The sequence below is a fragment of the Zootermopsis nevadensis genome, unplaced genomic scaffold, assembly GCF_977971745.1.
Source record: "Zootermopsis nevadensis isolate Lab colony 2312 unplaced genomic scaffold, Znev_1.0 Znev_ptg000001l, whole genome shotgun sequence".
NCBI classification, from domain to species: Eukaryota; Metazoa; Arthropoda; class Insecta; order Blattodea; family Termopsidae; genus Zootermopsis; species Zootermopsis nevadensis.
Window position 1 is genome coordinate 2,739,476 of NW_028259133.1, and position 460,118 is coordinate 3,199,593.

Here is a 460,118-nt window from a genome sequence, read left to right on the forward strand (position 1 = left end):
TATATACGATATTGGTTATTTATGTTTATTTTTTGTGTGAATGAAAACCTCCGTATGAGGTCTCTTGAACAGGCAGTTCGATTTCGGTTTTTTTGTATTGTCAATAAACTTGAGAAATTTTTTGTGTAAACCAGCAACCAGAAAAAATATATTAAGTTTTCCTTATGAACTTTAAGTTTATAAAAAAGAAAGAAAGATATCAATACTGATATATAATAATTTTTATGTAGGGGTTTCCTGAGACATGAATATTATTTCAAGGGTTCCGCAAGGGCAAAAAGGTTGAGAAACGCTGGTCCAAACGATTGGCCGGCCGCACCACACGAGTTTTGCCTTTCAGTCTTCAACTGTGCAGGCCGAACGGGAGGCCAAACTGTGTATGTAGGGAGGGGGGGAATAAGAAACTTAATATAAAAACTGTTTACGAAAAGTGTAATGACATATATTTGGTTACCAATTATAATTATCTTTGTTCTTCCTGTACTAGATGACGGTTACGGTCCAAATCACAATATGACATAACTTTTTGACAGTTAATATGAATTTAAAAGTCCATAACACTACAGAAATCCTCAGTAAACATAATACATGTCAGACTTGAGGTTCGCACAGCGGCGAGTATGAAGATTTCCGTCTTCTGGGTCGTTGTGCTCTGTAGTCTGGTCGATGTTAACCAACGTTTCAGAGGTCATACTGCCTCCATCATCAGGGCGATGAGTATGAAGATTTCTGTCTTCTGGGTTGTTGCGCTGTGTAGTCTGGTCGATGTTAACCGACGTTTCAGAGGTCATACTGCCTCCATCATCAGGGCGATGAGTATGAAGATTTCCGTCTTCTGGGTTGTTGTGCTCTGTAGTCTGGTAGATGTTAACCAACGTTTCAGAGGTCATACTGCCTCCATCATCAGGGCGATGAGTATGAAGATTTCCGTCTTCTGGGTTGTTGCGCTCTGTAGTCTGGTCGATGTTAACCAACGTTTCAGAGGTCATACTGCCTCCATCATCAGGGCGATGAGTCTGAAGATTTCTGTCTTCTGGGTTGTTGCGCTGTGTAGTCTGGTCGATGTTAACCAACGTTTCAGAGGTCATACTGCCTCCATCATCAGGGCGATGAGTATGAAGATTTCTGTCTTCTGGGTTGTTGCGCTGTGTAGTCTGGTCGATGTCAACCAACGTTTCAGAGGTCATACTGCCTCCATCATCAGAGTATGAAGATTTCTGTCTTCTGGGTTGTTGCGCTGTGTAGTCTGGTCGATGTTAACCAACGTTTCAGAGGTCATACTGCCTCCATCATCAGAGTATGAAGATTTCTGTCTTCTGGGTTGTTGCGCTGTGTAGTCTGGTCGATGTTAACCAACGTTTCAGAGGTCATACTGCCTCCATCATCAGGGCGATGAGTATGAAGATTTCTGTCTTCTGGGTTGTTGCGCTGTGTAGTCTGGTCGATGTCAACCAACGTTTCAGAGGTCATACTGCCTCCATCATCAGAGTATGAAGATTTCTGTCTTCTGGGTTGTTGCGCTGTGTAGTCTGGTCGATGTCAACCAACGTTTCAGAGGTCATACTGCCTCCATCATCAGAGTATGAAGATTTCTGTCTTCTGGGTTGTTGCGCTGTGTACTCTGGTCGATGTTAACCAACGTTTCAGAGGTCATACTGCCTCCGTCATAGACCAGACTACACAGCGCAACAACCCAGAAGACAGAAATCTTCATGCTCACCTCTGTGAAAACCTTAAATCTTACAACTTTGTGAAAGCTTATAACTGTATGCAGCATTGTGCAAGAAAATACAGGCAGGACACCTGTAACCTTTTTAACAAGAAATGCAGTATATTAATGTCAAATTCCATTATCATCAGGTTACTACATGATAGACAATTCAGAAATAGAATGGTGAAACACTCATTGAAGGATGGAAGAAAATGGAGGTAAAGCACCATACATTTTCAATTTTGGTACTAGGTGGGGGAGACAGGTCAATGTTCTGATCTCTTCAGCCTGCAGCAGAGTACCTGGAGTGAACATGTTAACAGCAAAAGAAACACCTGGACTGAGACACATGCCAGAAATAACTACAAGATCTTCCCTCATTTACCTCTTATAGTGGAATAGTAAAAGTAAAAGGGAATGGGAATAAGTTAGTAACTGGATTTAGTGACCAGCTTTCTGGATTAAATTCCTTTAGGAACACATTTAATTTGTACATAAGTTTAATTCAAATTGAGAAGCCTCATTTTTACTGAATATACATAATAATTTTGACTTGATGCTTTAAGAAGTTGTACATTCTAAATCTGTCAAGTTTCTTACACATGAGTACAATATACTACATACATCACTCATATAAAAGAAAAACAGAATTTAAAAGCAGGGCAAGGCACACTGGAATAGTTGCGTTTTGCAAATATGATGAACCTTCAGCAGTAATTTCTTGACGAGCTCAATAATTATTACTGTATCTCCTTGATTTTAAGAACTTTTTTTTTTTCATTTCTGATCCTGGGGTACATCTTACATTTGATAGCATCTACTAATCATTGTCAAAAAATCATGTTGTGTAAGTACAGCACAAGGAAAATACTCATGTCTGTAACATTACGCATGGGACAATAAATACAAAGATAGCAACACAGAAAGTTTTGAAATTATTATTACAAAGAATTTTTGTTTGTAGGCTGACAATTGTACTGAACATTTTTTTTCCCCTGAAAACCCTATTGCTAAATCACTGGTGCATCTTACAATCAGTGACGTCTTAAAATTGAGGAAAAATGGTAAATGTACCATTGAGGTAGTTACAAAATGCAAACAGTATGTAGTTCATGTTTCAAATCAATGCTGTGCATCTTAATATGAAACCTGGCTCATAAGCTGAGTGAAATGAAATAAATGTGCTACAATCTTGACATTCAGTCTTAATCCTCCACTCATTTCAACACAATTACCAGACCATGCAGCATTTAAAGTACACATTATATTAGATATTGTAGGTGCGTCATATTGTGATTTATTTAAATAGTATTAAAAATATATTTAAATTGGCCGTCAATCACAATATAAGATAAAATGAAAACTAAAAATCATTAAAAATCAGTAAAAATCAGTAATTCAGTTAAAAAGTTTATAACATAACACCTGATGATGGCTATATATAGCCGAAACATGTCGTAAATGTTCCACATGTAAATCGAGTACTCGATACGGAACGTAAAATGATATTTTAATCTTTTAATTATCTTATATTGTGATTGACGGCCAATTTTAATATATTTTTAATACACGTTATATTACTTGGTTTTTAAAATAAAAAGTACCTCTGCTTTTGGTAACATCTGCTTCAGTAATTTGGCTCAATGTATTAAATCCAAAGCCTCTTAAACTCTGCCTTAAGCACATGGGTTACTTTAAAATCAAATGATCCAAGACTGTAAAACACCTGCACAGCTGTTCAAAACATTACAACATTTTCTACAGTGTATTACACTACAAAATGTTACATGTAGCAGATGGTTCAAATAATGAAGATACAGACAAAACTGATTTCATGTATTCATCTTTCTGCAGGATTTTAAACTTGGTTTGGTAGGTACTCTCATGACATCAACTATATACTTTTCTACACAGGAATGATAACTCAGTTTTATGTTCAACAATGACAGTGTACTAAGCATCACATCACTATTTATCAATTTCGATACTTGTGGGTTATCAGGACACTTGGCTTTAAAAATAAGTTAGGTTAGTTGTCATTTATTGAAATAAAATATAATAACTTTCAAGTATATGTTATTTATCCACACCTAACCTAACTTATTTTTAAAGCGATGTGTCCCGATAACCCACAAGTACCTTAATTTCTTAGTTCTAACTTATGTTCACACTTAATCTTGTATAAAATTCAAAGCCATCATACGCTGCCTTTCCCGTTATCTGTACACGACAATTGTAAATATTATCACCTTCGATATTTTCCTAGAAATGACTAACCTGTAATATCAATTATCCTGTTGTCATGGAGTTGTTTCCCACTAATAAAGTAACCAACTGTTTATATGATTAAACATACAAATCAATTTCATACAGTTTCTCCTCAGTCACATTATCCATTCACTAAATTCAGCAATAAAGTTGGCCATCTTACAGTTGGTAGTTATCCTTTACTGTTTTAAAGAGTCCTGCTACAAGCCATGGAAGCACTTGTAGGAAGAGAAGGTATAGATCCTAAATTAAATTATTTAATTTTATAAAGGTTAAGTTATTTAAATGTATCAATAAAAGCCAAGTTACATTAGGTCTCCATTCTCTCGGCACACAGCGCATTTCAACATAACTGAAATAATTTTATCTTGAAAAATCAGATGTGATACATCTTCAATTATGTATCAAAGTATTTCCAGTAAATCCTAAAACCTGATTCAAAAAAATCTGTATGAGAAAATCAAAGACATTTTGATAAATGCTAAATAAAGGCCTCTTTGTGTATTGTCAATTATAAAATTAAAACTCAGAAAATATAACTTGAAACTATATGACAATTACTTCCTCTAAAAGAGAAAGCTACTACTGATTCAAAACATATTTCCTGCTCACTTGGTATCATCAATTTATTTTTGACAAACATCAAACTGCGCGTGATGTACGATTAGGGTTATGAAAACACATCAAGGGGAAGATGGAAGCAGTAAGGACCTCTGATATGTCAGTAAACTTCTACCAGACTATGTAGTGCAATAACCCAGAACACAGCAATCTTCACTCCATCAACTATTTATAGACTTCAAGAAAGCCTAAGCATTGCTAATGAATCATTCAAACTGTGAAAAAAATTAATGTACTTGGGGACAAAACCAATAAGTCAGAATGACATTCATTACAAAATCAAAAGCATATTAAATTCAGGGAATGCTTGCTATCATTCAGATCAAAATCTTTAGTCCTCCAGTCTCATCATAAAAATATAAAGATTAAAATCTACAGAAGTGTAATTTTTCCAGTTTTGCTGTATGAGTGTGAAGCTTGGTCTCTCACTTTGAGGGAGGAACATAGATTAAGGATCTTTGAGAAAAGAGTGTTGAAGATGATATCTGGATCTGAAAGGGAGGAAGATGAATCATGGAGGAGACTGCATAATGATAACCTTCATGGCCTCTACTCCTCACCTGATATTATGGTGATTAAATTGAGAAAGATAAGGTGGGCGGGATGTATGGCACGCATGGAGGAGAGGAGGAATGTTTACAGGTTATTTGTTAGGAGGCCTGAGGGAGGAGACCACTGGTAAGACCTAGGCTTAGGTGGGAGGAAAATGATGGACTTTAAGGAGATAGGAATCAATGGGGTTAACTGGATGCAGCTAGCTCAGGATAGAGTCCAGTGGCAGTCTTTTGTGCACACGGTGATAAACCTTCAGGTTACATAAAGAAAGTGGGATATTCTTTGACAAACCGAGTATACAATCGACTTTTCAAAGAATTTCTTGGACCAGAATGAGTGAGTGACATAGTAGGTTGTGGCCTCTTATGATTAATGGTTCCCTAAAGTTTGCATGCCATCTAAATTTTGTAATTATTTTAATGCTGAGTACATATCTACCTCTAAGGCCCCCCATACACACACAGTTTGGCCTTCGGATCGACCTTACAGGCAAAACTGTTACAGTTTGCCCTCTCCATTTCCTTCCCCATACACGCGCAGATAAACCGGCAGGCTGCATGTTCTTAAAAATGACACACAACGCGAAACAGCACTGAAGTACACGAGACAGCAGCAGCAACTGAGCGATTGGCCTGCCGGTATCGTCACACACGTGCGTTCCGCCTGTCACGTGCTACGTCATGCAGGTAGAACTGATGGATTTCCTACAGTCCAAACCAGCGGTTCTCAACCGGGGTTGAGAAATAGTGATGAATAGGCTAATCATATGTAAATGTATTTTTGAGTCACTTTTATGCTTAATTTCATATTCGTAATTTTACTATACACGTACGACATATTCTCGGGAAATTCTTGGGTATTATAATAAAGTCTTCAACCTGTTATATGTCATTTAGAAATATAATAATCATAAGAAATATATTTAGCGACGTCTATACGGCGCCAGCGTGAAACCGTCTTTAGTGGTCAGTGTACAGGAGCTCTACGTGATGGATTCACGTATCATCTAGTGACTCAAGTAAATTTTATTATTTAAATTGGCTTCAAAAATAACATTTCCTTGACACATATATTTGTTCATATGACATTTTACTTTGATTTATCTTATGCCTTTTTAACATTGTCAATAAACGATTTAGTTATTGTAGTAGTTATGTGTTTTTCTTCTGTTTATATGTTATATACGATATTGGTTATTTATGTTTATTTTTTGTGTGAATGAAAACCTCCGTATGAGGTCTCTTGAACAGGCAGTTCGATTTCGGTTTTTTTGTATTGTCAATAAACTTGAGAAATTTTTTGTGTAAACCAGCAACCAGAAAAAATATATTAAGTTTTCCTTATGAACTTTAAGTTTATAAAAAAGAAAGAAAGATATCAATACTGATATATAATAATTTTTATGTAGGGGTTTCCTGAGACATGAATATTATTTCAAGGGTTCCGCAAGGGCAAAAAGGTTGAGAAACGCTGGTCCAAACGATTGGCCGGCCGCACCACACGAGTTTTGCCTTTCAGTCTTCAACTGTGCAGGCCGAACGGGAGGCCAAACTGTGTATGTAGGGAGGGGGGGAATAAGAAACTTAATATAAAAACTGTTTACGAAAAGTGTAATGACATATATTTGGTTACCAATTATAATTATCTTTGTTCTTCCTGTACTAGATGACGGTTACGGTCCAAATCACAATATGACATAACTTTTTGACAGTTAATATGAATTTAAAAGTCCATAACACTACAGAAATCCTCAGTAAACATAATACATGTCAGACTTGAGGTTCGCACAGCGGCGAGTATGAAGATTTCCGTCTTCTGGGTCGTTGTGCTCTGTAGTCTGGTCGATGTTAACCAACGTTTCAGAGGTCATACTGCCTCCATCATCAGGGCGATGAGTATGAAGATTTCCGTCTTCTGGGTTGTTGTGCTCTGTAGTCTGGTCGATGTTAACCAACGTTTCAGAGGTCATACTGCCTCCATCATCAGGGCGATGAGTATGAAGATTTCCGTCTTCTGGGTTGTTGTGCTCTGTAGTCTGGTAGATGTTAACCAACGTTTCAGAGGTCATACTGCCTCCATCATCAGGGCGATGAGTATGAAGATTTCCGTCTTCTGGGTTGTTGCGCTCTGTAGTCTGGTCGATGTTAACCAACGTTTCAGAGGTCATACTGCCTCCATCATCAGGGCGATGAGTCTGAAGATTTCTGTCTTCTGGGTTGTTGCGCTGTGTAGTCTGGTCGATGTTAACCAACGTTTCAGAGGTCATACTGCCTCCATCATCAGGGCGATGAGTATGAAGATTTCTGTCTTCTGGGTTGTTGCGCTGTGTAGTCTGGTCGATGTTAACCGACGTTTCAGAGGTCATACTGCCTCCATCATCAGGGCGATGAGTATGAAGATTTCCGTCTTCTGGGTTGTTGTGCTCTGTAGTCTGGTAGATGTTTACCAACGTTTCAGAGGTCATACTGCCTCCATCATCAGGGCGATGAGTATGAAGATTTCCGTCTTCTGGGTTGTTGCGCTCTGTAGTCTGGTCGATGTTAACCAACGTTTCAGAGGTCATACTGCCTCCATCATCAGGGCGATGAGTATGAAGATTTCCGTCTTCTGGGTTGTTGTGCTCTGTAGTCTGGTAGATGTTAACCAACGTTTCAGAGGTCATACTGCCTCCGTCATCAGGGCGAGGAATATGAAGATTTCTGTCTTCTGGGTTGTTGCGCTGTGTAGTCTGGTCGATGTTTACCAACGTTTCAGAGGTCATACTGCCTCCATCATCAGGGCGATGAGTATGAATATTTCCGTCTTCTGGGTTGTTGTGCTCTGTAGTCTAGTCGATGTTAACCAACGTTTCAGAGGTCATACTGCCTCCGTCATCAGAGTATGAAGATTTCTGTCTTCTGGGTTGATGCGCTGTGTAGTCTGGTAGATGTTAGCCAACATTTCAGAGGTCATACTGCCTCCGTCATCAGGGCGTTGAGTATGAAGATTTCTGTCTTCTGGGTTGTTGCGCTGTGTAGTCTGGTCGATGTTTACCAACGTTTCAGAGGTCATACTGCCTCCATCATCAGGGCGATGAGTATGAAGATTTCTGTCTTCTGGGTTGTTCCGCTGTGTAGTCTGGTCGATGTTTACCAACGTTTCAGAGGTCATACTGCCTCCGTCATCAGGGCGATGACCAGACTACACAGCGCAACAACCCGGAAGACGGAAATCTTCATAATACATGTCATTTTCTCTCGAAGGATTCAAATAATTACAATACCGCTCAATTATATCCTATACATCTACATGTCATTGCAACGATTTTCAGTTTTCAATTGAGTTACCAACAGACATATACGTCAATGTTCTGTGCTTATTAGCCGAAACTTTTATTTCATTGACAGTGGACCTGTTCATAATAAAAATACTTTAGTCTCCAAATAAAGTGCCCTACAAAATTAACCAAAACAAATTCTCAAAAGGATGACAATGTTTAGTGCAAGTGATCCATACTGAGTTTCATCAAAATTGGTCTGTACTTTGGATACAAAAACATGGACATGACAGTACTAGTACATTTCAAAACATACCTGAAGATGGTTCTCTCTATAGGTTGTCTCTTTTTTCAATCCTCTTGGTTTACACTGGAAAAAAGGGGATCCAGGTAATACATTTGAATAAAATACAACAAATAATTAATATATTTCACACAAAATAATGTTCAGTATCCACAAAATGGTCATTCAAGCATCAATGTAAATGATGAATGTAGTCATGTACAAGGCAAGAAACTCCCAACGGCAGAAATAATTATGGCACAAACTTATAACCAAGTACAAAAAGTAAAACTTAACTTACAATGCAGTCTGGCAACAAGAATAAAAAACATTTCATAAACAAAAGTGAAAAATTCTAAAAAAAAAACAATAGCAATAATTTAATGATAAACTTTACCCTATCAAAATCACAAACAGATCTCAGTAAACGGAGAGCAACCGTCATTCCTCTGTCCTGCCGTCCTAAGACAAAACAACTACTTTTATGGCAACTGATTAAAAAACAATGAAAACTGGAAAAGCATAAAGTGCATGAAACTAACAAATCGTAAGCATTTTGTAATATTTAGCAAATAATTCAAGTAAAGTTCTAAGCAATGTCTGAACATTTTACAACAGGAACCAAAAAAAAAAACATACAGTATCATTTTGCAATCTTAAATCATTTATCAAACATTACAAATGTTTCTGCACAAAATAAGAAATGGTTTTATTAAAAAAAAAAACTTCCACACTGCATTTTCTTCAACAAAATGATACTTCAGACTACTGTATTCACGCATGATTTGAGGTTTTCACAGCGGCGAGTATGAAGATTTTAACCTCAAATCTCACAATCACATCAACACGAATGTAATTGGTCCTTTGACTCAAGCAACATGAGTCACTGTAAATTTTTGGTCAAATGTAATAAACTATCACGAACATAAATTAACTTATCAGATCATGCCTTCAAAACTTTCCACCAAACCAGGTGGTTACCAACATGTCAGAGGAAAACAATGCCTCCATCTTCAAGGTCAAACCAGTTACCAAACTCTGTAAAACGCTAGCATAAAAAAACTGGTCTTTTCACTAGTCATCAAATCTTATGGTAATATTCTGCTTAAAAAGCAGCAGAGGCAAGTCAATTCAGAGTAAAGGCAGAATATGAAATTTTCTTAGTTACAGCTGAAATTTTATCTAATTCCAGCAGCAGACAGTTGACGGCTACAATGTTTCTGCCCAACTGACAAGTAAAGTTATTCTTCTTTTGCAGATAAGAACAGTTTCTGTACACTGCATGTCACGGTACCTGAAAAAAGAAAAGACTGAAAAGCAGCCTAGAAAATTGTATTTACACGCAGCATCACTTGTTCAAAAAGAAGTCACCCTATTTACTTCTCCTACATAATTGGGTTCAATTGACTTGACTTTATGATACTAATTTAATCCTTTAAGTAAAACAAAGGAAGTGTGACAAGTAACGCCAAATATTACAGACGTAGAGGAAATAAAACATTAATGCTGGTACAAACTCAAAATTCCTGAAATTGCACAGTACTGAAGCACAAATTTCAAAACACAAACATTTTACACTTATTTCATTTATCTTTCCAAAACTATTCACACTCTGAAGCATAAATTAATTTCAGAAATTAAACTGTTTCATATTCTGATGTATGAAGATTTACCGCGGAACCTTACGAACACAAATAAATGTCGGGGTCAAATAGACGTATCACTGAAGGTTGTTTTGATCTACGGAGTAATTCAAGTGTGGTTCACAGCAAAAACCACAAACCCTCAAACAGTTAAATAAATGTCTACTGTAATAACATGGCATACATTTTATTAAGAGTGAACACAGGTCGACACGTCTGGATGTGAAATGCGAAAACATCCACAGGCACCTTCACTAAACTTTGAGACAATATACGAAAGGCATTGAGCAACTCTTTGCATCTGAGCAAAATAAATCTTGTATAGATAAACATTCAATCCTATTTTCTTTCTGTTTAGATTTACTGACAAGAAAACAACAAGGAAATACGGTTGGAAATTAATTTTGTTTCATGCAGGAAGGAAACCTTGCGTAAAAATACTTACAGAACATATTCCGAAACCAAAGTGGTTTATTCTGCCACATGACGCCAACCCAGAAAGCAGGCAGGCCTGTCAATGTGATAACCGCTCCCATAATAACTTCGAACGGCCGTGCATAGCACAGAACGATCACAAGAAACAAGCACACTATCAAGAAAACTGCAGGTACCCATAGTGACACCTGCGACAAAATAAAGTAAATTGTGTGTAACCAGTAGATTCATTAATCCACTGAACGGTAGTAAGGAAAAACAAAGGTATCTTAAACACCTTAATAGGAGCTTTTCCCAATCAACAGAAAGTTAATCACATGTTCCAACAATACAGAACTCCATCACGTATATTGTCAAGCATTTAGATGTTACCAACAGCAATTTCCCTGCAGAGGGCAGTTTACTGCATAAACTTTTAGAATGTTCCAATGCCAGGACATATTTGCAAAAAAATATATTCACATAAAGTATCACAGTCTCAAAAAGAATTTGTAGAGAATTAGTGCATTTTGTAAAAATTAAAATAATATAAAGAAGCTTGTGTACTGAAAAATATACACTCGTACACATACACAACATTGGGAAGATGTGATGTAAGCCTTCCCGAAAGGTCAGCTAAACCTATAAATGTGGCTGCTGTACAAAATGAACGCATTTTCCAACGTACCTTAATTGGTCTGACCATGTTAGGTCGTTTCCACCGTAACCACAGAATACCTGTGACTGACAGCATGATGAAAACTGATTCAACAATACTTGAGTACGTGATGAGCAAATAGATGTCACTGGTACTCAGCATCACCAGCGACAAAATATTCTGCAAACGAAATGTAATCCATTTATTTATTCTGAGGATAGATACTGTTATTTTTTAAAAGTACTAATCATCAGCCAAGCCAAAAAGCCTATTGCTCTCCTTCTGTAATGTCTTCAAACACTTTGCATTTCTTACGTTTCCTTTAAAGACCGGGGTTCGGTTATATTCAATTGTGTGTGTGTTACGGAGAATGCTACATACCAGAAATACTAAAGACGGAGTAGGTGTAAACTTCTCAATGCTGATATGAGAAAGCATGGCAGGGAAATGGCCATACCTCGCTCCAACAAAGCACATTCTGCAAATGGAAATTTCGCAGCATATAGCACACAGCCTTTCATAACTCTTCACTGGTGACCAATATATCTTCAATACAGCCACAGAGTCAGGTCATGAACAGTTTTTCTTTCTTCACATAGTGTATATAAGCATCATTTAAGCCACTGTCTATCTGGATGTTTTAGTACCAACACGTCCGCAATGAAACAGCTAACCAACATCACGATGGACACGTCCCTTGTCCGAGATATATTTGATAATGACATTTCACTGTAAAATCCAACTTTTACACCAACAATTTACCTTAAGATTTTTGCCACAAACATGCAACATAATGGACTGTCAGTGTGTGGTCATAAGGCCTTATAGGCAGTTGACTGATTACCTGGAAGAAGTCATGATGTGGACACTCAGACCTCCAAATATAGACGCAGCCACCATAACAGGCATGATCCACGACATTACACCCAGCACAGAGTCTGCAAATGTCTGTAGGTGTGAAAATATTAAGCAAATCACAATAAAGCCTCTATCTGACAAGAGGTTTCAAACTTAGTAAGTCTTAAAAGGAAGGAAACCAAAAAGGCACAGAAATGTGACTAACGAACGAAACTTTGACAAACTTCAATATTAAAAATGTTGAATCAGAATTTCACAAAACCCATTTTGTAATACGTATCATTTTCTACTCTCAAACAATGCTGATAACGAACCAGACTTGATAACAATTTTACATAAATGGACAAGAACTTCCCTAAATTTCTGAAATTTGGTATACTTAACCAACACTATGGAAGAAGGTCCTTCATAAGACGCTAACAGCTATTCAGCTTGTCAAGAAAGTCCTCATCTATTATGAAACCAGAAGGTCCATTAACAAGTTCACAGAGCTCAGAGTCAGATGAATCCAACCCACATTCTCGCACACTAAATGCTTTCAGCTTTTAATTTAACCCATAGGTGACTGTGCATGAAACACAAAATGATCAATTCCTTTGTTAAATCACCTCACAAAATTAAATGCCAACATACTCATTTGCAACACAATGTAAAACACAAATTGTAAATACTTGTATGTGACCTAGACTGCCTTCCTTGATCGACACGACAAGATCAGACCACTGGCAAACATTTAATATGACAAAGACTGAAGGTCTTCAAACTGTAGCTGTAATAGGTACTAATGAAGAAAACTCTGCATGCATCCAGCAATGAATGAACACCTACCACAGCAATAGCATTGGAGGCAATCATGGCTGTAGGTGTCAGGACAGCCAGATATGCCACATTTGCAAAAACGTAGATCAACGTAACGAGTGGCAGGGAGATGTAAATAGCTCGAGGAAGGTTCCTGCAGTAAACAGAAAGAGGTGACTAAATATTACGTCTTCAATATAACAAATAATTAAAGTATAATTAAATTCTTCAGCAAGCTGTAAGTAATGTCATGAAGACAAAAAATGTCAGTATTAAAAAAATAAATTATTCCAATATGTATTAAAAATATAATTTGTTTCACGAAGAAAACCTTAGTAATGGAAAAATATGTTGAGCAAGGTGTGTGCCATCTTTTCAGCGTGTGGACCACGTGGGGGGGGGGGGGGGGGGGGGGGAGATAAAAACCAAAACAAAGCTAGCTGTTGACCTATCTGAGTTTTGGTACCCAAAATCAAACAACAGTTGTACTGTGATTAAATTAACCTACCAGTGACAGTTTAAAATTGTAATATTGGAACTATTTTCTTTTAATCAGCTCACAAATATCCATTCTGTAGTTACATTCATTCACTTTATAAAAGTCAGCCCCTAAGACTTAATTTTAGATGTTTCAATTTTTCTACAAACAGATGTTCACAAATACACGTGTTTAAAAAATAATATGTAAGTACACTGTATATTAAGCTGAAAGAAATTGTTTTGAATGATTAAAGAGTTTATTCAATTACAATACAAAAGCATTCATTTTTTAAATTGCTTTTACCAAACCGATTGAAGACTCCCTATTTCAGGAATTAAATGATGGGCGGGGACAAAAGCATCAAGCCACTTACTCTTTAAATTCCATCTGCCTTGATGGTCAGATGTGACTACACACTAGAAAAATCCTGACCCAGTCTCAATTTACAAATGATAAGAACAAATCTTGGAGAGCAAAATGTATTGTACTAAAAAAACTCAAGGAACAGAATGGAAATATTTACAAAACCTTATTATTCACAGACAATGTGCAAAGAGTACAATCAACAGGCCACATGTTGCATATGCATAGAAGGAACGACTACGTTAAGTACACTTCCCATTGATGCAATTTCAGGAAATGAAAATTAACTTGAAATGGAAACAAATTTCACAGAAAAATAACTGTGTAACAATATGCATGAAGCAATAATACACTCTGAGGTAGATTTAAAACAACGTATCCATGTGCCTGTACACACAATAAATAATAGTCATTGTTTAAAATTGGTACTAGAAGTCATATCTAAAATCACTAACTGTAAAAATTCATGAAAATGGATATGCAACCTTTGATACACATTCATTTAACTTTATACCATCAACACTTTTACTCTGCTTTTCTTTTTCAGTATGTAACAACATCTCAGCTTTACAACCCGAATGCGGGTGCTTCCATGTTTTACACGTACCATAATGCAAACACAAAGTACGGCTTTACAAAGTTAAACAAAAAAAAAAGGTTTAAAATGGTTTATATTAAATAAAATATTGAGTTAAGGAACACTAAGATCACAGCAGGATGCGAGGTTCTCACTGTGTCGAGTATGAACACAGTTGCCTTCTGGGTCGTAGAGCTGTTTTGCCGAAACACTGGTAAAAGTCTACCAAACTATAAGGCACTGCGACCCAGAAAAGAACCACTGTGGGCACATTCTTAATCAGATTAGACAAAATAAAATAAATACAGGCCAGACAAAGAACAATCAAGACAAATTCTTGAACTTTTAGCAGGACAAATATTTTATGTTACAATTTCTTCATATCATCGTCACCAGGTAAAACAATTTGCTCATTCACAGAATTACGGGTCCGACAAACCAGGCAGATTTTTCTGTGCACTGAGGACAGCTCAAGCTTAGACTCTGTGGACAATTCTGGTCACCTACCATGGTTTGGAGCCCTCGTTACAACTGCAAGTCTCTTCTGTTGTCCACCATTCTTCCTATCATCTGATCACTGGGAGTAGCAGTATCTGTCTCATGCGTGCCTCTCAGCTTTAGTGACATACCTCAATAACTTCTTTATTTATTTTTTTTAGTTTTGCTTCCACCTCAGGTCAGATTTGCCAACATCAAATTGCCTTCATGCTGCTAGATTAGTGTTTTCCTATTACATAAAACACAACTTACTTTTAAAGGTATGTAAATTGAAGATCATCCAAATTGCATATTTTGCCTTCCAGGTTCCATTTGCACAACTAATTTCACTCTTAGGGAAGTGATATTATCTAGCAACTTTTTAAAACCTAAATATGCATGAGTTAAATAACTGCTTATTATTATCATCATCATCATAATCATCAGTGTTTGCCTGTTATTGGCTTCTTGTTGTTTGCAAACACTTAAATAAATTAACTGAATTGAATAGTATTAAAAATATATTAAAATTGGCCGTCAATCACAATATAAGATAATTAAAAGATTAAAATATCATTTTACGTTCCGTATCGAGTACTCGATTTACACGTGGAACATTTACGACATGTTTCGGCTATATATAGCCGTCATCAGGTGTTATGTTATAAACTTTTTAACTGAATTACTGATTTTTAATGATTTTTAGTTTTTATTTTTCTTATCATGTTCTCGTCCTTCATATTGTATCTTCATCCGTTGTTGTGTCACAAGTCACTAATATGATTGTAATATGATTTTAATATATTTTTAATACTATTTAAATAAATCACAATATGACGCACCTACAATATCTTAACTGAATTGAATTATTATTATTATGCTATAACTCTTACTCTTTCTTCCAAATAACTTCACTGTGTGTAACAGCAAATATTAAAACATTACGACAAATGACCCAGAACAACGAAGACATCATAGTGAGGGAGGCGTAAATTACGACAAATACGGGAATATACACACATCATGCATCTGAAAATCACCTTAGCAGTCAAAGGATTTGAGGAAAACAGTGAGTAATTTATGAATGGCACACAGAAATGAAAGTTCAAGTCATAAAAATAGTCACCCACATGACAGAATGTTTAATGTGGCGAATGAAATTAAACAGACCTACAAATCCACATCAATCCATAAATATATTACTGACAACTGCATGCTAAATTATCAGAAGTGATGAATAACTTACACATAAGGGTCTTTGAGTTCCTCCGTCATAAAATTCAAATAATTCCACCCAGAATATGAGAATATCCCAGAACAAAAGGAGACCGCTATCTTCCCAGCATCTCCCGTTGTGCCACGAAAAGGATCTTGCAAGTTTTCAGCATTACCTGTTACACACGCAAAGGAAGAACTTTTGTAAAGATAATCTTGTATCGCAGTATTTTTATCTGCTTCATGCTACATCACACTTATCTTACTTATACGAGAAATTCTGGACCTTTCATTTGATGAATAAATGTAATGTGAAAATTTACTTTTTTTTAATCTTTGGTGAGAATTTAAACACAGAGAAAAGAACTGCAATCATTTAGAAGCATATTAAGTGTGCATGTGTGTGTGTGTATTTTTTTTCCCCGGTTTAACAATGTTTATACATTTTTTCGGTATCCAAGGTTATCTTTTTTTTTGTTACCTTGACTTTGATCTATAGACATCCGGTAGGACTCCTTGGACGAGGGATCGGCCCGTCGCAAGGCCTCTACCTGTACACAGGACAGCACAACACAGAAACACACGGACAAACACCCATGGCTTGAGTGGGATTCGAACCCATGATCCCAGCGACCAAGCGGCACAAGGCCCACGCCTCAGACCGAGCGGCCACTGCGGACCCAGCCTATTAAGTAGATGATGTAATTTTCTTTCATATCAATGCAAATAAATACATCAAAGAATGAGATTACATTAGTACCTCCAAAGAAATATGCAGTTTGGTGTGTATGAGGTGCGACAATTTCCTGGAATGCGGTTTCTTATGAAATCCATACGCAAACTCATATGTTCAATCACTACGTAACTTGTACAAAAATTATTGTCCCTCCCCCTTCTTTACCAGAACTGCCACATTTCAGTTCGAAAGCAAAAAAATCTGCATTGATATAATATTAAACTGTATCTATCTACAAAACTGTAAACATATAAGAGCTTAATTTACCATATATTTTCTTAATCAAAGGCATCCTGTTAGGTGGTACTTTAATCGACGACACAAAAATCTGCCACACATCTGTCTTTATTTCGTTTCACCAACCCACTGGTTTACTCCACTACATGTTTCAACCTGAAATGACCATCTTCAGGTGGTCTAATGTTAAGAATACTACTGACTGATAAAACTGTACTAATATTAATATTAAAATTACAATTGCAGCTGTGTGTCGGCAATTTAGTGAGGTCACAGCTTATATCTTTAGCTTGGGTTTTTTTACAAGTTCCATTAAAATATGGTTACGCAAAAAAACAATTCAGATTACGAGAGTAAAAAGGTAAGAACATCAAAGGTTAAACCAAAATGCATGGATTATGTATTACACTGATTACTATCTTGCTATTATTGTGTATTTATTCTTTGTTGTTCTTTCACCAAAGACAAACCATTTTTCACTTATACTGCTATCTATGAACTATATACAGAATGAGAATTTTCCAGTGAAAACTGCTAGACATGACACCATAACCTCAAAGTTTACCGAAAGAGTAAAATTTTCTTTTCAAGGGGAAACTAATATTTTTGTGTTCTGTGTGGAGCTGTTCTGCTTCCTGAAGGCATGGTACCATAAAATGCCACGTCCTCAAAGTATACCAACTATTTTTATTCATCAGGCAGTGCAAAACCCAACAATGAACTACGGAATGTTTTCAAATTCCCAGCAGCAAATGTGTTAATACTTACCCATAAAAAGATATGCAAATCCAGCAATAATTATCACAACAAGGGCAGCGACCTTAGTGAACATGAAGATATTTTGCAATCGTGTCGTAAGCTTTACATCGTAAGAATTAAGAAAAGTCAAGAAACCTGCAACAAATATAAACCACTTACTTCTGAAACATGGCAAGAAGCATTTGTGATATAAACAGAATGACAGGATAACGTTAAAAAAAGTATAGTGGGTAACATCTGATCTTTGAGGAAAAGTACTATAAAAACTAAATAATGAAATCCGTAATTTCAGGTCACTTACAATTCAATACCTCAGGGTTTGATGACCAAATCAAAGGTTACAAAAATGGCAGCGTGCTACTTATTCAACAGCAAATATGTTGAGATGATTATGAATGGTAAATAGGAAGTAAGCTGAAGTGGTCTTTGGAAGTGTCGCATATTTGCTAGAGATTTTATATTGTTAAAATTGTTTGTATAAAACAATAAAGAAATTGTTACCTTCAATTTTACAAGAATGCTGAGACGCAGAGAAAAAAAGGTATAAAGGTACAGCATGAGGAAAGAATGTTAAAAGAAACATTAGAGGGAGGAGTGCAATAATGAATATTTCAAGGATAAAAAGAAGGAAATGAAAGGAAAAGATAAATATGTGTTACAAAAATAATTTTAACCTTACAACTCTACTTATACACAAATTCTAAAAATGTAAGTCTTTAAAATTTATTAGATTTCGTATAATGTGCTCTGCTGCATCAAAAGTTTTTATGCATTTGGTGACATTTTTTACATCCCTATCAAATGTGCATATAATTAATGTAGAAATGTCAAATTTGCATTTTTCCACCAATTCATGTCACTAGCAACTGTTATGCAGCACTGTCCTTGACTTCGTAAAATGCGATGCTAATGATTTATATATTTTGTTAAATAAATAAGGACTGTGCTTTACTGTTGCCACACCAAAGATAAATATGAGCCGGGATAGCTCAGTCAGTATAGTTGACTAGCTACGGGCTGGACGACCGGGGTTCGATCCCCGATGGGGGCAGAGGATTTTTCCTCTAGCCTCTGCTCTACTCTGACTGTATTTTCACAATTTTTAGAACTAATTCTTGCCGTTGTATTCCATTACACAGACAACTTTCAACCAGAAACATAAATGACATACCAATAAACACCTACACTAATGTTTCCATGCTTATTAATCATTAATTATACGAGGGCATTTCAAAAAGTAACAGCAAATTAAATATTTTGAGATATATAATTTAATTAGAGATTAGAGAAATGATATGTCATTTTTCTACATAATCACCCTCATTTTCAATACACTTCTTACACAGTTGCACCAACTTCTTTATTCCATCAGAAAAAAATGATTTTGGTTGTGCCTTCAGCCAGGAATGCACCGCTCCTTTGACCTCGTCCTACTCACCCACCTTGTACACAACTTGTGATACTTGAGAATCTCCATGACAATAGCAGATGTCATTTCCTACATCCCAACATTAGGATACCATGGTGACAATGAATCCACAACAAAATTATAGACACTCAATCTCACTCAAAACCAAACTAACTTTATTTTAAATTTTTCTCACATAAAACTGGCTCTCAAACACAAGACTGGAACATTTTACCTATCCTAATGTGTGCTCTGATTACTGATAGATGAACGTTTAATTTTTGTGACACGTGTCCAACTTATCATATACTTACAGATTGTTACAGCTGCAAGCATTCTCACTGAGCTGTCTGGAACTTTACAAGACGGGAAGAAAGGCTGAATCACATAACTGGCAAACGTAAGACCCATGATAGCATTGGTTGTCGGCCTGTAAGGATTAAATCCAACTTGAAAGTAACTATTACTTTAAAAAGAACATAAACCGCTTAAACAGGGTTTATAACTGAATATAAGGTAGGTAAAAAGCATGAAATACGATTGAGTTCTTCATAAATTATAATTCGTAATGTGAAGAAAAACTTAATCAGAAAGAAGCTATGTGTCGTGTTGTGTGGCGTGTACTGTGTCATGTCTTGTTATGGCTGATCAAGTCCCCACCCAAGAACACACATGGTGTGTAGCAGAACAGCTTTCCTTTTTGTCTTTTTCCTCTTTACTAAGCTCTTATTACGTGTAAAGTAACAGTGTGTGTGCGGAAGAGAGAGTACACTGCAAATACCAGTGATCAGTCTCAAATTAACTTGTATTTATAAATGAAAGCTCAAATAAACTTAAATATGTGATTTACTAGTTTTCTATTTCAGCTAAAAGTATTCAGAATTAAAAGAAGCAAGAAAAACACGTAGAAACTGTGTATCTGGTACAACCTACACTTTTCCGGGTCTTTTACCCCCAGAACAGGCAGAGGAAAAGACATATATTGTTCTCTGCCAGTTTCTATAAATTTGTCACATAAAGCATAAAATTATCTGGCACATATTTTAAGCATTATATGGCTAAATGAAAACAGAACAGCGTTAACTTACACAAAGATTAGCATAGCATCCCAGAGATAGAGGAAAGCTGGCAAAGATCCAAAGGCTTCAAAGATGTATGCATAGTCACCACCAGACTTAGGAATAGAAGTGCCAAGTTCAGCATAGCAGAGTGCTCCTACCATTGACAGGACTCCACAAAGCATCCACACTATGATTGAAAGTCCTGGTGATCCTACTTCCTGAATAACGCCAGTAGGTGACACAAAAATGCCTGCATAAAAGCAAGTTTATTCATATCTAAAATCAACCCTTGATCTTATGTCAGGAGGAGAATGCACAAATCAATGAAAAAGTCTACTTGACATCAGTCAACTTCCATTTTATCCCAATAAAAATTTCAACCAATCAAAAACCTCCAGATATCTCTATATATATCCAAGGCACGGGTTATACACACGGACCCTGAAGATGGCAACTGCAATGCTCATTGAAACATGACCCAAGAAACAGCAACACTATATAACAGACCAAGGGTGGGTAAAGTAATGTCCACAAACAATGAACATGGGCCATCAAAAACAGTCTGGTCTGAGGTGATATTCAGATGTCAACAACATATGCCCATATCACTTTTCACTTTCTAGTAATCGAAACAAACAAATTAATAGAAATTAACATACTGACAAAAATACATGTTTTGGGCTCTCTAGTACATACACAATTATTTCTGCTTTAATTGACTTTACCTACAACTGGGTAAGAGAAAGTCATGTGGAACCCACTCCATATTTGGTTTAATACATGTTTTAACACCTTGCGAAAGGATATGACAAATTCTGGGCACCAGGTCGCCATGGGATCTAGAACTTTTGTTGTAGAACCTAGTATTTTTAAAGTAATTACGGTACTTGTGGGTTATCGGGACACATCGCTTTAAAAATAGGTTAGGTTGTTATGAAACTATATTTCGGTGATAGAGGTGCAGTAAACAATCTTGCAGAACAACAACCTAACCGAATCTGTTTTTAAAGTGATGTGTCCCGATAACCAACAAGTACCGTAATTACTTTCAGTTTATGTCTGTTTCTGCATTTTCTAAAAATCCCACCTACAAGTTACTCTACTCATTTTGGGCAGTGAACAACCTACACCAAAACCTTCTGCAGTAATTTCCAATCATGTGTACTACAATGAATGGTTGGTAGATATTTAATATTAAGTGCCATTAGGTGGCTGAAAGTTTGGCTTGTGAATTTAACAAAATTTATTTACATTCCAAAGATCCTTCATAGACCCAAGCCAAGGATGTAGAACACGTGATAGCACAAATACAATATTTGTTTCTAATACAAATATAAATAACTTACTTATGACAGTTAGTAGACAAGTGGGGCTAGAAGTAAATTCAGAAAAAACTAAGTACATGTTAGTATCTCGTCATCAGAAGACAGGCGGGCAAAATTATCTTAGGGTGGCTAATAAATCCTTTGAAAGGGTTACAAAGTTCAAATATTTGGGAACAACAATAACAAATCAAAATGATACTCGTGAGGAAGTTAGGAGGAGACTAAATTCCGGAAATGCTTGCTACTTCTCAGTCCAAAATATTTTGTCTTCCCGTCTGATCTCTAAGAACCTGAAAATTAAAGTATACAAAACAATAATCTTGCCTGTTGTTTTGAATGGGTGCGAAACATGGTCTCTCACTCAGAGGGAGGAACACAGATTGCAGGTGTTTGAGAATCGGGTGTTGAGGAGGATATTTGGGCCTAAGAGGGAAGACGATGGGGCGTGGAGAAAACTGCACAATGACGAGCTTAAAAATCTGTACTGCTCCCCCAGTATTGTCAGGGTGATTAAGTCGAGAAGAATGAGATGGGCTGGGCATGTAGCACGCATGGATGGGACAAGACGTGTGCACCTGAGGGGAAGATACCTCTGGGGAGACCTAGACGTAGATGGGAGGATAATCTCAGGCGGGATCTATGGGAGATAGGAGTTGAAGGAAACTGGATTTTGTTGGCCCAGGACAGGGTCCGGTGGAGGGCTTTGGTTAATTCGGTGATGAACCTTCGGGTTCAGTAAGCCATCTAGTTAGTTAGTTACAGTATTACCACAAAAATAATTATATAATAAAGCATAACCACCACTGCTTACATGTATTTATAATTGGTGAGAATGTGTGCTACTTACGAGGTGCAGACCAATCGGCATCTGCATTACATAAGAAATTAACAGAGTGGACTCAACAAATAATGCTGCACCACAGGTTACTTGTGGTTTACAGGCATGTTTATTGTTTGTAACCAAGATTGAAAGAATTGTTACTTTCTTAAGGCTCGAACATTTTTTTAGCAGACACAATACAACATGCAGCAACAGATAGGTCACAAGAAAACTTAAAGGAAATGTGTGTGAAGAATTTGTTTACTGTACCATTACAATGCAGAAACAATCCCCACTAGGAGGTGAAATTAAGTGGATTAATGTATATAAGGCATCAGATAACAAAATTAAAGTAGAAATGAACAAGTCCCTTTGTCTTTGACAGATCAGTTTCAAACACCAGAGGTAGAAATTCAAGGAAGAATGGAGTAAGGAATTTACATGGCTTACACTTAATCAGAGCTTGGAATACTTTCGCAAGATATCTCCGAGCTTCACTGACCATTACAAATAAATACATCGGTGGCCAGCTAGCAGAATATGGGGAGGAAGTAAAAGTGACTGCCGTAAATAAGGTGTCTTGCTCCCCCCCCCCCCCTCACCCTTTCCACTCTTACTGTGAGTAGCTCAGCCTACTGTGGATAAAAATTCTAAGATTGCAGAAGGTTTTACTATAATATAGTTGGACCACCAGTGACACAATTTGATCCTGCGAATGTTGTGAACAAGCGTTACTTCAGTTCCAATTACACAAGATATTTATGATCACAAGAAGCCAATTCAGAAATAGCAAAGAATCACATAGCACATTTGTTTCTTCATGTCAGAATGTTATTTTGCATGACATCAACATGCACATTTCTGGTTACTGCTTAAAAAAACATTCAAAAACCAATTTATTCCACTCAATGTTCAATGCTTTTGTTAATCAGTAAGATAAAAATCCCAGAAAGGAAAGAATGTTTTGGGCTGGTTTCTAGACCAAACAAAAAACAGTCTTCACCTGCCTTAAGAACACCAGAGGTTTGGATATCAAGTTCAAATTAATTTTTAATAACTTCATGTCCTCTGATATACCTGGTATGTTCAGTCAGTGCCAGTAGTCCATTTTATAATTCTTCTAGTACACACTTGCTCTTGTGTACTCTATAGCCCTCGTACCTTAGAGGATAATCTCAAATTGGAGGCATATATGGACTACTCAGGATCAGGTAAATTTGCAGGATTTTAGATATGAACATAAACTTGTGGATCAAAAATAAAATGTGTTAATTACCTGAACCAAAAATTATTCCAATAATAATAGCCACTCCCTCCAATAACCCTAGCTGCTTCTTCATACAGACTCTCTTGTCTGATTCTCTCTTCTCACCCACAGCAAATGCATTATCCACTGTAGTCACTGAACTTGGAGAATTCAACATTGGGGTTTCAGACATGATGGCTACTATTGAATTTTCTAAATGATGCGGTTCTAATACTGAAAATACACAATTAAAAATTAAGCAGCAGCCATTACTTGAATATGATGGTACATAATAGAAAATGTGGTCATTAATCTAAATCGGCAAAATTGAATGCATTTTCTGGTTGGCAATAGGTAAACTGATGCAATAAATCTGTATCTGTTCTGCCTTTCTATCTCCAATACTATACAAATTTGCCAATGATCTCAAAAACGTAAAAATTGCATCACCTCTTGTGGTGTAAATATTACAAAATTGCACCGCCTGTTGTAGTTCACAGCTTGTTCCAAGCTCATTTACGTTATTAAAAATGCACTACACTTCTACAATACTTTAAGTTCAGAAAAATTAATTACTACTCAATACTTCCATTAGGTAAAAAAAATCATATTCAAATGCACGTGGCCATCAAAAATCCACCTAATGAGATTAATGGAACCATTAGAGGTGCAAACAACTGATTTAACGGGAAGTGAATAGCTTACCTTGCAATTGATCACATAAAACTTCACTCCTGATAATATTTTCTTGTTACATCAAAATCTTGAAAAAATTCCAAACTAAATATCTCGCATCCATACCGCCAACATCTCGATAACAGTACTCGGCCTCGCAAGCCAGCACAGATAAACCACTCTTTAATAATACCATAGATTGCCTTTACCTTAGTTTAAATAGATTCATTCTGATGAACAACGAACCGCAGATTGTATTGTACTGCACTCTGTGAGCGATTCACAGATAAGTACACAACGGCTATACGTTATTCACAATCTCTAATATTACAACCTACATTTTCAGATGTTGAAATCATCAAATCTACTACATTCCACACATGTATTACATTAGATCAGACTTGCTTATGTTACGATGTTGCATGTTACATGCCATACTGGATTCTTCGGTAAATCTGAAGAATTTTACGTCCTGTTACCTGTATGTAACCTACATCCACTTTGCGCGGTATGGCATTGCACTCCAAGAAACACAACACGATACAATATGGGTATCTGAAAACATCAATATTACCGCTCCACAGACAGAACGGAAGAAAGGTTATTGTTAGGTCAGCTTCGATATGATCACGCAATCGTAACTGAATGGTTATCAAATCTCAAATGTTCCAGTTGCTTTGTTCTTGGTTCAGCTAACGCTCCCGTAAACCGCTGACGACTTCTTGCGACATCTCTTCTGAATACTATTAGAATAATAGAAGTTCTACTGAATCGTGATAAGATGTCTCCAAGCAAGCTGTCAACGTATGCTACATGAGTTGGCACCTACTGACCCTTATCATAGACAACATACCCAGACTAAATGCGCAAAAGCTACACTGTTTAACGTTGCCAACATATGATTCTATTAACTGAAATGAATACGAATTACCTGCGCTAAATAATGCCAACCGCATGCCTGTGGACACCGTGGTTCCTCGGAAAGTTCTCACGGTTCCATGAAAGTGCTATTCAAAATAATGTTATAACTGAAGATGTTTAAGTTGTGGGTTGTTACGCCGTGTAATTTGATAGATGTTTGCCGACGTTTCACAGGTGCTTTCTGCTCTTTTCATGGAGGCAGCAAAAACCTCTGAAACTGTAGAATTTTAGGTTCTCGCGGTAGTGATTACGAGGATGGCTCTCTTCTGGGTTGTAGCGCCTTGTAGTATGGTACAATTTTACCAATGTTTCAGAAGTCGATTCTGCCTTCATCATTCATATCCTTCTTAGGATCCATGGAACGCACAAATCCATGTATCTACACAATGTTGGTATACGCTTCGGACTCCTCGTTTATAAACAAAGATTGCACATGTGTGCTTTGCATTTTTCGATAGGTTATGCAGTGTATGTGGTATCAGTTATAGTAATTCTTGAATTCTTTATGTTGTGTTTGTTATATTTGTATATTTTTGTATAGTTTGCAAATATGGTTTGAGTAAAAACTAATTGAAGCAACATACAATTTAAAAATTAATACCATTCTTTCCAAAATGTATTCAAAGGTAAGGTGCGTATGGGAATTTAGATTGGTCTTGATGACTACCATTGACGTAAAATGTTGAATTTGTACGCGGAAGAGGGTAGTTCTTCCGAATTTGGAAACTCAGCGAAGCTTTCTGTTCTTGGACAATCTGAGAATCGAGTCATTTTTATAGTGGCAAAATGTAATGATACGTCGCATAGGCACAAATTTTCGTTTTAGAAAAGCAGAAAAGTCAGGATGCATCTCCCTTTGTAACATGTACACGTGAAATTAAATACTCTAGATGGTGATAAGAAATTAAATTAGTACTTGTTCAGTGGCAGTTTATAAAAAGTGATCAGCAGTTCCTACTCTCTTTTGGGGCCCACCAGCAGTACAGAATGTTTTTCTCTGGGGGAAAGACAGACATGAATTATATACAACAGAAGACAGCCATTATAAAATTTGCTTTAATTTTCAAAACAGAGAATAAATGTGGATGTCTTTTTACTCTGCAAAACCGAGCCCATGAGTTACAGTGCAGGTGATGAGCACAGTGATATACTTCATCCTGCATCAGGAAATATGGAATAGATATCAAGATTTAAAGAAAAAAAGTTAAAGTGACCTATTGGCTTCACCTCTGATGTCAAAAAGGTTCATAATAATCTCCAGCTGCATAGAGCCATTTGCCCAATGGAGTGGTATGAACTAAAACAGAAGTTCACTTCCATGAAGCTCGCTGGATTTTTTGGACTGTTAAGTTGGTCTTACATTAAACTGAAGGACTTTGGAAGGAAGAATTTTTCTGGATTTGCAGCCACATACATTTGTGAACAAACCTTGTCTCTGATAAAGAGAAAGAAACTGATGCATTAAAGATGCTATTTTGTCTAAAAAACAGTTGAAGTTTATTAGTAAAGTTGTAAAGAGGAGGGGTGTACTTTCAGAATCAAGGTTGCAGACATATAGGAAAGAGATTTGTTTAAATTACTGATTTTCATCATTTAGCTGTGTAGTTCAGTTACAGCCATTTTGGAATTATTTTGTGGGTTCAAAATTAGACCAGTTCTGACGGGTGCTGATGATGGTGTAACGCAGAACAGATTGTCAGATGTTTTGATTTTGTCAGTTGTACACCTGAAGAAGAAGCACGTATTTTGTATTGTAAGACAGTGGACACGGTTCTAAAGCCCAACAGTCCAGATGTAAATGGACGTTTATCGTCATGTTATAATTTCCAAAAAATCTGAAAGATATCCACTAACATGGTAACTGATGTTGGTGATTGATCACAGTTTTGTATAATTTTTTGCATGTAACATAGATCAGGCAGTATGCTATCATTTTAAAAATCTGTATATGATTCTAATAATTTCGGTGTTAAATGTGTCTAGAAATCTGTTTTGTACACAGGGGTCTTCACACAAAGAATGGCTATTGCAACAGGAAGCAAAACGCCAGGCACTTGATCATAAATTGGATATTCGTGAAGCAGAAAAGGTAGAAATTGATAAACGGGCAGAGAATCGCAGACTTTTCCATCGATTTCTAAGAGAGAGACAGCAGGCACAAACTGAAGAAAGAATTATTCAGGTAAGTATATAAAACTGCAGCGAGTGGTGAAAATTAGTAGACGGTTAGTTACTCCACTTTTGATCCCAGGGTGTAACTTTGCTACTGATCTCCTTCTACTTCTTCTTCTTCTATGGCTCTCCGGTCCGTATTCGGTCCACGGCCTCCTCAATTCTCCTCTTCCATTCGGTCCTCTGTTAGGTCCGTCTGTCTGAGGCTTTGATCGAGGTCTCGAAACATCTTCCTTTTTACGGTGCGAGGTTGTTAGCCTTGCGACCAACCCCCAACCTGGAGGACCAGGGTACCTGTCTTAGTCTGACCTCTCCCCCTCGACCAATCTGGCTAGGGAGGCCCTACCAGTAGCTATGCTACCGCCAGCATAGCTCTTGGGGTCACTGAGGTACTCAAGCCCTACCACCATGACAAGGTGCAGGTACCATTAAGTGAGGCTACTGATCTCAGGAAACACATTTCTGCGGCTTCCTTTCTTTATTTTTTATCATTGTCCAGACTTCTGGTATGTACGAAGGAACATACCTTGCCCTTGTGTTACACTGTTCTGAGTATCCTTAAAGTTTTTTGTATTTTTACTTCAAGATTTATTCATTTGAATTTTATTATATTAATCTCTGTATTGTTTTTCTTGAAATGTTATATTTTGTTTTAATTATCTTCCTGTATTGATTCTGTGTCATTATGTTTCTTAACAGTTATGTTTTGTATTTCACATTGACTTGAGACTGGATGGCAACGTATCTATAGTATCCTCAGTAATTACTATCACATGTTATCCTTCCTGCTTTTATGTTGTCGATCAGACTGTTAATCTTTTATTTCAGGCTGAGAATATGCGTGAACTGCAAAAAAGACAGTCTGAGCAAGAGGCAAGGTTGGCCCAGAAGATGGATCATATTCACCTAGAAGAGTTAATGGAAGCAAAGTTAAGGTGGCTATAATATATTTATATTTAAAGTATGTAAATTGCTGACAGGAATAATGTTTGTGATGATTGAGGCTGGAATTGGTTAAAAGCGAATATTGGTTCATCACCGAATTAACCACAGCCCTCCACCGGACCCTGTCCTGGGCCAACAAAATCCAGTCTCCTTCAACTCCTATCTCCCATAGATCCCTCCTGAGATTATCCTCCCATCTACGTCTAGGTCTCCCCAGCGGTCTCTTCCCCTCAGGTTTCCCAACCAGTACCCGGTGCACACCTCTTGTCCCATCCATGCGCGCTACATGCCCCGCCCATCTCATTCTTCTCGACTTAATCACCCTGACAAAATTGGGGGAGGAGTACAGATTTTTAAAATTCACATTTAACTAAAAGATAATTTAAATTTACATTATAATGGGCATAATTCTTGCAGACAGAAGCTCCGTGAATCAAGTGTAGAGCTGAAGACTCTTGAAGCGAAACTCAGAGGAGCGTACATCTCTAAGGAGCTTGCTGCTCAAATAGCAGAGAAGAAAGCAGCCAGGTTGGAAGAGAAAGTAAGAAAACTGAAGTGAAAGTATAGTGGAATCCCCATTTAATGTTTTCTTGCATTTAATATTCAGTTTCGGTGATCCACAGATCAGTAATCTCATTTTAAAAAATTTAATCTGTATAAATGTGGATCATGGTCTTAATAATCCTGTAGATAGTTGTAAACATTTCCAAGGAGCATATATATTACTGGTGAATTGACTTCTATCCTGAAGACAGAGCATCGGTAATTCCCGACAGGGGTACATGGCATAACAACGCAGAAGACCACAGTACTCGTTTTCATGGCCATGAAAACCTGAAATCATATTCCGATAAGCCTTCAACTTAGTTTACTGTTCATATACTCGGTCGCCACACCCTCAAATAATCCTTAAATGGAATGTCGCTGTATATTCATGATTACCATAAATCAGAATTTATACAGAAGGCACTCGACATTTGAGGAAGGCGCATTGAGATATTTCCCTTCACCGTCGTGTGTGCATTTATTTCCAAATCTTGTCTGTTGGATGTTTCAAGTGCTCCTCGTGCTTGTGTTCAGATCTAAGGAGTGCTGCAGGTATTTAGTCGAGGCAATTGTGAATGAGAATCTTTAAATACTTCAGATAATGGTAAAAAGAAATTTAATTAATTTTCATAGTAGCGAGCTTTCCCCAAGTATAATATGCTTCTAATTTCTTCATAAATTAAAATATATATTAAAAGTTTACAGTCACTCACAATTATAATAATAATAAAATAGTATTAAAAGATTTAAAACATCATTTAAATACACTACTAGTTTCGGCTACATTCAGCCATCGACGGGTGTATGCTGTATAAATCTTTTAATCTTTTAATACTATTTTATTATTATTATAATTGTGAGTGACTGTAAACTTTTAATATATATTTTAATATACAAACCACAATATGACGCAATTGCAGTATCTTATTCTTCATAAATGTTAAAGTCATTTAAACAGATGTGGCGTCTATTCCTGCATAGCAGAATTTGAGGTTTTCACGGGCATTATGTAGTTTGGTATATGTCCACCAGACTACATGGTGTTACATCCCAGAAGACGGCCGTCTTGTTACTGCATAATTTCATTAATGAACTGACTGTAATTGATAATTGGTTTTCAGTTGCAGGAGAAAGCAGCTGTTGAGTCCCTGCGGTCAGCATGGGAGAGAGAGGGCGCTGCAGAAGCAGAGAAAGAGGCTGAGGAATATTGTCGCAAACTAGAGTACAGAGCAGAGCTTCAAGACCAAATGATGTATGCAGAGAGACTGAAGCAGGCGGCCTACGAGGATTTCCTGCGAGAAAAGAAAATCCTGGATGATGTTGTACGCAGAATACACGAGGAGGATCAGAGGTACGCATTATAAAGTTATCTGTGAAGGTTTCTTCTTTTTATATATATATGTTTACAGTTCACGTTTATTATACGTGGCAGATTATACGTTGCATTCAATATAATGAGAATTTATAAGATTAAAAAATCTTCTAAAAGCTATTTGTAATATCTAAAAATTATCAAAATATAGTGTTCTAATATCGAATTGAATATCATGAAATTAAAATGTTTCAGAAACTGGATTCTGCTTCTGTCGTCGGGTAAAAAGGACAGAAGAATCTTGTCTGTTTTGTTGGTTTGAGACTAGCTCAGCCGCAGGGCCCAACAAGTAGGTTTTCTGTCCTTCTCTTGCTTGATGACAGAAGCAGAATCCGGCTTCCGAAATGCTGTAATTCTATGATAGATGGACGATGGACAAAGTCCGCAAAGGAACAGTTCAACACAACATGACACATCATCATCAGAAAGAAACCTGCAAGATTCATCTGCTTTTAAGCCTGCTTTCTTTTTTTGCAAGGGAAAATGTAGGCTTAACTTTTAAACTAGTTGACTGATATTCACAAAATTAGGTATGACGTCACGTGTGTCCTGTCATTCCATAAATAGACCAGCCTGTTGTATGTATGACCTGATCTGTCGTGTAGATTGTAAAGTTTAATTCCAAAATAATAATTTTACCCGTGGCCAGATGGTTCAATGTTACATGTTTTGAGTAGGTTTCATTTTGCTAGTCAGAAGTAATATTTTAGTTTCCATAGTCTGTCATAATTGGGTAAATTTTGCTAACAATATTGTCGTTATTTAAAAACTATGGGTGTTGAAGAATATGGAGTAATCTGCCATGTCTCATTGTTTTGCCATAAAAAGATTGTAAAAAAACTGTTCGTTCAACAAAATATGTTTGAAGTTGTCTCCCATTTGAACTGTAATTCCCAAAACAGAAGAATTTTACGTTCACTCACTCCTGTTTGTCATATTTGTCGGCTGTCCGCACTCGGACGCACCTTCGGATGCAAGTGACGGTGTCATGTCGTCTTCAGAACACTTATTTAACTTGTGTTGGGCAAGTAAGTCGTAAGTACGGACTGAGTCTAGCGTTGTTAAGAATTTGAAAATGGGAAGATTCATGATTTGAGTGAATAAAATCTAATTTTTATGATCTGTCTTGCTGATGAATTTTTATGTTTTTTATGCAGAGAGGTAGAATCCAAAATGCTGAAGATGATGAAAACAAAGGAGGACATGGAAGCATTTTACAAAGAAAGAGATGCTTATAAGCAGAAAGAGAAGGAAGAAATGGAAGAGGAGAATAGGTAAAGTAAAATGAAAGTTTTGATTCGGTTCACTTTTAATATTTCGGACACTAATTAGATCAAAAAATAACGTGTCCATCGTATTCCCGTATGCTTAAAAAGTGCAGGCTTCATATTTTACTCTGTTTATAATAAGGAAGTCGCTATTAATGGTGATGAGCGGACGACTCTCGTTTTGAAGGAACACATTGCCTCCGTATTCAGGATATATTGGAGGGGCTACATTCCTCTGCTGAATACCTGGAAGACTACACAGTGTCACAAACAAGAATACCGTTATCTTATATTTTGGAAAAAGTCATACTTTATGCTGAGAATCATATGAAATCCATAAATTCAAAATGTTTAATTTTTCCAGGCGAATAGAACAATATCTGGCAAGCCAGAGTATGCAAGAGCAGAAACGCGTGGCGGAGCTGAAAGAGAGAGAAGAGCAGAAGGCAATTTTCACAGAGAAAATTTCCCGTCAAATGTATGAAACCGAAGTACGTATTCATTATCGCCAAAGTATTTTATGCAGTGCTTTAAAAAAAATTGAGAATTTTCAGCTCCAAAATATTTTTTTCAAATTTTTCTCAAATTTTTGATTTTGTGCTCTTTTTAGACAATTTCCAGAATTTTTTTGATATTTCGACAATTTTGAATAATTTGAAATTTTCCCAAAATTCTCCACATCCGAACATCACCAGATCATGTAAGGTTTGAGATTTTCACAGCGATGAGTATGAAGATTTCTGTCTTCTGGGTCGTTGCGCTCTGAAACGGTAAACATCTACTATACAACACGACGCAACAACCCAGAAGACAGAAATCTTCATACTCACCGCTGTGAAAACCTCAAATCTTACGACCTTAAAGAAATATGTGCGATAAACCCATGCATTTTCTTAGTCATTAATCATGCAACATCTTTACAAATATCAACGTACGGAATGCCCGAAAAGATGCACTGAATCGTTACGTATGTATATATGTATCTTGGTGAAGTTTAGAGTTTAATAACACAAATTTAAGAAAGAGGGTTGAGGCAGGTGATAGGAACGAGAAGTTAAGGACTAGAAATGGTAAATGTGGTAAACTAAAGTTGTTACACGTGCTCGTCATTATTACATTTCTGATATATCGTATTTCTTCATTGGCCGCCTGCTGTATGAATGGAAGTTTCCTGATTGCCCTGACAATATTACAGACCAAAAGAAGAGAGGAAGAAGAAATTATGCTGCAGTTGGCCGAAGAACAGCGAAAGGAGGAACTGGAAAGACAGCATCAGGCAGAAATAGAGGTGAAACTTCGAAAGCGCGTCGAGGCGCAACAGGCTCATCGTGACCAGATGGCTGCCAGGATGAAAAAGTTGCAGCAGGAGGCTCAAGAGGAAGCTGCGTACAGACAAGTGGTAAGCGTGTACGAGGATGTAGCAGACGGCCGTCCTGTTCCTCGACAGAATTTAATTTGGATCTGCTGAATTGGTTGTTAGGGAGTTGAGGAAATATAAGAAAGTGCATTTTCATTTTGGATTGTTATTAAAGTATGTTTTGGAAATACTATTTTGTATCTCAGTGCCGAATTGTTTGTGTGAACGATAACAAATTTATCGTCTCGCATGTTTTCATGGCTTATTGTGAAATGACGGACGACCGAGTATTTTTGACGTGGGTGATGACGCAGGAATTTCTTATTCAGGCCATTTGTTTCTTGATTGACAGATAAGCTGAAAGAAAACTCCTTATTTTTTTATATTTTTTTTTTACTTTTGATTTACTTAAAAGTTCAGAAACCAATGAAAACATCTAAATATTTTTATAATAGGCATATAACTTTCACGTTTTGGCCGCAGCGTGCGTCGAAGGTGTTTCCGTATTTGGCAAACGTAGCATCTGTTGTTTGCTGTCATACCGAAGACGCCGGGCAACCGCGTCTGCCAAAACACATTCGGCGTACGATACATTTCTACGTAATTTGGAACAGATGTTGAAGCGATTGCATTAAAATAGAATAGCGTAGATACAGCGTTTACGACTAACGATCAAAGGAAAAATGAACATGTATTTATCTTTTGCAGTTGATTGAGGAATTTGCTGAAAGTGAACGCTTGGAGCAGCTAACAGCTGAGAAACGCCGCATTAAAATTCTGGAATACCGCCGGACAGTGAACGCCATGTTAGAAGAACGTCGGCGACGCCGGGCAGAGGAATTGCAGTACTTGTTGCATGTGCATCAGCTTGACCTTGAAGAAGAAAAAGCCAGGTACCAAGATGTGCTGTTCACACGTTCTTCCTCGTCGAACGATAAGCTTAATTACAGAGATATTATTATTTGTTTAACGAAGATTTGTGGTCTTGTGCATTTGAATTTAGTGTTGTGGCACTCTGTCTGTCTGAATTGGTCCATATCCGTGCCAGCACAAAATTTGATTTTTGTAAGGGATCGACGATCAGCGATATTTGTTACTTGTTCCAGGAAACGTATGATTGAGGAGGAACGCTTACGGATGTTGAAGGAACATGCAAGCAGACTTATTGGCTATTTGCCTCGCGGCGTCCTTCGTGAAGACGATCTTCCTCATCTGGGATCTGAGTTTATGAAACATTATGCCGAGACAGTTGAAAGTTCGTCGAAATGTCTTGAATGAGGATTACGAATGCGCGTCGCTCTTAATCCGACGACATTCCGTGCGTGAACTGATAACACTCCGTCCATATATGTCAAGTGTGTGCCTTTTTTTTTAATTTAAATTTAATTTAGCGGGTTATCGCGTTATGCGCCGAGATTCGCTTCGAAACGGCTGTTGCCGAAGACGTAGCTCAGTGACTTACAGATTGTTTGTTATTGAAACCTATATCAGGAAGATGTTTTTTAAATGTTTTTTTCAGTGTTTCTTTTTAGGACAACGGTACGTCACGTGGCGAACGGAGCAGAGATGTGCATCACTGAATGCAGCGTAACGTAGGTATTACCAGCTGATCGGAGTCTTGACGGCGCGCTGTCCTGGAGGGTCTCACGTGATACGTAACATTCTATAAAATATTCCCCAAACTATAGTATTAAGCAGTCCTGAATGCATTACTATTCCCATAAATAATTTTTACGGGTTCTTTCTAAAAAGATGCGATTACCTAACGACTGCATTTGGTGTCTGCGGGTTCACATAAAAAAATTCTCAATATGTGCGGTATCTGCAGTCAACATCAGAAATTTTACACAACTGTTTGAGTTCCTTCACTGACGTTGATCACTGTCAAAATTGTTTCTCGTGGGACTTTTGAATGAGCCGGATCAGCTCTACGGATTAGACGACTAGGGTTCGATCTCTGACCGGGGGCCAGAGGATTTTTCCTCTAGCTTCTGCATTCAGACTGACTCTGGGGCCCACAAAGCCTGTACGATGGTTACCGGGATCCTTTCTCGGGGATAAAGCTCGGCCTCGGCGTGACGCCGACCGCTCACCCCCATCTAGTGCCGAGGTCGAGAATGAGTAGGAGCTACACCTCCTCTACCCCACAGCGCCTTCCCTTGTATAATCAGAAGATAATTCATGACTATTACAGGGTATTAATTATTCTGGGAAATGGACATTTATGTACAGTAGATTCCGATTAATTGGGGCAGCAGTTTATTTGGGACAAACCTTTTTATTCTTTACGTGGAACTTCGCTTAATTGGGCCAAAGCGTTCTAATCCTGATGTTCAAATTAACTAGAATCCACTGTATTAGAATTATTATTAAGAGAATAACTCGTTTTTAAATGCATATTTTTATACTTTAAATTTAATAGATTGAACTTCAAAGATTCACAACGTCCACATGATCGTAATTTTTGAGTCATAAACAATATTTCATACAGAGTTTGCAAGTATGATTATGAACCATTTTTACATAAAAATTTGCCGACAAACTGTAGTTGTGTGCCCATCACTGATTAAAATCGTCTGTCAGTGAAACTAGAAGGTATGTTTCAGGAAATGGCCGATTCAAATCATTTATTGGTAAAAGGTTCTGAGCACTCGGCATAATTGCATGCAAATACGTCGGACAATTTGGGTGGGCTGTAGACACAGAACGAGCAGCTTGCTTACCAATCTCATCAGCACGGCAAGGCTACAAAAGATTACCGATTTATTTTCATAAAGCTCACAGACGTTTTTGACTAAATTCCGCCATCTGGAAAACTGTCGTTTCTAGTCTATTTTTAGCTTTAAAATAAATATGGACGCTTGCCATCATGTTAATCCACAACCTGACAGAATCAGGCATTTGTGCAATTTTATCGTACCACATTTTTTTACAAGTGGATTTTTCATTTGTAAGTGACACCGAAATATCTCCGAAACGTCTGCAAACAGGATGTTTGGGTACTTGTGGGTTATCGGGACACATCGCTTTAAAAATAGGTTACATTAGTTGTCATTTATTGAAATAAAATATAATAACTTTTAAGTATATGTTATTTATCCACACCTAACCTAACTTATTTTTAAAGCGGTGTGTACCGATGTTGGTTTAACTACATAAACTTTATACAGAAGGGAATAGTCGCTCAGCTGTCCGTCATGGATCCCAAAGGTTTTGTGCCATGTCGCAATAGTCTGCTATCGTAGGCCTGTGCTCTTATGTAGACTTAAAGATGTGCGAACTGGCTTATGCTAAGCGATGTGAATGCAGTCCATAACCTCCAACCCGATTTCGCCAAGATCACTGTTTGTAAAGTAGCGAGAGAATTGTGTAAAAATAAAAGAATTATTAAATCTTAACTATTCATACCAACATAAAACTTATAAGACAGTTTATCCTTGATATTTTATTTTGTGATAATTTCCTCGCACATATTTCATCTTCCAGTTATTGAGACCTCTTTGCATTTGCTTTTATGTACTTTTCACAGTTTACTTTCCCCTTGTTCTTCCGTTTTCCCTTTAATTCTCTCTCAGTCTGACGTTCAGTTAAAGACGTGTATAGTTTGAAAGTGTAGTTGTCTTATAAGACAATTGATGTAATCTTTTTTAATAATTTAGCATTTTAGAAGAATACGTGTGTATTCCGGTAAGGAACACATCTTGTCTTGTTTAGATGAATTTTGTGTTTCAAAGCGTCATCATAACCATCTCTGCAAAATTAATTAGAACACAGAAACCTCACTGCATAGTCATAAATAAGTTTTTATAGTGAGCCCTCTCTACTATATTTACCTTATATTCTTATAACTTAAGTATGAGCTGTTTTTGAGAGTATTCTTAATTTACAAGCTTCCGGAAATAATTAACGTCAAGCTTAGAGAAAAGAGGTCCGCCCGATGTGTGGTAATTAGGGATGAATTAAGAATCCTACGTCATGTTTACGGTTCATAATATTCCACTCCCCCGTCGCGGTGCAGCGCGGATCGGTGTGATGAAACATTCGTGTGACATTTTGGTTTGACAACCCAATGTCTACCTAGGCACAAATGGGAGAATCATATCAAAGTGGGAAATGGGGTGAAGGGTGAGGGTTGGGTTCATCTAGCTCGAGACAAAGTCCAGTGGAACGATCTTGTCATTTCGGTTATGAACTTCCACGTTCTATGGCGGCGGGACATTTCGTGACCAGCCTGTACTGAAAAAGGAGTCTTACGTCTTTCGCAATCCGTAAAACTGCGCCTACTGTGGAAGAAAATAATAACTAAATTCTGTGTTAGTTGTTTCCCCGCTTGACGTAATGGGTGAGACAGAGACGGAGAATATTCGCGACGGTATGTCGCCTTACAGCTGCTGCTCTCTGGTGGCATTTCTGTGTAGTTCCTCCGTCTCCCTTGTTCTCGTTCTTTTCTATCGCACAGCGCACAGTTCGTCGGGTCCGACGGTCCCTTCCCTCTTTTGTACACATTTTTCCCCATACGACCTCTCTTATCCCCTCAGGCCACTGCAGTATTGTCAATCCACTCTCCTTGGATAGCATCTTAATCACCTTTCATCGCTATTGCTTTATGTGTGTTTCTATCTCGGCTTCCTAGTTATTTTTCATACACTATTTATGATCTTAACCTTACGTGTTGTTCTCGCTTCTCAACGTCTGTTCACCGGCGCCCAGCTCTGATGAAGGCGGACGGAGGAGTGAACTGATGCCGTAGGTGAGACACAGGCGGCCAATAAGCAAGCTTCAGGGGCCGGACGAATGGGCGCGAGAGAGACAGTTAGACAGTCGGACATGCAACAACATCAAGCGGGCGGTGAGTTGAGGTAACAAACACGAAACGTTTGGTTGGTAGTAGTGTGGAAGAAGGGTAAATGTTGTTCGCTTTGCCGTCATCGCTAGCCGTTCAGCTTTGCTTTGGATTGTGGTGACGCTGACGTGCAGTGTGGAATAAGAAATAAATTTCTGGTGTTGTGGCCTTCCAGTAAACACTACGACTTTTTTGTAACTCGTTCACTGGTTCAATTGTTAGAGACTGTCATATAAAGTGATGTTTTGTGTTCTCGTGCTTCGGCTGAAGGAGTTATAAAAATAAAACTGTCACTGCTAATATCAGTTACAGAAGAGGAAGTGTTTTATTATTTTTATTGTCGTTGTTGTGGGACACCTGCCTGTTTTGATACTCGCCGTTAACAAGGGAAGAAAGTCGACGGAAATTTCCAGTTTTTAACTCTTCGTGTCCGTGAAAAATTTAAAAGTAAGCATCGATAGTAATTGATTGATGTGTGGTGATACTTGATGGGTTGTTGTGGTGAAGAGGAACCAAGGGCAACATTAACATTGGCAGCGTTATCATCATGGCATCATCCACAGCTGCTGATATTCCAACAGCAAGAGGCAGAAGGAAGCAAGCCAAGCCGCAACGAAAAAACGGTAGGGATTTCTTTTTTTGGTTGAAGTTTGTCTCGAATTGTGACAGGTGTCAACAGTGTTTCGTTCGCAGAGAGGTTAAGCTCTATCTTTTTTTAATCGCGTGTTTAATTTTGTGTCGTGATGTAAAGTTTCAATATTTTTCACCATCATATTTAAAATAGGATTAATCTATTTTATTAAATGAATTACAGATTAATATTTACGCGTTTGTAAATTCAGTAGCACCTTCTTTGTTTTCGGACCTTAACGGCATGTGTATTTTGTTCTGGAGGCGGCCATATTTGTTTTAAGAGTGGGGGGGGGGGGAGGGGGTGTGTCGTAAAATCATATATAGCTACGTTTGGTCTTGTGTATTATTTTATATTAAGTCTTTAAGCGTTTGACGCCTGTGACTTTAACATATCGTACAATTTATAAGTTAAATTTATCCTGATGAAAACTCCGGTTTTATTTGTCGATTCTTGTCTACTGTGAAATTCCGTACTTCTCGGGGCCTGACGCGAACTGCTTTCTCGGCATTTCCCAGCCCACTGCCCGTCAAGGTTTTAGTTGCTTTCACGGCGAACGTTGACAACTGTGAAAGAGGTTCTTTCTACCCATTTTACCACGCACCAAGCCAATAATCCTTTGTTTACTTTTAACATAGTATAAGGTGAGTGTTCTAAACGACTCATTACGTAAGAATCCGATAGTTAAACGTCGTTTTAAGTCATTTTGAAGGTTGGCATTTCGTATTTGGTCACAGAATCTTGTTTTAAACATCATTGTTGAAAACTAACTGTTTGAACAGAAAAGATTCGTGTTTTAGCACAGAAATCGTTACGGGCTGCGTAAGTAGTAGATCAAAGTCAATGAATTTCTGTATTTGACCGAATTTAGTGCCTGCGCGAACCGCTACGCAACAGATAACAGCATGAACGTTACGTATTTTTCAAATCCGTTTTTAAAAACATTCACAACAAACACACGTAATTGATACCAGAATAGTTTGTCATTAATTTTGTCGTGGCAGTAAAATTGCGCACTTTCAAAAGCGAAACCACTTAGACTGTGGTCAAGGGGTCACAATGAAATGCAACTTTAATGCCTAAATCATGTTAGTAAAATTTGTAATGATTGTGCGTGACGTAACGAAGGAAGCAGGCCTAGATTTTTCGATCGCATTTATCACTTGTAAAGTCGCTGTTGCATGCTTATACGTTTTTGGGGGTACAGTTTGGGGGACATAATTACATCCTTTACAGGTTTTTGTGAGAGTGAAAACATTTCAGAGTCCTCTGGAAAATACGTGGACTGAAGAAGAATTATTAAATAAACAACAGGCCTACAGTGTTACATAATGCATATATTTATAACTTATACGGGCCAGGATGATAAAATTTGAGATGCTGTGATCAGGAGACAACAAATGCGTACAAAAGTTTGGCTGGGAATCATCTTGGGACAAAGCCACTCGGAGAACCGAAATTAGGTGATTGAATAACATTAGCGCCGTTAAACTTGAGGGTTCAGTCACTATATTTACGGGCAGATAGATGTCTCTGTTGTCTCGGCGTACAAATTTCAAACAGAAACTGTCATTGTCATACAAGTTTTTCTGTGAATACTGGGTTTACAATTTATAAGGCTGCGGTCGTGCTTGCATTGCGAGGTGGGCGGGAGTTGTGCGCGTTCTTCCATTGGGTGACCGGCGAATCAGTTTCAGTGCCGATAGTAACAGCGAACTACGAATATTTCTCGTCACTAATACATGCTATTACATTAATTGTTCTTACCTTAAATCACAAAAGGGGGAAACATTCATGTCTGATAAACTATTTCTTACGCCCCAGTGAATACTTCGCTGCGAGACAGACTGGGAACAGAACATCGGGGAAATGTAGCTATGTTTTACCGGTCAGGAACATTCAAGTTCTTTCATTTTCGAGCAGCGTTATGAATCTGTGACGTAAGCGCGTTTTTTATGCAGGAAACATGGCGGTGTGGTAGTTACATTCTCATGCCTGGAAGATAGCAGTTGCTTCACGTGGAATGTGAAGTGTTCTTCTCATCTCTATGACAACTTGAAGTCAAATATGGATGCCGTATTTTCTGTTACAACGTGAAATAATTGTAAATGTTTCGTTCAATGAAAGGCCTTACGTGATTAGGGGTTCGATTTACAAGACGTACGTTTGATGATCTGGTGTTAAATCGCTAACATTTAAACTTTTTATCAGAATTAATAACCGTGGCCCCATAATTTTTTTTGGATAAAAAAAGTGTGAAAAGAAAATATTTTGACCTAATAAGTGGGTTTAATGTATCGAAGAACCTGGTGGCTTACACAGGTCACCTTCATTTTGGATAATGAAAGCCATAAAATGTACTTATGACGTGGGAACCAAGGTATGCATTCAGAATTTTGGTTGGGAATCTCATGGGAAACGGCGACTGGGAGGTCTCGAGGAGCAGACGGTGGATGGCATTAAGATGTGTCGCACGGAAACGGGTTAAGTAGGAGGTGGATGAAACTGTTTGTTTCTGATGGTGGGTTTCAGCCTTCGAGTCGTTGTCGAGTCTCGAGGGGTTGAGTAAATATATATATATATATATATATATAAACAGCGTTTTGCTACCTGTTTTATTCATTACATTTCAGTATCCGATTATCGGTTCGCGTACTCGTATTCCGGGCGATAATTCTCGATCATGATATCGATTGGGCTGATCGAAGTTGGATGAATAGTAACTTAAAATAGGTTACGACTACTTTCCAATTTACCATTAGAATTCTTCCACCCTGAGTCATATAACCGGTGTGTGGACTGATACAGAATCGCTGCTGTCCGTTTAACCTAGAAACCTAGAGAACTGTCACGAACAGAGTAATTAAAAGAACGCCAAGCCAGGACTCATATGATGGTCTGTACCGAGCGTATTATCGTGTGCCGGTGTCGGTAAGAGTTTTTACCACGCAGAGTCTTAGTCCGTTCTTGTTCGTAGTTTCTCAGAATGTAATGACGTTAAACAGATATTATGTATGGTCCTAAAGCTCTTAACATTCAGCAGCTGTTAAAAGTTACATGCCCTTCAGTAAAGTCATCATAAAATGAAAGCTGGGGTTCAGAATACACGTATTTTGTACGCTGACAGTCAACAAATTAAAATTCCCTTTTGTTCTTATCGTAATTTATACATATTAGTTTATTGTACGTAAATAGTTGAGATTGATGGAACGTATTTCCAGTCTTTGCTTAGGTTTGTTTGATTCTTGCTTTAGAATACCGAATTTTAGACATTTCGACGAGATAAAGACTCAGAAATAAGATTTTTGGGTACTTGTGGGTTATCGGGACACAAAACAGGGGGGGGGGGGAGTCTAATGCATATCCAAATTGATGTTCCGCCCTTACATCGATAGTTTTCGTGCAACAAACATTTTGATAAATAAAATGTCCATTTTTATTTTATTACGCAAATTATACTTCACTTGTTTTGGGTTTCGTGTCACAGGCGGCGAAGAGGTCAAAAATCCCTTTTTCCCATGTCCTCAAAAGAGAATGACCGAAGTAAGAAATGTAATTAGTGTTTCGATCTGGAGACGAGTGTCCTTCCACATGGACCTAACCTCACTTTCTCGTATTTGCACCGCTGCTGTGCTACAGCGAACAAGCCAAGTCGTCAGACTTCCCCACGCTCACGCAACTGCATTCAACGACGAAACAAGTGTTAAATATTGTGAAGTATGACCGTGGGGTCTTCGGCCTGTAACTTTCTGCATCACTCCCACATTCTGTCTCTCTCTTTCTCTCTTTCTTTATGTTTCTTGTCGTTCATTCCTTCGGTTCTTGTCAGGCTGTCGTTTGGTTGTGTTTGTCTCTTGAGAGGTTCCTCTGCCTTTTCGCGGTCCTTCTACTTCTTAATCCGGGTGTTCAACGCCTTATAAATCTGTCTGTTTATCGTCCTCTAAACAGACGTCTTTATGTCTTCATTGTTATTAATTCTTTTAGTTAATTAGGTTATAATAAAACGCCACGGTGGTCTAGCGGTTAGAACGCTGGCCTTGTAATCCTGGGGTCTCGGGTTCGATTCCCGGCGGTGCCAGAATTTATAACTTGTGTTGGGCAAGGCCGTGGTCTAGGCAACACGGAGTTTTCCTCCGTGGCATCCCAACAATTACTCCATTCACACACAGAAGAAGGCAATGGCAAACCACTTCTGGATCATCTGCCAAGAACGTATATGAACAGGTCCCAGTCCGAGAAAAGGATGGAAGGATCCTGTTCATATGGACCTATCGTCAGACAGAACACTAAATAAAATAATTAACAATGGAAAATCACAGTGAACCGACCTCATTCAGTCAGATTTGAACCTTGAACGTTCAGGCTATGAGAAAACCTGCACTTCTGTTTCTTTCCACCTGATGGTTAATTTTGTAGTTTAACCTCGTTTTTCCTGCATGTACACAGCGAGAGTTGTGACGATGACTCTCATTGGTCAGAGATGCGTGTCACGTGCTTCAGACTCGAGTTGCGCACTTCGCGGTTCTGAATGCAACGAAACACAAAGCATCGTTAAATGTAATTTTTAGCCGCAAGAGTGATCATGGTGATTTCATAGTTGTTTGGTGGAATCTTCTGGGTTAACATTTTTAGATTTTATTTCTGTGGAATTTTAAGCGCGGGAAAAGGGAAATAAATTATTGTAACTTAACAATTGTAATCTGTTTTGTCAGCTGTCGGCTACTCCGGCATGAGATAAATGCAACAAAACTCTCTCTTTGGAGAGTCAAAGGGGCCTGTGGCAGTGGCGTTGATTGTGCAATTGGAATATTTGTCGAATTGTCGTAATTCGGATTTCTTTTCTCATTTTCTATATAGGGTGTTTCTTAAAAGACTCCACCACGTCTTTTTTACGTAAAAACAAAGAAACGTTTATTTCAAACGTGGGTGTTCGGACACTTCATTTTTGAGCTGTTGCCCGGAAAGTCACTTAACTGGATTTTTAGTTGTGGTGCCATCTTATGAAAAGTATTGCGTATTTTAAGTCAACCAATGATGTAGCGATGCTACAGCAGATGGTAGAGGTCGGGTTCGAGTTAATTTGAATAAATTTCTATACACTTTCAAAGTTGTAAAGTCCTTTTTGAATCATCCTGTATAATTTGTGTTATAGTCGGCGTAGTAGTTTTTGGCCGGTGGAATTTTAAAGGGGAAGGCTAGGAGCGAGTCTCGGACTGAACGCCCAAACAAAAGAAATGCACTGGCCGTGCCACCTCAGGTACAGAGACTAGGCCCGTCCGCCAGCTTCTCCACCGGCCAAAAACTACTACGCCGACTATACTTCAAATCTCTTCACCTCACTTTTCCGTGCGTTGTATTCGCATTTCTGGACCTGTTCGAGACCCATTCAGTAGTCAAGGAGCGAGAATGTTTTGCTTGTTTGTTATTTTCGGAGTTTATTTTTTAATAGAAAGATCATCACATCAGTATAAAATATTCACGGTGAAGATGTCATATTTTAATTTGGCTCAAGACAGGATTCTCGATTCGAAATCAACAGCGATGTAAAACTGCAGTCATTGAAATGACGTTCCGTTGTTGGTCTAATGCAGACACTAGAACGTAGTAGACTGTGTACCATCAGTTGCACGTAAACGGCAAAGTTCCGAAGATTTTCAGCTTCAGAACTTGGAAGAGGTTCTGTAGCCTGAAACCATGAACAATTGCTGCATGAATTTCCCGCTAAACAAATTGATTCATCAATCATATGAGAAATACGATGTCTGTCTGCAGAATGTTGGAAAGAATACAATATCGACTAAAGCGAACAATTTATTATTACTTTGATGACATTCTCTGAAATAAGTAGTTTCATAACGAATGAAGGAATAATTCATGTTTTCTTTCCAAGAGTCTGCCACGTAATGACGCACGGTCGCTTTTACTCGTAAATGATCATAAAACCACGAGCATTTCGTAACATTAAGACTAATTGTTCTTGTCACGTGATGAATATTTTCTTAGAAATGTTATTGCCCCATACTAGGTGACACTGAATGATGTGATATAAATTATAAGGGAATTTCAGGGTAACGCCATATTCCTCTGTGTGTACATTTTTCGTTGTCAGAATTACTGAACGGATCTAGATGATAGATTTGGTCACGTCGATACGATGTAACATCGAGTTTATACGAGGCTCAGATCGAGCGTCACCGATTTCTGGTCCGTTCACAACGAAAATTTGCCAGAATGTCTGTCTGTCCGTTCATCCGTGTTTTCATGTAATAATTCGAGAACCATTTCACGAATTTTTATGAAATTTGACGACGAATTTCAGTTTCCTTCAGAATCTCCTTAGAAGAATTGAAGATCTACACGCGTCGAGCGAAACTTGTTTATATTTTATTTTGTATCTTATATGCGTCATGTTTGTGTTTGATTAAATGTATTTATTTTGTACAGTCTATACACAAACGTTTGAAGTTTATTGGTGTTGTAAAAATTATATAATATTAAAACATTTTGTTGTGTAAAATATTATATTAGCGCTCTTAATCGTAAATACGATTTTACATTATATTTTTTAGCGCTTTTATTGTATATTATTATATAATGTAAAATCGTATTTACGATTAAGAGCGCTAATATAATATTTTACACAATAAAATGTTTTAATATTATATAATTTTTACAACACCAATAAACTTCAAACGTTTGTGTATAGACTGTACAAAATAAATATATTGTTAATATTTATCGGAGCAAAATCTGAAGGGGAGTTTTTAACGAATTGTTTATGTCACAGTTCAAAACGGCATTGAAATGATGATTTTCAATCATCGCTGACTAAAAAGGGACGTGTACCTGATATTTTTGGTCTCAAATGTTTAATGGACGCACAACACATTTCTCTAGCTCAGCTTTGCAAAACTGTAGATATGAACTAAGAAATTGTTTTGCAGGGTGGCGATTAGTGCATCTGGTAAATACGCGTAGGCTCCATCTTCAGCTGATCTGAAATGGTTAGATGGCAGAGGGGTACATCCAGTTTTCCGTGTCTGGAGCGTACCTGGTAGGAAGAGGAGGGACTCTTGTCTGACTTTACCCACTCCGCCCCCGCGTCGCCCCTCAGGAACATAAGCAAAAACAGTGAACCCAAGGCAGCAATAACTAAACAAGTATGGCCGCCAGGATGGAGCGTCTGTCCTTCGACAGACTGCCTGGACGGAGTGCTCCAGCACAGCAGTGCGCAACTCTCTCTCTCTTTCTGATTAATTGCTGTATAATGCAAAACATATTTCTGAAGGTGGCTGTCTTCTGGGAAGTCTGGTAGATATTGACGCACGTTTCAGAGGAGCTTGCTGCCTCTATCATCAGCTACACCGAAACGTCGGCCAGACAGAATACTGCTGTTTGTAGAACACGTCTTATTCATTCAGATAAGTCCTGAGCCCGGATGTTGGGGGTCATTTGACGACGCTGATTCAGTTGTTTGGTTATAAATTGTCAAATTTTAAGATTATTTAAGAATAGGAAAGAATACAGAAGAAATCGGTTTTCGTCTCTGTAGGGGCGCATCATAACGTTTTTTGGGGGGGAGGAGTGATGGACAAAAACCCCGAAAGACGTCATGATAGCCGAGTTCCTGACCGATGTCATAAACCCGAATCTCCGGTGTTACGACCTCGCTGTATTTCTTTGTCGGACAGAAGCCTTTGACTTAACGGCGGCGTCGTACAACCACGACAATCTCAGGAAAGCCCATTCCCCGAGTAAGATTTGAGCCGGGTCCTTCAAGAAGACAATTGAATGATTTACAGTAAGGACAGATTTATCGTTGTCAGACTCCAGGAAAGTTTTATTTTCCAGAAAATATTATGACTGTCCTCGAGAGAGAGGAAAGTAAATACTTGTGACTCAAGATTGGTCATTAGTACAAAGATATTCTCACAGTCCGTCTTCATAGTTGGGGGATATGTAGCACGCACGGGAGATGACAAATGGGTACAGAATTTTGGTTGGAAAGTCTCAGGGAAATGACCACTCGGAAGATCGGGCCCGTACATGGGGGGGATAATATTAAATTTTATTTTAGTAAAATGGGATTTGAGGGTCTCAGGGTAGTCACCGGTGGCTGACACTTGTGAATACGGAAGGCTGATGAACCTTTGGGTTTCGTAAAAAGGCGGGGAATTTCTGGACTAGCCGAGCTTAGCAAGAAGGACTCTACTCGATGGAGTTAATCTCGTCCCCAAAAAAAGAGTTTATATATTTCCTCATGCTAGTTACATTGTATTTGACATACTTCGACGTGAAAGTAAAATAAAGCTGTCTCACTATACGCCATGTAGGCGCTTGGGGGGGAGAGGAGGTTTTTGTTCCAAATGAATTAAAGCTTAATACATTGCGAAAAAATTACACACTTGTTTCATAGTTGTTGAGACCGGACGTTAAACATCGCAGGTACCATGATCGTGAAATAATTGCATTTGTTTTTATCCAACAAGTAATACATATTTATGTTATGTTTTGTCGCAGGAAGACTGAAGAACGTTAAAAGTTCTACCATAATTAAGTAATTTGTTAACGCTGAGTTCAAATGATTCAATGTAGGGTACCAGAGTTAACATACCCATATACCCATGAAGTAACCTACAGTTTCCCAGCGTGGGTCGCTGAGTGTCGAGTCGAGTCCTGCAGAGCTGTGAAGTTGGTGTACCTTCGTGAAAGTGGGTTTTGACTTCGGACAGCGAACTGAGGCGAAGAAGACGCCTGCTTCTGTGTGTGTGTGAGAGAGAGAGAGAGAGAGAGAGAGAGACACGCCAAACTAAGCCATGAGCTAACCTATTCTCACTCATGCATCCTTCTGAAGCGAGAGTAGTAATCTGCCGACAGTCATCTCGGCAGTGAGGAAGTCTGACGAGTAGCCAACACGAAATTAGCAAATTGTCCGTCCCCGTAATCGACAAAGACAATGACTGACCATCACACACATGACTGCACCTCGCAACTATTTTACGCGCTAATGAATATGTGAACGGTAATGTGCCCGAGCTGAACGGCACGCAGACGTATTGAGGAGTGACATCGTAGCTCCACGCTTTCTTAATCTCAGCACAAGATGCACTTGAGTGATTTGTTTGACTCCCCCGGGGAGGAAGTTAACTCTTTGCCCATTGGATGGGACGATCAGTAAATCCCAGAATCGATCTTGATATATTGAGGGAAAAAAAAATCCTTGGCGGGATTCGAAGCCAGGTCTTTCTATACCGTTGACTTGTCATTGAACTGACCGAGGTGTCCCGCCTCGTCTGCTGATTTAATAATCAGTGAATTGATTAGTTTTTGTTTAGGCAGTCAGGCCAGTTGTACGTCGTGGAGAAATGGTCAGGTGGGCTTTCAGCGCAGTTAACTGATTTACGAAATCCGTCCCACGGAGTTCTCAGTGACTGCAAATCTCCTACATCGACTTTTATTATGAGCAGATCTTGTATTTTTAACGTTAGGGTTACGCAACGCAGAATTGTAGCTGATAAGTTAGTGTTTTGGACCCACGAATTCCAGTCTTTTTTTTTTTAATTGAAAATTTGTAACAGAATATTATTACTGTTATTAAGGCTTGTTATTATTTATTGTTATGAAGAATTTATTACGGATTCTGTGTGGTCTGCGTCAGATAAGCAACGCAAAACGGTTTTCACCTGTAATTGTTAACAAACGAAGAATATTTAGTGCACAATTTATAAGAACGTTAGTGATCTCACTCTGTAGCAAACTTCATATACCCAGGTCCAATGGTTGATTTAATTACTGCTGTTAGACTGAAATTTGAAGATAATGCATGGTTTAATTTTTTTTTTCTGACGTGTTTTTCTGTCATGACAAGTTGTATATTTTTTGGTGATTTATTATCGTACATAATTTTAGCACCCGTGGCGCTAGTGTCCCTTCCACCTCTCATTTGATCGGTTCTTCGCCGTGTTCATACAAATCGTAGCAAATTGGGATGGTCTCCACAACAGCGTTTTGATCTCACCTTTCTTAAGGAAAGTAGGCCAAACAGTGCTTAATTAAGAACCACACCTTGAAAGCGTATGTAGGAGTGGAGGTTTGTCTCCACATATTCTTAATCTCGACACAGTATGAAGGTGCTTGGTCAGCTACAATTATAAGCGTTGATCCAAAATTTGAATACGTGTTTGAGTAATTTTCTAAACTGATGTTATGACATAAGGTAAGCGTGAGAGAGAACGGGAGACACTTCCCACTCATTCCAAATACTCTGCAGGGCTCTTTTTTAAAATTTAATTTCAGTATTTATCTTTTTTACGGTGCAAGTTATATTCAAACTGAAATTAAGACTCAAAAGGAATTTTCGCCAGTCGTTGAGTCCAGAGATAGTTTGTCTCTGCGTCACGTGAAGATTGTTAATTCAGAGGGTTTAGGTTTGAGTGACTGAGAAAATGCATACTAAATATTGGTTGAGAAACTTCGAGGCAGGACATCGATTGTTGTTATGACACCAAAGTTGCGGAGGAACGCAACGCCTTCATCTCCAGGGTGAGGATATAAAGTCTCACATTAAAGACAAGAAACAGCACTTGGAATTCTATAGGAAGATATTGATAAAGTGGATTATTATGGCGGGAAATAGATTTACACGTATTGATTCCAATGTAAGATGTTTAAATCGAGGATTGGTTGGTCTGGACTTGCAATACGCACGCATTAGGAAACAAGAGAGACATACAAAGTTTTGATTTGAAAACCTCTCTCTAAGAGGCCACTTCTGAGAACTGTAGTGCACAGATACGTACGAGGTGCGATCGGAAAGTTTCAAGACTGCGCGTATAAAAACCCGTACACTTATCTCAGGTATTAAATTCATCCATCACCCTCGAAGTAGTTCCCCTGGGAGTGAACACAACGATCCCAGCGCCGCTGCCAAGCCTGGAAGCATCCCTGGAAATCTTTCTTTGTCAGCCTGTCAAGCACCATCTGCGATTCTGCCTGAATCTCTTCTATCGTCTCAAATCTCCTTCCCTTTAGCTGAATTTTCATCTTTGGGAAGAGGAAGAAGTCACACGGAGCTAAGGAGGGTGCGGGATGACGGACATGGTGGCGGCAGAAGCTCGTACTACATCCGGTTCGCCCTCTATTGACACAGTCTTGAAACTTTCCGATCTCACCTCGTATAGTATATGTGCGACTAATTTACAGCGCACTGGCTGTTATACCTAGACGCCAGACGAGTAAACGAAACTCACCTTTCTAATGCCCATTTGTGTCACGTTTGATCTAAATTATAACTTCTCCTTGCGTATTCACGTGCCAGGTAGTTTGGCATCTCTTAGAGCTGTAAAGTTACAGATCTACGCGTATGATGTCGGAGTAGATAAATAAGTGTTCCGAAATAAATGTTCCTTTAATAAATGGTGTATGGTAGGCTTTTTTATGTACGTAACATCTCGAGAACGCTGGATTGCTATTGTCTCTAAACGTATTTTATTTCTATCTGAAGAAAATTTTCTCACTCTTGGGCTATCATGAAAAGTGGTCTGGTTCGAGTCCAAGTCGATAAACTTATCATTATAAATACAGCCCCCATCATTTTCGTCTTTTGGCACACACCCCCCCCCCCCCCCCCCCCCCTCAATCTGCCCTGGGCTTCGGACCAGGAAAATCTGAAGGTCAGAGTATATGAAGTCGACTTTTTTTAAAAATACTTTACAAGTTTGAAAAAAAATCCGCGTAGTCCCAGATACCAACGGAGTCACACCTGTTCATGAAAAATCAGTTTCCACAAACACACACTTGTAATATATAATAATAGGATTTCGGTTTAATTCATTTCGACTCGTCACACATGAAAACCCATTTGTCCTTGAGATACGTACAAGTGCCATTCGCAGAGTTCGTAAAACGAAGTTGGTGTCGAAAAGAAATTGTTCATATGCGATAAATCTGTACGGAAAAGTCGTAGAAAGGTTCGTAGGAAGTGTCCTGGAAGTACAATGCCACGTAAAGCAACGGTTTACAATGTGGTGTAACAGAATTACGTTGTGATGGATCGGTGATGGACAAAAGAAGATCTTGAAGTATGTACAGACTGAAAAAGAACTTGTCGAAATCTGGGCAAGCTCTTCGGTGTGGATTGGTGAAAAGTACAGCTCACGTTAGTATTTATGAAGTTGTTGAACATAACCTTCTGCGTTTAGATTTGGAAGCAGAAATTTGATACTGTTGGTGGTTTCAGGTATCGGTATTCAATGGACTAGTTGTCGCAGTAATTACGTTTTATTCTGACGAGGCGTGGTTACGTAAACATCTAAAGTAACAGATGATGGAACACAGAAAATTATCATGCCTTTGCATGATTTAAAATTGAACTTTGGGGTGCAGTTAGTGCGCGGAGGGTAATTTGGCCCGTTTTTTTTTTTTTACGAAGAAATCAATTTCGAAAGTTACGTGAGATTGATTCCTTCTCTCTTCTTAGATCAGATGACTGCTGAAGACGTATCGTACGGTAATTTTATGCAAGATAAACTGAGACTGGAAACAATTCTGTGATTGCATGACATGAAATTTTCTGTGAACGAGTTATAAATTGAGGATTGGGGCCTTCGCGATCACACGGTTTAAATCCTTGGGTCTTTTATTTGTGGGGCGCGTTGGAAGAAAAAGTGAATGCGAATAATCCGCACTTTTTGGAAGAACTTCAGAAAAATATTATGCATGAAATTTCCAATTTTCCTGTGACGTAGTTTCAACGTGTGTGTAGGGACATGATCTCATGCTTAGAGGCGCGTTTGTTTTGGTCGTTATAAGTCTACCATCCCTTTGATCCGCAACGTAATGCCAATTCTGGGATGCCTTTGCATCTGTCAACATTTTTTTTGGGGGGGGGGTCTGATATAGTGGAATCTAATAGCGATCTCAAAAAACGCATCTATGCTTCCTATAATTTCTTTTGGCTACTATCAGTTATAGTATTTTTATTTTTGTGTCTTTCGAACTTCAGGCTGTATCCGTATCTTTTTTTTTAATTTCCAAAATTATATGTATTGTTTAAATCTTGTCCGTCTAATCACAATAAATTCTTATTAAATATTAAAATATTACAATAATTAACATTTAAAATATCAAAATGATGGTCTAATGTAAATCGAATATTTCGATAAAGAACATCATTTAATATTTTAAATATTTTAAAATGTTAATTATTGTAATATTTTAATATTTAATAAGAATTTATTGTGATTATACGGACAAGATTTAAACAATATATATTTATTATATCACAATATGACGCAACTTTACTATCTTCCAAAATTATGTTCTCTGATTTTTTTTTATAAAATCAGATATTTAGAAAGCAGTGTTCTGGCAGAAGTTTACTAACGTTTAAGAGGTCCTTGTTGCCTCCATCATCAGGGCGATGAGCAGGCTCATCGATGTGATGATGGAGGCAGCAGTTAGTCTACTTCTGAAACGTCGAGGAACTAATGCGAGACTTTCCGGCCCAACAACCCACAAGACGTCCATCTTCATATTCACCGCCGTGGGTCTTCGCCGCCTCCTTTCGGAGGTTTTGTAGAAGCCGGTGGTCAGCCAGCAGTTTGGTTGACAGCCTTGTTTGAGCAGACCCGGAACTTCTGTACTAGAGACTCTGTATTACCCACAGGATGCTGGATGAGCTCTTTAGGTTGGACCCATCGTCATGTGGGGGTTGCCATCATAGTAGAAATTCTAGTGTGATTTTACGGGAGGAAAGTCTGCCTCTACGTAACGGAATTATCCGAAGATAACCGAATGTAGGATTGCTACTAAGATGAAGGAGAGGAGGGTGCAAGCAGATCAATCATCATACTGGTCCAGTAGACGAGATGCTGGAAAAAAGAACTCTATCTCTCTCTTGCTCGACAATACAGGGCCATGCTGAATGTTGGTTGCTTGGTTTACGTCAGCCATTTCTTCACTCTCTCCTATTGTGTGTCACCAACAGGGCCGTGAAAGGACTCCATGTTGGTTTTTAGTTAGTAATCCTGACCCTACTGTCATGGGCTACTCCTTGTTCGCATTTATTTATGACGTCGTTCTACAGACAAGGAGGTACGTGTGTGGATGCAGCTGATCATAGTTGCAGAATATATCGTTTCAGGTTTATAGGGTCATCTGTTTCAATCTCAGGCTGTTAGTGTGGTACAGTCGCTAGAAAGATGCTAAAGGTCGAGTTGCCATAAAGACGAGTGTCCTTCAGAATGAAAACTAGTTACCGCCTTTATCTTCCTGTTGATGCTATTTCTGTACCGGCAGTACTGGGCTCCTTGAATTGTTTAAAACAGTGGTATTCAACCTTTTTTTGTTCGCGTATCCCCAGATATAATTTCGCTTCAACTTTGTACCCCCAAAGTTTTTGGTGTATAATTCAAGTTATACATAGTATATAATCTACATCTAAAATAAATTAAATAAATTACATTACTGATTATTCAGTGTTTATCATAATTTTTTTTTTTTAAATTTCACGTACCCCCGGGGGTACGCGTACCCCAGGTTGAATAACACTGGTTTAAAATTCGGTAGCTACCCCAAGAAGACGTCGCACCTCCTTTAACAAAGTTCGGTTAATAGCCGATTTAATCTGAGAACCAAACCCACAGATACGTTTTGAGGGCGAAATGCCAAATATTGTTTCTATTTTGTTATATTTGCCTTCCCGTACATTTCAGACTTCCTTTCTGGACGTAATTGACAGAACCGTCTCTATCCACAGAATTTGTTTGATCGACTGCCCGGGTTCAGTACGTTCACGCAGTCGGTAAAGCGTGTTATGAAATGTCTGGTCGTTTCGTGAGTTCGATTCCAGGACCTAAGACACTTCTGAATCCCATCCCTTGACAGTGAATTCCAGTTTCTACCAAGACACAATGAAAACCATTTCCAGAAACCTCGTCACCCTGTCCGTGGATTTGTAATTTGTTCGCAAGAAAAACACGTATGCGCTCCTGTCATCGCAGGTCCCACGATGACTGATGATAACTGGACCATATCGAAGCCGTATTCGCCCCGATAAAAGAGACGTGAGCTCATCAAGTTTTACCTGCACTGGGTCTGATATCAAATTAAACAAATTTGCTCTGACGTAATTCGTCTTTTACTTCAACGGAAGTTCAAGTAGTCATCGTCATCAACAGCAACAGATAATTATTGCATGCGATAGCCCTTCCATGTTTGATTTCAGCCAGCATGCTCCGTTTAAATTATCGTAATGTACAGGAATATCTCGTTTTATTTCGGTTTTTTTTTATACAAATTGAAGGTTTGTGGCGACCCTGCGTCGAGCAAGTCTATCGGCGCCATTTTTCCAAAAGCACGTGCTCACTTCGTGTCTCTGTGTCACATTTTGGTAATTTTCGCAATGTTCCTTTTAGATATAATTCTATTGCACACTTAATAGACTACAGTATAGTGTAAACATAACTTTTATATGCACTGGGAAACCAAAAAATATCGTGTGACTCGCTTTATTGCGGTGGTCAGGAACCGAACCCGCAATATCTCCGAGGTATGCGTGTACGTGATTAACACAGATTCTAACGTAGACTACGCTCGCTTCAGAAAGGAAGGACGGACTGACGGCTGTTGTGGAGAAAAGTTTTAGTGAACGAAGAACAGGAAGGTAGGTCTTGCCGCTGGATGGAATGCTCAGTCGCCTGGTGTGATGGCTTCCAGATGTTTCAAGAGGGACTTGATAGACGAAGACGGGAACTTTTCGGTGATGCGGATCGTGTTCAGTAAGGCAGTGTTTATCTACCGGTGGCCCGCAGACCTCTGCCCGTCCGAAAAATTGTTTATCATTGCGTAATTCGCTTTTTTGCTACTGCCGAAACGTCGTTTAGTTTTATTTGCGAACAGCGACTGATTGTTTGCTTTGGTCATCGCAGTCACATGACGTGTCACTTTTGTTGGGTTTGGCGGCGTTACTGGCCGAGGGACGTTTCGACCCGATTTCTGCAAACCCCCACAAATGGGGGGGGGGTGGACTTTTATGTTACAAACTTCAGAATCAAGGAACGCGGATGAGTCTCACATTTTAAATGATTTGTTACTCACCCGTAAATTGTGATCTTGAATGTTCAATGAGGGAATTATTGACGAAATTAATGTTTTAATACGGTAATATTATTAAATCACATATACAGCCTACACGTTAACACGTGCTAGTTAATACAATCGAATTTGTACTATGTTGGTTGGATTTTACATGGTACAATTTTTTTTTACAAAATTTGGTATGAGCGTTATGCTGTTGGAGACGGAAGCAGGAACTTCGGAAGAGAGCGACTTTAGAACTACCGAACTTAAAAAGTGGTAGTAGATCTTTAGAAAGCGTGTAAGATTTTTTGTTCAGGTCAGTTTTGTGTGTTGTAAATCACTAACATGGCGACCGCTAGAAAATCTTCACTTAGCCTTCAGTTGATAGTTGTGCCATTTTAATGTGAAATATTGTGAGAAGGTAGACGGTTATCATACTTACAAGTTGTTTGTAAGTCATCGCTTAGGAACATGGCGACGGTGCGAACAAATTTGTGTAGGATTTGAGGTTTTCACGGCGGTGAGTCTGAAGATTGCTTCTTCTGGGTTGTTGCGCCGTGTAGTTTGATAGAAGTTTACAGAAGTTACAGAGGTCCTTGCTGCCTCCATCATCAGGGCGATCAAACAATATAATTAATAAAACTCGACAAGGATGGAAGAATATTTACACCATGTAACAGTTTAATTGACCGATAGATAAACCAGCCGGTGTATATTCATAAGCAGTTTTTGAATCCGTCGGTTTAAGTCCGTTTAAGTGTTGTATCCATAAGAATGTTCGACGGATTATAATCCAAAAGTCTATTTCTTATAGAATGTGAAGGAACCTGGACTCTAAATGTTTTTGTTTTAGATCCCACAAAAGCTGCACCGTAACAAATATTACGTATTTTTTTTATTATCTGTTAATACACAAAATGGCCACGGTGTTCTAGCGGTTAGAACGCTGCCTTGTAATCCTGGGGTCTCGGGTTCGATTCCCGGCGGTGCCCGAATTTATAACTTGTGTTGGGCAAGGCCGTGGTCTAGGCAACACGGAGTTTTCCTCCGTGGCATCCCAACAATTACTCCATTCACACACAGAAGAAGGCAATGGCAAACCACTTCTGGATCATCTGCCAAGAACGTATATGAACAGGTCCCAGTCCGAGAAAAGGATGGAAGGATCCTGTTCATATGGACCTGTCGTCAGACAGAACACTAAATAATAATAAGATGAGGTGGTCTAGCGGTTAGAACGCTGGCCTTGTAATTCTAGGGTCTCGGGTTCGATTCCCGGCGGTGCCCGAATTTATAACTTGTGTTGGGCAAGGCCGTGGTCTAGGCAACACGGAGTTTTCCTCCGTGGCATCCCAACAATTACTCCATTCACACACAGAAGAAGGCAATGGCAAACCACTTCTGGATCATCTGCCAAGAACGTATATGAACAGGTCCCAGTCCGAGAAAAGGATGGAAGGATCCTGTTCATATGGACCTGTCGTCAGACAGAACACTAAATAATAATAAGATGAGGTGGTCTAGCGGTTAGAACGCTGGCCTTGTAATCCTAGGGTCTCGGGTTCGATTCCCGGCGGTGCCCGAATTTATAACTTGTGTTGGGCAAGGCCGTGGTCTAGGCAACACGGAGTTTTCCTCCGTGGCATCCCAACAATTACTCCATTCACACACAGAAGAAGGCAATGGCAAACCACTTCTGGATCATCTGCCAAGAACGTATATGAACAGGTCCCAGTCCGAGAAAAGGATGGAAGGATCCTGTTCATATGGACCTGTCGTCAGACAGAACACTAAATAAATAAAAAACTACACAAAACTCCAGTTTCTTAAGCTGGTTGTGGCGCTAGTGTCGATCCAATCTCACAAATGTTCACGGTCACAGTTCAGGTACTGTTGATGGTATGAAACTGAAAAATTACAATGATGGAGCAGCCTCTAATTGTTTTATGTTAATACTAAGTTTCGTGAAAAACCGACATGGATGTTATTCGGGCGTATGTTTTGTTACGAAATGTGTAAAATGGCTGTGAAGACGTGGGGTGGGGTGGGGGGGGGGGGTAGTTGAGTAGCCTAAATAGTGAGGCTGTGTGCTGAAGATTCCACATTGCCGCGGCTGATGGACGTTTCTGAAGCTAAGTGGTATTTTATATTTCCAGCGAATTCTTGAAACCGTTCGGAGGAAGACAAGATGGAGGTGATGACGCGTGGGCTTCTAGAATGAAGTTGTAGTTGACACAATTTTATTCCTGTGCGTAGTAGGGCGTTGAACTGAAACGAAACTCTTGAATACAGTTAGATGTGCACTTTTTTACATTTAAATAAACATTAATTCCTATTTTTATAAGACAGTTTTATAGGTCAGCGCAGCTGAAATTCTTTTTTTTTGTGCTAATCATAGGAAAAACTGGATCTACAGATTGAGTTATCCGCGAAGATAATGGCGATTTTGAAAGATTTATATTCATTTCTGCCGATGTAAATATCTCACAATTTGTTGTGATTATATTTACTGTGTTCAGTATTTTTCTTTGTCGTAGTGGTACCAAAAATGGAAGAAAAGAAAAATGTTTCTGCCAAGTTTCGTTTCACTATGTTGTTGTTACGTTGGTACCAATTTCTATTTACCGGTTTTGTCAGTGACGCACGGTTTAGAAGATTAATTAATTTCGTATGAACACGTTTATAGGGTAATCGTGGCAATTCAATGATAAAGTTGCGTCATATTGTGATAAATATATATTTGTTTAAATCTTGTCAGTCAAATCACAATAAAATTCTTATTAAATATTAAAATATTACTAAAATTAACATTTAAATATTTAAAATGATGTTCTCTATCGAAATGTTCGATTTACAAGTGATGTTCTAATGTAAATCGAACATTTCGATAGAGAACATAATTTTAAATATTTAAATGTTAATTTTAGTAATATTTTAATATTTAATAAGAATTTTATTGTGATATGACTGACAAGATTTAAAGAAATAAACAGGTAGATAAAATTAACCTTTTTCCTATTTTCTTCGACTTTATTTTCAATAAATAACATCGTATCGTATAAATAATGAATAACATAGCAACAGCTACCAAATGTCATATTATTATAAAGGTCCTTAATAGTCCTTTGTAACCATATAAACATGTAAATCATGTATAATACTTTAGTTATAAACGTTGAAGTACCATTGTGTGATAAATACACGGGTGAACAATGTAACAGGTAAAAGGCTGTGTACTGGCTTAACCTGTCTTATTCTGGGATTGAAAATAAAGGAACAACTTGACATCATTTGTAGGCAAAGTGTATCTGTCCTGCTTGTGTCCACATAAACTTTTTCTCCACTCACCGACTTGTATTTCGTCTTCATTTATGAACTCGTTTTCTATGCGGTTCCTTTATAACCCTGCACGGCTTCAGGAGCAAAGATAACAGATGAAGATGCAATCCAAAGAAATACAAACAAACGGTGGGGGAAACAAAGAAAGTTTCCGTACTACCAGATTATCTTCTTATGTGAAAGTAAAACCGTCCCGCTACACGCCATGTAGGTAGTTTGGGGGTGGGGTGGAGGTTAACTCTTTCTTGATCTTGGCTCTAGATGGGGGTGAGTGGTCAGCGTCACGGCACGGCCGTGTTTTCACCCCCGTGAAAGGACGAAGAGTCTAAAGGAAAAATCCTCTGCCCCCGTCGGGGATCGAACCTCCTCTTATATGAAGGGAATATTTTTTTCAGCGCGATTAAACATGTGTTGAGTATGTAAGACTTGAGGTTCTCACAGCGGTGAGTATGAAGATTTCCGTCTTCTGGGTTGTTGCGCTGTGTAGTATGGTCGATGTTAACCTCTGAAACGTTGGTTAACATTGACCAGACTACACAGTGCAACAACCCAGAAGACAGAAATCTTCATACTCTGATGACGGAGGCAGTATGACCTCTGAAACGTTGGTAAACATCGACCAGACTACACAGCGCAACAACCCAGAAGACAGAAATCTTCATACTCATCGGCCTGATGATGGAGGCAGTATGACCTCTGTAACGTTGGTTAACATCTACCATACTACACAGCGCAACAACCCAGAAGACAGAAATCTTCATACTCTGATGACGGAGGCAGTATGACCTCTGAAACGTTGGTAAACATCGACCAGACTACACAGCGCAACAACCCAGAAGACAGAAATCTTCATACTCTGATGACGGAGGCAGTATGACCTCTGAAACGTTGGTTAACATCGACCAGACTACACAGTGCAACAACCCAGAAGACAGAAATCTTCATACTCTGATGACGGAGGCAGTATGACCTCTGAAACGTTGGTAAACATCGACCAGACTACACAGCGCAACAACCCAGAAGACAGAAATCTTCATACTCATCGGCCTGATGATGGAGGCAGTATGACCTCTGTAACGTTGGTTAACGGTACACAGCGCAACAACCCAGAAGACAGAAATCTTCATACTCTGATGACGGAGGCAGTATGACCTCTGAAACGTTGGTAAACATCGACCAGACTACAGAGCGCAACAACCCAGAAGACAGAGATCTTCATACTCTGATGACGGAGGCAGTATGACCTCTGAAACGTTGGTAAACATCGACCAGACTACAGAGCGCAACAACCCAGAAGACAGAAATATTCATACTCTGATGACGGAGGCAGTATGACCTCTGAAACGTTGGTAAACATCGACCAGACTACACAGTGCAACAACCCAGAAGACAGAAATCTTCATACTCTGATGACGGAGGCAGTATGACCTCTGAAACGTTGGTAAACATCGACCAGACTACAGAGCGCAACAACCCAGAAGACAGAAATCTTCATACTCATCGGCCTGATGATGGAGGCAGTATGACCTCTGTAACGTTGGTTAACATCTACCATACTACACAGCGCAACAACCCAGAAGACAGAAATCTTCATACTCTGATGACGGAGGCAGTATGACCTCTGAAACGTTGGTTAACATCGACCAGACTACAGAGCGCAACAACCCAGAAGACAGAAATCTTCATACTCATCGGCCTGATGATGGAGGCAGTATGACCTCTGTAACGTTGGTTAACATCTACCATACTACACAGCGCAACAACCCAGAAGACGGAAATCTTCATACTCTGATGACGGAGGCAGTATGACCTCTGAAACGTTGGTAAACATCGACCAGACTACACAGCGCAACAACCCAGAAGACAGAAATCTTCATACTCATCGGCCTGATGATGGAGGCAGTATGACCTCTGTAACGTTGGTTAACATCTACCATACTACACAGCGCAACAACCCAGAAGACGGAAATCTTCATACTCTGATGACGGAGGCAGTATGACCTCTGAAACGTTGGTTAACATCGACCAGACTACAGAGCGCAACAACCCAGAAGACGGAAATCTTCATGTGTTGAGTAATCCAGAAGTCGAGTATCAGAAGCAGAGGAACGAGGTTTTAAGATTGTTCTCCGATTTCTGGGATAGCTGCCTTTTATTCGTTATGCCACGTGGAAGGTGGTTTCCCGTACGAAATTGTAGGATCGCACGTTTTTATATCTTCAGCACGGTTTGTGGTCATTTCACCGAACTACCTCCTTTGAAACCATATTCCATCAGATATATCTGTATGCGTACAATCTTTTGATTAACCGTCGTTAAAGTGGTGCAGTGTGTGGCTTGTTACCAGCGACATACGAAGTTTGATTCTTGCTTTGTACTCTTGTCATGTTTTCCTTTCTTTTGCTGAAGCTGTAACATTCCACCAATTGGTCCCTGACATTTCTGAGTCAGGCCGTCTAGAAAATGGGCCAAATCTGAAGTCGGTCGAAACAAAGTAACATGTTTGAATAGAGGATAATCTAAGAGAATAAAAATTTTCATTATACAATGCGTTCACTAATGAAGTTGAACGTAGCTGTCACTTCCCGGCACCCCGCTGGAACTGCATCATAACGCCAAGAAGGTTTATTCGATACAAGACAAGTATCGCTTTATATAAAGGACGGAATTAACTTACCACAATTGTAGGAGTTCATGTTGGGAGCAGGAATGTTCAGCTTTATCACACACCCTACTCCGAAGCTGATAATTATAAATCATTTCCGTGTCTGTCGCCTGTTGTACCTAGGAGTTTCGGCGATGATTTCCTTGTAACCGAAGTCTTGTATCAGTTCTAGTGGGAGTAGATTTACTTTTATAATGATTATTTTATTTCGACGTCATTGTTTTGTTATGGTTGGACGTTTCTGAACTGTGCCAAAGCGGAGGTGTTAGCGGTGGCGAAGAGGGTCTGCCTTGTTTCCTTTCGCGAAATTTCTCCCACCTGCCGGGAATCAAATCCCCTAAATAACCCAGAAGACAGTCATCGGCGTAGCGTTGATATATTTACATTTCATGACAAAGTCTTCAGGTACAACAGAACTAAACCCTCTGGATAACGCTGCCCTTCTCACTGTCTGTCCTGTGGCTTCTTTAGAAAGAGGGTAAGAAGATAAATCTGGCAGTAGAACCGTTAGCAGCAAACCCCGATGTTGGTCCATCGACAGTTTCATCCACTGGCATAATACTGGACTATCTGTATCCCTGAGATTCATTATCTTTAATTACCTTTTTCGTCTTTAAATTATCAGCTTGTTAAGAAGATTTCCAGCTAAAATTCTATATGCTTTTCGAAGTAGATATTTTTGGGTACATTTAATTTGTATCCATTATATAAACCCAGAGCAGCATAGGTTTTACAAGGGCTCTTATTAAGTGTTTTTGAGTTCTAGGATTGTGCAAGTTGAACGTCTTATAATCTCACTCAATCCTTTTGCGCGTTGTGTTATGTGCGTTTGTGCAGTGATTGATACTTACGTCGCTTAACAGCGGGTAATTCAAACCCACATTTCCACGGACAGACAGACAGACAGACAGACAGCCTTCTTGAACTCACTGCCTATTTGTGTCTTTGCACGCATTATATTCATACTTTTGGCTGTCGCCTTGGTAACCCTATTGTGTCTGTTTGTTGGTTAGGTATTGAATGAGAGCGGTGCGTCGTCCATGTTACGTATTTCGCCTCTGTGTCGTCTCGTAGCCCCCCCCCCCCCCCCCATAAAAGTGTAATGTGGAGATAGCGAAACAGGCAGATATAGCTTTGTCGTCTTGGATTCAAGAAATTGAAAAGAACTCACGTGGAAAGATTTGGCTAGCGCCTTTATATCCGTCCTCCCTCACATCTACTGTCTCTCATAACCTCCTCTGAGTTTGTCTATCTTTCTGTTTCGAAACAATACATTTTCTCACTCAGTTCGTCTTTTATTTAAATTAATAAAGACGACATTGGTAAAGGGAGAAACTGTAAGAGACAAAAGAAGGAGTCCGGAGATTAGTAAAAATAGGTGAGACAGGGTGAAGTGGTTATATTGACTTATATCTTAATTGCGTCATGCTTGTGTTCTTCAATACAATAATTTATTCACCGTCTTTACACAAGCTTATAGATTGTTAAAATCACATAAAATTATAACATTTCAGCCTTCAAAATTAAATGGAAGAAGCCTGGAGGTTAAACAAATAAAATCTAACGGGTAGAACAAAATCAGTATACGCAGAGCAGCAGATGCAACAGTTTTTAATTTTGATTGATAGACCTGACGATGATGGAATGAACATCGAAACATGTCGTCATTTTAAAATGTAACAATATCAAATGTTGAAATGTTATAATTTTATGTGATTTTAACAATCTATAAGCTTGTGTAAAGACGGTGAATAAATTATTGTATTGGTTATATTGAATATACCCGACCGTTTTTCAGCTGTCACACGTATTTGTTCGTAATAAGACGCCAGCCATCTCTCTGAGCCGCGATTTCGAAATTTACACGCTCAAATGACTCGTATGTTCCATACGAAAGTATAAGGCTAATAAAATTTATCACATTCCCCAAGTAAGGTTTATCTCTCCCCAAAATATAGGCAGCATGCACCATCTCTTAGTAATTTATACAGGTTCATTATTTAGCATGTTTTATTCTTGTAAAGGCTAATTCTGTTTTTAAACGTATAAATACACATTTTATAATATTCCTCGAAACGGCTTGTAATTTGAAAAAAAATTGTATGTTAGAGCAGTGGTATTCAACCTGGGGTACGCGAAAACATCTTAGGGGGTACGTGAAATTTAAAAAAAAAATATTATTTTATGATAAACACTGAATAATCAGTAATGTAATTTATTTAATTTATTTTAGATGTAGATTATATACTATGTATAACTTGGATTATACACCAACAACTTTGGGGTACAAAGTTGAAGAGAAATTATATCTGGGGGTACGCGAAGACATCTTAGGGGGTACGTGAAATTTAAAAAAAAAATATATATTATTTTATGATAAACACTGAATAATCAGTAATGTAATTTATTTAATTTATTTTAGATGTAGATTATATACTATGTATAACTTAAATTATACACCAACAACTTTGGGGGTACAAAGTTGAAAAGAAATTATATCCGGGGGTACGCGAAGACATCTTAGAGGGTACGTGAAATTAAAAAAAAAAAATTATGATAAACACTGAATAATCAGTAATGTAATTTATTTAATTTATTTTAGATGTAGATTATATACTATGTATAACTTGAATTATACACCAACAACTTTGGGGGTACAAAGTTGAAGAGAAATTATATCTGGGGGTACGCGAACAAAAAAGTTTGAATACCACTGTGTTAGCGTAAAAGGTGTATAACTGAAATCTGTATTTTGTGTCTGAATTTCTTTTTTTCCGTTCAGCGAGTATTTGGCAAGATTAAAATTAAGTTATTATCTCCCCAAATGTAGTTGAAGCTGTGATTGGCCGAGCTTTGTTCGTTGGTACGTGATACTTATTTTAGGTCTAACGAGCGCGTTACGCTTTTCGCTTGTTAAGAATGACAACATCGATAGTACTATCGTTTGTACAAACCACAACCAGTGACACCAATTAATTTAACGAATAAAAATTGCGTCTGGTGAAACAAACCAGTTGTGATGTCTTCCTGTTTCCCCTAGCTGCAGGACTTTATACTAATTGAAGGTTAGATAACCTACGTATTTGTCTCAAAAATTATCAGTAAAGCAGTGTTTCTCTTAGCATTGCGTCAATTTTCTTTCCTGTGGTACAAACTTAATGTCCTGTGACTTATTCACGTCTGCTATAGTCTCGTAACTTACATCGCGAGAGGATAGATAATGTCTAATCCAGGGGTTCTCAACCTTTTTCGCTGGCGTACCACTAATTCTAATTTAACAAATTAACAATTATTTATTTTAATCCGTCTGATCACAATATTTAAAATTTCTTATAATTAAGATAATAAAATATCATTCATGTTCCATATCGATTGATCGATTTACATTTCGGAACATTTACACAACATGTTTCGGTTTTTATAAAACCATCATCAGGTGTAAAATATATCTAAGAACTTAAAACTCAATTATGATTTCTGTAGTTTTTTTGGTGATGTTTCATTACGTTTGTTTTTCCATTTTTGGGCGAAGGTGTTGTTTTTCTTAAATGTTATTAGATGTACATATCGGCCTGTAAGTAAATGATTGAAAGAAACACTAAAGAATTTGAAGGAATTTATAAAAGAATTTAGAGAATAAAATGCAAAATATATAAATTATAGTTAGAAAGTATCAATAAAATGGAAATAAAAATAAAACATACCAAAGTTGTAGGAGTGAGTGTCCCGATATGTCCAGAAGTACTAGTGTCTTCCTGATGATGGTTTTATAAAAACCGAAACATGTTGTGTAAATGTTCCGAAATGTAAATCGATCAATCGATATGGAACATGAATGATATTTTATTATCTTAATTATAAGAATATTAAATATTGTGATCAGACGGATTAAAATAAATAATTGTTAGAATATTCACAATATGACGCAATTACACTATCTTATTAACAAATTAAGTGCACCACTAACCAATTGCGTTCACGGTAAACTTACTTTTGTTAATATTAGCTTTTGATTTTCTTACTTAGTTCGCGTACGACTCAACACTGGCTCGCGTACCGTAGGTTGAGAAACGCTGGTCTAATCTGTAATTGGAATTGGACGTTAAGAAAGCTGCAATTGAGTGCTTTAAGATGGAACACAGATGGTTGGTAATTCAATTATCTGATGATTGCTGTCTTCCGTGTTGTTGAGCCGTGTAGTCTGATAGAAGTTTACCGACGTTTCAGAGGTGGAGGCAGCAAGCATCTCTGAAACGTCTACAAACTTGTACCAGACTCAGAAGACATTCGAGAGGATCTGAAATCTCATCATTTCGGTCATCTGTTTTGCTTCTTGAGAATTCATAATTTTTAGGACAGACACGAGAATGGGCGTGGTTACATGCTTACACGAACGCAAACTCTGGCTGTTCAAACATAATTATTTATGTTTTATTGCCCTTTTAGAGAGGCTGCGTAGAAATCTTCCAGTCGTCATGCCCAATTTATGTTCACTTAATTCGTTATTTTTCTTGATAATTAATTAGGTCATGTCTTTGTAATCTGATTCATCATGTCCGTTCTAACGTTTGCTAATTTTCTACGTTTGTGCAATGTTTCTGTGGTAAGACTGACGGTTTGGGGATCTTGCTAGTAGAGTTTGGCCTTTCTAACTTTAAAGTTGACTTACGTATTTCATCATGTTTTCTGTTTTTGCTGAAAGATAAATTATACCTAAAACTATAAATATGTCTGTCAAATCACTCGTTAAAACCACGCGAATAGTCAGCTAAGGGTCTGTTTGTTTGTTCATGAATTATTGCACTTGGCGAATTCGAGAGGAGCGGTTAACATGTCCTTTATAGATGTTTCGCAGTCAGACGGCTGGTCCATAACGACTGCAACTCTGCCCGAATAATTGCGAAACTTGTGAAAAAGCAATGGTTATGTTCCTTCAGTTTTGTTTATCACCGTAAACACATAGTACAGACAATGTATTTTTATTAATGTAATTAAACCAAATTACGTCAGCAAAGTCTTGCGCAAGTCTGACACCTTTTCCGTTTCATGTATTCTCGTACTTTTTACATATTTATGTGGATCGTCCTATGTAAACGTTCAGCATCTCCATATTCACTCGGTTGTACCCTGAATTTGGATACGATACGTTCCTCCGAAGCGTGGGTAACCACGTACAAGGTTTACAGTCGTCACTGCCCAAAATGTCCCAGCCCACTTTTTCTCTTCGTCTCCCATCGCGTTCTTAGATTTTTTTTTCTATTGGATTTATAATTATCTGTGTGAATTAATATTGCGTCCTGTTTATCCGTCTGTAAGCATTTAATAGGTCCCCCTTTACGCGAAGGAACTTACGGCCCCGTAGTGCAGGCACTCCGACGTATTTAAAACTATTAATAAGTTGTATTATTGAAGTAAAGGCCTCTTGTTAGTATATTAAAAGACCTGTGACTAACGAAAATACAGGACATACAAACAAGTTAGGAAATGTACGCATCGCTTTACACATGTCTAGAGAGTTCGCCACAATTTGACCCTTGATCTTTGTGAATGACCGGTTGAAATCCTCAGGCAGTCAGTTAGGAGCGCAGAAACGGATGCCGTTAATGTAAATCGCTCGTTATTGTTGACCGATTTTAACCAAACTTGTATGTTTCGTCAGATCATAGTAAAATTTCCAAGTATTATTAAATGTAACGAAAATTTATTTCGTAATTTTTAGACCCTGACAGCAGGACAAAGCGAGACTTTGTAACTTCCATACATATTAAACGAGACTGTGCGTTAAAATAGGCCACGATCATTTAAATTCACGCCCATCCAAACTCATAGGGCCTATTTGTTAAAGTCTGATTTACAAATTGTGAAGCTTCTCTTTGCGTATTTTTTACATTTTCTCTTTTCGAAGACCAAATACCATCTTCAACTGTTCCCGGTTCTCAAGAATTCTCAACGCGTGATCTTACCTTGGGACGAGGAACGAAATTTGGCAGCCATACAGAACAAGAGGTAAAATGCTGTTTCGAAAAATTTGATCTTTATTTTTATTTATAGGATACAGAAATGTGAATTTTCCGATCTTATGCTCTGTTTACGTCTTAGTGAACGTGTGAAAATTTCGATGTTGTTCCAAGTTATTTAACTTTTACACATTTATAAAGATTTAGGAATCGTCTAGTTCAGTTCGTATTTCCGACACGTTGATGTACTGGTGGTGATCTACGAAGCACAGATTAATAAGGTCTACAAGTAAGACCTTACACTAATAAAGTCTTCTCGGGCTATCAGCCGTGTTAGTTGACAATCGCCGACGTTTCGAGGACCGTCTCTGTCGTCATTTTCAACGCTGTTGACTGTGTGGCACACGAGACCTTACACGTTTTCAGACCACGCCAGTGGGCTTTTGCCCCTCCTCGATCTCTCTTAATGGCGTCACCCGATGTTTAGAAGGTCGAATTGCCCCCAGAGCGTTCCGAACGTAGTGAAATGAAAATCCCAGCGCTCGAGATTAGCAACGAACGCTGGTCGTCCAACCAATCAGACGTAGAACAGAGTTCTGACGTCTAAACTCTGGTGCGAAGTTACGGTCAAAGATCTTCAGCAGCAAACCCAAATCTCTGGAGTTGTCCAAGTGGCAAATGAGTTGTTTCCGTGCAATTTTCGTACTTGCGGGGAGTGAAACTAGTCAAGAGTTTTGCGGAGTGCGTTGTCCTTTTCTGAAACAAAACATGTTTTTTTTTTTCCTTGTATATGATTCAACTTTGTGTCTCTCTGAAACGGGCGGTGGCAATAGAATCGGTACAGCGGGGGAAATATAGGGACTCTGGGCGAAAAGATAAGTAGTTTAGGAAAATTTATACTGCAGAAACTTGATGCAGAAGGTTGATTTGACAGTAATAATTGTATTCACGTGATGAAATTAAGATCTCGGAACTGTATAGATCGCGGATCAAGTATAAGATTGATTGATCTGCAGTAAATAGACATTCAAAGTGTCCTGAAGACTCCCCCCCCCCCCCGGCGTTTATTGAGTCTTCAAGGATGCCTGACGAAAGCTATAGTTAAAATGTTTTTTAAATTCTGTATCATTTCCTCTGCTGTCATCGTTTCTTCCAATTAATAATAATAATAATATACTGTACGGTGGAAATATTTATATTACGTGTCAAATTGTATAAATATGTTATTATTAGTCATTACCACGCATTGATAGCCACGGTGGTCTAGCGGTCTGGGGTCTCGGGTTCGATTCCCGGCGGTGCCCGAATTTATAACTTGTGTTGGGCAAGGCTGTGGTGTAGGCAACACGGAGTTTTCCTCCGGGGGCTTCCCCGGTTTCTCCGTGGCATCCATTCACACACAGAAGAAGGCAATGGTAAACCACTTCTGGATCATCTGCCAAGAACGTATATGAACAGGTCCCAGTCCGAGAAAACGATGGAAGGATCCTGTTCATATGGACCTGTCGTCAGACAGAACAATAAATAATAAATACCGCGCATTGTACAGTTTATCGCTAAGATTACTTTTTTTTTCGATGTAACGTTAGAAATAAAATCAGAAATTGGTGTACAAGACTTAGGTCAACTGCGTGTGTAATAATTTCGTGCGTTGTTGGTTGTTTCTTCATTCTCGCATCTGCTTATCTCTTATCTGGTTGCTAAGCAGTCGTGACTTGTTTGCTGAACCAAAGCGAAATGTGTTTACCGTCATTTCGCGCTGAGATTAATAGTACAGAATTGGTCAGTGGGATAATTTGTTTATGAGATCGTCTGTAATGAGTAAGCAATTTCATTATCTCAGTGAAGTCTTTCGCTGCACAGAGTTTATAAATAATTAAACACTTGCTTCATTTTATTTACGTCAAGGTGCCAGAAACAGTTATTACTTTCGAGCATTAAGGACTTTTAATTTTCTTAAAATTTTCCGCATAAAATTTATGATCCGTTTTCATAGAAAAAAGTATGAAATGGTTGAACATGTGTAATTTCGCTGTCCTCTTTTCCAGATCTGCATACAACCTTTTTTTTTTGGGGGGGGGGAAATTTAATATAGCATTTCGTTGTATAGGTTAGGTTTGAGGGCAAGTGAAGTCACATCACGTGGCCACTTGTTTGTATCAGTGCGTCGGAACTGACAGAAATGGAGGTCTAACATGTTTCTGTAGGAATTCAAACACGGTTTTATACGTTTCGATAACTGTACAGTTGAAATATTCATTCGATATGACGCTCTTTTCCCGAATGGTATCCTGCAGTAGAACGAGATGCGACTGGATGTTCTTCCACCCTCCCAGAGCGTCACTTGGATGCTGTCCAGCCTCAGTATGTATCTATCTTGTATGATACAATATCCCTCGATCCCACGTGAGCCCAGAGCTCGCAACGTCCCTCCTCCCCTGCTCCCACGTTCATCGACTCGAGAAACTCTCCACATTAAGAAGCACGGAAGGAAATTGAGGAATGTAATACTGTAATAGTAACTTTCTATAGTCTTGATGACCGAGGCTTTCACGATGATAGGATAAGATTTTTAGGATCAGTTTTATTCGAGGAAGATATCCTTGATAATTGTAGAGTACTCCATCCGCCGAGTGACTGACGATGCGTTCTGCCCCCACACCACAACGGTATTTAGGCGAAAGTAATGTTTTTATCAGTAATAATAATTAGGTGAATGAGCCGGGATAGCTCAGTCAGTATAGTGACTAGCTACGGGCTGGACGACCGGGGTTCGATCCCCGACGGGGACAGAGGATTTTTCCTCTAGCCTGTGCGTCCAGACCGGCTCTGGGGCCCACCCAGCCTCCTCTACAATGGGTACCGGGGTCCTTTCCCGGGGGTAAAGCCGGCCGGGGCGTGATGCTGACCACTCACCCCCATCTAGTGCCGAGGTCAAGGAAGAGAGGAGCTACACCTTCACTCCCCCCAAGCGCCTTCATGGCGTATAGTGGGACAAACTTTACTTTACTTAATAATTAGGTAAGCTTCGTAACCTGTACACTTCGCCTACTGATGTTCGGCGTATTGAACCGGCGAGGATGATGGTGGAACGTGTGGGGATCGTCGAACAGATTAGAAATTCATCGTGGTCGGGCCAGTCAGCTGGGAGACGTTGGTGTTGATGAAATGCGAATATTAAAATAAATTCTATGGAAAAGACTTGAGGAAATGGAGTGGCTTCTTCTGGTTTATGATAGGCCGTGAATACAGTGACGCGTCTGCAAGTTCAGTAAATGCAGAGAATCAGCTGAGGAGACTTCCGTGCGTCAACGTCTGATACCAGATACGACGCGGGCGTGAGAGAGGCGAAAGGTATTGCCGACAAGTGGATGTGTCCTTTGTCCTTCTGTGTCCCGATGCCCTTGCTAAGGAGTCGTACCGAAAGATAATGAAATAGAACGCATTACACCAGGGGTTCTCCAGCATTCGGCCTTCCGACGGCACGCGAACATTTTTCTAAGGCCTACTGCGTTGACCTCTGTGACGAGAATAGTTTTCTGAGAACACTTTGGCGTAATGAAGGCAGCATTTGTTCTTTCAGTGGTTGTGAGCAGCTGTTCAGTTGAATGAATTAAAGCCGATATAGAAAGATTACTCGTCAGATGGGTCACTAATGACTGATTTCGTTAAAGAAAATTATCGAGTGATGTATGAAGCTGTTTATAATAGTCATCATCGTCATCATCTGTGGCTGAGCAATCCAGTGTGGGTCTTGCCCCCTACCACCATTTTTTAAGGCCTTTAGTGGGGTTCGAACCCACGGTCCCAGTGTCCAAGAGCACAAGGTCCACTCCTCAGACCGCGCGGTCACTGTGACCGACCTAAGCAACGTAATATCGTCAACAAATAATAGAATGTTGTGTTGATGGATCCTTATCAATAATAGTAAAGTAAAATATTTATAATTATCAGCGAAGGCAATTTGACTCGCGTAGTAGATGATCATACGATATCGCCACCCACGCATGAGTTTGCCGCTTGCATGCAAAAGTGAGGCACGGATCGGCCTCTACACTAGTTCGGACGCGGTGGCGCATAGGTTAGGTTCTTGCTTCTACCGGGAATCGAACCACTGTCATCCAACCCTGTAGTCTAGTCACTCTGCCGACTGAACCTCTGAACTTTCCATACTTAACTCCACCTCCAACAACCTCCTTTCACTTACCCTCCCTACAAAACAACCACAATCCACAATGAACACAGTTCAGTTAATTATTGTAATATTTTAATATTTAATAAGAATTTATTGTGATTAGACGGACAAGATTTAATATATATTTCCCTATTTATTCGTATATAAATTATCTTATGTGACTCCAATTCAGTTAACACGGTAATTGATGGCAACTCAGTCGAAAACACCGAGATGAACTTTTTTGTACGATGTCTCTGAAATTTCACGATGGGCGCCTACAGACTGTTTAATTGTAGAATTGTATCAGGAAAGAAACTTGTTATTTGGGGGGGGGGGGGGGGGCTACATCGTGGACCCAATGTTAATGTGCGAGTTTTAAAAAGGAATTTAATTGTTCGGGAAACTTGTAAATTTATGATTAACTGGCAGTTGGGTTACTTACCGTTGGGACGTAGAAATTATCCTCTAACGAGTTTCTTTTACGTGATAACAAAAGTACTTTTCCCCCCCCCCCCTTCAGTTTCGCTTTCTGACATTCCGGAGGACAGTCTCTGTTGTGCGTTGCAGAGAAGTTTGCAGATTTGTAATTCGACTTATGTTGTAATACGTACGTCCGGAAGGGGAGGTCATCTTATGTTTACGCACATTGTAGCCGCAGTCTCGTACGAATTCTTGCTTTAGCCTATATACAGTAGCAAAGAGGGGACCGACACAAGCAGACATAGAAGGGAAAATAAATAAAACACTATACTTTTTCTTCCTTGGTATTGCACGCCCCATTCCAACTATAACCCCACTTTCTCCTGCGTTCCTTTTTGCATCTTCTTTTCGGATTCCATCTCCGTTTCTGTCCGTGTTCTTTTTTTCGCCCTGCCCTCTGTGAATATAACTCTTTTTAAGCAAAGCAACCAACCCTCGGCTCCGGTCAGTCCGACCACTGGCGACCCGTGACTCCCCCCCCGGGCTGTTGCAGGCCACAGTCGTGCTGGATTATTTACTTGGTAGGCCCAGACGAAATATATTAGAATGGCCTGCTCTTATCTGGTAACAGGGCAAGGCTTGCCTGCATCGCTGCTACAGAGTTTTACAAATGAGTGTCTTATTCATTGTTCCTCCGGTCTGTGTCTCGCTCTCACTCACTGGTCTGGCCGTCTAATTTGCTTTCAGTCTGATGGGGACTGTTATTAATGTTTGGAAGATGATGAATTGCGAGTTGATGATGGTTTGAAAGGATATTTAATCCAGCACTTGTTTTGCTCTGATGAGATTTGCGAGCGATATGACGCAACGAACAAAATGGAGAGGTTTGAACCCTGGATCTTTCAGATGTGGCTAGATTTGTTATTGCTATATGATCTATTATTTTTTTATGTAGTGTTCTGTCTGACGACAGGTCCATATGAACAGGATCCTTCCATCCTTTTCTCGGACTGGGACCTGTTCATATACGTTCTTGGCAGATGATCCAGAAGTGGTTTGCCATTTCCTTCTTCTGTGTGTGAATGGAGTAATTGTTGGGATGCCACGGAGGAAAACTCCGTGTTGCCTAGACCACGGCCTTGCCCAACACAAGTTATAAATTCGGTCACCGCCGGGAATCGAACCCGAGACCCCCAGGATTACAAGAGCATTTGTATCAGTCTTACTTCTTATTGTAATTTTTTTATGTAAACTTTTTGCTGTATTTTAACAGATAATGTTGGTGTTATCTGCACCATGTGATCTAAAATATCCCTTCATTTACTTTATTTCTGAGATGGTAAAGTTGCGTCATATTGTGATATAATAAAGTATATATTATTTTAAATCTTGTCCGTCTAATCACAATAAATTCTTATTAAATATTAAAATATTACAATAATTAACATGGTCTAATGTAAATCGAATATTTCGATAAAGAACATCATTTAATATTTTAAATATTTTAAATATTAATTATTGTAATATTTTAATATTTAATAAGAATTTATTGTGATTAGACGGACAAGATTTAAAATAATATATACTTTATTTCTGTTTACATGAACTAGGAAGACAATTTTATCAGTTAGAAAAAAACAAGATGTTCGAGACATTTAGTACGCATGGACGAAATGAGAACGTTTCTGATTGTTTTTATCGTATTGTACTTGTAAACAGTGAATCGTGGTCGTCGACCTGCTTATTAGATTAATCGCCCTGTTGATGGAGGCAGAACCAACCACCGAAACGTCTGTAAACTTCTACCAACGCATAAGATTACCATTGTATATATCAAATCTAAAAGTTCGTGACGATGGTGAGTTATTTGAATAAAAATTTCCTTGGATATTTTCCATCGTCTAGTAAAATAATAAAATAGAAAACGACGTTTCGGAGATGGAGAATATCCAAGGAAATTTTTATTCAAATAACTCAGCATCGTCACGAACTTTTAGATTTGATAAAAAATTTCTATTTTAATATTTTACTAGACGATGGAGAATATCCAAGGAAATTTTTATTCAAATAACTCAGCATCGTCACGAACTTTTAGATTTGATAAAAATTTTCTATTTTACTAGACGATGGAGAATATCCAAGGAAATTTTTATTCAAATAACTCAGCATCGTCACGAACTTTTAGATTTGATAAAAAAAATTCTATTTTAATATTTTACTAGACGATGGAGAATATCCAAGGAAATTTTTATTCAAATAACTCAGCATCGTCACGAACTTTTAGATTTGATAAAAAATTTCTATTTTAATATTTTACTAGACGATGGAAAATATCCAAGGAAATTTTTACAATTTTTATTCTTGCTGTCCTGAGAATCTCAGATCGTACTTCGGCATTGTTTTATCTGCTGTTATAGAGAAATCGATTGCTTTATGCATCATTTTCACTGACGTCACGTAAGGGCCTATTTGACTGCGGCAGAATTTCGTAACTGTAATTGCCAACCGCTGAAATTACTTTGAAGTGTAATATAGACATTTACTAAATATTTGACCAGTGCTCAGATATCATTGATTTAACTCGACTATTAAAAGTGACTGGTGATAATGCTTGTGCTATTGATGATAGTAGACTATTGATGCTGGTGATGCTGACGTCTGAATTAAGGACAGTTTATTAATAGGTCTCCTGCAGTTCGCTGAGGGATTCAATTCTGGACCTGGGCCAGTGATGGAAGGGGTCCGTAGTGTTGGAGGGGGTGGGGTGGGGGGGGGGGAGAGAATATCGACTTGCCTGTTATCGGTCGATATTTTGTGTAGTTGTGAATGGAATGTTGTGCTGCTTCTGAGTGATTCGGTACATGACTTAATTTCCTGTCTTTATTTTGTTTGGCGTTATAATCATGGCAGTTCACCAAAAGTCACAAGACAGAAACAGATTCGATTCTGTAACTTATGGATCCAAAATTTTCCCCGTTTCACATTCGTAACCACGATGCTACCAACTTTCAAGTTTGCGATGCCCGAACGTCGTTGTCGAATTGTTGGTACTCGTGCTTTGTATTCGGGAGGTCCCGGGTTTGAATCTTAGTCCGGAGACGGGCTATCCCAAGTTCTTTCGCAAATGAATGCGGAGAAGGTACCTCAGGTTAGGTCACGACTGTTTCCTTCCGTATTCTTTACAATTCATTGTTCACTAGTCAACCTCTCATCCGACGTTTTATAGCATGAGCTACTGAATGCACCTAAATAAATAAATAATACGTGGGAGTTGCTGTTTTATATTTAATTCTTTCTAGCAGAGTCATGAAAAACAGAGCTTATTGAACTGTTAAGGGCCCCATACACGTTGATACCCGACTTACCTGTACCAATTTTGGTAACACTCGACCCGACACAGTAATACTTCTAGATGTCTTCCGCCAGACACGTCATGTCTCTATCAACTCATCACCGACTAATATTGAACATCAGATGAACCACGCCATATAAAAAAAAAACAATACCTTCGTTCTAATATATAAGAGTAATCTGATAAGAACATTTCAATAAACTGCATAACATTGTAAATGATTGTAATTCGAGTTTTAAATTTTACCAATCTAATTTATACCTGAGGACGGTTAAATATAACCGAAACATGTCGTAAGAGACGTTCCAATTTGTAAATAGATCATTCGATGCGGAACGTGAAATGATATTTTAAATATTTTATATTTTATTATCTTATTAAAATTGTGATTTGACGGAAAATATTAAAATATCACTCGGAGTTTCCATGAGTGGATATTTACAAACGAAAAAAAAATATCGGAAAGGAAATTGTGGAAGAGAATTTATTAAAATAACTTAAGACCAACGAGCCATAAGATTTTCGCAACTATTTCCGTATGAATATCGAGTTGTTTTGATATTTGATTGCTTTAATGCGATCAGGAATTGAGAAAATTAACACAAAATGTCGCTCCTCTCCCGTTACGCGGTTCATCGCTACTTGGGGCGCTTAAAAGACGTCGTTTCGTCGTAATTACGGTTCCTTCATACCGTAGGCTACCGCTGGAACCCCGTCAAGTCACTTCAATAGACTTTACATCCTTCGATAAGTATACTTATCTTTGCTTTGGGTTGCTTAAGTATTTGACGTAACCTAATATATTGTAGCCTGATGTATAAATCAGTCAGATGGACATTTTTAAACGTTTAGTTTGGAAATTTACTGAACTCTACTGGCTCAGGAATCTGCTACTTCCTCATGGTTGTTATGCTTCTTATTTATTTTTTTAGTGTTTGGCTCTAATTGGCTGTGTTTGGCTGTTGTCAAGCGCATGAATGAATTAATTTAATAATAATTATTATTATTATTATTACTGCTGTTATTTCGTCATTGCTCTGCATTGCCACATGTGCCAATTCTAATGAAGCAAGACTTTGTTGCTCGTCCGATATTTCACGGCGCGTGTATGAAGTAACTGTTGACGCGTCACTGTATGTCGCAAAGAATCCTTTTGCGCCCGGCATAAACTGTGATCTGTGAAGAGATGACGAGCTGGACAGTCCTCGTTGCAATCTGTATTCGACGCCAAGATTCGTTTCGATTTCGTGGGGAGACAAGAGTCCCGATAGTCCCATAATATGTAAGTGGATCGATCGCCCCCCATGACGACTGAGTGACTCGAGAAAGCCACGCACGTCGAGCTACCGGACTCCCGAGTGCCGTCGTCTTCTTGTTCATCTCGCTGAGGTCAACCCGCTCTGGGGTTATCAGTGTCGCAAGTACTTTGCACTGACGTCAGTAACCTTCGTCTCCTCGGTTCATCTGTCCCTGCTGTAGGCTGCTGCTGAACATTTTTATGTTCAGAATTGATGGCTCATTCTCAAGTTGGCGCGTGCAGGTTCTGTTCACGTTATCGTCAACTAACTTGTTTGTTTGTTCGTTATCTAACAAGTACACTTTGGGTGTCGATAACCGGAGGTCTCGATGTGATGAATGCCTGCCGCTTCGAGACCCGGAACCGACATTGAATGTCATCTGAGACTGCTGTTTCTCTCTTTTATCTCATTCTGTACTTATGGAGTGCATTCTTACTGGTCCACCGAGTAGTTAGCATTTATTTCTACTTCGTATCTGACAGTAAGTACAGGCATACCTCGGAGATATTGCGGGTTCTGTTCCAGACAACCGCAATAAAGCGAGTCACACGAAGTTTTTGTTTTCCCAGTGCATATAAAAGTTATGTTTACACTATACTGTAGTCTATTAAGTGTGCAATAGAATTATATCTAAAAGGAACATTGCGAGAATTACCAAAATGTGACACAGAGACACGAAGTGAGCAGGGTTACCACAAACTTTCAATTTGTAAACAAAACGCAATATCTGCGAAGCGCAATAAAACGAGGTATGCCTGTACTGTTACTTTAAAAGTCTATGCTGCTTGAGGCCACCCTGTCAACTCCTTATGAACGACAATAACAAGTGACTGTGCGAATTTCTGAGGCGGGAGTCCAGAAGTGACGGCGAACATGTGTGTCTTTCCTTGGAGCCAAAGCCCCAGAGCCAAGCTGATGGTTACCTCGCTTTAGCTCAGGCTGTAAGCTAATCTGTTGAAATATGACGCCGACACCGAGCATAGAACGAAGGAAATTCATTCTTTATAGAACTCTGCTCAGAACAGTTGGTACGAGGTGCGATCGGAAAGTTTCAAGACTGTGTCAATAGAGGGCGAACCGGATGTAGTACGAGCTTCTGCCGCCACCATGTCCGTCATCCCGCACCCTCCTTAGCTCCGTGTGACTTCTTCCTCTTCCCAAAGATGAAAATTCAGCTAAAGGGAAGGAGATTTGAGACGATAGAAGAGATTCAGGCAGAATCGCAGATGGTGCTTGACAGGCTGACAAAGAAAGATTTCCAGGGATGCTTCCAGGCTTGGCAGCGGCGCTGGGATCGTTGTGTTCACTCCCAGGGGAACTACTTCGAGGGTGATGGATGAATTTAATACCTGAGATAAGTGTACGGGTTTTTATACGCGCAGTCTAGAAACTTTCCGATCGCACCTCGTATGTCTTATGTTTTATGATAGACCGGTTGCCACGCCATGAACGCGTGTAGGGACTGGAGGTAAAGCTCCACGCGTTCCTGAAGTCGGTAGAAAATGGAGGTCGGTGTCCATCTTCACGATTCGGTCTGTTTGTCCCGTGGAATGAACTTCTGGTGCCCATTTGATCCATGGTTTAGAATTCGCGAGCTCCAGGCACAGGGACACAGCTTTGATATTCTTCACGTGAAAATAAAATTAACTGTTTTTTGAAGAAAAGAAATCTGATTTGTGGTAATTTATTTGAAATATAAATGTGTCAGTGCTGTTTAAGAGTTGGGACTGTTCAGTTCTTTCTGATAACAACTTTTATTTTGTGTTTTTCTGACCGAGAACTGACAGATGAAATGTCTTCTTTGTAGTGATCCATTGTAATTATTTCTTACGTGCGTAGTTTCAGCGCGTCTTCGAATTGACCAGAAACGAGGTCAGTTTTGTGTACTGTGTTGATTTCGTGTTAATTAGTGTCGTGTAACAGTTAGGAGTCGGTGTACAAAATATGACAGATTTTTCGTAACATCCGTCATATCAACCCGTGTGATATATGACGACTTACCTTCTGCTGTCGAACCATAGACTACTGCTAGCTAACAAATGTTACTATGGACTTAAAAAAAACTCAATTAAGATCCAGGCACCTAACCCTTAAGACAAAATTCGCGCTATACAAGACACTTCTACGACGTGTGTTGCTCTATGGGAGTGAAAGTTGGTTCCTGACGAAGGGACAGAACAAATTAGGAGTATTCGAAAAGGAAAATATATGCTCCAAAGAATGAATTTATATAACGAGCCTGATAGTGGGACATCTGTATAGAGCCAGTGAAGCACATCCAAGTAAGAAAGTAACATTTACAAGATAGGGAAACCCCCCAGTAGGTGGCTTGGTAGTGTAGACAAGATCTTCAAGCTCTCGGAGTCCAGGGATGGAATAGGGAGGCCTTACGTAGGGACCAATGGAAGGCCTGTGATAGGCTGTAGAACCCGTGATGAAGTTGATGATGATGATGACCTGCATGAGAATTCAAAATTCAAATGCTGTCATTGCGCGTAAGTAGGATTGTAGGTTCTGACGGTGGTGAATCCGAAGATTACAATCTTTTGGGTTGTAGATGTTTACCGACGTTTCGTAGGTACTTGCTATGAATCTTAGTAATATATATGTTTAATTCCTGCATTTATTAAGGGAATTAGAATTATTTATATTCCTTTCTTATTTTTTTCTGTACAGTTTCTCGTAATGACAACACTGTTGAAGGGTCTCTGGTCGTACACCTATAGACTGACGTGAACACTTTGTGTGAATTGGTAATCAATGTCTCCATCCACGTTTACACAAAATCGATAAGATAAAAAAATGTTCTCAGTAAACGGTAAATTGGAAATCATATAGTAATGACTAATGACCGTGTTGTAGGTAAAATTGCACAGCAAAGGCTAACATTCTACTTTGTTTCATTAAGTTTTCGTAATTAAACCGGTCCACTCCGTATGCTGTTGGCATGTTGTTATAGTCACGTTCTGTAAGGTAATAGAAATGTTTTGTCCTAATACTGTGGCAATAGAACGCCAAGGTACAACACCAGAGCCGTCCATTCGGAGCGATCCTCGGCCAGTTGCGTCCACATCTCATCTTCTCTATCGATTTACCTAAGATAGGAGGAATCCATCTTAATGTTAGCCTTCCACTCCGCCTTGCCTCCCTCTTATTATTATGAAAATACTGGACAATCACCAAGTTCTTTGTGGTGTTGTCAGTCCAGTATTCTAGACTGCTCACATTCTGCGTTTAAATAATTTCACGAAAACTTTATTTTAATCTCTCGAAGGTCTCGTTTATGAATGGGACCAGGTTTGGCACTCACGGAAACAAATGGCAAAGTTGCTGCTTTGCATATCTTGATTTTTGGTGTTTTGAAAATTATTTAAACTGAGTAATAATAACCACAACAAACATTTATAAGATTTTTTATTCTTCTTATTTTATCGCGAGCCTAATTTCTCTTGTGTTGTTTCAAGATACTACTTAAATTGTGAATAATTCGCAAATGTGGAGACAGCCATCTTTATTATCGCCGCCTTGAGAATCTCAAAACTTTCATTCTGAAATGCTATCTTACGTATGCAGTAGTTATATTATGATTTGTTCGTCGCATGTTCATGTATGTACTTTTAACTGTATATTATGCTTCATGAGTAATTTTTTAAAGTGCTGCAGAATTTATGTTGGGGTATGTACATTTTTTTTCCAAGTACATTAATATCATCCACATAAATAATGGCTTATTTTGGTCGTTCGATTTCAAACATTCGTGATCTAACGGCGTATTGTAGAACAAAATTAGAAGAAGTGGGAATAACACATTCATTAATTGCACCTTATTCGTGGATACAATCAAATTTATTCACTTTTTGATTGTATTGTGTGCATGTAAGATGTTGGTGCGATATTCATCTTACAAGTTCACGATTTATATTATGACACGCTCTCAGCTGGCGGTTGCCAAACGCATGATAAAAAATAAAGAGTTAAACTGGTCGTGAAGAATTCTATACATGTTTCAGCGACCACGCGAGATTAATTTGGAGCCATTTTATTTCAGACATTTCTTACTGGATGTTCACATAAGAACGACACTGTTACGCGCTGAAATTTAGTGTCTGGCACTCCATACAGGACACTGAAGACATATCCAAATTGCGGGCTATCATACCGCTCCAAAAGAAACTTCACTGTTTCAGCATTTAATAGATGAAGTCGGTTTTGAGAGCGTTTTGTCTTAAACTGCAGTGGTAGCTGAGCGACTGTTAGCTTCTGTATTACGGACTTTTCTGCATGAAGTTAGTTTAATATACCTAATGACGTTGGTAATGTAATTTACCAGGACCTGCAGCCCGAATTTATAACTTGTGTTGGGCAAGGCCGTGGTCTAGGCAACACGGAGTTTTCCTCCGTGGCATCCCAACAATTACTCCATTCACACACAGAAGAAGGCAATGGCAAACCACTTCTGTATCTTCTGCCAAGAACGTATATGAACAGGTCCCAGTCCGAGAAAAGGATGGAAGGATCCTGTTCATATGGACCTGTCGTCAGACAGAACACTAAATAAATAATAAGATGAGTTGGTCTAGCGGTTAGAACGCTGGCCTTGTAATCCTGGGGGTCTCGGGTTCGATTCCCGGCGGTGCCCGAATTTATAACTTGTGTTGGGCAAGGCCGTGGTCTAGGCAACACGGAGTTTTCCTCCGTGGCATCTCAACAATTACTCCATTCACACACAGAAGAAGGCAATGGCAAACCACTTCTGGATCATCTGCCAAGAACGTATATGAACAGGTCCCAGTCCGAGAAAAGGATGGAAGGATCCTGTTCATATGGACCTGTCCTCAGACAGAACACTAAATAAATAAATAAAATAAATAAGGAACGATTGGAAGAAGGTTAGAAAAGTCTCGTTTTTACTTCACGTGTCAGCAGCCTTTGTGCAAAAATAAAAATGAGTGTCGTAAGATTGTAGAATAAATCTGAGTGGTTCCTGTGAGATATAGCTCTTAGTACCTGCAAGGCTGTTTTCTATCTCTGAACTAGTTTGGAACTTACATCTTGATTTGTTTCGGTTATGGGTTTCGTCTACACAGGCAAGATTCGAACCACGGTTCCGCGTTGCGAAATTAATGCTACAGCTGATCTTGTTAATTTCTGTTTATGATTTGTTTACAGATATTTTTTTTGTCTAAGTCAAAAACTAACAAAGCAGCATATTCTGAGTTACACATCAGTGTAAATATTAGTTTATGTTTTGGAATTTAGCAGTTGAAACTTCACGTATTAGATTGTACAAAGAGTTCTCGATTGTTTTATGCCAGTGATAATAATAACAGCAGCAGTGAAATGATTCGTAACAAAGGAGAAGTGGTTTTGCTGACAGCACATCACACAGAATTTCTCGGAATGATGTGTAGTCCTGTAATCCAGTACTCTGCGTTTATGGCTTACACGTATTCAGCACAGTTTCAAGGTAATATTTCTTCGGCTACCTGGCGTACTCCGATTTGGAATTAATTCCAAAAATATAAATCTTTTATTCATTTTGTAGGTTCCATCGCACGGCTTCATATTTACACAGAAAAAAGAATTGGTCTGCGTCTATGCACTGAGCGGATTTTGAACTAGCGACCCCTGTATTAGAGTCCACGTCGTCCGGTAGGTGGAGGAGTTTGTTACGCAAACAGCTGATTAATTATGTAGAAACAAAGTACAGTCACTTCCAGATCTCTACTTTATATCATGACGTCGTTTTTCAACACATGTTCTGTGCATGTGTTTATAATTGAGATGAACCATTTGGTTTCCGTTCTGCATGTGTGTTTCGTATGAATATCCTCAGAGCAAATGTGTAGGACATTTTTACAAGCATATTTACAAGTTGATCAAAGCAAATGTGTTTGATTTAACTTCCAGGAACAGTTCTCAGATAAGCCTGCTACTAGCGATCGACTCTCAAGGCAATAATTTGTTTGCTGAAAGCGAAATAAGGTTATGCCTTCTGTATCCTATATTTGACATGGCGTCTATTTCTCCCCTGGGTTCTTTTCATTAACAGAAACTATGCTAAAATTTTCGTGAATATATATATTCCCACTGGCTATTGTTCTATTATTTACCGCCGTCGCGACGCGCAGTGATTGGTTGGTGCATCTATAGCGTGGAATTCAACTCAGGACAATTACAGAAAGTTCCAAAAATGAAAATTTATATCGATATTTTCTCAACCACAGTTCTACTAAAGTAAAGTAAAGTTTGTCCCACTATACGCCATGTAGGCGTTTGGGGTGAGTGGAGGTACAGCTCCTCTCTTTCTTGACCTCGGCACTAGATGGGGGTGAGTGGTCAGCATCACGCCCCGGCCGGCTTTACCCCCGGGAAAGGACCCCGGTACCCATTGTAGAGGAGGCTGGGTGGGCCCCAGAGCCCGTCTGGACGCAGAGGCTAGAGGAAAAATCCTCTGCCCCCCGTCGGGGATCGAACCCCGGCCGTCCAGCCCGTAGCTAGTCACTATACTGACTGAGCTATCCCGGCTCATAGATCTTGGTGTTGTAACGTTCTATGAAATTGCTGAAAGAGAATCGATTATGTTATTTTTCACCTTTTGAATCGTATGGAATCGAACCCTGGGTACTTAGATTGGCGAGACAGTACGGCCTAATTATGTACCTTAAAGAGATTTACTCAGTGGTTTCGGTTTTGACATATTCGTTGAAAATTTTCGATGTTTTTAAAGAAATTTTATTCATTTACGTTGGTAACATCTCTCGCGATACGTTGTCCGTTTCTCTCAAACTGCTGTTTGTGGAGAAGCGAGATTTAATACGCATCAAGCCTGCTGTCTAAATAGACTTAAGTTTTAAGGTACTTTTATGTAACGAAAGTTCTTAACAAATCGCTTCGCTCTGTGACAGTACGTTTTTCGATGAACTGCGGTAACATTCATTCTTTTTAAGCTTCTGAACTATATCTGAAGTCAGTCGTTCTTGAAACACAATTGGGAATGTAGTGCCTCTTACTTCGTCCTCCTGATAGAGGAGGGAAGGCGCGTAGCGTCGGACGGTAAACGTAAAGCCACGAGAGAAGTGGAGAAAAGTCACTTTTTCAACTACGAAAAGTCAGTTGCTGTTGAATGGAAGCCAGCGGATGGGACGGGAATTCATTGAGACAGGACACAGAACGAAGGGACTATAAATATTTTAGATATGTCTAATGAAGGGTAGCCTATAAGAAAATAATAAATTTTACGCGGGATAGTTCAGTCAGTATAGTGACTAGCTGTGGACTAGACGACCGGGGTTTTCCTCTAGCCTCTGCGTTCAGACCGGCTGTGGGGCCCACCCAGCAACCTGTCCAGTGGGTACCAGGGGTAGAACGCGGCCGTGGGTGACGTTGACCACTCACCTCCCTCTAGTGCCGAGGTCAAGAATGAGTAGGAGCTATACCATCTCTCCCCCCAAGTGACCTACGTGGCGTGTAACGGGACTGCTTTAGTAGATTCCGGTTAATTGGGTCGTCGGTTAATCGGGGCGGACGTTTATTTGGGATAAATCTTAAAGAACAAGCCTTTTTTTACTCTGTACGTGGATCTTCGCATAAATGGGGTAGCCGCTTAATTGGGACAAAATGTTGTAGTGCCGATGTGTCCCAATTAACCAGAATTCACTGTATATAGAATTAATAAATGTAGAAATTTACCTGTACAAAATCACATGTAAAAGGGAGGACAGATTCAGGAATTTATCTGAATTAGGGAGGGGAAGTAGAACTGTAGTGATAAGACGCAATATGTCTGTTAACAGAATAGCAAAGCGTTAGTATTTCTGGTTTTAGTAACAGTCACACAGCGCGCCCAATTTTTTATTATGTTTGGCAACCGAGAGTCTGCAGCTTGTTATTTATGTTTCCAAATTTTGATCTAATTTTACTAATTTTCGCTGGCCATCACCGCATTTAATTGAATACCCCTGAAATAATTACACACCAAGTTTTTTTTTTTTTTTTTATTTTGTAAATAAACTTCAACGCGCACTCAATTAATTTATTGAAAGTCTTCCCTAATTGCACGAGGCGGAGTTAGGAGAGAATTAAAGGCCACATAAATATAAAAAGACGCGCGCCCGACGTCCTGGTCTCTTCGCCTCTCCTCCTGAGACATTATTTTCTCTTTGTCCCGGTTGCAGCAGACAGTCTGTGGGGCTCCTGTCGCGAGGGCACAGCTATTCTTGAGACGAATTAAGTATCACTCTTTAACGCCATTGAAGAAGCTTCGAGAAATCTGATGACATCACGAGGTAAAACGCTCGAAGCAAAGACAATTTCACAGGAACAGAAATAACCCTCTTTTCTGTCCGAACTTGGACGAGTTCGCGTAGTAATCTTTCTGTGATTTTAATGACTCGCTTAAGTTAGTTGCCAGCGTATTGCCAAAACGAACCATCATCGTCTCACGATGGTTTTCAGGTCTGCACGGCAGATACGTAGCCTGTACCATGATGAGTGTTCCTTGAACCCTCATCACAGTCATCTACTTGTACTGAGCTTGTGTCGAGTGTTATTACTTTTAAAGATTCTTGTAGCAGCGTACATTATATTATTTATATGAAAAATTTTGTACAATATAGTGACGTCTTTGTTTTCCCGCGATTTTGTTTCCATATTTCAGCTAGCGAAAGCCTTTCGCCTGTTGACTCAAAGCTATCACTGTTAAATGAAAAGTGCTCCGACAAACAGCCACTGGTTACAGTGCTGAGCCAGTGGAATTTATAATCTGAAGCCACGAGTGTGTCACTAGGTATGCGTGGTCTCGATGATATGCCCACTCTTGTAGTCGTATTTCATCTGTTTGTAATCTCGTAAGCTGGCTAAATGAACCTGCGTTGCAAACTAACGTCGAATCCGTGATGGCAGTATTTTAGCATCTTACTGCAATTGTAATTTTCCTTGCTGTAAGTGTGTGGCGTCTGAGGATTTCTCGGCGGTGAGGATTATGATCTTATTCTTCTGGGTTTTGGCGCAGACGAGTCTACACGGCGCCAAAACCCAGCACAAGAACGTAACTTTCTCACTTTAGTTCAAGGATGCGAAGCCTATCGAAATTATTTATCTGGGAGAGCGGCCAGTGGCAGGCTTTGTGGACCTGGTGTGGACTTCCGGACAGTTTCTGGAGTCAAAGATGGCTATCTTGTGGGTTGTTGCGCAGACTACAAGGGGCCCACAGCCGTGGAACCGTCAAATCGTACTTACTCTCTTGATTGAGAGAATATCTGCTGCATTATATTATTTAGTTTGAAATGCTACCACAGTTAGTAATCCAATACGAAATTAATTTGAGTTTGAATGTATTTTATGTATTCGTCTTTAAATTTTATCAGCGTGTTTTAAGCAAAGTTGTATTCAGCTCTGTATCTCCGCTTTGTCCTGGATGGATATATCGCTCTCTCGCTCACTGACTGACAAATTGACACGGCTGTAGAAAACAACGGAGCTCCGACCTCGTGATTCGACAGGTCGACGTGGAGTTAATTGTGTTGAGTAGCGGCAATTAGAAGCTTTGAGCTTCCCATATAGAGAGATCGTGTGTGTCGTGAGGCACTATCTCATTCGGGGCAGAGTTTCTAAATACGCGGTAACTAGTCTCAGGTAGCAGAAGGAAGCTTTTGTATTCTTGTACGTTTCATTTTTGTAAGAAGTTTCCTCCAAATTTTAACTGTGTCCTGCGATTGAAGGGGGTTTAAATTTACGAAGTGCAAATATTTAATTTTAAGACTTTGAAACGAAATCTTAACCCAAGACAAACATAAAATGTATTAAAACCTACATATATTTCTCACATGCATGGGAAAAGTTTCATCAACAAATTAATAAAAACCCTCCTCCGATCTCTGTCCTAGGATAACAAAATCCAGTTGCCTTCAACTCCTACCACCCATAATTTATGAGGAAACAACAGATTCATACAAACAATTTCTGCCTTAAAATAGATCTTATTGCGCGGCTCTTGCTCCAATTAGAATTGGCAAACTGATCTCAGATTTCTAACTTGAAAAAGCCGCAGAGAGGCAGATGAAAACGTGGAATTTTGTAGATTTTTGTGTCTATTTGTGGTTTGTTCTATAACGCTCTCTGTGACACGGACTAGCGCGTCGAGTTGTAGGACGATTAGTTAAATAATTACTATAAAGGAAGTAATTCAAGGCATTTGCTTTGAGAGACCAGAAATATTACGAATACTCTCAGCCGACTTGTTCCGCCTGTGGCCGGAAGCTTCCTTGTCGGTTTTAAACTTATCTTGAAACAGCTGGATGCAATGAAGGGAAAATTACAAGTAGAATGAGTGACTTGTTTAAAATTCAGATTCAGACGCAACATAATTTGGTCATTCTCGGCAATGGAAGTGCCATGATGAAAAATGAATGGGAAATTTAGAAGTATAAAGTTTTGATCTGTGAAACAGCTAGGATGATCACGAAGCCAACTTAACTCGCTTTAGCACAGAACATTCCTTTGTTACATGGTTAAACAAATTGCACTGTCTAGTTGTAACAATCATACTCGTTCCAGGAAACACAACTTTTAGCCCAGTTAAAACTGTGTAGGAAGAGTTTGCTTAAAGTTCATGTTTGCTTGTGTTTTCATAACGACTGCTATTGCTGGTGAACCTTATTAAAATATTGTGACACTCAAGTGGTTTACAAACTGCTGTTTTTAAAGGAATAGCCTAATTGTAATAACGTGGTGGATATGGGATTCCTTGCCAGCATGTGAAGATTACATTGGAATGGAATGGAAGGAATTACACGCATTCTGGAGAAATTATTTGCTTGAAAGTTCTTAGTGTCCTATGTTTGCTAACACCTGTACGTCTGAATGTAGACAAAATTAACGAATGTTATGACAACTCGGTTTCTGCCTTTAAAAGTGTATTAATTATTATGCATAGTGGAAGTAACCACCACGGTGGTCTAGGTTAGAACGCTGGCCTCGTAATCCTGGGATCTCGGGTTCGATTCCCGGCTGTGCCCGAATTTATAACTTGTGTTGGGCAAGGCCGTGGTCTAGGCAACACGGAGTTTTCCTCCGTGGCATCCCAACAATTACTCCATTCACACACAGAAGAAGGCAATGGCAAACCACTTCTGGATCATCTGCCAAGAACGTATATGAACAGGTCCCAGTCCGAGAAGAGAAAAGGATGGAAGGATCCTGTTCATATGGACCTGTCGTCAGACAGAACACTAAATAATAATAAGATGAGGTGGTCTAGCGGTTAGAACGCTGGCCTTGTAATCCTGGGGTCTCGGGTTCGATTCCCGGCGGTGCCCGAATTTATAACTTGTGTTGGGCAAGGCCGTGGTCTAGGCAAAACGGAGTTTTCCTCCGCGGCATCCCAACAATTACTCCATTCACACACAGAAGAAGGCAATGGCAAACCACTTCTGGATCATCTGCCAAGAACGTATATGAACAGGTCTCAGTCCGAGAAAAGGATGGAAGGATCCTGTTCATATGGACCTGTCGTCAGACAGAACACTAAATAATAAAATAGTGGAACTAGTTTGGGTTCATCGAGGTTATCAGTGCGCGCAGTTCAATCCACTCGCGGTTTAGGTGCTTCGAAAAGAAAATTCGAAACCTCCCATTAGTTTTATGTTTTTCGTCAGCAGGCAACAGCGCGAACTACCGATTACATTTCTACGTACGCAGTCAGAAGGACTATAATTTTCCTGAGAAGCTTGTAGCCTACTTTACTTTGATTAGCGAAAATACGCAGTTTTATAAGGTCACTGCGATGTCTTTTAAATTTTTAAATCGGTCGACCTATTTTCACTAAATTTGGATTGAAGGTTGTACCCAGCTCCTTGACCTTTTAATTTCCCATAAGAGTCATGGCGGACGCACGAATTTATGAGGTGAGAGAGACAGCATCTCCACTTAATATATCATCCTGAAGTAGTGTGTGTTACTAGACCTTCGAAAAATATACAGCGATTTGTATTTTGTAGGATGTGAAAGAATAATATGGCGGCCATGAGAAAATTGTCATTTTTCTATCGTTTGACAGCGACAAGTAATGGATCATTAGAGTTAAGAATATGAATTATCGTGTGAAGATATACTTTTGTAAAATATGCGTGGAATTTTTTTTTTTGTAATTTAGGAATTGTAAACATGGCTACGGTGCGAAACTTTGATATTTAACAGATGGTCCTTTGACAGAATCTGTACTTAAGTTCTCTCCTCAACTGCAGGCGCTGGGAATTTTGACCTCAACAGCAATCAGCCACATCACTTAGGCATGGGTTTAACGAAGGGTCGAATTCGTTCTTACGTTTGTTTCTTGTAAGACTGCCATTGTAGTAGGCAGTACGCAATGTAAGCACTGTGCTTAGGGCCTAAGAAGAAATTTAAAACTTTTTTTAAATTATTTATAAGATAAAACTTGTAAAAAAGAGATCTTTTTGAACAACGCACTTACACATGACCAACAAATTGCGACATTCTTTCACAAACTTAATGTAACACATACCGTTTTGTTATCCGAAAACAAATATTCAAGTTAATTTTAATCACCAGTCTCCCCACAGAAATCGACACACCCTCATCCATCAGAGGGCCTATGAAACAGAGGTGCTTATGGCCTGCAAGGATCACAATCCAGTTCTGGTACTGGGATACTGGGAACGACCCGTTCTTCAAGTGTCTGAGCACTGCGGGTCCCAACTTTTTCATTGGCTTGATCTATAGACATTTTGGTAGGACTCCTTGGATGAGGGATCGGCCCGTCGCAAGGCCTCTACCTGTACACAGGACAAACATCCATGGCTTGAGTGGGATTCGAACCCACGGTCCCTGTGTCCAAGCGGCACAAGGCCCACGCCTCAGACCGCGCGGCCACTGAGGATCCCAGTTCTGGTACTTCGGCCTCAAACTCTTTCTTTTGCAAGATTCAGGAGTCACTTTAATTCATTTCAGTACCGACTTTTGTCAGGATGTTTTTAGGTGTTTTCTGCAATAAAAGTTACAATAAGGTAGTATATTTGCGTCATATTGTGAATTAGGTTAATATTTTAATATTTTCCGTCAAATCACAATTTTAATAAGATAATAAAATATAAAATATTTAAAATATCAATTCGAGTTTTAAATTTTACCAATCTAATTTATACCTGAGGACGGTTAAATATAACCGAAACATGTCGTAAGAGACGTTCCAATTTGTAAATCGATCATTCGATGCGGAACGTGAAATGATATTTTAAATATTTTATATTTTATTATCTTATTTAAATTGTGATTTGACGGAAAATATTAAAATATAAAGGTTACATGTTTCGTGTCGTTGGTGTCTCGTGAGCCTCTACTGACGTGTCTGGTGTTCCAGGCTGTCGGTTGTTGTCCGGTTTGCCTGTGTCGCTGTCCAATGTCCAATCGATTTACAGCTCATTACGCGATACTTAAACAGCAGAAAGACGTAATATTTTAAACTAACCTAACCTCTTGGTGCCATCTCTAAGATGTTTCTTCTCATTCTGCTTCTTATATCAAGGTTTTGTAAATAAATCTGCTTCACAATTAATTACAACGTCAGTTAAAGTAGATTTACTTAGAAAATATTTAGACGTAAGGACCTGGTAATTAAAATATTTTAGGTCTTGTGAAATCCAATTTGTGTGTCACGTGGAATTCGTCTTTATCTTGTAAATCAGTTGTTAAAATTTATTTTAAATTCAATTAAACTGAGACGTGAGTCATTCAATTTGCTGCTCGCCACATGTTAACATTTTGTGTCTGTGAGTCAACGCGTGGCCTTTATACGAAGTGTTTCTCTCTACGTACAGCAAGTTTTATGTATCTTAAATACTATTTGTACATATTCAGGTTTTAAAAGTTGCATTTTCTTACATTACATTCTGATTTAAGTACACTTCTTCGCATTTTCCTGTATCACTGTACTCTGCCTTCGTCCCATTACAGAACGACTGTCGGCTTGGCCTATACCGATTCAAGCTTTCGACGAAAACGAAGGTCGCCGTGAACTTGCAGCTCGGAGTTTAACTTGTGAACCGCGGAGTTGAGAGTTCCCACGATATTACGGCTTTTAGTACGCGTCACTGGCAGGATTGATTGTTGGATGGGCTGCTGTAGTACGAGGTGTGCATTTCAGTTCATTGCCCTCGTCTTCCGGGTTCATCTGCGTTGTTTTATATTTAACCCTTCACTGTTACTTCCGAAAATTTGACAGCTTCCATTCATGCAGATAAAAGTAATCCAGACCACACAATTTATGGGAGGTTATTTTGAAGGAGGTAACCTGGAAGACTTGGGAGGTTAGAGGGGGGGGGGGTGAGTCTTGTGTCCAGAGCAGCGGCTAGACCAGAAGTCTCAGCGTTAAACAAGGAAACATAGTTAAAGCGGGCAGTGCCAGGTTGAGTCTCAGCCGACTACCTTGGTTCGACGTTAAAGTAACCTCTTTAGTTGATGCACTGCGGTTAAATAGCGTAATTTCCTCCCGTCCAACACATTCTTAACTCCATATTTGATAAGACGAACGTGATAAGAAGTATATTTCTTTCACAGTGCAATGAACAATAACCATAACAAAGTCGACGGGTTATCTCAGTGGTATGTCGTTTATTTGGAAGTTGGTAGGTAAAAGGCGGAATTCTGGCCGACGTGAGGCTTGTCAGCACCTCCAATTTGAATGATTGTAATAGACCACGACAGTTTTCTCTAATGTGTCTCTTGCTTATCATGATCGCGCTTCGTTTTTGTTTTTACTGTTAAACCTCAGTAGCTAATACAGCGTCATAAAATAACCCATGGAAGAAGCTGGTAGGATGTCGCTGTATCACAGTCATGTCTTCGTCATGTGTTTTCGGTAAGTTTATTCCAGCCTAGGATCGTTTATATTCATGCCTAATGTGAATAATAGTGTTTCGACTATCTCTGGCTAAATAACAGAGGTCTGTAATAAATTATTTAGGCGTGCCTTCAGATTAAAGTGTCGAATTAGTTGGCTGCTATGTTACCGGCCTCCTAGCAACGATGTGTTATAGTCGGCGTAGTAGTTTTTGGCCGGTGGAATTTTAAAGGGGAAGGCTAGGAGCGAGTCTCGGACTGAACGCCCAAACAAAAGAAATGCACTGACCGTGCCACCTCAGGTACAGAGATTAGGCCCGCCCGCCAGCTCCGCTAGCTTGGAATTTTCAAGGGAAAGGCTAGGAGCGAGTCTCGGACTGAACGCCGAAACAAAAGAAATGCACTGACCGTGCCACCTCAGGTACAGAGACTAGGCCCGTCCGCCAGCTTCTCCACCGGCCAAAAACTACTACGCCGACTATACCTATCTGAAAATAATCCTCACTGCTTCACACATCGTACTTTAAGATTAAATGGCAGTGTTCCAGGCTCGATGTTAATGAATAGGTTTTACCATTGACACTCGGCATTCTTTTACGAAGTGTGACTTAGTTCTGTCTTTCGCTCTCAGCGCTGGGACATTCACAACTTGTGTTGTTTCATGTCTGTTTGTTGCTATGGTGATGCTGGCTGTTGTGGAGGCTGTAAAAGGTGAACCGGAATACAGATGAAGGGAAGGGGGGAAAGGAAGGGGGCTGAGGTGCAAGGATGCGTGTTCTAGCAATTATAGGAGTTAATGGTTTTTGGTTATTTGAGGAACAGAAGCAGTTCACATAAGGGCTGAATTGAATTGAATTGAAATGAGTGTCGGGGTATAATAGAGTGTGCAGTGAATGTCTAGCCGTTCTGCACCAAGGAATAAAATTCACAAATATACTTTTAATGGAGGCTAGATGTGGAGATACTTTTCTGACTTCTGCAGATGTACGAATTCACGTAATTTAGTGGAATTGCGCTGTCAAACTTAAGATATTATTTTAGTAATTAAAGGTATTCGGTGACGAATACCCACGTTTGACACAATGTTAGCTCACTGATCTGCCACCAGGGTATCCGACGTTTCGTAAAAGTAAAGTAAAGTTTGTCCCGCTATACGCCTTGTAGGCGTTTGGGGTGAGTGGAGGTATAGCTCCTCTCTTCCGTGACCTCGGAACTAGATGGGGGTGAGTGGTCAGCATCACGCCCCGGCCGGCTTTACCCCCGGGAAAGGACCCCCGGTACCCATTGTAGAGGAGGCTGGGTGGGCCCCAGAGCCGGTCTGGACGCAGAGGCTAGAGGAAAAATCCTCTGCCCCCGTCGGGGATCGAACCCCGGTCGCCCAGCCCGTAACTAGTCACTATACTGACTGAGCTATCCCGGCTCATATCCGACGTTTCGTACACTTGATTTATAGTTTATTACAGCAGTTTCCAGCTGTTGCTTAGGGTTCGACTCTTATAAGCGAAATATCGTATTTTATCAACACCTGGTTGTAATTTACGCAAGAAGAATAAATTTAACTTATGTAACATCACCTTTCGAGTATTTTTGTACTGATACCAAACATTAAGTTGTATTTTAATACGCGATTATTTAGGCTAATTGGATATTTCTTTCGTGGATTGTACATTAAAACTTGTATCATCTGTCAGCCGAGCAAATTTGCTCGTGGTGAGATTTCAGGATCTCACGGCGGCGAGAATAAAATGTCTGTCTTCAGGGTTGTTCCGCCTCTTAGTCTCGTAGTTTGCCGACGTTTCTGAGAAGCTTGCTGCCTCGTTCATCGGCACGCATAGCCCTGATGATGGAGGCAACAAGCACCTCTGAAACGTTGGTTAACTTGTATCACACTACACGGCGCGACAATCCAGAAGGCAGCCATCTTCAAAGTTGCTTGTGTTTGTGGGAAATCAGCGACTTGTTTTCATTGAGATAACCGAAAACTTTGTATTTCCTTTGAGTTAAATGTGGGATTTTTTTCAGCTTAATCGTCAGCTAATTTTAATACTTTTTAGCTGAAATAAAAAATCAACGTTTATATGAACTACCAACAAATTCAGTGCACGAAGATCTTGGTTGGAATTAAATGTAAAAAACAGATCGATAATTTATGAAGGCAATTGTGACGTGGATTAACATTAGTTGATCAGTAAACCAATCAATTTATCCATCACCTGTGCTCTAACCCAGTGGTTTTCAACCTGGGGTACGCGTACCCCCGGGGGTACGCGAAGACATCTTAGGGGGTACGTGAAATTTAAAAAAAAATATTATTTTATGATAAACACTGAACAATCAGTAATGTAATTTATTTAATTTATTTTAGATGTAGATTATATACTATGTATAACTTGAATTATACACCAACAACTTTGGGGGTACAAAGTTGAAGAGAAATTATATCTGGGGGTACGCGAAGGCATCTTAGGGGGTACGTGAAATTTAAAAAAAAAATATTTTATGATAAACATTGAATAATCAGTAATGTAATTTATTTAATTTATTTTAGATATAGATTATATACTACGTATAACTTGTATTATACACCAACAACTTTGGGGGTACAAAGTTGAAGAGAAATTATATCTGGGTTGTACGCGAACAAAAAAGGTTGAATAACACTGCTCTAACCAAGCCAAACCAATATCACCTTGTGCTGGTTACTAGCTAAACAGTGTGTGAGGCGGCAAGCAGTCCTCTTAGGGGCAACAGTAAATCGTTGATACAGCTATGAAAAGTAATGAGGTCAGCGGGTGCTCTCTCTTCCTCTCCCTCTCTCCCCCTCCCCGCGCTTGATTGAACAGTTCGAAAGTGGGTAATGTCAAACAGGCATCTTGTATTACAGGGAACCAAATAGTAACGCAGTTGTTTCATGGTACTGGGATACTGGGAACGTCCCGTTCTTCAAGTGCCTGAGCACTGCGGGTCCCAACTTTTTCGTTGGCTTCATCTATAGACATTTTTGGTAGGACTCCTTGGACGAGGGATCGGCCCGTCGCAAGGCCTCGACCTGTACACAGGACAAACATCCATGTCTTGAGTGGGATTCGAACCCACGGTCCCAGTGCCCAAGCGGCACAAGGCCCACGCCTCAGACAGCGCGGTCACTGAGGACCCCGTTTCATGGTACAGTGTCATCGACGTGCGTGCTGCAAGCTTCTGGGATTTTATTGTCGTTAACAGCAGTGAGATCTGGTTTAGAGATTTCGCTGATCCGAAAATATTTTACCGTCGCATTTAATATGTTACGGCGGTCATGCGGCAGGTGGAACAAGGACGCAGGGTGACCCAATTCCCGCAGTACCGATTTCGTAATGATTGATTGTTTCTGTTTATTTTATGACTCTTATTCATGTGCATTGGTTATTCGGTGTCCAATAGCAGGACGATTCTCAAAGGCCATTTATGAAGAATGTTGGAGGAATCGGTCGTGGCCTACATTAAGATACCTGTTCGCAGAATTTGTCTGGAGACATTGACCTCAGATTAGTCAATGTCCAGACCTAGAATCGAGCCTGTGTTCTCTCGGTTTTCTCGCGACGTCTTGAGGTGACAAGCGATTGGTGCAGATTTTGCTGGAAGCTCATTAACATTTTGAGAAATGATACTTGGGAGATTTAGTTGGACTGAGTGAAGAGTCAGAAGGTCGCCAGTTACGTGCATTTGACACGCGCACTCGCCCTGTTAACACTTCTTTAAGAGAAACTTGGCTTTTGAGCTCCAGATAAATCTTTGCTGAGTTGTCTTGTATTCTAACGCGGTTGAATAGGAATTCCAGTCATGATTTATTGACTCACTACTGGAATTTTTCCCATGTACTGAAATATGACTCCGGAGATAAATAATTTTTGCCTTGTCGGACATGATACAGTACAAGATTCTACTTACACTTTTATGCAGAAGAATGTTTGTACGTTCTGCAAGATAATGGGGTGCCCCACAGATGCAGCTGGGGGGGGGGAGACAGGGGACGGAATGATTGCTGAAACATGACGTAAGGTTTCTTATTATTATTATTCCAAGGCCGCTCACGTGATGACCTCTTTTCCATTATCCTTATGTAGATTTTTAAATTTTGTCGGCAGTTTATACGTTGATTAGTTTATACGTAAAAATATTAATCACATCAGACGTCTTGCCTCATCTGTTCCATGAAATTGTACTCAGCAGTTGTCCATAACAGGGTAGCTGTTTACAGATTTAAAGAAAGGCCATGAATCAGGATAGTAACATTGTGCATCCTCTGAATTCGGATGCCGATTAAACCAGTTCGGCTAAGGAGATGATCCTCTTGGGATGTTTCACCTTCTAGTCTGGTAAAATTTTATTATCGTTTCGGAGGTGCTGCCTCAATATAACCTCAAAAACGTATTTAATCGTCAATTGAATAAAATTTTTGGATATTATCCATCGTCTAGTAAATATAAAACGTAAAAACTACGTTTCGGAGATGGGACTCTATCTCCGTCTTCAGGTTCCTACACAGTTGGGCCCAGTAGGAACCTGAAGACCTAGGAGATAAGAGTCCCATCTCCGAAACGTCGTTTTACGTTTTATATTTATTAGACGATGGATAATATCCAAAAATTTTATTCAATTGACTCTTCACCATCGTCAAGAAGTTTTAGATTTGGTATTTAATCGTCTTCGAGACAGCACAGCGCATGTCCCCCGGAGTTTGTCTTCGTATTTTCCCCCGTGAGAACTCAAAATGTCACCTATTTCTGTTGATTGAGATGTGTTGTCGTCCAAATTCTGGAGAAATGATCCACGAACGGTGGCTCGCGTTTCTTTGTCAACATCGGTGAAGGATTGTTACTTCTATTAGGAAACATTTTTAAGTCTTGTCGAACATTAAGTAAAGTGGATGATTGTTTTAAATCCAAGTGTTGAGATAGCCGTTTGACAGGTCTGCGTGGGTTACGAGTAAGCACTTCCTGTATACGTGCAATGTTTTCAAGTGTTCTCACAGACTTCTTCTCCCAACAAAGTTATTCTTATTGTCAATCACAGAACATGTCTGTTAAAACTTTTTCCACTAACCTCTCAATTGTTTAATTTCTTCGATGTTCCTTCTCTGCAGCCAGATCTCATCTGAAACCAACTGCACAGTAATAACAGTGCAGGTTTGATAAAACCTTTTTACACAAAACACACACTGCGTGGTTGTGTAAACCATTTTGTTTATAGTTGCTTACAGAATTTCTTGCTAGAGGGCGTTACTGACCGGTATTAAACTCACAGATGTTAACGTGTTCTACGACACCGAATTCATTTATGATTTTTTTTTTTCGTCGTTGATAAATGTAGTAAGGTTTATTTTGGAAAGACAGTGATGGATAAACTTTAGATCAGCGAGGGAAGTTCATAGCAAATTCAGTTCGGTGAAACGCTCCCATTCAATCAAGATTATCTTGTTTTCAGTCTAAAGTCGAAAGCCATAGTTTATACATAACTATAATTTTTCTTGTAGTGGTAGAACTGTGTATCGCCTTGTGAGGCAAATTTCCTGTGTTTGTAAACAGGGTTTGGAAGTAACAAGGAGTTTCAAAAAGTTACTTATTTATGGGGAGCTCTATAATTCGATCTCCTCACTCAATGTGACGAGGGCGACATCAGCTGGGATAATTTAGGCGGGACGTGTAGAACGCATTGGGGAATTAAGAAATGCTTGTAGAATGTTCGTCGGAAAACATGGGTACTAGTAGGTGGGAGGATAATATTAAAAAAGGGTCACAAACACTTTGAATTTGGGGCGTGAACTATCTCAGGATCAGTTCCAAAGACGAGGTGTTAAAATGGTAACGAATCTTTGGGTTCCATGCTAAGCGTGGGATTTCTTGGTCAGCTGAATGACTGTCAGCTTTGCCTCTATCTCGAGCAGTGCATTTTGGCATCCGACACAGCCTATTTTGCGAGTAGCAGGAATGTTCTTCCTCAGGCAGGTACATGAACAAAAAAACAAGTATTTCTGCATTCCGGGTTGTTGCACCGTGTAGTATCGTATGCCGGTATCCTTGATGATGAAGGCAGCAGGTTCTATCAAAACTTTGGTAAACTTCTAGTAGACTGCACGGCGTTATAATCCATAATCGCCATGAAAACCCCAGATCTCAAATATTTCAGGAGACATTTTGCAACACAGTCAAGATTCTGTTTGAAACATTTTTTGCTCTGATGCATTCTTCATTTGTTGTTTATTTAACAACGCTGTTAGTAACAAACTAATATAGTGTCTAGACCTCAGTTTATATATTCTGCTTATCTTATAATAAACCGTTTATGTGAGTCATATCTCATTTAGGTACGTTTAGAAGGTTATTATTGTAATATATCATGGGATTATTTCCATCTCGGACGTTTTGTGGTGTTTTACTTCTGCTATAAGCGAGCAGTTCGTGCCGGAGGACAGTAATAATAGAAGACGAATTTTTACTCCTCCGTTAGAAGTTAGACGCTTTATTGAAATACCCTGTACAATGTGAAATGATGTCGTTTGTACAAAGATAATGAAAAATCACCGAGGGACTAGAACGAAAGGTTTTACCGTAGCGAATGCATGAGGGACGACACGCGACCTTCATTCTGGATTCTGTGCGCCTCGCTAATCTTGACCCAAATTTACATCTCAACACGCGCGCACGCGCGCATGTGGTCCGAGAAGGGAGAAAATCACTTCCCCCCCACCCCCCCACCCCCCACCCCAACCTTCCCGAGATTTGAGTCGTTACAGATTTGAATTAATTTTGACTACTGCTTTTGTGTTCGGTGTCGCGAATTAGGTATCAAAATTTGTCAAAATTATGTATCCATTTCTTTAGAGTTCTTCGTCTTAAATCCTTTGCCTACTTTGGTCCACACGTTACTGTTAGTTTCAAATATTGTCCGTCTTCATTCTTTGAATATTTGTCCAAGTAGATTTTCCCGGCGGTGAGTATTAAAATATCAGTCTTCTGGGTTATCTGGTAGAAGTTTACCAACGTTTCAGAGGTCCTCGCTGCTGCCATCATCAGGGCGAACATCATCCGAAACTTGTAATGAGCAGATCTTGACCTTTTAATTGTATTACATTTCTATGCACCCAACAGGTATGTATTTTTTTTAAAGTTTTTCAGACATTTATCCTGCTAAACAGATGGAGCGTTGCATTCATATGAATGTGCAGTCGGTGTGGCAGAATCGGGGCTTACATCCGTACCCCCACCAAAAGTTTCTTATTCTTCCAAAGATTAAAATGTGCTAGTGACAGGTTTGGGGTTACAGTTTGCTTGTATGATGCTGAAGGGTGGAAGACCCTCTCTCACTCCAAAATTTCGTGCGCTGCTCAGCAGCTGTGGGCCCGTCATCCTATTCAATACGCTTTATATTACTATTCAACCACCCATTGAACCGTACACGTGTACCATCATGAAGTAAAACAGGGTGCCTACAAAATTTCGTTTCTTTCATTATGTTCTTTATGTGCCTGCCTCACAGGAGATGCGAGCTTGTAATATGATGTCCGTGTTTGGTAGATAACATTTGAATCAACTGACGGATTTTTTAAAAGTCGGTATGAATGTCATACGATCTTTCAATTTATTGTAACTGAAGCCAACGGCTCTGGAAACTTGTGAGGTGTGTACGACATTATCTGAAACTTAACTGGGCTTTATTAATATATCTTCGAAAATTTTGCAAATTTTGTTGAGGTATTCTTGGTAGAATATTAAATAACAGCACGAAGTCTGAGCTTAACTTTCGTTTTAACCTCGATGTTTAACGGACCATTCCAGCTAGGAATGTGAAGGTATGTTTGGGATAGACCATAAAAGTGACTGAAACGTCTTATAAAATCTTGTTCAGGTGCCAAGAATTGCAAATATGGCGACGGTGCGAAATGTCTATGCCGCTCCTGGAAATGGATAACTGCGTTGTATAATTATGACGTAAACATGTGGTGAAGATAGTGCAATGGGTTCTTTCTACAGGATCCTGTTTGATTCAGAATTGTCTCATGGCCTCATTTATATCTCCTAATGTATAAAACCAGGGCTGGGTGCACACGTACCTTCGGATTCTTTTACGAGAATAAATTTCGAAAATTTGTCGGTGAACTCTGGGCATTAATGTACTTGCTATGTGATATCGGTTTTAGCCAAATAGCAATAATTTTATACGGTATAAAATTTTTATTGTTGTGGTTGCATGTTCTTAAAAGATAATGCCGTTTTTGGTGGCTGAAGATTTCAGATTCGAGTCTGGAAATTTTATTTGTATATCGTTCATCATTAATCCTTGCGATTATGAGGTTTCTATAGTCTACTCATCCAGGACTTACATTTTACTTATGTATTTCTGTAGGCGAACGGTGCTGTGTTAAGTATTTTCGAATTTTGTTTAAATGCTGATTAAATCGGTTCTTATGACTTGATTTTCCCAAGATCCTTGCAACGCTTATTTAAAAGTGCGTAACGAGAGCATTTGACAAGGTGTCGTTAAATAATACTTTTATTTGTATAAAAATTATGTAATATTCTTGTTACTGTTAAGATCCGGGATTTATGTTCCTAAAATCTCGTGCCGAAGAACATCTTATTCTAGATCAGTGGTGTTCAACCTGGGGTACGCGTACCCCCGGGGGTACTCGAAGACATCTTAGGGGTCACGTGAAATTTAAAAAATATTATTTTATGGTAAACATTGAATAATCAGTAATGTAATTTATTTAATTTATTTTAGATGTAGATTATATACTATGTATAACTTGAATTATACACGAACAACTTTGGGGGTACAAAGTTGAAGAGAAATTATATCTGGGGGTACGCGAAGACATCTTAGGGGGTACGTGAAATTTAAAAAAAATATTATTTTATGATAAACATTGAATAATTAGTAATGTAATTTATTTAATTTATTTTAGATGTAGATTATATACTATGTATAACTTGAATTATACACGAACAACTTTGGGGGTACAAAGTTGAAGAGAAATTATATCTGGGGGTACGCGAAGACATCTTAGGGGGTACGTGAAATTTAAAAAATATTATTTTATGATAAACATTGAATAATTAGTAATGTAATTTATTTAATTTATTTTAGATGTAGATTATATACTATGTATAACTTGAATTATACACCAACAACTCTGGGGGTACAAAGTTGAAGAGAAATTATATCTGGGGGTACGCGAACAAAAAAGGTTGAATACCACTGTTCTAGATGACCGTTTAGGTTGTAATAGTGAAATCAGAAATCTTATTTTCGTAACTTCCGGGTCACGTATCGTCGCCGTATTTTGAAGCACACGGTAAAGACTGGCAGGGGAGGTTATCGTTAATGTTTAGCTTCGGCTGTGTTATTCAGAACAAGTGGTGGAAAAGCGTCCCGGTAACAATGGGATTTTGGAGTTTAAATTGGGGGCACTCGCCTTCCCACTATGGGGCCTGCAATCTGTTCCCTCAGCTCGTAGATTGAACTCACCTTTAATGGACTTGTGATGGTAACCGCATTATACAGGGCAGCTGAAGTTGCTCCTTTCTGTTGGGGAGGAAATATATTATGAAAAGGTATAGAATAAACTTGGTACTTGCATGATTGGAGTGATCCCTATACCTGTTTGTGATTTCCCTCGACTTATTGGTGGGGGGGGGGGGGACGTGTTGAATAGAAACTGCGGCTTAGGTCTGCATGGAGTTCACGTGATACAAATGCTGTTTTGCTTCAGAACGAAATGATGTTTAATACGAAGCATATTGAAGCTCGTCACAGTTTCCTAAGCGTTCGTCCTCATTGCCCGTCTGTCAACTACGGTACAGGAAATTGTACTCACGTGATATTTTATGTTTTTCGGAACTCTTGATTTTAGCAACTGGCGAAGACTCTGTTCGTCACACCGTTCTGTAAAATAAGAACATTTATTGTTTATAATTTATTATAACAGTCTTACGAATATTATTATTATTATTATTTAGTGTTCTGTCTGAGGACAGGTCCATATGAACAGGATCCTTCCATCCTTTTCTCGGACTGGGACCTGTTCATATACGTTCTTGGCAGATGATCCAGAAGTGGTTTGCCATTGCCTTCTTCTGTGTGTGAATGGAGTAATTGTTGTGATGCCACGGAGGAAAACTCCGTGTTGCCTAGACCACGGCCTTGCCCAACACAAGTTATAAATTCGGGCACCGCCGGGAATCGAACCCGAGACCCCAGGATTACAAGGCCAGCGTTCTAACCGCTAGACCACGAATATACGGAATATTAAAATGGGGAAGAGACAAATGACAGCGGAGGTGCGAATTGATGTGACATCTAACGTGTTTCCTTCTGCAGAATTATCTCTTGTGCATTAAACAATTATCGAGCAGCGGAAGGGGTTAAACTTTAGTGGCGTTATGCACATGAAATCATAGTTCGTCACCTGGTAATGAGACGAGAGACGGAGAATCTTAGAAAACACGAAAGACGGAAGGGGTTTTCTTAAATAAGATAAAATGTTTGTCAGTCTGTCGCGCAAAGTTCATTTATCGGGTCAGTTCGGTTTGTTTTGTTCCTTAAGGTGCGTCCACACTGCTCTGGCTCGTGGCTGTGTTCGTAACTCTGTAAATGTGGATGGTTTCGCGAGCCCGAGCATGTCTTGCACGAGGGAGCCACACATGATTGGTCATGATTCTGGGTTTGAGACCGTGTCGTTTAGGATATAGTATTTGTGCAGGGTCGAGCCTCGGTCCGTTTAATCGACGACACCCCCACTGAATCGGTGTTCATCACAATGCTTGTTATCGCCGATGTTATGTAATAGAATCCGTTTTTATCTTAACTGTTCTCATTTTAAAATGGATAAAAAACATTGGGCGTTGCCTCGTGTAACATTCACTTGTGACGTGTTGGGGATTAGCAAAACATAAAGAGACAAGGCAATGTGATTCTCCCACCTCAGCCAAAGCTTTTAAAACAGTGGGCAGACTGGCAGTGTCAATATACAAACCGGCTTTAACACTTGGCGTCCGCCTACATCCGTGCGTGCCGCCATGCAACAGCGACACACGAGACTGTTTGTGTCATACCGAATAGTCTTAATGTATTCACGGTGTATTAGCAATTAAGAGTGATTTTTTTTTGACGAAACTTGGTTCATAAATATGTTATAAATTCGCTTCGTCAAACCCTTTGAAGCCGAAGATCGTCAAAATAATATTTAATTCAGTCCGTACCGCGAAGAAAACACAGCTCTCCCACAATTACAAATATCAACCGGTTAACGCTGTTTAAGGAAATAATCACTGTTTACAAATAAATCTTAAATTAAGCGTTACTGACTTGTAACACGTGGGACGCAGAGTTAGATACCCTGGACCAAAATGGACGTTTCGGTATAAAGAAGAACGCATATACTGTGTATACCAAAGACATGACCGACTCAGTAACTGCGACACTGAGCTCCTACACGAGTTCTTCTCGCGCCTCAGTGAAGCCCGTTGTGGCCGCTCCGCTGTGTGCAATCAGCCTCAGTACAGTTTATCACAGGATTTTTCATCTTGTAGGAAACCTAAAACTTCCCTCTTCCTGTGTAATTGGGTCTGAGGCTTTCGACCGCGCTCCGTCGTGTCCACTCCCACACGACAAGAACGAAGTTAACGGCCCTCTGGAGTTCCTCTTTTATCCAATGGACTTTTGGAGGCCTCAGTTTCACACGTGAAGCTCAAAATGTCCCATTTTTAAACAAATGTTTAAGTTCCAAGTTCAATTCTTTGTTCCTTGTATGAAGAACAGTCGCCTGTCATTTAAGTGGCCCCCAGTGGGCACTGATTGATATGCCCAAGGTTGAATTTCATTTAGCTTGGAAAAGAGAAACAAACTTAAATTCGGAACGTATGAATTGAGAACCTCAAGAAAGTAAGTGGCTTCGTGAAATTCAGCCTCCGTTACAGTCGTGATTTCACGAAGTCGTGCCTGAAGGTCTTTTGGGTTGGCGCCCTGATGATGGAGGCAGCAATGACCTCTGAAACGTTGGTTGACATCGACCAGACTACACAGCACAACAACCCAGAAGACAGAAATCTTCATACTCTTCGCCCTGATGATGGAGGCAGTATGACCTCCAAAACGTTGGTAAACATCGACCATACAACACAGCGCAACAACCCAGAAGACAGAAATCTTCATACTCATCGCTCTGATGATGGAGGCAGTATGACCTCCGAAACGTTGGTTAACATCGACCAGACTACACAGCACAACAACCCAGAAGACAGAAATCTTCATACTCATCGCCCTGATGATGGAGGCAGTATGACCTCTGAAACGTTGGTAAACATCTACCAGACTACACAGCGCAACAACCCAGAAGACAGAAATCTTCATACTCATCGCCCTGATGATGGAGGCAGTATGACCTCTGAAACGTTGGTTAACATCAACCAGACTACACAACGCAACAACCCAGAAGACAGAAATCTTCATACTCACCATCGCCCTGATGACGGAGGCAGTATGACCTCTGAAACGTTGGTAAACATCTACCAGACTACACAGCGCAACAACCCAGAAGAGAGAAATCTTCATACTCATCGCCCTGATGATGGAGGCAGTATGACCTCTGAAACGTTGGTTGACATCGACCAGACTACACAGCACAACAACCCAGAAGACAGAAATCTTCATACTCACCATCGCCCTGATGACGGAGGCAGTATGACCTCTGAAACGTTGGTAAACATCTACCAGACTACACAGCGCAATAACCCAGAAGACAGAAATCTTCATACTCACCATCGCCCTGATGATGGAGGCAGTATGACCTCTGAAACGTTGGTAAACATCTACCAGACTACACAGCGCAATAACCCAGAAGACAGAAATCTTCATACTCACCATCGCCCTGATGATGGAGGCAGTATGACCTCTGAAACGTTGGTAAACATCTACCAGACTACACAGCGCAACAACCCAGAAGAGAGAAATCTTCATACTCATCGCCCTGATGATGGAGGCAGTATGACCTCTGAAACGTTGGTTGACATCGACCAGACTACACAGCACAACAACCCAGAAGACAGAAATCTTCATACTCTTCGCCCTGATGATGGAGGCAGTATGACCTCCAAAACGTTGGTAAACATCGACCATACAACACAGCGCAACAACCCAGAAGACAGAAATCTTCATACTCATCGCTCTGATGATGGAGGCAGTATGACCTCCGAAACGTTGGTTAACATCGACCAGACTACACAGCACAACAACCCAGAAGACAGAAATCTTCATACTCATCGCCCTGATGATGGAGGCAGTATGACCTCTGAAACGTTGGTAAACATCTACCAGACTACACAGCACAACAACCCAGAAGACAGAAATCTTCATACTCATCGCTCTGATGATGGAGGCAGTATGACCTCCGAAACGTTGGTTAACATCGACCAGACTACACAGCACAACAACCCAGAAGACAGAAATCTTCATACTCATCGCTCTGATGATGGAGGCAGTATGACCTCCGAAACGTTGGTTAACATCGACCAGACTACACAGCACAACAACCCAGAAGACAGAAATCTTCATACTCATCGCTCTGATGATGGAGGCAGTATGACCTCCGAAACGTTGGTAAACATCTACCAGACTACACAGCACAACAACCCAGAAGACAGAAATCTTCATACTCATCGCTCTGATGATGGAGGCAGTATGACCTCCGAAACGTTGGTTAACATCGACCAGACTACACAGCACAACAACCCAGAAGACAGAAATCTTCATACTCATCGCTCTGATGATGGAGGCAGTATGACCTCCGAAACGTTGGTTAACATCGACCAGACTACACAGCACAACAACCCAGAAGACAGAAATCTTCATACTCATCGCTCTGATGATGGAGGCAGTATGACCTCCGAAACGTTGGTTAACATCGACCAGACTACACAGCACAACAACCCAGAAGACAGAAATCTTCATACTCATCGCTCTGATGATGGAGGCAGTATGACCTCCGAAACGTTGGTTAACATCGACCAGACTACACAGCACAACAACCCAGAAGACAGAAATCTTCATACTCATCGCTCTGATGATGGAGGCAGTATGACCTCCGAAACGTTGGTTAACATCGACCAGACTACACAGCACAACAACCCAGAAGACAGAAATCTTCATACTCATCGCTCTGATGATGGAGGCAGTATGACCTCCGAAACGTTGGTTAACATCGACCAGACTACACAGCACAACAACCCAGAAGACAGAAATCTTCATACTCATCGCTCTGATGATGGAGGCAGTATGACCTCCGAAACGTTGGTTAACATCGACCAGACTACACAGCACAACAACCCAGAAGACAGAAATCTTCATACTCATCGCTCTGATGATGGAGGCAGTATGACCTCCGAAACGTTGGTTAACATCGACCAGACTACACAGCACAACAACCCAGAAGACAGAAATCTTCATACTCATCGCTCTGATGATGGAGGCAGTATGACCTCCGAAACGTTGGTTAACATCGACCAGACTACACAGCACAACAACCCAGAAGACAGAAATCTTCATACTCATCGCTCTGATGATGGAGGCAGTATGACCTCCGAAACGTTGGTTAACATCGACCAGACTACACAGCACAACAACCCAGAAGACAGAAATCTTCATACTCATCGCTCTGATGATGGAGGCAGTATGACCTCCGAAACGTTGGTTAACATCGACCAGACTACACAGCACAACAACCCAGAAGACAGAAATCTTCATACTCATCGCTCTGATGATGGAGGCAGTATGACCTCCGAAACGTTGGTTAACATCGACCAGACTACACAGCACAACAACCCAGAAGACAGAAATCTTCATACTCATCGCTCTGATGATGGAGGCAGTATGACCTCCGAAACGTTGGTTAACATCGACCAGACTACACAGCACAACAACCCAGAAGACAGAAATCTTCATACTCATCGCTCTGATGATGGAGGCAGTATGACCTCCGAAACGTTGGTTAACATCGACCAGACTACACAGCACAACAACCCAGAAGACAGAAATCTTCATACTCATCGCTCTGATGATGGAGGCAGTATGACCTCCGAAACGTTGGTTAACATCGACCAGACTACACAGCACAACAACCCAGAAGACAGAAATCTTCATACTCATCGCTCTGATGATGGAGGCAGTATGACCTCCGAAACGTTGGTTAACATCGACCAGACTACACAGCACAACAACCCAGAAGACAGAAATCTTCATACTCATCGCTCTGATGATGGAGGCAGTATGACCTCCGAAACGTTGGTAAACATCTACCAGACTACACAGCACAACAACCCAGAAGACAGAAATCTTCATACTCATCGCTCTGATGATGGAGGCAGTATGACCTCCGAAACGTTGGTTAACATCGACCAGACTACACAGCGCAATAACCCAGAAGACAGAAATCTTCATACTCACCATCGCCCTGATGATGGAGGCAGTATGACCTCTGAAACGTTGGTAAACATCTACCAGACTACACAGCGCAACAACCCAGAAGAGAGAAATCTTCATACTCATCGCCCTGATGATGGAGGCAGTATGACCTCTGAAACGTTGGTTAACATCGACCAGACTACACAGCGCAATAACCCAGAAGACAGAAATCTTCATACTCATCGCCCTGATGATGGAGGCAGTATGACCTCTGAAACGTTGGTTAACATCAACCAGACTACACAGCGCAACAACCCAGAAGACAGAAATCTTCATATTCCTCGCCCTGATGACGGAGGCAGTATGACCTCTGAAACGTTGGTTAACATCAACCAGACTACACAGCGCAACAACCCAGAAGAGAGAAATCTTCATACTCATCGCCCTGATGATGGAGGCAGTATGACCTCTGAAACGTTGGTAAACATCGACCAGACTACACAGCGCAATAACCCAGAAGACAGAAATCTTCATACTCACCATCGCCCTGATGATGGAGGCAGTATGACCTCTGAAACGTTGGTAAACATCTACCAGACTACACAGCGCAACAACCCAGAAGAGAGAAATCTTCATACTCATCGCCCTGATGATGGAGGCAGTATGACCTCTGAAACGTTGGTAAACATCTACCAGACTACACAGCGCAACAACCCAGAAGAGAGAAATCTTCATACTCATCGCCCTGATGATGGAGGCAGTATGACCTCTGAAACGTTGGTAAACATCGACCAGACTACACAGCGCAATAACCCAGAAGACAGAAATCTTTATACTCACCATCGCCCTGATGATGGAGGCAGTATGACCTCTGAAACGTTGGTAAACATCTACCAGACTACACAGCGCAACAACCCAGAAGAGAGAAATCTTCATACTCATCGCCCTGATGATGGAGGCAGTATGACCTCTGAAACGTTGGTTAACATCGACCAGACTACACAGCGCAACAACCCAGAAGACAGAAATCTTCATACTCATCGCCCTGATGATGGAGGCAGTATGACCTCTGAAACGTTGGTTAACATCGACCAGACTACACAGCGCAACAACCCAGAAGACAGAAATCTTCATACTCATCGCCCTGATGATGGAGGCAGTATGACCTCTGAAACGTTGGTTAACATCGACCAGACTACACAGCGCAACAACCCAGAAGACAGAAATCTTCATATTCCTCGCCCTGATGACGGAGGCAGTATGACCTCTGAAACGTTGGTTAACATCAACCAGACTACACAGCGCAACAACCCAGAAGACAGAAATCTTCATATTCCTCGCCCTGATGACGGAGGCAGTATGACCTCTGAAACGTTGGTTAACATCAACCAGACTACACAGCGCAACAACCCAGAAGACAGAAATCTTCATATTCCTCGCCCTGATGACGGAGGCAGTATGACCTCTGAAACGTTGGTTAACATCAACCAGACTACACAGCGCAACAACCCAGAAGACAGAAATCTTCATATTCCTCGCCCTGATGATGGAGGCAGTATGACCTCTGAAACGTTGGTAAACATCGACCAGACTACACAGCGCAACAACCCAGAAGACATGTCATCTTAAGATTAAGATGCACCGCAGGCAAATGAGTTGTAAGAGTGGGCGGAGGGTGGAATTGGTCAGGTCCAGAATCACGTCCATTCCTGGGCTTTCGCGTTAGGTAGCGGTGTTTGGGATTGGATTCAGGTGCCTTTCGGTGTGAGGGTGAATGATGCTGAGTCACGTTTGTGTCCAGTGTGCGACTTTGGTTTGAACTACGGGGTCTGCAGTTATGAGCAGTCTTTTCGTCATTTTATTGGGCAGATACGCCACACTTCCACTCAGCGTATAAATCGCAGCCAGCATTGTACTGGGCCTGTAGTGATATCCAACGAGCATATCACATTTCCGGCTCTCAAAAAGCCGTCCACGTAATTCCCGCTTCTTTCTCTGTCCGTGTGAGGCAGGATGTCTCTACGTAACCCGCCACTCAATAAACATCTGATGTTTAGAAATACAAAATATATTTTACCCCCTCCCCCGGTGGAAAATTTTCGTGGACGAAAAAAGGGGCACAGACCTCTTCCACAGCTGACCTGATATCGAGAGTTTTTAATTGAATGTGGTCTGTGAGCTTATCTCTCGGAAGTTCTCCACAGAGACTGTGTTAGCAGTTGACTTCTGTTGGAACAAATTAACGTACTGTCCACCGACCACGAGAAAAGCCCTGCTGGGGGAATGTTACTTATCAGCTGGACTAGAGGGCTGCTATTGGTGGGAAGTGTGATACGTCAGAGTTTTACGCTACTACACAGACTGAAAACATCAAGCAGTTAAGAGTAGCGTGTAGTGAGCGCACTCTAATGTGTTCTGTGGGTTTTGCGATAATATTCTAGATTAAATCGCTGTGCCACTGTGAGTTAATCTTAAAGCTGTACCCATTAGAACACATGAAAGCCTGTCGTCTGTTGTTCGTTCAGTGGTTGTGGAACGAATGCTTTTAGGATCGGTCGTCACCCACCGCGAAATCTTGCGCATGCGCGTATATCAAATTCCTAGCAGGGATTTTCTCCTGATCTGTGGACTGTAGGCTGTACCACGACGGCATCTGGGCTACGCAAGAGGAGATAGAAGACAAAAGTATTGGGCTGAAGGCAAATCAGTGAACTCAGATACACGTTTTAAAGGTCGGTAGCGTTAACTATAAAGTTGGTCACACTCGGTCAGTGGTTACGAAGGTTTCTCGAAATGGCTAATGGTTCGTTACACAACTTGATGACAGCCTCAGACTTGCAGTTTTTATAATGAACTGAACTCAGCTTCACTGTTGAATGAACAGAAGGGGAGAAACCTTGCAAGACGGTTTTGAGTTGAATTTTTTTTTGGAATAAGTTACTAATTATTCATAAATTGTAAATATTTGCGGTATGCATCAAGGACTTGTCAGTACGCTCCTTTGCGCTTGTACACAAACGTGGGTTTTATGTTTGATTAAGTTCTAACCTGTCGTTAGTCTCAGAAAAACTTCGCTGTCGACCGAAAGATCGCAACAAAATTTGCGAATAAGAAGATTCTGTAGCCAGAATAACGCAGTTTTGGGAAAGGTAGAAGAAGTCTTGTGTCACGTGTTCGTTTCAAAGGTTTCGATAACTTTAAGATTCCAACAGATGTTTGCCGCCACTCGATGGACAGTATTTGTGTTGTGTGACCTTTGATGTGAAGTAGTATTTTATGTCTTGCGTGTTATTGTGATACTCGAAACGCGGGTGCCCGACTGACTAGTGTTATTTTTGTTTCAACATTTGTTGACACTTGCCAATTGATGTATTTTCATTGAAGTTAACGAGAGCTTCGTATAAATGTCTGCTGCATTTTCGTACTAGTAACTTGGCGGTTGTAGTTCAATGCGATCCGATCGACACTCCGTGGGGACATTGAGGAGGAATTGAAGAGGACTCATGCGAAGAAGGTGAAAAAGGAAAAGAGGAGAATGGTAACGTAAAAGGAACAGAAGAAGAATATGCAGTAGGACAAAACAAAATAGACCCTGATGTTTTGTGTCTGCGAGTATTGTTCGCGAAAGCATCACGGTGGAACTATTTTCTTGTGGACCATAGTCTTGTTGCCAGTCGTGCTGAGAGCCTGTGAATGCCGTCATCATCTGCATCGTCCAGGAGTCATCTGAGAAACACCTCAAGCTTTATCTCTGCTATTATTGGCTCAGGTGCTCGCCGTATTTGATTACCTGCCCGCATTGCTCAGTCAGCACTGTGCAGGTACCTGGCTGGCGACTACTCTCTTTTGTTTCGTCTGACGAAGATGATGCAGGCGACACGTAATCTGCCAAGAATTAGAGCAGGATGCACGCCCCCCCCCCCCCCACACACACACAACCTTGGTCTCTCTTGGCGTCCTGCGGTTTGATCAGTGACTCATCTTGGAATCTTACTGTGGTAAACAGTTTCTTGTTCTGAGTAAGGTAAAAGTAAAGTAAAGTTTGTCCCACTATACGCCATGTAGGCGTTTGGGGGGAGAGGAGGTATAGCTCCTCTCTTCCTTGACCTCGGCACTAGATGGGGGTGAGTGGTCAGCATCACGCCCCGGCCGGCTTTACCCCCGGGAAAGGACCCCGGTACCCATTGTAGAGGAGGCTGGGTGGGCCCCAGAGCCGGTCTGGACGCAGAGGCTAGAGGAAAAATCCTCTGCCCCCGTCGGGGATCGAACCCCGGTCGTCCAGCCCGTAGCTAGTCACTATACTGACTGAGCTATCCCGGCTCATGGTCTGAGTAAGGTACGCGCTAATTTAATTACATGCAGCGTCGAATGAATTAAAATAAAGGCCTTGGAGGGAAGTGGTCGTGTCTTATTTCAGAGCACTGCCCTTGTATTTTCGTGGAAGGACTGAGGACAACCACAAAATAAATCAGTCGGATTAGCTGATGTGCAGGTCTGGAATCTGACGCTCGACGTCGGAGGCTTGAAGTGGGAGTGTTGCCGAGTCCTCGCCTGATTCGTATCATTTTCTTGGTGTGTTTAACGAATTATAGAATGGGAAGTGGCAGTGGTTATGAATTATTAACTGAGCAGGGTCTGGAAGGAAGGGGCTGATAAAAACCACGCAGACTCCTCTGACTAGCAGGTCTCCTGCTCACGATGCCTCGACGCCAGGCGGAAGTGATTTGCAGGCATTCGTTCGATACGAGAGGAAGTTAGAATGAATTTTAAGAAGGCTCTGATCTCCAGGGATTACTATTACGAAATCGAATCTAGGCTGAATAACGGGCTTTCATAGTAGATCGTTTGGTCGGATTTCTCACTCTCACGTAACGAATAAATAGGAATATTCATTCTCGTTGAGTTGAAAATTATAAGAGGGCGTGTGGCAGTGAGTCTTCATGACAGAAGAGTCAATCCGCGTAACCAATTTGTGTCAGCTTGTGGCAGAATTCGCGCTTTATTCTGCGTCCATGTTCATCAAATGAACCCACATAAGGCTTGTCGTGTGTGACTGCCCGCTTGATGGATTTGTATCAAATTTGGTATGGACGTTATGTCATTGGGGACTTTTCTAAATAGCGCTTTTAAAATTCCTACAGTCGGTCTTACCACCATGGCGGACGAACGAACTCGTGAGGTGAGGGTTGACATTAGCTCTGCTTCCAATTGGGCCATACAATGATGAATTACGACATTTTATTCTTGATTCATTATAGTCACGTTGGTCTAGCGGTTAGAACGCTGGCCTTGTAATCCTGGGGGTCTCGGGTTCGATTCCCGGCGGTGCCCGAATTTATAACTTGTGTTGGGCAAGGCCGTGGTCTAGGCAACACGGAGTTTTCCTCCGTGGCATCCCAACAATTACTCCATTCACACACAGAAGAAGGCAATGGCAAACCACTTCTGGATCATCTGCCAAGAACGTATATGAACAGGTCCCAGTCCGAGAAAAGGATGGAAGGATCCTGTTCATATGGACCTGTCGTCAGACAGAACACTAAATAATATAATATATGTATTATTACCATTATTGTTGGGAGAATAGGCTTTGTTGTATAGATGAATAAACATAATGCAATATACTATGAGCCTACAGAAGTATGTTTACAATTTTGATAATTTCAGCCTACAAAAAACTGTATTAGGCAATAAAAATCTTCACTTTCATCACATATTATCATTTAAAAATATTTGTCTATGTTCTAATGATGAATGGTACGTACTATAATAGGCTTTTTGAACTGAATGTACATGTTTTGTGACAGACGAACCGCGCAGATTTATGTCAAACGCACTTCAACTGTAAGCCTGCCTTTTCACTGCAATTTACAAACTACTCCTTTATTGAAGATTTCTGTCTTCTGGGTTATTGCGCTGTGTAGTCTGGTCGATGTTAACCAACGTTTCAGAGGTCATACTGCCTCCATCATCAGGGCGATGAGTATGAAGATTTCTGTCTTCTGGGTTGTTGCGCTGTGTAGTCTGGTCGATGTTAAACAACGTTTCAGAGGTCATACTGCCTAAATCATCAGGGCGATGAGTATGAAGATTTCTGTCTTCTGGGTTATTGTGCTGTGTAGTCTGATCGATGTTTACCAACGTTTCAGAGGTCATACTGCCTCCGTCAGACTTGAGGTTCTCACAGCGGTGAATATGAAGATTTCTGTCTTCTGGGTTATTGCGCTGTGTAGTCTGGTCGATGTTAACCAACGTTTCAGAGGTCATACTGCCTCCGTCAGACTTGAGGTTCTCACAGCGGTGAATATGAAGATTTCTGTCTTCTGGGTTATTGCGCTGTGTAGTCTGGTCGATGTTAACCAACGTTTCAGAGGTCATACTGCCTCCTTCATAAGGGCGATTCATAATATCCTGAGTTTGTGTTCTTAGAAAGGGAGAGACGAACAAAGTTTGAAGACAACATAACGCAACAGTACTTCAATCTTTTGTCATCAGCTGTACCTTACAGCCGACTATAACGAGGAAGTTCGTTTTACCGCTAAGTTATTGGACGTGACTCTTCGCCTTTTTATTTGCATTACTACACATGCAATTCTTCAGAGATTGTTTAGGTTTACACCTGGGGCACGCGTAATAAAAGCTGACGTCAAAGAAACAAGAGATGGTCGAAACGCGAACTAGCGCCTGATGACGTAACTCGATAGGGCTGTGATCGAGAATTCCAAGACGTGATGTACGCCCGCTCTCTGGTGTGCTGATGTGCGCAGGTAATAGAATATCGCAACACCTTGCAACAGCCTCAGGCGAACGATGAACAAACAGGCAGGCAGTCGCCTTCGTGCACTGCACATCAGCACATCAGACTTGCACTAAACAGACGAGCGGACTAGAACCAAGGATGTGTTAACGCGCACGCGTGGTACGAAGAACAACACATGTGTACACAATGTGTACAGAGCACGTCAGTCTGTCAACTCCCATTATATTCCACCAATTCCATACTTTGCAGAAACAAGACTATAATACACAAGTTCGTTCTTCGCAAGCTCTGAATTATCAATCCAAGACAAGATTAATTATCTAACTTAAGACAATTTTAGTTTCAAACCACACCAACCACGTGGTCTTAAAGTAATTTTTAAAGTACCCCGAATCAAGAATATTTATTTATTTAGTGTTCTGTCTGACGACAGGTCCATATGAACAGGATCCTTCCATCCTTTTCTCGGACTGGGACCTGTTCATATACGTTCTTGGCAGATGATCCAGAAGTGGCTTGCCATTGCCTTCTTCTGTGTGTGAATGGAGTAATTGTTGGGATGCCACGGAGGAAAACTCCGTGTTGCCTAGACCACGGCCTTGTCCAACACAAGTTATAAATTCGGGCACCGCCGGGAATCGAACCCGAGACCCCCCAGGATTACAAGGCCAGCGTTCTAACCGCTAGACCACCTCATCTTATTATTATTTAGTGTTCTGTCTGACGACAGGTCCATATGAACAGGATCCTTCCATCCTTTTCTCGGACTGGGACCTGTTCATATACGTTCTTGGCAGATGATCCAGAAGTGGTTTGCCATTGCCTTCTTCTGTGTGTGAATGGAGTAATTGTTGGGATGCCACGGAGGAAAACTCCGTGTTGCCTAGACCACGGCCTTGCCCAACACAAGTTATAAATTCGGGCACCGCCGGGAATCGAACCCGAGACCCCAGGATTACAAGGCCAGCGTTCTAACCGCTAGACCACCGTAAAGTAAAGCAGTCCGCTACACGCCATGTAGATCGCTTGGGGATGGAGGAGTGGTATATATCCCACTGATTCTTACCCCCAGAGAAAGGACGCCGGTACCTCTTGGACAGGATTCTGGATGGTTCCCAGATGCTGGAGGAAAAATCCTCTGTCCCTGTTGGGATCGAACCCCGGTCGTCCAGTTCGTAGCCAGTCACGGTACTGACTGAATTACGATAATAATAAATACATTGCATGAAACTTTATCTTGTATAAAACTGGACTCTCGCCACGTGTTCCCTCAGTTTCGGAGACTTTTGCTGCCTCCATCATCAGGGCGATGGAGGTAGCATGTCTTCACATAGGGTCACATTCGCCTTTTATTATCGACTCTCGTGCGTCAAATCGTACACTGAAAAGATGTCCGGGTTGGAGAACGCTCTAAAACTTGAAGAACATCCGAAAGTGATCTTAGAGAGAAATAGGTTATGAGGACAATTAGGTGCTGCTTTTTCATGATTGACTTCGTTATTGAGGGCGTTGATCCTTCGGGGTCTGCCGCCGGACATCTAAAGTGGCTGTGACCAGCGCATTTTTTATGTAAGGCAGAGTTAACCATATCGGCTAGTAAACAGACTGACGGTTCTTCTCTGCGTGGGGTTATTCAACTGTCCTTGGCGCCCAGAGGCTCACCTTGGATCTCACGATGACCAGACTGTTGGTCAACAAAGAGATTAAAATTTTACCGGACCTCGGCAAAGTAGATGAAATAAATTAGGAATCATGTGAATCAGAGATGATTAATAATACAAGTAATTTTACGTGAATGCAATGGGGCAATGCTAAGTGTCTATCACATTATTTTAATTACTCGCATGTGGAAATGTTAAACCCTGAAATATAATAATGCTTTATGTATTGTAGGTTGCTTATAGGTTTAACAGTATCGTCGAAGTTGAGAGGTTTCGGTGCAGTGGTACGTCATAAAATGTAAAACTTTTCTTTGGAATCCGACTTTCATCTAAATTATAACATAAAAAATACGGTGTTTTTTTTAAAACTGTACTCCGTTTCTGTCTTCAGACTGATGGTCCCAGCGTCCAGAACGCTGTAGATTATATTTTAGACGTGGATCGAAGTCCGAAATATTAATTTTACGTATTATAAATAGTAGTGTATTTTTGAAAATCGTAATAAACTTTGGGTTTCCGAGAATTTGTCCCAGAACATATGCTAAAATAATTTGCAGTGTCCGCTGTCGCATTTTTCAAGTTTGGTTTTTCAAAATCTCGGACTCTCAAATATAAATCAAAGTGATTCGTAGGAATACAGTTCGTAATATGTGATATTTGAAGGTACTCACTCTGGTGAGTATGAAGATGGCTGTCTTCTGGGTTGTTGCGCCGTGTAGTCTTAGAAGTTTACCGACGTTTCGGAGGTCCTTGCTGTTCCATCATCAGGGCTGTGAAGTTGGATTAGGTTTGAACCTTTCGCGTGGATGACAGAAGACGACGAAGGAAACAATTTTTAAGGCTGGTGTTCATTTTTAAACCCGTCGACAGATAAGTGTGTCTCGTAAACCACAGTTTCGTATAACACTCTTTGGGAATCGTGCTTGAAAAGATTTGTTGTTGCGAGTGGGCGAAGCATCGTTTTACCAGGCGTGTCTAACCGGTTGGTTGCCTGCCGTGACTGGCAGGCCAGGTTCCCCCCTTCGCCCGACCCCGGGTCTTATCCAGAAGCACACCTGGACGAAGGCCTCTGCTGGAAGCTAGCTCACATAATGGCAGTCGTAAAGAATCTGGGAAGTAGACCTCCGTCTCCGTCCCTTCGCTGGCTTGCTGCTGTAACTCAGCAGTAATCTTTATGATATTGCAGTAGGTAATATCAATCCGAACATTTCATTATAATGAAACCGATGCTTTGACCTTCGCTATCCTCAGCAGACTCTGCGAGTTCTTCCATCTCTTATTTTTATTTCTAACTTTTCTCAGCTGGCTGTAGGTTGGTCCAGGTACTGAGAAGGAAGACGCTCTGGAGCGGGCTGATAAGCGGATTATTTACTCTCAGGAAAAATAATAAATGTTAAGTTGTACCTGTACTTGACTAAGCATCGCCATGCAGACGTGTGGTGGAATGGAGGTAGAGCTCCACTCATTTTAACCTCGGCGCTAGATGACGGTGACTGGTCATCTTAAGTAGGAAGAGAGGTATTCATCTGGCTTCATCTGTTATAATAATGACAATTAAATGCTGAAAATGTAAGATTTGAGGTTTTCACAGCGGTGAGTATGAAGATTTCTGTCTTCTGGGTTGTTGCGCTGTGTAGTCTGGTAGATGTTTACCAACGTTTCAGAGGTCATACTGCCTCCATCATCAGAGTATGAAGATTTCTGTCTTCTGGGTTGTTGCGCTGTGTAGTCTGGTCGATGTTAACCAACGTTTCAGAGGTCATACTGCCTCCGTCATCAGAGTATGAAGATTTCTGTCTTCTGGGTTGTTGCGCTGTGTAGTCTGGTAGATGTTTACCAACGTTTCAGAGGTCATACTGCCTCCATCATCAGAGTATGAAGATTTCTGTCTTCTGGGTTGTTGCGCTGTGTAGTCTGGTAGATGTTAACCAACGTTTCAGAGGTCATACTGCCTCCGTCATCAGAGTATGAAGATTTCTGTCTTCTGGGTTGTTGCGCTGTGTAGTCTGGTAGATGTTTACCAACGTTTCAGAGGTCATACTGCCTCCATCATCAGAGTATGAAGATTTCTGTCTTCTGGGTTGTTGCGCTGTGTAGTCTGGTCGATGTTAACCAACGTTTCAGAGGTCATACTGCCTCCGTCATCAGAGTATGAAGATTTCTGTCTTCTGGGTTGTTGCGCTGTGTAGTCTGGTCGATGTTAACCAACGTTTCAGAGGTCATACTGCCTCCGTCATCAGAGTATGAAGATTTCTGTCTTCTGGGTTGTTGCGCTGTGTAGTCTGGTAGATGTTTACCAACGTTTCAGAGGTCATACTGCCTCCATCATCAGAGTATGAAGATTTCTGTCTTCTGGGTTGTTGCGCTGTGTAGTCTGGTCGATGTTAACCAACGTTTCAGAGGTCATACTGCCTCCGTCATCAGAGTATGAAGATTTCTGTCTTCTGGGTTGTTGCGCTGTGTAGTCTGGTCGATGTTAACCAACGTTTCAGAGGTCATACTGCCTCCGTCATCAGAGTATGAAGATTTCTGTCTTCTGGGTTGTTGCGCTGTGTAGTCTGGTAGATGTTTACCAACGTTTCAGAGGTCATACTGCCTCCATCATCAGAGTATGAAGATTTCTGTCTTCTGGGTTGTTGCGCTGTGTAGTCTGGTCGATGTTAACCAACGTTTCAGAGGTCATACTGCCTCCGTCATCAGAGTATGAAGATTTCTGTCTTCTGGGTTGTTGCGCTGTGTAGTCTGGTAGATGTTTACCAACGTTTCAGAGGTCATACTGCCTCCATCATCAGAGTATGAAGATTTCTGTCTTCTGGGTTGTTGCGCTGTGTAGTCTGGTCGATGTTAACCAACGTTTCAGAGGTCATACTGCCTCCGTCATCAGAGTATGAAGATTTCTGTCTTCTGGGTTGTTGCGCTGTGTAGTCTGGTAGATGTTTACCAACGTTTCAGAGGTCATACTGCCTCCATCATCAGAGTATGAAGATTTCTGTCTTCTGGGTTGTTGCGCTGTGTAGTCTGGTCGATGTTAACCAACGTTTCAGAGGTCATACTGCCTCCGTCATCAGAGTATGAAGATTTCTGTCTTCTGGGTTGTTGCGCTGTGTAGTCTGGTAGATGTTTACCAACGTTTCAGAGGTCATACTGCCTCCATCATCAGAGTATGAAGATTTCTGTCTTCTGGGTTGTTGCGCTGTGTAGTCTGGTCGATGTTAACCAACGTTTCAGAGGTCATACTGCCTCCGTCATCAGAGTATGAAGATTTCTGTCTTCTGGGTTGTTGCGCTGTGTAGTCTGGTAGATGTTTACCAACGTTTCAGAGGTCATACTGCCTCCATCATCAGAGTATGAAGATTTCTGTCTTCTGGGTTGTTGCGCTGTGTAGTCTGGTAGATGTTTACCAACGTTTCAGAGGTCATACTGCCTCCATCATCAGAGTATGAAGATTTCTGTCTTCTGGGTTGTTGCGCTGTGTAGTCTGGTAGATGTTTACCAACGTTTCAGAGGTCATACTGCCTCCATCATCAGAGTATGAAGATTTCTGTCTTCTGGGTTGTTGCACTGTGTAGTCTGGTAGATGTTTACCAACGTTTCAGAGGTCATACTGCCTCCATCATCAGAGTATGAAGATTTCTGTCTTCTGGGTTGTTGCGCTGTGTAGTCTGGTAGATGTTTACCAACGTTTCAGAGGTCATACTGCCTCCATCATCAGAGTATGAAGATTTCTGTCTTCTGGGTTGTTGCGCTGTGTAGTCTGGTAGATGTTTACCAACGTTTCAGAGGTCATACTGCCTCCATCATCAGAGTATGAAGATTTCTGTCTTCTGGGTTGTTGCACTGTGTAGTCTGGTCGATGTTAACCAACGTTTCAGAGGTCATGCTGCCTCCATCATCAGGGCGATGAGTATGAAGATTTCTGTCTTCTGGGTTGTTGTGCTGTGTAGTCTGGTAGATGTTAACCAACGTTTCAGAGGTCATACTGCCTCCATCATCAGAGTATGAAGATTTCTGTCTTCTGGGTTGTTGCACTGTGTAGTCTGGTCGATGTTAACCAACGTTTCAGAGGTCATACTGCCTCCGTCATCAGGGCATCTACCATCCTACACAGCGCAACAACCCAGAAGACAGAAATCATCAGTGTTAAAAAGTTTATATGGTTTTGGCATGTAATAAGGACGTATAAAGACATACAGAATTTTGACGAAGAATTATTGAGCCGTGCAAAATAAAATTGTTTGCTCTCCTGTACAGGGTGATTCAAAAGGTTAGGGCCAAACTGAAGGAGCGTATAGGGGGGCTCGGAGAGAACAACTTTCGAATAGTGAATCCACGTCCTCCGAAGTTATCCTGAGTTAGTCGAGGCCATTGAAGGCTGAAATAATCATAATTTGCTATTCTCCTACTAGCTTAATTTTGTTTTTTATTAATGTACAAGGATTACATTAGAAATCTTACAAACCAAATTATTTCAGACGTCCCTACCTTCAATGGCTTCGACTGACTCAGGATAACTTCGGAGGACATGGATTCCTATTCGAAAGTTGTTCTCTCCGAGTCCCTCTATACGCTCCTTCAGTTTGGCCCTAACTTTATGAATCACCCTGTATATTTAGAACGTGTTTCTCGCATACAGTGGCCGTTTATTAGAATCGGAACTGTTGTATTTTCACAGATGATATGAGATTAAAATAATTTTTATATCGAAGTTGCTACTTAGATGATGGAATTCTCTTGTGTGTGTTTCTAAGCCTCCGTTGGTTAGCCGAGTTACGTTTCCTGGAGGAGGCTCATAGAAGCAAACGCATTTGTTATTTTTTCGATCTCTCTCAGAGTTTCATTGTAGGAGGTGAAGAATGTGTGGACTGGAACCGATTGGAGATTTTCTGAGCGCTGATTCATGGGATTTTCTGTTTCTAATCTTTGGACCTCGTTTCCCGTGCAAGCGTCTAAATAGGCATGAGTGGACGGGCGCTCGGTCCATTGTACGGCTGTGAATTATTTTAATGTGTCGTAGAAAAAAGTTTGTGGAAAGTCATGAATGTGGTATTAAAACGACTTTCGATATGTCGTATATTTAAATGCGATGCGTTACGGAACCTCACGAAGATGGACTGTAATTAGATAAACGAATTTTAATTGTTATTTACTTCAGAAATTCTGTTAAATTCCTGAAATTTTGAAGGTAAATCGTCGGTTTAAAGAGACATTCTAGAGCCCGCGGTTCGTAGCCAAAGAAGTGTTTAAAAAGTCTTGTGTAATTTTGTGTCCTGCGTCAGTTTTATGTTTGATTACGTGTTTCCAAACTTTTTCCAAGCATTGGGCCCTGTATCCAGGTCTTCTCGTCTTAATAGTAGGGGCCAGTGTAACCTTTGCCTTATCTGCATGAAAATGGGTTGCGATTTGTAAGGGGAAGTTTTTAAAATCCTCGTGTATGGGGCAACAAGAGAAGTTCTTGTGTGTTGTATTTTCTTTTAGATTGACTGGTATGGATATGAGAAAGTTGGCAACTTAAGAAATCCCGATTTTGTATTGGTTTTGTCTCGGCAGCTCTGCCCCCCCCCCCCCCCCCCACGGACGTGATTTTTTTTCTCCTCTATATGGAATCATATATCAAAAATACGTGTCGTTCAGAAGCACTGAACCCTGCTGCATGCACCTGCGTTTTATAAAACCAGTTTGTTTGTTTGTGTATTTAAATTGGCGCGGACCTCTGAGAAAACGATAACGTACGTGCGATATCTTTCATTATTCTTCTCGTGTTACGAGGGATTTGTTTGCCAATACATTTTTCTTAGATTTATGTAAGAGTGTGTTGTATTAACTTTTAATTAGGCCTACGTGTGTTAAAACACAAATAATTGCATAAGTAAATATAGAAGTTGATAGAGGAACGAGACGGATAAAGGGAATGAAGAACAATGGGAGAGGAATGGCGATAAGATTGAGAAACGAAAGGGAGATACAAGGCGAAGGATGAAGTTACGAAAGAAATCATTCCTCCTCGATTTCCAGTGGTCTTCTTTTCGCCAAGGAAAGCTCCGTGTTTAGTGAAGTCCTTGTATAGAAAATGTCACATATGTGTCTATATTTTATTGTGAACTTACATTCGTTGCGAATTGCTTTTTTTTCTGTCCTTCGCTTTTCATTCTCTTTTGCTCGTTCCCTACCCACCCCCATTTTGAGCACGTGAACCCTTTCTTGTCCAACGTGGATACAGATCTCAGTCTTCGTTCATACGCGCTTCAGATCGAAAGTGGTGTAAGTAACAAAATAGTCGACTTCCGGTGGGCCTGCGTCTTAGCCATTACAGCTTTCGACCTTTGAAATCGAAACGATGAACAGGTCTCGACAAATTAATTGAGCCTCCTGGCATGAATACTTAGTTCGGTGAATTGTTCCTGCCCTGATGAGAGTGGTAGTTTGATTAGTGAATTATATTATCAATTATATATTTTCTAAGATGGTAAAGTTGCGTCATATTGTGATATAATAAGTATATATTAAATCTTGTCCGTCTAATCACAATAAATTCTTATTAAATATTAAAATATTACATGAAACATGAAAAATGATGGTCTAATGTAAATCGAATATTTCGATAAAGAACATCATTTAATATTTTAAATGTTAATTATTGTAATATTTTAATATTTAATAATAATTTATTGTGATTAGACGGACAAGGTTTAATATATACTATATATTTTCTTTCTCTGTGGTTCAACAACCCAGTGCGGGTTTTTGGCCGCCTCCTTTCTGAGGTTTCTTGATCTATTTAGTGGACATCTGGTAGGAGTCCTTGGACGAGTGATCAGCCCATCGCAAGGCCTCTCTCTACCTGTACAAACACAGAAGGACTAGGACAAACATCCAACTCGAACCCACGGTCCCAGCGGCCGGATCAATTATACAGGGTGATTCTAAAAGGACTTTATAACTTTGAAAGTGTATAGAAATTTATTCAGAAGGCTTATAGAATCGGTTGAGGTGTCATTTTGTAGCAAAGCAAATCAAGTTTGAGTCACGTTGTGCTGTAGTACCGAATTTATTAAATAATAATGTATGATCGCACACTCTCGCCACCTAAAGCGGCTGTTGATTATTTAATATACATCGAATTGTTTGCCGACAGTCCCCGCCCCGACTGGCGCGGGTTTGAATCTGACAGGTGAACGAGTGAGTGAGCTGTTAAAATGTTGAGGATAACGCAGCCGTTTTAATTGATGTGTAAACGAGGCCCGGGCATCGAGACTCGACATTTATCGTGCGTGCGTTACGGCACAGGAGCTGGCTAATTTGATAGCGCACTTTTGCTCGGATTTCAGCTCCAGTCTTGTCTCAGGTAAGGTCGCCCGTAGATGACGCAGTCTTCCCACCTTCCCCCGACCATCCCTTATACCAGACCATTTCATGCATAATGCATTAAAAATTTCACCCCCTTCCCCCACACTCCTCCCTCTTGTTTTTTACCGCCGGGGACGTAATTTTTCATCAATTTTTCTCCTGCTCAGCAGGAGCGAGTGACTTATCCTTATGCATTAGTGTTATGGCAGGGGTGACAATAACACGATGGGTAATATCCGTCATGGCAGCTTGGGTGTAAGGTACGTTAAGGGCGGGGGGTGATACGTTTCGCAATGTTGGAACAAAGTGAGGGGTGGCCGACGAAGCTGTGTGTGTGTGTACGCGTAACCACGCACGCAGTAAGACGAACTTTCGGAACTGCGTGGATTCTGAGTTAGATCCTTTGTGCCTTCGCATTGCACCCTGAGGTGGTATACTGACGTGGAGGTAAGCCCCACACGGTATTTTTTTTTATACGGTGGTCTAGTGGTCAGAACACTAGCCTTGTAATCCTGGGGTCTCGGGTTCGGTTCCCGGCGGTGCCCGAATTTATAACTTGTGTTGGGCAAGGCCGTGGTCTAGGCAACACGGAGTTTTCCTCCGTGGCATCCCAACAATTACTCCATTAACACACAGAAGAAGGCAATGGCAAACCACTTCTGGATCATCTGCCAAGAACGTATATGAACAGGTCCCAGTCCGAGAAAAGGATGGAAGGATCCTGTTCATATGGACCTGTCGTCAGACAGAACACTAAATAATAATAAGATGAGGTGGTCTAGCGGTTAGAACGCTGGCCTTGTAATCCTGGGGTCTTGGGTTCGATTTCGGTGGTGCCCGAATTTATAACTTGTGTTGGGCAAGGCCGTGGTCTAGGCAACACGGAGTTTTCCTCCGTGGCATCCCAACAATTACTCCATTCACACACAGAAGAAGGCAATGGCAAACCACTTCTGGATCATCTGCCAAGAACGTATATGAACAGGTCCCAGTCCGAGAAAAGGATGGAAGGATCCTGTTCATATGGACCTGTCGTCAGACAGAACACTGATAATAATAACCCTGGTCGGGAACATGTCTATCATTCAAGACGTATGTTATAGGTTTTAAATTAGGTTCCAGTTCAGTTTGTGGGTTTGTGCTGTTTAACCCTGAAGTGGAGATAGTATGTTCCTCTGAAACTGGGTGTACAGATTATGCACCCAGGACAATGTGCTTTCGAGAACGACAAATGTCTTTTGACCACAGCAGAGTTTAAAAGATGTAGCCGCTGTCTGAAGAATATCGAAGTGTCCAGTTGCCCTGGCTGGCGTGTGTCGTGTCGCGGCGGGTACCTCCGCCCGCCTACTCGCAGCCCGCGGCGCAGGAGCGTCGTTAGACGAGTGAGTTCAGAATTTCATTAAGCCCGTCTGCCTCAGTCCCCTCCTCACCTTATAATCATACGACGGACTTCGGTTAACACGCTTGCCACTTTGGCCAGAGCCCTGGTTGTTCGTGTATGTCCACGCTTGCTTGCAGTCTTTCGTTTTTTTTTTTAAATAAGAGGTTTCTTCATATTCATCTCTGCGTGACGTCACCGAAGAACTCTAGGGACCCATTATGGTCTGCTTTCATTTGTGACGGCGCACAGAATTTTGGCTGCCTTTCGAACATTCTGTGCTGGGCCCTTGGACGGGGTCGCTATCAGCTTATCGCAGAATTTCTATCTACACACGAGAACTGACGTAAGTGGCCTGCCTGGTGTGAGGTTCGAACCAATGTTCCCAGTGAGCGCGCGGTCGCTGGGTTCTGCTCTTGGTTCATATGTAAACAAACATCTTTACTCTTAATAGTTTCAGTACAAGTTTAATGGCACAGATGTGCTGCCCTTTTGATGGATGAGAACAAGATTCTTGGGTCGTTAAAAACAAAAACATATTCCGAACTGCAGAAAATATTTATGAAACCTGAGTGGCAACACGTTGTCAGTGATGTAGACCGAAATTTTAATTTATGAGTTAGTTATGGATGTTCTAATCAGCTTAACGTTTTGTGTATAATGTTTATCGGGACCTACTTTCAATATAAGTGTAAGTAAACGTACACATCAAATACAGTGAGAAATATTCCTTAAAATGGAACCCAACAACAGTGACGTAGGTTTCCAGGGTAGAAAATTAAATCAGAGGCTGGTAACCCCCCCCCCACCTACCACGTGACACCCAAATCAAGGTCACCCTTGTTCCTAGATCCCTGCTCGAGCCAGTGCAGGTTCGAACATGGTGCATTCACAAGCAGAACGCGTGTTTATTCCCGGAGGTTACTTTGCATCGAAGTCGTTTCTGCTGTTCGTGAAGCATTCAGCAGCGTTTATCCTGACATGGAAGTACCAAATAAATCGCCAGTTGGCGCTTGGGATAGTGTTAACAGGTGAGCCGCGCCTCAGCGTATTATTTATTTGTTTAGTGTTCTGTCTGACGACTGGTTCATATGAACAGGATCCTTCCATCCTTTTCTCGGACTGGGACCTGTTCATATACGTTCTTGGCAGATGATCCAGAAGTGGTTTGCCATTGCCTTCTTCTGTGTGTGAATGGAGTAATTGTTGGGATGCCACGGAGGAAAACTCCGTGTTGCCTAGACCACGGCCTTGCCCAACACAAGTTATAAATTCGGGCACCGCCGGGAATCGAACCCGAGATCCCCAGGATTACAAGGCCAGCGTTCTAACCGCTAGACCACCGTGGCGGTCCCTCAGCGTCTAACAAACACTAAAGACAATCCGTTTGTCTTGTTATATTGATACCATGAAAGGCTTACAATTAGTGTTGCACTTAAGTTTTGAGTTTCAAATGAAAAATACTGTAGGGGCTGGTATCATCTTCTCAGGAAGAACTTTTTCGTGTTGAGATAGCCAGCTAGTTATTTCATCTTTTTTGTCCCAGGAAACGTAGGTAGGCAGTTCCCTCGTATTTCACAAAACCTTTCTAGTCAGTTGTGTTTCTGTTCTACGAAACCCTGGTAAACACTTAAGTAGTTAAATGTCACTAACAAAATGAGAGGCAAGAGCTTTTGAAGGGAAATATCGAATTCAGTGCAAAATAAATATTTCTTAGTTCTCGTGCGGATAACGTTTCATATCCTAACCACCGCTTGTCTTGTTTTGGAATGTCTAATTACTTTAATAATAAAATAGAATAAGACAAAATAATAGATATTAAAACAAGGATATGGACTAAGTTGAAAATTCTTAAAGTAATTGTATTTCTAACATTTTGTAGGAAAATGAAACTTGGATTAATAGGAAGAAAAATTATAATAAAATTGTAGAAACAGAAGTTAAGAGGTTTTAGCACATGTTAAGCGATATAACAGATGAGGCAAAACTTAAAACCAGCATCTGCGATGGAGCTAAATATTTTCTATGTAAATAGGAATCAGGTGATTACAGAGAAAATGTCCGGTGCACTAGAACTGAACGGCTTACACCTCGTTACAAACCGCGTGGACACGGAGATTTAATGTCGACCCTGAAGTCGGAAGGGACGGTCAAATTCAGACGAAATCCAGACGCACGGAAAACGGTGTTGGACGATTTTATTAATGCTTTACAGACTAATATTGAACATCAGATGAACCACGCCATATAAAAGACAATACCTTCGTTCTATTATATAAGAGTAATCTGATAAGAACATTTCAATAAACTGCATAACATTGTAAATGATTGTAATTCGAGTTTTAAATTTACCAATCTAATTTATACCTGAGGACGGTTAAATATAACCGAAACATGTCGTAAGAGACGTTCCAATTTGTAAATCGATCATTCGATGCGGAACGTGAAATGATATTTTAAATATTTTATATTTTATTATCTTATTAAAATTGTGATTTGACGGAAAATATTAAAATATTGACCTAATTCACAATATGACGCAAATATACTACCTTAAATTTTATAAAGTCAAAACATTGAATTCGAGCCTCACTCTCTCTCTCTGGTTCACGTGTACAGTCGATTGTTATCACGTGGAATAATTTTGGTTCGTGTGTTCATAAAAACCTCTGAAACATCGGTAATCATTGTTCAGCTTTCGTCACTGTGCCTCCAGAGGTTATCATACCTAACAGACGTACATTTTTTTAAAGAGAAGAATGAACTTCATTTATCATTTTAACGAACAACTGTCTCACTTCACTCGAAACGCGGAAAAATTAATCGAGTCTCCTTACGCAAAATAAGAGCTCGTTGTCCGACGTTAAATTATGATTTGAGTGTATTTAAGTAAGATAATTGATGTTATTTCAGACGTAAATGCATATCTATTAAAGTAAAGCTAAGCCATCCCACTACACGCCATGTAGGCGCTTGGGGGGAGAGGAGGTATAACTCCTACTGATTCTTGACTTCGGCACTAGATGGGAGTGAGTGGTCTGTATCACATTTACATTTTTGAAGACAGGATTTTGGATGGTGCACACAGACGTTTTTCTGATTAACTTTTGGGCTGGTCTGATGGAAGTTTCCACACACTTCATTTGTAGTTGTGAAGAAGGCACTTCGGCTTTAATCTGCGTCTTTGTGCCGAAACAGCTGCTCCGATGTACAGATTCAAATCGACAGCTGTTGTGCCGATACTCGTGCGTGGTTAAACACGTGTTTTAAAGTTTTTGGACACCCCCACAGCTTCCCGAGATGCCGGAATCCGTGAGGAAAGATTCTTGTTTGGAGAGTAAAGCGCCAGGTTTGTCCTTGTGAACACCCTCGGGCCTGGCTACAGCTCCAGTCTCTTTAATTACGTCTCCATCGGGGCCGGTTGTAAAGGGACTGTTGCTTGTCCCTCCACGTGATGTATTCCTGTGGGAATAACACCGGGACTGCTTGCTCTAGGATATGAAGGGGACCTGCCTTTTGTTCACTGACCGGAAGTCCTTAAAATCAAAGGGATTTGGAATCGGATTGACTTCGCAGAACTTTATTCTGGAGGCAGGCAGATTCAATGACGTAATGTTGTCCCTGTGCCACGTGATCACGAATTCGTAGCTTTGCCAGCAGGTGATTTCGTGAGTATTACGCTCCGGGAGATTTATCTCCTACGAAAGAGCTCCCGTTACGTTTTGTCTGGGTGTGGTGGCCTCTGGTAGGACACGCAGAATCGGTACCTTGTGGAAATTATATCCCCAGTAAAGACTTGCGGGTCCTTCTACTTTAACTCTTTAAGTAAGATTTGATTTCCAGCTGTATCTCTGATGACTATGCCATTGGGATGTAAAACATGGAGTAATTGAATATTTCTGTCTTCTGGGTTCTTGTGCTGTGAGGTCTGGTAGATGTTTACCAACGTGTCACAGGTCATACTGCCTCCGTCATCAGGGCGATGATCGCCCTGATGACGGAGGCAGTATGACCTCTGAAACGTTGGTTAACATCGACCATACTACACGGCGCAACAACCCAGAAGACAGAAATCTTCATACTCATCGCCCTGATGATGGAGGCAGTATGACCTCTGAAACGTTGGTTAACATCTACCAGACTACACAGCGCAACAACCCAGAAGACAGAAATCTTCATCGCCCTGATGACGGAGGCAGTATGACCTCTGAAACGTTGGTTAACATCTACCAGACTACAGAGCGCAACAACCCAGAAGACAGAAATCTTCATACTCATCGCCCTGATGATGGAGGCAGTATGACCTCTGAAACGTTGGTTGACATCGACTAGACTACACAGCGCAACAACCCAGAAGACAGAAATCTTCATACTCATCGCCCTGATGACGGAGGCAGTATGACCTCTGAAACGTTGGTAAACATCGACCAGACTACACAGCGCAACAACCCAGAAGACAGAAATCTTCATACTCATCGCCCTGATGATGGAGGCAGTATGACCTCTGAAACGTTGGTTAACATCTACCAGACTACACAGCGCAACAACCCAGAAGACAGAAATCTTCATCGCCCTGATGACGGAGGCAGTATGACCTCTGAAACGTTGGTTAACATCTACCAGACTACAGAGCGCAACAACCCACAAGACAGAAATCTTCATACTCATCGCCCTGATGATGGAGGCAGTATGACCTCTGAAACGTTGGTTAACATCTACCAGACTACAGAGCGCAACAACCCAGAAGACAGAAATCTTCATACTCATCGCCCTGATGATGGAGGCAGTATGACCTCTGAAACGTTGCTTGACATCGACTAGACTACACAGCGCAACAACCCAGAAGACAGAAATCTTCATACTCATCGCCCTGATGATGGAGGCAGTATGACCTCTGAAACGTTGGTTAACATCTACCAGACTACAGAGCGCAACAACCCAGAAGACAGAAATCTTCATACTCATCGCCCTGATGACGGAGGCAGTATGACCTCTGAAACGTTGGTTAACATCTACCAGACTACAGAGCGCAACAACCCAGAAGACAGAAATCTTCATACTCTGATGACGGAGGCAGTATGACCTCTGAAACGTTGGTTAACATCGACCAGACTACACAGCGCAACAACCCAGAAGACAGAAATCTTCATACTCTGATGACGGAGGCAGTATGACCTCTGAAACGTTGGTTAACATCGACCAGACTACACAGCGCAACAACCCAGAAGACAGAAACCTTCATACTCACGGCTTTGAAAACCTCAAATCTTACATAGAATAATTGTTTGAGGTGTTTGCTTGTGGCTGAGGAAAACCAGCCAGTTCTCGGGCCTAAAATGTATATCAGGATGACTTACTAAATAATCCCGGGACTTACTAAAATCCGGAGTTACATCAGCTGTTACTGAAATATTGGATGAACAGTTCTTTACAATTCCATAACAACGAATCACTCGGAAACTGAAATATCTATTTAATTCTCGTATGTGAATAGTCGACTCTGGGCCTCTGAGTGTGTTCAACATTGCATGCCGGGCACGCGGGCACTTTTTGATCGTGTGACGAGCAAATTTATTGTCAATTTTTGAGAAACAGACCGCCACATTCGTTCGCCTTGTGGCTGTATGCGCTTTCCGTCTCGTCATAACCTTGACTTGGCGTTATAAGATTTCTTTTTAGAGGAATTTCTGAAACTTTCAGACGTATTCCCCAGCAGGATATGCAATCCAGCGACGCGTCAGGTACTTGTGTGGTCATCTCACGTAACCAGGGGGGTGGGGGATGGGACAGCGGAATGTGCCATCATCATTTTGGTTCATCTTCACTCACTGCTTTTACCGTCTGTCTGCTCGCAAGAACCATCTCCAGGGGATTTCTGGCTGCTGTGGGTGAGACAGTTTTCAGTCCTTCAGATCGTAATTGAGAAATAAAGGGAAATCGTGGATATTTTTATATGTTTGTTTGTGATTGGCATGTAACACCCATTACCACTTTTATAACCCTTAGAATCCGAACCAAGAAGTCGAGGTCCCTGTAGATAGCATGCAAATACAAAGTGTTTTACGGCGAATCATTGTTTATGTTGAGCCTAAGTCTAAGTCGTCTGTGTTGTCCAATTTCAGAGGAACATTCTGTCTCCATCATCAGGGCTGAAGTGAGGAGAGTTGTGTGAGTTTATTTATTATTTAGTGTTCTGTCTGACGACAGGTCCATATGAACAGGATCCTTCCATCCTTTTCTCGGACTGGGACCTGTTCATATACGTTCTTGGCAGATGATCCAGAAGTGGTTTGCCATCGCCTTCTTCTGTGTGTGAATGGAGTAATTGTTGGTATGCCACGGAGGAAAACTCCGTGTTGCCTAGACCACGGCCTTGCCCAACACAAGTTATAAATTCGGGCACCGCCGGGAATCGAACCCGAGACCCCCCAGGATTACAAGGCCAGCGTTCTAACCGCTAGACCACCTCATCTTATTATTATTTAGTGTTCTGTCTGACGACAGGTCCATATGAACAGGATCCTTCCATCCTTTTCTCGGACTGGGACCTGTTCATATACGTTCTTGGCAGATGATCCAGAAGTGGTTTGCCATTGCCTTCTTCTGTGTGTGAATGGAGTAATTGTTGGGATGCCACGGAGGAAAACTCCGTGTTGCCTAGACCACGGCCTTGCCCAACACAAGTTATAAATTCGGGCACCGCCGTTAATCGAACCCGAGACCCCCAGGATTACAAGGCCAGCGTTCTAACCGCTAGACCACCGTGGCGGTTTGTGTGAGTAGATGGTTTATATACGGACAGGAGACGGAATGATTTATCAGAGCAATGGATTAAGTAGGCGAGGTGTGGCTTATCCCAAAAGGGTTGTTCCCTGTTGGTTCGGACGCTGTTTTAGTGATTATAACGCAACGTCATAAAAAGAACCTGAACTTCACCGTCATCTCATTCGGAAATATATGATAAATATGGAAAGGCGTCGTTAAATAACCTGGTCAGCCTGAATTTTTCGTTAGTGCTTCAGGTTTCCGACTGTGCGCGGTTTTTTGAATCGAAGAGCGACTACTCGTTTGTTATTATTTTCAGGTACTCACTGAGTTAGCTGACAGGGCGGGAGGTTTGGGGGGTGAAGGGAAACAAGGTGGAAAATTCGTTAACTGGCCCGTACTCTTTCTACCGGCAAGTGAGCTGAAATGAAAAGGGCGAGACGTGGCTAGCTTCGCTAACTCAGAGCGAAATGAAATAACACACCGAGGCTCGTGCTGTGTGTTGCAGTAAGAAGTTTTTGCAATACTTCCCTGACAACGTTTTGTTCTTTTGGATAAACTCGTATCACGTTGATGCAGACACAAGATTCTCAACCCTAAATGAAATTTACCTTATTTCTTTACCCTTCTTACGTCAACGAACATCCTCGAAAGTGCCTTCAGCTGTAATCTGTAGCCTTTATGGAAGGACTTTGGTCCTCAATAAGGATTTAAGTTAATCCATGTGAATACTTGAGACTTCTTATCGAGCGCCGAAGGTGTTTGAGGTGATCATACGAGGTATGACAGTAACTCGAGATTCTCATTGAACTTAGGCTATTCCTCTGTTGTCATAAACTTTAATGAACGTGGTCACCTTCAGAGTGACGGATTCCGAAATTTCTGCTCGATTTAATTTCAAGTTACTGAAAACGAGTATTTTTCAAGAGACTATTTGCAGAAACGTATGAGCCGGGATAGCTCAGTCAGCTACGATCCCCGACGGGGGGGAGAGGATTTTCCTCTAGCCTCTGCGTCCAGACCGGCTCTGGGGCCCACCCAGCCTCCTCTACAATGGGTACCGGGGTCCTTTCCCGGGGGTAAAGCCGGCCGGGGCGTGATGCTGACCACTCACCCCCATCTAGTGTCGAGGTCAAGGAAGAGAGGAGCTATACCTCCACTCACCCCAAGCGCCTACATGGCGTATAGTGGGACAAACTTTAGTTAACTTTTTATTTGCAGAAACGTGTAATACTCAAATTTGTAAAATTAGCTGAATGGGCTCGTGTTTGTTACATTTCTCGACATTTTGGAGTGGGGTGGGGGGGACTCGCTCTGCGGAAGGAGGTGTGGAGACGCACATCGTTACGATGTAAAAAGACACACTAGTTTTAAAAAAGGTTTCGCTGATATAAACGTTTTCAAAATTTATCTGTTTTGAAGACTCAGATTCGTAATGGACAGTTCGTTTCATATGAAACGAGGCAGATGAGAATGCTTTTGACCTTTGATTGTGACAGTCTTGACTTTTTTTTTTGTCTGTGGACATTTCATTACAGAGTTCAGCTTTTGTTTCTGTGATGTACTGGAAGACCCAAGCATCATCATCGGTCATTATTTTTATTCTTAGGTTCTGGTTCTTTTAATGATCACGCTGAAGATATCAGACTTTTTTAACAGACAAAGTAAAACGGACACTCCGATGAATGTCTGTCACAAAATGGCTGAATGATTTAGTGACGTGATGCATCACGCGCGATTACAACGATAGTCGCAGTCGATTGCAGAACGTCAGATCGATGGTTTAATCGACAGATCTTTGGACCTCGTGCTTAAATGGTGAAACTATCTTATCCACTCTTCAGTTGTGTGTGGGTTTTGGGACAGACATTCCCACAATGTGGGTTTTTGGTGTCTGGCGTGAGCGAAAAGCACGTTTTGGGTCCGTCCATATCGGCAGCCTCGTTTGTCCTACGGGGTAAATGAAACCCGTAAGACCAGGGGGTCGTTGTTATCCAATAATTGTACCACTGATTTTAAATTCTGAACATTATCGCACAACAATTTTAAACTTGATACTGGGAACGACCCGTTATTCAAGTGCATGAGCACTGCGGGTCCCAACTTTTCGTTGGCTTGATCTATAGACATTCGGTAGGACTCCTTGGACGAGGGCACAACAATTTGAAGAGAAATTATTGTTGGAACACGTTATTGCTCAACAGTGACCTTACCTTACATTACATTACTTTACATTACATTCAGCTACCACAGACCCATCTTAAGCGTAACTAATTCAAGTTGATTAAGCAATGTCTTAATCAAACGTATCTCAAATGTAAAGCATGTATAAAGGAAATATTTAGAATAAAGCCAATATATAAACTTCCTTTCCGTATAGACGTATTTACGTCAAATTCTCCGGAACCGTGGTTCCACTGTCAACTTTTCTATGTCGTCATAGAATGATTTGATTACGTTGTAATATCGATTAATCATCACGTCCTACTTCTACTGTACTCGGAGTTTGCGCAGGTCGAAATACAATATTTACTTTCGTATAACTCGTCAATGTATACAGATTTAAGACGTGTACTGTACTAAAATTCTTTTGAACTGAATTTTAGGTTTGTGGGGACAATTGGCGATAGGAATTCGATCTGTAGGCTTGTAGGTTGTGAGATATATGTCCTAAACGTTTAGAAAAGAATTCTTACGTGTGATGGTTGTGAACAGCAGTTCTTCGTATGTCGTCGTATGGCTTAATCTCGCGCTGGTTTCTCTTTTGCTGGTAATACCAACGATGGCCGTGTGTTACAGTGAAAATACTAGTTATTATGGTCTGTATAGAACTCGTTTCACAAATTTGAAACATAACTTTAATTCTATAAAGCAAAGCCCTTCAAGAGAAGCTGATGTCTTCTGGATTGTAGCGCTGTGCGGTCTGGTAGAAATTTAACAGCGTTCCGGAGGTGTTGCCCTGTTGCTAATGAGCAAGGACCTCTGAATCGTCGGCAGATTTCTACGTATTCACTACCGCGAATGTCTCAAATCCTATTTAGTGAACCTCTATGATTAGGCTCCTCGACGCTGCGATCGGAGATTCTAAATCCCTTCGTATCAAGAAATTTCCCATTTTTATACAACCCGAAGATTAATTATCGTGTATACGAAAGACTGCACCTGGAGTTTGTACTGAGCCAGATTAATCCATTCCACAACTATGACCATGCTTCTTTAAGATCCGTGTCTTATCCTCCAGTGATCGACTAGCCGTGTAACCTAGGCGCAGAGACCACGTGGTTGAGACGTCACTGAAATATTTAAATGGTGGGTTTCAACTGTTGAATCAAGAAGAGTGTTGATGAGGATAAATCAGTTCGAAATTTTGTTGGAGTATTTTTAATGACATTTTGGTGAATTTTGATCAGTGCTCTACACCACGTTTGTTTGTACTTATTTAAATTTGTAATTGAGGCAATATAATTCTGCAGTTTAAAATAATCTAGAGCTGTTTGGTTTTAATCTTCCCTGGTCTGGTCCGATTTTCATTTTGAGTGTTTAAACGCGTGTTAACGTCGGTACGCATGGCTTCATTAGCACGAATTTAAAATACGATTCAATCAGATTGAGAGCATTACTTATGTATTCTTCGACCATGTTGTAATGCGTGTCGTTAAACCGCTGTCTGCTTTACCACACTCTGACCCGGCCGCATAGCACAGGTTAACTCTGTTAATATTAAACGCGATTGCTGATTAATGCTCTCTCTACTACACGCCTTGTCTCTCTCTTTATATAGAAATTATTCAATGCTGGCTTTACTGAATAACTGAACTGCTATGCGTGTGTGTGTTAGAGAGCTCTAACGATAGTTTCTGGTGTTAATATTAAACATGATTACTGTATAATGCCCTCCCCGTTTGTGGGACAAATGTTCTATCACTGAGTACAGGCGAGAATATTCAATCACCACAACATGTTTGATTACGTCGGAGAGAGGGGGGGTGTACATTTGTAACTTCCAATCATTGTTACGTACGCATACAGTGACACACGCACATATAAAGGATAAGCCTACGCTATTCTGTTTAGTGAGATACTTAGCTACGCAAATGGAGCTTCCGTGTTTCGAAACGACGCCCAATGCTAACCTCTACAATGCTCACCCTCTCTCTTCTCCTGGCTGAAACGGAATCCTCGTTGCTCAAGCTGGGATGCTGTGGGGGTGTCCTCCCAATTAACAAGGACAAAGATTTTACTATGCAAATTGGTCTCTTGTTCCCATGGCAACTGTTGCTGAGTCGTGCAGGTGTGAGAGAGGAGGGGTTGTGCCTTTCCTGGCTTCAGACCCGATCTCCTAGAGCCGCGTTTTTAGCAGACATTAACGGAGAAAGTGCGTAATAGCAGGTTCACTGTTCTTTACATGGGTCTTTTTATTACACCTCTAAAAATATAAGCTTCGAGAGTTTTATGGTGACTGTCATCTCAGTTCCGTGTCTAGATTCTCGAGTTTGGCGTTTTTAGAGTGAAATTTTCATAAATGTGTTTTAAACTGTGGAGAAGAAGAATAAGAAGAAGCTGGAGTTGTTAAGGTAACGTTGTGCAGCGTCGGGACGCTTTATACCGTCTATGTGCGCCCACTTGTATCACTCTGAGAAAACCAGTTGATCAAAACAATGCAAAACTGTACACTAATTATGAAAAATCTCTGTGTTGTAATTTGAACTTATGCACTTACGTTAATTTCGAAATTTAATTAAACAAATTTAACCTTTTAATCTGAACAACACGACCTTTGAAATAGGTTTATTCAGAGCTTTAAAAATTGTCTAGACTAGATACGCTCTTCGGTTTTCTTAATGATCTAGATCTATGTTGAGGTTGAGACTCCGTTCTTGAGAAATCCTTCGTTGTGTTTCAAAATAGGTCCGGTTTATTTCCACTGAATTTTGCTTTCAAAGAGAAGGCCTGCCATGCAGAACGTACAGAATAAGGCTAGTTCTGCAGTTTAGAGTCGCCTGTGATCTGCAGGCGAGGGGGCGCTGCTACTCGAATTTGAGGGACGACAAGCAGCCTTGTCTAATATATTTTGTCGTTTAAATAACCTAATAGGGCTTATTAATCTGTCTTCATGATCTTGATAGATCAATTTTAACTCGCAAGAAGACACCGAGTCTCTGGGTATGAAAATGGTGTTAAGTCACGTGTTTGTAGAGAAATGAATTGGATATCTTGACAATTCTGTAAGAATATCCCTAAGATGAAACATTATTTGTACACTAAATCTGAACTCTTAGAATAATTTATTGGTATTGATAGCGTAGTAAGTTTTTGAGTCATACGTCTGTGTAGAAATTCGTTAACAGCAAAAGTTCCTGCATATTACTTGTGTCCATGATCTGTAAGCGTTCTTAAAACTGTCCTTAGCTACTTAGATGTATGTTTCCTTTTTCAACGCTGAAGATGAAGGCGATAGATTACTCCGAAACGTTGACATCTGCCAACAAGACGGCACGTCCCAAAAATTCAAATCTACATCTTTGCCATTGTCGAAACCTCAAACCTCGTGTAATTCGGAGACGGTCATTTGACTCGTCAGGCCCACCGGAGTACACTAGGTGGGGGAACTTGCACGAGGGTGGGAAACAATTACGTTCATTGACGCCATGCTGGAAGTGTCGCTTGTCGACTGTCTTCAGAGAGCGTACATCGTCAGACTCTGCGCTTGAAATGTTCGTTTTGAAGCGGTCACAATTATGTCTTCTGTGGTGAGAACGAAGATGACTGTCTTCTGGGATGTAGCACCGTTTAGTTTCATCTTCCTGATGACAGAGGCAGCAAGGACCTCTGAAACGTTGGTAACTTGTACCAGACTGCACGGTGGTACAACCCAGAAGACAGCGGTCTTCATTGTTAATCTGAATTCAGCTTTTGGAATTAATACAGGTTGGATACGGAATTAGCCTAGTCTCAAGTTTAACATTTAATACGAGATCCATCAGAACGTGAGTTGAATTCAAGAAACGTCTGAATTTTACGTTGAATTGATAGGACATTTGAAGTTAATGTTGTGTGTTTGAGAGACGCGTAGATTCGTAATCATTTGTATTTAAAAATTGAATCAGGTTATCAGGCGATGTGGTTATTGGACTAGAACTGAATTGTAGTAGAACAATAGTACCAGTTTTCGTTGTGACAGACAGCTGTCTATTGTCATGCCGAAACAACCCAATTAAGCCAAGATGTTTGTTATCACGTTTACAATGGAAGTAGCAGGGATGACAAAGGGGGTGGATTTATGAATTTGTGTGGAGGGAGGTGAAGGTGCCTCAAACCCGAATTCACTTGGAGAGGCTGTGTAATTTTAGGGTCTGAATTCGGGAAGCAAACAGGTCCGACAAATTCTGAAGTTTTTATTGTAGTTGCGAAGTGTAAAACCTGGCCAGTCAACAACAAACTTGGCCGAGGGTCAGTTAGCTTCCTGTATTACAATTGTGCCTCCCTTTAAACCTGTATTAATGTGTTTCTTTGCTCAAATATGTGTCTCTTGACGTCTTGAACAAGATTCAGTGGTTATCCTCATGTTTGTTTCGTATTTGAAATAATTTTAAAAACCTATCTCGAGATTTCGATTTTTAATTGCGCATGTAATGGTAATATAATAATACATGTTTATAATATTAAATAATTTACGTACTTTTAGAATAACGGTAAACTATCGTAGATTAAACGTATTAAGCTCCTTGCAGGTTAGAGTAACGATAACACATCCGATCTGATCTCAGAAATGGCATTCCCTATTCAAATTTCTCTGATACGTGACTTTAACTGCTTCTCAGTGCCTCGACTTTTAATCACCAAACTGTGAGTAACATTCCGATTCGTCGTACAGCTCCATCGATATCCCAGAAATAAACGTGTTAATCTAGTCCCAATATAGGACATTTTGTGACGAAGACATGTTGTTGGTACATATTTTTGTAGACTTTCATTCGTCCTGTCTTTACATTAAAGACACAACGTTTCGAAAGCGGACTCTGCTTCCATCATCGGGTAAAATTATAAAACCTATTTTGTCAAGTGCTATTCTGAGGATTGTCCCCTTCGTGGCCACAGAATTTGGGGTCCATCTGACCTTCTTAATTTACAGTAATCTTTTACCATATCCAGACACGCTCTTCAAACAGATATTCCACACGCACACAAAAAAATGTGACAACTTCGTGTATGTTAGGGCTCTCACTCGGCGATGAAACTTACATTCCATGCTGCTGTTTTAAGTTTATAACTTCCTGAAGATAAGAAGAACTTTGGTTTCTCTGCATCTTCAACCCCTCGGATGACCTGTCCCTCCCCACTTTTCTCTTGTGTAATTTATCACCCTAATTAAAAATGGAACGCGTGTATGAGATAAAGATGTTTTTGGACGATTTTTTCTGACTTCATGGATCGTAGTTCATGGGAAGCCGACAGTACCCGCACTTAGGCAGAAAGTTTCCCGCCATTTATGGAAACTGAAGTTTTGTTACCATGTTTACAATAGCCCGCCGAGATCCTGTGTAATATTTGGTAAACTTTTTTTTTTTGTTAGTTACCCCGCAAACCCCTTGTCAGCTGTCCACGACTGCTTATTCGGTATACTCGCATCTATGCTCCATGTCTGGTTTCCACCTACTCCATTGTAACCTGAGGACGCGCCCATACGACGGTGAAAAGGGACCAGCCTAGAATGAATTATTATTATTAATTAATTAATTAATTCTTGCTGATTCCGTCATATCTGTTAGAACATTTGAAGGAAACTTCAATGACATAAGTTGTAGATTTCTGTCTTCTGAGTTGTTGCGCTGTGTAGTCCGGTCGAAGTTTACCAACGTTTCAGAGGTCATACTGCCTCCGTCATCAGGGCGATTCTTAGTATGAAGATTTCTGTCTTCTGGATTGTTGCGCTGTGTAGACTGGTCGATGTTAACCAACGTTTCAGAGGTCATACTGCCTCCGTCATCAGGGCGATTCTTAGTATGAAGATTTCTGTCTTCTGGATTGTTGCGCTGTGTAGACTGGTCGATGTTAACCAACGTTTCAGAGGTCATACTGCCTACGCCATCAGAAGACAGAAATCTTCATACTCATCGCCCTGATGATGGAGGCAGTATGACCTCTGAAACGTTGGTTAACATCGACCGGACTACACAGCGCAACAACTCAGAAGACAGAAATCTTCATACTCTGATGACGGAGGCAGTATGACCTCTGAAACGTTGGTTAACATCGACCAGACTACACAGCGCAACAACTCAGAAGACAGAAATCTTCATACTCTGATGACGGAGGCAGTATGACCTCTGAAACGTTGGTAAACATCGACCAGACTACACAGCGCAACAACCCAGAAGACAGGAATCTTCATACTCTGATGACGGAGGCAGTATGACCTCTGAAACGTTGCTAAACATCGACCAGACTACACAGCGCAACAACCCAGAAGACAGAAATCTTCATACTCATCGCCCTGATGACGGAGGCAGTATGACCTCTGAAACGTTGGTTAACATCGACCGGACTACACAGCGCAACAACTCAGAAGACAGAAATCTTCATACTCTGATGACGGAGGCAGTATGACCTCTGAAACGTTGGTTAACATCGACCGGACTACACAGCGCAACAACTCAGAAGACAGAAATCTTCATACTCTGATGACGGAGGCAGTATGACCTCTGAAACGTTGGTTAACATCGACCAGATTACATGGCACAACAACCCAGAAGACAGAAATCTTCATACTAAGAATCGCCCTGATGACGGAGGCAGTATGACCTCCGAAACGTTGGTAAACATCGACCAGACTACACAGCGCAACAACCCAGAAGACAGAAATTTTCATACTCACGCCTGTGAAAACCTCAGATCTCACAAGACGTAAGTTCTTCTCAGAACTACTTGTACTTTATGTAAGTCTTCGTGTTTCGGTTGTAGGATTCCTTAAAAGGGGCGCTGTAACATTTTTCCCGGCAGTTTTTATTTTTATTCTGTTATGTCAGTAGTGGCTTCTTAATAGGCTACAACTCTGTTATAATTATCATAGCTCGGAAATCGACATGAATTATGTTGCCAAGAACACAGTCTGAAAATTTGGACTTACAGGTTTTATTTTAACGTCGAGAATTATGAAAGAAGTGTGAACGTATGCTGTCCCATCTTATGAATTATGTGCCTTCCGATTGTTTGTGATAAACTGGAATAACCTTTGCTGATAAGATGAATTCTCTGTCAGTTCAGCACTCTGACCTTCCTCTTGATTTGTACAGCTAATGGCGGTATCTGTGAGTGAGTGTGTCGTGGTGACTGGTTTGCATCTAAAATGGATGAGCGCATGAATAATGGAGTTCTTGTGTGGAGATTCATTAGTGAGATGGAGCTCATGGAGTTACGACACGCATCTGACTTAAGTCTTGACTTCTCTTCCTTTCGCCGCTCATATGTTTATATTTCCTATTCGTTTATTCTTTCTTTCAGGAGTTTATCTCTCTGTGACTTTGAATTCCTTTTGTAAGAGCAGTAAGACATTTTTTATCTTAAAGACTTTAATCCTTTGTTCGTTGCTCCCAGCAAATTAACAGACTTCTCTGCAGCAGTCCTACCAACAAATGAAGTTATGACAATTATTTATTTTAATCCGTCTTATCACAATATTTAAAATTTCTTATAATTAAGATAATAAAATATCATTGATGTTCCATATCGATTGATCGATTTACATTTTGGAACATCCTTTACACAACATGTTTCAGTTTTTATAAAACCATCTTCAGGTGTAAAAGATTTACGAACTTAAAACTCAAATATGATTCTATTTTGGTGATGTTTCATGCCATTTGTTTTTAAATTTTGGGCGAGGTGTTGTCTTTTCTTAAATTTTATCAGATGTACATATCGGTCCTAGATGTAGGAGTGATTGTTCCGATATGTCCAGAAGTACGACTGTCATCGTATAGGTGTGGAACATCAATGATATTTTATTATCTTAATTATAATAAATTTTAAATATTGTGATAAGACGGATTAAAATAAATAATTGTTAGAATATTCACAATATGACGCAATTACACTATCTTATGAATGAAGTTATGGATTTTCGTAATGTGTCACTTCTTGTCCGTGCGTTAACTTCTGAAATAATTGACCAATATTTATAGAATTTTGTTGAAAATCGTGCTGTTTGAGGCTCTCTGTCACCCACAGTATCTGCACTGCTGTTGTGTGAATTCTGTTTTGGAGGAAACTAGGATTGTATGTGGCCATACGTATTCGAAATTCAGACTCCTTGTAGATTACTCGATATTCGTATAAAATTCTTCAAATAAGACTCGACGTTTGTTTTGAAAGTTGTTTTCATTGATGAAGCGTTTTTGGACAAATTAATCGATTCTAATTTTCGCGTCAAGTAGGCCTGACAGGTTTTACTGTCGTCCCTAGTACCAAGTTGATGTCTGACGTAGCCAAAGTTCGGACACAGTGCCCGGAACTTGTCCTGATACCATCCGGCTGTATAAACTATTGGTCGGTCGTAGATAATCAGTACCTAATAACTTCACTTATAATCATGTTCGTGTAGCAGGAAAGGTACCAGACATGACCTCACCATTTTGCGTTTATTTCGTGTATAGAACGCATAGCTGTAAACAGAGAAAGCTACGTCGTGATGATGTTACGTAATAAATTTGTGCTGAAAAATTTGTGTAATTCACTGAGTGTCGGAATATTGGAAGAAAACGATTAACCAACTTAATGCCTGTGTTGTGTGTGGGCGTGGCCACAGTCGACCATGACTTTGGGAATCATCCTCATACCAGTGAGTTATTCCCATCTGGCATGGTACGTTTCTTTCTTGTACTACTAATAAAATGAAACGAATTGGTTCCGAAGGCTTCGTTGTCGTTAAAGTCGGTTCAAATTTTGGAGCATTGACATTTGACCAAAAGCTGAGATTTCAGTATTTGAAAATTCTGGTAGGCCTACGGGTCTCTGTAATTGCTACTTTGCCTATGTAGCTAGATATCGGGCCTCGAAGTGACACCCCTGAACGGACGTACGAGCGTAGGTGCCAGCGAATTTAAGAAGTCAGTACTTGTAGTATCGTGCTTCGAGAAATTTTGGACAACTCTGTCACAAGATTTTTTTCCCCCCCTAAACGTGTGTGTGTTGGTAGGAAATATTTTGCTCCATTCGCTTAGTCGAATGTCCGTAGAAGTTCCCACAGGATGTCAGCGAAACGTTACAATATTTATTGCTATGTCCGAGGATTGGAGCAAATACTGAGCTAGGGTACTAAGTAAGAAGATCTGATTGAAGTGTCTGCCCCTCCAGGGACTCTTCTACATTCGGTATGAAGCAGGGGTCCCGCTTTATACGTGATAATGGTATAGGTCACGTATGGCTGTACCTTTCCCTGCGTAGTCATGTCATCGACGAGATAACACCTCTCATGGAAAGTTCATTACTTAGTACGCAGGAGTCCTGAGACGGTTTAACCTAGATCACACCCTTAAAATACTACTTAAAATAATTTTAATGTAAGTCCTACTCCTGTCTAATCCTCGGTCGGCTAAGTAGTAGCCTTCCTTTCAAGTTTACGTACCAAATATTTATATCAATCTTTTAGCTCTTCTGAGTGCTACATGTACGACCCATTGACCTCCTTCAATGTGAGCGCCGTTGTGCTCGAAGATGGTCGTCCAGAACGCTCGTCATCATCGACAGAGGTTCGGCCATTTTTAAAACGTGAATGCCACACAAAAGTTTGTGCACGACCCATTGCGGACTCCCCAAATGCTTGCTTTAGCATTTCATAGGTTTCCGTAGCCGTTTTGTGCGAGTCTTTGGCAAAATTTGATGCACACGCCATTCCGAAATCGCAGGAGGGTCGGTGTAATGCACTACCAAAACGCCCGTAACTAAGAAACAAATGCTAATTCGGTGATGCCGGCTGGCACACTGATTCACTATGAATGTAGGCCGCACCCCCTAGCGGCAGAAGCTCGTACTACATCCGGTTCGCCCGCTATTGACACAGTCTTGAAACTTTCCGATCGCACCTCGTAATTTGATAAGGAGGACAGATTATGAGGTTATAATGCATTATTTCCCATCCTCCCTTTTAGGTCCATCTAATTTCGTCAAAACTTCGTTCTCAGACGCCCACAATACAAGCTCATGGCCACATTACACACAGATCAAGTCGTGGAATTTCTTAATAGGGGAGCGCAGATTCTCAACAGAATGAGAGGAGAGAAGACTTTGTGAAAGTAAATTTTGCTTTTTACGTACGCCGTCAAATATCTTGCCAGAGTTTTGAACAATTTCGGCCTCTTGGGTATTTCATTCTGCATTTTGATTTGTACTACGCATGAATATACATTTAGTTAGTCTCCTTTTTAATTGTGGACCGTCTCCTGCCTAAGTGGCATCTGAAAAAGCTCACTTTGCAATTGACTACTCATGTAGTGAGAGGCGTTTTCAGTAGTTAACAAAATATTTTAGATTTTGATCTCTGATTCTTTAAGATATTCATATACCCAATTGACTGTAACGATTATGACTTTTAATTCGGGTTTGGGGAGTAGAAGATTATGTTTCCAGTCCGACAACGGGCTGTCCTGACAGTTTTTTCGTGGATTTCCTCAGTCCTCATATCACCTTAAAATCTCTACTTCGTCCTGTGGAATGAGAAAATTTCATTAAATAATGTAAGACTTGAGGTTCTCACAGCGGTGAATATGAAGATTTCTGTCTTCTGGGTTGTTGCGCTGTGTAGTCTGGTAGATGTTTACCAACGTTTCAGAGGTCATACTGCCTCTGTCATCAGGGCGATGAGTATGAAGATTTCTGTCTTCTGGGTTGTTGCGCTGTGTAGTCTGGTCTATGTTAAACAACGTTTCAGAGGTCATACTGCCTCCATCATCAGGGCGATGAGTATGAAGATTTCTGTCTTCTGGGTTGTTGCGCTGTGTAGTATGGTAGATGTTTACCAACATTTTAGAGGTCATACTGCCTCCGTCATTAAGGGCGATGAGTATGAAGATTTCTGTCTTCTGGGTTGTTGCGCTGTGTAGTATGGTAGATGTTTACCAACATTTTAGAGGTCATACTGCCTCCGTCATTAAGGGCGATGAGTATGAAGATTTCTGTCTTCTGGGTTGTTGCGCTGTGTAGTATGGTAGATGTTTACCAACATTTTAGAGGTCATACTGCCTCCGTCATCAGGGCGATGAGTATGAAGATTTCTGTCTTCTGGGTTATTGCGCTGTGTAGTATGGTAGATGTTTACCAACATTTTAGAGGTCATACTGCCTCCGTCATTAAGGGCGATGAGTATGAAGATTTCTGTCTTCTGGGTTGTTGCGCTGTGTAGTATGGTAGATGTTTACCAACATTTTAGAGGTCATACTGCCTCCGTCATTAAGGGCGATGAGTATGAAGATTTCTGTCTTCTGGGTTGTTGCGCTGTGTAGTATGGTAGATGTTTACCAACATTTTAGAGGTCATACTGCCTCCGTCATCAGGGCGATGAATATGAAGATTTCTGTCTTCTGGGTTGTTGCGCTGTGTAGTATGGTAGATGTTTACCAACATTTTAGAGGTCATACTGCCTCCGTCATCAGGGCGATGAGTATGAAGATTTCTGTCTTCTGGGTTGTTGCGCTGTGTAGTATGGTAGATGTTTACCAACATTTTAGAGGTCATACTGCCTCCGTCATTAAGGGCGATGAGTATGAAGATTTCTGTCTTCTGGGTTATTGCGCTGTGTAGTCTGGTCGATGTTTACCAACGTTTCAGAGGTCATACTGCCTCCATCATCAGGGCGATGAGTATGAAGATTTCTGTCTTCTGGGTTATTGCGCTGTGTAGTCTGGTCGATGTTAACCAACGTTTCAGAGGTCATACTGCCTCCATCATCAGGGCGATGAGTATGAAGATTTCTGTCTTCTGGGTTGTTGCGCTGTGTAGTCTGGTCGATGTTAACCAACGTTTCAGAGGTCATACTGCCTCCGTCATCAGAGTATGAAGATTTCTGTCTTCTGGGTTGTTGCGCTGTGTAGTCTGGTCGATGTTAACCAACGTTTCAGAGGTCATACTGCCTCCGTCATCAGAGTATGAAGATTTCTGTCTTCTGGGTTGGTGCGCTGTGTAGTCTGGTCGATGTTTACCAACGTTTCAGAGGTCATACTGCCTCCGTCATCAGGGCGATGAGTATGAAGATTTCTGTCTTCTGGGTTGTTGCGCTGTGTAGTCTGGTCGATGTTAACCAACGTTTCAGAGGTCATACTGCCTCCGTCATCAGGGCGATGAGTATGAAGATTTCTGTCTTCTGGGTTGTTGCGCTGTGTAGAATAGTCGATGTTAACCAACGTTTCGGAGGTCATACTGCCTCCTTCATCAGTGCGATGAGTATGAATATTTCTGTCTTCTGGGTTGTTGCGCTGTGTAGTCTGGTCGATGTTAACCAACGTTTCGGAGGTCATACTGCCTCCGTCATCAGGGCGCCCTGATGACGGAGGCAGTATGACCTCTGAAACGTTGGTTAACATCGACCAGACTACACAGCGCAATAACCCAGAAGACAGAAATCTTCATTAAATAAATTAGAAAAGGGCAGATAATAGAAATACAGATTACCAACTCGTATTTGAGAATGGGGTGTTCTGTTCCGAGATGCGCAGAAGCATTCATTGCAAAACAAGAGCGATCTTGCAAGCGTTTCGAGGATTCTGCAAGAGTGGACTAGCGGCTAGTTCTCCGGGTTTAATACCGACTGTGCTGCCACGCACCGTGCCAACAGAAAGTCGGCTAATATCTCGATTGTTGCGTACTACTGCACCAGAGTTCAGAAGATGAGAGAGAGAAATGAAACTATTTTGGCTTCACTCCCATTGAATAGACAGGACACAGCATCGCTCTGCGGATTTTTAAGCGGATGTATCTGCTTCGTGTTTGTTTTTAAGTTTAGAGATGCCGTGTTATACCAAGTATACGGTTTTTAGTTCCATTATATAACGTCCCTGTCACTGTGTTCGTACTTGAAGGTATTAAGATTTTAACTACTTTTGTTGTTGGTGATGTTACTGTTTTAAAGTTAGCAGATGCTGTTTTCGGTAACTGGATGTCTATTTCTCGCTCTTCACGAGATGTGCGAGACAACAGTTACTATAATATTTTGATTGGACGTTATACAGTGCTTTTGGTTTAATTTTTTTTTTTTAAAATAGAATGATGGAAAAATGTTTTTCATTCAAATTATAAAAAAGCAAGGCGTTTGAGGTACACATCATGAAGCCTCATACCGAACGTCATGGTCGAGTTGTTAGCACTCCTTTGTAGTCGAGAGGTCCCGAGTTCAAATATCGGTCCGGAGACCGGCGATCGTGAATGAGAGCTTTCGTGGTTTACTCAGTCCCTCCAGGCAAATTCTGTGACAGTACTTTGAATCAGGTCACATCCGCTTCCTTGCAAATCCTTTCCAATTCATTATTCACTGTCATCCTTCCGACGCTGTGTAGTCTGGGGAAACTGAAAGCGTCATTAAATAAGCTGTAAATAAATGATATTAAAGCCTGACACATTCTTTGAAAACTTAAAGAGAACCAATTATTATGTGAAGTTGATTATAAGTTCAATTTCGTTGTAGGATGGGGCGGTCCTCACCTAACCTCACATTTGTTGTACATCTCAATCCATCGGCTGTATTTTTGTTGAATTCAGTGGAGCTGTTTTATATCTTGGGGACACTTCTTACATTATTGTTTTATTTTTTTTTTTATTTGTAGTGTTCTGTCTGACGACAGGTCCATATGAACAGGATCCTTCCATCCTTCTCTCGGACTGGGACCTGTTCATATACGTTCTTGGCAGATGATCCAGAAGTGGTTTGCCATTGCCTTCTTCTGTGTGTGAATGGAGTAATTGTTGGGATGCCACGGAGGAAAACTCCGTGTTGCCTAGACCACGGCCTTGCCCAACACAAGTTATAAATTCGGGCACCGCCGGGAATCGAACCCGAGACCCCAGGATTACAAGACACCCTAGCACATCAGGGACGGATTATATATAAATTCGCTATATGTGGAAATACCAGATTACGGAAATAAATTAGGGATGCTCGTTCAGAAGCAGGTCTGCCGTTCTAAGGGTAAGCTGTTTGGAACGGGAGGATACCTGTAGGTCTCTCACCGAGAAGAAGACGACGATACACGACTGTAAGCAGACATCTTAAGTTCCTTTTTCAACACAGTCGCAGCTCTAAATCATTGGCTGGCGGAGCCCTGAAGGTTATATGTAGGCGTTTCTTAGTTGTTAGAATGTCGTTTTCCGTCTGTAACAGAACTGGCCTTTGTTTCGTATTCATCTATGAAACTCTTTTTCTACCTTTTAGGGAGGATTGTTAATGGTCTCATATCCTGGGTAGGGCCACAACCGAACAAGATGACCGACTTGATTTCATAAAAGTACTGAACAGACAAATCCCTTGTTTTTCCTCAGCTGTACGATAAACTTTCCTACCTAAACGGCTGTTCTGCATAGAACAAAGAATCTCTAAGATGGTGCCCTCAGTTTTTTTTTATGTACGCTTGAAGATGGTATGGGATCGCATTAGTTTCTGTCAAGTGTCTGTCATTGGCCGGTTACCAACGAGTTAAAGCCTCTGTTTCGGATGCCATTTCTTCTATCTTCTTATGACAGTCCAATTAGACTCTAAAGTGCATCGTTTGGAACGTCTCACTTTATGTGTTGGCTTGGAAATGGTGACGTGGTACTGTGTTGTTAAACTGAATGAACTGCCGTATTGAAATAGAACAGTGTTTGATGGACTTGTTGGATTCAGTTCTGGCATTTTGTCTTTCTGTCAGACTCTGGTTATACATCGCTGGTTCTCAGCAACAGTGTGAGTCGCGGGCTTCAGTTAGGATAGAAGGATCTTGGTCAGCTGTTCATCAGGTGGGAAATTACAAGGACAGGTGGATGGATGTGTGTCACCTGCGGGAGTTGTAAGAACGGGGACTGTCACTAGACAGGTTGGGCGTCGCCCGCGCATAGCAGTTGCTGGAGGAGTTTGGTTTCCCACAAGATGTTGAGGAGAGGATCAAAACGTGACGATATCTGACTGTTAATAACATTTATATTAACTGTGCTGAACCCAAAATGGCCTCTCCAGCCACTGTTTTTTTTTCAATGAGTTTCTGGACTCCATCTATCGTTCGATATTCTAAATTAGACCTGTAAGATTTCTTATATGGGCCTACCGTAGGTTTGTGGGAGGACCTCTTATAGTTTTTCCTGCATTTACAGAAAGTGGGATGCTCCCAGCCTGTTTTAAACATTTTAATTGTCCTTTAATTCATATGTCATGTTTTGTTGTTGTCAGGTTTTTTGTGTGTTTGATTAGAAATCTGAAAAACGCGAAGATAAGTTGTTTTTGTAAAACTAAGATGTCATATGTAGGGTTAGGTACTCCAGTGTGGGAACTGATTTATATAGCATTATGTGAAACAGTTGTAGACGTCAGCCGAAAGTGTCTCGTTTCGTCCTCAACTCGAGTGGAATAGCTGATTTTTATTTAATGTTAATCGATGGGAATCTGCTTTTAAGTTATGACTCCAAGGTTTGATCACTAGGAATCGATAGGCTGTCCCCCCAGAGTTCAGAATTTATGTAGTTGTGATGTGGAAACGCCCTGAAATGTCATCTTTCGTCAGATTCAAATCTCAGTTAACAGTAATTTAACTGTTATTTCGATTCAAATATACGTACTTGCTACTTTTAACGTCTTACAGGCATACCTCGTTTTATTGCGCTTCGCAGATATTGCGGGTTCTTTTTTACAAATTGAACGTTTGTGGCAACCCTGCTCACTTCGTGTCTCTGTGTCACATTTTGGTAATTCTCGCAATGTTTTTTTAGACATAATTCTATTGCACACTTAACAGACTACAGTATATTTATTTATTTAGTGTTCTGTCTGAGGACAGGTCCATATGAACAGGATCCTTCCATCCTTTTCTCGGACTGGGACCTGTTCATATACGTTCTTGGCAGATGATCCAGAAGTGGTTTGCCATTGCCTTCTTCTGTGTGTGAATGGAGTAATTGTTGGGATGCCACGGAGGAAAACTCCGTGTTGCCTAGAACACGGCCTTGCCCAACACAAGTTATAAATTCGGGCACCGCCGGGAATCGAACCCGAGACCCCAGGATTTATATGCACTGGGAAACCAAAATATTCGTGTGACTCGCTTTATTGCAGTGGTCTGGACCCGAACCCGCAATATCTCCGAGGTATGCCTGTATTAGAAATGTTAGCAAGCATTCTGATTATGGTTGGTTGTTACTAAAGACAAACATCGACATGCGAATGTCCGAGTGCAGAGAACAGGTTTCTGCTGAAGTTAATTCCTTTCATCCCCCCTGATTCCTTAATCCCTCACCTACGAACGTTTTCCCCTTTAGCCTTCGTTACAATTTACCTTAATCTCTCTGCATTGATTCACTTTCTAAATGAAAATGGCTAACGTCATCTTTCCCTCTCCGAGCGGTGGCACCTTTATCCCACCCTTAACTCCACCACAAGTAATAGCCAGATATGAAGTTGTTAAAGTGAAATGACTTCAAATGGGTCTCAATTACCTGCCCTAAAAGGGGGGGGAATGGGGGTTTAGAGGGTGGAAAATGTAATGGCATCGCTCTTACTTACATACGTAAGAGGGGAAAGGCGGTCGGGGACAGGGGGTGTGGGTCTTAATTGAAATCCTCTCCTCCTCCTCACGTCCCACCTGAACTTGGAGGGACGAAGTTGTGTTGGATGCTGGGATGCAAGTTTGGAGCTAAAACGCTTCTCGGTGTCTGGGCTTCGGGCGGCTTCATTTGCGCTGCGATATGGTAGTTTCTGTTACGTACAAAATGGGTGTTTCATTATTGAGGTTAGGTTAGGTTAAATCGTCACACACTTTGTAGTCTAGTTTCAATATTTTGTAAAAAATAAATGATAGGATTATAATTTTATCGTGTACGCTCTGCATATATAATAGAGATTGTACCAAGTGACGCATTTCCAAGATACTAAGTATGAACGTCGTGTTATGTCTGATTGTAGAAAATTTCGCATTTCCGAGGTGGGAATGTTGCCTAATTTGGGGGGGGGGGATTTCTGTGTTAACAGGTCTTAAGGAAATGTACAAGTTTTGTGAATAATTTTTTCTGTTCTTTTGCAAAACGCGTGAGACAGTAAAAGGGACCGCTTGATAATTATATTAATTTTCGGTTTGATGCAAAAGAAAAATGCCTAAATATTTCGGACATGAAACGTGTTTATGATGCACGTGACATTGATTTGAAACGCTTAAACTGAACGTATTGGGACCGCTAAATTGTATAATCATTAATTAATCCTAATTAGCCCATGAAAGTTGACGTCATGATGTTTTCTCGAATGTTTTACTGCATATTTTTATTTTCTTGTCAGACAACGTCCAGATAGCTTCAGAATTGTTTTGTATATATGCACATGTATGTTCAAGTCGTTAGTTAACTGGGTCAGTCATGCTCGAATTCCGCCATCATGGCACGTGTGTCGTGTTTGTAGTGCGAATAACAGAATGCGAAAAGCATTGATGCTGTAATGCATTGAAGAGGAAGCAATTGCAGTTTGATGTTTTAGATCTTTTTAATATTATCTGCGTATATTTAAGAGAGCAGATCGATGTCACGTTTGTGCTGCTTCCACCAAATTTCGTGTAAAATTGGACATATATTTGTTTGCGATGTGGCGTAGATATTTATACGAAAAGTCTTAAAAAGTTAACAATTCTGCAAACTTTACGTCGTATTTTTATGATTACCTTTTTTTTAAAAAAAAAATCCCGCGTCTGCCTGCCTCTGGGAAAGTTCACATTTTGCTAAGTTTTTCCAGCGATAACATTGTACCCTTCCCACTGGCAGTTCGAAAGTAAGAAATTACATTATACATACATTTCTTCGCAAATTTATTTATTGCATATCGGTTTCTTTTAAATTATCCAATTTAACTAAAACAGACTGACAGTTTTTCCTCAGAAATTCGCCGTTAAATATTTTGAAATGCCCATGGTTCTTTTACGATGTACTTCTGCGTGGGTGCCCATGTCAGAGAAGCAACTTTTGTTTTATCCTAGGTGACTTCTTTGCCGTCTCTTCGTATAAACATAGTTAGCTAATTCGCTTTAATCTTTATCTTCTGAAATTCACTTCCGCTAAATAAAACAGAATTGAAAAAGACAGGGTCGGGGGTGGGGCAGGACTTTATATGTGCAGAATAGATGAAAGAAGGTAAGAAAACAGCAAAGAAGTATACGAAGTGTGTGTAAGGACGCCGAGAGAACCAGCCGTATAGCAATGAAGATGACAAGACCGGATAATCCTATCTTAATGTTATAATGAGACGCAAGGAGCTCCCGATGCTGCTGTGGGGGGAGGGGGGGACCTAAATTAGGCCCCTAATTTTAATAAGATAGTCGTTTAATGTCTTCCTTCCTTGGTGTGCTGCATTTAGCTGCGATGTCTTACCGGCATGTGAACGGAGGGAGAGATCCCCTGTCTTATAGGCATGACCGAATATTTCTTAATTATTCCGTAAGGAATACCTGGACAAAGTGTTGAAATATATATATAAAAAGGGGGAGGGGGCATGTAACGAGTCATTTGCTTCAGGAAGAATTTCAGAAGACAGTGCAAGGTGACTTGATATTAGCAGGCAAAAAGCCAGGATCTTGAGATAGAGAAATGACAAATTTTTCATCCCGTAGGTGAAGTCCATCCTCTAGGCTTTGTTGTCTCACAAACTCTCGGCACCATCTTGAGCGTTTTCGACTCGCATTTCTTCTTGCGAGGTCGTGGTTTAATATAGAGGTCAGATCTGCCACGAAGCTTTCACCCTCAGTATAATCGCTTCAGGTGGAGAGAGGGCTCTAGGTTTTGAATTACGCATCGCGATCGAGTGGATGGCGCACTGCTTCGTAATTCAGAGGTCACCGGTTCGAATCTTGTCCCATGGACCGACTGTCCTGGCCGTCCTTGGTTTTCCTCAGCCTTCCAGGCGAATGTTGGGATATTGCGTGAAATTAAGCCACCAAAGCTTCCTCAAATCCTTTCCAGGTCCGAGCTTAACCGTTTTATAATCTGTTACTGTGTAATTAATGCAGTCAGAAAGCGTCGTTTAATAAACCACGAATGAATTATTGAATAGGGAGTTATACGGTGGTTACTGTTGTTAGTGTACCAGTGAGAGTTTATAAGGTCCGTTTTCCTCTGTAATTCGATTAAGTTAGCGAAGGAAACAATTACTGTCGTTAGCTTATTGCCAATATTTGGCTTCTAAGGATACGTAGACACGCATATCCAAAGTTAAAGCGCTATTATGCTGCTTATGATGCTTTTTCAAATGAAGTATTTCGAACAGTTAATTTTAAATGTCTGGAACGTATTGTGATGTGGGTTGCCATTATTTTACCGGAGTAATTACATTTTTAAACTACAATATCTTATTTCTCGAAGTAATATCAATTTTGTAAGCAGTAGTGAATGAAGGAAATTGGAATCCGGACGTATTTTTTTAGGACAGTTGTTTCAATAAAATAGAAAGGACAGTGTCTTCCGATTTTGATTAAACTAAACTCGAAGAAAAGTACATAAATTATATTTCTTGTTTTGTTGTTGTTAATCCGTCGTGACGTTCCGGTGTTTGAACCCTGTGCTCAACTCTCGTTTTTTTCATTTCTTCATATTCTCTGAGATAATACAATTAAATTGCCGTTGGGCAATGCTTTTGGAATTTTTATATGTTTACATCTTTAAGTGACACGACATGTTGAAATATTAACTGGCGGTTCGATAAGACACTCACTAGTGGTTCTTGGATTAAAATATTACAGCTGTCAGTATTTACCCCCTTATCACAACGTCTGTGGCTTTTGTATCCAGATAATACAGGGTGTGTCAAGGAGCTCGCCTGCTAGGTCGCGACGGTCATGTTTTGTGCGTCGCGACTAACCCATTTCCCGGCACTTCTCTCGCTGCTGTTGCCGCATGCTATTGTAGCGGGTTTCACGTTAAGCGGGACACTGTATTTTACATGTTTCTTTGTGTTTAAAAACGTTCTTGATCAGAGGCTGATATTCTACAGCGACAAATCAGAGATTTAATTTTGAAGACGTTTTCCTTGAAGTCATAGTCTTAGAATAGTGGGCCTGTGAACGGTGTTTGATTTAATTTGTGATTTATTTATCTCAGCATGTGCAGGTGATTAGAGAATTTTAAAGGATACAGAACGAAGCAATAAGTTCATATCCTGGCATTTGCGTGGAGGAAACTGGGAAAATTACGAAATAGGCGGCCTCTGGATAGATGTCTGAACCCGGAACCTTCTCGAAAACGAAGCAGGGGTGTAACCCCTTCGGGGGCGACGTTCGATTTCACCATGTTGCCAAATATACAAAGCGTCGTATCACTGATCTTTGTGATGTACGGTTAATGACAGATTCAAATGGAAGTCCCCATCTCTCTCGGAGCGTTCGTGTCTTCTACGTTTTAATGATTTGATCGCAGTGCAACATTCCTCGGTCAAAGTTAAATTGTAAGATGTGGTAACATCGTGTCTTGTAGTTCTTTGTGCGTCGGCGCGTCAATCCGTCACTCACCCAGCGCCAGTTTTGAATCCGGTCGAGTTAAGTCGCAGATATTTTAACCTCGTAACCGTGTACTGTTGGTTTCTCTCGGAACGGACATATTGTTAGTCCCTCGTCGTCATGTTTGAACCTATTAAAATCAGGGTCCATTGTTGCTCTATCTTCGCCTGAGCCCTTGAAAGTTATGTTTAGTTGGAGAGGGCAGTTTCCTTCCCCGCTCTGTGCTAACAACCCACCTATTCATACAGACGAACACTTACTTGTCTTCCAATCAGGAACTCGACCGACGTGGCCTTCTAACTGCTGCTTGTTGATTCATAATAATAGGTTACTGCGTACTCCACGGGACATCACATAACGACTCTAATCACACTCAATTTTCGTGTTATCATCTAGCAGCTATTGTGAGTGATTGGTCAGCCATTTTGATCTCTTTTGAAGCTTGTATAGAAAATGGTTCTTGCCTCTTGTTCCTTTATTTTCCTTCTTCCTGCCCTACTTTCGTGTATTATTATTATTATTTAGTGTTCTGTCTGACGACAGGTCCATATGAACAGGATCCTTCCATCCTTTTCTCGGACTGGGACCTGTTCATATACGTTTTTGGCAGATGATCCAGAAGTGGTTTGCCATTGCCTTCTTCTGTGTGTGAATGGAGTAATTGTTGGGATGCCACGGAGGAAAACTCCGTGTTGCCTAGACCACGGCCTTGCCCAACACAAGTTATAAATTCGGGCACCACCGGGAATCGAACCCGAGACCCCAGGATTACAAGGCCAGTGTTCTAACCGCTAGACCACCTCATCTTATATTTATTTAGTGTTCTGTCTGACGACAGGTCCATATGAACAGGATCCTTCCATCCTTCTCTCGGACTGGGACCTGTTCATATACGTTCTTGGCAGATGATCCAGAAGTGGTTTGCCATTGCCTTCTTCTGTGTGTGAATGGAGTAATTGTTGGGATGCCACGGAGGAAAACTCCGTGTTGCCTAGACCACGGCCTTGCCCAACACAAGTTATAAATTCGGGCACCACCGGGAATCGAACCCGAGACTCCAGGATTACAAGGCCACCGTGGTGTGGAACATAGGGTATTTCTGAAAGGTTAATCAGAATATTCTGCAAAAAAAAGTGTACATATTTCATCCAAAAGAGTCGATATGCGAATGATTTATTTTGTAGGTTTCTTAAAGGCGTAGTCAGCCAGCATCGTTTATTTTTCATTTTCAAAAATGTTTATCCTAGTCTAAAAAAAAAAAGATTTCATAGCCTACAAAACAATAAACAGGAAAAAACAAGAAATTAAAATTTCACCAAAAATTAAAAGAAACAAACCCAGAAAATTAAGTAAAACTACCAACCAAAAAATATTCTGGAATGATGAGAGGATATTATTAAAGTAGGTCTTTAATTAAGTGTGTGATTGGGATGAAGTTAACCCAGATGGCTTAGGATGATGTCTAATGCAGACCTTAGTGAATATCGTAATGTTACTTTCGGAATTTCTTGGCCAGTCGAAAAGGTCTAATTTTTTTAACTATCGAAGGCTATCAGTCCGTCACACTGATTACAGCGACAGGTCAGATGTTATTGGTTCTTAATAATATTAGCACAGTTTACTCAGAATAACTCCAAGCATTGTTGACCGTTACAGATAAACACGTGCGAAGGAGGGGAAGATAGCTAAGCGGTTGAACATGCGGAGAGATAACCCATTTCTTCAATGAGGCATATCGGATGTGAAATTGTTACGTTTAGGCTGTAGTAGTAACGCGTGCTGTTTAACCAGCTGATTTTCGTAATGGTGAGGTGTAGTGTTTTCTTCGCGGTACGGTCTGGATTCGTAAATATTATGAAGACGAGTTTCGGCTTCAAAGGGTTAACCAGCTGATTTTCGTAATGGTGAGGTGTAGTGTTTTCTTCGCGGTACGGTCTGAATTTATAAATAATATTCAGACGATCTTCGGATTCAAAGGGTGAAGGACTGTGTCTGCATTGACTAGGGGTTTAGAGTTGATTTTCGAAATATATCGCGGCGTGTTTCGAAATGCCTCTGACGGCGTCGAAATGAAAAGGGAAAATCATGTTTTCAGTTGCACTACGCATGCTCGGACAGACTATCCCTTCCATCTTCTTTTATCAACGTATACTGCGACGTAGCTCAAACTCGGAGTTCTGTGTCACAAAATCGAAACACTTTACGTTGTCGCCTTGACCCCTTTCGAAATTTGGACCACTTTAACACAGAAAATATAAGGCAGGAAATGTCATCATGTTGTTTTTGTGTGCACGCCAGAAACAAATGTTTGTTGCACAAGACGTCATTAGTTGCTCAAGGAATGCGTTGATATGTTGGACTCTGCTGTTATTCTTACGTATTGTTAACTACGCTGGCCTTGTAATCCTGGGGTCTCGGGTTCGATTCCCGGCGGTGCCCGAATTTATAACTTGTGTTGGGCAAGGCCGTGGTCTAGGCAACACGGAGTTTTCCTCCGGGGGCTTCCCCGGTTTCTCCGTGGCATCCAAACAATTACTCCATTCACACACAGAAGAAGGCAATGGCAAACCACTTCTGGATCATCTGCCAAGAACGTATATGAACAGGTCCCAGTCCGAGAAAAGGATGGAAGGATCCTGTTCATATGGACCTGTCGTCAGACAGAACACTAAATAAATAATAAGATGAGGTGGTCTAGCGGTTAGAACGCTGGCCTTGTAATCCTGGGGGTCTCGGGTTCGATTCCCGGCGGTGCCCGAATTTATAACTTGTGTTGGGCAACACGGAGTTTTCCTCCGTGGCATCGCAACAATTACTCCATTCACACACAGAAGGAGGCAATGGCAAACCAGTTCTGGATCATCTGCCAAGAACGTATATGAACAGGTCCCAGTCCGAGAAAAGGATGGAAGGATCCTGTTCATATGGACCTGTCGTCAGACAGAACACTAAATAATAAAAAAAGTTAACTACATAATATGTTAATTTGTTTCTTTATTTATTTTCAGGTAAGGAAGTGTGATACGTTCATATTCAAATCTCCATTTTGTAAGTACGAATAATGTTTTATATTTGGATTCCATGTTAATGTACCCATGAATTTTATTATGAAAGTAGGAAACATTAACCCGTTCTTGCGCCATTGCCAAAAATGTTGCGATATAATAAGGAAGGAGCATTATAGGCATTGAGGTTAGTTACTGGAGCTGACATCTGTGAGAAGATTATACCCCTATATGTTGCTACGACATAATATCGGACGAAACAAAAGTGTGTAGACAGAATAGTACCATGGATGTTTTTTGTCCTCTCTTATTTTAAACTAACTGATTCTCAGAAATTCTACATGAACATCGTACAAGTAGAGACCACGTCATGTTTGTACTTATAATTTTCCTCCACCAGGACAGCAACATGTCGGCCGTGCAGCGCCACTAGCATGGAACGTGTAAAGATAGTTTTTATATGAAGTAGGAAACAACATGGCGGCCGCGCGCAATCTGTTTAAAGTTTCCATTTTTACGGCGCCAACTAATGAACCCACTGCACCTGCTCATATAGTGTTTCCAAAATTCTGCTTCAGTCATTTTTACGTGTTAATTAATAGCAGTTACAAACACTGCAACTGTGTGGCGTGTTTCAGAATCGATAAAGAATATTTAATGTAATCGAGATATGGTCTATTGTAAATTATGTCGATAATTAAAGTGAATAATTATTAATCCTCACAGTCTGGTAACCAGACCTTGGAGGCGTAATCATGTAAATGAATTACTCGTATTTCTTTTATTTTTGTCGTGTTATAGTTGGACATTGGTCGTTTAGTACCTCGTGTTTCACAACGCTAGTCATTATAAAAATTACCTAATGTGAGAGGTCATTGGCCTTCAGCACAGCAGTTTGAGTTCTATGATTTCCATCCAGCATTTGATGATAGCCTATGACGGTCACGGGTCATAGCACGAATGTTACACCAAGCAGAACCCTGGACTCTTATTCCCTGTCTGTTCCTTTTTTTTTCTTTTTTTTTGATTCGTCGGCTTCATCATGTTTGTTCCCATTTCAGTGTTTGCCTCATGCACTTTCTGAGGATCGAATTTTTGTGATTCTCTTCAATGCCTCTAGACGATCCAAGAGCTCACAGTTGTGCTAGTCAATTTTACTGTTTCTCGTTGGAAAATAACGTCTACATCTAGTTCGTACTACGTTAGCCACTCAGTAGTGTAGATCAGTGGTATTAAACCTGGGGTACGCGAAGACATCTTAGGGAGTACGTGAAATTTAAAAAAAAAAATTATTTTATGATAAACATTGAATAATCAGTAATGTAATTTATTTAATTTATTTTAGATGTAGATTATATACTATGTATAACTTGATTTATACACCAACAACTTTGAGGGTACAAAGTCGAAGAGAAATTATATCTGGGGGTACGCGAAGACATCTTAGGGGGTACGTGAAATTTAAAAAAATATATTATTTTATGATAAACATTGAATAATCAGTAATGTAATTTATTTAATTTATTTTAGATGTAGATTATATACTATGTATAACTTGAATTATACACCAACAACTTTGGGGGTACAAAGTTGAAGAGAAATTATATCTGGGGGTACGTGAAATTTAAAGAATAATATTATTTTATGATAAACACTGAATAATCAGTAATGTAATTTATTTAATTTATTTTAGATGTAGATTATATACTATGTATAACTTTAATTATACACCAACAACTTTGGGGGTACAAAGTTGAAGAGAAATTATATCTGGGGGTACGCGAACAAAAAAAGTTGAATACCACTGGTGTAGATGTATCATAGACTCATATTAGCAGTACGTATTTTTTATTTACTGAGGCTAAAATAAAAGTCTTGTAGGATTTGAGGTGTTCACGGCTGTGAGTCTGAAGATGGCTGTCTTCTGGGTTGTTCCGTGTAGTCTGATAGAAGTTTGCCGACGTTTCAGAGGTCTTTGCTGCCTCCATCATCAGGGCGATGATCGTCTACCGGACAGAACATTAAACCTATCCTAATACGAGTTTAAGTTGATTGCGACGTCTCAAATGTCCTTTAAACATTGCGGATTAGACAGTACGCGGAGAGAGTGTCAGAACCAGGATCATTTATTTTGTTGGAATAAAAATACTTGTTTAAATGTTGGTTCTTGATTGTTGCCCGACGTTTTTCCGTTGTAAGACACGACGCAGTGCGCCGTATGTTGAAGTTCAGGTGCCTTGCTAGCTGCACGTCCTATATCATATCTCGTGGCGTGACGTCATTTCCGCTGTGAAGCTTTCAGTATTTGGCTGCTGGACGTTGCCTAATTGGTCTGTTGAAGATAAGGGGGCGGTGCGCTCCCTCGTCTCGTTATCCTTCAACCTCTGCTTGCCACGGCGCTCTCAAGAGTTCCTAATTAATGATGGGCCATAAGAAATAACTTTCAGACTGTAAAGCATGTCGTTACAGTAGGAGACTTCTCCCTTTTGTTAGTCCCATATAGTAATTTAGGTCGGGCTATCGCAAAGGTCAGTCGTGTTCATCCTACTCTGACTTTACTGCGCGGGAAAACTGTTTTCTTTTCGGGAAAGAGCCTCGCGTCGAACACCATCAAATATCTACAAATATAGATTTTAATGCCCCGTCGAAACAGAGTTGAGGTCTAAAGTTGATTTCAAGCACATTGTCAGAGCCATCTACGTGCTTCAAATAATTTGCCACACACGTTCCTCTTTAAAGGAGATGCCGCTCGGCCTCGAAGGTCTATGAGAGACACGGCGACCAATATCAAAACTCCCTTGTCCACTTCTTAATTCTTGGCCTGTCACAGTTAAATGCTGCTGAAAGGTAGCGAAAAGGACTTTTGCACAAATTATTTAGTCGCCAGGAAGAACGTTTTCTGCACCTCACAGAGAATCGACATGTTCCCCGCGAATTACACTGCAGATGTCGACACGACGTCCCAAAAATTTGTGCAGTGATGGAAGATGATGGAAGCTGTGGCAGTTGTGATTCGAATTTCTTGGTACCAAGCGTAAATGGACACTCGGCTGTGTGGCTCCGTGCGAAATTGTGTCTAAAATGCGCGTTGCACAGCTCTTCATTAACTGCAGAACACACCAACGCCTCTATTGTGGGGGTAGCCATTTTCAAAACTAGTGGCATCTAGCGGAGACGCGCAATAACAACAATCACGCGGGTCATTTGAAAGAAAACTTTTAAGGGTTTATTTTATCGATAGTTGTGGGTGTGAAGTTTTAAATTAAGTGTAAAGTTTTTTTAGTTAATTCTGTATTTTCTTCTGATTTCCCCCCTCCTCCTCGAGTATTGATACGCCATTAGGGCTCATGTTGTGTATTTCTTTTTGTATTTGGTACATAATTGGGAATTGCTAATGGGTATTCTTAACATGATTTTACAGGATGTTAACCCCCCCCCCCCCCCGTGCATACACGAAGTATAATTTTGATCCATAAGCCAGTCTCTAAAGAAAACGAATTCTTCCTAATTAATGTTTTCATTTAATATCCGCTTTTCGTGATTTTGTTACGGAAATAAAGTCTCGTAACTTGTTCCCTGTTGTGTAGGGAATGGTGATCCACGTTGTGGCTCAGAGTAATTATCCCGTTGGACCCAATGAACAAGAAACATTTCGTGGCATTATTTATTAAAACTAATACTCAGTTCTTTCGTTGTGTTTGACAGGACTTGTTCAATTAAAATTAAATTATTTTGTATTCCGTCAAATCACAATGTATTTAAAATAAGATAATTAAAATATCATTCTTTGTTCCATATCGAATAATCGATTTACAGTTGGAACAGTTACAACATGTTTCGGTTTTATTAAACCATCATCAGGTGTAAAATTATATTAAATTTAAAACTCAATTACAATTTTTTACAATTTTTTCGTAGTGTAGTTTTTTGGAGGTCGTGTCCAGATTTTTTCATATAATGGATCAACTTTATTGCTTGAAGTGATGCTTTTGATGTTTACATCGGTCAGAGATGAAATAGTAGACAACGCAGTTGTGTCTGGAGGTGATTCAGAAGTATTACCGTATCCGAGCAAGGTTTAGGACTTGTTCAGATTAACTACCATAGGTGGCCAGTGTCTTAAAATATCAATTTATTGTATGATAATGAAATAGTGAATAAGTTGCTTATTTTAAATTTGCTGCTCCAGAAAGTGGTATATAACACAGTGTTTGCCCGGACAACGTGAATGTTACGGTAGGAGTTTAAAACTCATATGCGTCGGCACGTAAGAGATAAAAATTACTATTTTCTTCAGATTCTTCGTAACAAAGAATAAAAATAATAACATTTCTTGGGCCGGATGTGGCCCGCGGGCTGCCAGTTCGACCATCCTGGTGTAACACACACAAGTGAAGGGGATGCATACAAAATTTTGAAACGAAATATAATAGTAGATGGGATAATATTAAAACGAATCCTTTGGACACGGTTTGCGAGGATCTAAAGACTTGTAGCACCGGACGATATTGATTGCGGGTTGGAATCCTTCAAGATAAGTAGACTCTTGTCATCTGCTCAGCGTCACACTTCGTTATATGCCACTAATCTTCTAACCTTCACGTATCCTTCCTTAAAGGAAGTAGACCCCACCACAAAAGCACGCAGGACGCCATGTTTTTTCTTCATCACAGATATCCATTGGCCTCTCCACTAATAAAAAGCGAAGTCAAGGTCGAACTAATGGAAACCATCTCGAGCTGCAGACAGACTGCTGTTTGTTTATGGGCTACCGCCTGAAGTGATGCTCGACCGCGTAACCTGTGCGCAGGCGCGAAGCAAGATCAAGGGGAAAAAGTTCAACGTAATGGTTGCAGGAGCTGCTGTGTTACTGAAGTCGCGTGTGGTTGGTTGGGGTCGTGATAAGTTGCGACCCCGTTTTTGAGACCGACTTGTATCGCAGACTCCGGGCACATGTTCGAACGCTCCTTTTCAGAAATTATTTTGAAACAGAATGAGTTTCCGAATTTATAACTACTGCACGTAGGAATGAAGCTATCGAAAGACTCCGCCATTGGAACACCAGTTCGTAAATATTTTCGCCGTCAGTAGCCTGCCATCCTCCCTTAATTAAATATATTTTCACCACAATGCGTCATTTTCAGTACGAAAGGCAACGCCATCATTCAGATGAAACTACAGTTCAGTTTGAAGATAAATTATGTGCTATTGAGTAGTCTCGAAGACGTTTACCGACGTTTTATACGTGCTTGCTGCCCCCATCATCAGGGCAATGAAACGTCAGTGAACTTCTACCAGACTACACAGCGCAACAACCCAGAAGACAGAAATCTTCATACTCATCGCCCTGATGATGGAGGCAGTATGACCTCTGAAACGTTGGTTAACATCGACCAGACTTCACAGCGCAACAACCCAGAAGACAAAAATCTTCATACTCACCGCCCTGATGATGGAGGCAGTATGACCTCTGAAACGTTGGTAAACATCGACCAGACTACACAGCGCAACAACCCAGAAGACAGAAATCTTCATACTCATCGCCCTGATGATGGAGGCAGTATGACCTCTGAAACGTTGGTAAACATCGACCAGACTACACAGCGCAACAAACCAGAAGACAGAAATCTTCATACTCATCGCCCTGATGATGGAGGCAGTATGACCTCTGAAACGTTGGTAAACATCAACCAGACTACACAGCGCAACAACCCAGAAGACAGAAATCTTCATACTCATCGCCCTGATGATGGAGGCAGTATGACCTCTGAAACGTTGGTAAGCATCGACCAGACTACACAGCGCAACAAACCAGAAGACAGAAATCTTCATACTCATCGCCCTGATGATGGAGGCAGTATGACCTCTGAAACGTTGGTAAACATCAACCAGACTACACAGCGCAACAACCCAGAAGACAGAAATCTTCATACTCATCGCCCTGATGATGGAGGCAGTATGACCTCTGAAACGTTGGTAAGCATCGACCAGACTACACAGCGCAACAAACCAGAAGACAGGAATCTTCATACTCATCGCCCTGATGATGGAGGCAGTATGACCTCTGAAACGTTGGTAAACATCGACCAGACTACACAGCGCAACAAACCAGAAGACAGAAATCTTCATACTCATCGCCCTGATGATGGAGGCAGTATGACCTCTGAAACGTTGGTAAACATATATCAGACTACACAGCGCAACAACCCAGAAGACAGAAATCTTCATACTCATCGCCCTGATGATGGAGGCAGTATGACCTCTGAAACGTTGGTAAGCATCGACCAGACTACACAGCGCAACAAACCAGAAGACAGGAATCTTCATACTCATCGCCCTGATGATGGAGGCAGTATGACCTCTGAAACGTTGGTAAACATCGACCAGACTACACAGCGCAACAACCCAGAAGACAGAAATCTTCATACTCATCGCCCTGATGATGGAGGCAGTATGACCTCTGAAACGTTGGTAAGCATCGACCAGACTACACAGCGCAACAAACCAGAAGACAGGAATCTTCATACTCATCGCCCTGATGATGGAGGCAGTATGACCTCTGAAACGTTGGTAAGCATCGACCAGACTACACAGCGCAACAAACCAGAAGACAGGAATCTTCATACTCATCGCCCTGATGATGGAGGCAGTATGACCTCTGAAACGTTGGTAAACATCGACCAGACTACACAGCGCAACAACCCAGAAGACAGAAATCTTCATACTCATCGCCCTGATGATGGAGGCAGTATGACCTCTGAAACGTTGGTTAACATCGACCAGACTACACAGCGCAACAACCCAGAAGACGGAAATCTTCATACTCTGCTGACGGAGGCAGTATGACCTCTGAAACGTTGGTTAACATCTACCAGACTACACAGCGCAACAACCCAGAAGACAGAAATCTTCATACTCATCGCCCTGATGATGGAGGCAGTATGACCTCTGAAACGTTGGTAAACATCGACCAGACTACACAGCGCAACAACCCAGAAGACAGAAATCTTCATACTCATCGCCCTGATGATGGAGGCAGTATGACCTCTGAAACGTTGGTTAACATCTACCAGACTACACAGCGCAACAACCCAGAAGACAGAAATCTTCATACTCATCGCCCTGATGATGGAGGCAGTATGACCTCTGAAACGTTGGTTAACATCGACCAGACTACACAGCGCAACAACCCAGAAGACGGAAATCTTCATACTCATCGCCCTGATGATGGAGGCAGTATGACCTCTGAAACGTTGGTTAACATCTACCAGACTACACAGCGCAACAACCCAGAAGACAGAAATCTTCATACTCATCGCCCTGATGATGGAGGCAGTATGACCTCTGAAACGTTGGTAAGCATCGACCAGACTACACAGCGCAACAAACCAGAAGACAGGAATCTTCATACTCATCGCCCTGATGATGGAGGCAGTATGACCTCTGAAACGTTGGTAAGCATCGACCAGACTACACAGCGCAACAAACCAGAAGACAGGAATCTTCATACTCATCGCCCTGATGATGGAGGCAGTATGACCTCTGAAACGTTGGTAAACATCGACCAGACTACACAGCGCAACAACCCAGAAGACAGAAATCTTCATACTCATCGCCCTGATGATGGAGGCAGTATGACCTCTGAAACGTTGGTTAACATCGACCAGACTACACAGCGCAACAACCCAGAAGACGGAAATCTTCATACTCTGCTGACGGAGGCAGTATGACCTCTGAAACGTTGGTTAACATCTACCAGACTACACAGCGCAACAACCCAGAAGACAGAAATCTTCATACTCATCGCCCTGATGATGGAGGCAGTATGACCTCTGAAACGTTGGTTAACATCGACCAGACTACACAGCGCAACAACCCAGAAGACAGAAATCTTCATACTCTGATGATGGAGGCAGTATGACCTCTGAAACGTTGGTAAACATATATCGGACTACACAGCGCAACAACTTGCCTCAGGATAGTCACAACCAATGCTTTGTAATTAATTGTTACTCTAATCAAGTAAAATTAATTACAGGAACAGTGTGACAGCTCCTATATTTTATGTATACATCGGATTGCCTTGAATCGCTTTGGTTAATTTCTTTGGAGTGAGTTTAATTCTGGAAATATGTTCTTATATGTTAACGTTTTGAACTGACGATGACGTCATTACTTCTGTTTGTTTGTCTTCATGTCAGGATGTCTGTATCAGGTCAAGCAACTTCTCGGATTGAGATCATTCCAAAGTACTCTGAGTTCGATGGACTTTGACGTAAAAGTGGATGTTGCAGTGCATGCAACGAAGTAAACCCAGTTTTAATGATTTAATATAAAATTAATCTGCTGTTTAATGCCCCACTAATTTTGTTTCCTACTCGTTGTTATGTAACGAAACTGCATGTCTTGTTTTCTTATAAAATTTAACATAGTATTTTTGGGTTGATTATGTCAAAAGCATTGAGTTGGGCCAGACATGTAGCATGCACGTGGGAACCAGTAGTGTGAATTCTTTTATGAATCGCCTTATTGCATTGGTAGGAGTACGTAAGGTAATTAAAGTGGCGTTGTTGGCGGCAGGCAATTACGTGGGAACTCAATTGAATTAGCTCTGGAATGACATTTGTGGTGCCGGAGATAAACCTTGGGGCTCCGTAACTGATTATAAGTAGAACGTGTGAAAGATAACAACGTTCAAGGGAAGGCCTTTGCTAGGAATATTATTATTAGGTTAATATATGATACGTGTTCATGAGTCAGGGTCGAATCCCGTCCCTGGGGATCATTACTCGACAGCCTTTGGAATATACATTTGCAGTCAACGAAGTGTTGTCTTAAGGTCTTTTTCAAGATATGCATAATTCCCACGCACTTAATCGCTTGAATGTTTATCAGGGATGTAATCCGAATGTTTTGAAATTGTCTCAGGCTTGCATTTTCTTGTTCAATTATACGCATGTAACCTAACCTAACCTAACCTAACCTAACACAACCTAACCTAACCTAACACAACCTAACCTAACCTAACCTAACCTAACACAACCTAACCTAACCTAACACAACCTAACCTAACCTAACCTAACACAACCTAACCTAACCTAACACAACCTAACCTTACCTTACTTAACCTGATCTAACCGTATCTGTCAGTAATCTTAGAATTTTTAAGTATTTTATGTTTCTATCTTCACGTTTTGATCTGTCGGCATAGAAATGTAAGTCAGTACAGCATTTTGTGTCTCAGTAGAGTTTGTTGTTAACGTGGATTACGGTGACATTTCAAACATTTTGCTTCATGATCTCTACGGGTTCTGAAGCCCGGTCTGCTGCCTTGTTACACCTTGAGCTCAAGATAGAGAGGACGGGAGGGAAAATTATTCGTCCACAAAGAGCATTGAGTTCAAACGCCTTTGTAAATCATGTGTTCGTAAGTACGAACTTACATTGCGGTTGAATTCAGTTATTGATATCTCGAATTACTGGACCAACTGTCACAAATGTATGGCCGTGTGGTGATTTGCATATGGGGAAGAAACCCATTTATTTTTTTATGAGACTTGAGTACTGTGACCACCTTACTAGATGGTGTTGAGTTAGAATGAAATGCACAGTTGTTAACGCATTTCACACAGTCTCATGAGCGTTTTGCATGAATTATACACTTTGGGGAGATCGTTGCTGACAGTCAGTTCGTCTTCGAATGTACGAAACGAATTTATATGAAATTTGGTATTTACAGTGGTCTCTATACGGAATGTTGTCGTGGGAATTTCATGTTGCGTGTTTTCTGAAATTTGAGGTCACGGCGGTGAGGATTATGGTTTTTGGGTTTTGGGGCTGTGTAGTTACATCGTTATATGCCGGTGTTTCGGAGAAATGTAATGTCTCCATCCTCAGGGCTGTATTGAGTTTAGCCCATTCTGTAAGACCCATCAGAATAGGCATTTTTACTTGAAGACGGGATAAGTACCAGCTCTGGGAAAAAGAAAACCTTTCAGAGTTAAATTTTATATTGGTTTGTATCGGTCCAGTGCGAGTGTCCTTATATGAACCTGAAATATAACTATACCGATTTTTGTCAAAGACGGCCGAAAATTTCGTATCTTGCGTAGATGTTGGTAATGATCACTCGATGGTTCTTATATAAAATCTACGCTAAGTTAGCAAAAACGGATCGAAAGCAGAGTCAGAAGTTTTCCGTGCCAGGTTGACGAATCAACTGACGCCTGTATTTCTGTTCTGCTCATTGGATTCATCTGTGACGGAAAGCTTTCGAAATCTCTATTATTGATCGGCTGTCTATTGAGTGATACTGTGCATTCGTAGTTGATTTTCCGCACTGCGAAGAGTAAATATTGTTGTTTACGTGGCATTGAAGTGACGAGAAGCTAATTTCCACGCCTATTTCTGTCAGGATGGGCTGCAAAAGACCTGAAGTAAATTGAAGTTACTCTCCCCATCATTACATGTTGTAATGCTGTATTTTCTCCTTGCTTTGTGCGTCGTGTTCCTGTCCCAACTTTGCTACACCCCGCGTCAGTAATTACTGTACGCCGTTTATGAGAATTTAAAGAGCTTTCGGTTTTTATCTGAGAGCGAGTTGTGTTTGTGTGTGTGTGTAAATACAGCGGCTGGCAAGTTGAGACGTTTCCTGAGAAATTAACAGTGTCGTGCTATAACATCTGCGTCTCTAACAGAACAAGAGTTGTCCTTTTCGCCACCTTCTTGACGGAAGAATGAAAAAAAAAAAATAAAAAAAAATAAAATTAATTATTCGGTTTTGTCCGTCTAATCACAATTATATTTAAAATTTACAAATAATATAATTAAAATATCATTTTATGTTCCACATCGAATTGTTCCAAATGTAAATCGATTATTCGATGTGGAACATAAAATGATATTTTAATTATCTTATTTGTAAATTTTAAATTTTTAAATATAATTGTGATTAGACGGACAAAAACCGAATAATTAATTTAATATTTGATTCACAATATGACGCAATTATACTATCTTATGAAAAAAAAAATGTATTTCCGGTACTGAAGTACTGTATTTAGCCTTGAAAATGTAAGGGTTATCGTCACATTCATCGCCATGACCACAGACATTAACAGCAGCTGTTTCAGCTAATAAGTCGCTCGTTACAACTGACGAATCGAATGGGGTTGTAAGTTACGATATTGCTTTGATGATACTCCAGCTACTCCTCGAGGGTCAGATGCGTCCGAACTGTCACAGTTTGTTCATCCCTGCAGTAGTTTGTATAAAAACTGGAACTGGTGATCGTCACAGATCCAAATGTTGGAAATGTGAGCTCATCTTCCTGGAGATCAGTTTAGTGCTGAAAGTGTTAGAGCGACTTCAACTCTCGACAGCATACTGACAGCTCTATGTACCACCTGCTGTGACTCTTTCGCTCACAGAGTATGTTTATGGGTTTTGCATAATCCTCAGAATAAACAATGATTATTGGCCCAAATGTCATAAACCATTTGATCTTCGTAATGGAGACGCGTTGTGTTTTCTTTGAGGTAGGGACTGGATATTTAAATATTATTCAGATAAACATAGTGCTTCGAAGGGTTAAACAGTGTGTTCTAGACTTAGATTTCAGTGCCTGCCAGTAATAAGTATCAACATAGCTGATTTTTTTGTTTTTTCATTTTCAGTACAATTTAAAGTAGCGGTATTATTAAGTCTGGTCTGTACTTGACTGTCTGCGACTAGAACAGGCTCTGTGCGAACAGGGGTGGACAGACTGCAGAACGACGAACCTAAATCATGTTTACTGACAGTACCTGACATGTTTGCAGCCAGGATGACTTTGTACGGAGTGTAAATTGTGGTGACTTTCGATTGGGTAGTCATTTTTTAAATTAACCATTTGAAATCGAAGCTCGTCTAAATATTATTTTAAAATTCAGTCCGTACCGCAAAGTAAACACAACACTTAATCACTACAAAGATCACCTGGTCAACGCTGTTTTAGAAAATAATCCCTGTCCATAGCGAAAATCATACAAAACACATAAATGCAAAGTCTTGAAGCTGATTGGTCGTGTTAATATTGGGCTTTAAAGGGTTGGTAAGTGTTTTTAAATTAATGTTGAAACTGTGTCTTATGCAATACCGTAGTCCGGTTAATGGTTCAGCAAAAGAATAGTTAAACACTTGCAATGTAGTCCAATGATGGGTTCAGTGTCCATAAGATAATCCTCCAGAGAGGAAATTCAAAATAACGAAATATGTAACTGAAAAAGTTTCCCTGAAAAGCATCGAAGTTAAGTGCATGAACCTGTCGAACTTACAACAAAAGGGGTGTCCAAGATATAGGGTATTGTGGACACGTAGAATTATAGGATATTCGCCGGTTCCAATTAAAAGTGTCCAATATAAAGGGGTGTCCAAGACATAGGATATTGTGGACACGTAAAACTATAGGATATTCGCCGGTTCCAATTAAAAGTGTCCAATATAAAGGGGTGTCCAAGACATAGGGTATTGTGGACACGTAAAATTATAGGATATTCGCCGGTTCCAATTAAAAGTGTCCAATATAAAGGGGTGTCCAAGACATAGGGTATTGTGGACACGTAGAATTATAGGATATTCGCCGGTTCCAATTAAAAGTGTCCAATATAAAGGGGTGTCCAAGACATAGGGTATTGTGGACACGTAGAATTATAGGATATTCGCCGGTTCCAATTAAAAGTGTCCAATATAAAGGGGTGTCCAAGACATAGGGTATTGTGGACACGTAAAATTATAGGATATTCGCCGGTTCCAATTAAAAGTGTCCAATATAAAGGGGTGTCCAACTTGAGGGGTTTTACTGTATTAGGTATGAGTAAGAGAAGCTTATTTTTCGGATTTTGAAGGACGCGGGACAGTGAAAGAAGACAAAGTTGTTATACTGGGCAACTGATACTGGAAACCAATGGCATTATTATCAACAAGACGCCAGAATTAGGATTCAGATGCCAGTGCAGTGATCTGTACTTGAATTGGTAATTAATGCGCAGTCTAATTGGGCCAACTGAAGAGTTAAATCCATAGTCTTAAATGAAGCTGTCTGGGACCAAAAGAGTCCGACATGGAGGAACTAATACGGTGACTGCAAGAACGAAGTTTGGGACTGTTGCAAAAGTTAAATTGACGCAGTATATTTGTGGTAACAGTCGGTCGTTATTCATAGCTTCCTTCGATATTTTCTTGAAGAATGCTAAAGCGGACGGATCCGTTAAACAGACAATCTTGCGACGAGTAAGGCTGTGTCGTAAAATGTTGAAGATCAACTCATGGCATCGCATTTAAATGTTGACGGACAAAAATAAAGTTAATTCTTTGTTGTTTTCAACTTCTGGCTTGCGAGCTGGATGTGGTCCGACGTCCTGTAATTTTTCACAATTTATAATAAACGTATTATTATATTCACTACTATGAAGAGTTTGATGTGTAAAATATTAAAGAATGCTGTAGTTAATCATTAAGCTATCTTTAATTTTTGACTTCATTTTTTTTAGTTGTTGATAATAATTTCCATGATTTGTGGTATCACATCCAGCGGCCTTGATGAGAAAAATAGATCGTGGCCGAGACTGTTGTTAGGTTACAGGCGAAACGTGAAAGTACTGTCCTTCAGAATGCGCTGATGCTGTTCCTGCAAAGAGATTGTCGGTATAAAAGTAGTAGTCTCTGGATTGAAGACAATCTTTCCATATTGCCTTCATCAGGACACTTAGAGATCATATTATGGTTCCTGTCTTACACGAGGTTTTGAACCAGGCTCTATCATAACATGTGTATGACATCACGGCTATTGTTAAACGTCTCGCAAAGAAATGGGGCACATCATCCGAAATTTCTCCTTCTTACTAAAGAACTTAACACTCGCGTGGTTCAATTCTAACTCGCCTTTATTAGAAATGAAGTCCGAATTTCGTTGATGGCAGATCGTGTTACACATGAAGGGTATAGAGATATCACTGCGCGCGTATTTGGCTGACATCTTCCGGCGTTTGAATGAACTGATCGTTCATGTCGCAATCAGCTAACTCAGTTTGAACATTCCTTTAGATCAGGGGTTCTCACCCCTTTTTCGCTGGCGTACAGCTAATTTTAAATTTAACACATTAATTGTATGACTTACGAAATGCGTTCAGGGAAAACTTATTTATGTTTATATTATCTTTTGAATTTCTTACTTAAGGCTTTGACCGGGATGTTCTTTTGTTAAATCTCATGTGGTACCTCCTGATTCGACTTCTAATGGTTAAGTGAAGTGTTTTCTTCGCGGTACGGTCTGGATTCGTAAATATTATGAAGACGAGCTTCGGCTATCGAAGGGGTTAACCAGCTGATTTTCGTAATGGTGAGGTGTAGTGTTTTCTTCGCGGTACGGACTGAATTCATAAATAATATTCAGACGATCTTCGTCTTCGAAGGGTTAATTCGCTTACCACTCAACATTGGCTCGCGTAACGCTACGTTAGATGTTCCGACATGTTTAATAGCTTTCTGGATATTGCAAGGAAGAATGTGTTTGCACTAATGAAGACAGAATCGTGAAAATTGTGAATGAACATCTTCAGTTGGAACTGTCCCACGACTTAGAATGTGTCAAGGCTCAACTATGGACACAAAAATCCTTTTACTTCACATTGAGGACATGAGGAAGACTGGATAAGTTAGAAATTACATCAGATATGAGCCTTGAGTCACTGTTCCGTTGAAAGTCTCTGGGTGGATGTCAGAACAAAGAATCGTGTGTGTGGTATTCCCTGTTGGGTCCACATACCTTTGTCAAATCGGATTTTCCATAATGACTGGAAGTTTAAGCTCCGTTGCGTCTCGCAGTCAGCAAGACACAGGACCTTGCTGGCATGTAACGTCACTTAAATGACGCCTCGGTCTGACAGTACAAGATGGTAGTAGGATTGGAATGTAGTAAACACGGGAAAGAGGTTCTGTTAAGGTTTGCAATATTTGCCTTTTCAACGAATTTGATGGTATGAAATTAGTGAATCACAAATAATATCCTTGCGCTATCAAAGGCGTATTTAAACGAGTACGTATTTTGAAGTTAGGAAATACATCTTTGGAAGTATTTAAAATACTTAAATGATTTTCCAAAGTTTTCGAACGTTTGGCCTGTGTTTTGAAATTCGTTGTTTTAATAGGACGATTAGGAAAATGTCAGAAACGGTGTTAAACTTATAAACAGAACATTCAATTAGTAGACTGCATTTTGTTAACGAACTTGGCGATGCTCTCACGCTTAAAAAAATTTATAAAGGTTTTGCCACACGTTCAGAACACAGACCTATGAGGTCATCGGATAATGTGTTTAATTTGTGCATGTTATTGTGCAAGCAAGTGAGTTTATATCTGTGTATGACGTATGGCGCCTTCATTAGACTTTTTATTCTTATTTTGAGGTCTGAAAGTGGAACGCGTGGATCTTCTACGTCATCGAGCAGATGGTACAGCGTCTCTGCTTCAATCGAGTCCCATTTTCGAGAAGAGTAATCGATCGACTTAACTTCAGTAAGAATAGGTCGAAAGCTACGGTTATCATTTTTAGGGCTCCGAAATATTTTATTCCGAACCCTTGAGTGTTTCTGTCCGTCTGTCCTCTGACTTAAGCTCAGACATCGAGAAATTGACCTTTAAAATCGATATGACCATCGTGCATCCGGATGTCTCTCCATCTGGTAGGGACAAATATGGCGTCGTAGAGCGAATAGACTTTGCGTCTCTCAAACGTATTTTGCAGAGGTGCAATGGAGACTGACACGTGACTGAATCACTAGTGACAAATTAGTGCGAAGTAATCTATTATTTCTGTGGAATTATGTTACGAGTATTTTTAAGTAAAATCTAAATTCACTGTTATTTATTTTGATGCTGGTATGTCCTAATAGACACAGGGAAGGTGTGACGTCGGTCAGCGAATGAATTAATAGACTTCATTGTACAGTTCATTGATTCCGAGTCGTGACACCTCGCCTTATTAAAAAAAAGTGTGAGTTCATTTGTAGTAACTCGATGGCCGAATTTGTACATTTTTAAATTAATTGTTTTTAGATATGGACTGTGAATTAAAATTCGTGAGATGAATTTATATCGATAATGTATTTAATGATTATTGTACCATCTTAACTTATGCAATAAATAGGTCGTTCACTAAAGGATGTACAGTAGATTCCGGTTAATTGGTCCATCGGTTAATCTGGGCGGCCGTTTATTTGGGACAAAGTGTTCTAGTCCCAATTAACCGGAATCCACTGTCGTTTTTTTTAAAGTACAGATGCAATTCTACTTTTATTTATAGAAAACTTTAAGATTTACAGTTCATTGACTTCCAACATGAAAAGATGCTCTTGAATTCAAGAACCACTGGACTAGAATACGTAAAATTTGAGTAATAATTTCTTTTCCCCACAAGAAAACTTCACATGATAGAGATCCTTGTCGTGGGAGTTTGCTAGTTACGTATTGTTAATGTAACTTTACAGTTGCGTTACGTGTATTAGAGCTGCATATTAAACAACGCGAAACATTAAGAAGTAAGATATAATTAACTAAGTAGATGGCTAAGGGAAAACGAAGGTTCGTCACCGAATTAACAAAAGCCCTTCACCGGTCCTTATCCTGGGCCAGAAAAATTCAATCGCTTGAACTCCTATTTTAAGATGTAAGATGTAAGCTACGCCATTTGGGAGGAAGACGAATTGGTCAGTGACTCTGTACGTTCTGTGAGGTTAGAATACCAGCCCTCTGGATTTCAATCACAAGAAATTTTGGAATATTCTTATGATGCCTATTTTACTTCGGATTAATGTGGATAGTATTGCTCGTAAGAAATAGACTTCTAAATGAGTAATCGTGCAATTTATCGATTAATTTCTGCACGTAATATTTAACCGTAGTCTTTTAGAGTCCATGTGTTTAAATTTTTTGAAAGTGAAATTGTTTGTGAGAGTTTTGAACCGTTACTAAACCGTATTTGTAATTATGCTTGTAACCACTTTCATAAAACAATTTCAGACGTCCAGCTCAAGTGGTTCGTCATCGACGTCAAAACAAGAGTTAGAAACGTTCGCCATGTTGTTGTTTTACACAAAAGAATACCCAAGGAAGAGATGCATTGAGGTCTACTAACACAGAGAATTGTTGGTGAGATTTCAGGTTCTCGCGGGGGCGCCACTGAAGTTGAATTTACTGTGACGTTGTCTCTTACAAGTTTACCGACGTTTCAGGAGCTTGCTGCTTTCATAATCAACTTCGGAATTTCAGGCCCCTACATGAAGTAGCGTTAGTGTAGGTTCCACCTCAGAAGTTCGCACTTCTAATCGTGTGACTTTCATACAGAATTTCGTGAAAATTGGTCAGGTGGTTAAAAATGTGGTCTTTAAGGGGGAACAGACACGCGGACACCGTGAACCAATACCTCCTTATTAAGGCTTTGACCGGGATGTTCTTTGTTAAATCTTATGTGGTACCGCCTGATTCGACTTCTAATGGTTAAGTGAAGTGTTTTCTTCGCGGTACGGTCTGGATTCGTAAATATTATGAAGACGAGCTTCGGCTTCAAAGGGTTAACCAGCTGATTTTCGTAATGGTGAGGTGTAGTGTTTTCTTCGCGGTACGGACTGAATTCATAAATAATATTCAGACGATTTTCGGCTTCAAAGGGTTAAGTAAGGAAGGCGGGAGGGGAGGATATTGTGGACAGAAGTCGGATCCAAATTATGAATCCCTGATGGAAAATCTTGATTTGTGCAGCTCGTGGACTTAAGCCGTTGTATCGCTCATTTTGGTTTCTGTTTACTTTATAATAAGACCGTTCGTGGTGGTGCAACTTGGGGAAAGTTAGTTGTCGTCACTTCTTCTAAGTGATGATGAAGATGGATGGAACGTGTTCAGTGCTGGAAAATCAACCGTGTTATTTTTACCCCCTCCCCCCTCTCTTACTCTTCTAAACCTCCTTTGCTGGTACGTACATTTGCATCGCAGCCATTATGCCCTCCCCTCACCCTACCCCTGGCACTACCCCCTTCCCTTTTGAAAGGGTTTTCGAACCTTATACGTGTTTCTATAGATAGCATGTAGCTTAATTATGTATTAATTAGTACCACCACGCCTCGAGAAGAGAAATTTCCTTTTCCTACGGTCTGTTCCCACCTATATTTTTTTTTTTGGGGGGGGGGTTTATCAAAACAGCATTTGTCACTGAGGCTAGAGCTTCTCAGGGTTTTGACAGATAGAGGGATTTTTGCAAATACCCGTTAATGGTTTTTTTTGTTTGGAATACCAACAGCATCACTTTCTAGGACTTTCTACTCTCGTCACATCTTGATGGATGTAATGACTGTAATAATGGTCTTAATTGTTTTCTGAAAATCATTTGCGAATTTAGAAGAATTACCAGAGCTGTGGAAGAATCTATTGTTCTTCGTTTGAATGTTTATAGAACAAGTGAAAAAGGTTGGAGTTATCCGGGATTATCGCTGCTGTTAATATATTCTGCCTTCTTCTTTTTATTTATTTATTTATTTAACTAGAGAAGGTATTTTGTATCGGCGATTTATAAACTTCTTGAAAGTCTATGATTAAGTTACGAGTTAAGTGTTGGACAACATTCTTCCTGCATTCGGTAAAGGATGGTGGTGAAACTATTTGGGCTAATCAGAATATTGGTATTTTTCGAAACATGTAGGAGACATCAGACAGAAGTGATCTTGGGTCATTGTCCCCCGGATCATCTTCGTTTGTGGTAAAAATATTTGGTCGTGCAGATCCTTAAAATTTAAGGAAGTATTTGGGGTCTCCTCGATATTGTGGTGCCATGTAATCTCGTAGGTGGATACCAACGTTTCGTAGGATATTTTGCCTCCATCTTTAGGGTTGAAGTGACATTACCCAGAGACCACCGTTTTCAAGGCAGTAAAACATTCTTAATTTCATATTAGTAATATTTCTGTGCTATTTTCATAAGCATCGCTCATGAACGATGCCCACACTCAGCAGAACTGGAAAGGGTTAAGAGAACGTTTTTTGGTATAATTTTTTTTATTTGGATTTCATATTGAATTTGTCATCTTCTCAGAAAGGCCAGGTTTGGCAAATGTATATTCCTCTGTCATTTAAAAAAATTGTGGGGCCTGAAAGATTCTTACCCGGGGGAAGGGTATTTTACCGTCATTTGGATACAGTACTGGAAACGACTGCAGTCTAATCGAGACCAGTTTCCTTCATTGTCCCTGCCTTACTATGAACGAGATTTATGATGAGTAACGTTGGAGGTTTACACTGTAAATTGAAGTAAAATGTTCGCTGTCTTTTGTGATGTCAAAGTACGTTTTGTCTTTTACGAATACAAGTATATTCAAGTTACCAGAACAAGATATTTTTTTAATGTGACTCAGGATGGAAGGTGTAGTTGAATTCTCGTGACTTAAGTAATTATAATAAATATTAATGATCTCTTATTGTATGGATTCTGCTACATGATGTTTGCGAATGGTCATCTGCTTTGATCGATCGGTCACTACCCAACGTTCCGCACTGAAATGATTGAATTACATTGCTAAGTGACACACGTACGAAGTGCCTGAGCAGGAACTCGACTGTGGTCGTCTCTGCGAGCAGTAAATTTGATATGTTTCGTGGTGTCTGATCCATGGAAACCCCAGCGCAAACTGAAATTAGAATAACGTAAGGTAACTCTCTATTAATTCAGATAAAAATTTATCACATCGTAAAATGTTTTAAAATTCGCAATTGGTGCGATTTAATACTCGAAGATTTTGGTAATTTTTGTACCTTAACAACGGTTTAACTAAAGGCATGAGTTAGGCTTGTATTGATATGGGTCAAAGTACTTGAATCGAATCCCGAAACTCGGAAAATTCCGACTGCTAACTATATCGATGCACCACCCCTGATTAACACGCCGATACTATGGAATCGTTTGGAGCCCGGTTATAAAACCTCAGCAGTCGTCGACGTTTAGACCTGACAGACTCTCTTACCCCTGTTTCTAGACCCTCAAAAGTTCTAAGCCGTCTCTGGTACTTGTGTAGTGAGTGTAGCCTAAATATCTGTGCAGGACTCTGTCTAAAATCTGTTTCCTCCATTGAAAGGCGTCTCTGTCAGTTACACCATCTTGTGTTCGCCCATTACTTTCCCAATTTTCTGACAATTTTTTTGAGCATAAAATCATCAGAGTCTCAATTCCCTTTACGTCTTCAGTGCCCTGATTGGTTTGACATGAAGAATGGGAATTAATCCTGTACGAGAGTCGGCTCGTGTTTACGTACGAAACGTGATTAATCTGTCACATAGAAGTTTGTAGTTACTCGGCTTGTCAAGAAACTTCCTGCTTGTGCAGTATATGAAATCTTCATTCGCGTGTTTCAGAAATGCATTCCATCCGACAGTCTCCTGAGACACTTAAATTCAGTCCGTAACCTCACACCGTATTATATTAATTGTCGATCTGAATATGTATATCGGCCATGTTATTTTTTTATTATGAGAGCTGGAGAAGCCGTGGGAACGAAGATCTCAGAAGAGGAATGTCGTGTCCAGAACCGTCAGTACGGATTTAAGATTCCCGCACAAGCAACCGAACCCATTTCCCGCGCTAATCGCTGCTTTGAAATTCCCGTTCTACTGCAGCAAATTTTTGTTCTCACGTTGCCGTCGAGAGGGTTACATTCCTGTACCGCGTTTGGTTCGAATCTCGGTCCGAGGAGGCTTTCTAGGTAGAATCCGAACAAGTCGTGACTCCTATTCCTTCCCGCCCGGTCGTAGTTCGTTTTTTTTTTTTTCCATTTGGCGCTACTGTTCCCCGCGCATGCGCTGTCGGAATCTGTCTCAGTCTCCTTGGATTCTCGACGTCGCCGTTACAGACGACTGCAATATACTGGCCGAGTCACGGCGAGGGCATTGTTGTGATGTGGCCTGTGGAATGATGATGACGGCGACTCAGGAAGAGAGGGAGATGAAACGTGGAAGGGGAGTAACATCAAGACTGGACTCCTGAGTAATAAATTGGATTTGAGCATCGCTAGAGCCATCCGCCCGCCATGTTGGGTGGAGGGGCTCCAGGCAGTGGTAAGGAGGTGGAGTTGTTGACGTGCGGGGGTGGGGAATGTCAGTGGCGGACACGTTGTTTCTTTGTCTTGCAACGTGACGATGGGTTCGTATTTGAAGTTGGTATCTCGGAAGCGCCCGGAAAGACCACGAAACGTCTTAGTCGGAGGGATATTTAAGTACGAATTTCCCGAATTTAAAGCGGTTTCGCTAACCAGAGTCTGTTAATTATAACAAATATTGTTGGTGCATCGTGATGAAAAGAGGTTTCTTCGTCTCTGATGGACACCAAACGTCGTAGGCTGTGTACATACTGAACATTACTACATGTGTACTGTGTGTTGTGTTCCGTATGACGTTATGGAAAATCAGCGTTTGTGGAACCCTTTGGAGGGTTTAAGCTCGGAACGGGAGTACAGATTTAAATCCGCCATAAGAGAGAATTTGAATATTATTTTAAAGAATAACCGATTTAATCTCATGATGTCTGGTTCGCTAGACAGTTCGGAGCAAAGCCACTGATTTTTTTTCCAGGAGGCACCCGGTTCGAGTCTAATGTGGGGCACTCACTGCATACTTTACATTGCAAAATATTAATAGCAGGATTTAAGGTTTTCACATCGGTGAGTCTAAAGATTTCTGTCTTCTGGGTTGTTGCGCCGTGTAGTCTCGTAGAAGTTTACCGACGTTTCAGAGGTCATACTGCCTCCGTCATCAGGGAGATGAGTATGAAGATTTCTGTCTTCTGGGTTGTTGCGCCGTGTAGTCTCGTAGAAGTTTACCGACGTTTCAGAGGTCATACTGCCTCCGTCATTAGGACATCTGTAAACCGTCGGTAAACTTCTACCTGACTTCACGGCGCAACAACCCAGAAGACAGCCATCTTCAAAATAGAAAAAAAAGTTTAGGCGATGTTGGCACGTTGACATATTAAAAGTACCTACTGTGATAAGCTAAATAATAATATACGTTCGGACGTACGTTCACTTGTCTTGCGTGACAACGTAGCTCGGTCAGCGTCCTCGTAACCTCCTCTCTGAGCCTCAGGAAGCTTTCCATTCTTCTACTGGGCATTTCTGCTAATGGACGTCTCACAGTGTTGCGGGAGGGGGTAAAATATTGGGTAATGTACTGCAGACGAGAGAGAGAGGTTTCTCTAAGTGGCTTCTGAAGAGTAAGTAGACTTATTCTAAGAAATGCGTGTGCGACACGGGAAAACTTGTTTCGTATTGTCGTCAGCATCACCCTGGCAACGTGATACAGCGTTATATTCACGACATAATACAAATAATTGCTTCCGGTGAGCGCACGTTTGCTATGTCGCGACCTGTTTAAATTTCGCTGCGTATTATTTCGATGTATTCCATTGCTTTGTGACTCGTGGAAGGACGCTTAACTTCGAATTCGACAAATCGTAAGACAAAGAAGTTAACAGTGGAACCACGGTTCCGGAGAATTTGACGTAAATACGTCTCTGTAATGTAATGTATACAGCCACGGTGGTCTAGCGGATAGAACGCTGGCCTTGTAATCCTGGGGTCTCGGGTTCGATTCCCGGCGGTGCCCGGATTTATAACTTGTGTTGGGCAAGGCCGTGGTCAAGGCAACACGGAGTTTTCCTCCGTGGCATCCCAACAATTACTCCATTCACACACAGAAGAAGGCAATGGCAAACCACTTCTGGATCATCTGCAAAGAACGTATATGAACAGGTCCCAGTCCGAGAAAAGGATGGAAGGATCCTGTTCATATGGACCTGTCGTCAGACAGAACACTAAATAATAATAATAAATGTAATGTAATGTAATGTTATCTTCAATGTCATCCATCTTGTTACGAAAGCGGATTGTTGACGGCAGTAATGTAACACAACAATGCCGAGTAAACAGATGACGTTTCCTAGGTAACATAACAATGCACGCAAGCTGACCATTGTTGTCGGTCCATATTTACACATTGTTGGTATGGATCTTGCACTTTTTCGTAACACTTTTTTGCCGAATGACCCTTCCATATAGACGTATTTACGTCAAAAATCTTATCAGTCATTATAAGCTTGTCAATTCAAAAGTGTGAGGTTTCGTGAACTCGGTCATCTGGTTCAAAAAGCTGGAAGTATGAATGTTAATCTCGCAAACCTGCTCACAGATGGGAAAGTAGACTGAAAATGTCGTCGGGTGTGTTGAGGGGCGTTGTGTCACAGGGCACTGTGCCGTTTCTGAAGTGATGAAACAGCGCAGAATCCGTCAGAAGAGTTGCGGTAGGAGGAATAGGGGATGAATTGCGAAGTGTTGAGAATTAGTGTATTGCGTTCTGCTTCAGAGGTTCTTTAACAGAAAACTCGCAGAGGTGGAAATTCTAATAGCATTTTGTACTGTCCTATCTCGTCATTCGAGGATTATGTCAAATGCTGATTGGTCCTCATCACCTGCTAATCCAGATTGTCAATGCTGACGAGATGTCTGCTTGTCTCACTTAAAAAGAGACTTTACTCCTGCAGATCAATGATGTTTTTCAGAATATTTATCGCAAAAATATTTTTGGTGAAGTTAATGTGGAGGACTGCGTCCGTGCCTTTAGATCTTTTGACCACGGTTAAAGTTGATGGATTATTACGCTCATCTCCCTACTCCGTGAAGTGCCAAGGTTAACAACGCGTGGATCGTCACCTCCACCCGCATACGCCTTCATGGTGATGTGTTTAAACACATGGAGACTTACCTTTTGTTTATTCTGATATTCTGTGTTTCGACATCGTGTTGTCGGTATCTACGTTTCGGAGGAACGTAGAGCTTCTATCATCAGGTTTGAAGGTTGTCGTGTTCACCAGCTGGTTAGGAGATGCTGTTCTGTAGCATATGCAGTGAGACTGGTTTGTGTTCCTGGAGATCTGCATGATAAATGAGTTCGTCGGCTACTGCATTATTCGTTTGTCTGAAACGTGGCGATAGACTGGATTTTTCTTGGATACTCGTTCACCGCTGACGATTCCGAAAACTTTGGAGGGTTTGGCGTCTGATTGTTGGCCGCGACAGTGGTCTTTATCGCATTACGTGACATAATTATAATGTGTGATTATCGGTAGAACACCATTGTTAAATTCGATATATTTTTCTGATATTCTATAAGAAAAGCTCAACTTTCTGTTTCTTTAAAAGGTGATTGTTCTGTGAAAAACTTTCGAGGGATTTTTCACCTCCAGATCTAAATACTTTAACTAACATCTTTATCCTATGTCTCACAGCACAAGTTATAGATTTTACGTTTCGTATTTTACGTTCCGTGAGTCTCTGTACGTTAAACGTGTTCTGTTTTCGATACTGAGCTTACAGCGACAAACTGTCCTTACACGAGATGGATTAATTTCGTCTGAAATTTAAAAAAAAAAAGTTGACAGTGGAACCACGGTTCCGGAGAATTAGACGTAAATACGTCTATACGGAAAGGAAGTTTATATATTGGCTTTATTCTAAATATTTCCTTTATACATGCTTTACAATTGCGTAAAGTTAGATTAAGACTTTGCTTATTTAACTTGAATTAGTTACACTTAAGATGGGTCTGTGGTAGATGAATGTAATGTAACGTAAAGTAATGTAATGAAATGTTTTATAGGTAACAACAATGCCGAGTAAACTGATGATGTTTCCAAGGTAACATAACATGAAGTTACACTTTTTCGTAACACATTTTTGCCGAATGACACTGACCCTAAAATATAGACGTATTTACGTCAAAACTTCGTCGTTGACAGTTCCAGGTAGCATTGTTGGCTTTTTTTATTACAACAATGATTTTTATTTGATTTCAACGCCTTCTTGCAATCCACGAGCGAAGTTCAATTGTTGTATCGTATCCTTTTCAAGATGTGTGCTGCTCCTAGAATGACCGTCTTTCGTACGTCGCTGGAATGAAATATGAATATTTTTGAGATGATCGTCATTCTGCATTCGTCCTGTTTAAATTAGTACAGAATTTAATTTCTTATATTTTTCTACTCTTTTACTAAGGTCGACTCATTGTTGACCGTTACAGATAAACACGTGCGAGGGAGGGGGAGATAGCTAAGCGTTTGAACATGCGGAGAGATAACCCATTTCTTCAATGTGGCGTATCGGATGTGAAATTGTTACGTTTAGGCTGTAGTAGTAACGCGTGATGTTTAACCAGCTGATTTTTGTAATGGTGAGGTGTTGTGTTTTCTTCGCGGTACGGACTGAATTCATAAATAATATTCAGACGATCTTCGGCTTGAAAGGGTTAAGGACTGTGCTTGCATTGACTGGGGGTTTGTAGATGGTTTTTCGAAATATATCGCGGCGTGTTTCAAAATGCCTCTGACGGCGTCGAAATGAAAAGGGAAAATCATGTTTTCAGTTGCACTACGCACGCTCCGACAGACTATCCCTTCCATCTTCTCTTATCAACGTATACTGCGACGTAGCTCAAACTCGGAGTTCTGTGTCACATCTGGTTCGCGGTGTGATACCGGATTTGTTGTGTGGTATACGTAGTTTGTTTCTTGTTGTTTATTTTATGTATTTGGTGTAGAAACGTCTGTTATAATAATAATTATTAAGCCTGTCCCTTTTTAAAAGTCGAGGTTTGATACTTCTCACTAGGAAGTTGGGCTTGGAGATGAAGAAGAAGCTAGTGAAGTGTTACGTATGGAGCAGAGACTTGGACACTCAGGAAGAAGGAACAGAAATACCTGGAGAGTTTTGAAATGTAGTGTTGGAGAAGAATAGAGAAGATCAGGTGGACGGATCGAGTGAGCAACGAAGAAGTATTGAGGAGAGTCAACGAGCAAAGAAACATTCTGCAGGCGATTACACGAAGGAAAGCTAACTGGCTGGGACATATTATGAGAAGGAATGGATTAATGAGTGATATCATCGAAGGCCAGGTTGAAGGAAGGCGAGGACTAGGAAAAAGATTGATACAGCTAACCGACGATCTGAAACAAGGAAAGAAGATGACGTTCCAGGAATTAAAGCGAGAAGCCGAGAATAGGGACAACTGGAGAGCTCTTTTTGGGCAGAGCAATGGACCTGTCGTAAGACAGAACACTGAATAATAATAATTGTTTGATATTTTTATACCATGTTACTTTCGCATCGGCTGATATATAAACATCAATTTATAAGTAAATAAATGAATTGGAAGGATTATAGAATTAACATTGTCACTCGAGGTTTAATTACTAGTTGTGGCGTCGTTTCGAAGTCAGAAGTGTGGCTCCATACCCTAGGCGAGCTCTGCGTTTCAGTTTAATTTTGTTAGTTGGTGCAGGTTATGGGATACTGGAACATCCCACACATTGTTTCGCTTGAAACGTTGTCTTCGTTTGTAGAAATTAGGGAATATAAACACCGCGAAAGAAGATTCAGTACTCCCAATGTAACCGGTATTCTTCGACGAACAGAAGAGTCGAGGAGAGAAGTGAGTATTGATAACGAAATCCCTGAATATGACTGGTATCTGTTTGTGTGACCCTGTAGTAAGGGAGGTCAAACTGAATGAGCCCGAACCAACACGTGAGGGTTGTGAGAGAGGGAAGGAGGGCGGGTCAGAGGGACGTACAATCAATCAACGTCACAATAAATCAATCACATGAACACAGGCGCCATAACTCAGTAGCAGCCAGCTCGCTGGTGCACAGACTTGTCTGCCTCCCGCAGCCCAAACAACGTTTCCGCTGCTATTGCGGGCAAAACCCCTCCTCACTTTCAGGTCCGCAGGTTGAGACTTTGGCGTTGCAGGTATGAATATCAGTTTCTGGTCCTGAAGAAGTCAGTGTCATTGATTTCGAAACAGCAGGCCTGGGCATGTGGGAAAAAAAAAAACGTGAATAATAATAATAAGTCTATTTTATCTTCTCCTGTCTCTCTAATTTTATATTTTTATCGTCTTTCTTCGATGTTTGCTGTTCCACAGTATGGAATAAGTACATTTCATTCAGTATTTATCGAGATACACCCGTAAGAGATGAGCCGGGATAGCTCAGTCAGTATAGTGACTAGCTACGGGCTGGACGGCCGGGGTTCGATCCCCGACGGGGGCAGAGGATTTTTCCTCTAGCCTCTGCGTCCAGACCGGATCTGGGGCCCACCCAGCCTCCTCTACAATGGGTACCGGGGTCCTTTCCCGGGGGTAAAGCCGGCCGGGGCGTGATGCTGACCACTCACCCCATCTAGTGCCGAGGTCAAGGAAGAGAGGAGCTATACCTCCACTCACCCCAAACGCCTACATGGCGTATAGTGGGACAAACTTTACTTTTTACTTTACACCCGTAAGAGACAGTATTAGTAGTGACTGAAGAAGGCAGTGGCAGCGTTATTATAATCTTCGGAATTGCAACAGCTCCTTCGCGATAGCCTTCCAGCTCCAGGCTCCATAAGGACTTGAACCACTTCAGTTCAAGGATGTCGGTTTCGATACCTCCTCGCGACATCACCGAAATGAATTATCTTGTATCGTCTCGCGGGCAGATCTTCCATACCGCAGTGTAAACTGAATAGAAACCGTCCCATTGCCAACTAAAAGAATTGCAGAGCAATTTGATCTGTAGATTCTGCTATGTTTTGAAACGAGTTTAAATATAGGTGACTTTCGTTGCATTTAAAAATCATGAGGAGCATCAGTATCCTATCCGCGGCCACTATAGAATCTTCCGCGCAGGCTTACTGAGTTCCGCTTACTGAGTTTCATTGACTCACTCACAAATTTTGAGTTTGGTAACTACAGTTAGGACCTGTCATGGTGCGTCCCTTGGAAAATCCACAAGCTTCTCCGTTTTGTGCGTTTTTTATACACGCGGGGATTTTCAAGAACTCATTTCCCGCAGGCGAATTGTCCAGAACTGTGGAAAAACATCGCTGACGTGTAAAACCAGTACTCGTTAAACTGAGCAGTCGATACGATTAGTGGTCCGTGTGTCACGTCGAAGTTTCAGGCGGATTCTGGCCCTGCGCGCCTCAATTTTACATTTTTAATTTTTCCTTGTTTAAAAAACAGTATGACTTTTCGGGTGGGTTACTGCATTTCCTCGAAATGAAGACGTCATCGATTGTAAGGCGCTCCCTTGATTTAGCAATTGTTTTTTTAAGACAAAAGACGATATATCGATTCTTAGACGTCATGAGATGTCAGACGCACCCCGATTTCAAAAAATTGTAGTGGAGAAAATTGAGTTTTAAAATAGAATAAATACGGTAATTGATTGTTAGGTGTTAACGACTAGATACGTTATCGTCGAATTTAGGACGGTTGTGAATGATGAATTTTAAAGAATATAGAAAGGCCATATCGATTTCTCCCTTTCTGGATCCAGGTATTTTCCTCGGAACTTTGTTTCCAAACATTTTCGTTCAGAAAGATAAAAGATATTAATGGATGTCAGCAGTTTTAGAAGAGAATAATAAATACGATAGATAAATTTTCAGAATTATTTCTTCTCACGATTTGTGACATTTCTTTAATAACGTTCAGTAAGACTTGTTGGTGCTCTCACGTACTTTGATTTGAATAATTTTCTCAAAGGATTTATCACGTGCCGTTATGCTGTGAAATGTCCTTGCCATTGTTTGGCCGTCCAGCTTCCAGCGATCCCAGCCAATCTCGTGTGACACGTCAACAAGCCGTGTTGTCGTGAGCCACGCGGGGCTCGGTAATTAGCAGTCGAATGTCTGGCGACTTCCGTTTCCGCTCTTATAGGAATTAGCCAGGCGTTGCTTCTAAATATGCACAGTACGTAACGTCACTAATAAGTTTTATCTTTAAAACTAAACTGTTGGCCAACGCAGTTGGCCCAGACCTGCAGATACTTGACTTTCATTTTATTATCCTCCGCGTTATGGTCGAAAGGTTTTAATTATTTTAAAATTAATTATACAACTACAAGACATTAATGTAGCTGTACGTTTAGGAGCAGAGATTTTTAGATGCATCTCTCGTTTGATCTTACGTTGGGTTTATTGCAAAGATCTGTTTGTATGCATCCTGTTTATTATAGTTGCTTACTTTGTGCTTAGGTTACACTGACGAACTTGTGACGTAAGATGAATGTTAAATATTCTTCTTACTTCTGTGCCGGCAGCCAATGACGTTGATGTCTAGGCTCCCCCCCTGCATTCTACATGTGTGGGTAACGCATGTCAAAAGTCTCGTAAATTTAGCAGAACAATTGGGGAGGGGGTAAATATATATGCTAATATAAACAGAACTTGAACACACATTTATTATTATTATTTTATTTAGTGTTCTGTCTGACGACAGGTCCATCTGAACAGGATCCTTCCATCCTTTTCTCGGACTGGGACCTGTTCATATACGTTCTTGGCAGATGATCCAGGAGTGGTTTGCCATTGCCTTCTTCTGTGTGTGAATGGGATGCCACGGAGAGACCGGGAAAGCCCCCGGAGGAAAACTCCGTGTTGCCTAGACCACGGCCTTGCCCAACACAAGTTATAAATTCGGGCACCGCCGGGAATCGAACCCGAGACCCCAGGATTACAAGGCCAGCGTTCTAACCGCTAGACCACCTCATCTTATTATTATTTAGTGTTCTGTGTGACGACAGGTCCATATGAACAGGATCCTTCCATCCTTTTCTCGGACTGGGACCTGTTCATATACGTTCTTGGCAGATGATCCAGAAGTGGTTTGCCATTGCCTTCTTCTGTGTGTGAATGGAGTAATTGTTGGGATGCCACGGAGGAAAACTCCGTGTTGCCTAGACCACGGCCTTGCCCAACACAAGTTATAAATTCGGGCACCGCCGGGAATCGAATTTAATTCAAGGTAACAGCTGAAGGGTTATCATCATTGTTCTTTCTGGTGAGACAAAAACTGCATTTTCCTCAACACCCTTTGTAAGTCTTTCTTCAAACCGGATGTGAACAAAATACCACCCGGAAAGTGGTATGTGAAATTGCGAAGCAGTGATCTGCTGTGATTGGTGTAGCTACACCGCGGCATCCAGAATACAGTGCAGTGGCGTCGGTTCTAAGCTGTAATGTCGTCTTCCCCATACTTCTTTCGACACAGAAATTATTCGATGTTAGGCACATTTAAAATAAATGTATCAGCTCACGTTGGGCTGATCGCTGTCAGAGAGAGGTTCCGTTCCTCCGATGTCCTCGAGAGAAAAGTCTCCTTGCGTTGATGGAGGTCTCATCATCGCTAATGCTTCTCAGGAATCACCTTATTTTTCAAGCAGTCGGACCTGGTTTTTAACAAAACTTTTAATGACGACGGACAGACGGAAAAATATTAAAGTAAAATGCACCCTGCGTAACTCTGAAGCCTCTGTCTAACCCAAGGCGGAATGCGATCCGTAGTAACCTTTTATTTTACAAATTTATATTCGTGCGTAGATCACTTTCAAGGATTCGAATTGATTTTGATGTCGATATATCGTCATAATTTTTAAACTGTCCATCCAGCGCTTTATAATTCACAGAGTTATTGGTGGAAACGGTAGCTTTGCCTGTGGCGTGTGGAGTCAGTGAGTTGACTGACACCTCTTAGTACCTTCCGACTCGCCAGCCTTGTTTGTGTAGAGGTTACCTGCCCTGGTGTTATTACCAACACATGCTAGAGTTGCCGACCCACGCCTCTGGCGTTCTCCCCCCGTGGACCGAGTCCCTTGTCCACCACGTCACTGACAGCTTCAGCCTGACATAACCCGATTACTGGACACTGTAGTAGAACCATACACAACAGTAATTATCTTTCAAATTTGCCTTGGGGCTTGGGGACATCCAACGAACGGCAGAATGCTTTACTACTGTGCGCACTGCGAGGACTGATGTAAACTGGACAGCTCATTTCAGGGCTACCGCCTGCCTTGCAAGCGATGGTAAACAAGCAATATATCTCCCGGTCGACGTTCATCTAAATTTTGTGGAAACATGTGTCGTACAAGTCAGGAAAAGTGATGACTTTCGCATAAAGTGAATGCGTTTATACTTTCCAGAGAGGAGGGAACTTTAACCCCGTGGCGCTTTTGAATTGTGACTCGCAAAGAATGTAAATATTTTTCGTCTTAACTTATTGAAACAGTTTTTAATATTCACTTTATGGGCGTCAATGTTTCGGAACTAATTTCGCTGGAACGCGTCTCACGTGCTTTTGGCAGTGTACTGTACCATCAGGTTCGACTCTCAGCCGGGGCAAATTACCGCGATGTTTTATCGTGTTTTCCTCTACCTTTCCAGGTCAATGCTGTTACCGGTCATGATTCTTACGTCTCATCTAGTTGATTGCTTTAAACGAGAGCCACAGTAGGTGACGTATCGAGGCACTGCAGACCATTTCGTACTCCGTCGTAGTTAGTAGCCTATAGGTTAACATTAAAATTAATTTATATTTTTGAATTGTTCATGTAATCGTTTCTCGAAAATGTGGAAATATTCTTCCTGAGTAAAAACAAAAATCCTTGCTTTATCCCATATCCGAGCGACGTAATTGTTGGTCTTATTTACGCTCAACGTTTTTAAATTTCCTTCCTATTTGTTGACAAAAATTATTATACCTATTCAACGTCATATTCTTTATAAGTAATTTTTTTAAATTCCGGAAGACCTACTCTTAACCACCTTATTTTTCAATCTTTTCTTGACTAAAAATTAAATTTGGAAGGGTCTCTAAAATGATCGGACCGGCCTGCTCTAAATAAAGTTATAAACATTTTGTTAGTCGGAGACATATTTGAAACAGGTTTTATGAATATCGGCTAGGCCATTACTAAGACTTGGAAGGACAGTAATTGTGGTTATTACTGCCGAAATTCTGTCTACTTTTTGGCAGTAATCGAATACTCCTTACTTTTCTAGAGAGAAATCCATGTTTTCTGAAGATTTCAGTCATTATTATGATTGTTATTGACACCACCCGCGACGAACTTCGAAAACAGCTATCGCCTGTAATTTAATAGATTATAACTAAAATATTAACATCGATTTCCGGTCAGAACTTATAAAATCTCACTTTTCTATTGCACAGATTTCCAGTCCTACAAATCATAATTTGTTAAATTCTATTATTTTCCTTTCCATCACCTTGACACGTACTATTATTTTTGAACATCGTGTTTCGAAGCAATGTTGCCATCATCAGGGTCAGGTCCCTGCTTCTTTGTCACTATTCTAAAATCTTCTCCCCGATGTCCAGGCTTAATTATATCATTTTATTAAAACATTTATAATTTTGTTAATTCGGTTAAAAGTTGAAATGCTAAAATGATTATCAAAATGTTTTTTTTTTAAGCACAGCGGCGTGAGTCCCGATGTGTTTCCTCTGTGTTGTGTGTTGTGGTGCGTCGTTGTGGAATGATGTGGGCTATGGTGCATCTGTCTGTCCGTCTGCCTGCCGTCAACATAACACACCGGGATTCTGCACAACAGACTTTTATTGTTAACGTGATATTTGGGTAATATACGTTTATAATATGGAAATAAAAGCAATTTAGCTTCTATGTTAAAGGTCGCAGGACCAAATCCTGTTCTGGTTAGTATATTTTATTACTTTCAACTGTAAATGTATTAAAGATCATTGTTTTTATGTTATATTTGTGGGTGGAACTTAATACTTGATTACAGATTATGTTCACGTTGAATATGTCTGATAAACTTCAAACATTCTAACGAGTGATTTGTCTATGTTGACTTAAGAACAATATTTAACACTTTAGATAATTTGTGGATATGATTGTAATCTAGTTTTTTTTTATAAAACTGTAGTGCCATTTAGCTATCGATTTAAAAATTAAATCCGAAGAGAATATTTTCACTGCTGCCTTGTTATTTTACATTTTGTAAGATAAAATCTGCTGAGAAACATATCCGTATTTTTCGACTTTATATGAATTATACTGTGTCGTAAGCGTGGCCATCAGGAAGTGCCATGTGCCCGCCATTGCAGAACATATAAAGTTCTACGTTGTAGTTATATCCAGTGGCATGATGCCCAATCAAATTTCGTCAAAATCAGTCTGACTCCCAAGCTTAAAGATGGGACACTCATAAAAACATCATCGAATCTCATTTTCTTACTTTTTTTCGTCTAATAAAGGACGGAAGAAGTAATTAGCAATTGATTCAAACGAGCTAAACATTTGCCTCATATTCTAGTTCTGTAAATTAAATGATTATCCGTAATAATTTCCGAATAATTACTGAAAACTGGCTCTGTTACGTTAGTTATTCCTTGATCAGTTTACGGTAAAATTTCGAGTTGTGGATCCTCGCAAGAACCAGTCATGACTCGTTTTGATAACACCCTCTCCTACCTGGTCTCTCGCCTAAAATATCAAGTTCATTTGTTCTTTACTCTGTATTGATTCTTCCTCTTGTCCACTTCATTTCCTTTAGGGTACCCGTCTTACCATATCTGGGTGACGAGTAGACATTGTGACGCTCCTCAGTATGTATAAGTTTCCATTCATCTCCGACAGTTGCTAATATTCTGTTCAGTGTTTCATTCTCAGAGGCCTTCAGCCTCGTCCTCCTCTGCAGTGAGAAATCGAGCTCATTTATGCATGCAAAGCAAAATGTTCTTCTGTTAAAATTCGACACACAGACGTACATTTTAATATATTGAGCAATTTATTAGGTGTAATTGCAGAAATGGTGAATGTTAAGCCCTCGTATCTTCGTATCTGGTATGAACTCATCGTAAGACCTCCTTTGTTCTGGACATTTATTGTGTGCATTGTGGTCTCCCTGGTTCTGACGCCACGTGGTCTTATTTATTAAGTGGTTGCCAGCGTTTAGCTTTTTCAGGACCGTGTTGCCTTCATCTTCAATGTAGTAAAAAGTAAAGTTTGTCCCACTATACGCCATGTAGGCGTTTGGGGTGAGAGGAGGTATAGCTCCTCTCTTCCTTGACCTCGGCACTAGATGGGGGTGTGTGGTCAGCATCACGCCCCGGCCGGCTTTACCCCCGGGAAAGGACCCCGGTACCCATTGTAGAGGAGGCTGGGTGGGCCCCAGAGGCTAGAGGAAAAATTCTCTGCCCCCGTCGGGGATCGAACCCCGGTCGTCCAGCCCGTAGCTAGTCACTATACTGACTGAGCTATCCCGGCTCATTCTTCAATGTAGTACAACTGTGAAAACCTCAGATCTCGTATTTTGTTCTGTCTTCCGGCGTGGCGTGGAGGATGACGACTTGTGAAGCGTGTAATATGAGTAGCCGTGGCCAACGTTAATAAATTATCCCGAAATTTGCTTAAAGAATCGAAGAAAATTACCCTGAATCTCACTTTGGATCACTGTCCTCAGCTTTTCGATTTGCGACTAGTTGGTCAGTCTCGAAACTGTATTTTCCTCGGTTTGGGTTGATATATCAATTCTGAGACGAAAGGTGACGTAAGATTACCCTCAGGATGTTCGCCGTCATGTTGACACTCTGGTAACACACGTGCGTGCGCGCGCGCGCGCGTGTGTCTGCGTACCTTCACATCGTGGTTGTAGCGTGTACTACCTTGGCACCAATTAGCGCGAAGATCAATGGCGAGCCGTCAGGGAGAGGACTCCGGGGATCAAGATTAATTTGATGAAGGACGGTGGAGCTGCAGGCCTACAGTTAGCCTAAGGGCAAGCGAGCAGTCACAGCCACAAAGCTACGTAATGATACTATCTGTATAGCCGGGTTGCTGTTAACAGCTCGTCTCAGAAGATGCCGTACCATGTAACAATTTCCCTTATACCCTGAAGTGAGACACTCAAGTATGATGCAGGCGGTCAATGTGAAATAAAGTCGATAAAACATGACGTAAGTTATCACATGATCAGGCCTGTCCGCGCCCTGAGTGGAATTGGAATTTTAATCTTTGCACTAGAGACTACTAAAGCGGTAATTACACTTAATATTTAATTTGATACGATGTGTTTCACGGTAAGTTTGTTTTCATGTAAAAGATACTGCTGTGGCTCACGCCTTCTCGATATGTTTTTCTTAAAAAGACGGAAAAGATTTATAAATATATATATATATATATATATATATATATATATATATATAAAATGAAAAAATATATAAAAATTTATAAAAAATATATATTTAAAAAGACTAAGTAAACACAGAAAATCCTTGTTTATTCTGACAGTCTTTATGAATACATATTCCCGTTTACCATCCTCTCCACTAGAGTTCGAAGTTGCTAAACGATATCACATGACACATAATACAGAAACTCATATTAAGTCTATTTACCACTACAGCACTTTATGAACAGATAGGTCTTCAACAAACATATTAAATGAGATGATAATGTTGCGTCATATTGTGTTGAATATATACTTGTTCAATTTTTATCAGTCTAATCACAATAAAATATTATTATTAAATATTAAAATATTATTACAATTAACATTTAAATATTTAAAATATATTAAAATGATGCTCTCTATCGAAATGTTCGATTTACATTAGAGCATCATCTGAAGATGGTTCATTTAGAACTGAAACATGTAGTGAAAAAGATGATGCTCTAATGTAAATCGAACATTTCGATAGAGAGCATCATTTTAATACATTTTAAATATTTAAATGTTAATTGTAATAATATTTTAATATTTAATAATAATATTTTATTGTGATTAGACTGATAAAAATTGAACAAACATATTAAATGTTATTTGTTATTTAATAATGGCGTACATTTCTCCAGTGCGTAATCACAAATATGCTTCATAGTTCCTCTTCGCCTGTCTAGGTAGCCTACCTTATGTACTGTTTCTTTAACCCGAGGTGATGTGAGGGGGTATAACATCTTGATGTCTTCTTCATTTTCATATTCGTCCCTCTGAGGTCTTGAGTTGGATGCTGCTGTATTTCGTGGCCGGTGTGCTGCCTTTAGGTTCCTGGTGTGCCACGGGGGGATGTGTCATATGCACCTCCACACTTTGGTGTGTCTCTGCCCCTGCACGTTTTGTAACATCTGCGTTTAGGGCTGTTTCCTCTTTCAACCGTGATAAAACGGAAGGCTTGCCACCAAGTATCTGCTATGGGTCGCGCGAGAAGTGATGTCACCTGCGCAAAGGACTGATTTTGGTCGTATGAGATGGATCCGTCCGAAGCACGCGCTAGAGGGGTGTCAGTTTCAGTTGGTTCGTAGCTCTATCTGTGTTTAGTTCGGTACGTCACCGCAGTTGAGGCAGTGCAACCCCCACTACTACTGAACTCCCCTCTCTCGGCTTACACATCGCGCATTTAGGAGCCACCACTACTCGCGCGACCTCTAGATTCAGTATATCGCGCATTTGAAACGATAAAGGTTACTAGATTACGATACATGTATCTGAACTGCATGTTTTTACTAGTGAAACTTGCAAGTGTATTTGTTTGGTACAGAGGACCTTTGTGTGGATTCTTTTGTCTGCTATGCAAATTCCAGTCTCTAGCTGTTCCCAGACTTTGACATCCAAGGAAAGTTTGTTTTGTCCGGTTAAACATTCTTCCAGTCTATTGTAGGACGTTTCGATTTACGCCCAGAATATGTTACCCGTGACTCATGCGTCCAGTAAAATATACCTTTTTTTTAAAATATGTATTGTGTCCTGTGCCCACCACCATGTACCTCCGGTTCAACTACAAATGAGCCTTCCCGCTCCGCGAGTGCAGTGCTCAAATTTATAACTTGTGTTGGGCAATTATTGGTGGTGAAAAATTCATGCTCGTAAATCGTGCGACACGAAACTGCAGGGGCTATTATCGTTTTGTGACCAGCAGAGAGTCCGTCGTTGTTATGCAGTTCTTCAGGGCGTCTGTGTTCGATCCTTGCTTCGTGCAATGGAGTCAGTATGTACCCCGCCTTGAACCACGGCTCGTGGCATCGTGATTGGCATGTTTGTTTCTGGTACATTCCGATTTGTCCTTTCCTTTTCATTGAGTTTTGAATTGTTAGTCTCCGGCCCGTCCAGAGAGTTTCGCCCAAGGAGATTAGACTCCGTAGACGGTAAAAGCTCTCGCTGGTTGATTTCATACTCTCTAAATAAGTCGCAGTTTTACTGAGGCTCAGCTCCAGAGGGTAAGTCGAGACGTGAGTGAGTGTCGCCGTATTGCACGTCTTGGGAGCTATCAGAGTTCAAGGACTTCTCGACACCGGCCTGCGACCCTCTTACCCAAGACTCATTGCGTGTGCGTTGATTTCCATTGCTTTTATTTCTACCCTAAGTTGCGTGTATTACAGGTTAGTCTAGGTGTAGAATTGTTGCCATACGTACGTAGCATTCTGTAGGGGGTGGGAGGATAGTGGATTCATTACACCCTGGTCTGTCGTGATTTGGGCCCACAGTAAACTGTCGGCGACAGCAGCCACAGGACACGTTTACCTGAAATAATTTTAATTGTTCAGTAGGCACACAATACTTGTAGCATTTAAATATGTACCTTTTGCACAAGAACAAGAATTTGTAGGGACGCAAGGAAGTATCGTGCAGTTTGCAGGCGAGCTGACATCCGTCCTTGCTTTGAAGTTGTCGCCACCTGGACATGGTGTAGCGAGTTTGTGAGTGAGTGAGGGTGGAAGTCTGGAGAAGACAAGGCGGAGAGTGTTGTGTTAGAGGTTATAGTGCACACCTGAGACCCGGTCGGTCGGCTACCCCTTAGCTATATGTCATGCTCATCCCAGAAACTCCTTCACCCTGATGTTACGACGCACACGAGAACAACACAATTTGCTCGTGGTGGTGGGATTCTCGGAGAGCAAAGTTTCGACAATACTTGGTACCACTTTTTCTTGAGATGGAGGTTACGCGTGGTTCTTGCAGTCGGTCTGTGGCTTTATTTACGCTTTAATATGGTCGTGAAAACTGAGGAAATGAAACAAACAAACAAACAAACGAAGCGATAATTACAGACGCTGAAACGAAAATAATGAAAACAGTGAAATCCGCTTGAATGGAACGTGAAAGAAACGAAAATAATTGTTTGTTTGTCGTCAGTCTTTCGACTGGTTTGATGTGGTCCTCCATTTTCGCCTATCTTGAGCCAATATCTTCATTTCCACATATTTTCTACAGCCCACATCCTCAAAAATATGCGTCACATATTCCAATCTCTGCCTCCCCCTACAATTCTTCCCTTCAACTGTTCCTTCCATTACCAAATTAACCAATCCTGGGTGCCTCCTATCTCTTCTTATCGTAAGATTTTTCCTTCGCTTATCCTGTCTAAGACCAGCTCATTTCGTACTTTATCAGTCCACTTAATGTTCAACATCCTTCTATAGCACCACATTTCTAAAGTTACTGAAAGCAGAACCCATATTAAATTCGCCATCTTGACACAATGCAAAGAGAGAGACAGACTTCCCAAATTATTAAGAAATTGCAGACCACGTAGTTGAAGAAACAGACTACATTATTTAAATAGACTTTTGGGCGATTGAAGCCGAGAAGGCGCCAACATGATCTGTGCCACCTTGGAAATCGATCTGCAAGCCGGTGAAATTGTAGGCTGTTGTAGCCTGTGGCAACAACTTCTCGTTTCCGAGGAGAAATTAATTGCTAAATGTAAGTTGTGAGGTCGTGGTTACTGGTTCTCAGCCTGGAGATTCACCACTGAGGACGCTGGATGATTGGACCTGACGGAGATTGAGTGGAAATGCTCGAAGGGCGAAGGGCGAAGGGCGCCTTCTGTTGAGCGTCGAAGGTGTGAATCGAGACGGACGGATTTAGATTTGGAGTGCACGTCAGGGTTGTGCAGCTGCTGGCTGCGAAGGCAAGGAAGTATTTTTAATTTCACACAGTGCAGCAAATATTGTACTGATACAAAAACACAAGGACTGACTATGCCCTGTGACGGAAGGACGTAACAGTGGCAGGGACACTATTTATTGTTTCATTTCAGTTCTCTTGCACATAAAGAATGTTAATCGTGTCTTTATATATTGGTTTTTGCTTTCTGGTGAAAATTTGGGTTGAAGTCTTCTGGGTGTAGCCACCAGCATTTCAGGTGTGCATGCGGCAGCCATGTTCAGGGCATGATTTACCTCGAGAATTTTACTTGGCGTAAAAGTTTAAAGAAGCAAAATTTTACAGAGATAAGCTGATTCTTGAAGCTGGCAATTGCACCGGTTTTCCTGATTTATAACGAGAAAGTGAATTATGAAGTTGTCTTTCAAGTTTTTTCACTCGTATTTCTCAAAACGCGATTTTGAAGTACTGTTATAAACAACTGAACATGGTACGTGCTCAAGGGCTCAATGTGCAGTGAATTAGTTACAAATGTGAATACAAATAAATATATTATTAATGTAGCACTCCAAATTCATGTCGATTTGAAGGTACAACAGGTCGTTTTTAAAAAAATAACTGTGTAATTAATTGATTTTAAATTTGTGATGTATTTTAGTGTTGTTGATGCTGGTTGTAAGTGAACTGTTGTTATAATGGTGGAATTCATGGCAAAGTAAATTGGGGGGGGGGGGGGCAAAGAACCTATTCCAGAATAGTCGAATGCAGTTGCCCTAAGACCCTTTTCTAACAGATCTGAGGCCCGCCTTGTGCAAAGTCAGTGGCCCGATTTTGAGAACTTTCCTAATGACGGTGTGTGAAATGCAGGATCGTAAGTTGTCTGTGTGGGGGAGGAACGGAGAAATAACACGGTATAAATAGGGGCCCTGTTCACCATTCAGCAGGAAAATTCATAGTTCACTTATAACAGAGGTCTGGAATGGAAACAACTATCTCTTAAATAGATATGTAGAATTAGAAGTGTTAATGTGAACGGCGTTTAGCAGTCTTTTGTTTTAAAATAAAATCAATCAGCCTTTACTTTTTAATTTAAATACGATGTTTACAATGATTCTGATGTATAGTTGTTTTTTGAAATCAAATCTGATATAAATGACAGGGATTTCGCTAAGGAACAGCACAGAAGATTTTTGTGAGAAATATCCTGTAACTACAGACGATATATCGCGATAGGCATATCCCTGAAAACGTGGAACAACTGGCGGCCCGCGAGCAAATTCGGCCAGAGACCGTTTGTAACCAGGCCCGTGAATTATCTGTTAATTTGTTGGTAATTACTACGAGAACATTTACGAAGGACGTGAAAGGAATTGTGGTTTTAATCTTGTCTGCTACTTTAAGTACAAGTGCCACGCGTGACATTGACTTTAAAGCCCCACCATAAAAAGCATGTTTTTTCAGATAAAAGTTAAGTCATATACGCGCTGTTGTAGGAACAAATTTAAAATAACTCTACAGTAATGTGTGGCATTTCATTAAGATTTTTCTTTGAGTATATATTATGGTAATTTGGCACTTCTAAATAAGTGTTAGTGGAAGATGACGAAATATGACTGCAAGTTTCCAGAAACAGTGCCAGGAGGGGCTTATTGTCTCTCGGATCGAACGGGGAATCTTCTGGGCGGAGGAAAGAAAGAAATTGGTCCTCCCTGCCTTAATATATCGCCGGTGCCAGGTCAAAAGGGCACAGTCGAACATTTATAACCGAAATGTAATTACTACTTTAGGTAATGTGTTTAATATTGCCTGCAATTTAACATAACTGCTGAGTATTTTTAATTTAATGTTTTGGTTGAATATTAGTATTTGTATAAAAAGTTGTTACGGTCGGTAAGAATTTAGGTAACGAAAGTCGCTTTTCGTTTCCAGAACTTACAACCCATTACCCTGAAATCGGCGATGTCTGTTAAAGCATCTAGTCCGGCAGTGAAATGCCCCAAATGGATCGAGGAACTTATCACCAGCTCCACGAGAATCTGATGATTTTACTTCTACAGTTCAATGTAACGTTTGCGTTCGCTCGAGACACCAAGTTTGATGGAATATCGATTCTCATCTTCTCACTTTTCTTTTAGCCCCCTGTGAATTAAATTATATTTACACTTGTTTTATAAAATGATTTTAAAGACTTTACAGAAGTAAAGTGTTCACCTTCACGCAGCGGCAAATGTTTGCGTTGAAAATAAGACATCTATTTCGTGTGTAACGGCGATAGGACATGATCGTACATCCGCGAATCCGGTGGCGTGGAGGAGATTCCATGGTCGTTTGAAGTAGGTCGTGCAGGGGAGAGATTTCTGGCTTTATTTTGGACAGGAGCAGAAACCTTGTGAATCTTATTCGGTTAAAGCATTTCTTTATAAATACTCTACTCATGTCAGAGTAAGAGATTTAGTTATTGATTTGTATCTTATATGCGTCATGTTTGTGTTTGATTAAATATATTTATTTTGTACAGTCTATACACAAACGTTTGAAGCTACAAACAGAACTACGGATCATTATAATATATTGCATCAAATATCTAATAGTTTTTAAAATATTTTAAATTTATAAAAACCTGAAGACGACGGTATTACCCGTCGAAACATGTCGTTTTAATAAAAGCGTTAAAAATATAATGTAAAATCGTATTTACGATTAAGAGCGCTAATATAATATTTTACACAACAAAATGTTTTAATATTATATAATTTTTTACAACACCAATAAACTTCAAACGTTTGTGTATAGACTGTACAAAATAAATATATTTAGTTATTTATGTTAATTGTATGTATGTTTCCATATATGTGGCATTGATGTATTTATTTACTTATGTATTGAACAGAACTAAACTTGTGCCAAAAAGGACAGCCCTGGGTTACACTAGAGACTTGATCTGATAATAAGCTCTTTAAAGCACGACTCGTATTCCAGACAAATCAATCCTGAATTTTTATTTTAAGATTTTAATCACACACATATGATTAGCAAGAATAAAGATTCTGGAAACGGATTTGTGGAATCCAAAGACTGGTAGAAATTTTAGAGAGACAGCAAAATGTATGCGGATCATTGAACACAAAAGGACAAGTCACAGCACGGGACTAAGTAAGGATATAAAATGATTAAAATATATGTTACAATTTTCAAGACGTTTAAAATACCCAGATTAGGAAGGGTGATTAATATCCGATAGATAAAAGTGTGTTTATGACTGTGTTTTAATGTAAACTGAGTAGCTTACAGTACTTTCCCCCTGATGGACGACGGTACCACTGAAATAAGTAACCATTACTATGACACATGCAGTTAAAACGTAAATCAGAATTTGTTACTTTGTGGCTTCAATATATCTTCTCACTGTTAACGGTCGTAATCACTTCAACAAAACCTGACGTTAATTACACTCTGAATGCATTGAATTTAAAAAAGTGTTTCTTTCAGAGAAGAAGAATTAAAATCCTTTCTGCAGTGACAGTTAAAACTTCATAGGAATCCGGAACGGAGTAATCATCATGATATTCAGCGAGGCTGTTGAGGAATTTGGCTAGAAATACTTCAACCGTTTTTGGTCATTAGCACGTCTCTGTTGTAGCGTAATTTTCAGGTGCCAGGGTAAAGATGTTATTATTATTATTTAGTGTTCTGTCTGGCGACAGGTCCATATGAACAGGATCCTTCCATCCTTTTCTCGGACTGGGACCTGTTCATATACGTTCTTGGCAGATGATCCAGAAGTGGTTTGCCATTGCCTTCTTCTGTGTGTGAATGGGATGCCACGAAGAGACCGGGGAAGCCCCCGGAGGAAAACTCCGTGTTGCCTAGACCACGGCCTTGCCCAACACAAGTTATAAATTCGGGCACCGCCGGGAATCGAACCCGAGACCCCAGGATTACAAGGCCAGCGTTCTAACCGCTAGACCACCTCATCTTATTATTATTTAGTGTTCTGTGTGACGACAGGTCCATATGAACAGGATCCTTCCATCCTTTTCTCGGACTGGGACCTGTTCATATACGTTCTTGGCAGATGATCCAGAAGTGGTTTGCCATTGCCTTCTTCTGTGTGTGAATGGAGTAATTGTTGGGATGCCACGGAGGAAAACTCCGTGTTGCCTAGACCACGGCCTTGCCCAACACAAGTTATAAATTCGGGCACCGCCGGGAATCGAACCCGAGACCCCAGGATTACAACCGACGTGTGGTTCGTACTTTACAGCCTGTATTTCATATTACGTTTCATTTTGTAAAACTACCGCTTCAGTGGTACGTTTATATGTAAATAGTATAATTTAAATCTAAAAGTTCTTGACGATGGTGATGAATCATTTGAATAAAAATTTTCTTGGATATTATCCATCGTCTAGTAAATAAAATATAAAACGTAAAACGACGTTTCGGAGTAGGGGCTCTATCTCCGTCTTCAGGTTCCTAGGGATTAGCTCTATCTAGTGGGCCCAACTGAGTAGGAACCTGAAGACGTAGATAGAGCCCCATCTCCGAAACGTCGTTTTACGTTTTATAATTTATTTAGACGATGGATAATATCTAAGAAAAATGTTATTCAAATATTCAAATTTATCAATAACTTTCCGAAAACTGTTTTTCGTGTCCTGTGCCTTTCCACGCGTACCACATTACCCTGTCACCGGCGATTAGAGCACGTGTTCTGACCGCGATTTAACCATTCTGTGAATCCATTACCCTGCGGCGGGCAAGGTACAGCGGGACGTATCTACGCAGAACGGAAACAGAGGCGAGACTCTACTGGCCTATAGCAGGAGTTGTTTGTGTGTTTCACAATCTTTGCTGATTGATTGCTCTGCTGACCCGGTGTCCCTCACCTTTGTTTCAAAATATCTTGGGGGCAAGTGGAGTTCGCTGTAAACAACACGTTCCACTATTATGTCCTCGATGTGAAGGTGAGGGCAAATTCCACGACGTTTTAAATCGAACGTAATTGGGATCGGATAAGGCGATTTGCGATTTCGCTAAATCTCAAGGTTGTCTGCCCATCTTAAAAACACAGAAGCACTTTGTCAACGTCACAGTAATTTCTCTGCTGAAGATAACAACATGCCACTCACGCTAGAATTAGAAGAGCCGAAGGATCTGTGTGCCGTTTCGTAAGACCTCATGTTCGTTGAAGATAGGTCAGAGTTCATCGTGTGTAACTTTCTGTGACCAGGATGAATTTCCGAGAGGTGGCACCAACTTTTTATAACTCCGCCATATCACAGCTTCATCTACTTTTGATTTGTCAACTATGAAACAGGTGCAGATTAATTAATTAATATGATCGCACTCACACACATTCCCACCGAGATCGTAATGCTGTGTACTTAAAGAGGCATTTCTGTTACTCAGAATTATATGCCTGTGGTGTGGAATGATCGACATTTCTTTCTCGCGAAAAGAGGAGGCCCAGAGTGGTGTTACCTCGGAAAGAATTGGCGAAGTCGACCCAGATAGGTCCTGGAACGATAATTTAGGCATTCGGTAAGCTTTTCAGCTCAGTCCACATTAACGCAGGGCAGAGATGCGCTTAGAATCCTATGGGAATGTAAGCGGATACTCTTTGACAGTTTTCCTTCGTGTCTTCATGTCTTTTTGTCTTACTGTATTGTTGTGTCTCATTGCTTTGTTGTGTCTCATTGTTCTGTTGTTTCTTATTGTTATTGTTTGTGTTGTCTTATGTTTTTTGTGTTATTGTTTTGTTCTGTTTCATTGTTCTGTTGTTATTATTTTTGTTGTCTTGTGTTTTTTTGTGTCTTATTGTTTTGTTCTGTCTCATTGTTCTGTTGTTTCTTATTGTTTTTGTTGTCTTATGTTTTGTTGTGTCTTATTGTAGGACCACTGCCACCGGGTAAAAACCCATTTGCAGTCAAATAAATAATAATAATAAAAATTTTAAAAAGTCGCTCACCGTTTCGGAATCTGGCTCTCCTTCCGTCATCAGGTGAAAAATCTAATAAGTTGGGCCAATTGGAAAACGTTGGTCTCGATACAGTGAGCCCGGATAATTAGCTTGTTTGCCTGTCTGCAACGTTTTCCTAGGAACTAGGCTACCCGCATGATCCGGCCCGTTGTTGTAACACATTATTCAAGACGTAAACTGTCGCCAATTATAATACCCTCGTATAAGATCGTTACATTTGTTAATTCCTTGATTGCCGTCCTGACGTCAAATCCCATGGTTTGGGATGAAGAATTTAAAAAAAAAAAAAATTCATTGTACTCCAAAGAGTACAGCTTTCCAGTAGTCTTGTTTAAACCAAAAACGACGGAACATTTTTCAAAATATATGCACATAAACACGGTAATGAATATTGTAGTTTGATGGAAGCCCTAAATTTCCTTGGCCAGCTCAGCGACTGACAGCTCCTCAAGAAGGTCTCTGTACCTGATTTTTGTCGTTGCTTAATCTGTCCAAGATTTTCCCCCCACTTTTAAAACGCAGTTTTAACTAAAAATACGCTAGGCTGGGTTGTGGCGCCCTGATTATGGAGGCAGCAAGGACCACTGAAACATTAGTAAACTTATACCATACTAAACGGCGCTACAACCCAGAAGACAGGATCTACTTGACTGTAAGTGAGATGGTTGTTATGTAGCATGTCAGAGATGTATTGTGTCATGCTGTTTTGAGCAGAGTGCCTGCGAAATTTATCCCCTGAAACCCGCTTCTCACGGTAATGAAGACAAGAGATGCGGTAATTGATTCGGGATTAGATTACAACACCGTTATACACTGCCGCCGATGTTACAGTGCGTCGTCTGAAAATAAGAATGGAAGGGATGAGCTAAAATTGAACTCCAGTTTGAGGCAGACACATTTTTGCCCTAATGGTCTCGATGCTCATTTATTGTTGATGAAAGTAGCGGGATAGTTAAAACGAATTTGTTCCTCGTGTAATTTAATACGTAATATGCCTGTTACTGATATAGGTATATTTGTATGTACGTCTGTCTGAAACAGGTTAAATGATTTTCTAAATTTACTGTTCGGTTGTTATTACCAGTACAATATATCTATATCTTAGCCGCATATTTCATTTTTTTTGTGTGTGTGTGTGTTCTGTCTGACGACAGGTCCATATGAACAGAATCCTTCCATCCTTTTCTCGGACTGGGACCTGTTCATATACGTTCTTGGCAGATGATCCAGAAGTGGTTTGCCATTGCCTTCTTCTGTGTGTGAATGAAGTAATTGTTGGGATGCCACGGAGAAACCGGGGAAGCCCCCGGAGGAAAACTCCGTGTTGCCTAGACGACGGCGGCCTACCTACAATATAATTTCCTCCATTTAATTATTACTTAACTATTCAGCAACACATTATCTTCAGCTACATTGAAATACAAACTTACAGCAAAGCATTTCTCGTTACCTGGAGCCTGAAATCTTTTTTTTCCCTTTTGTTTTGTAAAATTCTTGGCAAAACGAAAAAATGTTTCAAGTGAGAATTGTGGGTTATAATGAGCTGTTGAATTTTAAGTTATGTATTTGGACGATGAACTGCTTCTGAAGAAACCTCTTAAGTTAAATTTTAGCGTCATGTGGGTTTATATTACGCCCAGAATGAAACGATATTAAGACCCATGGTCAGCGTTTAGTGTAGACCTCAAGTACCAAATTTAATCTAAACTCATTCGGTGGTTTCGGAGATGAAACTTATGTATTGTGCGTTAAGTTTAATTATGTTTTTTAAAGAAAGAATATTAAATTGCTACGTAGTTGCTGTGGGTTGCCAATTATTGTAAAGCGAAGATTCGAATTTGCTCTTATCTGCCTTTATGAACTTCGTGGAGTTCTAAATGCAATCAATCAATCAATCAATCAGTCGAGTGTATTGTCCTCCTCGTGTTCAGCAGCAGAACTGGTAAGCTAATTCTGCTTCCGAACTCCAAACTGAACCATTTGACTTTGAGCGGTTGTCCCATAGGTCTGTCTGTTTTAATATTATCCTCCCGTCTTCACGTAGGTGCTCCCCAGTATTGATAGACTAATTGACAGCTTCTGAAAACGAGTCCGTAGTACAATATTGCGTTTCGGGAGTTGGTTTCACTTCCTTCTTCAGGAACTTCTTTGTCATTATATTGACAAAGTTTGTGATCTCCTCTTAAGACGAGTGGCGATATTCGTGATCAAATTTGCGACCCTCCGAACGTTGCATAGAACGCTGTCCGCTGACAGGGTCTTTTAAACGCATGGTTGATTTACCAGGTTCTCAGACACATTTGTAATGCTTATTTTCTAAACAAGTGTCCTCATGGGTGACAATGTTAATTACCTAAAGTGCTTAGAATGTTGCAGGTAAACACTTTAATAATCCTTATTATGAATCCCTGTGGAGCTGTGCTCTTGCTTAATATGATAGTGGTTTGTGATATTGTGGGTTTGATTCTACAGACAGTAGTAAACGTTTCATAAAATACTTCGTCTCAAGAAGGGTTGTGCTTCAGGGAGATTTTGCTACTGTTTTATTCTACTGTCTGGACGTCCGAGATTCGATTCTTGCCATGTTCAGAGATTCTTCTGTCCTCTGTCGCCACCAGACTGGCTGGCAGTCTGTTTCTCTAAGTTTAACCACACCATTATGTTTCCATGTCCAACTCGGACTTATTTTCCCTTGGCCTTGTAATCCTGGGGTCTCGGGTTCGATTCCCGGCTGTGCCCGAATTTATAACTTGTGTTGGGCAAGGCCGTGGTCTAGGCAACACGGAGTTTTCCTCCGTGGCATCCCAACAATTACTCCATTCACACACAGAAGAAGGCAATGGCAAACCACTTCTGGATCATCTGCCAAGAACGTATATGAACAGGTCCCAGTCCGAGAAAAGGATGGAAGGATCCTGTTCATATGGACCTGTCGTCAGACAGAACACTAAATAAATATATAAATAAATCTTAGTTGTGTATCTCTTCGTAATTAAGCCCAAATACTTTTGTGAGCTCGCTTTATTTTCATACACTTGTAATTTTGGCTTCCCTCGATGTAAGAGTGCACGTTCTCTGTCTGCATGTGGCAAAATATTGTTCTGTGCCCAGTTTCATATTCGGTACTCGGAGGGTAAACGTTTTGATGACGACAAACAAGGGATTCAGCTATTGGGCCGAAGACCGGTTGCCCTTCCACACTTTCTACGAGCAGAATTAACATTTCTCGTTACTGATTTTGCTGTTTAGAAAATATGAAGTGGAGAACTTACCAAAGTTGACGAATTTCGTCCACGGAATGTCGTCGGGGACGGTTTCTGACCTTCTTCAATGCTTCTTTTGTCACGGAAATGGTTCACCAGGCGAGACATTGTCCATTTCTTTGGTACATGAGAATAGAGAAATGCATCGCTAAACTTATTTTGGCAGAATAATTAAGAAAGAGATGCCAGGAAGGTTTCGACGATGAACAATCCTTGCACTTGGACTGGTGAAAGATAACTGACGGTCTGGCGTGAGCAGGTTACAACATGACGTGACCTATATGTTGTGCTTATTAATCTAATCGAATTGTATTGAATTGGAACCATCAGAAATATTTTAATATGAACTCGAGTCGGTAATGCAGTCAGTTTCTTCGGCTCCCTTTTGCCACGAACATTAAGTCTGGTGCAGCGTTCGGCCCTAAGGAATTCTGTCAGTAATTGAATTTAATCTTCTGAAGACCTTTATGTCAAACACGTGTCATGTGCCGTAACTCCATCCTTGAGTTTTATGGATCGTATTTGATACAGTTTATTCCAGTACGGGCAGTAACTAATGAAGAGACGTTAGTTTCGTATTTGATGTACATCGCTCTTAACCTCTCCAGTACACTTTTGACCACTGAGCAATGTCTGTCTCGTAGTTTAGACTAGCTTCACGTTTCGGCTACTGTTCCGCCAATATGAGGTCTCTAATTAAATTATTATACGCATTTACTTACGATATAAAGTGTGATTCTGGTATAATTTAAATTTAATAACTTTTAAGATATGTAGAAACTCACAGACGCGTGTTATTTGTACATCCTGGTTTCCTTTAGTAGTCTGATTTGTTGTGTTAATCCCTGAAGCCATATAATGTATTTTGTATTGCTGTTTCGAGGTCTTCTTACGATGTGTGTGCACTGTACCGGAATACACATATTAACCTCATGCGTTATTTTCACCGCCTTATTTGAGAGTTCATGGCTTGGTCAGCAGATCTCAGCACTTTAGTGCCCACCTCTCGACTTTCCTCTTCCGTTATTTTATCATAAGTGCCCGTAGGATATTGAGAAGTACGATTTTGAGGTCGTGCAGAATGGCACAACCTCCACATCAAATTTCGTCTAAATCCGTACAGTGCCTCTCGAGATTAATCGACTGGACAGACGGACGGACAGACGACCACCCGATAGTGCATTCTCGCTATGCCCTTCGTGCAGAACGCACAACAAGCTAATATTAAAATATTCTTATACATACACTTTAAGGTTTTACAGTCTCATTTTAAGTAAATTAATTTCCGCCATGTTTTCATAGTTATCCTGCAAACCTAGAAAATACTAGTTTTCCTGTCCGTCTCGTAGTCCATCAGTACCATCTGCATGATTAAAGTGTGCGTGGTTTTACCCAGCAGTACACCATTTCAACCGTCTTTATGGCCGGTCGGGCGTAGCGTACGACAGTCCTGGAGTCCGATGTCGCTCACATCTGTTAGTGTCATGTCAGGCAGCAGCTGAACCTCAGAGACAAACTTCAAGGTAGAACATGGCGCAGGCAGCAATCTCAACCTCCATGTCACCCCGTGCACCCCCCCCCCCCCCCCGAACACGGCCGCACTGGATCTTCTTGCCGTTCGCAGTAACTCCAAAACACGTCCTCGTTACACTCGCGCCTTCGTCCTTTCTCCACCCCCAACCCCCTCAGTGCCAGTCTCCACGACGCTATGCAACACTCAACACGTGGCCACTCTGATCCAGAACACGTTCGACATTCTTGTACTCGCACTCAGCTCCCCGTTTCAGTAACGCCAAAACATTTTTGTTACACTATTTCCATACTTCCATCTCCCATACAATGCTTCATCATGTATATTTTTATATAAGACATTGTAAAATATTGTTTGCTTTGGATAGTATGAAAAATTAAAGCTGAAGTCAATTTGAATTCAACAACTAACGAGGCTCCTGGAGTACAAAATTATTGATGTAGTCATACAAGGAATTTTAACTCCACCTTATCGGCTTCAGGCTAATTTCTATGCCTTAAAGTCTTTGATTTTGTGTATTTTCTGTAAACTTAGCACTTACCTGTTACTGCTAAGGCTTAGTCCGACAATGAAGAGTTTTTAACAGTTGCTAACAGAAGATTAACAGGTTATCGGATGCCCTTTGTGGTTTGTCCAAGTTCAACCGACATTTTAATGGTTGTCGCACTCATGAAACAACTGAAGTTTGCGTGGTCCCTGACAATTAGCCCTTTGAGGGACGGGGAAAATAAAATCATGTGGACCACCACCTTCAATGTTCCCGAACTTGAAATGTTTGGTTGTCACTATAAAAAGCTATCATCTGTTGTACATCGTCAGCCAACTGATCCTTGAAGATTTCTGTCTTCTGGGTCGTTGCGCCCTGATGACGGAGGCAGTATGACTTCTGAAACGTTGGTAAACATCGACCAGACTACACAGCGCAACAACCCAGAAGACAGAAATCTTCATACTCATCGCCCTGATGATGGAGGCAGTATGACCTCTGAAACGTCGGTAAACTTCTACCAGACTACACGGCGCAACAACCCAGAAGACAGAAATCTTCATACTCTGATGACGGAGGCAGTATGACCTTTGAAACGTCGGTAAACTTCTACCAGACTACACGGCGCAATAACCCAGAAGACAGAAATCTTCATCGCCCTGATGACGGAGGCAGTATGACCTCTGAAACGTTGGTAAACATCGACCAGACTACACAGCGCAACAACCCAGAAGACAGAAATCTTCATACTCTGATGACGGAGGCAGTATGACCTTTGAAACGTCGGTAAACTTCTACCAGACTACACGGCGCAATAACCCAGAAGACAGAAATCTTCATCGCCCTGATGACGGAGGCAGTATGACCTCTGAAACGTTTTAAACATCCACCAGACTACACAGCGCAACAACCCAGAAGACAGAAATCTTCATACTCACCGCTGTGAAAGCCTCAAATCTTACAACTGATCCTTGCAACAGAGAATCGTTTCCCGTACAAGACAGGGTCCAGCGTTGAGGACCTCACTTGACCACGTCACCGACTCCGCATTTCAGTACAAAATGGCGTGTTGTCGTGTTTCCGGCTTACACTTCATTCGCCCGACTTAGCGATGGCCGAAGAGATTAGGGCCTATCTACTGGGACACTGCCTCTGGGAAATAAACCACATCTCAAACCTGACACGATAAGAAGCCGTCCACTGGAGCAGAGGGGAAAGAATAACAAAAATGTGAACACTTTTTCTTTCCATAAAAATGTTCATTTCTAGAACATGTCTACTCACAGCGCTGCAGTGACCGCATGATCGTATCTCTAGAAATGACGACAGAGACAGCGCCACAGGGGTACCAACATAAATGCACTGCATCCAGTTGATACGGTCAGCGTTATGGCTGCAGATTTGTTGGAAGGGGTGAAATAGCTCAAACCTCCATCAATACTAGCCAGAGAAACTTCAAGTCTGCGCCTCAGTGACTGTCTGACGAACTAATTCCGTGGAGAAGTCCTGAAAACCTCGTTAAGAGATACCCCCTCCTTCATAGAACGCCACTGTTTTCGTTAGATCCCGCCACTGGAGCCATAGTAACTAGGTAGCTTTGTTCCTATATGAAATTATTTCGTGGAGCGACTGTTAAGGTATTCAGTCAGTTTTTGAGAATAATTTCATTATTACTGATGGGCTTTCAGACACACGCCTAACTTCTTTCGTATAAGACTTTGTAATTCAACGTAAACCTGTCATCTACCATCGTCAGAGTCGATTATCGGTAATAAGAGTTTATTTATTTAGTGTTCTGTCTGACGACAGGTCCATATGAACAGGATCCTTCCATCTTTTTCTCGGACTGGGACCTGTTCATATACGTTCTTGGCAGATGATCCAGAAGTGGTTTGCCATTGCCTTCTTCTGTGTGTGAATGGAGTAATTGTTGGGATGCCACGGAGGAAACCTCCGTGTTGCCTAGACCACGGCCTTACCCAACACAAGTTATAAATTCGGGCACCGCCGGGAATCGAACCCGAGACCCCAGGATTTCAAGGCCAGCGTTCTAACCGCTAGACCACCTCATCTTATTATTATTTAGTGTTCTGTCTGACGACAGGTCCATATGAAGAGGATCCTTCCATCCTTTTCTCGGACTGGGACCTGTTCATATACGTTCTTGGCAGATGATCCAGAAGTGGTTTGCCATTGCCTTCTTCTGTGTGTGAATGGAGTAATTGTTGGGATGCCACGGAGAAACCGGGTAATCCCCCGGAGGAAAACTCCGGGTTAAATTTCGTCAATCTGCCATCGACATTTCCACTGAGCGACATTATCAATTATAAAATATGCACACAAAGAGAATTATTACGAAAAGAATAGTATTTTCATTTCGCTAATTCCTTTACTGAAATAGCCCAGTTTTTCTAATATCGAGGCTGATAAAAGCGAGAGTTTTATAAAGGTCGCATTAGCGTTCATCGTTAGTTTTTATTTCTTGATCCAAGGCCTGACACGACATGTGATTTAGGTTAGGTTTGCAGGCCCTCGATATTTCTCACGAGACGCCACACTGTAGACTGCTAAAACACAGCATCACTACACGGCAGGGACAGGAGAAAGGAAAGTGGTCTATAAAACACGTCCTAGTGCTATCCTATCATCTGCGAAGATCTTTTTGTCTTTTTCAGTGTTATTTTTCTCTTCTGTTTCCATCTACAATTTTCCCCATTCTTGTACAGTGGCAATATATGTGCACATTTTCCTTTCCCCTAGACCGAAAAGTAGATCCATTCATCATTTACATCTCTACAGCGTTATCAGTCTAATATTATCCAGGGCACAGCTCGGCTCCTGCACAAACTACTTCACAGTCAGTCGCTTTGCCTTGACTGGCCTCGGGTTTAGCCTCTAGAACCACAAACGGCCAGTCAGGTTGACAAATTTATTTCTACGTAAGTTACTAAATGAGATGATAAAGTTGCGTCATAATGTGATAAATATATATTTGTTTAAATCTTGTCAGTCTAATCACAATAAAATTGCTGTTAAATATTAAAATATTACAATAATTAACATTTAAATATTTAAAATATATTAAATGATGATGATATTTTAAATATTTAAATGTTAATTATTGTAATATTTTAATATTTAACAACAATTTTATTGTGATTAGACTGACAAGATTTAAACAAAAGAAGTTACTAAATACTTATTTGCAATGTAAAATATTACTGTGATGAACTTTGTTAAAATGTAATTGTAAATAATTTTCAGATTTCTTGTAAATACACATGAGGGACAGGTAACTTAGTCAGTGTAGTGACTGATTACGGGTTGGACGACCTGGGTTCGATCTCCAACAGGGGCAGAGGATTTTTCCTCTAGCCTCTGCGTCCAGACCGGTTCTGGGGACAAAGCGCGACCGGGGCGTGACGCTGACCACTCACCCCATCTAGTGCTGAAGTTAAGAATTAGTAGGAGCTATATCTACTCTCTCCCCCCAAGCGTTGAAATGGTGTGTTTACTATTTTTGTCGTGTTAATTCAACAGTGTTGCGTAACATCTTGATCTTGATCTGACGCTGATGTTTTCACACATGCACGAAATGCAGAAAATCTCATAATGAATGTAGCAGTGTGGATTCATTAAACGATTAGCAATTTCTGTGTATTCTGTGATTTTTTCTAGCTGATTTTTGGGCTCTCTGCACGAGTACTCTAGCGAATATGCCTAGAAGATGCTTGTTATTTGTTGGAAATCGTAAAGTAACGTTAAATCATTCGGAACAGGTGTCTGGAACAAGAAAAATACGTAAGCGCAGGGAGTTGTGAATGTTTCTTTATATAGCCGCCAGGTGCGCTGTTGCCAACGCCACTGAACGATACATTTTATCTGGATGGATGTCAGAGCAGAAACGTCAGTTTATTTCAGGATGGAGAATAATAAATGTCTTTCCCCTCCTTATCAATGGCAACCCCTTCTTCCCAACCACGTTTTAGAGTTAAGAGTTTTAAAACTGTTTTTACCGTTTTGAACACGTTCAGAATTCCTCTTGGGCTACTGAATCCTGGTAAATGGAAATTTTTTAAACATGGCGTTTTTGTTCTGTGAACCGTCTTAAAGTCCCGTATTGGTTTTGTTATTGTGTTGTAATGCAGTTTACCCTCTGTAGGTTTCATAATAACTTTTCATGAATCACGAACTTGAACATGGTTCAGGTGTTACTGGCTTGTAAACATTAATTTTGTTCAAAACAAGTTTTCGAAATGCATTTGCTTACGCTGTGTGGAGCTGTTTGGATTACATTTATGTGCTTAGGTATTACGAAGGATAGCGGAAAGAATTCCACACAACGTTCGTTTTGAAAATTCTTATTCTAACGAAACGCTTTGCTCATGACTCGAACGATTTGGAACAGAATCTGTGAGAAGCGGTTTTGTACGTCTACGTTTTGTACGGATAGGCGGGTCTATTACTTTGGAGTTGGGTGCATTTGAAATGTCACCCGTGACAATATTATTATTATTATTGTTATTTAGTGTTCTGTCTGACGACAGGTCCATGTGAACAGGATCCTTCCATCCTTTTCTCGGACTGGGACCTGTTCATATATGTTCTTGGCAGATGATCCAGAAGTGGTTTGCCATTGCCTTCTTCTGTGTGTGAATGGAGTAATGGTTGGGAAGCCACGGAGAAACCGGGAAGTCCCCGGAGGAAAACTCCGTGTTGCCTAGACCACGGCCTTGCCCAACACAAGTTATAAATTCGGGCACCGCCGGGAATCGAACCCGAGACCCTAGGATTACAAGGCCAGCGTTCTAACCGCTAGACCACCTCATCTTATTTTTATTTAGTGTTCTGTCTGACGACAGGTCCATATGAACAGGATCCTTCCATCCTTTTCTCGGACTGGGACCTGTTCATATACGTTCTTGGCAGATGATCCAGAAGTGGTTTGCCATTGCCTTCTTCTGTGTGTGAATGGAGTAATGGTTGGGAAGCCACGGAGAAACCGGGAAGTCCCCGGAGGAAAACTCCGTGTTGCCTAGACCACGGCCTTGCCCAACACAAGTTATAAATTCGGGCACCGCCGGGAATCGAACCCGAGACCCCAGGATTACAAGGCCAGCGTTCTAACCTCTAGACCACCGTGGCGGTTGTGACAATATTAAAACCGAGAAAATATAAATAAATCGTTAGACCACATTCTGCGTGTTTATTTTACCTGTACGTTTTATCAATTTAGAACTAGGAACTTTGAGCTGTCACCTGTTTCTTGATTCGAGCTAATTATTTTAGCCTGTTTTACGCCACTCTGTCATAATATTAAAATATATATTAAAAATTATTACAGTCACTCACAATTATAATAATAAAATAATATTAAAAGATTTGAAACATCATTTAAATACACTACTAGTTACTGTCATAAGTTGTGAAGCTTCATTTTACGCCTTGAAGTAGTTTAAGTGTTTCTTTATCTGTTTCTTATCACGAACCTGTTATTATTAATTAATAAATGGGGCGAACGCATTGAAATTCACAAAATAATATAAACACAACGAAAGTATGATTATTTGCGTCAAAGCTTCTCCGGTGGATGGTTACGGTGTGGGAATGAGGGGGGAACATGGTACCTGATCTGACATAGAACATACGTGTAACAATTACGTCTCCAGTTTGCTAGCCGTGTATATTCAGAGCTCGCGTAAGACTGAAGAGGACAACGTTCATCTTGAATTCTGTCATTGTAGTTTTCTGATGCTGGTGCCATAAGTAGATTTGGTTTTAGAGAGGCCATTTTGTGGTGGAAAATTTTGCTGTTGACAAACGTTGGAACTAAAAATAACCATTGGAGTATCGGTGTTTGTGAAGGTAACAGTATCGACTAGTTTGTTCCACAATACGTTTCCTGTTTTAAAGACGTTCTTCGAATGTTTGCAGAATTACAAAGAAAACTAAAATTAATGCTTTGTTTTCGGTCGATGTTTTCAGCAAAGCTATTAATACTGGACGAACTCTGCCCCGAAGGTTTCCTAGTGTACTACCATACAGCTTTAACATGACCATGGACACTGTGTCAATCAGAGACTTTAGAGATACGAGGTGCGATCGGAAGATTTCCAGACTGCGCGTATAAAAACCCGTACACTTATCTCAGGTATTAAATTCATCCATCACCCTCGAAGTAGTTCCCCTGGGAGTGAACGCAACGATCCCAGCGCCGCTGCCAAGCCTGGAAGCATCCCTGGAAATCTTTCTTTGTCAGCCTGTCAAGCACCATCTGCGATTCTGCCTGAATCTCTTCTATCGTCTCAAATCTCCTTCCCTTTAGCTGAATTTTCATCTTTGGGAAGAGGAAGAAGTCACACGGAGCTTAGAAAGGAAGTTGGGGTCGGTTCTTGCAAGATCTTTGAGCTCCTGACAAACGAGAAGTCGATTCTGCTTCTGGTCCTCAGACAGGAGCCTTGGCACAAACTTGGCTGCGATGCGTCGCATGTGGAGTTCTTCCTTTAGAATCAGCTGACAGGTCCCATAGCCTATCCCAAGAATGTCGCACAAGTCGTTGATGGTACGACGTCGATCTTCGTGAATGGCCTGCCGAATCTTCGTAACATTTTCGGGCGTTGTGCTCGAAGATGGTCGTCCAGAACGCTCGTCATCATCGACACGAGGTTCGGCCATTTGTAAAACGTGAATGCCACACAAAAGTTTGTGCACGACCCATTGCGGACTCCCCAAATGCTTGCTTTAGCATTTCATAGGTTTCCGTAGCCGTTTTGGCGAGTCTTTGGCAAGAGATTCAGGCAGAATCGCAGATGGTGCTTGACAGGCTGACAAAGAAAGATTTCCAGGGATGCTTCCAGGCTTGGCAGCGGCGCTGGGATCGTTGTGTTCACTCCCAGGGGAACTACTTCGAGGGTGATGGATGAATTTAATACCTGAGATAAATGTACGGGCTTTTATACGCGCAGTCTTGATACCTTCCTATCGCACCTCGTACGTCAAATGAGGCAGAGAGCAAAGATATTGCCCCCGGGAAACAATGTTGAAAAAACAGATAGAAAGTGCGTCCATGTCCGATAATTCTCCCACCCATGTGTTCTTCTCGTCTGTTACTTGTAACAGTTCTGGATACATGTTTCGCTTGCTTTGTTTCAGGTAAGGGATTCTTTTGATCCGCTGGTGGCCTAACCACACTACGTCATCGGTGGTGAGGGGTACGGTGAGTGCTAACCTTCCTGTTTGTTGTTATATCTACGAAAGCGATTACGAAATCTGTACAGAGTGTCGACCGATCGGTCCATGAGTGAGCCAAATATCATCTTATTGATATAAATGGCCATGAGAAATACGTCGTAAGCCCCGATCACATGCCGCTCTCTTGAGGATGAGTCTGATAAGTAACTAAGTGAATAGTACGTACGTTGTTCTTTGATAGCGCCTCTTCTGGGCTGGAGCTTCATCGGCCGTTTTGTTACCCTCGTATTTCTAAATACATTTTATGATTAACTTCAACGTTAACGCAACTCAGAGGACAGGCTTAATCTGTTAGAACTCTCAGCCGAAATTTAGTAACAAAAGGAAAACTGCCTTATCGCGTAATACGAGTCATGATTCACGTGTTACGAAACAAGCTGTACATATTCGTCGTCATATGCAGGTTACTCGCCACTGACATCAAAACTACGCCAGTCCTCTTGAATAACTCCCCCCATCACCGGTTAACAAGGTTTAAGTGGCTAAATGGCTGGAGGTAGGACTCACTTCGGCGGACAACTAGGCGCCAGGCGCCAACACCGCGTATCTGCGCTCATAAGTGGCCTATGTGCCCGTGTGGTGGATGAACGCTTTCCGGCTTTCAGCTGTTAGTGTACGACGCCACCCAACGGAGTTTTGTGTGGGAGATAGGAGCTCGTGACTGCGAAAATGTATATCTGCTTTAGCTGCCCGCGTTATTAGAAGGGAAAGACTTGTTTGGTTGTTTGCTAACGCAGTTTATACGTGCATAGTTTGGATAAAATCGTTGTGGTTTTCCTCAGGTGTCAATGCCAAAAACTGAAGTAATGGCCTGAAAGATACCCGAGGCATGTATGAGGAAAAATATTAAAATGATTCTGATGAAAATGAGATTGGATTTATCTGACTCAAGACATTGACTGGTGGCGAGGAGATGTGTGGTGTTTATGATTAAATCAACGTAACCAGCACAGACCGGAAGCCGATGTGTCCCATTCAGCACGTCCCTGATGACACCTTCTTCGATCAGTGTCTATGAACGGTGTTTTGTGTAAGACGTTAGGCCTACGAAAATTACAGTCACATTTAAATATTTGTTACTGTACTTCTCTCATGTTATTCATCTCCTGCTGGTCCTTTCGATTTTCCAGTTTAAAAATTGTCATCAATATCTTCTGTTTGTTTGTTTGGAGGAGTACCCAGTTAACAACAGAGACATGATTTGTAAATGCTCGTTTAGGGCGTACGAGGTCCGTCGCTTTGCGTTAGCAACCGCCTAAGTAGAGTTTTCTTGTTGATGCTGATGTGACAGACGTGGTTTTCTGTAGCGCCTGGTACAAAGTTTTCTAACCCTGAAGGTAATTTTTTTATTTATGCCAAATGCTTCACGTGGAGCGAACGTTTTTATCGGGAATGTTATCGAAATTGCAATTTAAATGCCGCACAGACGAAATGCGTTGACAGCGTTGCTCCAAAATTGTATTTTTGTATATCGCAAGCAGGTTACGGTGGACTAGCGGTTAGAACGCTGGCCTTGTAATCCTGGGGTCTCGGGTTCGATTCCCGGCGGTGCCCGAATTTATAACTTGTGTTGGGCAAGGCCGTGGTCTAGGCAACACGGAGTTTTCCTCCGTGGCATCCCAACAATTACTCCATTCACACACAGAAGAAGGCAATGGCAAACCACTTCTGGATCATCTGCCAAGAACGTATATGAACAGGTCCCAGTCCGAGAAAAGGATGGAAGGATCCTGTTCATATGGACCTGTCGTCAGACAGAACACTAAATAAATATCGCAAGCAATTGTTTTTTACGAACGATGCGGGAATATAAAAATTCTATGCTGAATTATACTGTTTTACACTAATTTCACCTGCTTTTAACTTCGTCCTGAATTTAATTATGATTTTGTAGGACCGTTTTTCACAAAATTTTACCTTTACTATTTTTTCGATGCTGTGGTTACATCATGACGAGGCATGGCGTATCCTGTATGTTGTTAAATGAATTGTTTATGATCGCTACAGAATGATTTATAGAGGGCAGGTCCAGGTGTTTCCAAGCTTCGGGCAATAAGACACGTTTTAACTATACAACCGCACTTGTGTCTTATGTAACTGGAGACTGTGCTGGATAGTCCTGGATATGAATTATTCTCTTTATGTGTTGTTTCAGAATATAACCCGCTGTACTTTGAAGTAAAATCTCGCGTGGCGGTTTCTATAATAAAAGGCTAAAGATTCGCTGACGCTTTGTCAGCACAGCGCGCATCCTGATAGGGGCCCCACATCCACTGTTCAAATATATCCTTTCGAATTATATCTTAACACTAATGTGAACTTGTGATATATAAATTTGTGTTTCTGTGCCTCGACGTGAATTTGAGTTTCAATGTATTTCTGTACACGCTTACGAATGTGGTATTAATAGTAACGTCTCGTCATCTGAAATTCCCATCGCTCTTGGCCGTGATAACCCGCGTTAGTGAAATAACATGTATTGCTTTTTGTTGTAATCTGTCATCAAATCTGTCGGGCCCGAGAGTTTACATCTGCGTGAATTATTCACTTGCTTTAGGCTATATCTGTTACTGCTCTATATTTTTTTTCTCTCCCCACACGTCGTTTTCTCTGGCTTTCGCCATTGTCATTTATTATTTTTTTCTTAAAACGTTGCCAGTGAAGTATGAACACAGCTCATACACAGTTTTACATTAATACACGATTTGGTATGTCGCCAGATATTTTAGTATGCCACCACGTGGTGGGGGTTGAGGAAAGGTATGCCCCAGCCAAGGGACAGAAACAGATTAAATTTAACTCTCTCACATTTTGCTGTGTTCGTATCACGCATGTTTTGTCTTAACGCAAGTTTTCTTTTTAAACGACGTTTCGTTATGATCGTTTAATTTCGTTTTTACGTATAATTTGGTGAGCTTATCGGTAAATCTGGATTAATATCGTTTCTCTTACTGGCCACGCGATATGTTTCCTTTCGGGACCCCACTTAATTATTCCCGAGAGGAATCAGTAGAGAAGAAATAAGATGTTTGAAATTTATTTTAATAGACGATGTTTTTAGTGAGAGTAATAGAAACTGGATTGCATTTCGCTCCAAATTGTTCCTTAGTGAATAATGTATCTTACGTTGAACACTTACTCATATATTTCTCATTGTTTGCGGAACATTGTAGTAGATATAATATATTTGGCTTCATCTAGGGTTTGCAGTTCTAAAAAACTTTGAAGGCAATGCAGAGAATAGGGAAGTAGGCGTCAAAAAGGCCTGGGAAAATATACGGGATAACATGAAAATTTTAGCTGAAGAGATTTAGGTTTTCATAAAATTTCACGAAATAAAACGTGGTTTAATGAAGACGAAAGGAAGGAAGTTAGATTTCAGTGGCTGCGGGCGCGTATTCGAATAAGCAGTGGAAGATTTGTCAGCGTAAGGCGCGAAGCCACAAGAATTTTGAGGAATAAGAAGATAAGATCAGATATGCAAACGTGAAAACATAAAAGAGTTGTATAGAGGCATAAGTGAATTCAAGAAGGGGTACGAACCTATGACACATTTGATAAGGACGAGAATTGGGATCTGGGACATCGTACAGAGATGGAAAGATTACTTTAGTAAATTAATAAACGTTCACTTAGCTGATCAATTTAAAGAGCGTGTGGTACGAGAGGAGAGAACCGTTGAAATCGACGTTGGGAAATTAAAACTTTGTAAGTCTCCAGGTACGAGTTATCGTCTCGATACGTGTTAATGTACAAGATGTTACGTGTTTTTAGCACTTTAATTTGTTTTTAATTTTTCGTAAAGGATTTCAGGGGCCGAGAAGAACACGAAAGCGGGGATGTATTTGAACCCTCTGAGGAACAGGAGAATTGAACAAAAAAACCCGCGTAACTTTGAACTTCGTAATTTTGTTAGGATGGCGAAACCAACGATGGTGAAATGGCCAAGAAATGTGGAACGAAATGCTTGTACAGTTGTCTGAAAGCCCGAACTTAACAGGTGCATGAGTGAAATTCAGAAGCCATTTTCGGCGTCTGCTAGAATGCATTTCCCTGTGAAGTCCAGTATGTGATTGATAACTAACTAACTACATGGCTTACCGAACCCGGAGGTTCATCACCGAATTAACCAAAGCCCTCCACCAGACCCTGTCCTGGGCCAACAAAATCTATGAATCTCTGATTGACAGGATGGTTATGAATCATGAACTGGATATGGTGGGAACACAGGGGTCATGGGAACTATTGGTGTAATATTTCAGCGTTTTACTCGAGGGGCTGCGAAAATTACGATTACGAAGGTGGACTGCCAGCCATTTTATCGCTACGTCTAGTTCGATCGGCTGAGCAATATGGACGTTTCGAGAATACCATGGGTCACGGAGTGGGTTGGTTTAAGTTCGCTGGTCAGACACGTACGAACGTAATGAGAAGGTGAAGCCACGAGTAGTCGCTATGCGATTTTTTTTTAATGATCTCTCTCTTGCTATCTGCATTTGAAGAGTTTTTTCTGACGTTCTTCAAGTAAGGTTAACGTTGCCCGTAAATCGTTTGGAATTCCACAGTGGAAACTATAACGCAGTAAATCAGCCACAGTTCTTTTTGATCTTTAGGTATTGAAAGAATGATTTGACGTGCGTTGGCGAGTAATGTCTTCCGCTATTTACAGTACCTAGCCAGGAAAGCGTTTTATTCAACTGGACGCGATGATTTTCTGTGTTTCTAGCACAAAGAAGTGCATTTAATTAAAACGTGTTTGAACTAAATGTACAGTAAATTACGCCCACAAGAACTGGCTACCTGTCAGACGCTTTGTTTGTGTTTATTCAACCTCTGAGGAATTTCTTGTTTTCCAGAACAAGCGGATCCACGAGGTAAATATTTATCTGATGGATTAAATTCTAAATTACGAGGCGATACATATAAAAAATAACCGCCACCGTGGTCTAGCGGTTAGAACGCTGGCCTTGTAATCGTGGGGTCTCGGGTTCGATTCCCGGCGGTGCCCGAATTTATAACTTGTGTTGGGCAAGGCCGTGGTCTAGGCAACACGGAGTTTTCCTCCGTGGCATCCCAACAATTACTCGATTCACACACAGAAGAAGGCAATGGCAAACCACTTCTGGATCATCTGCCAAGAACGTATATGAACAGGTCCCAGTCCGAGAAAAGGATGGAAGGATCCTGTTCATATGGACCTGTCGTCAGACAGAACACTAAATAATAATAAGATGAGGTGGTCTAGCGGTTAGAACGCTGGCCTTGTAATCCTGGGGTCTCGGGTTCGATTCTCGGCGGTGCCCGAATTTATAACTTGTGTTGGGCAAGGCCGTGGTCTAGGCAACACGGAGTTTTCCTCCGTGGCATCCCAACAATTACTCCATTCACACACAGAAGAAGGCAATGGCAAACCACTTCTGGATCATCTGCCAAGAACGTATATGAACAGGTTCCAGTCCGAGAAAAGGATGGAAGATCCTGTTCATATGGACCTGTCGTCAGACAGAACACTACAAATAAAAAAATAAAAAAACATATAAAATAAACAGCGATTACGTTCGTTTAACATATGAGGAACCATTTGGTTTAGAAATAAGGTGAAAGTATTCAAATCTGTGACTAAATCAAAATGTGGTATATCAGTTGCTATGAAACATTTTTTGAAAGTGCCTGAAAGTTTTGTTCACTGAATTTTGTTAACGAGTATAGTCGGTCTGAAAGAACAAACGTTATGCAGGGGCGTCTGGATATGAGGCACAGACAAGCTAATAGAGAAAAACAGCGTTGCTAGCTTGTACAGAATACAAAACGCACAGGGAATATAAAATTTGGTTGCCCTAAAGGCAAGAAAAACGAATCAACCGCAATGATCACGTGTATAATAATTCTACAGGGTGTTTTTTTTGCTAGGAATACCAATGCAGATTTGAATTGGCATCGAGAGCTTTCGTTTAAGGATGTTTTATGTATTTAACTGTGGTCTTTTACCGCTAAGGTTTTTTGACGTAAATGTAAGCTGTGATTCTAGACTTCACATTCTTTTGCACAAACGCGTAGAGCCAAGGGTAACGCAGTGACTAGGCTATTGGTTGTGAGACCGGGTCTTTTCTCTTCGCGACCGTCTCCAAAACCACTTGCCCAGTGGAATCTTTCGTGGGGGTACAGTGTACACCTATTTTGTTAAATATATTAATATTGTTTTGTAAATATGGTGTTTTATAGGTCTAAATGCAGGTTATAGGAGTGAAGAGCGTTATATGCATGTTTTAGCAACGGAAGTGCTGAATGTATGAAGTAATCCCATTTGTAAGTCCGTCCGTCACAACTCTTTTGTAGGCCGACACAGTTCAAAAGAAAAGTTCTGGAAATATGTTGAGGTATCCCCTGATTTGCTGATCACGGAAGAAACTTTGTATCCCCCTTAGCTGCCAGAGCTGGTCTGTTCACTTACCGATGGACCATGTAACAGCCGATACGCGGTTTGATTTTGGCGCAGTGTGCTTCTGCGTGGGCTTAAGAAATTCCGTAACTTAGTCCACTCCTGCGTTAAGTACGTACCCGTCTCTGATGAGGTCCACCTGCCAGCATCTCGCGTTGTTGGAAATGGCGTCCTACAATTCCTGTAATCTGTATCCTGTTAATTTTCCTCTCATCCGAGTTTAAATTAGATTCTGTTGTACCGAAAAGTAGCCTACCCGAACCCGTCTCGATAATTGTTCGAGTGCGTTCGATCAGTTGCGGGATTGATTTCGTCTTTTGCGAAAGCTTTTACCAGGCCTTGTCACTTTTTCTGTCGTCCCTTTTTTTAATCGGGAAGGTCGGGTTATTGCTCCCTGATGATGGAAGCAGCAAGGACCTCCGAAACATAGGTAAGATTCTACCAGAATACACGTCGCTACAACCGGGAAATCTCGCGGCCGTGAGAACTTGAACATTCACGTTTCGAAGGTATTAAAATACGTCACGATTACTTTGTTTTGAAATTCGTATCGACTTGTGATCTTCACATCTCGTACGACTCTGTTTATCCTTTGCGGTTGAAACAGTGTTGTTAAATGACGCAGAAGTTAAGGGAATATATATGAATGACATTATATTCTACGAATTTTTAAATAAACATTAAGTTCAACTTAAAATAAGACAAATTATGTGAGTTTCGTCGTCTTTACGCGTGTGTTAACAATTGAATGAGGTGGTGTTAGATAAGAAACATCGATGGAAGTAGTTCTCTGTTGTTTGTGCGTTGTTTTTCCATCGCTTTACTTCGTTATTGGTCGTCAAGATGTCGCTTTCTCATCGTCATTTGTGGAAATGATGACGCATCGTCCATTTAACCTGGGCACAGTGTCCATGGATACCAAGGAAACAATAACAATGTAAGAAACCAAATAAATTAAGTAGGCCGAGTAGAGAAAAACAAAACAACATCGAACTAACGAGTGCACGTGCAGTATTTGTGCTCCCTTCCCCCCCCCCCCTCTGTCTGTCGTGTAAACAACTATTAAGACTTATTGTAGTAATTGCTCGTGACAGCCATTTATGACGCCGCCACGAGGTATGTGAGCGCGCATGCGCTGTCTAGGAGCTGCAGTGTTTAGGACGATTCTTCTTCGCCAAAGTTCCAGCACGTTTTGAATTGTTGTTGTTGTTGTTGCTATTTTGAACGATCTTAAACTCCACATGTATAAATAAAGATGCTCAGTTTACGCATCGTCGTAAAGACAATTGATTGTCAAAGTAAGAAATAGCGAAGTTCAATATTTGTAGCTCCCTGTTTTTTCTAATTACGATCGAAATAATAAGGAAATGTTGAAAATTTAATTCGCATTTCTGCCACGTTGTACGAAATTTTTCGAAATGAAAGGGTACATCGTTGGATTGATTTATTTTCGAAGCCTCGTATAAACAGATGCATATGTGGTGATAAAAAAAGACACTTTTCTTTATTTTGTAATTTGTAAGCTCAGTTAGTGGTAAAGTGTTCATAACCTGTCTTCACAGCTTTGCCAAACCTAGCCCTGTTCGGGTACTTAGTGCCTTTTTTGCCCGTGGAGTAATGCGGCCTTAAAAGGAAGATCTTCATTTTTCTGTGACTGGCGGCGAGGTTCTAAACGTACGGATCCTTAGGGCGGTATCGCACTAGGATGCCATGGCAGCGACACCAACAGCGATGCCATGGCGTCCAAGCTGCCAGAAAAAGACGCCAGACAAACTGCCAGACAAGCTGCCAGCTTTCGACGCCAGTCGAGCGAACAGATGGATCAACATTATGAGATCACGAAATGATGGGCTATTAGCAAGGAGAAATGTCCACTTTTATCACTTTTGAGGAAATGAGATTTACCTTTATCAAAACTACATACCTGGAGTGAATTTCAGTTCTGTAACAAAGAAATAAGTAAGAAAAATTCTCCATACACACACTTTGCACGTCCATACCAATATTGAATTTGAAATATTTCAGTTCTTGCAAATCACATGTAATATTACATGAACAAACTTTATTTAATAAAACATTATAAACGCAGGTTTATTCTTAATTCACATTATTTGTGATATATAGATAGATGCATAGATTGCTAAACAGAAAAAAACTTAAAAAATGAAGTTGTTATATTGGAAAGCGGCCCCACAAATAAAGCCATACAAACACTTCTTAGCTAATTCTTTCTTTTCTACTGTAAATAAATCTCCTCCAAATATTTCCACAAGTTCTACCCAGTTTCATTTTTTCAAGTCCCGGTTTGCGTATTCAATAGCAGATGAATCCCATAGTCGGGACTGAATTTCAATTATCAATCTTTCGGTGTCGAAATTATCCATGTTTGGAAGAAACAGAAATACACACAAGCACATTCACGCACGGACGTCAATGGACTGGCCAGACTGTCATGTGATGTTGATTTGGCCTTGGCAGCGATGCCAGTAGCATTTGAACTTAGCATCTTGGTTGGCAGCGTTGCCAAGTTGGAAGCGCCGCCAGACGGATGCCAGGTGCGATATATGACTACTAAATTAATACATTGAGTTTGGCCGAGATGCTGGCAGCTGCGCCATGGCCTCCCGTTGGCATCCTAGTGCGATACCGCCCTTATACCTCCACTCCCGCGCACGCCATCATGTCGTGTTGCTTAGCGAAATAAGTCTAACCTGTACTTTCCCACGACCTCGGCTTATCGTACCGAAGAAGTGTTTTATTTAGGGTTATTTTGTAAGGTATCAGGCAGGAAGACGTGCTGATGTTTTACAGTAATCAGTTCGTTAGTCGTCCGCCCAGCTTTCCATGTCGTGGTGACAATAGCGAAATGCTTCGCCTGAGAACAATTCTGATGTCTCCTTGCTCAGGTTACATCGTTCTGTCCTTGCGAGTGTTGAAGCTTACGTTTAGAGAGAGAGATTGCCAACGAGCAAAGGTTCCCACAGTCACATTTACCTTCTGCACAGTCTTTGGGGGTATAGGGGAAGGGGGGGGGTTAGTTGTCACACGTGCAGGTTGTTATAATTTTAGTTTAAAAAACACTCACTTGGAGCAGCATCTCACGAGTCTCGTATCTATTGCGTGTTCCTTGTTCGTAGTTGTGCCCAAGGTATGATACTTGTTGCTAGTGTATTACGTGAGTTGAGTTGATTTAAGTGATTTTTACCAGTGAAAACTAAAATTTTTCTACTGACTCTGAACTCACTACCATGACCGTGTGATAAAGGTAAGTCCTTTAAAAATTTCCTTACGTAAAACTCTTTATATTAAGAGCAATGCGTGTAATTACTTCTTCATTTCAGTCGAATATTGACAACGCTTTGACCGTTGAATCAAAATGGCGTACCGTGGGGCCGGTTGTTACAGTGCATCAGCGTGAACCGTATCTTTTGCAATAAACTTAGGTTGGCAAATGATATTTTATTTATTTTTTTCATGAAAGATGTTACGAAAAGGGAGGTTGATACAAGTTTGGAAACGTTTAAGTTAGCAGCTGATGAAATCTCGTCTGGACGAATCTCGTTAAGGCAAGCTGCAGTGTTTGTGGGAGAGTGTAATCAGCCCCTGCCTGCTGGGATCCGAAGTTCGTAGCTTGGTCTCGACGCTGTTATTAAATGTACAAGAATAATGTTGTTATTAAAGGACGATTAAAATTTATGGACAAGGGAGACCACAGGAGTTTTCCTGCTGCTAAGAACATCGCCTTTGTTACGTGAAGGATTGTGAAAGTCAAACTCCGAGCGATCTTAATCTCAGCATTGAGTGATCAGCTTCGCGCTCCGCCTGCTTCTACCCCGAGGAACGCGATGACTAGGGGACTGGGGGGTGGACATCGTGCTCCTGGTTGTCGAGACCGTAGCCAGTGATTGATCCAGGGGGGACCCGAAAATCACTCAGAAACCGGCTTAACACGTTCACAGACATCTGTCGCAGAATTAAAAAGTTTTCGTTCGTAGTGACGTCATTTTCGATGATGCGTTTCTGTTTTCTTCTCCATCTCAGTCCGTCGTCTCTCTGCTGATGGCTTGGCTAAATATTTGTTCGACTGGAAGGCGCCGGAGAGCACAAAAGGGTTGGATGAACCTTCGTGGTTCATTTATATCTTTTAACTTTACTATTCAAGTATATTTCTGTCTCTCTCTCATTTCTTATGTCTCTGTTACGATCCGTCAATGGCTTTGGAATTGGCCAACCTTGATTCGGACTTTCTCGGAGCCATTATCTTCCAGTGGTAATGCATACAACGAGACTACAACAGTTGATGACGTCAGATGGGCTGTGATGGATTGATGGGCTGTGGAATGGTTTCTTGGGCGCAGTAGAGCTGAATATCAGCTGCCACTTTGTACTCGTAGCGGACATCAAGAAAGTTACGGGCTTTATAAATGACGAATGATTTTTGTTTTATCTGGACATAATAGAAAGGATAAGTTCTGTTGCTTTAAATGTCTCAGTCTGTAAGACAAAGCTAGGAATGGGCTTGTGCTCGCGTGTTTAATTCAATTCAGTCCATTAGAGTCTTTGACAACATCCGAAAAGCCAAACACAGGCTAGCACTAAAATGAAAAACAAATGGAAAATTGTGAAAAAGATAATGAATTTTGTGGATTTAAGAAACTGACTAAAATACGGTCTTGTTGAAAGATACCGAGGCTGCTAGAAAGAGCATTGACAGCAGATACTTGTCTGCTAGGAGACTGACCTTGAAGTTACTATGCACGATAAAAGAATGGTCTCTGATAGACCTAGTGGGCATGCGCAAATGCGTCCTCCATAACCGGGGTTTTAGGAAATGTAATCTGACTGAAATGTCACGCCCGCCATTAAAAATCTGGTGTAATGTGTGATGAAAATTTACTTTGAATTCTTTCGAGTTTAGAGAAGTCAGTAATTAGATAGACAGGGGGCATACCAATCTTGAAACAAATTGTAGTGTAGAGTACAGCACGAAAAGGCGATCAAGAGTGTGCGAGCGCTCAGTTTTTACGCGTGTGTGTCTGCCATTTTGTTTCGCGTGTTAATGATTCGTGGTCTCTTTGCTTTCGAAACGAAACGCTCAGGAAAATATTTGGCCTTAAGTGGGAGGGCGATGTAGGCCTAAGTAATGAATCTGTCGGATAAGCTTTGACCCTGGCGAATGGGAAGACGCCCCGTGAAAATAAAAATTGTTCTCTCTTTTACTGTGGAGTCATTTCTCCGTTTATTTATCTCAAATACATGAACTGCATTATTCATAAAAGAATTGAATCTTGTGTGAAGTAACTGGTTATGCATTTGACTAGTTTCTAAGGATTTTTTGGAATCGTTCTCCACTGATCTGTGCCTGTTTGTTGTTTGTCATGTTTATGCCAGTAGTCATATGTTTTTACTGCAGAAGTGTTTGTTGAAGTTTTCGTCCTGTTCTGTAATTCGTGTACGAACGAGTGTTAGCCCTGTATGAAAAATTACACTGACGACGGTGTTCATACGCTCAAGTTGGGCCCCAGACTGAAAACAAAATGCTAGTGGGCAGTGTTCTAACATAATATGAGTGTCTAGACTGCATTCAGATGGTTTAACCTGTGTCCAGTTACGGTTTGTAGTGAACGTGATGATGGAACTTGGGGTCTCGTTAAAAAGCGGGGAATTTCTTGACATGGTAAGCGACTGCCAGCTTTTAAAGGACAGTTCCATGATGTTAAATCTCTTGCTAATTTTCCGTTTATGTAAGTTCTGGATATAAAATTGTGAGTTTATCCTGATTAAATGTTTCGAGGGTTCAGGAAGAAATTCGTTGGTGTGGATTGATGAGAATCATCCGATGACGTCATTCAAATGGTTCTTCTGTTTGCTTAATCTGTTTAAATAAATGACGAGCATGAGTAATTAAGAGACGGCGAGACGGTGAGACAGAAACTACTTTTTAAGCGGATCGTTACATGACTTTGTGATGTTATCACAATTCAAGCATTGAATGTAGTTTGTGTTTAAAACTCGTTTGCCGTGCTTAACGAGTTACTTTTCGATTCTTTGTTCAAACCCACGGAAACATTTACGCTTTCATCCTCGCACCGCGTCGCTAAATTTGCTCAGGGTCTTGCGCCGTTCTTGTATAAACCGTTCGTAATGCCAAACTGCACTGGGGCCACGCTGCTCTGTGCGTTAGTGCGTTGTGCATAGAAACCAGGCGGGGTGACGTAATAAATAGGGGGGGAGGGGGAGGAGGTGTGTCTCTGTTCCTTGCGTTCCGGTCAGTAACCCCACTCGTTTGATTTAGTCTTGCTTTTATCTTATTCTTTCCTTAACTTTCCCCCCCCCCATTTATTTTGTACGATTATTATTTGTTTTTCAGTACTTTATTCTTAGCTTTGATTTCAGTTCTCTTTTCCTCGTATTATGTCTTCGGGGTCTTCTATTTCGCGCTCATTTTAATTTATCTGTCCAGGCCTTTGTACGCCGTTGAACACGTTTTTTACTTAAGGCTTTGACCGGGATGTTCTTTTGTTAAATCTTATGTGGTACCGCCTGATTCGACTTCTAATGGTTAAGTGAAGTGTTTTCTTCGCGGTACGGTCTGGATTCGTAAATATTATGAAGACGAGCTTCGGCTTCAAAGGGTTAACCAGCTGATTTTCGTAATGGTGAGGTGTAGTGTTTTCTTCGCGGTACGGACTGAATTCATAAATAATATTCAGACGATCTTCGGCTTCAAAGGGTTAACCAGCTGATTTTCGTAATGGTGAGGTGTAGTGTTTTCTTCGCGGTACGGTCTGGATTCGTAAATATTATGAAGACGAGCTTCGGCTTCAAAGGGTTAACCAGCTGATTTTCGTAATGGTGAGGTGTAGTGTTTTCTTCGCGGTACGGACTGAATTCATAAATAATATTCAGACGATCTTCGGCTTCAAAGGGTTAACACCCAGGCGTTGCTCTTATAAACATTTAATGTCGAATGAACACACCAATTGATATTCATTCGATTACGCAAATCACGTGCTTCATTGAAGTGTCTTCTCAAATAAGAAAGATACGATAACACGGAGCAAAACCCTACAGACATTCCATTCTTTATGAACGTGTAATGGATTTGCGTGGCTGTCGTATGCGTTTAGTTGATTTTTCTTATCTGGGCGTAGTTCTTAATGCTGCTGAAATTAAAAATTCCTGCTCCCCGACTCGTCTGAACCTAAAAAAGGAGCGAAATATATTCTTTCTTTTTTTTTGCCAAATACCAAACGAAACCTTTTAGAAACATTTATTGTGGTCAGTAGTTTTTGATTCTGGTAACGATCACAGTGACTAGTATTAATTTGAGATGTTTCCCGCCCGGGAGAAGCTGAGCCGATGTAGCGATGAGGCAAGAAGCATCTCTGAAACGTCGATGAACTTTTTACCAGACTACGCCGCGCAACAACCCAGAAGACGGTCATTAACATTTTAAAAAATACTGTAAGAGGTTCAACGAATCGCTTATGACTTGATTTATATTTAAATGTAGATTAAAACTTGTATAGTTTATTATGTATTCTTGTGAAAAATTTAATATTATATGAGGTTATAATACGTTGAAATCCCTCGAACGTATGTTGGATGGTTACTTTCAGAAATGAAATTTTTGAGAAGTATTAACATCTCGGTGTAATTACTACGAAGATATCGATTTAACAGTAATATTACACGAATACATTTAAAATACCGAAACATATGTACTGTTAAGGAACACAGCATAATTGCTATTTACATATGAAACCCAAGGATACAAAATGAAGAATTGGACTTATAGTTTACCACTGGGTTTTAACTCGTGCATATTTCTCGTCTCTTCAACTTACCTTATATTTGTCAATTGCCATCTTTTCCATCCACACATTTTTATATACGTCCAATTTCTTTCTTCGCTCGTTCCTTCCTCTTGCTTGCCAGAAAATGGCGGTTAGAAAAGAGGGTGAGGGAGGGGAGCGATGAATTTTGTGAATTACACTCACCATTTATTCTTTGCGTCTGGTGGGCGAACAGACAAGCAACCATGGAAGTTCAGTTAAGTATCTGTTCTTGTCTCCTGTTGGAGAGACGAAGATGAAGGAAAGAACCCACACACAAATCTAGCAGAAGGAAGATGCCTTGTTTGTCTGCTTCCTTATTCACCTCTTTCTCTCGCAGACCAAGATATTTCTTGCATTTGGTGAAAAAATGCAGTTCAAATGATAAGGAAAATTGCTTTGTGTTCGAAGGACAACCGTGATTTATTCGAGTTGACATTTATTTTAAACTATTTTATCCAATCGTAGCCGGTATTTATTTTGATTATGACGTTGTTATTTTACGATATTTACGATATAACGCTGGCCTTGTAATCCTGGGGGTCTCGGGTTCGATTCCCGGCGGTGCCCGAATTTATAACTTGTGTTGGGCAAGGCCGTGGTCTAGGCAACACGGAGTTTTCCTCCGTGGCATCCCAACAATTACTCGATTCACACACAGAAGAAGGCAATGGCAAACCACTTCTGGATCATCTGCCAAGAACGTATATGAACAGGTCCCAGTCCGATAAAAGGATGGAAGGATCCTGTTCATATGGACCTGTCGTCAGACAGAACACTACATAATAATAAGATGAGGTGGTCTAGCAGTCAGAACGCTGGCCTTGTAATCCTGGGGTCTCGGGTTCGATTCCCGGCGGTGCCCGAATTTATAACTTGTGTTGGGCAAGGCCGTGGTCTAGGCAACACGGAGTTTTCCTCCGTGGCATCCCAACAATTACTCGATTCACACACAGAAGAAGGCAATGGCAAACCACTTCTGGATCATCTGCCAAGAACGTATATGAACAGGTCCCAGTCCGAGAAAAGGATGGAAGGATCCTGTTCATATGGACCTGTCGTCAGACAGAACACTACATAATAATAAGATGAGGTGGTCTAGCAGTCAGAACGCTGGCCTTGTAATCCTGGGGTCTCGGGTTCGATTCCCGGCGGTGCCCGAATTTATAACTTGTGTTGGGCAAGGCCGTGGTCTAGGCAACACGGAGTTTTCATCCGTGGCATCCCAACAATTACTCCATTCACACACAGAAGAAGGCAATGGCAAACCACTTCTGGATCATCTGCCAAGAACGTATATGAACAGGTCCCAGTCCGAGAAAAGGATGGAAGGATCCTGTTCATATGGACCTGTCGTCAGACAGAACACTAAATAAAAAAGTTCTGTATTTGTTACGCGGGTGTGTTAATGTATTTTTCCTGTCCATGCGCGTCCCGTGGTTCAATTGCCGGAGCGAGACAACTCAAGTTGCGCGGAGCTTCTAACAGTGAGTTGTGCCGAGCTCGAATTTGCGCCGTGACGCCGACTGACGTTTTCCTGAAGATAACGACGAACGGTAGCCTCGTTAATGGACGCAGTAAACAAACAACTACGAAAAGAACACGGGCAAATTCGCGCTCATCGCAGCGAGAACATGAAATTTTACTACGACGTGGTTTTCCTCATACTCTTATGGAAGAGGTTTCTCGTGGTGTTCCTCAGCACCTCCAGTCAAAAACCGGGCTAGTACCATGAAATAATGCACGACCACGTCATACGATGTTAGATAACCGCGGTAGTCGATACATTGCCGTTAAATAAACCAAGAATTCTGTTCACTAAATTAAACGCTGATTTCGGGCCCGCTATTCGGCGTTAAAAGTGTCGTGATCGTTCCCTTTAGTGTAAGTCGGAGGGCGTGATTAATAGACACTTGTTGGGGAACTGATACAGAACCCTGTTCCTCTAAGAACATTGCCGAGTGGTTAGCACTCCTATTTCGTATTCGGAGTTCCAGGGTTCAGATCTTGGTCCGCAGACCGACTGCTCTCAGGTTTTCGTGATTTTTCCCAGTTCCTCTGTGTACGTGCGGGGATGGTCATGACACCTTCCTCCATCATTCTTCCAAATTCTTTATGTAACAATCATCCCACGCTGTATAGTAAGAGGTAATGACAGAGTCGTTGAACATCCGTAAATAAATACGACCAATAAAAAACTATCTTGCAACACACCGACGTTTTGCTTGACGCCTTCGCCCCTGTACGTTTTCCGACGCATTTCTCATCCCGATGCTACACGTGTCAGCGGTTACTAGGACAGGAGGAATTGTCTGTCCTCGTTGTTGAGAGGAAGACACTGCATGTTGCGGCACTGCACAAAGGCAGGGGCAGTTTGAGAGACACTGACGTCCGGAGAAGCGGATCGACTGCTTCGAGGCGCACTTCTGAATTAATTGCACGAACCATAGAAATTATTTACGATTTTTCAGGTTTTTTAAAACTTTTTTTGCTCTGGGAGGTTTGATCGTCCTCATAAGACGTCATAAAGTGAACTTATTATGAAGAACTTTATGTAGTTTTCTCCACTTTTTATCTCGTATCCATGCACTGTCTTTAGCACCCTCTTTGCAACCACGCCCAATTTGTGTCGATGTTCTAGGCTTTGACCCTGAGCGGATTTGTCGGTAGATAGATACCAACGTTTCGGAAAATTACTTTCTGTCTTCCTCCCAGGGTTCACAACGTTCGGTTGTCTTTTAAATTTGTGTCCGAGTTGTCTTCTTGTCGGATTGTATGTCAGGCACTGTTTAGGGACACATGCAATTTTCCATACGGTGTATGTGTTGAAACAAGTTATTTCTGTATGCATTACGTTCTTATTCTAAGAGCCAGTTTGAGTTCTGAAATACGTCGCAGGGTAGCCAGGACCCTGTATAATGACAAACAATCTCAGAATTCAGGTTCACGGTATTTAAAATTTCATAAAACCCTTTTAAAATCCATTTGTAGGTCCATGTACTGCCTGCTTTAAAGGTAAATATGGTAACCCTGTATGTTTCGTATGGTTCTGAGTATAAACAAAGAGATCATTTCCTTAAACACCAGTAACCAGCCCTGAATTTTTAAATTTGATTTCGCCGATGTTCGCTTCAAAGGATTAATCTACGTAGGAGTTGAGGTTTTCACGGTCGCGAGCATGAAGATGGATGTCTTCTGGGTTGTTGTGCCGTGTAATCTGGTAGTTTACCGACGTTTCAGAGGTTCTTGCTGCCTCCATCATCAGGTAATAGCATTATCGTATTTAGACAGTTGCAGCCCAGTTGGAATACATATCGATTATCGAAATGAGTCGTGTGCAGAGGGAGCCATGTCCCTCGTTTATCCAGTCTTCCCTGAGATGGCTCCTACCGAAACACGTAGACCTGTTCCGGGGTACAAGCGTGCATGCGTTGTCATAAAACTTCTCGATGTGGTTTAAAATGGCGTGTTTCATCTCGCCATTTCTGAGTTGCCGCCGCCGCGTGGGTGACGAACATCCTTGTCCCCCCCCCCACCCAACCAACCACGTTCCAGCAGTGGCGGCTTGTACGTCTGTAAATCTTCATACATTTTTTTTATTTTCGTATTGATTACCGATTATTTCGTTTCGATGTCGTATCAGTGTTGACAAATGAAACGTTTTTGAACGTGGAACAAACCCACACATTACGCCCGAAGAACATTTGGGATTTACATGAGAAGCGTTTTGAATCTTTTCTCCTCCATGGAAGGCAGACACTTTTTTTTTGGGGGGGGGTCTTAATTTGCCAGATTTCATTCCGTCCTATCACCCATCATGGAGGTTGTGAGAACGCGGATGAAGAACGAACTCTTTTAAAGGCCTCAGCACTCGAAATTATAGTCTCGCGATCTATTTATGGTAAGATCTGTAGTCTGTACGTTTAATAAGAACTTTTAGGTGTAAGAGAGGTATACAAAGTCTCCAGTCTGTGGTATAGCAGTAATCGAACCATCGAGCTATTTGTCAGATATTAATATGATAGAAATAAAATTCGCATATGAATTAATAAAATGGCGTTCATTTGAAAATAATATCTCAGCGTTTATGATAATGAGGTGTGTTCATCAGCTGTTGGTAACTTAGTAACTGGACATTTGCCAACGAGTAAAATGTGAAATGTTTGAAGGCTGAAATTTATGAATTTCAATATGCGATAGCAGAAGCCACAAGGAAAAATGTTTTCGTGTTTGGAACATATTAATTGATACCAGGAATCACTTATGAATCATGAATACTTTGTCCTGTAATTTTGTGCTTATGATTGAGTGCTTGTAACAAAGGTAATTTATCCTGTCGTCTGTGTGCTTTTAAAACATAGCAGGACAACGAAAATTACAAAGAAGCCGCTCAGGAATGTTTAGACAGCCCACCTGAACTCGAACTCTTAGATACTGAAGTTTAGGCGGCCGACTAATCTGGGATGGACATTTAACTAAGATGGGAGACTAGCCCAGTGACGGGCTATGATATTAACTGTGTTCAGATGTTATGTGTGAGCGAAAGGGCGAGCCGCTACTGCTGGCTGATGCCAGAACGAGGCGATTAATCATGTCAAAGTGCTTGAACTGAAGAGCACACGAATATGGTATCAGCGTACGTACGAAACATACACATCGATCTCTTGGTATAGGTAACATAGCATGCCGTGCGAAATTGACCCTTACCGTCAGCGACGTATGATGTGATATATGTTTCTTGATTCTTGTATGCATTGATTGTGTGTGCATGTGTTCAAGAGAGATTATTTTTAAATTTGATGTTAAATATGACAAAGGTTTAGTTGGTGAAGGGGGGGAAGGGCGTTTGGATGTCGGTAGATGTTTCCGTATCCCTTGTGTGTCTCCTCACACTCTTTCGCTCCAGAGGACTAAAGCGTTTTAATTGTAGTGATTGGTATGACGTCAAGCGAAGGGTTATATGTGGAACCATACATCTATAGCTCCTCCCCGCCCGCAGAGATATTTGGAAGTATTACCACTCTTATCAAGATAAGCAACTTCATTAACGTCGCACTTATTTACCAGATCAGTGGCGTCGTTGTTGGACGTGCGGATTGCGTAAATGAACGCGAAGTTCTGCTGTAGAAAGGTACGTTCCTGAAGACACTGCTTTTGTCTCTGACAGTAGAATGTCCTTCGTTTTAAACACCGGGAAAGATGCTGACTTGGCTTGACGTCCGAATACGGCTCTGATATACACGCTACTGTAAATACTTGTTTTAGAATATCAGGCAATCACAGCCTCCTATCAGAAAATGATGTCATTAAACAATGTTACACGAAAATGCTTTCTTAATTCGTTAACTGGCTTTGTGTACGTCGTTTTCCACACAGGTTAATCGGTTACAATACGGACAAGTGTTCTTCTGCCACCAGCAGATCTCTGTGTTTGTAGCAAAGATGCCTCGTGAACCCATACAAATTTTCTCGAAGGATAGTTACTGAAGTGACGCTGGGAGTAGTCGGGTGTGCCTGCTTAAGTCCCGAAAACTTTAGTATAGTTTTTTTATGATGATAAGAGGACATTTACGCTGATTTTGATAGCATATACGGGCTCAGGAAGATATGTAGCTATGTTCACATTGTCTCTACATTGATGGAATTATACAGATTTCCACTTATCGTATCCGTTTTTCCTTCTGATTTCAGCGTAATTTTCGAAATGACGATGTAATATCTCATCCTGATTCAAAAACGCCATTCGACGTTTTACAACACAATGATTTTTAGCCTGCTGTGGGAAAATAGAAACTTCTCTACACACGTACACAGTACTTACAAATTCTAGAGAATTAAAATATTTGTTAGGATTTGCAAAAGATAATATTTTGCTTTAAAGACCTTACAATAAAAGCATTGGTGTTATTACCTCCCTTTACCCTAAATTATCGCGTATTCTTCTAACCCACGATCTGTCGTTAAGAATTATATGTCTTATGTTGTGGAAAACCTCAGACTGCTAGTCTTGCATTATTTATTGTGCAAAATAATTTATAAACCATAGCGCGAACGTTAATTACTTAAAAATATTTCAATGATTACTAGAAATTGAAATATAACTATTTTAAGAAGTTTATGTTGCCAACTTGTATGCAGTTAAATGAACTTATAATAAAATAAAATAAACCGATACAGAGGCCTTACTTGCTTACTCAGTATGATTTAGGAGACAAATATTTTGACTATCCTTCCAAAACACTCGAACACAACACGGACATGTTAAATTCATACCATTCTATTAGCATATCATCTGCGATTCTAATGCCACATAAATTACCCTGTATTGTCTACGCATGAAGTTTTAATGTAATATTGTGATTTATTTATTCACTGAACCAGAATTCGGCTCGTCCTGTGGTCTTGATTCCGGGTTAGGTTAGAATAATATTTTAATTACGTTGCTAACAATACGAGTTTTATAATAGTTTCTATATCTGATTTGGTAGGTTGGCGCCAAGGTTAGATGTTCCTTCATAAGTCACATGCATGTAGTTAAATATTAGGTTATTAAGTTTATTGATACAATTAAGATTTGATTTTGTCGTCGTCTGTGTAGAAGAATATCTGCTCTGTGCCTAGGATATTTCATCCTTGAAACTGGAACTCTCTGAGGAATGGTCATATTTGTAACGATTACACTGTTGTAAAATAAACATCGTTTCGTTGTGAACCGTAGACACTACAACATATGTTTTGTCTGGGTCTTAACGTTATGAGCTTCAATTTATTTGACTGAGGTACCCCGTTTGTACTTCAAAATTAATAACTTTAATGAAGGAACTTGAGAAATGTATCCACGCGTTGGACATCGTACAGAGATATTTTCCCGTCATTAACAATTCACGGAAGAGTCAATTGAATAAAAATTTACTTGGATATTATCCATCGTCTAGTAATAAAACGTAAAAAAAAAACGTAAAACGACGTTTCGGAGATGGGGCTCTATCTCCGTCTTCAGGTTCCTACTCAGTTGGGCCCACTAGATAGAGCTAATCCCTATCTCACGGAAGAGTGTTAATGACGATTTAGAAAGAATGTGAAATGGAGGCACTGTTGGTTAATTTCTGGAAATATTTGTCCGGCAGAATGTATCACCACGAAACACTTCGGTCAGGTTACGTCGTCTGGGAGATCAGACCGGAACATCGGACCTTCTGCGTGTTTCGCGGGCGTGGTAAGAATTGGACCACGACGTTTACTTCTTTGTTTCCATTGTAAAAGTTGTGAAAGTTAGCGGGAACACGGGAACAAGAATGAAATAAGAAAGTCTTGAGAAGTCGATGGGCCGCCACTGAACATTATAACTGACAGCTGTTTTCCAGTTATATAATGCACATCTCTTGATCGTCATGTATTAATGTAATAGCCGGAAGTTGAATGAGAGGTAAATTACCGCCAATGTTTGACCAAGGTTCGTTGATTGTTGAACGCCGTGAACATATAATACCTGTCTGCAATAGCGAGCCACTGAGTTCTCGATTTGAACGGAATTAATAAATCGTTTCGCTTTCCTTCTGCCTCACCAGTGTTGAATAATAGAACTTTGCACATCACCCCCTACCCAGAAGCACCGTCTGTCCGGCAGCGACAATCCATGCTCTCCCCCCGGGCGGTCGGGAGAGGAGTTACGAGAAGTTGAAGTAATTTTGAACTGAGAAGTGGCCTAAAGTACATGTTTTCTTCAGCAGAAGGTTTAATTCTGTATGGTTCCGATCAATATGGAAGTCTATTTGGATATCGATATTATCTGACATCTCGTATTACTTCTGACTAAATAGCTTTATGTTACAGGGTGTTTCTTAACAGATCGATAATTGTCCTTCTGTGGAACACGATTGTCAATTGTCGTGTCCGCCACTGAACGATGTCATGAAGCAGATGAATACAGTTCTTTCCCTTGAAACTAGGGGCTTCTAAGTGACCTCTGCGTTTTCTTTTTAATATTTTAATGTATTCGTCATGCCCCTCCCATCTCATCCTGAGTTATTTAATCAGCCCATTAAGAGAGCTACCAGTTAAAGAGCTTGTCAAAAGAATATTTAAGAATTCAGTCCGTACCGCAAAGAAAACTCTTTACAATTACAAAGATCTACTGGTTCATGCTGTTTAAGGAAAGTAAGAATATGGTACAATGGTACAATATGGGTTGATTTTGGATGGTTTTTAAAAGAGTTTTATGAGTGATTCAATAATTTTTATTTTACCATATTATTTCTATCATCTGCTGACAAGGTCTGTACCTAGGTGCATATGTTGAGACAGATGGCGTATGTTTTCCAGTGACGGAGATTAGCTCTATCTAACGGACCCAACTGAGTAGTATATCTCTCCTGAAGACGGAGAAAAAACCAGCCTCCGAAACGTCGTGGTTTCGTCTTTTTAAACATGGACGATGGAAAAGGTCCAGACAGTGAATAATTTGAAGTCAGAACCCTTTATAGTTGCATTAGTGAGATATTTGACAGTGTTTTTGCTTGCGCGTTGTTTCAATATCAGACTTAATTTCTGAAGCGTTCATCAGTAAGACTAATCATAATTTTTGATCTGACATTCTTATTAAGCTGAACAGTTTCTCGTACCTGTTAGTACAGGTATCTGACATTACATTCTCTTTCGCTATCCGCGTTTGTATTTCAGTATCCTGTTCGTGGCCACTGTATATGCTTCCGCTCAGACGCAATGAGTTGCGCGCGCAGTTTCACTGACTCGCCCCCACCATTTTGACTCCTGGTCTACAAATTAAAACCCCTCGTGGTATTTCATTCAAGAAATCCATCCGAGTTCATATATTTCCTGAGTCTGGACGGCGCTCAAACCTACCAGACTTTGTTTGAAGTTGATCTAACGGCTTTGTACCGCAGGTAATATCGACGAATAATAAAAGTAAAGTTTGTTCCGCTAAGCGCCATGTAGGCGTTTGGGGGGAGAGGAGTATAGCTCCTCTCTTCCTTGACCCCGGCACTAGATGGGGGTGAGTGGTCAGCATCACGCCCCGGCCGGCTTTTACCCCCGGGAAAGCACCCCGGTACCCATTGGACAGGAGACTGGGTGGCCCCCAGAGCCGGTCTCGACGCAGAGGCTAGAGGAAAAATCCTCTGCCCCCGTCGGGGATCGAACCCCGATCGACGAATAATAGGATAGTAAATTAATAATACATTGGAAATGTCGTGGCCTGAATTAAGGTACTACCCTCTCATTTGCGAGGGTGGATTCAGGAAGGACCTCAGGCCGGTTTCCGGGTCAAGAGTTGAATCATGAATATCCTGAATACGAATCAGGCGTGCCAACAACTCGGACGCGACGTTCGGCTCCAGCAAATTGTCATTGGCAAATCGTAATGCAGCAATAGCGACGTTGTTAGTGTATATTTACATAAACTAATATGCGGTATTTGCTGGACTCCCGTTGCAGGAGCAGTTACCACGTTTTCAATATCTGACGCTGCTCTGGTCTCATCATTAATCTTCGTCATTGTCAGCAGTGCTAGTGTATGCACTCTGTATGCTGACAGTCTACTTGTGACCTTCGTTCGGAATATTTGTGCCACATTCTGTTAGTTCTGATACCAATTCCCTCGCAAGTATATTTTCTGATGTCAGCCAAAGGATATCCTTAAGTGGTAAGATGGACTGCTTACGTCTTTGTGGGCCTAAGAAAGGAAGAAGTTAAGACATAAGAATTGCTTTATGTATGGGGACTTGCGGGGTATTGGGGGGGGGGTGTAATTTGGCCTATGATATTTGAGGCTATCACGACGGTGAACGTGTCGAATGTGGTCTTCTGGATTGTGACGCCGTGTCATCTTGAACGTGGTGATCGATGTTTATTCAGCTTTGAAGACAGAGGCGACACGTTCGCCCGAAACATTGGTAATCTATATTATTCACGGTGTCAACCCAAAATACCACATTTGACGAGGTGGTATACGTATAATGGCAAGTCAGAAGTATTCATCGTGTTGACAGATGCATTTGATGCTGTTATAAATATGAAAATATTTTGGATCTAAGTAGGAAATAAATGTATCGGAGTGACCCTACATAACAGTACAGAACTGAAGACACAAAGTTCCAGCAAAGTTGTATTGCGACACATCCCATTACACACAAATGTACGCCTTTTTTTTTTGGTGATGATATAATTTTGCACTTCTCTGTATGTAGGTTTCAGCACAGCCGGAAGTTAGTAGTGATAACAGATGTCCGATATACAAAATTGTGGTTTAAGGAATCCGATAAAATAATAATATGTTATTATGTAGGTCACTTTTACACCGAGATTCACATGTGTTTCTAATAAGGGCGTGACATTCAGATTTCCACATTTGTCAAACCCCCAGCATCCAGAAGGATCAACCGTTCATATCCCACGCCACGGAAGCGTACCCTTCACCCACAGCTAAACCCCCCCCCTCCCAACCTCCCTTAAAACCAATCTAGTTCTCAGTCACTGTTCAGCTGTTATGTGCAATGCGCCTCCCCCTCCCCCATTACCCGTGCACTTCGAAACCCTCCCTAACCAACCAGTTCACCCTCATCTCTCCCCACAAGCTCTCGGTCTGAATCAGATACGTTTCTACCTTGACAAAAGATTATGAAATTAGGTACAGTCCCATCCTAAACTACAATCTTCGTTGAACCTTTGACTGGCGGAAGGACCTTTCTTTGGGATTAAAGCGGCCGGAGGTCGTCACTGCTCTCTGTGTAGTTCCGAGATCTGGAACGCGTTGAACTTTATCTCCATGCCCCCTATATGCACTTACACACAAAAGTAACTTTGCTAGACAGATGTCATGTCATCAGCAGAAACAGGATTAATGTGTGCACTAGAAATTTCTTCTTCAATGCCATTAATCCCACTGCACTCGTGGAATGTAATGCAGCTTTCTTCAAAGCAACCGGAGAAAGCTCTTATATAAGTATTTCAGATTTAAACACCTCTCTGAAAGCTCAGATTTCTTGGACGGTGCTAAGCTTGTGAAATTGCTGTGAGAATAAATTGAGTCTACGTATTTTTTACCTTTCTAAGGTTCTGAAATTGAACCCTGAGCACTTTCATAGACGTCTTTGCGACGTAATTGTGTATCGAAAGGAGACGTATATGAAGGTATCAAGCATCGTAGGTTGAGAAGCCTCGTATGTTTTAAAGAGCTTCTTTTATTGATGTTATATCAGTAAGTTTACCTTCACGGGAGATTTGGCATTTATCTTTCAATTTCGTTTGTGAGAAATGAAATGTAGAACCAAAAAAAGAAAAACTTTAGCGTTTTTACTGAATTTCTTCAGCGTTCAGGTTTTTGGAATAGATGTGCATAAGAAGTTGGAAAACGTTAAATAAATTTCTTTATCACTGCACATTTTATAGGCATTTGGACTGGAACTGAAACTTTTGAGAAGCGTTCAGAAGTGAAATGCCATGCAAATGATGTATCTAAGCTAAACAGCGAAATATCAAAATATGTACGTTGAATAACGAGAAACGTTAAGATACACGAAGAGATTGGAATGTAGATAGTAAGGGATATCTAGACAAGATTTCTTCTGTTGAAGCATGACAGAGCAGTGGCAAATAATTATTTAATTTGTCCAAGTGATAAAATAGTCTTAATGTATTGATTTTTCGATGGATGTAGTGAAAATTATATTTGTAGGTCTTTCGCACTGTTCCTTCAAAATCCGCCACAGAGATTTGGACAATAAAGACAGTCACTGATTGATACAGACGATGCGTGCACTCGTAAAAATGCTTTAGGAACAACATAAAATTCAGCTTTGTGAGCTGTCTCGACCCGGGGCAAGCTGGCGTCCATTCAAACCACCCCTATACCTTCTGACAATGAAGCTGCAATCTCAGGGCGACACGCGCCCGTATGGAAACCAAGACCGTACCCCCACTGTACCTCCCCACATGACAATAATAGCAGCTTTAGGACCGGAGCAGGGTGTGAGCTTCTTCAGGTACCCTGCAATAACACGGGCAGACCATGCGTGCAACATCGCTTATGGGATAACCTTCCATGTGTGTTTGTGTCTCAATAACAGCAGACGCTTACCGGCGCAATTGTGGTGGTAACACCAGCAGTTAACTGATGTTACAATGTTGCGTCTCACTCTGACTCCGTCATTCGACCGATGTCGAAATGGCTGCAAACACAAACCTTGTGGTTAGGCTGATTGCGCGCAGTGTCCATGGTGACGTCACTAATTCTAATTGGCGACTGGTCCCCACTGTGGATATAGGACAGACATTCTTGTGTTTAAAAAAATCGAGGACTTGTGAGTACATCAGGTTCTCAAGGCTGGATTTTTCTAGGTGGCTATCTTCTAGGTTGTTGCCTCGTGTAATCTGGACAAGGACCTCTGAAACGTCGGTAAACTTCTACCAGACTACACGGCGCTACAACCCAGAAGACAGAAATCTTCATACTCATCGCCCTGATGACGGAGGCAGTATGACCTCTGAAACGTCGGTAAACTTCTACCAGACTACACGGCGCAACAACCCAGAAGACAGAAGTCTTCATACTCATCGCCCTGATGACGGAGGCAGTATGACCTCTGAAACGTCGGTAAACTTCTACCAGACTACACGGCGCTACAACCCAGAAGACAGAAATCTTCATACTCATCGCCCTGATGACGGAGGCAGTATGACCTCTGAAACGTCGGTAAACTTCTACCAGACTACACGGCGCTACAACCCAGAAGACAGAAATCTTCATACTCATCGCCCTGATGACGGAGGCAGTATGACCTCTGAAACGTCGGTAAACTTCTACCAGACTACACGGCGCTACAACCCAGAAGACAGAAATCTTCATACTCATCGCCCTGATGACGGAGGCAGTATGACCTCTGAAACGTCGGTAAACTTCTACCAGACTACACGGCGCAACAACCCAGAAGACAGAAATCTTCAGACTCACCGCCGTGAGAACTTCAAATCCTACTTTGTCAGTACAGTCCTACCGTAAAACTATTCCTAGGGCCCAAGAAATTAATTTATCAATATAAATACACGTGAAAAGAGCACTTAAATACGAGGATAAAGCCGGACGGCGCTCAACCCAAAGGACAGCCATCTTTGGATGTGGTTTTGTTGGACGTACAAGCCTCCACTGGAGAAGTTTGACGATCTCTGTGTTCTGGACACGGAGGAAGTTTGACAGTTGTTTTTCTGAACGGCAAGGTATGAGGCTATCACGTGCCGGAGAAGACTGTTTTTGTTTGTGACGTCAGAGGTTTTAACAAGGACTGACGTCGCCGTAGACGTCTTCCTGGCTCAGAGCCAGCTGTTACTGAGGAGTGACGACTGCACAGTCTTGGTATTGTTGACATCTGCTCTCAACTTTACCTGTAGTCAGGGACTTTGTTTGCCGTTCTGATGCTCGCCGTGAGGTACGCCTAACAGTTGTCTGGTTATGTTTCCCGCGTTACGTCTCATGTTTACGTGTGCCTACAAGCGTTACTGAACCATCGGCCCGATTATCATTGGAATGAGCCAGCTGCTTTAACCTGGATATACTGAAAAACTTCGTAGTCTGTATTGTCTTGAGAGTTAAGTCACTTAGATCAAGAAATCCTGTTTTTATGGAATGAGAATGTTTGTGGGGTTTTTTTTCCGTATAACCCGTTGCTAGAACCTGTCCTGATTTTATTTACTCTCGTCTACACCGCACTTCACAAAGACCTATTTTAATATTATCACTCCAACTATGTTCGTGCCCCTCACGTATTACAGCAAACATGGCCGTTGCTCTGGATATTATCCACTACGTATCCCCCCCCCCCCCCCCCTCCGAACACAGTGTTTCGGAAACTTGGCCTGATTACGTCCTGAGCATTTGAGCCGAAGGGAGGGGGCGAAAGGGTCGTATACATTTGGACCCTTTTGAATCAACACATCGAGAGTCTGTGTTTGGAAGAAGGAAAAAAAAACAGTACGATGGGTAATGTCCAGAATATCAGACGTTTGTTGTAACAATTCGTGGTCGAAAACAGTTAGAAGTCAAACGTAATTTTTCTTGTTGATTTCCCAACAAAAATTTTGCTTGTATTTCTTGTTTCCCAAGTGCATTAGTCGAATGAGCGAGTGTGTTGGCAGGATCCTCGGTAAAGACCGTGTTTACTCTGTTAGTGTCCTCTGGTGTAGTCGATACTTTGCATACATTTTAATACGAATAGCCTAACCTCTGACTTTGTTATCTGTTCTAGCCTGCGAAAAATATAACGGGAGTGTTTTCGTCTTTGTTTACTTGTTAGCCGATTGTTATCGTTACATAATGGCGCGGAATTATTTTTGAAGGCTGCTGGTGTGTCGCGCAGGAATCCATAACACAACAGCTCCCATCCATTCCTTGAGCCAAACATGCACTCAGAGGTGTCGTTTGTGACGACGCTCCGCGTGGCACAGCTGAACCAGGGCCTCCCCCCCCCCCCCCCACGACCCCCAAAACCCATGCAGTCCCTTGTTGTCCCTATGGCTTTACCAGAGGGTGTTCATGTGTAAATGTGTATGCTTTAGTTCCAGCCAGTGTCGCACGTACCCCCCCCCCCCCCCTCCACCGATCTCTCTTGTCATGTATATAAGTGTCATTCAACAGCAGATGACTGCCTCGTTCATGTGCGTCTGTCTGTCTAACGGTTTCTAATATTTTCAATGCACTCTGACTTCACATGAGTTACCTGTATGGAAATAAATGTATTGTTCCTCTATATCTGAGCGCACATGCACGCAGATAATGAATGACCAGCTTTCTTCTTATCTGACTATTTGTTTTTAAACGTCATGGTCACGTGTTTTTATTCATATTGTATGTGACGTGTAAGGGAAGAACCGACCCAAAGTATGTTTAATCCAGGGCGTCAACTGTACGTCATCTGTTTATGAAACTGGGGAAAAAGTTTTCAGTTCCGGAGAATTAGACGTAAATACGTCTATACGGAAAGGAATTTTATATTTTGGCTTTATTCTAAATATTTCCTTTATACATGCTTTACAATTGAGTAAAGTTTGATTAAGACTTTGCTTGTTTAACTTGAATTAGTTACGCTTAAGATGGGTCTGTGGTGGCTGAATGTAATGTAAAGTAATGTAAAGTAAGGTAAGGTAATGTAAGGTAACTATGTAGGTAAACATTGTTGTTTATTTGTTGATAAACAGATGACGTTTCCAAGGTAACATAACAATGAAGTTACACTTTTTCGTTTCCCTTTTTCGTAACACTTTTTAGTTACATTTATGCCGAATGACACTGACCCTAAAATATAGACGTATTTACGTAAAAAAACACAAACAAACAACTTGGTGGTCCAATAAATGTAATGAAGACGCCAGATGAATTTTTACAGATGTTGAACGAGATCGCGTGTCTAAACGTTTATAAATTCATTGATATCTGCCCGATATTGACAACATCGTGTGTAATTTCTTTGGTTGTGACGCTGTGTGTTTCTGTATGTGGTAACCGCACACAAGACGTTTATACCCTGAAGATGTAACTGACGTCGTCCCATGAGGCCACAGTCTATATTTCACCAGAGCTCAGATGTCACATGGCGAATGTATTGTTCGTAAATGCGGAAGATTTTCGTTAGAAAATTAAGTCTCAAAAGGTAATGTAGGCATTTTATTTTGGTATAATTTATTTCTGGGGACGCAGTGATGAGGTTGTAACCCTGTTTCATTGAAAGAAGTTGAAAATGAACTGTGCGTAGTTGTAAGGAACCTAATTTTTAAGTGAAAAATCTATGTTCTTCTTTTCCCCACTTCTATTCTTTCTCTCCGTCGCGTCTTCGTCGATTTCGTGGTGGAGACACTTTTTATTTACTGCCACGAATTAAAACTTTTTAATTAAGCGTCTGGCGGTAGTAGGAGTGGTGAATCCCCTCCCACCCACAGCCACGACCAGCGGTTAATGATTTTGAGCTTCACTGTCTTTTAGAATTAATGCTAATTTGAATTCAGCCTTTTTTTATCAGAAGAAAACTTCAATTTCCATCAGTTGATGAAACTACTCGGTTTTTATCCATCGCGTCTCAACTGCGCTCATCCGTCCTTTACCCAGGGTTTTTCGAATTCACCTCATTGTCCTTTTGTGTGCAAAGGAATGTTTTTTTTAAATAACTGATGTGACGTTGTGCGGGTAGGGTGGCTAGCAAAGACGTGGTGTTTCAGAGATCGGGAGCCTACGACTTAACAGTCGGTCTGACAGTACAAACGACGAACATCCTGTTTTCATTGAAGCTCATTTCAGAGTTCCTGTAAACTCCAAAACAGCAACATCCGATGTATTCAAAATGCGGTGAGGAATACGTCTTTTGGTGATTTTCGACAAAACTCTTCCAGGGAAAATCAGTCAAGTGGCAACACAAAAGGCCCGTCCGCCTTCTTACGCCAGGCGGTGAGACGAGGGGCAGAGGTGGACAATAAAGTTGGTGTAGTCTACTTATGACTAAATGTTGAATATCCAGTCATTATATATATTCATGTATCATCATCAAACCTTTAAGGTTTAGTGTCTTTGAACATTAAATTATTTGCACTTTCAGTCTGGTGGTCTAGCGGTTAGAACGCTGGCCTTGTAATCCTGGGGTCTCGGGTTCAATTCCCGGCGGTGCCCGAATTTATAACTTGTGTTGGGCAAGGCCGTGGTCTAGGCAACACGGAGTTTTCCTCCGTGGCATCCCAACAATTACTCCATTCACACACAGAAGAAGGCAATGGCAAACCACTTCTGGATCATCTGCCAAGAACGTATATGAACAGGTCCCAGTCCGAGAAAAGGATGGAAGGATCCTGTTCATATGGACCTGTCGTCAGACAGACCACTAAATAATAATAAGATGAGGTGGTCCAGCGGTTAGAACGCTGGCCTTGTAATACTGGGGTCTCGGGTTCGATTTCCGGCGGTGCCCGAATTTATAACTTGTGTTGGGCAAGGCCGTGGTCTAGGCAATACGGAGTTTTCCTCCGGGGGGTTCCCCGGTTTCTCCGTGGCATCCCATTCACACACAGAAGAAGGCAATGGCAAACCACTTTTGGATCATCTGCCAAGAACGTATATGAACAGGTCCCAGTCCGAGAAAAGGATGGAAGGATCCTGTTCATATGGACCTGTCGTCAGACAGACCACTAAATAATAATAAGATGAGGTGGTCCAGCGGTTAGAACGCTGGCCTTGTAATCCTGGAGTCTCGGGTTCGATTCCCGGCGGTGCCCGAATTTATAACTTGTGTTGGGCAAGGCCGTGGTCTAGGCAATACGGAGTTTTCCTCCGGGGGCTTCCCCGGTTTCTCCGTGGCATCCCATTCACACACAGAAGAAGGCAATGGCAAACCACTTTTGGATCATCTGCCAAGAACGTATATGAACAGGTCCCAGTCCGAGAAAAGGATGGAAGGATCCTGTTCATATGGACCTGTCGTCAGACAGAACACTAAATAAAAAAAAAGTTTCCCTATAAAGATGACCTGAGAAGAGGCCTGATTTACTTGTGTTGACCGCAATTTCAAGGTCAGTCCCTCGCAGTGGACGCAAAATAATTCCAACTGTTACAGACATGAAGGGTTTTTTGGGGGGGACGACCATGAAGCGATAACATAAGCAGGGATAACCCGGTCCTTACATGCTGTCGGATGTGAAATTATTACGTTTAGGCTATAAAATTATTCCTTCCGGTTTGCGGCATCCCCCTGCATCGCTACTTCGTTTGGTTCTCAAAATACATTGCAGTGTAAAAGTTTTTCAAAATTCCACTGACTGTGTCCCCCCCCTCTTACTGTGATGTAGCTCAAGCTCAGAGATATTTTGCGCCCACTGTAATTTACCGTGTCACGAAGTTTAAACACAGAATAGCACAACCCCGTACCAAATTTAATCCAAATCGGTCAACTGGGCAGACAGACGGACGGACAGGCACGACTAGCCCATAACGTCCGAGTACGGAATTCAATTACCGAGCTTGTTGTTAATGGTCGTATTTGAACATATTAATAACAGCAGTCCCCAGAATTAATGTCATTCATTGATTTATAATAATATTAATAATAACGGAGCGGACATTTCATGATCACTCATATAGTTTTAAAACTCTCTAAAGCCAGTTGTGTCTATCTTTTATTAAACTGTGATATGCCCGTGTTGTTTAACGATACTCTATTATGAATATGGCCACTATCATCCCTGATGACACTGATGATATTGTGATTTATAAAGAAGAGAGGCCGCTGATGTGTCTATGTAGTTAATAGCTGCGAGATAGGAGTATGAATTTCTGACAATGGAATATCGCAATGGCGGCTGGCGTAGTGCAAATTTCGTATGCGAGAAGTCGATATTTCAACATGGTGTTGATTGGTTGGTTCATTGGTTAGCAGAGAAAATAACTAAAATTGTTGTACGATGTGAAGCTGTCACAGCGACTAAGTGTAATTTATTAGGCCTAGGCCTACATTTCTAAGCCGTGTGTTTTATAATTTATTTTAAATAAACGAGGAAAGATTACTTTGCAACAGCTTTATGGTTGATGAACTGTCAATTTCTTCCTCTCGTGGATGTTGAAGTCAATTCCACTCCAGTTTGTGTCCGTGGCTAGTAATCGTCAGCTAATCTTGCTGGTACTAGATTTGATCCGGCGTAGGGATTAGACAGAAGGATCCTTTGGACTGGATCCTACTGAATATCCTCTGATGATTAGCCGCCTGGAATGAGACGAAGTTTAGTCAATTTATTCTATCAGTGTTTGGTGTATGAAGGGCTCACGAGCTGTTTTGAATTAATTCTTCCGTGGTTAATTGAATAATATTGAAATCTGTGCAAATATGCACCGCACCAAGGACATCCGAACTTTTTCTGTCATAAATGTAGTTACTGATCCAGTTTACTTATTTGTGAATTGTAACTAAAGTGGCATTTATAGTAACTTATTCGCGCTAACCTATTGACGTGGATTGTAATCAATCCCATGCCTGTTTGCTGAAGTAAAATTTATATCGGCGTTATTATTGTGAAGTTTAGAATCTTAATGCTTTAATTTGGAATTTTTCTAAATGTGTTTTGGTCGAAAATTTCCGAGGATGTGAATGTACGAAGTTATTGTTTAGGCTTATCATGGAATGTGAATTAGTTGAAAGATTTATAAGACATATGTTTATGAACAGGTAAGTAAGTATGATTTGAGGTTTTCACAGCGGGGAGTATGAAGATTTCTGTCTTCTGGGTTGTTGCGCCGCGTAGTCTTGTCGATGCTAACCAACGTTTCAGAGGTCATACTGCCTCCATCATCAGGGCGATGAGTATGAAGATTTCTGTCTTCTGGGTTGTTGCGCCGCGTAGTCTGGTAGATGTTAACCAACGTTTCAGAGGTCATACTGCCTCCGTCATCAGGGCGATGAGTATGAAGATTTCTGTCTTCTGGGTTGGTGCGCTGTGTAGTCTGGTCGATGTTTACCAACTTTTCTGAGGTCATACTGCCTCCGTCATCAGGGCGATGAGTATGAAGATTTCTGTCTTCTGGGTTGTTGCGCTGTGTAGTCTGGTCGATGTTTACCAACTTTTCTGAGGTCATACTGCCTCCGTCATCAGGGCGATGAGTATGAAGATTTCTGTCTTCTGGGTTGTTGCGCTGTGAAGTCTGGTCGATGTTTACCAACGTTTCGGAGGTCATACTGCCTCCATCATCAGGGCGATGAGTATGAAGATTTCTGTCTTCTGGGTTGTTGCGCTGTGAAGTCTGGTCGATGTTTACCAACGTTTCGGAGGTCATACTGCCTCCATCATCAGGGCGATGAGTATGAAGATTTCTGTCTTCTGGGTTGTTGCGCTGTGTAGTCTGGTCGATGTTTACCAACGTTTCGGAGGTCATACTGCCTCCATCATCAGGGCGATGAGTATGAAGATTTCTGTCTTCTGGGTTGTTGCGCTGTGAAGTCTGGTCGATGTTTACCAACGTTTCGGAGGTCATACTGCCTCCATCATCAGGGCGATGAATATGAAGATTTCTGTCTTCTGGGTTGTTGCGCTGTGAAGTCTGGTCGATGTTTACCAACGTTTCGGAGGTCATACTGCCTCCATCATCAGGGCGATGAGTATGAAGATTTCTGTCTTCTGGGTTGTTGCGCTGTGTAGTCTGGTCGATGTTTACCAACGTTTCAGAGGTCATACTGCCTCCATCATCAGGGCGATGAGTATGAAGATTTCTGTCTTCTGGGTTGTTGCGCTGTGAAGTCTGGTCGATGTTTACCAACGTTTCGGAGGTCATACTGCCTCCGTCATCAGGGCGATGAGTATGAAGATTTCTGTCTTCTGGGTTGTTGCGCTGTGTAGTCTGGTCGATGTTTACCAACGTTTCGGAGGTCATACTGCCTCCATCATCAGGGCGATGAGTATGAAGATTTCTGTCTTCTGGGTTGTTGCGCTGTGAAGTCTGGTCGATGTTTACCAACGTTTCGGAGGTCATACTGCCTCCGTCATCAGGGCGATGAGTATGAAGATTTCTGTCTTCTGGGTTGTTGCGCTGTGTAGTCTGGTCGATGTTTACCAACGTTTCGGAGGTCATACTGCCTCCATCATCAGGGCGATGAGTATGAAGATTTCTGTCTTCTGGGTTGTTGCGCTGTGAAGTCTGGTCGATGTTTACCAACGTTTCGGAGGTCATACTGCCTCCGTCATCAGGGCGATGAGTATGAAGATTTCTGTCTTCTGGGTTGTTGCGCTGTGTAGTCTGGTCGATGTTTACCAACGTTTCAGAGGTCATACTGCCTCCATCATCAGGGCGATGAGTATGAAGATTTCTGTCTTCTGGGTTATTGCGCTGTGTAGTCTGGTTGATGTTAACCAACGTTTCAGAGGTCATACTGCCTCCATCATCAGAGTATGAAGATTTCTGTCTTCTGGGTTGTTGCGCTGTGTAGTCTGGTAGATGTTTACCAACGTTTCAGAGGTCATACTGCCTCCGTCATCAGAGTATGAATATTTCTGTCTTCTGGGTTGCTGCGCTGTGTAGTCTGGTCGATGTTAACCAACGTTTCAGAGGTCATACTACCTCCGTCATCAGAGTATGAAGATTTCTGTCTTCTGGGTTGTTGCGCCCTGGATCGCCCTGATGACGGAGGCAGTATGACCTCTGAAACGTTGGTAAACATCTACCAGATTACACAAAACCCCAGAAGACAGAAATTTTCATATTCTGATGACGGAGGTAGTATGACCTCTGAAACGTTGGTAAACATCTACCAGATTACACGGCGCAATAACCCAGAAGACAGAAATCTTCAGGTAAGTAAGTGTTTTGCACTGTACATAATTATATAAGCTTTTTTTGCTGATTAAAATTGTTGTCGAAACATGCAGCCACGGAATTGTGCGACCAGCTTACGGGGTTTTATACGTAGACGCGGGAAAGTTGCCAGGAGTGTTCTCATTGACTCTGGCAACAAACAGCACGAGTTTCTGTGGTCGCTGTGCTTACTGCAAGTTTGGATTGGGTGCAGTGAACCTGCATAACGGGGAGGTTTGTTGAGGGTAGTAGCTAACGTTTTCCATTGAATGAATCGTGCAATCGTTGCGAAACGTATCATTTCAAAGCAGAGTACACTTCGCTTCTTGCTGCCATAATGGTTCGCTTTCCTCGGGCAGTAGTTAACAAACGGACTTGAGCAATTAATCCTGCGGAACACCAGTTTTGTGACAAACATACGATCCCAAACAGCTGAAGGGAATTCATGTTAGTTAATATTAAACCACTGAATGCTAGTTCATAACGATATGGAAGATTTTTATATACCTTCATTATGTGCATTAGCTGGTGGGCCAGTTCAGTAAAATCATGCGAGAGAAATCTTCTCTGAATATAGTCCGAGCCAGAATGGATTCTTGATATTTATAAATGCGACTGTTTGGAGATCGTAAGAAATTTTGAGTAAATTATCCGTAAATATTTTCTGCTAATTTTAATCGCTATCAGCAACAAAATAACACGATTCATCGCGATGTATTTGTGTAATGAATTTCATCCTGGCACTAGAAGACCTCTTTTACATAGTGGCTCTACAGTATTTTTAAGGAACTTGGCCTCCTCACATGTGGGAGGTTTCTTAAGCTATTTAGAAATATTGATCAGCCCGTCGCAAGGCCTCTACACGAGACAGCACAACACAGAAAGACGTACTTTGAGCGTGATTCGAACCCACGCCTTTCAACGTACGGACACCACTAACATTTTAATTCAATTACTTGTGATTTGCGTTAACTAGTAATTTGTATCATCAGCCCTCGGTTTATTTTCTTCAGCATTTATTGTTTCTCCTCGTGTGTGTGTGTGTGTGTGCGGTTTGTATATTTGCCGACAACAGTTGTCAGTGCTGGAAACGGATGATGGGCAGCGAAGCTTTGTTTTACAGGAGGAGGGGCATTTGTGGGCTGCACACTACTGTGGTACTGTGTGTGTGTGTGTGAAAACCGCAAATGGCCCGTCCCAGGTTTTATGCAGATCCCCTGTTATTGACTTGGGATTTGCACAGTGTACAGTGAGTCAAATCGGTCGAGTTCTGCGCACGGCCAAGTGGTCCACGTTCATTAACCCTTTGAAGCCGAAGATCGTCTGAATATTATTTATGAATTCAGTCCGTACCGCGAAGAAAACACTACACCTCACCATTACGAAAATCAGCTGGTTAACCCTTCGAAGCCGAAGCTCGTCTTCATAATATTTACGAATCCAGACCGTACCGCGAAGAAAACACTTCGCTTAACCATTAGAAGTCGAATCAGGCGGTACCACATAAGATTTAACAAAAGAACATCCCGGTCAAAGCCTTAAGGAACGTAACAACCAAACGAGAAGTTAAGTTCTGGAAACAAGTGTTCTGGACTTCGCTTCATTTTACGGAATCTTTCCGAGTAAGAGTTGTGTGTTTTTGCTTCTAATAAGGTTAGTTACTGTGTTACTGCTAATATGGTATACTGTTAACACGTTGGCTTCTAAACAATTTTTACCAGGTATAAATTTATTCACGTGAGCCACCAGTGACCGTAAAACAAGTCATAACTCTTACTATATGAATGATGTGATACTCCAGTGGCTGCCGCACACATGCGTCTTGACTGTCCCAGCTGTGGTGTTAGAAATGCATTGTTTCTCTGACTTCGCACAGCGTTAGAGTCCCCTAACCCAGCGCCGTCTCTTACTGTGATGAAATGAATTTTCATTGAGATCTACCGGTGTTTACTTTTTTTTATCTGAATATGACGATGGGCCGTGGGATTCAAGGCGAAACTGAACCGAGCGTGGTCGACGGAAATCGAATGACTCTCGTATGTAAAAGAAATATTTAAGTACAAACCAAGAGGGAATTTGGATTTATGTAACCCGGATCAGGTCAGGAGATCGTGTGTGTCTTCATGTTTAAATTTCCGTGCATTGGATTTGGATGAAATTTTATGTTATGGTGTTTGCTGAATTGTATTGGTAGAATTTAATTGTTCGTGATGTAAAATTTACATCACGAGAAAACCCACACGTGATCGACGATACTTACTAACTGTTCAGCCGATTAGTGGATAATGACAACGTAAGGGGCAATATTAAAATAATGATATCGAGGAAAGAAAGTGTTACAAATTATATAAACAAAAAATAAAATTTTCAATTTTTGAAAAATTATAGGGCGTCCTGCAGATCTGAGGCTACTATGGACGGGCCGCCACTGTAACCTAACCTAACCAAAAAAAAAAAACAACAACCTAATATAATGTAACTTATCCCAATCAAACTTAAACGGATTCGAAATAACCGACCCACATAGGAACAAACCCTCCACCGCCTATGGACTTCCACATAACTTTCCAGGACTTCTCCAGCACTTTTCTAGGATTTCTCCAGGACTTCTCCATGACCAATGAAATTTTTCAAATAAACAATTCAGGACTACGACTTATCCAAAATTTCTCCAGGACTTTTCCAGGACATCCCCACGACAACCCAATGAACACTCTAGAAATTCTCCAGGACAATCTAATCAATCCCAAAACAAAAGAAGCTTATCTAACCCAAAGAACCTAGCATTACCTTAGCTAACCTAGCTAAACCTAACCTAACCTAACCAAACCGAAGCCTAATACGATTTTTGAAAAATTATGGGGGGTTGCTGCAGCTTTTCAGCTCTTATGGACGGGCCACCACTGGGTAAATTGCAACCAGAACTTTACACGAAGCTCAAATTTAAGTTTTTAAAATTTTCAGAACACCTCAGCATACGAAAAGTAGAACGTGATATAAAATAAGCATGCTTTGACTTCAACATTTATAATATATATCGTGAGATAAATACAAGGATAAATAATTTGTAACTGAAGGCAGGTAGAGCGGTTAACTCTGCATCAATTAATTTCCAGTGCAAAATTTATTGAGCAAATGTGTGTACTCAATTGAGTAAATCTTCACACTTAGACCCTTAGGATTATTCATGGGCACAGTTGGACACTATACGCAGTAACAAGTCCCGGACTGTCCTGTAGGCAACAGAAGTTTATTACCCCAAGTTTTATTCGCGTTTGGCTTCGGCCCGTGCAAACGCGTGTTTTTTTAAGCTGCATTTATAGCTCGCAAGTTACGAAAAGAAAAAGTCTAAACGGACATTAATATTCCCGAAATCAAAGAGACAACATTTTGTGTGAATGTCGAGATATAAAGAAAGACCTGAGAGTGTCTTTCGTTTGAAATAATTTTCAAATGTTTACAGTTGCTTCTAAAAGAAGAAATGGCCACTTAACAAGGCCGTCTCTGTTTTGAGTCGACATTTAAAAGTTTTATTTTTTGTTCTATCTTATTTCTTCAAACGTAAGTTCCTTTGAAAGAATTGTATCTTCTACACTTCTGTATCTGTAAAAATGACCATAAAATACGTCAGAGTCCCTGTGCCGTCTTTTAAGCAGAAACGCGCAACAGGAAGATTAACTGAAGATTTCTCTGTGTCTCTCGCGAAGGTCTTGTTAACTTTCGGTATTATGCCTTGACGGCTGAAGATAGGCCGTCCGTTCATTTTACGGCTAAGAAATGCTGTTTGCTAGTGGGACTTCAAGACAAAGAAAACACAATTTTGTTTCAAAGCCATTAAGTAAGTAAAGTTTGTCCCACTATACGCCATGTAGGCGCTTGGGGTGAGTGGAGGTATAGCTCCTCTCTTCCTTGACCTCGGCACTAGATGGGGGTGAGTGGTCAGCATCACGCCCCAGCCGGCTTTACCCCCGGGAAAGGACCCCTGTACCCATTGTAGAGGAGGCTGGGTGGACCCCAGAGCCGGTCTGGACGCAGAGGCTAGAGGAAAAATCCTCTGCTCCCGTCGGGGATCGAACCCCGGTCGTCCAGCCCGTAGCTAGTCACTATACTAACTGAGCCAATCTTCATCAAGACGATCGCCTCTGAAACGTCGGTAAACGGCTAAGAAGACAGCCGGTCTTCATGTTCTCTGTTGCACCGACGTGGAGGTGGTTGAAACACCCCGTGCGGTTTTAATATAAACTTTACGTTACGTCCGATTAAATTCGCGTGCTGAAAGTATGATTTTAGGTTTTTTGTAGGCGTATTGATTCGTTGTTGAGTCTCCGCTGTTGTAAAACCGAAGAAACCTCCAGTTTCTTGACAGATTTACTCCCCTGTCTTCAGTCCGAAGTTGGACATCTGTTGCCAAAACAGCATCGTGCTACAAAATTTGTTTGCACGGCGTATTTCGTGATGAAATACAACTGCTTTAGCCCTGCTGTATTTGGAGTAAACTTCGTATTTTGTAGTACGTCTTTGGTGAATCTCGTTTATTGAATTGCGAATTACAATGCATAGCCAAAAGTATTTCTTCCTGTATTTGATGTGTTTTACCTTATCGGAACACTTTACAAAACAAGCAATGTGGCCATGTGTTTCTCTTTAGATAAGTTACACGATCTTCTTTCCGGACAATAAAATGACCATTCGATGTACTGTAGCTGACGGATTTCTTGGACTAGGAGAGACCACTATTTCCCCTTGAACATTTGTCTGGTATCAGATATTCTGAACTTCATAGTCAAATTCTTAACACTCCTGCTTCGTTTTATGAAGGTTCCGGCTTAAATTCACACCCAGGCTCTCCTGACTAGCGTTTCTCGTGGTTTTACTCAACCCTCCCAGGCAAATGACGGGCCACGACCGCCTCCTTCCACACAGTCACACCATTGTCTTACATCCATCTTGTCAAATGCTGATCCATTTTTAGCTCTGAACATGAATCCGACATCTGCCGACGTAAGGCGCTCGTGTTTTACCGTCGTAAAGTTTTATGGTGGAATTGTCGTTTTTGTCTGTGACTCGCCTGTCCAAGTTTACGAAGATAAATACATAAATACCTCTGAAAGAATTGATTTTTGAGAAACGTGTTGGCGCCCCAATTCACAGTCTTCTTTTTGACTGTATTATAAATTTAAATTAAAATTGGGCGTTTTTGACAGAGACTCTGAGTCTCTCTTTGGGTTTCTTTAATATTATATTTTTACATCCTCGAACTTGTTACAGAAACGGAACGGGATATTATTTGTCTCCAAACCAAAATGAGAACCTGAACTTTATTTTGAAACGCTTTAACGCCCAGTGAAGTGAACGCCGAATTGCATCCAGTTGCATCTTATTTCTTCAATATCTTATTTGTCATACTTTATGTGATGTTTAGTGTCGACTTATTTCCTCTCGCTGGCCTTTGTCTGTCACATTTATTGTGAAACAGCCGGAAATTGAAAATATTTAAATTCAGCGAACTCGTGCTATAATTTTTAATTATTATTATTTGGATTATGCCTCTGTTTGATACCTTGCTTATATATTATATGGAAAATGCGGAGGGCAATTTATATATGAATCTTTAGCTTCTTCTGAAGTCGCAAGAATTATCGTGCAGGGCAGCATATACTGCCCGGCGCAATCCCTGTAGACAACAGAACTTGGAGCAACATCGTGACGTTCACGGTAACTATGAAAAATATGACGACGCGTATTTTGATAGCAGTTTAGTCTGGCCTCTGATAAACGCGTACATAACTGTACCTGTGGACACAACGCACACACTCAGGTATTTCAGCTTGTTGTCATAGTGTTGTATGTGGTGAGGGTATTCAGGAGGAAGGGGTGAGAAAAAATTACGAGCACATTCACTATAACAACACTGCCACGCAAACATACCACAAATTCACACATTCCCCCACCCCCCTGTTTCACCACCATCACCGTTTCATTTAAAACAATCCATAAATCCCTACCAAAATACTCCTAGGGCATATGCTTTATCGTTGAAGCTACAGCGTGCCCCGATAATCGACCATAGAAATGGTGCAACAGCCACGGTGGTCTAGCGATTAGAACGCTGGCCTTGTAATCCTGGGGGGTCTCGGGTTCGATTCCCGGCGGTGCCCGAATTTATAACTTGTGTTGGGCAAGGCCGTGGTCTAGGCAACACGGAGTTTTCCTCCGTGGCATCCCAACAATTACTCCATTCACACACAGAAGAAGGCAATGGCAAACCACTTCTGGATCATCTGCCAAGAACGTATATGAACAGGTCCCAGTCCGAGAAAAGGACGGAAGGATCCTGTTCATATGGACCTGTCGTCAGACAGAACACTAAATAAATATAAATAAGAAATGGTGCGTTGCTGAACCTTACAGGGAGCTTCAGCTGCAGTTATAGAGCACCAAATAGCATTTAAAGCGAATCCATTTTGTCATCCGTGTCGTGTCCACCTTTTTTTCTCATATGAACGGGCAGATGGACAGGTGTATTTTATTAAGATGTACAACGGCGTAATAAGTGTAAATGTAGTCACAATTTTACAAAACAGTTTTTTTTGTGTATTGCTTATAAATTCGTGGTACTATTTCGCGAATTTTAGTAAATGTGTTTACGCCTGTACACATTTACTGAAGTAGTGGCTTGTGGAGACACTGAAGATTTTGAAGTTCTTAAAGTGTGTGTAGTATGTCCTCGTAAGACTCTTAATTTTTGACTGGGTAATTTGTGGCAATCAGAATCGTTGAGTTACGCAACTTAAAACGCCATTTCGATGCCGCGAAACTCGCTAACTCACTGTGGCCTTTGACCGAAAAACCATTTGACGCTTACCAGAATCGGAAGTGGTCGCCACGCGTTATATATTGGTATTACTGAAGTTCGTATGGAAAGGAACTCCCTCGTACCTGAAGAACTTATGCGAGCGTCTTTTTTTTTTTGGGGGGGGGGGGGCACAATGAGGAGTTCTTGGGTGAGATTGATACGTCTACTTCCTTTAGATGTTTATTATTTCCTTTACATTATATCTAGTAGGCTAATAAAAATACTGGCTGCTTTCATTTCGTCAAATGTAACTTCACAGTTTTGCATTGTCGCCATATTTATGATTTTTCCATATCAGAATCACATTTCATGCATTACTTATAAATAATTGTGTTAACATTTGTCTCCGTCCGTTCGACATTGTACGTGTCGCCACCAATCCAAAACCTAAAGGCCGAAACATGAAAGTGCTCAGAGTTTACGTGTCGTTTGTGGTAAGCAGCAAGGAAACTGAAGTTTTCATCGGCTGTGAAGTTTCTCAACGCAGAGATTGAGGTTTGCGAGTGTGAAGTTTGTAGACTTCATGACAACGCGTTTGGGAATCCCTGAGCTGGAATGCTAGTCAGCGGAACATTTTCTCGCGTAATTGTGGTGTCTGGTGTGTTGGCATATACTGTACGTCCCATTTGCACACATATACATCATTGATTCCTTGATAAGCATCAGCCCAGCCGAACGTTCAGTTTACACTAGTAGCGAATGTGGACTCTGGGACAGGTCGATGTGTTGTGTTAACAACAACAACATTCAACTCACAGAAATAATGGCTTCCTCTCACCCCAGTACATCACTTCGTATTTTCAAATGTAAATCGAATATAAAAATACTTCACTTTCAGTCGAATACATCCAACATAATTTTATCGTTTGTTTTTTGTTTGTAGTGTTTTATTCTGTTTGAAACAATTCATGATCCGGTGTGATGTGGTGGATTGAGAGGTTGGGAAATATTTGTGTTACTTTTAAAATGTGGTTCTGAAAATATTAGCGTTGCTGTAGATGCACCTACTTAATTACGTTGAATTTGAGCGTGGAAGTGTACGAAATATTATAAACACGGAATGCTTTATTTTATATCAACATCATCATCGTGTTCTGTAACAGGAGCCTGTAGAGAGTAAGCTTCATAATCTGTGTTTTTTTCTTAATGTTAGGGGAAGGGTGTACTTAGGACTTGTAGCACTCGCGGATACCGGAGTGATTATTATTATTATTATTATTCCATTTATTCACCATTTTGCAGGGTATTTACTTCTATGTACTCGAGACAATACATTTTATTTTTAATGTGTTACATGTATTATATAGTTTTTACTGTTAGAGATGACTACATATTTTACGACAGCGTCTTTCGAATGATGTATGAAGATCCCAAAATGGCGGTCTTCTGAAGTTCCCTGATGTCGTGTTCGCCCAGAATTTTGGCCAAATGTTTTCTGAGTGACTTGGAGACAGTTCCAGTTGCTCCTATAATTATTGGGATCACTTTTGCTTTCACTTTCCACATTCTCTGTATTTTAATGATAAGTTCCTTCTATTTCAAGATCTTCTCAGGCTTCCTTCTTAATCACATTTCCTTCAATTAAGAGACAAGTCCTATTTTTGTTTCGGATTATAATATCTAGTTTGTTATTTGGAATGATTCTATCTGCTCTGAGTTGTTAGTTCCACAAAATAGTTATTTGGCTATCTTGACTTGTCTCCACTGTCTTCGGGATGTGTTCATACCAATGTTTCTTTCTAGCTTTACCCCAGATTTCCTGTATATGTTAAAATGTAACTGAACATAGACACGATCATGTATATAATGCTGTTTTGCCAGCACTGGAGATCCATACACCACGTGATCGGTCGTTATTATTATTATTATTATTATTTGTAGGGGTTAGGTAAGGATGGTTATGCTGTTCCTGTGCTAAGTGCCACATCATTGCTGGTCTGACGAAGCCATTTCTGTGGTGGATATGAAATAGCTGGTGGATTATAATAAAGTTTACAGGTAACATTTGATATCAGAAGCTATCGTTTGCTTTCTCGTGGGGTCGGATCTGAGGTCTTTGATTTCTGGTCCAACTCTGGTTCGCCGCAAACGAGATCAGATGTCGTCGTACAGCCAATTCGGTGCCCTTGGTTGTTGTGGCGGCCGGAAAACTGCTTTATTACGTTTTCTTATTCTCGAAATCCCCCCCCCCCCACACACACACACAAGCCTTCCACTTCGCCCTTCACTTTTTATGGTAAAGTGGCTTCTAGGTATATTTATTCGAACTACGTTGCAAGGTACATTTATTAGCCGGATATATTCCACGACCCCCTTCAGCTCGAAGCAGGGGTATCCAAATTAAGTAAATTAAAAGCCATTTGTAACGTTGCCTAATATACACCCTTGTTTTCGCTTTTGTGAAGTAAAACTCACGAAGGGGTTAATTTGTTTTGTCTTAGAAGTTTAAAGGTTTTACTCAATTAAAGGAAAATATTTTGAAGATGGCTGTCTTCTGCGTTGTAGCTCCGTGTAGTCTGGTAGAAGTTTACCGACGTTTCAGAGGTCCTTGCTGCCTCCATCATCAGGGCTATATTCATAATTCCCGCTTGAGAGCCTGATATGCTTCGAAGAATTTGTGCCAAATACATAATGTGTAATAGTCGTGTGTACTTCCACTTTCCAGTGGCTGAGGTGTGTCACTTTGTCCATGCGTGTTCCATTCTGCAGACTGGCCGGTTAGTGAAGTCTCTTAGGGGCGACTTTAGGTTTTCAACACAACATCGAGAATCGATTAACCACAAGATTTAGAAGGGCTCCGAGGCACATCTAGCCGGTGGCTTTGTACTTCGGAGTAAAGGCGCTCCGAGATTGAAGTTTATTCAGCTTAATTCAGTTGCACGTCTACACCCCCCCTCTCGGCCCAATAAGTTGTATGTGGGGGGGGGGGATAGGGATAGTTTTAACTGTAATTCAAAGCTTGGTGGCCCAACTCGTGATTGATGTTACTGTACTCGGTGATTAAAATAAAAGCCTCAGTTAGAAGAGACACAAATAGTACGCTCGAGCTAACACATATCCTAATAACGTTTTGATATGAAGGCTTTTGAATTAAATATTTTAAACACGAATTTGGAAGGTGATAATGAAAAGAGGTTGAGAAGAAACTTGCAGAAATAGGTAAGCTATTCGAATCATAATGGTTAATAAACCTTGGCTGTCGTCTTGCAGAGGATAGTTTGTTCCTAGACATCAGTCTACTCTGGGTATCAGCGAGTAATGTTCGTTGAACCTCAGTCAGGATAGCTGGAATGCGGATTTCACCCAGGGACCTTCGGAATCTGAGCCATACGCGTCCCCACGGGGATAATTCGTTCGGTTCTATAAAGCACGACCCTTGTTTTTGTGGACCTATCAGATCCTGACTTTGTACAACCCTTTTCCATAGTGTACCTCAGTGCATTACAGTACTCGTGTTCCCGCTTCACATCACAACATGCTCGAGATTTTTTTACCGAGTAAAAACAGCCCACCTTCACAATCTTATAATTTATTGTCCTTGTGAGAATAACACTATTAAAAAATTTTATTCCAACTTAGGAAACCCCGCTAAAGCAGTGGAATGGGGAATATATAAAAAGACAGCGATGGGGGACATAACTTAATATAAAAGCCCCGGTGTGTCGAGATTATGCTGTCGTATGCCTCCTCTTGTGTAACGCGGCGGTCAGAGTTGTAATTCAGAAAGTTCTGCCCTGGTAATGGCTGGATATAGGAACGTAGATACCCGGTTATCTTGCTCCCACGATATGCCTCTTGCAAACGCGGCCTGCTCTACATAAAGGCCTATACATGTGGGGCATTATGACTATCGCCTTTGTATACTCGTTTTATTTTTAATGGTGACCAACAGAAGGGTCGGTGAGGGATCGTGGCGCTTAGACGTTGCTCAGAACAATTCTTCGACAAGATGTTCACGGAAATGCAATTGTTTTTAAGTGCTTCTACAGATATAGAAGAATTAACTGAAAATGTTTCTTAACACCTAAGTAATAAGTAATTAATATATTAAACAGGGCATTGCGTAAAATAAACGGGGCGTTGTGGTTGAAATAACTGAAAATGGGGTTGTGTGTGGATTAGTTTCATCTGGCTGACGTTAGTTGACAGTGGCTGGTTTTGGGTTCCACAAAATATATGAAACTTCTTAACAAACTGAACACACTAACGTATTCTCAAGAAGGATTTTCCTACAAGTTAATTAATGGAAGATCATTTTGAATCGGCCCAGAGTATACCGTTGCGTTATCACATGTTTCTCTCGTAACAGAATGTAGTCAGGACACGAAATTGTCCCGTCCTGGGTGGCGGCGTAATCTTTAGTAGCATCACCATTGCTGTACCACTGTAGTAATATCCAGACACTGCTACCTACAGTCACGCTACCTAATGGTGGCCTCTGATCTGCGCGAGAACATGCACATGTCACTCACGGGGAGCTGTGGTGTATTTGCAATAGGTGATATCAAACAGGTGATGCACTGTATTCGGTAATGTGACCACGTCACTACACACTTGATCGTACTTATGTTGAACCACGCACTTGTGGATATCCCTTATTTGAATCTGGAATCATCCGAATATTGATCACTACACTTGTCACGGCGAAAAGACGTCGTTAGGTTGCGAATGAAGGAGACAGCCTTCAGATGTAGATTAGTAGTGAATATGTCGGATGACCGACAAGGGGAGGTTCCCCAGCTTGTGACTGCTGTGAGATGCTGTGGCGTGCCTCTTGTGAAAACGATACTGATCGAAGCGGGCTGTCTTCTTGATTGTAGCGCCGTGTAGGCTGGTAGAAGTTTATGAAGGTTCCGACGTATTTGCTGTCTTTATCATCAGTTGGCCCTGAGAATCTCAGTGCATACGATACTGATTCTTCGGGTTTCAGGAAGGGTGGAGTGAGGGATGATTCCTTCATCAGCTGAGTGACTGTAAGCTTCTGAAGGAGGACTCAGCTCCGTGGAATGAGGCCAAGGTTTCGCCAGTGACCGTCGTATTGCACTTTAAGCGTGCGTTGTATCGTGGACAGTGGAAGACTTGAGCGTCTGTCGACGACTGTTCCGCATTGCAAAGTAGTTCCATGTACGTCTAGAGCCAGCATAAAGAATCCTAACACACACACACATTTTTAAATGTTGCGAATGGTTTTTCGATTCTGTGAGAGGGAAGTCGCTGATTTCGCTCGATCCACTGTGTTCCATTTATTTTCATCTCGTCGCCGGGTCGCCTCCGAGTCTCCGACGGAAGTTGACGGTGTTAAAATTGCATGATGCAATCACGGCTGGCGCGTTGCTTTAGTCTGACGGCAATTTTTACTACACTTATTTAGAAGTAATTGTGTAGGGCCTGCTATAGGCCTGCCAGAACACGAGTTTATTTTCTTATCTCTCCTTAGCCCGTACATTTCGTGGCTTTCCAAAAGTAACGCGAGCTGAAGAAGGTCGCATAATATTGCCCCGAATTACGTACGTCGTCCTAATATCGTAGCCAATCGTCTGATTCAGTTCAGGTCTCCTCTGATATTTCAATGCGTAACGTTTTAAGGTCAGGTGTGCATTATCAATAGAATCGTTTAAAATGTAAATATTTCAAACCTCATTCACCTCGGGACATTTATGAATATAAATGTAATATATTTACATAGGCCTCGTTATAAAATATTACAGTTTATTTGAATGATATTATTGACTTGTGCGATATCATGCATGGAAGCAGGTACCAGTTTCTTCTTGTAAGTCCCATGGTTATGAAGAGTTCTTGTGAAAACTTTCGCGGAAATCTCAGTATGTTGTTACTGTAATGATATTCGCGTCTGTTCCTCGTTATTCGTTAATCCGTGCCATCCCCCCCTACGATAGCACCCAATTCATATGGACCCTACAGAGATGTCCACTGCACAAAACATACGAAATGTCGTATAGCTAATTAGGAAGCTGTGGACGTGTGATGATATGGTGGGCCCTCTTGTGCTTGTAACGAGGATATCCTTATATACGCCTCGCCTAGGTGGGTGGCTGGACACTGCCAACTTTTCTCCTGCCTTTGCGCTGACCTTTTTTTATTTGACTCATAAACACCAACTCATCGGTAAGTATCCCGAAAAGCTGTTATTTTCCGTAGTCCCGACAGATTAAGTCGCGATTCGGGATAGTTGGTTCTCAAAACCAATTTCCCAGGCCTCTAGTGTATTTCAGACGAAAAAATTTCAAACTGTAAATGGAACGATTAATTATTATTGTTTCAGCTGTGAACATTCGGGATTCAGAATCTGCAAAGAACGCGCGTGTTTATTCCTGGTAGCACCTTTCGAGTCTTTCTCAATTCGATCTACGTATTTCCTTTCATAACACGAACGAGATAGGAATTCTAAGCTTTAGTGTGATTTTGTTTTGGCGGGACACCTATCATTAAATGTGGATGCTCGTTGCTTCGAATCTTGTGATGGGTAAGTAAAGTAAAGTTTGTCCCACTATACGCCATGTAGGCGTTTGGGGGGGGAGAGGAGGTATAGCTCCTCTCTTCCTTGACCTCGGCACTAGACGGGGGTGAGTGGTCAGCATCACGCCCCGGCCGGCTTTACCCCCGGGAAAGGACCCCGGTACCCATTGGAGAGGAGGCTGGGTGGGCCCCAGAGCCGGTCTGGACGCAGAGGCTAGAGGAAAAATCCTCTGCCCCCCATCGGGGATCTTGTGATGGGTACGTCTCCGAAATACGTCTCCGAAGTGGTTAATTTATAGTTCATATTTTATTCACCTTTGTTGGGGTGTTGTGTCACCATTCGTATGGACTGATTTCGTGGCTAATAAGACTTACTGAATGTTCGATACGTGTTGGATCACGTTAGCTGAAATCAGTTATTTTTTCAGTAAAACTGAAATTATCATGATCAGTATTTAAAAACGTACGTAGTTTAGTACTGTGCTCATTCGATTTTTAGGCACAAACGTATCTTTGTGAAAAAGATATTCGGAAAAATTTGGTGTCTTTAATATCGTTTCATATTGATCACAGCGAGATTGAACGAAGGGTGAGCTCTGTAGTTTCTTGAATCGTCGTACACTTAATTTGTCTAATGTTTTAGCTGTTCCTGGGAGAATCGATAACGTACGATTATGTTCGATGTAAATTTGCCTGAAAACTGTTGTATTCTAATGTGGATTTCGCTCCGTAGAAAATGTAAGTTCCCCGCTGTTCGTCGTACAAAGAAAGCGGATCGGATGACAGTCCATTTGTGTCTGTGTATTGCTTACGATGTAACAAACGTACCGTGTTTGTATTTCGTTACTTTTTTTTAGCTGTTGTTATTGACATTAAGAAATCACACTGTGGTTGCTACAACCTATTTGTCTTGAAAATTTTTGAATTTACCTCTGAGCGAACAAATCCCTCTCTCTTTTGCCCTCAGCTAAGAACCAAACAGCGTTTCTTATATTCTGTATTCCTGTCTGAAATCGTAAATGTTGTGTACAGATTCATCATCTATATTGATTAGATTTGCGAAGAAAGAACTTGAGAAACTTGGCACTAGGTGGCAATAATTGGTCAGCCAGACGCTGTATCCGATTTGCCCCGTGTCCACGGGTAGGCGTCGTGTAGTGACCCCCAGAGCCGATCTAGACGTGTCGGCACCCCACAGCCAGTGGCTCGGAGTACAATTTGAACGCAGTCCACTCTCCATCTCGTCGCATTGCGGAGACTGGGAGTGCTGCTCCCATCATTTGACATAATAAAGATAAGTACTATCTTTCAGCAAGGCCTTCTATGTATCCCAATACAGATTTAAGACCGCGTGCAGTCGCAAGGGGACTGCCATTTGAATGGATGCCACACAATCACATCAATAAAGCAGGGAATCAATCTACATAGGAGATTGGTTGGCGCTCAGGGTAGTGGGAGTGGGGGTTGGCAAGTGTGTAGCGGGCCTGAAGTGACGTAAGACGAGGTGGGTTAAAGAGCCCGTGTTGTTTTGTTTCGCGAGGCAGCAAGGAGAGGGCGTTGGCTGTCTTTTCTCCGTACTTCGCGTCATCCATCTGAGAACTTTCACCATTTCTTTATCTTTCGTCATACTTTCCTGCGTCTGTTACTCGTCGTTCATACTCCGTTTTCGACAGGGTGTTAATTCTCTTGAAAACTGTAAGGGAATTAATCACGTAAAGGGATTGTCTCTTACGTTGGACAGACTACTCCTATAAGGGTGATTTCGGTTTGTGAATTTCAGATTACTGTATTATCGACACGGCTTTAGTCATATTTTAACTTCGTGTTTATAGCCCCTTTGAAAGTTAAAAAAAAATATATTATTAGAAATACAGAAGTAGAGATTTCTGTGACCAAGCTTTGAATCAACTTCACAGGACAAAATTCATAATTTTTTTTGTTTACAATTCTTGTTTTTGAGTTTTCGTAGTCTGAAAGACGTAATTTTTCTCTTTATTTTATAGTTTTTTTTCAACGCATCGTACGTTGAGTACCCCGTTCTGCTATTTGGACCAACCGTGAGAAGCTGAAATCTCAAAACGGCTGTACCTACAATTTTATTTAAGTAGTTATCAGTGAATATGAACCCAGTTTTATCATAATGGCTACCAAAACGAGTTATCTTTTACCGAGTTTAGTACTTTTATCTCGAAATATTTCCCTTTCCATTTCTACAAAAGATTAGGCTTACGATTCCAAAAATAAAAATTCAAAGCCTGACGCCTGAAGTTTTGGTCCTGTTGTGTGATATACGGGCATATTAGTGGAACTTGTGTCACGTGGTTATAGCTTAAACCGTATGTTATATTCATTCTCCTTCTGTCGAGCGGAGGTCGAATCTTATTTGCAGCCGAATATTCTACGACAGAAATCGTAAATGAATTATTACGTGCTTATTTCTGATTGAGACCATCCGGGTCAGGACGTCCATGTTTATTTAGGTTAATGTGACATCTGAGTACCTTTTTTATCGGGTGCTGTAGATACAATGTTGGTTTACAGAAGTGTGTTATGAATTAGTAAGGAGGAGGTTTTTTCCGTAATAATTGGAACGGTTCAGGGGTGTACTTGACCATAACAAAAACTTACATTTTATTCAAAACGCGGACACTATTATCATTTTAATAAAGTATGGAAATATCGATCAAGCTTATCGATACCAACAAATCCTCAAAGAATCCCTCAGTGACATGGCGCCTCGTTTTTAAGATTCATTTAGAATATTGTGATACACCCTGTAGTGTACATCGTCTTGGAAAATTTGTCCTGCGGGAGTTATGTAGGGAGTCTGAGAGTTAAGAGGAAAGAAATGGCGGAACGAGTTTAGATGAGACACATACGAAAAGCGAGGAAAATAACGTCCTCACCATAAATATTCATTATGTCCGTCTACGGGTTCGGACTTCTAAACTGCATAAAAGAGAATGAAGAGACGGAGACAAGGAGAGGAAAAGATAAAGGTCCCTGGCAGCCAGGGACGTCCCTTAACTCTTAACTTTAGCTGGCTTCGTATTCTGTTACTCTAACGAATTCGAGAGTCGCAACAAGGAGACATTTATAAATCAAGGTGTGTTTAGTTCAGCGGGACCTATTTGTCTCCAGCCTTCCTTTACTGCCACTAGCGGCAACGAAACGAATTAAAAACTTTAACAGAAGAAGAAACACATGCGTTGGGTCTCATTTAAGGCTTCGACCGGGATGTTCTTTTGTTAAATCTCATGTGGTACCGCCTGATTCGACTTCTAATGGTTAAGTGAAGTGTTTTCTTCGCGGTACGGTCTGGATTCGTAAATATTATGAAGACGAGCTTCGGCTTCAAAGGGTTAACCAGCTGATTTTCGTAATGGTGAGGTGTAGTGTTTTCTTCGCGGTACGGACTGAATTCATAAATAATATTCAGACGAGCTTCGGTTTCAAAGGGTTAATTACGTTAGTTGGACCACGTGGGCAGTATGAAGAAATGTGTATTACCCCTCGATGTAGAGTAGAAGAAATCAGTCTGAACGGTACGTATTTCATTAGGGACTGTTTGAAATTGTTTTCAGAATGGTTCGCGTACATTTATTTTAATAAAGAACACTGCTTTAGTTATAGGAAAATGGTAAATGTTTTAACCGATCAGTGACGTACTTTTTCGTGTAAAATACATTCGCCATTCTACCTGTTATTATCAACAATTCTTTCGGATTATGTGTATAATTTATTATATCGTATTTACTGTTCGGTGTGTGCAGTTAAGATTAAAGTGGCTATAATATTAAAATAGCATTATGTCCGTAATAAGCAGGGGTAGTCGCACTCCATTCTTTCTTTGCGTTCGATGTATGTTTGCTATAGTGGAGCCTCTGAGACGTCTTGTGCCCTGGTGAATGCTGTTTTACGTTTACATATGCTTAATACAGAAATTCATGAACTGCTGTCAAAAGTTAATGTTGGCTTCGTCTTCGATATTTTTAACACTTCGTTTTATATTTTCACACGTCATTGCCAGTATACTGCTACGGAAAATACCATTCTATATACGTTTCATATATTTTTTTTTAAATATAATTTTGTGGTGTTTAATACCTACGACACAATTCTTGCCTCTGCCCTGTTCGTCTCTGACGACGGTCATTCATTACGCGAACAGCGCAGAAGGCATGGTACGGATGAAAAGTGGGCAGGTGCCATCAGGGGTCAGAGGTAGTGGTCGCAGGTTCTCAAGAGCACGAATAAGGCTGTCTCCAGGGATGTAGCGTCTTGTAATCTGATAGATATTGAACGACGTTTCAGAGGGGCTTACTTCCTCAATTGTCAGGGGGCTGCTCCTCTGAAACGTCGGTCAGTACCGGATTAATCTGCTCAGCATCCCACAAGACGGCTATCCTCATAGATTCAGTGCACAAACACTTCTGCTAGTGTCATTGTTCCTGTCTGTCTGTCTGTCTTGTTTTAGAGAACTGTAGAATCGAGCCACACTGTGTTACAGCACACGTGCATATTCAAGGTATAAGTTACGAGTGGCACATTTTCGTCCTTGGCTCGTCCTTCGTCCTCCGAGCTCCGTTGCCGAGTGTTTAGTCTGAGATATTTTGGAAGAGAAATGCTGCATGAGAGAGATGGAGGCTTCTCTGTTCCCGTTCTACTTTCTGGCAGGTTAGAACAGACACGAGGTTCCCTGGGGAACACTTGGAGCAGTATTAACCCCAGGCTTTACCCCCTCGGCTACGAAGACGAAGCCCCGGCGCCATACCAAAACCCTCTTCACTCCCCCTCCTGCCACTTCTAACCCGGCAAACACTGCTTTCGCGAATCCACGATAACTGCTATTAACTCCTATATCGTATACCGCATAACCTTCTCTTCTCACCCCACAAAAGACACGCACACACACGACGTCTCTGGTATATCCAGGAACCACGAGGACAGCTCTGGAAAGATTCACTTAAATTATTCACTAGTCTGTTTTATCACCCCTGTATCTGTCTCTATCGGAAGGAAGATCACCATACAAAGCGTCAATACGTAAGCATCTAATCATAACAGCTCTGTTGTCATGGCAACAGCCTCCCCGCGGTTTCGCACTTTGTACAATTGAACGGCGAAACAAGTCTACCGCCAGATGTCATGGATTATTTTGCTCTGTTCTTTGTCGACTGTAGTGAAGAAAGGAGTTCTTTTCAGTCACGTTTAGGCTTTCAGGCTCATGGTAACATAACTCTTAATGTGCTTGTCGACTCCCGCGCAACTTTTGAACCATCTGACAGATTTTGGTAAAATTTTGTTTTCACGTTGTTCTGCTAGAGGACAATCCATCTTAATTTCGTGTTATCGTGCGTTATAACTCAGAATTCTTGGTGTGATATCGTAAACACGCGTTTCGTTCATCTGAATTGAGCGTACTTTGGCCAGATGGCAGGGCGACAACTCTTCTGATGATGCACATTTCGGCCTAATTTGCTGTTATTATACTCGTGTTTTTTTTTTTCTAAACCATAGTGCTTGATTCTGATTTGTATTTTGTGAGTGTTCAATACATTTATCTCATGTCTGTAGCTGCTTATCCGTGTGATCAACTGGCCTTACTCTCAGATTCAACAGCTGTTATTTTCTTAAAACCCATTTATTATTAGATCTTTGTAATGGAGACGTTGTTTTGTTTGTTAAAGTTAAGGACTGAATTTTTAAATACTGTTTAAACTCGTTTAAGCTTCAGACGGCCAAGGGGCTAAGTTTAGTGTGTATTTGTAAACGTTAACTCAGACCGTGAAAGAAAGATGCCCTTAAAATTAGTTCAATATTGCGTGTAAAATGCGTTGCGCATGTCTGTTTCATGTTCAATAAGAATATGTCCGGGGGGATTAAAAAATATGTACTCATAATTATATTTGTGTCCATTTTCTCCCCCTTCTGTCTCCATCTTCAGGGTCAAATGATGAAGGCAGCAAGGATACTGCCGTCAGAACCTTGGATCCTAAGCTGATCAATTTCGTTTTCGAAGCGTACCTGTGAATAATCGAATAAGTCTGCCGGGGCTGTACTGTCAGAGCACCGCAGATGTCTTAAGACACTAACAAAGCTGACTCTGCGCGGCTGAGCTTTAAATGTTTCCCAGAATACATACGCCACTGTCACTTTTAATGGGGCGATGACCTCTTCATGTGGATGTAAAGGAACGGGGTCAGTTTCAGATTTTTATTTCCCTGTTGGAAGGAGTTTCGTTTGCGAGGGTCATCTCTTGGACTGGTGGATGCCTTTCCTCGGGGGAATTTTCCCCTTTTCACTGAGCCAAGTACACCGGCAGAGAGGAAAAACTTTGAACTCTGCAAGCATTTCTTTTCTATATGGACTGTCGTGTAATCCCGATACATCCTTCTCCGGCAATCAAAAGCTCTGAATCCCCCCCCCCCCCCACCACCACAACCGGTAGTTATCGTTTCGAAGTCTACCTTCAGCCCCCCCTAAAACCAGTGTCTAGAACGAGGGTTGAACCTCTGCTCCGTTGGGAATTTCAAAATATCTTTTTTTCCTCGTGGGTTTGATATCAGAATATTTACGGGTGTGAACAGCAAATAGGTGCCAGGTACAGGACTTGAAAAATGCGTAGTTGACATTGAAACTCGTCACTGCACGTGAATGTGTTCCAGTAAGGATAAATTAATGCATTATGAATTTCATCATCAGAACGCAAGATTGTTAATAGATTCTTCGAAAATGCGTATTTCATAATGACGGTGTTTCAGTGGAGGTTTCGGTCATTTTAGCAGAAACTCTCGCGAATTGAAACGAGACTGTGAATAGTTGGGCTCCAGCCTGCTTCACTACAGTGCCACACGGGCGTCAGTGTTTCATCTATAAAATATCTGAAGGAAATTGACCCGAGGACTTTCCTTTTACATTGGAAAAGTCAAAAATGTTCTTGGGACAAGAAGAGTATTGTCTTCTTCCTGACTGGTTTGCGTGTGGAAGTCCTTATATCATAATCTGAGTGTAGATCAGCGGTCAAAATATTTTTCCGTCTGCAAATCTATTTGCAGTATTGTCGCTATAACTGAGTCTCGTTTATGAATGGTTTACTCCGACATAAGAAAACGCAAACTTCTACACGTAATAACTGGCCTACGATTAGAAGACGACAATAATTTTGAAAAAGCAGTGTCTGATTTTAAAGTCAGATGCAGAAGTCGATTCTCCGTCATCACCATTTAAACCCCATTAGTTATAAAGAAATTGTCGTAATGAAACTCTGTTCGTCTGTGACGAAAAACGATTTGTTATTCCGCAATTCTGTTGCGCTTTGCTATCAGAAGTGTTTCGTGTTTTCTAGATCATGGTCTTTTGGGTGATGATTCCGCGTACTCTTGTAGGTCGTTAGAAGTTTGACGAGGAACATACGGCCTCCATCTTCAGGGTGAGTGCCTTGGCATTAGGTTTGTTCCTTATACGAAATGTTGAATGTGATTTTCATTTATATTTTACACACTTGCTTCACTCTTTGAGCGAGAAATTATCGCGTCTACTAGAAAATTTCAAATTGTATTCTGTGTTAAAGCCGCCTAGAACGTAAAACTTAACGGTAATTTACGGCAACAACCCAGAAGACAAAAATCTTTATGGTTGATGTGCGTTTCTGCTCATCTACGCAATTTAATTTTACGGTGTCGAACAGGTTGAATTTTCGTCCTCCTGCTCTCTGTTTGTCTTCTATTCTGTTTGAATGCCTGCTTTGTAAGCCCAGGTCCCTAAGGTAGGCAGGGGACACAACAGTTTTACTTTTTACGGGTTTGGTTCGGAGTTGCGTTAATGTGAGCAAATTTCTCATACATTCTACTGTTTTTATAGGCTCTGGGCTCTAGGCCTATACTAAATTCCATATTGATAATCCCCTTACAGTTCAAATAAATTCCGTTGCTGTATTAAGGCTTTGACCGGGATGTTCTTTTGTTAAATCTTATGTGGTACCGCCTGATTCGACTTCTAATGGTTAAGTGAAGTGTTTTCTTCGCGGTACGGTCTGGATTCGTAAATATTATGAAGACGAGCTTCGGCTTCAAAGGGTTAACCAGCTGATTTTCGTAATGGTGAGGTGTAGTGTTTTCTTCGCGGTACGGGCTGAATTCATAAATAATATTCAGACGATCTTCGGCTTCAAAGGGTTAAAGGGAAGAAAGTTAATTTTGACGGACTGTACGCGGGTGTTTACCGCAGCAGAACGGAACAGTCTGCATCTCCTCAAGGTGGATGTCAGTAATGAACGATGCCACAGAACAAGTATTGATTTTAAATTGCCGTCTTGTTTCTTTGCAACCCCGACTTTTTCCCCACTCCTTCTCTGTCCCAGCATCCTTTTCTCCGAAACTGCTAGAGACGAAGAAGATGTGATGTGATTGCACCTGTTCTCTGGTGAGTACAAAGCGTGTTTGTTTTGTAGATCGTACCATTCTGTCTGAGACGCAACTTAGAAATAAAACATTCTGTATACTCTGAGGCGCAGGTTCTGTTGCAAGTTGTTATTCAGGAACGATTTCTTTTGCAATGGAAGGGCAGGCCAGTCCACACGTGGGCTGAAGTTTCAGAAATGGACTCAGCAGCGTGCGTTCTTATTCTCTACGATTTCGTAAGTTTCGTTTTTATTCTCTACGATTCCGTCAGTGTTCATATCGTGGCAGACGTGTTTATGGGATGCATAACGTCTCCTGCGGTGGTTCAAGTAAGTTAGTGTACTTTACATTTATAATGTCTTTTCCATTTCTGATACAGCGTTTGAAAGATATTTCGTATTGAGAAGGAACGTTAAAACGAGTCTGACATTTAAATTTTGAACTTAAAATAAACGTTGGTCTGAGTAAAAGATAAATTACGTACAAGTGATAAAGGTATCAGAAGACGATAAGGCAACTTCTTCGTGTCATGTGTATGGTGAGGCTAGTAAGAACTGTACATTAATAATTAATGCAATTTAGTCATCAATTTCTAAGTATAATTTCCACAGATGTAAAGTATTCTTACGTTAAATACGCCTTTATCTATAATCTCAAAGATTCGCTCGTCGCCGTGGATGTAATTATTAATGCATAATTTGTAACTGTTCCCATGAGAAGTATGAGGTGTCTGACTTGAATGGTTCATTAGTTATCACTCGCACATAAAATATCACCCCCCCCCCCCCCCCCCCGGGTTCCGTGTCCTCAAGAAATGGCGGCGGTGTCGCTGCGAGCGGAGAAGTTACGAACAACCGCAAGGATATTATTAAATGAAAGAAATTGAAAAGCACAAAGTTTGTAGAGACCTTAAATTCGCTATTACGTTTATTAGTGCGAGTCAGACAAGAACGAAGAAGCGGTATGAAACCAGAAGCGTGCATGTTTCTTACAAAATGAGGAACGTATAGTTTAAATTTCAAAAGTCGTTAGAACGAAGACATACGTAAGTTTGTAGTTTCGTTTTGAATCCTTCTTACAAACTTGGGTAGGTTAGGTTAGGTTAGGCGTGGAAAGAAGGCGTCTGCTTTTCTGCCGCCCTGTGTCTCCACCTGGTGATGGATGCCCCGTCAGTAGATCTGCTCCCTCTCTCCTTACCACTGATACACGTGCCCAGCCTCCACACATCACTCGTCTGTAATAAAAATCCTTTACGAGTCTCAAGGACTTTTATTATGTGAACAGGTTAACTGTACTTTCACTCCTACAGCGCACCTAAAGCCGGCAGCCATTGATTTGTTGGATGGAACAGATGCGAGGCAGAGTAGACAGGTGTGCTTCATTTCAGATTGCACGCAGTTTCCAGAATATTCGAGGCAGTCTTGTATCTCTGCCTCCTTAAAATGCTCAGTATTTACTGTACTCTGTAGCTTACAGTTCATCTCGGTGCTGTGTAACTACTGCATTTGAAATAGCGTCGTTAAATATTCGAATCGACTAGACTGGAAGGAGGGGGGTACGTAGAAATCACACGTACGCATCTCATACGAGACGGGACGGCTTGTCTATGTGTGTGTCTACATTAATTATTCACACGCTGGTTATCTTTTACGTCCCGAAACTGCAGAATTTTTCCGTTCCCCATGCGAACACGTGCAGGCGATCTGACATATGAAAGATGCATAACAGTTCTCTCTCCGACGTGACGAAATTCGCCAATCCCAGCTTTCATTCCTCGTCTTCAATTGACACTCTTGGAAGAAGACATATTCAACTCTACGTCCCTTTAAATTAGATACAGAAGGTCGTAAGAAAATAAGATTGCGAGAAACATTACGCCAGGACCAATATCGATTCGATTACGGTGTTGTAGTTTGAGATCACTTAGACCCCTTTTGCATTTGTATTTAAATCCTCGTTACTTAGGTTAGTGTCTCTGTTCGTCGCACCTGAAATGTTTATCTCCATGGATGCGATGAAATGTGAAATAAAAATAGATGGGAGATGCTGTGTGTACCTTAACTGCACGGGCATACGATCGTACAATTAGATTAACATAACTTTTCTTAGAAGAATCCCCGTTGTAGGTAATCAAAATAATACTTTTCCCTTGCTGTTTCCTGCTCTGAATTAGAAGGGACATGGCATGTGACTTACGATGCATTCTGATGAATCATATTATTCGTATTTTATTTATTTGTAGTGTTCTGTCTGACGACAGGTCCATATGAACAGGATCCTTCCATCCTTTTCTCGGACTGGGACCTGTTCATATACGTTCTTGGCAGATGATCCAGAAGTGGTTTGCCATTGCCTTCTTCTGTGTGTGAATGGAGTAATTGTTGGGATGCCACGGAGGAAAACTCCGTGTTGCCTAGACCACGGCCTTGCCCAACACAAGTTATAAATTCGGGCACCGCCGGGAATCGAACCCGAGACCCCAGGATTACAAGGCCAGCGTTCTAACCGCTAGACCACCGTGGCAGATATTATTCGTATATATATATATATAGCACTAAAAAGTAGGACAGTCACCGTGTTTGTAGGAAATCTTTCCATCACAAATTAGACGCATTGCATTTTAATGAATCCATAAAATGCTTCAGTGGTCCATTTTAATCCTTATTACATATTTACCCGAAGAACTTGGTATAAAATAGCGAGTTGTTCTGTCCAGAACGTTAACAGTTGTAGGCTGTAATGTGCATAGTAAGAGGTAGGCCTATTAATTCATAACTGTACAAATTAGTGAGCCATTTGTGCATAATTTCTACTCCTCTTTCCCGCTACGTTAAATATATCAGATATAATCTCAAGGCTTTTCATTACTGCTATGGTTGTAATGAACAAAATGCCGAAACGTCTCTGTAGTCACGTGGTTCATGAACTGTTTTCGTATAAAATTTCATTCTAGTATATATATCGATTCGTTAACTGTTGTCATCGAACTAAAACTCAAATGTAGATTTCGCTTTCTCGTGACCTAAGTTTTTTTTTTTTCTATTTACAAAATAACTTCACGAAAGATGAAATTACGTGGCTTTTAGAGATTACAACGAAATTTAAATTCATGAATATAACCCTTACTGATTTATCACAGCCATTAAATTAGCGAACTATGAGCAAACTACTGTGTTGGAAGACGTCTCGCTGTGGTCCTCACTGAATAGTTACTATTGATATTTTAGCAAGCTGGTAAATGTTTTTTGTGCGGGTTGTAGTATTGTACTCGCGAGAGCGCGGTGTTTATTAAGGCAATTAGGCAAAACGCTTCTCGGCGGAAGTGACGTAGCAGTAGTTAAAATGTCGTCACGGGAATCAGTCACTGTCCCCTCGCTGTAAACTTTTCTGGAAACTCTTTATGAGAGATGGGACGCAGTGAGTTTGCGGAATTAGGACGACTTTTCATGTTAGGCATCTGAACCCCAGCTTCCACATAGCTTGATTTGGTTCTTAGAGAAGTTCTGGGAGCGTTCTGTAATCCAGTATGGTTTCGTTAGTCGATCCTGGTTGAAGAAGCCATATTGTGTTAATTTTTATTTAATCTCTCACGTATAATCAGCTTCAGCTTCAACCGTGAAGTATCTAAATGTGCCCCTCAGGTGTATTATAGAACTTCGTAACTTTATACGGCTATTTGCAATAACATATAAATATTTCTTGCAGATAATTCTTAACCACCTAGGACAGTGTTTCCCAGCTGACGTCACACTAGAATATTTATAAGCTTATTATGAAAAAGCAATACATTAAAATAGTGAGACAACTAAAATCAACTTTTTCAGATTAAAAAAATGCTTATTTCGAAAGAAATTGTGTGAAGCAAATATAAAGGAATTTTAAAACAAGCTGGTTGTTAATAATGAATATGAGGAAGGTTCCATATGCGGAATACAGTTTATATATTTTAGAAATGAAGCATTTTTTTTTGAAAACTTTTATTTTTAAAATTTTATAATGTTCCATAAAATGTGTATGAAGTGTGATGTAGGCCTAACTTGAAGATTTCTGTTCAGTTATTGTGGATGTAGGAATTACGTACAATGAAATATATTGTGTAAGAACCTGAAAATTAAAGTATACATAACAATAATCTTGCCTGTTGTTTTGAATGGGTGCGAAACATGGTCTCTCACTCAGAGGGAGGAACACAGGTATTTGAGAATCGGGTGTTGAGGAGGATATTTGGGCCTAGGAGAGAAGACGATCGGACATGGAGAAAACTGCATAATGATGAGCTTCAAAATCTGTACTCCTCCCCCAATATTGTCAGGGTGATTAAGTCGAGAAGAATGAGATGGGCTGGGCATGTAGTGCGCATGGATGGGACAAGAGGTATGCACCGAGAAGCCTGAGGGGAAGAGACCTCTGGAGAGACCTAGACGTAGATGGGAGGATAATATCAGGCGGGATCTATGGGAGATAGGAGTTGAAGGAGACTGGATTTTGTTGGCCCAGGACAGGGTCCGGTGGAGGGCTTTGGTTAATTCGGTGATGAACCTTCGGGTTCGGTAAGCCATCTAGTTAGTTAGTTAGTTAAAATATATTGTGCCCAATATAGAATACATCACGCCACGTCGCGTAGGACATTCTTGCACTCTTTTCGAAGGCTATTGTTAAAGTGTTGGCAGCTCTCGTGGGATTTAATTTTGTGTCATGTTGTCGCCATGCGCTTATTTTATTTTACTGTTCCAAAAAAAATTTATTTTTCGAAAATTTATAACCATACATCATTGTATGGCCCTATTATAAGTGGCACTAATGTCGATCCCACCTCAGAAGTTCGTTAGTCCGCTATGTTTGTGTTATCGAAAAATACGATTTTAGAGTACACTCCATTGGATTTAATGAGGAATCCAGAAGACGGTGAAGAGAGTTAATGAACAGTGGGTATTTGTGCCCTAATTCGAGTTCATCTTCAAAATAAATTGTTTGTCCTCTGTTATCATTACGTTTATGTCGAAGTTCATTTATTGCAGGTAAAATGCTTTCTTTAAACGAGCTAATATACAGTAAAGACGTGATGGGCAATAGATTCTTTTGTTCTGAAAGCTAAAGGACTGTAATGCATTTGCGTTGTCATTTGCTATGAAGATTTCCCAGCAACGGATGTCTAATAACGACAAGTAGTCGTCGTCTGATTGAATTTATAATTTCATAATTGCATTGCGTAATCGATAATCGAACGACTGCGATGAAACATGGCACCAGAACGCAAGAGACTGCGTACGAATCCAATTTGAGGTGTACATAAACACAGCAGTGTCGCTTAACCCTGAAGCAGCGTTTTGGACGTGAGATATAAGTTTCTGAAGACGACGAGTATGAAGTTGGATGTTTGCCGTATAGTATTGACCGACGTTTCAGAGGAGCCAGAACACGACCTCTTAAACATTCTTTATGAAAGTTACAAAGTAGTTGTAATGAGAACTGTAGGGTTATGAAATTCTATTCTATTAAGGGTTGAGTAACAAGTAAAGCCTCTGTTACCTAAAACGCAGACGCCGGGACGATATATGGGGCGCGGAGGTGTACCTGCACGCTTCCTTGGCCTCAGGAATCTGAGGTGAGGGCCTTCGAAATTCTACCCCCCGGAGACAGAGTCTCCACTTGACTCAAGAAAATTGTATTCTGCCCATGTGGAAAGATGTTACTAAGGCTTGTCACGAGTAGCAGCGGTGATGACCTATCACCGAAACGACATTGTGCCTGACACGTCTAGGAAATGATGATAATTTCTTGGACAGTGAACGAAACTTTGATCGGGCTTACGGTTATCCGTTGATATTCATAGGGTGACTATAAAACACAGCTCACTGCGGCGAAGGAAAGTGGACAAGTTGCTATACAAACTGAACTAAGTAGAGCTGAATACAGAGTAGGCCTTCGACACTGGACAGCTCGTGTAATGATTTTTTTTTCAGGGAGAGAGAAATATCCCTAAAGAACTTCTCGAAATTCTGTTAGCTGAATAGTTTCCCCAGCTGCACTATATTGTGGAGGTCTGATATTGCCCCTCAATACATCCTACTAGTTGTAGCGAACCATGGATCTTTTCTTGTCCCTTTTTGGGGCCTTACTGTTAATGATATTCCGAGAAACTTGAACTTTGGTGTGTGGACAGCAGATGCTGTATGAAAAATCAAGCTGATTCTTGGCACAAGTTTGCTCCTGCTGTCTGTGATATTAAATTTGCTTTATCTAATTTTGAATCTCAGACCTCCCACGACAACGCTGATAAGTGCACTGTCCACTTTATCTCAGGACTGTGCAGTTTTCTTATCTTTGTGCCCTGTGCTGTGCGATCTGTAGACGAATGAAGGTGATGTGGCAATCTTCCAGTAGTGTTTTTCTAATTTTCTCCTTGCGCTTTGTCGTCTTGTCTATCTGGAAGATTGACGGAACATCCGAAGATAATTGTGGCTCGTCGTTTACAGAATACCAGGGTTAAAAAAGGCGGAGGTTCAGTTCCGACCAACAACCATTGAGAGAGAAAAAATAGAATGTGGGAGGGGGGGGGGGGAGGAAATTAAACGTGGATGGCACGAGGGAAAGGTTTATTTAGCAAACGTGGCAGTACTGCTTTGGTGGCAGTTGGAACGAGTCAAAGCAATTCTACGTGTGAATAAAAGCGAAATTAACCGTAACGGCCACACACTTACGTATTTCTGTTCGTTTCATTGGACGCAGCACGGCCTGGCATCTGTACCTACATAATTTAATTCCGTTCCGTTTTTGATGCAAGTCCCGTGGCATTTATCACTTATATGAACACGTGTTATTCCTATTTTCGTCTTAATAAATTTAATCTCACGATTCAGTTTAGGGATTTGATCACTTTATCGTAATTCGTCATTTTGTTTTCTTATATCGTGATGGAGTTGCTTGCAATTTTTATTCTTTATCTCGAAGTTCGAGGTTCAAATATCGATGCGGACGCGGACAATCATTATCGATTGTTTTCTTGACTGCAGCCAGATTCCGTCACCGATTAGGTCCATGATCTCAATACTTCAATAGATTTTAAAGAATATACGTAATTAAATAATATATAAAAGAGTAAATTATTCCAGTTTCTGTACAAACTAGGAGAGTATTTTGTTGACAGACGTTTGCGATATGTATCTCAGTTACTGTATAGTACTTGGCAATCGATATATTCTTAAGGGGTAATTGTCATAGTAAATAAACAATTCCATATTTTCGGTCCGTCGGTCAACAGAATTGTATAGGCTTATTTATGAGACACGGTAACGTTTTGTTGTCATTAATCATTATTCAGAATACTTTTTTAACATTTTTCTTTATCTCTGTATTTAGTTACATAATATTGGACTTGTGTACGAGAAATACGTCTTACCTTTTATTGTTACGATGGGGTGAGACGATGTCTCTGTGAAAGTGGGCCTTTGATGGTTTCGTTGTCCATCCGCCAGATAATGTATGAGTTAATATGGTGGATGGAATGATACTGACAGGTTAAAACAAAGGACTGGGAGGAAATGTGTGTCCCATTGCCACTTTGTACACCGCAATCTAAACATGGGCTGTCTTGGGCATGAACTCTGCCCTCCAGTGTGAGAGGCCGGCGACTAACCGCCTTAACCATGAGAGCTAATGCTGATTACGATACATTGCATTACGTTACGTTTCTGTGCCACACGTGACATTTACTATTACGAACACTAAATAAATATAAATAAAGTAGTCGCGGCGAAAGGTTGAACACCGAGAGTTACCACCACTGACTCCGCCAGGAATTTTAAAGGTTTAACGTCGAGAGTTTTTGGTTTTCGTTATAACGAGTCGAATTCAACGTTTCCTCAAATTCCAAAAACTAAAATTGTTAGCGAAGGTTTCATAATTATGGTCCGATACTTTCCTACGCCATAATTCTCCCAATCACAAGGTGTTTGAGCGCAAACGCCCCAGTGCCGAATCTTGACTGTCTCTCACCGACAGACTGTATTCTGATTTTAATTTGTTTGTTTCAGGTAAGTTGACCTGCGAATTAGTAGTTTCTGCTCCTACCCAATCCGTTCTTCTACTGCGCCAAATGGGGATTATCGTTGCAGTGGCCGTCAAGGTGAGTTCGTGGTAAACAATTACCTATTATAATTACTTTAATTCGCTTGACAAGCGCTGGTGTAGATGACGATGGATTCATCGTGCTAAATACTGGAAAAAAATCTTCCCGCCAAATGTTGCAGCTCGCAGTCAGGCATGCGAGTACTATGGTCGGGGCGAATCTGTGGGTTTTGCCTCCGTCACTATCTTGCGGGTATAAGAATTACGAACGAAAAACTGTGTTAATTATTTATGATACAGGAACTCGGACAGCGAACTACGAATTACTGGGAAATTATGTCAGATCTCCTTGTCCTTTACTTCTAACAGCTCTCGAGCGCACGGATTCGCCCCTATGACAAAACTTCATTAAATTGAGTACTAAACGCAGATTAATATTATGCAATTCTTACAACGCGTTTCGGCTGACATTTGCCATCGTCAAGTGCTTGTTGTAACTTGTAGGTCCATGGTACAACATAGTATCGTCTGATTATCTGTTGTAGTGCCAATTTGCTTCGTATAATCGCTGTTAATTGATAAAATAATAAAATATTGCTGAGTGCACTCGCACCGGTTGCGCTTAAAGTATTGTTTCGTGTTAAAACCAACTCTCACTGTCATGTAACATCTGAAAACGTCTACACTTTGCAGTCTCGGGGTCTCGGGTTCGATTCCCGGCGGTGCCCGAATTTATAACTTGTGTTGGGCAAGGCCGTGGTCTAGGCAACACGGAGTTTTCCTCCGTGGCATCCCAACAATTACTCCATTCACACACAGAAGAAGGCAATGGCAAACCACTTCTGGATCATCTGCCAAGAACGTATATGAACAGGTCCCAGTCCGAGAAAAGGATGGAAGGATCCTGTTCATATGGACCTGTCGTCAGACAGAACACTAAATAATAATAAGATGAGGTGGTCTAGCGGTTAGAACGCTGGCCTTGTAATCCTGGGGTCTCGGGTTCGATTCCCGGCGGTGCCCGAATTTATAACTTGTGTTGGGCAAGGCTGTGGTCTAGGCATCACGGAGTTTTCCTCCGTGGCATCCCAACAATTACTCCATTCACACACAGAAGAAGGCAATGGCAAACCACTTCTGGATCATCTGCCAAGAACGTATATGAACAGGTCCCAGTCCGAGAAAAGGATGGAAGGATCCTCTTCATATGGACCTGCCGTCAGACAGAACACTAAATAATAATAAGATGAGGTGGTCTAGCGGTTAGAACGCTGGCCTTGTAATCCTGGGGTCTCGGGTTCGATTCCCGGCGGTGCCCGAATTTATAACTTGTGTTGGGCAAGGCTGTGGTCTAGGCATCACGGAGTTTTCCTCCGTGGCATCCCAACAATTACTCCATTCACACACAGAAGAAGGCAATGGCAAACCACTTCTGGATCATCTGCCAAGAACGTATATGAACAGGTCCCAGTCCGAGAAAAGGATGGAAGGATCCTCTTCATATGGACCTGTCGTCAGACAGAACACTAAATAATAATAAGATGAGGTGGTCTAGCGGTTAGAACGCTGGCCTTGTAATCCTGGGGTCTCGGGTTCGATTCCCGGCGGTGCCCGAATTTATAACTTGTGTTGGGCAAGGCTGTGGTCTAGGCATCACGGAGTTTTCCTCCGTGGCATCCCAAAAATTACTCCATTCACACACAGAAGAAGGCAATGGCAAACCACTTCTGGATCATCTGCCAAGAACGTATATGAACAGGTCCCAGTCCGAGAAAAGGATGGAAGGATCCTCTTCATATGGACCTGTCGTCAGACAGAACACTAAATAATAATAAGATGAGGTGGTCTAGCGGTTAGAACGCTGGCCTTGTAATCCTGGGGTCTCGGGTTCGATTCCCGGCGGTGCCCGAATTTATAACTTGTGTTGGGCAAGGCTGTGGTCTAGGCATCACGGAGTTTTCCTCCGTGGCATCCCAACAATTACTCCATTCACACACAGAAGAAGGCAATGGCAAACCACTTCTGGATCATCTGCCAAGAACGTATATGAACAGGTCCCAGTCCGAGAAAAGGATGGAAGGATCCTGTTCATATGAACCTGTCGTCAGACAGAACACTAAATAATAATAAGATGCACCTCAAGCGGTTAGAACGCTGGCCTTGTAATCCTGGGGTCTCGGGTTCGATTCCCGGCGGTGCCCGAATTTATAACTTGTGTTGGGCAAGGCCGTGGTCTAGGCAACACGGAGTTTTCCTCCGTGGCATCCCAACAATTACTCCATTCACACACAGAAGAAGGCAATGGCAAACCACTTCTGGATCATCTGCCAAGAACGTATATGAACAGGTCCCAGTCCGAGAAAAGGATGGAAGGATCCTGTTCATATGGACCTGTCGTCAGACAGAACACTAAATAATAAATATTCATCACCATTTATTCTACTTTACTTTGTGCAATTCATGCCACCGGGTTATTCTGCTGTCCTGTATGAGCTTTCGGCTTGCGGTAAACTTCGTGACGGCACAGAGAAACGCCGTAGTAGAAACAGATTCAACTAGTTTCATTGCGTTTATATCCCATCACGTGACGTGTGCCTACATATAATCTGCTTTCCATGCATCAGATGTTTTAATAGGTCGTATCCCCCTGGCGGCCGTGTATGGAAATGTAGCGCAGGGTGAGTGTGGCAGCTCAGACTGCGCGCAACAGTGTCACACGTAGCTGTCATAAAGTCCCAGCTCATTCACTCATTGTTTCACGTCAAATCGTTCCCACCGTACTTACAGCTTGCACAAATTCCCAAGTGATCGTTTTACGTCACTCAATTTGCTGTATCTTGTAATACCGTACGATGATTACTTCGTGTTGATTTATTTAGTGTACATCGTATTTCTTTATAAATAAATGAGATGGTAATGTTGCGTCATATTGTGATATAATAAATATATATTTTAAATTGATGGTCTAATGTAAATCGAATATTTTGATAAAGAACATCATTTGATATATTTTAAATATTTTAAATTTTAATTATTGTAATATTTTAATATTTAATAAGAATTTATTGTGATTAGACGGACAAGATTTAAAATATATATTTATAAATAAATGTTTCATCACGTCCCATTCTATATAGAATTTCTGATTTTTTCTCTCTGATGATGTGATATTTTATTTTTTCGGAGTTGTGTCGTATTTTCAAGTTACATCATACTTTGCATATGGCAATGTAAGGGAAATATTACGTAACTGATTTTAATGTCTAACATTTAGATGCTTAGCCCACAGAATCGTGATTTCGTATTGATTATAGGATTGTGCAGTGTATTTAGGCCTGAAGTACTTGATTAGCTCAAATTATACCGCGTAGTGTGCAATTCTAGGCGAAAATTTTGCTTCTAGAAAATAAATTCAGAGTGGAATTTTACACGAATTAATAAAAAAAAGAACACATGGCTGTCATATTTGTAGGTTTTATTTATTCAGTCGCTTTTCTGTGAGACATTTTATGTCCGAAGCAGAAATTTTGTTGGTTATTTGCTGGTTCCAAATTGTCGTTTCGGAGTTAGGCCTGTAGATTGTGTCAGATGGGCCTTTTTTGCGCGTAGTATAATTTTACATGACGTCGTGGTTTCAAGTTCTGTTGGCGTAAGAAGTCTTTGGTAACTTATTTGTTATCAGAGTCGTTGACAAATTCCTCAGAGTTACGTAAGACATTAAAGTGTGGCTAGATGAAGCCCTTGCACGTGAGTGTCTGAACCTTACATTTTGTGTTTAACGTATTGTTATTATCATTGTTTTTGTTGTTGTGATCGTATTTGTTAATGTTTATACTGATTTATTTTTATTATCTGTCCCTTAGATGGATTATTACTGATGAGTACAGTGCGTAAAATCATGTCCTTCCACACTTGAAACTTTTTTCCTTCGTGTTCCCTATTTGTAATTTCAGAAGTTTTCAGTATTCAGTTGTCGATTCTTCACACGTAACTTGTCCTTCTGCAGGATGCGTATCAACTGCTAATGCTATTTGTAAATACATTGACATATTCTCAAAAAATTTTGTTTAATTAAATTAGACTGTGTTTTAAAGTCAACTTTGGTACAAAGATTTCTGTCTTCTGGGTTGTTGCGCTGTGTTGTCTGGTCGATGTTAACCAACGTTTCGGAGGTCATACTGCCTCCGTCATCAGGGCGATGAGTATGAAGATTTCTGTCTTCTGGGTTGTTGCGCTGTGTAGTCTGGTCGATGTTAACCAACGTTTCAGAGGTCATACTGCCTCCATCATCAGAGTATGAAGATTTCTGTCTTCTGGGTTGTTGCGCTGTGTAGTCTGGTCGATGTTAACCAACGTTTCAGAGGTCATACTGCCTCCATCATCAGAGTATGAAGATTTCTGTCTTCTGGGTTGTTGCGCTGTGTAGTCTGGTCGATGTTTACCGACGTTTCAGAGGTCATACTGCCTCCGTCATCAGAGTATGAAGATTTCCGTCTTCTGGGTTGTTGCGCTGTGTAGTCTGGTCGATGTTAACCAACGTTTCAGAGGTCATACTGCCTCCGTCATCAGAGTATGAAGATTTCTGTCTTCTGGGTTATTGCGCTGTGTAGTCTGGTCGATGTTTACCAACGTTTCAGAGGTCATACTGCCTCCGTCATCAGGGCGATCGCCCTGATGACGGAAATCTTCATACTCACCGCTGTGAGAACCTCAAGTCTTACAACTTTGGTACAGTTTGTCTTTTATTTGCTCGAAAGTGGCCTCTGTTTCAGCTTTTGTTACAGTGTAACTAACTTGTAACTGTGTAATTTATTTGTTTATGTTTATTGTACGTGCTGTACTGAACCTGTAATCGGCTTTATTAGTGTTGAATGAGTTAACTGATAATGAACGATTACGTTAAATGATTACATACAACATGGCTACTTGGTGGTTGTTGTAACAGTGTTTTAAATTCGTTTCTGCATGTAATTATTTTCGCTGTGTGTGTCTGCAAGGCGTGTGCATTTAGGTGGAGTGTCTGAAGTTGGCGGAACTCGCTACTTGTTCGCAGATATCGGTGTAATAATTAAATAAAATTAAAGCTTAAAACATAAATTGAATTTAACATAAATTCTGGCATTGGCACTTTCTGAGCGTGGAATTGGGTGGGCACTTGTTCTGGAATCGTAATTTATGAGAGGAGGGGTGAGTATTGAATTCGGTGAGCCTGCGAAACGCAAATCTTAGTCCGTGACACGTGTATCAGAGATTGGGAAGGAAATGCAGGTAACGCACGGCCACGCGTGAGAATCAGAAGCTGATATCCACTTAAGACGAGACGGTGTTAAATCGTTAATGATGTGTTATATGACACACTATTAGTGTGGAATAACTGTGCAAACGTTGAAGTGATACAGCCTTTTGCTGATAAGTTTTTTTTTGAAGTAATGCATTGAATATGAAGAAAGAATGGTGGTAACGTTCTGGAACAGGGTTGGAAGCCCTGTGGTACGGCCACCAACCTGAGCGTAAGAAATCCTAGTCGTATCAGAGCTTCATATCAACTAGCGTCACAATTCTCATGTTAACCGTTTCATAGCTTGAATATTTTCGTGTTCTGATGGTTTACCTGTGATCTTTTATCGTAGAATTTCTTTCTGATTGTAAACTTTGCCCTTTTAAAGCGTAGTGGTAACTATATGTGCCACATACCTTTTAACATTCAGTAACTCCTACAATCTGCCGACATAATACACATTCAAGAAACTTCTTGTGTTAATTGGTGGAAGTCTCTACGTCGTGTGAACATTAAAATACAAAATTCATGAATTTCTTTTTCCTTCAAAAGGTTGTTGGTGCTTGGAGGGGAAGTCATTAGTTTAACGGACGCTGACGTAATTATGACGTACGTCGCTGTTGCACTGAGTGGAGCGTGTAGGCCTATGAAATGTGGCGGTCTCTGTGAATACCAGCAGCATGGGTTAAATGAATGGAGCGATCATGTCGAATTTACGTGATATAAGGCACTCGCCGTGACTAAAACGAGCCTCGCAGGATACGGACTGTCACGTCCATCAGTCCGCAGTGAAGTCGAGTGGAAAAATATGGGCTTACATTCATAATTGTTATTCTTTCCAGGATCTGCGGTTCCTAAAACAGAACTAAAACGTGGTTAAAGAGTTAAGGATTAATATACATGACGTGTGTGTTTGTGAAATAAAGAAGGACAAACGTTATTAAAATTCTACCAGTACATGTCATTACAACCCAGAAGACAGCCATCTTGATACAAGAACCTGAAATTTTATCTGTTAAATCAGTCGGTGCTTGAAGTTACTTAACACTAGATTAAGTTACTCCTCAGGAGATGAAACAGCGTACTGCAGTAACGTTGTGACTGAACGTAAATCGTGCTTCAGAGACGTGATTAGATTTTAACCTGAGATTTTCGGGACGCGCTTACCTAATTTTGAGCGTGAAAAATGAGTCAGCTCAGTTTTCATTCAGACTGGTCAACTTTAACGCCCGGTTTACATAAACGATATTTCCTTGATGTAATGTTATTTTTTTCCTCAAACAGCGTTAACCAATTGATAGGTAGGATCTGAATCGTCTGGTTGCCATGACAACGTCACACCTCAATGCAGTGAATGCCCTCCTCAGGCTTTTCTTTATGGCGAGGTCTGTTCTCGTCCACTACACCCTAAGCATCTGGAGGCAGTGACAGCGCACGCTCCAGAATTGTTACGCTATGCGTGCGTTTCCTAACTTATTGACTTAACCTTTGACATCTAAATTCGCGATCACGTGGCAAGGTTTAAATTTCTGCCCCGAGGTTTTCCTCAGGCCGACATTAAAAAGCCCGGTAAGTTTTATTTTTGTTAATTTAAGTTTCACGGGGGACGAAACTCAGTAAAATCTTCTGGTTAAAAGGAGAAACCGACGTTTCAGGGACCATCTGTGTCCCTATCATCAGGGTTCTGATGTAGAGGTGGTACTTGAAACGTCGGTTTCTTCTTTTAACCAGAAGATTTTACCGAGTTTTATTTTTATTGATGTACGCAGAATTTAAATGCATTACGAATTTATGGGAGTGAAAATAAAATACAAACACAAATCTTGTAAAAATAGAATAAAAAATTATAAATTACTAAATTTTAGCGTAGGACCGGTAAGGGAAATAATATTAAATGAATTTGGAAGAAATTCTTATAGACGTTCAACCATTTAGTAGAACATTCGTCTTGACGACCACGTGACAGAATGGAAGATGAATTTAATTTAAGAATTAGAATGAGATAGGGAGAGTATTTAAGTTAGTTATTGCTAGTGCGTAATCATATTTTGATAGAAGGCGGTGAAGTTAATTCGGAGAGCTGTGTTTATAACCTACGTTATTCGGAATTAGTAAAATGTATAATATTAACATTTTAACTGAGAAAATGAAAGTACTGAATTTTGAAAGGAAGTTTAATGTTATAACTAATGTAATTGTTTATAATTAGCCTATATATTGAATCAGATATCACTTTAAAGGCGTGCACTTAATTTGATTGGACAAGGACTTGAATAATGAGATAAATGAATATTATACAATGTACAGTACTATAAGAAGAACTTCGTACACTATAGCAGTGATAGAAACCTATCTGAAATTTTATAAATTGGCAGCGCTACCGACTTTGTCGTGACGAAGTGATTTTCTGGATAAACAGAGCATGAGACAGGCACTTCATAACGGTTAATGGCTGTTCTAGACTAGACCACATGAAGAGTGAAGTTGAATATACAGACACTTGAATTTAAATAGATATATTTGTAGTTATTTAACGACGCTTTTCAATAGGTCATACAAGGAATCGTCGAAAACTTCAGTCAGGGTAACTGGTCTCCGAGCCGATATTTGAACCCGAATCCTCCTGAAAACGAAGCAGGAGTTCTGTGCCCTGGAAAACGACGTTTGGTAACTTGGGTAGGAAGACGGAGGGAGTAATGCATAAACAGATTTCACAATATCATCCAGGATGATCCCGAGGAGCAGATAGACTGTAGAAAAGATGGAACGAGTAAGTCGAAACAGGGTTCATTGCGTAGGATTTGAGGTTTTCATGGCCGTGAGTGTGTAAGTTGGTTGTCTTCTGGGTTGTAGCGGCGTGTAGTCTGGTAGAAACGTTTACCGACTTTTAGAGGTGCTTCCATCGTCCTGATGGAGGCAGCAAGCACCTCTGAAACGTCGGTTTACTTCCAGCAGTCTACACGACGCAGCATCCCAGAAGACAGCCAACTTACACACTCACTGACACGAGAACTTAGAACCTCACTTCTGTTACCTTGTCTTCCGCTGTTGGAATTAATTTGTGTTTAAGAGAAAGTTCTCTAAATTGCTAGTTGTTTTACAAGGTAGGGTCCTCTGGCTTTGTAATCAGTTCAAAATATCGTAGTTTAAATAGTTTCTTTAATTGCAGGGCATTATTAGCCACTTAGACTTGGATAATGTTGGAAACGTATCGCCGCGTTTGCCGCTGACAGTTGCCGCTTGGTCCAAGGCGTGGTACAGCCATGTAGAACTTGAACGTTGGATCACGGGTTCGTATCCCACCCGAAGAATGGATGCATGTCCGCGTTTTTCTGAGTGGTTAGAGGTCTTCTGGTGAACCACTGTTCCTGTAAATGTATCTTGGCCAACAAATTTTGGTTTACTTCGTGTCGCCTGGACTAAGGACATTATTTGGTGGTCTAGCGGGTAGAACGCTGGCCTTGTAATCCTGGGGTCTCGGGTTCGATTCCCGGCGGTGCCCTAATTTATAACTTGTGTTGGGCAAGGCCGTGGTCTAGGCAACACGGAGTTTTCCTCCGGGGGCTTCCCCGGTTTCTCCGTGGCATCCCAACAATTACTCCATTCACACACAGAAGAAGGCAATGGCAAACCACTTCTGGATCATCTGCCAAGAACGTATATGAACAGGTCCCAGTCCGAGAAAAGGATGGAAGGATCCTGTTCATATGGACCGGTCGTCAGACAGAACACTAAATAAAAAAAAAAAAATAAGAGAGATGAAGTGGTAGGATACTGAAGAAAACTGCGTTCTACAATGGGAAGATTTTATTATAATGAATCTATGGTAAATATGTTCTAAGAGCTTAAATTGTGTTCATCTAGCTTATGGACAGAGATCGGTGGCGGGATTTTGTGAACACGATAATGAACCCTCGGAGACCTTAGAAGGCGGGGGATTTCTTGACTAACTGACTTACTGAGCCACTCACGAAGGACTCTTCTCCATGCAGTTTGTCGACCGTACTAGAATCGCATCTTCAAACGGTGGGTAATTGACATAAGAGGGCACAAGTTCTAATGCAGCAACCGCTTAAAATCGTGAGTGCGTGCCAAAGTGTTACACCGGAAACCCTGGTTTTCTAAAACGTTTAAAGGCCACGCAAGGACATTTCCAATTATTGAAGGTAAAAGGCAGTGTTTTAAGGACATCGGGTGCAGAGTTCTCCTCTGAATTCTCTCTTCATTTCAGACCAGGTTTTTGCATCCATGCATTGAAATCTTTACGTTTTTATGTCCTGATATTCAATGGTTTATTTGCCAGTTATTGAAGCCATATTTGGTGTGCAGTGTACACCTCAAGGCGTGAAGAAAGAATCTCCAGCGATGTTCACTCCACTGCGTTCCTCCATGAACGTAGTCGCCGTAATACAAAGCTTCCCCCCCCCTCCCCCCATTGCCTTCTGCTGCAATCCAGTTGATGGCGATTACTCCCAAATGACGTAAAATTAAACTGCTGGTAGGTGTGGCTTTGTTCTGTAATGCAGCAACTTGTTACTGGCGAATGTTTTGATTCCAAATCCCTGATGCTCTTGTAGGTCTTCCCAACGCAGGCTTGGCTGCCGACAGCCACCAAATTGAATCATGAGGAGTAATGTTATGTATGTATAGGCCCATGGTTTGCTTAAGGGCGTTGTCAGCAGTTCGACAGCGCAGTTAAGTGAAGAGTACAAGTGGCGAATTAAAAGTAATGTGGGACGAAGTGCTCTTGGCATGTTTTGAGGTGCGACCCAGCAAATTTCCTGGGGGGGACTGAGGAGAACCACGACAAGAACTCAGGATAATCAGTCTTTAAGGCGAGAATCAACTCGTGATCTTCCTAATGCGAAACACGGGTGTGTGTCTCTCAGTTTAATTAAAAGAAGTTTGAAATATCAGTTCATCCTTCGTTGCAACTAAATTTATAACTCCAGGGGTGGGCCGGTCTGTATCATCAGCCAGATTAATCCAATCTACACTCTCCAGTACTTTCGTAAGAACAAGTTGAACATTATGCCTAGGTCGTCCGAATAGTCTCTTGCAATCTTCTGTTTATGATATTATGTCTTTATCCTGTAAATGAACGTAAACAGCGTTGGCCATTCGGTTTTCGTATTTTTTCGTTTTGGGCTTTGCATTGTAGAGAAAAGTTGATATAACATTTTCTTGTTCAAGAAAATTCTGAGTATGAAATGTAAATGTTTACATATGTGGGCTTTCACTATAGGTTTAATTTAAAGACATACTAATTGTCCTAAGTAGTTTTATTCTTATACCGAATTAGGTAAAAATAGACCATTTGTAACTGATCATGGACCAGTTCAATCCGCAACCTCATACTGTTCTCTGAGGCACATTATAATATGATGTCCCACTATACACGTAGGTCTCCGAAATGTTCCTGACAAAACTTTGTTACATCTCTTGTCTCCCGTATGAACTACGTCACTTCTGTTACATATTTCTTGCTTTGAGAGTCCTCTCAATGACTTGTGAGTAGTACATGTTCCATTTCGAAGCATGCTGAGTGATATTCTAACTGTGAGCAGTTGTTCCTTGACGTGAAATTTCCTGTAGAAGCGATTCGACATTTCTTGTCTGGTGTTTTGTTACGGTAATGGGAGACGCCACGGTGGTCTAGCGGTTAGAACGCTGGCCTTGTAATCCTGGGGTCTCGGGTTCGATTCCCGGCGGTGCCCGAATTTATAACTTGTGTTGGGCAATTCCGTGGTCTAGGCAACACGGAGTTTTCCTCCGTGGCATCCCAACAATTACTCCATTCACACACAGAAGAAGGCAATGGCAAACCACTTCTGGATCATCTGCGAAGAACGTATATGAACAGGTCCCAGTCCGAGAAAAGGATGGAAGGATCCTGTTCATATGGACCTGTCCTCAGACAGAACACTAAATAATAATAATAAATAATAATAAATGGGAGACAGCCTTCCCGCATATCCACTGCAATTGGATGAATATGTTTTTAGATAGTGCATCTTGATTTCGCTACCCTTCTCAACTAGAAACACTGTTTCAATATAAACGTACATAGGCCGTTTTACCATCAAGCAAGCCGCAGCCCTGAACGTAATTTGCTTGGCGTTCATCACGCCGTGGTGTAGGCAACCAACTATACATGGCGTAGGAATCAACTTACAAGGATGTAGGGTCTGAGAGACGGAAAGAGTACGAAGACTTGATTATGATGTTAAAAAAGGTAAGAAGCGGAAAATAAGAGATAGAAGAGGGCGAAATGTAGAGTAAGACGGAGAGTGCTGTGGGAAATAAAATTACCACGTCCGTGGCACTTTTGCGGGAGTGCGGGGAGGAGCCGGTGAAAATCGAGCCTAATAAAGTAGCAGCGAGAGGGAAAAAAAAGAGGCTGTAAGAGTTATATTTTACACGGACGATGACACCCACTCGTGTTACTCGGTATCTCAGTCCGTGTATACATAGACACTCCACTAACTGTCAATTAACATATGAATTACTACACCCGAGCTTCTGGTGCGGGCCGCCCTCGGCGTATAGAGAGCTGTAATAATAGTCCATACGAGAAGCCTGGGACTTTGTGCGCAATAAGTGAAATTGCTGGGTTTCCAAATTCAAACAACGCTTCCAATTATGACTCGCGGTGGTTTTGTACTGGTGGATCGGTGATAAAGCATGCAAGTTATCTGATTATACTTTGAAATATAAGAGTTTTTAAGCGTTAGTGTACTCCTTACGCCACGGTGGTCTAGCGGTTAGAACGCTGGCCTTGTAATCCTGGGGTCTCGGGTTCGATTCCCGGCGGTGCCCGAATTTATAACTTGTGTTGGGCAAGGCCGTGGTCTAGGCAACACGGAGTTTTCCTCCGTGGCATCCCAACAATTACTTCATTCACACACAGAAGAAGGCAATGGCAAACTACTTCTGGATCATCTGCCAAGAACGTATATGAACAGGTCTCAGCCCGAGAAAAGGATGGAAGGATCCTGTTCATATGGACCTGTCCTCAGACAGAACACTAAATAAAAATATAGTGTACTCCTTATTCCTATTTGACGTACATCTGTTCTGAGAAGATATTTCTCGCGAAGATTGAACTATGTCTAGTATAATTTTGTTATGGGAAAACAGTTTCGAATCCAAATATTTTATCGACAGTCCTGAAATTATAGAATATTGTTTCGTTGATGTGTTAAGAGTTCTGAACCAGGTGCCAAAGTTATGTCGTGAAGTGACGAGGTGGGATGGTGCTTTGTCTGGAAGGAAAACCAGTAGGGCAGGGCTGGCAATGCACCACCAGAGGACAGAAGAACACTGCAGTTGAGTAAAAATTCGGGGGCCTGATGGCACTGACGTACCTTGCAGAAGCCATGTGTTTGCGTCTGATGAAGTCAGAACTTCGTGTGTGTGACGCGGAAGTTCGCGCTGTGGTTATGATACAGCGTTCAGGAGCTGATTCACTCTGCCGACCTGCCATCGGGTACTACGAGGAATTGACTTCAGAGTCCCTCACTCTCTATGACTGTGAACATTTGTCGGAGTGTAATTCCTTCAATTCCTTATGACATTAAATGAAAGAGACAGAAGTGGTGAACGGCTGGATGTCTCGAAGCGAGCGATGATTCAAATTGGAACAGTTCTGTTATTGAAAACAAAGGATATATATCCTGTGTACCAGAGACGCTGTCCTCGTACTCAGAAATCTAGATTGTATCTACGTTTCTTCCATCTGATAATTTTTTTATGAAATCTGAGGGCTAATGTCGACTGATATGACTTAAATTTACGCTTCGCGCATCTTTTCTCTCGATACTCCCTCAGTCCTCTCTCTTAAGCCGCAGTTTTGTCTCGTTACTTAATACATCCAGCATCTCTTTCCAGGAGTAAATCTTCAGATCTTAGTAGGAGAGTAGAAGTAGAGGTAAGTTGTTTCAAGGAGTAAAACATGCTATGAAAATTGTAAAATTATTCAGTTTTGAAATGCGAAAGGAAACCTTTGCTTTGCACTGGATTCGGACATGATAAAAAGGTAGGAGAAGGAAGGAGAGCTTGAGGATTTTTTTTTTCCATCAGGTGTCCCGTAGGATCGTCTCATATTCTCTGCCACAACTCTCATTCTCCTCTGTTCTCCCCTCAGTGCTTTATACCTATACCTTACATTCCCCTTTACTGGAAAACTCTAAGAACCTCAATCTTGCCCTTTCTTCTTCTTCTTCTTCTCCTTCCACCCCCTCCCCTGTATTTTTTTACCCCTCTGGGGTGCAATACAGTTTCTTTCGTGAGGAACGGGCCAGGGGAAAAAGACTCAATTCCGGAGTTCAGCCTTCCTCCACCTCCACCGCTTCTAACCTGTTCTCAAACTTTGTATATAAACTTCCACTTCACTTCACTTCACTATTCACGTCTATCTTCGATTTTTTCTCTTCTATTCGCCATCTCTTCTGATCAAGAACTTACTAAAATAAGATCACAAATAGAAGTAAAAAAAAAGAAAAGACGCTTTAAAGAAAGAATGGTTTTGGTGTTACCCACAAGCGATCCCCAATTGACTGATAAGAGTGGGGGACTCCCTCCTGTAAGGAGCAGGGAATATACTCAAAGCTTTGGAGAGATTTAAGGATACGGCTCCCAGGAGCGAGACACAAACCTTGCGTCACGTGGGAATTAGGACCTTTGCAGTCTCTCTTGTGGCACCAATAGGCTGCTGTTTCCGTGACGGAATGACGGATATCATCGGGTGTTTCTGAAACAGAGTTGTTTTAGGAGGAGACTTTAATTCATTTGTGCTTCGGTTGTGTTCAGTATCACAGGCACGAGGCTCTTCTTGACATGTGACGTCATGCTGTTAATTATGTGACGCTAGACTCGGTCGTCTGATAAAACGTGGAACTGATTTTCGCTGACGGCGTAATGAAGTGGTAACGGGTGACTAAAAAAGGTTATCGTGTGAGTTTTTGGTCTCATTCAGCATTTAACTTTTGACTCGTAAAGATTTTGATTTTTTTTTAGGAGTTCGTACTGGAATTATTTTTATTTCGAGGACAAGGCACTGTCGGATTTAGCTGGCTTCTAGGTCTTAAGCTGAGGTTTATTCGCAACGGAGGCTCTCAGTTCTGAGGCACATAAAATAATTTGTATACAGGCATACCTCGTTTTATTGCGCTTCGTAGATATTGCGTTTTTTTCACGAATTGAAGGTTTGTGGCGACCCTGCGTCGAGCTAGTCTATCGGCGCCATTTTTCCAACAGCATGTGCTCACTTCGTGTCTCTGTCTCACATTTTGGTAATTCTCGCAATGTTTTTTTTAGACATAATTCTATTGCACACTTAATAGACTACAGTATAGTGTAAACATAACTTTTATATTCACTGCAAAACCAAAAAAATTCGAGTGACTCGCTTTATTGCGGTGGTCTGGAACCACCCGCAATATCTCCGAGGTATACCTGTATTGTGATATTGACAGGAGCTAAGTGCTTCTCAGATCTCCTTAATCAGCTTTAAGTTTCCCCGTGATGCGAGATTTTACCTGGAAGTTGGGAAGATATTTGTGTATGCACACAATAAAACTAATTCAGTGCTGTGTTATAAAATGGAATCGTAAAACTGCAACTGACGAATATTATTTTCTCTTTGAAGTACCCTCACACCGTGTGTTAATGTTTTACATATATTTGAAGCCATGCTTGTGATGCTGTAAGCTATTTAAAATTTATGGGACGAAATTCATTAAGCCGTAATGATATTCATTTTCGTTTACTCTTATGGTTTTATTTAAACCTTATTTACTTTTGATTTATCGTCGTTTCGTGAGTAGCCTACCTGGAACTCGGTATTTAAACGCAGTTTGTAGAAGCTTTAGATTTTATACATGTACCAAGAATGGAAACTGGATGTGCTCTTAGTGTCTTCAAGATACGAGGCGCGTCCCAAAAGTAAGTTTCCCTGGGGCCGTTTACAGAAACAAAACACAATTTCATGGAAATATTTATTGCAACAGATACAGCAAGTGTCCAGCTATTTTTCAACATATTCGCCACCGGAATTGAGACATTTGTCATACCGTGGGACCAACTTTTGAATACCTGTGTCGTAGAAGTCTGCCGCCTGGGATTAGAACCACTGTGTGACAACCATCTCCGCCTCTCTGTCATTCTCAAAACGCTGACGCTGACCGGACAGGAATTTCTTGAGGTGTAGGAAAAGATGGAAATCACTGGGAGCGAGGTCCGGGCTGTAGGGTGAATGATTAAACACCTCCCAGCTGAACTCCTGCAGGAGACTTGCTGTCCGTCGAGCCGTGTGCGGCCTAGCGTTATCACTGACCGCACTTCACAGTCGGCGGGAGCTGGAATAAGAACCTCCATCTTCAACAGCTGCAACGATGCTACTGTGAGAACGCGAGAAGTACCGTTAGTGCATGCGCCATGCTACGTCATTGCTCTATCACGTACACACAGTCGCTTCGCGCAATATAAGGTTTGCTAGCTGTGGGACGAGTGGGAAACTTACTTTTGGGACGCGCCTCGTATAATATTCGTAGGTATTTTATGATTATTCAATAAAGAAATTACTATTGCACACTGAACCCTACGCTTTCATGCTGTACGATAGACTATAGAATTATTGCCAGAGCAGCTGATGCGCCTATAAACCCATTGCCACTATATAACTATTGAAACATCTCGTTTAACAGCACATGAATTACGTCAAACGACTGTGTTATGTTATTTTTCAGAATGTTGGAGGCTGTTGTTTGCTGTTAGTACCAACCTTACCAGAACAAAACAAATCATTGTATTCATTCGTTATCTACAACATATATGCCTCTTCTGGGTTTCCTGTTTTGTAAGTCAAAGTTTTATAACGTTATTTACCGCATTATTGAATGCGGTGAAGTCATTAGTTTTTGTTGTGTGTTTAATGTCGGTTTGAATTACTCTAATCATATTACATATGACAATTTATTATTATTATTAGTGTTCTGTCTGACGACAGGTCCATATGAACAGGATCCTTCCATCCTTTTCTCGGACTGGGACCTGTTCATATACGTTCTTGGCAGATGATCCAGAAGTGGTTTGCCATTGCCTTCTTCTGTGTGTGAATGGAGTAATTGTTGGGATGCCACGGAGTAAAACTCCGTGTTGCCTAGACCACGGCCTTGCCCAACATTTTAAAAAGCGAGTATGGTCTAATTAATTTTGGCAGTTTATTGGAGAGATTGAGGCAAACCACGAAATACCTCACTTTGTGGGTTCAGATTACTACCGGGGAATACGAAGCCGGAATGCTAACCACTTGACAGTTACGTTCGATGACGAATTATTAATCTAATAACTAGTTGGAGGTGTTTCTGACGTTTCGGGCCACGTTGCCGTTGGGTAGGCGGTCTGGACGCAGCGGTGGCGAATAAAACGCCGGTCGGGATTCGAACCCCAGTCACCCAGCCCGCAGATATCCAGTCGCTTTGCTGACTGACTGGCTCGGATGGGTTGGAGGCCAAGTTGACTGTGTAACCAATTTCTTTTTGCTCTAATGTATTCTCTTATTTGGTTTCGAGGACTGCACCTGCTTGGTATTTGGAAACACCTAGGAAAAGAGATTCACCCCAGGGTTTTGCTCGTCACTTTGTCATCTGCAGCAGAGAACTCAGTTGTATGAAGATGTGTTGACGAATAAGTGTATAAATGTCACGCTATACAAAAATGTGGGAATTGCTTCCCGGCGCCGCTGAAGGTTTCCTTCGACTTCGTTCCATCACACCTTCGAATTTCCCCACTTCTGTGTACATCCACTTCTCGCATTCATCTATCCATCCATTCATTTACCCTCTCCTTCTCTACTCCATATCCCTTGATGAAAGAGCTGTAATAGGAAGGGGGGGAGGTGGTTAAAATACCTTCCTCTACCGGCATCTAGGACGAGGCAGAACACTTTTATTTCCACCTAAGTTCATAATGGATGCAAATTACTCCTTCAACCCCTTCTTCAGACCTCATCAACTCTCTCTGTCTTTCGCAAACACTTCATGATAGTTAATACTAGGTGGATTAAAGGCCTGCAGGCTCCAGGTTACCTCTGGATTATCTGCTGTCGGTAGCGCTGCACGGAGCTTCACAAATTTACTCGCAGTCCCCCGGAGCAGAGATTTTAACGAATCGTAACCAGAATATATTTTAAATGAGATAAAGAGTACACATATATCGTATCGGTTGAGTCTTAAAAACGAACAGGGCGTTTCGACCTGTACTGGGGTTTGCTACCGTCGGAGTCTGTCGCTTTGCTTTCGATTTTAGCATAAACGTAATTAAGAGGCAGGATTCTGTCTGCGAGTCAGCTGTTTAACAGCTGACGAATGAAATGCTGCTCAGGATGTGCATGGGTAGTATCCCGCTTTACGGATAATATGTTGCAGAACAAAATGATTGTTACTGTTTTTGTATTTTTATTAAAAATTTGAAATTAAAATGAAGTTAGATTAAATGAATGTGTTTTAAGTTAACAGATCACCGTTTAAAGGACGTCAGTTTTTCTTGCCCCAAATAGTAAAGTAAAGTTTAAAGTTTGTCCCACTATACGCCATGTAGGCGTTTGGGGTGAGTGGAGGTATAGCTCCTCTCTTCCTTGACCTCGGCACTAGATGGGGGTGAGTGGTCAGCATCACGCCCCGGCCGGCTTTACCCCCGGGAAAGGACCCCCCCCCCCGGTACCCATTATAGAGGAGGCTGGGTGGGCCCCAGAGCCGGTCTGGACGCAGAGGCTAGAGGAAAAATCCTCTGCCCCCGTCGGGGATCGAACCCCGGTCGTCCAGCCCGTAGCTAGTCACTGTACTGACTGAGCTATCCCGGCTCATTGCCCCAAATAGTACGTTGATTATATTCCAAAAAAGTTAAATGATACGAAACAATAATTTTTTAAAGCATTATAAGCCAATTTAATTTTTATTATTTGCTAGATAATCTGTATGCGTTTTGTGTTGATGTATTTTATTCAACATTTCTTGAGTGTTCCAGACACGTAAATTATCTTCTCCGATGCTGCGCCGTGTAATTCATAGCCCTGATGATGGAGGCAACAGGCACCTCTGAAATGTCGGTAAACGTTTACCAGACTACACGGCGCGACAGAAGACAGACAGTCGTTCACGTGGAAAATAAAAATGTCCTCAAAACGTGTTACGTCATCTCGACGTAAATTTCGCAGGCGCATGAATAGACGATTTGTGCAGCATTGCAGTGTTTCCACTCACTTGACAGGGCTGCCACGCGCTCCGTAATGTGCGCACCAAATTCTAGTTCTGTCCAAGATAACTTTGAACCGGGTGTGGCCCCCAGAATGAAATCATCGCATTTAGTGACGTAGCATGCTTCATCGAAGGTTTCTAGACTCTGAGTGTTTACCGCTGCACCTCTAATTTGTAATGAATCATAAATCACGTTGCAGTAAATCATGACCATGTGACCGTAAATCATGTTGGGTGGGGCGAAGGGGGGACGTTGTGTGCGCACTGCATTGTTCGCATTATGGCGACGAATGTGATATTGTTTTATTACGTGTTGATATCATGTGGTTACGGAGCATTTCATTGCCTCTGGCCTGTCTCAATTGCTCGAGTGCCCCATTCCTCGTTGGTCAACTTCTGCAGTTAGAAATTTGCTGGCCGGCACATTAAATTGTTATTGCCAAGTGTAAATAAGCAGCGTGTTACACACAGAACTTAAATTTACTTCGTTTTTTGGACAATCATACCGTTCTACCGTTTTTCAAACATAACTTTCTCCGTTGTCAGTCTCGGAGTCATATGAACAGACACGCAAAATGATGCACTTTAGTTTTTAAATTAACGCCTGGAGAGGTAGCGAGGTAAAGAATGTTAGTTAAATACACAGACAAAAAGCCGATACTGGATCTTGTTTTGCGGAAACCGGACTTTATAAAACCTAATGTCGTTCATCCGCCTGTGTTCTGTGTCTAAAAACGGAATGAACACGTCTTTGTGGCACGTACTGTGGTATCCAAATACAGCCATTACCGCCAAGTTTTCTCCGATCGATTGACACACTGTTATTTATATATATTTATATATATAGTGGAAGTACGTGCTTAAAACCAATTCATATATTTTTAAATAATTTACGTAAAATTACTACAAAACTTCCACAGGTGTATGTTCCATCATTAGTACCATTTCGGCTTCAATCTGATCTCATTTTACAGCCGACAAAATATGCCAATGGAGAAAATGTGAATTATCGCGGAAATAAAATTAAATCTTTATTCTTTATACCACAGTCTCAGTTGCTGAAGCACAGAATACAAGCCACGGATTTGTGACTTCAAGTCACACTTTATGAGAGTGAGATACGAGGTGCGATCGGAAAGTTTCTAGACTGCGCCTATAAAAACCTGTACACTTATCTCAGGTATTAAATTCATCCATCACCCTCGAAGTAGTTCCCCTGGGAGTGAACACAACGATCCCAGCGCCGTTGCCAAGCCTGGAAGCATCCCTGGAAATCTTTCTTTGTCAGCCTGTCAAGCACCATCTGCGATTCTGCCTGAATCTCTTCTATCGTCTCAAATCTCCTTCCCTTTAGCTGAATTTTCATCTTTGGGAAGAGGAAGAAGTCACACGGAGCTTAGAAAGGAAGTTGGGGTCGGTTCTTGCAAGATCTTTGAGCTCCTGACAAACGAGAAGTCGATTCTGCTTCTGGTCCTCAGACAGGATGCGTCGCATGTGGAGTTCTTCCTTTAGAATCAGCTGACAGGTCCCATAGCCTATCCCAACAATGTCGCACAAGTCGTTGATGGTACGACGTCGATCTTCGTGAATGGCCTGCCGAATCTTCGTAACATTTTCGGGCGTTGTGCTCGAAGATGGTCGTCCAGAACGCTCGTCAACATCATCATCGACAGAGGTTCGGCCATTTTTAAAACGTGAATGCCACACAAAAGTTTGTGCACGACCCATTGCGGACTCCCCAAATGCTTGCTTTAGCATTTCATAGGTTTCCGTAGCCGTTTTGGCGAGTCTTTGGCAAAATTTGATTTGTTCATGAAAATCCGCCATTCCGAAATCGCAGGAGGGTCGGTGTAATGCACTACCAAAACGCCCGTAACTAAGAAACAAATGGTAATTCGATGATGCCGGCTGGTACACTGATTCACTATGAATGTAGGCCGCACCCCCTAGCGGCAGAAGCTCGTACTACATCCGGTTCGCCCGCTATTGACACAGTCTTGAAACTTTCCGATCGCACCTCGTATGATGGCTAGTAGCTTAAAAATATGTTGATCGCGGTTTGGTTTACATTTAGGCATATTTCAGGCCCCTTATGTACACAGAATTATCTGAAACTCTGTGAAGTTATAACCCGCCAGAGCTGCAGAATGGTCTCCTAGCAAGAAACTTTTTGTTGAAACAGCCACGTTTTTTGCTAAGGAGGCTAAGAAGTTCATTTCCACACAAAAAAGGACGTGGAGGTGAAAGGAATTGAAAAACATTACTGACAGTGATAAAATAAAAAGTTTTTTTTCTCGGTACCCAGCTTTTTAATGTCTTTATCCTGAACTTTTTTGTGTGTTCCAGTCTCACCTTATACTTTATTCTTTTTCATTCCATTTCTCCTCCAGCTACATCCATCTTCTTTCTTCAGTGCATCTTTATTTTCTTCCGATCAGTCCCGCCAACTTTACCTTATTATTTGTTTTTGCAAGTTTACGTAACTTAGTCGCTGAAACGTGTAGCTCAGTCGGTACGCAAAGCCATTCACCGTATCATTTTTCCGGTACTTGAGTACTAAAGTACTCATTCGCATTTTGTCGAATCGTTTCTCCACATTGGCATTTTCAACATGGGATCATTTCATATCTTGAACACATTTCGGCGTTATGTAAAATGTTTTCCTTCATCCGGTATATTCGTGTTTAAGTTAATGACAACAAATTTTTAAACAAACAATTGTGGAAGTATACTACGTTGAAGTAACATATACGACCTTGATATTCATATGCTATAAATGTAATCACACTTATTTATTATTTAGTGTTCTGTCTGACGAGAGGTCCATATGAACAGGATCCTTCCATCCTTTTCTCGGACTGGGACCTGTTCATATACGTTCTTAGCAGATGATCCAGAAGTGGTTTGCCATTGCCTTCTTCTGTGTGTGAATGGAGTAATTGTTGGGATGCCACGGAGAAACCGGGGAAGCCCCCGGAGGAAAACTACGTGTTGCCTAGACCACGGCCTTGCCCAACACAAGTTATAAATTCGGGCACCGCCGGGAATCGAACCCGAGACCCCAGGGATACAAGGTCAGCGTTCTAACCGCTAGACCACCGTGGCGGTCGTAATCACACTACAGAAATATATTTTATTATGATCTCCTGCTTATGAAATGTAATTAGTGAACCTATTAAACAGCCTAAATCCACTCCTCTCAAGTCTCACAGTGATTTCTTAAGTTTTAAGGGATTATGCTGGAGATAATGACCTTGTTCTTTCAAATTGCCTTCAATTCGCCATTCACAATCATCCTAACGTCGACGGTGTACTTACACGATTGGAAGAACGTTGTTAAAAGACCAAACCTCAGTCAGATGGTTTGATTACCACAGAAAGGAAATTTCCCAAATGTTAAAGTGACAGATGGACACCGATTGCTAGCGGGAGTAGTCGCTTGAGATGGCGTTACCAAAAATAGACCATCCTGAATAACTTTGAGTCGTGGAGGGACACACAGTGGATCTGTGAACTGAACTGAAGTGGTTAGCTTTTGTGATGACTGAGTTTTAGTACGGATCGTATGTGAGAAAGTTGATCTCTCTATGTCAAGGATCGAGTTATCCTGGTCACCCATGCAAGATTAGTACCGACTGATACAGGACGTTACAAGTATTTCCTTTATTAACATCTGGAGCCAATTTTACTGTTGATATAAGTTTCAGAGTACCAAATTTCACAGTTAGCTACAAGGAAACGCAAATTCTTCTGTGCTTTCCATCATCATTCATTGTCAATTACTTTCCTCCGGGAAATAAAGTAATTTTAAGAAGATTTCTGTCTTCTGGGTTGTTGCGCTGTGTAGTCTGGTAGATTTTTACCAACGTTTCAGAGGTCATACTGCCTCCGTCATCAGAGTATGAAGATTTCTGTCTTCTGGGTTGTTGCGCTGTGTAGTCTGCTCGATGTTAACCAACGTTTCAGAGGTCATACTGCCTCCGTCATCAGGGCGATGAAGATTTCCGTCTTCTGGGTCGTTGCGCTGTGTAGTCTGGTAGATGTTAACCAACGTTTCAGAGGTCATACTGCCTCCGTCATCAGGGCGATGAGTATGAAGATTTCTGTCTTCTGGGTTGTTTCGCTGTGTATTATGGTAGATGTTTACCAACATTTTAGAGGTCATACTGCCTCCGTCATTAAGGGCGATGAGTATGAAGATTTCTGTCTTCTGGGTTGTTGCGCTGTGTAGTATGGTAGATGTTAACCAACATTTTAGAGGTCATACTGCCTCCGTCATCAGGGCGATGAGTATGAAGATTTCTGTCTTCTGGGTTGTTGCGCTGTGTAGTCTGGTCGATGTCAACCAACGTTTCAGAGGTCATACTGCCTCCATCATCAGGGCGATGAGTATGAAGATTTCTGTCTTCTCGGTTGTTGCACTGTGTAGTCTGGTCGATGTTTACCAACATTTTAGAGGTCATACTGCCTCCGTCATCAGGGCGATGAAACGTTGGTAAACATCTACCAGACTACATGGCGCAACAACCCAGAAGACAGAAATCTTCATACTCACCGCTGTGAAAACCTCAAATCATACATAATTTTAAGAAACATTTATGTCCCAAAAGCCAAGAATTGAAGAATAATTACGTAAAAATGGAGCATCGAAGACTCTTGTAACCATTTCGTCTTTGTGGCTAACGTTTGACGCGAATTTGAAAACTGGCAGGAAGGAAGTAACCTTTAGATGCTGCAGCCCTAGAGTCTGATGTGTCGCCTTCGAGGTAGTTGATGAGCCTTGTGACCGCGCAGATCCGTGAGGTGCAGGTTGCTGTTACCAGAAGCCACTCAAGTAGAAGTGCGATAAGGAGCCACGTTACAGCTGATCTTTAAGGCGCTGCGTCATATGCACTTTGGCGTTCTGTAACAGCGGACTAAGGTACTCGGCGTCTTCCCTCATTCACGTTGAGTTTCACCAAACAAGTATTTAGTTCGATATACCGTGGCTGCCTGCAGGTTTGGGGCACCGTGTATTATGGCGAGGAATAAGAACGCTTGACTCATTTTGTGTCATTGAAATGTACGAATTGTATTTTTTTTCTTTTCTGTACATTGTGCCCCAGGTCGAAAATATATAAAGTAATCTTTTTGCCTGATCTAAGTAAAGGCATTATGGACATCTGAGGTTGAAGTTACCATAGACACACGCATACAAAAGTTTATTTTGTGGCGTTTTATAATTTCTGTTGAAATGAGCGTCTTGCTAAAATAATCCCTCAAAGTGGCCACAATCTTTTTTTGAGTCAAGTTGTCACTCTCTTTAAAGACAACCAATTGCACTGTGGAACATGTCGTTGTTATTTGTGATATAGAAAATGCGGTCTGTTGCGTCTGTCGCCGTGTGCGATGTTGTTTAACCCTTTGAAGCCGAAGATCGTCTGAATATTATTTATGAATTCAGTCCGTACCGCGAAGAAAACACTACACCTCACCATTACGAAAATCAGCTGGTTAACCCTTTGAAGCCGAAGCTCGTCTTCATAATATTTACGAATCCAGACTTTACCGCGAAGAAAACACTTCACTTAACCATTAGAAGTCGAATCAGGCGGTACCACATAAGATTTAACAAAAGAACATCCCGGTCAAAGCCTTAATAAACGAGGCTTTACGTGGACCCCCGTCCCATAAGTAACAATCCAAAGGCATCATATCGTCTTGAAAGTTGCCTCGTCCGTAAACAAATGTCGAGGAATGAGCTGGTGACTTTGAATGATTCAGTCGTAAAATTCCGTATTTGCAGAGTAGGCAGGGCTTCGCGAAGGACAAATGCATTTTGGATTGGCACTCCGCGCAAGTTTTGTGTCAGCTGTGCATTGCCATCGAGGCCAGCGACAAAGAACGCGTTAGGGAAGTGTGCGTATTTGAAATCCGCGTTCACCTTTCGACCCCGCTTCTTATAATAGCACCGTCAGGTTGTTTACAAGCTTCATTCCCGGAAATGGGTTTCGTAAGTGCGTGATCCTCTTGTCTGACACGTGACAGCCCATATTGTCATTTAAGAAAATGATGCGGCCATACGAAACAAGACTGGAAGGGTGTAATTCGTACCAGGCGTTCTTTGCAGATTCTGAATTACGTGTGGAAGACAACGTCAGGTACCTAGCTTAGAAAACTTTTGGTGTTCAACATTCCAAATCGTGTGGTGTTAATGTCGTAAGTGATATAAGTCAGTACCAATCCGTCAAAAGCCGTGTTTGCACTATGGTCTCTTCTTACGTACAGGGTCGCGCCTTCGACTCTTCTCAAAGTTTAAATATTTTCTTATTTTTTTTCATTTAGCCACCGTTTTACATTGTGCAAAGAAGTACAGAAAAATGTAAGTTTAGTGTTTTTCGAAAATCTTTTGGCCCTGTTGCAGGTAGCGCTAATGTCGATTCCACACCAGAGGTTTGTTCTTCCGCCATGTTGGTGTACCGACTGTGAATAAGATTTTAGATTATCCGCCAATAGCATAATGTCTGTACCAAATATAAACCAAATCCGTCAGCTATTCTGGAATTTGTTCATGCTGACAGACAGATAATATACGTTGTGGTGGTAGCTCACTTTGCAAGGTGACCACAAGACGTTTTTGCAACTGTGGTCGTGCTGTGTGCCTATATTGACGGGTGCAAATACGAGTTACAGATGATCAAATAGGAAAAAAAACAAATATTTTATAAGGAAATTGCTCAACTTGGGTGGAAATGTATAAAAGTTATTCGTCTGTATGCCTCGGTATCATACCATGAATACGCAGGCTTGAAGGTCACTTGTAACTGTATTAGACCTAATTATAAAAATACACATTATCAAGTATGCTTCTAATTGAGGATCAGCAGTTTATTTAAAATACTTTTGCATGTGATGAGTACCTCTCGAAGTACAGGAGAAAATAGTTTATTTCAGTTTGAACCATCTTCAGGGGTATTTTTATTTGGGGCCTAAATTATATTTTATTTTCAAAGTGTTTCGAAAGCTTTAATGAAACTTTATTTTTTTTATCCTGTGACGTATTTTGTAAGCGTTTGGCTCCAACTCAGTATTTATTCTAGGGGCAAGGAAACCCATGAAAATCTCGGTGGGTGATGACAGTGTGGTCTTCAAGTGCGGTCCATAAATGAAACAGATTGCCCGAAAGAATATCGAGAGTCAGAATGAAAAGTTAGCGATAACCCGTGCCATTTTGATATCAAAATAATTTTCAATTGAAACTTTTAAGGCAGTTGAGCTGTTTCAGTGGCTTCTGTTGGTGCTGGAATGTATTTTGGTAAGCTGTCTTCTTAATAGAGGGCGTTTGTGTTGAATCAAACTGGAATCTTCATATAATTCGTTTCGCTCATAACCACATCTCATGCGACGTCGTATGACTACTGTAGTTGGTACAGCGTGGTTATACGTACATACTTATGGTAGATCCATTTCGTGATTCGGTCTTCCCGCCTTTTTAACTTAGATGTGTATCTGGTAACCTGCTTCGAGATTACGTGCCACCTGATAAAAAAACCCTTATATTTCTTCTGTTCCTGTTAAGAAGAGAATTATGTGACCAGGGCGACATTGGACCTGTTCAGACTTCAATAATTTAGCTCTAAGCCGTCGCGGGAAGACTCAGGACTCTGTATCCAGACAAATAAGCAAGCTGGGGGGATGATATAACAAAGGACAATAACTACAGGAGAGAGAGAAGAGACAGATGAATAGCGACAGGTAGAGGAGACGCTACGAGAATACAAGGACGTCGTACGACAGAGTAAAAAAAACCCCAGATGATAATAGAAAGTAGAAAACACAATGCATTACAGATAATGCAGCGTACTGGATGCTAATTATTGAAACATTTGCTTTGTTACTGAACAGACTAGCGTCGACGTTTCAGCGCTGTGAATAAATATTTCTAATATTCCGGGAGAAGTGAGGCCCGGAGGATGATTCCGGCGTTGCCAAGACCTGATTATGTCGTCATAATACAGTGCCGGGGATTATGACGAAGTACCAACAACGGGGCTGAATCCACCTTGCGCTGCTCGTCCTACGTTTAATAGGATTCAGTTTTCTGTAGTCCGAGATGATTCTTGGTCAATTAGTAGTCAGCTGTTGCTGTTAATGTCCGCAGCACAGGCATAGTCAAAAGTTAGGATGGATGTAAACTGTATTTCTACCCAGAAGATGTTGACTGTCTTTTTGGGTTGTTGCGCCGTGTAGTCTGGTAGAAGTTCAGTCATCACCCTGTTGATGGAGGCAGCGAGGACCTCCGAAACGTCGGTATACTTCTACCAGACTGCGCGGCGCTACAACCCAGAAGACAGCCATCTTCAGACTCACCGCCGCGAAAACTTCTAATTCTACATTTGTATTTGTACCCGTTGTTTTGTAATCTACGGGTTTGAAACTTTGTCTGTCAATCAAAGGAGAAAAGAGACAGATTAAGCGGATTTGAGATGTCTAAGATGCGACCGGTTACATCAATTCGACATCCGAATGTAATGTCACAGTATATTATGTTACAGGAGCGGATGCAGAATGTGAACACACCTCGTAATTGGTCGTTTCTGGTACTGGACTGTTGCCAGTAGCAATACGAAGGCGTTCGTATAGCCTGACTAATAATTGTGCATGTTATGAACACTTATTTCCCCGCGACTATTATCGAGTCTGATCGTGTTCTGGATTTTGGGGGGATCGAGGGGGGAGGCAGAGAGCATTGCGTTTTGAATGTCTGTGGAGAATCGACTACCGCTGTCCCGGGTGTGGGCCTGAGATTCTGTTATCGTTTAGCACAGCAGGTGAAAGCCTGACAATTTTCACAACCCGATCGACGTTTCGATATTGTTAAGACTGATGGATTAATGATGTGAATAGATGGTTACTTACCGCGGAAGAGGATGCAACAGACATGCAGACGCAGTCAACATGTACTATTTTTGAAATAAATAATTATTTCACAAAATTTGCACAGTTTGTGATGATATATCAGTGTTTTTTTTATATTTCAAGACCTGCGCCGGTATTGCACTCAATTCAGACGTTCGCTTTACCGCCATGTTTGTTATTATTAATGCTAAGAAGCTGTCATTTTAGTGTTATTGGAGACAACGTGGTGACCTGGTATTAAGATTTATCTTTCCTTATGAAATACGGAATGATGGCTGTACGGTTCAACATCATTAATATAGGAGAGTGAGGGGTCCACTTACCGTCGTCATTTTACCGTAATTATTAAATGTTCTGTCCTTTTAATTGTGTTTACATCATAAGGCTGTGTTTATATAGAGCCACTCGTCAATGACGTGTTTGCTTTTCGTTCAGAAATCTGCTGTCGTTGCCACCTGGAATGCTGCCCCTGCGAGCGTAGGATATGCAAATCTTCTTACTAAACCGAATGCCAGTGAAATACAGTTAGTTTGAAATTCCGTACCTCAAATTTTTAATTTGTGCCCTGCGAAGACATGGAAGACCTACAGAAACAAGAGTGATCGCGGAAAATAGCTCAGAACTGGCTTCTCGATCGGTTTCTATACAATCTCTGTTTTGATGTTTATCTCCTCTCCACCTTTCTGTCAATACTGGAACCTCGCCCCCTTTGTCTTTCTGCCATCTTATTTGTCTCCTTATACGCCCGCTGATGCGGATGAATCTGGAGTTCACAGTCCATTCTCTTGGACGTAGTGTTTCGGCCTAGTGTGGCCATCATCAGGTTCGAACACATTCTTGATGTGTTTGCACTGGATGAATTTTTTTTTTTCATTCTCCCGATGTCACAAATAATTATAAAATTGTAGTGTAATACATTTTGTTTTGAATGAATTACAAAGTTAAAATTTCAGAATATGTTAGCTCAGCTCGGTGAGTCCGTTTGTGTTTTTGTAATCTGAGCTGTATTTGTTGTGTTGTGGTGGTAACGTTGATAAATAGTGCAACAAAAGTTTTCTTTTCAGCAGATTTTATTGTTTTATGGCGAATATTGCTGATAAACCAAAACAAGTAGGCTTGTTAGACACAGTCCCTGTGTCGTGATTCTTTAGGAGACAAAAGTGCAGATCATCTTTAGTTTTGTCAGATTGCATTGCCGCGATTATAAAATGTCACATCAGATTAGAGTAATTGATGTTTGCCGTTGAACAACCAAAATATTTTAAGCTTCCACGTTGAAACGCACGTGACCGTAATTGTAATGTCTTTAATACTAAATTTTACGAAAGTCTGTTACTTGGTGCCTACAAAATTTTTGCGTGAAATTCAGTGGGAGACAGGCAGGATGCTGACACAGTGGTACGCCCTGAAGATGGGGGCAGTGTACAGTGATCGACGCGAAAACCTCGAGTCGGCGTGCGCCTTGTTCACCAGGTCGGTGGATAGTAACTACGATGGAACTGAATCAGCGAACAGAGATCCGACGCTAAGGCGTGTCTTCTGGAAGACACATTTCAGACTCCCTAAAATTAGGCCAGAAACATGATTTCTTTTTTAGATTAACTGAACGGGTTGTACCTTTGCGTACCGATGTGCTGCCATGCTTTGTTCAGGGCAGTACCACGTAATCTGGGACTGATTGTCATCTGAATCCTGCAGCTCAGACACTAGGGCCACTGTCTGGTGGTCTGTCAGACGGCCTCTCTATCCCTTGAGCCCTTCAAGAGGGTTATTTCTCATTAGGCATTAAAAGGGAGATTGGGACCTGTAGTTTGAAGGGAAGACTTGTCTCTTTTGCACGGCAGAATTCATGTTGCAGGAATTTTACGTCTGGAAAGCCGAGTTCGGTAGTGGATGTTAAGGAACAATACACCCAGCTTCCAAAAATGCAATTTAAAACCTTCCACTTAAGATATCTGGCTAGGAAGTCACAAAATCAATGCAGCTTGTACAGAGGGCGGTCGATTTGTGTCTTCAGACGGTGAACACACTGTTGTGTAGGCCTTTAGTTTGTCATCAATTAGAGATAATTTCTGCCATATTAATGATCAAAGTATTAAAGGAGGGATAAGATGTCTGCAATAATACGATCACTGTGTAAAGATTTGTTTATTTATTTGTTCCTTTTGGGTGAAAGGAGTTTGTTGGGTAAAGTTGTCGAAAACATATTATTGGGATGAGAGGTGGTGAAAAGAATTAAAGCTTGCAAAATACGTAATTCTACCTCGCAGATTTACTGCGAAGCTTTATTCGAGTTTCATTGTACTTAGACGAGTTTGCAACTGAGAGTTGAATGTTATCTTTGCCGTGCCTGTCTCTCCGAATGTAGTAACTCGAGAACCACTGATCGAATTCTAATATTTGATATTTGAGACCTTTACGAAATTGTATCCACACATATCGCTTTTGGTTAAAATAGGACAACAATAATATACACTACATGAAGCCGGTGAGCCACGGTGGTCCAGCGGTTTGAACGCTGGCCTTGTAATCCTGGGGTCTCGGGTTCGATTTCCGGCGGTGCCCGAATTTATAACTTGTGTTGGGCAAGGCCGTGGTCTAGGCAACACGGAGATTTCCTCCGGGGGCTTCCCCGGTTTCTCCGTGGCATCCCAACAATTACTCCATTCACACACAGAAGAAGGCAATGGCAAACCACTTCTGGATCATCTGCTAAGAACGTATATGAACAGGTCCCAGTCCGAGAAAAGGATGGAAGGATCCTGTTCATATGGACCTGTCGTCAGACAGAACACTAAATAATAACGTGAAGACGTCCAGTGGGTATTTGATCCCTCACGGGGAATCCCCGGCTAGCAACTCATCTCTCCCTGTGTCATCATCACCCAGCTAGACAGAGATTATGCATTTGCCGTTGACACAAGGTAAACACGACGTTGTTTACGCCAAATTTTTAGGCTGTGCTTATTTCTTCTTTCTTGTTGCTGGTAAACATTGGCATTGGCGAGATGGGACGAAGTGGGCCAGAGTCTTGATGGTCTGTCCGGGTGTTCACTACTACGGCTGTCGAACTCCCGCGATGCAGCAGTCAGAATTCCGACGTCGCGTCTGCAGATAAACGGGTCTCCAATGTTTTCCGACTGCCTGAGTGAATTTGCTACCTACTGGCAGATTCCTGGACGCTGCTCGCGTGTATTTTCCAGCTCGCCGTTATTATTGTATTCAGTCGATATGTTTAGCTAGCATTTTATTGTTTGGGACGGCCGTGTCAGAAAGGGTCGCTTGGATAACAGGTGAATTCCAGGAGCCATTACATAGGTGGGTAATTTACAAGCTTAATCCCAAAATATATTATTCGTTCTTGTGTTTTCCAAAACCGCTCGCAAATGTGAATTTCTTTGAAACAAGTTCCCGCTATTTTAATTGAAATAAAAACAGCAGTACACAAGTAGCTATTTTACGTTCATTTCAGTCTTTAAATTTATAAAAGTTTGCGATATTTGGGGCCACACATCGTGTGCAATTTGAGAACTGAGTCTAGTCGCGTCAGACATTGAATAGGGTCACGAGTTTGATGTGCCTGTCTTAGGAAAGGGTTTTTAAAAGCGCTGAACGAATCTTATACCGTGTTGTGTTTGCTGAAAACGTCGAATATATATCCACAGAAATTCACGTTATTTCTGTAAGAAATGGTTTCCTCAGTGAAACACTGTAACCTGGTAGACGGGGTGGGTTGGAACAGCCTTGCTCTTCTCTTAACGCTTACCTGAATATTCATATCCGATCCCATCGCTTCGTCACATTGTGTGTACCCCTCCCCAGCATCGCCAGCTGGAACAGTGCTAACGGCTTCAACCATCTTGAAGAGGGCACTTGGGTTCGAAGTAACTTAATCCTGTCTGTACCGAGTTGGTACATACAAGACGATATCTGCCTTCTGAGTTCTTACAACGTGTGGTCTGGTATATATTTACCGACGTTTCGGAGGTACTTCCTGCCTCCGTCATCAGAGTGGTGATCTGGGTACTGATTTTCGCCCTGATGATTGTCGTAGAATTGGTAAACTTCTAGATAACAATCATATTCATAATCGTTGCCGTGAAAACCCTAAATCTCACAGAGTTAATTGTGGCTTCATTATCATTATCACCTCCACTCCGCTATGACTAATACATTTCACTGGTAGTTACGTGTTCTTATTTGTTTTAATGACGAACGGTTTGTAAGTAAGTTCGTAGGTCAACACATTGCAATGCTATTAAAACTAAATACTTTTTCACATTTATATATATATAAAAGTCCCTGTATTTCTGAGAGGGTGTAAGATAAGATATTATTAAAAATTTGGGTTATCTTATATATTTATGTCTGTCGTGTCGCTTTGAGCGTTTTATCTTAATATTGATGGTGGGAAATGGTTTTAAAACTAGTATTCATTACCCATTTTAGGGCAGTACAGTAGCATCTACGTGGAAGGATTGTAGAGTACCAGGAAGTCAGTAAATTATGGACCCGGCTGTCGGCTGACGTACAAAACATTTAGTCCTAATAAAGACGTTTTGCCATCTTTTTCACAGCTTATAATTCATACTCTTTGGTAAAAGACAGGGAAATAATTTTGCCATTGATTTTGACCAGAATAAACCAACTATACACTCGTTTAACGAGGCTGTAAAGATTAGTGCGAATACCGTTTAGGACGGTAGCTTTGATTTGAAATATCTTCTGAGTTAGTTTGATGAAACACATTTTGGAAGCTCTGAGCTCTGAATTTTTGTGCAAGCTTTAAACGGGCCAGTAAAGGATTCGCAATTTTCCTTTCAGATGTTGTAAACACCATTTTATACAATTGAAAGTATCTGCAGAACATTGACTAAGAGTTGATTCCGTCTGATGTTCAGAATGACGTAAGAAACTTTATTACATTGTATCCTATATTCAGTATGATAATAAGAAACTGCAGTATATTCTATGTGATTTCAGTTGCATGACGGTCAAAAGTTTCACAAGTTGGTAACTGATATGTTAGTCAGTAGAACGCCACGGTGGTCTAGCGGTTAGAACGCTGGCGTTTTAATCCTGGGGTCTCGGGTTCGATTCCCTGCGGTGCCCGAATTTATAACTTGTGTTGGGCAAGGCCGTGGTCTAGGCAACACGGAGTTTTCCTCCGTGGCATCCCAACAATTACTCCATTCACACACAGAAGAAGGCAATGGCAAACCACTTCTGGATCATCTGCCAAGAACGTATATGAACAGGTCCCAGTCCGAGAAAAGGATGGAAGGATCCTGTTCATATGGACCTGTCGTTAGACAGAACACTAAATAAATAAAATATCTTAGTCAGTACATGTAAGCCTGTGTGATGTTCGATATAGTTGGCGAAACGTTAACTTTTATTGACTACAGTGCTAGAAGAGATCTTATTTTGGTCACCCCCACTTGTGACAATGAAGTCGCATTTTATTACCTCGATTTTTCATGTCGATCGTTTTAAGTTTAAGGCATACGTCATGACTCGTTCCAGTGACGCTGTCACTTACTTATAATACCAACAATTTTTGATTGATTGATATTTAGAAACAATACATCTTTTAGTGTGTCTCTGTTCCTGAAAGGTTTGTGTGTGCATTAAAACTTCAGAGTGTGAAAATTTGTTTTCTTTTGTTTTGTTAGCGTGGTTAAGTTGCTTCTTGAAATGAAATATCCTGCTACGAAAATGGAAGAGGGGAGGTATGAGTGAATCAGTTAGTAAATCGTGTTAGCTTTTGTTCTTAGCTCTGCTCTATATATATAGACTTTAGTTCGCCGAACTCTATCCGAGATTGGCTTCTACCTTTCTTTTCCTTCCATGGCTTATCAGTTACTGTGAAGTTTCCGGTAAGAAAGGATGTTTGGGCGGGGAAGTTGCGAAAGGCTTTCGGGTAGATATGTGAGTGCTGAAGGGATGATGTTTTATTACTGTGTTCAACCTTTCCTCCCTTTTGGTATCAGCGAAGTTTTGGGGCAGTGCATAGAGAAACGAATTTGGCCATAGCTTTTGGTATTCGCCGCGAGAGAATGTCTGACGTCAACTGCAGACATTCAGACGACGAACGACTTATGTCACTGTAATGACATTTGAAATGAAAACGAAAATTTATAGACTCAAAGAAATAGGTCTGATGTAAATTTCGGCGTTTTTAATTTTGTGAATAGATAGTGCTTAGTTTGTTTAATGGCGTTGTATCAGATTTCAACTGTTATTCAGACAGCGTAGCGCGAAAGAATATTCGACGACGTTGAAGTGAGGAAGGAAAGAAGTGGTCGTGGCCTGTTTTAAACTGCTTCGTCGGCTTTCGCTAGAGGAACTGAATAAGAATATAAACCTCAGGATAATCGCTGTCCCTTCAGAGATTCGAACCGAGAGCCTCACGAAGTGTTACAAGTTGCCTGGTTTCTTTTTAAGAATTTTTCGATTTGTGTAGGAATGGGGAAGGATGTGTCTTGTTTCTGTCTTATATGTCTCCGGAAACGTCGGAAAGAACATTTTCGTAGTTTAACTACAATTCTCCAGCGCTGAGTATAAGAACATGATGTCCTGATATGGAGGAACATTAAAACGTTTTTAAAAACGCCTTAAATTACTTGTAATTTTTAATAATGAAAATCTGTTAAGAATATGCAGCGTTTGTTGTGGGTTTCTTCTGTTTTCTTTGAATTCTGCTTAGTGCCACACCGAAACACGTGTTTAGTTTATGATTTCAGTTTATTAATTGAGACATTTTGGCACCCTACAAATGCTGCATGTTCGACGATCAAACGTAAAGACGATGTACGAGTTTAAGTCTTAGAGCCTTTACTATGTGGTGAGAAAATTCGAGGTTGTGTGTATTAATGTTAAAACAGTCTGATTCTGTACCAGTCGAAAATTGGATAACTAAGTAGCATGACTGTTAACTTAAACCATATTAACCGTACCGTTTTGAAGGAACATCTGTGCTAAGAGTTCATAACACAGATTCGTTTCTTGATTTTGTATGCAGACGTCAGTGATATTTTGGCTGGGATTCCTAGTTCTGGTTTTGGGTCACGTACTGACGCCGCATCCATTGGAGATAGAGGGGGGAGAGGTAGAATTGATGAGGGGGGGAGGATGAGATTGCAGTAAATGTTACCACGAATTACCATTGCACAAATCCGCAACTCTGATTGGAGATGTCCATTAGCCTGAGATAGACGTCGTTATGTGGGTGTAAGAATCGTGAATAGATTAGTTTACGCGACACAGTGAAACCTATCGATGAGAGTGGAGGTGGGATCTTCTTACGTCAGAACTAGTTTGGCAATCAAAATCCTGTCCAAAAGTGTTCTCTTGGCGGTCCGCATGGCATCTTTTTGTCAAATTTCGTCATGTATTATCCTAATTTTTCTTAGATTTTTTGTAGTAGGTACAAGCTGTACATTTTATGAGCCGGGATAGCTCAGTCAGTATAGTGACTAGCTACGGGCTGGACGACCGGGGTTCGATCCCCGACGGGGGCAGAGGATTCTTTTTCCTCTAGCCTCTGCGTCCAGACCGGCTCTACAATGGGTACCGGGGTCCTTTCCCGGGGGTAAAGCCGGCCGGGGCGTGATGCTGACCACTCACCCCCATCTAGTGCCGAGGTCAAGGAAGAGGGGAGCTATACCTCCTCTCACCCCAAACGCCTACATGGCGTATAGTGGGACAAACTTTACTTTACTTTACTTACAAGCTGTACATTTTTGTAGACGAACCCTTACTCTGTACTAACGCGGGGCAAAGGAAAACGTGTACCGGTCGAATACTGGAGATCGCAGAATCGAATCTCGCTCTTGTCGACCTTCATGTGTGTTGTACTTTCCTGTGTAGATGTAGGCCTTTCGATGAATCCGTCCCCAGTACAAGAAGCCGTCAGTATTTAGAAGACTTATACTTCCAGATTAATCCTAAATCGAAAGAGAATCAAAATAAGTAATCCTCTTTGAGGGATGAAAAATCCTTCTAGGAGATTTTGATTCCTTATTTGCAGTCTGTGTGTTCTTCAGAAATCTTCTTCATATCTTCGTTTCGTCTTGTGGCGCGCGGTTTTTAGGGTGCGTTGGAGTCTGTGCCTTTCTCCTCCCGGAGTGTGAAGGTATGAACACCCCTTTTGAACCCACCCCGTCACTGCAGCCTTCTGTAAAGGTAGCTGGGAACGTGAGGCAAAAAGAAGGAGGAGAGGGGAATGAGTCCCGCAGAATCGATTCGTTTTGCGGATAAAGTGGAATAAAGGTGAAAGAGGGTGAAAATAGGGGGTTGTTGAGAAAAGGGGGCTCGTGGTTGCAGACAGACATAGAAAAGAGGAGAATGTGGACGAATTTTTTTCTTTTCTTTGTAGGGTATGGTTGCGTTTGTGTGTGATACGTAAGGATTCGAAAGGAGGGTGGCATACCGAGTCGTCAAGCCAATAACATCACATTCTGTAAAAACCGCGTGTCATTATTCTTCTCGTTGGTTTTTGTGTTAAGGTGCGAATACGATGGCTGAGTCAGTTGGACAGACGTTCTAAATCAGTGGTATTCAACCTTTTTTTGTTCGCGTACCCCCAGATATAATTTCTCTTCAACTTTGTACCCCCAAAAGTTGTTGGTGTATAATTCAAGTTATACATAGTATATAATCTACATCTAAAATAAATTACATTACTGATTATTCAGTGTTTATCATAAAATAATATTTTTCGGTTAGAACGCTGGCCTTGTAATCCTGGGGTCTCGGGTTCGATTCCCGGCGTTGCCCGAATTTATAACTTGTGTTGGGCAAGGCCGTGGTCTAGGCAACACGGAGTTTTCCTCCGTGGCATCCCAACAATTACTCCATTCACACACAGAAGAAGGCAATGGCAAACCACTTCTGGATCATCTGCCAAGAACGTATATGAACAGATCCCAGTCCGAGAAAAGGATGGAATGATCCTGTTCATATGGACCTGTCGTCAGACAGAACACTAAATAAATAAATATAAAATACCCCCTAAGATGTCTTCGCGTACCCCCGGGGGTACGTGTACCCCAGATTGAAACCAATGTTCTAAATGATTGTGGCAAAGAATTTTAAAGACACTTCACTTCACCACGATATTCTGCATTGAGACACACCGCGAGGACATTTCGTAACAAGGTTACTTCAATTACTGCAGCCGCTGGATGACACACAGACTTTCTTGCCAAATGGCGCCGAAATTTATTAGGTCTTTAAACTGTGTACCGCAAGTCGCTTATTATTCCAAATCCTCTTCCTTCGGCCCCAAAATGGGTTTCCGTAATTAGGGAGCGTATGTAGTCGTGTAAGTATTTCTTCATCTTGAAAGTTACCAATTGTTTTAAGACAATCACTTATCTTTACAGGCCTAATTTTCCAGCATTAGGAACTGGGACCTGTAAATCCTAATAAGAGGTCCACAAGTAGCAAGTTTTGTTATTTATGATTACGTGGTGCTAGAAAAAACATGGATATGACGTAGCCTTTCCACTAAGAATGTTCTCCCTTGAATTTGAGTTGTCGGGAAATCAGCCGTTAGGAATAGGAGTCACTTAAAGCTACAAAAATATTACTTACCTTTCTTGTCGCTAGACAGAGCATCATGAAATTCAAGTTACGTTTCTGTTATGTGTAATTACTTCTTGAAACAATGTAAATTTGATGACTGTAAGACATTAATATTGCAATGATTATTCAGCATCTTTTCAGAGTTTCGTTGTAACTAGGAATTTATTTCCAAATTACATCACGTCCACATCCTGACAAGCAAGACTTCATCTCATGCCCAGTGAAGTCCAGTCACTGCCGAGTACCATTAAAGATATACCCATGTGTCAGAATCGAAAATTCGGTGACAGAATTCTGCTACATTTGTTTTCTGTTGATGTCTGTCCGTCCGTCCTATTTTATTTCTTGTTCCCCTGTCGGCGTGCAGCGCCGGGGACGTCGAGTGGGGTGGGGGGGAGGAGAGGGCAGATAGGACAGATCGACCTTGCCTTCGAATTTCTTTCTTCGCTCTCTTTTCTACTTCGATCGATACTGCAATCGATTAGGTCGTTCGTCCGTGACACCTCCCGGTCTTACCTTGCCAGAACACCTCCCCCCCTCGCGCCCCTCGCACAATACACACCTCACTGCCCTTAACAGTGGGCGGCTCGACGCACAAACCACCCCAAAAAGGACTTCCACCTTCAACAAGACTTGCATTTTCTTCACAAGATTCCACTCTAAACGTCTCTTTCTCCCACCTCACATTTACTGCAGAGAGGGGGAGAGAGAGAGAGAGAGAGAGAGAGAGAGAGAGAGAGAGAGTATTCGCCCGTACTTTGCTGAAGGTGGAATTTATATAATGCCATCACCACGATTTAATTCACAAAATGTTTCAGTCTCCTGTTCTTTTCATCTCTCGTAGGATAGGAAGCTACTGGGTTCATTCCCCAGAGCACCGTGAGTCCGCTTGGCCGTCTCTGATTCAAATTCGGGCATCAAAATTGTTCACAGTTAGTTTTAAATGGTACTGGCGATGACTTGTTACAGTCGGGATCATTATATTTTTGGATTATGCCCATCGTCTGTTTTTAAAAAGAACACTACGTTTCGAAAGCTAGATCTGCTTCCGTCTTCAGGTTATAAAAAGGTGGAGGGGTACCTACACAGTTGCGTCCGTTAGAAAGAGGTAACCTGAATTACTGGACTACCTAAGTTAGTGTAACTGTATGTATATAACCACCTGAGATATCATGTTTCGTCAGTAGGACATAGTAGGAAAAATGCATTAAAGTACCTAGAGTTAAAAGGTCTTAACAGACAATACCTGGGGGAATTTTATGCAGATCAGCCAAAACTTGGTGAAATCCGGCCTGCACTCTGTCATATGCCATACTCTGCATATCACATCCTAAAATTTATTTAATTAAGGTCTAGTCTCCATTCATCTGGCCTTTGGTCTTCAAGTGTCGTCGACAGGGAAGTTGTTCCGACTAAGACCTTGCTTGCATTTCTTATTTCCCTGATGCGTTCTACATGTCCGCTTCATTCCACCCCAAAATAGCCTAAGATAAAGCTTCTTGTTTAGAGCAATATTCGCTCATAATCGCGAAGAATTTAGAACTATTACGACTATAGCTTGAAATAAACTGTGTTTTGAAGATTTCCGTCTTCTGGGTTGTTGCGCTGTGTAGTCTGGTCGATGTTAACCAACGTTTCAGAGGTCATACTGCCTCCGTCATCAGGGCGATTCTTAGTATGAAGATTTCTGTCTTCTGGGTTGTTGCGCTGTGTAGTCTGGTCGATGTTTACCAACGTTTCAGAGGTCATACTGCCTCCATCATCAGGGCGATGAGTATGAAGATTTCTGTCTTCTGGGTTGTTGCACTGTGTAGTCTGGTAGATGTTTACCAACGTTTCAGAGGTCATACTGCCTCCGTCATCAGGGCGATGAATATGACCTCAGAAACGTTGGTAAACATCGACCAGACTACACAGCGCAACAACCCAGAAGACAGAAATCTTCATACTCTGATGACGGAGGCAGTATGACCTCTGAAACGTTGGTTAACACCGACCAGACTACACAGTGCAACAACCCAGAAGACAGAAATCTTCATACTCATCGCCCTGATGATGGAGGCAGTATGACCTCTGAAACGTTGGTAAACATCTACCAGACTACACAGCGCAGCAACCCAGAAGACAGAAATCTTCATACTCATCGCCCTGATGACGGAGGCAGTATGATCTCTGAAACGTTGGTAAACATCGACCAGACTACCCAGCGCAACAACCCAGAAGACGGAAATCTTCATAGTCATCGCCCTGATGACGGAGGCAGTATGACCTCCGAAACGTTGGTTAACATCGACCAGACTACACAGCGCAACAACCCAGAAGACAGAAGTCTTCATACTCACCGCTGTGAGAACCTCAAGTCTTACAAACTGTGTTTTGTTTACAGATTAAATGTGTCGTATGCTCGTAACTGCAAATTAGTTTAATCAAAATAGAATTAATTAATTTGTCAATTTTTTACTTAAATCTGTGCTAGGTTACCTGAAACCATTCTGTTGTGGGCTTTGACGCCGTATGGTCTGGCTAAGGGTGATAATTTAGAACTGTCTCTCACGATGTGTAGATATTAAAATCTCAGCGCCCTCTGTCTCTTTTCTTAATAACTTCCTTTCTGTACTAGTTTGTGGAGGTTGTTTGCTGAACTGCAGGAGGGAGGATGTATCTGGCCCGTATTAATTTTCTACATCACGCGGATGTAATGCAGGTTTAGTTCGCGATCAGACCACAGCGCATGGCCCATCGCGTGGTTCCACTAATTATCCATCCTTGCAATGCCTTCATTAACCCCTGTTTTGAGGCAGATACTGGGACCTTAGAAGCAGGAAGGTAACAGAAAGTTTGGGCTTCAAAATTTATAAATCTTTACCTAACGTTATTGTGATTAAATGAGGTAAGAATTGAGAAGTAGAAAATGCATGTAACATTTTAGTTGCAAAATTTCAAAGTAAGAAGCAATTTGGGCTACGCGCGTATAGGAGTTGAAATAAAAGATGTTAGATGAACTGGATGTGTGAGTGTAGATTGATTTCAACTTGTTTAAGATAGGGATCAAAGGTGAACTTTTGTGAAGGTACCCTGAGCGATGATTAAGTTTTTTCCTACTTAGTCCTGTGAGAAATTGATCAATGAGTAGGTTAGACATAAATGTTGACTTAAAAACGGACCCATGAATATGTTTAACCGAAGGAAATGAGTATAAAATATAACATACGCCGTTGTAGTGAAGTCAAAATGTTTGTTTGTCGCTGCTGTACTTTGTAATCACCTTGTACGTTGAGTAGAGTCTAGCATCCAGGCCATAGGAGCACCTCGTGTCCCGCTCTGCCTCATTCCCTGCTGCAAACAGATGGCGATAACAAATGGGAGAGAAACCTAAGGAAAATGTTTATGGTCCCGCCAGATCATAACACAGTGGATGCGTTTGTTTGAAACGTTTCCGGAACACACCTGCAAAAATGTGTTCCTTTTATGAAATTATTCGCAAAGTTTTATGGGAAAAGTCTTCCTTAGGATTTTTCATATGTTGGAAAGAATAAAACAGCACTCAGAAACAGCGATTATGACTTATTTTGGAGCATGTGCCACGTTGCCAGCAGCTACACCGTGAAGGGTCCATAAGAGTTTTCTCGTAAAAGTGACAAGAAACCCGTCAGAGCAGCTTGTGAATTTAGTGATATGGTTAAATAACAGTTCTTTCTTCCCTGGTACTGCTTTTAATGTTCGACACTAGAGGTACACATACGTAACGCGAGAGGTCCATGCCTCGAAGCTACGCTTTAACAAAATACTTTCCATAGAGCCAGACATATTTTGGGGCCAGTGGTTCCTCGTGATCATTTATCTTCGTCTCGATGTAGTCTGCTTTTTAGGTTTGGTCGAATGAGATCTTCAGTAAAATATTTTGAAGGATGGTGTTCACGTACTGATAGAACCTCGCGTAACTTGAGTTATGAGCCCAGTGTTTGCCCCAAAAATCGTATTGTCTGTCACAGGAATGTTACCAATTCATGTTTATTGCTGTGGAATTAAGTTATGATCCGAATGGCTCTCAGATCGGGAGATTGTAATGGTCAGATGGTTTGAATCAACAAACAAGCGGACGAAAGATGTGGACATCCGAATAACATAATTTCCATGCCGGGTTGAGGTGTACAGGACTTGGTGATTCCACCTCTCTGCACTGTACACAGTGAAAGAAAGTAGATTGCTGTATTATGGGTTGTAACGCAGTGTAGTCTGGTAGAAGTATACCGACGTTTCAGAGGTTCTTCCTGCTGCCATCGTCATCCTGATGGTGAATGCAGCAAGGGCCTCTGAAACGTTGATAAACCTCTACCAGTCCTTCGTCCTCAGCCGCTGCGAGAAGTTGAAGCCCTGCTTGAAACAACGTGTTTGATAGGAGCTTTGCCAATTCTGTCATCCACCTGCGAATTTACTGACCGTTTTGAATTACACATGTCCCCGTTTGATGTTCAAATTAGGAGGTTACGGCAGTGTTACGTTCTTCTGCCACCGCTGGGTGGCGCGCAGATGAGACCTGTATTGTCATGTCCCGCCGGAGCAGACGAAGGAAGGATTCATTTTCCAGTGATTTTTCCAAACATCGGTTAAGTCCAGACCGCATGGGCTGCTACCTTTAAGCGAGACATTCCCAGGTATCATGCACAGAAACAGAATGCAGATTCTGTGCCAAAAATAGCTTAGAATCTAGTTCGTCGTATGTCATGAGTTGCTTCTTCTAAACTTGTCAGGAATCATATGTTTGAAATTTTACTTCATTGGTAGAGATGCACATTTTGGTCCCATACAGGGAGAAGTTTTGCGACGTTCTATAACGTTCATAATCCCCAGGCAGAAGTATATAAGCGAAGTGGAACGCACACTTCAATAGACATTGACATAAAACGGGGTGTCGCCCCCCCCCCCCCCCCCCCCAAGGCTAAGAGCAGTTTTCCCGTCGGACCCAAGGGGAAAATCCCTCCGTGGGACTATTTACCACAACTAATAGCGATATTTCGCTACTTTTGACAATACTTATTCAGAAATGACAAATTTCCGTTGCAAATGCTTAAATATAAATCGTGTTTGGTGTGTGCACAACTTGCTACTTTAAATTTCTTCCTGCAAAAGCTTGTGTTTGATACAATCGGCACCTGGAAAGCTTTCATTCTACGGGTGAATTTGGAAGTCGGTGGCATGTCTGGTACTTGCGTGGAAAACGGTGGACGAGATTTTTATTTAACTCCTTCGGAGAAAAAGAGAATAAACGAGCTTGTAGCAAAATTCATATTTCCTTTTGTTAGAACAATAGCAGCTTGACTATTATATAACTTCCTTCCCCGGTTTCTCCGTGGCATCCCAACAATTACTCCATTCACACACAGAAGAAGGCAGTGGCAAACCACTTCTGGATCATCTGCCAAGAACGTATATGAACAGGTCCCAGTTCGAGAAAAGGATGGAAGGATCCGGTTCATATGGACCTGTCGTCAGACAGGTCACTAAATAATAATAAGATGAGGTGGTCTAGCGGTTAGAACTCTGGCCTTGTAACCCTGGGGTCTCTGGTTCGATTCCCGGCGGTGCCCGAATTTATAACTTGTGTTGGGCAAGGCCGTGGTCTAGGCAACACGGAGTTTTCCTCCGTGGCATCCCAACAATTACTCCATTCACACACAGAAGAAGGCAATGGCAAACCACTTCTGGATCATCTGCCAAGAACGTATATGAACAGGTCCCAGTCCGAGAAGAGAAAAGGATGGAAGGATCCTGTTCATATGGACCTGTCGTCAGACAGGTCACTAAATAATAATAAGATGAGGTGGTCTAGCGGTTAGATCGCTGGCCTTGTAATCCTGGGGTCTCGGGTTCGATTCCCGGCGGTGCCCGAATTTATAACTTGTGTTGGGCAAGGCCGTGGTCTAGGCAACACGGAGTTTTCCTCCGGGGGCTTCCCCGGTTTCTCCGTGGCATCCCATTCACACACAGAAGAAGGCAATGGCAAACCACTTCTGGATCATCTGCCAAGAACGTATATGAACAGGTCCCAGTCCGAGAAAAGGATGGAAGGATCGTGTTCATATGGACCTGTCGTCAGACAGAACACTAAATAATAATAAGATGAGGTGGTCTAGCGGTTAGAACGCTGGCCTTGTAATCCTGGGGTCTCGGGTTCGATTCCCGGCGGTGCCCGAATTTATAACTTGTGTTGGGCAAGGCCGTGGTCTAGGCAACACGGAGTTTTCCTCCGGGGGCTTCCCCGGTTTCTCCGTGGCATCCCATTCACACACAGAAGAAGGCAATGGCAAACCACTTCTGGATCATCTGCCAAGAACGTATATGAACAGGTCCCAGTCCGAGAAAAGGATCGAAGGATCGTGTTCATATGGACCTGTCGTCAGACAGAACACTAAATAATAATAAGATGAGGTGGTCTAGCGGTTAGAACGCTGGCCTTGTAATCCTGGGGTCTCGGGTTCGATTCCCGGCGGTGCCCGAATTTATAACTTGTGTTGGGCAAGGCCGTGGTCTAGGCAACACGGAGTTTTCCTCCGGGGGCTTCCCCGGTTTCTCCGTGGCATCCCATTCACACACAGAAGAAGGCAATGGCAAACCACTTCTGGATCATCTGCCAAGAACGTATATGAACAGGTCCCAGTCCGAGAAAAGGATGGAAGGATCGTGTTCATATGGACCTGTCGTCAGACAGAACACTAAATAATAATAAGATGAGGTGGTCTAGCGGTTAGAACGCTGGCCTTGTAATCCTGGGGTCTCGGGTTCGATTCCCGGCGGTGCCCGAATTTATAACTTGTGTTGGGCAAGGCCGTGGTCTAGGCAACACGGAGTTTTCCTCCGGGGGCTTCCCCGGTTTCTCCGTGGCATCCCATTCACACACAGAAGAAGGCAATGGCAAACCACTTCTGGATCATCTGCCAAGAACGTATATGAACAGGTCCCAGTCCGAGAAAAGGATGGAAGGATCGTGTTCATATGGACCTGTCGTCAGACAGGTCACTAAATAATAATAAGATGAGGTGGTCTAGCGGTTAGAACTCTGGCCTTGTAACCCTGGGGTCTCTGGTTCGATTCCCGGCGGTGCCCGAATTTATAACTTGTGTTGGGCAAGGCCGTGGTCTAGGCAACACGGAGTTTTCCTCCGTGGCATCCCAACAATTACTCCATTCACACACAGAAGAAGGCAATGGCAAACCACTTCTGGATCATCTGCCAAGAACGTATATGAACAGGTCCCAGTCCGAGAAAAGGATCGAAGGATCCTGTTCATATGGACCTGTCGTCAGACAGAACACTAAATAAATAAATAAAAATAACTGCCTGTAGAGCGTAAACAATAGTTTGCCTATTGAGTATAGTCCGAGAAGGGCCAGTTGTTACCTACGAGAGCGCTGATGTCTTTGTCTAAATAATAAGGAGGATTTAGAGGTCCATATTTTTGGTTTTCGCCACGTAACCTTTCGCCTTTGACGGGTAATATGAGAAATCGTAAAGTGAAGGGTACTGACCCTCGTGCGCTGTCCTTGGAGTTCCCTACCAAAATCTGCAGGAAGAACAAGAATACATTTTACGTATCTCACACGTGTTAGGACATCGGGATTTTAAAAAGTCGTCAGCGGTAAACCGTTCACACTGACGAGGGCTGAATACGTATTTTCCGTTCAGTTCTTCTTTACGATAGGTTCCAGATATCCGACTCTAATTGGTTCCTTAAAAATGCGATGGATACGGGTACAATTGATATCGAAGTATTGAATCCTGTGTTGAAATGACAAATCTTTCCGAGGAAATCATACCATTGAACATTATACTCATTCTTTGGTCGCATAAGTACGCAAATTTTGTCTGGTTTAATAACGGTTTATCAAATACGTAGACCTGTTTTATACATACATTTGTGTATAGAATTTAATTTTAAAAAAAAAGTTATTTTAATAATTTTATTCAAGTATCTTGAAGTACAGAAGTTTCTGTCTGAATTATTTATCTTTTTTTTAAAAAAAATTGAATTGGTTAGATTCTTAATTTCCGCGAGAAACTTATTTTAGTAGGGATGATTGTCTTCCACATTTATAATAATTTTAAATTTATATTCTGTAGTTGTAACTCCTCTTGATGTTTTAATGTTATGTGGTCATTGACTTTACCCAAAAAATTAAGCAAATGAAGGAAAAATCGTCAGTGTACTATTGGCTGTAGACTACAGTGCGCTCTGGTGTCATCTTTACGAAAGTCATGTGATTGATAAATAAATCTAAAACTCACGACGGCTGTGGGAACATTAAGTGTAACCGACGGATTCATGTCATTTTTTGAAACTATTTTTTATTTGGTCAAATTCGTTTTGGCCAGCAATTAAAACGGAGAAAAGTTCGTGAATTATGACTTCAAGCCTTGATTCATAGGCGCGCCTGATGCATACCTTCTAAGTCGAAGGTACAGTTTCGCCTTAAAACTGGACCATTAGGAGACGAGGATTAATGGACCCTCCACCCTTACCATGTACCGGCGTAGAAATATAATCCGCTAAAACTTAGAAACGTAAAACAAGGTGTGAATCACGGGTCCATGCTTTAGATACTCATATTACAGCTTTCGAAGTGCAGCTAACCCACTCCAGATTTATGACCTCTGTGGAGAAGGGAAGGTATCGTAATAAATCTAGTTTTTTCCCCCTCTCTTTATACGTCCCTCTGCTCTCACTGTCATATTGAATAGTTCCCTACGTAATATATTGACTCTGACTACTTTTTTGTGACTGTGACTGTGTGACCGAAATTTTCCTTTGTCTTGAGATGGACGAATAATAATCGGGGGAACATGCAAAAAGGGACCATTTCGGACTCATTATAACGTTAATATTAATTAGCGAGGGACCATGCTCTTCTTAACGCAACACAAAACAGGGAGGGTGTAGTGGGCGGAATTTGTAGCAGGAATGAAATTTACTGACGCGTAGGCCTGCAAAATTTTGACCAGAAAACCTCAGATAAAGACATTTGAGATACGTAGTCGATCTTGGACAGACTGAGTGCGAGTTCATGGACAGGATTCAACTGGCTCAAGAAAAGGTCCGGTTGAGGGATTTCGTTATTTTTGTCACAGTTGGTACTCCTGATTTTTATTCAGGAGACCTCGGGTTTAGACCTTGTCCCACAGATCCACGCGGTCCTGGTTGCGATCTATTGTGATGTAGTTCTGTGTCTGCACAGCGTTCCCGGTTGTCAGTAAGAATTAATTTATTTTACATGGGTGTGAAACTTTGTCTTTTGTATTAAGGGAACATGATGCTGAGGATAGTATTTTCACAGAAGAGGGATGTAGTGACCGGAGGCTGGAGAAAATTGCCTAATTGGGAGGTTTTATAATTTGTACTCTTAATTAGATAGGCCTGTAATTAGGGTGATTCAGGTAAGGAAAACTGAATGTGTCACGAGTGAGATAGATGACAAATGCACGAAACATGTTGGTCAGAGATCCAGAATTAAGAGACGCATTGGAGTTAAAAATAGTCCTGAAAAGTGAACCAATCCAACCAATTCAGATTAACCAAGAACCACTTGTCGATGTATGTAGTCTAGTGGTGACACGCTGAACACTGAATCTAAATTCAAAAATAATATTTTGGTTAAAGGCAACCCTGAAACGTGATATTTTGTGTAGATTTAGACGAGACTACTTCACAGGTACCAGAAGAAGACCTCGTAAGAGCTGAAGATCGATTGTGAGGGGTTCGTGTCATGTTCGGAGGCACGAGAAGATGAAGGAGTGACAATTTAGGGTCATCTAGTGTAGGGTGTTCTGCCACATCGTGTTCGGGGGTCGCGGTGTGGCTTCTGGGGGATGGGGATCTGCATTCAGGTTGACCGGTCCAGTGGAAGGCAGACGAATGGAGAGGAAATGGGAGTCGATGCAGGAGGAAGGTAAAAAATGACGATGGCTTCCAGGCGAAACGACTGAGGACTGGCGGAAGGGTTGGTCGGTCGAGGGGATGAAAAGCGGTCGAGGTAAAGCCACCCGGTCTACAATGAAAGGTGAGCGAATGTTAGGTGACAAACGGATTAAATTTATCGACGGCTGTAGGAACTCTGATAGTGATGTGGAGGAAAGTTACGGAGTCCTGAGGGAATTCTTCTCGCAGACCAGGGACAGTGCTGCTACCGGAGACGTGCAGAAACAAAGGAACGTTTGTTTTCTGGAAATTATCCATTCAGGAAGTTTGGCTTCGTTTTTATATCGCTTAGTCCGGGGTTTAGTCCAAGTGAGTTGTGAGATTTGTGGCAGGGATTCCTCTGGGGAAGATTATTGTCATCTCGTCCGTGGTTATCACTTCACTGTTCCTGAGGTGTAGAAGAGACACCATGTTGTCTCAGCACCTCGCCTCATCTTTGGCTTGTCTCGTAGCTGGGTGCAAAATGTATTGCAACATTTACAAGAACGCCGAACCCGAACCATTCGACTTAAATGAACATTGAAAAAGATCTGGGTGTTTGTCTTCTGGGTTATAACGCCGTGTGGACTCGAGGGGGGGGGGGTGTTGTGTTGTCAGCTGTCCGAAGAAACACAGAAAACCAAAAATCGATATATTCACCGGCGTCAGATTTTAAACGCTGGATAATATCGGCTGTAATACGTCTTACGGTGTTTAAAAGTTTTTGTCTGCCTTGTTAAAGTATTTATAAATGTTGTCTCGTGGTAGAACTTCTGAAATAGGGCGTCTTTATGAGCGGTGCAAAACATGCACGCTGTTTTCCGTGTTACCGTTTCGCTTGTAATTTCTCTCTTGCTAATGTCAATTAAGGTGAAAGGAAAATTGCCCCTGTGCTTAAATAAGCACCATGCTATGAAGATATATGGGGAGTAAAGGTATAATTCGGTGGGATCTTGTAGGTAGTGCCAAGGTTTCGAATCAAAATGTTGTCACCATCTTCAGGACTAAATACACTTCAGTGTCTGTGGGCCCACACTCCGCTCCGAGCTGTGTATAATTAACTTTTCGTATGTACGGAAACACAGAACTACATATTAATTAATAAGATCTTAAGTTTAGATCCGATAAGTGTACTGTTAATTTCACACCATGTTTTTAACCGAGTGGTGGCGTGATAATTAACTTTCATAGTGCTTCATAATAACACGGATATTCGTGAATTTAACGTAGGCCCATTTAAATGTGTTTAGTCACGTGCAGAAATTTTTAAAACATTTCACTACATTTTGTTACCGATCAAGTTTACATGCTTTGGATGTTCAGAATTTGTCAAAGAACAGTCTCCTTTCTGATACCCCCACTTAAAGCGCCTCACAGTGTCACAATCGCTGGCACAGGATAAATAATTTACTTTCAGGATTTATATAATTAAGATGCCACGTAAGACCCTCTTGCATTAACGTATAGATGTTCTGAATATATTATTTTTTGTGTAGAAGTAACGCGTGACGTTTTTATTTTGTTTCAGGTGAGTTAGCATCGCCACTCCTACACGTTTTCTCCAGTGAACGTAAGTTTTGAATCGCTGTCTAAACTTATCCAGTAGTAAAAGACGTAGAACCAGTACGTTATTGTCACAAGCTTGTGTAATGCTGGGCGTGGATAAATATAGGCCAACGCGTTGCCAGGCTCGTCTGTCTGAAGTCTCCATTGTTTGTTTTATTTTTACACATTTCGTCGAGGTTTATTATTGCCAGCGCTGCGTTTGTACTTAACGACAAATTATACTCTTTAGGTTATGTCAATAAAGTATATTCGTTTATTTTTTTCCCGCCCCCCTTCAACAAGAAGTTTGTAGCAGCAATGCGTTCAGTTGTTGCTGACCGCGAAGTTCAGCTGCAGCTGTTGCCTTGGACATGCCTGAAATATAGTTGTCGCAATTTTAATATTGTTATCTTTCAGCGAAATTTTGCCAGTGAAACTCTACGTCGCAAAATTTTTGAAAGTGTAAGTCTCGGCGTTCCGTTTGTGTCTTCCTTCTAATAAGAAGGCTGCCTGTTTCTTCCTGGGATTTTGTTTTGTACAATTATGGTCCCTTCGAATTCATACGATAACGCACGACATGCCCTGCAATGATTTTTAAATTATGTGGTAATATTCTTCGTTCTAACCGAGTCCAAAAGTCTTATCGGTTAAATTATCACGACGAGTTAGAAATTTAAATGTCGCGAGTAGAACCAAAGGTTTTTTCCATAAAGCAATTAGCTACCTGATTGTGATACTTGAAGGAGAACGGAGTCCAGGGATTAGAAAGGTGGCTGAATGGTTGATTTTCTCGCAGAAAAATGCTTGCACGAGTTATTTGTGGAGATTTTAATTCCTGATACAGGTTTGCGTCTGTTGATCGTAAAATTCCATGGACCGTGTCTAGAAACCTAGAGTCGACGTCTAGGTTGGTTATCGAGACGGTTGTACCTATAACATGTGAAACAAATATGTGATGTATTAGGCCACCAACACTGCTTTATGTTGGTTTGTAACCAAAATGGGTTTTTGTAGGATTTTGTATATTGTTTTCTGTTACTGTATTGTAACGTATCGTCACAGATAAATTATGTTTTATGACGTATCAACCACTCGCGTTGTGTCGATGACACAAATGTCAAATAAGTGTTAGATAAAGCCGTGTAAACTGTGTAACAGGGTAGATTGGAGAATGGGGGTTGTGTTTCTTCGCGAGGTCTGTCATAGAGTATTTTTTTATTATATTAAATATAAACGTATTGCCTGGATATGAACAAGAAAGGATTGGTCGTGAACAAACACCACGAAAGTTCTGAAAATTTGTGATAGATACTTCACACATCATACTGCCTAGTGATATTAGCCTAAATTCTTATCCGGGGTACACAACAGAAAATTACATCAGAAGCTAATTGCACAGCTTTGTTTCTTTACGGAGTCCTCTGGCCTGCGAATGAGAGAAGAGACTTTTTGCTGGAGGGAAGGGGGGGGGGGGCGGAGACCAAGAGCAGAAGGACAAACAATACGGATTTGTATTCTGGACATCGGTCCGTCCGTACCAAGCAACTAATGAATTCTATGGCGCTGACAGATTTATAAAACTCGCTGAGCCGATGAAGGGGCTCTGTGTTTATGGTGCCGGAAAGTTCACCTCTTGCCCCCCCCCACCCCACCCCACCCCCACCCATCACTGGCTCTTGTTCTGAGCCAGCGATCCCAGTCCACACACACACACACCTTGATTTACCTCCGTTTCGAAATTATTATCCCCATCTGCGCTGAGGTCTTCAAAATATCTTCTTCCCATGAGCTTTCTTGACCGGAGTGTGAACACGTTTCTCATTTCCAACTTCATTTTCTCGCCCTCTCATCCTCTTTTATTCAGTCAACGTAACAGTAACTTAACATCGTTAACTTAATTGAAAAAATACAAATTATGAAGCTTCTCTTTATGTGATTGTCTCTGTTCTCCCATTACTTTGTCTCTCGTAGGTCCAACTATTTTCCTCGTCATCTTGTTTTGAAACGTCTGTCGTGTCTGTCTCCTTCCGTAGATTGAGAGACGGAAGTTATACACCTATACGAAGTAAGACGTACATTTAGCCTTGTTTTCTGTGCTGTCTGTTCTTAAATTGAATTTGGTGAAATTATGTTTTACTTTTTAGGTTTTTAGATACGACGCCTTAAATTTGTTACGATGGTAGACTGGCTGTTCGTCGCGTATATTCTTAAACTCGTTCATGGATGTACCGTCTCCCTGTGATGCTGATTTTATCTCTCGCTGCAGTCGCTTTGATTTGTTCTCCCTCTCGTTTTTAGAAAGAACAAGGAGACACGCTGCAGGACAATGGTACAGTTGGTGCAGATAGATAAACACACAGACCCTCACTATAGAAAGTCATCCCCTTCCAGTACCCTTGAATACCCCCCCGTCCAAACAAGCGCTGTAATAGTCGCCGCGGATAGGACACGGTAGGTAGGCGCAGTGGTTTCGGCGTGTGACACGTTTTCCAAATGCTGGCCGGCCTGTCTGCTTGTCTGGATCAACTGTATCCCATCCAACATCCACACTTTTCCTCGTGTTCTGTCAAAATTATAACGCAGGAACATATCTTGAAGGTAGTTGAGTCGCGTGTTTAATATAGGCGTTTGAATATGCTCCGTGCTTATAACAGGCTGAGATTTTAAGGCGTAACTTCGTGATGTAGCCTTTGCTGTGTCAGATTTTAATTTTTTTTTGGAAACGTCCATTATCTGTGGTTGAAAGGCGGGACAAAGGCTGGACGGTTACAGGTCCTAAATGCTACGAAATATGAGCCGGGATAGCTCAGTCAGTATAGTGACTAGCTACGGGCTGGACGACCGGGGTTCGATCCCCGACGGGGGCAGAGGATTTTTCCTCTAGCCTCTGCGTCCAGACCGGCTCTGGGGCCCACCCAGCCTCCTTTACAATGGGTACCGGGGTCCTTTCCCGGGGGTAAAGTCGGCCGGGGCGTGATGCTGACCACTCACCCCCATCTAGTGCCGAGGTCAAGGAAGAGAGGAGCTGTACTCCCTCTCCCCCCAAACGCCTATATGGCGTATAGTGGGACAAACTTTACTTTACTTTAAATGCTACGAAATATCTGTAATGAAACCGGACTTGAGATTTCTCGTTACGTTTGGTTTTATATTTAAATTGTTAATATATGTGCTTAACTCTTGTACGTGTTTCGGAAGATACGTCGATCAAACTTCGCGGAAGGTTAGTCTAATTAAAAATTTGTATCGCCGCTTTTCGAAAGGTAGTCGTCCGGGGTAATGTGCCAATTGCTCTCCTATTATTTCTCTGTTAGAATTAGCAGCTGTTGAAGTTGAATCTTTCACCAAATTGCTTGCTTCAAAGCCACTGAGATATTTAACCCTCTTACCGCGCGGATTTAAATCAACAGTGAACCGTTACTGACTGAGCTGTCTCTACTCGCCTGGGCGTCACTGTTCGTGTTGCAAAATTAAGATTTTATTCCGTTTTCGTCGAATTTCTCGTTGTCTCTCCTCCTCGCATGTAAACTTGTGAGACGCAAATTGTAGATTCTGCAACGTGTAGTTTCTGCAGTACACGGTACCTTAACCCTCCATCACATAGACGCCAAGCAACGTCCGTCCTGCCTTTTATCTCCTGGAAGCCTATGTGCAGTCCCTATAAATCCATTTCATACCCCTCCCCCCCTCACTTCCCTATTGAAACTATATACAATCTACCCTGTACGTTCTCTCAAATGCAATTGTAATTTTCAGTATAAGCTGCGATAAATCCAGGTGGCTGGTTAGTCATAAACTCGCGCAGCCAGCAGTCCCCTAGCTGTGGGAGGGATGGCAAATGCATTTTTATTTACAGTTGGACTATAATGTAGCTTTTTTTTTTTCTGGTATAAAAAGGTGTGAAATTATCGTTGTCGCCTTCCTGCTAGTACCTGCTACGTCACAACGAGGCCTTTTTGTCATGAACGTCAGTTCTCTCGTCCAGTTTCCATTGAAAAGCACTGCCCCAGCGCTGTCTACCGGGAGACCATTGTAACTGCAGCGTAACTCTGTCGCGTGGCACCTTCTCTCTCTCTCTCTCTCTCTCTCTGTTCATATGGAAATTGCGTTGTGAGGTTTAACTTGTTTGTCATCGCAGCTTCCATTATCGATAGGCTGTTATCGATACAGTAGAATTGTACAGAATCAGTTATGGATTTAAAGTGTGGATCGTTTGCGTGTAGACATTTATCCGAAAGTAAAATGTGCAGTGTGTTAGGCGAATTTGAATGACAGATAATCATTGTGTAGACGATCGCTTAGAAATAGTTACTTCCGTTGCCGAGAGATGACATTTCTGCTGAGGTGAAGTTACTGACGCCCTGTGGTCTTGTGGGTTTTAAATATTCACCCTGAAGATGGAGGCGAGACGTTTCTACTAAACGCCGGTAACTACGTACAGGATCACACGGTGTCACAGTCCAGAAGACAGTAGACAAAAGGGTCTGATGATAGTTCACGCAGGAAACATTAAGTTGCTAGAAACGTAAAAGAAAATGTACGAAGGACTTCTTTAAAAGTAGAGGACACTGTGAAGAAGGAAGGAATATTTCATGATTTCTCTTACTACACCGTAATCGACACTTTGATAATGGGATGTTTTACGTTTACATTTTACAGAGTATTAATTATGTGACGTAATTTGTTCCATGACTTTGGAGTTGACTGTACACAACTTAATAAGGAATTCTTTTTCCGAATGTTAGGTCTGTGTATAGGTGGAACACGTTATTATCTGTATATGTCCCAGTTTATTGCTAGAAGTTCGAACCAGGTACCTCCCGAATGCAAGTCAGAAGCATTACAGTTTCAGAAACTTGCTCAGCCTAAAATTAACTTCTTGTCACTGAATTTAATGAGAATCAGACAACAGTTGGCAGAGAACCACTTTCCCACCTTCCAAGCTGAGGACACGAAGAATTAATTTCTGTGAATTTAAAGTGTTCGGACACTTTCGTAAGCGGAAGGAAGAAGTCAAATGAGACCTTTTCACGGTTTAGGCTGGCGGCTGTCAGTGCAGAGGTGGTTGCATAAGTGCCGGCCTACAGGGGGCACCAGTACTTGGATCACACGAACGCCGAGCTCAGGAGAGGGCTGGTCACGGGCCTTAGTGAACACGGTAATGTACCTTAGGGTTTCGTAAAATGCGGAGGATTTTTTCAACAACCGAGGGTTCTATCAGATTCTCAAGGACTTTGCTGCACGAAATTTGATGACGTAGCGCTTAATTTTTAATTCATTTGTAAGTAGAATCCTTTGAAAAGTTTAGGAGACGGATTACTACTGTTATTAGTGAAATTAGCTGTGATTTTGACCCTGAGGACGAATATTAAATTTTGTAAACAGATGAAGAGAAGTTTTCTGCTGAAGCTGACAGTTGTTGGGGCTGAGGGGCTTAATCCGCTGCTACGTGGGGTTCTCATCTGTCCACGTTTCCTGCGATAAACATTGATTTCACACGGTCTGAAGGTGGAACAGATTTATAATCATACAGAGCAGTGCGTGAAACATGATGTCAGTTTACGTGCTCAAGATTCATCGGAACGGCCACTACTGTTTCTCAACCACAGTTTTACTAAAGTAAAGTAAAGTTTGTCCCACTATACGCCATGTAGGCGTTTGGGGGGAGAGGAGGTATAGCTCCTCTCTTCCTTGACCTCGGCACTAGATGGGGGTGAGTGGTCAGCATCACGCCCCGGCCGGCTTTTTCCCCGGGAAAGGACCCCGGTACCCATTGGAGAGGAGGCTGGGTGGGCCCCAGAGCCGGTCTGGACGCAGAGGCTAGAGGAAAAATCCTCTGCCCCCGTCGGGGATCGAACCCCGGTCGTCCAGCCCGTAGCTAGTCACTATGTAGTTTACTACACCTTGAATTATCGACGTTTCGGTGGTTTTCATTTTACACATTACCATAAATGTTCTGTATTAGGCCTATCACCATCTCTGCTTCATGATGAGTCACGGTTCACGGTTCCAAAAGTGTTATATTTTCAAATCACACCCTGTTCCTTAGCTTGGAAAGCTTGTTGGTCATTGTGGTACGCGTCACGTTTGGCTTCTGTTGTTTGTTTGGTCTGTGGAGTTGACTTTGTGAGAACAAACAAAACATTAACATTTTTTTTTAAAAAAATAACGTTTTTCAAAGTAAGAGGTACCACAATTTTGAGTATGATTACACGAACGAAAAAAAAACCTTTCGTAGATGAGTCCTTTCAAGTGGCTCAGGTATACAGCTTTCCTAAAGAAGTCCCGTGTTCGATCTCAGTCGTCTTAACTAATACAAATGCAATAATAAATCTGATTCTTATGACGCTAACCAGTCATCTGAAGACGAAAATAGAGCCAATTACCTAAACGTCGTATATACGTCAGGTAATAGGTAATACCCACATTGATATGACTCAACCATTGGCACAGATTTCTGCAGAGTCATTGCATGTGTTTTGTAGTTGTTGTTTTTTTTTTTTTTTTTTTGGTTTAAGGCGGAAGTCCGTGGCGACGTAACGACTGAACCTTTGCTCTGAGCCCGTTTCAGTACTTGACTTCCTGCCGTAGTTGTGGCTGAGGTTAATTTTGCGTCGAATCGTGCGACATGATGGATTACCGTGCCCCTGTCTTATTAGTCCGTCCGCAGAGCAAGGTAGTTTGCAGCAATGTTCAATGCGTCCTCTGTGTTAAAAACTTGCAGTTCCCAACTGCTGTTGTTAATTGCCGTGTGTCATTTGCACAAGAATTTAACATGTTTTGAAAGAGATTAGTTTAGATTAGTTTGTTCAGTGGCATGGTGTACTTATCGTTAACCTAAACATGATCCTGAACTCAGGATCGATGTCATCAGTTACATTACAAAGAATTGGGAGGATTTTATAATTTTATGAGTATTTTTGAAGATTACGTGGAAATTTGAAGTAAGCGTTTTTGATCAAAAACACAAATCTTATACATTTGTGCATGTTATGGTGTTGGCGTTACGTTAATACAACCAATGACCAAGAAGAAGTTGCATTTGGGAGGGTTTATGTAGACTGTAAAACTCTGTTAGTGTTTAGAGTCACACTGCATGACACACTTTGGCTGAACACTAAAGGCTGCCCTGAAAACCTGATAAACCTTTTCTTTAATGATACAGTCTGATAGTTACGGTTTTGGTAAGCTAAGAGTAGCAGTTAGACTATGATTCAAATGCCAGTTTAGATCGTACTTGCCATAGGGTGATTCACAGAATTGTCGTCTTTTCGACGTGATGCACAGTTCTTTCAAGCTATGTGCCACGTTCTTTTACATTTAGGAACTCTGTTCTGTTTTGCACAGAGTGTTTCTTACGATTATCAGAATGAACAGCAATTATGTAAGATTTGAGGTTTTCACAGCGGTGTGTATGAAGATTTCTGTCTTCTGGGTTGTTGCGCCGTGTAGTCTGGTCGATGTTAACCAACGTTTCAGAGGTCATACTGCCTCCATCATCAGAGCGATGAAGGAGGCAGTATGACCTCAGAAACGTTGGTTAACATCGACCAGACTATACAGTGCAACAACCCAGAAGACAGAAATCTCCATACTCATCGCCCTGAAGATGGAGGCAGTATGACCTCTGAAACGTTGGTTAACATCGACCAGACTACACAGCGCAACAACCCAGAAGAGAGAAATCTTCATACTCTGATAACGGAGGCAGTATGACCTCTGAAACGTTGGTTAACATCGACCAGACTACACGGCGCAACAACCCAGAAGACAGAAATCTTCATACTCTGATGACGGAGGCAGTATGACCTCTGAAACGTTGGTTAACATCTACCAGACTACACAGCGCAACAACCCAGAAGACAGAAATCTTCATACTCTGATGACGGAGGCAGTATGACCTCTGAAACGTTGGTAAACATCTACCAGGCTACACAGCGCAACAACCCAGAAGACAGAAATCTTCATACTCTGATGACGGAAGCAGTATGACCTCTGAAACGTTGGTAAACAACGAACAGACTACACAGCGCAACAACTCAGAAGACAGAAATCTTCAACAGCAATTATTTCTATAGACAGCATGAATCTGTTGGTCTATGTAATAGAGACGTGTTTTGTCTGAGACGGTTACGAGGAATTTACAAATTTGTGAATACAAAAAAAACTACGAATTATTGTAAAACTGACGGGGACTTATGTATGGTATTTGGAGTAATCACGTCACGTTCTCTGGGTGCCTGTCTGTGGTCGGAATAAAAGTTTGGTCTACCACACTCTTCAAAACATAAGGACGTTAACCACAATCTCGGATGTATTGTTGCAAACGGGCGTCTGTGAGGTGCGCGTTTGGTATGTTGATAGAATCCCGGACACAAGGCATGTACAAAGAATTTAGGTGGAGAATGTTCTGGAAAACTTCCACCTGGGAGACCGTAAGGGAGATTATGGTATTGTTAGTTAGTTCATAAAATAAAAACAGTTGAGTCAAGCCCTTTAACAGGGTCCGAATTTTTATTTTTGAGTTGCAGGTGTGACTCTGTAGTGAATACGTTCAAACGTGGGCGATAAGTTCTGAATAAAACTTGGAAACTATAAAAAAGTTTTGATTTTCGAAAAGGTAAACTAGCCCGTTATCTTAGCATGTATTCTCAGTAAAATATTATTTAAAACGCAGTTAGTTACTAGTTCGATGAATATGAAAGGTCTGTGGATGTTTTTTTATTTTACATTTATCAAAATGAACTCTCATACCGAGGTGAGACTATAAGTAGTATGTAAAGTGTGGTTTAATTAAAATTAACAATGATTTTTCAGGTAAAGCCTGGCTCGGTTTTCCTTTGATGTTCTTATGTGCCGGGCGGGCAAAGAATATTAGTTTATTAATTGGAAGACAAGTGCTTGTAATTCTTGGAGCAGGTGATGTCATAAATCAGGAGTTGGAGACTTTAAGCTCGTTTGAAATGTTACCTCCTGCCGCTGGAAGGTGGAATGCAAACTGTGCAAGGATTTCAATAAGTTTCACTGTTCTAAGTAAATTAAATAGTGCAGTGAGCTTAATCGACACAGTGAGCAAAGACGCTTTATTTCTGAAGTGGACATATATTCTCTATCTGTGCGTATCTTTAGATATTTTAATTAGGGCTGCAAATTTTGTTGCTAAGTTTATTTTTGTATACGTCATTATGGGACCTTTGCTATTTCAGTGTTTATTTTTTCAGTACAGGTGGAGGCAGACTGATTGCTTCAACAATTAATTATATGCTGGGACTTTGGAATGAAAATAAATTATATGATTTGTCTCAGTCGTTTTGGTTGCAAAATTACGCCATTGGTTAAAGTTGTATCTGCTGAAGGAAATGTGTTCTGTCCGATTTTGAACACGGCAGGTTTTCATGTATTACAAATACATCTCAGTTGTTGGACAGACTTTAACACTGAAAGTCACTTCGTTAACATTCGTAACTTCCAAAGCTGTTTGCTATAAAAGTCGTAGATCTCAATAACGTCTACAGTTTATATAATTAGCCAGATTTTGCGTGCTGAGCCGGTTTAAAGGAAACTTGTACAGGTATACCTCGTTTTATTGCGTTTCACAGTTTTTTTTTTTTTTTTTTTTTTTTTTATACAAATTAAAACTTTGTGGCGACTCTGCGTCGAGCAAGTCTATCGGCGCCATTTTTCCAACAGCACGTGCTCACTTCGTGTCTCTGTGTCACATTTTGGTAATTCTCGCAATGTTTTTTTAGACATAATTCTATTGCACACTTAATAGATTACAGTATAGTGTAAACATAGCTTTTATATGCACTTGGAAACCCAAAAAATTAGTGTGACTCGCTTTATTGCGGCGGAATGAAACCGAAGCCGCAATATCTCCGAGGTATGCCTGTAAATTCGATTTGATTTACGTGTAAAGCAGAGGTCATGTTGGACTGGCAGAGAGCAGGATTAGGTTAACCTGATAATAATACAGTAGTTCCTCCTTTAACTAGGGGAACGGTCAGTTAAAATCAACGTCACATAAGTGTATCGATACTTGTTTCATATAGACGCAGTTGGACCTCGTTCCAGAGACCCCCCCCCCTCCAATATTAAACGGGGGGGGGGGGGCAGAGTCTGTCTTTGTCCGCGTTCCATCGGCAGACAATTTTTTTATTTTTTAAAAGTTCTAAAAGTAAGGATGGATTATTTTAACTCATTTGGGCAATATTTTTCTGCTCTGAATCGAGGTCAAGTGTTCTTAAAACCGACTTAAAAACTTGGGCTATGTCTGCAGAGAAGTGTGGGGGAGAAGAATATGCCTTCTATATTTTTCATACCTTCCTACTTCTTTTTCAACAACTGTTGGAATGATTAACGGCGTGGTTCCTGGGGTGTTTGGGTGGGGGTTGGGCGGGGGTAGAAGAAATGTGTGTGTGTGTGAGCAGAATTCTCAGTTTCGCTTTTCGCTTGTACCCTGCGGCTACCGCGTAGGATTTTCGCGTTTTTCGACACTCCACCAAAGCTCGTAATTCACACGATTAACGAAGGAGGATACCAGTATCAGAACAGTACTTGCGAAGGGTTTCTCCAATCACGTGTGAAGTCGTCAAAACACGAAGAGGCGACCCGCGGATCGACTCGTAGTTGACACTTGGTTAGGTTACTCAAAGGTAAGAGCGAAGCTTCCGTTTGACGTACCCAGACGTCACCACAGTCACTAGGCAAATCCGTAAGCGTGCGGAAATGCGGCATCTAAACAGGATTTGGGAAATTTGAATAGGATTCTTGGACAGGACTTTGGTGTAGTCTGCGTAGAAGGGAAGATTTAAGAAGGTAGAGAGAGGTGACATCGGCGTATACAAATAACGGAAAGGGAGCAAAACTAATTTTCATTGGTGAGAGAGGCAGCTACTGCGTGTAGTAAGCTCTCACTTGTGGTTCTCTCAGTCTGTGGCTCAAAAATTCTTCCGAAGTACATGTTTCCCAGTTTAGAGTGTGTGTCCTAAACAGTGTGAACCTAGGACTAAATATCCATTTGGAAAAATGAAACACTTGTGATAAGTTATTAAATAAGAAACATACGAGTTGTTTAAAAATAATGTTTTTAATCATTTTTATTTTGAAGAGCCTGTTCTAGGGTTGTCTTGCATGGGGAGGTCAGAAGTTTGCTCGAGAGAATTTTATGTTCCATTCCCCGGAATGAAAGAAAAATGAAGCTGTACTTAAAACTAAAGTAGATTCAACGTGCGTCTGTCTGTACTGAAGAAAAGTAGGCACCATGCATTGTTATCATTATTTATTTTAATTTTTTGTAAATTTTGTTCAGTCGTAAAATAAAAACTTTTGAACACTGAAGCGTAGCTCTTTAGCTCTGTGGAAACTTCAGTTTATAGACAGACTTGTTTAATAGTTGAATTTGTCCGAACATACATCCTGTTTTCCTTTCAGTTTTTGTCAGAGACATCTATTCGTAAGAAGTAAAGTGATTTGTCGAGTTCTGGTAAAACCTTTTTATTACTTGTTTTGCGCAGTTATGTCTTTGGGAAATTCGATACATGGGCCTTCTTCAATGGCCGTACTGTTGCCAGGTATCTGTAAAGATGTCGAGATAATTGAAGTTCGGTATCAGTTTGCGATACCTGTAGCTTATGACTGTGGCTTCGAATCCTACCTCGGTTACTTGTGCAATTCGAAACAGTTGTAATAAAATGGTTTAAGTAGCAATAAGAAAAATCAGTTTTGTTAACAAGGCTCTAACCATGAGCACCGGGTGACCAGATAACACTACTGTTGTAATTTTGCGGTGTTTCGAGTTAGTATGACACAAGATGTTTGAAACTTTTGCGTAATGTATTGAAGTATTTGAAGTGTCCAGTATACCATAAACCGAAGTATTGTAATCGATAGTTGATGATAACTGGTTCAGTTATGGGAAGTATGTAGGTTTACTACGGAGGCAGTTGTCTAATTAAATAAATTGTTTGAAATTACGTATATATTTTAAAGACATAGATACTTTGAGGTATCAGGAGGTCGGATTAAATGTATAACGAGGAAATCTAGAAAAGCCGGAGAAGTCTTTGACCAGATGAGCAACTGGTATGTTTACAAAGCACTGATATTGTTCCATGTTGCTTAATTAACATAACCCAATTAAACGACAGCACTACTTGAAAACGAGAGGCTCTCGTTGACTGTAGTTTAATTATTACTTAACTTGAATACGCATTTGAAAGCCAGATTTGTGACGTCATTAATCTGTAGGCTCAGCACTCGTCATAAAAGAGAAATAAAGAAAAATTAACGTATCAAATCTAAAACTTCTTGACGATGGTGAAGAGTCAATTGAATAAAAATTTTCTTGGATATTATCCATCGTCCAGTAAATATAAAACGTAAAACGACGTTTCGGAGATGGGACTGTATCTCCGTCTTCAGGTTCCTACACAGTTGGGCCCACTAGATAGAGCTAATCCCTATCTCCTTAGTCCGGAGATAGAGTCCTATCTCCGAAACGTCGTTTTACGTTTTATATTTACTAGACGATGGATAATATCCAAGAAAATTTTTATTCTATTAAAAATTAACCTGTCTCCTTATCGATAAACATCGAGGGAGGAAAGACCTCTTGAACCACAGAATCTCGTGTATTGGAAGTGTAATTGGCCGTGGTTAAAATAAAGCGTCGTTAAACAGAATGTAAGAACAAATATCTTTGCATGACCGACAGCCGGAGTTGGCATGTCGTTCGCTTAGTTAATGTACCATAATATCTTTTAGTATAAATAATACACTTGCACGTATGTCAAAAGAACTTTAAATACTTTTGACGTAGTTCAAAAGCATCTTTTCTTGTCGTTTTATATTTCTGTACTTTGTTGCGAGTAGTTGCGATATTCCTCTGCGTAGCTAAACTGCTCTGCGCTTGTAATATAAACAAACGGATATACTGACCTCAGCTTTTGACTTGAAATACTTTTTTTTTCTTAGTGATAGCAGTTCCAAATTTTCGATGAGTTGGCAGCATTGCTGAAGGATTGTGTTAGTTCGGTACATAATGCATTCCTTTGAATTTATATTTCCGTCTTTATGACTTCTTCTAACAAGGAACTATAACATACTTTTTTTTGTACCATTTCCTAGCTTAAAGTCCAGTGAGAACGATAAATAATATCTATGATTGATGTAGGTTCACTCGATAATTTCCTGAATTTTATGTGCTGTCGTTCAGATGTTTAATAATGCGGTTTATTAATATTCACGCAAGGAAGTGCAAACTTTATAGTCTAAATTTACAGACGCCATTAGTGACTTAATTGAGTCAGCAATATTCGAAACTGAAATATTTTTGAAATTTATATTCGCAGTCAAGGCTTGCCGGAACAAGGGGTAAGTTGTAATTGTAATTTGTGTGTCCCATAAAAGCCAAACTCGTCCACTTATGTGAGTTTTCTTTTCCTATTTGTCGATTCTACCAATTGCGGTTGCTTAAGTTAAGTTTATGTCATTTTTCCGCCATTTTGTAATATGAATTCCTCACAAAATGGCATCGCAGAATTGTTCTAATCGAAGAGGGACTGGACATTTTTTTCTCTTTGATCAGTGCGAATTAAAGTAATAAATTTCGAATATATATAATAAGTTTGTTAACGGAGTCTGTACGGTAAATTAAAGATATCCCGGAAATAACTTTTTCCACCTATTTTCATTAAAAATCTCTTAATCTTTGACATCATTCTGAACTTAGCGATAAATTATTTCCCAAGCAAATAATGTATTATATTTTTATGCTAGTAGACTGCAGCTTTTAAAAACCCAGAGGTTTACGTATAGATCTACAGCCTCTAAAGATTCGCGTCTCTGTCACGGTTCTGAGCACCCGAAGTGACATTTCGGTTTTGAATTAGTAGATATATGCCCACTTAATGATCATTCCAGTATTATATCAGTTATTACAATTAAAGTAGCAGAAATATGATTTGCCCCATCGGCACGTTTTACGTTGTACAAGATAGCTAACGACTGGAAATGTTGTAAAAAAAAAGCTGTCGTGACGTTATTTAAGAACTGTTATATCTTAAGTTGATATAATTGCGTCATATTGTGAATTAAAATCTAATTATTCGTGTTTTTTTCCGTCTAATCACAATTGCATATAAATAAAATTATACATAAGATATTCAAATATCATTTACATATTTGGTACAACTTTTTACTACGTGTTTCGGTTACATTGAACCATCTTCAGGTGTAAAGTTAAAAGTTAAAAATTATAATCTTATAATCTTATAAACTAAAACTTAATTACTGTTGTTGTGTAACTTCTGATGATGTTTACTTCCAAATTCATTGGAGTGAGGATATATTTTGAAGTGATAGTGGTTTAACATTGGCCTGTAACGTAAATAATTTAAAATATTTTTAATTATTACTGAACGTGAAAGAACGAGTATAGAAGACAAAATGTAATAAGGTAAAAATAAATAAAAATGGAATGTAAAATGTAAAAAATGAACTTACACCTGAAGATGGTTCAATGTAACCGAAACATGTAGTAAAAGTTGTACCAAATATGTAAATGATATTTTAATATCTTATGTATAATTTTATTTATATACAATTGTGATTAGACGGAAAAAACACGAATAATTAAAGTTATTTAAGAAATTTTATCCCGACATCCCCATAGTACTAAGCAAGATTGTAAAATACATTTATTTATTTTCTGTTACTTAGCAGCGCTACACTATATTGCCACTCAGTCAGGATTTTATTCTACTGGTAAAAAAACGGTACTCCATACCGGGTCACCCCTCCACAGTTCTGTTGATTCGTTCTTAAAGTAAAAATGCGTCAAATGTGGTTTCCCTTAATGACTCAGTCGTATTAGACATAGATCACTTTTACTGTTCATTGAGAGTATAAGAAAGAATTATTTCGATCAGGAACCGTGGCAAGGTGCGCGCGCATACAAGCCGATGTAACGTAGTTTCTCTGTCCCTCCTGAAGTCACAGTGCCAGCACATTGCCGACGTCTTAGAGAAGGAAGAAATAGCATTTGGTAACGGAGAATGTATTTTTTTAGAGCAAGATACAAATTTTAAGGGAGAATGAAATGGTATGCACCTCAGCAACAAGGTGGATGTTGCAATCAAGTAGCTGTGGTCTGCAATGTTGAAACCCCGGAGTTTTTGTATAACAAGGACGTCGTGACTGGAATAACCCGCTATTGCGCACGGTACGAGCGTCTCAGACCACTGGTGATCCATTTGCCACGTTGTTGGTTCGTCACGTGCTCGCCGCCCTGTTCTCACACTGAGTGAGAAATTATTTGAATGACAAAATTCAAATTCGCGCCCAGGAAATTTAATGTCTGGAATCACGGACTTCGATGTCGACGTATGAAAATTCTCCCGTGTTTAATTAATTAATGGTTTATATAACGACGCAGGCATTGAACCAGATCATGAATGGAAGGCTAATTAATTAATAATGAATTAGAACTGACATCTAAAGAAACGGCCGTGGCCTAATTTAAGCTTGTGCGTGGAGAGACTGAGATAAACCATGAAAAACTTTTTTTAGGATGATAATGTTGCGTCATATTGTGATGATTATAATTGTTTAATTTTAACCGTCTAATCACAATAAAATATTTTATTAAATACTAAAATATTATTACTACAATTAACATTTAATATTTAAAATATTTAAAATATATTAAAATGATGCTCTTTCTATCGAAATGTTCGATTTACAGTTAGAGCATCATCTTTTTCACGACATGTTTCGGTTTTCAATGAACCATCTTCAGGTGTATAATCGATATAAATTCAGGATTTTCTCATACCTGTTTCGACAGGCATCTGTCATTGACTCAGAATTAAATTACACGTCTCTGGTAAAAGTAGGCCTTTAAGTTTGTGTCTTTGTTTCATGTAGTTTATGTTGTATGTTGGTATTAATTTGTAAAGCTTGGTGATTGTAATATAAGAACCAAAACTGGAAAGGTTTGCTTCGTATTGGAGAACAAATTTTTCACGTTCTCTGCACATTGGCATTCTGAATGCGTGTAGCTGTTCGGAACAGGTCTTATTAAGACTTAAACGTCTTGTTCACAAGAACAAAAGAATAAATGTGGCCTGTTGCTATTTTGTCTACGCATTTTTCGTCTTTGACAAATTATGCACGTAGGCTTTTTCATTTCCTTAGCCAAAAAAAGATTGTTGAAAGGATATCATATTTTCAAATAGAGTATCTTAACTCAGAATTTTACCTATTGGTTCATATACGTCTTATAACTTAAAGGTATGTAAATATCTTCAGACGCTTTATTTAAAAACTGTTCAGTGCATGCAATGTATTTAATAGGCTATAAATCGAGATTTCTATTTTACGTATTAATTTTAGAGAAATGTGTAGTGAAAAGGGCATTTTTTATTATCTTACATAAGAACTGTCAATATGTAATCTTTACAGAACGTGTGTTGTCAGTGTTATATTTAGGTAACGCGAGTAATGTAATGTACTTGCTGGACTTATGAGCCGGGATAGCTCAGTCAGTATAGTGACTAGCTACGGGCTGGACGACTGGGGTTCGATCCCCGACGGGGGCAGAGGATTTTTCCTCTAGCCTCTGCGTCCAGACGGGCTCTGGGGCCCACCCAGCCTCCTCTGCAATGGGTACCGGGGTCCTTTCCCGGGGGTAAAGCCGGCCGGGGCGTGATGCTGACCACTCACCCCCATCTAGTGCCGAGGTCAAGGAAGAGAGGAGCTATACCTCCTCTCACCCCAAGCGCCTAGCGCCTACATGGCGTATAGTGGGACAAACTTTACTTTTACTTTACTTGTTGGACTTTGGCGAGGTAGTCTTTCGATCGAATCCTGCCCGAGGCAAATATTTCTTATTTCTTCATAATTTCTTATTTAGGTCTGTGTTACGGGTCGTTATAAATATGATTAAGCCTACGTGACTGTAGTTATTAGTTTTTAGTGTTTGTTCTCGAGGAGAATTTGTTTAATGAATAATCTGTGTACAAGAACGTTTAATTTATTTGTGATAACTCAAGAGATTCGTACAGCTGACATTGCAACTGCGCTGTACCAAGTCCAGGAGACTTCAATAAGCTGTGCGGGGTCTGCATAGGATAAATTCGAAGGCTTTGAACATTCACGTTGTAAACTGAGATAAAATAGACCGAGCTTTAGCACTGCTAATTGTACTCTCTCTGATCTTGTGCATAGGACGTCAGGCTAGTTTCCGCTCGTTCTATTTTTGAGGTAGGCGGATGTTGTTCGTACCGCCACGAGGAACCTGTGCACGTAAGCTTAATCAGCGGAACTCACAAGCCCGTGAGGGTAACCGCTTAAGATCTGGCAATGTTGTTCCTTATTTACTTGCGATATCTCCTCTCTTTCCTGCGTTTGTTAATCAGTGTGGTATTTAGAGCTAATTATAAGTAATCTCGTAGCAGTTTGTGAAGAAAGTGGGAAAAAGGGATCATTGAGTTGCGGATTGTGCAAAGAACGCCTGAAACTCGCAGTCTTTGGTACTGGCACAGTCGATGTGACATCGACCTCCATCGTGAATGGTAAAACAACCGAGTGGCACCTGTCTTTCAAGTGCGAATGTTTTTAGTCGTCGTCATAAGATTCTTATTGAAAGGGCGGTTTTTCAGTTTGGTATAAAATGACCTGACCCTGTCTGAGTCTTTACTCTGACAACGAAGACATCCTTGAAGTCTGCGGGCAAGCTGAATCTCTTACTCCGAATTCATAATGCTACAAAAATCTTTCTTGTTGCGTGTTGTTGGACGACGTAGTGGTAACTGCGGAATTTATTCGAAACTTAATTGATTAGTGCAGTGGCTAATGGCCTAGGACCTCGCATGCCTCGAATCTGTATTTGTATGTATCGGAATTAACTTTTGTCCTAGAACTTTTATGTGACACCAGCAACAACGAAGAATGTGTTGAGAACGTTTTCAATAAAATCTTGTGTAGATGAGAGGACAATTTTTTAGATGTCTACTGTTCGGTCACATTACCAGTTGTTTTCGTAATGTTTCTGGATGTGATTGACAATTGTTTGACAGCTCGTATTTTTCTCCATCAACAGTGTGGTTAAGTTCTACAATTTTATACCTTAATGGACAAAATTGCATTATGAATAATTTATTGTTTAAAAACACTGAATGGCTTCTCTGTGGGAAATATGATCGTTTTAAAACATTGCACATCCTAAGACAAAGAGTTATCGGCAGCAACAGTAACCCGAACTTTCTTGAGATGTTCCCATCTGTAGATAAGAATCAGTCAACTTCCTGTCCATCTCGTAAAATAGATCGATAGATTTACGATTTAGTGAAGAAATTAAATTAACCACGCACGGAAGACCTGACGACGTCTTCAATCCCTTAACCTCGTCACCAGATGGAAAATAGTGACAGACGCCACGCTTCGTTCACGCCATGGACAGGACGCTTGATGGTCATCGAGCTGACTGATCTAGCAAGGAGTACTCGTGTGAATTCGGATGTGCAGGACCATAAGTGGGACGACCCATGTTCATTTCGGAGCAGATTGTGGTACTTTCTCGTAGCCGGAACGTCTAGACCAGGGGTGGGGAACCTGCTGCCTTAAGGCCACATGTGGCCTTCTAGGTCCTTAAGTGCGGCCTTTTGAGTGAATCCAAATTTTACAGAAAAAATTCTTTTATTTTTATTAATAAATGCTGCAACCAAATATTCAAATGATTTCCAACAAAAAGCAGACACAACATAGTCATTGAAAGATTAGTTAACTTTAAAATTAACAAGTAGTTTTCATTTTTTGAAATTATTAAGTATACATAGTAGTTAGATTTTTACAAAATAATGTACATTTTTAAGTATATCTAATTGAAGTTTCTTGAAAGCGGAATTATTTGATTACAGCTAAATTAATGCGGACTTCAGAACATGAAAAGGTTCCCCATCCCTGGTCTAGACCCATAGCGGCATCAAATCTGCCTTCTGATGGATGGATGTAAGGGTTAAAGCGGCCAGAGCGCGTCGTTTATCACTCATGTTTATCTAGTGCCGAATTTATCAACGCATTAAAGCTTTCCTCCACGCCCCCACTTCGCTTTTATTGCGCTGTGCTGTGTCCCAGGGTAAAGTTTATCATTAGAACTTTCTTTACGTGATGTATCTTTTGTTCCGTGTGACTTATTTTGTGTTTTGTATTTATGGCGGATATGCCAAGAGAGCTAAAATGTTGCAGCCGTGTAGGCGTGAAGAATTTAAACGCGTTTGCAGGAGCCTGTGTGTGTAAGGATGATCATTTTACTACGAAAGTAAAAGATTCTGTCGCCTCTCCAAGCCGCGCAGTCGTCCGATTATCTGTGCCAGGGGGCTGTAACGTGTTCCTTGCATGCAACTGCCAATACCTAGTTCGTCATTGCCGAGATTCTGTTGATCTTAGCGGCAGGAAGCGACCTCGAACAGAACTGAATGCATTGTAGCGTTGTGTCCTTTATATCGCAGGGTTTACATCCAGTTCCATCTCTGTTCCATCATCGTCGTTTCTTTCTGCCTTGGCTGTGTCTCGGTCCCCCTTCCCTCTTTTGTCTTTAAAACGGATTAACATCCTTCTTGCATAGGTTTTAAATACCTTCTCATTTTCTTTAATGTCGTTAAAATAAAATGGAACTCTCCCCCCCCCCCCAACCCCTTCTCTGACTCAACCCACCCTATTTCCCATCACTGAGACTGTTCACGCCGATATTCAGTCTAAACGTGTGGCCCGCATACCCACTGAGCAAGACAGTGTTAACGGCATAGTGTGATTTTGTAGGTGGTTTGAAAGAGTGCAGTGTTTGCTGTAGGCGTTTTTGATGAACGCATACACCCTTCTACACGTAAGTCGTTGATAAACGAGTAAATTAATTATATATAATACTGCGCAGAAGAATAAAATCATATCAAAATTTCTGATTAACTTGCTGCCTTCTTGAGATGATAAAGTTGCGTCATATTGTGATAAATATATATTTGTTTAAATCTTGTCAGTCTAATCACAATAAAATTCCTATTAAATATTAAAATATTACCATAATTAACATTTAAATATTTAAAATATATTAAATGATATTCTCTATCGAAATGTTCGATTTACATTAGATCATCACTTTTTTACACGACATGTTTCAGTTCTAAAAGAACCATCTTCAGGTGTATAAAATTATATTGTTAACTTACGTCTTGACGGAGGCAGTATTTCTCCGAAACGTCGGTAATATTTTTACAATTTCGTCACTGCGATATCAGAACACCTCATTTAATGCGTATCGCCGAGCCGTGGATACCTGATTTTTATGTTTATACATAAACTGTCTCCTTTCGACACTTTCTTAAGCGTTCAGATGTTAGGTTAATGTAAAGTTTTCATAAAACAATTAAAACAATTTAAATACGCAGAATAGAGATGTTATATATCTGAGTCTGCATGTGGAAATGAGTTTGTGACAACGTTTGTAAATCAGTTCCGTAATACAATAGTTAGAAGTATCATGACATATGGCTCAGAAGTTTGGACTATGAAACCACAGTTACCTAAAAAATTAATGGTAGCTGAGATGGACTTTTGGAGACGTTTTTGTAAGGGTGTCGAGACGGGAAAAAATAAGGAATCAAACTATTAGAGATAGAATGAATGTTGAAAATTCAATTCTTGATTTTATTCAACAAAAAGCAATTAGAATGTTATGGGCATATTAAAAGGATGACAGAAGAGAGATTACTTAAGAAGGTCATGGAATGGGTACCGCCTGGAAGAAGGAAATGAGGACGTCCTCCAAACACCTGGATACAGGGAATTCAATCATCAATGAGGGAGAGAAACATCGAAAAGGATTTGTGGGCAGATAGACAAGAATGGAGAAGAAAAATTGGAATGTAAAATATGTAACCTTGTGTACCGGAAAAATATATATATAAGACATTACTTATGTCCGTATCACCTTCAGATGCTTCTCTTTAGAGCGATGTCTTCAAGAGAAGACATGCCGTTCGAACACACCCTCAAGCCATAAAAGTGATATTCAGTTCACGTAGCGCCGTACATGGAACGAGTGAATAATAATAATAAAAAAAAGTGGTGGAGTAGTAAGAGAGTTCAATGGGATGCTTGGAATTCGTAATTAATTACATTTTCTGGTTCCTTTTTATCGCTAATGAGGAGTGCAATGGAGGAAACCTGACTGGATTTGCATACCGTTTTCTGCCTCCTCTTCTATTTCTTTACCTCCCCCCCCCCCCACCCTTCCTGCCTTGTCGCAAAACCGAATTGCGGTTCCGAGGAAGCCGCTGTCAAGTTCCGACACTTTCATTTTTGTATTGGAATTCTGCTGTTAAGTTGTCACTTGACAGAATATTTGCCGAGCGTTGTGAATAAATGGAGTCTCACAGCACCAAATACCGGTGTTTGAAACGTCTTAATTGCATTACTTGTTGCCGTCGCTAATGTTCTTGGTACGATTTCAGATTCTGATCTTTGGGGCGCTTATAGATTTATGAATTTCTTAAATTGATTGCTCATACGTCGCATGTAACGGGTACGTGGCTCGAATTCCTATAAAGTTCAATTATCGTGATTTGGATTAGTCGTGGGGGACGCCAAGGGAAGCATCAGGTGTCTCAAAGTATGCCAACTTTGACGGAATTTTGCGCAAATAAATGTTACCAAAGCGCCATGAAAGGGAAAACTTCCACCAGGGTACACGGCGCGTCGAGATAGAAAACAGAATTATACGTGCTAGTCGCCGTGAGAACCCGAAATTCTTCACAGCCTTGTGGTTTGCTTTAGTCGTCATGAAACAGACCATTGCCTCCTGTTTCTGGCTAACAATAACCAAAAATGATTCTTGAGTTATGCAGTTATTGATGGTTGTTGTTGTCAAATGTAGAAGTTATTGTTTTCTTAGAAGCAAAAATACTTCCGTGAGTAATGTTGGGCATGGAATTTTGTGTCTGTAGTCTCTAGCGGTTAGAACGCTGGCCTTGTAATCCTGGGGGTCTCGGGTTCGATTCCCGGCGGTGCCCGAATTTATAACTTGTGTTGGGCAAGGCCGTGGTCTAGGCAACACGGAGTTTTCCTCCGTGGCATCCCAACAATTACTCCATTCACACACAGAAGAAGGCAATGGCAAACCACTTCTGGATCATCTGCCAAGAACGTATATGAACAGGTCCCAGTCCGAGAAAAGGATGGAAGGATCCTGTTCATATGGACCTGTCGTCAGACAGAACACTAAATAAAATAGTCTCTCACACACACACACACACACACACACAATTCCAAGTTCTGAGTCACAGTTAGCGAGATGGAGTATCAAATCTCAAGATAACCAGAATCATTCAAAATTTTTGGAAGAAGCCAGAAAATTAAGGTTTTATCAAAAGTCGTTGCAGTTTCGTGATTTTTGCGTGCGTTAACTGAATACATCTAGTGACCGAGGGCAGTTATCTCCTGTTTTACAGAACATCCTGTTATATATATTAAGAAAAATAAACTCGGCGAGGGGCAGAGACCCAAGGTGTCGATGTTTTCTTACAAGAGAACAGTTTCTATCAAACATGTGTGTAGTACTTTAGTGGACCAATGAGGTGGATCTCCTTCACTGTGACTGTCTGTTTGTTCAGCCAAGTGAAGACCCACAATGCAACGCCCAGACATCGTGTTCCTGTCGCCCTCTCGCCGGGAGGACGCGAAGAGGAAAAAAAGAGGTTTTTGGTTGGTGCAGTACTCACTCGCCTGATTGTGGAGACAACTCATCGACGCTCAGGGCCGAAGTAGAAGGACGGATGTTTTAGGAAATGGAAAAGTAGAGAGACTAGGATGAAAGTGGAAAGGGGACTGAGGAAAATAGGTTACTTAAATTGATTAAGCGGGGTAGAAAGACGGAAAAAGGGTCGTCTGTTGTGCGTTGTTCGGAAGGAGAGGATGTGTGACTGACGACAGAAATGCCAAGTACGTTGTGGCTCGTCGCATTCGATTCGTTATAATTAAAATACTTGTAGCCTGTACAGAGTTTGCAGTTTTTTTTCTTCCCAAACGCATGTACAAAAATTATCACGTCTTAAATTGTTCGGTAAATGTAAAGTAGTTGGCCTGTATCTATTCGCTTTCAACAGCCTTTCGATTTAAGTCGTGCAGCCGGTAGAATATACCAGTTGATTGTTCCTGGAAAATAATAACTTTTAAGAGTCTCATTTTTTTGGATTTATTATGATTCTGTGAAAGGAACTGAAGTTAAATAAATTTTCTAAGCCGCCTAATCATAGATATTTACCTAGCAACTCCGGTCACTCTTGAAAGTTTGTGCTGTACAAATTCCGTATTCTATTTGCATGTCATTTGTTTAGCATTAACGTAGATGCTTAAAGAAAGATGAGACATTGTCGTTTCGATGAAGTCCAGGGATGGGGCAGTCACATTTTTACGATAAAGGCTTACGTCCACTTCATTTTCTTAGTACCCTTAGTTAGGGTGTGGGAGACAATAGATGCGTGCAGAATTTTGATGGAGAATGCTATTCCAAAACAACCTCAAGACAGAGAAGAAGTTGGGGGGGGGGTAATATTAAAGAGATTCTTAGAGGGGTCAGTAATGAGAATGGTACAGGATGGTACAAAATGATACCTAATGAAAGTTTTAATGTTTATGTCCATGAACAGAAAGAATTAAAGGATATTTATCCTTTGTGGATTACGTGCTCAGTATGACCACCGTTCTGTCGTGCGGTTTACGAAACACTCGACGGCACTTACCATCCGTAATTTTACCACACATCTGGACAATCCAAGCCCTGAGATGCAACATTGAGGCTGGTTGTGTTGGAAGTGGTTTTTGCTTAAGGCAACCGCAGAGGAAGAAGTAGCAGGTGTTTATTTTCCGGGCTCCTGGTTGGCCACTTCTGTCCACATCCATGGCGAACAGACGTCTTAGGTTTCCTGAGGTTTAGGCGCTGTAAATTTTAGGCCTAATACTACATTATTTCGCTTCATAAATTTCACATTTCACGTAACGATGCTTCACATATAGTTTTGTTTCCGTAAGTCGAAATAATTTACCGTATGTTATTTTAGATTTATATGAAAGAGTATTTTAACAAGAGTTACTTATTAGACTGCTGTTTAAATAGTTATCACCACACAATTTTTAAACTCCTACAGTAAATTCCGCCATTTTGTTTTTCTTAAAACTAGGTTGTATAGGTTTCAACAGGCTCCACCTAAATTGACCCAGTAAAGTTTTCACAGTCTTAAATCATGTTGCTTGCTGGATCAGAGAACGGTCATACACACTCAGCTGTTTTTCTGTGATATGCTGTGAACTAACTAAAATCAGAAATTTTGTTGATTCGATGTTCGAACAGTTAGTAAGCCCCCTTCATAGTTGTCTCTCATTCTGTAGCATTTGTCTGGTTTTGAAGAAGTGTCGATGGCAGAGGGATGTGAATGAATGTGCGGTTCTGTAGGCGTCAAAGAGAAAAGGGACTTCCGGTGTCCACGTCCTGCTCGTGTATGAGCGTGACAAGTTTCAAGTTGCGTTTTGAGCATCTCCTTTGAAGGCAGAACAAGAGTGAGCCGAGATAAATGGCCTCATATACGTGTGATCTGTGTATACATTAGCATCTTTTCTATTTGTCTTGAAGCCTCTTTTGAAGGATTTGCTGCTAAATTAGATGGACCTAACGGAAGTTTGGGAAAAGGACCCGTAATTGTCTTGTCCGTTTATTTAATGACGAGGCAATACACACGTGGATTTTGTTTTTAGAAAAGGATGGAAGTTTGTGTCAGACCTGGCGACACTCATTTTGTGTACGTACTTACCTAGCGGTTAGAACGCTGGCCTTGTAATCCTGGGGTCTCGGGTTCGATTCCCGGCGGTGCCCGAATTTATAACGTGGGTTGGGCAAGGCCGTGGTCTAGGCAACACGGAGTTTTCCTCCGTGGCATCCCAACAATTACTCCATTCACACACAGAAGAAGGCAATGGCAAACCACTTCTGGATCATCTGCCAAGAACGTATATGAACAGGTCCCAGTCCGAGAAAAGGATGGAAGGATCCTGTTCATATGGACCTGTCGTCAGACAGAACACTAAATAATAATAATAACTTACCTATAAGTTGACGTTGTCATTCGATTTCACTCCGAGCAGCCCGCGTATTTCTTAAACACGAGACGTGAAGTTGTTTCGTAAAGAACCGGACGTGTTGTCTGTCCATGGTGAGCGTTGTAAAACGTTTCTCTGTTGTTAATATCAGGAGGTGGTATTAAACCGTTTTTATAGATGTTACGTTATTGAAACTGGATTAAGAATATGCATCTCTTGAGATCTGAAGTCGATCTGATAACATGGAAAGAACGAACATTTCGAGAATTTAAATTGCCTTCTGACCCATATTACGGCTGTGTTACATTTCTTGAGCATTGAAAGTTCGCGCAGTCTCCATATTTGTAATTATTAACATGTAAATATAATCATTCATGCAGAATCAATAGATGTATAGGCTATGTGGTGTGTTTACTGTGAACACGATATGAACCTTTGATTTCTGGACTAGCAAAGCTGTTGTTTGCATCCTAAGAAGGACTGTGTTTCTTCTAGTCACTTAGTTAGTTAGTTAGTTAGTTAGGGAATTGTGAAAGTGCAAAGGTGAAATACGAAGCCGGCGAAGGTTTGTTCTTATTTGTCAGTTTGTTGGAAAATTTATTGGGCAGGAACAGACGCTACGGCACGATGATGGTATATTTATGAGATAGTATAGTTGCGTCATATTGTGATATTAATTAAAATAATTATTATATTTGTTTACCGTCAAATCACAATAAAATAGTAAGATAAGATAATTAAAACGATTAAAATATCATCTTATGTTCCATATCGAGCATTCGATTTACATCGGAACATTCACAACATGTTTCGGTTTATCAAACCGTCATCAGGTGTAAATTATAAAATTTTAAACTCAAATTACAATTATTTATAGTTTTTACAATTTTATAATTTTATCATCTTTCTCAGTATATTTTATGGAAGTTGTGTCTAGATATTATTAATATAACATTATTGTTGAGGTGGTGTTATTGATGTTTATACCAGTCTGTGAAGTAAAAGATTCGAAAATATAAATGAAATATGATTGAATATAGAAAACAAAATGAACTAAAATAATAAATAATAGCAAATAAACATACCATATATGAAATAGCAATCGGTTCAGATGTGTTCAGAGGAGAGATCCAGAAGTGTTACCATCTCAGAACAAGGTTCGTTATTGACTGTAAGCCAGCCTTTTCTCGTTAAATAAGTAGGGCTGTGGGATGAATATTGGATGAATCGGAACTCTGCGTCGGATGAGAGCTGCCGTACAACGCGACGAACCGATGGGATATTGTCACTGTAAGAAAATTCTGAGTGACGTAATCGGTAAAGCGTAATTTACGTTGACACTTTAAGGGCGAGTGGATGTGGGCTTTGAGATCTTCTGTCTCATGTTTCTGACAAAGAATCGAGTTCGTCAAATCGGCGATGTCCACAGCAAATTAATCCTGGCGCATGTCTGAACGCCGAGTGCGTAGTTCAATTTATGATTTTACCGACTATTCAGTATTAGAATGCATTCATTGCAGTTTCGTGTAAGAATGACTTTAAGTTGTTGGTTTTGTTGCATTCGTTTGGATGTTTTGACGAGTTTAGAAACTCGATGCGTCTAGAATTTAAATTTAAATAGTTTTGATAAACTCTCACTGGGACTTCAGTCAAAACATGCGAAGTATAAAGTTTTATAAATGCTATTAGTACGGAAGGTATACGTACCAGAACACGGTTTATCACTCTTTGTATTTTTCATGGCTGATCATGTACTCTGTAATGACTCCAGATGACAATGGTTCGTTTTACATGTGCTACTACCATTAGGCAACTTTTACGGATACAAATAAAAATATACATGTTGTGTGTAAATAAAGGAAAGGACGAAAATGGATAAGAGGTGAATTTACAAAAAATCATTACCGTAGATGATGATGTTCTTCTGGGTTTTGGCACCGTGTTGACTTCAGCCCTGAAGATGGTGGCAGTACGTTTCTCCGAAACATTGCTATCTACCGACCGGTCCACACGAAAGAATCTCACGTTTTCCGTTGAATTTCAACGGGCCTTTTTCATCAGTAATAATACTTCGTTAATAAATTGTCGGTCGATGATTATGGGCACCGTGTTGACTTCAGCCCTGAAGATGGAGGCAGTACGTTTCTCCGAAACATTGCTATCTACCGACTGGTCCACACAAAAGAATATCACATTTTCCGTTGAATTTCAACGGGCCTTTTTCATCAGTAATAATACTTCGTTAATAAATTGTCGGTCGATGATTATGGGCACCGTGTTGACTTCAGCCCTGAAGATGGAGGCAGTACGTTTCTCCGAAACATTGCTATCTGCCGACTGGTCCACACAAAAGAATATCACATTTTCCGTTGAATTTCAACGGGCCTTTTTCATCAGTAATAATACTTCGTTAATAAATTGTCGGTCGATGATTATGGGCACCGTGTTGACTTCAGCCCTCAAGATGGAGGCAGTACGTTTCTCCGAAACATTGCTATCTACCGACCGGTCCACACAAAAGAATATCACATTTTCCGTTGAATTTCAACGGGCCTTTTTCATCAGTAATAATACTTCGTTAATAAATTGTCGGTCGATGATTATGGGCACCGTGTTGACTTCAGCTCTGAAGATGGAGGCAGTACGTTTCTCCGAAACATTGCTATCTACCGACCGGTCCACACAAAAGAATATCACATTTTCCGTTGAATTTCAACGGGCCTTTTTCATCAGTAATAATACTTCGTTAATAAATTGTCGGTCGATGATTATGGGCACCGTGTTGACTTCAGCCCTGAAGATGGAGGCAGTACGTTTCTCCGAAACATTGCTATCTACCGACCGGTCCACACAAAAGAATATCACATTTTCCGTTGAATTTCAACGGGCCTTTTTCATCAGTAATAATACTTCGTTAATAAATTGTCGGTCGATGATTATGGGCACCGTGTTGACTTCAGCCCTGAAGATGGAGGCAGTACGTTTCTCCGAAACATTGCTATCTACCGACTGGTCCACACGAAAGAATCTCACGTTTTCCGTTGAATTTCAACGGGCCTTTTTCATCAGTAATAATACTTCGTTAATAAATTGTCGGTCGATGATTATGGGACCCGTCGCCCGAACTTCTGCAGTTTTAAGTCAAGGTTCGGGGGATTGTAGTTAATTTGTGCGGGGCAGAAGTGTCATTTGTCTTATGATGCAAGGAGCGTAGGCTAAGAAGTCACCGAACTGTGTGTGTGGTAATTGCAGGAGAGACGTGGCGTCTGCCCGATTCTATTCGTTGATGAAACGAATGTGGTTTTGAACCTCTCTCTTCGTTCTGACAAGTTTGAAGACGTTCTGTGGGGCGGGTTGCAGATACATCATACAGACCACCTCAGACCATCTCGTTAACTTTTGAGATATTGGTTTGTTCCGTAGGGCGTCGACATCTCTGCAGGGTTATAATTATTATTACTGGCTGTGAGGTGCTGTCTCAGGGTTCTATCTTATCTGCGGTTTCTGTAGCCTGACGGCGCACTTCTTGCTGTATCAGGGCTTCCAATCTTCGCGAATTAAGACTCTCGGAGGTAAATTAATTTTGAAGACGTGTACAGTGTATGGATATTACAATGCAGTATGTCGTTAGGGGCTACAGTTCGTTTGTTTGTTTGTTGGTTGGTTGGTTTTAGAAGTTCAGCGTAATGCTTGCAGTGTTTCTTCGCTGTCAGTGACAGTTTTTATTTGTGGACACTATTTTAGTTTTCCCGTGAAACAAAGAACGGAGGTTAGCTTGTTTATTGCACTGTGTGAAGATGTCACACGGCGAGAGTGAATTTGAAGCAGATTGACCCATGTTCAGATAGGTGACTTAAAGAGTGACGTCCTTATTTTGGTATTATGTAAATACGGCAGGGTTATTGGTGTGTAATGCCACGGTGGTCTAGCGGTTAGAACGCTGGCCTTGTAATCCTGGGGGTCTCGGGTTCGATTCCCGGCGGTACCCGAATTTATAACTTGTGTTGGGCAAGGCCGTGGTCTAGGCAACACGGAGTTTTTCTCCGTGGCATCCCAACAATTACTCCATTCACACACAGAAGAAGGCAATGGCAAACCACTTCTGGATCATCTGCCAAGAACGTATATGAACAGGTCCCAGTCCGAGAAAAGGATGGAAGGATCCTGTTCATATGGAGCTGTCCTCAGACAGAACACAAAATAAATAAAATAATATCTTGGAAATAATGTGAAAGGAAGCGGTATGCCATAATTTAAGGCATTTCCGCCCGGAACAAATGAGAGAGATCACGAAATGTCTCAGTTATGACAGTTGGTCTTCTGTTTGGGACTCAAACCCGGGGTTTCCCGAATAAGAATCAGGGTCTGCCGCGATTATCGTGGCTGTAAGACGGATGCCATAGTGCAAGTGTTGTTCTGTGTTACGTGTTTAACGGCGGAGCGTGACAGTGGTGTTCTGGGTGGCTAAGGAAATAATCGGTGAGTAGTTTGAAAATAACCCGTATAGACGCTCTACAGAGTTGTTGAATTTAAAGCAGTTGGTACAATTATTAGAGTGCTTTTAGGGATTAATATACGATCCAGAATTATGGCAGAGGAACAGCTTTCAATAACCGGTTGAAAAAATAAGTTTACTTGAGAATCCAGTTAGTAACTTCCTAAATCTCTGTTATACGCCGAAATTTCGGAACAGCTATACCGGAAGCTGAGCACATTTTTGTTAGTCAGTTCTAACAATTTCACCTCTTCACAATCTGTTTCCATAAGTTCCATCTACATGTCCAACCTATAGTTGCCTCCTCGACGTTGAATATATACGTGACGATAAAAGTTATGAGCTGAATAAAAAGGCTGTAATGAATGTGATAACAAAGGGATTTAACACATTTCCTTTGTTCACAAGTGTTCTAAACAAAGCCATCACATGTTGGTGTAATGTCGGTTGGTAGTGTCTGGAAAGAACGCTTTTCGTAGAGGCAGTCTGACCCTCCGAAAAGGGCAAAGCATGTCTTAAAAGGCGCATTGCTTTCCGTGAAATGCTGAGGTACATGGGAATTCATATTTCTACGGCGAGTGCTACTTAGTTGGCCTAGAATCCACTCGTCTGTTGAATCACAAGGAGTTCAACGACACTGAATTCTGGAGCGACGAGTCAAGATTTTTACGTGATGAAGCTCAGTTACAAACGCGGATTGGTAATGAACTCATAAGCTTTTATGTAGTCAACGCCTTAGTTTGTTTGTAAACATTGTGTATAGAATAGGCCTAATAGGTGTTTGGTTAACTCATGTTCTCAAAACACCCTGCGATAAAATTTCTAGATATGTTACTACTTTCCTGCTTGGGATCACTTCCGATGCAGAGCCCAAGATTACGTCATTAAACGTCGCTAATCATGAGAAGAAGAAGTTATTTAAGCCTTGCGTGCAGTCACTGGAAAGTTCTGTCGTGTCTTAGTGACATTAATCATTCCTCGCTTGATTGCGTCTATAACGAGTCATTCGTGAGGAATTTGTTTTGTTTTGGTAAATTCTATGGTTTATCGTCTTTTCCTTAGCACTACTAATAATAGAAGTCTCGATTACCGTGCCATGTTTATTGCTTGCATTGTCTTGAGACAGAGGTAACTTTCTGTTGTCTTAAAAATGCAAGATTTTTTCCACGGCTATATGATTCCGAGTCGTTGAAGTGTGTAGTGTGGAGAAATGCGTTGATGGAGTTCATTTGCTTTGCCATAATTGTGTTAACGTTCATTCCATCGTCGCTGTCGTGCGAAGTAGCAACATCTGAGTTTTGACACTCCTGAATAAGACAGAAAGGGGCCGGATACAGAAAGAGATGTCAGTATGACACCATGTCCCCCCTCCCCTTTGTCTTCAGCCGAAACTTTACAACTGAAAGCCCTGAAGCAGCGTCTTCCGATCCTCTGTTTTACTAGAGACGCGTGCAATCTAACCTGACATCCGCGTCGCTTTGCGGTGTCATATTGCTGTGCTAGTACAGGTTCGTAGCTCGATTCCCGAACGGGCTGAACCTTGAGATGAGAGGTAAACCAGGCTTTGGCATGATATTTGGTACGCCTTACTTCATCCAAATATGATCGATTTTATGAATTACGACCATCGCCTCACTGCGACTTAGCAATGGAATTTGAATACGGCTTATAGGCGGGGAACCAATCAGATCGCCGCATTTAATTCAAATTTAATAACAGTTGCGTATTTCAGGAGTATTTAAAGAGCAGTTGTGGTTGCGAGGATCTCTCAAGTTTTGGTTCTACAATCGAGCGGATACGTTTTATTGAAACGTAAATTTTTACATAAATAAAACAGCCGAATCATTGTTTTACTTTACAATAAGTGTGGTTGGATATATATATATATATATATATATATATATATATATATATATATATATACGTCTTAAGAGACAATAAAAGTATACTTCTCCAAGAACATCCCAGTCGTGTATCAGTTTTCCAAGACAAGAGAATTCGCTTCCTTTGTGCAAAATCCGCTCCAACCATCGGCTTCTCTGTATATTCCCTGGGAGTCGGAAACTCTTGTTCGCCGATGACCCCACATCATCAGAATTCCCTTCAATCTCTTTCACACATATCGTAAGTATTAAAAGTTGTAACCGCACATCGTCATATCTGAAGCGAAGTTCTCAGAGGCCTTGAGAGGCGAAATGGCGCTTAGATGTGTGGAAATTGCCAGAGATCGTAATAAATGTAGGACTGTTTCTGACACGAGTTACGTTTAGCTGACAGCTGATTTCGTCAGAATGTCCCTCCCAACTTTTATAAAACTCTGAGATGGTAAAGTTGCGTCATATTGTGATATAATAAATATATATTATTTAAATCTTGTCCGTCTAATCACAATAAAGTCTTATTAAATATTAAAATATTATAATAATTAACATTTAAAATAAAAATGTACACTAAAATAATATATAGAAATTGTATTTCAGAAATTGTATTTAAGTTATTATTGATTTGAATATTTATATAATTATATACACCTGAAGATAGTTCTTTTAGGAACTGAAACATGTCGTGAAAAAAATGATAGTCTAATGTAAATCGAATATTTCGATAAAGAACATCATTTAATATTTTAAATATTTTAAATGTTAATTATTGTAATATTTTAATATTTAATAAGACTTTATTGTGATTAGACGGACAAGATTTAAATAATATATAAAACTCTGAGGTTCATGCCGTGTTCACAAGAGCTCGCCACTGAATCTTATCCAGTTCTAACCGAATTTAGCCCACATCCGCGCACCCTGAAGCCATCAACGTCTAGGTAACTGACTCTTCCCTTCAAGTCCTCGGATGATGTTTCAGTTTAGATTGAAAAGTGTTGTAATGTGTAGGGAGACGCTGCTTGAGGAAGCCGATGCCGGCAGAGAGCACAGGCGACCGTCAATTGCTGTGGTCTGTTACCCCGCGACCATGTCCAGAACATGAGCGTCCTAAGACACGTGACTTCATAACGTAAACTGTCTTGAAATGAAGGCCGAACGAAATTATTTTCACCGGACAACTGGTTGACTTTCGGTCTATTTAACGACGCGTTTTCAACTGCACGGGTTACATAGCCTCAAACGATGGATAGGATAATTAATATTAAAGTATAAATTGTGAAAAATGTGAATAAAAGAAGGGGTTTTAATGTAATAACAAAGGATTTGCCTGAAGAGTGTGAGATGAGTCACGGATAAGCTCGGTTGAGGTCGCCAGACTTCGGAGTGATTCGAATGCGGGATGTTTCGATCATAAAGTGACACAGGTCCGCTGGATAAAAAACTTAAAATTGAAAACTTACGAGGTGCGATCGGAAAGTTTCAAGACTGTGTCAATAGAGGGCGAACCGGATGTAGCACGAGCTTCTGCCGCTAGGGGGTGCGGCCTACATTCATAGTGAATCAGTGTGCCAGCCGGCATCATCGAATTAGCATTTGTTTCTTAGTTACGGGCGTTTTGGTAGTGCATTACACCGACCCTCCTGCAATTTCGGTATGGCGTGTGCATCAAATTTTGCCAAAGACTCGCCAAAACGGCTACGGAAACCTATGAAATGCTAAAGCGTGAACGTTTGTATCGTTAAGGGGAGAACGGGCGGTGTTTGAGAAAAGTGTGCTTAGAAAAATATTTTGGGCTTCAGGGGAATTAAGTGACAGCAGGATGAAAGAAATTTTCATGAGATGGGAGAGGTATGTAGCGCGCATGGGTAAATGAAATTCTTGTTGTAGAACCTTAAGAAAAGAACTAGGCTGACATCGGACGATGAAAATGGATGTTCTGGAAGTGGGGTTGGAGGACGTGGATTGTATTCATCTGGCTTAGGGTAGGGACGCTGGATGCTGTGAACACGGCGATGAGCAAGGCAGGATATTTCAGCCTCTCGAGAAGGACTCTGCTCCATCGAGCTAATCAGAACTCAACAAGTAAGTGCAGTCGTTCACAAATCAAAAGCCGTTTCCTTCCATTTTTATGTTCCATTTATCTCTGTTTCTCTGAATTCGGATGTGTCTCACAGAAAATATTTACAAAAATTCCATTGGTTTCAGAAGTTTATGTCTCACAGTTTTGTGACTGGTATTGAAATCGGGTTTACTCGTTCCTCTTCGGCATAGTGCATTTCAGTATTCTGAATGACTTTAAGCGTACAGGGCAGTTCATAATCACGCATCAGAATAATTCGCATTGCTGCTCCATTGTTTTTCATTTACAAAATGAAAACTCTAAAAAGATTTTGCGGGTGGGTTTGTAGTCAGGGAGTCGCGGTATTGCCAGTTATTTTAACTAAAAAGTGTGCGTGAAACAATAAGTTGTAAGATTTTGGAACACTTTCGAACATTTTTTTTTCCTTCCTAGATTTAAATCCATATTTTAAGGTGTTTCGAAACGGTAACACAGATGTCTTCTGCTGGGGCTGTGACTAAATGCTTTTAGTCTATAAAGTGTGTTATTTAAACAAACTTTTAGTAGGCTTTGTTCTTCAATTGAACTGAAATAATCAGCTTTACGGAATGAGTTCGGCGCTAATTTGGGCTTTGTCTCATGTGAATTAAACGTCTCGTAACAAAGATATTTGAAATGTAACGAAGAAAGTTATGGCTACCAGCTGTTCACCCGCATGTGACATCTCAAGAATTAGGCGCTGTGAACATTTAAGAACTGTGCATTTTAAGTTTGTAATTAGCTTTTCATATCGCCCAATATTTGACAGGTGCAAGGATATTTTTTTTTGTCTGTCTAGTTTTTTGGAATGAATCTGTGTCTTTAAATAAGAGGTCTAATACCTCGCAGAGTACGTCTGGATGTTCTGGAATTTCATACGCCTGTATTGCATGCTACAAAATGGGGTTGGGTGGGAGGTAAAGAACAGAGTAGGTTTAGCGACAGCAGGTGCGAAGAATTGTCGCCAGATGTCACCATCACCACTACCACTACTGACCCCACACCCTCATAGTACAACCCCATCACAGCATCCCTCCCGATTATTGCTGCTGGCTGGACCAAAAACTTTAACTTTACCTTCTTGTTCCCCCCTCCTCTCGAAATTCCTCACCCCTATTTGAACTCTTTTACTGTAGTGAGGGCAAAGAAATTTCTATTTCTTGCCCACTTCAGCGTTTCTACTCCCTTGGTAAAGTTCTTATATGGATTTTGGCTTTTTCCTTCTTTTTTTTTCGTCGAAAAGAAGTGAACTATATGACGTCACAATCTGTGTTGCTGCTTGTGCGCCAGGATGGTGTTATTGGGGAAGCTTCCTTGTCCTTTATGAGGATTCGTTAGATAGCTGATATTCGAATCTATTTGAGGAGGAAAACGGAGTTTGAAATGCCAAGTTGGTTGCGTATATGGCGGGGGGTTGCTGCCTGTCGTGCGTTTGTATCATCATCATCGCTATGTGATTGAAGAGGAAGGCCAGGTCTGACGTCCACAAAATAATAAATGAAACAAAATAAATTACCATTAGGGTCTCAGCATCCTGAATACTGAGATGCCGTAAGTAATATTTACAACTAAACTAGTTACAATATCAACCATACCTCGGTGATATTGCGGGTTCGGTTCCAGACCACCGTAATAAAGCGAGTCACACGAATTTTTTTGGTTTCCCAGTGCATATAAAAGTTATGTTTACACTATACTGTAGTCTATTAAGTGTGCAATAGAATTATATCTAAAAGGAACATTGCGAGAATTACCAAAATGTGACACAGAGACACGAAGTGAGCACATGCTGTTGGAAAAATGGCGCCGATAGACTTGCTCGACGCAGGGTCGCCACAAACCTTCAATTTGTAAAAAAAACCGCAATAAAACGAGATATGCCTGTACTTACTAATTTAGAAGTTGTGTTTTTAACCACATACTCTTATAACAGATGGCCGTGAGCACGTGTACCTGTGCACTAACTCCTACAGTCTGTTTCTGACGTAAACTTCTCTTCGACCAAAACCCACTTAAACGGAAATCTTGCTTAGATTCATCCTGTGGCTTATATATCCATATAGATCTATAGGTTAGGTAATCATTAGCATTTTTCCTTAAAATAATAACAATGTAACAGTGTAAGCGAGAAGATGGCAGACTCGAAACAGAAGTGACGTCGTCACCTTGCACGAATTAATTCGTGCTTAGCGACCTTACAGGCTGTGATCTACGTTCTCGAGACCTGTGACGCAGAGATATGGGTCCCACGAGGAGAGCAGCGAGCGACTTGTGGAGATCCCTATGTGATCGGAATAGATCTTTTGGGTCTACCGTGACGAAAATGACCGCGATGGAAACCTAACATTCGACTTCCTTGTCTCCGGTCTACCCGCTGAGAAACGATCCACCTTTCATGACAACATCGAAATTAATTCCCAATACGGCATTGATCATAAATATCTTCAGAAATCAAACCGGGGTATTTCTCAGCTGTGTTGCAGCCAAGACAGTGTAACAAGTACATTTATGTTTGATCTTTATGACAGGTTCCTTACGAAGAATTCCTTCATTGCCTGTACGTTTGTTCTTCAGGAGGAAATTAGGTCTTTAAGGAGACCGAATTGTAAGATGTTAATGTCATTAAATTGTAGCTGAATGTGTGTGTAAGAACTGGGGGTACGCCGTTAAATTTATTTGCATCAAATCGCCTTTTAGGTGGCTACAAGGAAACGTCAGAACGCTGGCCTTGTAATCCTGGGGTCTCGGGTTCGATTCCCGGCGGTGCCCGAATTTATAACTTGTGTTGGGCAAGGCCGTGGTCTAGGCAACACGGAGTTTTCCTCCGTGGCATACCAACAATTACTCCATTCACACACAGAAGAAGGCAATGGCAAACCACTTCTGGATCATCTGCCAAGAACGTATATGAACAGGTCCCAGTCCGAGAAAAGGATGGAAGGATCCTGTTCATATGGACCTGTCGTCAGACAGAACACTAAATAAATAAAAAAAACTCAGTCACACCGTTATTTGGGAGTCGAACTACAATCTCTCTGGCAGTCGGTAATGAAGGTACATTCCGATGCCGACTGATCATTCAAATCTTGTTCGCTGTGACAGAAACAACCAAGCAAATGCAAATGAGATATTTAGGAGTCACTGTTTCTCAGCTATCGTCATTAAGGAAAAAATAAGCAATTATTTTCATTATAAAACGTTGCTGTGTTACTCTTTCCAATAGAAAGTATATTTTAAGTACAGTGGATTCCAGTTAATTGGGACACATCGGGACTAGAACACTTTGGTCCAGTTAAGTGGCTGCCCCAATTATGCGAAGTTCCACGTAAAGAGTTAAAAAAGGTTTGTTCTTTAAGATTTGTCCCAAATAAACGTCCGCCCCGATTAACCGAGGGCCCAATTAACTGGAATCTACTGTATTTGTCTTTCCCGTCATTTTAGACGGGCAATCTGCTAATGTTTTTATGAGAAATCCACTTGATATCTCAGTGCATAATGACGTGTCCACACGCCTTGGTTGAAAAACGTCGGATATAACGCGCCAACCTATCGAATAATCGAAATATGTTGCATCCAGAAATGATTACGTTTCGATACATCAGTTCATCGTACGTTTCACGACGGTAACGACATCTTCCTGTCGTTATCAGTGACGAACAAGGGTCTTGTGATTTTAGAATGCGTGGCGTGACAGTGTTTACCACGTGAGTACTCCGGGTTGCATAGTGAGCTGCTTGGATGGGCACAGCAAAATTGAGACAACAGTTGTTTGCGTGTTGCTAATTTTGATGGAGCGTTAGATGAATTCTTTAGGTCACTGATGCAGGGAGGTGTGACAATTACCAGCGGGGACATGTCTGTAACTCGTCAGCAGTTAACATCTCTCTCTCTAGCTCACCAGTGCCTTTTCAAAATTGCACGTTTCAGTAAACTAAGCAAGGACGGCGTGTCGTATTTGGGTGTAGATGGACTGTGAGGCAGGGCTCTGTCAGAAATGTTATTTCTACTTTTACACCTACTCTCAGTGTTTCTGTCGTTTTTTTAAACGTTTGTCTCAACAACCCCTATGAGCCACCCTTCGTGACCACAGCACGGCCAGTGCGGTGGAACCCCACACCACTGCTATCAAAATCCCTTTCTGGAAACACCCCCCCCCCCCCCCCCCATCGTCCTGTCGCTTTCATTGAATTTGCTGTTCCATATTTGCTGAATTGAAATTATCCTACCAGGAAAAGTAGACTTAAAATATACACGACGTTTAACTTTCACAGAGCAGTGCAGATTGTGAAATAAAATCGCTGATTAATTTCTCTAACGTGTAATTTTGCTGTGTGATGTGTCGTCAACGCAGGTCCCCGCTACATCCTCCTAATTCATCAATTTTAAAATAAAGTAATTTTAAACCACGTAATGTCAGGACTTGGAAACAATAAAATTACATATATTTATTTTGTACAGTCTATACAAAAACGTTTGAAGTTTATTGGTGTTGTAAAAAGTTATATAATATTAAAACATTTTATTGTGTAAAATATTATATTAGCGCTCTTAATCGTAAATACGATTTTACGTTATATTTTTTAGCGCTTTTATTAAAACTACATGTTTCGACGGGTAATACCGTCGTCTTCAGGTTTTTATCAATTTAAAATATTTTAAAAACTATTAGATATTTAATGCAATATATTATCATGATCCGTAGTTCTGTTTGTAGCTTTCCATTTTCATGGTAAGTTGCTTATTTGTATTCAGACGTTATATTTATCTGTGGAATTAATGTTTAATTATTTTCTTGGAATGAGTATGAATTGACATAGGAAATAAATAAATAAATAATCGTATAAATATATATTAAAATAGTAAACGATATATAATATAATATTTTGCACAATAAAATGTTTTAATATTATATAATTTTTTACAACACCAATAAACTTCAAACGTTTGTGTATAGACTGTACAAAATAAATATATTTAATCAAACACAAACATGACGCATATAAGATACAAAAAAGAAATTACAGTGGCAGCGTACACACAGGTGGCAAGCACTAGTCTGGTATAAGTTTACCAACGATTCAAAGGTCCTTGATGCCTCCATCATCAGGGCGATCACCCTGATGCCGCCATGAAAACCTCAAATCCTGCAAATTAGTATAAATTCTTATTAATTAAATGTTGTTCATGTTCTGCCATATGACGTAATTATCAGAAACGTGATTTCTGTGAAGTACTTTTGATACGACTTTTGGTTTTCGTTTGGTATAAGCTCCAAATTAAACCCGCCACTGCTGCACATGTAAATTCGTGCTTTTATATTATATTCTGTGCTCTCGTAGATGGAAGGGAACTGATATTTTAGAAGCTTGTGTGTGTTTTTCGACAGAAAACCAATTATTAAACTGCCATTTTTACTATTAATATTAAAAACGCGGGGACGGAGGGAAATAAAAGAGAACATGACAGCAATAAATATTGGCTTTTCGTAGTTTAAAGATTGTGCCACCTCCTTGCTTACCCATCCAACGTAGGTTGGACGTTAAAGGATAAAACGTCAAGTCAGAACCTATCGCGCTGTGTGAAGGGACACTGTTTGACACCTAACTTGTGTGTGTGTGTGTGTGTTTTTTTTAACATAGGAAATTAAAATTCAATCAGGCAAGCTTCAGAGGCGAGGCACAGCTGAAGGTTGGAGATGTCGCTTCGTGTCCCCGCCTACGGTTGACATCTATTGAACAGGTCTGTCACTCAAAGAGCTCGTCCCCTGCTCCCATCTGGGTGTGTGGATCCAACCAATATGGCGGACTGAAACTTCTTCCTTGTTTATAATGGATTTGTGTAGGTGATAAGCCAGGCGAAGAGGAAATTCTATACTTAATCACGTCCCCGAATTCATTTCCCGACTGCGAGGAGAATGTCTTTGAAGTTTCTGTTGTAACCGTTTGCTGGCCGGGTTCGAACCCTGGTCTCGGAAAGGACTCCTAGTGTTTGTTTGGACTAGAAACCCGATAACGAAACATCGTTGTTGTTTGTATTCCCGTATCCTCTCGAACAGAGTTATCCGTATTACTTGTTTTGAAAAAGTTTCGTACACGCGGGGCTGACTCCCCTAGTGATGGTGGCCTTGAGTAGACACGTCTCTGTCGAAGGGAATCGACAGAATCAGATTTTTATAAAAAAAAATCAATATGGTTGGCTTGTGGGATGCTGCGCCATGTGGTGTGGTAGATATTAATCGACGTTTCGGAAGTGCCTCTTGCCTCCATGATAAGGGAGTCCTGATGACGTAGACAGTAAACATCTCTGAAATGTCGGTAAATGTCTGCGAAACAAGACGACAAAGTGTCCTAGAAGACTGTCGTCTTCAGGCGAAACGGAGAGGGTACGTCGTCATGGTTTTGACATCGCTTCTGGTGGGCCTTGGCCATTTTCTCATCGATGTTTGCTCTCACGACAGGGGAAAAAATTGCAATAATAATAATAATTCATATAATCACCATTGGAATTGATGAAAACGGCATGGATAGAGTGTTTGAAAGTCATAGCTTACCGTTCAAAAATAGTGACTTTTCTATGGAGTTATATGAAAGACAGGGTGTTTCAGAAATGTCCGCACGTCGTCCAATCCCTGAAAGGTGCAATTTAGTCAAGAAGTTGATGCTCTTCTAGATCAGTGGTATTCAACCTTTTTTTGTTCGCGTACCCCCAGATATAATTTCTCTTCAACTTTGTACCCCCAAAGTTGTTGGTGTATAATCCAAGTTATACATAGTATATAATCTACATCTAAAATAAATTAAATAAATTACATTACTGATTATTCAATGTTTATCATAAAATAATATATATATTTAAATTTCACGTACTCCCTAAGATGTCTTCGCGTACCCCCAGATATAATTTCTCTTCAACTTTGTACCCCCAAAGTTGTTGGTGTATAATTCAAGTTATACATAGTATATAATCTACATCTAAAATAAATTAAATAAATTACATTACTGATTATTCAATGTTTATCATAAAATAATATATATATTTAAATTTCACGTACTCCCTAAGATGTCTTCGCGTACCCCCAGATATAATTTCTCTTCAACTTTGTACCCCCAAAGTTGTTGGTGTATAATTCAAGTTATACATAGTATATAATCTACATCTAAAATAAATTAAATAAATTACATTACTGATTATTCAGTGTTTATCATAAATTAATATATACATTTTTTTAAATTTCACGTACCCCCTAAGATGTCTTCGCGTACCCCTAGATATAATTTCTCTTCAACTTTGTACCCCCAAAGTTGTTGGTGTATAATTCAAGTTATACATAGTATATAATCTACATCCAAAATAAATTAAATAAATTACATTACTGATTATTCAGTGTTTATCATAAATTAATATATACATTTTTTTAAATTTCACGTACCCCCTAAGATGTCTTCGCGTACCCCCAGATATAATTTCTCTTCAACTTTGTACCCCCAGAGTTGTTGGTGTATAATTCAAGTTATACATAGTATATAATCTACATCTAAAATAAATTAAATAAATTACATTACTGATTATTCAGTGTTTATCATAAATTAATATATACATTTTTTTAAATTTCACGTACCCCCTAAGATGTCTTCGCGTACCCCCAGATATAATTTCTCTTCAACTTTGTACCCCCAGAGTTGTTGGTGTATAATTCAAGTTATACATAGTATATAATCTACATCTAAAATAAATTAAATAAATTACATTACTGATTATTCAGTGTTTATCATAAAATAATTTTTGTTTTAAATTTCACTTACCCCCTAAGATGTCTTCGCGTACCCCGGGTTGAACACCATGTTCTAGACCATCTCCGATGAGGTTTTATCGAATCTTACGAAATTTGCGCAAACGAGCGAGTTCCTTTGCGCAAAGTTTGTGACTTTCTTAGACGTTACATTAAGCGTCTTCAGGTTTATTAAACTATGTGCCCAAGGTATCGTGGAAAAATCTGTGAAGGATTCTTAACGTTACGTTATATTGACGTCGGGTTTTTTTTTAAAGTATTGGATGATAATAAGGAAATCACTTTGTACTTGCAGCGAGTTTAATTCTGTTTAACTAGAGCTCATGTCGTATTTATGTAATGTCTTTACAGTGTTCTACATTATCGTCACGTCTGCATCACGACCGCATTGACGTGGTTCGTGAAGATAGGAGAAAAAAATATGAATCTCATCTGGGCTGCGTCATCCATTAGTATTTATTTTATTTTTTTTATATTTAGTCTTCTGTTTAAATTTTTATGTGACACAACTCCACACCAATTTCGCTTCTACTGTCTTGCTTACCCTCACCACTACTGTCCACACCTGTAACCCTTATAATGAAATTTCACGTTCAGTTTCCGTATTTTTCATCCCTCGTTTATATCAGCCCCTACTTCAACTCCTCACCTCAATATTTATCACACTTTCCAGGGGTAAACGTATTGAAGTTCTTAACTGGTTCCTTATTTCATTCCATTACTATATTTTTGTCTAAGACGATGGAACAGAGTTCTTTTAGAAGCAAGCCATAGCTCAGCTAGTAAAGAAATTCTATCATCAGGACAATAAGTCCCTGATGATGGAGGCAGTAATTAACTGTGAAACGCTGATAAACGTCCGTCGGACTGTAACGGTGCTTGAACCCACACGACAGCCATTTTGGTTCGTATCCTGTTCCAGGTAAATCCACTTCATCTCCTCCATTCTTATTTTCCGAAGATTTATTTTAATATTATCCTCACTTCTCCGCCTAGATTACTCTTCTCTTCAATTTTCGTACTAAATTTTTGTGTGACAATTTCTCATCGCTTCCATATGCTACACCAGATATATTTTAATCTTACGGTGGCAAACATTCCTATAATTTAATCAGCTCTTAATATTATCGTAAATTAAATTTTGAGTTGCTACCTCAGTACATAAAACTTAATTTACGAAACGCGACCAGTGGCGTATAAGGCAAGGAAGAATAGGTCAGATAACGAATCAGACACCATATTGTATGAGAAGGAGTTGATTTTACACTGCGAAAAAGTGATGGTTAAACCAAAATTTTAGTGAGAATGGAATATTGCTACTTTTTTCATGAAAATTATGGTAAATACCGGAACATACAATTTAAACTGATCATGTTAATTAAAAAATAAAACAGAACACACTTCAGCAGTCATGGACGTAGTTCTGGGCGTCATTTTTTACGTAAATATGTGTGCATGAGGCAAGGGGAAACATTTAAACATATCAAAGTCTTTGTCAGTTAAAGCAAATATGCCAAACGTCCAATTCTAAAACCTCAGGACAGAATTATGGAAAGTTGAAGTAGAATTTGTGTAAGCTAGTAGACAGTAATTGGTAGTCGTGTTCTAGAACAGGTGGTGCTCTTTTAATAATTAGGATGTAATATTTGCTATAATGACAGGAAGATAATAGCATGATCTGTGATGTAGGTTTTGGACCATTAATTGGTAAAACGAGAACGTTGCAAAGTTAATGGTTACTGCTGTAGTTGTTGGCCCAGAACGCAAGGTGGCATTAGTAATTAAGATTAAATATAATTTGAATAGAGAGGAATGACGTTATTATAATGTAATTTTTATTTAAAATTATTAATTGTCAGGACTTTTTCCAGTCCAGTGACAGAGACTAGCTCTATCTAAGGGACCCCCAACAGATTAGGTACCTCTCACCTGAAGACGGAGACAGAACCAGCCTCCGAAACGTCGTGGTTTTAAAGAACAGACGATGGAAAAATTCGTGACAGTGAATAATTTTAAGTGTAAACTACAGTCGTTAAAACCCTTTAGAATTTAATGCTATTTTTAAATATCGAATTACGGAATTACTCGAGAAAGTTGGTACATGAATGACAATTCGATAAGAACTCGATGCATGATGTCGATCGAGAGGTCGAAGGCTTGGGACGTGTAGTTTAATTTCTGTGGTGAAATGAACTGCAGATTTATCAGCGCCTGACTGCAGATGCGTTACAGAAACTGAGACAGTGATTAGTGGATCATTATTAAATTGCATCAGTCGCCATATTTTAGTCATTATCAGAAGTATCTCCTTACTGCTCGTGTTCTGATACCCATAAATCTATCTTACTTATATATTCAGCTCATTATGATAGGCCTACTGATGCAAGAGACTTGTTGTGTGGAAACTTTATTATACATTTTGTAATGTTCAATGCATTTCTTACAGCGAGTCGGTGTGTGTGCATGTGCCCCTTTCAAAGAGAACATTATTTTATAATTTTATTTATTACGGATGAAATCTCGATATTCTAGAGGCTGTGAGAACTGGTTGCGTTCCGAGCGGCTTTATTCTGTGTATCCGTAGGCATACTTATTTATTATTTAGTGTTCTGTCTGACGACAGGTCCATATGAACAGGATCCTTCCATCCTTTTCTCGGACTGGGACCTGTTCATATACGTTCTTGGCAGATGATCCAGAAGTGGTTTGCCATTGCCTTCTTCTGTGTGTGAATGGAGTAATTGTTGGGATGCCACGGAGGAAAACTCCGTGTTGCCTAGACCACGGCCTTGCCCAACACAAGTTATAAATTCGGGCACCGCCGGGAATCTAACCCGAGACCCCAGGATTACAAGGCCAGCGTTCTATCCGATAGACCACTGTGGCGTCTAGGTATACTTATGTTCCAGCAGAGAGAGCGATTCTGGCAAACGCACTTCTTGACTTCTGGTCCACTGTTGACAGTTAGGGAATTTATTGAAAACAGGAAACACGAGCAGAAGGGATGCTTCATACAGAGCAAATAAAAATGAAAACCACTGCTGACTAAATAAACGTACGTTGTGCGGAAGTTGCCATGTTGCATTAATTTATTATCTTATGTGATTCCGTAATATGGCGTTTAACTCGGGAGACGTGTCAGGAATTTAACATGTCCCAGATGCACTGAGAAGATACACCCATCGCTCATTCCGAGAACGGTCATCAGAATGCATTAAACATGTTGCAGTGATCAAATTAGCTTTTTATTTTCTTAACATGAAAATACGGCATGTATTGAAATAACATGAATGGGAGATTCATTTTCGCAACTTGTAGGCTGGTACGCTTATGTGATATTTTAGCCTACAGGCCGTAGTCTAGGGTCGTGTATTGATGCTTCAGTCTTGAATGTCATTTATTTTGCCCTTATAATATCATGGTATTGATTTCTAGTGCTTTTATTTCATTGATTATCATTGAGGAGATAATAAATTAAGTTCAGTGCTTGTAATTCAAGTTTCAAGTAAACAGTAAGAAATACAGACTGTCCCGAAAATATGTATGCACATTTAGTTAATTAAATAAATAAATACGTAAATATTTCTGTCTTCTGGGTTGTTGCGCTGTGTAGTCTAGTCGATGTTTACCAACGTTTCAGAGGTCATACTGCCTCCGTCATCAGAGTATGAAGATTTCTGTCTTCTGGGTTGTTGCGCCGTGTAGTCTGGTCGATGTTAACCAACGTTTCAGAGGTCATACTGCCTCCGTCATCAGGGCGATGAGTATGAAGATTTCTGTCTTCTGGGTTGTTGCGCTGTGTAGTCTGGTCGATGTTTACCAACGTTTCAGAGGTCATACTGCCTCCATCATCAGGGCGATGAGTATGAAGATTTCTGTCTTCTGGGTTGTTGCGCTGTGTAGTCTGGTCGATGTTTACCAACGTTTCAGAGGTCATACTGCCTCCGTCATCAGAGTATGAAGATTTCTGTCTTCTGGGTTGTTGCGCTGTGTAGTCTGGTCGATGTTAACCAACGTTTCAGAGGTCTTACTGCCTCCATCATCAGGGCGATGAGTATGGAGATTTCTGTCTTCTGGATTGTTGCGCTCTGTAGTGTGGTCGATGTTAGCCAACGTTTCAGAGGTCATACTGCCTCCGTCATCAGAGTATGAAGATTTCTGTCTTCTGGGTTGTTGCGCTGTGTAGTCTGGTTGCTGTTAACCAACGTTTCTGAGGTCATACTGCCTCCGTCATCAGGGCGATGAGTATGAAGATTTCTGTCTTCTGGGTTGTTGCGCTGTGTAGTCTGGTCGATGTTAACCAACGTTTCGGAGGTCATACTGCCTCCCTCATCAGGGCGCAACAACCCAGAAGACAGAAATCTTCATACTCACCTCTGTGAAAACCCCAAATCTTACAAATAAATACATCTTAATAAACAAAACCATCACATACGTCAGTGTTGATACTTAGTGAACCAGTTCAAAGTGGCCATCTTTAGTTTTCTGTCACAGTTAACAGCGGTGAGCAACTGACTGACAAGCCGCTACCAACATCTTTGCTGGGACAGATGCGAAGAAAGTTCAGTCTCTTGACAGCCGAAACGAGTCTCTAATGAATTGGGTTGGCAAGACTGCGTGCCTTCTGAGTCTTGTCATAAACTCTACAACAGTTTGCTGTTGATGTAATGATACGTATTTAATTACTAAACTGCTTCATATATGTTGACAGAAAATTCGCAAATATCCTGTAGCAGGGATTGATGATAAACCCGGTCTTCTGCCATAAACTCGTATTGTCCCTGGAATAAAGGGCCCCAGTGACCTCTTGGATGCGTATCAGAAACTTTCGGAGCGCGGTGCTCACCAACGAACCTCCCAGTTTGTAGCCACTACCATGGATTATAGATCTTCTTTGAACCACTGTACATAGTCATTTATAAACTGATAGTCGCTCAGCTGGCAGTACATAATTACTATTATTATTTATTTAGTGTTCTGTCTGACGACAGTTCCATATGAACAGGATCCTTCCATCCTTTTCTCGGACTGGGACCTGTTCATATACGTTCTTGGCAGATGATCCAGAAGTGGTTTGCCATTGCCTTCTTCTGTGTGTGAATGGAGTAATTGTTGGGATGCCACGGAGGAAAACTCCGTGTTGCCTAGACCACGGCCTTGCCCAACACAAGTTATAAATTCGGGCACCGCCGGGAATCGAACCCGAGACCCCAGGATTACAAGGCCAGCGTTCTAACCGCTAGACCACCTCATCTTATTATTATTTAGTGTTCTGTCTGAAGACAGGTCCATATGAACAGGATCCTTCCATCCTTTTCTCGGACTGAGACCTGTCATATACGTTCTTGGCAGATGATCCAGAAGTGGTTTGCCATTGCCTTCTTCTGTGTGTGAATGGAGTAATTGTTGGGATGCCCCGGAGGAAAACTCCGTGTTGCCTAGACCACGGCCTTGCCCAACACAAGTTATAAATTCGCCGGGAATCGAACCCGAGACCCCAGGATTACAAGGCCAGCGTGGCTGTTCTATTATGGAACAAGAAAGTTTATTACTGCGTTCACAAGATCCCGAATTCTTTCGTCAACGTCACGTCTTGCTTATTAACGATGTGATTAACACCTGATCCTCGCAGTTTTGAATAAAGGAGTGGCCCGGATTGCGAAAAGAAGTTTTTTGGAAAACCCTGCAGCCTCGGCGTCTCCCCATTCAATTCCTTCCTGTCTTCACCTTCTTTTTCCTCCCCTCATGCGCTCACCACACCACTACGTGTCTCCTGCACACCTTTCTCTCCAACTTCTGACGAATTTAATTTTCCGAGAAGTTCATGTTTAAGAAGAAGTGTAAGGCGATGTCGACACGACAGAGCTGAGCTGTAAGGCTCGGAGGTCGTGCCACGGGGTAAGGAGACGGAGAAGGAACAAAATTAAAAGTGTCAAAAGCAGTCTCGACAAACCGAAAGGACGCTTGAGTGTGTAAAAGGAACGACAAATATATATATATATATATATATATATAACCTTATTATATTGGTGTGTCGGAAGAAGTGGTTATAGAAAGCTGTGGGTTGTTGCAGGTGTAGAACGAGATTTCAGCGCTAGAAATAACAGGGAATGGACCGTAGCTTTGCTATGTCCAAGCTGAGGCCTTGGTACGTGTTCCACGATGTGGACGACTGTTGGGTTAATAGTGGGACTTGAACTTGTTGCTTATGGCCTGTCCTAGTTTTAGCCTGGAATATACTCCATTTCTAAAATTTTGATTATGTTTTGTCAACGTTGCCACTTTTAACCCTTGAAACATTTTTGTCCTTGTCAGAGATTGTCTTCTAACCTGTTCAGGTACCAGATGTTGATTGATCATTCTGTCTCCGTCTTCCGTGTTTAAGAACAAAATCATCCCCACACCACGAAAACAGCAAATATCACATGTGTAATTGGTGTTATTCGTAATTATTTGTACACTTTAGTCAGGCCTACGTGTATTTTTATTTGTAGTGTTCTGTCTGACGACAGGTCCATATGAACAGGATCCTTCCATCCTTTTCTCGGACTGGGACCTGTTCATATACGTTCTTGGCAGATGATCCAGAAGTGGTTTGCCATTGCCTTCTTCTGTGTGTGAATAGAGTAATTGTTGGGATGCCACGGAGGAAAACTCCGTGTTGCCTAGACCACGGCCTTGCCCAACACAAGTTATCAATTCGGGCACCGCCGAGAATCGAACCCGAGACCCCCAGGATTACAAGGCCAGCGTTCTAACCGCTAGACCACCTCATCTTATTATTTATTTAGTGTTCTGTCTGACAACAGGTCCATATGAACAGGATCCCTCCATCCTTTTCTCGGACTGGGACCTGTTCATATACGTTCTTGGCAGATGATCCAGAAGTGGTTTGCCATTGCCTTCTTCTGTGTGTGAATGGAGTAATTGTTGGGATGCCACGGAGAAACCGGGGAAGCCCCCGGAGGAAAACTCCGTGTTGCCTAGACACGTGTATAATTCTATAATACCTCACCGGTCATAGAAAGTCTAGAAGATTAACTTCACTCGGAAGGAAGTACGTGGATTGAGGATGTTTGGAAGCAGATTGGGCCAACTCCTAAGGAGAATTTTGATAAGTAACTACGTGTTGACACTGATAAATTTCATAATGTATAGCCTTTAGATCCTGTATCTGCTATCCTGATTCAAAATTTTCGCGGGTTTCTGGTCTAACACCTGGTATAAGAACACGGCAGGTTCCTTCCAAATCTTCTACAGTTTATATAACTCACTATTAATATAATTCGGCTTTTGAGAATCTAAGCTGTTGAAAGCGTCTTTAACTAATCAAAGAATAAATAAATGCTTTATACTCTTCACCAAATGTTACAGGATTATATTTCAGGGGAGTTTGAGGTTGGCACGACATGTGCAACAAATAATTGCAGAAATTCGAAATACGTGTATAAAATTGTAGTCGGGAAACTTCAAATAAATAAGCTACGTCGGAGATATAAGCGCAGATGAGAGGATTATATCAAAATCAATATTCCAGTAATAAGTTGTGTCCTTTGGATTCAGAATAAGGTTAAAAGGAAGGATTTTGTGAATGTGGTAATGAACTTTTGGATACGTTAAAATCAGGGAATTTTTTGACCGGGTGATTGATGTCAAGTTTCAAAGAAAGCCATTATACACCGTTCTGATATGAAATTAAGATACAGGTCGGTAGTCTGTTCCTCGCATCCGCTGCTGTGCTTTGTTCCCGGCCAACACACGCTGAGTTCGGAGCTGCTGGGGTGAGGCCTCAAACCACTCCGGGAGAGGTACAATACCGTCAATTCGAGTTTTGATCAAGGCACTCGAGGCGCTGGGGTGCAGGCTACTTCCTAAATGGGATTAGTCATCTCATTATCTTATCCGTTCCCGCGAGACCCGTGGAGGGGTGTCTGATATTTAGATAGGTGAGGTGTCTCAGCCCGGTAATAGAACTGGATGGAGTAGTAGACTCGAATTCTGCTGAAACAAGCACCTAGCTTCCATCGCAGAAGTGTCCGGTTTGAGTCCTGGACACAACTCACTACCCGGTGGCTTTGGTGGTTCTATTCACTTCCTGAGGGTCGTGTTGTTACGTTTTCATAGCAATGCTTCATAAACAATTTTACTGGCCAAGAAACACTCCATTGAAGATTTCTGTCTCCTGGGTTCTTGTGCTGTGAGGTCTGATAGATGTTTACCAACGTTTCACAGGTCATACTGACTCCGTCATCAGGGCGATGACGGAGGCAGTATGACCTCTGAAACGTTGGTTAACATCGAACATACTACACGGCGCAAGAAGACAGAAATCTTCATACTCTGATGACGGAGGCAGTGTGATCTCTGAAACGTTGGTAAACATCGACCAGACTACACAGCGCAACAACCCAGAAGACAGGAATCTTCATACTCTGATGACGGAGGCAGTATGACCTCTGAAACGTTGCTAAACATCGACCAGACTACACAGCGCAACAACCCAGAAGACAGAAATCTTCATACTCATCGCCCTGATGATGGAGGCAGTATGACCTCTGAAACGTTGTTTAACATCGACCAGACTACACAGCGCAACAACCCAGAAGACAGAAATCTTCATACTCATCGCCCTGATGATGGAGGCAGTATGACCTCTGAAACGTTGTTTAACATCGACCAGACTACACAGCGCAACAACCCAGAAGACAGAAATCTTCATACTCATCGCCCTGATGATGGAGGCAGTATGACCTCTGAAACGTTGGTAAACATCGATCAGACTACACAGCACAATAACCCAGAAGACAGAAATCTTCATACTCATTGCCCTGATGATTTAGGCAGTATGACCTCTGAAACGTTGTTTAACATCGACCAGACTACACAGCGCAACAACCCAGAAGACAGAAATCTTCATACTCATCGCCCTGATGATGGAGGCAGTATGACCTCTGAAACGTTGTTTAACATCGACCAGACTACACAGCGCAACAACCCAGAAGACAGAAATCTTCATAGTCATCGCCCTGATGATGGAGGCAGTATGACCTCTGAAACGTTGGTAAACATCGATCAGACTACACAGCACAATAACCCAGAAGACAGAAATCTTCATACTCATCGCCCTGATGATGGAGGCAGTATGACCTCTGAAACGTTGGTAAACATCGATCAGACTACACAGCGCAAGAACCCAGAAGACAGAAATCTTCATACTCATCGCTGTGAAAATCATACAAACATTCCATTATATGACTGCAGACTCCTCAAAACGGTCAAGACGGCTCTGATATGAACCACAGCGCTCTGGGTTCACGTCTTGGGCTTCTTTTATGTACGTTTATATGTGTCAGTTCGCCCAAACTCGTAACAGAACTCTAAAGAGAAAAAAATGTTTAGGAAAGTATTTCTAATTGAAAAGCTTTTTACGACGCACTAGATGATTTGCACCCTTAGCGTTAGGTTGTTCTAGACTGGAGAGGACAAATAAATACAGGCAGAATTTCGGACGGAAAACCCCTAAGCATGTCTTACGGTTCGAGGTATTTAAAAACTGATGTTTAGAAGGGAAAAATGCTCCGAGGATGACGTCACGGTTTCAAGGTCGAGTCATTTCTCTGCTCAGAGAGGCAGTAGCCAGGCTTGCTGTTGGACAGTTCGCCCCGAACAGTGTATAAGAATCTCATTAATTGCTATTATTATCCTTGACGGTCATCGGCCTCTTGCCATATGGGCGGTTATTGATCTGTTTTAGACATCTGGTAGGATTCCTTGGACGAGTTATCAGACCCTCGCCCAGATCTCAACCTGTACAGGGCAGCACAGCGAAGAAATGACAGACATCCACGCCTTATGCGTGTGATTCGAACCCACGACCCCGTTGTCCAAGCGAACAAGGCCCAGACCGCGCTCCACCTCTGTTTCACATTAATTAGATCCAGTCGACCGCAGTGGCGGTCAGGGTTTTCGCCGGATGTTTACTGAACGTCCACCGAATGGACCGTAGGTACGTCTGCACTGAAGATCGTCTAGAAACTTCTTCCTGGCCTTGAGCAAAACAGTGACATTTTCTTTGATGTCTGTTCGTACTCGAAACGCTAACCTAACCTAACCTAACCTAACCTAACAGACGTAGCAGGACGGTGTCCACAAAGTAACCCTTTGCTAAGTTAAAATTGAAACTGGTAATTTCTCGTGGCTGGTATAAGTAATTAAATACTGCTGATTCTCGTTATAATTGTTTTACGACGTATAAACTGCTCAGGTCATGTATGTTCTGCATCTCTTGGTATGTGCAACACGTGCCTTTATGCCTTTATCAACAGGTGAATGTAATGTATGTAATTGTTTTTTTCTATAGTTCATGCTAGGCACTGGACCATATATAAGCCGTTTTAAAGGATAGCGTATATCATGAGTGGTTTGAGAACTTATTATTTCAATGTTGACCTACTATTCTCTCATTTGCTGGCGAGGAATTAAATAAAACCACGGAAGAAGCCTTAGGATATCAGATCTGCTACTGGTTGCCTTCGGAACTCAGGTCAGACGGTTACCCCTGTGTTAACCTGCTTCTACAGACCCTTGGGGAAAAAAAAAAAAAAAATCGCAGAATACCATATTCAAATGGGCACGAACACACAAGGCAAGGCAAGGCACATCATATTTAAAGCGTTTTTTGGGCACTGTAGTTAAGGCCTATGTAGTCTTGGTCTCGGTAGTAGACAGAAGATAGTCACTAGCTTCTGCCCTGTGGAAGGCTCATCCAGTGGGTGGCGTATCTGTTCGAGAAACGTTCCTCCCCCTGTCAAGGATCGAACTCCGGGCATACACATAAGTAAATGAACTTTTAACAAAGGTTTAATTTCAAGGATACCGTGGTAAGGAGATAATTTCCTCGCGTTGTAGGGTATTTGTGGTGGTCCCAGACGAACATGTGGCGTGCAGGGCTTCAGTCCGCATGAAAATACACACAGCGGACATGTGTGCAGGAGATAATCCCATTAGGTGCAAGAGTAGAGGCACCTTTTGTAGGTACAGCTGGCGTACTTTACAATACGTGCTAGAATTACACTTGGCTCCCCCGTACTGAAGCCAGTAGTTCGGGCATATTCGAAATCGAAGTCTCCATTGTTCGGTCCATTCAGGTTCGTGACTTAATTTAATCGATCTTGTTAGCAGACGCCGTTAAGCGTCGCTCGTCTCAGCGGAACCACACGGCGGACTTGGTAACAAACAAGCCTGCGATATCTCGGAGACTCGATCTTTTGCGAAATATTGAAAGTGATTTGGTGGTGGGGGGTGGGGTGGGGGGTTGAAGTTGCTCAGAGCGAGGTCCAGTGGCGGGATTTTGTGAACGTGAATGTACCCTCGCGTTCCCTTAAAACGGGGAATGTGTCGACGGGTAAAATGTCTGTCAGATTTTCAAAGAACGTCCATCTCTCTGGAGTTTGTGTGGTGGTGGTTCGCCGTTCGTTTCGATGAACGGTGATACCGCTGATGGTGACACATTTCTGTTTTCTGAAGAGTGATTTCTAGAGGAGGGGTTTTAAATGATACAAATTAACGCACTAAAGTTTTTAAATGCTAAGAAATTGTTTCTTCAGACTTGTTACTTAAAATATGGTAAGTCGTTTCCGTTTTTTAGAATGTTACAAAAATCAGGCTTTATATTGTGTGAATTCTAAGTAATGTTTCTACTTTAAGATATCCGTCTTCTGGGTTGTTGTGCTGTGTAGTCTGGTAGATGTTTACCAACGTTTCAGAGGTCATACTGCCTCCATCATCAGGGCGATGAGTATGAAGATTTCTGTCTTCTGGGTTGTTGCGCTGTGTAGTCTGGTAGATGTTAACCAACGTTTCAGAGGTCATACTGCCTCCATCATCAGAGTATGAAGATTTCCGTCTTCTGGGTTGTTGTGCTGTGTAGTCTGGTCGATGTTAACCAACGTTTCAGAGGTCATACTGCCTCCGTCATCAGGGCGATCGTTGGTTAACATCGACCAGACTACACAGCACAACAACCCAGAAGACGGAAATCTTCATACTCTGATGATGGAGGCAGTATGACCTCTGAAACGTTGGTTAACATCGACCAGACTACACAGCACAACAACCCAGAAGACGGAAATCTTCATACTCTGATGATGGGGGCAGTATGACCTCTGAAACGTTGGTTAACATCTACCAGACTACACAGCGCAACAACCCAGAAGACAGAAATCTTCATACTCTGATGATGGAGGCAGTATGACCTCTGAAACGTTGGTTAACATCGACCAGACTACACAGCGCAACAACCCAGAAGACAGAAATCTTCATACTCTGATGATGGAGGCAGTATGACCTCTGAAACGTTGGTTAACATCTACCAGACTACACAGCGCAACAACCCAGAAGACAGAAATCTTCATACTCACCGCTGTGAGAACCTCAAGTCTTACATTTCTACTTTAAGTTTACCGGATTGTTCACAGTAAATTAAGTGTCGGGTTTAACTGCTACATGTTAACATCGCTCTGTCTTATCGGACCCTGCTCGATTCTCCTCTATTAACAAATAACAATTTGGGTTTTTGGTGTGTAATATGATTCCTGCGAAGTCCGTCCTGTCGGAGACCACAGCCCATTGTTTCTGCTGAGAAGAAGACGTCTCTGCCCGATGTCGAGAGAGGGGCACCTGCCCGTGTGTGGCACTTGACTATACCCTGCTCCTGATTATGTACCATCAGGCAGAGCGGGGCATGACTCACGCACTCCTCCACCTTTCAGGCTGCAAGTACAACATCCTGAAGAGTTCACATGCGGCAATCAAAATGGCGTGCCTTGGGGAAGGGTGTGTGTGGAGGGGGGGACTTATCGAGTTACATCGGTCCACAGAGCTTCGATTAGAAAGAGCATCATGATTTGAACTATATCTCGTATCACTGCAGATTGACACATATTATTATGCTGTTTATGTTACGTCCAACATCGGACTTTAGCGGCCTATTTGTAGTTTAGGACGCTGCCAGTATCTCAGGCTGCGTAATAGAATCGACTGCTCGAATGTTGTAGCAATTATCGATGCTGGTCTTTTGGACAGCAACGTCGTGGACTTGTTTATAGACAACAACGTTTCAGAAGAAAATACTGCTTACATGTTCAGGGCTGAAGTATCTGAAGATGAAGACAGTGTGTTCTTCAGAAACTACGGTTTCTGCGTACGAGTCCATACATCGATTAATGAATTGGAAGGGATGTGAAAGGAAGCATTCGGCCCCAGTTGCCTGGAGGGGTTTAGTAAAAACCATAAGGCCCTCGCCATGTCAGGATAGCCGGTCTGTGGTTCGAGATTTTAATCAGGGACCTTAGTTGTACTAAGCAGGGTTGCTAACCTCTCGGCCGCCATGTTCTGACATTTGACTCCTGGAGAACAGATCTGTTAACTGTGACGTAAGTACTCCTGAGTCGTCGTACTCAAAGAAATGAGAACAAATCATTTAGTAAGTGTATTGTTAAATTCGATGGCCACGGTGGTCTAGCGGTTAGAACGCTGGTCTTGTAATCCTGGGGTCTCGGGTTCGATTCCCGGCGGTGCCCGAATTTATAACTTGTGTTGGGCAAGGCCGTGGTCTAGGCAACACGGAGTTTTCCTCCGTGGCATCCCAACAATTACTCCATTCACACACAGAAGAAGGCAATGGCAAACCACTTCTGGATCATCTGCCAAGAACGTATATGAACAGGTCCCAGTCCGAGAAAAGGATGGAAGGATCCTGTTCATATGGACCTGTCGTCAGACAAAACACTAAATAATAATAGTAATTGTTAAATTCGTCCGAAGTTTGAAGACAGCCATCTTCATACTCATCGCCGTGAGAACCTGAAGTCTCATCTTTTTTTTTTCAAGTTTCTATTCCGTAATATTCGTAGCTCTTGAGTTGTCAAAAAAAAAATTTCTTCCTTCTGTCAGAGCAATTATTTGCCATCACTATCTTGTGTTAAAGTCACCCTTCATTCTGCCATTAAGGTTGATGACTAGCTGCAGCGCCTCTGGTGTGGGAAAGGAGCACCTGCTCTCATCATCAGACAGGAGAGAAAGAAAAGAAAGTTTGATCTGAACAACCAATATTTGCTGACGTGAAATGTTCCCTTGAGGGAGAGACGCGGCCTGTCTGAGGGATGGTACCTTCAGCTGTTTGGAGCGAGCACCGGGGCTTGGCAAGATGACTCACGCTCTCCTCCCGTGTTCGATCCGACGGACAAAAAGAGTATTTTTGTGAAGAATTCTAAATTTTGTGCCACAGGAATGAAAATTTGAGAAGTGCCTCCCCCAGAATTGGTATGACGCGAAGTGAAATAGAACGAGTACGTTAAATAATTATGACGTTTTGACGCCGTCTTATCAGACATATTATTTGCTCGATATGATTTGGATGAGACGTCGTAAGACCGACGTTGAACGTCGCGAATTCTTAATAATGACGACGATGATAATTATAATTATTATTTAATTCAATTAATTTATTTACGTGTTTGCCAACAGCTATAAGCCAATAACAGGCAAACACTGATAATACATACAATAATAATGAAATAATAATGGATAATATTACAAAAATAGATTAATTAAACTTATACATGTACAGTATTAAATATAACTGCCAAGTACAGGCAAACCCAAAATAGAAACAATATTAATACAAAGCAAAATAAATTAATAAATATAAATAAAAACAAATAATCCACCTAGGGAACACTAATATAATTGTAAAACTTTAAAAAATATAAAAAACATATAACGAAGCTAGATCATCTATAAAGATAATAATAATATTAATAAAAAACCAGGACCTTCTCATTGAAATACAGCGAATGTGGAAAACGAAAGGAAAAATATTTCCAATAATTATAGGAGCAACTGGAACTGTCTCCAAGTCACTTAGAAAACATTTGGCCAAAATTTCGGGCGAACACGACATCAGGGAACTTCAGAAAACTGCCATTTTAGGATCTTGATACATCATTCGAAAGACACTGTCGTAAAATATGTTGTTGGAACCCATTTCAGTGTAATTGTTGGGTATCTAATCACATTGCTATAAGGGCCTAAGGTCATTGTTCAACAGACGTTGTTGGCCAACAGCGACCTCGGATGGCATTAGTGCAATAACGTCTCTTCGTGTTCATTGCCTTATAAAGTTGTATTCACTCTGCCCCTGTCGGCAGTTTCTGTAACTAACACCATGTTCTACGTCTTTGCACCTTTGGTCAACTCTGAAGCGACGTAAGCCACGTGTGCCGGGTATCTCTCTCGGTTGCCATATTCTTAATGAGCGAAAAGCCAGAACACAGGATGAAGGCGGGACTAGTCATCTTTCCAGTTTGTGGGTGTAAAAACGCGTGGACCTGAGAATAAAAGAGGAAAACGAGTGTGTGTGCTGTAATGGACGATGGCTGTCTATAGGTTATTGGCTCGACTGGTCTATATTTAGTGACTGCGCTGTAAGGGAGGGGGGGGGAAACGAACAGGAAGTTAGCAGTTTAAATAGGCAACTCCAATCAAATTCCGTTGTAGGAAAAGCTGATAATCGTTCCGGATTTGATGTCTGTTTGTTTCATACGAACTACCAGTCACTCCAACATTAATTAGTATCGTTTGTTATGACGGCAATTAAGCTAACAGGGAAGGTGTATTGATAATATTTAATACGTCCTGACGCAATTATAAAGCAGTGATGAAGCGATTATTTTTGTCATAGCACAAATTAAAATATCTTGACGTAAAAGAGATGTAGTGAAGAATGGGGGCGATCTTGTGTAACTAAGAATTTAATTTAAATAAAATCTTCTGGTTGGCCCTACTCTTGAGGATGGAAGGAAAAATGTTAAAATGGATAGACATGACGTAACGTTAATCTGAATTAAACGCGTTAGGATATTATGAAATGGTAGGTTTTGGTTTATATTGCTTCAGAGTTAGGTAAACTAATTGTTTACGAAAATTTGATATTTTTACAGATTTTAGCCAAAGGCAAATAAATCTCTTCACTATTTTTCGTAGAAGATTATAGAAAGCGTTTCGGAGGTCCATGTTGCCTCCTTCATCAGGGCGCAACAACCCAGGAACAGCAATCTTCCGACTCATCGCCGTTAAAACCTCATATCTGATTGTCTTTGTTTTACTTGTTCTCTGATGTACAGGATTTATTAATAAGTGTCATTTCACCATTGGTTGTAATTGTCTATGCGGTTTTGTTCTTTGAATGGGTAACTTCGTAGCGGTAAACGTTTCAACAGGTGGAGCGCGTTCATAAATGTTGTATCTTCTCGTGACGGCTGCCGCCTGAATGGTTTTATCGGCTGTATGTTGTACGTGTGATGGCGTCGAGGAAGTCCATCCACTTGCTCCAGAGCAATTGTCACAGCGAGACCCGGTCGTCGCATCGGAGTGCGGTGGTTGTACGTACGGGTTTCGGCTGTTACTCGCTGCTGTGCTGGAGGTCGTTGAAGTAAAGTGGAAAGTGTTGTGTTCGTCATGAGGGAACTCTGGCGCCCTACTCTGACTCCATTTTGCCTCTAATAGAGGAAGAAATTCTGAACCTGCAGCTTCAACACGATAAAAAAAATGTCCATCCACTCCTGATCCTGAGCACTTTTTCTGATTTACACTCTTATCTAAGATCCACCTTAATGTTATCCTCGCATCGCCGTGAGAACTCAGGATTATAGTAAATTTTGCCTCAGCCTTCGATTTGGATTTACCACGACTTAATTTCTGGTCTTGTCAACGGTAGATGAGACATTACGAGAAATATTGTTCAAATACACACGAAAACCTAAAACTGATATAAGAACGAACAGCAGATTTGCCGACTGACCAAACTTTGAACTCTCCATTTGGAAAATTAGACAATTCACGCCTACTCCTAGACCCCCCTGTGTGATGTAACTTCAGAGTTATCCGTGGGTACTTTTGGGTTACCGCCACGGTGATCTAGCGGTTAGAACGCTGGCCTTGTAATCCTGGGGGGTCTCGGGTTCGATTCCCGGCGGTGCCCGAATTTATAACTTGTGTTGGGCAAGGCCGTGGTCTAGGCAACACGGAGTTTTCCTCCGGGGGCTTCCCCGGTTTCTCCGTGGCATCCCATTCACACACAGAAGAAGGCAATGGCAAACCACTTCTGGATCATCTGCCAAGAACGTATATGAACAGGTCCCAGTCCGAGAAAAGGATGGAAGGATCCTGTTCATATGGACCTGTCGTCAGACAGAACACTAAATAAAAAAAGCAAGTAGTTGCAAATTTGTTGCTTTTATTCGCTTTTTGTGACTATATAGTCGGTGTTTAATACGACCGAACAAGGTCTTGTGATTATTTCTTTTTTACCCGTTGTATACTGACGGGAAATTTCCGTTGCTTTAATAATTGCTCAAAAGGGCTGATTTATATTTTGTAAGTTACCTTAATTATACGTAATAAAATCGACTTTGTTCATTGTCGGACAGTCCACATTTTTGTCTTCCAAATCTGTAACTGCGGAACGTCGAGAAACACTGGACTGTACAGTGAACCGTGAATCAGTCAAACTGGTTTATCGCACTGTTTGCAGAACGGCGTGTGGAGCCGTAAAACCACTTGGGATATGCGGTTAATACCAGATATAATTTAATTGTTATTGCAAAACACGCGAATGTTCTGCTCTTCGCTTTGGACAACAGCCCAGACGTACGTATTCAGCTGAAAAGCCTCGTTCGTCGCGGACACAGAACCGTGCAAAACTCAACCTCGTTTCGCAGTGAACCGTTTTGTTGACCCCGTCCGATTCCTTAATTTATTTAAGTCTGTCGACCATGATGAATAACTTCACACAAATCTGATATCAAACTGAACGTAGCTTATCGCGTCTTGACCTCATAGTTTCATGTATATCTTTTATTTTTAAATTCTCTATCTCCGTTAACCTTACGACCTGTTTCAGCAAGGCAAGGCAGAATAAACAATGTTTACCTAAGACACGTGACGCAGTATGTAGGCGAGCGTGTGTCCTCTTCTCTGGAACGCACATATGATTACGTCACTGAGAGGTCATCACCCGGTGGTGGGCAGGCCTACGTGCCCCATCGTGCTCACTTCAAATTACTCTGTGACGAAAATGGCCGATCTTAGGACTGCAGGAATTCGCAGAGAAGTAGCTTATCCGTGTTCTACACTCCAAATATCTTATTCAAACCTATGATTTTTTACGCATGTAACTAAGTCGAGTCCATTCTTAAGAACTTAGGAGGGGTGGTTGAAATAATTTATCTGTCTCCTTTACAGGAGGTTGGCGACGTATTATGAACAGGATCCTTCCATCCTTTTCTCGGACTGGGACCTGTTCATATACGTTCTTGGCAGATGATCCAGAAGTGGTTTGCCATTGCCTTCTTCTGAGTGTGAATGGAGTAATTGTTGGGAAGCCCCCGGAGGAAAACTCCGTGTTGCCTAGACCACGGCCTTGCCCAACACAAGTTATAAATTCGAGCACCACCGGGAATCGAACCCGAGACCACAGGATTACAAGGCCAGCGTTCTAACCGCTAGACCACCTCATCTTATTATTATTTAGTGTTCTGTCTGACGACAGGTCCATATGAACAGGATCCTTCCATCCTTTTCTCGGACTGGGACCTGTTCATATACGTTCTTGGCAGATGATCCAGAAGTGGTTTGCCATTGCCTTCTTCTGTGTGTGAATGGAGTAATTGTTGGGGTGCCACGGAGGAAAACTCCGTGTTGCCTAGACCACGGCCTTGCCCAACACAAGTTATAAATTCGGGCACCGCCGGGAATCGAACCCGAGACCCCCAGGATTACAAGGCCAGCGTTGAAATAATTTACAGGTGTGGATTATCTTGGCCATTGTGTGCGCAGGATCCAGGGTAAAACTTGTAACTGTGGGGTACGTACACAATTTTAAGTATTAAATGATGGAGGAAATGCAAGGTTGAGCTTGTAGAACGCGTGGGTCCTGAAGGCACCCCGAATTTTGATGGGTAAATGAAAAATTTCGATATTCAGTAATCTCTCAGGCAAGAGAATAATAATATTTGCCTAATAGAAGAAAAATTGGTTGTGGCGTTGCACGTTAGATTCACTGTGATGATGAACGGTACCGTTTACTTCGTAGAATACGGACACCTGAAGTGAAGATTATGAGGATGTCAATGAAATCTTTTTCCGTCTGTATTTCCAGACTTTGTTTAATCGCTGAGGACTTGGGAATAAAAGTTCGACTTGATGAATAATAACATGTGTTTGTCGGCTGTTTGTGTGACGTGTTTTGAGATTGGGAGTGGTGTTGGGCATCCGAACATGGACGATATTTCTTTGCTCGCGTAAGGTGGGTGCATTGTCTTACTGGACTTGAGAGTATTTGTTGTGTGCCTCCATGACATGATGTCGACGTGGAAGTGAGTACTTCGTCGTGCTCCGTCTGATGTTTCTGCTATTTTGCTGGTGTATTTATGGAAATTATGCTTTTGAAATCTTTTCATTCCAGCAATCAGTTCTTGTAGCCTTGAGTTGATGTGATAGCAGAAGCTATTTGATTCGCGAATTGCAAAGAGAAGGAATTTTATTTATCTTGATTCAGGTCATTGCCATAAAGCCTCGTGTAAATGGAACATACAAACAACCGAACCGCGTATTTCATATCCTGTCACTTAAATTTTATCGTCATTTGATTCTTCGAGTTCATGAGCGAACGTTTGCTACGAAGCTGTTAACATCAGGTGACGACAATGCTCGGGTTTCTTGGTGAGGTTTTAGGTGCTCCTGGCGTCGAAGAAACCGATGTTGTTGTTATGTTTTGTGACGCCGTTTGGAACCAGATATCAGAGTTTCGGAGAGACATATTGTGTCTATCTTCAGGGCTGAAATATTGAGACAATAAATGTCTGTAATTTTAAAAAAAAAATCGACATAGTTGTTAATGGGCTTCGTATCCGCGCAGACCCGTGTTGAAACCCGTGCCAGATCTCGTGACCACAAACGTTCACATCATCAGTCGGGGACGAATGAGATGTGTCGACCGCCTCACACAGCTCAGGGTGCGTTCGTTTAATCATCTATTCATATCGCTGATGTCGGCCGTTATGAAGGTGTTTTATAGCCACACCTTCTGTGCCCTCTCCCCCTCGCGTTTCGCCAACCGGTCACACCATTTGCACCCACGTCATGGGACCTTTCTTAACCAGGTCACCTTGGCGCTGTGTTTCTTAATATGCAGGGTTATGGTGGATCGTCGTTTCATCTGGCGTAGAAATATACAGGACACAAGTGATTGCGCGAATCGATATGTCGTGTGCGGTGGCGATTAACCCTTTGAAGCCGAAGATCGTCTAAATATTATTTATGAATTCAGTCCGTACCGCGAAGAAAACACTACACCTCACCATTACGAAAATCAGCTGGTTAACCCTTTGAAGCCGAAGCTCGTCTTCATAATATTTACGAATCCAGACCGTACCGCGAAGAAAACACTTCACTTAACCATTAGAAGTCGAATCAGGCGGTACCACATAAGATTTAACAAAAGAACATCCCGGTCAAAGCCTTAAATGATGACACAAATCTCTTGCATAAATTCAGAAGTTTTTCTTTTCACGCAGTCACGTGCATGCACGCGCGTGTTTTGTGTCGTGAATGTTGATGTCTTGTGCAATATCGGTATAGATACATGAACGATTGGTAAACTTTTGGAATTTCTCTATTTTAAAAGACGTTTACCGGTTCCTCTGTAATAATGCAAATGGTGAATTTCTGAAAATTGGTATTTAAATTCAAAAGGCAACGAAATTGTAGTCAGAAAATTAGAAGAAATCAGTCCATATACGTACAGGTAGAGAAACGATAGCTGTTTTTTCGGAATCACTTACTTTATATTCGAAAGCGCGCAGTTCGAGGTCCGACGGCTTCCGAAAAATACTCATTCGGCAGTTGATACAGCGATAGATCAGTCACCCGTGATAATTTCCTTGTTCAGATGCAAGGAAACGAGACTGTTGTGCATACGTGGACATCGTGGCAATATGGCAACGTTGCAGCCGGGGGCTAAACTTCCTTAATTAATTCCTCGTTGTCGTGGTTGCAACAGCGGTCATGTCCCTGCCTCCAGCTCCTCTGTCCGGCAATAATTGTGCTCAATGTCTTCCAATAAGCCACTCCTACAGCGAAACTTGTGAGGAGTCAGTTGTCTGTCTGTCCCTCATTGTTCTGCGCAGTGGGCAAATAAGACGAATGTGTCTTGTAGCTCAGGACAGAGTAGTTGTAATTTCAGGGAGGAAGGGGTGGTCTGGACCACACATCGCCAAAACTTTGACCTTACAAGGGACTCCTTTACCGTCTACAGTTATCTCAGAATTGTTAGCTCTCGTAGCCCACGCAAAAAGGTCTGTTGTCTACTGAGAAGTCAAATTGAGTTTTGGAAGATTTTCGAAAGTATTGACGACGTGTGGACAAGGCAGTACGCGGAACGACATGTGACTTTTCAGTTTTGCCAGATCAGTTTCGTATTGTCTTTATTTTGGGTAAAACCCTTGACAACACTTTTGCGGTCCTCTGTCCATTACCGTTATATGACGCTGAGATGATAATACGATATTAAAAATACAATAAAATCTGGAAGATATCATAATTTGATATCCGATAAACATCTGACTAAAAGTTGCATTTAAGAAATTATATTTAAGTTTATATAATTTTATACACCTGAAGATGGTTCTTTTAGAACTGAAACATGTCGTGTAAGTAATGTAAATCGAACATTTCGATAGAGAACATCATTTAATATATTTTAAATATTTAAATGTTAATTATAGTAATATTTTAATATTTAATAGGAATTTTATTGTGATTAGACTGACAAGATTTAAACAAATTATATGACGCATTAAATTTTTTTAAAGGCTCAGATATATTATGATAATGAATGTGATTGGTCAGCGTCATACCTCGGCCGTTTTATCTCCCTCCCGTTACTCGTCGAACGTACAATGAGGACGACTTCGTTTTGTATGTAGTTAAAGGGGGAATTTGCCTTTCTGCCGTGGCGGAATAAGGGGATAGCTCCACGTATTATTAGACCTACATTCGTCACAAGACAGACGTGAGTAAATAATCAGTTTGAGACGGTCCGGCCGCTTGAATTCCGGGGAATTTATTTGGGCTCCGTTGCTCACATTTTTAAAATGTTTTCCTGTTACTAACACTTTCTATCAAAAATGGCGACTGCATCGGAATTTATCCGGGCTCCTGGGATACACGAGTCGCTGGAGGCCGCGTTAATGCGGTGTGGGCAATGTGATGAATGCAGCCGAAGCTCATGTGAACGCGACGCCTCACGTAGTGAAGACAGGCAGATTCACAAATATCAAGGCGCAGGCACTATTTTTTATCCTCTGTCCTTGTCTTTCATTTCTGTAAAGTGGGTTTTGGTTGCGGTGCTGGGTCACATCTGGTCCCAGAAGTCACCTCTACCCGCTGTACATAAGAGAGTTGCAGGTTTCCGTATAAAAATTGCCGCTGTTCCCCACAATTCACAATAAATGTCCCGCTGAAACGACCCTATCACGAGTGAAGTACCTCCTCCCCGCAGAAAACTGGGCCTTTCAACCGCTCTTGACACTAGGAAGGAAGTCTTACTGGCAGGCATGCAGTTTTACGCAGCCCATTCTGTGTTTGTTGGCTCGCTGTATCTTTTGAAATTTGCTCCCACCGTCATCAGTGACCTATTACGATTCTGTTCTGTTTATCTTGTTGTGTTTTTTTAACTTTTGCAGGCGAAGGAGCCTGAAATCTGAAGGCCAAATTCACGTTCTGTGCAGAGAAGTACTTAAATATGGCTCCTTTGTTCCGTTTCTGCTTTTATAATTTCAGTTAATAAATTGTTTCCTACTTTAAAGCTGATAACATAACTGATTAACACTTAGGTTAAGTAGCCTTTACACTCACGTTATTTTTTTATTTAATTTGATTATTTTTTAATTTATTAACTATAATCGATTTACAGACTGCAGGATTTTGATTTATGATACCCTGAAGTATTTTGTGGATGATTTCTAACGTTTCGGAGTAACATACTGGCTCCATCTTCAGGAAAAAGAATCTGCTGTTAAGATGGAGGCGTCAGATTCCTCCAACACGTTGTAACCTCCTACACGTGTTCGCGGTATCAGAAACCTGGAGACCACAAACTGGACTTTCGTCGCCATGAAAACTTTAAATCGGTCGATGCAGATTCGTGGGGACTCGTTCTGGCCGCCACACAACCAGAGAGTGTGGCTCGATGGCCCTCCCAGCATCCTCCATTCTTCAGTACCACCACACAACACACTCGATGTTCTCGTCTGTTCCATCCTGAACAGACCCACAATGGGGGAAAAGAGGGAAAAATAAACTGTTAAGTTAGTGTATTGCCACTTGGTGCGGTTGTAAACAACGCCACTTGCAGTCTGCCAGACATCGGGCGCCTGCCTGCCTGGGGGAAGGGGTCAATCATCCACGTAATTTCATTATCACGATCAGCACGTGTGTCCAGAAAATAACCCCACGGTCCAGACCTCGTGACAATCCGAAATGATCCATTTTCGGAGCGCAGGGGAACGACGTATGGAATATTCAACTTCGCCATCCGTGGTCTCGTCCTTCTGGGGCAAGAGGATTCCCTTGCAGGAAGGACTTTCTGCGTCTAGACTTACGTCCGACTTACCAGTGTCGGCGAACGTTCTCAATTTACGTCATGAGTTACTTATCAGTGTCTTAGCAAAGTCTAATTTGAAAATCAGTCTTCTTGTTCGCTTCTTACTACAAAAACTTCGTATACTACATTTAACGTGTTGCCAATGTTAGAACTAGAATTAGTTTACCATCGATCTAAGATAAGATAATCAGTTATTCAGTCAGCAAGTCATTTATTCATCCATTCAGTCATCCAGAAATTTAGTCAATTATTTGGCCAACCAGCCTTTTTAATTAGTCGTCCATTTATTTATTTAATCTTTCATTAGGACAGTCATTCATTCCCTATTCAGTCAGCTAGTCATCCAGTCACTTAATCATCTAGTCATTCATCCAGTCAGCCGTTAAAGGAATTGCGTTTTGTTTTCATGCCAAACTTTTCTGCGAGAGTTATGGAGGTGATCATACATTTGAGGGCGTTTGTGTTTAATAAACAAGAAGGAATAACGAGAAGACTTAGCCCCCCCCCCTCCCTCCAAATGGCGCAAACCAGGAAAATTAATAACTCGCACCAAGGAATTGAAAACATCTCCCCTCCATTGATTTTTTGTTGGTCAACTCCTGTTCTGATAACTTTGTCTCACTACAATGAAGTCCTGACTAAATAAGTAATTAGACCGTGTCATAGCTCAGGCGGTTAGCCTGCCGAATTTTCACCCGAGAGGCTCGGGTTTGCGTCGAGGGGAGTCTGTGTGGGATTTAAGGTTGAGATAAATTGACACCGGGGCAGGTTTCTGTCCGAGCTTTTCCGGATTTTTTCCTGTCAGCATAATTTTAACCGCTGTTCTGTATTCGCTCGTACCATCGAGGGATGGACAAAGGTCCCGGTTCCACGTCTCGTCCCATCGCGACAATAAAAATAGTAATTAGATAAGCGTCGAGGCTTTGATGGAAAATGTCTGAACGCGAACACGTGCGTGTGATCTGTTTTCCAGCGACGTCTTGCGTCGTGGATTGTGGGTTTTATATTCCGAAAGTCGTGAGAGCGTTACCATGTTCCAGACGTCATGAAACTGTCAGTTTAGATCTTGCTGCACAGTTAGCGAGGTCTTAATTTTATTTCGAATCCTGGCACCTCGCCTCACTTCTACTCTTCACTGCCAAGTTAGAATTTAAACCTGAATGTCCTTTATAAACATGGCAGGAAGAAATACGGTTTCATTGCAAAGGTGTGAACGAAAAGAATTATCGTTACTCAAAATTAGGTAGCGTCCATTAAACTTGACCACTTAAAATACCGCTCAAAATATATTCCCTCCCCAATTCATTACGTAAGAGCTCGGAAGCTCTTATAGATATTTTATTGCTGTCAAATGAATGAACTCAGCTCCGTTTAAAAGAAGTTCAGGGCTGGTGTTGCTATGTCAACTTAAATGAGTTAATTATATAATTTAGTGATCCATTTCTGCGCTCAGTTTCCGTAGTAGGTGAGAGCGGGTAACTTAAAATAATTTTAAGATGATACAAGAAGTGTACGCAAAGTTTAAAAATGCATAATCGATCATTTAGTCTGGACGATGTAAGTGAGCAATTTGAAAGTCTTTAAACACAACGAAAAATTGGATATGACTGGAACTTCCCACTGCTAGGGGTAATGACGGTCAGTGTTAGAAGCTCAGTGTTCCGCTGAAGTAAATGGAACATCTGAATAAAATCTTGTCTCACAAGTAAATTATTATTATTATTATTATTAAGTGTTCTGTCTTACGACAGGTCCATTACTCTGCCCAAAAAGAGCTCTCCAGTTGTCCCTATTCTCGGCTTCTCGCTTTAATTCCTGGAACGTCATCTTCTTTCCTTGTATAAGGTCGTCGGTTAGCTGTATCAGTCCTCTTCCCAGTCCTCGCTTTCCTTCAACCTGGCCTTCGATGATATCACTCAGTAACCCATTCCTTCTCATAATATGTCCCAGCCAGTTAGCTTTCCTTCGTGTAATCGCCTGCAGAATGTTTCTTTGTTCGTTGACTCTCCTCAATACTTCTTCGTTGGTCACTCGATCCGTCCACCTGATCTTCTCTATTCTTCTCCAACACCACATTTCAAAACTCTCCAGGTATTTCTGTTCCTTCTTCCTGAGTGTCCAAGTCTCTGCTCCATACGTAACACTTCACTAGCTTCTTCTTCATCTCCAAGCCCAACTTGCTAGTGAGAAGTATCCTCTTCTTGACGAAAGCTGCCTTGGCCATGGCTATCCTTGCTTTTACTTCCTTGGTGCATAGAGCATCCGTCGTGACTATGCTTCCCAAGTACTTGAAATGCTCCACATTCTCAAGCTGCACAAGGAAATAGTAAGCATAAAAGTCTACCTTAGCTTAGAGAAGGTGCACACATCTAAATCGTCTTAACGCGCTTGTTTCAAGTTCATAATCACTCTCCTCAGATATTTAAATTAAAAGTATTATCTTACCAAAGCTCAGAACAAACAAATCATTTTCTGAAGCCGCCATAAAACTCAGGACCAGCATCTCCCACATCACAAGTTCGCATGGTCGTTATGTTTTAAATTTATTGTCCGAGTGTGATTATAACTTTCGTGGGGATTAAATGCGATGAAGTAATTAGCCGCGTCAGGTCGTATCATTGGAGTGCTTTCTAGTGGCATGACGTTCGTACCAAGTTTCATAAGAATATGTCAGTTCATTCAAAAGTTATATATTCCGGAGATGCACGCAGGTTTTGGGAGGTGAGTCGTTTTGAAGACGTAAGCGTTTATGGCAGGACTGGAATTTATATTGAGCGGTTTGGGAGAGGTTTGGATGGATTTATCTGGTTCACATTTTTTACACCTCGTTTCTCTTCAGTCCATGATTATGTTTTCCTCGTGTTCGAAACTGGTCTGTTTCTTTGAAGGTTTCCGCCAAAATTGTTGGGAATTTCTCAATTATCTGTTGCGGGCTATACGTACTACCCATCTCGCCCACTTTTGATTCACGTCTCAAGATTCAAATAATGTCTTCAGCACAATCCCTTTGTATTTTCTAGCCGTACTAGAATTGTACACCCAATAGAAGGTTTGGTCGCTAGTGTACAAGGCATTGGATTATACCCACCTTTATCGTAAAGAAATTATTACCGACACAATTACAATTAAAGCACAGTGCAAACAAGAGACTTCAGGTTTGAGTATCCGGTCGGTTTGTCATAGTGCCCGCCTGAGAGGAAAGAGATAAGGTAGGCTGCACCCCCACACATCCGGCCGGTACAGCGGGCAGCCTATAGCCAATCTTTTCCCCTCACACCACAACGGGAAGTGACCATAATGTCAGCTTCCTGCTGGAATGAGAACACGGCTGTGGATGTACTGAAACTTTACACCGCTCACTTTTGCATTGCGTCAGGGGTTCTGAGACCACGGTCAGTGTGCAATTTTGTATAATTTTGTTCAGTAGTTGCAGCTTATTTTAGGACTAAATGTTTATTTTAAATGAGTAATTAATAGAAGCAGGACGTCAGAATTTGTTAAAATTGTTGGTCGGGTTAGCACGTGAACCTGTTTGCAATAGCAGTAAGCTATTATTATTAAATTTCTGCGAACTGAAAATAAATTGTTGTCATTCATAACACAAAAATCAATCATTACCGTCCTTAAACAATAATATTGACACTAAACCTATTTAGTAATGTGTTTACCTCAGATGCCGCTAACCTGTAACCTATAGTAAAGTTTTAAATTACCAAATGGTTGACACTCCTGTTTCGTATTCGGGAGGTCCAGCTTGAAATCTCGGCCACGTGATCGGCGATCCTGACTGATATTTCCGTGGTGTTATTCAATCTGTCCAGGCAAATATTTGGCTCACATCACCGCTAAATAAGCCATTAATGAACACTCCCAAAACAAATTAATTTCTTCCGCTGAATTTACTAAAATTTCTGTTCTTCTTAAGCTAAGTTTTACTGTCCTTTAAAATGCGTAAACCGCGATTACCATACTCAGGTTTAAGCCACGCAATTACACTCCTTAAATGCAAGTCGACTCGTATTAAATATCGTGGTCGGAAGTCAAACTAACCAACGCCAGTTCAGTCCAGTGTACGGATTTAAGATTTTGTCCATATGGACCATCAAAAAGACGGCTGTCAGGTCGGAACAGGCTTGAGACAAATCCTGAAACACACAACGATGGTAATAATAATGATGATGGTGATACAATGGGTCTTCGTCTGGCGGCTGATAAATCAGCAACCCTGTTCTATGGTCACTTTACCATCAGGTGTGTTCAAGTACACGGATCTGGGTCTGGAACTCATCGGAGAAGGACTGCTTAAACGTTGACAGATGGCGCAGAATCTACAGCATGGATAAGGGTGGGACAGGATGGGTTAAAAGGTCTTTCAGTCCAAAGCAACCCCCAGCCACCTCCCTCAGCTCGTATGGGATTCTGCAGATCCAACCTTCACTTGGAGGTGGGCGTAGGACGTGATCAATCAATGTGTTGTGCGGGTGGCGGGGGTCTCAAGGGACGGTGCTAGCCTCATTCAAAGTGGACATCAGTCATCTCAAAGGTGTGACAACACTCGGCAAGACTTTAATCAATACACCGTCCTCTCACAAGGGAAGTATGTTGAAGTAAGATATAATATAGCCTGTGTAATTCAATCAGGGAAGTTGGATTAACCAAGTTGCTTTCAGGGATGTAGGGAAAAGAGGTGAACAGCCAATGGGAGTGGGGACTATAAGAGTCTTGTGTTCGATTCAGATACAGACGTGCGTCTAATCACTTATTTTGCTTTAAAGTATGGTCTGGGTCTGCATTCTGAAGGTTTATTACCAGAGCGGATATTGAACATTAACGGCGATTAAATCAATTTGAGTAGCCCTATTGTAGGTTCAGAAAACTTACATCCCGCAAAGAATCTCCGTGAACGTTCGGTTCTTCTTTTAAGTATGTCTTTGACTCATGCGTTATCGGTCCACTCTCTTCTTGTGGCTGTCGATTTCTCCGCGTTATGTATATTTTAAAAGTGTGAAAATTTACAGAAACTAATGAGAACATTATGTATTTTTACATAATTATGTTTTGTATGTGCCTAATAACAACAACTATTACTAATACCGCAGCTACGAATAACAGTAGTCTGTAGGTATTGACATTAACAATTTCAGACAATGAAATACTCGTTTCAAGTACGATTCGGTCTTATGACCTCTTACGTACTAGCCCCCGGCAGGCTAATCCATGAACTTAAATTCATTTTTTGACGTAAATACGTCTATATGGAAGGGTCAGTGCCATTCCGCGAAAAAGTGTAAGGAAAAAGTATAAGAAAGATGGTTACCTAGGAATTATCAAGAATTTGTTACCTAGGAAACGTTACATTACATTACCTTACATTACCTTACCTTACCTTACATTACATTACTTTACATTACATTCAGCTACCACAGACCCATCTTAAGCGTAACTAATTCAAGTTAAATAAGCAAAGTCTTAATCAAAGTTATCTCAATTGTAAAGCATGTATAAAGGAAATATTTAGAATAAAGCCAATTTATAAACTTCCTTTCCGTATAGCCGTATTTACGTCAAATTCTCCGGAACCGTGGTTCCACTGACAATTTTTTTTGCCAGATTATAACGTTACTACGTATATATGATGAAAACGAAACATTCATTCATGTCTTTACTTTAATAAGAGTGGTTATGCGTGCGGAACGCTGAGAACTTGAGGTTCCGACTGCGGTGAGTCCGAGGATGGCCGTCTTCTGGGTTGTTGCGTCGTGTGGTCTCATAGAAGTAACGTTTTGTAGGTCCTTACTGCCTCCATCATCAGGGCCGGCAGTCTTAAGGTGAATATTGGTGAATGAGGTTCGTTATGACGGAGTTGAGCAAGGTAGACCTACTTATTGGTCGAATTGATACAGAATTGCGTTATTCGTAGCTAGTATTGCGTCTTAGAAGCATCACTAAACATTTGTTCTGTGGGACTGTTTTAGAACTAAACGTAACATACTCTCATGTAGCCGTCACCGAGGTCACGCCAAAATTGTACGACGTTGCGACACGAAGAACGGAGCCCGGGCGAGTGAAGACAGCTCGTAACTTGCGCCTTAGCAGAAGTTGCATCTGGTGACTTATATCCGGGCGGTAGGAGGCTGAGGCAGTGCGACGGCCTTGACGGTTGCTATAGTTCGCATTCCGGCGCGTAGTTGAGAAATAATTGTCCGTTATGTTGACAGGCATTGCCACGGAATCGCCGCTTTAAATTCTTTCAGGTAAATTGTGGCCTTGCCTTAAATTAGGTTACTGTCATTTCCTTCCACATCCTTTCCAATTCATCATTCATTACATGGTACTTTCCCATCTCATTGCAACCTTACAGGTATCATTCTAGTAACAATATAAAGTTGGCTACTAAATAAATTTCTTCCTTTTATATCCTGTTTTTTGAAACACTTGCACAGATTTTCGCGCATTGCGAAACACCTAGTTTCTAAGTTGAGTGATCTCTGCAGTTGATACACTGTCGTTTAAGCAACGTAGGGAGCCGACGTCTACCGCCTTCCGGATCCCGTGCTGTGCATTACAAGTGCCTGTCCATCCGTGTGGGATAATCACCAATCTCGAGGAACTTGATTACGAGCCACCCTCCTCTTTTGTTCGACGTAATCCATATTCCGTACGGAGTCCCCCTCGCCGTGTTCTGCAGACGATCAAGACCTGCCCTGGGCGCTGGCTTTCACCCTGCCGTGGAGGTTACACGGAACGGGCAGCGCATTTCTGCGATGAGACTGTGAGGTATTGCTTGCCAGTCGCTGTCGGAAGACGCGAATTATTTTTATTAATGAGTGGGAAGGGGGGGTGGTAATCTTCACTTTAGAATTGCCAGATGATCGACCTCGCTTCGTCTCTGTTCATTTGATGAAGCTGTAAAGTAAAGTTTGTCCCACTATACGCCATGTAGGCGTTTGGGGGGAGAGGAGGTACAGCTCCTCTCTTCCTTGACCTCGGCACTAGATGGGGGTGAGTGGTCAGCATCACGCCCCTGCCGGCTTTACCCCCGGGAAAGGACCCCGGTACCCATTGGACAGGAGGCTGGGTGGGCCCCAGAGCCGGTCTGGACGCAGAGGCTAGAGGAAAAATTCTCTGCCCCTGTCGGGGATCGAACCCCGTAGCTAGTCACTATACTGACTGAGCTATCCCGGCTCATTTGATGAAGCTGTAGATGTTGATATTACCACTGTGATTTGCTATGAAGCAGACAGGCTGACTACTTGACATGTCAGTAAATTCTTTGCTGTCATTGATTCTTGGCGTTAACCCAGGAACAGGTGTCTCATTGGTTCCTGGACGTGATGGTAAGCCATAGAACCCCGTGTCCTTGGTGATATCGACTGAAACGAGCTTCACTTCTAATCGTGGAGGACAACACTGCGAGCCTCTGAGGCTGAGATGCTGTGTGTGAGATTACCTGGCAAATTTCTCTCGCCTTCCTGCCTCTTGATGCCAACACCTTCCCGTCGTCAGCTCGTAGCCTCAGGGCCGGGATATGGCTATGAAATTGCCGTGTCTCGTACAGACACACATCTCCACTGCATTGTGTTGCTGCCGGTAGTGGTGTGGGTGATGGTAATAATTGAGTTGCGTTATTAATTCGTAAGCTAAGTCCTTTTCGTATCTAACTCAGAAAAGACTTGGTTGTAGTTGGATGACTGAGGTTCTATTTAAGGCGGGGACTGGGATTTCTTTCTCTCTGCTTCCGGACAGAGTAAAACCAGTGTGTATCTTCACGAAATGCTAAATATCTTTGGCGTTTTTTAACCAGACGCGAAAATAAACTTTATTCTGTGTGAAATGAGAATCATATAGATGTGTAATCTCATTCTAAATGGCAATTGAAGCTTGAATGAAGCCATTTAATTCGCCACTTAATTCAGCCAGTGAGTTAAAGTGTTTGACCACAGGAGAAAACTGTATCATACAGACAAAATCTAGAATCCATGGAGCAGTTTTTGGAGAGATCGTAGTTGCTCAGTCATTTTAGATATTTTCTGCCTTTTATGGAACTAGGAGGATCAAAAGTGGACCTTATTTTTGTTTGAATCTGGTTCACAATGTCACGCTCTTTTCTAACATCATTCCCTGTTCTTCCGTCTACACCAGGGTTGTAAAAGCGTCGCAGTAGGAAAGGTTCGGCAGAAAACTTCTGTTCACAAATTATGATTTTGCAAATGCGCAAATAATGAACGAGAATTATTTTCGAAGGGAATAGGAACCCTTCATTACGGCCCAGTGATCTGTTGGCACTTTCGAGGTATCGTGTGAAAATCTTGGAGAGCCCCCCGGGCTAGAGTATAATTAAACCTTTTGTTGAGCAGAATCTGACAATGGAGCAGCGGAAGGTGCCGGCAACATCTGGCAATTGGTTGTTGTTTGATCATAGGCTGGCACGCTCCGGGCCGTGTTCGTTCGGATTGTAGGAAACTGAGTTCGATCCCCTCCCCTCCCAGCACCAACCCTTGTATACTTTCATGACTAATAACCATTCGCCCTCCCCTTTCTAAAATCCAACGCCATAAAATCATTGCTGTAAAGTATTAGGCTGTTTTTGGTTAGGCCTTGCGTGTAATTTAGTTAATTGTAATTTAGAAGTTGGCGTCCTATTTGATTATATGTGGTAATAAGTAACTTTTATAGAATGAATGAAAGTTTTTGAAATAAATATCTCAGAATTTTCACAGAGTTTCTGTACATTCTGGGAGAAATTGCTTACATGTTTCGTCCATTGGCGTTACTTGAAATATGAGCACATCTTGATGGCGACATAATATGTCACTTGGTTAATTCTGAAGACTGAAATCAATCCCACGTGACACCGAACAGCTCAGGAGAGATCAGGGTACTTTTTTCCTCAGTCCCTCCAGGTAAATGGCGCGATGGCATGTTAAAGTAGACCACGACCACTCTTCTGATGAGCCGTATTGTTCCTTGATGTTATACAGTCCCGTGCAACAGCAGAATAATTCTGACTCGACCAGGGTTCAGTCCTGTGGTCGCCTGCCTAACGACCCACTGCGCTGCTGTAAAGCTAATTGACACTGAGTTACGTCGCTAGGAATGTTGAAAAAAACGTGATTCGTATTTGCTTTTGTAAGATAACACACTTTCCTCTTATGAATGCTTTTCTTTTAGATTTTGCATATTCGCGGAAAAGATTGTGGTGTTTGCGCATCGCGGCGTCTTGTACCTTTCTCCAGAGCATTCGAAAATGTTTCCACAACTCCTCCTCCTTAACCAGGGACTTATTCTTCTGATCTATTTTAAACCATTTTCTCCTTACCTCTTCTTCATTTCTGTCTTTCCAATTGGGCATTTCTTTGTACCATTTTCTGTTCATGTTCTTGTCCTCGTTTTACTACTGTGTCCTTAACAGCTTTCATTTTTCTTTCTTTGTACAAGTTTAATTTTCTTGTATTTTTCTTTTAACTTATTAGGTTTTATCTAATTAATTGTCTTGTCCTTCCAACTGCCTTTATTCTTTTTAAGTTTTCAAATCTACTACCAACAGCCGGTTATGAGCCGGGATAGCTCAGTCAGTTTAGTGACTAGCTACGGGCTGGACGACCGGGGTTCGATCCCCGACGGGGGCAGAGGATTTTTCCTTTAGCCTCTGCGACCAGACCGGCTCTGGGGCCCACCCAGCCTCCTCTACAATGGGTACCGGGGTCCTTTCCCGGGGGTAAAGCCGGCCGTGGCGTGATGCTGACCACTCACCCCCATCTAGTGCCGAGGTCAAGGAAGAGAGGAGCTATACCCCCGCTCCCCCCAAGCGATACATGGCGTATAGTGGGACAAACTTTACTTTACTTTTTACTACCAACAGCTGGTGACTACTATCAAAATTTATATTATGAAAACGTTAGAATGTATCTGATTCCTTTGCCATGATTCGATAATCGATAATGCTCCTCTATTTTCCATCAGAACTTGTCGTATGTTATGACTTTTACCTTCTCAGACAGTCCATCGTCTATTTTGTCAGCCATTTGTAGTGCAAACGTGTAATTGGTATCTTCCTTAATTATTTCTATTGCACTTATCGAAGTGCCTCGTCACCTCTTAAGGCCGTATTGTCATTTCCTGCTTGAACATTGAAATCTCTTGTATTAACGCTCTTTCAACCACTTCTGTTAGGTTTCTGTTGCAATTCTATTTCACTCCTTTAACACGTCCTGTTCTGAATAACAACCATCACTTATCCTCTGCTGTTTATGCTCGGTACGTCTAATAATTTGCTTGCTAGATGCTTGTAACTATTACTCCTACTATAAATTTTAATGGTACAAGCTACGAACAGTTCAGGCAAAGTTTTAAAATCTGCAGGGAGTTACGCGCATTAATCGATGAAACATCTGCCTAAAAATGTACATGTTAACACGTGTACCTGCTTTAACGTCACTTACGTAACGATGTAGCAGCGTGTTGACTGGTCATAGAACACGTCTCACGACACGACGTCTTGTTATGTGTTTGATTATGGTTTCTTCATGGACGCCGTCGGTAACTTTACGTTAGAAATAAAGTTGCAATGTTAAGTTCTCGATGTCTGTCTCTCTGTCGACCTGTTGATTTGTAAGATCTCGAAAACTGCTGACGGATTTTCATGAAATTAGGTTGCCTATCGTGGAGTTTGCTAAAAGTTGCTCAAAAATAGTATTAAAATATATTAAAATTGTCCGTCAATCACAATAAAGTAATATAAGATAATTAAATGGTTAAAATATTATCCTTTGTTCCGTATCGAGTACTCGATTTACATATGGAACATTCTCGACATGTTTCGGCTTTCATAGAGCCGTCATCAGGTGTATGTTATAAACTCTTAATTCAATTACTAATTTTTAATTTTTTAATTTTCTTATGATTTCTTCGTTTTTCATTGTATCAACATTTATTGTTGTGTTATATATCATTGATGCAATCGTATTGTCGGAGTGATGTTAATGCTGCGTATATTGGTCAGAGAAGTAATATCGAATTTGTAAGAGGAGAGATCAGAAGTACATCTTATATTATCTTATATTACTTTATTGTGATTGACGGACAATTTTAATATATTTTAATACTATTTTTAAATAAAATCACAATATGACGCACCTACACCATCTTATAAAAGTTGCTCACCGCATCCCAAAAAAAGTTCCTCTTCCGTGATCGTGCATGCTACGTGTTTCGCCAATGAAATTATCCTATTTTATCGCCGTAATAACATTTATGATGTGAAGCCCACAGATTTTTTGCTCTCCTTCGTCATAGATAAAAATATATTTTGCCGCGAAATTACTCGCAGCTTAATCTAATAGCATGCCTTAGGTCTGTTATACGTCTCTGCTATAAGTGTTTGTTTTACAGACGATTTCGCTGTAACATACTCCAAAGCTTGCGTCGGACTGGTGTCGAGATTAATGTCTGTGTGAATAATTCGGTTCGATCAAGAACCGTCCATATGACGAAGTTTCTAAAGAGTACGTAACCTCTGTGATAAATGCAGCGTTGTTAAATTCTGTACCTGTTTGACTACTCCGTTTGTCAGTTGGACATCCCTGTTCTTTAAGAATAAACATCTGTACAATGTACCCGTCTTCTCTCTCACCTCGGGGTCTCCCAGGGCAATCTAGACACTCCTCCGACGTAGAAGCTTCCCAGAGGACAGCCTTGCTATCAGATGTGGATGAAATGCAGGTACTCTTAGCTTGTCACTGTCCGGCAGACTTACAAGTCACAGAGAAGTCAAACAGAAGTTGAAGTTGTTCGAGTTGGCAAACCTTGTTCTAGACAGACACCGCGTGGTTTTCTTCAGGAGAAGACCGCTTGCTGAGTGAATCCCGTCTCCTGCCTAGTTCAATGTATTTTTATCGAAAGTAAAATTGAAATGAAATTTTTATCTGTGTGATTTTTGTGACGAGCTGTGGAGCAAAGAGTCGAACTTGAAAATCTGATAGTTTCTCAACTGATCAAGAAATTCTCTCTGCCTTTTTGTGGAACCAGAAATTTCATTGTCATGAACGTTAACTGGAAACGAGACCTGTTGATTCCGGTCCCCAACTAACATCCCGTTTACTTAAGAATATTTTGATAATATTATCCCATCCAGGGATAGGTCTCACAAGTGGTCTCTTCTTTCGATGTTTTCCGACGAATTTCTTTAATCCTTCATGCGAGCTCCATAAAACATTGTTAGTTACCTATAATTTGGTATTTGAGTTAAAATATTGTTACACAATTTATGCTGAAGACAACTTCAGTCTTAGATATGACTAAGGAACTTGGTACACCAGTAATGCGTTCATTCGTGAAACTTAGTTCAAACTCATAAATGACATAAGCCAAATACTTTAACACTATTATCGGCTGCCGTATGTAATCATTTCACGTTTCGATAGGCGCCATGTGTCCATCATCAGTGGTTGTGTATTCACATGTTTGGTTCAGACATTTATATTTTTTATTTGTAGTGTTCTGTCTGACGACAGGTCCATATGAACAGGATCCTTCCATCCTTTTCTCGGACTGGGACCTGTTCATATACGTTCTTGGCAGATGATCCAGAAGTGGTTTGCCATTGCCTTCTTCTGTGTGTGAATGGAGTAATTGTTGGGATGCCACGGAGGAAAACTCCGTGTTGCCTAGACCACGGCCTTGCCCAACACAAGTTATAAATTCGGGCACTGCCGGGAATCGAACCCGAGACCCCAGGATTACAAGGCCAGCGTTCTAACCGCTAGACCACCTCATCTTATTATTATTTAGTGTTCTGTCTGACGACAGGTCCATATGAACAGGATCCTTAAATCCTTTTCTCGGACTGGGACCTGTTCATATACGTTCTTGGCAGATGATCCAGAAGTGGTTTGCCATTGCCTTCTTCTGTGTGTGAATGGAGTAATTGTTGGGATGCCACGGAGAAACCGGGGAAGCCCCCGGAGGAAAATTCCGTGTTGCCTAGACCACGGCCTTGCCCAACACTATTTAAAAATTCGGGCACCGCCGGGAATCGAACCCGAGACCCCAGGATTACAAGGCCAGCCTTCTAACCGCTAGACCACCGTGGCACGGTAGTTCAGACATATACGATAAAATTTTATTATTGTAATCATTAAGTTGTAAAAACCGTACGTTGTTATCATTTGACTGAATCGCATTTATTTCATATCAGACTTGTGTTATGAGAATAATTTTAAGACTCTTTGGTAAAGTATTGACTTAAGTTTTCAGATTCTTGTAATTCACTTCTGTCATAACCGGAGACAGCTTTTTAACGCCCATAAAGTGAATTAAGAAAATTATTTTAGGTCTGTTAATCAGTGTTTTAGAACATGCGTCTGAATCGTACGTCTAAAACGGTTTAATTATTTTGATGCTTTGCATTCTAAATCTCCACGTGTGGACATATTTGAAATCCACAATCTCTCCCTATTCACGCCCATGATACGCGAAGAAGCTAGGTTTGGTGTGGAATCGCTTGAGGGCCGAGGGCTGACGGAGTTGGGGTGGTGTTTGTACCAGAATAGTCGAGCAATAACTGAGTAATCGACTACAGCCCCTCGGCAGTGAGACTGTATGTTCTCTATAGAGCCTGGCTGGGGCAGATCAGATCCCGTCCTTGGTCACAGCTGGTAGTAGAATAGAGGTACACACATAGGGGTAGATGGCTCCGGGGTGGTTTGTCCCACTGGGAGCATAGACGTACATTGAGATAGGGGCCGGATTGAGCAGGGGTTGAATGTGAATACTACGTAATGAACCAGTGACGTAGGAGTGCAGTGTGTAGTCAGGTAGGATGCCGGCTGTTTGAATTGGTGGCAGGAGGTACGAGGTTTTCCTGCAACGATTTAATGTAAGTGTGATATAAGGCATTGGGCTGTATGTGTTGCTTATTCCGCTTGAGATGTCTCAGTAATATTTTTCACTTTGCCTACCCCACTCTCCAGTACGCGATATTAGAGACTTGAGTAGTCTTTGTCCGATGTCTTTAACTTCCGGAAACGAGACACAGCAGCGGTCTGGACATTGTAGCACTTACTAAAAAGGGTAAATATTAATTTCAGCTTGATATAAAATGTGCGTTGATCGACTTTATACCACGTCATTGACATTTTTTTACCTATGTGCATCGTGGTGACATTTACAGAGGCCGTGATCTGGTTTAGACATTAGTCTTTATTTGAAAAAAAATTATAAATCACTTGACATAGACCTGTGTTTGGAAGATACCTGAATGTAATCCCATCTGGTTCATGTGGACAGATTTGTAACTTCACAGTTCATTATCCCATATTTATCATATATCAAATCTAAAACTTCTTGACGATGGTGAAGAGTCAATTGAATAAAAATGTTCTTGGATATTATCCATCGTCTAGTAAATATAAAACGTAAAACGACGTTTCGGAGATGGGACTCTATCTCCGTCTTCAGGTTCCCACTAGATAGAGCTAATCCCTATCTCCGGAGATATCTAGTGGGCCCAACTGTGTAGGAACCTGAAGACGGAGATAGAGTCCCATCTCCGAAACGTCGTTTTTTACGTTTTATATTTACTATACGATGGATAATATCCAAGGAAATTTTTATTCGACGGAGATAGGGATTAGCTCTATCTAGTGGGCCCAACTGTGTAGGAACCTGAAGACGGAGATAGAGTCCCATCTCCTAAACGTCGTTTTACGTTTTTACGTTTTATATTTACTAGACGATGGATAATATCCAAGAAAATTTTTATTCAATTGACTCATATTTATCATATTCATTACTCATTCAGGCGTCTTGGTTGCTGGTCCAGCAGAGTACATCATCTTCGTTCAGAGGCTAATGTTATGACCAGACTCTTGTTTCCATCTTAAATTAGATCAAAAGACGATCGCCCTGATGATGGAAGCAGCAATGACCTCTGAAACGTCGGAAAATTTCTACCAGACTACACGGCGCAATTACCCAGAAGACAGCCTTAAATCCTACTTCTTCAAGTTTACTTTTACGCGTTTCTAACAGTTTTCGTCCGAAGATTTCTGGTATCTTATTCAGGAGAGATGCGTGCCTTGGTTGCTGCATTACTACGAAAATTTCTTCCATTAGCACACAGAACACGCTGTGGACGTTCTCCGTTCACGAGTTAAAGCTGTGTGACGTCTGTTATTGAAAAAGCGTTGTTATATTAACCAAAAATTAATCTTCCAATTATGTCTCCTCTGCGTGTTCTCCTTCTTCGTCCTCTGCTTTTTCTGGACCGTAAAGTTGTGTCTGCAGGTTTTCGGTTGTTTAACCTCAACGGACTTAATTGAAATTGTGTGTCGTGGTGTGTGCGACATATTAAATGCCAATGAAACATATTTGAAACTTAATTGATCCGAGAAGAGTTAAACGCTCCAGAAGGCTCTGTTTATTAAGCGTTGCAACCCAGGGTTCGATAACATGACCTGTTATCGATGTTGAATATGCCCGTAGATGTATCTAGTGTGGAGATTCACACTTTCGTCTCCTTACGTCACGAATGATTGCAAGGGACTCTGGCGCTTGCTTTAGAATCTTCATGATAGGACAAAGCTTGTCCCAGAAGCTTCGATTTTTAACAGTCTCATCGCGGCTGATAGCCAGAGGAAATGTTAATCTCTGTGAACAGATCGTAATTAAAAAAAAACCAGACAGTGTTAAAAGTCGAAAGGAATAAAGCAGTAATATAGGACCATCGCCAGGAACATTAAGATAAGATTCCCATGTTTTGTAGTTGAGAGTCAGTCTCTGACGGCTCCCAAAATGAACGCGTAACTTTATGGAGTGGAGCCGAAGAAGGGAAAACATTTTGTTACAGGAATGTGCTGGTGTGTTTTCAAAGTGTCCAGCAGCAAGAGTACTTACTGTGCTGCATTTAGGCCTGTGTTGCTCTGCAGGGAGAACGTAGAACACCCCGCAGGCTCAGTAGATACGCCAGCACGCACTGGATCGGCGTGTCATCCGGTAGCATAGCCCGGAATCTCCCCAGAGAAAATAAAGGCTTGGGTTAGGATAACCCGCGGACTGTTATATTTTCATTGGCTGTTTCCCTTCTCGTTTCTGACTCGATCGCTCCTTCAGCTTCGCTTGTACACAGTCCTGATACTGGACTCTGTTTAAAGTGTTATGCCTTTCTGAACTAAATATAACCCATTGTGCGGTTGTCCAAAAATATCAAGTGGTTTAACGTGAATCAGTTCTCCGTCTTGCTGCTATAGCCTGTCCAGTTTATCACAGGTTTGATCGCCGACGGGCTATAAACTGTCTTCGAAGAGGACGTCTCAAGCTAAGCTTCCCCATCAACATTCTGTATACATGCCTTGTTTCTGCATCCTATCAGCATTTCCAGTCCATCGTATCATCATACATTTCACTGTCTTGAGAACGCGATTGCCTCAACGCCCAACCCCCAGATGATACGTGAGTAAATATCGAGCTACAGTGGAATGAAATTGACAAGTATGACCTCTGAAACGTTGGTTAACATCGACCAGACTACACAGCGCAACAACCCAGAAGACAGAAATCTTCATACTCATCGCCCTGATGATGGAGGCAGTATGACCTCTGAAACGTTGGTTAACATCGACCAGACTACAGAGCACAACAACCCAGAAGACGGAAATCTTCATACTCATCGCCCTGATGATGGAGGCAGTATGACCTCTGAAACGTTGGTTAACATCGACCAGACTACACAGCGCGACAACCCAGAAGACAGAAATCTTTATCGCCCTAATGATGGAGGCAGTATGACCTCTGAAACGTTGGTTAACATCGACCAGATTACACAGCGCAACAACCCAGAAGACAGAAATCTTCATACTCTGATGACGGAGGCAGTATGACCTTTGAAACGTTGGTAAACATCTACCAGACTACACAGCGCAACAACCCAGAAGACAGAAATCTTTATACTCTGATGACGGAGGCAGTATGACCTCTGAAACGTTGGTTAACATCGACCAGACTACACAGCGCAACAACCCAGAAGACAGAAATCTTCATACTCATCGCCCTGATGATGGAGGCAGTATGACCTCTGAAACGTTGGTTAACATCTACCAGACTGCACAGCGCGACAACCCAGAAGACAGAAATCTTTATCGCCCTGATGATGGAGGCAGTATGACCTCTGAAACGTTGGTTAACATCGACCAGATTACACAGCGCAACAACCCAGAAGACAGAAATCTTCATACTCTGATGACGGAGGCAGTATGACCTTTGAAACGTTGGTAAACATCTACCAGACTACACAGCGCAACAACCCAGAAGACAGAAATCTTTATACTCTGATGACGGAGGCAGTATGACCTCTGAAACGTTGGTTAACATCGACCAGACTACACAGCGCAACAACCCAGAAGACAGAAATCTTCATACTCATCGCCCTGATGATGGAGGCAGTATAACCTCTGAAACGTTGGTAAACATCTACCAGACTACACAGCGCAACAACCCAGAAGACAGAAATCTTCATACTCTGATGACGGAGGCAGTATGACCTCTGAAACGTTGGTTAACATCTACCAGACTACACAGCGCAACAACCCAGAAGACAGAAATCTTCATACTCTGATGACGGAGGCAGTATGACCTCTGAAACGTTGGTTAACATCGACCAGACTACACAGCGCAACAACCCAGAAGACAGAAATCTTCATACTCTGATGACGGAGGCAGTATGACCTCTGAAACGTTGGTTAACATCTACCAGACTACACAGCGCAACAACCCAGAAGACAGAAATCTTCATACTCTGATGACGGAGGCAGTATGACCTCTGAAACGTTGGTTAACATCGACCAGACTACACAGCGCAACAACCCAGAAGACAGAAATCTTCATACTCTGATGACGGAGGCAGTATGACCTCCGAAACGTTGGTTAACATCTTCCAGACTACACAGCGCAACAACCCAGAAGACAGAAATCTTCATACTCATCGCCCTGATGACGGAGGCAGTATGACCTCTGAAACGTTGGTAAACATCGACCAGACTACACAGAGCAACAACCCAGAAGACAGAATCTTCTATCGCCCTGATGATGGAGGCAGTATGACCTCCGAAACGTTGGTTAACATCTTCCAGACTACACAGCGCAACAACCCAGAAGACAGAAATCTTCATACTCATCGCCCTGATGACGGAGGCAGTATGACCTCTGAAACGTTGGTAAACATCGACCAGACTACACAGAGCAACAACCCAGAAGACAGAATCTTCTATCGCCCTGATGATGGAGGCAGTATGACCTCTAAAACGTTGGTAAACATCGACCAGACTTCACAGCGCAAAAACCCAGAAGACAGAAATCTTCATAACTTAAATTGGTTTTTGGAGTTAATTACATTAATGGACTTTTAAAGATAACCAGTTTTCTGGATACGTCGTTAAACGTTTCAAAATTGAAGTCTGCGGTAGTGATTGCAGTTGTGATTGTAGTCCGGGGTCTTGTCTTTATTAAACCCGCGTGCCCGCCCTGAAGATTGAGCCGTCCGAAATTCCGGTGCTGTACGAATGCGTGTACTTGCCCGATGCTCAGAAGGAAACCAGGTTTCTGCGTTCAGTTTCTCGCTAATCAGCACAAAGGAGAAACTACTTGTGTACAGCGTCCGTCTTGTCATCACACAAAGAGAATGGTTTATTCCTCCTTTGATGGTGCAGTCGATGAAGTAATGGGGTATACGTACGCCTGTATCTCATCAGCCGTGATGTTCATTTATTGTCTCCAGATAAAAGTGTATTTATTATTCGTGTCGTTAAGTGCATAAAGCCACTGACACAACTTCGATGCTCGATAATCAGGGCGCGAAACATTGCAAATAACTTTTGACCGAAGCTCTCGATACTAAGAAAGAAAGGTAAATATCTTACCAGTGTTTTGGTACGTAGAGGCGGTTGCACTGTTAAGCGCCCTCTGTCTTTAGCAAGGAATGAATAAGTCGACCTTTTTTTTTGTGTGTGGATGCGACGCGTACGAGGTGAGTTAAAATTAACAGACTCTAATTGGTCAACAACATCCGTTTCTGCTGTTGGCTAGTTAACATTTTGATAGAACGAGTTATGGAGAAAGAAAGAGCTAGTTTGTGGAATCTGCTATGACAGCAAACTTCAACAAGTGAGATGAGATGAACCAAGGAACCATCCTTGCATATTTTCATCAACATCGGTTGTCAACCTCGGCCCGTTTATGAAACATGGATTTTGAATCTGTTCGTGTTGAGTGTAGATTAGGGAGTATATACGACTTGAGGTTCTCACAGCGGTGAGTATGAAGATTTCTGTCTTCTGGGTTGTTGCGCTGTGTAGTCTGGTCGATGTTAACCGACGTTTCAGAGGTCATACTGCCTCCGTCATCAGAGTATGAAGATTTCCGTCTTCTGGGTTGTTGCGCTGTGTAGTCTGGTCGATGTTAACCAACGTTTCGGAGGTCATACTGCCTCCGTCATCAGGGCGATGAGTATATCTTCGTGTATTAACGTCACTGTGTTCCTCAGTAAAATCAATTATTATGTAGAGCTATTAACGCTCTGTATTGAACGAAGAATACCTCAATTTATGTTTGATTGGTTCTTCGTAGGAGGTAGGAGACAATTTTTACCAGCGGCGTTGTTGTTGAACGATGGGAGTCGAGCCATTGTCCTCCAGCCCTTAGCCAAAATCACTGTAATGTGAACTCCTTTGTCATTTTCTATGCATATTTATACGAATTTATCTTTATAAAAGTTGTCTTGGTGTGTTTTACTATAAATGCCACTGTTGAGAGATCGGTTAAGAGACAAACACAACGCAACTCTTCCATGGTTTCTTGAGAAGAGCGATCCTTCGGAATCCTACAGAAGAATAAATGAGTGGTTCGTGTGGAACGTGTGTGAACCGCAGGACACACGTTAGGACTCGCCCCCCCCCCCCCCCCCCCCCCCCCCCCCCGAGTCTCATGGACTCACTTCCTCCTACTGAATATGGCGACAGGCGAATCTCCGCCTCGAGGCTACGCTTTGACTGTGATTGTTATGTGTGTGTGTGATTAGAGTGGGCCATGGCGTGGGAAAGTCTGTTCCTTGCACCTGGCCTCGTTGTCGGCTAAGTGGACTTGTTATTAATTCAGTCGAGTTGAAACGATTGTGTCTTAAGTGGCTGTAATTCAGCACACTGCTTCGTGTAGGGTATTAAGCGGGAACACGTCTGTTCCTCGGTCATCACACTACGTTCAGGCACCAATACCTGATCTAGAAATATAGATCCGTACGTATATCGCGGCTTCTAGAACAGTCTTGTCCATTATCTGCTCTGCTGTGTCAGGTAACAGTGTTTTTGAGTTGTTGGCTTTGTTTCCACAGAGGCAGGCCCTCGGCAGATGTTCCGTTCTAACTCCGGGCTCTTCCGGACTTAAATTGCAGTTCTTGCGGACACGCGGCGCCTCAAGCTCTGATTGTTATAAGTTACTTGATGTTTCTCGTGATTTTTCTTGGTCGGTATAAACAATTACGACGCTGTAGTAGACCCATTCACATTTGAACCCAGCTGTAACAAATGCCACACGACTAGAACAACAACTAGGTTTAATTTTAGATTTCAGTAGTTTACAATGGAAAGCAAAACACGCTGCTAGGAAAAGCCACGTGCTGCACTACGAAAACCTTGTTTCAGATTTAAAGAGTGTCCATGGTACGTTTAATAACATGGTTTATGTTTCGCGCTAAGACTTTTATTTTAGTGTAGAAATGCAGCACTGACAACTTTTACGCTGTGCGTAAAAAGTGCAAAACAAATCCGAAATTCAAATGTCTACAACACAGAAAATTATTACTTTATTTATACATTAACACTATAATCTGCGTCGTATACGAGGTGCGATCGGAAGGTTTCCAGACTGCGCGTATAAAAACCCGTACACTTATCTCAGGTATTAAATTCATCCATCACCCTCGAAGTAGTTCCCCTGGGAGTGAACACAACGATCCCAGCGCCGCTGCCAAGCCTGGAAGCATCCCTGGAAATCTTTCTTTGTCAGCCTGTCAAGCACCATCTGCGATTCTGCCTGAATCTCTTCTATCGTCTCTAATCTCCTTCCCTTTAGCTGAATTTTCATCTTTGGGAAGAGGAAGAATTCACACGGATATATACGAGGGTCGCTCATTAAGTAATGCCCCACATTTTTTCCCTCAGAACATATTTATTCAAGATGGCTCAAATTTAGTGACAATATAAATCAATGTTTCCTTTACACATACTATTTTTCCACATAGTCCCCATCAACTTGTACGGTTTTACGCCAGCGTGGAACAAGTGCATGCATGCCTTGCCGGTACCAGCTCTTGTCCTGTGCACGTAGCCATGTCCTCACTGCTTGAATCACGCTCTCGTCATCTTCAAATCTTGTTCCGCGGATAGCATCTTTAAGTGGCCCAAAGAGATGGAAGTCGGAGGGTGCCAGATCTGGACTGTAGGGTGGATGGGGTAGCACCGTCCAACCCAATTTGGTGATTTCTTCCCGGGTTCTCAGACTTGTGTGAGGGCGTGCATTGTCGTGCAGGAGCAAAATTTCTGCTGGATGCTTGTGAGGCCGAACTCGTCGAAAACGCTTCTTGAGGGTTTTCAGGGTCCTGATGTACGCGTCTGAATTGATGGTCGCACCTCTTGGCATCACATCCACAAGAATGACCCCATCACTGTCCCAAAAGACAGTCATCATGACTTTTCCGGCGGAGGGAGTTGTCTTGAATTTCTTCTTTCTCGGTGATAGAGGATGATGCCACTCCATTGACTGCCTTTTTGTCTCTGGCTCAAAGTGGTGTATCCAGGTTTCGTCACCTGTAATGATCCGGGACAGAAAGACCTCTCCCTCAGCATCAAAACGCTCCAACAATTCAGAAGAAATCGTTTTCCTTTGAATCCTGTGGTCTGCTGTGAGACTTCGTGGAACCCATCTTGCGCACACCTTCGAATATGCGAGAGCCTGGATAATTGCAATCACACTTCCATTGCTGACTGAAAGCTGTTGGGCCAATTGTCGAGTTGTGATGCGCCGATCCTCACGAATAATGGCATCCGCGCGGTTCAACATGTCTGGAGTGGTGGCTGTGGCAGGACGCCCAGAGCGCGGCAGATCACGGAGCTCGGTTTCTTCACTTCCTGAAGCTTTAACTCTCTTAGCCCAGCGACCAACGGTGCTCCTATCGACTGCACAGCTTCCATACACAGCACACAAACGTTTATGAATGTTCACCACCGTTTCTTTTTCAGCAACAAGGAATTCAATTACAGCTCGTTGCTTGTAACGAGAGTCGTTCACAGACGCCATTTTAACAGTTCACTACAGCTCCGCTATCGGTTGGAATCATTTGAAACTCCGTACACGAACGCGGGAAACATCAAATCTCAAGCATGTAAAAGTACACTTTTCTATCTTCATTATTGGCTGAGAAAAAAAATGTGGGGCATTACTTAATGAGCGACCCTCGTATATATTATATATATATTATATCGTATATATATTCGAACAGATGGTGCAAGGTTATTCCTGGAAAATTTCCAGATATTCGTGGCCTTTGAGGACAATAAACAAGGTTCAGTATCACTTTCACACCGGTCCGTAACATTACACTTACTTCTGTAATATCTACTTTAATATTATCCTCCTGTCTACACCTAAATCGACCAAGCAGTTTCTTCATTTCAGGTTTTAGAATTCAAATGTTGTGTACATTTTTTATCTCTTGTGTGTGTCATCCCACCCTTATTTACTTTATCGTGAGTAGATCTACAAATTATGAATCTCTTTCAGATTTCTCTCATGGAAATATCGTTGTTCTGAAACCCTCTCTTCTCACGGGGCGAAAGACCAAATTTTACTCCCATCAAAATAACAGTCTGACTTAGGCCTTTAATTCTGTATGATCAATTTATTAGATTTATAAATAGTTGCACGATGAATTAACATTATCAATATAGACGGTAATTTATTTCAGTTCCATATGTTAAGGCGAAGTTAGAAGACCGTGGAAAAATCAATAGACTTAACTGTCCTGAAGATGGAATTTCGCAGACGACATCCCGCGTAAAGTATTAGAAGGATTGGCAACTTCACTTCCACGAGTGATGCAGACATTTTCGTATCGTCTGCCTGCATGTAGTTCATGTCGACAAGGGAGTTTTGTAAAGAATCTGTCTAGGGACTTGAAATTCAACGTAAAAGATTCTTCTCTGAAGAAAATGAGTCCACAGGTTACACGATTTAGCGAAGGACTTCTAAACTTCCAAAGCTTCTTGAAAGTATGTTTCGCCTTGTCTTGATGATAACTTGATCAAGGAAACAAATTGTCGGACATTTCTTTGGTAATGAATTTAACCAAGAGTCATGTCTCAAGACTGTCAATTCTAGAACAATTTATTTCGTCGTGTTTAGAAGCTATTGCAAGATCTGAAATAAGTTTGTCATTCTGCCAACAATTTAGCATCATTATTAACAGAAACGCAGTTCTGAGTAACGTAGTTAGGCGACACATTCATTGTTACAGAAATATCATTCAGTCATCTCTCAAGCTAAAAAGAATTCTTGTCGCCGAACGCCAATTTCCAATGTAGTACATACAGATGTCAGAAAATAGCTAATATTAAGGCTTCGACCGGGATGTTCTTTTGTTAAATCTTATGTGGTACCGCCTGATTCGACTTCTAATGGTTAAGTGAAGTGTTTTCTTCGCGGTACGGTCTGGATTCGTAAATATTATGAAGACGAGCTTCGGCTTCAAAGGGTTAACCAGCTGATTTTCGTAATGGTGAGGTGTAGTGTTTTCTTCGCGGTACGGACTGAATTCATAAATAATATTCAGACGATCTTCGGCTTCAAAGGGTTAATAAGGTAGTATATTTGCGTCATATTGTGAATTAGGTTAATATTTTAATATTTTCCGTCAAATCACAATTTTAATAAGATAATAAAATATAAAATATTTAAAATATCATTCGATGCGGAACGTGAAATGATATTTTAAATATTTTATATTTTATCATCTTATTAAAATTGTGATTTGACGGAAAATATTAAAATATTAAGCTAATATTAACTTACATAATTCTTTCTATATTATATAGCTTCGTTAAGTTCTTTCTCTAAGTTATTGTTGTCTCTTGTTGTTTGCAGACGTTTAAACTTTCCAAATTATTTGTTAGGCTACCTATAGGCTGTTTCTTTCAGAACTGTTTCAGAACTTGGTTTCACAATAAGCTCTTAGGTTGCTCAAAACCGACTTTGCTTGTGATCTGAATGTAATTGGCTAATATTCATGTGGATACTTCTTATTATGTCTTAGAAAACTACCATAATTTTATTTTTAAAAGTATTCATACTTGGAATGCGATAACTGTAATTAATATCAGTTTAAATGAGCACTCAGAAGATTAGCAGCACGTAAAATTTTAAGTTTATAAATATGACTTTTGTGTAAATGTAGAAATCTTCAGTTATCGTACGCTTAGACCTTGTAAGTGAATTGTCTCTGAATGGAAACTATTTTTATACCCTGTGAGGTCAGTCTGGCGTCCAGTTCGTCCCATGACCCAAACTGCCTTGTGCAGTTCAGTGGCGTTTCCATGGGCACTGGACGACTGAATTCTGCTTCCGTTCTTGTGACATCTTTGTATAAATCGCTCTTAAAAGGAATTTCTCGCCTTTTGACTGCTGCATTAAGTTTTTTTTTTTCATTTCATTTACGTGTAATATTATTCGTTCACACTAATGAAGCCAAGTGAAGCCTTCGAGCCGCAGAACCTATCCCCTCCTCTTTTTTTTTCTTCTAAGAGCATGGAAAATAAAATTGAGTTAACTTTCCATTATACATACCCTTTAACTAAGTTAGAATAACGCCTTCCCTGTCTCGCCCTGACTCAAATTCTCTCTCCACTGGCTTTTTTATTATTCTATTTTTTCCTCGCCAAATTTCTGGGCTCGCCCACATATACATAGTTAACTGGGAGTAAAGTAGCCCTTAATTCTCGCCATAAGCGATCCTTTACAGTACTAATTTCTCTCCTGTCTTCTACCCCCTTTTCACTTTTCCCCGCCACTTTGCTATGATGGGAAGAAATTACACCTCTTACCATTTTTGAAAACTTTTTTTATGTTTTATAATCAGAGTATGCTGGAGTGAAGGAGTCTTCATCATGTACTGCGGGAATGTTTAAAGACAGGGCTTTTTCTAGGTGTTATTTTTTTATTTAGTGTTCTGTCTGACGACAGGTCCATATGAACAGGATCCTTCCATCCTTTTCTCGGACTGGGACCTGTTCATATACGTTCTTGGCAGATGATCCAGAAGTGGTTTGCCATTGCCTTCTTCTGTGTGTGAATGGAGTAATTGTTGGGATGCCACGGAGGAAAACTCCGTGTTGCCTAGACCACGGCCTTGCCCAACACAAGTTATAAATTCGGGCACCGCCGGGAATCGAACCCGAGACTCCAGGATTACAAGGCCAGCGTTCTAACCGCTAGACCACCTCATCTTATTATTATTTAGTGTTCTGTCTGAGGACAGGTCCATATGAACAGGATCCTTCCATCCTTTTCTCGGACTGGGACCTGTTCATATACGTTCTTGGCAGATGATCCAGAAGTGGTTTGCCATTGCCTTCTTCTGTGTGTGAATGGAGTAATTGTTGGGATGCCACGGAGGAAAACTCCGTGTTGCCTAGACCACGGCCTTGCCCAACACAAGTTATAAATTCGGGCACCGCCGGGAATCGAACCCGAGACTCCAGGATTACAAGGCCAGCGTTCTAACCGCTAGACCACCTCATCTTATTATTATTTAGTGTTCTGTCTGAGGACAGGTCCATATGAACAGGATCCTTCCATCCTTTTCTCTTCTCGGACTGGGACCTGTTCATATACGTTCTTGGCAGATGATCCAGAAGTGGTTTGCCATTGCCTTCTTCTGTGTGTGAATGGAGTAATTGTTGGGATGCCACGGAGGAAAACTCCGTGTTGCCTAGACCACGGCATTGCCCAACACAAGTTATAAATTCGGGCACCGCTGGGAATCGAACCCCAGGATTACAAGGCCAGCGTTCTAACCGCTAGACCACCGTGGTCGGTTTTCTAGGTGTACCCGCGTTTAATGAATACGCCTGTAAGACCATTATTTTATTATCAGAATGTTAGGAGTGTTTCACAAAAGTTTGGCTTCTTTTAACTTCATTGTCAGAGACTCGAACCTAGGGGTGCTATCATAAATTTAACTGTAACGTACGTAGTCCCTTATTCTTAAGATGGATGTCTTCGTAATAGCGTCACAATTTAAAGATGCACTCCATTTCAGACAACACGAAGTTTCGTCCTGCATTATTTGAAATTTTGATTACATTAGTCTTGATCATTATTAGTGTAGATCCTCCGTAGGTACCAAATTTCGCCGAAAGCCGTGGAAGAACTCACGTAGGGTCAGTTGTGCTGACAAGACCTCCGTATTGTGCGTACATTTTATACGCTTTTTACTATTAAAGAATTAATATATATTACATTTTAAGTTTAATAGCCTCAGGTATTATTGTCATGTGTGAAATCCTCCATTCGGGACGATGTATTTTGAATGTATTCAATCAATGTAGACCTGTCAGTGGTCTATTTATCATGGGACCTAGCGCCCTGGGGCAACAAGGAACACGGAACAGCGGCCCGCGATACCTTCTTCAGGTCTCTTTCGTAAGGAACTATTGTCTTTACTTTAAAACAGAAATTTAGACTCCGCGGTTCAGGAAAGTAACTTACGTCTTCCCTTACAAAACACAGCATTCTGATAACCAGGCATTTTTCTTTCCTTAAAATTACTTAGGATAACTATCACATTCGGAAAGATTGGACTAATTCTGATTTACGTGGTTTACCTCAGCTGTTTCATCTCTCACCTTGAAGAAACATTAGAATGTGCATGTTTTATAATCTTATAGTCTTTTGTCACATCTAGTACGCTTAATTCTAAATCTCATTGTGCCTGTGATAACCAAATTAATTTAGCAGAAACTTTGAGAAACTTGTAATCTCTCGGAATGCCAAGAAATTTTGTGAGCCTGGAAGGTCCTTAATTACCATTATTAACAGGATCCTGACAGTGGAAGGTCTTTGAGCCAGTTTAATGCAGTCATTGATGTTGAATCACATTTATATGACGGCCTTATGTCTAAGTAATGTATTTTCCCGTATAAAAATGTAAATATACTTCAATTTATGTAATTCAAATCTGTCTTCTGATCTAAATAGTGTAATTGTATCCTGTTTGGTCCCTTGTTTCCAGATTTTCGGACTGAAATGTTTGTAAATATTTCCCATTTCCCATTCTGACTCAGTTCTAAAATGTTCTGACGATGGTGGATTACACTTATGATTATTCATTGTCTGGATTTTTTCAATCGTCATTGTTTAAAAGAAAAAAACCACGACGTTTCGGAAACTGGCTCTGTTTTCGTCTTCAGGCGAGGGGTACCTACTCAGTTGGGTCTTTCAGATAGAGCTAATCTCCATCGTTGGACCAGTGATGGAGAATAGCCTCTGTCATTCGTAGAATGTTTTTACATTGTCTCATTTCCGAAGGATTCATTAACTATCTACACATTACGATTCTATCATCCATCCGATAGTTCGTATTCTCTCTCAGAACGGATGACAAGAAACTGGATTTATTAAATGAATTTCTACTTCCTCGTTGTGGTATTCTCCACTTACGACCCGCGCTGTTGAGCGTGGAGAGACGATTTCCAGCTCACTTTGTTTCCGCGACGTTTTATACGCGGTCGGTAGTTTATAGCCAATCCCGGTAAAGGTCTTGGCCCATATAAACGATACTCAGCTATTTAATGGTCGGGGATCACCCACCGGTAGTAATCGATGTTTAAAACTATCGATTAGCTAATAAGCCGTTATCACAGTAAGTGTGGAAGGGACTTTTCATTTATTACCGTTGGTTGGTAACGCTCATGGAGGTAACATTGGTCTTCACTCCGAAAACAATCGATCCCGAAGTCATGATCCTCGAAGGCCAAATTCTTCTGGGCGAGGCATCACGTGCGTAGCTTGGAATGAATTTAAAAAAAAAAAATTGGACTGAATCTTGAGATACACTTTCGAATATTTTTCTGAATTAAAACAGATCACCGCCTTTCACCCCGTGGATTCATCGTTGTCACGAACTTGTCGTTCGATAGACAGCCCTGATGACGGAGGCAGTATGACCTCTGAAACGTTGGTTAACATCGACCAGACTACACAGCGCAACAACCCAGAAGACAGAAATCTTCATATTCATCGCCCTGATGACGGAGGCAGTATGACCTCTGAAACGTTGGTTAACATCGACCAGACTACACAGCGCAATAACCCAGAAGACAGAAATCTTCATACCATCGCCCTGATGAGGGAGGCAGTATGACCTCCGAAACGTTGGTTAACATCGACCAGACTACACGGCGCAACAACCCAGAAGACGGAAATCTTCATATTCATCGCCCTGATGACGGAGGCAGTATGACCTCCGAAACGTTGGTTAACATCGACCAGACTACACGGCGCAACAACCCAGAAGACGGAAATCTTCATACTCATCGCCCTGATGATGGAGGCAGTATGACCTCTGAAACGTTGGTTAACATCGACCAGACTACACAGCGCAACAACCCAGAAGACAGAAATCTTCATACTCATCGCCCTGATGATGGAGGCAGTATGACGTCTGAAACGTTGGTAAACATCGACCAGACTACACAGCGCAACAACCCAGAAGACAGAAATCTTCATACTCATCGCCCTGATGATGGAGGCAGTATGACCTCTGAAACGTCGGTAAACTTCTACCAGACTACACGGCGCAACAACCCAGAAGACAGAAATCTTCATACCATCGCCCTGATGAGGGAGGCAGTATGACCTCCGAAACGTTGGTAAACATCGACCAGACTACACAGCGCAACAACCCATAAGACAGAAATCTTCATACTCTGATGACGGAGGCAGTATGACCTCCGAAACGTTGGTTAACATCGACCAGACTACACGGCGCAACAACCCAGAAGACAGAAATCTTCATACTGTGATGATGGAGGCAGTATGACCTCCGAAACGTTGGTAAACATCGACCAGACTACACGGCGCAACAACCCAGAAGACGGATATCTTCGAATTATGCAGTGTTACCAGTTGGCGTTTTCAGGAAGTACGTGTGGACCAGACGATTTTTATGAACACTGTGTATAGAAGTGTCAGAGTCTAGCTTATTGTAACGTTGTTATTTAAAATTTATCGCTTCTGCTGGTTTACTGCTGGTAAGTCACGTGTCTGCTATGTGTTTCTAAAACAGTGTTCAGCAAATAGCAATGCGCAGCTGAACAAAATACCGCTGAGAGCCTTATATGCCATCCAGGTGTGTTATGGCTGTGTAGTGGCGTTCAGTAAAAATATCCTGTACCTCGGCTCCTCGCCTGGAAGTTGTTAGCAACATCCATGCAGCAGCAGCCAGTCTGGCTGGAGCCAGGCATTGCGATGAACACCGCAGACAGAGACGGAATATCGCTGAGAGGCTGCATATGGACCACACACACACGTCTTTATGTGCCGTGCACTGGGGTACCATCCTGTCTTCATCGGAAAATTTAGAGTGCAATCTAATGTGAATTACTCCCAATAAACGTAACTGTTTAGCACAGACACGGAAAGAAGGCGTTAAAATGAAACGAAAATACTTTGTTTTATGTTAATTTCTGAGCATTAAATTTTGTTTCTTATCGTGGTTGCTGAGATACGTTTGAGATGGAACGGCCTTGTCACGGATGGATAAAATAATTATACCTGACTGTCAGGACAATGTTTTACTGTCCTAGACATAAAAGCAAAGAAGAACTTATTAAAATGGTCGATGCATTACTCGACGTTCTGGACTTTGTAAATCGTCGAAGGTATATTTTGCAACCACACGCGACGTTCCCATAGTTGGTCCTACGCCAGTGTCTAAGGACTGCTCATCATTATAGCGAAACGCGTTATAGTGTTATCGTGTGGCCTGCTGGCCTTTTGTTCAGAAATCCTGGGTTTGATTTAACCGGAAGGTCTACTATTACAGACAGCCTGTGAAATTACTACTCTGCGTTTTTCTATCATTATCGGGTTTAATTTATCTTTCATACATAAGTATTAAGAGCCACGGTGGTCTAGCAGTTAGAACGCTGGCCTTGTAATCCTGGGGGTCTCGAGTTCGATTCCCGGCGGTGCCCGAATTTATAACTTGTGTTGGGCAAGGCCGTGGTCTAGGCAACACGGAGTTTTTCTCCGGGGGCTTCCCCGGTTTCTCCGTGGCATCCCAACAATTACTCCATTCACACACAGAAGAAGGCAGTGGCAAACCACTTCTGGATCATCTGCCAAGAACGTATATGAACAGGTCCCAGTCCGAGAAAAGGTTGGAAGGATCCTGTTCATGTGGACCTGTCGTCAGACAGAACACTAAATAATATTAATATGAGGTGGTCTAGCGGTTAGAACGCTGGCCTTGTAATCCTGGGGGTCTCGAGTTCGATTCCCGGCGGTGCCCGAATTTATAACTTGTGTTGGGCAAGGCCGTGGTCTAGGCAACACGGAGTTTTCCTCCGTGGCATCCCAACAATTACTCCATTCACACACAGAAGAAGGCAGTGGCAAACCACTTCTGGATCATCTGCCAAGAACGTATATGAACAGGTCCCAGTCCGAGAAAAGGATGGAAGGATCCTGTTCATATGGACCTGTCGTCAGACAGAACACTAAATAAATAATAAATAAAAAACCAAGCTTTCGTCAGTAAGACGCTTCGTAATTCTTGATTTGTCGTTCTTCACAGGGAATATTACTGCCAAGTACGATGTGAAATATACCAATCGTCACTTCTGATATCACTTAACAATTTTCCATCACAGAAAATAAGTGGGGTGTCCTCATAAAACACATCGGCGATCCGCGGTTTGAGAACCCCTGATCTGCATTGTGCTTTAGAAATTCAGTTTTTATCCCATAGGAGAAACATCGCTTCTCCATTAATAAGATCTGTTGGTTAATGCTGCTTGGAGGAATAATTACTGCGTAGCGTGTTCTCATGACCATACGAAGCCTTATGTTCGGGCAACAGCTGATGGTAGAAAGTAGGCACATTGCGACAGTAAAATGTTGCCGGCTTTTACGGGTTGAAAATGGAAGGAATTATTAAATGCCTACAAGTTACGAAACCGCGTTATATTTAGAGCAGAGCAGTAGCTTAAACCTATTTATTCTACATGCCTTAAAGATTTAGGATGCTCATAAAACAGAACCGTGGGTAATATTTCAAGACGAAGTAATTTTTTCAACGAAAGGACAATTGCCTGTCCTTCGCCTAACATACAAGATGGCGTTTACATCGTAAGATACAAGTTCCGTCAATCATTGTTAGAGTTCAGGATTTATTTAGCAGCGACAATTGCGCGCATGGGCGAAATCAGAACACATTTCTCTTCATCGTAACAGGACTTCGAGTCAGTGTTTGGTGTAACGGATTTCGAACCTTCTAGATTGTACTTTCACCATCCTTAAATCATTTCCGGTCGGGTGGTGTTATCGGCGAGAGGTGGGTTAATGATACCAAGATTGGAGAAAAAAAAATGCAATTCGAACTGTGTTAGTTCTGTGACCCATGGTTTTGGATGCTGTGTGTTAGGGGATCGGCATTGCGAAGTGAAGTCAATCAACTGGTTTTGTTTTTCGAATTCCATTCTCTACACGTGATTTCTGTTCTGTCTACTAGATCCCAGGGTGATCCTTGCTAACTTTCCAGCCGCTATTGTAGGGATCTCGTAAGAAGAGGGACTGATGGCTTGTCGCGCCGGGAGAGACAGATCTATAAGTTTGCAATGTTGCCAGACCGTCGGCTTACGTTTGACCTATACAACATTCATCGGCATATCGTTGTGACATATCCTGTCCCTGTCTTGAAATAATTGAAAGAAATGAAAATACAAGTCTCTATTTCATCTGTATGGTCATATGACGCATGTATTCCAGGACTGTCATTTTTAAAAACACGTCAAAACTTCTCTGAACACCGGACAACCTCCTGGAATATGTTTTCTTGACAGGTGGAGATAGTCGTGAGAAAAAGTTTTCGGTGGAGGTAACGAAGGCTGATTCTGTCTGATTGGTTTGTCTCATCACGTGACCATCATTGATACTGCGCAGGTAACAGCCTCCTTCTGCCTTGAATCCGAGTGTAGTTCCTTGCACTGAATGTCCTGTAGTCTATGCGACTTGATGTTGAAAGGTTGGTGGACTCTTGAGTGGCTGACAGTGGAAATTATTAACCCTTTGAAGACGAAGATCGTCTGAATATTATTTATGAATTCAGTCCGTACCGCGAAGAAAACACTACACCTCACCATTACGAAAATCAGCTGGTTAACCCTTTGAAGCCGAAGCTCGTCTTCATAATATTTACGAATCCAGACCGTACCGCGAAGAAAACACTACACCTCACCATTACGAAAATCAGCTGGTTAACACTTTGAAGCCGAAGATCGTCTGAATATTATTTATGAATTCAGTCCGTACCGCGAAGAAAACACTACACCTCACCATTACGAAAATCAGCTGGTTAACCCTTTGAAGCCGAAGCTCGTCTTCATAATATTTACGAATCCAGACCGTACCGCGAAGAAAACACTACACCTCACCATTACGAAAATCAGCTGGTTAACCCTTTGAAGCCGAAGATCGTCTGAATATTATTTATGAATTCAGTCCGTACCGCGAAGAAAACACTACACCTCACCATTACGAAAATCAGCTGGTTAACCCTTTGAAGCCGAAGCTCGTCTTCATAATATTTACGAATCCAGACCGTACCGCGAAGAAAACACTACACCTCACCATTACGAAAATCAGCTGGTTAACCCTTTGAAGCCGAAGATCGTCTGAATATTATTTATGAATTCAGTCCGTACCGCGAAGAAAACACTACACCTCACCATTACGAAAATCAGCTGGTTAACCCTTTGAAGCCGAAGATCGTCTGAATATTATTTATGAATTCAGTCCGTACCGCGAAGAAAACACTACACCTCACCATTACGAAAATCAGCTGGTTAACCCTTTGAAGCCGAAGATCGTCTGAATATTATTTATGAATTCAGTCCGTACCGCGAAGAAAACACTACACCTCACCATTACGAAAATCAGCTGGTTAACCCTTTGAAGCCGAAGATCGTCTGAATATTATTTATGAATTCAGTCCGTACCGCGAAGAAAACACTACACCTCACCATTACGAAAATCAGCTGGTTAACCCTTTGAAGCCGAAGATCGTCTGAATATTATTTATGAATTCAGTCCGTACCGCGAAGAAAACACTACACCTCACCATTACGAAAATCAGCTGGTTAACCCTTTGAAGCCGAAGATCGTCTGAATATTATTTATGAATTCAGTCCGTACCGCGAAGAAAACACTACACCTCACCATTACGAAAATCAGCTGGTTAACCCTTTGAAGCCGAAGCTCGTCTTCATAATATTTACGAATCCAGACCGTACCGCGAAGAAAACACTACACCTCACCATTACGAAAATCAGCTGGTTAACCCTTTGAAGCCGAAGCTCGTCTTCATAATATTTACGAATCCAGACCGTACCGCGAAGAAAACACTTCACTTAACCATTAGAAGTCGAATCAGGCGGTACCACATAAGATTTAACAAAAGAACATCCCGGTCGAAGCCTTAATGGAACACTCACGTCTTGGCAAAAGGAATATTGACCCAAAGAAGACAAATTTTCTGAGTAACTAAATATGAAGAATGCCGGTGTACTCCGAGGAGTACACTTATCCTGTCTTGTTTGTTAATTTATTTATTTTTATTTGCGTGGTTTGCCTAAGCGTCTTCTACGACTGCAACTGATCTTCAGCAAACTTCACTGGAATTCTTACGAGTTCTACAACAGTAAATAGCGGCTTCTTCTGTTAATTCTACTTGGCAAACTTGTAATTGAATACTTTAGTAGCGAACTCGTAATTACACCTAGTACTTAACTGCTAAGGCACAAAGAAAATAGAGAGCTTCAGGGTGGAGACGAGGAAGAAATTTCTTTCTGTTTCCTCATATTTTCATTTAAAAAGCAAAGTTGTAGCTCCTTGCTGTGTCGCTCTGCTCCCCTCCCCCCCCCCCCCCCCTCACAACCTACAAAATTAAGAAGTTAATGTATTACAGATTTTACCTAGATGGTGTAAGTTAAGTCTTGTCCAAATTAGCTATGCTTCTTGTTAAAAAGTTTGAAGCTTTTCTTTTTTTTTTGGCCTGTAACCAGATTATACACCACTTTAAATTTTTTTATGCATAAATTTATCTCGTCCGTTCAGAAGATGAAGTTCGTAATTTTTGCACTTACCGATGGTTCATGAAACAATGATTGATACATTATCCCTCCTTTCTCGCTCGTCCTTTGTTCATCGGCATGAGATTCAGTTGTTAATTGACGGCTGTAGGCGATGTTGATTGGAAGTAAAATTTTTTTTTAACGTGATCTGTACGCTCTAGCGTGAGCGAAGAATCCGCCCCTAAATGCTGTCGTGATTTTTGTAATACTGAGACCGGAGAGCTCAGCGGTGTTATCCGATCATTTTGTTACACAAGAATGAGGACTTTGATTGCGTTAGTCCAAAAATAATCTAAAGCCATAGTTACTCAAAGATGGCCTGGGATTACGTTAGTGCAAGAATCATCTCAGACGGAACAGTGACCTTGGATCTCTGGTGCAACATCAACCTACATGATGTGTCGTGAAGAACGGCTTTGGGATATCAGTGTGATTTGAAGATCACACCTTTCCTGTCCTATTTTACGAACTTGATATTGCATTTCAGGTTAGGAAAGTGATATTTATATTTGGAGCGCACAGAAATATGCCAACTTGTAACGTTCCAAATACCAAGTTAAAAGGAAACCGCCTTTTGAGATGTTAATTAAATCTTCTCGGGGTATCAGTCTTTGTCAGATGGTTAAAAATCGACGTTTCAGGGACGTAGAAAGTGTGTCGAATGAACTTCTTCATGTTATGAAGATTTTCGTTGTACTCTTTACCCAAATTTTAAAATGAGTCCATGTCGATAATTAGTCCCGGAGTTGTCTCTTCAACAGGAAGTTTTTTTCTTTTGTATTTATATTTTTATACGACACTCAGTTTCAGAGAAAAGCGCCATTGTAATGTAGCCTACGTTTTTGGACACCCCTGTGGCTAATCTTTAACTTGGGGGAAAGTAAGTCTCTCCAAGAGGAAAATTATTGTCCCTGGCATATTTACGATGCGTCATTTAGGATAAACAGGGTGGGACGGACGGACTTTTGGCTGTGATGTGGATTGTGACGCCGTGTGGACTTGAAGGCAGATAACATCACTTAGAAGTAGGGAGTGGTTTTTTTTTGATGAGTTCCTAAAATCGACGACAGGTGGACGCAGTAATGCTGATGCATTTGATGGCCGTACGTAAAATAGTTCACGACGACCGAGTGGTTCAAACGAACTCTGCTAAATATACATTTAGGTACGTTTTAACCCCTTCCTCAAAAAAGTTTCTTCACTCATATGGTCATCATCATTATTTCTTAGGGATGAGATTGCTTTATTATTGAAATTAGTGACACAGTGTTTTACTGCGTAGATATGTATTAGTGCCTTTAAACATACCAATTATTCTATTTAATTTATTTTAAGTTGTCCGTCTGTTTGTTTTGTTACAGCAATGTGGAACTGGGTGTGTTATAACTGATATGAGATCAATATTAATATTCTTTGTCTCATAAGGTAGTATATTTGCGTCATATTGTGAATTAGGTTAATATTTTAATATTTTCCGTCAAATCACAATTTTAATAAGATAATAAAATATAAAATATTTAAAATATCATTTCACGTTCCGTATAGAATTTTACCAATCTAATTTATACCTGAGGACGGTTAAATATAACCGAAACATGTCGTAAGAGACGTTCCAATTTGTAAATCGATCATTCGATACGGAACGTGAAATGATATTTTAAATATTTTATATTTTATTATCTTATTAAAATTGTGATTTGACGGAAAATATTAAAACATTCTTTGTCTCGTTAATTTTAGTGGTGTCTTTCCCTACTACAAAGTATAACTTGCTTACGAAATAAATAATACAACTATAAATAAAATATTATGATTTGTTCAGCGTCACCTTCGAAGCCGCAAACCGAACTATGGAATTGTAAAACTATCAACGAATTTGTATAATCCACAGACTGTCCTATAACATATGTTGAGATCCAAAGTGTTTGGTGGGTTTCTAAACACGACGATGGATGCTGATACACGCAGAAGCTAGTTACGACAGGAAGGCGAATGTTGTGGGGCGGGAGGAACTCGATGAGGGAGGCTTTTTATAAAAGTGGGTCCTAAAATACTGTCGTGTTGACAGTCACGCTATTCCGGTCAAACCTGAGGTCTTTTGTGCACGTGAGACAAGGGGTCACCTGATGGCTGAACTGAATCCACGTGCCAAGAATGTCTTGTGTAACCTGTGACCTGTAGCTAATCGCCCATCCACCGAGATCCATTTCTCTGTTACACGGAAGTACGCGTTCGATGAGACCCGTTGAAGGCTGTGGGATTGAATTGTGCAATGAAAATAAACTGAAATGGGCGAGCGCACGGAAGCTAACGTCGCTCTCAAGTCCGGAAAAAATTAAGATATGCAGTGAATCTTACTAAATCTTCAATACGACGCTCTTCAGGGCTACTTCTGGCGTTAAACCGCAGAAATAGATTTACCGCATTGTTTAAAAGTAACCTGTGTATGCTTGTAGATCATGAGAACGAGTGGACAGGCTTTTGTTTCAATTTTGTGAATGTTTGTAATATTTGTAAGTCATTACGCCTGTGTGAGTTTGTGAAAACATTTGGAATAATTTTATTTTCTAAATGGGCACCTAGAAGTTACCCACGCGGACCTGTTCATGTTGTTCTCTCTAGAGTTCCCTAATAATAACCAACAAGGTAACCGAAGTGTTCCTGTAGTGGCCATGCAGGATCAAGATTGCTTGAGTTTCCGTCTCCACGAATATTGCAAGGCCCATATGACCATGCTCGTCTGAATTATATGTAAATTCAGTACGTACCTCAAAGAAAACTTAACGTCTATCATTATAAAGATTAATTGTTTAATGCTGTTCAGTTAAATAGTCTCTATTTATTCTGAGAATTATACTAAAACGATAAATTCAAACCAACGCACCAAGGACGTAAACGAAAGATGCCGCGGCCTATTTTAACATTTACCTGGAGGGGCTGAGTACAAGTAGGAGATGAAGTTATAATGACAATATTCACCCCATGGAAGCCAGCAAAATCGATTTAAAATCTGCACATTATATCTTAAGTTTATATAATTGCGTCATATTGTGAATTAAAATTTAATTATTCGTGTTTTTTTCCGTCTAATCACAATTGTATATAAATAAAATTTATACATAAGATATTAAAATATCATTTACATATTTGGTACAACTTTTTACTACATTGAACCATCTTCAGGTGTAAATTCATTTTTACATTTTACATTCAATTTTTATTTATTTTTACCTTATTACATTTTGTCTTCTATACTCGTTCTTTCAAGTTCAGTAATAATTTAAAATATTTAAATTATTTACGTTACAGGCCAATGTTGAACCACTCTCACTTCAAAATATACCCTCACTCCAATGAATTTGGAAGTAAACATCATCAGAAGTTACACAACAACAGTAATTAAGTTTTAGTTTATAAGATTATAATTTTTAACTTTCAACTTTACACCTGAAGATGGTTCAATGTAACCGAAACATGTAGTAAAAAGATGTACCAAATATGTAAATGATATTTTAATATCTTATGTATAAATTTTATTTATATACAATTGTGATTAGACGGGAAAAAAAACACGAATAATTAAACATTATATCTTGTAACAAATTATACACGATCGTCTCCTTCCAAGTGCTTACCTACTCGACATTCACGATAATTTTCCTGTCTTATGTGACATAACCGAATCTAGCAAACTTCCGAGTGTGACAATATTAAGTCAAGAACTACACACACTGGGGTGGGGGTGGGGGGTGGGGGTCATTTTTAGTTGTTAGCAAGACGTAATAAATACGGTTTTATGGTAAGTAATGCAAACTTTGAGGCCGAGTATCCTGTATAAGCGTTTCCATGGCAACGGTTATTAATTAAACACAAGCGTTCGGCTGTTATTGTTTTATGAGTGGATTGAAATTATCGAGTAGAACAATTAAGTGACGGAGGAACCTAACCCCGGCGTAAACCGAGTTCTACCTGTACGAGGTGCGATCGGAAAGTTTCAAGACTGTGTCAATAGAGGGCGAATCGGATGTAGTACGAGGTTCTGCCGCTAGGGGGTGCGGCCTACATTCATAGTGAATCAGTGTGGATGAATTTAATACCTGAGATAAGTGTACGGGTTTTTATAGACGCAGTCTGGAGACTTTCCGATCGCACCTTGTATATCTAATTTTTCCTCCTTTATCAGCATTCAGAATGCGAAGTACGATGAATGCATGTGGAAACTGTAACATTGCGTTACGGATTATGCCTTTACAGTGTTGCTCAGAATCCGAGGAATATCTCCAACGGAGAATCATGACACTGGTAGCTTCAACGAGAGTATTCAGCGACGAATACATCAATTCCTGCGTATCTGGGGTATAATAAGCCTTTTATAAAGTATCTGACGTGTTAACACACAATAAAAAATGGTTTCTTTCTGCACGAATGAAGCAATCCTAACAGCCTGAAATCTATATTTTAATTAGCGAAATTCAATAAATGATGTGGTTCACCTGGATCTTTTCTTGTTTCCTCCGGAGTCTTTATATTGTCTTTGCTGGGAGTTTATCCGCACAACAAGCTCCCTCCCTCTCACAGGTACCACTGCTCCTGCAATCTGTTTCGACCAGTCTTTTTCATCTCTTCCATCATTCTCCTTTGTCTTCGACGGCGCTGTTGTTTTATCTGTCTGCTACCCGTTCCCGTGTCCTACACTTTCCACTCAGTTACCCTTCTCCATTACCTGGCTCCATCAGCCAGGGAGTTGATTCTATCGCATGCTGGATGCTGGATGCTTGTTGTGGTCTCTCTTCATTTCTCTGATCCCTGACTACTTTCTTCTACCTCAACCAGAAGGTCTTTCTGTTGGCAAGACTCCCAGATCACCCCCATCTCTCGCATTCGTTTCTTCTGCAAGTCACACAACTTTTAAGGAGCCAGGGTGCCTTCTCTAACCCTCTCCTCAGACACCTCCCCCCGACCTCCCCCCCCCAAGCCCCACTTCAAAAGAATCGTTGAATATATTTATGTCTACCTTATGTCAAACAAAACATACTTCTAGCATCTTCATCCAACATTCTTCCACTTTCTTCATTCGCAGACTTTGATTTTAAATGTTTGAAATATGTTCCGTGTCATAAGGCAGGAAAATTCCCATCCGCTTTTCATGCGCAGATCTCTGAACCATATTTTTTCGTTTCCCTCCTCTGTGTGCCGTAGTTTTCTTATAATGCAAAGTGAGAACGGGGTCCATTGGCGAAAACTGAAGCATATTCAAAACTCAGGAAGAAGATATTTCTTCTTCGTGTTCCTACCCTTTCACAGGTTTGCTATCTCGAGTTTCCACGCGGTTGATTTGCATCTTATGTTATTTAATGGCGTTATATCAGCTGCAGAGGTTATGTAGCTTCGAATTAACTGGAAAGATGTTCATGCATGGTAAGCCATGGCCAAACACCGTCATTCTCCTTGGACGGCCTTAGTAACGGAGTAATCTCAGGGCAGTCATAAAAGTCACTACCTGCTTGATTACGCTGGCCTTGTAATCCTGGGGTCTCGGGTCCGATTCCCGGCGGTGCCCGAATTTATAACTTGTGTTGGGCAAGGCCGTGGTCTAGGCAACACGGAGTTTTCCTCCGGCGGCTTCCCCGGTTTCTCCGTGGCATCCCAACAATTACTCCATTCACACACAGAAGAAGGCAATGGCAAACCACTTCTGGATCATCTGCCAAGAACGTATATGAACAGGTCCCAGTTCGAGAAAAGGATGGAAGGATCCTGTTCATGTGGACCTGTCCTCAGACAGAACACTAAATAATAATAAGATGAGGTGGTCTAGCGGTTAGAACGCTGGCCTTGTAATCCTGGGGTCTTTGGGTTCGATTCCCGGTGGTGCCCGAATTTATAACTTGTGTTGGGCAAGGCCGTGGTCTAGGCAACACGGAGTTTTCCTCCGGCGGCTTCCCCGGTTTCTCCGTGGCATCCCATTCACACACAGAAGAAGGCAATGGCAAACCACTTCTGGATCATTTGCCTATGAAACATATGAACAGGTCCTTATCAGAGGGTACTTGTTCATAATGTCACCAGGGCTCGGCTCCGACAAGAAACATGCTTGATTTTTACGTCACTGTATCCCATAAATTATTTCGTATGGATTTTCTACTCGTGTGCGTTCTTCGTGTAAGCTTTTGGATTCAGTGTCTGAGGTTCAGGCTACCTTTATTAAATATTTCCTTTAATTTGCGATGATTACAAAACAGTGGTACGCCTGTAGGCTGCAGATGTTACGTACATTATTTTTTGTTTTGAACTTTCTGATAGAAAGAGGGTCAGAAAAGTAGTTACAAGCTAAGGGTTATTAAGTTGGGAATAAATGGTGATAAGTGAAGTGAAGTGTCTTAGTCTCCAAGTGATGAAGGGCTGTAGTTCTTTGGGATAAAATTTTCATGTACTGAGAGCGGACTTTATATTCCACTCTTAAGTATTGTGATTAATTAGTGGATGTGTGTTTTTTTATTGTGTCAGATGTTTTATTTTGAGTGTGGTATGTTGTATTGTTGTGTCTCATTGTATTGTTGTGTGAGTGCATCAGTTCATGACGTTTGTAATACATTACAGTTATTGTCTTATGTCTAGGTGGTATTAAGTTCTTTTTTTTAAGTTAAGTACTTGAGGTTGGATGGTTTTGTAATTTATGAGTTGGTTGATTTTGAGTGGGATGTGTTGTTTTTGTTGTGTCCTTTTTTATTGTTTTGTTCTGTCTCTGTGTTGATGTATCTCATTGTATGTTGTGTCTTATGGTTTTTGTTGTGTCCTTTGTTTATTGTTTTGTTGTGTCTCATTGTGTTGATGTATCCCATTGTTTGTGTGTCATATTGTTTTTGTTGTGTCCTTTTGTTTATTGTTTTGTTCTGTCTCTGTGTTGATGTATCTCATTGTTTATTGTGTCTTATTGTTTTTGTTGTGTCCTTTGTTTATTGTTTTGTTGTGTCTCATTGTGTTGATGTATCCCATTGTTTGGGTGTCATATTGTTTTTGTTGTGTCCTTTTGTTTATTGTTTTGTTCTGTCTCTGTGTTGATGTATCTCATTGTTTATTGTGTCTTATTGTTTTTGTTGTGTCCTTTTGTTTATTGTTTTGTTCTGTCTCATTGTGTTGATGTATCTCATTGTTCTGTTCTGTCTCATTGTTTTGTATGTTATTGTAGGACACTGCCACCGGGTATAAACCCATTTGCAGTCAATAATAAATAATAATAATAAGTAGATCTGCGTCAGTTTGCGCGCAGAGACGATTCTGTTCGGCGTTCGAACGGCAAGTAGCCTGTGCGCCATGAACGTAGCGTAGTATTTGTAATGATGTACGGATTTGAACCGCGGAAATGCTCTAATTATAATGAATTTTCGGGCTACTAGGCTGAGGACGAAGATGGTTCTCGAAATTTGGTGTTTTCGCCTTTCAACCACCTGACACAGATGGTAGCCCGATAATAATTCATTATACTTGAACAAAACAGGGAAAGTTTACTTTTTCTTGTTACATTTTACAGAGTAAATACAAATTCGATACGTATATTCTTAGGTGAATTTGTATTGTTTCTTTTGGCGTGGAGTTGTGAGAAATCAGCTGGTGGCGAAGATTCGAATTTTGTCGTCAACTTCTTGTTTTTTGTGGAAAAGGGCTGCATCATAGTGAAAGTAATTGACTTTCCTCAGACCGTAAGTCAAATAAATGCAGCTCTTAAAGTTACCGTCAACAAAATCGAATAAATTTCGGTTTCTTGGTTTATAAGTTTGTTGTGGTTTGGGAAAAAATATTATTTCCCTTTACTCATTGCCCCGTGTAAGACAGAGCATGAACAAATTAATGCCCCCCATACTAACACTTTTTTGGGTAAAGAACATTTAAGAAACATTAATAAATACATCAAACAGAAAGTAAGAATAATAACTAAGAAATATTAATTGTGATTTTGGGATCAGATACGTCGTATTGAAACTTATGACGGAAGATCGAGTTGGAAAATCTGGGGGTGTTGCACTACCCTGATCTCATTCCCCCCAACAGCATCCTAACAAAATGTCATCTGCTTATTTAACAATTCACAAACGTTTATGTATGAAATCAGGCGACTTTTCACGGGCCTTGAATTTCTATATGAAAGGTTAACACAATACTAGGTCCGATTGAGCGTTGCTTGGTATCGTCCCTTTTATTGTGGGCAAATGAAAGAATAGTCTGGTCTTTTGTTCAGCTTCAATATCGAAACTCCCCTCTGCCCTCATGTACCTAGCATCCTGCCATCAATTGCCTCCATCCGCTTCGAACAGCCTATCATGTTCAATTCACCTATGTACAGCCTGTCCCAACAACACGTACAACTGGCGTCTTTTTTGCGAGACGCGAGGCAGACGCCAGGAGCACAGCGTCCGCGCTTGGGGGAGCAGTTGACCACCATCAGTTTGTCAGGAGTTAGATCGGTCCTTAGGCAGCTTAGTCGGTAGTGAGGCTGACGTCTTGTGTTTGATTCCTGGCAGCGGTAATTGCTGAATGAGTAAAGCTGCTTCTATCCAGGACCTAGGTTAAATATTTTTGGAGATTTACCTCCAGTTTCCAGTACGCTTTCATGATACGCTTTAGAACTCAAGAACGTCTTTGTTATTTTTCTAGTAAGATCTGAGTTACTAAAACTTTCCTTTTGTAACTATGTTATTTGTTCTTATGGCAACTGCATAGAGCGTTTTATCAAATAAGATTATAAGCGTGAGTTGGAAGGGTTGTGGAAAAAATCGTGTATGATTTCATGACAATAGCTTAGCCAGGACTCGAAAATCCAAGAATAACTTTTATTAAGATAGATCCTTTCTGGTATGTGGGACGATTAAATTGGACCCGGAACATCCCAAATACGGAGCAGAAGTCTACTCATCCGAGACGTTCGGTCTGATTTTCATAACTGTTCAGTTGGCGCAAATGTTATTAGCCAGGACATTAATATTAGTCGGGATTATATAATTCGTTACACCTTTGATGCAAAATCTAAGACAGAATCATTTATATACTGACTCATGTCTTTTGTAACTGGGTATTTTTAATTTGGCTAGTGTCTCAAATTTCGTTTCTTTCGCTTGAAAAGAAAATTTACTCCGGGTTTTATGATTTTTAGATTTGGGGATGGTTTCGTACGTCCGTTCTGTTTGTGACTGTAATGTTACACCTGTCACATGCATTCGTTATGTTAAGTGAACAGAAACATTCTTGGCAAGAACAAATATCCCTTGAAATTCGTTTAAAAAATACTTTATTTTATAAGTAGTCCATTAAGTAAGAATTAATTCAATACTGTTTTAGAAAGTAATTAGAGACGCAGTTAATATTGTAATGTTTTCCGTCAAATCCCAATTTTAATAAGATAATAAAATATATAAAATATTTAAAATATCAATTATCTTATTAAAATTATGATTTCACGGAAAACATTAAAATATTAACCTAATTCACAATATGACGCAAATATACTACCTTAGAGACGCAGTATTCTGAGATCATATAAATAATAGTAAAGAAACGATAATTTCATATTTATTATAATAAATGACAGTTTGGAAATCTGGATGGAAACCAAGATGTTTCAAGACAAATCTGATAGAAGTGGCTTGCATTCTGAGTGTTGCAATTAACATACAACGCAACGCAAATGAGGGATTCGCATATCCACGACTGGGCTCGTTATAATGAGAATTCATTAGCTTACCGAAAATGGGTATTGTTTTTCAAGTGTCTTGATTCTAGAGTTCCTTAACTGAACGTTTTTTAAAGCGATGGATTCGTACACAGCGGAGAACTCAGAGTAACATTTTTCTTATCCGTGCTACATTCCGTGCTTATATAATCTTTGTTCAATCAGCGTAATATTAGAAGTGTTCGTATGGTGAATTCTCTCATGATCTAATTATGTCTGTATGTAATTTTGTCTTACACCAGTGGAAATGAATTGGCTAATAAGAAAAGGTCACATGTCCATGATTTCAAATTTTTTAAGGAGACACCCAGAAACTGCCCCTCGCCCAGGCTTAAATGTGCATGTTCTTTTGTGTTTTATACGCCATTAATGTACGCAAATGTCTTTGCACCGTATTTAAGTTATGTCAGTAATATTTAAAGTGATATTAATTATTTCTGGTCATGGGTTTTGGCTCTTTTGTACTGAAAGGTTTCTAAATAATCATAACTAATAGCAAAGAGCTTTAATGTGCACAGAAACGTACTCGGATAATGTTTGTATGAACGCAGGCCACCAGATCTAGAGGAAAATCAAGCATTACAACGTAAATTGAAGGGTTTAGAACATAATTAAAGGTATTAACTGAATTATCCGTCGTCTTCATTGTCAGTAACTTTTTTTTGAAGCGTTTTTCGGCTAATTAATATTTTATATCATGTTTTTCGCCTGTTTAAAGTCGATTTAGTCGGCTTTTCTTATGCTGCATTTATGATACTTCTTAAAAACTGCTTCCTCGTGCCAGTTACCGTTTTTGACATGGGCAGGTGAGTGGACAGCTTAACGCTCATGCCTCCTTATTCCCGGGAATAAATTCCCCGGTATCCGTGAGCTACGAGGCTGTGTGTGCCCCAGAGGGGGTGGATGCTGTGGCGAAGAGAAGTATTCTGAGCCCAACTTGGGATCAAACCCCGGCCATCTGGCTGTAGCATTCACTTTGCTCTCTGAGCTACCCCGACTCGTAAAACTAAATCTTTGCTTTCCCATCTGATATGCGATGTCGCACTCAGCACATGTTCGGACTGTTCTCTTTATGGTAACGTTAAACAATGAGGAATGCTATAAACGTGCCTGTCCCCTTTACCCGGTTTAAGGGACAGCTGGCTTTGTGTTCTGTTTGCCCCCCTTTTGCGTACAGGCCTTCTGCTATGGTCGGATTCTTTTGTTAACCCCATGCAAGCATTAAGAGTGGTTGGTTATCAGGATTGTGAGGAACTGAGGAAACTCACGGACACCATGTCTCAGTATTCAGTGCAGACAGCGCCTGAATATGACCCGTTCTCTTGCACGCTACCTGTTCCTTACTTATGCAGAAAATATTCAGTTGGCTTTGACGGGGACTGGAGAAAATTTTACACAGTAGGACTAATCATATTTAAGGGAAAATTAATAATATGTCCCCCTTTATTTTGGAGCCCTTTGGTCATCGTGTCATGTGGAAAATATTACCGACGTTTCAGAAGATCTTTGTGCCTCCTTTGAAACTGAAGTCAATATTTACCCTGAATAGGGGCCGACAAAATATTATGTATAAACGTTTACAAATTTTGTTGGTTGTAATTACCTATAGATCTATTTTTGTGAAGTTGCGATTAACTTATATAAAGGAGTAAGTACTCAGGTTGTTGTAATAATAATGCCCAAATAGGAATATCCCCACTCTATGTAGCATTTCTTTTTTTATGTTTTAAATTTTTTTTATTGAAAGAAAGGCTGATTCGGTGTGGGATAATTCTGGAAACACTTTTAAATTTATTGTGGAATGGATGAACCAGGAGAGACAGTTCATTTAAGAAACACTTGCAGGAACACAACTGCATTTATAAACAAAATTACGTGATGTTACAACCCGGATGTACAAAACATCTAAGTCACTGACTTACATTATTATAAGCACTAAGTGGTTGTTTCGGACACAGACCTAAGTCAAATCAACCCACAAAACAATGTCAAATCGTTTTCCTGCTTATGGATTTGTTAGAATCGTTCATATAATTTTCCATCGTTGCGTTGTAATTGGAATCCCAGAGTGTAAACTCGCCCAAATTTATTTCGTGGTACACGATTCAGGGTCATCTTTGTTGCTATATATATATGCATTAATATTAGGGTTGCGTTGTAAGTAGAACACCCTGTATTAGAGGTGTGGTGAGCGTTTTCTTTACCAGTAAGCATAATATATATATACTCTCTAACCGCACCAGTGAATAGACTGATGGAGCATTCATGTGTACGGCTGCATGCTTGTTGTCCGATTTCCCAGATCTGTTCTGTATTTCGAAGAAGCTCACCCATCCGCCCTCATCTCAGGAACCTTCAATTTACCGCACGTGACCGCCACGTGATTTAATCTCCCCCCCCCCCGTACCACACCTGGGTTTGGCTCCCCACGGGTGGTAAAACTGAATGTAATGACCCCGAGGGCTTTGGGAAGCTGCTCCGGTTATAGGATCAAGTTCACATCTGTCGAGATCGGTACTGCTTTGCCGAATGTGCGTGCGTCGCTGTCGGATTGACGCCGTGGATCGCAGAAAAGGTGATAATCAGGGAAATTCCCGCTTTTTGGTGGAACCCGAAGGTTCATTGCTGTGCTTACAAGGGACTTTGTGACTGTCATCCATTAGAATGAAGTACATATCCTTGTATGTCCTTAAGGCACATTTTAATATTATCTTACCATCTGTACATAGGTCTTTGAGGTGACCGCATTCTTTCAGGATTTCCGACTGAAATTTTTTGTCAGTGTTTAACGTATCCTTCGCGTGTCCCCCCTTGATTTATTAGCCCAAATATGTTATTTGTTGTAGAGTAAAAATTTGAAATTTTTGTCAAATTGACTCTAGGCTCACTTCCCCTCTTAAGCCAGAGTTTCCGTAAATTAAATTACACTTTATAATTCGCCGAAGATGATAATTCCGAGATAATTAACGTGGCATTTCGTGAACTTAGAAGTGCGGATTTAATCATATTTGTGCCTTGCGTTTCTGAGTTTATCAGTCATCTGTAAACATTCAGATTTCCATTCTAAAACTTTGTGATTTCACCCAGCTCGTAAATCGCCCTTGAGGTCTCATGCAATCCATTGGCCTTGCTTCGGACCCATTCATAGTCTACAGTTCCCAGTGATAATTATCTCAAGAGATCACCGTGAACCCTGAGTAACCTAACCCGGTGTGGGGCGAGTAGAGAGGGTATCACCACGAATATTGCAGTTTCTATGAGAGTAGATATGTTGAGTTACGTCCTCCGAAAGTCAGTGTTAGGAATTGCAGCTGTGCGATATCCAGCGAGCATTACATGCAACATATCTAAGCGGTTGGTACGTTGAGTTGCTAGGTTTGGTGTAACCCAGTTCATGGGTGTTTCTGTTCTTAATCTCTTACGCATTCTTTGGGTGTTTTAACATCCCGATAACCGTCGATGAAAACAAAACACTCGCGTTTTAAGAATGTGATGTTAAGCGATTCTCATTTTGACAGTACACAACAGCGAAGAAGATTTTCTCGTGGACCTAAGACAATGAAGTATCAGGAAGATGGCGATGCTGAATTTGAAAGCGGATTTTAATAATATATAAGATTATAGTTTAGATGCGTCATGTTTGTGTTAAAATTCAGTATATATTTATTTATTATTTCAGTCTATACACAAACTTAGTTTTTTAAAATGTTGTTGTTAAAATTAAAATTTAGCGCTTTTCATCGTTATTTCGATGTTACAATTTCAGCGCTTTATTATTTTACGACATGTTTCGATGCTATTGCATCATCTTCAGGTCTTTTGTTGTTATTTTCATCTTTAAAACTAATATATATCTATTAATGCAAGATCAAATGGAACACCTACAAAAGAAATCTACAAAACAAATAAATCAACAAAAGCTTGCATCAATAGATATATATTAGTTTTAAAGATGAAAATAACAAGAAAAGACCTGAAGATGATGCAATATCATCGAAACATGTCGTAAAATAATAAAGCGCTGAAATTGTAACATCGAAATAACGATGAAAAGCGCTAAATTTTAATTTTAACAACAACATTTTAAAAAACTAAGTTTGTGTATAGACTGAAATAATAAATAAATATATACTGAATATATAAGATTATAGTTTAGATGCGTCATGTCTGTACAGTTAATTTAGTTATGTTAACGTTACCATCATGGCGTGTAAAGTGCACGATTTTAACCAAACTTGGATCATATCAAGATTTTGCGATAAAAATGTCCGATATACAATTTCGTGTAGATCCGTTCAGTTGTTCTTGAGTTGTTATGTGTAAACGGACGGACAGACGAACATAGCTATTTTATGAGATGGTAAACAAAACAACCACAATCCACAATGAACACAGTTCAGTTCAAACACGGCAATACTTCCAGACAGATGTAACTCCTCTACAACTTTCATTTCTGGTATGTTTCAAAATTATATTTCATTATTTCAATATATTATTTTATTTTCTATTTTATTAATATTCATTTAGTCTTTATATTATTTACATTACAGGCTGATACAAAACCAACAAAAAAACGTTCACCCACACTAAACTCATATTGAGCATGATGTACGTATACAGAACAACATCGAATATATTATTAAAATGGAATAAAATCTGGAAAAGAACATCGTTTGATATCTGATAAACATCTGATAAAATGTACACTAAAATAATATATAGAAATTGTATTTTAGAAATTGTATTTAAGTTATTATTGATTTGAATATTTATATAATTATATACACCTGAAGATAGTTCTTTTAGGAACTGAAACATGTCGTGAAAAAAATGATAGTCTAATGTAAATCGAATATTTCGATAAAGAACATCATTTAATATTTTAAATATTTTAAATGTTAATTATTGTAATATTTTAATATTTAATAAGAATTTATTGTGATTAGACGGACAAGATTTAAGCAATATAAACAATATATAGCTATTTTAATAGTCGCTTCTAGGATATGCCAACGTTCCTAAGATAGAAACAGACGCCGTTGTCCATTCAAATTGCATGTCCTGCAAATTGAGTGTTAAAATCGCCTCGTACGTCCGTATTTACGCAGGATAAAACTGAAGTGTTTTATGAAATCTGATACTGCATCTGAGATTGGTTAACGAGGACGGGACCAGCAAACGAGCAGAACAGACAGGCCCATCGGCGTGTTTAATCGATGTGCGTTTCCGTAGGCAAGGAAATGAGGCGACCTCTGGTGGCTAAACGTTTCTAAGGCGTCGGTGCCTTGTCCTGACCAGTCTGAGGGCGTGCGACAGATTGAACGCGTTGAGAATAATAACTGGATGATAGCAGCAGTCACATAATTATTTTTCTTATTTTTAGAGTTTTTGAACCAAGGAGAATGATAATGGATATGAATCTTATGGTTGATGCAGTAAGTTTCTCCGAATCACCGTTAGATATCGCGGTGGTCTAGCGGTTAGAACGCTGGCCTTGTAATCCTGGGGTCTCGGGTTCGATTCCCGGCGGTGCCCGAATTTATAACTTGTGTTGGGCAAGGTCGTGGTCTAGGCAACACGGAGTTTTCCTCCGTGGCATCCCAACAATTACTCCATTCACACTCACACAGAAGAAGGCAATGGCAAACCACTTCTGGATCATCTGCCAAGAACGTATATGAACAGGTCCCAGTCCGAGAAAAGAATGGAAGGATCCTGTTCATATGGACCTGTCGTCAGACAGAACACTAAATAAATAATAAGATGAAGTGGTCTAGCGGTTAGAACGCTGGCCTTGTAATCCTGGGGTCTCGGGTTCGATTCCCGGCGGTGCCCGAATTTATAACTTGTGTTGGGCAAGGCCGTGGTCTAGGCAACACGGAGTTTTCCTCCGTGGCATCCCAACAATTACTCCATTCACACACAGAAGAAGGCAATGGCAAACCACTTCTGGATCATCTGCCAAGAACGTATATGAACAGGTCCCAGTCCGAGAAAAGGATGGAAGGATCCTGTTCATATGGACCTGTCGTCAGACAGAACACTAAATAATAATAAGATGAGGTGGTCTAGCGGTTAGAACGCTGGCCTTGTAATCCTGGGGTCTCGGGTTCGATTCCCGGCGGTGCCCGAATTTATAACTTGTGTTGGGCAAGGCCGTGGTCTAGGCAACACGGAGTTTTCCTCCGTGGCATCCCAACAATTACTCCATTCACACACAGAAGAAGGCAATGGCAAACCACTTCTGGATCATCTGCCAAGAACGTATATGAACAGGTCCCAGTCCGAGATAAGGATGGAAGGATCCTGTTCATATGGACATGTCGTCAGACAGAACACTAAATAAAATAAAACGGCGTAGCATCCTATAAGACAATACGAGCTGTTTTGGTTTCTGATTTCTGTCGGGATGTTCTGCCCTGATCAGTCGTCAGTGTGTGACCACGACGAAGACAGATTTGATGAACCTGATTTGACAGTTAATATGGCGTGTGTACAGAGGGACCGTGTGTGTTGCAAGCATTACAACGATGAGACGGTAAGAAGTAGGTAGGTAATTGGCTGTTGTGTGGCGTTTGTTAGGCTGAGTGTACAACATCAGCGACGCATCAATCATGGCCGTCACGTAATGGAGATTCAGGAGTGAGTATTTTTGAGACGACTAGTAGAATGGATGGCAAGCAAGACTCACGTGAGAGACTTGGTGGGTGGGTTTGGCGGCTTGTAGCTTAACCAACCTACCCTGTCAGCCAGCCAGCCAGCTACCTACCCTCTCTCCTCCCCTGTAAGTGTGGAAATTACCTCATTTATTAGGTAAGGGGAGGCGACCCCTGTAGCTGACACCTCTCCTTTACACCTGCTGCTAAACATTATTGAGTTTCCTGCAAAAGGGGGTGGGTGGTGGAAGGGGTGGTTGAAGAGTATAAGGGTGGAGGGGAGGGTGTGAAGCCCCCTCCTAGTACGCCAGGTTGTGAGAAAAGGAAGGGGCGGAAAGGTACAGCAGGGGATGCTGGCTGCTGCTGTTGGTGATGGCTGTGAAAGAAGAGGAAGACTACAGTACAAGGCAAAACCTTGTCTGCTTTGCTGTTTGGACGAATTCGAGACAGTTGTATGAATAACTTGGAGGTGTAGGAAAATTATCATGCGTCTATGGTATTAGTTTAGTAGGATTTGATGTTTTAATGACGGTGAGCCCGAAGATGGCTGCCTCCATCATCAAGGCAATGAATAAGTCATCGCCCTGATGATGGAAGCAGCGAGGATCTCTGAAACGTTGGTAAACCTCTAACAGACTACGTGACGCTGCAACCCAGAAGGAATCTTCATGTTAACTTCGTGTTACTGAAGCCGATGTGTGTCACGTTGAATGTGGAAGAAATTAAGTAGAGGCTACAAGCTCGAAACAATTTTGAGTTTGATGTGTGAATTTCTGGTGAATGGGAAGGAACTTGTTGAGGAGATCATGTCCTGTATCCTTGGTGGATATTTCCACAGGATTCTTATAGGAACTGAACACAGCCTGAGGCTGCTTAAAGAATTGTGCGATCCAGAGAAAGTAGAATTTTGTCCTTTGTGACGCAAACACCACTGGCAGGTTGCGTCAATTAGTGTAGTTCTAGTGTTGCAATGGGTACATTATGGGATATCTGTCATTTTGTCTGTTTTGCGTATTCATCTGTGCTTACCAGCAACATGCTAAAAAAATATCAGTGGACTTGGAGATACGTAAGCCGTGAGAATTACTGATATTGGCCCTATATGGTGATGAGCATCCAGTTTCACCCCAGCCGTGTTGTTAAAGACCATCCATTCTGCAGCCATTTACGACGTGGCTGCAGTGAGCAGATTAATTTGCCCATTTTAAAGTCAGTAAGAGGCCTTGAACGGTTTTGTCACAAAATTGTGGTACATGGGAGAATGTATAATTTATGTTATTGTTTCTAGTCCTTTCACCTGAAAATTAAAGTATACAAAACAATAATCTTACCTGTTGTTTTGAATGGGTGCGAAACATGGTCACTCACTCAGAGGGAGGAACACAGATTGCAGGTGTTTGTGGAGGATATTTGGGCCTAGGAGAGAAGACGATGGGGTGTGGAGAAAACTGCATAATGACGAGCTTAAAAATCTGTACTCCTCCCCCAGTATTGTCAGGGTGATTAAGTCGAGGAGAATGAGATGGGCTGGGCATGTAGCACGCATGGATGGGACAAGATGTGTGCATCGGGTATTGGTTGGGAAGCCTGAGGGGAAGAGACCTCTGGGGAGACCTAGACGTAGATGGGAGGATAATCTCAGGCGGGATCTATGGGAGATAGGAGTTGAAGGAGACTGGATTTCGTTGGCCCAGGACAGGGTCCGGTGGAGGGCTTTGGTTAATTCGGTGATGAACCTTCGGGTTCCGTAAGCCATCTGGTTGGTTGGGTCCACTATTTGGGAAGCCTGAGGGGAAGAGACCTCTGGGGAGACCTAGACGTAGATGGGAGGATAATCTCAGGCGGGATCTATGGGAGATAGGAGTTGAAGGAGACTGGATTTTGTTGGCCCAGGACAGGGTCTGGTGGAGGGCTTTGGTTAATTCGGTGATGAACCTTCGGGTTCCGTAAGCCATCTGGTTGGTTGGGTCCTCTATTTGGGAAGCCTGAGGGGAAGAGACCTCTGGAGAGACCTATACGTAGATGGGAGGATAATGTCAGGCGGGATCTATGGGAGATAGGAGTTGAAGGAGACTGGATTTTGTTGGCCCAGGACAGGGTCCGGTGGAGGGCTTTGGTTAATTCGGTGATGAACCTTCGGGTTCCATAAGCCATCTAGTTAGTTAGTTAGTTTCTAGTCCTTTCAGTTAACTGTATACCTTCTTTTTTTGGAAAACTCTTTCTCTGCTGTCATATTTAAAATAAATAAACGTAGAAATGGTAGATGTCGAGTGGAAATATTTCACGGCGTTCTGGTCAGATCAGCCACAGAGGCGAGTAAAATTCTCAAGCAGGTAAAGGAACAGAGCATATCAGTGTCGCATGGGGACTTGTCTGTTTTTTGGTGTTGTGTTTCTTTTGCTGGGGTCTGTACGGGCAGACGCATGAAGAATGCTCCGAGTGGTTGTCCTGCAGGTTATGTAGGGACATGTCATCTTCAGGCACACCTCTAATGCCTGATGCCTTCCTCCTCTTCAACTTATCCTAAAGTCTCAGTTACTGTATGGCATTTCAGGTCTGTTCGCGATGAACTCGCCCTACGTAGTAATTTGAGGTTCCGTTTTCCTGTGGAATTGTTTGATCCCTGATAATTCTTATGTCATGTAAGATATGGAAGAAAGTAAATTTGCTGAATAAATTAGCTAGCATGAAACTGATTAAACTTAAATAAGTAACAGTGTTTCAAGTTCAACGAGGTTATTGCAGATAATGTTTATTTAAATAATTTAATAAAGGTCCAGTTAAATAATTGGGGAACAGTTTACTTCAGTTAATATATAATGTAATAATATATATATAATATAATAAATATCTTGAGAACTAAGTAGGCAACTGTAAAATACCTATTGCTGTATACATATTTTTTTACGTTAGGACACGAATGTCAAAACTGAAAATGTAGAAACTGTTAAAACAAAAACAGAAACCATCTTTGTTCTTATCTGTTCTAAGTAGTCTGTTAGATTTTGGACGAAAGTTGTTCTGATCTGTTTGTGCCTCAGAAATTATTTTAGGTTAATGAAAGAATGAAATTTCTCTTGTGGGTGATAAACATTTGTCTAAGTTAAATCGACCTGAAAGTGGGAAACAAAATCAACTCCTGATGACGTACAAACCGCGACAGCTTTCCATATCCAGTCGCGGACTATAAATTCTTTTAATAAATTTAAGTACATGTGTTCCACGCATGAAACGCTGTCGTTTGGGAACCTTGAAATTGCATCGGAAGACTTCCATCTTACAAATATATATGTACATTTCCCAATTTGTGCACATCCGACATTTGTTACTGACGTTCTGACTTCCCAATGAGGGAAGAAGGAAAAAAAGTGATTTAACAGGAACAATAAAAGAAAATGAAAGAGAACAAAATAAAATCTTTTAAACTTTGTGCGGCAGGAGGAAGATGGGAAATGATTTCACGAACTTCAGTATCGAGTTGTTGCTGGCACACGAGAACACTGACTTAGTGGTCTTTGCTTTTCATCTCCTCTTCCCCTCCTTGCTAGGCCGTTTTTCGCTGTGCTGTATGGTGTATGTAAATTGAATCAAATTTCCGGCATCAAAGGCAGGTTCTTAAGAGATGAATTCATATCGAATAGGAAACTAAACATTGAGACTATTTCTCTCCTTTCCAGACTGGGGCGGAAATTTTCAAACTTTATTTAGAGAGGGAGATTTTACAAATCAGCCGTTCCTGCTGAGTGTTTATTACTAAAGCGTAAAGCCCATAGTATTTTAGACCTAGGTGCGAGATGAGAGTTAATAAGAGCAATGTAGCCGATGTTGTTAATTGATTCTTGCTTTATTTTACAACATTTTTTTAATCGCGTTAATTCTTCATTTATTTAATAAGAAAACCACGAAATATCTGTCTGAATAGCCATCTTCCGTGTTGGAATTTTTTTTTATTATTTATTTAGTGTTCTGTCTGAGGACGGGTCCATATGAACAGGATCCTTCCATCCTTTTCTCGGACTGGGACCTGTTCATATACGTTCTTGGCAGATGATCCAGAAGTGGTTTGCCATTGCCTTCTTCTGTGTGTGAATGCCACGGAGAAACCGGGGAAGCCCCCGGAGGAAAACTCCGTGTTGCCTAGACCACGGCCTTGCCCAACACAAGTTATAAATTCGGGCACCGCCGGGAATTGAACCCGAGACCCCAGGATTACAAGGCCAGCGTTCTAACCGCTAGACCACCTCATCTTATTATTATTTAGTGTTCTGTCTGACGACAGGTCCATATGAACAGGATCCTTCCATCCTTTTCTCGGACTGGGACCTGTTCATATACGTTCTTGGCAGATGATCCAGAAGTGGTTTGCCATTGCCTTCTTCTGTGTGTGAATGCCACGGAGAAACCGGGGAAGCCCCCGGAGGAAAACTCCGTGTTGCCTAGACCACGGCCTTGCCCAACACAAGTTATAAATTCGGGCACCGCCGGGAATCGAACCCGAGACCCCAGGATTACAAGGCCAGCGTTCTAACCGCTAGACCACCTCATCTTATTATTATTTAGTGTTCTGTCTGACGACAGGTCCATATGAACAGGATCCTTCCATCCTTTTCTCGGACTGGGACCTGTTCATATACGTTCTTGGCAGATGATCCAGAAGTGGTTTGCCATTGCCTTCTTCTGTGTGTCAATGGAGTAATTGTTGGGATGCCACGGAGGAAAACTCCGTGTTGCCTAGACCACGGCCTTGCCCGCCTATAATTGAATCCGGAGATTAATTAGTGTTCACAAAGGTCCGTCTGTCGACTCTGTCTTGAGCCACCTAAATCCTCTTCACACATTCACACTGTAGGCCTCTTTATTTAAAATCCCTCTACGTCTGGGTTTCTCAAGTTGTATTTTCCCGTCAGGTTTTACTGCAGACTATTGCTATAATTTTTTATCTCCTCATGCGTGCTGTGTGTCCAGCACATCTCTTCCTTCATCATTTAATTATCCACATAATTATTCGGTTTTTGTCCGTCTAATCACAATTCATATATAAATTTACAATTAAGATAATTAAAATATCATTTTGTGTTCCTCATCGAACAATCGATTTACAATTGGAACATCTTTTTACAACATGTTTCGGTTTCTATATAAACCATCTTCAGGTGTAAAAGTTAAAATTATAAACTTAAACTTAATTACAATTTCTGATATGCAACATTTTTGGTGATGTTCACTTCCAGATTAGTTTTTATATTGGAGTGAATGTTTTGGAGTGAATATTTTTTGATGTTCTACATCGGCCAAAGATGAGAGTGTAGATACATCTTAATGTGTCTGGAAGCCCTAACGTATCTGAACATAAACCAGATTCATTATCCTTCGGCCTAATGATCCTACAATATCTCATCTGCTATCAATCATATCAGTTGATGCAGCGTTCTAATACGCACATTGGGCTTCTACAGTTAAAACATGGTGTTGGGACAAGCTCACCTGTCGTAAGGGTATAAATATTGATGTATACGCTTTGGAATTATTTTTTAATTTCCAGAAGTCGCTGGGATTTTGTATTCGCACTGTTAAAGGTATATCATTACGTTGTTTTCCTCGAGGTCTTATGTATTTGAATTGTTTGCGGATTTCATGTTGTTGGCAGGGTTTGAGAAATTATACCATGTCGTTTTTGCCAAACCAAAAACCGATTCATTGGCACAGAACCTTTGTAAAGAAAAACGTTTCTTGTAGAAGTATCTAAGAGTTTAACCAGTTCTGCTCAAAATTGTTTAAAGCCATTTGTACCAACTTAAATTATAATAATATATTCTAAAATCAGGAACAGGAAAATTTTGAAGTTTTATTGTAAGTTTTCTGATATGTAAATTAAACAAAATCTAATATAGTTTTATGAATGAATACTTATACAATAAAAATGTATTTACAAAACAGATTTAAAGGTGTATAATTGGAACTTGTTATCTACATACAAGTGACTGGGTCTTACTATGACCGCCTGTCACCAGGTCAGAAGGTCTTGAACAGAGAAGGGGCGACAGAGTTGTCGAGTATGCAACATGTGTGTGGAACTTTGGAAAGCTGTTTGATTCCACAGACAAAACTTTTTTATATGTTGATGTTTCAATTAATTTTAAGTATAATACAGGTCCTTGTGTATTTCTGTGGATTCAAGTCTCATCGATATCGATATCGAAGTCAATTAAGGACAGCGAAATTTCCGGTTTGAGAAGCGTCACATTCTTTGATGAGTATGTACGTCAGGTGATACACAAGTTCTTTGATAATTTCAAGGTATTTGCTTTGAATTTTTTAAATTAATTTTGTGTAGACACTGACATCTATTAAACCCTATGGGACGTAGAAATTAATGAATGCGGATAGATTAAGGATGCTACTTACCTTATTTTATACCGATAGAACACATTTAATATAAATATATTGTTTTGAGTTTCGTGGGCGGGGTCTTGTATTAATGGTGTTTGCAAGTATTTCCTTTTGCTCAAGGAAATTGAAAAAGGTTGTTTACTGTGACAAAAGTGGTTCATTGCGGGAAAGAGGCTATGGTGGGAAAACTGAAATGGACCGCTGTGTATATCGGCAGGTGGCAACATCCGCCACCCCTACTCCTCGTATTTTTTTCATCACCTTCTACTCAGGATTAACTAAAAGCACAGCGGAGGAAAAATTGAAATTCCATGTTTTACTGTGATAACCCTCTCCCTTCCAACACACACAGACTCTCCTCCGCCCCCCAGAGCGTCAATATTCCCGTACTGAGTTCATCTCCCAGATGTTAATTGGTATAAACTAAGGGAAACTTTTCCTATTCTTTTAGGAAAGATAAAAACACAGGGAAAGAATAAAAAGAGGGATTAAAGTGACATTTCCGATATCAGAAGCCCCTTCTTCTTACCCTAAAATCGAAAAGAATGTCACAAGTAATGAACGCTGCCAGGAAAGTGGATGTTCAGTTCTATTTATAAAGAGAACTGAAATTTTCGTGGTTCATTCCCGCACTCTTTATGATGTTAATGCTCTAAGATTTTATCTAAGTTTTATCTGCGAATATTTCTCGTAAAAAGTAAAGTAAAGTTTGTCCCACTATACGCCATGTAGGCGCTTGGGGGGAGTGGAGGTATAGCTCCTCTCTTCCTTGACCCCAGCACTAGATGGGGGTGAGTGGTTAGCATCACGCCCCAGCCGGCTTTACCCCCGGGAAAGAACCCCGGTTCCCATTGTAGAGGAGGCTGGGTGGGCCCCAGAGCCAATCTGGACGCAGATGCTAGAGGAAAAATCCTCTGCCCCCGTCGGGGATCGAACCCCGGCCGTCCAGTCTCGTAAACTTAGTTAAATATGATCTGCTGTACGTACGTACATACATCGTTCTTACATTCCATGAATCCATAAGATAGTCAGACGACGATAGGATGTGGAAAAAGTTATAATAATAATACAATACATATTATAAAGTACAATTCATACTATACTATTACTATAATACTTTGTATTATGTGAAATTTATATAATAGTATTAAATTTCATATAATACAAAGTATTATAATAGTAAATTAATACTTATTTGTGAACAATATTAATTCATCAACAGAGTAAAAGTAGTGTGTAATTAATTATATTTTTATTGGTACATTAAATTATACTCCTTATTTACAAGACTTATGAGATTTGATGGTAGACTGTTTAGAATTTTGATCTCTGCATGATATGCACTCTTCTGGAAGCACGAGAGGTTTGCAACTGGTCTATGAAGCTCTTTTTATACCTTGTGTTGACACAGTATACAGCAAAAATTAGTTGGAAAAAGTTCTTGGTTATTTACGATAAAGTTCATTGATGAGAATTTGTATTCACAAGGAAGAGCTAAGATCTCTAATCTCTTAAATAGATTTCTACACGAATTTCCAGGTTTTACACCAGCCACTAATCTAACAATTTTCTTTTCTAAAGTGAATGTCTTTTTTCTGTTTGATGAATTATATTTCTGTAGTCTGTTTAAAATTAAACAAATTAGTGGTAATCCTAGTACTGTTAACTTTTTGTTTTGCGTGTATATGACAAGTCATTTTGAACAAGACTTGACAAGGCCAGCAAATTAACACTGAGATAAAGCTTTCCACGGTACACGTGTGTCTCCGGTTCGATTATCGTCGGAGTAAGTCAGTGTATTGTCAAACGGCGATATTTCTATAATGTGCATCGTTAAATCTTCCGCGGTGCCTCGGTGTGATACAAGAAGAAGTAGGTCCCCATAAATACCAACCATTCAAAGACGACCGGAAAATATGTATACCATCTGCTTTAACGACCACTAACGCTGCATTTTGTATAATTGTCAGTATCAACAGGGATTATTTTCTTAAACGGCGTTAAACAGTTGATCTTTGTGATGGAGGAGTGTCGTGTTTTCTTTGCGGTACGGGCTGAATTGATACGAGGTGCGATCGGAAAGTTTCAAGACTGCGCCTATAAAAACCCGTACACTTATCTCAGGTATTAAATTCATCCATCACCCTCGAAGTAGTTCCCCTGGGAGTGAACACAACGATCCCAGCGCCGCTGCCAAGCCTGGAAGCATCCCTGGAAATCTTTCATTGTCAGCCTGTCAATCACCATCTGCGATTCTGCCTGAATCTCTTCTATCGTCTCAAATCTCCTTCCCTTTAGCTGAATTTTCATCTTTGGGGAGAGGAAGAAGTCACACGGAGCTTAGAAAGGAAGTTGGGGTCGGTTCTTGCAAGATCTTTGAGCTCCTGACAAACGAGAAGTCAAGTCGATTCTGCTTCTGGTCCTCAGACAGGATGCGTCGCATGTGGAGTTCTTCCTTTAGAATCAGCTGACAGGTCCCATAGCCTATCCCAACAATGTCGCACAAGTCGTTGATGGTACGACGTCGATCTTCGTGAATGGCCTGCCGAATCTTCGTAACATTTTCGGGCGTTGTGCTCGAAGATGGTCGTCCAGAACGCTCGTCATCATCGACAGAGGTTCGGCCATTTTTAAAACGTGAATGCCACACAAAAGTTTGTGCACGACCCATTGCGGACTCCCCAAATGCTTGCTTTAGCATTTCATAGGTTTCCGTAGCCGTTTTGGTGAGTCTTTGGCAAAATTTGATGCACACGCCATTCCGAAATCGCAGGAGGGTCGGTGTAATGCACTACCAAAACGCCCGTAACTAAGAAACAAATGCTAATTCGATGATGCCGGCTGGCACACTGATTCACTATGAATGTAGGCCGCACCCCCTAGCGGCAGAAGCTCGTACTACATCCGGTTCGCCCTCTATTGACACAGTCTAGAAACTTTCCGATCGCACCTCGTAAGTAATATCTAGACGAGTTATAGATTTTTCAGGATTTGTGACGTGTAGGCGTACTGATATGTAGCTGAGGTGGGTATTCGCCTTATATTTTGGTTTATATTTCGCTGTTTGTACTACGAGTCTCATGGTCGTCAATGTGATAAGGTCGTGAGCTTGTCTTGGGAATTAAAATACGAACCTTCTGAGAACGATGCTGTAATGGAAAATTGCACACGAAAGTCCGACCATTCTTCTTTTAAACGAACTGATCTTTGAAGATGGATCACTATAACTTAAAACGTGTATTTCAGAATTTGGTTTTGCGAGTCGTGCACTGTTTTGTTAGAAACCGTGTTCTGGTAGAAGATCCCGGTTGAGAAGTTCGCTCGTTCAGAAAAAAGGGAGAGACGTAAATATAATACAGTTGCTGCGATGCACCTGCCGTGATGTGATTTTGTAAGAAAGTTCAGGCATGGCCGGCTACATAAATATGGCGGTTCGTAACCGGCTGACCAGCGCAGACCGCAAGCGGTGAACTGATATCAAAATTTCATCTCACGTTCTCTCAGTTTGGGGAAAATATTGCCATAACTCATAAGAGTTTCTGTCCAACCTGCTCGTGCTATCGGCTTCCTGGGGTGGAGGAATATGTTGGCCCCCTTGAAGCGGTAGTTGAGTGTGTGGACCGGTTCAGATATTGCTAAACTTTGCCTTCCTCCCTGTTTTGTCCGAACACTACAAAAAATTGTTCCATTCAACCAGGTATAGTCTGAACTTGCCACGCTAGTGTTTTCAAACATTAATGAAAACGTTTTGTACTCGTGCTCTCCTTGTCTCATGTCAGTGATGAACTACTCGCGGTCCGCGAGCCATGTTCTACCACGTCTTTTTTTTTTTTATTGTGGCCAGTGAAATTCGTGCCCGATTTTATAGAGAACAACACTGGCGTCTAAAAAGTCTTTGATTTTTACTGTAGCCTAAGAACTTACCGCTTCTAGGATATACTTCAGTTCTGAGGATGGAAGTGTTGTGTCCGAATGTTGATAACAAGTGGAAATTTCTAGTCTCGTATAAAGTTAATGTGAAATTATGACTCACAGAGTGAGGTCAAATGTGAATATGTAGCAGTTAGAGTCAATGTTAAGATCTAACTTACGCGAATGGCTGTCGAATTAATGAAGACAATGCAGACGGTGCAATAATTTTTGAAATTAAATGAGGAATGTTATCCGTATTCCCATCTAGAGAGTTATGTGAGTGACCAAATGCCTTATTTTATAAAGAGAGGTTGTAACACCGCTGGTCGGGATGTGTTGAGTAGTTGTAGGTTCATGACCTATGGACCCAAATAATCTAAAATCCACCTGTTTGCTTAATCTGTGTACCTGATCGAGACCTCTTATCTGTAACAACACAATCACGTGTAGGGTAGGTCATGGTTTAATCACATTACAAACACCAGACTGCGCTATCTGTATCGTTCCTCAAATATCGTAGGAATGCTCTGTGTATTCATGGAACGATTTCGTAAGGATAATGAATGGACTACTTCTGGAACACAGCATCCGTAATACATTCTACTCACTCATAACGACGTAGCGTAATGCAAAATATGAGGTTGTCAGTGGAAATAAGTGTAATAAAATCGTCTTGGGCGACAATTGAAAGGTATTGACCCTGACGATTAAGACACTAGGAGTCCAGAACTTTAGTTTATAACTCAAACTTGACTCTGCTGATAGCGTGAGAGACACGTGTTTAGTTTTATGAATATGTGCAGGATGTGCAAGGTTTAGTATCCACCAGGTACATACCAATGAAGCAGTGGAAATTCGTGGTTCGTGAAAATCACTGATAATTTGCAACGAAGCAGAACACCTCGTCTGAGGATCGAGTATCTGCATTAGTCGAGTTTATATGTGCTTAATAATTATTTTACACCGTCACACAAAAGTTAAAACGACGTGTAGGAAAGAAGGTAAATAATAGGGCTCAGTTGTGGGAAGAAATTGAGATATTTGAAGTAAATGCAGTTAAAATTCCTCTTGGCTTTGCTCGAAACATGTTGTACATTGTACATTCAAATTGCACTTGCAATTCAAGTTTTTGTTAAAAATTATTATTTTACTGCTTTAGAGAGGGTTAATGGGAGAAATTGTTGAAGATTTCTGTCTTCTGGGTTGTTGCGCTGTGTAGTCTGGTCGATGTTAACCAACGTTTCAGAGGTCATACTGCCTCCGTCATCAGAGTATGAAGATTTCTGTCTTCTGGGTTGTTGCGCTGTGTAGTCTGGTCGATGTTAACCAACGTTCAGAGGTCATACTGCCTCCGTCATCAGGGCGATGAGTATGAAGATTTCTGTCTTCTGGGTTGTTGCGCTGTGTAGTCTGGTCGATGTTTACCAACGTTTCAGAGGTCATACTGCCTCCGTCATCAGAGTATGAAGATTTCTGTCTTCCTGGGTTGTTGCGCTGTGTAGTCTGGTCGATGTTAACCAACGTTTCAGAGGTCATACTGCCTCCGTCATCAGAGTATGAAGATTTCTGTCTTCTGGGTTGTTGCGCTGTGTAGTCTGGTCGATGTTAACCAACGTTTCAGAGGTCATACTGCCTCCGTCATCAGAGTATGAAGATTTCTGTCTTCTGGGTTGTTGCGCTGTGTAGTCTGGTCGATGTTAACCAACGTTTCAGAGGTCATACTGCCTCCGTCATCAGAGTATGGAGATTTCTGTCTTCTGGGTTGTTGCGCTGTGTAGTCTGGTCGATCTTTACCAACGTTTCGGAGGTCATACTGCCTCCATCATCAGGGCGATGAGTATGAAGATTTCTGTCTTCTGAGTTGTTGTGCTGTGTAGTCTGGTCGATGTCAACCAACGTTTCACAGGTCATACTGCCTCCGTCATCAGGGCGATGACCAGACTACACAGCGCAACAACCCAGAAGACAGAAATCTTCATACTCATCGCCCTGATGATGGAGGCAATATGACCTCTGAAACGTTGGTGAACATTAACCAGACTACACGGCGCAACAACCCAGAAGACAGCCATCTTCATACTCACCGCTGTGAAAACCTCAAATCTTACGGAGAAATTGTTGTCTTTGAAGTATCCTCGCGGGACACAGTTTGAGGAACACTGAATTGTTACGCGTTCGACATCTGTGACACAAGGAAAATAATCCTATTAATTGAAGTACCAAGAAATCTAATTAAAGGAAGACCCAATCAGAATGACCGAATCTTTGATCGTGCTTTTAGCTAATTCGTTATTGAATACTTAAACGTTTTGTTTCTTTGATTTCAGGTGAGTGAACAGAACAAGGATATCTGGTCTTAGTTGATGGAGTCGTGACGGTGCATTGTGGGTAAGCCCCTCACATCCAATCACATCTACAAGAGCTTATATTTACGTTTGAAGTGTAATTTTAGAAAGTCGAGATTATATTAACCTAACCTATGATACTGTTTATGTTGTGTGTGGTTTTGTTAGGTTTTAATCTTGCCTGGACACTATCAAAAGACATACATGAATGCACATGAGTTTGTTTAGTGAATGTAGAGGTTAACGTAGTGGCTTGATATCGATTATAAAAACAGAAACCACCGTGAACTTGATAGCCTGACCGGATGAATACTTTTATTGATATCTTCATGAGTTTATTTATAATATTACAGTCACATTACATGTAATGTAGAATAAATAATTCAGTTTGGATTATGTTATTTTGTCACAGCAAGTAACGATAATATTTGATAACGCTAATTAAAGACAAGTGTCTTAAAAATGAACTCTTGCACTGGTTGAAAATAGAATGAAAATTTAGATTGCTCGCCAGTGTTTTGTTGTCGTCATGAGATTGTGTTTTCTAGTTAAGTTAACTTAGCGATGCTCGTACACACAGAAGGTTAAAACGAGAAGATCACAATGAGTGGTAGGCAAGGATATGAAAGGAGATGGTAGTGTCATTTTTAAAGATAGGCTACTCTGATAGTGTAAATGAAATGAGGATTGCAGGTAACCTGATTGGGGTTCAAACAGGGTACCTGCATAATACAGTAACCTTTTTTATCATGTATTTATGTGAATTCCTCGACACTTCGCTTACTGAGATTGTCGGACGAATTGAGATGACAGCCTTCTTGGATGCTGCGCCTTGTAGTCTCGTGGAAGTTGACGGTTTATAGATTCGTACTGCCTCCATCATCGGGGTGGCTCTGATGATGGCAGTACTCACCTCTGAACCGCCAGCTTCTACGATGCAATATCCCACAAGGTCGATACTATCACCCCTCCTGAAATCTTATATTGTGAGAGATGTTCGTAGGCAATTAATCGTGGATTGATGATTGGTTTGTGACACATCACAAAACCACGTTCTTGAAGGCCACGGAAGTTCTTCGCCCCCCCCCCCCTTCAGCGCGTTTCGGAATCAACAAGAGAGCGGTACTAACTTGGCTACCCTGCGCGTTTTGAACTGTGTTTACTCTTAAGTAAGTGGTCACATTGTTCTGCTGTGAATTTTAATTTGTTCGTTTTTTAAAAACTTACTAATGTCTGAAGATTTCTGTCTTCTGGGTTGTTGCGCCGTGTAGTATGGACGGAGGCAGTATGACCTCCGAAACGTTGGTTAACATCGACCAGACTACACAGCGCAACAACCCAGAAGACAGAAATCTTCATACTCTGATGACGGAGGCAGTATGACCTCTGAAACTTTGGTTAACATCGACCAGACTACACAGCGCAACAACCTAGAAGACAGAAATCTTCATATTCATCGCCCTGATGACGGAGGCAGTATGACCTCTGAAACGTTGGTTAACATCGACCAGACTACACAGCGCAACAACTCAGAAGACAGAAATCTTCATACTCTGATGACGGAGGCAGTATGACCTCTGAAACGTTGGTTAACATCGACCAGACTACAGAGCGCAACAACCCAGAAGACAGAAATCTTCATATTCATCGCCCTGATGACGGAGGCAGTATGACCTCTGAAACGTTGGTTAACATCGACCAGACTACACAGCGCAACAACCCAGAAGACAGAAATCTTCATATTCATCGCCCTGATGATGGAGGCAGTATGACGTCTGAAACGTTGGTTAACATCGACCAGACTACAGAGCGCAACAACCCAGAAGACAGAAATCTTCATACTCTGATGACGGAGGCAGTATGACCTCTGAAACGTTGGTTAACATCGACCAGACTACACAGCGCAACAACCCAGAAGACAGAAATCTTCATACTCTGATGACGGAGGCAGTATGACCTCTGAAACGTTGGTTAACATCGACCAGACTACACAGCGCACCAACCCAGAAGACAGAAATCTTCATACTCACCGCTGCGAGAACCTCAAATCATACATTACTAATATCTGAATTGCTGTTTGGTGATAACGGAAGACAAACCTCAACATGTGATCGGCTTTTAACAACACCACTGAAGCTGGAGAGATGTCATTAGTAGTCAGAATAAAAGGACTGTTTACAGTGTACAGGTTGTTCAGAGACATTTGTGATCATCGCTTACATTTCACTGATTTCAGTGTCCATATTAAATATTTAAAAGGCAAGGTACCAAACTAACCAACTACTTTTTTAAGTGACGTGGTCCCAGTCGCGGCGGAAAATCACCAAGCGTGCGCAACGCACAAACGCACATTCTGTTTTCTCTTACACTAAAAGATCGATTGATATGTGATTTTCGAGAACATGAAATTTGGAAATTTAACTTCGTTTTATAAGTAGAATGTAGATGATGGGAGTTTACAATGTAAATTCGTAGCAGGGTAAATTTATAACAACACAGTGGAGAATATGCCAAATTATAAATGCAGGGAAAGATTTTTAATTTAATAAAATACCACGTCAAATTAATTATGAAGGTACTTTAGGTTTGTTAGGCAAATTGATGCACTAATCAAAATATCTCATTGCACTTTTGATACGTACGGTGAAGCAGGTTATTGTGTACATCGGAGGTTTATTTTGATGAAGTCAGAAGCCGTCTTTGGCACATTCACACGACGAAAAATTTGCAACTCCACATAATTTTTGGTTATTCACCCACTCTGATAAGCGTTTCAAATTATCAGCGCCCCACGGCGTCCACCTGTGAAAAGACATCCTCGTACGTCTAGAGTTGACAGACAAATGACTGACTGGCGCGAACATTTTACAATATGACGCGGTCGGTATGGGCTCTTCTGTAGTCCTGGCGACCTTGTTGTGGCCCGACAGATGGAATGCCAACAAGGAAGGTGCGGTATTAGGTAGTAATTACGCCGTATTGGCCACCTGTAGTAACCAAGGTGTTTCGTAGGTCTCTCCAGTTACTTCATAACAGTGAAATGTCTCAGTGTATGAAACACAACACTGCTGCTTCAATTTACATTCTTACAACTTTGTCCTAAGATCTCGCCGTTTGTTGAAGTGCTCCTACGTCCACACTACTTAGAGATGGTATTTAATTATTCTACAAATAATGCTTTGTTAAATCGAAACGTTTAGAGCTTGGAGCAAAGTCCTTCTTGGGGGCAACTAACAGTCTCAGTTGGTTAAGAACTCAACCTTTTATAGAACCTCGAGTTTAATTATACAAAATGTTAGAGGGACTCAGAGAGAACAACTTTCGAATAGGAATCCATGTCCTCCGATGTTATCCTGAGTCAGTTGAGGCCATTGAAGGTAGGGAAGTCTGATAACATTCCGCTGAAATAATTTGGTTTGTAAGATTTCTAATGTAATCCTTGTACATGAATATATAAAAAAACAAAATTAAGGTAGTAGGAGAATAGCAAATTATGATTATTTCAGCCTTCAATGGCCTCGACTAACTCAGGATAACTTCGGAGGACATGGATTCCTATTCGAAAGTTGTTCTCTCCGAGTCCCTCTATACGCTCCTTCAGTTTGGCCCTAACCTTTTGAATCACCCTGTAGTATTTACAAGAACCCAACACGTGTCCTACACTTATTGAAATGAGTCTAGTACAGATTCTCCCAAACTATCCCTCTAAGATCCGCGTTGATATTAAACTCCCATATAAACTAAATATTCTCTTCAGTTAATTTTCGTGACTAAAACTTTTAATGTATCTCTTATCTGTTATGCGTGCTGCATACGCTGTCCATCTCACCTCCCTTCGTTTCATCACGATAAGAATATTAGGTGAATAGTTTAAATTACGAGGCTTTTGATTTTACAGTTTTCTTCGACGTTCCTAGGTTCAAATGTCATCCTCATCGCCTCGCATTCTGACGCCCTCAATGTGCGGTCCATAGGGTAAGGTACCAACCACATCGCCTGCAGAAGGACGGACCACTTTGGGATCAAACATTGGATTCATTGGTTTATCTGTCTTATCAGTCAGTTGCTCGTGGATGCCACCGGTACTGTTCTGTTTTACTGTCGGTCACCTCGCAGAGGGCAGAATCCGAGTCTTCAAACATATTCCGATTCAGTGGCCAAATTCCAGTAGCTGAGAATCCTGATAAGACGTTCTTAGGCGTTTGCAGATTCAGTCAGAGAAATGTCCGTTTCCTGGGATATTGTGGACTGTCTTTCTGGTTCCCAGGAGACTTTTTGCCCGTGAATCTGAAGATGAGGTGACGAGATATTTAAATGTGCCATGCACAACGACGTCTAGAGGCTAAAAGGCGGTGAAATCGGTGCACAAGTCTATTTTCGGAGGATACAGTTGATTTCTATAGGAGAACTTCATTATCTATCGTGTTTTGCAAAATATTTTATGAAAGCCAGAAATCCTTCTTCCTGCATTTTTGGGTTTTTGTTTCTGCGTGACTGTAGATAAAAATACTTTGGAAATTTCGTATTTTGGCGACCTTGATCTGTCATTGGTGATCATTTCTGTGTCCGCTTCAT

General features: G+C 41.0%; 2 protein-coding genes and 1 long non-coding RNA gene across 7 annotated transcripts; 2 read left to right on the forward strand and 1 right to left on the reverse strand.

The window, feature by feature from the left end:
• Positions 1 to 8,820: 8,820 nt before the first annotated feature.
• On the reverse strand, positions 8,821 to 25,280 carry gb (solute carrier family 7 member genderblind). Of its 2 annotated transcripts, none has more exons than XM_087349505.1 (12): positions 24,925 to 25,280; positions 23,801 to 24,004; positions 20,407 to 20,629; positions 19,633 to 19,748; positions 17,920 to 18,045; positions 16,210 to 16,354; positions 13,096 to 13,219; positions 12,254 to 12,357; positions 11,791 to 11,887; positions 11,440 to 11,589; positions 10,783 to 10,960; positions 8,821 to 9,988 (listed from the first exon to the last, which is right to left on the reverse strand). In XM_087349505.1, the coding sequence occupies exons 2-12, from the start codon at positions 23,961 to 23,963 to the stop codon at positions 9,936 to 9,938; spliced, it is 1,479 nt and encodes a 492-aa protein (XP_087205631.1). In that variant the 5' UTR covers positions 23,964 to 24,004; positions 24,925 to 25,280; the 3' UTR covers positions 8,821 to 9,935. The 2 variants fall into 2 exon arrangements, with proteins under 2 accessions (XP_087205631.1, XP_087205585.1); XM_087349459.1 differs by lacking the exon at positions 24,925 to 25,280 and adding an exon at positions 24,476 to 24,893.
• Positions 25,281 to 25,748: 468 nt separating this feature from the next.
• On the forward strand, positions 25,749 to 36,467 carry LOC110828637 (meiosis-specific nuclear structural protein 1). 3 transcript variants are annotated; one of them, XM_022061509.2, is made up of 10 exons: positions 25,749 to 25,834; positions 27,369 to 27,548; positions 28,367 to 28,473; positions 28,901 to 29,024; positions 30,151 to 30,380; positions 31,559 to 31,675; positions 32,034 to 32,160; positions 32,865 to 33,068; positions 33,735 to 33,919; positions 34,133 to 36,467. In XM_022061509.2, exons 3-10 carry the CDS (start codon positions 28,376 to 28,378, stop codon positions 34,302 to 34,304), a joined length of 1,257 nt encoding a protein of 418 aa, XP_021917201.2. In that variant the 5' UTR covers positions 25,749 to 25,834; positions 27,369 to 27,548; positions 28,367 to 28,375; the 3' UTR covers positions 34,305 to 36,467. The 3 variants fall into 3 exon arrangements, with proteins under 3 accessions (XP_021917201.2, XP_021917200.2, XP_021917202.2); XM_022061508.2 differs by lacking the exon at positions 25,749 to 25,834 and adding an exon at positions 25,841 to 25,992; XM_022061510.2 differs by lacking the exon at positions 25,749 to 25,834 and adding an exon at positions 25,842 to 25,997.
• A 982-nt stretch (positions 36,468 to 37,449) lies between these two features.
• LOC147875156 (uncharacterized) lies at positions 37,450 to 456,626 on the forward strand. 2 transcript variants are annotated; one of them, XR_015535338.1, is made up of 2 exons: positions 37,450 to 38,492; positions 455,526 to 456,626. It is a non-coding gene; the product is annotated as an uncharacterized LOC147875156 (long non-coding RNA). The 2 variants fall into 2 exon arrangements; XR_015535345.1 differs by lacking the exon at positions 455,526 to 456,626 and adding an exon at positions 278,379 to 279,609.
• Positions 456,627 to 460,118: the final 3,492 nt, after the last annotated feature.

What these genes read in the sequence shown, in the direction of transcription:
- gb (XM_087349505.1), bottom strand. Translation starts at nt 23,963, where the DNA reads ATGTCTGAAACCCCAATGTTGAATTCTCCAAGTTCAGTGACTACAGTG. An exon ending in ATTTGCATATCTTTTTATGG is followed by an intron (nt 16,355 to 17,919) that starts GTAAGTATTAAC and finishes CGTGTGTAACAG; the next exon opens with GTAATGCTGAAAACTTGCAA. An exon ending in CCTCCAATGCTATTGCTGTG is followed by an intron (nt 12,358 to 13,095) that starts GTAGGTGTTCAT and finishes TCACACCTACAG; the next exon opens with ACATTTGCAGACTCTGTGCT.
- LOC110828637 (XM_022061508.2), top strand. An exon ending in CTGAAGAAAGAATTATTCAG is followed by an intron (nt 27,549 to 28,366) that starts GTAAGTATATAA and finishes CTTTTATTTCAG; the next exon opens with GCTGAGAATATGCGTGAACT. An exon ending in CAGCCAGGTTGGAAGAGAAA is followed by an intron (nt 29,025 to 30,150) that starts GTAAGAAAACTG and finishes ATTGGTTTTCAG; the next exon opens with TTGCAGGAGAAAGCAGCTGT.